Genomic DNA, 572,199 nt, shown 5'->3' with positions numbered 1-572,199 from the left:
GATCTTATTTTTAAAAGTTGGTTGTTCCTATAAAAGGGTTTCATCTTCAAGGAATTCATGGAAAAGACTCTGACGAGTACAGGTTTCTGGTAACTGACTATACTGCTGAACCGAATGAATAAGCATTTTCAGAACTCTAATGGAAAACTGATGAATTCATAAAAGTGCTAACAAAAGATCAAGATAAAAAAAATTAATTACATGGGACTGAGTGAACTGATGAGGGTGATTATAATTTTTGTGACTTTCTGTTTGAATAAAAAAAAAAACCCACAAGGACTCAGAGGCCAAAAATACACAAATCAATTTTCACTGCAAAGTAAAGGCGCTGTTATAGTGGAGGATTACTGGACTGAATGTCAATATTATGACATAGTATGAGTGTGTTTCGTGTTTGGTAATTGCAATCATTGTTGCTTTCATTGTGGTCATCCATTTACAATGCTTGGTGTCAGTCTATTTATCTCTTGTAAAAATAAAATACAGTGTGTGTGTGAAAAAAAAAAGAAAAAATTGATAGGTGATAAACATTTCTGAGTCTAAATGTAATTTAATGTTAGTATGTCAGTCCACAGTGGAAAGTAAATATAGGATGTGGGTAATACTGGTGGGAATACAAATAGAATTTTTCTTTAAAAATGGATGAATCAGGGCTTCCCTGGTGGCGCAGTGGTTGAGTCCGCCTGCCGATGCAGGGGACGCGGGTTCGTGCCCTGGTCCGGGAAGATCCCACATGCCGCGGAGCTGCTGGGCCCGTGAGCCATGGCCGCTGAGCCTGCGCGTCCGGAGCCTGTGCTCCGCAACGGGAGAGGCCACAGCAGTGAGAGGCCCGCGTACCGCAAAAAAAAAAAAAAAAAAAAAAAAAAAGGATGAATCAGATAGTTAACTACAATTAATATTAGGTTAGAGTGGACATATTCTGGATTTTCTGCATGGTAGCCATTCTTATTCTAATTACTGGCTTATTTTATGTCTAATCATTAAGTTCATTTTGGAGTTGTATTGTTTTATGTCTCTCAACTCCCATGACCACACTTGATTGGAAGAGGGACGTTAGCAGTTATAATATGGATTAGTGAGTTTTTGTCTAAGGTTTTAGATATTGGGTCTAAAGGAACCTGCAGTTAATCTCATTTATATGGTTAATAAAGTTTTTTAAAAGTTGAAAAAAAATTAAAAAATAAAAAGAATATTTAACTCTAATTTCCATTTTTTTTCCCTAAAATATTTAATGCAAACTAATACTATGTGAGTTGTCTGTTAGGGAAGAAATTAAATAAAAGTCCTGACTTTCACTAACGTATAAGCAGGACAACACAAGTGAAATACAATATGATTCCTAAATTTAATTAATTTAGCAAAGCAGGAGCTCAGAGCCAGCAGAAACCATGAAAATGCTAGAGTCAGGGAATGTGAAGCACAATCTTTGAGAGGACATTGTTCTGTAGGGATGCAAAGAGACATCTTAAATATTAAGGGACAAAGAGACCGTAGCTGGCATCTGGTTATAAGTGCAAGACTTCTGTTTTAAAAGCATTTTCCAAGGTGTTTTAAGGAACTGAGAATCCTGAGATAAAGTTAAATATTGGATATTAGGTCGACTGTCATTTTGCTTCCAAAGGGATGCTAAAATTTAGTTATTTTTTGCTGAAAGTATTCATCTTCTTTTTAATCCAAAATACTTTAATTTGTTTAGAATCAGATGTACTTTTAGAAATAGTGGGAAAAACAGTAATGCTGAATATTTTAGAAAAATGTGAGTCATTGACTAAAAGTGAAAAGATATTAAAAATTTATTTCAGTGGTAAGATTGTAATCTTATTGGAGGAGAATGGTAAGATTGCAGTTAATGCTGGGAATGAGGCTCAAAAGTCCAAGCCATCGAGTTTGGAAATACCAGCCTGGGACGGTGCAGTCTTGGAATATTTGAAAGTCAATTGTTCCAAACATTCAAATATTTGAAAGTCATCAGGAATTTTAGTGATCTGTTCTTCCTGAAAGGAAAAATCCTACTATTGGTAGAATAAAGAAACCAGTTGAAGAATAGCCCATTGCTTAGTTACGCAAGTATTATCAGTTTGTTGACTATATTTCTTAAATCTGAACTTGTTTAGCATTTAATAATTATGGTTGGTATAATATTAAATGTTCTCTCAGCTAAAAAAAAAAAAAAAAGTTGGGCTGAATTTTTAGAAAAACTACCAATTCCCCTAGTCTAGAGGAAAAGAGGGGGTGTTAAAACAAAACTTCTAGAAATATATATAAATCATTGGCATTTCCACCATTAAAAGTATTTTAAACTCAAAAAAAACCAAAAAATACTGTGAGCTCATCAGCTCATCAGGGCTCTTAAAGACTACTATGGACAATTTGAAAACTTACCTGTGGTCTGTCAGAAGTGCATCTTTTCTTAGAACCAGAAATCATATATATGCATATAAGGAGGACTCAAGGATTATACATACTTTATGTGCTCTCATCCTAATACTTATCAGGATGCCTTATCAAACTTAGGTCAGAGCTGAAATAAGTTAAGACCAGAAAGGAAGGTAGAAAAAGAAACATATAATGAGGAGAGAGCAAGACAGAACAGATAGTAGATTTACAATGAAGTAGAACGGCTGAGAAGAGAAGACAAAGCTGCAGTGGAGGTTTTTAGAGTTTGTGCTTGGGAAATAGACCTTTGGCTTTTATCCGTCCACTCACTTTCAATTGTACATTCACTTCTTCAATAAATATTGAAGACCCGTTGTGTACCAAGCATGGTGCTAAGCATAAATAAAATTGATACGGTCCCTGTTCTCAGTATCAATTCAGCTGATCTGTTCATCATTCCATCAAGGTTGTCATTCTAGTAGCCATGAATGTTCTATTGCAAAAAGAGCAAATGAAGAAAGTCTTGGATGTCCCAAAGGGTATTCTAACTTAAGAGATCCCTAGCACCAAAAAGAATAAATTAATGAAAGCAAACAGAAATACCTCATAGGTATTCCTCCTGTGGAGGTACCGTCCTGTGGAGACAAATGACCACGTTTCACAGAGTTGACCTAGGGAAGTTGGCTATGTTTTCATTGTAATGGACACAAGGTGACAGTGCCTGTGGCTGGGAGTCAGGGTGTGTCTGAGCTATATGGGAGGACAAGAGGAGGTCATGAAGGTGAGAAAAAAACCACAGTAACATCTTACAAACAAGTACATGAATTGCTCATTCCATGAACCTTAACAACCCAAACATTTTTCAACTGATTGCAACGATTTTCCTTCTGTTTCTCTCAAGAATTAGCCAGCTCTCTTGTCATTTTTGTGACCTCTTCCCTGTGTTGCTGATTGCTTGGCACAGTGGGTCTCATTATCTCCAGGCTTCCAGCCTGTTTTAATGGAGAGGGATGTTTATCTGTGTGAGCAGAGAGACTTGCTTACACCCCTTGGTCCTAAAGTCTTTTGTCAGGAAACAGGAATAAATTGAAAGCAATTAGCTGATGAGCAGGAATATAAACTTTTCATTTACGGCTTTTTTATGGCAGGAAGTAAATATTCCTTTTCCCTCCTTACAATTCTGTATTACATGAGCATTTATCATTTGGAGATCCCAAATAGCCCTAATGTCTCTGTGGGAATTGTCTCTGTCCCCTTGTACTTGGTTTTAGAGGGACAGTAAATTCATGTACTCAGCACCCACCATAGAACCCAAGGAGGGACAAACCCTGACCAGACAAAGGACTGCATAGCATCTGAACTTGGCTATTCACCAACTGGATCCTGGGACTTTGAATCTCAAACAAGTGATATAAGAATAAAAGAAGCAGTTGAAGTTCTAGTTATCCATTTGCTCATTAATTTTTCCACAAATATTTATTGAGGTTCTGCTACATGACAGGTATTTTTCTAGGTGCTGGTGATATAGTGGTAATAAGAAAGACAAAGTTGCTGCCCTTAGCAACTTCATACTTGAGTTGGTGGAGGCAATAAAAAAATTCAGAAGGTAATTTCAGACAGAAACGAGTGCTGTAAAGAGAATAAAACAAAGATGTACAACTAGGAGCAGGTGATAGCATAGAACTGAAACATGAAGGATGGGAAGAAACCAGTCTAGGGACCCTTGCAGGGAAGAGTGCTCTAGCCAGTGGTTCAGTCCCATTGTCATAGAAACATTCTGAGTAGCAGCATGAAAACCTCTCTGACCTCATGTCTTCGTGTGCTCCCCTTCACAGAAAAATGCATCCAAAAACTTGCTTATTTTTCCACCTCTCTTCAGTCTTCTCCAGCCATTCATAGTATCCTCTGGAATGGCTTTCATTCAGGCCACCACCAACTTCCACCTTGTCACCTCCCTTCAATAGCTGCATCCTGACCTGAATTTTCCCTATTATGAGTCCTGCTCCTTAGTCTCTGGAATGGCCTTGGTTTCTGCCCATTCCTAACCAACCCTAACTGCAACCTCTGCTGATTTCATGAGCCCTAATATACTGCCAATTAATTCCATTTTTCTTTTCTTTGCCAGCATTGGTTTCTGTTGCTTTGAACCAAAGTCTAATTCATTCACTTATATTTTTCATATTACTGTTGATTTTTATCCAGGAAACCCAACTGTTCAACCTACAGTACAGTCCTCATTCATTCTTCCGCTTACATTCAGTGCTCTTGTTGAGGACATACTCGCGTTCCTTCTATGATTGACCTACTGTTCATTTATAGTTATTCACTTCTTGAGAGTAAATCATTCATTCATTTAAAAACATTTATTATTATGTATGTTCCTATCACAGTGTAAGATATTGGAGATAGACATAGTTAAAAACAGTAATGGTTCCAAGACATATTTGTTAGATTGGTACACTCACCAAAAAATTTCTCTTTTAGTTTAAAGTATTTTTAAATATTCTTCATGTTTCTCTTAATGCTTTGCTACACTAGGCTCTGTAGACTATGTCCTTTATAACTCTAATTGTGTCTCTGTTAAAATTTCTTATAGATTTGTTAGCTGTAAGATTAAATATAATTTATTTAAATATTATATTTTTAGCTCTTTAGTGATTTTTTATACTTCCAATAAAGAATCTAGACTCAAACAAGTAAAACCAAACAAGGTGACAGTAGAGAATCCTAAGAAGCCATTTCTCAGAAAAATCATCTTCCCCACTAGGATTTTTTCATGGCTCACAGCCAAATGAATGAACATGTTTTGATGAACATTTAATTGTGAAGGACACTTTCAGTTACAAGTAATAGGAAAGGCAACGCACAGTAGTTACCTCATAAGGGAATTTGCTGGCTCATGTGAGTAGGAGGTCCAGAGATTAAAGGTTCTTCAAGGTTAACAAGTGATGGTATCAGCACATAGTATATTTCTATCTCACCATTCTTCTATCAACAGTGTTGGCTTCTTCTGAAGGCTTGCTTTCCTCGTGGGCATAGAATGGCTGCCAGTAGTAAATGTGACTACAGGTGATTTTGTTCATGGCTAGAGATAGAGAAAGAGAGTTGCCTTCCAAAACTTTAAAACAAAAGTCATAAGTTTTGTTTTAATTGGGTGATCCTAAATAATTGAATCACTTTGGCTGGGGAAATGTTGATTGACTCAAATCTTAAATATATACCCACCCTCAAACCAACTACTATGGCAACAGAAAAGGATCCATGAGAACCCACCCTTAGGACTGGGGATGGGATCAATGTCATTCAGATCACATGGCCACTACATAGTGAGGAAGGATGAAATATATTTGGGAGGCTTTAACACTAGCCAATGCAGGCATACGTTTGCATGTAATTTGTATATAATTCACATATGCATTTCTTATTTGATTATTTTATTAGAAATAAGAATGATTATATCTTACAAATACAGGATGTTGCCATATAAGTGCTTTACATATTTTTTCATGTTATCTAGACTAGAAAAATATTCAGTAAGATTAATTTACTATTACAATCCTTAAGGTCATTATATCTCTATTTTTGTGTTTTTATTCTTTCTCATTGAGGTATATACCAGCAGGAGAAACAAAAAGTTAAAGGGTAAGAACACTTAATATTTTTATCTGAAATATAATCTGAGAAGCACTATTTTAGATAATACTATGTAGTAAATAAACAGTAACCATGTAGTAGTTTATATATCATTTATTTTCAGAATATAATATTTCTACTTAAAATACATTGTACTCACTAACCCTATTACATTCGTGAAATTACCAATCATCTTGTAGCTATAAACTAGAAATTATTTTAAAATTTTTATGTCTAATGATGTGTTTATTTACTTTGGAAAAGACATCCATTTTAATCTCTCTATCCTGAGAATGATGAAACTTTATCTTTACTGTCATAGAACCAGCAACAAAACAAAACATCTTGATCAGCTCAAAAATTCACTGAAATCTTCCTTCAGTATAGTTCATTATTATTTTAATGTAGTTCATTATTATTCCTTTATTTAATGTAGTTCATTATTATTTAATGTAGTTCATTATTATTCCTTTATTTAATGTAGTTCATTATTATTCCTTTAATGCAGTTCATTATTATTTAACGTAGTTCATTATTATTCCTTTATTTAATGTAGTTCATTATTATTCCTTTATTCTTTCTACCATTTATTGATTGAACACTTAGTCTGTGCCAGGCACTACTGAGCACTGAAAGTGTGTGTGTGTGTGTGTGTGTGTGTGTGTGTTACTTGTACAATGCACAAGGATTTTGAGAGGTTTCTATACCCTTCCCAAAGTACATAGAACACTGAAAGAGAGGTCAGAAGATTCAGAATTGGGATAAGGACAGGAGAGAATGGAGATATGAGAAAAGTACACGCATTTTCCTTACAAAAGGGCTTATATCAGGCCACTGAGTAGCAGGAAAGAGTTCTCAACTCCAATTACCAGAGTCTAAATATGACTGTAAGTCACATCTTCATTATCCTTCACCAAGAAGACAACACTTTGGAACTTGACATGAATGTGAGTTGAAAGTAAATGACAAGTAGGAAAGACAATCAGCACCACCTGTACTTATTCAATGCAGGGAATGTTTCGCCATTCTAGAAGTATTCGTCATCATGAAGTATCAGCACAGTGGAGAAACGATTCCTCTTAGAATCTGCCCATTTCAGCGCAGGACAGTATTTGTGTGTTTCCTAGACAACAGAAGAAAATTATTCAAAAATCAGTTAAGCTTGAACAACTAAAAAGTATTGAGAATGTTTTATTTATTATTTTAATTTTAAGGAATAAATTTGACCTTGGTCAGGTTAATGTATGGCCGGTAAAAAATAAGGGAAAAAGTTTAAATAGAGCAACTCAAAAAGGCAAGCAATTTTGTCAGTGTTCTTAGTGTTAATTAGGAACACCCAGCCTATACCACACAGGGAGAAAAATGCTCACAATCTACCAGACCCACTTCAACAAGTGAATTATTGCTTGTCCTTGTAAGACTTTGATTATTATTTTATTATTCTATGAGAAAGTTTGTGAGATTCTTGCTGAATCTAAAAGCAATTCAGCAAGAGTGTGAAGTCCCAGAAACTGGTAAGATGGAGCTACCTTACCACTTTCAATATATCACACTTGTTACTCACCATTTGCAAAGGATTATTTTGGCCATTCTGATTTTCATTAGTGAAAGAAGTTACATGAACTGTAAATCCCAAAATTGGGTAGAAATTATAGGTAAAGGAAAGAAAATAATTCAAGAGAATAAAAAACATAACAAAGTGCCTTAATAATTGTCATTCTTAATTTTAACTACAATTAATATACAATTATTTGCTTTCATCTAGAGGCTCTTATAAAAACACAATAGCTTCTAAATTGGTTTCTAAATTTTAGTTACTAAATGAATTTTGGTGAACTATACTGCAAGTCTAACACTTAAAAATAAAAAAGGTAAAGAAATAGCAGTTACATTCCCATGTCTGCTTCTTCAGCAGTATATTGTTTATAAGATTAAAATGCCATATGCATTATTATAAGGATTTACTAGTGGTAATTTATGAGATGACTGTGCCGAGCCTTCCAGGAGCCATCTTTCAACCTGTGCTCCTGAAAACAGACAAAAAACAAATATTTAACAATGAAATATTTATTGACAATAAGACGAATTTGTCAAGAGAAAACCATTCCCTATGTAGTAGACATCAGCTGTCCTTTTAATCAAGACACAGTCTGATAAAAGGGAGGCGTTCTGAGGCTGCTCTGAGAACAAATGTATCCTCATGATAGAATGGTTCCCAAAATAAGCTGACACATTTGGCTTCTTCCTGTGGGTATATTGAATTTCCTGAATGATCTTCCTATCATTTCACACATGGCAGATGCAACAGATCAGCAACCAAACAAAACTCCTGCCAGTGGAGGTGGTTGCTCGGTTATCACTATGGGAACTACTTTCATTTGTCTATTAATTTACCTAATGACAATGTTTTTAAAACCCATAAATCTCACACTGAGGTTTCATGAATTTGCTTATGAAGAAAAAAATGAAGCAAACCATCAGACTCCCTTAGTTGAAGCTGGAAATATAAAGGAGATCAAACCCACAAATGAGATGATACTGTAGCTTATCCTAGGTTGAAAACCTCTCCTTAAAGTAAAATATTTCTGTGGTTATTTTGCAACTTCAGAAATGAGAATGTAAAAGTTAACTAGTAACTAAACTCTATTTCCTCAAGATTTTTTGTATCTTTCAAAACTTACCTTTAAACGTATATTCAGAAGTTGTTGTGATTTGTTTTTATTAGCAGAAATGACAGATTTTGCTGGCAAGGGAGTCTTTAAAGTCTGTTGATGTTTGTTATTTTCAAACATTGAAACACTGCATTATTACATTAACTTTAATGTCGTATTGGCTATAGGAGCAAAGTCAAGTTATTTAGTGGAAAACTTGTCACCTTACTGATTCATTTTAAGATTCAAATGTTCAATTACTCCCATTAGATATATTTTTAATATTTATTAGATAAGATATACTAGAAAAATAAGTACAGAAATTTCTAAGAGAGACTTATCGAAAATATAAAGTTTAAAAAAACTGTTCTGGAAAAAAAAAAAAGGCCATTGTGTTTGCTGCTGGCTCTTTGGTACAGAAAAAGCATAAAAGAAAAGTATTAATCAGATTGTATAATTTCGTATTACCCCCAACACTAATATTAATGGTACACCAGTGACTGTTCACTGGATACAAAACTGCTAGGTACAACATAGTTAATAAGCCTGGGATAAAAATGGGTTTTTTTGGGCAAACGTTATGGCACATGACTATGTTTCAGACCACATTAAACATCAATAGTCTATGTGAGGTACTTCATTAAATGTCACTATGTGAAAATTTGAATTTCTACAACAGATAGATTAAGGATTGGTTTATTTGAAATACTAATTATTTATTCACCTCATTAAAAACCTCAGTTTTTTTTTAGAGGAGGTCCTTTTGCCCCCTTAACTGTACACAAAGTTTTATGTATGTAAGGATTTGTGCGTTTGGCCAAAAAAAGGACACAGAGCTGTCCTCAGATTTCTGAAAGACTATATGTTTCAACAAAGTTTAAAAATTATGTTTCTTTAGTGTAATGCCCATCCCTCATTATCAAATGTAATTTGATTTACAAAATATTGATTTAGTTTGTTTTGCCAAAGAAAATATACCCACATAAGAGAAAACTGCTGCTATAAAATGACAAATTTATATGTGTATTGATTATGAGGATGAATGGACTCAGAACCTTAGGAATATCATTAAAATATATCACAACATCTTCATTTTTATACATAACTTAAGAATGCATAAATGATAACAATATAAACAGAGCTATCATTTATTGAGACCTTAGACTGTGCCAGACTTAGTTCTATTTACATTATTTCATTTTAATAGTGTGGTGACAGCCATTATGATTATTGCTGTTTCCCATATGAAGAAACCAAGACTTGGAGGAGTTAAATAATTTACCAAAGATCTCACAGCTAGTAACTAGAGGGCCTGAAATTCAAATATATGTCTTTTTGTTACTAAAATCTATACTCTTTGCCACTGTGCTATAATATATTTCCTATAGCCCACCACCACTCAAAATGTTATCATGGATATTTTTAGGTTGTGAAGTAGAGTACTCTAATTCACCCACTGAATATTTAGAGTCCTGGCAATCACATTTACTTCTGGAAAACTGGAGAAGTAGGTACGATTCCCCTTCTCTACATATCAGTGCCTCAGATCTTTTCAAGAACAAATACTAGCTAGTATAACCTCAAGCTTCACTTTTTTTTTTTTTTTTGCATTCACTTTCTTTTTTTTTTTCACATCTTTATTGGAGTATAATTTCTTTACAGTGGTGTGTTAGTTTCTGCTTTATAACAAAGTGAATCAGCTATACATATATATATGTTCCCATATCTCTTCCCTCTTGCGTCTCCCTCCCACCCTCCCTATCCCACCCCTCTAGGTGGTCACAAAGCACCGAGCTGATCTCCCTGTGCTATGAAGCTGCTTCCCACTAGCTATCTGTTTTACATTTGGTAGTGTATATAAGTCCATGCCACTCTCTAACTTCGTCCCAGCTTACCCTTCCTCCTCCCCATGTCCTCAAGTCCATTCTCTACATCTGCATCTTTATTCCTGTCCTGCCGCTAGGTTCTTCATGACCTTTTTTTTTTTTTTTTTAGATTCCATATATATGTGCTAGCATACGGTATTTTTTTTTTCTCTTTCTGACTTATTTCTCTCTGTATGACAGACTCTAGGTCCATCCACCTCACTACAAATAACTCAATTTCGTTTCTTTTTGTGACAGAGTAATATTCCATTGTATATATGTGCCACATCTTCTTTATCCATTCATCTGGACACCTAGCTTGCTTCCTTGTCCTGGCTATTGTAAATAGAGCTGCAATGAACATTGTGATACATGACTCTTTTTGAATTATGGTTTTCTTAGGGTATATGCCCAGTAGTGGGATTGCTGTGTCATATGGTAGTTCTATTTTTAGTTTTTTTAGGAACCTCCATACTGTTCTCCATAGTGGCTGTATCAATTTACATTCCCACCAACAGTGCAAGAGGGTTCCCTTTTCTCCACACCCTCTCCAGCATTTATTGTTTCTAGATTTTTTGATGATGGCCATTCAGACCAGTGTGAGATGATATCTCATTGTAGTTTTGATTTGCATTTCTCTAATGATTAATGATGTTGAGCATTCTTTCATGTGTTTGTTGACAATGTGTATATCTTCTTTGGAGAAATGTCTATTTAGGTCTTCTGCCCGTTTTTGGATTGGGTTTTTTGTTTTTTTGATACTGAGCTGCTTGTATATTTTAGAGATTAATCCTTTGTCAGTTGCTTCATTTGCAAACATTTTCTCCCATTCTGAGGGTTGTCTTTTTGTCTTATTTATGGTTTCCTTTGCTGTGCAAAAGCTTTTAAGTTTCATAAGGTCCTGTTTGTTTATTTTTGGTTTTATTTCCATTTCCTAGGAGGTGGGTCAAAAAGGATCTTGCTGTGATTTATGTCATAGAGTGTTCTGCCTATGTTTTCCTCTAAGAGTTTCATAGTGTCTGGCCTTACATTTAGGTCTTTAATCCATTTTGAGTTTATTTTTGTGTATGGTGTTAGGGAATGTTCTAATTTCATTCTTTTACATGTAGCTGTCCAGTTTTCCCAGCACCACTTATTGAAGAGGCTGTCTTTTCTCCATAATATATTCTTGCCTCCATTATCAAAAATAAGATGACCATACATGTGTGGGTTTATCTCTGGGCTTTCTATCCTGTTCCATTGATCTATATTTCTGTTTTTGTGCCAGTACCATACTGTCTTGATTACTGTAGTTTTGTAGTATAATCTGAAGTCAAGGAGACTGATTCCTCCAGCTCCGTTTTTCTTTCTCAAGATTCCTTTGGCTATTTGGGGTCTTTTGTGTTTCCATACAAATTTTGAATTTTTTTGTTCTAGTTCTGTGAAAAATGCCATTGGTAGTTTGATAGGGATTGCATTGAATCTGTAAATTGCTTTGGGTAGTATAGTAATTTTCACAGTATTGATTCTTCCAATCCAAGAACGTGGTATATCTCTCCATCTGTTGGTATCATCTTTAATTTCTTTCATCAATGTCTTTTAGTTTTCTGCATATGGATCTTTTGTCTCCTTAGGTAGGTTTATTCCTAGGTATTTTATTCTTTTTGTTGCAATGATGAATGGGAGTGTTTCCTTAATTTCTCTTTCAGATTTTTCATCATTAGTGTATAGGAATGCAAGAGATTTCTGTGCATTAATTTTGTATCCTGCTACTTTACCCAATTCATTGATTAGCTCTAGTAGATTTCTGGTAGCATATTTAGGATTCTCTATGTATAGTATCATGTCATCTGCAAACAGTGACAGCTTTACTTCTTTTCTGATTTGGATTCCTTTTATTTCTTTTTCTCCTCTGATTGCTGTGGTTAAAACTTCCAAAACTATGTTGAATAATAGTGGTGAATGTGGACAACCTTGTCTTCTTCCTGATCTTAGTGGAAATGGTTTTGGTTTTTCACCATTGAGGACGATGTTGGCTGTGGGTTTGTCATATATGGCCTTTATTATGTTGAGGTAAATTCCCTCTATGCCTACTTTCTAGAGGGCTTTTATCATAAATCGGTGTTCAATTTTGTTGAAAGCTTTTTCTACATCTATTGGGATGATCATATGGTTTTTCTCCTTCAGTTTGTTAATATGGTTTATCACATTGATTGATTTGTGTATATGGAAGAATCCTTGCATTCCTGGGATAAACCCTACTTGATCATGGTGTATGATCCTTTTAATGTGCTGTTGGATTCTGTTTGCTAGTATTTTGTTGAGGATTTTTGCATCTATGTTCATCAGTGATATTGGCCTGTAGTTTTCTTTCTTTGTGACATCTTTTTCTGGTTTTGGTATCAGGGTGATGGTGGCCTCGTAGCATGAGTTTGGGAGTGTTCCTCCCTCCAGCACTGTAGATTTTGGTTAGTCAAATAAGGAAATAAATCTTTGGTTGCCATAGCTAATTCTTCACTCATAGTTTATTCTTCATACCCTCAACATTTTTGATCATCTACTATGTGCCAGTCCTTAAGCTAAGTGCTGGGAATGCAACAGTAAATCAGAAACATATTGCACCTGCTCTTACAGCCTAATAAAGACAAATCAAAGAATTTCACTGCTGAAGATGTCTCAAAGGTCATAGTCCAGAATTTCCCAATGCCCATTTCATGAATCTGAGAAGCAGATTTTCACCTTCCCTTCTTTACATATATTGTTTGATAGAAGACTCGAATACATTTCTCTCTTCCATCTTGTGATGGGCAAAATTCTAAAACGACCCCCACAATCTTTGCCCCCTGTTGTTACTCCTATGATTGTGTTGTTTTACAACGAAAGGGATTTTGCAGATATAGTTAAGGTTACTAATCAATTGACCTTAAGGTAGAGAAATTATCTGAATGGCTTAACCTAATCACATGAACTCTTTCAGAACAGAGAATTCACCTGCATACTTACTACACAACCATCAAAATCTTCATATCACATTCATCTCTTGCATCCCATTCAGTTTTTACATAGTATCCAAATAATATCCTTTAGAGTCAGAGATCCAATTTGGAGTTAAATATTGTTTAGCTGTCACCTCTCTTTAGACTCATTCAACTTGGGACATTTTCTCATGCTTTCCTTGGCTTTTATCACCTTGAAACTTGAAGATCACAGGCCAGTTATGTCGGAGAATATCCCTTCGTTTGGATTGGTCCAGTTTTTCTTCATGACGATTGTGCATATTGGAGAAAAGAAACTGTTTTCTTCTCATTGATTACTTTAAAATAGCATACAATTTCTACTTTTATGATTACTAGTGTTGTTAATTTTGATAACAAGGTGGTGTCTGCCAAGATCCTCCATTGTAAAGTATTCTTCTTCCCTTTGTAATTAAGAAATATTTTGTAGGAAGGTAATTTGAGACTATGTAAATATCTCATTCATTACCAAACTTTAAATTTATTTGTGTATAATAATTGTATCAGTATGGACTCATGATTTTCTATTTTATTCATTGTTTTATAATATGCTACTATTATTCCTTACTTTAATACTCAAATTGCCAGAAATTGGTCAAATGGAACTTCCTTTTTTTAATTTTATATTTTTATACAGCAGGTTCTTATTAGTTATCTGTTTTATACATATTAGTGTATATATGTCAATCCCAGTCTCTCAATTCATCCCACCATCATGCACCCCCCCCCAGCTTTCCCCCCTTGGTGTCCATATATTTGTTCTTTACATCTGTGTCTCTATTTCTGCCTTGCAAACTAGTTCATGTATACCATTTTTCTAGATTCCACATATATGCATTAATATAGGATATTTGTTTTCTTTTTCTGACTTACTTCACTCTGTATGACAGTCTCTAGGTCCACCCATGTCTCTACAAATGACCGAATTTCATGCCTTTTTATGGCTGAGTAATATTCCGTTGTATATATGTACTACATCTTCTTTATCCATTCATCTGTTGGTGGGCATTTAGGTTGCTTCATGACCTGGCTTCTTTTTTCTTTTTTTAACATCTTTATTGGAGTATAATTGCTTTACAGTGGTATGTTAGTTTTTGCTTTATAACAAAGTGAATCAGCTATACATATATCCCCATATCTCCTCCCTCTTGCATCCTGGCTTCTTAAAGCTGGCTTTGCTGCAGTGTTATTTTGACAAGACCCCCTCTATACTCTGAGCACTTCCTTACTTTCTGACAGCAAGATTTCTTTGCCTCATCTTGTACTTTCCCATCCCTAGCCCTGGAATTGGCCATTTTTCCAGGGAGTCCTGGTTTTGGTTGCTGATACATGATATTTAGAAACCAAGAATCAAACTCTGAGGGTTGTTGCTCTTTCAATTCACATTAGGCTTTCTTTACCTTTTCCAAAACATCATGCTCTCTCCTGCCTAAGGCTTTTGTATATGTTATTCCCTCTACCTGGAATGCTCTTCTCTCCTCTTCACATAGTGAACTCTTCTTACTTATCCTTCAGATAAGTAAGAACTTAAACCTTGCTTCCTCAAGGAGACTTTCCATTGGTGCCCAGACTAGTTGAGGTGTCCTGTCATAACATCATGTCCCTTTAAAGAATTTTAGAGTATAGTCAGCATTTTGTGTCATGTTTCCTTCTTGCTCTGAAGGACAAAGGCTGGTTTTTATCAATATGGTATCACTAGTGCCTAGCATATAGTAATTCCCAACAAGTATTTGTAGAAAGAATGAGTAATGTGAGTGAGTAAATGAATGAATGAATAAAGAAATTAATGAATGAAGCTAGAACTAGACCCCAGTGCTTTCCCAGTTAGTCCACAGTGGACACTTAAAACTTTTAAAGGTAAAGAACTCACTGAAATAGTACTCCCTAGATTCTCAGACATAAAGGCACAATTTGATTCTTTCTAACAAAACCCAGAATTTTTCACACTGGATCAAATGATTTTCCACATTATTGCTGATGTTAGTTCTTCTTGGAATGGATTCAGACAAAAATGGACAACCAAGTACCCTCTGAAAAGGTCATAGAGTTTGCCACTACTGATTAATCACTTGGTTTTATTCTCCATTGGATTTATTATATTCCGAGTAACTTTGCTAAGCTGTTAAGAAAACAAAAACCTTCAGAAGAATATTTAATTTGATTGCATAATGCTAAATCTTTGCCACCTCCTGGCTCCCTAATTAAATCTTGTGTTTATACAGCACCTTGTTCTTGAATGTGGGCTGCTCTACGAGTCTCAGGAAGGGAATTTATGGTAGATAAAATCCAGAAATTTGCTTTGAGACATTGTGGAAGTCTAATAGACCTACAGTTGTCTCTACAGGAAGGGCAAACATACAAGTGTCTTCTTGGCCTGATGCATTTATGGCTTTCCTCTGGTCTTGAATCAGACCTAGACTCAACAAAGATGCACCTATAGTTTCTGCCTTTCCCCAGCAGTAACTCCAATAACTGTCCCTGTGAATTATGTCAGACCCTTTGGCATCCTTCGGAGAATTTGATTATTGAATTCTGTTGACTGGCTAGAAGGAAAGTGGGATCAGAAGTGCAGACCTAAAATAGTTATAGTTCTTTCCATCCTGAGAGATACATTAGGAGAATTTTCAAGGGTTTTTTCTCATTTTACATTTTCTGAGGTGGGCTTCTGAGACCCTTGGCAATTTCTCTTCTATTCACTTTATGTTATGTGGTGTCTATTATAAAAACAGAGAATCTCATAACAACTTACACAATGGAAAATGATTATTCAAATATTTTTCCTTTTCCCTGACTTACAGTGTGCTTTTCTTCCAATCTAAGGTTTTTGGCAAAAGTGAAGACCTGGGTGAAAAAATCTACCTGTGTTTCCATTCAAATCAGATGAGAAATGCAGAATAACCCCCACCCCATGTGAATTAGGAATCTCTCCTTTGTTTTTCTGGGGCTGCAGTGAAGGAAATATTCTTGGCCATGTTGAGGCCCCTGTAACTTGATATTTTAATACTTCCCACCAGAGAACCTAACCAGTACTTATAAATTCAAGAGAAATCCCTCTACTTTTTAGCCCCCTTCCAGTGGTAAATTTTCCTCACTCAGTCATGTTTCAAGTGGTTTAGCCTTCACTCATGACCCATTTAATTTAGTTATTAAAAGGAACAGTTATTAGTATATCACGTCTCAGAAGTAATTGAGATGGATGCAATTGATTGATGTGATTTAATTAACTAGAAGTTTTTGCCTACACTGAGAAAATCATAATGTGAGCTTTACTAAACAAACTAAAATAACCTGAGCAGGAACCAACTGAGTATTCAAAGAATCAAAGGCAAAGAATCAAAGCAAGCTTACAAAAATCTCCTCTAATGAGAATGCTGTTTGAAAATACATTGTTCAGCTTTGAAGTAGAAAAAAAGCTGAGCAACTGGACTCTAAATTATTTTCTAAACAGAGGTACATTTTAATTGTTGGATTACTTTTGAATTTTAGAAGGGTGATTGGCAATTTATGTGCCATTTCTAGCAAAGGAAAAAAGAGAGGTAATGGGATTCTGTTCACCATGCCTTCAGTAGTGGCCTGGAAGATGGAACTGCAAAGGCCCATTTTTCCCTCCAGGACTGTATTTCATTTGTCAAAATGAATATGGGGTATCGATGCATTCCTAATATTTACTAATATTCTCCCAGGTCAACAAAGCATCACAGACATTCGCAGAGTACAGCATACCAACAAAAGCAGAGATGCTGGTAATATTCTAGCCTTGTCAAATGACAGTCTCTGGCCATGAAGAATGTTGGGTAGGGCTCTGTTAAATTATCCAAAGAGCTATTAGATATCTGGTGTATTTGTCTGTATAGAGACTTTCTTTCACATCCTACCGAAAAGTATTTAAAGTAAAATAATATCCTACAAATGCCATATTCTAGACTCTAGAATGTCTCTAGAATGTCTATTTATCTACCAAGGCACTTGAGTAGGAGTAATGTTATGATGGTAAATGTGTACATTTCTGGCATAAATGTTTACTTGCCTCTGCTTCTCAACAGTTGAGTAGTTTCTCTGTCTTCCCACTTGAAGTCATATGATATCCAGTGAACATCACCTCTTTGGAGGCTGCTAGTGTTTATCTTCTAAGTGCTAATATTAAAATAAAGTTCTTGATTCAGGTGACTGTGAGCCTGAGTTTCTGAGCATCATTTCTTCTCTTCTAGAGTCTTCCATAGGGGCAATTATCTTTGAAAAGTATAAGTCACTGTGCTGCCTCTTTCAACACAAATCACAAGTGTCTGCTTGGCCAGAAGTTAAAAAGCAAATACATATTTTAAGCCAAAATTTAGAATAGTCATATATTTAGGAAATTCTATTGCTCTTTTAACTTTTAAGCATATTCATGAAATATTTTTAAAGTTTCTAAAAATGTTTACAAATATAGAGCTATTTAGGGAGTTTACAAGATACCTGAAAAAATTCTTATTTTGATTATAGTCCTTTCTTTTTTGTTGTTGTTTTCTCAAAGCTTTTTAGAGTCTTATTGCCATTTCTTTTAACAGATAACATCTGGGGGAAAAAAGAACAAAAGGAGTAGTCAAAGTTTACAACACTTGCTTGAGCTAAAAAGGACAAACAATAATTTGGAAGAGTCCTATCAGTGCCATACAATATTGTTTATTAAAATTAACCAAGATATAAACACACCTACATACAATATTGATATGTCAAGCACCAAGAGAAAAAGGAACAAAGCATGAAAAAACGTATTTTCTTTTTTTTGTTTGTTTTTTTATACTGCAGATACTTATTAGTTATCAGTTTTATACACATCAGTGTATACATGTCAATCCCAATTGCCCAATTCATCACACCACCATCCCCACCCCACTGTGGTTTTCCCCCCTTGGTGTCCATACATTTGTTCTCTACCTCTGTGTCTCAACTTCTGCCCTGCAAACCAGTTCATCTGTACCATTTTTCTAGGTTCCACATACATGCGTTAATATACGATATTTGTTTTTCTCTTTCTGACTTACTTCACTCTGTATGACAGTCTCTAAATCCATCCAATTATAGTCCTTTCTGACATAGAAAATTGGTCAACAGAATTAGAAACTACAGTTTTTAAGTTCTGTGATGGCAGAGACCATTGTAACCTCAATACCTAGGAAGTAGTAAGTATTTAATAATCATTTGTTGAATGAATGAATGAATGAATAGACGGATGTAATACTGACAAAATCACGTCTTATTAGTAAGACAAAAATAATAGAATAATAATACAATTATATAGTTCTTTTTATAATTGAACATAATTTTCATCTATTCATTGGAATGTTTAGTTATTTTTATCTACAAGAAAGACATTCTGAGAAATTATTATTATGGTTGGTATTAATAACATATATAATTGTTCCTCCAATCTCTATACTCATGCTATACTGGCCTTTCTTTGCTTTATTAAACATATTTTTGTACCCATGCCTTGTAAAGAGAACTTTAAAATGGCAAGTATAACTGACTTAGAAAACAGCATAACATGATGAAAATCAGTAATGGCAAATACACAGAAGCAAACTAGACTGTTTCCTTGGAAATTTTAAATGCTTGTCATATCTATGATCATTATTTCATTGTAAATCATTAGGTAAAAATTTAGGAAATTGGCTTTATTCAATTTTGGTTTCTCAGAGCCTTTTATGTCTCCAGGAAACAGAAATCAAACTGTTATTGAAACTTAGAAAACAATTGACAACACTGCTTAGACTTCCATATTTCTTTTTAAACCAGTGTAGAACGATGAATCAGTGTTTAGCATCTACTATGTACCAGCATCATAATAAACAATTCACAGCATATAAATAGAGTATGTGGCATGATCACTACATTCAAGTGACATATTCTTGTAGGGGAAAATATGTAACAATCATGAAACAAATCCTAAACAACTGAAAACAGAAGGAATTAACTTTTAGCTAGTTAAAGAAGAGAGATGCTTAGGAAAAATGTCATGAGACAGCTGAAATTGACCTTATGTCTTGTGGATAAGAACCAGGAAAATGAAGGGAAGATTGGACGTCTCCAGTCTGTGAAACAACAGGAACCAGATGACGGAGAGGGGAATGCATGTGGAATGAATGAAATCAGAATACTCCTCCAAGGAGAGCTGGTGGTGCTCTATCAGAGGAGTGTATGAGATGCTAGAATGCTTTTCAGGGTACCCTGCAAGCTATTGTTAGCAGAGTTATGAATGGAAGGAATTCTATTAGAAGACACATTAGACCTGAACAATATTCACTTGTCAGGGGAATCATTTGATACCAGTTCATCTTTTCCTCCTGTGCCCATTCCATGATGGGTCTTGAGATATAGGGCTGTCATTCACATAGGATCTATTCTCTGATAGGGCCGGAGAGCAAAGACTCCAAATTCTTGGCTCCTAGGTTCAAAAGCATTGATACAGGTGTAATGTATGACCAAAAAGTCTTGAAAGGAAAAGCAATCTGGTAAAGCTCATGCATGCTTCTACCCTTGCCCTCAGAGCAGAAAACCATCTGAGCTGTGCAGGAAAAGAGAGAAAATCTGGAAGAGAAGCAAGAACCTACAGACTTTTGTCTGTTTCTGTGCCCTGCCCCTCCCCTTCCCCATCTCTCACCCCACACCTGAAGATGGAGAAAAATACAGTGAAATTGTCATTTAAATTTTGATTTCTGATAACAAAAGGGACACATCTCTTGCATCCTGGGTGAGGCTTACTGCATAGAGAAGTTCCTGACACCATCATGATAGAAGCGAATACCTCACAGGTCCAGTCTGAACTCTAGGAGTAGCCACCAAGCCAGTGTCCTAATGAGAGCAGAGTTTGTAGATAATAGAGCAGAGATGGGTCAGAGGCAGTGTTAGGGATGCAGTGAGAGTCTCTGAGTATCCCTGAACCCTGAATCTCAAGATGGGGGGAGAAAAACTAGGACATGGAAAGGAAGACCAAAAGAAGCCTAGAGGTTGGGCTAAGGAAAATGTAGTGTGACAACCAGAGACCATGGCAACGCCACAAACTTCTAAATAAATAAACCCTGGGCAGAGTCTAATGATCAAACTCTGACTGTAAAATTGTGCATTTTGGCAGGTGGTAAAACATGAGATATGCCTGAAAATTGAAGCAGATTAGTAACAGCTCAAAGGACATCTGCATAGGATAAAAACACATCAGAACTAAGAAGCAAATGGCTTCCTTCCCAACAATATACTGCATGGCTTTGGAGCAAATTTCTTTATTAACCCACCCCATTCCTCCAACTTAGGCTCAAATCCAGGGAGAAGAGAAGGGAGAAAAGCCAAAAAGGAAGTTCTATCCAGAGTGTGCCTGCATTATAAACTAGGATTGTCTGAGAAATTACCATATTTTCACTGAGTTTACCTAAAATAAATTATGATTCTGTTTGTGTGCATGAAGACTCAAAGTCAGAAGATATATTTTAATTGTAGAAAATAGTATTATATTTTTGAACTTCATTCCATGCCTTTGAAACACAAGCCTAATAAATTCATATTTGGGGTCCCTTAGTTGCCAGTTACTTCATTCTTCCCACCTACCCATTCTTCAGGGAACCAGGGTTCGGAATTCTCTGACCCAAAATAACTGTAGTGGTGCTGTTGAGAAAGACAGTTGTAGCTGAATTATCTTCATTTACTGAGCAATAAAATGAACATATTAGTTCCACTTCTACCTATGGGTGGAGAGACCAGAAATAGTCTTTCTGGATTCAGCCACGGATCTGTAGTGTCTGAGTGGAACCCTGAAACTTCCAAGGCTTATTTAGCTATAACTTTTGCCCTTACTCATGGAATATTAACAAATTGTCATGAAAGTTCTTTCAACTTTTAGCTGCTTTGTTATCCAGTGTCTTTGCGGGACACCTCTGCACAAAACACCAGTCTGCTTAGATGCGGCTTAACATCATCATCATCATCATCATCATCATCATCATCATCATCATTATCATGACATAAATAAAGGCTGCCATTTATCAAATGCTTTCTCTGTGCCATGTTCTTGACATATACATTTCCTCATTTAATGTGCATAGTAACTCTATGGGGTAGGGTGTAGTATGCTGAAACCAAGGATCAGAATTAATTATCATTCCAAACCTCACATCACTGGGCAGCACCAGAAACTATATGATGATAAAAACTGTGCTAATGACTATTCTATACTCCACTATCCCTGTGTACCCTTTTTTTTTTATTGACTATTATTCTCTGGGAGTTAACATATTCATATACCATGCTTTCCCACTTGGCTAAACTGGATAGTCTGTATTGCTCTAACCCATATGATATGGCTTCAATTTTGAATCAGGACTGTCTAGAGCTGCCTTTGGTTTTGCAGACTCACCAGATTGGAGATGAATGTCAGCACAAACTTAAACTATGCCTCAGTGTACACATTCCTTTGACAATTTAATTTGGAGAGCTTCATTTTCTTCCTCTGCCTCCACCCACATGCTACACAAGTTTCCATCTTCAGTGCCCCTGGAATAACCAGTCCTAAGGCTAGATTTGTGGCCCTGGTTCCAGATGTGGCGATTCTTGGTTTCACTTTGTCTCGTTTCATATAAGACTGTCATATTAACATTCCACTAACATAACAGCATTCCAGCATTCAAACCTACAGAGATAAGACATTTTTCTGCTATGCCGTCACTGCTTATTTGGATATGTAGTATTATATATTTATTGGCTTGTTATTTAATAGCTATGAAGATAAATGGTCTACAAATGAGTAATCTGTCCCAAATTTTATACATATTGAATTGACATCTAAATGATGGGATGGGAGATTTCTATCTTTGTATCTTTACATTTCTATCTATAAAACATAAATAAAATGAACAAAATCAACAGAGATATTCAATGCTCAACATAGACCAAATTTTCGTGACCACAATTAGTTCAATTTGGAGGTCTCAAAATTTGGAATAGTTGGGAATGGCTAAGTAATATGTTTTACCTGTTAGCTTGTTCTTCTGACAGTTCCTCTACTACTAACTACTTCCTAGTCTACACTCTTAAAATTTACATCTTCTTTGTATAACTACTCCTTGGTAAATTATTTAAAGTTTTTTTAAAAAAAACCTGTTATCTTGAATATCACACTTATAAAAAAGTTTCTAAAATAGTATTGTACTATGCCTGTATAACTTTCATCCAGCTTCCTTAAATGACTATACTATTAAGTAATCTACATATTTTGTTCAGATTTTGCCAGGTTTCCCCTAATGTCCATTTTTTGGAGTAGAATCCAGTAAAGGACCCCATGCTGTATTTAGTTGTCACATCATTTTTGTCTCCTTTAATCTGGGATGGCTCTTCAGGCTCTCTTCATCTTTCATTATCTTCACTCTTTTGAAGAATATCGGGTGGTTATTTTGTAGAATGTCTCTCAGTTTGGGTTTGTCTAATGTTTCCTCATGATTAAATTCAGTTGTGCATTTTTGACAAAAATACCAAAGACATAATATTATGCCCTTGGTCTAGAGATGAAGCTGAGGATATGACAGCAAAATCTTTTATTAGGACCTTAGTAAGATAAAAGGTAGGGCCTCAGAGAATTATTCAGTCACACAAAAGTCCCTTTGAGATTAAAGATGTACCATGCCACCTTGGGTTGAAAAGGACACAGACAATCTAAAAGTACAAAGAGGCAAACAGGTCCCCCAAGATATCAGAAAGTAGGCTGGGAAAACTACTCATCAGCAAATGTGACATCTTTCATGAAAAAGGAACGATGACTCAGCAGGCTGAATTGAGAGCCCTGTTCTGAACTGCATTATATCTCCCAAAATTCATATGTTGAAGCCATAACCCTCAGTATGACTATATTTGGATATATGGCCTTTAAGGAGGCCATGAGGGTTAAATGAGGTCATGAAAGTAGAGTCCTAGTTGGGCAGGAACAGCATCTTTCTGAGAAGAAGAGACCCCAGATCTCTCTCTCTCACTGCACATGCAGAGAGGAAAGACCATGTGAGGACATGGCAAGAAGGTAACTGTCTGCAGACCAGGAAGAGAGGCCTCACCAGACATCAACACTACTGGCCCCTTGATGTTGGACTTCTGGACTCCAGAATTGTGAGAAAATAAATTTCTGTTGTTTAAGCAACCAAGCCTGTGGTATTGTTATGGTAGACCAAGCCAGCCAATACAAGTCCAGAGGGCATCGTCAAAAGCCACAGACGATGCTGGGCCTAATCAAGGAATTTCCAACATTTTCCCAGTGAGATTTCAGAATTACACTGCATCAAATTCTCCTTTGTGGCCTCCCATTTTTCACTTTTTCTGACTAGGAATGTTTATAATGGTTATCCTATAGGTCTGTTTCACCATTGTATGTTGAGTGTGTGAGGAGCAGGTAACCTAGATCTTTAGTTTCCCAGGTCCGTATGTTGAGAAAAATTTCACACAAAAAACTATATTTAAGAAACTACACCTGAGGGCTTCCCTGGTGGTGCAGTGGTTGAGAATCTGCCTGCCGATGCAGGGGACACGGGTTTGTGCCCCAGTCCGGGAAGATCCCACATGCCGCGGAGCGGCTGGGCCCGTGAGCCATGGCCGCTGACCCTGTGCGTCCGGAGCCTGTGCTCCGCAACGGGAGAGGCCACAACAGTGAGAGGCCCGTGTACCGCAAAAAAAAAAAAAAAAAAAAGAAAAGAAACTACACCTGAGAAGCCTCATCCATACCTGGACCTGATTTAGATGATGAGATTCTGGACTTTGAGCTGATGATGTTAAGGAATGGGACTCTGGGGACCTTGGAGGGAGTGTATGCATGTTGAATGTGAGAAGAATGTGAATTATTGGGGCCTAAAGTGCAGAATGTAGTAGACAGCCTCCTTTACGGCCCGCAATGATCTCCACCTCCTTGTATTCTAACTTTATGTAATCCTCTCCCTTCTGGGCTGGATTATTGACATGCTTCTAACAAACACAATATAACAGAAGCAATGGCATGTCATCTGAAATTACGTGACAAAAAGACTGTGGCTTCTACCTTAAATTTGCTCTCTTAATCACTCTCTAAAGAAAACCACTGCCATGTTGTGGAGCTACCCAGTGGAGAGACACACATGGGCAAGGAACTAATGTCTCTGGCCAACAATCAGTCAGGATCTGAGACCTGCCAAGAGCTACATAAATGAGTTTGGAAGCACATACTTACCTAGTCAAACCTTGAAATGACTTAAGTGCTAATCAACAACTTGTTTGCAGCCCTGTGAGAGACCGTGATCCATCCATGGTCAGATTCCTGACCCACAGGACTTTGGGATAATAAGTATTTGTTGTTTTTAGCCACTAAATTTTGTTATAATTTCTTGTGCACTGGAAGATAATACATTTTTTATCACTGCATCTCTTCTTAAAATATTTCTAGTGTGCCTTTTCCAAAATTTTTTTTTTATATTGGAGTACAGTTGATTTACAAGGTTGTGTTAGTTTCAGGTGTACAGCAAAGTGTTTCAGTCATACATATACATATATCTATTCTTTTTCAGATTCTTTTCCCATATAGGTTATCACAGAGTATTGAGTAGAGTTCCCTGTGTTATACAGTAAGTCCTTGTTGATTTTCTATTTTATATATAGAAGTGTGTGTATGTTAATCCCAAACTCCTAATTTATCCCTCCCCCCACCTTTCCCTTAGGTAACCATACATTTGTTTTCTACGTCTGTGTGTCTCTTTCTGCTTTGTAAATAATTTCATTTGTATCATTTTTTCAGATTCCACATATAAGTGTTATCATATGATATTTGTCTTTCTCTGTCTGACTTACTTTACTTAATATGATAATCTCTAGGTCCATCCATGTTGCTGCAAATAGCATTATTTCATCTTTATGGCTTAGTAATATTTTATAGTACATATGTATCACATCTTCTGTATCCAGTCCTCTGTCGATGGACATTTATGTTGATTCCATGTCTTGACTATTGTAAATAATGCTGCTATGAACATTGGGGTGCATGTATCTTTTCAAATTATGGCTTTCTCCAGGTATATGCCCAGGAGTGGGATTGCTGGATCATATGGTAGTTCCATTTTTCATTTTATAAGAACCCTCCATACTGTTCTCCATAGTGGTGTACCAATTTACATTCCCACCAACAGTGTAGGAGGGTTCCCTTTTCTCCACACCTTCTCCAGCATTTATTGTTTGTAGACTTTTTGATGATGGTCATTCTGACCAGTGTGAGGCAATGCCTCATTGTAGTTTTGATTTGCATTTCTCTAATAATTAGCAACGTTGAGCATCTTTTCATTTGCTTTTTGCCCATCTATATGTCTTCTTTGGAGAAAGGTCTATTTAGATCTTCTGCCCATTTTCTGATTGGGTTTATGGGTTTTTTGTTTTTTTGGTATTCAACAGTATGAGCTGCTTGTATATTTTGGAGATTAATCCCTTGTAGGTCACATCATTTGCAAATATTTTCTTCCATTCTGTGGCTTGTCTTTTCATTTTGCTTCTGATTTCCTTTGCTGTGGAAAAGCTTCTAAGTTTAATTAGGTCCCATTTCTTTGTTTTTATTTTCCTTACTCTAGGAGGCAGAGGCAGAAAGATATGCTGCACTATATGTCAAAGAGTGTTCTGCCTATGTTTTCATAGTATCTGGTCTTACATTTAGGTCTTTAATCCATTCTGAGTTTATTTTTGTGTATGGTGTTAGAGAATGTTCTAATTTCATTCTTTTACGTGTAATTGTCCAATTTTCCCAGCACCACTTATTGAAGAGACTGTCTCTTCTCCATTGTATATTCTTGCCTCCTTTGTCATAGATTAATTGACCATTGGTGTGTGGGTTTATTTCTGGGCTTTCTATCCCATTCCATTGATCAGTATTTCTGTTTTTGTGCCAGTGCCATACAGTTTTGATTACTGTAGCTTTATAGTATATTCTGAAGTCAGGGAGCCTGATTATTCCAGCTCTGTTGTTCTTTCTCAAGGTTGCTTTGGCTATTCCAGGTCTTTTGTGTTTCCATATAAATTTTAAGGTTTTTTTTTGTTCTCATTCTGTGAAACATGCCATTGGTAATTTGATAGGGACTGCATTGAATCTGTAGATTGCCTTGGGTAGTATAGTCATTTTGACAATATTGACTCTTCCAATCCAAGAATATGGTATATCTCTCCATCTGTTTGTGCCATCTTTGATTTCTTTCATCAGTATCTTATAGTTTTTTTGAGTACAGGTCTTTTGCCTCCTTAGGAAGGTTTATTCCTAGGTATTTTACTCTTTTTGATATGACGGTAAATGGGATTGTTTCCTTAATTTCTCTTTCTGATCTTTTGTTGTTAGTGTGCAGAAATACAACAGATTTCTATGTATTAATTTTATATCCTGCAACTTTACTGAATTCATTGACGAGCTCTAGTAGTTTTCTAGTAGCACCTTTATGATTTTCTTTGTATAATATCATGTCATCTGCAAACAGTGACAATTTTACTTCTTCTTTTCCAATTTGGATTCCTTTTATTTCTTTTTCTTCTGATTGCTGTCACTAAGACTTCCAAAGCTATATTGAATAAAAGTGGCGAGAGTGAACATCCTTGTCTCATTCCTGATCTTAGAGGAAATACTTTCAGCTTTTCACCATTGAGAATGATGTTAGCTGTTGGTTTGCCATATATGGCTTTTATTATGTTGAGGTATTTTTCTCTCTATGCCCACTTTCTGGAGAGTTTTTATCATAAATTGGTGTTGAACTCTGTTGAAAGCTTTTCCTGCATCTATTGAGATGATCATTTGGTTTTTATTCTTTAATTTGTTAATGTGGTGTATCACCCTGATTAATTTGTGAATATTAAAGAATCCTTGCATCCCTGGGATAAATCCCATTTGATCATGGTGTATGATCCTTTTAATGTGTTGTTGGATTCTGTTTGCTAGTATTTTATTGAGGAGTTTTACATCTATGTTCATCAGTGATATTGGCCTATAATTTTCTTTTTTGTGGTATCTTTGTCTAATTTTGGTATCAGAGTGATGGTGGCCTCATAGAATGAATTTGGGAATGTTCCTTCCTCTGTAATTTTTTGAAATAGTTTCAGAATGATAGGTGTTAGCTCTTCTCTAAATGTTTAATAGAATTTTCCTGGGAAGCCATCTAGTCCTGGCCTTTTGTTCATTGGAAGTTTCAATTTCAGTCCTTGTGATTGGTCTGTTCATATTTTCTATTTCTTCCTGGTTCAGCCTCAGGAGATTGTACCTTTCTAAGAATTTGTCCATTTCCTCCAGGTTTTCCATTTTATTGGCATAGAGTTGCTTGTAGTAGTCTCTATGATCCTTTGTATTTCTGTGGTGTCAGTTGTAATGTCTTTTTCATTTCTAATTTTATTGATTTGAGCCCTCTCCCTTTTTTCTTGATGAGTCTGGCTAAAGGTTTATCAATTTTCTTCATCTTTTCAAAGAGTCAGCTCTTAGTTTCATTGATCTTTTCTATTGTTTTCTTCATCTCTATTTCATTTATTTCTGTTCTGATCTTTTTGATTTCTTTCCTTCTACTAACTTTGGGTTTTGTTTGTTCTTCTTTCTCTAGTTGCTTTAGGTGTAAGGTTAGGTTGTTTATTTGAGATTTTTCTTGTTCCCTAAGGTAAGGTTGTATTGCTGTAAACTTCCCTATTAGAACTGCTTTTGCTGTCTCCCATAGATTTTGGATCATTGTGTTTTCATTTTCGTTTCTCTCTAAGTATTTTTTGATTTCCTCTTTGATTTCTTCAGTGATCCATTGGTTGTTTAGTAGCACAAACTAATATGTTTGTTATCATTGCAACTCTTCTTAAAACACTTGTAGTGTGCCTTTAAGTTTGTCTTTCAACCAGTATTTGCTTACATCCTCCAATTTTTGTCTATTAATCTCTTAGACTGGTTTATACTAATTATATGTATTATAATTATATATAGTAGAATTATTAATTATATAGTATATATTATATTTTATATATTATAGTATATCTTAACTGATGATATATAAATTATATATTATATATATTTATATATATCAGGTAGAAAAAATTTAGCTTGTTATTATAGAGTATTTTAAACATATACAAAAGTAGAGTGAAAAATATAATGGACCCCTTGTATCCATCACCCAACTTCAACAGTCATGATCAATATTGACACAACACAACAATACTGACACAATAACCTATAGTCACTGTTGTTTCATGTCTACCTCTACCTACTCTCTCTCAGATTATTTTGAAACAAGCTCCAGACATATCATTTCTTCTGTAATATTTTCAGCATATATTACTCTTTATAAAAACATTTTAAACGTATGAGTTAACCACATAAATAGTATCAAGGAGTGTTTTGATGATGAAGATTAGGTCTTCAGAGCAGAGCCTAGTGTAACCATCCTTGGTAATATTCTTCTACTTGAAGATATACATAAACTATTCTAGAGAAGAAGTGAACAGGAATTTGGGTGTTAAGGATTAGCAAGATGAAGAGAGACAAAGAGTTGAATGAAGAGAGGGGAACCCAGCAACATGACAGTAGACTGCAGACAAAGCAAGTATTTAACCAGTAAAAATTAACTCAGTAGGAATGATCAAGTTTAAGAACAAACCTGTCTAACATTGAAGGTTAAAGTTGGTCAAATATGCTGCATATTTTATATAACTCTCCTTTAACACCTGAAGTCCTTCCAGAAAATCTGCTAGGCACATAGCCTAGACTCAAAGGTATTTTGCTAGTAGAGAGATTCAGATGGTGTAAAGCAGAGTGAAATAGTGAAGAAAGGGGCCCGACAGCAAGTGAAAGGCTGAGAAGAGATTTCACATATTGTTCACATTTGCAGCAATATGTGAAAAGAGGAGTCAATGAATTTTTTACTTAAACATTAAAGGAAAGGTGACTCGAATTCTAGAATATGTGTACTTACTCCAAGAAGCTACTGTCTTGGTTACACACCTGGACACGAAGTCTCACATACAGATAGACTTCCTATGGATGGAACCAGAAATAATGCTACTGCTGATGCCTTTTATCACATCTATAAATTCATGATGGGTTTTGTAAAAGAAAGGAGGAGAGAATCAATTTTGTCCCCTGGTTATACCATGTCAGTGAACTCACAGATTTCATTGGCCCAGTTGAGTACAACTGCAGAATACAGCTATGGCTACTCGTCCACAAACTGCTTATGGAGGTTGTTAAAGATACAATAAAACAACAAGAATATCATACTCAACTGATGTTGGAAAAGATAGTTTTTAAGTCCAAATCTGTGAACTACAGCAGTTTTGAGGTAAAGATGAAGTAATATATTTTTACCAGTTGTAAAAATCCTGTGGCAAATCCAATCCAATTTACTATGTCTCAAAATTAAAAACAAACAAAACAGAAATGTCGGTCCCTTTGTTTTACACAATCAAGGTAGCAGAAGACATTGTGAATTTTATATAAGAATTCCTTACCCTGGTCTTAGAAACCTAGCTTTTTGGTAATAGCACCCATGATTCACAACTTTACTTCAACCTATAAAACTGAATTTTCATCTCAGTCACCTAACTCATTGTACTGGAAGAATATTTTATTTTTCTTAGATTTTATTGTCAAACACAGAGGGATAATATTACAGAGCAATTTTCTCTCTATTGCCCATAGCAATGATAAACCAAAAATGCGTATAAGTAAGACTAAAGTATGGTGTCAATCTAAAAACAATCAATTTTGCCATATAAATAGTCCTTTTTTAATATAAACATCTTCCTGTTGTAGGTGTTGACCTGTCCCTGATTTCTGAAAGGAGGATGGTTTTGTTGGATTTAGTCAGGGGCAGCCAATACCTCATTTCTTCCTCATGCTCTCTCATTTTATGGGTTAGCCATAAAATGCAGATTTAAAAATTATAGATTGTCATCATCCAGCAGCATATCACGTTTCTGAGTTTATCAGAAACATTTTAATACTGGTGGGAGACAAGTATTATTTGGAAGTAAACCTATGTATATTTACCTACATACACACTCATAGGGCCATAAGCATGTATCTATGTATGAATGTGTGTGTGTACAGAGAGAGGGAGAAAGAGGGAGAAGATGAAGAAGATGAGAGAGGAATGAAGAATAAAAACTGTCACACCATGCTCATTCCCCTCCCTGAGCTCCCATTTATCTTTTTTTTTTTTTTTTTTGGTATGTTTCATAGATTTTATTTTTTAGAGCTGTTTTAGGTATGCAGAAAAGCTGAGCAGATGTCAAAACTTGGAAACAACTAAGATGTCCTTTGGTTGGTAAACAGATAAATAAACTGTGGTACATCCCGACAATGGAATATTATTCAGTGCTAAAGAGCTTCCGTTTATCTTCATCTTGATCTTCTTGACAAGTATATACTTCTATCCTGTCTCCTCATACAGCTTCTTCCTATCATTTAAAATCCTTTGAGAGTCTTTCCCAGCCCACTGGCCCTCTGCCTTCTCCCTCTTCTTGCCTGTCTAGTATACGATTTTACGCACCACTTGACTTAGCATTTAACTACATGCTTTTATTGCTCTCTGAATGATCTGTGCATCAGTTTTGTCTTCACAACTAGATTATAGACAACTCAAGGGCAAGAACTCTGTGTTATCATTATGCATGACCACGTCTTCCATTGCTATGCTGTATCATGGATGCTAAGTAAATGAGCATTGATATAATGAAAGGACAGAATTTCCAATTAGCTTGTGATTTTGATTAAGAAATTATAACTGGTTCTTAAATTGCAGCCTAAACTTTTTAGAATGTTTCTGTGCATTTCAGACATCCATTTCCTCTATTTGAAATGTAATATAACTTATGGGTTAAAGCCACACTCTTTTTGAATCCCACTCTCCAATTTACTTATTGTGTGATTTTGAGCAGATAGCATAAATGTCCTCTGCCTAGACTTACTCTATAAAATAAGGATAATAATAGCATCTAATTCACAGAATCTTGGGATAATTACAGTAATTAATTCACGATCATCTTATAGAATACCTGGTACATAGTACACATGCTGACTACTTTGCTATGGTTGAATGAAAATCATAGCTCATATTTCCAAATTGGCAACTTGCACAAAAAGTTGGCTATTATTGGTTTGAAAAAACCAATGTTATTTTAGGCTCAGTTTTTTGAAGATCAATAATCTATTTAAGAAGATATGGGGAGGTGGGATCTTGAATTAAATCACAGGGGGTTTATGCCAAACACAAGGTAAGAATTATCAAGTTTAACGGAGTTTAACTAAAGTCTAAAATGTAATGTCTTTCCCCTGTCTTGGACATTTTTTAGATCTCTGACCAAAGAGAGTTTAGACCAAATTAGTACAGCAAAGTTGTTTTCAGAATCAACCCTCATATAATAACTTGGTGTTTTGGCATCAATGTGCCCAGTATCCTAAGAAAGTATGTTGTTAAGCTGATATAAGCAGTGTTTTTTGGGGGGGATAAAAAAATACATGTAAGTACATGAAATAAATTTATCAATCTGCTATTTTCCATGCCCCATACACATCTGTCTACCTCTTGAGAGCTTCATTAAGAAGAAAGATGTCTAGAATAATTTGTAAATGGATCCCTTGGCCATATCATCGTCTAATAATACTCTATCACAGCATAATCCCTAAAATTTATTTCAAAGGGCTTTTGTGAAAACTAAATAAGATAATGTTTGTAAAGCTTTTAGCACAGTATTTGGTGCAGGAGAGGAAGCAAATAATATGTCTTACCTTCTATTATTTTATTATTACAATTAGAAAGTGGAAATTCAGACAGTCGTTTCTCTAAAGTCAGTGAATAGCAGAATGAAACTCAAACTTAAGACATGCCTTTCTTACTAAAACTTTCTTATTGTGCTTCCATTTCCCTCCAGTCCAGTGTGCCTTCTGAATCCTGGGTAGGCTCCAGTGCACTGGCCCCTCACTCTGGCTCTGCCAGACCTGGATCTCCTTCCAGGCTTCTGCTATGACCCTTTTTCATTTACCAAATTGCATTCCTTCTTGTACCCTGCAATTGCAGCATTTCTCAAGGCTCTTTCCTCTCCCTGTGCTAGGTAACACATTGAATATCACCATTCCATTTGTCACTCCCTTAGAACCAGTTCCCAAGTCTGTATCTCCATTCTGAGTTCTGTCTTCCAATGCTGAATTTTAACCCTGACTTTCCAACTGCCTGCTCCATATTTCCCTATAGTTGTTTACTGGAACCCTCAAGTCAAAATGATGGACTCATTACTTGTTCGTCCTCTAGATCCACTCTTTTTCCCCAACCACAAACATCTTCTAACATTTCCAGTTTTAATAAAGGAGCCTCTCTCCTTCTTCCTTTAGACTCATGTCCTCAGATTCTCTCTCCTCTCTTCTTCCATGTTCCAGTTCATGTATGATTTGTTGTCATTCTAGAGCTGCACTGAACAATATGGTAGCCATTAACCACAGGGAGCTATTGAACACTTGAAATGTGACTAGGTTGAATTGAGATGAGATGTAAGTGCAAAGTGTACACTACATTTTGAACACTTAGTACAGTATACAAGAGCATAAAATATTTCTTTAATACTTTTTTACATTGATTTCATGTTGAAATGACAATATTTTGGATATATTGTGCAAAGTAAAATATATTATTAAAATTAATGTCTCCTATTTCTTTTTGTTTTATTTTAATGTGGCTACATGAAAATTTAAATTACATCTGTGGATTACTTTATATTTCTATTGAACTGTGTTGTTCTAGATTATTCTAGTCTTCCTCCTCAATATTTCTTGAATATCTTCTATTTCAGTCTTATTATTATCCTCTAGTTCAAGCTTCTTACAGTGTATCCTAGCAGGTTTCCCTGTCTACAATCTCCCTCCTCCAATGTCCCTCATCCATGTTGCATTCTTTCTCCAAATCATTGTTCCTAGAAAATGGTTCAAATCAAACTATTCCCTACTCAAAAATTTTAAAAAATTACTTCTCTCTGTTCATCAGATAAAGTCTAAACTGTTATAGCCCCCAGCATTTTTTTTTCTTAAACATCTTTATTGGAGTATAATTGTTTTACAGTGGTGTGTTAGTTTCTGCTTTATAATAAAGTGAATCAGTTATACATAAACATACCTCCCCATATCTCTTCCCTCTTACGTCTCCCTCCCTCCCACCCTCCCTATCCCACCCCTCTAGGTGGTCATAAAGCACTGAGCTCCCGGTGCTATGCAGCTGCTTCCCACTAGCTATCTATTTTATGTTTGGTAGTGTATATATGTCCATGCCATTCTCTCACTTTGTCCCAGCTTACCCTTCCCCCTCCCCGTATCCTGAAGTCCATTCTCTAGTAGGTCTGTGTCTTTATTCCCATCTTGCCCCTAGGTTCTTATGACCTTTTTTTTTTTTTTTTAGATTCCATATATATGTGTTAGCATACGGTATTTGTTTTTCTCTTTCTGACTTACTTCACTCTGTATGACAGACTCTAGGTCCATCCACCTCAACACAATAACTCAATTTTGTTTCTTTTTATGGCTGAGTAATATTCCATTGTATATATGTGCCACATCTTCTATATCTGTTTATTGGTTGATGGACACTTAGGTTGCTTCCATGTCCTGGCTATGGTAAATAGAGCTTCAATGAACATTGTGGTATGTGAATCTTTCTGAATTATGGTTTTCTCAGGGTATATGCCCAGTAGTGGGATTGCTGGGTCGTATGGCAGTTCTATTTAGTTTTTTAAGGAACCTCCATACCGTTCTCCATAGTGGCTGTATCAATTTACATTCCCACTAACAGTGCAAGAGGGTTCCCTTTTCTCCACACCCTTTCCAACATATATTGTTTGTAGATTTTTTGATGATGGCCATTCTGACTGGTGTGAGATGATATCACATTGTAGTTTTAGTTTGCATTTCTGTAATGATTAATGATGTTGAACATTCTTTCATGTGTTTGTTGGAAATCTGTATATCTTCTTTGGAGAAATGTCTATTTAGGTCTTCTACCCATTTTTGGATAGAGTTTTTGTTTTTTTGATATTGAGCTGCATGAGCCGCTTATAAATTTTGGAGATTAATCCTTTGTCAGTTGCTTCATTTGCAAATACTTTCTCCCATTCTGAGGGTTGTCTTCTTGTCTTGTTAATGGTTTCCTTTGCTATGCAAAAGCTTTTAAGTTTCATAAGGTCCCATTTCTTTATTTTTGTTTTTATTTCCATTTCTCTAGGAGGTGGGTCAAAAAGGATCTTGCTGTGATTTATGTCATAGAGTGTTCTGCCTATGTTTTCCTCTAAGAATTTCATAGTGTCTGGCCTTACATTTAGATCTTTAATCCATTTTGAGTTTATTTTTGTGTATGGTGTTAGGCAGTGTCCTAATTTCATTCTTTTACATGTAGCTGTCCAGTTTTCCCAGTACCACTTATTGAAGAGGCTCCCTTTTCTCCACTGTATATTCTTGCCTCCTTTATTGAAGATAAGGTGACCATATGTGCATAGGTTTATCACTGGGCTTTCTATCCTGTTCCATTGATCTATATTTCTGTTTTTGTGCCAGTACCGTACTGTCTTCTTTACTGTAGCTTTGTAGTATAGTCTGAAGTCAGGGAGCCTGATTCCTCCAACTCTGTTTTTCTTTCTCAAGATTACTTTGGCTATTCGGGGTCTTTTGTGTTTCCATACAAATTGTGAAATTTTTTCTTCTAGTTCTGTGAAAAATGCCAGTGGTAGTTTGATAGGGATTGCATTGAATCTGTAGATTGCTTTGGGTAGTAGAGTCATTTTCACAATGTTGATTCTTCCAATCCAAGAACATGGTATATATCTCCATCTGTTTGTATCATCTTTAATTTCTTTCATCAGTGTCTTATAGTTTTCGGCATACAGGTCTTTTGTCTCCCTAGGTAGGTTTATTCCTAGATATTTTATTCTTTTTGTTGCAATGGTAAATGGGAGTGTTTTCTTAATTTCACTCTCAGATTTTTCATCATTAATGTATAGGAATGCAAGAGACTTCTATACATTAATTTTGTATCCTGCTACTTTACCAGATTCATTGATTAGCTAGAGTAGTTTTCTGGTAGCATCTTTAGGATTCTCTAAGTACAGTATCATGTCATCTGCAAATGGTGACAGCTTTACTTCTTCTTTTCCGATTTGGCTTCTTTTTCTTCTCTGATTGCTGTGGCTAAAACTTCCAAAACTATGTTGAATAATATTGGTGAGAGTGGGCAAACTTGTCTTCTACCTGATGTTAGTGGAAATGGTTTCAGTTTTTCACCATTGAGGATGATGTTGGCTGTGGGTTTGTCATATATGGCCTTTATTATGTTGAGGAAAGTTCCCTCTATGCCTACTTTCTGCAGGGTTTTTATCATAAATGGGTGTTGAATTTTGTTGAAAGCTTTCTCTGCATCTATTGAGATGATCGTATGGTTTTTCTCCTTCAATTTGTTAATATGGTGTATCACATTGATTGACTTGCACATATTGAAGAATCCTTATCCTGGGATAAACCCCACTTGATCATGGTGTATGATCCTTTATTTGTCTTGTTGGATTCTGTCTGTTAGTATTTGTTGAGGATTTTTGCATCTATACTTATCAGTGATATTGGTCTGTAGTTTTCTTTTTTTGTAGTATCTTTGTTTGGTGTTGGTATCAGTGTGATGGTGGCCTCATAGAATGAGTTTGGGAGTGTTCCTTCCTCTGCAATTTTTTGGAAGAGTTTGAGAAGGATGGGTCTTAGCTCTTCTCTGAATGTTTGATAGAATTCACCGGTGAAGCCATCTGGTCCTGGACTTTTGTTTGTTGAAAGATTTTTAATCACAGTTTCAATTTCATTGCTTGTGATTAGTCTGTTCATATTTTGCATTTTCCCTGGTTCAGTCTTGGTAGTTTATACCTTTCAAAGTATTTGTCCATTTCTTCCAGGTTGTCCATTTTATTGGCATAGAGTTGTTTGTAGTAGTCTCTTATGATGCTTTGTATTTCTGCAGTGTCTGTTGCAACATCTCCTTTTTCATTTCTAATTTTATTGATTTGAGTCCTCTCCCTCCTTTTCTTGATGAGTCTGGCTAATGGTTTATCAATTTTGTTTATCTTCTCACAGAACCAGCTTTTAGTTTTATTGATCTTTGCTATCGTTTCCTTCATTTCTTTTTCATTTATTTCTGATCTGACCTTTATGATTTCTTTCCTTCTGCTAACTTTGGGTGTTTTTTTTTCTTCTTTCTTTAATTGCTTTAGGCGTAAGTTTAGGTTGTTTATTTGAGATGTTTCTTGTTTCTTAAGGTAGGATTGTATTGCTATAAACTTCCCTCTTAGAACTGGTTTTGCTGCATCCCATAGGTTTTGGGTCATCATGTTTTCATTATCATTTTGTCTAGGTATTTTTTGATTTCCTCTTTGACTTCTTTAGTGATCTCTTGGTTATTTAGTAGCATATTGTTTAACCTCCATGTGTTTGTATTTTCTACAAGTTTTTTTCCTGTAATTGTTATCTAGTCTCATAGCGTTGTGGTCAGAATAGATACTTGATACAATTTCAATTTTCTTAAATTTACTAAGGCTTGATTTTTAACCCAAGATATGATCTATCCTGGAGAATGTTCCATGAGCACTTGAGAAGAATGTGTATTCTGTTGTTTTTGGATGGAATTTCCTACAAATATAAATTAAGTCCATCTTGTTTAAGGTATCATTTAAAGCTGTGTTTCCTTATTTATTCTCATTTTGGTTGATCTGTCCATTGGTGAAAGTGGGGTGTTAAAGTTCCCTACTATGATTGTGTTACTGTCGATTTCTCCTTTTATGGCTGTTAGTATTTGCCCTATGTATTGAGGTGCACCTATGTTCAGTGCATAAATATTTACAACTGTTATATCTTCTTCTTGGATTGATCCCTTGATCATTATGTAGTGTCCTCTTTGTCTCTTGTAATAGTCTTTATTTTAAAGTCTATTTTGTCTGATGTGAGAATTGCTACTCCAGCTTTCTTTTGATTTCCATTTGTGTGGAATATCTTTTTCCATCCCCTCACTTTCAGTCTGTATGTGTCCTAGGTCTGAGGTGGGTCTCCTGTAGACAGCATATATATGGGTCTTGTTTTTATATCCATTCAGCCAGTCTATGTCTTTTGGTTGGAGCATTTAATCCATTTACATTTAAAGTAATTATCGATATTTATGTTCCTATTACCATTTTCTTAATTCTTTTGGGTTTGTTATTGTAGGTCTTTTCCTTCTCTTGTGTTTCCTGCCTAGAGAAGTTCCTTTAGCATTTGTTGTAAAGCTGGTTTGGTGGTGCTGAATTCTCTTAGCTTTTGCTTGTTTGTAAAGGTTTTCATTTCTCTGTCAAATCTGAATGAGATCCTTGCTGGGTAGAGTAATCTTGGTTGTAGGTTTTTCTCCTTCATCACTTTAAATATGTCCTGACACTCCCTTCTGACTTGCAGAGTTTCTGCTGAAAGATCAGCTGTTAACCTTATGCCCCCCAGCTTTTTCCTCCTTCACATATTAGCTGTGATGCCTTGGGATAACAGGGTATTGCATAGCAAGATGAAGCTCTGCTTAGCTGGAAAAATCTTATTCGTTTTTTGAGGAGGAGCTGGGGGAGGGGTCATGTGGCATCTCCATAGGGGCTGTTCAATTACTTTAACTTGAATAAGCCTGACTCAGAAAAATTTATCCTTTGCAAATATTTTATAAGCTGAAATAATACATCCTTTATGAATCCCCAAAGCCACCAATCTGTTGACAAAACCCAGTAATTTGTGTAAATACAGGATAGAAGGAGGGGTTCCTGATGCCACTGAAGAGGGTTTGCTCCTCCTTTGAGATGCCAACATTGTGTCTTAAAGATCCCAAATACCTAAATTTTACCCACCAGTGCGACCGGTTCCTCTCTGAAAAGAGCAAAAAGCAACCAAACCTTTCTGAAGCAATTATACATAACTGGAAGAACAAACGGATGAGTAACAAAACCTAATGTAAATATCAGGTCATTCAGGATGTTTTCCTGAATGACAACCGATGGGTGGAGAAGACTCAGAAGTTTTTGTTTTTCCACACGAAAATCTAATACTGTTTAATAGTAGACCTTGTCATTATTGTTAATATTGTTGAAGGTAGTCTCCTCAGTTTGATATTCAAGACCAAATCCTACTACCGTTTCTTCCAACATGAACCCCTACACACCAGCTCATCTTGATTACTGCTCATTCCAGACCATCCATACAGATTCTATGTCTTTCCATGGCCATAGGATGATAGGACTGTAAGGGAAGGCAGAGATCACCTAACCCAATTCTTCACTTTATGAATGAAGACCCTGATGTCCTACAGCCCATGAAGTGAATTTCTGGCAGTTTCCAGAACTCAGATCTGTCACTTTCCAGTCTTGTTCCTTTTATACCACATCATTCACCCTTCCTCTTTCTTCTGATTTTGCTTATTGAAATTCCATCTATTCTTCAAGACCTAAGATAAATGTCACCTCTTTCATTATGACCAACCAGCAGAAGTCCATCCTTCTTTGCCCACACTCAGTCTGTAACCTGCTGTATGTTTGTGATCCTTAGCTCCCTTATTGGATTTTAAACATTTTGAAGCCAATGATGCTATCTGACTCAATGTACATCCAGTAAAATGCCATCCACGCAGGAAACTCTCCAAGCATTTCTGTCAAAAAAATGATTGAACAAAGGAATATGACATAGCAAATTGAAACCTTGGCTTTTGAATCTATAATATGAGAAAAATGGATGCATGAATGGGCAAAAAATATAAGCCATAATCCAATGCATTTTGGTCTCCTTGAATAAAAGACTCCACATTCCTTTCAAGGTTTGTTAGTGATTTTTTTTAACAAAAACAATAATTTCATCCCTCCTTCCTAAGCCTTTCTTTTCATTAGAACAAGCAGAAGGGAATTAGTGAATTTTAGCAGAGACCAAGCTATTAGGGATTTAAAGATTAAGTTTGGAAATCCGTGTGTCTCTTTAAAATATGAGGAGTGCCAGTTCAGCTGAGTGCAGAAGGGCAGCCAGCCAAAAAGATCCAGTCAAGTTAAACTGAAAAAGAGTTGGTTAGTTTTTGCCAGTGGATGTTTAAATGTTTGATAATCCATCATCCAATTCTTCTGTCCTGGTATAGTTTATTAAGTAAATGTTTATTATACTAAACTCCATTTCAAACTAGGGTTGTAGGGTAACTTTTCAAAAGCAGAAATTTCGTATAAGATGAGTTAAGCTTAAAAGAGACAAAATCACCAATATATTTCTATTTTTAAATATGTTCTTTACATGGGGCTCAAAGGATGGTTAGAAAGTAAAACTTATTCCCCAAATGAGAGTTAGCCCTGAGGAAAATTGCTGCATACACACACACAAAATTCCCTCATAGAGGACTTACTAATAATTTTTTAAATGGGAGGGGTTGGATAGAAAGAAAGCAAAAAAAGAAAAAGACATTAACAGGTCTTTCATGTTTTTGACCTTAAGAGTCAAAAGTCTGGAAGTTTATCACAGGCAGTATTTAGTGGCCACAGGGATAAGTAGATATTCGGGCACTTACCTCAATTAAATTCACTTCTGTGCAACAAATAATTACTAAGTATTTGTTATATCTAAATCAGTGTGCTGACTAGGAAATATGTGGTCAATAAAGATGATTACAAATAATTCCTATCATCAGATTAAGCAGAGATTTCAGGTACTGTGGATACTATTTATCTATCAGCTGATCTGAGTGTCAACCCTCTCTCCATTTATAGACTTTAGCACTGTTTCCTTAGGGGGAGAAGAGGTCTGAATTACCTGGATAACTTTTTCTATTCATCATTTAACTGATTTAATTTGGCTTCCTAGAACTTATGGTTCATCATTTGGCCTAAATCCAAGTGTTTTCTCTAAATCTATCTTAAAGACACTTCCAGAAATACAACATTGGGTAGTTCTGAGATCTGAAGACATCATTTAAGACATTTATATATTTCAATAACATTTACTCATATGTTACATTTTACTGAATTTTATGAAATGTTTTTAAATTATACTCATTTAAAAACTAATGGAGAGTAATATTGTTTCTAGAAAGTAAATTGAAACAAATCAAACTTAAGGAGCATCTTGGGCAAAATTTTATCAGAATGTTAGCTTCTTCAAAAAGTAATAAATAGAAGTTGAACCATTTTCTGCTTCCCAACTAGAATGTCTCCTCCTCAAGAGTAGGTACTTTTATATATCTCTGTAAACTCAATGAGGCCCTAGTACAATGCCCGATAGCCATTAGGCACTCAGTAATGTATGTTGACGAATGAATTAATTGATTAATGCAAAATGTGATCTTGCAGCATTTGGACACTTTCACTTCTTAAATTTAAATTACCCAGAAAGGTAAGCAAAGGTAGAGAATGACTCAGTAATATAGAACAATCCAAGAACACAGGCAGCTGTTTCCCAGGGCATAAGGGAGAAGTTACATTCTGAGAAAAGTTTCTAGGGGAGGATAGTAGCTGGCCACAGGGGCTAGTCTATGCAGTCTCACAATGACATCCTATAGGATGCACCAGTCATAGATTTCTCCCCAGAGATGTTTACCCCATAGAAACCTCACCACCAAAAGCTGTGGCCAATAACCTGATATCCTGGAAAACTGTCCAACGTACTAAGCAGACCTATCCAATTCTGAAGAGTCAACGAGATTTATTGCCAAGAATTCCTTTGCAAAACTTAGAGGACATATCCTTCTCATATTTTGCCCTCCTTGGTGAGATATTTAAATAAACACATAGTTTCATTCCTGGACTCACTAGCTGGGTATTCTTTGAAACTTCACTTACAGACCACTCAGAGGAACAGAGTCACCTCCATGAAAACTCAGTCTTGGAATTCTGTGAGGAGGGTAATCACAAGATTAGTGTTTTCCCTATTTAAAACTAATTTAAAACTAAAAATAGCTGCAAAAGGCTCTACTTATCTTAGAAGGGGGTGGCAGGCTGGCAAGGGGCAGGGATTATACTGCTAGAGAACATCCACAAAAAATTCTCCAATATTTCAGGATTAAATACATTACTCGGGGACTATGAAGTAGCATTTCACGTGCCATGTGTGTTGTTTTATCAATAAAATGTGTGCTTAATCTATTTCTTTTGGGGCCATAAAAGAAATTATTTTCAAATATACACATTTTGATATTTAATGTTTTGGCAAGATTTTGCACACTTAAAAGATCATTGATTTATTTGCCAAATAGTCCCATTTATTACTTCCATTTTATGGGGAACATGAAGGAACTCAATTGACTTTACCAAGATCACCAGCTAAGCAATGATAAGAAACCTGAGAGTGAATCCTTTCTGCTTCCAAATATTTTCAAAGTTGGCTCATGTAAAGCAAAACATTTGTATGATCAAAGAGCACTTCTGGGAATGAAAAAGAGAAACCTTTGTCTCTCAATGCCTAGAGGTCTAAACTAGTTCCAAAGATAAAGCTTTTATTTTAGGTACTGAGCTCAAATTAATCATTACTTTAACTGGATATTTCTTCATTTTATCCAGAACTTGGAATCACAAAAGCACAGTTTTATAAAATTTGCCCTTAATAGCCTAATTTTTAATGGCAGAGTTTTGTGTTTGGTGTGCCTATTTACACAACTTAGTGTCTCAGTGAGGTACACATGTAAAATATCCCTCCTGCATTGAAATCGTTATTAAGTCAATATTTGTCAAAAGCTCGTTAGTTAGGTACTAGTCTCATCTTCTCATTTAGTTCTTGTAAAAACCCCTGTGGGGAAGATGTTATTAATAGCACGCCCATTTTACAGATGAGAAATGAGGTATACAAAAGTTAAGTCACTTTCCTGGGCTTCCCTGGTGGCGCAATGGTTGAGAGTCTGCCTGCCGATTCTGGGGACATGAGTTCGTGCCCCAGTCCTGGAAGATCCCACATGCCGCAGAGCGGCTGGGCCCGTGAGCCATGGCCAGTGAGCCTGCATGTCCGGAACCTTCGCAATGGGAGAGGCCACAACAGTGAGAGGCCCTCATACCACACACAAAAAAAGTTAAGTCACTTTCCCAAGGCCACAAAATGAATGAGGGTTGGAGGCCAAATGTAAACAGGCTGAGTATCCAAAACAAAGCAAAACTTAGTATGTTAAGTCAACCTCACAGTCCTGTGAAAGGCTCCATAAAATCTTTTTTCCAGGTGGTTTCTTAAAAATAATAATAACAACAACAGAAGTGTCAGGAGAATGTTGATTCAATTTAGTATTTCTAGAAAACCCTATTTCTATTTCTAGAGTTTATCTTACTTATAGTTTTTGCTATTGGTTTGATTCCTGGGGCTATTCTGTAGATAGGCAAGCGTTCCATGGCAAACTGAATTCACATTCTCACTTTGCCTCACACTGGCCATGGGACCTGAGATATATTATCTAAGTTCTTCAAATCTCTTTCATATTTGTGTTCAGTAAATGGTTCCCAAATTTCTAGCTATAAATGCTTTTTTTTAGCACTAAAAGGGTATTTGGAGATTAACTAGTCTAAACTTCTCAATTTACAAGTAAAGAAAGTGAGGCCTAGAGGAATGAATGGACTTTAAAAAGCCTCTCAGCCAGCTCCTTGCAGGACAGTAAAGAACCCAAGCTGCCAGATGTGTGCTCTTTCACTATTCTGTGCTATCTCAAGTGGATTAATATATGATTGATGATCTCTGCCACCAGGAGGAATTTTCTCCGGTGGATATTGCATGATTATTTTTATGTGTAACCAGAGTTACAGTGCTGGGCAGAGAGGTGGGTGTAGCTAAAAGTCTTTTCACTGCCTATGAGTTTTAAGCTCTAGTAAATGTAGAGTCTCTTGTTGCCATTTGTGTGACTCCCATTTGCCAATTTGGATCCACAGCACGTCAGCTGCACTCTGAAAGTTATGCAACTATCATTTTGATGGCTTCACTGTCTTCTGAAGCTTTGCTGCAGACTTGAATGAGTCATCATGCTTCACAGATTTCCCCTCAGTTAAACATCTCCGTGGAGATTACCATAGGGGGCAATTGCTTATGATTACTCCTGCCAACTGAACTCCTAAAATGCATTGAGATCTCTGTGGCATGGCCCAGGGCTCTCTACTTGGCTCTGATATATTCAAAGTTTTAGCATTAATGTGGATAAAAATATAGAAGGCTTGCTGAACCAACATATGGATGACACAAAGATGGTGAGCACAATGAATATGATAATGACGGAATCAGATTATAAAAAGCCTAGAATGATGGACCAAATGGAATACAATGAAATCAAGAAAGAGAAATGCTAAATTCTTAGACTAGGGTGCAAAATTTTAAAACTGTACAAGAGCAGAATGGGAATTTACGTTTGACATAACATTTGACATAACATGGCATAGGTAAATTTCTACCTTGGTATAGATAAAAATGCCTGAGAGTTTCAGCTGACTGTGAATTTGGTATGAGTCAACAGTTATGTGGTGGCAAAAAGGATCGTTTCATCTTGGGCTGCCTTATAACATGTGCTTCTCAGAATGAAATAAATCATAATTTGGTTTTACTCATTTTAGTCAGCCACATATGGGCTATTATTTTCCTTTCTATGCAGCAGGGACATAGTTAAACTGAAGAGCATCCAGAATGTTTGATAAGAACAAGAGATGATTCAAAACATATGACAAGATGAAGGGTGGTTAAAGGAAGTGGAGTTTTTTATCCTTGGGGAATAATGGTAACTGTCAAAAACGCTGAAGGAGATGAAATTTGACCATACTTTCAAGCTGACATGTTAGCCTGACATAGTTTCATGGATGCTGGTAGAAGTTCATTACTCACAGCAATCATAGTACCCAGTGTATCAACACTTCCCGGTGTCAGTTTCTTAGCCCAGTTCCCACAGGGCAATGCAAATCAGACCAGTTAATGCTTGCACACACAGTGGGCTGCCTTATAGGAGAGGAACCCCGAGTTAGGAAATCCCAATATTTTATAATAGGCTACAAGCAAATCTGCCTAACCATCTTATTAGGGAAAAGGAGATATGATCTCTAAACAAACATCTTGGAAAAGAACAAAATGCTGTCAGTGACTTGGCTGGAAAGACATGCAAAAAGAAGAGGGATCCATGGAGAATTTTCATTCAACAATAGCTATATCTCGAGGGTTGTCCTGTTAAAGAATATTAGAAATCTGTCACTTCAGAAGAAAAAAACAGTGTCCAATTAGTGAAAATTGCCAAAATACAAGTTTATAGTAGGTTAAAAAATATTTTATATAAAACAGAACAAGCTCAAAATGGACTCCTTAAGAAGTTAGGCATGTTGAGGCAGAAGTCAGGCAGCCGTTTGTTGTGACTATTGAAGAAATATTCACATACCAGAGAAGTACTGAATTTAATGTTGTATTAAGCTCCTTCCAGAACTCCACTTATCAGAAAACAGAGGGAAGGAAAGAAGTGAGGAAACTAGGAAAAAATGCATGACAGAAAAGGATATTTCAAACTTGAAATACTTCATTGTATAACTTCTGAAGTTCTATCTATGTCCTAAGAGGACCCAGACATCTCTTTGATAAACCAGAGACAGGGCTAAATCCAAAGCATTTATGAACTTTATGTTGTAATCTCCCTTGGTGGGTCTCTTCAGCTAAGAAAAACAGCTCAAAGATCTATTTGGAAATAAAGAAACTTTGAAGGCTTATCCTAGATTGATTATCCTTTGTCTAGAGAAAGAGAATCTTTGCTAAGGAATCCTTTATAATCTACCTGGAAATACTTCTGGTTGTCCAGATGCCTAAACTGGAGCTTGGGAATATCCCAAAGGAAAATATGTTGTCCATAGGGTTGTTTTTAAGAAACACACAAGTGTCTTCCCCCCTCCAAGAAAAAAGAGATTATTTAAGAATAACCCTCATGTCAATTAGCAAAAGGACATTTTTCACTTCATAGATTTATTAACTGCTCATCCTGTTTGAATTCATGTGCACACACACCACATATGTAAGATGACACAACTATGGGTGGAGATGTGACTGTGGGTATGCCTTTTGACCTCTTTGCCTCTCTATTTCTTTACATGAAAAGTAACAGGGGGTGAAATAGATGACAGCAGCATTTCTTTCCAGCTTTGAAAACTCCAAAGAATCCAGGAAGAACTGCTTTCTTAAAAGCTGGCTAAAATTCAGAGCTCTAAGAATGTAATAGGGCGTAGAAGAAAATAATGGGAATCTTAGAAGAAAAGAAGTGGAAATTCCCTTTGAAAGATGGTTTAAGGGAATCTCTCTGAGGCTAAAGCATAGACACATCAATCAGGATACTGGAAAAGTCTATGGGATGGAATTATATAAGAATATCTTGTGGTGTTTGTTGTGACAAGACATAAGTGTAGTTTATGGCAGGAAACTGGAAGCAAAAGTTCCATTCTATTATAAATTCATCAGGGAATCCTATTCTAAAAAGTGACTTTGGTAAGGGCCCCAGACTGGCTGAAGGGTTGGATGCTGACTCATCAGGCCAAAGCAAGCTGTAAGGATGGGGAGGACTTGCTCCTGAAGAGGTAGACACCTATCTGGAAAGAATTAATTTATTCTTTTAAGTAACAGGAGACACAAAGTTTAGATGGTCCTTCTTTTGCATCTCAAAACAAGCAAATAACTAACCTCTTCTGGCGTGGGCCAGTTTGATCCACATTACATATGCACATATAGGGATTTGAGTATATTTTCTGGAGATCACAGCTCTGCACTTTGTGATGAATCAATAATTGAGACATCCCCCTTTGCATAATTTGTCTCAGAAGACATACATCTCTGATCTCAAAAATCAGGTAGAATTTATTCAATGCTTTGGAGCTTAAAATATTTTTTGAAAAGAATTGTGTTTCAATATGTTTACATGTCAATTCTGAAAGCTGACCTCTTCAAACTACAAGTTTTTTTTAGGTGATTTATGGTGGACAAGTAAAATTTCTCATCAAACCAAATTTATCAATATAATATAAAAGTTTCACTGTTTCAGTAAAACACTGTGAGATGAGACAAGCCTCTTAGATAGCGTTATCCACCAGAGGGCAGAAAGCAGAAGCAAGAAAAACTATAATTGTACAGCCTGTGGAACGAAAACCACATTCACAGAATGATAGACAAGATGAAAAGGCATAGGGCTATGTACCAGATGAAGGAACAAGATAAAACCCCAGAAAAGCAACCAAATGAAGTGGAGATAGGCAAGCTTCCAGAAAAAGAATTCAGAATAATGACAGTGAAGATGATTCAGGACCTCAGAAAAAAAATGGAGGCAAAGATTGAGAAGATGAAAGAAATGTTTAACAGGGCTTCCCTGGTGGCACAGTGGTTGAGAGTCCACCTGCAAATGCAGGAGACACGGGTTCGTGCCCTGGTCCGGGAAGATCCCACATGCCACAGAGTGGCTGGGTCTGTGAGCCGTGGCCGCTTAGCCTGCACATCCGGAGCCTGTGCTCCACAGCGGGAGAGGCCACAACAGTGAGAGGCCCATGTACCGCAAAAAAAAAAAAAAAAAAAAAAAGTTTAACAAAGACCTAGAAGAATTAAAGAACAAAGACCTAGAAGAATTAAAGAACAAATAAACAGAGATGAACAATACAATAACTGAAATAAAAAATACACTAGAAGGAATCAATAGCAGAATAACTGAGGCAGAAGAACAGATAAGTGACCTGGAAGACAGAATGGTGGAATTCACTGCCACGGAACAGAATAAAGAAAAAAGAATGAAAAGAAATGAAGACAGCCTAAGAAACCTCTGGGACAAGATTAAATGCAACAACATTCACATTATAGGAGTCCCAGAAGGAGAAGAGAGAGAGAAACGACCCGAGAAAATATTTGAAGAGATTATAGTCGAAAACTTCGCTAACATGGGAAAGGAAATAACCACCCAAGTCCAGGAAGCACAGAGAGTCCCATACAGGATGAATCCAAGAAGAAACACACTGAGACACATAGTAATCAAACTGACAAAAATTAAAGACAAAGAAAAATTATTGAAAGCAACAAGGGAAAAATGACAAATAACATACAAGGGAACTCCCATAAGATTAACAGCTGATTTCTCAGCAGAAACTCTACAAGTCAGAAGGGAGTACCATGGTATATTTAAAGTCATGAAAGGGAAGAACCTACCACCAAGATTACTCTATCCAGCAAGGATCTCATTCAGATTCAACAGAGAAATCAAAAGCTTCACTGACAAGCAAAAGCTAAGAGAATTCAGCACCACCAAACCAGCTCTACAACAAATGCTAAAGTAACTTCTCTAAGTGGGAAACACAAGAGAAGAAAAGGACCTACAAAAACAAACCCAAAACAATTAAGAAAATGGTCATAGGAGCATACATATCGATAATTACCTTAAACATGAATGGCTTAAATGCTCCAACTAAAAGAAACAGGCTTGCTGAATGGATACAAAAACAAGACCCATCTATATGCTGTCTACAAGAGACCTACTTCAGACCTAGGGACATATACAGACTGAAGGTGAGGGGATGGAAAAAGATATTACATGCAAATGGAAATCAAAAGAAACCTGGAGTAGCAATACTCATATCAGATAAAATAGACTTTAAAATAAAGAATGTTACAAGAGACAAGGAAGGACCCTACATAGTGATCAAGCGATCAATCCAATAAGAAGATATAACAATTATAAATATATATGCACCCAACTTAGGAGCACCTCAATACATAAGGCAAGTGCTAACAGCTATAAAAGAGGAAATCAACAGTAACACAATCATAGTGGGGTCTTTAACACCTCACTTACACCAATGGAGAAATCATCCAAACAGAAAATTAATTAGGAAACACAAGCTTTAAATGACACAACAGACCAGATAGATATAATTGATATTTATAGCACATTCTATCCAAAAACAGCAGATTACACTTTCTTCTCAAGTGCACACAGAACATTCTCCAGAATAGATCACATCTTGGGTCACAAATCAAGCCTCAGTAAACTTAAGAAAATTGAGATCATATCATGCATCTTTTCTGACCACAATGCTATGAGAAAAAACGTTAAAACACAAACACATGGAGGCTAAACAATACATTACTAAATATCCCAGATATCACTGAAGAAATCAAAGAGGAAATCAAAAAGTACCTAGAGACGACTTACAATGATCCAAAACCTATGGGATGCAGCAAAAGCAGTTCTAAGAGGGAAGTTTATAGCAGTACAAGCCTACCTCAAGAAACAAGAAAAATCACAAATAAACAATCTAACCTGACACCTAAAGGAACTACAGAAAGAAGAACAAACAAAACCCAAAGTTAGTAGAAGGAAAAAAATCATAAATGTCAGAGCAGAAATAAATGAAATAGAAACAAAGAAAACAATAGCAAAGATCAATAAAACTAAAAGCTGGTTCTTTGAGAAGATAAACAAAATTGATAAACCATTAGCCAGACTCATCAAGAAAAAAAGGGAGAAGACTCAAATCAACAGAATTAGAATTGAGAAAGGAGAAGTAACAACTGACACTGCAGAAATACAAAGCATCCTAAGAGACTACTACAAGCAACTCTATGCCAATAAAATGGACAACCTGGAAGAAATGGACAAATTCTTAGAAAGATATAATCTTCCAAGACTGAACCAGGAAGAAATAGAAAATATTAACAGACCAATCACAACTAATGAAATTGAAACTGTGATTAAAAATCTTTCAACAAACAAAAGTCCAGGGCCAGATGGCTTCACAGGTGAATTCTATCAAACATTTAGAGAAGAGCTAACACCCATCCTTCTCAAACCCTTCAAAAAATTGCAGAGGAAGAAACACTCCCAAGCTCATCCTATGAGGCCACCATCACCCTGATCCCCAAACCAGACAAAGATACTACAAAAAAAGAAAATTACAGATCAATATCATTGATGAATATAGATGGAAAAATCCTCAACAAAATACTAGCAAACAGAATCCAACAACACATTGAAAGGATCACACACAATGAGCAAGTGGGATTTTTCCCAGGGATGCAAAAATTCTTCAGTATACGCAAATCAATGTGATACACCATATTAAAAAATTGAAGAAGAAAAACCATATGATCATCTCAATAGATGCAGAAAAGGCTTTTGACAGAATTCAACACCCATTTATGATAAAAACCCTCCAGAAAGTGGGCATAAAGGGAACCTACCTCAACATAATAAGGGCCATATACAGCAAACCCCCAGCAAACATCATTCTCAATGGTGAAAAACTGAAAGCATTTCCTCTAAGATCAGGAACAAGACAAGGATATCCACTCTCACCATTATTATTCAACATAGCTTTGGAAGTCCTAGCCACAGCAATCAGAGAAGAAAAAGAAATAAAAGTAATGCAAATTGGAAAAGAAGAAGTAAAACTGTCACTGTTTGCAGATGACATGATATTGTACATAAAGAATCCTAAAGATGCCACCAGAAAGCTACTGGTGCTAACAATGCATTTGGTAAAGTTGCAATATACAAAATTAATGCACAGAAATCTCTTACATTCCTATACACTAATGATGAAAAATCTGAAAGAGAAATTAAGGAAGCACTCCCATTTACCACTGCAGCAAAAAGAATAAAATACCTAGGAATAAACCTACCTAGGGAGACAAAAGACCTGTATGCAGAAAACTATAAGACAGTGATGAAAGAAATTAAAGATGATACCAACAGATGGAGAGATATACCATGTTCTTGGATTGGAAGAATCAACATTGTGAAAATGACTCTACTACCCAAAGCAATCTACAGATTCAATGCAATCCCTATCAAATTACCAATGGCATTTTTTACAGAACCAGAACAAAAATTATTAAAAGTTGTATAGAGACACAAAAGACCCTGAATAGCCAAAGCAGTCTTGAGGGAAAAGAACAGAGCTGGAGGAATCAGACTCCCTTACTTCAGACTATACTACAAAGCTACAGTAATCAAGACAATATGGTACTGGCACAAAAACAGAAATATAGATCAATGGAACAGGATAGAAAGCTCAGAGATAAACCCACATACCTATGGTCAACTAATCTATGACAAAGGAGACAAGGATAAACAATGGAGAAAATACAGTCTCTTCAATAAGTGGTGCTGGGAAAACTGGACAGCTACATGTAAAAGAATGAAATTAACACCATACATAAAAATAAACTCAAAATGGATTAGAGACCTAAATGTAAGACCGGACACTATAAAACTCTGAGAGGAAAACATAGGAAGAATACTCTGACATAAATCACAGCAAGATCTTTTTTGATCCACCTCCTAGTGTAATGGAAATAAAAACAAAAATAAACAAATGGGACCTAATGAAACTTAAAAGCTTTTGCAAAGCAAAGGAAACAACAAACTAGACAAAAAGACAACCCTCAGAACAGGAGAAAATATTTGCAAATGAATCAACGGGCAAAAGATTAATCTCCAAAATATTGGAGATTATGCAGATTATGGAGATTATGCAAAACAGCTCATGCAGCTCAATATTAAAAATCAAACAGCCCAATCAAAAAATGGGCAGAAGATCTAAATAGACATTTCTCCTAAGAAGACATACAGATGGCCAAGAAGCACGTGAAAAGCTGCTCAACATCACTAATTATTAGAGAAATGCAAATCAAAACTACAATGAGGTGTCACCCACACCACTTAGAATAATCATCATCAGAAAATCTACAAACAACAATGCTGGAGAGGGTGTGGAGAAAAGGGAACCCTCTTGTACTGTTGGTGGGAATGTAAATCAATACAGTCACTATGGAGAACAGTATGGAGGTTCCTTTAAAAACTAAAAATAGAACTACCATATGACCCAGCAATCCCACTACCGGGCATATACCCTGAGAAAACCATAATTCAAAAAGACACATGCACCCTACTGTTCATTGCATCACTATTTAAATAGCCAGGTCACGGAAGCAACCCAAATACCCATTGACAGATGAATGGATAAAGAAGATGTGGTACATATATACAATGGAATATTACTCAGACATAAAAATGAATGAAATTGGGTCATTTGTAGAGACATGGATGGATCTAGAGACTGTCATACAGAGTGAAGTAAGTCAGAAAGAGAAAAACAAATATTGTATATTAACACATATATGTGGAACCTAGAAAAATGGTACAGACAAACTGGTTTGCAGGGTAGAAATAGAGACACAGATATAGAGAACAAACGTATGGACACCAAGGGGGGAAAGTGATGGAGGGTGGTGGTGGTGTGATAAATTGGGAGATTGGGATTGACATATATACATTAATATGTATAAAATTGATAACTATTAAGAATTTGCCATATAAAAAATAAGTAAAATTAAACAATTTTTAAAAAACACTATGAAATGAATTCAATAAAAAACAAACTTGAATACATATTTTTTTCCTGCATACATAAGTATCTGCTCTAATTTCTGCCTCTAAAAGCTGTTGCTTATTTTGTTTCAGCTTTAACCCTTAAATATAGTAAAAGAATGATCTCACTTGGAATGTTCATTAATTTAACAGCAGGAGTCAAGTTAATCTCCTTCAAACCCCATATTCGACTTACTTTCCAGTATTTAAGATGCTTTAATAAAGATGTCTCTTGGAGGGAGAAATGTTGATCTAGAACTTGGGGTCTCTTGGGAGAACAAACCAGTCAGAGCCCAGACTGAGAATGAGTTTGCCACATTTTTCTGAATCAGAAGTCAGCTTTATTCTACAGTGACCTTGGGAAAGTAATTTTTGTCATCCTGGGATGCAGATATACATGATAGAGGGCAGCTGCACTCATTATAAATATCCTGTAAGGTAGGCAAAATGCTGCACTGTAATTCCTGTAGCCAGGAAAGAGAGGGCTTCTGTGACCTTTTGAGAATATGCTGTTCACCCCAGGGAGCCCTGAGTAATTAAAACAGGGAGTTAGCACTTCTCACAGGAGGGATCAATTTACCCTGAACAGCCCAAAGCATTTTATCACCTGTTCTGGTCTCTTGCTCTGGACGATGGAGGGTGGAGAACGGGGGACCCAGTGAGGGGGTGGCTGAAGAAGGAGCAGTAATCTGAGAAGGGAAAACAAAAATAGAGAGGAGGATAAAGGGAGGAAAGAAAGAAGAGCAGGCTTTGGGAGGCCCTGTGGCACTTACTGGCAGTCATATTCTCAAAAGCCTCGTGGAGGGCTATTTCAGTCTGTTCCCGTTATAGAAGCAGATCCTAGCGTGGCCCCGAGGGAGGGTACTGAAACCGGCCTTGACCACCACTCCTCGTGTCATTTTCTTTCTCAAGAATCTACAGGGATTCTTGAGAAAGAAATCACTTTCATTTTGACTCAGGACCTTTGGATGTTCAGCTCCACCCTCATCCTGCCTATGTGAGTTCCAGCTACCCCTCTGCTGTCTTCTCAGCCAGGCTGCCCTCCTGTCGAAAAGCCCCACAGCCACACCTCCTTCTCCTCTTCTGTGGCTTTCCCTCCTCTCTTCCGTTGCACGTATCTAAAACACGTCCATCCTCTTAGGTCAAGATAGAATTTATTTCAGAATAATAACTTACATTGCATAAAGCTTTATACCAAGCACTTAAACATGTACCATCCTCACCTGAGCCATTATTTCCTGGGATATTTCCTTGACTATCTTGGCCCACATCCGTCTCTCCCATATTCTATCTCCTGAAGTACTTGTTCACTGATCCACCTCTACAGAATCAATCTCTAGATTGATTACAGGAAGAGTTTACAGGAAGAGAAACTGAGGCGATCTATTCTAATGAACTAAGGAGGCAGAATGTTGACTCTTGCTATTTCCTTTATATTTTTCCATATTGTTTCTACATTTTTACTGTGATCATATACACCTTTTATACTAAAATTAGTGTGTGTGGAGGCATATATCTTTGTTAAGCTCCCAGATGATGCTGATGGTGTAGGAGCCATAGGTTGCCACAGTCATTTGAACAATGATTCAGACACATGTCTTCTTGCATTTCTCAGCTCTTCAATGAGGTAGAAAGTTACTCAAGAGCAAGAACTAGCCCTGCACTTTTCCTATCTCTCCAGTGCTAGAAATGCCAGGCTCAAAGCAGGTGCTCAATAAATACCTGAATGGGTTTGAATAGACTCCCCATAAAAATAGGAAAAAAATTATTACACGACATGGTACATTTGAAGAAAAAAGAAAACTTTATAATTAGTGGGTTAAAGAAAGATGTAATAGTAAGACAGAAAAAATACTCAGGTGACTTAATAGAGCACAGGATGATCAGAGATCAGCATCAGTGTTTTGTTTTAGATCTAGAAGCAAAGGATCTTTGAAGGCATCAATTAACTTGTAGCATGAAGAAACTATGAGGTGGTTCTCTTTTTAACCTGGCTCATTCTTGAAGTGATGTGTTCAGTTATAAATTCTATAGCTAAAGAAGAAATCTGAGTAGTTGGGAAGAGTCAAGAAAAGAAGCCAAACGTATATACATTGCCAGTGGGAATGTAAAATAATGCAGCTGCTTTGGGAAACAATCTCACAGTTCTCCAAAAAGTTAAACATAGAATTAACATATGGCCTAGCAAATCCACTCATAGGAATTTACTCAAGAGAATTGGAAGCACATATCCACACAAAATTGTGTACAGATATGTTCATAGCAGCATTCTTCAGACTGGCCAACGGATTACCATGATCGATGATGAATAAACAAAATGTAGTATAACCAAACAACGGGACATTATTTGGCCATACAGAGAAATGAAGTACTGATCATTTTACAACATGGATGAACCTGCTTTAAAAACATGCTAAGTGAAAGAAGCCAGACACAAAAGGCCATGTACTCTTTGATTCCAATAGTATGAAACGTCCAGAATTGGCAAATCCATAGATTAGAAATTACTGGATTAGAAATTATTGTGTCTGAGAGAAAGAGGGATGGGAAGTGACTGCTGGTGAGTATAGAATTCTGGAATTATATTGTGTTGATGGTCACACAAAATTCTGTAAATATACTAAAAGCCAGTGAATTGTATACTTTAAAAGGCTAAATCTTATGGTATGTGAATTATATTTTAATAAAGCTGTTATTTTTTTTAATGAAAAAAATCAAGAGGGAACATGGGGAGGGGGGAAATCTGGGCAGAAAGACCATCAAAATATTAAAAAAAAAAAAGAGAGAGAGAGAGAGAGAGATACAAGGGAGCTGGTTTACTAAGGGCTGTCTTTTTAGGCACAGTTGGTTTTTTTTAACTTTTTTTAATGTAAAAAATGATGGCTAGCTGAGGAGAAAATTAGAAGACATAGACTATAAATACAACCTAAGGAGTTTAGATGCAAGCTTTTCCTATCAGTACAGAAGTTGGAATAAGAGGTTTTCATATCTCTCTTTTGGGGGGACTTAAACAGTGCTTAGAATAGGTCTTACATGTCAGAAAAATTTGTGGGAGCCCTTCCTGAAATGGGAGAGGGATGAATTACATGACATTTTGTGGTCTTTGCTCTCTTTCTCAGAACAGTTAGCCCTCAGTATTCGATGCCACTCTCTGCCTCCCGAGCGCTGAAATAAGAGAGGAGACGCTTCTGTTTCTTGAAAAGTTTTATTTGGTTTCTATTCAGTCATAAACACACATTCCTCTTAAGACTGTAAAAGTCTTCTCCTCTAAACAATTAACTTTTTATTTAAAAAAAACGTTGAAGCAGTACTTGCAACCTATTATTTCAACCAGTTGTGCAAAGAAAGTAAATTCAGGTTATGTATAGTTACCTCTACGCATGTTATTAATATGAATACCCAGAATGTACTTGGCCTGGTAAATAGTTTTTAAACCTCCATAAGCCTTTGAATTCAGTTTTATTTGAAAAGTAAAATGATATCATCCTCACCCATATTTTCCAGGAATCAACCACCTCTTCTAAGCATTCCTATTGCCTTTCAGTGCTCTTTGCTTTAGGAGAAAACAAGTACCTGCTTTGGGTCCACTCAGCAACTTCTTCTTCATTCTTTGCCCAGGACCCAGCTTCCCATGAAAATAAAACAAACTGGGCGACATGATTAGAACAAGGAAGTCTCTTTTGGCCCTGCCATCAGATTCAGATCAGATCATTTCTAGTCTTTTTCTCTGGTCAGGTCCGGTAGGGCTTCATTTTAGGCAAAGTCACTATAGATGTTCTCAGTTGCACCATCACACACATTCAACATCATTCATTGAGTAAATATTGAAATTTAAACCTTCCTATTTTGGGTTAGGAATATAAACTTCCATTTCCAATATCCTCAAAAGTTCACCAAATAAATGAATTGTGGTTCTAGAACCAGATACGGATAAAATTTGAGTTGCTGAGAACGTTGACTAAAGAGAATCCTGCGCCAAGACATGAAGCATTTCTCCTCCTCAGGATGGGTTCCTGCTCCTGTCCTGTTAAGCAAGGGCATGGTCAAACTGCCCTTTCTCCAGGCCTTCAAGTCCGTCAGCCCAGGTCGAGGTTGGCATGCTCCGATACGGGTCCAGAAGAATCCGGAAGCACCTGACTATGAGGATGCCCAAGAAAATAAACAACAAAATCACAAAAACAAATGTGGTTTTCTGCTCCAGAGACATGCTAGAATCTGATGACACGTTCCCAAGGGGCACTAGGGGTGAAGGGACAGGCTGTCCTCCATCCATCGTCCAGGGAAGCTGGAGCACAGGGTCTCCCAGGTTCCTTCTCTTCCATCATCAGCCTGCTGAGATCATGGTGGCTGCACCTTGAAGAAGCTGCAGAATAAAGAAAGGGAAGGAGAAAGAGTCAACGCCAACGGGCAACTTTATTTCTGGGCTCACCATCATATTTTTCAGAGAAAAGAAGGAATCTCTACACTTTCTCCAAGGGCTGGGCCAAAAGAAAGCCATGTAGTGATAGAAGAATAGATGCCTAGGCAGCGCCTACCATGTTCCCTCTTGTCTTTTCATATCCTATTCAGGACCCCTCCCTTTGGCCCCTGCCATCCCCACTGGCTTACTAAAATCCCATTCTATGTCCATTTTCCCTCCAGCCCAAATGAAGCCAGAGCCCTTGTCTTTGTCTGTTCTCAACACAGTTGGGGCAGGTATGCATTTTCAGGAAGTTCTTTATGAAAACACTACCTAATCCAAATGGGAAATAGAAGAAAAATGAGGACCATTAACTGTGTACATTTACAACATAAAGATTACTAGGTCTGTGAAGTTCAATGGAAACAGTGGAGAACTGGGTACAGAACCTTGTGAGCCTGTGTTAATGACTCCCTAGCCGTAAGCTGGCTGACTAGTATAGCAATACCCGTTCAGTCCCTCCCTTCCCACCACTGGTCTCCACTCAGTGAGCGCCGCCGTGACTCCCTGGACCAGTCTTCTCCAGCCTCGGCCTTTGTACGAGGCAAAGTATCAAGTCTTCTTCTCCTAGCTCAACATCTTATAATTTCTAGGCTTATCCCATAACTCAGGTTTTAGAAGGGGTACACAATTCATTTGGGGGCTGCACTGATGGGCAACCATTCCAAGAAGATCCAGTAAATAACCTAGTCATCTTAATTCAAATTATGAGCCACATCTCCCTATAAATAAGTCTGGGGTCTCACTTCTTCACAGGGAAGCCACGACTAGAATGATTTAAAACTCAGTTTTAATTTGCAATTTTACCACCCTATGCTGATTAAAAGGCAGGTGCAAGGATATGGTTAACCCTCTTTGCAGCCTAATCACGTGTTTTGAGAGGCCTGCTAAAATATAAATATATACTCTTATTCTCTGACCCTTTCACCACCAACCCCTTTTAGATATACCAAATTGAGGAGACATTAGAGATGAAAGCATTTTGAGAACTCTACAAATCTTTATAAACTGTAAGCCTCTCCCTTCCCAGCATATTGTGTGGTGCCCAAGTTCCTATTAAAATAATTTCATTTGGTCAAATCACCAAAGGTCTCTATTAAATTGCAGTATTTTATCAAGGAAAGTGACACATTAACACATTAGTAGGGATTTGTCTTTGAATACTGTTCCTATTTGAAGGAGGGAGAAATGTGGTAGATAGAAAGGAAATTGAAGGAATATCTTGCCGGGAACGAGGGGCTGCTAGAAAGGACTTGTGGGAAGCAGACATGGGTACTGTGAGCAGATCGTCCAGCAGGAGAGTCCTGGGGAAGGATGAAGGAGACTGGGTAGAGATGAGAAGAGCAGGAGATGGTTATAAAGGGAGATGGAGATCCAGAGGTCCAGAAAGAAATGGCAACTGTTTCACAATTTTGCCTGGGACTGATGGAAATCCCTAGAAAAGCCTGCTTGATTTTAAACCTGCAATCAGCTAATCAATAATTTACAGATTTGGAAAGCTCAACAGCATGTTTAAGTTAAAGGAAGCATCAGTATAATAAGATGCAGAAATAGAAATAAATGTAATCACTTGGCCACCACAGTACAAAAATATTCAAAGACCTCTAAATTTTGTAAATGTCTGTCTTAGAGTAAAATGTCCCTTTTGGGTAGAAATGATTCTTAGGAAATGTTCACGATTGCTTTTACCTAAAAAATGCAATGTTTCTTTTAGATGAACAGTGGAATTTGGGCGAGTAAATTATTTCGAAAGATTTTGACACAACCGTCATCAGTGTTAATAAAAATAAAAGGCAGTTATTTTAAGTACAAGAAGGACCAGAGTTACTCGTGGCAGTATTTTAATCCTGACTGGCTTCCCCCATCATGCAGCATACCTGTCTTCCCTTTGCTGGGTCCATTTGTGTGTGCTTAGGAAATAAAGTCTAATTTTAATATGGACTAAGGAAACCTTAGTTAAAAGATGCCATTTTCAAAAGTCATATAATACGTCCCTTTTCTCAAACCAAGCTCCCTGGACTCTGATGTTCACAGTGTATACACCCTGAATTAGTCACGAAGCCCTGTGTGAGCAGTCCATCCCAGCCATGGTCCTTCTCACTATAGGCCGCTCACTTTGGTTAATTTGCAAAGAAGCCCTCTCTTTCTTTCCCCATACTTCCTCTATACTGCGTCATGATTCATCATTCTAAGCTCAAGTCTTACCACTCCTCCCCTCAGAAAACCCACATGCTCCCATGTCCAAGATCCTAACCCACCCATTAACCCCCTTATGGACCCAATACCCTTGTTTTCTGGACCACAAATTAGATCATATACTCTGACAGTGGAATTTTTCTAAGGTATTACTATATTTTCAAAATAAGTTCAAAAAACAACAAAGATCAAATCACATTTGGTTTTGAGTAAAATGACCAGTGGACAAAAACAAACTTACACGTAATTGATCTGCAGACACCCAAGGAGAGCATCCTGACTCTGTCTGCTCTGCAGCTCTACCTGACACCTGCTATTCTTTGAACACCTCCAGGTTTCCCACCTCTGAGCTTTGAGTCGTGATGCTCTCTGCCTGATCCTCTCCTCCTCGCCCTATTCCCACCTTCGGCTTTCTCTCCCTCCCTCGGGGTCCCCACCAAATCCCACCTCCTTGGTGGAGCCTCAGTCTCTCCCTTCACCCAAGGCACCAGGGCTTCCTGCTCTGTCCCCAGCAGCATTTCACCTGCATCCTGTGGCAGCATCTATTACAGGACATGTCTCCACGGTGTTCGTCAACTTCCCCTTACTAAACAACAAGGTCCTTGAGGAATTCCTTGCTGCTCTGGGGTCACTGTTTCTCTAAATAGAGGTTGAAGCAAATCTCTGGCCCCTTAGAGTCCAGGGAACTGAATTCAAACTTGGAGGTGCCGGCTGATACAGAGAAGGGGGAAAAAAAGCACATGTCATCCAGCCTAACTGGGATGTCAGACCATTGTGTTTGAAATAGATCCTGTTTCAAAGAATCACAAATAGTCTGGGTCACAATGACACTTTAATAGTCATAAAGCTCATGATTTAAGAAGCAGTTGTTTGGTTTTTTAAATTTTCTTTGGCCTCAGTGCTGATGGGTCCAAAATAGAGAAATCAGCTAGAATTAAGCACTCTCCCTATGTTTAAGGGGTCAATCCTTTCTTACCTATCTTGCTTTTTTGGTGGGGAAGGGTAGTCATTTAAAATATCCTAAATCCCATTGTCTTACATGGAAACTATCAATGCCAACACGTACCCATCTCAAGCTTGGGTCCTTCAGACTTTTCATCTCATTAGCATCTTATTTTACAATTTCACGGTAAGAAAAAATATTTTACCTGGAGAAAATCTATCTTAAAACAATGACGTGTTTCTTTTCTTAGTTTTCAAGTGGCAGCAACAGAATCAGTTCAGTGCATTTGCCCCCTTGTCCTGGGAAACCACACACAGGCATTTGATTTCACCATCTCACTTCTGTGGTCCTCAACTCAGGCACCCTCCCTCCCGCAGTGAATTGCAATAACAGCTGCAGTATATGCAGTACGTGTGTAGTCCTGCTGGGCACACAGTGTGTGTTCAAGAAATAGGTGATGATGAGCGACTGTTTTCTCTTTAACTGATTTTTGTGCAAAATGAGATTTATTTCTAATTTTCCAGGCAGGAATGGAGATTGTAAGTAAACCACCCCAAATCATAAAATTCAAAAGAGTAGCATCCCCCAAAAGAATGTCGGAATCAGTAGGAAGTCGTCATCCCTCAGCTGTTAATGGCATGCAGGGTACAGTGAAACAATGCAGTCTGTATTTTAAGTACTCCGAAACCACATAATTGCTGTACCTAATTTTTGAAACTTCTAGGCCACAAACCTAGTTATATGACTTGACATAATTTCAAAAGGAGATGTAAAAAGTAGTTCATCCATTGAACAAGAACACTCACAGGCTTGTCCACTATACACTCACACATGACGGACAGGATACTTTGTCCCGCAAAGACATCCTGTGTACCTTGTTTATATTTATCTGGCAGCGTGGTGAGACCAGTCAGTAGACTGTAACAGGAAGGGAATTGGCTACGTAAGCGGGACTGAATTTGCAACGACTGGCAGGGACGAACTTCCTCAAAGTGCTGCACTATCCTGCAACCGTTCTGAAACTGGCTGTTGAAATGTTAACCTGGCTTTTAATGATTGAAGTAATACATATCCTGAGACTGACGCAGAAGAGAATCACTGTCGACTTTCTGAGCTAAAGGAAGCCTCAGCTGCATGGCTGTTTGTATAGCTGGAGTGTCTGGAGGCACTCCCCACCCTCCATCCCACCCAGTCACCCCAGACGTCTAAGCATCCCATCAACCCTATTATACATCTCCTCCCACAATTGGGAGCCCTCCCTCAAAGCCACCTCATCTCTTTTGGAAATTCTGTGGCTGAATCCAGTGAACAGCAACTTGCATTCCAGGATATATATGCAAAGATGCAAAATATTTCCTATAAATTCAAAGAATTCATGGCCCTCTTGGTGGCCAGCCAAGACCTTCAGGTAAAGACTTCCTGGCTCTTTCTAAGTACTTCCTGCGTTTTAACCATGACTCCCCCCACACCATTTTCTCAGCTCACATAAATACATGGCTACTTCCATATTCCTCTTTTCCAAATACAGAACTCCTGTTCCAATACAACAGCCCTGATGCTTCTGAATTCACAGGATGGTTAAGAGTAAAATTATTTTGAACACTCAAAAAATAGACCAAGGCTAGTAGAAAGTCCATAAATAATGATTTTAAAGACAAGCAAATGTGGTCAGCTACAAATGTCAACAGGCAGTTTCAGAACTGCTGCCAGCCCCCACTACTGCACCAGAAAGTCTGTTTCCTCTGCCCATCCCTGCAAAGTCAGCCTGCAGACACGTTTGCTTGGGTTTGCGAGTAAACCCTGTTGTACCTGGTTCACCATGCTGGTCAGCAGGAGACCTTTGTCTTCAGCCTGAGCCCTAACCTCAGTTTTACTTCTTCCCTATCTTCATCTTCCTCCTAACATCTGCTTAAAGAGTTTTAAAGGCACTGCAGGGCAAGGTTGCAGCCTTGCTGAGAACAACAGAAAAATACCGTGCAAGAGCCCAGTCAGTAAATGGGGATATCAAAAGGCACCACTAGCAAACCTGAACTTTTAACTTCAAACGATAAACCTTACTGTTCTACTCAGTTTTCTTTCCCTTGTGTGTTTCCTAGTGAAAGAGAGTGCTTGCTGATACCTCAAAAGGCTAGGGCTGCACACTGCTCATCACCCAGGGACAGCAGGGGCGGTCAGCACCATCATTATGAGTTGTTGGGTTGTGATCCTTTGTAAACAAATTAGAACATCCCTGTTACATTTTGGAAGGCTGGATGTTTTAGGTGAACAGAAAAAAATATATTGTAATGGGCAAAGAGCTTTCAAGAATAATTTACTGCAGCTTAGCAAAGAAAAAAGCGTTTTACTACTCTTTATCCAGTATCTGTAGCATTATAAACGTAAGCATGCTTTAAAAATAAAGGCATCATTACATTTCACCCGCTCGCATTAACTTTACCTAGCAACTATTTAATTAGACTTTATCTGACAGCTAGATCTAAATTCAGAACTTGGATCCAGAAGGCATCCATGCGATCATGGCTCATGCATATATTTAAAGTTAGAGAAAAGCGTTTAATTAGCCCATCAGAGATACAGATTTTGGTCAAATACCTGGATCTGGCTGAACAAACACTTGATCCATTTCCTGGTGGAACAGTTACAGGTAGCTACAAGCATCTTTAGTTTCCATTCTTCCCAACCAAGCTGTGTTAAAGCAGTAGACAGTGGTAAGCTGCAAGCAGCTGATGACATACCCCAGAGCTAAAGCTGTTGTTTCAGGCTTAGAAACTTCCCATTAACACCCCGAGTTAAAGGAGCATCCTCTTTCTGTGTGAGGCATCATTAGCGGCCAATACAGCTGCTTCACTGAGGCGAGCCATGATTTCGGTTCTGCCTCAGCAACTCTTCAGAGGATTCTGCTTCAGCGAGTAGAGGCAGTATCCTAGCAGTGTGTCTGAAATCATCTTCAAGAAAGCATTAACATTCAAAAGGAGTATGGGGGAAAACATCACAGGGCATTCCCATACCTTTTCAAAATCAAAGCCATAAATCTACCAGTGCTCTGTTCTTCTCTATTGATTGTTGACATTGTTCCTCTTTGGGGGTGTTAATTAGCACCTTGCAGTGACCAGCCTCCAAACTGATCATGGTTTATGACCTTCAGGCCAACTTAATTAATGGGAAGACTTCTGGGGAAGGGCATCAACTTAGCATTTGGGAGGTAAAGGGAAGACTCCTTTTCCTAAAGAAGACAAAATTGCCCTTTCAGAAAAGCAGCAGTTATGAGGGGCATTGAGGAAAGAACAATTAAAGGAGAACAAAATCCTATTTTTACCACCTGTTTGTAAATTGACTAGGTGGTAGGTCGCCAGATCCAGTGTCTCCTTTGGGCAGCCTGCATAACTGTGACCTTGGCAGTCACCTCACCCCACACAGGCCATCAGAGACCACTTGATGAATAAAGGTAGACCTTTGTTAAGAGAAAGTTGTACTAATTCTAAAGATTATAGTTACACGGCACAATACTTATTTTCCTTGGATAGAATGCCTGAATAAATTTGGAAAATATTTTAGGATAAAATTCATCTTAAAAAAAAAAAAAAGGTGCTTCTCTGGAAAGAATTCAGCCTAATCCTTAAGATGCAACATCCTTGTTTTTTTGGCAACTCACCACTTTCTTTGTTTAAGGGGAAACACAGCAACAATACCCACCCACCAAATGATGGGGTGCATGGTGTTTAAAGCTAACTCTGCCTGTGCCTGTCAGCTCTGCTGTCTCTTCAGCTCTTGTGAGAAGCTGGCCGTGACCCAGTAGCTCTAGGGGACTGGAAGGGAGCTCATTTTCTAAGAGGAAAACCCCCATCTGCTAGCAAGAGACAACAATCCCGGATAAGTCTCAGACCCAAGGAAATTCAAATGCTAAATGTTACGATCTAATGTCAGAATCAAATGCTTGACATTAGAACCTAACCTCACGAGAAACATGAAGGTTCTTTCCCCAGATGTTTTCCAGATTTTTAACAGAAATTCCTTTCCAATTAGTGTAACTTACTGTATCTTCACACACACACACACACACACACACACACACACACACACACAACAGTGGAACAAATGAAATCCAACAGAGCACTGCCATTCAATACAAACTGGTGTCCATGCTTTTCAGCCGACGGTGCTGGCGGACAGAACTCCCTGTCTCAGTAATGCTAACAGAGTGTGGTTCAGGGAACATTCCGACCTCACCCTCACTTATATACTTGTCGTTCCATGTGGCCATGTGGTAGGAAAGGACTCTAGTTAGAAACGAGCCTGGATTACTGCAGGCTTCCCTGCCCGGAGGCCCCCTCAGATATTGTCGCCTTGCTATGGGTAGAGGTGGCAGGGAACACAAGAGGGCTGTAGCTGTCCTCTAGCTACTCTGCAGGCGGAGGCCATCCCAGGGAGATGAGTGCCTGGCCTATTTTTAAAACTCTCCAGAGAAGTAGATTCCAAATCCCCCTCTGACAACCTCTGTTTAAACTAACTCCTCCGTTGCTTACTTAGTCTAAATGAGTCGGCCCATTTCTTTTTATTCTATCCCCGCTGCAGTCATTAACCACCACAAGATTCTGTTGGAATGCGCTTCCCCAAGGAAGCTGAACTAGGTAAACCAAAGAACATTTGATGAAGATCTGCTGCTACAAAGATCTTCCAGCCAAGTTTGGATATTTCTTTTCTAGAATAATCATCATTGGAATGATTGGTACCAGCCCCTCTCCCATGCAGTTACATTACTTCAATCATCATGAATTCTGAAACAATGAATAAGGATTTACAAAAAGTTTATTTCTTTGAAAATTTCACAGTAGGTCCTAGTCGTTTAGTCATTAGTAATCTTTATAGCTCTTCTCTGAATTCCTCCCCAAATTTCTGCTTTCTTGTCCAGCTTTAAACGGGGAGCATAGGAGGGTACACAGAGCTGTTTCATGTTTTAGACTAACATGAAATTGTGATGACGTAGGACGATTTCATAGGTTATATATGCTATGCTTCTCTGATCCATTCTGACCCCAGGGTTATTCCTGGGTGTCAATTCAATCTTTCTTTTTAACTACACAACACCATGAGTTAATATTGTTGGAAATCTGTTTTAAGAACTTTCCCTACCTTCTCTTTTCCTACCTTTTGTTTCACTTTTAATGTTCTTTAGGTTACAGTTCTTTCCTAAATTTCCTATGCTGCACTTTTCCATAAAGAAATAAACAGCGAATATGAAAAAAAAAGTTCATGAGCAGTCAAGCTTTATGCCAACACAAGGCTGTGCTGTTATTACTATCATTATGTTTCCTTCTGACTCTGCCTAATTCTCAAAATAAAATTGAATTGATTCTTGGTATAATCTTCAAAACAGAAACATGATTTTCTTTTCATTTTCATCACTAGATGCTTGGTAAAGAATCTTTTCTTCCTTCTTTTGGGTACATTTTTCTTTGATGTCATTCAAGGAACATTCATTAAGTTCATTCATTAAGGGTCAGTTATGTTCTGTGTTCAGTGTTGCAAAGAATAAAAGCTATGGGTACTAGGTCCCTGCTTGACTTGGTTCAGATTGTGCACTGCACAACTCTAGGAGGCTCCCTGGTAAGGGGCCCCAGGAGCTCACTTTCTAGCAATGGTTGCTAAGCTTCCTGACAGATGAGCCCACCTCCACCACTATTTCCCACTTCCTCACCTCCCCTTCACTATTCACCCAGCAGGCATCTGAATTATGTCCTTACCTCTCTACAGGACTTGATTTCACAAGGTTATCTGTGGCTTCTAATTGCCTCAAGCAAAAAAAAAAAACCAAAACCAAAAAAACCCTTAGCATTAATCTTCCTTGTTCTTTGTGGCAACATTGGACATGGCTGACCACACTCTTCAAGGAAGGTCCAGATGAAAGAATACACAGAGCAAGATGGATGGAGTGGCAGGAACTGACATCTCAGCCCTTAGAGCCCCTCTTCTTTGGTGCCTTCTGCCTTCAGAGGCTCTCTTTTGCCTTCTGAGGCTCAAGCCAAGTATAACTCATGTGACTACCAGAAAATGTGAAATTGAGGATGTAAAAACAGGCAGACTAGGATATACATTAATGACTCCATCACTGTCAATTCATTAAGAAAGAATTGAAAGTCAGTTTAAGTGTGTCATTTTTATTTTCAGGTCTTCTTAGTTTAAAAAAAAATCAATACATATGTAACATGAAGTTAAAAGAAAAAATTGAGATTAGCTCAATTTCTAATAGCCCTCTGATTTGCTGGGTCTAAGTATAAGTTTATCCACTTGGCTATCTTCACAGGTCAGTGAACATTCAAAGTGCAAGGGAATAGTCAGGAAGGTTTAATACTATTCACACCAAGCCTATAAATTAGGATCTATATTCAAGCATTATTAAAAGCAAGCAGGTTAAAGTCCAACTGCAAATTGGCAACCTCCTGGTTTAATCTTTTCTTGAATGCGTTTCTGTACACATCGCATCTGTGGTATGGTGAATACTCAATTAGCCGATGAAGCTGGAACAGAGAAGTATTCTAAATGAAAATGGGAGACAAACAATGAGCAACTCTGTGGGATTACCTTTGAAAGAAGGAAAACACTGAGAAATTTATACTTGTCAGGATTACAGCTTGCCCTAAAAATTATCATTTGTTTATTTATTCCTTTCTAACTCAAAAATAATAAAGCATATGGGAAGGAAATACATCATGCTCATGAAAATGCTGATGTCCAACCCTAAAAAGGAACAACTTCACAAGATACATTGTATTAATTTTATTTAGAGACAATATTTATAAAATTTAAGTTATTAATTCTAATTACAGTATGAAAGTGTAAGAACATCACTATGGATTATTCACTGTTCAAAGGAAATTCATACTGAGGAGTTAATAGCCTGGTGGGTAAATTTATTCTTTTAAAATGACTTGTGCAATAATAACAATTTTCTTAATGACTTTGAAATACTTAATGCCTTTAAAATGTCATATAAAGTGCCAATTAGAGTTTTATGCAAACCATCCCTCTGAATCTTTATGCTGTCATTTTGGCATTGCTCTTTCCTTCTGTTCAACAGCTGCATTTTAGAAGGGAAGCTGCATGGACAGTTTGAGGATTAAGCAGCTTAGAACATCAAGATGATTTAGAAAATGAAATAGAATGTACCTGAGAATTACTGACCTTTTAGCCTGACTTTTATACCTGACAAAATTCTGGAACTAAAAATCTTGCCACTGTAAAGTTAATTTGAAAACAGAGGAGAAAAAAATCATATGAAGTAGTTTAAAAATTCTTGTTGAAAAATTATGAAAAACCAAGCTCAATTTCTGATATTTATAAACTTGTAGAAATTATGAAAGGAGGCTGAGAACGTGGTAATTAGCAGAAGTTATGGTGTGTGATTACTGAATGCAAATTTCAGCTGCCTCAACATTTGATAGATTATGTATGTAATCAGTTGCTGCTTGAAAAAATATTTAAGTTTACAAATATTTCAATGAGATCAATCAAAAGTTCCAGTCATATAGCATATTATGTTAAAAGGCACATAATGAAGGTACACGTTTCTCTTTCAGTTCTACATTCCAAACCTTGATAAGAGACCTACCATCTATAATTTTGCCTTAAAATAATACATATTAAATGTTTATGTATAGCAAGTATATAAATGTTATAAATCATGTGTTTCTGTTATTAATATTTAATTACATCAACTCATTTATAAATAAAATAAATTAATATTAAATTACATCACAAGCTTGTTAAGCATGCAGATTTGAGGGGCCCGTGTCCAGATTATTCAATTCAGTAAGGCCAAGAATCTGTATGTTGAATAAGAAACCAATATGATTAATGATGTAGTGAGTATGAAGTCTACGCTTTGAAAGTAACATAGTTAAATGTTTTTTTTCCTCTCCTTGAATATTTGGTCATGTTAGGCATTTTAACTCTGTGAGGAAAGAACCTTAAGCTTAAAATTTGGGGTATCACAGACCTCTTTGAAAAAAATGGATTGAATGCATGGACCCATCGTTAGAAAAATGCATATATCCTGCTATGAGAACCCCTGGCTGAAATGCCCATTCAAAATACATGCATCTCCTCTTTCTTCCTTCCCTCCTTCCTCCCCTTCTTACCTCCTGTTAAAGTGGTAGTAAACACGACCATAATAAAAGCCCATAGTGGTAAAGACAACAGGGTAGAACAAGAGGCAGAGAAAAGCCTGGTCTATTTCTGGGAGAGGAGAGTGGATGGAGGAGTGCTGGCTGGTGACGCCAAGCTTAGAAAACATGCACAGGAGGCTGCAGCTGCGTAGGAGATGACCGTGCAGCAGGGAAGACTAAGGTCAGGAAGAGAAGTGGGGCTAAAAATAAGAAGAAGTGGAAGGCCTGGGGAAAAATGAGTGACCGCTCTGCCCTCCCGGGTTGTAACTAACTAGTGGGCCAGGAATCCTGATGTAGCTATCAAGATGGGTGGTGGTGGGGACTGAGCGAAATCATCACTTATGACGGCAGGAACAGAATAGAGGTTGTCAACATTGACCAAATAGGCAAGAGTGAGGTCGATTATTTAATTAAAAAAATCAAGAGAACTAAAAAGGGCAACTGTTAAAATTTCGTTCTCCCTGGGGTTAGATCTAAGAGATGAGCAGTGCACAGAGTAGCTACTTTTCAGCATAAGTCTTTCTAAGCAATTTGACTGTCTAACCATGTGCATGTTAACTATGTGCAATTTCTCTTTGCAAAGATGGTCAGTGTAGTATGAGCAAAACATTAAAAAAATAAATAAAAATCTTGCCTGAAACCCAATGAGTCTCTTTACAGTGTTATCCTAAGTACCAGCAGCAAATGGATGGATAATTCTTTGAGAACAAAGGCTTCCTCACACACCCAGAATCTCCCCTCAAGGGCTGTGGTCCATTCTGCATATAAGTAAAGCTGATCCTTCTCCACCCTCCTCAAGCATCTTGTGTGCACTCAAAATCTGAGTTTTTTGTTTTATTTTTTTTTTTGCGGTACGCGGGCCTCTCACCGCTGTGGCCTCTCCCGTCGCGGAGCGCAGACTCAGCGGCCACGGCTCACGGGCGCAGCCGCTCAGCGGCATGTGGGATCCTCCCGGACCGGGGCACGAATCCGTGTCCCCTGCAGTGGCAGGCGGACTCCCAACCACTGCGCCACCAGGGAAGCCCAAAATCTGAGTTCTTGTAATCACACGCAGTGCCATAGGATCTAAGCTATCGCCCTGGTTTTCCCATAACATGCAGTGTCTATTTTATGCGTTATCTGTTTATTCATTTATATGGCTAACTTCTATTTAATTATTTATTTGTTCATTTATTTATGTATATGTATTTATATCCCATTAAATTTCAGAACTGTTTGAAGAAAGCTATGAAGTAGATTATATGTCATTAGTGGTAGCAGACTTCTTTTAAAATTTTTTTTATGTATTCAATGAATTTTCTCATTGCTAGGAAAGGCTTGTTTTCAAGTTTTGAAGGATAAAGTCATTTTAGAAGGGTTGTGTGGCTGAAGCACTAGATAGCATGTTTAATCTAAAAGAAAAAAACTAGGTTTTTATAAACTTTATTTTGTAGCAATTGTACATAAACAAATGCATAGCGTATATTGATACTTCAATACGTTCAGTGTAGATGACTACCGCAGAGGTGAAAATGCTACATGGCGAATTACTAGGGACTGAATAGAGTTCAGTAACAATTTTCAAAGAGCTGTGAAAAAGTCAACTCTTCATTTGAAATGCTCAAGGATAGCACCTTAAAATAAGCTGAGACAGAGCACATTACCGGCCAAGTCTCACTTCCATCTGCTTTTGTCCTCATGAGAATGCCCTTCATTGTTAGTTTCAGAAAGGGCCCTTGTTTTTGTTCTCAACATTTTTCTTACTTCAAAAGTAGATGTGGCGTCAATTGAGAAAAATGAACATTTAGTGTTCCCAGTAACCCCATAATTGGTGTTGCATATCACGAATATGGTTAGGGGCTTGGGTCAAATACCAATGCAGTATTCAGTGGACTATGGATTACTAATGTGTAAGCCAAGAAAAGCTGTGTTGGCAAATGCGAAAAGGATGAAGAAAAATCTCTCCACCATTCCCTGCACATGCCCACGTTCATAGGCCTAGTCAGGATGGCAGGATGGGACATTCATCATTAACAGAGACCCCTTCCCTAGTCGTACCTTAAGGATTAGCTTCTATGATCTGAGACGAGCTCTCCCTGGCTCCTGGGGCTCTGTCTTGATTTCCCTCTAGGTTGGAGTCCATGCCTTGTCTGGCTCCCTGATTACAGTTCCTTGCATCTTTTTTTTAAACCTCTCTCATTCTGTAGTTCCCATCACTACAAAACCACTTCCCTATTCCTAGGCCCTCTATTTATCTAAAATAATAAATTACATTTCTTCCTTCAAGTATTGTCCATTCAAAGGCTACCTGGCTCAGAGAACTAAATATGGCAAAGAAGAATAATGGAACTTATTTTTTCAACTCCTGTCAACAACTACTCTTTTTATATCTTCTTAATATCTAACATCACAACAGTAACAGTAAAATAATGATGATGATGATGATAATTAGAATAACAGTACAATCACAATAATATAACTCGGCAAACTTGTACCTTTGGTCTTCTTTGACTTTGGACTCTTACAGTGGCAGGACTTGAACCCTTTTACATGTTTTTATCCAGTGAAAGTAGTGTGTGTGTGTGTGTGTGTGTGTGTGTGTGTGTGTGAAATTGTTCAGGCTTTCTGATTAGGCTGAATACTTAGATACTTGAGAATAAAGAAGGCTGGATCTCCTATTAATGTATTTTTCACTTGACTGGCTATACTATTAGCAGAAGTAATAATTTATCCACAGACTTCACTATTTGTTACAAATCGTCCTAAGTAAACATTGTAATCGTATTTGTTCCTAGTTGTTTTCTCTTGCAACATCATTGTCCTACTTTGCCTGTCATATTAAAATAAGTCTAACCAGGCATGACCATTAATTACTGGCTTCCAACCGGTAATCTTCATTTGTATCAGTCAAGAGCAGTTAGATAATGCTGTGATTTAAAAAAAATTTTTTTTCAGTGGCAACAAATAACAAAAATTTTATTTCTTGCTACATGTTCATTAAGGGTCATCTGGGGACACTGTTCTGCCAAGTGGCTTAAATTGCATTGGACAAAGCAAATCTCATGGCCACATCTGAATTTAATAGGCTGAATAGTATAATCCTTCCCTAGGTAGGAGCACAGAACACTGTCAAACAGTGGCATAGTCCACCATTACTAGACTATGTAGACTGTTAACTCGTTAACTAGAATTCTGCCCTTTACAAAGTTACCCCTCATAGATTATGCCCCCACAATAACCTTTCTTTGGCATCTCAGCATCCTTGAGCTTCAACCTGCACCGAATTGTCTCCCATCCAGCTCCAGCTCCACCTCATCTAGGTCAAATCTCCTGCTTAAACCTCCTTGCCTCCCCTTTGCTTCTAGTCTCCGTTTGGATTTTGATGCCTGGGTTCATTTGGCTTCTTTAGCCTCTGATCTGTTGGGTCCTCTTCTGGATGCAGAAGACAGCATCATTAACTCAAGGATGTAGCTGAAGGATACCCTGTACACTCTACTGGCCTCCAAAGGCGTTCAAGGGATCATCAAATATGTTGGACACCTTCTATTCAAATCTTGATTCAGGCACCTTCTGTGAAGATTGACTTTTTGGTTTGGTTGTTAGCCTGGATACCAGAGGAGAAGATATCATCCATATCATCATCAAATACAGACTTAACTTCCACTTTCTTTTTGGACTTTTCTTTCGGTTTTACAGTTAGGTCAGCAAAGATATCAATGTTATCATCAAATAAGTTGGAGTCAAATGTATCATTTCCTTTCTAGCTCGGCACAATAAGGCAGTCTATTGAGCATGTTGCCTTTCTGATGCAATCCCAGAACCTTCGGCTCTTTCATAATGGGCTGTCACAGTCTGACATTTCCAGACCCACTCCCACACTGTGGCTCCAGCCTAATGGGTGAGGTATCATACCTGGTACCTCACAGGGACCATACCAACCCAGGATACAAAATATCATTATTACTCCAATTTTATATCTACATAGACAGAGTTTGGGGAGGTGAAGTGATTTGCTCAGGAACACGAAGATCACATTTAAAATATTTTTGCCCACCTCTCATTTTTATGCAGGGCCTAAGATAAATAGACATGGCAGTGTCTTAAAATAACTCAGAGTTTGATAGAGGCTTTTGGAGAAACAGTGACATTCATTTCTTAGTGGGCAGGAAAGGTGGATGTGGACACTGCAAGAGACTGCATCCAACCTGAATTTTGAGCATTGCCCCCCTGGTCTGCAGGAACGTCTAGTTCCTGCAAATGGAAAGACAGAGCGTGGCCTTGGTGAGTCTGAGGGGTGGATGGTTGGGAGGGAGACAGCGAGCTGGATCTCTGCAATAAGGCAGCCAACGATTTCTTGGGTTTGAGATCCTAAGGAGAAAGTTATTTAGGTGCCTCTTTTTCATCATTCTGACCTACTTGCAATGTTTCAAAAATAATTTTTTGTTAATCAGAGATTATTCGTATTTGTCTTCCTTGTTCTCCTGTACCATCTTTTATTGTTCTACTGCTTTTTTTCCAGTTGGACAGAACCTCTGAAATCCTTCTTGTAACCACCATGACCTTGGCCAACCCCTCTCCTAGATCCATATAGAATCAGAATTTTAAATCAGCACCATTTCTAATAAGGTAGAAGTGATCCTTTAGACTAGACTCCTCAAGGCATAAACATCGTGTAATGGATTTTGCTACTTTGCTGTCCTCTGAAGAGAACATAAGCCTGAGGCCTTCCTGAGTGCAGAGGCAAAAAATCTCTTCAGAACAACAAAAAAAAGAAAAGAAAAGAAAGAAGGGGAAGAGAGGGAACGAGGGAGGGAGGAAGGAAGGGAAAAGAAAACCCACTCTCATACCTGAAGTCCATGTTCTTAATGGGGACTGACCCATTCACCTTCTTGCATGGATTTTGAGTTTTTAGGTTAATACGGGTCTTGAAGTGACCACCATGTATGTAGCAGATGACTAACCCAACTAGTGGGCAGCTGAGTTCTCTTGGTCCTTTGCTACCTACCTCCACCTCTTACATTTAGACAGTTAAATTTGCTCTTGAGTTAAAATATTACATTATAGGTGGCTCCAAACTGAGCATAGAACTGGGTCTGGGGTTGGTTGGGGGAATAGATTGTCTAACTTACAATTCCATGTAAATTATTATAACTTGATTTAAAGAAGACATTTTCATCAATATTTTTTATGTTAATGTTTTATATTATAAAATCATTTCTCAAAACTGTACTCTAATTAGCTTGGAACCAAACGAGAGCTCCATGCTCCATGTCTATGATGTTTTACTGTAGGAAGTATCAATAAATAAGGCAATCAGTGTTTTGCTACTCGAAGAATATTGAGTTCCTTTATTTCAAGGAGAATGGTTTTGAGTCTCAGGCTATATATTCTAACCAGAATGCAAACTAGCTGTAGTTTGGAGGGACTCTTATACAGTTTTGGATATGATAACTCACGAACAGTATAATCTACTACTCATTACACTCAGAACAGTATAATCTACTACTGAGAAAAGAGGAATTAAGAGTTACCTAAGACTCCTGGGCCCTTTGAGTTGTGACCTGGAGGAGGCAAAGTAGCACAAGGAGATCTGCATTCTTACACTGGCTGTGAAACCAAGTCATCCTAAGCTCTGGTGTCCCATGCTCCCCAGCTGTTAAATCAAGAAGGGTATAACTAGACCTAAAATTCTATGATTCTCCATCTATCATGTGCTCACAAGAAAAAATCACCACTGTCTTCCCACACTTGCAAGAGCTTACCAGAACACTTACCACCTCCATCAGGATAACTGGAGGGAGTACAAGCCCTTCGGGAACTCCACCTCTGCAAGGTAGAATGGTTCCACCAACACTTCAGGAGGAAAATTAGAAGGAAATTTCCATCTGGAGGATGAGAGAGATTTCTTGAGTTTTCTCGCATGTTTTTCAGAAAAATATTTTGCAGTGTTGCCTTATAGACTGCTTCACTCAAAGACAGACGGAATAGGGTAACTCTACGTTACTATTTGCCTTGAGTCTTCACCTGCGGAGTCAAAAGTCAGACGTTGGAAGTTGAGGAGTGAAGGCTCTGAAGTGTGATGAGAGGCAGGAAGTATCTCTTTCTTTTGCAGGAACTTCCATCCAGTTCTAACATGTACGCTGGCCATTCTCTGGGGGCAGAAGAGAGAAGTAGGTCTGTTATAGTTGAAGCACAGTAGCAACTTCAATATACAAGCCTACCTTTAAAATTGAAAATATCAGCTATCTAAAAGTATTTTCCACAATCCATTTGAGTATCAAAATAGTTCAACATCGCTTGTAAACCAATCATAGGGAATTATGCTCTTATTCTGAAATACTTGCACTTTCCTCTTACTGATAAATGATGGAAAAGAAAAATTCAGTTCCACAAGCACATTTTCATAAACACAAAGAAAACTAATTCAAATCCATCATGATTTGAGTAATTGGTTCAATTCAAACTGAGTGGGTGGTAATAGCACTGACTATGTTCCTTTCAAAGGTCACTGTTTATAATAAGAAAGTAAATTCATGGATTTCAAGCAGAAACATATTCTAAGAAGACCTAAATAAAGAGTCGTTTCAGAGAATAGCTAGAAATCATGACCCTTTTATTGGTACTTCTGATGGAAAGCTTCTTGGGATGCTTTGCTAGATGAGCTTTTGCCATTATGAGCTACTCATAAAATGATTGACTAAGTACCTATGAAACATGTTTAACATTTTGGAATCTGGTTATATTAAACCAGAAAGTAATTTCAAAATTACTCTATTGTTAGCAGTTGTCATTTGTGTTGGCTTCTCTAGTTCTCTGACCCATCTGTTAATCATCCCCAGAAACCACCCAGCCACTGCAATCCATTCCTCAGTCAGCTTGGCCCTGTCCTCAAATGACCCTCCACGGAATAAACAATCAACAAAATCCTAATATAAATAATTCATAGATGAAATTCACTTTAAAAATTAAATTAATTTTAAACATGTAAACAAATGAGATCTAATGAAAGACCAAGAGTTCATAGTTACCATCAACATAAGACAAAAAACAATTCAAATAATGGCATTGTTCTTCTCTCTCAGTTTCTCTGTGCCTATATTCCCGTGTATGTAAAATGGGGATAATAATAGTACTTACCTATCTCCTAGCATGGTTGTAAGGATTAAGTGAATTAAATTTATATAAAAGAGCTTAGAATAGTTTCTGGGACATAGAAATATATGCTATTATATAAGTACAAGCTATTATATAATCATAAATTTTACTTTCATCTTTTCTCTCTGATTGTACCAATGATAATGGCACATCTTCCCATGATAAAGTGCATTATAATTTTTCATTTCAGCATATATCCAGCAAATTCAAATGCAAGTATAATTTTAAAAGCTACTGCTTATGCTCCAATTGGAATTGGAACCCTAAAGAAATATTGAACTGTATACTGGATCATTAATGTATATGTTATAGTTATTTTTATTGAATTTTCACTATGTGTCAAACAACTTAAATGTGCTTTACATGTGATAGTTTATTTAATCCTCACAGATTAGGTATTGTTGTCCTAGTTTTGCAGCTGAGACACAAACCGTTTGTATGTCTTGCCCAATATCACAGAGGTAGAAAGTGGTAAATGAGAAATCCAAATGGAAGCAGCTGGCCTCAAGAGACCACTTTTTAACCTGTACACTGTTTCTTTATGTGGATGGAAAATTCCTCATTGTACTTCCTGAGCTAATAGCTACTATTGTGCAATAACAGGCAAGTCAGTATATAGCTATTACCATCTATAACTCAGAAGAGCTGCCCAAGTTCAGATTCTTTACAAGGGGCACAATTTTATTTAATGAGAACACTGTCACATAATATATGTCCTATCTCCCTTATACTTTAACCTCTCTGAGGAGCTTTATATCCTCCAGAAATTCCAGTATAGATTAAGACAGCCCTGCATAAATAGGACTTCTGTGATACCTTCCCACCTGATGGTAAGCATTACAGAATTCCACATGAATGAGGGGATTTTTTCCACTTCTGACTTAGGACTGGTTTACCCTGCCAGTACTCCTTCCCTGTGCCACACATCTGGTCGAGTCTGCACTGAGTTATCTGGGGGGCCCCACCTGGCAAGACTTTGTCTTCATTCTTCTGTGAGCCATCTGCATCTATCTTGCTTTTAAAAGAAAGTTATCATTCAGGCCTTGATATAAATATGGAGGTCTCGAGACAATGTTAGCTTAAGAGCTGATATTGTCAGGTATAGGGCTTCAAGACCTTCCAAGGGGCCCTGTGTTGGGTGATACAGATCATATGATGGGTTTCAGGGTGATTTTCTTGCAGAGATACAATATGCTAAGTTAACATATTTAAACTATGTCCAACAGAGACAGCTACGTCTAGACATGTAGCTTTCATTATATTCTATAACAGGGAGGTAGCTGTGATAAAGTAGAAGGAGCTCAAGATTTCTACCCAATGGTATACATTCCAATTCTGCCACTTCCCAAACTCTATAAACCTGGGTAATTCGTTAACCTTTTCAAGCCTCAGTTTTCTCAGATGTCAAATTAAGATAGGTGTGCTAACCCTCCCCATTTGCTATTCATGAGTAAGTTTTTGCTCTTTAATTCCAGGGAGCACTTTCACAGCTAAGTGTGCCTTTTAAAAGGCATACTGTGTAAGGAGATAATAAAGAATCAGGATCATCATTCTTTTTTGTTTGGTTTGTTTGGTTTTTGGTTTTTATTGAAGTATGGTTGATTTACAGTATTATATTAGTTTCAGGTGTATAGCATAGTGATTCAGTATTTTTATAGATTATGCTTCATTAAAAGTTATTACAAAATAATGGCTATAATTTCTTGTGCCATTCAAGATATCCTTGCTGCTTATCTATTTTAAACATAGTAGTTTGTATCTCTTCATCCCATAACCCCTTTTCTGCCCCTCCCTACTTCCCTCTCCCTACTGGTAACCACTAGCTTATTTTCTATATCTGTGAGTCTATAAACTTTTTCTTTTACTGTATACATTCATTTTCTTTTTCAGATTCCACATATAAGTGATATCAAACAGTATTTGTTTTTCTCTGTCTGATTTATTTAACTAAGCATAATATTCTCTAGGCCTAACATCCATGTTGCTGCAAATGGCAGAATTTCATTCTTTTCATGGAATTTCATTCTTTTTATTCCATTATATATATATATATATATATATATATATATATATATATATATCTCACTCTTTCTTTATCCATTCATCTGTTGAAGGACATTTGGGTTGCTTTCTTATCTTGGCTGTTGTAAATAGTGCTGCCTTGAACATTGGGGTTCATGTATCTTTTAGAATTAGTATTTTCATTTTTTCCGAATATTTACCCAGGAGAGGAATTGCTGGATCATGTGATAGTTCTATTTTTTGTTTTTTTAAGAACTTCCATACTGTTACCCATAGTGGCTGTACCAATTTGCATTCCCACCAACAGTGCACAAGAGTTACCTTTTCTCCACACCCTCTCCAACACTTGTTATTTGTGGACTTTTTGATGATGGCCATTCTGACAGGTATGAGTTGATATCTCACTGTGGTTTTGATTTGCATTTCTCTAATAATTAATGATGTTCATGTGTCTATTGGCCATCTGTATGTCTTCTTTGGAAAAATGTCTATTTAGGTTTTCTGCTCAATTTTTTCATTGGGTTGTTTGGGGTTTTTATGATATTAAGTTGTATGAGCTATTTATATAATTTGAATAACAACCCCTTATAAGTTCATATCATTTGCAAATATTTTCTCCTATTCTGTAGGTTTCTTTTTGTTTTGTTGATGGTTTCCTTTGCTGAGCAAAAGCTTTTATGTTTAATTATGTCCCATTTTGTTTATTTTTGCTTTTATTTCTTTTGCCTTAGGGGACAGATCCAAAAAACATATTGCTACAATTTATGTCCAAGAGTGCTCTGCCTGTGTTCTCTTCTAGGAGTTTTGTGGTTTCAGGTCTTACATTTAGGCCTTTAATCCATTTTTGAGTTGTGTTTGTGTGTGTGTGTGTGTGTATGATGTTAGAGAATGTTCTAATTTCTTTCTTATACAGGTAGCTGTCCAGTTTTCCCAGCACCACTTATTGAAGAGACTGTCTTATCTCCATTGTATGTTCTTGCCTCCTTTGTTGCAAATTAATTGGCCACAGGTGGGTGAGTTTATTTCTGCACTCTCTATACTATTTCATTGATCTATGTGTTTTTTTGTGCCAATACCATCCTGTTTTGATTACTGTAGCTTTGTAAGGATCATATTCTTGGAAGCTAGTTCTTTCTTCCCTCTTTCTCCCACTGTTCCTCTCTTTAAGACATTAATCAGTAGACAGGATGCTCAGAAACTTTACAGAGGAGTGGAGTACTAAAAATGCTCATCAAAAAGCATGTACCCAGCTAAATAATGATCAGGACCTGACAAATGAAAGCAGCATGCAATGGGATTAAGCATTGTAAGTCTCCTTAATCTCAAAGATAAGGGCTGATTGACCCCAAAATGGTTAAATAGGCAGAGGAGAAGAGACTGAGAATTTAGAAATCAGCTATGTGGAAGAATCTTGGGAAAGCATTGCCTCTCTGCTCATCATTCTTTCATACGTGAAACCCTAGGCCTAGACTCTTCTTCAGCCATAGAATAGCCAAGGCAATATTAGGGAGAGTAGAAAATTCTTCTCCAATTCCCTTAGCAATGCACATTTATTCATTAATATTTAGGAGAATGTTACATATAAAGCAATTTTTTCCTTTCCTATGGATTCAGTTTTCTCATTAAGCCTCATTCACGGTGGGAAGAGCCATTTCCTTCTGACTCACTGTAATTGTGGAGTCACCTTAGCTTGTATTAGCTGTGATGATTAAATACTATTGATGGAAAAAAAACCTCTGCAAGTATGAGATATCTTCAATATTAAACAGGAAAAATTGATTGTGGAAAATGTAACTGTCCCAGGCAGTTACTCATTTCCCCCTCAGGGCAGCACTTTCTTCATGTCTGCATTTTAGAATTTCTTACTTTATATTCTAATTCTGGGGTCAGCAAACTTTCTGTAAAAGGCTGGATTGAAAATATTTTCAGTTTTGCAGGCCAGGCAGTCTTGGTATTTGCTACTCAACTCTGTTGTAGCATGAAAGTAGCCATAAATAATGCATAAACAAATGAGCACGTCTGTGTTCCAATAAAACTTTATTTATGGACACCGCAATTTGAATTTCATATAATTTTCATGTGTCCCCAAATACTTTTTTGTTTGATTTTTCCCCAACTATTTAAAAATATAAAACCATTCACAGCTCTTAGGCCATGCAAAAACAGGTGTTGGGCCAAGTATGACTCACAGGCCATAGGTCCCCTACCCCTGTTTTAATTCATCTATATAAAGCCTTTGAGAGCAACAACCATATTTTTCTCATCTGAGTGAATGATAGTAAGATCATCAGCAATGAATATAAATGCTAAGGATCACAGGAACGTTCAAATCAGTATGAGAAAAGAGAACAGAAAGAAGAACATGGAAATAAATAACTGAAATGTCATATCTTAAGAGTGCCTGCAATTGGACTGTGCTATCTGTGAAAACATTTCTTGATAAGCTATTAGGAAACATTGGCTTTATTTTTCACTTTTAGAATTCAGGTCACAGTTGAACCTGGATTACTCAGCAGTGCTTCAAGGGGCTGCTGCGGCTTTGCCGTGATTAGCATCAGAACTGAAAAGATGAGATATGAGCCATGATGGTTAATGGAAGCAATGGCTTTATCCCATTATCATTCTGCAGGGCAGATGGAGAGAAAACAAATATAAATAGAAAAAAAGAAATTTCAAGCTTGTTTATGTGTTCTGATGCTAGCCTTAGGATTGAAGAGAATTTTCAGAGTAATTCAAATAAGGTTATTTCCTTCTGAGCCTAGGAAAAAACCTTGAGATGAAGAGATTGCTTCAGAGTTTCATGGGGTTTCTGGGTTTCAATTGGATATTTTTAACCACATAGAACTCTGCTGATAACTTGTGGTGTGAGTTTATCTGGTGCCCAGGGGAGAAATGGGCTCAGTGCCCATTCAGAAAGTTTCTACTTGTTACTGTCCTGATCACCACAAACACATTCTTTCCAAATGAATAATAAGATCTCTAGGAGAGCTAATGCAAAGCATAAGACCAAATCATTTTACTTTCAGAACTATAAACTTTTTTTAAAAATCACACTACTGCAACTAGAAATTATTAATACAAATGAGTGCCTATCTACAAGTCTCAGAGCCTCTAAAACTTGGGCCACGTGAAAGCACTCTAGACTACTTTCTTTTTTTTAAATTTATTTTATTTTTGGCTGTGTTGTGTGTTCATTGCTGTGCACGGGCTTTTCTCTAGTTGCGGCGAGCAGGGGCTACTTTTCATTGTGGTGCATGGACTTCTCATTGCGGTGGCTTCTCTTATTGCAGAGCATGGGCTCTGGGTGCATGGGCTTCAGTAGTTGTGGCTCTCGGGCTCAGTAGTTGTGGCTCTCAGGCTCTAGAGTGCTGGCTCAGTAGTTGTGATGCACGGGCTTAGTTGCTCCGTGGCATGTGGGATCTTCCCGGACCAGGGCTCAAAGCCATGTCTCCTGCATTGGCAGGCAGATTCTTAACCACTGTGCCACCAGGGAAGTTCTAGACTACTTTCATTCCAGTAGGAAAAATCTTAGAATTACCAAGTTGGAATAAATTTTGGATATCATGTAGCTCTCCTCAACATTTATCAGAACAAGGCTTAGGTCATTTCAGGTGAAAGAAAACCCCAAGCACCCTCCATGTACATTAGATCTTCTGTCCCAGTATTTATGGTCCTCCCACGCCGTATATTATCCTTGTGCCTAATTTACATCCTAAGAGGCAGTTCATCTGCTAGACCCATTTTGCCAGAAACTCATGGATGATTATGCCAGTCCACAATACCAAAAACTGAGGAAAGAACTTTGAAACTTTTGTTAAGTTTGTAAAAATTGCATAAGGTTTTTTCCTCCCTATGCATTGGTGATTAACTAAAGCATGCGGAAGTGTGCTATAGGAAAGGCAAGATATGACTCATAAAAAGCCAATCAAAAAGCTTGGTCCTGGAACACTCCTCTAGCCTAGAAATTGAATTGAAGTGAAAAATAAATTTGGTATGTTTGATGTCATTCAGGAGTAATCAGTTTTGTATCTGCAGCTTTTTGTCTGGCACTATATAAGCTCATTTCGACCATCACGTAACGAGAGTTCTTTCACCTTCCCTAAGCCAAGCACTTCTGCCTCCTCTCTTCCAACAAACAGCTCCTCCAACAGCAAACATACACTGAAGCCTTGCCTGCGTCCTCTGAAAAAATGTGAGGCTCTCTTCCTAAATCAGCCTGCTCTAAATATGTATTCCCATGATTCTAATTTTTCCACTAGAGTAAGTAAATGTCTGCTAGAGTAAGTAGATTATGTCACCCCTTTAATGATAGAATATGAATAGTTATTCAATCAATGGAGCTGTTAAATGCTTATTATGTCTATCTTTATACAAATATTATGTCTTGGATTAAATTTAGGGTAGTGCAGGCACTGAGTTTAGTTTCTTTTGTGTCCCAGAGTTGTCCCTAGACACTGTCTTCAGGGCTGACCCTTTGTATTGTCAGTCAGTTCACACGCTGACTTCCAGAAGACCCTTATATATTTCTCCACCTCAAAACTGACCAACTTGTAGCCTCTTTGTCAGGACTCTGCTCTCAACCAGCTGTCATTTTGGAAGGAGCTGTGATAAGTAAAATGATGTTAATAGATATTAATGTCTTCACATAGCACTTTTTCTGGAATACTGTACTGTAATCAAGATTATGTTGAAGAGAATTAGAATGGCAGGAATGAATCTATATCAGAGCTGGAATTGCAGGCCAAAGAGTGAGAGACTTTTTAGCCTGAGAGCTTTCTCAGGGCTCTCATATATAAGGAGATAGGCACCTCACTTGTCACCAAAGCTAATCTAAATAGCCCAGCCCAGGGAAATACCTTAATACACAATCTTGATAGGAATGACTATATACACAATGTAAATAAAATTATTCATGGCAAATAGTACACGTGGCAAAAATTTTATGATTGTAAAGAGCCTCTTATAATAATTATAAATAATAGGAAATCTTGCATGCAGGGGTCCCCAATCCCCGGGCCGCGGACCAGCAGCGGTCCGCGGACTGTTAGGAACGCGGGCCTCCCAGCAGGAGGTGAGCCGCAAGCGAGCAAAGCTTCCTCTGCCCCTCCCCATCGCTCGCCTTTCGGTCTGAACCATATCTGCCCAGCACCCCGCCCCGGCCCCAGCCCACCACCGGTCCACAGAAAAATTGTCTTCCATGAAACCAGTCCCTAGCGCCAAAAAGTGTGGGGACCTATGCTTTAATATATATGGAATTTACTTAAATAATACTGTAACTATCCAAACTTCATCATATTGGCCATATGCTTGAGCTATACATGAGCTTATGAGCATAATTAGTCAATTCATGAATTTCAATTTCACTTATACTTTTTTTTTAATTGAAGTATATTTGATTTACCACTTATACTTCTAATACCAAAACTTAAAGTAAACAATTTTTTTCTTGCGTAAGTGGTTCCACCTTAATTAGGTCATTAATTGCAATGAGAAAGGAAAATATATTTTCCTTTCAAGTAGCTCATGTTTCAGCCAGGCTTGGATAATATGTTTCTGCATGTGGTCTCTAATAAAGGCATAAGCAAATATTGCTTAAATATGTGCTGCAGCTAAAGACAAAACAGTGGACAATTACCATGTAGAAGAAAGGAGTTAGAAAATTCGTGAGTCAGGGTTCAATGTATATTTCTGTGAATAAAAGGGCAAACAATTTTCAGGTTAAACAAAACCATTTGCCTTTACTACAGATATAAATATTTGAGAATATTAATTGAACTTGAGTCACTGCTATTAAACTACTATGAGCACCCAAAATTTTAACGAAGACAGAATATTTTTGCGTTAGATAAACCTATGGTTAGTAATGAGGAAAGACCTGTAACTGAATTCTAAGTTATAAATGTATGTAGTTTTTCCCCAGATGCAAGTAATAAGAATTCCTGTTTGTTTTCTTTGTTTTTTTTTGTTCATGACATAAACATCTAAGTTTTCAGGAAGAATTTAGAAATGTCTATAGAAAAAGAAACATCATTGCTATAACTGCTTTTCCTAAGTATGTATCCAAATATTTAAAGGGGTTGGCTGCTCACATTTTTAATTATATCCACTGACTTTTGTGATTAGAGAAACTGTTTCTGTTGGAATTCACCATTTATTGCTTACAATGTCTCACTTATTCTCACAGATTCATTTAAAAGGCAATTATTTTAATAATCACTTTATAGTTGAAGGAACTAAAATTGGGAGAGCATATAAGTCTCTCTCTCTCTCCACGTAAGGAGGCAAAATGACTTGCAGAGCAAAGAAGACAATTTGACCCTTCTGAATGGAAATGTAATGGTGAAATCTGCTAGGAAACACTGTTTTCTGCCTAATTCTTAAGATACTTGGATCCATTCAGGCTTGTTTACTGTCCGTGGGTGCATGGGACATCAACAAACAGGCTCATGGAAACCTAAAAGAAAAAAGAGCACATACCCTAACAGTGTGGCTGTCGTTTCTAGATCTCTTACCAGAATGTGGGAGGGCTGTAGGCCTGGTGATAGGGCCAGAGACCAGAGCTGACAATTGGCTGTGGCTCCCAGACCCCTTCAAGGTCCCTGGGATGTGGGTAACAGCAGGACAGGAGCATCCTTCATTCAGGCTTAGCTCACATCTTCCTGGAGTCAAGGGACACAGACTCCTTCACAGATATTATATCAAGTAATTCTTACACAAGCCCTGCCAGCTAGTTGGTGCTACCACTCTAAGTGTACTAACCAGGTTGACATGACTCACTATACCATTAAACTCTAATCCACACGCATTCAGTAATTACCAAATAAACCTTTAGACTTCCGATTATAGGGAATAGAACAGGTCCCTTTTATATAGCATGCTAATGATTCATATTTTCAGGCCAGGAAGGCAAAATTGACATTTTGAAAAAGATTATGTTATATCTGAAGGACTTATATTCCACCAGGATGGCAAAGGGAAATTCTCTGTCACCCCAAGGCCATGAAGTCCCAGCTCTCTCCGTGATTTTCATCTTTAAAAGGTCCATCAAGGCAGGGTAGTGTTAATAATGTTCCGTTTCTCCTCCCTTGGGGAAAATCTGCTGAGGAACCCTCAAGGCCTGAGGTGCTGCGGTGTTGGACAGAGCACGTCACTTCTTGACACTGGCATTCTGAGTTTACTTTAGAAGATGAGGCTACACCTCCTCAGAGAACCTTCTACTGCAGCTGATTGGCTGCACACTTGCCATGTGGTTGTGTCATTCAGGGTCTCATTCTCTTTTCTACATGTCCACTGGCACACACATGAAAGTACAGAAACCCACAAGATGCACTCGTGTTTGAGCCAGGTCGTAGATCCTCAGAGGACTCAGAGGGCCTAAGGAGAGGTGGTGCTGAAGGGGGCAGCGGAGGCCGGGGAGGGAGTGTCACATCCATCACAGCTCCCATCTGAAACACTTCTGGGTGAGTGTGTGCATTTGTTCAGGTGTGATGAGAAGTGGGAATCATATAACACTTCATTTATGGATTTCACAGCACTGCAATGGGAAAGTGAAAAGTTTATTCACAGGAGTCTCACAGAAGTTTTCTTTAGACTAGTTGTATTCCAAGAATGTATTTCACCTAAATATCTTGAATAGTGGTGCAAATGTTAGAATGGAGAGCATTACTTGCTTCACGTGAGTGTATGATAAACACACACAAAGTCTTAAGAATTTCAAACATATACAGGGACGTTGTAAATCAACTATACTCCAATAAGTATTTTTTAAAAATTAAAAAAAAGAGGCCAAGCCAAAAAAAAACCCACAACCATATACAGGGGTATGAATAAAAATACCATCAGTTCAAATAGAAGTATAGTGTGAATACAATATGTAATCATATATATGTATATTTATGTATAGATATGCATCAATATATATCTTGATTAGTCAAATCATCTTATTTTAAAATTGGCGGGGCCATCCAGCCTCCCTTTTCCTCCACAACGAACCTAGAACTTCCGGATTAAAGGGCAACCAGGAACTTGAAATCTCCTCAACCACCTTCCATACTCTGGGATTTTTAAATTAGATTCACAATTTGTATTCCAAAATATCACATTTCATGAAATCATCCTTTACAACCCAATCCAAAGTGGTACTGCTAACAACAAAGTCATACACTAAGCAGGGATACCTTGCTCCTTGAGGGCACACACAAGGACACACAGACACAGACACAGGGACACACACTCATATTAGTGAGACGCTCAAGTGCCTTTCCCATTGGGAGTGAAAATACTTGCCCCTCTCAACCCCACCACTGAGCACTGCTCGACCCTGGGGGAAGAGGGAGAAGAAAGAGGGGTTAGAAACCCTGGACCTGACTGAATATTTACCCAAGAGACTGAGAAAGAATCTGCAAGTAACCCAGATTACTTAGCAGTAACTAGATAGGGACTTCCCTGGCCGTCCGGTGGTTAAGACTTCACCTTCCAATGCAGCGGGTGCGGGTTCCATCCCTGGTCAGGGAGCTAAGATCCCACATGCCTCGCGGCCAAAAAGGTGAAACATAAAACAGAAGCAGTATTGTAACAAATTCAATAAAGACTTTAAAAATGGTCCACATCAAAAAAATCTTTTAAAAAATTAAAAAAAAAGAAGTAACTAGATAAAATTTTTCTATTAGGCAGAATAAGAAACAGAAACCATTCTATTCTGAGTTCAGAATTAAAAAATAAAGTTGCATTTATTTCACATACTTCAGGGTTATGATTATAAGTTATACAGCCAATTGTGTGACTTTCAATTTGATTTACAACATAAGATTCAAAGGTAATATTCAGAAGCTCTGGAAATACAAAATGGCACTCAAAATACTGAGTTGTACATAAGGTAGGAGTTTTGCTGGGTGAATGCAAAGCAGACTGTATTAAAAACTCTTATGTCTTTAAAACCAAAGTTCAATACCTATTTTAATCTATATGCTTGTAAAAGTTACTGTCTGATAGCATCATAGTGGTCTTGTCCTCATTGTCTATCTTCAAGCAAATAAAAAGGATTAGAGGATATGTTTTCAAGACAAATGAAAGAGACTATGCAGAATCACTCATGACAAATAATGTTTTCTTGAGGATAAACCGCAAAAGATATCAGCTAAGAAATCCATCTTTTAAATCCGATGTTGGGATTTGGGATATAAAACATAAACACAAGAATTACTTTGTCATAGGGGGAAATGCAAGTTCTCTGAATAAGCAATTAATTCAGGTAAAATGCAACTGAAATATTTCTGATCTTTCCCAATCTGTGAAAATAAACTTAAGATGATTTTTCCTCTAATAAAACAAAAATGGACTTTGAACTTCATTAGCAACTTCTATAAATGAAAGTAAAGAAACATTTTCATTTCAATAATTCCCATTAGTTATCATTATTTCATCTGTCAACTCCCAATACAAATTTAAGGAGGGAAGACTTTAATAAATTGAATAGATTAACTTTGACAGCAGTGTTCAAATTGTCTGAAAGACAGCATGGATCAAAGTCAACTGAGAAGAGAATATACTCACCAATATAGGTATGGAGGCAGGTTCTACATACTGGGAGTCGTTGCTTCTAATGGGACTATGGCATGTCTTCCTGATGTGCTGAGGCGGAAAGAAAAAGCAATATCTCATCTACGAAATTTTGAAAGACATTTTCCAATTCTATTATCGTTCTAAATGCTTACATATTGTAAACAACTGACTATAGTTAAATTGAGTAGCATTAATTTATGCAAAATATACCAAAACAATTCAGTAACTGCATTTTTTTTTTAACAAAATCACTGAAATTCTAGATCTTAAGATTAATAAATATAGGGACATATTTTTGGAGTAAACCATGTGAGGAATGATTCAATCAGACAATCTCCAGGATTGAACTGAGAAGCACAGATTTATGTAGAAAGCCTCAGCTGCCGCAGTGTAAAAACAAAGGTTCTATGCACTTCAATTTAGTTCTCCATATAAAGAACAGGGGATTCCTTAAAGGAAAACTGAGTTACAGACCTTGTCCTATAAGAACCCTGTTCTCACCCACTGCTCCATGGGGGTAGAGTTTCCCAGGCTTCCAGATTTCCTGCAGAGGGTGCCTCTGATACAGTCCTGCTTCCATGATGCAAAACTAATGTGACCTCTTAAAGAGTGACAACCAACGTATTACCAGAAGGATACTCAACCCTTATTGATAGAAAAATAGAATAGAGTCTAAATGATGAGTTATAAAGGAGATTCAGTCGTATTCAGGGAGAATTGTGTTTCCTTCTTCATTCTTGTCTGTGGGAACCACGGGCTCTTACCCAGATTTCAACTGAAAGACAGAGAGCAACTTTTAGTGTAAGCCATAATTTTTAATTATCTCATCATTCATTCTCAGTCATCATGGATCTGGTTTCCTGGGGGGGAAAAATGGCTCTTATGTTTGACAGTATCTGCATTCTTTCCTCTTATTTGATTGATATTTTCGCTGTGTATTAAATTTTACATAGGAAATAATACTCTTCGTGAATTTTGAAGAATTTTTCTAGCTTACAGAGTTGATATGAGCTTTAACACTTTGTATATGACTTGGTTTTCCATCTGGAAGCTTTTAGAATCTACTGTGTGCCCAGTTCTGAAATTTCACAATGATGTACCTTACGTGGGCCTGTTTTCATTTATTGTTTAAGCCTCCTATGAACCCATTTAATCTGAAAATTCATGACCTTCAGTCCCGGGGAAATGTCTTCAATTATTTTCTTGATGATTTCCTATCTTCAATTTCCTCTGTCCTTGCTCTTTATGAATATCTATTATTGTATGTTAGATTTTCTGGACTGTTTTCTAAACTTCTTATCTCCCTTCACCTATTTTCTGTATTTTTAAAAATAAATTTATTTTATTTATTTCATTTTTGGCTGTGTTGGGTCTTCATTGCTGTGCACAGACCTTCTCTAGTTGCGGCGAGCGGGGGCTACTCTTGGTTGCCGTGCGTGGGCTTCTCATTGCGGTGGCTTCTCTTGTTGCAGAGCATGGGCTCTAGGCATGCAGGCTGCAGTAGGTTTGGTTCAAGGGCTCTAGAGCACAGGCTCAGTAGTTGTGGCGAAGCTTAGTTGCTCCGTAGCATGTGGGATCTTCCCAGACCAGGGCTTGAACCCGTGGCCCCTGCACTGGCAGGCAGATTCTTAACCACTGTGCCACCAGGTAAGCCCCCCCTATTTGCTGTCTTTTTGTTCTACTTTCTGATCTATGTCTCTAGCTTTATTTCCAACTCTTCCACTGAGATTTTAATTTTTGCCATCATCTTTTTTAATTTCCAAAAAAATCTTTTTAGTTTACTGAATGTTTTTTCCTAGCATCTTGTTTTCAATTCATGGATGCACTAACTTCTTTTAATTCTCTGGACTATGCAAAACAGGCTTTGGAAGATTTCTTCTTCCTCACTGGTTTCTTTCCCTTCCTTATTGTGTTTTCCCTATCTGTTCTGGTTTTTATCTTCCATCTTGGAGGTCTTCTCTAGTTGGAAGCTCTGAACAAATGTGTAAGATTTGTTGACTTTGAGCTTCGTTATCATGTGATCTGGGTGGACCATTTATCAGAAAACTATGATGTCAGTGACTTTAGGTCTTTTCTCTTAGGTTTCTCAGACTCTCCATAGGAGAACTTCCTAAGTCCCGTCTGAGTGATGGAAGCCCAGTGGGGCACCTAAGTAAGCACTAAGCATCCAAAATGTGTAAATTCACCTAAGCTGTTGTTTTCAGGATGGTTTTCAGGGTGAGGACTGGTGGTCTAAATTCCCATTGCTGCCCCCTCCTTGGCCTTCCCATTTTTGTTGTGGAGTGCATTTGAAATTTGCCATCTTAAAATAATAAATATGAGGAGTGTATTTTCATCTCATTAACCAGATCTAGTCATTGACCCACTTATTGCTCAGATATGATGGAAGGACACATATGATTTCCGTATACAGATGGGAAAACTGTGTCTCAGTGACAGCACAGGGTCTTCTAAGCAATAATCTCCCCTATTGACCTGGGAACCCAGTTAATCAACTTATTTCTCAATATATAACCTTTTTTCCACTTCCAGTGCTGAGGATATAGAGCCAGCAAACTTAAGCCAGTGTTTATAAGCAGTAAGTGTATAAGGTTCATGGTAAATGTTTAAGGTATCTACAAGCTCAACTTTTACTTCCTTTTAGCACTGTTAATCAACAATAGACTTCTCCTTCTTAAAGAAATTAGCTAAGGGAAACAAGATGAAATATAAAGGCTGGTGACAGGCATACAAAATTCTTATATAGTGCTTGCCCTTGAGTCATTTCTGCACTAATTTTTCACACCAAGCAAATTTTCACTTTAGTTATGGCTTCCCCTGTTCCGCATATTTTCATTAATTATGATTTTTCTCTTCTATTTGGTGTTTTCTATTAGAGTTTTTTATTTCCTTTTTTTCCTGCTACTTCTCCAACTCCTTTTTAGAGAAACACCTGTTTCTCTCCTTCATTTACAGAGTAATCTCATGATCAATGACACCTTCTACCCAACGGATCTTCACAATTACCAATAAATCAACCAGTAAATGATTTCTGAGTAGATTAAGTGTGTGTGTGTGTGTGTGTGTGTGTGTGTGTGTGTGAGTGTGTGTGTGTGTGTGTGAGAGAGAGAGAGAGACGGAAGAATGGATAAACCCTGGAAATAAAGCATGAGAGGTATAAGAACACACCTCACGAATGTTCTATGATTGTAGGATTTTTCCATGTAAACCAGCTAAGTGTACGTAAAATGTAACAGAAAATGTGGAAGATATCCCTGATTAAATTTCCTCCACCTGATGCTTCCCCCGAGTTGACATTGTTAGGAATGATTAGCATTCCACAACATCCAAGTTCACAGTGTCGGTGAGTTTTCTCTGAGCTAGGTTAGATGAATAGAAAGTCATTCAGATCCGGTTAATACCGGTAACAAAAATAACATGCTGGCAAGATTTGGGTTCGAACTTCTATCCTTCATCTGCCAAATTTCCATTTTAAATGTAATCAGAATAGACATACTTTTAATATGGAGAGCAGCTTGGTAATAGCTGACATTTCTTGAGCATTCAGTACAAGCCAGGCAGGGTACAGAGAACATGCATTATTATATTTCATCCCTTCAGATCTCTGTTGAGATACTTGTGATTACACTGCATATTTTACAGGTGGAAAAACTGGGTCTTAGATTAATGATGTGCCAAAGGCCATGTAGCCGGAAAAAAGTGGAATCTAGTTTTCATGGCTCCAGTGGCCATGCTCTTAACTATGATGCTTTACTGTCTTTAGTACTGGATAGAATATACTTTCAACAATTAATTCATTAGAAACTCAGGGTAATAGTTTTCTGTGTTTCTCCATGCTGTTTTTTATTAAGAAAACATGATAGAAGATAAGAAATAGAGACATCATCCAATACTGTGAATCCTGCAGCATTCTTCATACCTCAGAACTGAGTCAAGCATTAGAACCACTGCCTCCACTAAGAATATGCATTGATTATATATTGTTGCTGAATAGGAAACACTCCTATATTTATTCTACTCTATTACAACACCTCTGACGCCAGACGGCTGGGTTATCCACACGAAGCAATTCTGACACTAACTGCCTGGATTAATGCAAGTCCCCATAGGTTAAGGGCTCAATCTCACAGGACTGCCACCCCTTCATACATCAGTCACAAGTAGTGGGTCCCCAGGCTACTCACAATTTCTGTCTGCCTCAGCTACAAATCAGAGGTTCCCATGACCCCCTCCTTGGGCTCAGTAACTTAATAGATGGGCTCACAGAACCTAGGAAAACAGTTTATTTAGTATTGCCAATTTATTACAAAGGATATTTTAAAGGATACAAATGAACAGTCAGATGAAGGGGTACATAGGACAATGTCTGGAAAAGTCCTGAGCACAGGAGTTTCTCTCCCCTTCTGTGGAGCTGGGGTGCACCATGCTCCTGGCACATGGATGCGATCACCAACCCAGAAGCTCTCCAGTCCCCATACTTTGGGGATTTTTATGGAGACTTCATCATATAGGCATGATAGATTATTAACTCAGATTTTAGCCTCTGTCTCCTCTCCAGAGAATGGGGAGTGGGGCTGAAAGTTCTGAGCTTCTAATCATGGCTTGGTCTTTCTGGTGACCAGCCCCCATCCAGGAGCCCACCAAGAGTCATCTCTTTAGAACAAAAGATGCTCCTATCAATAGGAAATTACAAACATTTAGGAGCTCTGTGTCAGGAACCAGGTCAAAGACCAAATATTAGCAAGAACTAGGGCAGAGACCAATACGTATTTCTTATTACTTTACAGTTGCATAACAAATTGCTACAAAACTTAGTGTCTTAAAACAATAATAATTATTCTCTCTGACACTTCTTGAGAATCAGGAATTCAGCAGTAGTTTGGGTGGTTCTGCATTTGGGTCTCTGATGAGTTGCAGTCAAATGTCAGTCAAGACTTCCATCATCTGCTTCGAGATGGTTCACTCGCATGGTTGGCAGTGTGGGTGCTGGTGTTGGCAGAACCTCGGTTCCTTTCTACATGGGCCACTTCACAGAGCTGCTTGGGTGTCCTGGAGGCATGGCTTCCCCCAAAGTGAGTAACCCAAGAGACCAAGGTGGAATCTGCAATGACTTTTAGACCTATCTTCAGATGTCACACATTGTCACTTCTACCATATTCTCGTGGTCATACAGGCCATGATTATTTAACCATGATTCATTGTAGGTGGAGGGTACACAAGAACAGTAGATTCCAGGAAGCAAGAATCATTGGGGGCCATCCAGAGGCTCATTACCACAAAGGAAAAAACTTGTTTTGTTTAATGAACACTTGGAAAGCCACTGGGTGTTGGATGTGAGATCCCAAGGGGTTTGGGAGATAATGATAGTCAGTAGTAGAGCAGTTGCCAAGGGGAATGGATCCCTCTGTCCATAGGGCTGTTGTTTTGCTGAGTGGGATATACCAGCTGAGGGTGGGAGTGGTATTACTCCAGAAAGTAGAGAGGTTTGAGGGGGGAAGGGGAAAGAAAGTAGAAATTTGAGGCAGCAGGAGAGAAATTATGGTGAAGTTCTGAAATATTTAATGTGAAATTTTATTGTTTAGATTATTTTTGTTTGGAGTTTGTTTCTCTTTGTGGGCAATGTCAGTTTACTTCCCTGTATTCCTACTAAATCCTGTTAACATCTAAAATACTTGTCATGTTCTGTGGAATTGGATTTGTTCTTTGGGATGTAAAGAAAATGCTGAATTATGTTTCAAAGTGAGTGCAGACACTTGGAGCGCCAGGATCCCATCATGTCTGGAAGTACATCTCTACCACCTTCCCTTATCTGAAGCTGGAGGCAAGTACCTCTCTCTGGAGAAACTATCTTATAATTTATTTTAAAAGAATGATTTATTCTTTGTTTTCACAATGTAATGAAAGAGATTTTAATGAAGGACTAAGAAAAAATATCAGGTAAATGAGATACTTGAATGGCTGATTTTGAAGAGCATATAATCTCTCTCAGTGGAACTTTTTAGCAATTAGTTTTAAAACTTTTATAAATAAGTATTTGTGCCTCCGTCTCCCACTCCCATCGCCACCTCTCTCCATTAAGCAATGACTGGAACTGCCTTTTCCCTGGCACTCTGGGAGGAGCTGGAGCAGGTCACCTTGCAGTCTCCATCAGCTTTACATTCCTACACATCCCTCTGGGATAACTAATAGAGAAATATCTAAAACAGTGTGCAGGAACATGTCATGAATGCAATGAAAACTTGTCTTCCAGGGGTGACATATGCATAAAAAAATTGCCCTGTGTAGACATTGACCAAAACCGGAGTTTTTTCTTCTATTACTGTCTTGTTTCATGTTCTCCATGCTCTGTTTTCCATCACATTCAGAAACTATTTTCAAGTTTTTGATGAAGTTTTTATCCTTTGAAAATAAGAAGGTCGTCTTTCTGCGATTGTGCACTCACCCACGTTCAGTTGTTTTCCTTGTGTTGGAAAACCATGGGTGAATTCTGATACCCTCATCACAGCAGTCTTGACAGTGAATTTATCTGAGATTCCCAGGTGTATTTACCTCCAACTGACCACAGATTCTTGGGAAGTTTTCCAGATTGATTTTGCATCATTTAATTAACCAACCATCCATCAGAGATTGTGATCACCGACATGACTGCAGTAGTGTAGAAATTAGGAAAATTGTCTCCTGAAGTGTATTTGAAAAAAAAAAAGCTTTAAGTTGAAGTTTAATATATGTATAGCTTCAAGTTTAGCTTCAAGTTTCATGGTATAGGTAGTATAGGTGTCCCTCCTACCTCCCTGTATTCTCAACTAAGACTTTATGAAGGAAATAGAACAATTATCTCAACTTTATGAAGGAAATAGAACAATTATCGCCGGATAAAATCATTTAAAACGTTGTGGCACCAGTCAGAGACTTTCAGAATCAGGGATGAAATTTACAGTTACTACTCCATGCACAGAGAGCTGATGACAATTATCCAAACAAAATTTCTCCTTTTGATAAGCACCTATTGGCTATTCTCCCATCTGTTTTTCTCTTACACGGGGCTTATAGGAAAGAAAATAAATCTAAATATCTAACAAGAAAAATCTGCTACTTTGAGAAGAATGATGGAATTGTAAATTGGGGCTAAGGAATAGGGCTGCCAGATAAAAAGCAGGATATTCAGTTAAACACAAATTTCAAGTAAATAATTTAATAAAGTTTTTAGCACAAGGATATCCCTAATGTTTTACTGAATATCCTGTATTTTTATCTGCAGAGACTGGCAATACTGCTAGGGGATTTTGAGGATCCTTTATTTTCCTCCCCTGGTTCTAATGGCCATGAAATGATCTAAAGAAGAATACTCCAGCATGTTGCTTGGGAGGATGACATGTAGTTTGCAGAAAAGGTAAAATGTCTGCTTTCTAACCATTTATATGGAAAAAAACTGGCTGAATAAATAATGCATAGGATGCTTTTGTTAGCATGTGTGCAGTCCCACCAAAGGCATGAGAACGATTTTGAAAGATTAGGAACTCTGACTTGGTATAAAACACTGGCCCTGCTGCCTCTTCCCTCAGTAACCTCAGACACGAAACTTAATCCGAGTTGCAGTTTTGTTGTCTGTAAAAATGGAGATTTTCATCGAAGTACCTGGCAGATGGCTGGCACCCAATAAATCTAGGCTTGGCTTTTTCTTACACGTGGGTGGCACAGGTTGAGACTCCAAGACTGAGGGAAAGGATGTTATTTGCTCCCAAACTCCTTAAATTACCTGGTCTGCTCTTAATTATAGGGATGGAAATAAGCACCTTATCTAAAAAAAAAGTTATGTCTTTGGTAATCAAGGTGTATCTAAATTAAAAAAAAAGTTTCTGAACTTTCGGAAAGTTTATAGACAATGCTGTGTAAATTAACAGTTCATTGTACACTGTATTCTACTATTCTCTAATGGTCTTAATGGGAGGGTGTTTTCTTCCCAAGATGTTTGTTAATACTTGAGGGAATATTCTTCAGGTTCTTTGTGTTCTCTACTGTTTATAGTGGTTTACAGTTACCATATATTTTGCATAAAAAACCAGACATATTGTCTGACAAATAAATGGGTTTTTAGAATTTGTTAATTTACATATGAAGCCAGCTAACATTGTAGAAATTTAATTTCATTATTTATACTTTTAATCGATTGCCTCTATTGAAAAGAAAAAAAATCAGTGACAACTAGACTGTCCCATAACATCACAGTGTGTGGTTATGGCACTCCCAGCCCCTATGTAGTCCTGGGCATTTCATACTTCTTGCTTTTACCTAGAAATCACAGTGTTTTAGAATTAAGAGGGGGTTTCCAGGCTTGATAGGTACAAAATAGACTTCTAGGCCAGTGGAAATCAGAGACCATTTCATGGAATGTTTGCCATCTCAACTCAAAGAGCAATCTAATAGCAATTAGACAGCCACTTTTTTTCTTTTCCCAACATTTTCATCTAAAGATAGTACAAAGAGCACATAGTAAAAGGTCCTTAGGACTGGAGAGCCTGACCTATAAAATCAATGCATAATAGTAAGAGCATAAAAGGAAGAATATTGCCAAGACAAAAAGCCTAGCAAACTTGACGGTTTCCTAATGATGGATCCTAAGTATCTAAAAAGAAGTAAATAAATGGGCGATGGACCATGTGGAAACAAACACTGGGAGAGGAAGGGCTCTAGAGTGTTGTGGCTGTATTGATTGAGTGCAGTCTTAGGAAGAGGGCTGTTGCTTCTCAGAAACAGAAGGACTTTGTCACTGAGATGTTTTCTTTTGAGATTAGCAGTCCCAGTTCTGTCCAGGTTAAAAAAAAAAAAAAATTCAAGTCTAGTCACTCTCCTTTTTAATTTCCAACTACGTCCCAATTATGAATTTGCCTTCCAATACTAGGAAAGAGGCATTCAAGATAGATGTGACATCACCAAGATATTACAGTAGTAGTGAACATTTACACAATTAATCACATTGCTTTAATATGAACCAAAATCTGTTAGATATTCAAAGGGAAAATTGACAAACCTAAAATCATACAGAGAGAATTTAACATAACTTTCTTAGATACTGTTTAAGACAGTAAGGACGTAGAGGATTTGAGGTTTATAAGATTGGCCGTATATGTTTTACCCAAGAAATAGAGAATATATATTATTTTTAAAAATCAATAAGAACTTTACAAAAACTGACATAGCTTAGACCAAAATAATCCTTAACAGTCAAAAAACAAAAATCATACAGGGCACATTCTTGTACTATGATGCAATAACTGTTTTAAATAGTCAAAGGGAAAAAAAGCCCATGAAAATTGAAATTTAGAAAATACCTTTTTCAATGACTCAAGTTAAAGAAAAAAAACTTAAAACTGAAATGAAGAGGATAATTCCCTCAAAATAAACTGTGATGTCCTAGTAATTAAAGCAGGCAAACAGATCCAAAGAGCGAAGTCCAGAAACAAATGCAGATAGATAACAGAATTTAGTATTTGTTAAAGATGGGTTTTTGAGTCAATGCAGGAAGGATGTATGTTTCCAGATGGCTAGCTATTTGGAAAACGAAATAAAGCTGTAGTTCATTTTTTTTCTCTTCTGACATCTTTTTTTAAAATTGTTAATGAAGTATAGTTGATTTACAATATTGTGTTAGTTTCAAGTGTACAGCAAAGTGATTCAGTTTTATATATATGTGTGTACATATATATATTCTTTTTAGATTCTTTTCCATTATAAGATTATTATAAGATACTGATTATAGTTCCCTGTGCTATACAGTAGGTCCTTGTTGTTTATCTATTTTATATGTAGTAGTGTGTATCTGTTAATCCCAAATTCCTAATTATCCCCCCCCCTTTCTCCTTTGGTAACCATAAGTTTGTTTTCTATGTCTGTGAGTCTATTTCTGTTTTATAAATAAGTTCATTTGTATCATCTTTTTTAGATTCCACATATAAGCTATATCATATGATATTTTTATTTCTCTGTGTGAGTTACTTCACTTAGTATGATAAGCTCTAGGTCCATCCATGTTGCTGCAAATGGCTTTATTTCATTATTTTTGTGGCTGAGTGATAGTCCCTTATATATATACATACCACATCTTCTTTATCTATTCCTCTGTCGATGGGCACTTAGGTTGCTTCCATGTCTTGGCTATTGTAAATAGTGCTGTAATGAACATTGGGGCACATGTATCTTTTTGGTTTATAGTTTTCTCTGGATTGTAGTTCCTTTTTACATTCAATGTAAAATTAAAGTTTATCTAGATTTCAAAATTATTTTTAAACTATAAAAACATTAAAAGGAAATTTAGGAGGCATATGTTGTGATATTATAAAGGAGATTACCTTCTTAGTAAACCTACGAATTCCCAAAGTTATAAAGAAAAAGGTTTGATTATATAGAAAGATGAAACTCCAACATGAGGGACTTCCCTGGTGGTGCAGTGGTTAAGAATCTACCTGCCAATTAAGGGGACATGGGTTCGATCCCTGGTCCAGGAAGATCCCACATGCCTCAGAGCAACTAAGCCCATGCACCGTAACTACTGAGCCCGCGCTCTAGAGCCCACAAGGCACAACTACTGAAGACCCACACCCTAGAGTCCGTGTGCCCTAGAGCCCACATGCCGCAACTACTGAGCCCATGTGCTGCAACTGCTGAAGCCCAAGCGCCTAGAGCCTGTGCTCTGCAACAAGAGAAGCCACGGCAATGAGAAGCCTGTGCACCACAATGAAGAATAGTCCCCGCTCGACACAACTAGAGCAAGTCCGTGCGCAGAAACGAAGACCTAACACAGCCAAAAAACCCAACAAAAACAACAAAAAAATAAAACCTCCAGCATGAAAATCAATGGTCTGGGGGAAACTATTGTCTGCAGTGTACAATAGACAATAGGATCTGTTTCAGGATATAGAAGGAGTCCCTATGAATAAATAATTACCTATGGTGAGAGGCTCAGTATACAGATTGAACAGTGAAACCATAAGCAAAAATAGAGCTCTAACCCACAACCTGCAGCAACCAGCCCCTAAAGTCCGTTGGTCCAAAACAACTAAGACCATAAGCAAAAATAGAACTCTAACCCACAACCTGCAGCAACCATCCCCTGTAGCCGTTGGTCCAAAACAACCAAGACTTGATTATTAACTGACAGTTTCCCTAATTTGCCCCCTGTTCCCATCTTCAAACCAACTGGAGAAAGCCAAATATGCACCCCTAGCCAATCATATAGGATGTCCTGCTTCTGGTTAGTCTGCCTGTAGATTCCTCATGCCAACAACCTCCAATCAGGGCATACCTGCAACTTTCCCTTTTTCCGCTGTAAAGCCTTCCCTCTCCTTTCCTTGGCTTTGTGTATCTGCCAAACGCAACTGATGGTGGCTAACTCCCTTGCTATAGCAAGCCCTGAATCAATAGACTTTGATCTCATTTGGGTGGTCTTCATTTATTTCTACCATGGGAACTCTATTCATTAATTGTCTATGTATGTGAATTTATAGAGAAAGCATTATAAAGGCATATTTCTGATTGCACATTTATTGGGGATGGGGAAGGTGGTCTCAGAGATCAAGGGGTTTTCACTTTTTTCCTAAGCATGTCCATATGGTTTTGAACAAGGCCCAGGCCCTTCTGTTGTGTTCCACTCTTCCAGTTCCCCCAGTGATGCCAGTGCTATGGTTCTGGTGCCACTCCAGTGGATCCTATCAGGAATGTAACAAAAATAAAGCTAACCCAAACTGTGGGTTAGGCCATATGGAAAGATCTCAGCGTTTATCTCTCTCGGTGATCCAGTGGTATAATAAGTCCACTGGATAGCATTTAAATGGCTCAGCACACTCACTTCTGCTGTCATGTTACACTCTCTAAAGCAGACAATGTGCTGAGATAGCACCTGTCTTAAAAGCAAGTGACTCAGGAAGGGCTGATCATAACAGAGATGGACTTTTTATTTGGTTGGGTTGGGATGAGTTTGGTATGTTTTCAAAATAGGTCAGATTATAAACCTCACTGGAAGGCAGCAGCCATAACCAAGGGAACAAAAAACATCTGGAGACCCAAGTCCTGCATGACTGTCCCTCAGAATAAAGTTGCAGAGGACTGGAAGCAGTGTAAGGCCCACAGGAGAGAGGGACTCAGGTCTGGGAAGGCTTATGCCCCAAACCACTTCATTTAAGGAATGCAGTGCCTAACAGTACGAATCCACAACCAGTGAGGCTGTTTCACTGGCCGTGTTTTTAAGTAATCGTATGTGTTAGGATTCTCAACGATCTAGAGAGGCCCAGGCTACTTTGGTTTACTGAAAAAAGAAGAAACGCCAAAATAGGGTTTCAGTGTTGTGTCAACATTTTAAGTGTTCCGTCTTGACTGTGTACCTCTGTGACCTCCTGAATAACCCACTTTGGAGGTAATGTTTGCGTAGGAGACCTGGGCCCAAGGCAGAGCACAGAGCTCTTGAAGAGGAGGGTCCATCCAATTAAGATGGGGTGGTACATGTGACTACACTTAGGAGTTATCTCTTTTCCACATTTTGTTCTCACTAGGGTAGATTTTCTCATTTTTAAGGGTGAGTTAACCTTAATTAACTGGTATACTGGTGAAATCAACATTTACATTTTTGTGTGAATTTTGTTTGTTTCATCTCGCAGTGTCTGTGCTTTCTCCCATCCGTTATCCACACATGACATCAGCTTTTAAGCTGCCCATATCCAAACACCCTGGTGTCACCTTCCTAAGGAACCTAGGCAACTGGAATGTTCTCTCTGACTCACCCTTCAATCTTATACTTTAAAAAATTCTGTTAGACTATCATAGCTAAAATTTAAGTTGTTCAACCTTAAGTCTGACATCTTCAAGCAAATTCTATTCAGTTAATATAATTTATTTTGAGAAGTAGAAATGTTAGATAACATATTCTAATTCCAAAGAAATTAACACAGATGTCAGTGACAAAGTAACTAGGAAATGACTATAAATTCTTAGAAGGCAAACTCAAAGTCTTTTGTCTCCCATAGAATCTCAATGAATTTCAGTTAATAATTTATAAAGATGTTTTCCTGTACCAGGACATTGCAGTCTAGTGAATAATAACCAAAACAGATTACAAAATAGTGCAGGAAAGAATTTTTAGGACCTTTCCAAGTAAAGGTGACTTGGAGAAGTTATGGAATCCTTTCCCGAAGCCCAGAGAGTTTTAGTATTCTCTTTATAATGTATTTACAAAATATACAAATATTTAGTGATTTAACTAAAAAATTCGTAAGTCTTGACTCTTGATTTCCCCCTGTAACTCAAGACTATACATAAAAGGAGAAATTTCCTTGAGTTTACTTCTAACTGAAAGTAGAGAGTTTGGGATTATTTTTTTACCTGAGAGATGTTTCTGGTTTACATTAATCCACATTTGTTAGTGGTCAAAGAATGATTTCTCTAAGATAAACATGAACCTCAGTTCTAAAATATGTTCACCCAACTTCCCTCCTGCCCAGACAAGACCCAAATTTACTGCTGGAACTTCTGTGTCAGGGGCTTTTCCAGATCCCGTGTTTTCCAGGGAGAACAAGGCCTTTTCCCTGGGAACAGATCTGAGGACAGTGGGCTCATATTAAATATCATTCATGTTTATATCCTCCACATAACTATCCCCCAAAGAGAGGAGAAATATTAACTTCCAGGCATTAGAGTCATCATCATTTTCATTCCTTTACGAAACAATATGTTTTCAGACTCTACATTCCTGTTTCTTCTCAAATATACAGCAAGTTGGTGTCATGGAAAGAGGAGCATTGTGGGCTGAATTGTATGCCCACAAAATTCATATGTTGACAGCCTCTTCTCTAGTACCTTAGAATGTGACTGTATTTGGAAATAAAGTCTTTAAAGAGGTAATTAATTTAAAATGAGGTCATTAGGGTGGGCTCTAATCCAATATGACTAGAGTCCTTTTAAAGGTTAGGACACACACATGTTACAGAGGAAAGACAATGTGAAGACACAGGGAGAAGACAGCTGTCTGCAAGCCAAGGAGAGGGGCCTCAGAAGATAGCAACCCTGCCAACACCTTGATCTTGAACTTCCAGCCTCTAGAATTAGGAGACAATAAATTTCTGATGTTTAAGCCACCCAGTCTGTGGTGTTTGTTATGGCAGCCCTAGCAAACAAATCCAGAGGATAAGACCTAGATTCATCGCCCAGCTCTGGAAAAGTGACTTAAACCCTGAAAATATCCTCAAAATGGACATAACGTTTTCATTAAAACCTCCGAGCAGTTTTATGGTTTTACATACTGTCTCTACGTGGCTGCCTCTAAATGTCTATCTCCTGCCTTTTCCCCAGATTCATGCTCATAGCCATCTGTACCCCCACATCTCTACCAGGAGGTCTAATGGGCATCTCAGATTTGATATGGCCAAAGCAGAACGCCTGGTATTCCCCACAAAACCTGAATTCTCCTCAGTAAGTGGAAACTCTAACATTCTAGTAGCTCAGGTCAAAATCTTGGAGTTATGCCTGACTCCTCTTTTTCTGATGTCCCACATCAAATCCATCACCAAACCCTGTCAGCTCTACCTTCAAAACATATCCAGGCCCATGAATTGAGAGACAGATTAATGGAATTGAATATAAAGTACAGAAATTGATCAGCTTTCAAACATTATGAACAAAATCAAATGACAAACTCTGAGACAATATTCGCAACATATATCTTAGATAAAGAGCTAATATCCCTAAGAGACAATGAATTATTTTTGAGAGAATAAAAGCGTATAGAAAAAATAGGTGAGAGATCTGAACAGATGATTCACAAAAAGAATCTAAAAATGTCTCTTGAACATATAAAAAGATGTTCCATTTCATAATAAGTAGAGTGCATATTAAAAGTACACTGAGATACCATTTCTTACTCATCAGATGGACAAAAATTCAAAAGCATGACAACACAATCTCTCGGGGAGGCTGTGGAGAAACAGACTGTCTCATATACTGCTGTTCAAAATGTAAAATGATATCATCCCTATGGAGGCAATTTGGCATTAGCTAACAAAATTACACATGGATTTACTGTTGATCCTGCAGTCCCACGTGTAGCAATTTATCCTGAAGATACACGTGGATTGATACAAAAATACATAGGCATAAAGGTTGTTCATTTGCAGTATTACTTGTAAGTGTAAGACATTGGAAACTTCCTAAATGTTCAAGCATAGGACATTAGTTGGATAAACTATTGTATCACACAGTGGAATACTATACAGCTATTTAAAAAGAATAACAAAGATCTCTATGAACTGATGCAGAGTGATTTTCTGGAGATATTATTAAGTGGAAAAAAGCAAAGTACAAAAGAACATATTTAGAATGTCAAAATTTGAATAATAAAGAAGTGAAAATTAGAAAATATGTATCTGTTTTCTTATCATTACAAAACAAACAAAACAAAACATATAAAAATGATAAACCCCGAGAGTGATGAAGTTGGTGGCCAACAGGTAGTGGTAGTGGAGGAGATAGAGGAAGGAGTGATGCTTCTCTGAGGACATAATTTTGTACAGTTTTGATTTTTGAAAGTGTGTTAATATTCTACATATTTGAAAATAAAATTAAATCAATAAGGACGGAAAAGTAAAATTAAAACTGAATGCAAACTGAAACAAATGAATCAAACTGTACGGCAAATGGATACTACAACCACATGGAAGGAAAGGAAGGGAGGGAAGAAAGGAGGGAAGAAGGAAAAGGGTTGCCAGATAGAGCAAGGAAAAAATACAGGACAGCGAGTTAAGTTTGAATTTCAGATAAGCAGAAAATAGTTTTTTAGTATAAGTATGTTCTGTGCACTACATCCCCAGCCACCACCCCTTCCCCTACTTATCTCCATGACTCCCTCTTGCTTTACTCACTTCCTCAGCAGCAGACATGTGGACCTCCCCTTAGACGTGCCAAGCAGCTCCCACGTCAGGGCTTTGCACATGCGTACAGGGCTCTTTTCCCTCATTTATTTAGGATTCTGGTCGGAGGTAATTATAATTGAGAGATCTTGCCTGCCTACCACACTCCTTTTATCTCTTACTTTGATATATTGTTGTTTCCTCTAGCACTTACTGGAAGATACATATATGCCTATAGAAAGTATATGGGGTGTGTGTGTGTGTGTGTGTGTAAGAACATGGCACATAGGAAGTGCTCCATGACTATTTGATGATCAAATAAATGGTATTATTGGGCCAGTTAAATGAGTACAGATGCGAAGTCCCTGACACTGAGCAAATGTTATCTCCCATTTCTTAGTCATTCCTTCTTTGCATATAGGGGTTTCCTTTTAAAACCTAGAACCTAAAAACTAGTCAAGAAATTCAGCAATAACAGTGCAAAGAGAGGGAAGATATTTTGCCTCTAGCTCTTTGTGACTAATCAACTCTGCTTCAAGGACCTTGAGGAGATATTTCTCTTCCAACTATGGCTCTTCCATTTAAAATGGTAATCCCAGGCCTCATTTTGTATTTTCTCCTATGAAAGGATGTGAAGATCACCCACTTAACAAACTCTTCGGTTGATGCAAAATGCATGTAGAAACAGCAACTAAGGCAATATAAAAGTGAAGATGAATTGAAGTTATTTATATTCAGTAAAAATGTGTTGGAGGAGTAAAGTAAGAAAAATGTGTCTATCCAGCAAAAGTGCTTTATACATGGTTAAGAAATACCCATGGAGAACTTCCCTGGTGGCTCAGTGGCTAAGAATCTGCCTGCCAGTGCAGGGGACACAGGTTTGAACCCTGGTCTGGGACAATCCCACGTGCCACGGAGCGGCTAAGCCCATGCACCACAACTACTGAGCCTGCGCTCTAGAGCCCATGAGCCACAATGACTGAGCCTGCGTGCCACAACTACTGAAGCCAGCGTGCCTAGAGCCCATGCTCTGCAACAAGAGAAGCCACCGCAATGAGAAGCCTGCGCACCGCAACGAAGAGTAGCCCCCACTTGCCACAACTAGAGAAAGCCCACGCAAAGCAACAAAGACCCAACACAGCCATAAATAGATAAATAAATAAATAAATAAATTTTTAAAAAATTAAAAAAAAAAAGAAGTACCCATGGACCACCAGCCACCAACTATGGTTACAACTTCTCTCTTCCCAGAAGTGGCCAGGCCAGGCAACAGGCAGGATGATGAGGATGTGCCTAGGGTACTTCCACAACAGAAGCACCACAGGGTCTGAGGAAAAACTGGAAACAGTTATATATGTTCAAGACATAAAAGTGATGACCAAATGGAAAAATAAGAATTTGATTGGTTTATTATTCCTGCTTTACAGTTTAGTCTTGTTTCAAGTTTGAATTATGGTGTAGAGAAACATCTTAATCTTTTCTGGACTTTGACTTCTCAAGGTGGTCATTTGGCCCTTTTCTAGAGGACCATTCAGCTCATCTGAAAAAGGGAAGTCCATCCTCCACCGGGCAAGACCTTACCTTTCCTAGTAATACCTTCTCCTCTGACCCAGTAGAGCACCTTTAGAGCATCTGGAAGCTTCTGCCAGCTGGAGATAATCTTGATATTATTCCAAAATAAAAACACTCAACCCTTGTAACTCCATTTTTGTGGGGAAGGGGGTTACAGATGATCAAGAAAAAGGGCTAGCATTTGATCCCTTTAGATACAGGTATTTATCTTGTGTTGACACCCTTGATGAGATTCTCTATGTGCTGAAATGTGACCACAGGTGTGTAAGAGGTACACAGACTGTCGATTGTATCGACAAGGTAGGGCTGAACCATGTCTACAGCTTTTTATAAAATCTTATTTATCTTGATAGTCTGGGATACTCAATATCTTTGTTCCAAAAGTCACTATATACCTTAACAAAAACAAGTTCCACAAAAATGTGGACCATAATCTTCATGATTCAAGAATTTAACTTTTTTAATCTTTTTATGATGGAAAATGTCAGGCAATTAATTTGGATTGCCTGTGATCATGTTTTCTCTTTTTAACTCAAAATAAAATAGGTTTTTATATCATTTAATAACAGTTTTTTTCATATTGCTGGGTATGAAACCAATTTAGAGGGTCATAACAAGTAGTTTCTTAATGAAACAGAATAAAATAGAAAATAGAGTGCCACTACAAGAAGGGAAATTATTTTTCGTAAAACTTTTGTTTCAAGAATATGTTAAGCGTGTGTATCTATAGTATGTATATGTTTTAGGCTACACTATAAAATGCACTTCTTACTGTGGAGCACAGTAAAAAAAAATGTGAAAGCCATGGATTTAATATTTTCACTTTCATAAGCAATTAACAGACACCCACAGTAACAAATAAAATCTAATTCATAGATTAACTGAAAAAGAAACACCACTACCTATGTGAACTAACTTATAGATAAACATTCAAAAATATTCATGCTTCTCTAGAAAAATAGGTACTTTAGTAAAAAGAAAATAGGTTTATGACTTCCTGAAAGTCAAATCCCTAACTTGCCTTACGTGCTGAAGGGTAAAAAAAAAAAAATCTTATTCACCTTAAATAACCTTTAAAGTAGGATTTATGATGACTGGGTTTTGTTGGCATTTTGATGACTAATTTGAACATTTTTTATTAAAATGAAGTGCAGACAGATTTATTGGGATTTAAAAATCTTAAAAGAGGCTTTTATAGGACTTATTTCATTATGAGAAAAACTGTGGTAAACCCTCAGTGGGAGGAATGACATCTTTGGCATCTTAATGGGTGATGTCAAACATGGGCACTTGACAGATGCTGCTCTGGTCTCTACCCTTGCTCTGGAACTTTTCAGCAGCTGCCTGTGTTGTGATGCATAGATAGTCAGGCTGTGAAGGTCCACACCAGTAGAATAAGATTCCAGTTTGGCGTCTGCTCCAGGAATGAATGAAAAACCTAGAAAGTTGCACATAAAGATTTGCCCGTGAGATATTTTGGGGCAGAGATTGCTGACGGTATTTCTTGAGACCCACTGAGATGACCCTCAGACTTCTGAAACCACCTTGTGTATTGGGAGTCGATCTGGGATGTAGTGCATGGACTGCGACAATTCATCTCATTTTGCCCTCTGCCAACTAGTCTGTCATTAATTGCTATTTGCCAGCATTTTTGGAGCTCATTTGTCCCTATCTCACTCCAAGGTACCCTTTTATTGAAAGCTCCCCTGTTTGGGAATAGAAAATCAGCACAGAACGTGGTACCTGGGTAATAACAGAACAGTTGACAGAAGTATCTGCATCTTTTATTTTCTTATTTTATTTTATTTTTTATTTTTTTTACATCTTTATTGGAGTATAATTGCTTTACAATGGTGTGTTAGTTTCTGCTTTATAACAAAGTGAATCAGTTATACATATACATATGTTCCCATATCTCTTCCCTCTTGCGTCTCCCTCCCTCCCACCCTCCCTATCCCACCCCTCTAGGTGGTCACAAAGCACCGAGCTGATCTCCCTGTGCTATGCGGCTGCTTCCCACTAGCTATCTATTTTACATTTGGTAGTATATATATGTCCATGCCACTCTCTCACTTTGTCACAGCTTACCCTTCCCCCTCCCCATATCCTCAAGTCCATTCTCTAGTAGGTCTGTGTCTTTATTTCTGTCTTACCCCTAGGTTCTTCATGACATTTTTTTTTTCTTAAATTCCATATATATGTGTTAGCATATGGTATTTGTCTTTCTCTTTCTGACTTACTTCACTCTGTATGACAGACTCTAGGTCCATCCACCTCATTACAAATAGCTCAATTTCGTTTCTTTTTATGGCTGAGTAATATTCCATTGTATATATGTGCCACATCTTCTTTATCCATTCACCCGATGATGGACACTTAGGTTGTTTCCGTCTCCTGACTATTGTAAATAGAGCTGCAATAAACATTTTGGTACATGACTCTTTTCGAATTATGGTTTTCTCAGGGTATATGCCCAGTAGTGGGATTGCTGGGTCATATGGTAGTTCTATTTGTAGTTTTTTAAGGAACCTCCATACTGTTCTCCATAGTGGCTGAACCAATTCACATTCCCACCAGCAGTGCAAGAGTGTTCCCTTTTCTCCACACCCTCTCCAGCATTTATTGTTTCTAGATTTTTTGATGATGGCCATTCTGACTGGTGTGAGATGATATCTCATTGTAGTTTTGATTTGCATTTCTCTAATGATTAATGATGTTGAGCATTCTTTCATGTGTTTGTTGGCACTCTGTATATCTTCTTTGGAGAAATGTCTATTTAGGTCTTCTGCCCATTTTTGGATTGGGTTGTTTGTTTTTTTGTTATTGAGCTGCATGAGTTGCTTATAAATTTTGGAGATTAATCCTTTGTCAGTTGCTTCATTTGCAAATATTTTCTCCCATTCTGAGGGTTGTCTTTTGGTCTTGTTTATGGTTTCCTTTGCTATGCAAAAGCTTTGAAGTTTCATTAGGTCCCATTTGTTTATTTTTGTTTTTATTTCCATTTCTCTAGGAGGTGGGTCAAAAAGGAAGAAGTATCTGCATCTTGATTTAATGCTTTTGGACAAAGTCTTAGTGTAAAAATTAATCTAGTCCATCGATAAGAATATTTGAAACTCATTGACCAGCCTCTAGAAAACTTGACAAGTCATTTTCAAAATGGCCCAGACTATAAATGGATAATGGAAAACGTTGTTTTTGCTGAAAAGAACTCCAAAAAAGTAAAGCACTCCTAAAATTTATTTCGCAGCATCTACATATTCCTGCTCTCATTCTTTCTTGCAAACAGTGCTATAAGTTTAAAAGCTAAGTTCCTAAGCCTAAAGTTCATAATTAAATGTTTACCAGAGAGGCCCCTGTGAGACAAGGTGGTATAAATATTAGAATTATAACAGTGCTTGCAGTTTAAACTTTTACACTACCCTTTCATAAGTTTCTCCTCAGATATGAGAATAGGACCTGCTAACTCTAAGGCATCCTGGTGTTCTAATGTTTAAAAGACAGCTCGGCTAGAACAATGTTGAGGACTGTAGAGCATTTGTTTACTAGGGTGTACAGACTAATGGCCCCCCAAAGATGTTCTTCGCATCCTAATCTCCAGAACCTGTGAATATGTAACCTTACATAGCAAAATGGACTTTTCACGTGTGATTAAGTTAAGGACCTTGAGACGGGAAGATTATCCTGACTAGCTGGGTAAGCCAGATAACCACAAGGGTCCTCACAAAAGGGATGCAGAGGGTGTCAAAGTCAGAGGTAGAAGGTGTAAGGACCAAAGCAGGAGTCAGAGGAGAGAAATGTTACCCAGCTGGCTCTGAAGACAGAGGAAGAGGCCATGAGCCACAGAATGCTGGCAGCCTTTAAAAGCTGAAAAAGGTGAGGAAATGGATTCTCCCTTTAAATCCTCCACAGGGGAACAGCCTGGCCAACACCTTGAGCTTAGCCCAGTGGGACTGACTTCTGACTTCTGACCTACTAAGAGTAAGAGAATAAATCTGTGTTGTTTTCGTCACCAGGTTTGTGGTACTTCTTACAGCAGCAACAGGAAACTAATACATTTACCAAGCTCAAAAAAAAATAATACAAGAAAATAGAGAGGGGGAGCCCCTTGTACCACATTTACTTTGGAGTAAGTGTGTTTATTCTTACAACAGATACAGGGTCCTCCCACACATCCCACCCAAAACAGGCCTTAGCCTGAGCACCTTTTCATCAGTCGCTGCTCATTTAACAGCAGGAAATGGAGGATGAAAAATTTGCTTACTCACCCAAAAAATCTGAAAAATTCCACGATGGAAAATTTTTCTGATGTAACCTCTCAGAAATAGTGCAATTTTAGAGAGGTAAGAATACATAACAAACTGGATAAGTAGAGATATTACACTTACTAGAACATATTTAAACTACTGCAGTTTTATAAATAAATCTGTCTTCCATGAATGCTATATTAATTTCTAGGATTTCTCTGATTCATCTTTGCTTACCTTGGTTTATACAGAAGTTTCTAAAACAAGAAAAAGAGGGATGGATTCATTTCCCTTCTCTTTCTTGTATCTCTATAATATTACCAGGTTATTTTCCATATTGGATGTATATTTTACTATTTACTTTGGATGGAATCAGGTGATTTGTTTGAAGTCCAAATAGACTACATTTCAACAAATAAGGTAATTTAGCTATTTTAAATCAACACTTGGTAAAATATTTTTCTGCATTATTAAAACTTCAGGAATAATTCCATGCTGTCAAAGACATTTTTCTCCAAATTATTTCTTCCTTCTTATTTTAGAATGTATCACTAAATAAAGGATTCCTTTTTAGTATCTTATCCATTTATATTATATAAGTGGTTCTTCAAACCAGGAAGGGTAAAATATAACTGCCACTGGTTTTGATCATCTATTAATATTGAACTTGCACATCACACACACACGGAAAAAAAAACATATTAAGGAGAAAAGGGAATGTCAAATTCTCTAGGGTTTGATGTTTCTGTAATAATCTCAGTGGAGCCATGTTTCTTCTCAGTAAAGGTGCCTACAAAGCATAAAGAGAAATCCTCCAAAGTCAAATTTGCATAAGATTTGAAATATGAAAGTCTGAATGGTAGAATTCAAGAGCTTGCAGGAAAACCTAGGAGGTTATTAGTTTATCTTATCCTAGCTATCAGTTTCTCTTTAGCAAGTAAGAGTTGACCCCAGTGTAAAATACAGCCTGAAGTACAGAAAGTTCACACAAGAAAGAATTCACCCGAAAAACTTGCAAATAATAAAGGGCCATGCAGCAAGCTGGCAGCGAAATGAGAAACAACCTCTCAGAGAAAGGTCAAGAGATCATGAGGAGTGAAAAAATTTCCGGGGAACTGTCACTTTCTGAAAAGGAAAATGACAAAAGTGACAAATTTCAGAGAGTCTGAGGAGAGCAAAGGACAGAGGTTGAAAAATATAGAGTAGAACTGCCTGCCTTCTTTCTTTGAGAGACCATTCAAGGACATTTCCCCAGAATCCCTTAGGGGTTCTTCTTTAAAAAAATGGTGAAACCCTTGACCCTCATCACTGCTGACCAGAAGAGGTACCTGAGAAGACAGAGATCTGCATTCCCTGAGCTGACAGCCATGGCCCCTGCTTTATTATCCAAGCTCCTTGAGGAATTTTTCCCTTCAATATTAAAAATAAAAATGCATAGAAGTATCATACCAACCTGCCTTATAATGACCTCCTGAGTAATAACAACCAAGCTCAAATTCACACACTCAGCACACACACACACACACACACACACACAGAGTGTTGAGTTCTTAAGCCATTTCCCAGTTGGCAGGGAACACTTTTCCTCCTCTTTCTTTCCCATCCTTTTGTTTTGTCCCTTTCCATTTTTTCTCTCCCTTCAGCTAGTTTTAAAGGTAGTAGTGGGAGCATTCAAAGCATTTTTTTTAAGACATCTTTATTAGAGGATGATTGCTTCACAGTGCTGTGCTAGTTTCTGTTGTACAACAAAGTGAATCAACCATATGCATACATACATCCCCATATCTCCTCCCTCTTGCGTCTCCCTCCCACCCTCCCTATCCCACCGCTCTAGGTGGTCACAGAGCACAGAGCTGATCTCCCTGTGCTATGCGGCTGCTTCCCACTAGCTATCTACTTTACATTTGGTAGTGTGTATGTGTCGATGCTACTCTTTGCACCTGTGATAATATTCAGCAGTTTAAAATGTTCTCAAGCCTTACCCTTTATTGTGTTTTCGCATTTTGAGACACAATACACCAACTCCAGTCAGAGCTCCTGACTTGAGGCCAAACGGAGACTGAACTGAGAATAGTTCTGAAGGTTTTCCCAGCCAGTTCCTCTAGCTTCAGAGAGATAAAGAGTTGAAAATCTTCTTCCTAGAGAGTAATGTATGTAATATTTGTCCAACAATGAAAATTCTTTGCTTTTAATATCTCCAAATTTAGGACATAGTTTAAAACATACAGTTATCCATCCTTTAACTACTTTAAGATAACATTGTATCTTTGAGGTTTTAATCATTTCTTTTGCAAGTTATTTTTAGACATGTTCATTTTTTGGTGGAAGCACCAAAATACAATGGCATTCTGCAACAGCAGTATTCCATCAAGTGCTTTTATCTATAAGGCGTGAAAACAACATTGATTACACTGCCACGCACTGCGAAAATGCTCTGCATCATGAAAGGATTGGAACCTCATTTATTATCATCCAAATTGTACACTTGATAGCAACACGTTGTAAACTGAACAGCCTTTCCTATCCAGACCAAAAGATATTATAATAAAACAATTGAGACATTGTGAAAAGCATGATTTGGTGGATTCCAAGCCTAAAAGAAATCTTATTGTTCCCCCATGACAAACGCTGATTGTGTGGCTGCTTCAATAGGTTTGTCCAGCAGGGTTCGGTAATAATCCTGGTCACTTAGAACGGCACTGAGAGGTCAGATGAAATGACAGAGATGCAAAAAGTGTCTGAATCCCATCACCAAAGAGCAAAACTCTGAGGCCTGATGACAGGGTTTTGGTTTTCACATTACATCACACAGAGGTGTTTGTGTTTTCCTCTTGGGAAACATCAAATAAACATCAAAGCAACAAACCTATTAGCATTGATCAAACGGATCCAAAAGTCTATCCTAATTAGAACTAACATAATTTTCCTGATAACAAAGTTTATGTGAGTTTTGGAACTGAATGTGAGGTCCAGATTCCCATGGTGGGGACCACATGTCTTTGGCCAAGTAAAAATATGGGAGCCGATAGTGTCTCTAAATATTGGTCTAAAACTGAGGTTCCAAGTGTTGAAAACATGAGTGCTGATCTCATGATGTCCTAACACCGCCACAAAAACGGGGATTGACTATTGAGCTCTATGCATTACAAAAGGTAAACATTTATGTTGATAATGAATGAAAACTAATGTAGAATGCATTTATTCATTTAGCTGGCTTTTGTGACCCAGGAATAACTTTGTTTAGCTAGTGTCTCTGTACGCTCATATATAGTATTTAACAGAAGACAGTTACACGGGATTTGATGTCTGTCTACGTCTGGTTCCTTACAACTGATGGACTATTCTGGGCTGAACTTACACACTTCAAGTGTTTTATTGCTAATGCAGATCCATAATACTTGAATAATTGAATTTATATGCATATATATAGAATTTTAGAAATCAAAGGATTTGAATTATACCATTATTTTTAAACTTTTTTGGTTGGATTTATTACCATCAGAAAATATTAGCTTTACTGCCTTTTGTATTTTCAAAAACTGTCCCATCCTGTGTTCTCACAGATCTTGTCATTCCCTGTCGAGAGGTGGGATCCCTGTCTCTTCCCCTTGAGACTAGGTGGGCCCCTGACAAATCCAGTGGGGAAGACCCGGTGCCACATGATTTCTAAGGCTAAGTCAGAAGACGCCATGCGGCGTCTTCCAGACTCTCTTGCGACGCTCACTTGCGGAGCCCTAAGCCTCCAAGTCAGTGAGAAGTGCCAGGTGGCCATGCTGTGAGGAAGGCCAAACGAGGCCAAAGACAAAGAGACCACAAGGGGAGGCCCCAGGATAGCAGGAAGAGAGAGAGGTGCCCGGCCAGCCCCACTGCTTCAGCCACCACCTGACTGCATTCACACAAAACACCTCAAGCAGAGCACCCACTCCCAGCCCAGCCACTTGGGCATTTCTGACCCACAGAAACCAGGAGCAATACTAAATGACGTCTGTTGTTTTAAGCCAGCAAGTTTGGGAGTAATGTGTTATAGACACGGTATTAGATCACAGGAAAAAAAACTTCTCTAATTAAGGGACCTCTTCAATAAAGGACCTTGCAGTGGATCTGTATGTATCGTCCAGACTCTCCCTCCATCTCTCTCCATCCCAGAACCAAGGAACTCATTCCCCCAGATGAGAGGAATGTTGGCCCTGAGGGCTCACAGCTGCGCCCCTTTCCAGGCATTACCCTCAGCCAAAGGAAGCTGACTCACCCACGGTATGCCCCTCCCCGAGGACAGCCCACATCTAATAGCGATTAATGTGGGATACTGAGACCTTGCCTCCTTTGCCTCAATTCAGGCAACACAGAAGGATCCTCACAGCTCCAGAGGTCCTGTGGGACAGGCTAAGGCCTTGGTTGCAACAGTAGCAGCTCAACTTCTTCCTCTGGTCAGTCGCTTCCCTCACTCCCTTATAGGTATTATTCCCGAGTGTCTACATCAATAAATTACTACACACAAATCTCCATTTGAAGGACAGTTTCAGGATAGCCTGAACAGGCCTCAAAGGTTAATTACCATTGGAAAGGAAGGTGAAGTCAGGCTCTGAAGTATACAGTTCCCTCGTTTTCGAGTAGACAGCAATAATAATTAGAGATACGTTGACCCTCATGATGACATGAACGAAGTTTCTAATCAATTGATTATTACCTGTAGACTGAGATGGTCTCCCTGATAGTCTTTAAGGCATCCTTTGCTCATTCTGACACTTGCTGGACATAATCTAATTTGCCTGACCAAAATCAAGCTGGCCTCTGGCAGTTTTAACTATACAATGTTTCAGAAGAGAGTGTGTTAAAAATAAAGCCTTTATATTATGAATCATTCCATTAGCAGTGAAACACTTGAAACAAGACCACAACTCATTCTTAAATCTTGGTCCTGGACATGTGGCAGAACTTAATTAAATATATGCTTTAAGAAAGAAAACCTTTTACAGCAAAGCCTATGAGATTTGAAGGTGCCTAGTTCCATTTTTCCTGGAAGAAAATGTTTTATTTTCTTTTTTGTTGCTTCATCTCTTATTTTATCTACGTGTCATCTTCGAGAAGTGATTCATTATTTCACAAAGACTGTGAAAAGAAAGACTGAGTTCAGAGATCATTGCCAGAGGCTGATGGCATGCGGACAGCTCAGTGATTTAAACCGCAGGACATTTTTCTTTTTCAAACCAGAGCCGATCTTCTACTTCAGGCATTTTATAATTAATTCATGAAGACAAGCTTCAAACTTGTTTTCTCACTTGTCTATCTTGTGTTTGCAGGTTCTTCCCTATCTTTACATGAGGACAGCTCCCAGCAGGAACTACTGATTTCTCAAATTTTTCAAAGTTCTCTTGAGGCCATTACATCAGCTCTGAAGACAGTCAGAATGGACACATACATTTATTGTCTTCTCAAGAATCTGTGCAGTGACATGTGGAATTTTTCTGTACTGCTTCACCAGCAGCAAAACAAAATAAGGTACCATTCTTTTCTCTTTTTTTTTGAAGTATAGTTGATCTACAATGTTGTGCTAATTTCTGCTGTACAGCAAAGTGACTCAGTTTTACACATATATACATTCTTTTTTAATATTCTTTTCCATTATGGTTTATCCCAGGAGATTGGATATGGTTCCCTGTGCTATACAGTAGGACCTTTTTGTTTATCCATCCTAAAATGTAATAGTTGGCATCTACTAACCTCAACCTCCCACTCCAACCCTCACCCAACTCCCTCCCCCATGGCAACCACAAGTCTGATCTCTTATGGTTGTGAGTCAGTTTCTGTTTTGTAGATAGGTTCATTTGTGCCATATTTTAGATTCCACATATAAGTGATATCATATAGCATTTGTCTTTCTCTTTCTGACTTTCTTCACTTAATCTCTAGGTCTATCCATATTGATGCAAATGGCATTATTTTGTTCTCTTTTATGGCTGCATAGTATTCCATTGTATGTATGTACCACATCTTCTTTATCCATTCATCTGTTGATGGACATTTAGGTTGCTTCCACGACCTGGCTATTGTAAATAGTGCTGCAATGAACACTGGGGTGCATGCATCTTTTTGAATTATAGTTTTGTCTAAGTATATGCCCAGGAGTGGGATTGCTGGATCATATGATAGCTCTATTTTTAGTTTTTTGAGGAACTTCCATACTGTTTTCCATAGTGGCTACACCAATTTACATTCCCACCAATAGTGTAGGAGGGTTTCCTTTTCTCCACACCCTCTCCAGCATTTGTTATTTGTAGACATTTTAATGATGGCCATTCTGACTGGTGTGAGGTAGTAAGGTACCATTCTTTTTAATATTCTAACTAAGTTACTCTCATCCCTCAATCCACCCATGGAGGAAAATATCTCTTCCATCTCTGGGGCCCTCCTTCCTAAAAGAAGTTCCAAAGCTCAGAGGTGTTTATTCAGTCCAATGGGTCCACTTTACTCTTTCAGATGAGTAAATGGAATACCCACCTTGGTCAGAGTCTTAGTCTTTTCAGGTTACTGTAACAAAAATACCATAGACTATTAGGCTTAAACAACAAACATTTACTTCTCGTGGTTCAGGAGGCTGGGAAGTCCAATATCAAGGTTCTGGCATATGTGGTGTCTGGTGAAAGCCTGCTTCCTGGTTCATAGAGGGCCTTCTTCTCGCTGTGTTCTTATATGATGGAAGGGTTGAAGGAGCTCTCTGGAGTTTTTTTTAATACTTTTTTAAAAAAATTATTTTTTTGGCTGCGTTGAGTCTTTGTTGCTATGCACAGGCTTTCTCTAGTTGCGGCGAGCAGGGGCTACTCTTCGTTGCAGTGCGCGGGCTTCTCATTGCAGTGTCTTCTCTTGTTGCGGAGCATAGGCTCTAGGCATGCAGGCTTCAGTAGTTGCAGCATGCAGCTCAGTAGTTGCAGCATGCAGGGCCTAGAACACTCAGGCTCAATAGTTGTGGTGCGTGGGCTCTAGGGCGCGTGGGCTTCAGTAGTTGTGGTTTGCGGGCTCACAGCACAGGCTTATTAGTTGTGGTGCACAGGCTTAGTTGCTCTGCAGCATGTGGGATCTTCCCGGACCAGGGCTCGAACCCGTGTCCCCTGCATTGGCAGGTGGATTCTTAACCACTGCGCCACCAGGGAAGTCCCTGGAATCTTTTTTATAAGGGCACTAATCCCATCCATGAGGGTTCCATCCTCATCACCTAATCACTTCCCAAAGACCCCCACCTCCAAATACTATCACGTTGGGTATTAGAATTTCAACATATGAATTTGGGGGAGATACAAGTATTCAGTCTACAACAGTCCAGCAAGTAGTTGGTGATCTTCAGCTGCAGAGGTTGTTATTGCCAATGTGCCAGTGCAGCCCTTGCCTACTGAAGAGACCACAGCACATCTGCCAGTGCTAACCTCATAGGAGTTTCTCCCCATTCAGGGGAGAGAAGCATTGGTGTCTTGTTCAGCTAAGGTTGCTCTCAGCCCTATAGCTCTCTAGAGACACAGGTCCCTGCCCTACACAAAAACCTAGTCACCATCCCAAGACCACTATTCCATGATGCTAAAGTAGCTGGACCAGAGGTATACAGTCATCTAACACATGTTCTGCCCAGAATTGTATCCCCCTATGCAAACACCACTTACTACCATGTCTCAGTTAGTCCACTCTCCTTGGAAAATGAGTCCCCTGTGCTGCTTTACTAGAAACATAGGTATAGGTCGGGATCCACAGACCAGTGGTGCTGCTAATATAGTCCAGCCACCTCAAAGAGAAGGAAAGGTCAGTAATTTCCTCACCTAGCATGCTTCTCAGTCAGCACTCTGACTGTCTCATCCCCATGGCCCACCATCAACGATCAAAATATAGACCCACTATCCTAATACACGTATGCTTGATTTCCCATAACACAACAACCTGGGGTAGCAAGAGTCTTAAAACAGTACAATTACATAGTATTTCTCTGATCCAGCTCCACTAGGTCTGAGGAAACTCTCAGAATACAGCTGGATACTTCTGGGAATTCTCAGAGGCAGCCTGCACAAGCCGCCTGAAGTATTTCTTTCAGTGTTCACAGATTTCACTTCTCACAGTCTTCACAGCTATCATTGCTGCTCACCGGGGAGCTGTCTCTTGTCATGGCTGACTTCCAACTGCAATCTGTTGTCTGTCATTGTGGACCATGCTCACGAGAAGCACGGCACTGTGGGCAGGCACCAGAGTGCTGCCACTGAGGCTCCTACGTGGCCAGGGCACTAAGGTACGGCAAGACCACTGGCAGTTGCCAGCAAAGCCACATCAGGGCAGGCGCTGTGCCCGCTAAGGCAGCTGTCTTCCATCAACGCCGACTCTGAAGGCCTGGATGGCTGGCACCTCGTCTCGAGGTCTTTAGCTTTTGCCCCATCTCACTTTAGCCCCCTCCCTTGGACACAGGGCAACACAGTTGCTCTGGGGACAATTACAGTTCCACCCTGTGCTTCCCCAGAACTCACTTTGTGCAATGCCTGCAGCATGACTCACTGCTTTCAGGGCACCATCTTGCCTAGCGGGTACCCTGGTCAGACACGGAAGCAGAGCCTGGCAGCCCATCCGCTGTTGTGCAGACATGTTCGCGCACGCCTGGACCTCAAGGTGAGTGCAGGTCAGCCTCCCCCTGTAGCTCCTGCCTGCAGCGTGAGGTCACAGGTACTTTCTGGATTAGAGATGACTGAGGACTGTGGGCTCAGAACCTCTGGGGAGAGGGGCCACAGCTCGGTTATAATATTTTTATTTCTCCTCGGTTTCATCACCGAATATCCCTTTGACTATCCTTTAAAACCTACGTTGTCTAGCAAGGCAGAATAACCTTGTGTTTGGCGGTGAAGAGAGCCACCCTCTGAGAGAAGACATCTGTTTTGTGGTAGCTTCCTCCACAGACCCAGGGATTTAGAGCCCTGCGAGTTTCTCTGAGGAAAATAATTCAACTGTCTAAAATCCATAAAAGGGAAACTGTCAGCTCTATTCCTAAGGAGTCAATTAATTAAAGTTAGGTTCCCACAAACACTTGCCAGCCCCAGATTAAAGGATGTGGACAGGAATTAGGCTGTGGCCTCCTGACGCTGGTTGAGTACCTGGCAGATTTGTGGAAAGTAGCTTGTGTGCTGATCTGACAGAAATGAGTATTAACTCACGAGGAAGGAAAGATAAAGAGTTCAAGGACAACCTCGAGCATTTAAATTTGGGAACTTTTCATCTTTTTGCGCCCTCTGCTCCTCTTTGCAAAGTTTTCATCGTTTTTTCACCCACACTTGTATTTATCACCGTCTTCTCATGGGGGTATGTCTGAGATGAATCACTACTTTGAAGTCTGTCTGGCTTGGGGTTTGAGAAGTCACCTCTCTTGAGTAACATACCTTCCTCTCAGATTAACAAAGACCAGTGTGTTTCTGTTGCAAAGTTTCGAGCTTAGAGCTGGGCACAGAGGCATACAGAGCAGGCACCAGTCAGTGGCTGTAAGAGTCGGATGCCCACGTGACAAAAAAGGTCACGGGGGAGCCCCAGCCTGCTGGGGGGTGCCTCATGTGGTCCCTCCAACCCTCAACCTTTCCCATCAGGTTGGCACAAGTGTGAAAGTTCAGGGTCTGAGATCTCTTCTCTGCTTTCTGCCTTCCAAATTTCTCTTTTAAAAGGTAATCTCCAGTCTAAGCAATGATCTTTTATTTCTACCTTAGTAGAGATTCATTTATGAGGTTACTTTCCCACATAAGTGGAGGAAACGGGGCACAGAGCAGGAAAGTTTAAGGAAGCTGGCCTTCCATAGAGGGGTTTTAGGAATTAAAAAAGAGGAACATGGCCAGGTGAACTGGAAAGAAGGAGGCAAACAAATGGAATATCCATTATGCACACAACAGCCCAGTTAAGTAGGTATTAATCCCCCCCATAGTAGGTACATGTTATTTTTGGATTTTTAAAGCTGAAAAAGTTGAAGTACAGAGAAGTTAATAATTTGTCCCTTTACTGACTCTGGAGCCCAGATGCCGAGTTAGGATGACCTGATACCTCTGCCATGGTACTTCCCCAGAATCCAATGCATCACTTAAATCATTTTCCCAGGGAAGCTGCAGCGGTAGAGGGCCCGCCACCGCTTGGTCTGCAGAGAGATGGGTTTAGAGCTCCCTCTACTGAGGCCTGGAACTGCCCCTGCTTCTTAACCTGCTGGTTGAGATGTACTCAGAGTTTAGTTGGATATGTCTTAAATCAGATCCCTGTAATAATAATTAAAGATAACTAGAATAATAATGCTACTGTTTATGGAGGGCTTGTGCTGTTCTAAGCACTTTACAGACACTGTCTCAGAGAGGACGCCAGTAGAGCAAATACCGTCTCTGGTCATCAGCATTTGACCTTTTCCTTGGAACCCAAAAGCCACATAATCTCAATGTGTGTTCAAGTCAGGAAAGCAGCTAATTAATTGATTTAAAAACCAGTTTCATTTTATTTTTCTCTGCCTGGTAAATGCCCTCATCTGTTCTCTCCTGACCCTGAAATGAAATCTTAGGGATGTCTCTGGTTTCTGATGACGCTCAGATGAGAAAAGTTCTCTGGTCACCTTTAAGCATTATCCCGTCCACTCTGGTGACAATTACAGTGTTCAGTCTGTTCTGGTAGAGTAACAAAACTCCAAACTCATTTAAAGCTAAAACTTGTCCTTTCCCCATCACTCCATCCAGGTCCTCTCCCCGCTGGAGTTCTGCCATGCGGAAGGGGAGAAGCAAACCACTGGCCTCTAACCTCCTGTCATCTCTCCTCCCCCACCAGTTTCTATTTCTGACCCTCCCTGTGACTAGGCCCAGGGGTAGGGTTTAGGGAGAGAAGGCGCAGATTAAATTGATGCCAGTGCCCTTTGGGCATGGGGGATATCTGAGATTGGCTTTTATTTGTGTGAAGCACTTGCACAGGTTCCTCAGAGAACCCAGCTGCGGCCTCGGACCACAGTGCCCTTGAACAGGCAATGCCTCTGTTCTGGCTAGCCGCTTACATCCCCTCAGCCTCTGAGCTTCAGGAGTGTCTGCCTCTGAGGGGTCCTTTCCCCGCTCCACACTATCCTCGTGGACAAGCTGGCTCTCCCATGTGAGACCCACATCAGATCCGTGGAAAACCATCGCTTTCGCCCTGCCATCTTGTTCGCCCCCAAGGAGGTACACCTGCCTTTGCTCTGCTAACTCCAGGCTGACCCTGCCGTGAACTCAAGCCCGGGGATGGAGTGTGGCAGACACAAGGTTAGCTGTCTGAGTGGCCCCTTGAAGCTCTTCTCCCTTGGCCCAAGGGTGACATTCTCCCTCTCTCCATAGCCAGACTTGGGGTGAGAGAGAAAGAGAGTAGAGAATCCCACAGCACTGCAAACTGCATCCAAAGAAAACATCTGTGAACCCTTGATCAGTTTCACAGAGCTTCTGCCATCTCCTTAACACGCCTGCACATGGGAAATAACATCTTTGGCACCTCATGTTTTATTCCCGGATGGGAAGCTCAATGGAAACCACAGAGAAGCCGTTGAGGTCCTATTATACTCCAGGAAGGGTGCACATTCACTTTCCCACCCTTCCATCACTCACACTTTCTGAGAAATTCTATGCTTTGTGACAATCAAATTGCCTTGTATTGTCAAGTTCTTGCGTAGCAAACAGTGCACCCGACACTGGCTCTCGCATTGTGACTGGACATAAGCCCGCACTTCCTGGGGGAAGAATAGGCCACGTAGATTTTTCACATTTTTGAGGCTATGAAACTCTTCTAGATTCCTTAGAGTCATCCCATCCCCTTCAACAATTTACGAAATGTTATTGCGATGAGACTGAAAACAATTTTATAACCATTGTAAAGATCCTTTGGAAATGTCTTAAAGAATCCCAACATCTCTGTTAAACTTAATTTAAAAAAAAAAAAATTCCCTGTCTTAGACTAGCCCTCTTCTCCAAACTTTAAATACCACTATCTAAGGCTTCTATTTTTATCTCTTCAATCATAATGTGAAGCCCATAGAGTCTGGGAGAAATTTTCTCTGAAAATAGGCATGGAGATAATATTTTCAACAAAATGTATTTTCTATTATCGGCGTTATATATATATTAATCCATCACATAGCGGCTCCTTAGGTGATCACAGGCTAAAAAATACTGATCAAGTTGAAGCTTGAATTCTTCACATTCAACCCCAATATATTTAGCTAAATTTTATTTTGGAAAAGAAAACAGGGACTTCCCTGGTGGCGCAGTGGTTAAGAATCCGCCTGCCAATGCAGGGGACATGGGTTTGAGCCCTGGTCCGGGAAGATCCCACGTGCTGTGGAGCAACTAAGCCCATGTGCCACAACTACTGAGCCTGCGTGCCACAACTACTGAAGCCCGTGTGCCTAGAGCCCATGCTCCACAACAAGAGAAGCCACCGCAATGAGAAGCCAAAGCACCGCAACGAAGAGTAGCCCCCGCTCGCCACAACTAGAGAAAGCCTGCGTGCAGCAACGAAGACCCAAGGCAGCCAAAAATAAATAAATAATAAATAAATAAATTTATTTTTTAAAAAAGAAAACAATGCTTTGCAACATTGGCAGTTGCTCATTGAAATTTCACTGGCTCTTCTCTTTTATTTCCAATGATTAGTATCAGTCTTAGGGTCAATATTATGAATATATATGTTGACTTTTTTAATACTGTATAATAATATAATTAAACACCAATATGTGTGGTAGATAAAATATAAAACCAAAGCACTGGGTACAATGACTAAGAGCTCTTTTTAGAAGAGGACAGGATCTTGACCAGACCCTGTTTAAGTCGAATTAGCTGTCTCCCTTCCTTCAACCTGGATAGATTTCAGAGCAATTGTCAAGGCCCAGGAGGTTGCTTTTGTAATGAGAAGCTGTTCAGCAGGCTATAAACTCCTCGAAGGCAGGGACTGGATGCTGTGTAGATTAAATTTTTCAGGGCTCTAGGACTGTTGCTGTATATGGTAGGTTTTGTTACATGATGCTTATTTATAGAATATCCTTAATACGGCTTTTACTTACCTTTCTGGGAGCATTGTCAGGAGATGACAGACTCTCCATGGAACTGCTGAAGGTGTTTTCTTTGGAAGCATTTGCAGTGCTGTGGCGTCCCACACGTTTAGATTTACAGCACTTTACTGAACTGGTACTTCTCGCCACTGAGGCCTCAGCACCAGTGTCCTGTCTTTAGAGCCTCTTTCCATCCCTCTATCGTATCCCTCCTTGGATGATGTCCAAGGAGTCATCGCAGTTTAAAATGTTCTTGCTATTTGTTATGATCTGCCTCCCCCTCTGATGTTTAAACCCCAAGAAGGCAGCGACCTTGACCTTGTCTCTGGCTTATCTGGGACCTAGAGTAACATCTGGCACATGTTAGATCCCCAAATAAAGAAGTTCTAGCCACTGGCCAGAAGAACCTTGAACAAGTTATTCCATTGCTGTAGGCCTTGGGTCTTTATCCTCGAAGTCAGAGAGCTGCTCAAGGTAATTTTTAAAGCTCCTTCTGACTGTAAAACACACCACTCTTCAAAATACTGATATCCTTATAAAATTTGCCTTTTTCATGAATTCAAATTATTGGCTAAAGTAGGAAGGAGTCATAGCCTTACTGGTCATCATGACTGACTTTCAGTTAAAATATATGTCCTCAATCTAATCTCTCTGGCATCTGGGAATAATTTTAGTATACAGTTAATCCCTTCCCATTAGTTGTTGCTTGTTCCTTAAATATGTTAGCATAAACTGCCAAAATCCTTTTTGTAGACTTCCAATGCCAGCCTTACAGCCCATCTCTTATGGCTAAAGGGAAGGAAGAGTAATACTCTGTGCTCAAGGAATTCCGGAAGAAACCACAAAGACAAGTTGGGGCAAAGCTCTATAATAGAGAAGATACCCATACGTATAGCCAGGAGTATGTATAACTGTGAGACAGTTAGAAGGACAAGGAAAGTGTAAAGGAAAACAGATCCACAGACGCAAGGAAGAACAGGAAAGAAAGATTTCCCTACAGATGCCTGGAAACTCCAAGGAAAGCCCATAGACGTTCTCAGAAGTGAGACCACACCCAGCCATCTCTAACTGTCATAACACTAACACAGGACCTGACCCGGATGCCTGATATAGTAATACTCTGGGTTTGCTGATGATAACCTCTAGAGAACATGAGGCTGGCAAGTCATCATTTCAGGCTTCAAATAACACCCAGAAATTTCTGAAATGGTTTGTATAAAACTACAACCACGGGAAGCAAGGTGGCCTCGCTCAACATTCAGGGCCCCCGGCCTGGTGCGCGAGTCTTTTAATCTTATAGATCGGGGTGTCCAAACACTTGCTTCTAAGTGGCAGGAAACTTCAGCAAAGGAGCCAACTCATTTGAAGCCAGTGTTTTCTTTAGGCACCTACTAGGGTTTAGAGCCCATTTATTTGCTAGCAGTAATCAGCTTTCTACTTTCCAGAGATCATCTTTGCCTGAGTTAATCGGCAGATAATCTGGATTAAAAAGTTCCAGCCTCTTAGTAATATGGGTCACCCCCCATCTGTGTGTGAGGCAGGTACAATATTATGCAAACATAGCTTTCACCATCTTCTACTCTCCTCCGCTTTCTAAGAAAGATTCTTTAGCTGAATTTCTCAACTTCCCAGCCTTTGTCTCCTGAGTGGTGTCGTGGGTAAAATTGAAGAAAAATACTTAGAGATGCTACATTTTTTAATGTAAATTTAGAAAAAAGAAAGAAAGAAAAAGCTTGAGCTCTCTGAAAAGGAAAACTTTCAGAAGCAACAGAGAAAGGAGGAGACAAGCCTAATAATCAAAAGCAATGAAAAGAAAGCCAGAGGGTCGTGAAGACTCATAGAGGTGGTGGGAAGAGATTCGGAGGAAGCCACTGCTGGGCAACGTGGGGCTTCACGGAGCTGAACAGCCAGAGAGGTTTCAAGGCAGTTCATTTATACACTATAAGATGCAATCCCCCCTCAAAAGACTTCAGTAAGGACTCACATTATGTTTCAAGCCTGTGGAAAGCAGAAGTTTCTTTAAAATATGTTACTGACTTGGACCGGACCTTAAAGCAGGACTCGATGCCCATGATTTGGGCGGCATGCGACAGGGTCACAAAATGAGATGATGGCATTTGAGGCTCTGCCCTTGAGAATGAAAAGTCACTGAAATGGCCCAAGCCTGGCAAGAGCAATTAACCCTAACATACACGTGCTTACGAGCCAGATAGATGAGGCTCCGCTCCTGCCCCTCTCCGGCTCTTCCCCTCAGTGGGACACCAGGGCTCCCATCAGGCATCCTTGGAGTGATCGCTGAGCACGGCCACCACCTCACACAGGCCCCACCGCATTGCATCCAGGAGGAAATGCTCCCAAAACATACAGTCGTTTCTGACGTTGTGATAAACAAATAATATATACGGTTATAGTCCCTTGACATACACGTTATTTTCAAAGACAGCAAGCAAATCATCTTCCGAATTAAGACAGTGATTAAACAATGGGTCGGGTCAATTACAGTTGCTTACAGAATCAGTGCCTATGGACAAATATATGAAAAATAAAATCAATGACTTTAACTTTGGTAATTTAGAAATTCGCCCCCTTGGAAGCATGAAACTAAACAGTCCTTAACAGTCTCTTTCTCCTCCGTCATAAGGGAATGCTACTTCCTCTTTCAGCTTCCTAGCTCCCAATCCATTTTTATGCTGCAGCCCCCAAGATCTATGTCAAACAACGCACACTTTGCTCATGTTTGGAAACCTACAATGTTATCAGCTGAATTAAAGCCACACTCCTGTGCCAGGTTTTCAGGGTTGTCCACGCAATGGGCTGCTTTACCTCTTAGATCTCACTAACCACAGCCAACACCCTCCAGCCACTCCAAGCCTCCAGCCCTGTGTCCATCCAGGCTACCTCTGTTTCTGCTGGTCTGAGCCCCACCCGAACTTCTCCCCCTGCCCTGCCCCGCCCATGTCCACTAGACCCTTTAAGCTCCAGCTCAGCCGTTCAGTCCTGCCATGCACACTCCCCTGTTAGCAATAGTCCCTGCCATGGCAGTAGCTTCAGTCTTTAAATTCCTTTGAATTTGTCGCTTGTACTATTTGCAGGTTTTTTTCTGTATTCTGATTTCCTACTTAGTTATCCTGCACAATTTCGCCCTTTCATATATCAGTATATTATAACAATACTATTTATGATAGCTCCATTATAATGGGTGAACCTAATATTGCAGGCCTTCCCATGAGCTGGTCTTACACAGCACCTTTTGGCAAGGAAGCTCACCTGGTTGGCTGGGTCAGTCCATCTGGCCCCCAGAAATCCATCTGCTTCAGATTCCTATTTTAATTACCTTGGAAGGGCCCTTTTACTAAGATTATAAAAAGACAACCAAAAAAGATAAATTGAGAAGCAATGCTTTCACCTTATGGACTATGGAATAACTCATATTATTAAGCATTTAAATGATGCATTTAAATTATACAACAAAATGGATCAAAAGTTTGTTCTTTGGTACTGTGCCTCTACTAATCCCATACTCCCAATTTATCCCTCGCCCCCTCTTCCCCTTTGGTAGCCATAAGTTTGTTTTCTATGTCTGTGAGTCTGTTTAGTCTATATTCAATATCTTGTAACGAGCTATAAATGGAAAGGAATTGAAAAAAGAATATAGATATATACAAATTTATGTATAACTGAATCACGTTGCTGCACACTCGAATCTAACACAATATTGTAAATCAACTATACTTTAATTAAAAAAAAGTTTATTCTTTGGGATATTTGTAGACCTCATATGTACCCAAAAGAGTGTTCAGTGGTCAGATAAACTCAATAAGTCCTGGGTTAAGCAAATGGCAAACAGGTTTCCTTACTCTAGCTTTTCGGAAAGTCTCCTAATGTCTGCACTGGGAATCTCCTTAAGTGGGTTAGTGGATGCTGTATTCCCACAAGTGAGTTGACCCCAGCACCATTTTTCCACAGAGCAACTTCTGGGGAGCATATTCCAGGAAACTCATTCTGTCTGACATTGATGTGGTTGAGGCATTCCCTCCCGAAGCCCTCCTCATCAGGATCTTGCTTGAATGTTTAGCGAGCAGTGGCTAAAGGAAAGGTCTATTTTCTGTCCCTGACTTCCTCTGTTTTGTTTCCTGGTCTGGTCATGTGAAGGGCCCTGCTCTCTCTCTTTTTTTTTTTTTTTTTTTTTTTTTTTTGCGGTACGCGGGCCCCTCACTCTTGTGGCCTCTCCCGTTGCGGAGCACAGGCTCTGGACACGCAGGCTCAGCGGCCATGGCTCACAGGCCCAGCCGCTCCGCGGCATGTGGGATCTTCCCAGACCGGGGCACAAACCCGGGTCCCCTGCATCGGCAGGCGGACTCTCAACCACTGCGCCACCAGGGAAGACCCCTGCTCTCTTTTAACATCTCACAATTTTCATGTTGTGTGTTAACAGGTAATTCTTAGTCTCTGTCTGCATTTGCTCAGTGTGAATTCCAGTTCAGAGAGGCAGCCTCCAAGACCAGACAGCACTGTGGACCCCAGAGTCCCACAGGCTGGCTTTCAGTTATAGCCACAGCCACTTACCAGCTGTGTAAACCAGGGACATTTCTTAATCTCTCGGTGCCTCATCTGCAGGCATGACTATAGGACACACGTCACAAGATTTTGTGAGAGGTTAATATAGGGAGGGTGTTGTACAGAATCTGGCCTCTAGTAGTGCCATTAGTATTAATTTACAGTATGGTCCTCAATGATTCCATTTCTCCTAACTATAGCTATTGCTGGAACCATTAGCTATTATGAGGATCCATGTAAATCCTAAAACTTCAGGAAGTCTGACTCATGACTTGAAAACTGCTTACTGTATTTGCCTGAGAAAAATGTTCCATTTGTTCTTCGTGGGAACAAGAAAAGAGAAATAGAATGAATTAACTGCTATTGGTGAGAAGAGAACAGCTTCTGGGCTGAGTGTTTTCTCAGAGTTATCCCCTATGACTGTGCTTCAGAGGTCAGCAAACTTCTTCTGTCAAGGGCCAGATAGTAAATATTTCAGGCTTTGCGTGATAGAAGGTCTCCGTGCTAACTACGCAGCTCTGCCCTTGTAGTGTGAGAGCAGCCGTGAGCGATGTATAAGTGAATGGGCGTGGCTGTGATCCAGTAAAACTTTATTTATAAAATCAGGAAGCTGGCTGGATTTTGCCTGCAGGCCTTGTTTGGGGACCTCTGCTCTGCTGTCATCAACTCAATTTCCCAGGGATGGGATTTTTTTTCAGGGTGGCTTTGCCACCATATGTGAGTAGGGATGCTGACCCCTCTGGGACCCAGTAGTGGTGAGAGAAGCCAGTCCAAGAAAAAGCCAACAAACTTGGAGAGTAGCATTGAAAAAACTGCAGGGAACAAAAGCACAGTCCTGGTGACATTGTAAACTTCTGGATCAACTTTGCTGAAGCCTGCCTTACCTCGAGACGTTATGGTTATATAAGCCAGTAAATTCCTATTACCGTTTTAGCCAAGCTGAGTTGGGTTTTCTTGTCACATGCTAACCAAAGTCTTCTACTGCTACACCATGATTATAGCTACATTAAGTACATCAATGAGCACTTTATGGTGGATGCGCCTGGTACTCAATTTGTGTTTTATATCTAGTTAGAACTTTTGCTGACTAACTCAGAAAAGGAAATTTAACAACCAAAGCCCATTCCAAAATGAATTTACAGCCATTCATCTAAAAATTTCTAGGGTACTTTCATCATTTCTAAAGTGCTTGGGGACATTATCTTTCAAGTATTTATTATTCATATTTTATTTATAAAGCTCTCTTGTATTTTGGTTATATTGCTTCTGGCTCTTCTGTTATTCTACATAATAAAAACAAGCAAATTCACCCATCAATCTATAACCCCTCCAAGTTCTGACTCTAGTTGAGAAGGACTCTAAGTAAAAATAAGAGAGGCGCTTGCACTGCGTTCATAAATCAACTTCTTGTAAGATTTCTTTAATGCCTCCGAGTCAGCCTTAAACCTAAAACTGCAGGATGCTCTGATGACTGTTTTCTCTCTATAGCAGACAGGGTGGTGCCAGGCACTCAGGCAAGGTGCCTGGAAATGTTGTCCAAGTCCACCTAGAAACCAGGGATCTTGAACACAAGAAATGGTAAAGGCCTTACTCACAACATTTACCCCAAAGATATGGATCATTCCTGTGACATCTCTGAGTGAATGGCAGGAACTCAACACAATAGTACTGTCCCTCCTCACTCGCCCCCGCTCAGCACACCCTCAGACACACCCTGTGCTCCCAGAACTTGACTGACTTGCTGATCACCTCTGGAGCTTGTGTGATAAAAGTCCTCACCTGGTACAGCAGTTCTCACACTGGCCAAATGTCAGCACTCGTCAGGCCCAGGATGCCGTATGGCCACTAACAATGGGTCACTGATTTCGTTCATGCTATGAGTCAGTCTCCTATGCCGCTGTAACAAATTACCAGAGACTTAGTAGCCTAAAACAACACATATTTTTAATCTTATTGTTCATATTTATTTTTAAAATTTTTTATTGATGTATAGTTGATTTACAATATCGTTAAGTTTCAGCTGTACAGCACAGCGAATATATATATATATATATATATATATATATATATATTCTGTCTCAGATTCTCTTCCACAGGTTATTACAAAATAATAAGTATAGTTCTCTGTGCTGTACAGTAGGTCCTTGCTGGTTATCTATTTTATACATAATTGTGTGTATATGTTAATTCCAGCTTCCTAATTTATCCCTCTCCACACCTTTGTCTATGAGTCTCTTTTTATTTTGGAAATAAGTCCATTTGTGTCTTTCTTTTTTTTTTTTTTAGATTCCACATATAAGTGATATCTTATGATACTTGTCTTTCTCTTTCTGGCTTGCTTCACTTAGTATGATAATCTCTAGGTCCATCCATGTTACTGCAAATGGCATTATTTCACTCTTTTTTATGGCTGAGTAATATTCCATTGTATACATGTATCACATCTTCTGTATCCATTCCTCTGCTGATGGACATTTAAGTTGCTTCCATGTCTTGGCAATTGTAAACAGTGCTGCAATGAACATCAGGGTGCATGTGTATCTTTTTGAATTATGGTTTTCTCTGGATATATGCCCAAGAGTGGGATTGCAGGATCATATGGTAGCTCTATTTTTAGTTTTTTAAGGAACCTCCATACTGTTCTCCATAGTAGCTGTACCAGTTTATATTCCCACCAACAGTGTAGGCGAGTTCCCTTTTCTCCACACCCTCTCCAGCATTTATTGTTTGTAGATTTTTTGATGATGGCCATTCTGACTGGTGTGAGGTGATACCTCATTGTAGTTATGATTTGCATTTCCCTAATAATTAGCGATGTTGAGCATATGTTCATGTGCATTTTGGCCATCTGTATGTCTTCTGTGGAGAAATTTCTGTTTAGGTCTTCTACCCGTTTTGATATTGAGCTGCATGAGCTGTTCGTATATTTTGGAACTGAAAGCCTTGTCGATCACATCATTTGCAAATATTTTCTCCCATTCTATAGGTTGTCTTTGCATTTTGTTTATGGTTTCCTTTGCTGTGCAAAAGCTTTCAAGTTTAATTAGGTCCCATTTGTTTATTTTTGGTTTTATTTTCTTTACTCTAGGAGACAGATCCAAAAAGATATTGCTGTGCTTTATACCAAAGAGTGTCTTACCTATGTTTTCCTCTAAGAGTTTTTTAATACTCCTCTTATAGTTCTTTAAAGCAGAAATCCGACGTGGGTCGCAATGGGCCAAAGACAAAGTGTCAGCAGGGCTACAATTTCCTAAAGACCCTAAGAAAGGGTTTTCTCATCTTTTTCAGCATCTAGAGGCTGCCCACAGTCCTTGGCTCACAGCTCCCTTCATTGTCCATAACAAGCAATGGAGGATTGAGTCATTCTTATAGCAAATCCCTCCCATTTACATTCTGCCTCCCTCTTGTAAAGACCCTTGTGATTATACTGGGCCATCCAGATAATCTAGGATAACCTCCCCATCTCAAGGCCAGATGATTAACAACCTTAGTTCCATCTACAACCTTAATTTCCCCTTTGCTGTGTGACAACATAGTCATAGGTTGCAGGGATTAGAACCTGGACACCTTTGGGGGCCATTATTCTGCCTACCACAGAAATAAACAAAATAAATAAAATAAACAAAATATATTAGTGGCAGATGATGCTAAGAGCAGTGGAGAAAAGCAAAGCAGGGGAGGGTATGGGGTATGCCGGACATGTGTGGCCTTTTACACAGCCGCATCAGAGAACGTCTCATGATTAGGAGACATCCGAGTAAAGATCTCCAAGAGATTAGGGAACTAGCCATGAAGATATCTGGGGGGAAGCTTTCCCGCCAAAGGGAACAATAAGTGCCAAGGCCCGGAGGTGGGAGCAGGCTGGGAGTGTCTGAGGAACAAGGGGAAAAGCCGTGCAGCTGAAGGTGGGGAGGGAACGAGGGGAGAGAAGGACAGAGAGGGGATGGTGAGCATCGTGTCACCATGATGACATGAGTTTTAGGCTATTGAAAAGGACTTTAGATTTGACTCAGTGTAAAACGGAGAGGTTTTTTTTCTTCAGTGTGTTTAGATACCTTTTATTTTAAAATAATTTTCGATGTATAGAATAATTGCCATAATCCAGAAAGTTCCCAAGTACTTTTCACTCAGTCTCCGTTCATGTGAACATCTTATATAACCACGGCACATTTACCAAAACTAAGTAATCGACGTTGGTTTGAAACTATACCTAAACTTCAGACTTTAATTCATATTTCATGGTTTTCCCACTAATGTCCTTTTCCTGTCTCGGGACTCCATGCTGGGCTTAGTCATCATCTCTCCTTACTCTCCTCCAATCGGTGACGGCTTCTCATTCTTGTTTTTTGTGACCTTGGTGCTTTTGAAGAGTCCCAGGCAGGTATTTGTAAAATGTCTCTTAATTTGGATTTGTCTGATGTTTTCTCACAATGCGGCTTATGGGTTTTGGGGAGAAAGACGACAAAAATGAAGTGACCTTCTCATCATATATCATGGCGAGCACGATGTCACCATGGTTTACTACTGGGGTTGTTAACTTTGATCACTTGATCCGACATCTGCCAGGTTTCTCTGCTGCAAATTTACTATTTTCCCCTTTTCAGCTTCTATTCATTAGAAAATGAATCAAAAGTCCAGTCCACTCCCAGGAGGAGGAGAAATAACTTCCACATCCTGGAGTGAGGAGTATCAGAGAATCTGTGGATGTATGTTAAAACCGCCTCAGTTATTACAGGCATACCTTGCTTTATTGTGCTTCACAGATATTGTGTTTTTTACAAATCAAAGATTTGTGCAACCCTGCATTTGGCAAGTCTACCTGCACCATTTTTCCAACAACATTTGCTCACTTCGTATCTCTGTCACATTTTGGTAATTTTGACAACATGTCAAATATGTTTATTATTATTATATTTATTATGGTGATCTATGATTAGCGACCTTTGATGTTACTATTGTAATGGTTTGGGGGCCCCAGGAACTGCACCCATATAGGATGGCAAAATTAATTGGTAAAAGTTGTGTGACTTCTGACTGCTCCATTGACCAGCCATTCCCCATATCTCCTCCTCTCCTTGGTCCTTCGTATTCCTTGAGACACAACAATATTGAAATTAGGCCAATTAATAACCATACCACGGCCTCTAAGTGTTCAAGTGGAAGCAAGAGTCCATCGATACAGCAAACCTTATTGTTGTCTTATTTTAAGAAATTGCTACAGGCACCCCAGGCTTCAGCAACCAGCACCCTGATCAGTCAGTAGCCATCAATACTGAGGCAAGAGCCTCCACCAGCATAAAAGATTATGACCAGCTGAAGGCTCAGATGATGGTTAGCATGTTTTAGCAATAAAGTATTTTTTAAATTAATGAACGTACAGTTTTTAGACATAATACTATTGCACACTTAATATACTACAACATAGTGTACACTAAATTTCCTATGCACTGGGAAACCAAAACATTCGTGTGCCTTGCTTTATTGCAATATTTGCTGTATTTTGCAGTGGTCTGGAACCAAACCCAGATAACTTCCTGGTATTCCTGCAATGAGTATTTTGGAGGAGGTACTTTGAAGCAATGAAAACATCCTGCTTCTCTCAGAGTTTTGCCCACTAATATTGGCATCTATCAGTGGATCTTGACTGTAACGAGTGGTGCTTTAATGGTGATTTTCTATTTCCTTAATTCCTTCTATGTTTAATATTTGGAATTCTTCTGTAAGGAATTCTTCTGTGCCTTTTCCCTTATTCAGTTATTCATTTATTTATATGAGTATAAACTCACGGACAATCATTTTGTTCTTTGGATTGTAATCTGATACTATTGTTATTTATTTTGTTTCTCCGATAGTTCTGGCTTTGGACGTTGGGAAGTCTTTCACATTGGCTCCTGTGTCCATTTGACATGCCCTGTTTTTTATTTTGTTTTGCTTTTAGCATATCTTCTTCTCCTGATACTTACTCTAAGATGCTCCAGGCTTATCTTATATTTTTCCTGTCCCAACCCCAGTGCTCTCTGCTGATGATACCGTTGTGAAAAAGAGTTTTCCTTCTCCTTGGGGCATTTGTAGTCTGGTATAACAGGTGCAGCCCTGTGGTAATCGGGGGAGTAAAGATTTGTAAAAGGTAAGGTGTTAGCACAAAAGAGGGACTAGCTTTTTATTAGGGGAGAGTCACAGAAATCATAACACAAGGTGAAGAGTGTAGTTCTGGAGTCAGATTTACAGGGTTGGAATTGGGGTTCCCCATGTATTAGCTGATGATTCTGAATCTTTGAGCCTCAATTTCCCTATGTGGAGGGGATGATAGCACCCACCTGTCGAAGCGACCATGATGCATCCACCATGCAGTTTTGTCTTCATCCTGCATTTCTTGGTTCCCCTGCAGCTAAGAGGGACCATATGTCAGACTGGTGGCCCAGAGAAGATGGGGGAAGTAGGGGGGTACCACTCAGAGGTCTCCCTAAAACATCCTTGCGATCCTTCTCACCCTCTCTGCCTTCTACACCAAAACTCCAGGATGGGCATGGAACCCAGTGCTCACAGCTTAAAAGTGAGCCCCACAGGAGGTGCTGCCAGCCAGGAATTTGTGCTCCAGACTCTGCACAAGAGCAGGAAACAAACAGTCTCGCTGAATTCTGCGACTGTTTAATTGCAAGCTTCAGCCTGTCCTGATTAGCACGGCACCTCAAAGGTGGCTGGAACACCTAAGCAAGATAAAAAGCACATGATAAGCCCTCAATAGCTGATAGCCATTACTGCATTACATGGTACAGAGAGGGGGCCACGCTATAGAGTTGGGACTTGAGGGGATCTGCTAGGTGGATGGGAGGTGATTGGAGTCAAGTGTTTTGAGCAGAGGGTAAACACTGACAAGTAAAGAAAGAAAAGGGGGATGGTGAGAGTGTTAGAGAGGGGGAGAGAGGAAACTGACATGGGACAAAGGGAAGCAAGAGCCATCCAAACTGCAAACAGGGCAGCTGCTGGGAGGCGCCCTGGCCCCCAGGGTCCCGCCTCTGTCATACGCACACAGGGGCGGAGCCCAGCGCCTGTGCCTGCTCTACGGATGGCCGCTCAGAGCCTCAGTGATGTTTCCCCCTCAGCTACTCCAGACCCAGAGGGAGAAAGAGGCCTGGTTTTTCATTTTTCTCAACCTAATGACAAGAGCCTTCCTGGACACTTGTTTTTACTCTTTGAAATGTGTTTCTTTTATCACCTTCCGGTCACAGGAAGAGTCTTAATGGAGTTAGAATAAGAGAGGGAGCAGAAAGCCCCACAGAGGGGAGGCCAACCAAACAAAGGACAGAGGTGCCTTTGTCTCTCTGGCTTGTCAGGCAACAAAGGACAAATGTGCAGTACGGGGCTGGAAAAGCTGCAATGGACGCTTTTCTTTAAAGTCCCCACTAAGCAATACAGACAGGTCCCCAGGCTTAGGGGTTCAGCCTGTGGTCAAGTGAAAATTGGCATCTATGCAAAGCTAGCCAGCCTGGAAACTGAGGCAGCCTCACTCGACCTTCCCAGCACTGTGGTCAAACCGGCCGAGTGGCCACCTAGCAGAGACGAGTCCTGATGCTCAAAAAGGCACTACTTATTTTCCTCTTTGCTTAAACTTACCAAAGTTCACTTATCCAAAAAGTCATTGTTCTGGGGCCTCTGTAAATGTTGTTAAGCTTTGGGGGTGGTTAAGTTGCAGCTTTCGCTTGTGACACCAAGGAACCTTGTACACAACTGGAAAATTGACACCAAGCTGACTGGACCAAATCAACCTAATTTTTATAGAAATCTTATCCAGCAGAAAACTATATATCAGGGCTTCCCTGGTGGCGCAGTTGTTGAGAGTCCGCCTGCTGATGCAGGGGACACGGGTTCATGCCCCGGTCCGGGAGGATCCCACATGCTGCGGAGCGGCTGGGCCCGTGAGCCATGGCCACTGAGCCTGCGCGTCCAGAGCCTGTGCTCCGCAACGGGAGAGGCCACAACATTGAGAGGCGCGCGTACCGCAAAAAAAAAAGAAAGAAAGAAAGAAAACTATACATCAGAAAAAAATATAGCAGTCCGTGTTTCCAGATAAAAGGATCACCTGTGCCTGAAAAACAGGAAATAACCAAAACAAAGAAAACCAGATCCAGAGAAATAAAATTTGGACGCATGTGAAATCTAGGAAACCTTTACAGTGAGCTGTTTGGGCTCCTGCCCACCAAATTCTTCCTCCGTCCGTCTTCCCCTCCCACCTCCTTGCCTCCGTGGCTTTCCAGACTGACAGTCTACCAGTGAGAATTTGGGGACGATGCTTCTTGCTGAAGGACCCACTTTGACCAAGCCCCAACTGCAGGACAGGCTTCTAAAAGAGCGCCGTCTGTATAAATTAAAGCGTATTAGCCATTGTGCCCTTTTCCTGGAAAGGAAATCACATCTACTTATGTGTATCTGGAAATCAAAACCTACTTGTCTGTGGCATTCTCGTGGACACGCCAAAACAAAACCCAGGCCAGCCTGCTTGGATGAGGGCTGAGCACACAAAGAGATCTATTCATGCCTTTGGACTTCAAGAGAATCATATGGTCCGACAAAGGTCAACAAAATGGTCACAGCCTGATTTCAAAGGTTAGTTTTTAAAGGTACAGTTCACTACGGCTGCTAAGAAAAAAACCCTTTTTTAATTTTAGACACTCAGAGATAAGAAACAAGCATAGGAGGAACTGTGCAATCTGCCCTGTGGTCATGTCTCTTTAAGATATGCAGTTGGTGTTACACAGTGAATTGGCTGTAAAGTCTAATTTTTAAAAAGCCTCCCATACTATGGGATTTACTCACGTACTGTGGAAAACTGCCTAAAATATCTACAAATATCATCATTATTTAAACGCACAAATTTCTTCCACGTCTTGGCAGGTAGAGTCTTTAGGGAAATTTTTTCTTTCTTCAGCTTCCTTCCTTCTTTCTTTCCTCTTTCCCTATTTCTTCTCCCTCCTACCTGCCTTTGTTTTTATCATCCCTTTTTTTTTTTTTTTTTTTTTTGCGGTACGCGGTCCTCTCACTGTTGTGGCCTCTCCCGTTGCGGAGCAACAGGCTCCGGACGCGCAGGCTCAGCGGCCATGGCTCACGGGCCCCGCCGCTCCGCAGCATGTGGGATCTTCCCGGACCGGGGCACGAACCCGTGTCCCCTGCATCGGCAGGCGGACTCTCAACCACTGCACCACCAGGGGAGCCCCTATCATCCCTTTTTGATGAAAGAACAGGAAAGGAGAGAGAGAGTAACATTTATTGAGCAGCTACTTTGATACAAGTGTTTCCGTGTGTATTCAGCAACCATAAGCACGCATCCCCTGGCTTAATCTGAAAAAGCCAGTTGCGCTTCCAGTGAATTCGCTTTAGTAGAGATTTATTTTTTTAAGTAACAAAGACAACTTATTAAGTACACTGTTTTAAGATGTCAGAGTCCTTTGAATGACTTAATATGTCTAGTCATAACTAAACTAATGCCCTCCCATGTGATTGGCAGAGGATACATTTTCTGTTTTTGATATAGAAACACACACAAGCACAAACATGTTCTTTCTTCTTCTGTATTGGTAACTTGCATGCTAAGTTTTCTTGGCTGTTGGTTCTCTCTGCCCCTGTGGGACTTAATTAGCCTCTGGGAAGACGGTGTAACATAAGCAGTCTTGAGGAAAGAAGTCTCTCTGTCCTTCCGAATAACTTTCTGACTTTCCCCAAACTTTGCTTCCTCTACCCGCACCTTGCCTCACCCACTGTCAGCGTCCTCTGGCTCTCGGAGTCTACAAGGCCACGTGCTCCATCTTACACAGGATGGGAGCCAAGCAAGGGAGGAAGGACCTCGAATTGCTCAGTATTTTTCCAGAGAAATATCTATTATTCCTTCAGATTAGACATCAGTGGAATGAGACAGTTACTCGGATGGAAACAGGTTGAGTTTATTTAAAGTGTTATGAGGAATCTTGAGAAATTAATAGACAGTGTCCCTTATGGGCATGCATTTCCACCTTGCCACCCCTGCCCTCACTTGGCTGGGCCCCTGCACACCTTCCCCGGCTTCCTCCCAGCAGATGGAGTCCGAGGTCCCTTCTCAGACTCACTCCGGCAAAGGGGAGAGAGTGGTTTGCAGCCTTTTTCAGGGATTTTGTTCACTCTTAAATGTTTTTCCATCCAGTCAGTTCCTTCCTTTACTGCTGGTTCATCAGATTTTCTCCCAAGAAGGAATGAGAAGATTAACCTTCAAATATGCTTTGGACCAAATAAATGTTAAGCCATTGTTCCCACAGTGGCTTCTAAGATGCATTTGGGGAAGTTAAGTTTCTCCTGGGTTGCATCAGAGCTTCATGTTTGACAGGTGTGGTCCCTTGACTGTCTAATGATAACAACCCACACCTGTTGAGCTTTTTGCTTTCTTAATCTCCACAAAGAGTAGCCTGAAGAGAGTATTTATTCCTCATCCTATGATGAGGAAACAGACACAGAAAGGTTAAGTAGAGTGTGGCCTGTGACTGTCTGATTGAAAATCCCAAGCTTTTCCCCAACTACCCTTTTGTTTGTGTCAAGGGGGTTCTGGAAGACCCGCCCACACCCTTGGATGAGGCCGCAGGTGTGCCCCCGGCGTGCTCCAGGAGGCTTGTCTTCAGGTGGAGATGATAGTAGCAATAATCTCCCTGCTTATAAAGAACCTGCTCTAAGTGCTCATTTCACAGGGAGGAGGCTGAGGTTCGAGGTCACGTAGCAGAGGCGCTTCGTGCAAATGAAACGAGCTGTCCTTTATCAGGAAAGTTTCTTCTGTTTTCCCAGACGTCATGTGGTAAGTTTAGGAGTCTCTGAGAGGAAGATAAAAAGCATCGTCAATGTCCTAAATGTGTTTGGCCCCGGGACCCCTGGTGTGGCCAGAAGCACAGGGCCATTGTTATGTAAGACGCCTGGGAGGTGCTCGTCTTGGTGACCGGATTTTAACAATTTTTCCCAGGTATGCATATAAATTCATTGATCAGGCTTTTTTGTTTTCTAATTCTAGAATGAAGCAGTTGATCTGCAGACATGGTGTGGCTGAGGATACATGAAGGGTGGCAACAGGGCCGAGAGAGTCGGGAGGAGGTGTAGGGGGTGCATACAGGTAAGTGATTTAACTGCTCGCGGCCTCAGGTTTCTCAGGTACAAAGTGGGTGTGATGATACCTTCATTGAAGGGTTGTGAGGATCAGAGCAGAGAATGGCTGTTGGTACAGGGTATGTGTATGGTCAATGCGGGCTGTTATTTACTCTTCTGATACCTCTTACAATGAGCAGTGTCATTGTGGGCAAGTTTTGTTGTTGTTGTTTTGTGGTACGCGGGCCTCTCATTGCTGTGGCCTCTCCCGTTGCGGAGCACAGGCTCCGGACGCGCAGGCTCAGCGGCCATGGCTCACGGGCCTAGCTGCTCCGAGGCATGTGGGATCTTCCCGGACTAGAGCACGAACCCGTGTCCCCTGCATCAGCAGGCAGACTCTCAACCACTGTGCCACCAGGGAAGCCCTGGGCAAGTTTTTAAAATAAGTGTAAGCCCCATTTCTTCCTCCATAAAACAGGGATAAATGTTCCTAAGACAGTTGAACTGATATAAAACCTAGCCGTGCGCCTAGAGCCCGTGCTCCACAAGAGAAGCCACCACAGTGCGAAGCCCGTGCTCCGCAGCAAAGAGTAGCCCCCACTCACCGCAAGTAGAGAAAGCCCCCACGCAGCAACGAAGACCCAATGCAGCCCCAAAAAATAAATAAATAGAAAAAAAAATTGATACTACTTAAACAACCAAAAACCTAGCCTGGAGCCAGGTAGTCAGTGGCTTCTCAATATGTGATGTGAACTTGTCCTCCGGCTGGCCATGCCCTCACATGGGGAGCTCCCCCTTCACCCCGCTTGCCTCAGTCCTGGAGAAGATGGAGATTCCAAGGGCATGAAAACCTCTCACTGCTTAACCCTTTTTCGGCCTTCTACTTAGGCTAATTCCTTTATCCTGGGTTCATTAAGCTCATCTATCAAGCCTCACAACGTGGTGAGGACCTGAGGGTTTAATTTCCATTTTTAGAGCGCACAGCACAAAGCACTGTGATTGAAGATCCTGCCTGGCCGCACTCAGAAATGCACGGCAGCTGCTGTCACAGAGCCCCTAATGCACTTGCTTCTACAGCCTGTGTTCCGTGTCCCCCCACCAGATGCCAATTATAGCTCACCTGATACTGGGTCTGCCTGGGGTAGGCAGAGTCCCTGTCATTCCACTCAGTACAGAGTACCTGTCAGCACTCCACAGAATCAAATAGTTCCGTGGTGAATACTCACTTTCCTTTTTTTGTTTTTCTTTCAAAGCACAAGATTATGGATTAGGGAAAACATAGCAGATGCGAGAGAATCAGCCCAGTTTTGCTTGTATGAACTTCAGCAAGGTCGTAGCACAGGGGGTTGGGACCCTGAGGCAAAGCAGTGGAAACTGGATGGTTGGCAGTTTTCTTAAGGCTTTGTTTCTGTGCAGTCCCATGCAGGGTTGCATAAACCAGCATCTGAGCAGTTTTTCTTAACTTTCAATGGAACATCACGACTAGGTCTTATATGGAAACAACTATACACTACAGGGTAGAGACTTAGAGAATTTTATCTTGCAGTTTTGCTATCCGGGGCAGACATTCTGCCCATACCAACCATTTTCATTTGTTGCAGAATCAAAAACTAAACCGTGTGCAAAGTTCATATAAGGTTTTACACATGAACCAACACATGGTAAGAGCCAGAAAAGCGGCAGCAAAGACTATGTAGCCATGTAGTTTTGTTAAAAACATGTTCTTGGGCTTCCCTGGTGGCGCAGTGGTTGAGAGTCCGCCTGCCGATGCAGGGGACACGGGTTCGTGCCCCGGTCCGGGAAGATCCCACATGCCGCGGAGCGGCTGGGCCCGTGAGCCATGGCCGCTGAGCCTGCGCGTCTGGAGCCTATGCTCCGCAATGGGAGAGGCCACAGCAGTGAGAGGCCTGTGTACCCCCCCCCCCCACACACACACAAACATGTTCTCCATGTCTCCAACTTACTAGATCTATGAATTAAAAGAGAATTCTGAAAACATTAAAAAGTCAAAGTTAGCATGTTTGTTTTACTTAATAGCAGAAATGGAGTTAATAAGGACAGGGTAGTGTGGACGCTACGTTATTGCAAACCACTTCTGTGAGATTTTGCTGTGTTTGAAGTTCATGGGCGGTCATGTCTAGACATTTTATGTTCAACTGGCGCCCTCTAGCGACAGGGGAGCAGGCTCTGGCCATGTGTTGTCTCATTTGAAAGCCAAAGAATTCCACTCTGTGTAAAGTATCCTTAGCCAAATTTACAAGAAAGGGAGAGAAGATGAGAAGCTGGGACGCAAGAAGGTGCTTTGGAGTACGTTTGTAACTCAGAAGGCAAATCCCAGCAGCTATCTGCAGTTTACACAATAGGGGTCTTACGTGCCTGGAGAGAGCTTGAGGACATTCCAGAGATGAGGACATCCTTCAGAGAGGGATCTCTGAGAGCCTGCCTAGTATGGGACCTGAATTTTTCCAGCCTGCCTCAGATAATTCAGATACATTCCAAAAATTACACAATTCCTCTTGGCTTGAGACACTGGAATAATGAGGCAGAACGCAAATGTTCCACAGTCCGTAGCCAGAACAGAACATGGACTTCTCATGAGCTGAAATCCTTAGAGCCAGCAGAGGACCAAAGATGTATCCTATGTATGTATCCACTGTCCAAAGCCTTTCTTGCTATGGAAACAGATCCTTGGCCCGGAAGACCATCTTCACAGATGGTACCGACATTGGGGGCAGAGACAGCACTTGCTCTGAGCTGGCATTATCACCTGGCTATGGGACATCTTGCTTTCATCTGTCCTAGACACTGCTGCCGTAATCCAGGCCTTGTTCATTTCCAACTGAGACTGTTTTTATATCTTCCAAGTTGGCTTCTCGCTCCCTTGCTAATTAATGCATCTTTTACACTGCCACTAGCTGTTTCTATTAAAAAAAAAAAAGTATCTGGTGATCTTATGGGAAACTACAGTAACATGAAATGACCCCAACTCACTTCTTCAGCCCCTTCTCCCCTTTTCCCAGACACAGAACATGCTGTCCTTCACTGAACATACCACATGTTCATCTTCCTGCTTTTCCCTCTACGCAGAACTTCTGCCCCCTCCCCACTGGCCACCCTTCCTGACCTGCAAGTGTCATCTCCTCTAGGAAGCATCCTCCACATCCTAATGTCTCCCACCCCTGATCCCACAGCTGCTTTGACAGCAGTGTTGCTCCTGGAGTCTTGGTATCGCTTGCTTTTGCCTTTGTCTCCACTTTGACCTCCTCCAGAACAAAACTCAAGCCTTGTTCTTTTATTTCATTTTTAAAAATATTTTATGTTCTTTTATACTATAAAATACTATACACAAATACTGCACACAAATATTTGCTAAAACTAAAGGGATAACTGAACATGCTTGTTTATATTTGTTAAGATATAATTGACATATAACGCTAATTTCCAATGTATAACATAATGATTTGGTATTTGTATATATTGCAAAATAATCAAAATAAATCTAGCTAAACTTCTGTAAGCAACTTTCACATATACAATTATGTATATTGTTATTTAATATATGTATATTACATATACATGAGTATACAATGAAGAACTATAGCAACCTGCTGTACATTATATTCTCATGACTTATTTATTTTATAACTGGAAGTTCGTACCTTTTGATAACCTTGACCCGTTTCATCTACTTCCCCACCCGCCACCTCTGGCAGCCACCAATCTGTTCTCTGTATCTATGAATTCTTTTTTTTTTTTCTTAAGGTTCCACATACAGGTGAATTTATATGGTATTTGTCTTTCTCTGACTTATTTCACTTAGCTTAATCAGGCTTATTTATTTCACATGGCCCGGAGTTGCCTGGCATCTAGCAGCACACACACGAGACAGATACAATTTTATACAATTTTGAAGGTCGGCTTCATTTTATCTCTATCTCACCAGTCAAAATGGAAGGATCGTGAAATTCAGCCCTGACAGGACAGGGTTTGAGTCCTTCTGCCACCTCTTACTAGCTGTGTGACCTTAGGCAAGTGATGAACCTCCCTTATAGAATAGAGATAATAGTACCTTCCGTGCAAAGTGAAGGCTAAATTAGGTAATGCATGTGAAGTGCCTAGGAACACCTGGAACTAGGCACTCATTGAACGAAATTTAATCAGTCCATCTGTTATGTAATATACATGGTATATGATTAAGTGGATTTTTTCTTGCTGTTGCAACAGCTGAAACTCAGAATATCTACTTGTTTCTCTGATCTCATGCTGAATATTTCTATTCTTTCCACCATGATTCCATGTACATTTTCACTCGAACTTGAATTTGGCATAGACTGATTTTTTTTTTAAACTAATGGAAGCTTATTTAAGGGGCAATTATTACTTCATGGAAATATTTATCTACCATTCCTTAGTTTCACACTAAGAAGCAAGGGGAAGGTATGTTTTTACTACTAGATAATTTAACCTTTTTTTTTGGTCTCTCTCTCACCTCCTATATATCTACTAGGGCCAAGTCAGCTGAAAAAACAAAATCATATAAGCAGACCTCTACTTCATCGTCTTGTCTCAGAAACTCCTGCTGACAACACACATTTCATATACCCAAAGTGGGGTGTTCTGAAAGAAACAGACTCCAGCTCCCTAATTTACTGCCCTCCTTTTATTAGCATCAGATTCCTAAAGCATCACATGGGTGGCTGGCCATCTCACTGTCAGGAGGCTGAAGCAAGTCACAGGGGGTCCAGGAAGGAGACATTAATGCCAAGTTCCTGCTGACAAGGATACTTGCCTACACCCTTTTAAAGCATTAAACATAGGCAAAGAAACAGGCGAAAAAGACCCGGCTTGCCAAAAAGCCATTACGCAAACCTAAAACTTTGGTACTAAGTTTTTCTTTATAAGTGTTATTTCCGTGACAAGCCCTGCTAACTGGTGCTTCAGCTGCAAAAGTATTTCAGTTTTTATATTACAGAAGAGACCTCAGAATCTAATTAGGTATGTTTGTTAGATACACTTGATTTTTTTTCTACCTGTTCTTCCCATGTTAAATAAAGTAGTGAAAAGCAAAATGTAGGAAGAGTTTTAGGCTAATGCATTAGGTCGTAATTTTTCACAAAGTGTTGGGATTTATCCTGGATACAGCAACTCTGCAAAGGCAGAAAAGAAGGAAACTCACCTTGACACTATTTGGAGGAAAGCACGGATCAAACAGCCCAGTGATAGGGAAGTAAAAGAGAACAGGTAATCTAAGTGACAGGCAATTGAATTTCACTCCGATCTCAATATCTATAATACACATTATGTAGCATCCCGTGCAGCTCCAGCAATAACCAGACCTTGAGCTCAGGTGATATAAACCCACACTTTGGGATCCCACCACACACAACAGTCACAGAACTCTCCCCATTTTAAAACTCTCAGGGGAATTGACACATAAGATTTCTACAGTCTGTTAGGTTCCAACAGGTCACAACTGGGAGCCCAGAGACTGGACCCAACCTCTTTGTCATAATTTCTTTGGTCAGAGTTTTAAGAATTGGGCAAATTTATATAAAAATCCAGACATCTGGATACTCTGGGGGGAAGAAAGTCAGATCTTAGCACACGACAGCCCACAATCCCCCAGGGCAACAATTAGATGAAGCTAAGAACACCTTTCCCTCGTGGGTGGGCTATGTGTTTGCCAAGGCAGCCCATCCACCTTTCCCACTTCTATTGCTTCCCTGAGCCTACAGCATTTGACTATACCTAGAAAAATATCATTTTTTCTTTTTCTTTCTTTTCTTTTTCTTATGTTTTGGACTGTGCCACACAGCATGCAAGATCTTAGTTCCCATACCAGGGATCAAACCTGCACCCCCTGCAGTGGAAGCCCAGAGTCCTAACCACTGGACCAGCAGGGAAATCCTAACATGGTTTTTCAAGTGCTTATTAATATAGTAACTAGTTTCTCACAGTTCTTTGGGCTAGAAGTTCAAGGTGGCGGCAGGGTTTCCTTCTTCTGAAGCCTCTCTCCTTGGCTTGGAGATGGCTTTCTTTTCCCTGTGTCTTCACATGGTCTTTCCTCTACTAGTCTGTGTCCTAATCTGTTTTTATAAGGTCACCAGTCATACTGGCTTAGGATCCACGCTAATGACCTAGTTTTAACTTAATTACCTTTAAAGATCTTATTTCCAAGTACCTCAACATACTTTTTTTTTTCTCATCTGTATTGGAGTATAATTACTTTACAATGCTGTGTTACTTTCTGCTGTACAACAAAGTAAATCAGCTATATGTATACATATATCCCCATAACTTCTCCTCCTGAGCCTCCCTCCCACCGTCCCTATCCCACCCCTCTAGGTCATTACAAAGCAACTAGCTGATCTCCATGTGCTATGCAGCAGCTTCCCACTAGTTATCTATTTTACGTTCGGTAGTGTATATATGTCAATGCCACTCTCTCACTTTGTCCCAGCTTATCCTTCCCCCACTGTGTCCTCAAGTCCATTCTCTACATCTGCATCTTTATTCCTACGCTGCCACTAGGGTCATCAGTACCTTTTTTTAGATTCCATATGTATGCATTAGCATACAATATTTGTTTTACTCTTTCTGACCTACTTCACTTTGTATGACAGACTCTAGGTCCATCCACCTCATTACAAATAACTCAGTTTCGTTCCTTTTCATGGCTGAGTAATATTCCATTGTATATATGTGCCACATCTTCTTTATCCATTCATCCAACGATGGACATTTAGGTTGCTTCCATGTCCTGGCTATTGTAAATAGTGCTGCAATGAGCATTGTGGTATATGTATCTTTTGAATTATGGTTTTCTCAGGGTGTATGCCCACTAGTGGGATTGCTGTGTCATATGGTAGTTCTATTTTTAGTTTTTTAAGGGACCTCCATACTGTTCTCCATAGTGGCTATACCAATTTACATTCCCACCAACAGTGCAGTAGGGTTCCCTTTTCTCCACACCTTCTCCAGCATTTATTTCTAATTTTTTGATGATGGCCTTTCTGGCTGGTGTGAGGTGATAGCTCATTGTGGTTTTGATTTGCATTTCTCTAAAGATTAATGATGATAAGCATCTTTTCATGTGTTTGTTGGCAATCTGTATGTCTTCTTTGTATTGGATTGTTTGTTTTTTTGATATTAAGCTGCATGAGCTGCTTGCATACTTTGGAGATTAATCCTTTGTCAGTTGCTTCATCGACAAATATTTTGTCCCATTCTGAGGGTTGTCTTTTCATCTTGTTTATGGTTTCCTTTGCTGTGCAAAAGCTTTTAAGTTTCATAAGGTCCCATTTGTGTATTTTTGTTATTTCCATTACTCTAGGAGGTGGGTCAAAAGGATCTTGCTGTAATTTATGTCATAGAGTGTTCTGCCTATGTTTTCCTCTAAGAGTTTTATCGTGTCTGGCCTCACATTTAGGTCTTTAATCCATTTTGGGTTTATTTTTGTGTATGGTGTTAGGAAGTGTTCTAAATTCATTCTTTTACATGTAGCTGTCCAGTTTTCCCAGCACCACTTATTGAAGAGGCTGTCTTTTCGCCATTGTATATTCTTGCCTCCTTTATCAAAAATAAGGTGACCATATGTGCATGGGTTTATCTCTGGGCTTTCTATACCATTTCACTAATCTATATTTGTGTTTTTGTGCCAGTACCATACTGTCTTGTTTACTGTAGCTTTGTAGTATAGTCAGAAGTCAGAGAGCCTGATTCCTCCAGTCCGGTTTTCTTTCTCAAGATTGCTTTGGCTCTTTGGGGTCTTTTGTGTTTCCACACAAATTGTAAATTTTTTTGTTCTAATTCTGTGAAAAATGCCATTGGTAGTTTGACAGGGATTGCACTGAATGTGTAGGTTGCTTTGGGTCATAGAGTCATTTTCACAATGTTGATTCTTCCAATCCAAGAACATGGTATGTCTCTCCATCTGTTTGTATTGTTTTTGATTTCTTTCATCAGTGTCTTATAGTTTTCTGAGTACAGCTCTTTTGTCTCCACAGGTAGGTTTAGTCTTAGGTATTATTCATTTTGTTGCAATGTCAAATGGGAGTGTTTCCTTAATTTCTCTTTCTGATTTTTTGCTGTTAGTGTATAGGAATGCAAGAGATTTCTGTGCATTAATTTTGTATCCTGCTTACTTTACCAAATTCATTGATTAGCTCTAGTAGTTTTCTGGTGGCATCTTTAGGATTTTCTATGTGTAGAATCATGTCATCTGAAAACAGTGACAGTTATACTTCTTTTCTGATTTCAGTTCTTTTTATTTCTTTTTCTTCTCCTATTGCTGTGGCTAAAACTTCCAAAACTACGTTGAATAATAGTGATGAGAGCAGTCACTCTTGTCTTGTTCCTGATCTTAGAGGAAATGCTTTTGGTTTTTCACCATTGAGAATGATGTTGGCTGTGGGTTTGTCATATATAGCTTTTATTATGTTGAGGTAGGTTCCCTCTATGCCCACTTTCTGGGAAGTTTTTATCATAAGTAGGTGTTGAATTTTGTCAAAAGCGTTTTCTGCATCTATTGAGATTATTATATGGTCTTTATCCTTCAATATGTTAATATGGTGTATCACATTGATTGATTTGCATATATTGAAGAATCCTTGCATTCCTGGGATGAACCCCACTTGATCATGGTGTATGATCCTTTTAATGAGCTGCTGGATTCTGTTTGCTACTATTTTGTTGAGGATTTTTGCATCTATGTTCATCAGTGATATTGGCCTGTAGTTTTCTTTTTGTTGTGACATCTTTATCTGGTTTTGGTATCAGGGTGATGGTGACCTCGTAGAATGAGTTTGGGATTGTTCCGCCTTCTGCTATGTTTTGGAAGAGTTTGAGAAGAACAGGTGTTAGCTCTTCTCTAAATGTTTGATAGAATTCACCTGTGAAGCCATCTGGCCCTGGTCTTTTATTTGTTGCAAGATTTTTAATCACAGTTTCAATTTCAGTGCTTGTGATTGGTCTGTTCATATTTTCTATTTCTTCCTGGTTCAGTCTTGGAAGATTGTACTTTTCTATGATTTGTCCATTTCTTCCAAGGTATCCATTTTATTGGCATATACTTGCTTGTAGTAGTCTCTCATGATCCTTTGTATTTCTGCTGTGTCAGTTGTTACTTCTTTATCATTTCTAATTCTGTTGATTTGAGTCTTCTCCCTTCTTTTCCTGATGAGTCTGGCTAATGGTCTATCAATTTTGTTTATCTTCTCAAAGAACCAGCTTTTAGTTTTATTGATCTTTGCTATTGTTTCCTTTATTTGTTTTTCATTTATTCCTGATCTGATCTTTATGATTTCTTTCCTTCTGCTAACTTTGGGTTTTTTATTCTTCTTTCTCTAATTGCTTTAGGTGTAAGGTTAGGTTGTTTATTTGAGATGTTTCTTGTTTCTTGAAGTAGGATTTTATTGCTACAGACTTCCCTCTTAGAATTGCTTTTGCTGCATCCCATAGGTTTTGGGTCATGGTGTTTTCATTGTCATTTGTTTCTGTTTTTTGATTTTCTCTTTGATGTCTTTAATGATCTCTTAGTTATTTAGTAGCATATTGTTTAGCCTCCGTGTGTTTGTATTTTTTACAGTTTTTTTCCTGTAATTGATGTCCAGTTTCATAGCGTTGTAGTTGGAAAGGATGCATGATACAATTTCAGTTTTCTTAAATTTACTGAGGCTTGATTTGTGACCCAAGATGTGATCTATCCTGAAGAATGTTCCAGGTGCATGAGAGGAACATGTATTCTATTGTATCTGGGTGGAATGTCCTATAAATATCAATTAAGTCCATCTGGTCTAATGTGCTATTTAAAGCTTGTGTTTCCATATTTATTTTCTGTTTGGATGATCTGTCCATTGGTGTAGGTGGGGTGTAGAAGTCCCCTACTATTATTGTGTTACTATCAATTTCCCCTTTTATGGCTGTTAGCATTTGCCTTATGTATTGAGGTGCTCCTAAGTTGGATACATAAATATTTACAATTGTTATATCTTCTTCTTGGATTGATCCCTTGATCATTATGTAGTGTCCTTCCTTGTCTCTTATAATAGTCTTTATTTTAAAGTCTATTTTGTCTGATATGAGTATTGCTACTCCAACTTTCTTTTGATTTCCATTTGCATGGAATATCTTTTTCCATCCCCTCACTTTCAGTCTGTATGTGTCCCTAGGTCTGAGGTGGGTCTCTTGTAGACAGCATATATATGGGTCTTGTTTTTGTATCCATTCAGCCAGTCTGTGTCTTTTGGTTGGAGCCTTTAATCCATTTACATTTAAGGTAATTATCGGTATGTATGTTCCTATTACCATTTTCTTAATTGTTTGGGGTTTGTTTTTGTGGGTCTTTTCCTTCTTTTGTATTTCCTGCCTAGAGAAGTTCCTTAGCATTTGTTGTAAAGCTGGTTTGGTGCTGCTGAATTCTCTTAACTTTTGCTTATCTGTAAAGCTTGTGATTTCTCTGTCAAGTCTGAATGAGATCCTTGCTGGGTAGAGTAATCTTGGTTGTAGGTTTTTCCCTTTCATCACTTTAAATATGTCCTGCCAGTCCCTTCTGGCCTGCAGAGTTTCTGCTGAAAGGTCAGCTGTTAACTTTATGGGGATTCCATTGTATGTTATTTGTTGTTTTTCCCTTGCTGCTTTTAATATTTTTTCTTTGTGTTTACTTTTTGTTAGTTTGATTATTATGTCTCGGCAAGTTTCTCCTTGGGTTTATCCTGTATGGAACTCTCTGCACTTCCTGGACTTGATTGACTATTTCCTTTCCCATATTGAGGAAGTTTTCGACTATAATCTTTTCAAATATTTTCTCAGACCCTTTCATTTTTTCTTCTTCTGGGACCCCTCCCCTATAATTCAAATGTTGGTGTGTTTAATGTTGTCCCAGAGGTCTCTGAGACTGTCCTCAATTCTTTTCATTCTTTTTTCTTTATTCTGCTCTGTGGCAGTTATTTCCACCATTCCATTTTCCAGCTCACTTATCCGTTCTTCTACCTCAGTTATTCTGCTATTGATTCCTTCTAGTGTATTTTTAATTTCAGTTTTTGTGTTGTTCATTACTTTGATTGCTCTTTAGTTCTTCTAGGTCCTTGTTAAACATTTATTTTCTCCATTTCTGAGATTTTGGATCATCTTTACTATCATTATTCTGAATTCTTTTTCAGGTAGTTTGCCTATACCCTCTTCATTTATTTGTTCCTGTGGGCTTTTATCTTGCTCCTTTTTCTGTAAGATATTTTTCTCTCTTCTCATTTTGTCTAATTTACAGTATTTGAGGTCTCCTTTCCCTAGGCTGCAGGGTCGTAATTCCTCTTGCTTCTGTTCTCTGCCCCTGGTGGTGAGGTTCATCCAGTGGCTTGTGTAGGCTTCCTGATGGGAGGGACTGGCTCCTGCATTTTGGTGGATGGAGCTGAGTCTTTTCCCTCTGATGAGCAGGGCCATGTCAGGTAGTTTGTTTTGGGGTGTCTGTGAGCTTAGTATGACTTTAGGTAGTCTGTGTGTTGATGGGTGGTTTTGTGTTGCTGTCTTGTTTATTGTTTGGTGTGAGGCATCTAGCACTGGGAGCTGCAGGCAGTTGGGTGGAGCTGGGTCTTGGATTCAGATAGACGCCTCTGTGAGACCTCTCAGTGATTAATCTTCCCTGGGGCTGGGAATTCTCTAGTGGTCCAGTGTCCTGGCCTCAGTGCTGCCACCCCAGATCCTCAGGCCTACTTCCAGTCAGTGAACCGAGACCCCGCAAGTCGCTTGTCCCAGCAATGAAGGGGATTAAAAAAAAAAAAATGACCAGCAAAACCCCAAATGGTAAAAAGGAAAATCAAACAAAGACAGAAATAAGGAAACACACACAAAGGAAACAAAAACAGAACCAAGTAAAACAAAAAGCAAGAGAACAACCAGACAAACAGAAGTACCCCAAAACAAAATCAAACAATTAGAATCAAAACTAACAAAAACACAAAACCTAAAAACAAAACCAAAGCATTGTGCCAACTGAAAAATAAAGCAAAGAGACAAAACAAACAAATAATGACTTTTTAGAAAAAGGGGAAAAAACACAGAACTGAAAAGCAAAGTATGAATGGAAATATACAAAAATAAAAAATATATTAAAGAAGAAGAAACAAATAAGGGAAAAGAACACAGAACAACAGAAAAGCATAGTAAAAATAGAAATATATAAAATAATAAAAATTTAAAATGTTATAAAACACAAAGATTCCAAAAGACCAAATTAAAAAAAATACAACAAACAACAGACAAAAACAAAAAGCCAGAACCAACAACAGAATGAATCAAAACATAATAAAAATATTAGTAATATTTATGTTTCCCTGGGATCTCAGCTGTAAGTGTCCTTGCATACACTGTGAGCCACAGCCCACCTCTGCCTCCCCAAGAGGCCCTCCTCTGCCTCTGGGCTGGTCTCTGGATGTGCTGTGAGTCCTGTGGGGACAACTCAGACTCTGATCTTGCCCAGTTCCTGCGTGTGTTGCCCCAAAGTCCACAGCTACCTGAGCTAGACCATTTTCATTTGTGGGAACACTCATTGTCTACTCAGATATTCCATAGATGCAGGGTCTACCTAGCTGATTGCGGGGATTAATCTGCAGCTTGTGGGGCTGATAGAAAGATTTTTGATCCTCTTCCTTAGTCGCCCCTTCCCTGGGGTTCAGCTTTGGTTTTATCCCCACCTTTGCATGTGGTCCACCCACAGGAGTCTGGTCCTGAGGCTGCCTTGGAGCTCTTGGGTCTGCCCCATTGAGGACAGGGCACAGAGGTGGTACGATTTCTTGGATCACAGGAGCCCTGGCAATGTCAAATGCGCAGGGAAGCCAGCGGTCACGGGCACAAGAGATTTGGCCCTAGTGAGGTCCTTTTCTGGTGCCCACCAGAAGATGCATGAGGGCCAGCCCTGAGGGGGCTTTTTCTATTGCTCTGCAGCCAGCGCACGAGAGCCAGACCTGAGAGGGCTTCTTTTATTGTCCGTCAGCAGGCACCGGCGTGTGGGGAGAGAGAGGCTACAATAATGGTTCCTCCCCCTGTGTGTGACTAAGCAGCAGTGCCCTGCTTCCCTGCTGCAGATTTCCTCCCTCCCATCCCCTCAGTCCATCTCCCCACAGCCAATAGCAGTTCTCGCCCTGGGTCTGTTCTCTAATTCCCATGCTCCAGTTTCCAGCCCCCTTGCACACCTGTGAACACACTTCCCAGTCCGGGGCATATAGGGCTGTGGTATGGACTGTCTGTGTAGTTCTCACTCTGTCTCGTCTGCCACAGATCGGCCACTTCACCCACTTCCAACAGCATCAAATGCTTCCCTTCTGTCCCAGTCGATTTCCCCATCAGAGAGGGGTTTTCCCCGAATTCGGGAATCTCTCCTTTGCTTCAACTCCCCTGCCCTGGGGTGCACGTCCTGTCCCGCTTCCTCTCCTCCTCCTTCTCCCTTCTTTTTTCAGTCCTACTCAGTTACCCAGGGATCTTTATAATCCTTTCCAATGTCCAAGGTCATCTTCTAGTGTTCAGTTGGTGTTCTGTGAGAACTGTTGCAGCTGTAGATGTATTCCTGATGCATCCGTGGAGAGAGATGAACTCCACGCCCTCCTACTCCTCCGCCATCTTAACTCTGCCTCCAGGTTCTAAGAACATAAGATTTTGGAGGGGCACAATTCAGCCCCTAAAATTTCTGAAGATAACAAAACAAATATTAAGTTCAGTCTATTCTGCTACCATCCGCATTTCTTTAACAATTAGCGTAAACAAAATTGGTAAATGGGTCCATGTGGTCTGTGTAAACTAGAAGTCTTATTGGTTCATGGAAATAAGCAATAGCACCTAAATGTAAAATCACAAACAGAGATTGAAAAACGGAATCTCTGGAGTGTACTACACTGGTTTCCACTTAAGCAAATGTTTTTCTCTTTGGCTTAGATGAGACCCTTGCTCTGATTTGGAAAAGTTCATTGCATTGTTCTCCCTGACCATTCTGTATTTTGTCCTTTTTCCAGAACTCAGCCTCCCCAACCCTTTATTAGTCCCCTCTCTTTCCATCAAGCTCTCTCCACCATTTTTTAAATTAAGATATAATTGACATATATATTATAGATAATTGACACTTAATAAACATATGATTTCAGGTGTACAACATAATGATTAAAAACTTGTGTATATTGTGAAATGATTACCACAATAAGTCTAGCTAATATCCATTACCACAGAGCTAAATTTTCTTCTTGTGGTGAGAACAAAAATCTATTTTCTTAGTAATTGTGCACTGGTACAGCATTATGAACTATAGTCATCATGCTGTATATTAGGTCCCAAGTACTTACATATTATAACTGGAAGTTTTAACCTTTTACTTCACGCATTTCACCTGCTTCCCACCTCCCAACACTGGAAACCACCAATAAGTTCTCCTCATCTATGAGTTTGACTTCTTGGGGTAGTTTTTTTTTCAGATTCCATATGTAAATGAGAATATAAGGTATTTGTATTTCCCTGTACTTGACTTTCACTTAGCATAATACCCTCGAGGTCCATCTGTATTGTTGCAAATGAAAATATTTCATTTTTATGACTGGATAATTCTCCACTGTATATATATATACCACTTCCTCTTCATCAGTGGGCACTTAGGTTGCTTCCATGTCTTGGCAATTGTAAATAATGATGCGAAGAATGTGAGGGTGCAGACAGCATTTCGCGTTAGTGTATTTGTTTCCTTTGGATAAATGCTCAGAAGTGGAACAGATGGATCCATGAAATAGTTCTATTTTTAAATTCGGGGGGAAACCTCCATACTGTTTGGCACAATGCCTACAGCAATTTGCATTCCATCTAAAGGGCACAAGGATTCCCTTCTCTCCACATCCTTGCCAACACTTGTTAATTTTTTTCCAGTTTTATTGAGGTATAACTGACACACACCACTATATACATTTAAGGTGTACACTACTACAGTGGTTTGACTTACCTATATTGTGAAATGAACACCACAGTAAATTTAGTTAGCATCCCTCATCTCATTAAGAAACAATAAAAAGAGGAAGCAAAAAAGAATAAAAAACTGTTTCTTTTTCCTTATTACAACTCTTTAGGATATAATTTCTGAACAAGATATATATATATATATATATATATATATATATGGTATATATATACAGTGTTAACTATAATCACACTCCTGGACATCATATCCCTAGTACATATTTACCTTATAATGGAAGTTTGTCACTTTTGACCACTTAGATCCAGTTCCCCCTTCACTCAACCCCCTGTCTTTGGTAACCACAAATCACATCTCTTTATCTATGAGGAGTTTGGTGGTTACTATTGCTGTTGTGATGGTGGTGATGGTAGTTTTGTGGTTCCATATATAAGTGAGATCATACAGTATTTCTATTTCTCTGACTTGTATTATTTAGCCTAATATCCTCAAGGTCCATGCATGTTGCTGCAAATGGGAAGAGTTTCCTTCTATTTCAATAGAATACTTTTCCATTTGCGTATATACACCACATCTTCTTTATCCATTCATTCATCCATGGATGTTTCAGTTCCATGTCTTGGCTATTATAAATAATACTTCTATGAACATGGGGGTGCTATTGTAAACAGAATAATATTTTTCATTTCTTTTTCAGATAATCATTGTTAGTGCATGGACACATTATTGAATTTTGTATGTTAATTTTGGGTCCTGCCACTTAATTCAGGTGGATGATTAGATCTAAGAATTTTTTGAATTTTCTATATGTAAAATACTGTCACCTGCAAATAAAGACTTGTTCTTCCTTTCCAATTCCGAGGACTTTTATTTCTTTCTGTACCCTTTTTTCTCTGGCTAGGACTCCCAATACTATGTTAAATACAAGTGGTGAGGGAGCATTCTTTTCTTGTGCCTGGTTTTAGAGGAAAAGCTTTCAGACTTTCACCACTGAGTATAATATTACATATGGACTTGCCATATATGGCCTTTATGTTGACGTGTGTTCCTTCTATATTGAATTTTCCAGTTTTTTTAATCATGAAGAGACGTTGACTTCTGTCAGTTTTTTTAGATGATCATGTGCTTTTTTTCCCTTCCAATTTATTAATGTATTGTAGCACATTGATTGCTTTTTGTGTATGGTGAACCATCCTAGCATCCCAGGGATAAATCCCAATGGATCATGGAGAATGATCCTTTTAATGTGCTGATGAAGTCAGTTTGCTAGTATTTAAGAAAGCATTTTTGTACCTATATTCATTGGGGATATTGGCTTGTACATTTCTGGTAGCATCCCTGTCTGGCTTTGGTATCGGGGTAATGCTGGCCTAAAAACATGAGATTGGTAGTGTTCCTTCTAAGATCTTTTGGAAGAGTTTGAGGAGAATTGGCATTGCGTCTTCTTTCAATGTTAGGTAACATTCGCCAGTAAAGACTTCTGGTCCTGGGCTTTTCTTCATTCAGAGGTTCTTCATTGCTGATTCAGTCTGCTTCCTGGTCTGTTTAGATGTTCTGTTTCTTCATGATTCTGTCTTGGTAGGTTGTATGTTTCTACGAATTTCTTCTTTTCTTCCAGATGGCCAGTTTGTTGGTATACAGTGGCTCATAGTAGCCTGTTAGGTTCCTTTGTATTTTTGTGGTATCAGTTGTAATGTCTCATTTTTCATTTCTAATTGTGTTGATTTGGATCCTCTCTCTTTTTTCCTTTGTTAGTCTAGCTAATGGTTTGTCAATTTTGCTTATCTTTTCAAAGAGCGAACTCTTTGTTTATTCTTTCTATTGTTTTCTCATTCTCTATTTCACTTATTTCTGCTGTAATCTTTATTATGTCCTTCCTCGTGCTAATTTTGGGCTCAGTTTATACTACTTTTTCTACTTCCTTAAGGCAGAAGTTAGGGTGTTTTTTTGAGATCTTTTGTTCTTAAAGTAGGCACATATTGCTCTAAAATTCTCTGTTCAATCTGCTTTTGCTTTATCTCATAAATTTTGGTATGTTCTGTTCCTATTTCCATTTGTCTCTAGACATTTATTTCTCCTTTAATTTCTTCTTTGATCCATTGGTTGCTCAGAAGAGTGTTCATATCTATGCATTTGTGAATTTTCCCATTTTCTTCCAGCTATTGATCTCTAGCTTCATACCATGGTAGTCAGAGAAGATAGCTGGTGTGATTTATTTCTTCTTAAATTTGCTAATGTGGTCTCACACATGATCTATCCCCCAAAATGTGTCATGATCGCTTGAGAAGGATGTGTATTCTGATGCTGTTGGATAGAATGTTCTATACATGTCTCCTAGGTAACTTTGGTCTCTAGTGTTGTTCAGATGCTCTCTTTGCTTATTGACTCACTGTCTGGATGACCTAAGCATTGTTGAGAATGGGGTATTAAACTCCCATTTATGATCAGGAGGTAGTTCTATTTTTAAACTTGGGGGGAACCTCGACAGTGTTTGCCACAGGGCCTTACAGCAATTTGCATTACCATCAACAGTGCACAGGTGTTCCTTCTCTCCACCTCCTGGCCAACACTTGTTAATTTTTTTTCCAGTTTTATTGAGGTAAAATTGACATACACCACTATGCACATTTAAGGTATACACCATTACAATGGTTGGACTTACCTATATTGTGAAATGAACACAACAGTAAATTTAGTTAGCATCCCTCATCTCATTAAGACACAATTAAGAAGAGGAAGCAAAAAAGAAAAACATATACTATTTTTTTCTTATGATAACTCTTTAGGATATACTTTTCTTAACAAGTTTTATATATATCACCCAAATGTGTTAACTATAGTCTCCTTCCTGTACAGTGTATCCCTAGTACCTATTTATCTTATAACCAGAAGTTTGTCCCTTTTGACCACTTTGATCAAGCTCCCCCTTCCCCTAACCCCCGTCTGTGGTTACCACAAATCTCATCTCCTTTTCTATGAGGAGTTTGGCAGTTGCCATTGTTGTTCTGTGGTTCCATGTATAAGTGAGATCACACAGTATTTCTCTTTCTCTGACTTGTATAATTTAGCATAATGCCCACAAGGTCCATCCATGTTGTTGGAAATGGCAAGATTTTTCTTCCTTTTAAATGGAGTAAAGTTCCATTGGTATATACGCCACATCTTTACGCATTCACCCGTCCGTGGATGCTTCCGTTGTTCCGTCTTGGCTATTATGAATCATGCTGCTGTGAACATAGGGGTGCTGTTGTGAACGGAATCATTTTCTCCATTTCTTCTTCGGATCATCATTGTTAGTGCATGGACACATTACTGAATTTTGTTTGTTAATTTTGTGTCCTGCCATTTAACTCAGGTGGATGATTAGATCGAAGAATTTTTCAGACTTTCTCTATATAAAATACTGTCATCTACAAATAGAGACAGTTGTCCTTCTTTCCAATTCCAAGGCCTTTTACTTCTGTCTATAGCCTTATTTCTCTGACTAGGACTTCCAATACTGTGTTAAATACAAGTGGTGAGGAAACATCCTTTTCTTGTGCTTGATTTTAGAAGAAAAGCTTTCATCCTTTCACCGCTGTGTATGATATTACATATGGACTTGTCACATATGGCCTTTATGTTGAAGTGTGTTCCTTCTATACTGAATTTTCCAGAGGTTTTTTTTTTTTAGTTTTCCAGTTTTTTTTAAATCATGAACAGTTGTTGGATTTTGTCAGTTTTTTTAGATCATGTGCTTTTTTTCCCCTTCCATTCTATTAATGTAATATAGCATATTGACTTATTTTTGTGTATGCTGAACGGTCCTTGCATCCCAGGGATAAATCCCAATGGATCATGGTGAACGACCCTTTTAACGTGCTGCTGAATTCAGTTTGCTCATATTTAATTAAGCAATTTTCAGCTATATCCATCGGGGATGTTGGCCTGTACATTTCTGGTAGCATCCGTCTGGCTTTGGTATCAGTGTAATGCTGGTCTCACAATATTAGTTTGGTAGCGTTCATTGTAAGATTTTTTGGAAGAGTTCAGTTAGAACTGGCATTGAGTCTTCTTTAAATGTTAGGTAACATTCACCAGTAGAGCTGCTGATGTATAGCTATTCCTGCTGTTGTATTCTTTTGGGGGGTTTTTTTTGGCTACCATTTGCTTGAAATATCTTTTTCCATCTCTTCCCTCACAGTCTCCGTGTGTCTTTAAAGCAAATATAAATCTCTTATTGGCAGCATATCATTTTTCCAAGTTTTTTATCCATTCAGCTATTTAATGTCTTTTGATTGGAGAATTTAATCCACGTATGTTTAAAGTCATTATTGATTGGAAAGGACTTATTATTGCCATTTCCTTCATTTCTTCTTGCTGTGGTGTAGACTCATTCCTGGTTTCTTATCCTGTTGACTGTTTTTTTCTGATGTCTTTTGGAATCCGTATGCTTGACCTCTTTATCATGTTCTTTTGTGCAGTTACTATAGGTTTCTCCCTTTTGGTTACAATGAGTCTTACATAAAATATCTTAAAATTATAACAGCTTATTTTAAACTGGTAACAACTTAACTTTAATAGCACTCCTAAACTTTACACTTTCTCCTCCCCTCCACACTTTAGGTTGTTGATGTTACAGTTTACATATTTTTTCTCTTCTGTTAATACTAACAAATTATTGTAGTAATTGTTATTTGAGTTATGATTATTGAGTTATTTTAACTTCTAACTTTTAAACTAGAGTTTAAGTGCATTAAGCACCTCCTTTTCATTGTTACAGAATCTAACTCTTTGACTATATACTTACCATTTCAGTTAGTTTTACACTACCTTCTTATTGTTTTATGACGTTAATTGGCCGCATTTTACTTCCGTTCAGGGAACTCCCTTTAGCATTTCTTGTAAGCAGGTCTAGTGGTGACAAACTCCCTCCACTTATGTTTGTTTGGGAAAGTCTTTATCTTCTTCATTTCTGAAGGACAGTTTTATCAGGTATAGAATTCTAGGTTGATCAGGTTTTTGATTTCAGTATTTTAAACATACCATCCCATTCTCTCTAGGCCTGAAATTTTTCTGTTGAGAAATCTGCCTGTTACCTTATGGGGATTCCCTTGTATGTAACTTCTCTCTTTCTCTTGCCATTCTCAAAATTTTCTTTAATTTCTGCCAATTTAATGATAATGTGTTGTAGTGTAGCCTTATTCAGGTTCAACCTCTTTGAGGTCCTTTGTGACTCACAGATCTGGATGTCCATTTCTCTCCCCAGGTTTGGGAAGTTTTTGACCATTACTGCTTTAAATATAATTCCTGTCCCTTTCTCTTTTCCTTCTGAAATTTCCTTCTGCCATCATGCAGATATTGTTTCTTTTGATGGTGTCCCATAATTCCTGAAGGTCTTTTTCATTCCTTCCCCCCTCCCAACTCAATAATTTCAATGTCTTGCCTTCTAGATCACTGATTATTCTGCGTGGTCAAGTCTGCTTATGAACCTCTCAATTTAATTGCTCAGTTCAGTTATAGTATTTTCCTGCTCTAAGATTTCTGGATTTTAAAAAAAATTTATCTATTTATGTTTGGCTGCCTTGGGTCTTCGTTGCTGCACGTGGGCTTTCTTTAGTTGCATTGAGTGGGGGCTACTCTTTGTTGAGGTGTGCAGGCTTCTCATTACAGTGGCTTCTCTTGTTGTGGAGCATGGCCTCTAGGTGCACAGGCTTCAGCAATTGTGGCTCGTGGACTCTAGAGCACAGGCTCAGTAGTTGTGGTGTGTGGGCTTAATTGCTCCGCGGCATGTGGGATCTTCCCAGACCAGGGGTCAAACCCATGTCCTCTGCATTGGCAGGCGGATTCTTAGCCACTGCACCACCAGGGAAGCCCTGGATTGTTTTTAGTGGTTTTCATGTCTTTGTTGAACTTATTTGTTCATGCATTGTTTTCCTAACTTGGTTTAGCTGTCTGTGTGTTTTTGTAGTTCACTGAACTGCTTTGAGGGTTAATTTGAATTATTTGTCTGATTGTTCCTAGATCTTCATTTCTTTAGGGTTAACTTTTGGATCTGTATTAGTTTCCTTTGGTGGTGTCATGTTTACCTCCTTTTATGTGATCCTTGATTCCTTACATTAGAATCTGTGCATTTGAGTAAGCGGTCCTCTGTTCCAGACTTTACAGGTTCCCACTGTCAGAGAAAAGTTAATCACCGGTCAGCTCAGTCTGGGCTGCTGGGCATGTCTGCTGGTGATATTCTTGGGCAGGTGGTGCTTGCTATCTTGGTATATTTTTGGGTGTGACCGCTGCCAAGTTCTGAGGTTCAAGGGGTGGGTGCCACTGGCTGAAAACAGTTGCATAAAACTGCTGGCTTGATTCTCTGCTCAAGTGAGGCTAGAGGATGGGCTCTGCAGTTACCTGAGTTCTCTGGTCAGGCTTACTAGGCAGTCAGGATTGTGTACTATACACAGCAAAGGTGGACCTATGAATTAGCTTCCCTGCTCCGGCAGGATAGCAGGACTGATCTCAGGGCCTGCACAGCTTGTTTTCCGGAGACCCGAATCAGGTGACTATGTACTGAATTCCCTGGTCAGGTGGGGCCAATGGTTTTATTCTGCAAAAACCATGGGATGTGCTGTGTCAAGCTCTACAGCAAGCATGGCTGTTGGATGGGCTCTACAGCTTCCGTGTGCTCTAGTTAGGTTCCCTATGGGTAGGCTGAAGGCTGTATTCAGGAATTGGTGGGGCTGCAAATGTTCCCCTGTTGGGGCACAGTGGGAGACCCAACCGCAAGGCCAGTAAGGCTCTTTGCGGTCTTGACTCAAGTCATCCTGTGCCCCAAGTTCTCTGGCTGAACAGGGCCACTGGATTGCTCTACAGACTATCAACTCTGCCTACTGATCCTCTACTTGTGCTGCTGGGCTGTGCAGCTTCCAGGCATTCATGCCAGCCTTTCTGGTTAGGCAGGGCCAAGAGCTACACCCAACCTGCCAGCTGGCCTGTGGCTAAGCCCCCCTGCCTGGATTGGGGCAGAACAGGTTCCACAACTACTGAGGCTCTTCATTTGAGGGCCTGAATCAGATAGACATGTACCTGCCAAGTTCCTGGTCACATTGCTCCACTGACTTGGTTCTGCAGATAAGCAAAGCTGCTCTTGGCACTTGGGCACTGCAGGTATGAACTCAATCTCTCAAGATCTGAATGCTGGTGATTTTAAGCCTCTCCGCCTTCTCCATCACAGTCAGATTCCCAGTGGTCAACCCCTGAAGATTCTCCTGCACCCTCCATTGGAGACCAGAATAGCAGCTCCCACAAAGCAACCCACAGTGCTGGGTGTCACCTGGCCTCTTTTTTTTCCACGACAGGCTCACAGCAAGGTGCTGCTCCAGCCTGCTGGGGGGAGGGGGGCGGGGGGGGGGACAGTGCAGTCAGTGTGTATCCACTCCTCTTAACCATCTAATGTGGTCTGTCTTGGTCTCTGTGGCACTGGGAGATGCTTAAGCCTCATCTCCATGGCCTGGAATTCCCTCAGTGGCAGCTTGTCCATGAATAGTTGTTAGCTGGCCTTCTTGTGAGAGGGAGCAAAGTCAGGAACAACCTATGTTGCTACCTTGGTGACATCACTCTCTCTAAAATACCTTAGTATATGCAGAATGAGTCAGGATTTGTATTACAGCAGTGGTTTTCAAAGTGTGGTCCCTGAAGCAGCCATAAGTATTTTTACAGTATTTAAAAACGTATGTGGTCAGTACCTTGCTTGAAAACTAGCTTAACAATAATGACATCTCTGGCTTTTATCCTAAAAATACTAGAAGGTAAACCTAGTTTATGGTTTCTCAATTTTGGGAGTTAGAATAACCAGTTATCACAAATATATTTTCATACCAGCAGCAAAGCCAAAGCAGCCCTCTCACACTAAAATGAAAAGCAAGGCATAAAATAGTTTCCCTTGAACATAATATTGTAAAATTAAAAGTATACTAGGGCAAAGTCCTCATGCCACTATTTGAATTCAGTTAAATTCAAAAAATAATTATAAGTGATTTACCCATAACTTCCTGAAGCAAATATTCAGGACGTTTCGGAAGAGAATATGGTTTACCAAGTTACACATTCCATTTGACTTCTATCTCTGTAACTTGTTTGCTGGGATGATCCTGGATAAGCAGCTTAATCTGATTTGGTTATGTCATCTATAAAAATAAGTGCCTACTCCATTGCCTAACTAACAATAGGTACTTATCACATAAATGTTAGCTTCTCTTCCCTTTCTTACTGCTTTAAATCCTTAAAATGAGTTCACTTTATGGATAGTTCCAAAGATTTCCTTCATCCTTAAATTTTTTAATTTCCTTGATAATGACCTTTTCCAATTTTGTTTCTGTTGCCATTTTTTCCCCTCTTCCAGTTAATTCTGAAACAAAGTATAAATTTAACAGGGCTTTTCCTGAGCCCTAAACTGCGTTTTTCTTGTCTATTGAAAACTATTAATAGTTTGTCTTTTGGCAAATAAATCCCCAAATCAATATCCTACTGTCTTTTGGCATGTATCCCTTCCCCCACCAAAACAAAAGAGAAATCCCTCGTCTGGAGATCATAGGCTCAGGATAGCAAAGAGTAATGAGTAAATATATATATATATATATATATATATATATATATATATATATTTTTTTTTTTTTTTTACAAGAAAAGATACTCCTGCAGGTCAAGGGTAAATTAAACTCCCCACTGGAGAGGTTTCCTTATGAACACAGGCCTTAACTTCCTGCCTATTACTGCCAATGTATCCTCTCCCCCAAATATTCTGAGTTCTTTAACCTTGAAGTTAAACTCTGGTACACAGTCGACCCTTGAACAACACAGGTTTGCACTGTGCAGGTCCACTTATACACAGATTGTTTTTCAATAAATAAACAGAACAGTATTACATAATCAGTGGTTCGATGATCTCTGATGTGGAATTATGGATATGGAGGGCTAACTGTAAAGTTGTACGTGGACTTGAGACTGTACAGAGGGTCAGCTCCCCTAAACCCTCATTGTTCAAGGGTCAACTGTATTTGAATGGTACAGTTCCACTTGAAAGATGATGTTTGAAGCTGCTATTACATAATTCTTGGCATCCAGTAGCCAGTTGCGACAAAAAGGAATATGGGTCCTTCTAATATAATATGAATATGATTAGCATTAAAAAAAATCACTTGGGATATAAGTCGAGGTATTTTTTATTTATGACATATGTACATACGTACAAAATTGGCTTTATCCAATACATCATCCTGCATAGTATCTTAAAAAACAATACCATATTCTGGGAGTAAAAATCTAAGTTTCTTAATTTATGTATAACCTAACATCTTTTAGAACACAGAATATTACCAATTTGGCTTCACAGAACACAAATTCCTGTTTACAATTTTTTCTAGCCAAGGAACAAAATAAATTCAACAACATCTTAAATTAATTTAGCTGACCCTGAGTATATTACTAATTTGCATAACTTGAATTAATGTATATAATACACTTTCATCTGTACTGTTATCTACTTATATTTATCATACTTCCATTTTGTCTATATCCATTCATCTCAATTTTCTACCTCATTAATCCTTGAGAGAAAGAACAAAGAATGGGGAAGTAATAATAAGAAATTCAGAGGAGAAAACTACAGGTATTAGCTCAAACTTTTCCACCCAGAAGTCTGGGGCCCAGCTCTAAGTCCAGGGTTACCTGATAAACTTAATAACAAGACGATATTGATCTGAGTACCTTCTGTCAATTGAGGCTGATGTAAAATTACTCTTCCTGCATTTCTTCCTGTTCTCTTTCACAACACTTAATTAAAAAGTATACAAACTGAGCTTCCCTGGTGGTGCAGTGGCTGAGAGTCTGCCTGCTGACGCAGGGGACACGGGTTCGTGCCCCGGTCTGGGAGGATCCCACGTGCCACGGAGCAGCTGGGCCCGTGGGCCATGGCCGCTGAGGCTTGCGCATCCGGAGCCTGTGCTCCGCAACGGGAGAGGCCACAGAGGTGAGGGGCCCGCGTACCGCCAAAAAAAAAAAAAAGTATACAACTTATCAAATTCAGTAAGTAGTTCTGGGAGCACTTCAAAAGAAAAGAAAACACAAACATGACCAAAATAGTAGTGGCAAAAAACTGTGTTAAAGATAGGTTGTCCCAAGATGCTTGAGGGTAAAACTCCCCAGCTCAACTCTCCCAAAAAATGCTAGTGCAAGAATTATAAGGAAACAAGCAAGAAAAGGACAGGGCAGCTGGATGATTGGTGAAGGCAGCCGTGGCCTTAGGTTGATGACCAGCATATCTCATACAAAATACCAACAGTAAAAGACCTCCTGGCTCACGCTGCCCTGGTGTGTGAGAGGTAATGAGTTACTTTTCTTGCCCCTTGTACAAGAGGGAAATCCAAGAATGAAAAAGTAAACAAGAGGCTGGGAAAGTTGACTGTGGAGTCAGTCATGCACTGATGCCTACATCTCTCTTCTTTCTCTCATTACTTTTAATGACACAGAAGACTGAATGACAACTATACAGTGCATAGAAATTAACACATAACACAGATGGAAAATTAGTACTTAATCTTCTCATCCTCAGGTAAAAAAAATAGAAATCAAACAAGTACTTGAAATATTAATACAAAGCAAACATTACATGAAATGACAGCACAGGATAACAGCTTCAATACCTTAAAAGATTTTATAAGATTGTGCTGATTCTTTTACATCTAAAGAATTATATAGAAGAGTAAATAAAAATTAAATTATGTTTATATAAGAAACTATCTTCAAAAAGTTATTTGAACTTTCATATATAGAGTTCAAAAGTATATGATGAACTATTTTTGATTTGTATAAATCCCAAAATGGTAAAATATATTATCTGGGGGAAAAAGAAGCTTTCATTAAATACAAACATAATGGACTAAATAAACCAGGTTCACTATAAAATAGTTTCTTGGAAAACTTCCATAAAAAGTAAAGGCAGAATGGCACGAAGTTAGAAAAGCTGTGTTTAAGGCAAACTAAATAAGTAACCTTAAAGTAAGTCATATGATCCCATAAACAAGAAAGTAATTTCCTCTCAAAAATTTCTCTATTACAGTTAGAGAAATGAATTAAAGCAGAAATAATGGCTGTTGTCAGAGTTACTTGGAAGCACTGAATACCATTATGCAAAAAAACCCAAATGCTTCTAATTTAAATATGCTTGACTCACTTGCCCCTTAGTTGTCATAGAGCAATGAAAAAAATAAAATGCATTATCCCAGTGTTCATCGTACAGTATGAATGTGAAATGCTGAAACATTAAAAAAAAAAAAGAATTTTTCAGGCTATGTGTATAACATGATAACCAAAAAGAAAATGATCGATTCTGTTATTCTGGCCTATGTTAAAAATATGCATAGACAAGTGCACCATCTCCCTACAAGTAGGTGTGTTAGAGTCTCTTGTTGAGCACACGGCTTAGCATCAGACCTGTGATCACATGGACACACGAAAAGCTTCCAAGATGGACAGGGAAGAGATTAATCATGAATTAAAAGAAACAATGCTTTTAAACAGTGTTCAGTAAACATGTTCTTTAGTCAACTATTTCTTAAAAAACAAAATAATCAAGTACATATCATTAAGTTAAATATCTTAGCACATGAATTTGCACCTTATAAATCTGGTGTATCAAACTGTCCTATAAAAATATTTATATATTTTTTGAGAACTATGGTACGTGCAATTATATAATCAGAAAAAGGATCTGTTTCTTTTCATCTACTGGAATGACACCATGCCTTTCTAAGAAAAAAACTGCAGCCCACAGGAAAATGATCAAAACAGCTGGACTGACTGAAGTTGTCCAGTTTAAGAAGGGACTGTCTCTTCTCCACCAGCAGCTCAAAGTTAGCAAGTGTCAGTATCCCAGGCCAGCCTTCTCACATGGTCCCGGGGGACAGGCGCTGTTTATACATGCCTGCTACTGCTTTGGCTGCACTGTAGATCATCTGCCGACGAGACATGCCAGTGAAAGTCATATGCCAATCAGTCCGGCTGACATTGAGTAAGCTCTTCTCCAGGACTTCGCCCACTGTCACCAAAAGGCCCGACCACCTCAGACTGTAGTCCTGGGGAGTTAGACTTTGAGCCTAAGGAAAAAAGAAATCGATATTTTAATACATTAAAAAACATCACTGGAAGTAGTTATGTCATAAGTGACATTTCAAAGTCTCTCAGGTTACTTCTCATAGAGATTATGACAGACCCTGAGAAACACGGCTATGCTGCCAAATGTATGAAGTTACAAGGCTACAAAAAAAACACAAAACAATATTGCACGCATGGACTTGATTTACAATGTCCACACTAAGCTCATTTTGTTGTTTAAATACAATCTAAGTCTTAAAGCTAATGACTCTATCTAACAGAGCTCAGTGTCAGAGGGCCTAAGTGTCAGTTCTATATTCAGTGTCACTTTAGGTTAATAAGATTAGTGCTAAAATAGAAATGTTATTTTATCTTTTTACAGTAATAAAATTCCTTACAATTACAAGAAAGAGAGAGAATACTGCATATATTAAGGCTTCAACCCTATCAGAAAAGAATTGTTAAATTAATCTGCAGAAGAGTATTCCTGGAAACTTCATTTATGTGTGAATAAGTTAGTACCAATATATATCAAATAACATCCAGTCCAGGAGAGAGCATCAACCACTGTTACATCACTTGTACTTGACCCAGCCTACATCTGCTCCATGGCAATCATTTATTCACCTACACAGGAATGAAAAAATAAACCCACTGCCTGATATCCAAGAATGATAGTTTTTTGGCTTTAGGGTGGTAAGTATAGTCCAGAGGAGTATACCCATATGTAGAAAGGATCCATGCAGTGATTCCCAAATGTGCTATATATTACAATCGCCTGAGATGCATTTTTTTTTTTTTTTTTAACAAAACCACTTTTCATGCTCCACCTAAGGCCAATGAATTGGAAACTCACAGATGGTTCCAAGAGAAAGAGCACAATACTTATAAAATAGTTTCTGAGAAATTTTGCTGGGGAGCCTGCTCTGTCTTCACTTCCACAGGGTACACTGCACTATCAGTATTCTACTATGTTTTAAAGAGAGATAGTAGATAAACCACTATGGTCCTCAGAACTGTGTTTCTCAAGTGCGATGTGCACATGAAGCATCTGGGGAGCTTCTAAAGTTGCAGATCCTAATCCCATAGCCTTAGGTTAGGGCCCAAGAGTACTTTTTTTTTAAGACTAAATGGGCAATGCACAAATCCTTTTTTTCCACTTTTGAGATAAAACTGACATATATCACTATTTAAGTTTAAGATGTACACCACAATGGCTTCACTTACATTTATTGTGAAATGATTACCATGATAATCACCCCATATTTAGATACAATAAAAAGAAGCAAAAAAAAAAAACCTTTTTCTTTATGACAAGACCTCTTAAGATCTACTCTCTTAACAACTTTCATATAGCATACAATAGCGTTAACTACAGTCACCATCCTATACATCATATCCTCAGTACTTATTTCTCCCGTAACTGGAAGTCTGTACCTTATGACCACCTTTCTCCTACCACCCTTCCTCAAGCGTGCATTTTTAACAAGTTCCCAGGTGATGATTATGATGCTAGGCCTAGGATCATACTTTTGAGGATCAAAATACTTGACATTATCAGCTAACATCTAGAAACTGGGTTTTTAATTGGGGGAGGAGGGATCATTTACATTTGTTTAACCAGCATAAACTGTATAAAAATTTTTCCTGATTTTCACTAATATATTGATATATGCTGATTATAATCCCCTTAAGGGCTGATTTCTAGTCTCTTAAATTCTCTTTAAAAATTTCAACTACAAGGGAACATAGAATTGAACATCTTGCAGTGGATAAAACAAGAAACAGCGTAGAACTGAAGAGCAAGGACAAGAGGAAGGAATCTCAATACCTATACTTTTGTATCTCAACTTTGTACCTTGTGAAAGAAATGAAATGACAGCAGAAATGGCAAAACAAAAAGCAAACGACACTCTTTGAATACCACTGTTCACAGTTAACCACATTAAGAGCCTGTGTGTACTTTTCCAGGCCTTTTTGTCCTATTCATTTATATACATTTTAAAGTATATATGGGTATATGTGTGTGTGTATATATATGGATACTACATGCAGTTTATTTTCACTTAGCAATGTCACAGACAAATTTGAATATTAGTATATATAGTTTTATTAGTATATATACTTTTGATGCTTTGTTCCTTGAGCATAATGTCTGTTTCTTTCCAATATATATTTTTAAAACAGAATAAAAATTGTCCTTGCAGTGATCAGACATCTAGCAAAAGAGTCACCAACATTTTCTGAAAAGGGTCACGTAGTAAATATCTTAGGCTTTGTGGGCCAGACAGTCTCTATAGCAACTACTCAATTCTCCTGCTGTAGCAAAAAAGCAGCTGTAAACAGTATGTAAACAAACGGGCCCAGGTATGTTCTTTACAAAAAAACACTTCTTTACAAAAACAGGGGTCAGGCCAGATTTGGCTGTAAGACTTTTTTCTTTTTTTTTTTTTTGTGCTAGTCCCTGATTTCAAGCAATGTAAGAATGACAGTGACAGAAGCAGCCTTACAATTACAAGGTTCCTAATGTTTTACCATTAGATCTGATTTTTGCTTTGACTTTCCAGTATACACATACCCTTCTAATCCTAATTAGCTAAGAGTTATTAGCACGGTTGTAATTTCTTTTTTTTTTCTTTTTAATTTTTATTGGAGTGTAATTGATTTACAATGTTGTGTTAGTTTCAGGTGTACAGTGAAGTCAATCAGTTATACATGTATCCACTCTTTTTTAGATTCCTTTCCATTATAGGCCATTAGAGAGTACTGAATAGAGTTCCCTGTGGTATACAGTAGGTTCTTATTAGTTATCTATTTCATATATAGTAGTGTTTATATGTCAATCCCAATCTCCCAATTTATCCCTTCCCCCCTAGCCCCCCCTTGGTAACCATAAGTTTGTTTTCTACATCTGTGACTCTGTTTCTGTTGTAAGTATGTTCATTTGTACCCTTTTTGTATATTCCACATATAAGCTATATCATATGATATTTTTCTTTCTCTGTCTTACTTAGTATGACAATCTCTAGGTCCATCCATGTTGCTGCAAATGGCATTATTTTGATCTTTTTTATGGCTGCATAATATTCCATCGTACATGTACCACATCTTCTTTATCCATTCATCTATCAATGGACATTTAGGTTGCTTCCATGTCCTGGCTATTATAAATAGTGCTGTAATGAACATTGAGGTGCATGTATCTTTTCAAATTATGGTTTGCTTCCGGATATATGCCCAAGAGTGGATTGCTGGATCATATATTAACTCTATTTTTAGTTTTTTAAGGAACCTCAACACTATTCTCCATGTGGCTGTACTAATTTACATTCCCACCAACAGTGTAGGAGGGTTCCCTTTTCTCCACACCCTCTCCAGCATTTATTATTTGCAGACTTTTTGATGATGGCCATTCTGACTGGTGTGAGGTGGATCCTCACTGTAGTTTTGATTTGCATCTCTCTAATGATTAATGATGTTGGGCATCTATTCATGTGCTTTTTACCCATCTGTATGTCTTCTTTGGAGAAATGTCTATTTGGGTCTTCTGCCCATTTTTTTTTTTGGGGGGTTGTTTGTTTGTTTTTTATATTGAGCTGCATGAGCTGTCTGTATATTTTGGAGATTAATCTCTTGTTTGTCGCTTCCTTTGCAAATATTTTCTCCCATTCTATGGGCTGTCTATTCATTTTGTTTATGGTTTCCTTTGCTGTGCAAAAGCTTTTAAGTTTACTTAGGTCCCATTTGTTTAGTTTTGTTTTTATTTTCATTACTCTAGGAGGTGGATCCAAAAAGATATTGCTGCAACTTATGTCAAAGAGTGTTCTGCCTATGTTTTCTTTTAAGAGTTCTATAGTACCCAGTCTTACATTTAGCTCTTTAATCATTTTGAGTTTATTTTTGTTAGAGAATGTTCTAATTTCATTCTTTTATATGTAGCTGTCTAGTTTTTCCAGCACCACTTATTGAAGAGACTATCTTTTCTCCATTGTATAGTCTTGACTCTTTTTTTTTTTACATCTTTATTGGAGTATAATTGCTTTACAATGGTGTGTTAGTTTCTGCTTTATAACAGTGAATCAGCTATACATAAACATATATCACCATATCTCTTCCCTCTTACAACTCCCTCCCTCCCACCCTCCCTATCCCACCCCTCTAGGTGGTCACAAAGCACTGAGCTGATCTCCCTGTGCCATGCAGCTGCTTCCCACTAGCTGTCGGTTTTACATTTGGTAGTGTACATATGTCCATGCCACTCTCTCACTTTGTCAGCTGCTTCATTTACAAATACCTTCTCGCATTCTGAGGGCTGTCTATTCATTTTGTTTATGGTTTCCTTTGCTGTGCAAAAGCTTTTAAGTTTAATTAGGTCCCATTTGTTTATTTTTTATTTTATTTCCATTACTCTAGGAGGTGGATTGAAAAAGATCTTGCTGTGATTTATGTCAAAGAGTGTTCTGCCTGTTTTCCTCTAAGAGTTTTATAGTATACGGTCTTACATTTAGGTCTTTAATCCATTTTGAGTTTATTTTTGTGTATGGTGTTAGAGAATGTTCTAATTTCATTCTTTTACATGTAGCTGTCCAGTTTTCCCAGCACCACTTACTGAAGAGACTGTCTTCTCCATTGTATATCCTTGCCTCCTTTGTCATAGATTAGTTGACCATAGGTGCATGGGTTTATCTCTGGGCTTTCTATCCTGTTCCATTGATCTATATTCCTGTTTTTGTGCCAGTACCATACTGTCTTGATTACTGTAGCTTTCTAGTATAGTCTGAAGTCAGACAGCCTGATTCCCAGCTCCGTTTTTCTTTCTCGAGGTTGCTTTGGCTATTTGGGGTCTTTTGTGTTTCCACACAAATTGTAAATTTTTTTGTTCTAATTCTGTGAAAAATGCCATTGGTAATTTGATAGGGATTGCACTGAATCTGTAGATTGCTTTGTATAGTATAGTCATTTTCACAATATTGATTCTTCCAATCCAAGAACATGGTATATCTCTCCACCTGGTCGTGTAATCTTTGATTTCTTTCTTCAGTATCTTACAGTTTTCTGAGTACAGGTCTTTTACCTCATTAGGTAGGTTTATTCCTAGGTATTTTATTCTTTTTGATGCGATGGTAAATGGGGTTGTTTCCTTAATTTCTCTTTCTGACCTTTCATTGTTAGTGTATAGGGATACAAGAGATTTCTGTGTATTAATTTTGTATCCTGCATCTTTACCAAATTCATTGATTAGCTCTAGTAGTTTTCTGGTAGCATCTTTAGGATTTTCTATGTATAGTATCATGTCATCTGCAAACAGTGACAGTTTTACTTCTTCTCTTCCAATTTGGATTCCTTTGGATTCCTCTTATTTCTTTTACTTCTCTGATTGCTGTGGCTAGGACTTCCAAAACTATGTTGAATAACAGTCGTGAGAATGGACATCCTTGTCTTGTTCCTGATCTTAGAGGAAATGCTTTCAGTTTTTCACCGTTGAGAACAGTGTTTGCTGTGGGTTTGTTGTATATGGCCTTTATTATGTTGAGGTAGGTTCCCTCTATGCCCACTTTCTGGAGTTTTTATCATAAGCAGGTGTTAAATTTTGTCAAAAGCTTTTTCTGCATCTATTGAGATGATCATATGTTTTTTATTCTTCAGCTTGTTAATGTGGTGTATCACACTGATTTGTGGAAATTGAAAAAACCTTGCATCCCTGGATAAATCCCACTTGATCATGGTGTATGATCCTTTTAATGTGTTGTTTGATTCTGTTTCCTAGTATTTTGTTTAGGATATTTGTGTCTATGTTCATCACTGATATCGGCCTGTAATTTTCTTTTTTTTGTGATAACTTTGTCTGGTTTTGGTAGCAGGGTGATGGTGACCTTGTAGAATGAGCTTAGGAGTGTTCTTTCCTCTGCAATTTTTTGGAAGAGTTTCAGAAGGGTAGGTGTCAACTCTTCTCTGAATGTTTGATAGAATTCACCTGTGAAGCCATCTGGTCCTGGCCTTTTGTTTGCTGTTAGATTTTCAATCACAGTTTCAACTTCAGTACTTGTGAGTCATATTTTCTATTTCTTCCTGGTTCAGTCTTGGAAGGCTATACCTTTCTTATCTGTCCATTTTTTCTAGGTTGTCCATTTTATTGGCATATAGTTGCTTGTAGTAGTCTCTTATGATCCTCTGTATTTCTGTAGCATCTGTTGTAACTTCTTTTTCATTTCTAATTTTATTGATTTGCACCCTCCCCTTTTTTTCTTGATGAGTCTGGCTAAAGATTTATCAATTTTGTTTATCTTTTCAAAGAACCAGCTTTTAGTTTCATTGATCTTTTCTATTTTTTCTTCATCTCTATTTTATTGGGTTGGCCAAAAAGTTCTTTCAGTTTTAAGTAAAAATAAGACACAGTTTTTCATTTTCACCAAGAATTTTATTGAACAATGTATTTACTAACCGAATGAACTTTTTGGCCAACCCAATACTTATTTTTGCTCTGATCTTTATGATTTATTTCCTTTTGCTAATTTAGGGTTTTTTTTTTTTTGGTTGTTCTTCTTTCTCTAGTTGCCCAACAAGGTGGAAATTTTAAAAAGTTATGAAGACATAGGTGAATAAAGTAATTTTGATTGGGATGAAACAGAGGAAACAGGAGATTCACAGAACTTATCCCAGCAGGGTGGAAATCTTCAGATGGCCATTAAGAAACAGGATGAATAAAACAGACATAGGTGGGATTAAAACAGGTTTTAACACAGCACTACCAAAGGTTGAGTGGGACTCCCTGCTGGTTCCCCAACACTGAAGGGCCCCAAATAAGTCTGCTCTATTTATCCTAGTTAGGAGAAATTTTAAAAGTCTGAAGGTAGAAATGACAATCAATTGGGGCAGTGACTAGGCAGATTAATCAAGATAAAGACTGACAAATGGGCCAAAACCCCTTGGCTCAATCCCTAGCTGGGGACCCAAAGACTTTTGTACAAGAGTGAGTAAAATGGTCAGGAGTGGAGAAGAGAAGTTTCCCTTGAGCTGTGTTACCAAAGTCCACTAGTGAAGGCCTGATGTGTGCTACAATTAGACTGAAAGAAAGTAAAAATGTAATGGTTGATAGGATTATGAAAGTTGACACTTCCCCTACCTAGTATTACAAAACCAAAACCCACTGATGAAGTCTCAATGGGGGCTACAGTGAGGAACATAAGTGATGATGGAATTACAGTATAAGTTTGTAGGAGACTTGGTGTGTTTGAACTGGTTTCATGTGAAGTGATGGTGTTTTTTTTCACCTGATTATATTTTGGGGATGGACACTGTATCTCACTGGGGAACGTTTCCCTTATCTAGTATTGTAAAACAGAAGGGATGGAAAGCCACCCTTCAAGCATTATTAACTGGACATGCTCTATGGAACCAGTAAGATTGTCTGAGCCTGCAGTGTGGAATAGAAGTTGGAGTGCTGGTAGGGACAAAACTCTCTGCGCCACAGCCCTATGTGGAACGTAGACTGAGGCTTATGGCAAAAATCTGTGAGTGCCTCCCAGCAATGACTACTTGAACTTCGAACTACAGAATTTCCATTTGAGGCATGTTTACTACCTAGCCACTGGACATTATTAATTGAAGCTACTCATATGACTAAAGGGCATAAAATGATACTGAAATGTGAAATACCCAAAATGTCTGGGATGATGGAGAAACACCCTAATAGGGATGGCAGTGCCCGGAAGAGTTCCACCATAATGGAAACGGTTTATACAGGAACATGCTGTCTGGGGAATACAGGGAGGAGACTAACAAGCTCGGTGTCTCTTTTCCTCTAGGACAGATTTTGGAGTCACCCGAGAAGCTGCCGGAACCGACTGCCATGTAGACAGTGCCCTATGAACAGCTCTTAACTGACCAACCAAGAGCTGCTTGGTTTATGGGTAGCAGTTCCAAGGTGGATGGATAACATACTATTTGGAAGTCCACTGCTCTGACTGAGGAAGGTAAAAACAAATCAGACAGGCAAGGCTGAACTGCATGCTGTTTTCCCAGCAGTGATGAAAGAATTGAACAGTGATATAATCTCCTATCTTCTGGTTTTTCCTGAGTCATGGGCAGTGGTCAATGGCCTGGCCATATGGTCAGGCAGGAGGGCAATGGAAACCTGGCCTATTAGAAGGATGCCCATATGGGACACACAACCCTGTGGAAATCACTGTGGGAACTAGAGGGATGCATTAAACTAGAACATGTTGATGCCCATCAGAAGAACTCCTTTCCAGGCTTGGAAGGTGAATGGAATCAACAATCAGATATCCCCCTGCTCTCTCTCAAGACGGCCACCTGGGTTCATGAAGTGAGTGAATATGGGGTTAGTGCAGCAATGCAGAGATGGGCTGAATCTAGACCCATTCTTCTTGTACACTCTGAGTCACAAAATGCCAATAAAAACTGTTCTGTCGACCAGCAAAAAAGACAGAGACTGCAGATGGCTATGTGGCAGATTTCCTGTTAGGAAGGCCCTGAACATAGCAAGTTAGTTGGTAGCCCTGGGGGACTACAAACGGTTCTTTACAGGTAGAGACAGTGACTCTAGGTGGGGCTTTTCTTACCCAGTGGTAGAGGCAAATGCTCAGTTACAGTTTCTGGTTCAGCACTCTTGTTGTTGTTGTTGTTAACACCTTTATTGTAACTATGTTTTTAATCTTTGTTACAACTCCTAAGGGCCTTTAGGGCAAGATGTGCCTTCACTCCATCTGAAAAAATGGGGCTAACAGTGATTGCTGCTATATGGGCTGGTGGTAAAGACAGCCCACCTGTTCTGCACCTATGTAACCTTAACTTATCTGAATAGAAGTGGATGAGGGGGAGGCATCTGCTAGCCTAGTATTGCTGTCTGTAATCAGCAATTGCTGATTAGCAAGATCAGCACAGTTGCAGCACTAGACCAGCACAGTTGCTGAACCTAATGTCCCTTCCAAAGGTGGAGAAGTTTGGATATGAATGGAGAAAAGGGAAAAAAAAAAAAAGGCACAGAGCAAGAGATGATACCATCTCTTAGCTCTATTATACTACATGCCTGAAAGGGTGAAGCCATATACTGTATCTCTGACACCCCTCCTGCTGTTTTTTTAAATTGAAGTATAGTTGGTTTACAATGTTGGGTTAGTTTCAGGTATACAGCAAAATGATTCATTTATACATATGTATGTACAGATCTATTCTTTTTCGGATTCTTTTTCATTATAGACTACTACGAGATATTGAATACTGTATAGCACAGGAAACTGTAAGTCCTTGTTATCTACTTTTTATATAGTAGTGTGTATTCGTTAACCCCAAACTCCTGATTTATCTCCTTGCCCCACGCCACCACTATCCCCTTTGGTAACCAAAAGTTTGCTTTCTAAGTCTCTGAGTCTATTTCTGTTTTCTAAATAAGTTCATTTGTACCATTTTTTTTTTACATATAAGTGATATGTATTTTTCCTTCTCTGTCTGACTTACTTAGTATGATAATCTCTAGATCCATCCATGTTGCTGCAAAATGACATTATTTCATTCTTTTTAATGGCTGAGCAATATTCCATTGTATATATGTACACATCTTCTTTATCCAGTCATCTGTTGATGAACACTTAGGTTGATTCCATGTCTTGGCAATTGTAAATAGTGCTGCTGTGAACATAGGGGTGTACGTATCTTTTCAAATTAGAGTTTTTGCCTCTTCTAGGTATATGCCCAGGAGTTGGATTGCAGGATCATATGATAGCTCTATTTTTAGTTTTTTTAATGGACCCTCTATACTGTTCTCCATACATTCCCACCAACAGTGCAGGAGGATTCCCTTTTCTCCACACCCTCTCCAGCATTTATTATTTGTACACTTCTTGATGATGGCCATTCTGACTGGTGGGAGGTGATAACCTCATTGTGGTTTTGATTTGCATTTCTCTAATAATTATTGATGTTGAACATCTTTTCATGTGCCTGTTGGTCATCTGTATGTCTTCTTTGAAGAAAAGTCTCTGGGTCTTCTGCCCATTTTTTGATTGGGTTGTTTTTTTGTGGTAGAGTTTTATGAGCTGTTTGTATATTTTGGAGATTAATCCCTGTTGGTTGCTTCCTTTGCAAATATTTTCTCCCATTCTGCAGGTTGTCTTTTCATTTTGTTCATGGTTTCCTTTGCTGTGCAAAAGCTTTTAAGGTTTAATTAGGTCCCATTTGTTTATTTTTGCTTTTATTTCCATTACTGTGGGAGACGTATCCAAAAAATATTGCTGTGATTTATGTCAGAGTCTTCTGCCTATGTGTTCCTCTAAGAGTTTTATAGTATCCAGTGTTACATTTAGGTCTTTAATCCACGTTTGAGTTTATTTTTGTACATGATGTTAGAGAATGTTCTAATTTCATTCTTTTACATGTAGCTGTCTACTTTTTCCAGCACCACTTATTGAAGAGACTATCTTTTCTCCACTGTATATCCTTATCTCCCTTGCTGTAGATAAACCGACACACCTGAGGTCAATTAATTTCCAGACTTTCTATCCTGTTACATTAAATCTGTGTATTTTGTGCCAGTACCATACTGTTTTTGATGACTGTAGCTTTGTGGCATAGTCTGAAGTCAGGGAGTGTGATTCCTCCAGCTTCATTCTTCTTAAGATTGTTTTGGCTATTAGGGGTCTTGTGTCTGTAGATTGCCTTAGGTAGTATGGTCATTTTAACAATATTGATTCTTCTATCCAAAACCATGGTATCTTTCCATTTGTTTGTGTCATCTTCAATTTCTTCATTCAGTCTTAAACAGTTTTTGGAGTACAGGTCTTTTGCCTCCTTACATAGGTTGATCCCTAGGTATGTTATTCATTTTGATGTGAATGGTAAATGGGATTGCTTCATTAATTTCTTCCTTAATTTCTCTTTCTGAGAACTTAAGAAAACAATTTTCCACTCCTGCTTTTGAAACCTGCAAACCCATGTGCCCTCATGCTGGGAGACTTTCTCATGATATGACAATGTACTAAATAGTTATTAATGACAAACTGGGATGCCAGGTATCATTTAACATTTATGGCTGTTTTACTATAAGGGATACATGTTCAAAGACCAGGGAGTGGATTGTGATATTCTGATTTATAAAATATAAAGGACAGGGTTTAGACAGTTCCTTGGTTGGTGAAGGTGTGGAGATTTGGAGAGAGTGGAGCACTAGGAGAGGGTATGGAAGCTCCACCTCCTTTCTCCATAGCTTGCCCTATGCATCTCTTCCATCTGGCTGCTGCTGACTTATATCCTTTTATAATAAACCTGTGATCTAGGGTGAAGTGGGTTTCCTGAATTCTGTGAGCTACTCTAGCAAATGAGAATCTCTGATTTCCTCTGACATACAGCCAGTCAGTCAGAAGTTCAGGTAACAACCTGGACTTGTGATTGATAGGTGTCTGGAAAGGAGGGGTGCAGGCAGTCTTGTCAGACTGAGCCCTTAACCTGTGGGATAGGTGTCAGAATTGAGTTGAATTATAGGATATCCATAGGATATCCAGCTGTTCCTAAGAACTGCTAGGTGGCATGGGGAAAACTACCCCCCCCACACTTTAATGTTCTAATAAATACATTTCAAACTTTTATTAGTTTTACTGTTTACTTAAGTGATACTGACTGTATTATAATTTATTTTTTCGTTAGGTTACAAGCTAGTCTCACAGAATAAAATGGAAAACTTTCTACCTCTATGCACGAGAATCACGTATTCTTTGAATACCTTGTAGACCTCACAACACCATTAAAACTCAGTGATTTTTTTGGAGCTAGATGAAACTCTTGCATCAAAAGGCTTCACTAAGATAATTAGGTTAAATCATATGAAACTGCCAAAATGTGACTGGTTTTGATCAACCTAATGGTTATAAACTGCCATTGTTGATTCAAGAATATTTTCCTAGAAAATCAACCATTTTCTGTAATTTTTCTAAATTATTGTATAATAGTGTACAATCTTTTAATCACCTTCACATTGGAGTGAGTTTAATAGTACCATGTATAAAAATGTCTTCAACTTCTGAAGAGAAAACTTCTGAAGAGAAATTTTGGTAAAATTATGGTGTAAGTAAAGGTTCAATAAACTTAAAAATTCCAAGCATAAATTCTTATTCCCCATCTAACCTGTACACCCCTAAGAAGGCCACAGGTTGCTTTCAGGGGCTCTGTAAACATGTGAGCCAAATTTATATGTGAGTGCATACATCATACATGCATGCTTTTGGGGGAGAACCCAGTAGCTTTAGCAAATTCTCCAATACCTAAAGTCCCAAATAACTTTAGAGAGTTTTGAAATGACATTTAACAAGGTACATACATAAAAATGTGATGGAAATTAAATGGAAGACAGGAAAAATACCATTTCAGAGTACAAAGATTCCAATGTAAACAAACTTATATTCTATTTCATTTAAGGATTAAAAGTACATAAAAATATAGAAGGAATGAAAACCCTTTTATATTAATGCTAACATTCTTCTGGAAACTACGTTTTCAACAAACTGAAAAGACATGTGACTTTCATCCAAGGTTTGTAAACTTCTAAATGTGTTTCTACATGTTTTTAGAGCTGAACAAACTAAAGAGGAAAATGAGGACAATAGAGTAACAGCAGAAAATAAAATGTGAGATAAAGGAGAGTTAATGAAAGGTGAACACAAATTTTTTTTCCAATCACAAGGTAGTGAACACAATCATAAAAAGAGGGAAAACAATGAGAAAAAGAGCATTAACCATGTAATGGCTTACCTTGACAAAGACCGCTGGAAAACGAAAGTAGGGAGGTACTAAAACAACATGGAAGGAATAGAAAATTGAAAAGCAAAGAGAAAAGGCTAAAAGGAACAAGTGAAGCAAAACAATGAAAAATCTTATTTTGAAAACAGTATTTCAGGTTTCTCTGAAGCATAATGAAAAAGAAAAGGATAAAACTAACCTGTTGTACAAATTCCAAGGGTACTGGTGTGGCTTGTGTAAATGCTTCTAGATGAATACCATGCACAGGGTCTTCAACTATCAGACAGCCAATGTCAAACCATCTGCAACAGAATGTATGAGTTTCACATTGTGTATGTGCTAAATGAGTTATGGTGAATAGATAAAGTACTAACATTCCGATAAAACATTACCAGATTGACTAGAAAAACATTTCCTTGAAATTTTCAATAGGACAATCTATAAAACAACATATAAAATTACCCTGTTGGCTTAATTCAGAGAAGGAAAAACAACAAAGAAAAAATAATTGAAATTACTCATGGAAAGTTCCTTTTCTTGCTAAGATTTGGAGAAAAGAATGGCAATTAGGGGTGCTCAAATATGCAACAGATAAATCTACTCATTTGAAAATGCAAATAACATCGTAATTAAAAATGTCACTTGCTAAAATATGGGAAAATTTATATTACCAACTCTATAATATATAGGCAAGTTGCAAAGTTACTATAAAAATAAACTCATTCAGGAAATAACAAATCCTCTCCTCATTCCTGATAATTCCTTCTAATCACACTTTCTGAATTGTTCACAACGAATCAGTGTGAAAACAGCCTCATGAAATCAAGAAAACTTTCTTCAATTTAAAGATACACGTAAAAAGTGATAGTTATAAACTGACTTAGGTGAGGTCATCTGTAATATCACTAGCATTTTAACTAGCCAGAATCAGGAAATCATGAGTTTAAATAAGATACAGAGCAAGAAAATTTTAAAATATACAGATTAAAGTGCGATGAAATACAATATGATTAGGAAACTTATTTACATATTCAAAGAAACAACAAAACAATATGTAGAATAACTTTGAGTGTTTATAATGTCTGTAGTATTCACATCCTAAAATTTTCCTTTAAATTAAGAACCTTAGTTATTTTATTTATTATATGAATCATTATTTTAAATAATTTATTTGGTATATGATGAATCAGTGTTTTATTTTATATGATTTGTGTATTATGCAGATGGCAGAGAATAACTGTAGTGACTAAGCTTCCAGGCACAGCACGGACGTCCTGAAAAGCAGCAACCCTGAAGGTACGAGCAGTCTCCCCTACAATGCCGGTGATCACACGAGAAAAACTCCCCTTCCTCTCCAAACTACTGTCACACTCCCGAGTGTGTCAACCTGGATATCCCATCCTTCTCAACTCAAATCTAAACTGCCGTCACTGTCAAGCCCACCGAGACCTCTTCCATTTCCCTGACTAGTGCTATTGGCTGAGGAAACGCTGTCTTCTCTCTCCTTCCTCCTGTCCTTCCACCCCACTCCCACTCCCCACCCAGCAGGAGGAAAAGTGGTGCTCTCCACTGTTCACACTCAAGGACAATTGCTAAAGAATGCTCTCCTTCTCCACACCCTCTCCATGCGGTTGGGGAAATAAGACAGACTCGATTAGACTTAAAAAAGGCTTAAGAATGGTGGTTCCAAGACATTTAGATTTCATGTAGCAGGAAAAAAATCAAAATAGCACCTGAGGAGCTGACACAGGTATGCCAATTTGTATTTTATCAAAGAAAGACCATCCACTACCACCAGTCACTTCACAGAAGGACATTTTAACCCATTTCACACATAACCCTTGGTTTTAGAACTTGATAGGTTAATCTCAGAATAAGGACAATTCATGTTCACACAGGTTATTTTTCCATTTTGGTATAAAACATGCTAATTTCCCTCATGTAGCATGAACTGATGCAAAGTTTATCACAAATAGCTAGGTCTATACTGGCTTTACTATTAGGAGGCAAACACCAATGGTCTTTTCTTGACTCAGTTATAAGCATGTATTTTCCTGACTATCTTCTGTCCATTTATTTTTCATGGGAACACCACAGAGAGAAGTAGCCAAAGCAAACGATCAAGTGTTTGTTTTGCGTCATGGGTTTGCTGTTTGTTCTCATGTCCTTCCTCTAGTCCCCTTCTGTATCTTAATATTACAGCCTTTTCACCCTCTCCTCCTTAAACCATACTGGAAACCATCCACAGACTTCCTAATACCAATTACTATTCCTAATCTTCCTTATTTGCTAGTCTTCTGCTCAAAAAAAGGTAGGAAAAATAGCACATCTAGGTATGATGGAGCAGTTGATGGCAGACCAGTGCTCCCAATGAAAAGCTGGATGAGTATACAAGTCATACCTAATGGCATCCAAGAGCTGTAGAAGCAAGGAAGACAAAATGGAGTAACATTCTGGACAGGGACAACCTTTCAAAGGTATGCTGAAGACTTTCAGCTGACCCTGAGCACAACCCAGCCTGGACTCAGGTCAGTCTATCTAAAGTGCACCAAACTACCCCGTCCACACACCTCACTACTCTGTTTATTAGAGGGAAGAGTGAACCTTCTCAAAATTACCTCAAGACTCTCGAGTTTCTTATAAACAATGCCTGGCTTTCAAAGATTATGAGGCATCCACAAAGACAGCACCTTATTGTCACACCAAAAGGAGGCTAAAAGAGGCCCACGCACTGGATTCAGTAGACAAAGATCTTAAAATGAATATGACTCATATTCAAGGAAAGAGAGAGGTAAAGATAGTCGAAATAGAAAATACAGGTATTCAATAGTAAATTAAATCTATTTTTTTAAAAAAAATCAATGTATGGGCTACACAGCAGAAGAATCAGAGTGAGGAAGTAGGGGAAAGAGGGGACTGACCAAATGAGAACTCTGAGGCACAGTCAGAAGGTGAACAAGCATGTAATTATAGTCCTAGAAAGAGAAGAGAGAAAATGGGCCAGAAGCCAATTCTGAAGATCCAATGGCCAAGAACTTTCCAAAACTGATGAAAGACATAAAATCCAATGAAAGAAAGAATCAAGCTCAGGGAATCCACAAAAATTCAATACCTAAGCAAACACACACCCCTGTACCTACCATACAAAACTGCAAAAATAAAATGACAGAAAAAATCCTAAATGCAGCTAAACAATACATTCTCTTCACAGAAACAAGCTGGATAGCTGCTGTAACAGAAATGATGGAAGCCAGAAAACAGTACAACAGCATCTTTAAAGTACTGAAAGAAAAGATCTGCCAATCCATACTTCTACATCCAGAAAAAAACACCCTGTGAAAATAAAGGTGCTTTAAAGGCACTTTCAGACAAAAGCTGAGAGAACTCCTGGCTAAAGTCTTCCATCACAATGTATATGTACCAAAGGATGCTCTTGAGGCAGAATGACAATGATCCCAGACAGAAAAACCAAAAATGCAGGAAAGAATTCAGAGAATAAATATAAGTGAATAGAGTGTACAGAACTATACTAATATCTTAGGAGTTTAAAATATGTACACAATTAAGATACTTAATACTGCAAAAGATGAAGGGGGTAAATGGTATTGAAAGTAGTTCAGTATTATCAAAGTCATAATTTTTATTAAAACATAATACATGGAAAAAGGCACAATGGAATCTCTAAGGTAGCCCTTAAATGAATATTTCAGTTTCCCCCTCTGTTAACCTTTTAATAGTCATCATCACTGGATGGTTGCTTGGTGCTTACATAGAAAGTTCAAACTTCCCAACCTAGCAATCAAAGCTCTTCAAGCTACTTTCTGATTTCCTATCCAACAGTGTTCAGCCAAGCTGATAAAATCACTGACCCCTGAATACATCTTAATCATCTGCACACTTCTCCTCCATGCAGAACGTCCTAGCTATTCTTTTCTACTTAACCAAATTTTACCTACTCTTCAAAATTCAGCTCAAGTCCCAATCATTCACGGATCTTATCTGACACCATCTCCACATCAAGTTAATCCCATTGAAAATGTACATAGCATTTTATGTACAGCCCACGTGCAGCAACGAAGACCCAATGCAGCCAAGAATTTAAAAAATAAAAAAATATGTTCCTCTACTGACAGGTGTTTGGTGATACCTATCAGTGTGAAAAGATATTTAAAAAAAAAAAAGATGAATTATGTTGCTGGAGGGTTTTTCCAAACTAAATAGATGAGAGGTAGTGTTCAACAGAACTCAAACCTAGTGACTGCCTCCAGGCCCTCTTGCCATACCTTCCATTACTCTGAATGACTGTGTAAATGATTGTTACTGGAGGTCAACATCCAAGCCAATAACTAAATCACTGTATCATATGTAATTGATTATTAACACAATCTTAGCATGCAGGGAACACAATGTCCATTTTATAATTAAAAAGGAGAAACGAGCAGAAAGGTGAGCTGAGCTACACAGGTCACATAGCTAGTTAGATGACAGAGCTAGACCGGAACGTAATTTTCTCTCTGGTTCTAAAATAGGATACATTTTTTTACTAGATGTTCAGTGTAAGCAATCATATTTTGCTCCTAAGAGAAACATAATAAGCCTCTTACTGAACCATTATACGCCAACAAACTGGACAACCTAGAAATGCATGAATTCCTAAAAACACACAACCTGAATCAAAAGAAACAGAAAATCTTAACAAACGGATCACTTGTAAGGAGACCAAATCAGTAATCAAAAACCTCCCAACACACAAAAGTCCAGAACCAGATGGTATCACTGGTGAATTCTACCAAAGATTTAGAGAAGAATTAATACCAATCTTTCTCAAACTCTTCCAAAAAATAGAAGATGAGACACACTTCCAAACTCATTTTACAAGGCCAGCATTGCCCTGATACCAAACCCAGATACCAAACCCAGACAAGGACACTACACAGAAGAAAATTAAAGGCCCAATATCCCTGAAAAACAGAGATGTAAAAATCCTCAGTGAAATACTAGCAAACCAGATTCTACAATGCATTAAAAGGATCTATACCATAATCAAGTGGGCCAGGGATGCAAGGATGGTTCAGAATGTGCCAATAAATCAATGTGCTACACCACATTAACAAAATGAAAGATAAAATCATACGATCATGTCAACAGAGCTATAAAAAGTATTGGACAAAATTCGACATCCATTAATGACAAAAACTCTCAACAGAGTGGATACAGAAGGAACATACCTCAACATAATCAAAGTCATCTATGGCAAGCCCATAGCTAATATACTCAACAGTGAAAAGCTAAAAAGCTTTTACCTCTAAGATCAAGACAAGAATGCCCACTCTTCCCACTTTTATTCAGCATGGTATTGGAAGTCCTAGTCAGAGTAATTAGGCAACAAAAAAAATGCATCCAAATCAGAAAGGAAGAAGTAAAACTGTCACTATTTGCACATGACATATTATATATAGAAAAACCTAAAGCTACCACCAAAAAACTGTTAAAACTAGTAAATTCAGTAAAGTTGCAGGATACAAATTCAATACCCCAAAATTTGTTGTATTTCTATACACTAATAGCAAACTATCAGAAGAAAAAAATTTTAAATACCATTTACAATTAGATCAAAAAGAATAAAATAGTTAGGAATATATTTAACCAAGCAGGTGAAAGTTGTCTACTCTGAAAACTGTAAGACATTGATGAAAGAAACTAAAGAAGACACAAATAAATGGAAATATATTCCATGCCCATGGACTAGCAGAATGAACATTGTTAAAATGCTCCTATTACCCAAAGGAAGCTACAGACTCAATGCAATCCCTATCAAAATTCCAGTATTTTCCACAGAAATAGAACAAACAATCCTAAAATTTGTATGCAACCACAAGACCCTGAATAGCCAAAGCAAATCTTGAGAAAGCAGAGCAAAGCTGGAGGCAATATGCTCCCTGATGTCAAATTATAATACGTAGCAACAGTAATCAAAACAGTATGGTACTTGCATAAAAAACAAAAATATAGATCAATGCAATAGAGCCCAGAAATAAACCCATGCATTTATGGCCAATTAGTTTATGACAAAACAGCCAGGAATATACCATAGGGAAAGGACAGTCTCTTCAATAAATGGTGTTGAGAAAACTGGACCACAATTTCACACCAGAGATAAAAATTAATCAAAATGGATTAAATACTTGAGCATAGCATCTGAAACCATAAAAAACTAGAAGAAAACATAGGCAGTAAGCTCCTTGATATCTGTTGTGGCAATGATGTTTTCTGGGTTTGACACCGAAAGCAAATGCAACAAAATCAAAAACAAGTGGGACTACATAAAACTAAAAAGTTTCTGCACAGCAAAGGAAACTATCAACAAAATGAAAAGGAAACCTACCAAATGACAGACAATACCTGCAAATCATATATCTGATATGGGGCTAATATCCAAAATATATAAAGAACTCATACTAATCAACAGCAAAAACCAAACAATCCAATAAAAAAATGAGGAGAAGATCTGATTAGCCTCCTTTTCCAAAGAAGACATACAGATGGCCATACGTGAAAAGGTGCTCAACATCACTAATCCTCCAGGGAAATGCTAATCAAAACCACAATAAGATAACACCTCACACTGTTAGAATGGCTATTATCAAAAAACAAGAAATAAGTGTTCACAAAGAGGTGGAGAAAAGGGAACCCTTGTGCACTGTTGGTGGGACTGTAAATTGGTACAACCACTATGGAAAACAGTATGGAGGTTCCTCACAAACTGAACTACCAAATAATCCATAAAGTTCACTTCTGGGTATTTATCCAAAGGAAACGAAAATACTAACTCAACAAGACATATGCATCCCCCTGTTCACTACAGCATTATTTCTAACAACCGAGGCATGGAAGCAACTTAAATGTCTGCTGATGATAAAGAAAATGTGATTTATACACACACTCACACATAAATATGTACGTATATATACAATGAAATATTATTCCATTGAAAAGGAAGGAAAACCTTGCCATTTGCAGCAACGTGTATGGACACTGAAGTCATTAAGCTAACCGAAGTAAGTCAAATAGAGAAAGACAAATACTGTATGATCTCACATGTGGGGGGAAAAGCAAACTCACAGATACAAAGGAGAGATTGGTGGATGCAGAGGCAGGGGTGGGAGGGGGAGTAAAATGGATAAAGGGGATTAAAAGGTACAAACTTCCAGTTGACATGAGAATATAATGTACAGCATGGTGACTATAGTTAATAATACTTTTTGTACATTTGAAAGCTGCTAAGAGAATAGATTTTGTCTTGTAAGTTTTCTAAAAAAATTATAACTATGTTAAAAAAAAATCCTCTTACTTGTCAGGAAGCAATTCTGCAATGAAGTTTTCTACTGACACAGCAGTCTGTTTTTCATGGATCACTCCAGTTCGACGCAAGCTATCTATCCGTTCCTGGGCACCCTGAAACAGTGTACATTAGAAACTATTTTAAATTATTCGGTTTTAAACATACTAATTTATGACTGTATAAGTAATATGCATATACATTTATACACAAACACATATATACTCACTGTAAACATGAAAACAATACAGAAACACACATATATACTCATTGTAAACATGAAAACAATACAGAAGCACAGAGAGTAAAAAGTGAAAAAGCCCCACTGTATTCCCCTCAGTACTAAGAGTCTGCAGTGCATCTTCCAAATTATTCCTATATGCATTATTATTTTGGTTGCTATCATGAAATGGATAATTTTTATATTACATGTTCTAATTGGTTATTACTAATAAAAGGAAACTGGGCTTTTTAATGTTGATATGGCAAGAGGCCATCTTACTAAATAAAAATCATTTATCAATTCTAGTAGTTTTTTAGTTGATTCTCTCTTGAATTTTTCTAGGCAGGCAATCATATCAATAGCAAATATGTTTTTTCTCTTTCTTCTGATTCCTTTTATATATAGCCTTTAAAGTTTGCACCAAAATAACAGTTATTTTAACTTCAAATGTATGCATTACATCAAAGCTTATTCAAGAAAATTAGTACCATTTATGAAACAAAATTGAGGGGCTGAGAACACTATATAGATAACCCAAAATCATGAATTAAATATATACTTATGGCAGAAAACTAAAAGCTGGATTAATGAGGACAAGGTTGTTGTTTACTACTTTTATTTGAATCACTTCATAAAAGTGATCATGAATGATATGATGAGAATGTGTTCAAAAAGCAAGATAAAGCTATTTCTGAATAAAACTAGTCATGGATAATACCCCTATTTTTATCATGAACAGCAGAGCTAAGCAGTGAATGAGATGAATGAGATTAAGGGGTCAATTCTTCAAATGAAAATGAAGAAAGCTAAGATACTTCTAGAGACAACTGAATTTATTTCAGATAAATAAAGAAGTGACAACTGCATCAGAACATGTAGGCCAATCTGTCATTAGCTTATAAACATGAAAGATGAAAGAAGATATGAGTTAAACTACAATAAAGTCAAGCTGTATTTTTGCTTACTCTTGTATCTCTGGTACCTAGCATAGTGTCTAACCTAATAGGCAGCCAGTGAGAACTTACTACATGAAAAAGTGAACAAGGGATAAAAACTAAGGGCTTCTGAAGGCCTATATGGCTAATATTAGGAATCTAAAGAGTGTAAATATGGCATCACCAAATCTAATAGTGCACGAGGAGGTCACTGTTGAACCTGAAAGAAAATACAATAGCTAAGATGAACCTAATTCTTTGTACTGGATAATGTAAATCTGTTCCGAAAAGTAAAATAATTCCCTCCTCCCAAAAGGTAGTTATGTCTAATTTTTACTATAAAGAAGTTTAAATAAATGTTAATTCAGTAAAAAACTATTAGGGGATTAGTGGGATGTTTAGAGATTCATTCGCAACTCTTCAAAGGTGCTATTTCAGCTACACACTACGACAAAATATTCCTAGATTCTATGCTCCCAGGAAACAGAAACTAAGTTGGTTCATTTTTTACTATCCTACTATCCTACAGGGCTTTATACTTCATAGGGTTCACAAAATACTGAACTGAAATTAATTAGCACCTATAAAGATAGGATAATGAGTTAGGTAGACAAGTGTAATGCTTGTTTTTATGGAATCCAGAAGAGAAAATGAAGAGGGGGTAAATCAGCCTCTTTCCTCCTCTGACCACAACATTACTTACATGGCATCTTTTGGCGTCACAGAGACACTTTGATATTAGTCACTACCAATGTTTTGAGAAGGGAATTTTAACTTTATTTTTCAGCAGTGCAGGGTACCAAAAATTAGGTAGTTTAGAGGCCACACTGAAGTAACTGTCTCAGAACTGAAGTAAGATGCAGAAATGCCTCTAGAGCTTATACTGTACTCTGAGAGCTTATACTAAGCAACTTGGTTCAGATAATCAAAATTCCATGCTTCTTCAAAAATTCTTACAGATATTAACTACATTTTTCTTGACTATAAGCTATAAAACAATGGTCAGAAATATAATTGGCTTTTCAGTAAAATTAATACTTGGCATTGGAGAAGTTTCAGAAGCTTCCTAACTTTAATTACAGCTGATTTATTTCCTTAAACAATTTCATATGTTTAAAGGAAAACTTAAGTTTAGTCAAAAAAGACATTCACTTCAAATAAAATCTGATGGGGAGAAAAAAATCTGGGTTGAAATTTTAATATTCTACATTATTTTCTTTTTGTTAGTTCCCTCTACTGCTTCTGAAAAAAAACAAACAGCTGGGAAAATTACAAATCACTTTCCTATATATATCAGTTTCAATCAACTTTAATTTTAAGTTTGTATTAAAGATTGTGGAAAAGGAACACGTTTCTAAATTTGAAGGGCAAAAACCAATACTAAAACAAATCTGTCAAATACTAATAAAATCACAATATAAACTGAACTATTAATATTCAGAAAATAAGATTTTTCTAACAGAAAAAAATCTCCATCAGCCTTTCAAGTTCAGTTTATACCGATCTGAAGTGTCTTTTATGCAATGATATTTAACATAAAATATTTAAGACTCATGTTTTAAAAACCATAAATTTTGAGTTATGTTCCAAAAATCATGTGGTGATCTATCATCAGAAATTATGAATGACAACCCTATCAGTTTTTTTGAGAACAATTAGAAACCACAGGACTTGCAAGAAGATCTTACCGAGTCATTATGTCATTTGCATTCTTAACATCTAAAACATTATTTTGAATTGTCCCTTCGTATGACACTCAGGAGGATTTTAGGTTCCGAGGCAATCAGTGGGTGAGCGGTATATCTTTATTTTCTAATGGGAGAGGTCAGAGCTTATGAAGAGGAGATGAGAAAGGAGATGGCACGTTGCCTCCATTACAAGTATGTATTCAGGCAGAAAATTTTAGGAAAGCATACATACGGAAGTTGAGGAAGGAGAAGCTGAGTTCCTGAAAACTATCTGGGTCTACCTGGACCTTGTAAAATCTTTGCATGTCACCAGAGGTACTTATACACAAGTCTGAAGACCACTGTTTGATGGTAAAGGTACTATCAAAGTATAGCAACAGGTGGGCAGCTAGAGCTCTGTTAAGGGGAAAAATCTCTATTCTCATATGGCTGACATGTTGTTAAACCAAAATTCAAAACAGATCCCAGAGTGAAAACATCTTCTGCATTAGACTGCTTACTTGAGGAAATAAATTATTAATTTAAAAAGTTTACCCTAGCACTTTAAATTCTATTGTTTGGGGTTTTATACCAATATATCTCAATAGGACTGCTAGATATTCATTTTAAAGAACATGAAGCACTATTCTAAAAGTTTATATCTGTAAACGAAACAAAGATCTCTGCTCTTGTAGAACTTAATTCTAGTGGGGAAAAAAGTATTAAAAAATAAAAATAACATCAACGTAAATTATATGCTAAATCAGAAGATGCTGGCTGCTATAGGAGAAAGATCAGAGGAGGGCTAGAGAGATCAGGAGTGCAGGGCAGGTAGGTGCAGACTGCAGTACTGAACAGGGCGGTCAGGACAGGCCCCACTGTGGAGGGAAGATTTTAGTGACGACTTGAAGGAGGTCAGGGACTCAACCAAGTAGATAACTGAGGAAAGAGTGGCTCAGAGAGAGCTGTGAAAAGGCTGTGAGAAGAGAGCAGCCTGTCAGACAAGCGCAAAGACCTGCAAGGAGGCCAATGTGGCTGGCATGGAGTGAGCAAGGGGGAACACCAGAGAAAGGCAGAAGGCCACTGGTGCAGCCACTGTGGAGAACAGCATGGAGGTTTCCTAAAAATCAAAAATAGAGCTGCCATACGATCCAGCAGTCCCACTCCTGGGCACATACCTGGAAAAGATGAAAACTCTAGTTCGAAAAGATACACGCACCCCACTGTTCACAGCAGCACTATTTATAATAGTCAGCTCATGGAAGCAAACTAAGTGTCCATCGACAGATGAATGGATAAAGAAGATGTGGTGTGTATATACAATGGAATATTACTCAGCCATAAAAAAGAGTGAAATCATGCCATTTGCAGCGACATGGACGGACCTAAAGATTATCACACTAAGTGAAGTAAATCAGAGAAAGACAAATATTTTATGATATTACTTATACGTGGAATCTAAAAAGATAGTACAAATGAACTTATTTACAAATCAGAAATAGACTCACAGACATAGAAAACAAACTTATAGTTACCAAAGGAAAAAGCGTGGGGGTATAAATTAGGAATTTGAGATTAACAGATACACACTACTACATATAAAAGATAAACAACAAGGACCAACTGTTGTACAAGGAACTACTGTTGTACAACACGGAACTATACTCAGTATCCTGTAATAACCTATAAAGCAAAAGAATCTGAGAAAGGATATATATATACACATATATGTACATATATACATATATATATATATATATGGTATAACTGAATCACTCTGCTGTACACCTGAAACACTGAAAATCAACTATACTTCAATTTAAAAAAAAAAAAAAATAGAAGGCCAGTTCAGCCAGGCCACATGGGGCTGTGGAAGCCTTGGTAAGGAATTTGGATTTTACACTCAGTGAAATATAAAGTTCTGAAAAGAACAGTGAAATGGTTTGATCTTGTGTGTTGAAAGAATTACCGTGGCTACTCTGTTGAGGATAACATATAGGGCCACAAGGGTAGAAACGGGATGACCTGTTAGGAGGTGAACCCAAGATTCCAACAAGGCTTTGTGGTGGCTTCACCCAGGGTGGGAGCAATGGAGACAGTGACAAGCAGACAGAGGCTGGATGTATTCTGAAGGTACAGTGAACAAGATTTCTTGATGAACTGGACATGGATAACGAGAGAAGTCAAGGATGACTCCAAGGTTTCTCAACTGAGAAAACGGAAGGACAGAGCCGTCATCAACTGAGATGGAGAAAGCTGCGGCGGGGGACAGGTTGGAAGGAAAGAAAAGCAGTTGAGTACTAGACATGATAAGTTTGAGACATTCAAGTAAAGGTATTAAAAAGGCAACTTTTGTATTAACCTAGTTTACATGAGAGGTCTCTGCTGGAGATACAAACTCAAAACTGTCAGCACACAGCTGGTATTCAAAGCCGTGGGACTGGTTGAGATCACTGAGTGAACGTAGATGAAGGGAAGGAGACCATCAGGAAGTTGTGGAGAAAAGGAGCCAGCAAAGGAAGCACAGAGGAATTTGTGAGGCAGGGAAGAAACCAAGTGTGGCATCCCCAAAGGCAAGCGTAAAAGACATTACAGAGGAGTCTCAAAGCCAGCCGTAGGTCAAACAAGATGCACAACATTGGCGACCTTGAAAGCATTCTCAGTGGAGGGGTGAAGGTGAGAGCCTGGCTGGGGTGGGTGTAAGAGACCGAAGAGAAGAACTAGAGATCAAACTGTTGGCAACTCTCTGCAAGTTTTGCTGCAAAACGAAGTGAAAACCTAGGGTTGGAGGTGATGGGGAAAGTAAGGTAAAAAAATTTGTTAAGGTTTTCTTTAGTTTATTTTTGTTTTTTAAGGTGGGAGCAGTGTTTACATGCTGATGAACTGTTCATTTGTTTTTGTGTGTTTGTATACTGATGGTAAAAAGTGTATGAGAGGGAGGGCAGAACTCTTGGAATTTTAGCACTTAGCACGCAAGAGGGGGCCAGGTCTACTATGGTAATGGGATTGGCTTGTGTATGTGACAAATTTTTTAATGGTAACAGTCCAGAAGACAAAGTGTACAATATTCAAGTGGTGGTGTGAGTATGCAAGTGTGTGAAATTTGTTTTCAAAATAAGCCATTCTATTATCTGCCACTATTACATAGGGATTATATAGGTATCTATAGACTTAATCACAAGGTCTTCTTCCCTCACTACCAAAAACTATGGCAGTGTCTTCCTTTGGTAAGTGCATTACTACTGGTAATGTAATTTAATAGGTCTCTATATGCTGATGAGACCTTGGCACACTCTGGTTATATACAGGCTTTGTGCCTATAACATGCCAGCTAGTCAGGTCTCTAAGGCAAGGTAGTTAAAAGGACAGGGAAAGGGAAGACTCAAAGAAAGTAAGTTAAGAAAACTTTCTGGATGAGCGCCGAGTCCCCTCGTCAAGTACTGGCTTGGCCAAAAACTTCGTTCGGGTTTTTCCGTAACGGAAAATACAAGGGAAAAGGGGGACTTTGTCAGGTGTATTTACAACCTGCTTACTAGAACCCCATTACTACTCTGGAAACTTCCAAATATATGAGAATCCCATAAACCATGAAGAAATACATAAAGTGTAAAGTATTATTAATAGTGATAGTAATAAAAAGCTTACGGGATTCAAGGGATATTATAATTTCAGTAATGGATTTAAACGTTAATACTGGGTTAAGAAGATCTCTTTCAGGACTAAAACTGCTCTCTTTCTGTGCTCTTGGCATGTGGTTCCTCCCCTCCCCCGATAATCAAAACCTACTTTATGTTTCTTTAAATTAAAACTCCACTGTATCTTCCTAACACTACAGAATTGTCTAATTAAAAACCAAATCAATATTTCAGTATGTAAAAACCCAAAAGCTCCATACAGACCATAGGATTATCATCAGAAATTTTAAAAAATGAACTGCCAGCTACTATATCCCGAAAAAGATGCTCCATTGCTCACTTTTAATCCAGCTGCATAGCCCACTGGTTGTGGGGCAATGCTGGACTGCCCAGCTTCCCCTATCACCACAGCTAAGCCGAAGACCTCCTGGAAGGCATCTCGGACAGCGGCAACTTTTACTTCTTTATTTGAGGTCACTACAATGTCCAGTTCACCTCCAGATTCTACAAAGACCAGAAGAAAATTTCAATTCCAAATTAAAATAATGAAATTCTCATAATTACTACCATGCACTAACATTTTATTACATAATTACTCTTAACCTGGCAAAACAATGCAAGCTATAGATTACCTTTTTATTGGCTGAGGAAACTGAGGCTGATAAGGTCTCACCCAAGGTAACACAGCTACTTAGCAATGATGTCAGGACTCAGATCTAGGTCTGTATCTTTTCACTACACTGCCTGATGCAAGCAGACACATTTCACCCTGTCATCTAATAGCATCTTACTCTGAGATTTCTCAAGAAAGCTGTTTGTACTGTGAAATATTTTGCCCTAGAAACAATGCTTTTCCTCAGTTAAGTATCTTTTGGAACAGCTGAAAATATTTTCCAAATATCTGGGCTTTTTATTATGGATTTCTTTTTTCCTGATTGAAACAATGTTCCACAGATCCCATCTTTACTGGAATTTCTTAAATTATTAAAACCTAAAAGCAAGGGTTACCATAGGAAAGAAGAGGAAGACTATATGTTTTTCTTTTTTTTTTCCTCCACGTGGGACATATCTCTTAACCGTATCTAGCTAAGTACTGTTCCATTAGGCTTCAGCTCAAAAAGCTTTTCGGTTTTTTGTCATGACTCATGCCACTTTTAATGATTATAAAGGGAGAGCTAATCAAAAAAATGTTGAAACTGTGTTAAAGTCCATTTCTAATAGTTCTTGTGCTTTCTTGATACATTTGAAATTGTTATGGTGATTTCTAAAATATTTATATAAAAACATGGTAAGTTTTACTAGAGTTTTGTTAGATCCAAATGGTCTCGTTTTTGCTGCCTGTCAATAGCTTTTTCACACTCAGTATTACTGCTTTTTATAGGTGATGAAGATTATATGCTATTATATCTTCTAATAATAGAAATTTTATTTTGTATCTTTCTCTCCCCGTTTTATTTTCCTTTTTCTGGAGGTCATGCAGAGTACTGGCCTGAGAAAAGTCTTTGGTTTGAGTCCTGATTTTATCACTTACTAGCTTCGGTACCTTGGGGAAGTCACTGAGCTTGTTTCCTCACAGAAAAGTTCCTGCCACCTCACAGGGCTCGCTCTAAGGATTAAATAAGGTAATTGATTTCACCATCTAACACAGTACCCATTAAAACAACAAGAGCTCCAAAAATATTAATTCCTTTCTTTTTCTCACTAAAAATAAGAGCTTGTGAAGAGAAGAAAATATATACTGCATTAATTATGTCAAACTTGATTATTATGAATATATGAAATCAGTATATATGGTAGGGTCCAATTTCTAAACACTTGCAATTACAAACACAGAGAACAATTCAGCTGAGTTAATTCTTTGATTCAATTTTCCACTTAAAGGGAAGCAAAGAAGCTAAGTGTTAGCTCCACCACGTCGTGTAACCTAGGATAATAATAAAGCTCTCTGAACACAAGTTCCTCATCTAAAACTTGAGAAAAATAACACCTAGCGTGCAGAGCTCTTATGGGAATTAGTATCTGGCAGATCAAGCATTTAATAAATGGTACTTATCATTATTAGGTCTTGCCCTTTGACATTTACTAGACAATTACCAACAGACTCAAGACTTATGAAAGCTACTGACTTTTTATTGCTACTGAGAATCTCTGTTCAAGTACCTGGTGCATAGCTTTGGCCACTAAATTGTTATCTTCAACAGAATTACTAATAATTGGTCACAAATCCTGCTAAAAGATTATGTTATTTCACTTACTGGATATGTACATAAAAAATTTATCCTCCAGTTAACCGTCTGGAGGATTCTTGGTAATGAGGGTTCAAAGGTGATTAAAGTAGCTTTCCCAACAAATCTAGTAATGACATATTATTAGTAAATAGATTAACAGCCTATAAAAATGTTATTCCTGAGTTACACATAAACACATTTAATTAAAATAGATAACTGGAGAAATGTCAAAACCAAATATGAACAAAGCAACACTTCAAATGTCAACAATGAATGGTAAAATTCATATAAAGCAACACTAACCATATTCATAATTAAAATCAGTAAGTATACTAATAATTCAAATTATTTTTACTCCTCCAAAGTTCATTCTGGGAAGTTTTCAAAATTTATTTAATGGTGACTAAGAAAAAGATGAATTAAAAGTATCAAAACCAAGACTGACAATCAATGTAAGAATATAGGAGGATTTTCACTAATTACAAGACCTGTGGGATTACACTCAGTGGCTGACATGAGCACATACTTTATACGGCAGATGCTGCTCTATTTTATGTACATACTGATATATGGAGCCATGCCAGGGTCCAGCGTTGTAATCATACTTTCTACTGAATGTTTTGTTTTATCAAGCACAGATTTCACCATAGGGTTCCCAGCCACACCCTGCACAGAACAAATTCACATGTAAATACTCATTCTAAGCAAAGAACACCATGATTACCGGATGGTGAGGAAAAAAAAAATTTTTTTTAAGTTTCCAATGCATTGCAGACCTATACTTTTGTAAAATGTAAGAAAACTAAGGTTATGGCAATGTCAAATTGCTATGAAATTTCAAAATGCTTCCTCTCAATTTCTCTTCTCATCTCATCATAGATTGACAGCAATCTACTGACCCCACTTCGAGCAACACTGGCCTCGGAAGTATGTTTACTGCATATATATGTATGTGTGTATGTATATATGTTTATTTCATTTCTATGTATACCTATATTTTTATTTCATTTCATTACTATTTATTTATCTATATAAAAGACTAGGCAAAACTTGTCCATCAAGGTCCCAAATAAAGATTGCAATTGGATGTCTCTGAAGACTCATATTTTGTTCCCTAATATAAAAATAAAAACAGTAAAAACATTTCTTATCTTTATTTCCCAGAGTTACTGATTACCTTAATATATAATACTCTGTTCTATGAAAGTTTCTTTTTTCCTACTTCCTATTTGTTTTGTTCCCAAATTCTCCCTTTTAATAAAGCCAGACCTAGTCCTCTGAATTCCTAAAACCACACTATTAGACAGAAGGAACCAGATCTGAGTATTTCCTTCCATCTATGCTTCTTCCACAGTCAAAGAGACTTAGAGATGGCATCTGGCTAACAGGCCATGATTCCACCTGTCCCAACCTACTACTAAACTAAGGAGATTCAGAAAAACAGATGAGTTCATAACACTGATATTTAAGACTGTCCACCCATCTTATGCTGAATATTAGAAGAGTTATTTACAAGATCTGTAGGGTTGAACTGAGTATTACAACTGGTAACTGACATGCTGACACATGCTCTTAACGAGGAAAAGAAGTGACAGTCTCTACATAAAGAAGACCTTTAAAAAGCACAAAGTGATATAAAGAAGCAAGCTTAGAAAAATGCCATCTTTCTGATACATAAAACTCAAACACTGTAAATCAGTTTAACCAGCTACCAATTTAAAAATATGTTTAACATGTAATTAAATTGCAGCCAAACCCTCAGAATATTGAGGGGAACTTGACAAAGCGATTCTAAAATTCATTAAGAAAAATAAATAGAAAAGACCAGCAAAGAAAAATTTTGAAAACAGCAAACTTACACAACCAAATGCTGATCTGCCTTTATGAATGCAGAGACTCAGAACTGACTTTTCTATCTGACTCATCTAAGAATACTCATCCCCACCTCAGCACAGAGTAGGCTTTCAATAAATATTAGTGTAATAAATAAACAGTTACAATAATTAAAATATTGTGGTACTGTTGCAAGGACAGGCAAAGCAGTGAAATAAAATACAGAGTGCAGAAACTGAGGTTAACACACAATTTAGTAACTAAGGTAAAGGTAACATATCAAATCACTGGGATATGATTTTGGAACAGTCGATTAAGTGGTTGGAAAAAAATTAAGTTTGATTTCTACCTCATATAATATAGTAAAGTAAGTATCAGCTATATCAACTTGGTAAGTAAAAAGAATGAAACCACAAGAAAATTAGAAGAAATCATAAAAAAAATTATCATATAATATAGTAGGTAAATGTGATTTTTAACATTTAAAAAAATTGAAAAAAAGTTGATAGAAATGACTCCCCAAAATTTAGAAGGCTTTGTGTCAATAAAGCATAATAAAGTTGAAATGTAAGATAAAAATGGAGGCTACTGCAACATATGATAGCATATAATAAAATATTCTTCTTACATTAAGAGTTCTTATCAATTCATTAAAAAAGAAAATCATCCCAATTCAAAACTGAGCAAAGAACATGAATATAGACTTCACGAAATAAAAATACAAATGGCCAAAAATCACATTAAATAAAGTTCAAATTGAGTAACAAAGAAATGCAAATTTAAACAAGGTATTATTTTTTTGCCTATCAAATTAGAAAATACTACATTTCAATTAATAAAATCACTGCTGGCAAATGAATGATGTTATGACAGTGTATCTTGGTATAACCTTCCTGGAGAGCAATATGTATCAGTAATTTTTAAAATGTCCACACTGACATTTACCAAGAATTAACTCTGATAAAACAGAGATGCACATAAAGATTGGCATACAAGAGTGCTCATCATAATTTAATTAATAAGAATTACAATTAGAAAATGCCAATAACAGGTAAGTGAAATAAAACATGGGAAATAAATGCAATGACATGTTGGGCAAGGTAGCCTGAAGAATTATAGCTGGGAAGATGTTCATGATACACGCTAGGTAGACAAACAAAAGACACAAAATTGTGTCCATGTGTCACTATTCCAGTTTGCTTTTCACTAAAAAAGAGATAGATTTACATAGATAGGCGCATCCAAAAGACAGAGGAACTATAGAAAAAGTGTAATAAGAATAAAAGGTATTTTAATTTTTCCTCTTTGTATTTTACACCTCTTTGTATTTTCAAAATTTTCTCTAATGAATATCTGTTAGTTTTATAATTAAAAAATTAAACGTGATTTTTAAAGTAAACACCCCTTACCTTAATAAAACCCCAGAGTCCACCAGCAGATGCTCCATCCTGCCCTCTACCAATTCTAGGATCTTCTTGCTGCTCTGGAAAAGTTATGGCTGATGTGGTTCCAGTTCCCTGTGCCAGAGACGTCAAACCAGCTTGCTGAGTAATGGGAGTTGGCAAAATACCTAGTTAATGGCAAAAATGTCAATATATGTAATTTATTCCATAAACTATTTCCTATAAAAAGAAGATACAACATATGAGATGAGTAGTTCAAAACAGCTTTAATAATGTAACTATATACTCAGGCATTTCAACACTGAGATATGAGCTCAAAGAATCACCTAAACCTTTATAAAATACACAAAATTCCAAAGAAGAAATTCCTTTCCCTCTTCATAAGCTTACACCAAGTGCCCTGAAAATGGACAGAAAATATACATCCAAAAGTACTTCATGTTTGCCCTATGAGCACTTGGATGCAGACAGCTACAGTTTGAATCTCTTTAAAGCATAAAAATAGCTGATATGAGCACTCAAGCCCATCATAAAAAAAGCATGTAAAAATTAGTAAACATATCCACATACCCTATTTTAACTCAAAAAAAAATTCACATACACATGGGTGTCATACTTGTACTCTCGAAAAATTTTTATTTGTTAAGGTAGACAAGCCAAGTTGGATTATAAAATCACAACAGAATTGTTTCTTTTCCTAAAATGAGAAACAATAGGCAGAATATGACAGGATGAAGTTTTGATATTGATTTCCAATAACCATTCCTGGGAAGTCGAAAAAGTAGGTGTAACTGACCTAGAAAATAAAATAGTCCAATTCCACCAACTCATGGCACATACACTTATTTGTTTTTGAACTTTTACCTGGCTAAATAAAACTACTCCCTGGACCATTCAGTCCTAATAATTTTTTAAGTAAAGCTTTTAAAAAAACTCTCAGACTTCACCTTGATGTTTCTCTATAACTGCACAAAATGTTAGGACAAAAGTTTCGAATTCTGTTTGACATTCCACATACTAATCATGTACTAAGTTTTATATCATATAAAAATCATATATTAAGTAACATCAGCTTTATTTTAATAATTTAAATGAAAACAGGAAGCTCTGGAGATCAAGGAAAAGGGAATGAAACATTCATGCACAGTAACAGGACCCCTCATACACTGCTGGTGAGAAAGTAAAATGGTGCAGCTGCTTTGGAAAATAGTCTGGTAGTTGTTCAAAAGTCAGCAATTCTGACATGCACCCCAGTGTTCACAGCACAGCACTATTTACAACAGCCAAGACATGGAAGCAACCTGAATGTCCATCGACAAATGAATGGATATATATATATATATATATACACACACATATACAATGGAACGTTACTCAGCCATAAAAAAGAATGAAATACTGCCATTTGCAGCAACATGGATGTACCTAGAGATTATCATACTAAGTGAAGTAAGTCAGACAAAGACAAGTATCATATGGTATCACTTATATGTGGAATCTAAAAAATGGTGCAAATGAACTTATTTACAGAACAGAAATAGACTCACAGACATACAAAAAAACCTTATGGTTATCAAAGGAGAAGAAGGTGGGTAAATTAGGAGTTTGGGATTAACAGATACACACTACTATATATAAAACAGATAAACAACAAGGACCTACTGTATAGCACAAGGAACTCTACTCAATATCTTGTAATAACCTATAATGGAAAAGAATCTGAAAAAGAATATAGATATATGTATAACTGAATAACTATGCTGTACACCTGAAACTAACACAATGTTATAAAGCAACTATACTTCAGTTAAAAAAAAAAACCCTCCAGGAAAAAAAAAAGTCAGCAATTCTGCACCTAGGTATAAACCCAAGAGAAAGGAAAACATGTTCACATAAAACCTTGCACACAAAGGTTCATAGAATCAGTATTCACAATAGGCAAAAAGTGCAAACAACCCAACAGTTTATCAACTGATGAAATGCATAAACACAACGTGGTATATCCATACAATGGAATATTATTCAGTCTTAAAAGGGAAGTTCGCTACAACATGGATGAATCTTGAAAATGTTACACTAAGTCACAAAAGACACATATTATGAGTCCATTTATATGAACTGTTCAAAATAAGCAAATTCATAGAAACAGAAAGTAGATTAGTGGTTCTGAGGGCCATGAGGATTGGGAGGAAGTAGGGCGTGACAGCTAATAGGTATGGGGTTTCTTTGGGGCTGATTAAAAGGTTCTAAAATTGATTTTGGTGATGGCTGCACAATTCGATAAATACAGTAACAACTATTAAACTGTACACATGAAAGGGCTGAATTGTATGTGAATTATACCTTAATAAAGCTGTTTTAAAAAAAAAATAAAACATTCACCATAACCACTTGTTTCAAAGTATCAGTGAGAGAGAGAATTACCTGTCACCGGAGGTGCAGAAAAAGACGGCATCAGGGGTGTCTGGGGAGCTCTTCCTGCATGTCCTCGTGTAATGTCATAGGCTGAGCCGACAGAGAACCCTGATGTAGGAGGACCCGAAGCAGGGGCAGATAAGAGAGTGTTTGGGGCAGAAGTGGAAGGTGGGAAGTGGGATAAAGGAGGGTTACTGAAGGCAGCAGCAGTTGGTGGAGAAACATGAGGTGGTAAAGAGGTAATGAGTGGAGGACCAGAAGGAACCGGTGAAGGAGGCACAAAGGGCAAGGGTGGCGAAGGCCTCACAGGAGGCAGGGACTGCTGAGGGGTGGAGAAAGTGTGTGGCGGCGGGGGCTGCACAGAGGACACGCTTGGAGAAGAGAAAGCGCTGGCCGCAGCTAGAAAAAGGAAGGCAGGAAAAAGTGCGTCAGTGAAATGTTTTTCACTTAGTTTTCAAAGTGTCTCATTACTGTCTTCTTGGAAAATTTTAAAATTTAACAGACCCTATCCCAAGAGTTATTTTTAAATGTGTGATGTGAACTATATGACTATGACTGAGTGCAAATGACTTTCAACTCCCATCAGTAAAAGCAGCAGATATGTAAAATTAAGTTATGGTATTGCAGACCTTTGTGTTTTTGTTTGTTTTGATGTGCTTTTAATAAAATAAAGCCGTTTTTCATCCCTGCTGATATGAGCATAAAACCTCACAATTTAAGGCTCAAACTTTGGTCAGAAGGTTAATCACCACAAAGTCACAGAACATTAGACAAAGCTAACACATACTTTTTAGGATGTCTCTGTCATAACAAAGAAGATTTCTAGTCAGTATGAACATAAAAAACGGAAGTCAGAATAAAGCAAAACATATATGTTTTCTGTCTTTGGGCTTAAATTAAAAAAGGCTATCTCCCTTCATCCTGGCAAAGATTACAGAATTTTTAATATACAGGCACACCTCATTTTATTTTGCTCCGCTTTACAAATTGAAGGGTTGTGGCAACCCTTGTGTGAAGCAAGTCTATCAGCACCATTTTTCCCAACAGCATTTGTTCTTCGTGTCTCTGTGTGACATTTTGGTAACTCTCACATTTCAAACTTTTTCATTATTATTATATTTGTTATGGTGATCTGTGATCTTTGATGTTACTAATGCAAAAAGATGACAACTCGCTAAAAGCTCAGATGATGATCAGCATTTTTAAGCAATACTTTAGCAAAGTTTTTACTTAAGGTACGTACATTCTTTTTTTTGACATAATATATTGCACACTTAACAGACTACAGTATAGTGTAACCATAGTTTTTATATGCACTGGGAAACAAAAAAATTCATGTGACTCACTTTATTGCAGTATTCACTTTATTGTACTGGTCTGGAACTGAACTCACAGTATCTCTGAGGTATGCCTCTATGCTTTTTTTAATTGACTCTGAGAAAAGATAACAGTATCTTGACTAACCTCAAAACATACTGATGCTAGACAACTGCACGTACCTAAAGGGGCTGGGGGGGAAGATGGCTGTGCCGCTGTGGCAGCGACAGCCAGTCCTGCTGAACTTGGTGGAGGAGTCCCAGGTGGTGTTGTCTCTATTCCACTCTCTTCCATCATTTTTCTTCAATTACGGTAAAACTGTAAAAATATAATAAATATTACACAGTAATAAAAACTATATTTTTAAACCTTGTATAGTTAGAGAATAGTTTTTTAAAATAATCAACAGACAGATGTCTGTCTTTACTGTTTATAATGCCACTTATCTCCAGGTGAAGGGTTTGTCAAAATTCCTAATAGTCTGTGAGAATATTTAGCGTGCAAACAATCTGAGACATTTTCACACACCTAATCCATTACTGAGAAATAATTTTACGTTAACTAAGTAATTAATTACCCAATATATTTCAAATAGTAAATTAACTAATTTAATTTCTGCCACATGGATGCATGGTAGATTTATATCTAGATTCCAGTCACTATTACTTTTAAAATAAAAATAAGTTATTTAAAGTATTCTTGAAACACTTCCTCTCTCATTAAGCAGTGTATGAGGGCTACTCCTGTTAACAGTAAAAAAAAAAAATTTTTTACTGTGCTCGATTCCCAGGTTTTCTTAGTTTACACTCTAAATGTGCCCCATAATGGCTAAATGATATGTCTTGGATTTTAGAAAATTTAACTGTAGTAAAAATGCCACTAGATAGCATTTTGACCTAACAGTCAAAAATGGGTTACAAAATGTGGGAAAACTTCCTTAAAAATTACAAATTTTCAAGCCTGCCTCAAGTATAAAATCAAAACTTCTAAACCTACCAAATAAGTTTTTGAAGTTTTTACTCATTTAACAAATATTCAGTAACGGTCAACCACTTGCCAAGCACTGTACTGATGCCTCTGGAAATACAGTGTAAGCAAAACAAACGGGATACTTATAGTCCGGTCCGGGAGACAGTCAAACAATGACAGCAACATAACAATGAACTATAGCCTGAATGATGTGCTCTGAGAGCAAGAACAATTCTGCTCGCTGGGAATACGGTTTTGACTTGCGGACAGAAAAGGGTTCCTCAAGGAAGTCACATATAAGCTGAGATCTGAGGGACGATCAGAATTTAATTAGGCAAGGGAAAGGAGCTAAAGAGGGCACATGCCAGAAAAAGTGAATATAGAGAAGGTATAAAGGCCCTGGAAGGTTGAGGGACATTGACACATTCAAGAAAACGCATGCAGCAGAAAGGAATAATGAGGACCGGAGACATGGAGAGGAACTCAGACTGCGCTGACACGTATACGCCAAATTAAAGAGTTGGGTCTTTTAAGAACAGAAAGTCACTGTGGGGCATTCAAACTGGGAATGACACATTGGGTCTTTTCACTTTTTTGAAGAAATTTCAGATTCACAAGAAGATGCCAAAATAGAGCAGACTTCATGAGTACCTTAAACCCAGTTTCTGCCAATGATGGCATCCTACGTAACTAGACTACGGTGATAAAACCCAGGAAATTAACACTGGCACAATGCGAGTAACTGAACTACAGACCTTATTTGGATTTCACCTGTTTTTACATTCACGTGTGTGTGTGTGTGTGTGTGTGTGTGTGTGTGTGTGTGTGTGTGTAGTTCTATGAAGTTTCATCATATGCACTGACTCATGTAGCTACCACCACAGTCAGGACACAGAACTGTTCCATCACCCCAACGAAACTCCCACATGCTGCTCCTTGGTCACACCCTCTCATCAACGATAAACTCTGGCAACCGACTGTTCTCTACCATTTTCTCATTTCATGAATGTTATGTAAATAGAATCATACAGCACACAACTTTTTGAGATTGGCTTTTTTCACTCCACAGAATGCTCTTAAGATCCATCCAAATTGCTGGATATATCAATGGTTGGTTCTTTATTGCTGAAGAGTATTCCATTTTATAGTTGTACCACTGTTTGCTTATCCATTTATTTGTTGAAGGACATTTAGGCTGATTCCAGCTTTTGGCCATTCATATTTGGGTTTTGGAAAAATTCCTCTGACCACAGTATGCAGTTTGTGCCTTAGGGCAGTCAGAGTAGATGCAGAGAGACCATTAAGAAGGATATAGAAGTAGTTCAAATAACATCCTAGGTTAGTGATTCTCAAATGGGGAGTGGAGGAGGGTGATTCTGCCCCTCTCCCCCGCAAGGGTCATTTGGCAATGTCTGGAGACAAATTTGGTTGTCAGAACTAGGGGGTATTACTGGTATCTAGTAGGTAAAGGCTGGGGATACTGCGAAAAATCCTACAATGCACAGGATGCCTCCACAAAAAAGAGTTATCTGGCCCCAGACTAAGGTGATGATAGTGGAGATGGAGAGAGTGGATAGACTCAAGAAATGTTTAGGTGGTTAACACTCAGTGACTGACTGGATATGGGGTCCAGGAGGGGGAGAGGCATGACTTGCACAACTGGAGAGATGGTGGTGCCATTCAGTGAGACAGGGATCACTGGAGGAGGTCAAGGTGTATGTCTGACATCCTGGGAGAGGAGGGATTATGCAGTATTTAATACTGGACCTGCTAAGTTCAAGCTCCTTGAAACGTCCAAGTACCGGTGACTTGGTCTGCAGCTCAGCAACCACATAAATGCGGGCTTCAACTGTTTACTGATAGTCTCTAAAGCCATGTGCTGAAAAGAGATTCTATGAGAAGACCAGGAGAAAAAAGAAGATGGCCCAACGAACCCTTGAAGAAGAGCCCAGGAGAAAAAAAAAAGCCTGCAGAGAAGAATGAAAGACCAGAAAGATAGGAAGAAAACCAGGAGGCTGTGGTGTCCAAAAGCCAGAGAAGCGTGTTTCAAGGTAGGAATGGGCAACAGTATCAAATGCTACAGAAAAGACAAATAGGATGATATATGAAAAAGTCAATAGATTTGCCAAACTGGAGATAAAACCTAGTGAGAGCCGTTTCCATAGAAGGAGTGGGGATAGAAGCCAATTTCAGCTGGACTGAGGTGTGAGGTGAAGCAAATGTGTACAACACTTTCAAAAAGTTCTGTTGTGAATGTAGAGGAAAGATCTATGGCAGTAAGTAGAAAACACGTATCCAGGGAAGCAAAATCCTTTCATTCAATACCTACAGACAAAGATAATCAGGGACAGAATGGCCTTCTGGGGACTTTATCACCCCCTGATAAAGCTACCTCTTTTCTTCATCTCATTTTTCTACTGGTTATTCATCTTCCTCCTACAGATGCTACCAATTCTCACAGTAATTAGTAGAAATCATATTTAAAGATAAATATTAATTAATGCATTTGCAAAAGAACCTGTACAATGAATACAACCCATAAAATGGAATAATTGGTCAATTTCTTTCTGTCTTTAAAAGCCACACTATTTGAGAATTGGCTTAATGACAATATTGGGTAAATTTTGGATGCATAAACATACCTTTTACTAAAGAAAAGCTCTTGTGATAAAAGTAACAGCAAAATGTCAGAGTTGGTAAAGGTTCTAGTGCTCATTCTCGACACAAAAAGGATATTAATGTATCAGCATTAAACAAAAAGTGATGGAAAAAAAGTGATGGAAATGGCTTGGAAAATTGAGTCCTCAGTCTCTGGACCGACCCTGATCTTCCAATTTGCTTGTGTCTTGGTTCTTCAGTTAAAGAAAGTAGGTGGTTACTTATAAAGATACAAGAAAAGGTTTGATAAATGTAAAAGCTTGTTAAAAGCGATTATTATTGTTGATTACCGGTTCAAAAGATAATCTCTACTACCCTTTAGTGAGCACTGCTACAGGAAGGTCTGAGTTTTGTCTCTGCATTCCCACTTCTTATCCCAAAATAACTTCCATAAACGTTCACTGACAAAATAGCAGCTGTACAGGGAAAAGACTGGAATGCCAAAATGCGTCACGTTCGCAGAAATCTACATGTTGTCTTTTAAAATAACTACTTGGAATGACAAAAACTCTCTTGGATTGGACAAATTCTGCCAATCTACAGAACAGGCTATCCGGCAAACTTTCCCGAAGCAGTTCCCAGGAACGAACAAAGAGACAGCACAGTCCAAAAGCCCTCTGGAGCGGCGCTAGGCACCGATGGGGGAACCCACGGGAAAGGAGTCTCCATTGCCCGTCCCCGTTTGTTGACCTAGGAGTCTCCCAGGCGGTAGCGGCCTCCCCCCAAGCTCTGCCACGTCTCCAGGCCGGGCCGGGCCGAGCTAAGGTCAATGGGCTCCTGCCTCCTTATCTCGCCTCCGGCCAGCGCGGTGGAAGGTGGAGCCAAACAACCCGGGGCGCCGGCGCCGGTCCCGGAACTGGAGCAAAGTGCCGGATAAGACCCCCGGGCCGCACCCACCGTGTAAGCCGCGGCGAGAACAGCTTGCCTCTTGAAGCGCACCCTGAACCCTGCATGCACCCACGGCCCGCGCCCGGACTGCACGACGGCGTAACTCCCAAACTACCCTCGCTCTCGGGGCGCCTGCCGGCCCGCCCACCTCGCACCACGGCGGCCCTGGGCACCGGTTTGGGAGCCCGCGTCCCGTCCGGCCGCCCGCACGCACCCGCGTTACTGCCAGGCTGACGCTCACCTGCAGGCCTGAGAGAGTGTCTGCGTGGCAGTGAAAAGCGGGAACTACGGAAGCTGAGCTGTAGGACTACGACTACGAGGAGAAGCAAGATGCAGGAAACCGCTCGGCGCTCACGCCCCCGCCTCCAAGATGGCCACCGTAGGTGCACTTCCCTGCGCTGCCACGTCGGCCGCGCGCCGCCCCGCCCCGCGCCCCGCCCCGTCTCGCTCGCCCGGAGCCCCGACCAGTGGCCGCAAATTTAACCTGCTGGAGTACTTGGGGCCAAAGATCCTCCTGCCCGCAGGGCTGGGTGCTGCCCAGCTCTAGGAGCATTCTCCAGCAGGGCTGCCCAACTTTCCACGCCGCAACCTCCGTACGCGAGAATGGAACCCTTGTTACCGGGTGTAGCTCACTTACTCTGTGCCGTGGCCGCCCGCGGGGATGACGATGAACCAGCCCGGGTCGTCCAGTCCAGTCCCCGCCTCCATGAAGGACCTTGCTCCGGAAACAGGAGACTTATCCTATGTATTTTCAAAGATTTCCAAATAATAGCGGTTGCATCAAGAAAGAGAGAGAGCACGGTGGCAGCTACCATACTGATTTCCCCCCCAAAGTTCATGTATTACACATTCTTTTTTTTTTAATGGAAAACCAAAGATTATCCACTTTCTTAACCTTACGTGCTGCACTTAAAACAGTTCCTGAAAGTCGGTGCTCAATAATGTACACTAAATAAATCAATGAATAGAGTGCAATGGAGGAATATAAAGAATTTGCAATCAGAAGTCCTGTTTAGGTCCAGGAGTGCCCTAATGCTACTTGAGCAGTCATGGGACCTTGTATAGGTCACTTATTCTTCCTAAGTCTCAATATTCCATCTGTAAGATAGGAATAATATTGTTTGCCATCTCTAATCAAGCAGATAACAGTTAAAATAAGACATACGAAAGCACTTTTTAAACTGAGAGGTAAACACATGAAAAACTTGTTTTTATTGTTCCCAAATTCCTTCAGGAACTCATTTGTAGATTTAGCATTAATATAATATCCCAGACTTGACAGCTGAAAGCATTTAAAAATTCCAATACCTCACTGAAACGTTAATACTATTTAACTATGCCCTAATTTCAGACAAAATGACTTGCAGCTGCAGTGGGTTGTTCCCTTTGGCAGTGACTCTTATCCCACCCACTGAGAATGTGTGTAGATGGCTGTCTAGGTTACTCGCCAGAAAGTGCTGTTTGGGTTGGTGTTGAAAATAGTTAGCATCTCTATCCTCTTTGGTCTACACCCTTAATAGCTGTAAGAACTGTTCCTTTCTTCATTCATTCAACAAATATTTATTAGTGGCTGCAATGTGCTGAGCATCAGTACTGGAAATGTAGCAATGAACAAGACAGACAAGATCCTTACACTGAGAGGCAGATCTTCTCACAGGAGAGGCAGGCTATGAGCAGGAAAATAAAAGAACTAAGTACTGTTTGTGATGGGCACTTTGAGGAAGTCAATAGGGTGATTATTATTGACACTAATTGGGGTAGGCCACTTTGGATAAGACAGATGTGCAAGCCTTCTCTGAGGAGGTGCGATTTGAGTACAGATCATAAGGAAGCAGCCCTGTGGTTCTCTGAACAGAAGGAAGAGCATGCAAAGGCTCTGAGGGAGGGTGACTGGCAAACTTGCAGAACAAGAAGGAAATCGGGACTGAGAGGGTGGTAAGAAATGAGGTCAGAGAGATAGCTGGGCCAAATCATAGCCAGCCTTGTAGGCCATCTTAAGGCCTTCGGGTTATATTGAGAGAAATGAGAAGCAGGTGGAAGGTATTGACCAGAGGAGAGACAAGACTTGACTTCAGTTTTCAATCATATTCTGATTGCTGTGTGGACTGTAGGCAGGTGCAAAGACTAAAGCAGAGTGATCATAATGAGATGATGGTGCCTTAGAGGAACTAATGGGATGAGGGCAGAGCGGGTACATGGTGTGGACATATTTTGAAGGTTAAGCTGTCATGATTTACTGATCGATTGGATGTAGCTGTATTAGTTTCCTAAGACTGCCAAAAAAAATTACCACAACTGGTTGGCTAAAAGCAACAGAAATTGGGCTTCCCTGGTGGCACATTGGTTGAGAGTCCACTTGCCGATGCAGGGGACACGGGTTCGTGCCCCGGTCCAGGAAGATCCCACATGCTGCGGAGCGGCTGTGCCCGTGAGCCATGGCCGCTGGGCCTGCGCGTCCGGAGCCTGTGCTCCGCAACAGGAGAGGCCATAACAGTGAGAGGCCCGCGTACCGCAAAAAAAAAAAAAAAAAAAAAAAGCAAAAGAAATTTATTCTCACACAGTTCTAGAGACCAGAAGTCCAAACTCAAGGGCCAGCAGGGCCTCTCTGAAGGCTCTAGGACAGCATTCTTCCTTGCCTCTTCTAGCTTCAGGGGAGCCAGATGTTCTTTGGCTTGTGCCAGCCTGACTCCAATTTCTGCCTTTATGTCCACATGGCCTCCTCTCCTGTGTCTCTGTGTCTCAAATCTCCCTCTGCCTTTCTTTTATAAACATGCCTTTCACTGCATTTAGGGCCCACCCTAAATCCACAATAATCTCATCTCAAGATCCTTGAGGATCTAGACCCTATTTCTAAATAAGGGTCTAGATTTCTTCCTATTCACAAGTTCCAGGTGGACGCATCTTTTTTTGTGAAGAACACTGTTCTACCCACTTACATGGGTCATGAGAAACAGGAGTCAACCAAATAAGCAGGATTATAAAATAGGTTTTGAAGTTAACCTTGAACTGCATTTATAAATTGTTTTACTCATCATGTCTCATTTAAACTTCAAAACAACTTTGTGTGGCAGGTATTATTATTATTCCAATATAAGAAATAAGAAAATTAAGGGTCTGAGAATTGTGTGTAGGCCTGGAATTAGAACCCAGAATTCTTCAGCTATACCCCAGATTCTTGCCTGCTTTTGGGGTGGTGGGGTAAGAAGATACGTTCTTAGACGGAGGGCATTGAGGGGAGTCAATGGAAGATTATAGCTTAATGACAGACCTACTTAGGTTTTTTGGTTTTAGCTAGCAGAACTCATCAAATTTTTTTGTACAGGAAGTCTCTAACACATAATAGAGTTCATTTCTGAGCTACAGTGCTATAGTGGAATTTTGCTTTTATTGCTCAAAACCAGAGGCAAATGAAATTACTTCCCACTTGAGGCTTTTTTCAGCTCAATTTGTAGTTAATAGATCTATTCTTAAATAGTCTTAAAACAGTCCATAAAGTTTGTACTATTCATATGAATATTGATGTGTTTATCTCCAGGTGGAGAGGAGACCAGGCTGAGGCTCTGAGCATCTGCAGCATAACTGGGACTAGAGGCAGGGCTGAATCTGTTTGAGAGACCATGGGCTCTGCTGAGAGAACAGTCAGTGAGTTATACAATCAGGAAGGACACATCAGCAGATGTGTCAAGGGTACCGGCTCATGCATAGAGATCAGGGGCTCATACCCACATCCAACTCCTGCAAAGAGGAGATGTAAGTTCCTTTGGCACCTAGGAAGGAGGAGGATGGTTGTCCCAAACACTGCATGGGACATACCTGTACTAAGAAATTATTCATTGTTTATCTGGAATTCAACTTTAGGAGGAAAGCAAGCCATGACCGAGAGTCTGAGAGGCAATGGAGTGTAGATTGGGACATAGATATTGGTACCACATGCCCTGGATTTGAATCCTGACTCTACACCTGCTAGGTCAACAGCTAGCCTTGGGCATGTCACTTAAACTCACTGTGTCTTGATTTTTTCACCTATAGAATGAGAATTATACTAATACTTACCTCATAGTTTTGTTGTTTCTTGGTTTTTGTTTTTTTTTTAATTTATTTTTTTTTGGCTGTGTAGGTCTTCGTTGCTGCGTGCCGGCTTTCTCTAGTTGTGGCGTGCAGGGGCTACTCTTCGTTGTGGTGTGTGGGCTTCTTATTGCGGTGGCTTCTCTTGTTGCAGAACAGGGGCTCTAGGTGCCTGGGCTTCAGTAGCTGTGGCTCGCGGGCTCAGTAGCTGTGGCATGTGGGCTCAGTAGTTGTGGCTCGCGCGCTCTAGAGCGCAGGCTCAGTAGTTGTGGCACACGGACTTAGTTACTCTGCGGCATGTGGGATCTTCCCAGACCAGGGATCGAACCCGTGTCTCCTGTATTGGCAGGCAGATTCTTAACCACTGCACCACCAGGGAAGCCCCTTACCTCATAGTTTTTTTATTTGTGGATTGAATAACTGAATATGTGTGAAGTGCTTAGAACAGTGCCTAAATCACAGTATTCTCTAGATAAGTGTTAGAGGTAATAGTCTCTATATATTCTTTGACTTTTAAATTGCCTAAATATTCACCTGACAATGACTGTTTTAAACCAAAAAGATTTTTATTTAGGTGAGTCTGAGTTGTAATTTCCAAATAAAGTTTTTATATGCTTCTTTGTTTGTTTTCAACGACAGAAAATTTAGTTTAGTTTTAAACAGTGACTCAACCTCTTGATTTGCCCAGGACACTCCCAATTTACTGCCATATTCTCAGCATAATTATTAAAAGCACCCACATTTTACTCTCAAAAGTGTTCCAGGGCTTCCCTGGTGGCGCAGTGGTTGAGGGTCCGCCTGCCAATGCAGGGGACACGGGTTTGTGCCCCGGTTCGGGAAGATCCCACATGCCGCGGAGCGGCTAGGCCCGTGAGCCATGGCCGCTGAGGCTGCACGTCCGGAGCCTGTGCTCCGCAATGGGGGAGGCCACAACAGTGAGAGGCCCGCGTACCAAAAAAAAAAAAAAAAAGGTGTTCCAATTTGGACAATAAATCTTGTGCTTATCCTAGTTACAGAGATATGAAGATACCCTTGGGCTTCCTTGGTGGCGCAGTGGTTGAGAATCTGCCTGCCGATGCAGGGGACACGGGTTCGAGCCCTAGTCTGGGAAGATCCCACATGCCGCAGAGCAACTGGGCCCATGAGCCACAACTACTGAGCCTGCGCATCTGGAGCCTGTGCTCTGCAGCAAGAGAGGCCGCGATAGTGAGAGGCACGCGCACCACGATGAAGAGTAGCCCCCGCTTGCCACAACTAGAGAAAGCCCTCGCACAGAAACAAAGACCCAACACAGCAAAAATAAATAAATAAATAAATAAACTCCTACCCCTAACATCTTCTTAAAAAAAAAAAAAATTTACTCTCTTTGCACATGTGAGTTACAGTGTGGAAATGTCAGTACCTGCTCCTTACCTGAACACACGTAATCGTCATTACCAGAGTCCACTACAGTTTGCTTCAAAAAACTAACTTATCTTTCTGAAATATGGATTTATAAAAACACTCTGACTCCTCATTGCCTGCATGGTAAAATCTTAAAAACTCAACTTATCCTTATTTTCTAGACTCTTCTCCTCTTCCTGCATCTTCCTCCATATTCTCCAGGCACCAGCCTCAAGGATATGCCCCCTCCTGAAACCATGTGCCTTTGCTCTGATCAGTCCCTCTGCCTGAAATGCCTTTTCCCTTTCCACCAAATGAGGAATCCTCATTTTTCAAGGACCAGCTCAAAGTTTTCTTCCATTATAAACCTTCATGCGTTGCATTTTTGTTGATTTTGTCTATATTCACTGTTCATTTATAAGCTCCTTGATGGCAATAACTTTGTCTTTAAAATCCCAATATATTCACATGTTTACATAGAGTGACATGTTATCTGCAGACAGTGACATTTTTACTTCTTCTTTTCCAACTGCATTCCTTTTATTTCTTTTTCTTCTCTGATTGCTGTGGCTAGGACTTCCAAAACTATGTTGAATAAAAGTGGAGAGAGTGGACATCCTTATCTTGTTCCTGACCTTAGAGGAAATGCTTTCAGTTTTTCACCATTGAAAATAATGTTTGCTGTGGGTTTGTCATATATGGCCTTTATTATGTTGAGGTATGTTCCCTCTATGTCCACTTTCTGGAGAGTTTTTATCATAAATCGGTGTTGAATTTTGTCAAAAACTTTTTCTGCATCTATTGAGATGATCATATGGTTTTTATCCTTCTGCTTGTTAATGTGGTGTATCACATTGATTGATTTACATATGTTGAAGTATCCTGTATCCCTGGGATAACTCATGGTGTATGATCCTTTTAATGTGTTGTTGGATTTAGTTTGCTAGTATTTTGTTGAGGATTTTTGCATCTACGTTCATCAGTGATATTGGCCTGTAATTTTCTTTTTTTGTGTGATATCTTTGTCTGGCTTTGGTTTTGGGGTGATGGTGGCCTCGTAGAGTGAGCTTGGAAGTGTTCCTTCCTCTGCAATATTTTGGAAGAGTTTCAGAATGGTAGGTGTTAAACCCCCAACAGCCAAAGCAATCTTGAGAAAGGAAAACAGAGCTGGAGGTATCAGGTTCCCTGACTTCAGACTATACTATTTTGATGACTGTAGCTTTGTAGTATGTATGGCACTGGCACAAAAACAGAAATATAGATCAATGGAAGAGGATAGAAAGTCCAGAGATAAACGCATGCACCTATGGTCACCTAATCTATGACAAAACAGGCAAGAATATACAATGGAGAAAAGACAGTCTCTTCAATAAGTGGTGCTGGGAAAACTGGACAGCTACATGTAACAGAATGAAATCAGAACATTCTATAACACCATACACAAAAATAAACTCAAAATAGGTTAAAGACCTAAATGTAAGGCTGGACACTATAACACTTTTAGAGGAAAACATAGGCAGAACACTCTTTAACATAAATTGCAGAAAGATCTTTTTCAATCCACCTCCTAGAGTAATGAAAATAAAAACAAAAATAAACAAATGGGACCTAATTAAACCTAAAAGCTTTTGCACAGCAGAGGAAACCATAAACAAAACAAAAAGACAACCCTCAGAATGGGAGAAAATATTTGCAAACAAATCAATTGACAAGGGATTAATCTCCAAAATATACAAACAGCTCATGCAGCTCAATATCAAAAAAACAAACAACCCTATCAAAAAATGGGCAGAAGATCTAAATAGACATTTCTCCAAAGAATACATACAGGTGGCTAAAAAGCACATGAAAAGATGCTCAACATCACTAATTATTAGAGAAATGCAAATCAAAACTACAATGAGGTATCACCTCATGCCAGTCAGAATGGCCATCATCAAAAAATCTACAAGCAAGAAAGAAAAACATTACATGATATCACTTATATGTGGACTCTAAAAAAAAATGGTACAAATGAACTTATCTACAAAACAAAAATAGAGTTACAGATGTAGAAAACACACTTATGGTTACCAGGCAGTAAGGGGGGGGGGATAAATTAGGAGATCGGGATGGATGTATACACACTACTATATATAAAATAGATAACTGATAAAGACGTACTGTATAGCACAGAGAACTCTATTCAATACTCTGTAATGGCCTATATGGGAAAAGACTCTAAAAAAGAGTGGATATATATATATATATATATATATATATATATATATATATATATATATGGATACATATAACTGATTCACTTTGCTGTACAGCAGAAAGTAACACAACACTGTAAATCAACTATACTCCAATAAAAAAAATTTTTAAAAAATCCCTACAAACAGTAAATGCTGGAGAGGGTGTGGAGAAAAGAGAACCCTCCTACACTGTTGGTGGGAATGTAAATTGGTACAGCCACTGTGGAGAACAGTATGGAGGTTCTTTAAAAAAATAAAAATATAGAGCTACCGTATTATCCAGCAATCCCACTCCTGGGCATATATCCAGAGAAAACCATAATTTGAAAAGGTACATGTATCCCAATGTTCATTGCAGCACTATTTACAATAGCCAGGACATGGAAGCAACCTAAATGTCCATCGACAGATATATGGATAAAGAAGATGTGGCACATATATACAATGGAATATTACTCAGCCATAAATAAAGAATGAAATAATGCCATTTGCAGCAACATGGATGGACCTCGAGATTATCATACTAAGTGAAGTAAGTCAGACAAAGAAAGACAAACATCATATGATATCGCTTATATGTGGACTCTAAAAAAATGGTACAAACGAACCTATTTACAAAACAGAAATAGAGTTACAGATGTAGAAAACAAACTTATGGTAAGAGGGGGAGGGATAAATTGGGAGATTGGAATTGACATATACACACTACTATATATATAATAGATAACTAATAAGGACCTACTGTATAGCACAGGGAACTCTACTCAGTACTCTTTAATGACCTATATGGGAATAGAATCCAAAAACGAGTGGATATATGTATAACTGATTCACTTTGCTGTACAGCAGCAACTAACACAACATTGTAAATCAACTATAATCCAATAAAAATTAATTTAAAAAACAAATGTTTATATGAGTATTCTATGAACTTTTTTGAATTGATTTGAACTTTCTATGAAGATCCATGTGTAGAACACACATTGCAAAAAGTACTTAAAATCATCTTTTTTTTTTCTCCCCTAAATATTATTTTGCTAAAAATAATCATGTAGGTGGCTGAGCAAATAAGCTTCCTTTGGAAAATTTGAAATTTTACTTTGAACAAGAAACCATGCAACTGAAATGAGTTATCTGGCAAAAACAAGAACAAAAACAAAAAACACACTGATAATATGCAGCAACATATTACAAAGGATTCTAATTTTTTTCTAGACTTTTTTTCTTACAAAGTTTAGTTTGCATAATTTTAACTAAGTGTTCCCGAAGCATAATAACTCCTAAATATTTATACCTGTAGTATTGATTCTCAAGTCTTTGGATTTACAGAACACTCCACTTTTCCCCTCTAGGTTTTATATCATAGTTTAGAAAAGAAAAGGAAATATAAAACAGTTGTTCTTACAAGCACATTCATTTTCAAACAATGTTTAAAACTCAGAACTTGTATTCATTCTTTTGGCAATTCAGCATTTTCTCTAAGGCTTAGGATTGAAATTTTGGGAAGACAGCCTAGGAGATTAATGACTCCAGTTCACATACCACATACCAACCCAACTGCATGTACACAGCCATTTGGTGTCTTCCCACTTGCACTTCTCTCAGAACTGCTGCTGAGCAGGTCATCAGGGTAACGTGGAAAATGCACTAGCTTAGAAATCTAATACTGCCATTAATCAGCAGTGCAACTCTGGAGTTACCTTCCCTGCGCTTCAATTTCTTCCCCTGACAAGTGAAGGATAGATAAGTGATTTCCGTACTGGATGTTAATTATGGTTGGCTTCCTAACAACACAAGAAAAGAAACTGATAAGACATTGTACTTACCAACATAGATGAAAAGTCCTAGATGAAATGTTAGAAGATGGAATTGAGGAGGATACAATGATGACGATGATGATGATGATATTGATATACATTGTGATTAACTAGGTTTTTTTCCCCCAGGAATGCAAGAGTGGTTCCATTTCAGAAGAAAGTACTGATGATTTAATAAATTTTAAAAGAAAATGAATCTGATAACACCCATAGATACGGAAAAAAGCATTTGATGAAGTTCAACTCTCATTCATGATAACTCTTGGTTAACTAGAATTAGAAGGCATCTTTAACCTGATAAAGGGCATCTGCAAAACAGCACAGAAAATATCATAGTTAATGGTGAGCTATTAGAAGATTTTACTTAAAATAAGTAATAATGGAGAAAGAGATTAAAATTTTTAACAGGGAAAGTAAAAACCAATACTGTTCTCATTTGCAGTAAAACTTCCTATTGAAATGATCCAGTACTTATTCCTTGCACCCCTTTTTCAATTTTAGTGACTAGTCCATGGCTTTAAAAACCATCTATATTCCAGAGATTCTCCCATTTATGTGTCCAACCATAAATTCTCTCCTAAACTCTAAACTACTTAATAGCTTTAACTAGGAGTCTCATCAGGAGGCAAATTAAAACTCTTGATGTTTCCAAAATAACCCCACTCCACTTACACTCTTCGTGCCCAGTGAATGGCAATTCTGCTTTTGCATTTGCTCTGGTAAAAAACACCTTGGATCAGAGTCAACATCAACAGTGGTAAGTCATGTTGATAGAATCTGCCCTCGATATGATGTGATGAAAATGGCACTTTCCTCTGTAGTCTTCCTCCCCAAGACCCATAATCCTGAGGGATGGTGAGAATAAAGATATATTCTATGGGGTAAGACGGGAATAAAGACACAGACCTACTAGAGAATGGACTTGAGGATACGGGGAGTGGGGAGGGTAAGCTGTGACAAAGCGAGAGAGTGGCATGGACATATATACACTACCAAACGTAAAATAGAGAGCTAGTGGGAAGCAGCCGCATAGCACAGGGAGATCAGCTCGGTGCTTTGTGACCACCTAGAGGGGTGGGATAGGGAGGGTGAGAGGGAGGGAGACGCAAGAGGGAAGAGATATGGGAATATATGTATATGTATAACTGATTCACTTTGTTATAAAGCAGAAACTAACACACCGTTGTAAAGCAGTTATACTCCAATAAAGATGTAAAAAAAAAAAACCCGATATATTCTACAACATCCCTGACCACTATTCCTCAGAACTGTCAGGTTCATCAAAAGTAAGGAAAGTCTGAGAAACTATTACAGCCAAGAGGAGTCTAAGGAGACAACGCCAACTAAATGTAATGTGGTGCGGAAACAAAGGCCACCCAAAGGAGAACAAGAAAAGGCTCTTTACTCAGAGCTTGCAAGGGAGTCAGCCATCACCACTGCAGGCAGTGCAGTAGAAGAGCTTTTAGGGGAAAGAAGGGAAGGCTTCAGGTATGCCCTGATTAGAGGCTGTGGCATGAGGAAGCTGTAGGTGAGATATCTAGAAGCCCAACATTCTATGTGATTGGTTAGGAGGACATATTTGGCTTTCTCTGGTTGGTCCTAAATTGGAAGCTGTCAGTTATTAATCAACTCTGGGTCATTTGGGGCTGATTGCTGCAGGGGTTACTATTTGGCTTCCTGGGCAGGTTGCTATAGGTTGCAGGTCAGAGTTCTATTTTTATATGTGGTCTGGCCGTTGTCCATTTTTATATTCAGTCTCTCAGAAGTATCCTGGATGAGATCTTGGAACTGAAAAAGGACATTAGGTAAAAACTCAGGAAACCCAAATAAAAGCATGACTTTAGTTATTGGTTCATTAATTGTGACAAAGGCGCTGATGTAAGATGTTTTAGTGGCAGAGGAAACTGGGTGTGGGGTATAACAGAACTCTGTAATATCTTCTTAATTTTTCTGTGAATCTAAAACTGTTCTGAAAACTAAAGTTTATTTAAAAGCAACAACACCTTAGAGATATCCTTGACTCCTCCCTTCCCTCACCCTCCACATCCAATCCTTTCGCAAATTCTTAGTATCGACCCCACCCCTCTGCTGTACTGGTGTCACCTTAGCCAACGTCATCACCTCTGCCTTGGAAATCTTCACTAGTTTCCTAAGGGCCCACCTGCTTCCACTCCAGGCTATGTGATACTTTTCCACAGAGCTTTACTGTGGTCTACAAAGCAACGGAAAGCTTCAACAGGTTTGGGAGCCCGGTGAATATAGTTGGTGGAGGAAGGAGAGCCGTCAAATCGTATTTTTAATGACTGGATCAAATACAGTCCCTATAAAAGTCAGCAGTTGGCTCTTTTCAGGGACTGGATCCTACAAGCATAGCTCTGTCTCACTTAGCAAGTATAAATTCAGATTTTTATTTCAGATGCTAAACATTTTTTAAAAGTTTGAGTCGATATGTTTTTTTCATTAGTAATGTATACACACAGTACAAAATTCAAAGTTATAGAAAAGTGTGTAATGCCAAGTTTCTCTCATAAGTCTATACTCTAAACCTCATTGCTCTTCTCCTTAGAGACAACCACTGCTCTGAATCTCACAAGCACATGTAATGCATACTCTTTTTCTTGTGTTTTTTACCCAACTGGAAATACACCACGTATACTGTATTATACCTCAGTGCTTGGTGTGTGTGTGTAAATACTGCATGCACATGAGTGTACACACACATGTGTACGAGACAGGCCTGGGACCCTTTGCTGCAGTGCTGCAATGCTTACACCTGGATAAACATCGAGCAACAAAATACAAAGAAACTATAAGGGACTAAAAAAAACTGTGTGCAGCCGGGGAAAATTATGGACAACCAAATACAGGAAAGACCAAAAAGGCCAACTGCCACTTCTGAAGAGCCGGGAGCAAAAGCAGGGTACTGTGCATGCCCCCTGCACACACCACCACAAAGGGGTGGGCAAACCATCTAATCTACCCCTCTGGCCGACCCCTGGACACACTCCTACCCTCACCCCTTATAAGGAACAAACTCACCCCCACTCAGCGAGTGAGCAAGAAAGGGAACCTGTTATTTGTTCTTGCTCCCCCCAATAAATTTGAATTTATTGTCTGGCCTCTGATCAATTTCTACTGATTAAGGAGGCCAAGAACACTGGTCAGTTAACATACTTGGTGGCAACCATGAAGGGACAATTGTCCCCTTCCCAGGAGAGACTCTGGGCACCTCCGGGACCACTGAACGCAGATTCCCTGTGGGTAGCAAGCAGCCTCCTGAACCTCTTGTTTCAACATCACCACGTTTGGTATGTCTGCCTACCTGGCCCCTGAGGACCTTAGTACCCTCATTCAGGCAATGCTTTCCCCCTCTCCTTTGTTCTTTTTTCCCTCACCATCCCTTTCCCTCTCCTGAAAACTCTACTTCTCCTCTCTGTCCTCTCCTACTTCTATCCTATTCTTCCGAGAGAGTGGATGTCGGACAGCTACAGCATCACTCCTCTCAGCTTGTGAGACCCGCTCTCTCTGGCCAGCAGTGGCTCACCTTGACAGGTGACAAGCAGAGGGGGCAGAGGCTTCCCTGACACCATGCAGATCCTGGTCCAGCAGGCTCTCCCTGACCTGAGATTTAAGAGAGTGATAGAGGTTCAAACCTCATATCATGTAGTGGCTGGAAGTCTGATCACCCCAATATTCTCAGCTTTATTTTCCTGATGCTAAGAGAAGTCCTGGTGGGAATGGGCTGAAGCAGCAGATTTCTATATACTGGTGTATGCCTGGGTGAGAGTCCCACCTGCGGGTGAGAGTCCCACAGATGACGTACGACTGACTGGTTTCTGGGCTTGATCACACCAGTGGGCAGTGGACAGGGTGCTCCCTCCTTCGCTGGCCCTTTCTGGAAGCACACAGGTTGGTGCCTGAATAGACACCCACAGGGGGCGGATTGAAACAGCAATCTCTCTCTTTCTGCCTCTTTCTCTTTTTCAGTCTTTTCCGTTCCTTCTCCCTTTACCTCTCCCTTGGTCCTCACCCCTACACTCCCATCCCCTTCATCCTGAAGACTCCTTGTTCGTGTCTTTAAGTTTTGGCATTGGCATCTTTGTTTGTGATGTAGTTCTGTCTGTCCAGCTGCTCCGGCAAGTCTCTGCTGACATCGTGGGGCACAGTGCAGTTCTTAAGACTTGAGATACAAACACAGCTCACATTGCCTGTGACTCCAGCCTTGGTTTACTTAGTGGGACTTTAAAGAAAAAAAAGGAAAGGAGAGGAGCTTGCATCTCTCTCCTCTGCCTTTGCAATGTAACTATTCTGCCTGGGCTCTCAGGAACTACCTGATTCAACTGTAATGCCCCAGACTGAGGGGAAAAAGGGCCATTTTTAATTCAAGTGGGAAAACTATGAGATCTCTAGTTCTGTAGAAATTGGCTTTTTTGGCTTAATTTTGTGGGTTTACTTAATACAGACCTGTCTTTAGAGTCATCAACATTAAGTACAATACATTCATTGTACCTAAGATTATTGCAAGTCAATAAGTACATATTGTTTCTGTTATCAAATCTGTCAACAAGAAAAATTGTCTAATATGATTAAACTTTTAAGTAAACGTAACTGGGATAAGAGCTTTTTGGTTAACTCTATAGGAATAATTATGTTTTGGAAATGTCCATCTAAAATAGTCTCTCCAAATTTTGGTAACTTGAAACTAAAGTAAGTTAAATGATAGGAATCCATTGCATATCCAGGCCATTTCAAGTAAAACGAAATATTGGAACATTAACTGCTAAGCGGGTCTAAATTGACTACTACCACTTTTGTTTTCTTGTAAGAGGGAAGCTAAAGATGTTTGGGTTTATTTGACACGTCTTGAGCCACGTTAAGGAAAGAACTTGTGCTTTGGGAAGATACATGTTTCTAGAGGTTATGGGATATTCCAATCAGGGAATGCTAATATAAAAGACAGTTCATGGTTGCTTAAGGAAAGTAGGATGCGTGTTTTCAAAAAAGAAGGTATGAGGAATGGAAATATATTTTGTTAAAAGGAAAAAGGTGACTTTTTGTCCTGGAACTGGTTATTTCTGAATGGAAAGAATAAGGGACAGGATAATATGGCTACAGAAAGTTGCGGAAGGTTTGCAGAAAAGGAATATTGGGAAAAGAATTTTTTATGTGGTCAGGACTTTCTGAGGTTGGATTAATTTAATTAGCAAAATGGTTTTTATTAAGCGTATGCTGATGCAAGACTGTATTTGGTTTCTCTCTCTCATAAGAGAACAAAGTTTTCCTGGAATGCAGCTTTTTATAACAGATCTTGTGAGTTCCTGTGCCTTTAAGTGATCTGTATTTACTTTTGAAATCTTTTTTCACCTTAGCTCAAGGCATAAGTACTGTTTCACAGCTACCTATGATCCTATCTGACCGGGTGTTTTAAAACTTTCTGAACTTTTTGACAGGCTTCCCAAATATCAAATTCTAATTAAAGTTCTTTTGACTTCCAGTTAACTTTGGGATGCTTCAAGGGTCCCCTGGAGCATCACAAAGAGAGATCCTAAACTAATTGGGTTCATTTGGTATGTTAAATTACATGGGACACATTGTGAAAACTTGCTATTGCCTGTGTCAGATGGAGTCATCAGGCTCTCCCCAATTTTATGATAGCCGCGAAACAGATAGGGGATAGCCGCTAATATCACACCTTACTCTTTGTCCAAAAAAAAAATCTCCTGTGGGAATACTCCCACCTCTAGGCCCTCAGGTCCTGACCCCCATGGCATTTTCCAATCCCCGACTCCAATTCCTCCAGGAGTTCCTTTCTGCACCTCTAGGACCCTCTTCACTTCAGACCTTGGCAGCCCAGACACTGTTACAGGTTACATATTGGGCTGGCCACTTCCAAGCAGCCAACATCCTAGGTTTTATAGATGCTCAATCTCAAGAAATACCCCCAGCATGGGGAAACATTATAGGACAAAAGCGTCCTGGTCAATGTTTGCAGGATGCTGGACATCATTTCTAGGAGCACTCTTTCTCGGCTGCAGGTTATTCAACATGGGAGGATCCTCTTCTAAGCCAGAAGAAGCACCTCTGAAGCGTATCCTTAAAAATTGGAAAATTTTCAAAACAGGTGTGCTGAAAAGAGAAAAACTTAAACTCTACTGTAACATTGCCTGGCCCTTATATAAGTTGGGGAATGGAAAAAAATGGCCTGAAAATAGGTCTCTAAATTATAATACCATCTTGCAATTGGATCTGTACTGTCACAAGATGGGAAAATGGACTGAGGTTCCCTACATTCAAGCGTTCATGGTCCTTTACCAAAACCCCGTTCTATGCGGCTCCTGTAATCAAAAGCCTGAGGAATCAGAAAACACTCCCGATGTTTTAGGTGATCCCCTTCTAACCTTCCCCAGCTCTCAGGAGGGAAACCAAGCCCCACCTACTTCCCTGGAGCCACCTACTTCTCCCGGTCCCTCTGACCAATCCCAAACTCTGCCTCCCTATGTCCCTTTATATCCTCTCTTGCCCCAGGAGGGAGAGATTAGTCCCTCCAGGGTAACTTGTAGTGGAACTTCCTGTCACCTAGGATCAGGTTCAAAGTTAGCCCCCATCTCTGCCCCACAAGGTCTTTATGCCCTTCGGGAAGTAGCTGATGGGAATGGAGGGATTACTAGAGTGCATGTCCCCTTCTCAATGGGAGACTTAGGAATCTGTAAGAAGTCTGGCAGATTCACAGAGAACCCTGACAAGTTTATGGACAAATTTATCAGGCTGGGTTTGACATTTTCTCTAACCTGGCAGGACATCATGGTTATTCTAGCCCAGTGTTGCACCCTGGATGAAAAGGAGCATATACTGAGAAAGGCCAGGGAACACACAGATGGCCTACTGGTCACCCATCCACACCGTCGACAATTTATCCGGCAGGTGGGGATGGAATCCCAGAACATGACCCGCCCTGGGAATACGAAGATCTCCAGGCTAGGATGAGACATTACATTCCTAGTCTATCAGAAGGAATGAAAAGGTGCATGGTGAAGCCTGTAAATTATGATAAGGTCCAAGAGGTTACACAGGAAAAAGATGAAAACCCGGCAGTCTTCCTGAGCCGAGTGACAGAAGCATTCAGGAAGTACACCAATACAGACCCTAGGTCCGCGGAGGGGAGGACACTGTTGGCTATGTATTTTATCAGCCAGCCTACTCCTGATAGCAGGAGAAAATTACAAAAGCTTGAGGCTGGGCTCCAAACCCCGTTGTCAACCTTGGTAGAGGAGGCCTTCAAGATCTATAACAACTGAGACTTAATGGAGGAGGTCAATAAGTATAAGAGGCTAATAAAGAAAAGGCAGCTTTTGTCTGCTCTAATCCACCCACCACCTCGAGACGACCCTGGAGGGCCGAGAAGCCTGGACAGACCACCAAAGGCTGGACAGACCACCAAAGGGCCTGAACCAATCTCCCTTTTGTCAGTGCCGCTTGAGGGGGCACTGGAGGGGAGAATGTCCTGAGCGCCCTCCTGTGGGATACCTGAGGGGCAAACCCGGCTGGCCCCAGGTCCTTGCAAATCTCTCGGATGAGAGATGACCGCACGCTGACTGATGGGGCCCAAGTGCCTGCCCGGCTCCAAATCCCACTCGATCCATCCTCATCACTCCAGTGGCGCCTCGGGTCACCCTCAATGTGGCAGGTAGGAAAACCAAATTTCTTGTAGCCACTGGGGCCACCTGCTCTGTGCTGACTTGGCCAGCTGGTCCCCTCTCCAACCATGACTGTATTGTGAAGGGATTTGATGGACAGCCAAAGGTAGGGCGATTTACGTCTCCCCTTGCCTGTGGAATCAGGTCCATTATTATTACTCACTCTCTTTTGTGTATGCCAGAATGCCCTGTCTCCCTCCTCGGAAGAGATGTGCTAAATAAATTAGGAGCCAGTGTATTCTTAGGACAGGGTGAAACCCAAGGAGATAGAGAATTCAAACAGAATGCACCTATTGATAGCCCCAGGTGACCCACCTGCTGGTCATCACAATATTCCCCAAGACATCCCCCAAGAAATTAGAAAACGCGTAGATCCTACATTTCGGGATACCTTGGTGCCAAGAAGGGCAAAACGTCTTCCCTCAATAAAAGTAAGGTTAAGGCCTGGGGAAAAATACCCCTGGAAAAGACAATATCCTTTAAAAGTCTGAGGCCCTGAGGGGAACCCACTGCTGCTCAGCAAATTCCTAAAACACGGACTCATTAGGCCCCGCCAATCCCTTCGGAACACCCCGATCCTCCCCGTTCAGAAGCATAATGGTTAGTATTGGTTTGTGCAAGACTTACAAGCAGTGCATGAGGCAGGCATCCCTATTCACATATCGATGCCAAATCCATGCACCCTTGTCACCCAAGTGCCAGGGAGCATTCAGTATTTCTCTGTTTTGTACCTCAAAGATGCATTTTTCTGTATTCCCCTACATCCGGACTCTCAATACCCTTTTGCCTTTGAATGGAGGGACCCTGACACCCTGTGGGCTACCCAATATAGCTGGACAGTGCTTCCTCAGGGCCTTTGGGACAGCACCCATCTTTTTGGAAACGTGTTAGCAAGGGAACTGAGGGAACTGGGCCTTGAGAAAAGAACTCTGTTACAATATGTTGACAATTTGGGGCTTCCCTGGTGGAGTAGTGTTTAAGAATCTGCTGCCAATGCAGGGGACACGGGTTCGAGACCTGGTCTGGGAAGATCCCACAGGCCGCGGAACAACTAAGCCCGTGCACCACAATTACTGAGCCTGCGCTCTAGAGCCCACGAGCCACAACGACTGAGACAACGTGCCACAACTACTGAAGCCCGCGCGCCTGGAGCCCATGCACCACAAGAAAAGAGAAGCCACCACAATGAGAAGCCCGTGCACTGCAGTGAAGAGTAGCCCTTGCTCACCGCAACTAAAGAAAGCTGGTGCACAGCAACAAAGACCCAACACAGCCAAAAATAAATAAATTAATTTATTTACTTTTAAAAATTAAAAAAAATGAAATCATGTTGACAATTTATTGATAAGCAGTGAGACCAAAAAGATTCAGATCAAAATACTGTTAGGGTCCTAAGTTTTCTGGCAAAAAGGGGATATGAAGTCTCTCCAACCAAGGCTCAGATCTCACAGCAACAGGTTCAATATTTAGGATTTGTTTTGACCCCAGGGGCATGAGCCCTGGCCATAGATCGAAAAACAGCAATTAGTGCATTACCATCTCCAACCACAAAGAGGCAACTCTGAGGCTTTCTTGGGATAGCTGGGTTCTATCGTATCTGGATTCCAAATTATGGCCTTATAGCAAAACCCCTATATGAGGCTCTAAAGGGAGAAGAAAGCGAACCCCTTCAATGGAATAGGACCACCAGGGGCCTTTGAGACTCTCAAGACTGAGTTGAGTAAAGCACCAGCACTGGGGCTTCCAAATTTGGACAGCCCTTCACCGTATACATTCACGAGAGGTCAGGGAGAGCACTAGGGGTCCCAACAGCTGGGAACAGATCAGAGACCAGTGGCTAACTTTCCAAAACAACTAGACTCAGTGTCCCTGGGATGGCCAAGCTGCCTGAGGGCAGTAGCAGCCACAGCCCTGTTGGTTAATGAGGCTTCCAAGCTTATCCTGGGAAAACACTTAGATGTGTTAACCCCTCATCAGGTACAAAAGACATCATTGGTTAACTGGAAGATGGTTAACAAAATAGCAGGCCCTCCTAATGGACACCCCTGCCATTCACTTAAAGGTGTGCCAAACCCTGAACCCAGCAACTCTGCTTCCAGTGGCCAAGAGTGGAAGCTTAGTGCATCAGTGTATAGAGACCATAGAACAAACTTACTCCAGCAGGTCTGATCTTCGAGATGAGCCTCTTGACAGCCCTGAGGTCGAAGGTTTACTGATGGGAGCAGTTTTGTAGAAATGGGAACCCGAAAGGCGGGGTATGCCATAGTTAGTCTAGATGAAGTCATAGAAGCCAAGGCTCTGTCATCCCAGACATCAGCCCAGAAGGCTCAACTAATTGCATTAATGAGAGCTTTGCAATCAGGGAAGGATAAGAAATTAAATATTTTTACTGACTCTAAGTATGGGTTCCACGTGCTATAAGCTCATGCCACCATTTGGAAAGAAAGAAGAATGTTAATCGCTAGAAATTCCCCCATAAAACACAGATTTGATTCTGGCTCTTTTAGAAGCAGTGCAGCTCCCGACCCAGATGGCAGTAGTAACCCACTGTAGGGGCCATCAGAGGGATGGATATTTAGTGAGCCAAGGGAACAGCAAAGCTGATCAAATTGCAACACAGGCAGCTGGACTGCAGGAGCCTGAGCAAGTTATAGCCCTAGTGGCTGGCCCCTGTGAACTCCCTAGCCTTCCCCAGTATTCCCCACAGGAACAAGAAAATGCTGAGAAATGGGGTTATGAGAAAGGAAGCACAGGCTGGTATAAAAAGGAGGTTAAGGTTCTAATCCCTGAGGCCCAACAGTGGAAACTCACTAAGAGCTTACATGATGCCACCCACTATGGGAGGGATGCATTATGGGACTTGATGCAAAAGGTTTTTCAGGGATGGGGCTTAAAAGGACGGTAAAACAAGTAATGCTTGCCTGTGATTTATGTGCCCATAATAACCCATAGGCCCATCCAATCCCCCCTTCATTACTCAGGTCAATTCAGGGCCGAGGGGACAAGCCCGGGGGAAGACTGGCAGTTAGATTTCACCCCAAATGCCCCCATGATCAGGATATAAATACCTTCTGGTGTTTGTTGATACTCCCACGAGATGGGTTGTAGTCTTCCCCACCCAATCTGAAAAGGCCATGGAAGTCCATAAGTCTTCTTTAAAAAAGGAAAGAATTCCTCAGTTTGGACTTCCAATGTCCCTCCAGAGCGATAATGGCCCTCTTTTATAGACAAAATCATACAGGGGCTCACAATGGCCCTAGGGATAGGCTACATGCCACACACCTCTTGGCACCCCCAGTCTTCAGGGAAGGTAGAGAAAATGAACCATACTTTAAAGAAAACCTTAGCAAAGCCCTGCCAAGAAACTCATGCACCCTGGACCAACTTGCTTCCTATTGCACTCCTTAGGGTCTGTGTAGCCCCCAGGAGTGGTCTGAGGCTTAGCCCATTTGAAATGACCTATGGGGGCCCTTTTCTTACGACTGACGTTTTACTGCATGAGGACGTGAACCAGGCCCTGAGATATATTCTTAATCCAGGACAAGTTCAGAAGGCAATCCAGGACTATGCCCGCAAGGCACTGCTGGCTCCCACTAAAAATACAGAGGAAGGAGTAGTTCCTTCACAAATAAACCCCGGGGACCAAGTTCTTCTTAAAACCTGAAAAGAGGGGTTCCCTGAAGACCAACTATTGCCAAGATGGAAGGGCCCCTGTAAAGTAATTTTAGCTACCCTCGCTGCTGTCAGACTGTAAGGGATATCTAGTTGGGTACATTTGTCTAGACTAAAGCTTTTACCTTCACAGGTCACAACAGAAGAACAATACACCTGTGAGCCAGTGGAAAACCTGAGATGCCTATTCAAAGACAGGCCCCATCGACAGTTTGTGTGATAACTAATACTTCCTGCTGCATCCGGGTCAACGAGACAGGACAGGTAGAAGTTAATATGAAGGAGGTATACGCCCGGGGCAGAGCAGCTTCACAATTTTGGCAGGGGCGATATCGCATCCACTGCCTGGTCAACGGTTAAGGAAGCCCAAAGTTAACCTGGTTCCTTCCCTTTCTGAGCCCTTTAATGGCTATTGTTGTTCTTCCCCTTTTCAGCCCTTGTTTGTTTAACCTTCTAGTTAAGTTTGTGTCTTCTTGGCTCCAACAGTTTGAAGTAAGGCTCATGATGGCTCAAGGAATTCAACCCATTCCAGCAGAGAGTGGCCCGGGTCCCTACAGTTTCTTGGAACAGTCAGTGAGGGACTTCTACACCTCTGGGGTAGGCTAGGGTCTGTGGCCCCTGTCCAGCAGGAAGAAGTTTCAGAAGAGACCTTCGGCCCCTTACCGCTTAAAAATAAGGGTGTAGAGTCTCTTGGGGGAATAAGATAAGTCTGGGACCTGGGACCCTTTGCTGCAGTGCTGCAGTGCTTGCACCCGGACAAATCTCTCTTGGAGCAACAAAATACAAAGAAACTGTAAGGGACTAAAAATAACTGCATGCATGTGCAGCTGGGGAAAATGATGGACAGCAAGACACAAAAAAGCCCCAAAAGCCCAACTGCCACTTCTGAAGAGCTGAGAGCAAAAGCAGGGGGTCAGGAGCAATACAGGGTACTGTACATGCCCCCTCCACACAGCACCACAAAAGTGTGGCAACCCACCTAAGCCACCCTTCCAGCCAGACCCCCTGGACACACCCCTACCCTCAGCCCATATAAGGAACCAGCTTGCCCCCCCCACCAAGAGAGCAGGTGAGCAAGGGAAACTGTTATTTGTTCTCGCTCCTCCCTGCTGCAGCAGGGCCCCAGTAAAGCCTTGCCTGAATTTCTTGTCTGATCTCTGATCAATTTCTATTGCTTAAGGAGGCCAAGAACCCTGGTCGGTGGCACGTGCGTGCACACACACACACACACACACACACACACACACACACCGTGGAGCTATTTCCACATCACTCATTTCTGCTACTTCATTTATAAAGAGCTAGATATGCTTCCATTGAACGGATTAGATTGCCAATAATTTCTTTAACTTGTACCAATTCCTGAACATGTAGTTCATTTCAATCTTCTGCTAATACCAGCAATGCTATGTTGATTCTATTTGGATACATGTCATGTTACACATGTACAAGCATAACTGTAGAATAAATTCCCAAAAGTAGAGTTACTTGATCAAGTGACATAGCTTTGGAATTTTGAGAGATATTGCCAAATTGCTCTTCATTGGGGATGTATTGATTTATACCCTCACCAGTAAGGTATGAGGCCTGCTTCTCTTCTCCTTCTCCAGCTAAGGTTTTTTTCAAATATTTGAATCTTTGCTGATTTACAGGTAGAAAATATATCACTTTGCATTTATCTTATGAAGAGTAAGATTAAGCACGTTGTTTTTTGTAAAAGTCACTTGGATTTCTTTTGATGTGATCTCTGGGCTTACATTATATTACTGATTTTTAAAAATTAGTTTATAGGAGTTCTTTATACAATAAAGAAATTAGACCTTTATATATAATACATATTGCAAATATTTTGCCTTCTTTGTCATTTAGTGTGTATGTGAGTTTTGCCATGCAGAATTTTTTTTATCTTTCTAGAATCAAATTTATTAGATCTTTATGATCAGTTCTTCTATATTACAGTAAAACTCAGATGACATTTTCATTGAGATCCTATCAAATAGATGCATTAAAGAAAATTGGCATCTTTATAATGCTTTGTCTTCTTACCCAAACTTTTTTTATGTGCCCTGACAACATTTTATTTTTAAAAAATATATAATAGAACTTAAATACTTCATAATTTTTTCTTAATTATTTTATCTGTTTATTGCCATTTTCAATAGAGTCTTTTCTTCTATTGCATTTTCTAATTGATTACTGCTTTCATATAAGAAGCCTATTTATTTCATCATATTAATTTTGTCACCAGTCACCTTACTGAATTGGCTTGTTTCCAACAGCCAATGAATTCATTTGTTTTATTTACCAGTTCTGTATGATATTTATACTTCTTATTTATCTCTATCATCTAACTTTCTTAAATTGACTAAGGTTTTATTTGTGTCCTAAAAAATGTCCAGTTAACTCCAGTGTTTTATGGGTATATAAAAAGAATGTGAAGTCATGGAACTTAGTTCCATGCAAAACACTTGTAACTACCTATTATTTATATTATTTATGTATTCTATTGACAAACTTATTTCTTATTCACTTGCTATGTCATGGACTGAGATATTGAAATTAAAATCTCCTGTAACTAAAGTGTCTCTATTGTCTCTTTGTTTCCTGTAATTTTTGCTTTAATTATTTTGGTACAATGTTGTTTGATTAATAGGTATTCCTAATGATGAGATCATCGAGGTGGATTGTATCCTTTAACATTTTCTTCACATTTGCCTGATAGGCCTTTGCTCGTCCTTTAATTTTCAATTTTTATGAGTTATTTTATCTTAGGTATATCTCCTGAATTTGAAAATATAATTAGGATTTGTTTTATGATTCAGTTTGAGATTCTTTTCTTTCAATGAGGAGTTAATCAACTTACTTTTATTTATGTGTCATAAATGTTTAGTTTTCATCCAATATATTATCATATTATGTTTTCTGTTATATTGATTTTCTTTTCTATAATTTTTCATTATATTGCCTATAATGTTTTGTATGTGTGTGTAATGCCTGATAATTTAGAGTTTGTTTTTGTTCTAATAATTACCTTTATAATTATTATTTATGTGACATATTTGACTCTCTGTGTAACACCTATTGACTGCCTACTGTGAATAAAGATGAAACCAGTATAAGCCCTTGGCCTTTTCTTACTGCTACCGTCCACTTTTAGTTGATTATATATTTTTGATAGTAACTACCTTTGTATTTTTAAATCACACACATACTTGATTTATTGGATTAATACAATTCCCAAGACCCTTCCTAATCTTCCAGTCTGTATCTCCAACCTCAAACCCTTACACTCAATCTGAGAGGCAAAATCAGAGTCTAGGACAAGCCAGAAACCCAGCCCATGCAGCAGAACATTGGAGCAGGGAAAATATTGTACAACAACCAGTGGCTGTGGGCAATTCTGAGATCTTATAGTTACAGAAATTTGGGGAAAGAGGAGCAAGCAGGCATTATGGGAAGCAATGCTTTTCAGTTAAGTTTGGAGAAGCAAAATTAAATGGGCTTTGCTTTTGAGAAAATTCATGAAAATGAAGTACTCTATGGAATTTGTGAAATTGGAGCCTGTAAAAGGGGCCAGTGAAACAAAGATCATGTTCTGAACATGGGGTTTCAGCTTCTATTATCTAAAGAAAAGAGGCTGCTTCTGGTTGTAAAGTTCAATATATTGTACTTGAAGATTAGAAGGAAATATGAGCTTTGCTTCTTTACAATGCCAAAGGTTGATCTCCTTGTTAGATGATTTTCTGCTTCAGCTGTACTTTTGATTCTGCACTGCTCCTGGAATTTCTTGCCCCATTCTGTCCTGCAACGTTTAGTAACTATTAAGTACAAATATCCACAAAAGAAAGAAAAGGGCAAAGAGTTAATAAATGCTGAATGCCAACTGTGTGCCAGGCTCTCTCTGGAGCTTTTCATGTGCTAGCTCACTCAATCCCAAAACAATACTAGGAGGTCAATATTATTATCTTTATTTTCTGATGAGAAAAATGAATCTCTAGAATGTAAGAGCTGAAGCCCACACAAATTATAAGTGGCAGGATTTAAATCCTTGTCATATTCTAACTCTCTTATTTTTTTTTAATTAATAGACTATTTTTTAGAAAAGTTTTACATTTACAGAAAATTTGAATGGAAAGTACAGACAGTTCCCATATATTGCCCCCTAACCAGAGTTCTTCATGTTATTAACATCTTGCATTAGTATAGTACGTTTGTTACAATTGATGAATCAGTATTGATGGTATAATTTCACTGCCCCCAAATTCCCCAGTGCTCCACCTATTCAGCCCTTCCTCCTTCACCCAACCCCTGGCAACTACTGATCTTTTTCTGTCTCCGTAGTTTTGCCTTTTTCAGAATGTTACAAAGTTGGAGTCATACAGTACACAGTCTTTTCAGACTTGGTTTCTTTTACTCTGCAATATGTATTTTGGGTTCCTCCATGTTTTTTTCATGGCCTGATGGCTCATTTTTTTAAATCACTGTATAATAGCCCATTGTATGGATATACCACAGTTTGTTTAGCCATTCGTCTAACAAAGGATGTCTTGGCTGCTTCCAAGTTTTGACAATTATGAATAATGCTACTGTAAACATTCACTTTTGTAGGGACATAAGTTTTCAACTTATTTGGGTAAATACCAAGGAGCATGATTGCTAGATTGTATGGTAAAAGCATGTTTAGTTTTGCAAGAAACTGCCAGACTGTCTTCCAAAATGGCTGTGCAATTTTGCATTCCCACCAGCAGTGAATGAGAATTCCTTTTGCTCCATGTCCTTGTCAGTATTTGGTGTTGTCAGTGTTATGGATTTTAGCCATTCTAATAGGGTGATAGTGGTATCTAATTATTGTTTTAATTAGCAATTCCCTAATAACATATGATGTTGAGCATCCTTTCATTTGCTTATTTTCTATCTGTATATCTTCTTTGGTGATGTGTCTGTCTAGATCTCTTGGCAATTTTCCTATTCAGGTTGTTTGTTTCTTATTCTTGATTTTAGAAGTTAGATTTTTAAGCAGTAGATTGTCTTTCAAGAAATTATTCCATTTCATCAATGTTGTGGACATAGAGCTGTTAATAATATTTTTTATTATCCTTTTTAATATCCATGAAATTGTGGTGATGGCCCCTATTCCATTTCTGGTATTAGTAATTTGTATCTTCTTTCTTTTATTCGTAGTTGGCCCTGCTAGAAGTTTATCATTTTATTAATCTTTTCAAAGAACCAGATTTTGGTTTCATTGATTTTTCTCTATTAATTTCTTGTTTTCAATTTCACTGATTTCTGTTATAATTTTTATTATTTTCATTTAGTTCAAAATATTTAAAAATATCTCTTAAAATTTCTTTGACCCTGGTGTTACTTAGAAGTGTATTGTTTCATCTCAAGCATTTGAGAATTTTCCAGCTTTCTGTCTGTTGTTGATTTCTAGCCTAATTTTACTGTGGTTTGAGAGCACTCTTTTTATGATTTCTGTTCTTTAAATTTGTTAAGGTGTGTTTTATGGCCTAGAATATGGTCTGTCTTGATAAATGTTCTATGTGAGCTTGAGAAGACTGTGTATTCTGTTGTTGTTGAAGCAGTCCATAGATGTCAATTATATTCAGCTGATTGAAGGCACTGTTCAGTTCAACTAAGTCCTTACTGATTTTCTGCCTGCTGGATCTGCCAATTACTAAAGTCACTAATTATAATAGTGGATTCATTTATTTCTCCTCTATTTTCTATCAGTTTTTGCCTTATATATTTTGACACTCTATTGATAGATGCATACACAGTAAGGATTGTTATATCTTCTTGGAGAAGTGACCCTTTTATCATATATGATTTCTTGCTTTACCCTTGATAATTTTCCCTGCTCTGAAGTCCTCTGTCTCAGAAATTAATAGAGTTAATCCTACTTTCTTTTCATTAATATTAGCATGGTATGTCTTTCCCCATCCATTTAGTTTTAATCTATATGTGTCTTTATATTTAAAGTGGGTTGTTTTTATAGACAACATATAGTTCGGTCCTGTTTTTATCCACTCTGATAGCCTCTTTTAAATGTTACATTTGGATCAGTAATGTTTAAAGTGATTATTGGAGGAGGAGCTTCAAGATGGCAGAAGAGTAAGAAGTGAAGATCACCTTCCTCCCCACAAACGCATCAGAAATACATCTACATGTGGAACAACCCTTACAGAAAACCTACTGAATGCTGGCAGAAGACCTCAGACCTCGCAAAAGGCAAGAAACTCCCCACGTACCTGGGTAAGGCAAAAGGAAAAAAGAAAAAACAGAGACAAAAGAATGGGGACGGGACCTGCACCAGTGGGAGGGAGCTGTGAAGGAGGAACGGTTCCCACACACTGGGAAGCCCCTTCGTGGGTGGAGACTGTGGGTGGCAGAGGGGGGAAAGCTTCAGAGCCGCGGAGGAGAGCACAGCAACAGAGGTGCGCAGGGCAAAGCGGAGAGATTCCCGCACAGAGGATCGGTGCCAACCGGCACTCACCAGCCCGAGAGGCTTGTCTGCTCACCCGCCGGGGCGAGCGGGGCTGGGAGCTGAGGCTTAGGCTTCGGTCGGAGCTCAGGGAGAGGACTTGGGTTGGCGGCGTGAACACAGCCTGAAGGGGCTAGTGCGCCACAGCTAGCCGGGAGGGAGTCCGGGAAAAAGTCTGGACCTGCCGAAGAGACAAGAGACTTTTTCTTGCCTCTTTGTTTCGCGGTGCAGAGGAGAGGGGATCAACAGCGCCGACTAAATGAGCTCCAGAGATGGGCGTGAGCTGCGGCTATCAGTGCAGATCCCAGAGATGGGCATGAGACGCTAAGGCTGCTGCTGCCGCCACCAAGAAGCCTGTGTGCAAGCACAGGTCACTGTCCACACCTCCCCTCACGGGAGCCTGTGCAGCCCGCCACCTCCAGGGTCCCGTGACCCAGGAACAACTTCCCTGGGAGAACGCAACACAGTGCGCCTCAGGCTGGTGCAATGTCATGTCGGCCTCTGCTGCTGCAGACTCACCCCGCACTCCGTGCCCCTCCCTCCCCCCGGCCTGAGTGAGCCAGAGCCCCCGAATCAGCGGCTCCTTTAACCCCGTCCTGTCTGAGCAAAGAACAGATGCCCTCAGGCGACCTACATGTATCGGCGGGGCCAAATCCAAAGCTGAACCCCGGGAGCTATGCGAACAAAGAAGAGAAAGGGAAATCTCTCCCAGCAGCCTCAGAAGCAGCGGATTAAAGCTCCACAATCAACTTGATGTACCCTGCATCTGTGGAATACCTGAATAGACAAGGAATCATCCCAAATTGAGGCGGTGGACTTTGGGAGCAACTATATATATATATTTTTTTCCCTTTTTCTCTTTTTGTGAGTGTGTATGTGTATGCTTCTGTGTGCGATTTTGTCTGTATAGCTTTGCTTTTACCATTTGTCCTGGGTTCTGTATGTCCGTTTTTTTTTAAATATAGTTTTTAGCGCTTCTTAACATTGGTGGATTTGTTTTTTGGTTTGGTTGCTCTCTTCTTTCTTTCTTTTTTTTATTACTTAAAAAATTTTTTTATTTTATTAAATTTATTTTAATTTACTTTATTTTTCTCTTTCTTTCTTTTTTTTCTCCCTTTTATTCTGAGCTGTGTGGATGACAGGGTCTTGGTGCTCCGGCCGGGCATCAGGCCTGTGCCTCTGAGGTGGGAGAGCCAAGCTCAGGACATTGGTCCACCTGAGGCCTCCCAGGTCCACGTAATATCAAATGGCAAACATGTCCCAGAGATCTCTATCTCAACGCCAAGACCCAGCTCCACTCAACGACCAGCAAGCTACAGTGCTGGACACCCTATGCCAAACAACTAGCAAGACAGGAACACAACACCACGCACTAGCAGAAAGGCTGCCTACAATCATAATAAGGTCACAGGACCGCAACCACCGGATGCGGAGCTGCCCACCAGAAAGACAAGATCTAGCCTCCTTGACCAGAACACAGGCACTAGTCCCCTCCACCAGGAAGCCTATACAACCCACTGAACCAACCTTAGCCACTGGGGGCAGACACCAAAAACAACGGGAAGTATGAACCTGCAGCCTGTGAAAAGGAGACCCCAAACACAGTAAGGTAAGCAAAATGAGAAGACAGAGAACCACACATCAGATGAAGGAGCAAGGTAAAAACCCACCAGACCAAACAAATGAAGAGGATATGGCAGTCTACCTGAAAAAGAATTCAGAATAATGATAGTAAAGATGATCCAAAATCTTGGAAATAGAATGGAGAAAAGACAAGAAACGTTTAACAAGGACCTAGAAGAACTAAAGAACAAACAAACACTGATGAACAACACAATAAATGAAATTAAACATTCTCTAGAAGGAATCAATAGCAGAATAACTGAGGCAGAAAAACGGATAAGTGACCTGGAAGACAAAATAGTGGAAATAACGACTGAGGAGCACAATAAAGAAAAAAGAATGAAAAGAATTGAGGACAGGTTCAGAGACATCTGGGACAACATTAAATGCAGCAACATTCGAATTATAGGGGTCCCAGAAGAAGAAGAGAAAAAGAAAGGGACTGAGAAAATATTTGAAGAGATTATAGTTGAAAACTTCCCTAATATGGGAAAGCAAAGAGCTAATCAGGCCCAGGAAGTGCAGAGCATCCCATACAGGATAAATCCAAGGAGAAACACACAAAAACACATATTAATCAAACTATCAAAAATTAAATACAAAGAAAAAATATTAAAAGCAGTAAGGGAAAAACAACAAATAACATACAAGGGAATCCCCATAACGTTAACAGCTGATCTCTCCGCAGAAAGTTTGAAAGCCAGAAGGGAGTGGCGGGACATATTTAAAGTGATGAAAGGGAAAAACCTACACCAAGATTACTCTACCCAGCAAGGATCTTATTCAGATTCGACAGAGAAATTAAAACCTTTACAGACAAGCAAAAGTTAAGAGAATTCAGCACTACCAAACCTGCTTTACAACAAATGCTAAAGGAACTTCTCTAGGCAGGAAACACAAGAGAAGGAAAAGACCCACAATAACAAACCCAAAACAATTAAGAAAATGGTAACAGGAACATACATGTCGATAATTACCTTAAATGTAAATGGATTAAATGCTCCAACCAAAGACACAGACTGGCTGAATGGATACAAAAACAAGACCTGTATATATGCTGTCTACAAGAGACCCACCTCAGACCTAGGGACACATACAGACTGCAAGTGAGGGGATGGAAAAAGATATTCCGTGCAAATGGAAATCAAAAGAAAGCTGGAGTAGCAATTCTCATATCAGACACAATAGACTTTAAAACAAAGACTATTACAAGAGACAAAGAAGAACACTACATAACAATCAAGGGATCAATCCAAGAAGAAGATATAACAGTTGTAAATGTTTATGCACCTAGCATAAGAGCACCTCAACACATAAGTCAAATGCTAACAGCCATAAAAGGGGAAATCGACAGTAACACAATCATAGTAGGGGACTTTAACAACCCACTTTCACCCATGGACAGATCATCCAAAATGAAAATAAATAAGGAAACACTTATTTAAATGATACATTAAACAAGATGCTTTAAATGATACATTAAACAAGATGGACTTAATTGATATTTACAGGACATTCCATCCAAAACAACAGAATACACTTTCTTCTCAAGTGCTCATGGAACATTCTCCAGGATAGATCATATCTTGGTTCCAAATCAAGCCTTGGTAAATTTAAGAAATTTGAAATCCTATCAAGTATTTTTTCTGACCACAATGCTATAAGACTAGATAAAAATTACAGGAAAAAATCTGTAAAAAATACAAACACATGGAGGCTAAACAATACACTACCTAATAACCAAGAGATCCCTGAAGAAATCAAAGAGGAAATCAAAAAATACCTAGAAACAGGGCTTCCCTGGTGGCACAGTGGTTGAGAGTCCGCCTGCCGATGCAGGGGACACAGGTTCGTGCCCCGGTCCGGGAAGATCCCACATGCTACAGAGCGGCTGGGCCCATGAGCCATGGCCGCTGAGCCTGAGTTTCTGGAGCGTGTGCTCCGCAACAGAAGAGGCCACAACAGTGAGAGGCCCGCATACAGCAAAAAAAAACAAAAAAAAACCTAGAAACAAATGACAATGAAAACACGACGACCCAAAACCTATGGGATGCAGCAAAAGCAGTTCTAAGAGAGAAGTTTATAGGAATACAATCCTACCTTAACAAACAAGAAATATCTCAAATAAACAACTTAACCTTACACCTAAAGCAATTAGAGAAAGAAGAACAAAAAAACCCAAAGTTAGCCAAAGGAAAGAAATCATAAAGATCAGATCAGAAATAAATGAAAAAGAAATGAAGCAAACAATAGCAAAGATCAATAAAACTAAAAGCTGGTTCTTTGAGAAGATAAACAAAAATTGATAAACCATTAGCCAGACTCAACAAGAAAAAAAGGGAGAAATCCCAAATCAATAGAATTAGAAATGAAAAAGGAGAAGTAACAACTGACACTGCAGAAATACAAAGGATCATGAGAGATTACTACGAACAACTATATGCCAATAAAATGGACAACCTGAAAGAAATGGACAAATTTGTAGAAAAGCACAACCTTCCGAGACTGAACCAGGAAGAAATAGAAAATATAAACAGACCAGTCACAAGCACTGAAATGGAAACTGTGATTAAAACCTTTCAACAAACAAAAGCCCAGGACCAGATGGATTCATAGGTGAATTCTATCAAACATTTAGAGAAGAGCTAACACCTATCCTTCTCAAACACTTCCAAAATATAGGAGAGGGGGGAACACTCTGAAACTCATTCTACGAGGCCACAGTTAACCCTGATACCAAAACCAGACAAAGATGTGACAAAGAGAGAAAACTACAGGCCAATATCACTGATGAACATAGATGCAAAAATCCTAAACAAATTACTAGCAAAGAGAAGCCAACAGCACATTAAAAGGATCATACACCATAATCAAGTGGGGTTTATCCCAGGAATTCAAGGATTCTTCAATATATGCAAATCAATCAATGTGATACACCATATTAACAAATTGAAGAATAAAAACCATATGATAATCTCAATAGAAGCTTTCGACAAAATACAACACCCATTTGTGATAAAAACTCTCCAGAATGTAGGCATAGAGGGAACTTACCTCAACATAATAAAGGCCATATATGACAAACCCACAGCCAACATCTTCCTCAGTGGTGAAAAACTGAAACCATTTCCACTAAGATCAGGAACAAGACAAGGTTGCCCACTCTCACCACTATTATTCAACATAGTTTTGGAAGTTTTAGCCACAGCAATCAGAGAAGAAAAAGAAAAGGAATCCAAATCGGAAAAGAAGTAAAGCTGTCACTGTTTGCAGATGACATGATACTATACATAGAGGATCCTAAAGATGCTACCAGAAAAGTACTAGAGCTAATCAATGAATCTGGTAAAGTAGCAGGATACAAAATTAATGCACAGAAATTTCTTGCATTCCTACACACTAATGATGAAAAATCTGAAAGTGAAATTAAGAAAACACTCCCATTTACCATTGTAACAAAAAGAATAAAATACCTAGGAATAAACCTACCTAAGGGGACAAAAGACCTGTATGCAGAAAACTATAAGACACTGATGAAAGAAATTAAAGATGATACAAATAGATGGCGAGATATACCATGTTCTTGGATTGGAAGAATCAACATTGTGAAAATGATTCTATTACCCAAAGCAATCTACAGATTCAATGCAATCCCTATCAAACTACCACTGGCCTTTTTCACAGAACTAGGACAAAAAATTTCACAATTTTTATAGAAACACAAAAGACCCTGAGTAGCAAAAGCAATCCTGAGAAAGAAAAACAGAGCTGGAGGAATCAGGCTCCCTGACTTCAGACTATACTACAAAGCTACAGTAATCAAGACAGTATGATACTGGCACAAAAACAGAAATATAGATCAATGGAACAGGATAGAAAGCCCAGAGATAAACCCTCGCACATATGGTCACCTTAGTTTCGATAAAGGAGGCAAGAACATACAATGGAGAAAAGACAGCCTCTTCAATAAGTGGTTCTGGGAAAACTGGATAGCTACATGTAAAAGAATGAAATTAGAACACTCCCTAACACCATACACAAAAATAAATTCAGAAGGGGTTAAAGACCTAAATTTAAGGCCAGACACGATAAAACTCTTACAGGAAAACATAGGCAGAACACCCTATGACATAAATCACAGCAAGATCCTTTTTGACCCACCTCCTACAGAAATGGAAAAAAAAAGAAACAAAAATAAACAAATGGGACCTATGAAACTGAAAGCCTTTTTCACAGCAAAGGAAACCCTAAACAAGATGAAAAGACAACCCTCAGAATGGGAGAAAATATTTTCAAATGAAGCAACAAAGGATTAATCTCCAAAATTTATAAGCAGCTCTTGCAGCTCAATGTCAAAAAACAAAAACCCAATCCAAAAATGGGCGGAAGGTCTAAATAGACATTTCTCCAAAGAAGATATACAGATTGCCAACAAACACATGAAAGAATGCTCAACATCATTAATCATTAGAGAAATGCAAATCAAAACTACAATGAGATATCACCTCACACCAGTCAGAATGGCCATTATCAAAAAAGCTAGAAACAGTAAATGTTGGAAAGGGTGTGGTGAAAGGGAACCCTCCTTCAATGTTGGTAGGAATATAAATTGATACAACCGCTATGGAAAACAGCATGGAGGTTCCTTAAAAAACTAAAAATAGAACTACCATACGACCCAGGAATCCCACTACTGAGCATATACCCTGAGAAAACCATAATTCTGAAAGAGTCATGTACCACAGTGTTCATTGCAGCTCTATTTACAATAGCCAGGACATGGAAGCAACCTAAGTGTCCATCAACAGATGAATGGATAAAGAAGATGTGGCACATATATACAATGGAATATTACTCAGCCATAAAAAAACCCAAAATTGAATTTTTTGTAGTGAGGTGGATGGACCTAGAGTCTGTCATACAGAGTGAAGTAAGTCAGAAAGAGAAAAACAAATACTGTATGCTAACACATATATATGGCATCTAAAAAAATAAAAAGGTCATGAAGAAACTAGGGGCAGGATGGGAATAAAGATGCAGACCTACTAGAGAATGGACTTGAGGACACAGGGAGTGGGAACGGTAAGCTGGGACAAAGTGAGAGAGTGGCATGGACATATATACATTACCAAATGTAAAACCGATAGCTAGTGGGAAGCAGCTGCATGGCACAGGGAGATCAGCTCAGTGCTTTGTGACCACCTAGAGGGGTGGGATAGGAAGGGTTGGAGGGAGGGAGTTGTAAGAGGGAAGAGATATGGTGATATATGTTTATGTATAGCTGATTCACTGTTATAAAGCAGAAACTAACACACCATTGTAAAGCAATTATACTCCAATAAAGATGTAAAAAAAAAAAAGAGTCAAGATTATACAATGGAGAAAAGATAGTCTCTTCAATAAGTGGTGCTGGAAAAGCTAGACAGCTACATATAAAAGAATGAAATTAGAACATTCTCTAACAAAAATAAACCCAAAATGGATTAAAGAGCTAAATGTAAGACTGGGTACTATAGAACTCTTAAAAGAAAACATAGGCAGAACACTCTTTGACATAAGTTGCAGCAATATCTTTTTGGATCCACCTCCTAGAGTAATGAAAATAAAAACAAAACTAAACAAATGGGACCTAAGTAAACTTAAAAGCTTTTGCACAGCAAAGGAAACCATAAACAAAATGAAAAGACAACCCATAGAATTGGAGAAAATATTTGCAAAGGAAGCGACACACAGGAGATTAATCTCCAAAATATACAGACAGCTCATGCAGCTCAATATCAAAAAAAGAAACAACCGTATCAAAAAATGCGCAGAAGATCTAAATAGACATTTCTCCAAAGAAGACATACAGATGGGTAAAAAGCACATGAAGAGATTCTCAACATCACTGTGTATCAGAGAAATACAAATCAAAATTACAATGAAGTATCACCTCACACCAGTCAGAATGGCCATCGTCAAAAAGTCTACAAACAGTAAATGATGGAGAGGGTGTGGAGAAAAGGGAACCCTCCTACACTGTTGGTGGGAATGTAAATTGGTACAACCACTATGGAGAGCAGTATGGAAGTTCCTTAAAAACTGAAAATAGAACTACCATATGATCCTGCAATCTCACTCCTGGGCATATATCCAGAGAAAACCATAATTCGGAGAGGTACGTGTATCCCAATGTTCACTGCAGCACTATTTCCAATAGCCAAGACATGGAAGCAACATAAATGTCCATCAACAGAGGAATAGATAAAGAAGATGTGGTATATATATATATATACAATAGAATATTACTCAGCCATAAAAAAGTATGAAGTAATGACATTAGCAGCAACATGGATGGACCTAGAGATTATCATATTAAGTGAAGTAAGTCAGAGAAAGACAAATATCATATAATATCACTTATATATGGAATCTAAAAAAAAAAAGATACAAATGAACTTATTTGCAAAACAGAAACAGACTCACAGACTTCGAAAACAAACTTATGGTTACCAAAGGGGAAATGCTGGGGAGAGGGATAAATCAGGAGTTTGGGATTAATATACGTATACTGCTATACATTAGATAACCAACAAGGACCTACTCTACAGCACAAGGAACTCTGCTCAGTATTCTGTGATAAGTTATCTGAAAAAAGAATCTGAAAAAGAATGAATATATGTATATGTATAACTGAATCACTTTGCTCTACACCTGAAACTAACACAACATTGTAAATTAACTATACTCCAATAAAATTTAAAAAAAAACTGCCAGGAAAAACAAACAAAATATACAAATTGAGAAGACTTTCTCTTCTTGTCATAAGTAAGTTTGTTACATTTCCTCAAGCACAAAATGACCTATTGGACTAAATAATATTGAGAGCCTCAACCAGGGTTATCTAAGTTGTATGATTTAATAATTTAGTCTCTTGGTTAGAAAATATCTTTGTGTCATTTTTGAAAACATCCACTAGGGGGCGAGATAATGTGTCTCTCTCGTCAGTAATGTAGATGAAATGGATAGACTCTCCCCGCGGCAACATTTGGGTACACATCAATTTTTCACCACCATGGATGCTCCACTTAAAGTGAAGCAGCAATGTGAATAGTTCCGAGAATTTTTAAACAACTTTACATGGGATTTACTACCTAATTGAAGTTTCTTATTTTTCCTGGGAATTTTTCCTTTGGGCCTGTAGAGGGAGCTCAAAGCCTTAATTTTTTTTTTTCTTTCTATGCTTTCAGCACTTAATTGCCATTGCCATTGAAGACTCTTCATCTTTAAGACCCTGATTTTTCCTAGATTTTTTTTTTAAAAGAAATTACTTGAGATATCCTCAAAAATAAAATGAGAAAATAAGAATTGCTTTTTAAAAAGTTACAAATAGTGTAAGTTATCTAATACAATAAAATTTATAAGCAACATCCTACTGACATCTAGTAAAAGTTAAAATCCTTAGTTTCTACAGGTAAATTTTTCCCCTACTGTATACAGTTAAACTTCCTTTTAAGTTAGATTTTAGGTGCACAAGTTTTGGTACATAGGGACTTTCTTTGTAATTCCGTTCTAATTATTTTCTCACTTCATTATTGTTCTTTGACCCATGACTCATTTAGAATTGTGTTTTAAATTTTCTAGTCTATGAAGGTGTTATCTTTTCATTGATTGATATCTAATTTTATTGCACTGAGATACAAGAACTCAGACTGTATCATGTCAGTTTTTTGATATGTGTTGAGACTTGCGCTGTGGTTTTTTAAAGGATTTAAATTATGAGTGCAAGGTGGTGTGTGTGTGAAACAAGATGTTAACTGACTTTTTATTGTTGTCTTGGTGTTTTCCAGAAGTTGCATAGCTGTCAATGTACATCTTTGCTATACATTCTAAGAGAGTGTGAGATGGGCTTTACAACCCTTAGATCACTCACTTCAAAGGTGCATTAGACTAGTCTAGGGGATTGATTACGTGTTGATGAAGAGGTCGGGGAAGAAATGTTGGAGAGCCATGGTGTTTCTCCTCTCCTTCCAGATTTGTGCTAATGCTAATATCATTTTAATCAAGGAGCACATTTCAAAAGAACCAATCAGAGAGCTGGACAGGGGCTTTCTAGAATTGGGGGACACTGTAATTGGTACCTGATTTATAAGTAAAGATGAGAGCCTGGCTGGAGGTCTGCCTGGATTTGGACTGCACTTTCAGAATCTGTTAGCAAAAAAGCATGCATAGTTCTCTCAAGATTTTATGGCTGCTTGGGATGGAGATACTCATGATTTAGGAGGGATATGGTGACTAAAACAGAAGAATGGACTGTCAGAAGTTAGCCAATCCAGGGATTTATAAACTGCCAACAATAAAAGGTCTCTAAAAAATTTTCACGAAAGTGTCTCTTAAAAGAAAGAGCCAGGGGCTTCCCTGGTGGCGCAGTGGTTGAGAGTCCGCCTGCCAATGCAGGGGACACGGGTTTGTGCCCCGGTCCGGGAGGATCCCACATGCCGCGGAGCGGCTGGGCTCGTGAGCCATGGCCGCTGAGCCTGCGCGACCGGAGCCTGTGTGAGAGGCCCGCGTACCGCAAAAAAAAAAAAAAAAAAAAAAAGAAAGAGCCAGAATTTGGGTGTGGCCACAAAGCAAAGCTTCATACCAGATTGTAACATTGTGAGCCTTGAAAAATTGTTCCCTTTTCCTTAATCCCCTTTTATGCCCCACCTCCTGTCCCCATTGGCCAAAAACACATCTAGGAAGTGAAGAAGGGAGTTTTCCAAGCAAGAGGAAAGAAGCCAGCTATATCCTGCTTCCCCATGGTGGGATTTTACACTTATGACAGTTGAGCTGGGGAAGGAGACCATCTAAAATTGTGTGAGTGTAGAGTTGTTTATATTGGACTGGACTAGACTTTCATTTCCCGAAAATGACTGGAAGAGCTGAACTTGCCAGGATTACATTTAGGAACAAAGTCCTTAGAAGCTGAAAGATTTCCTGGTTTCTCCTTGCACTTTATAAGAACCAGTTTGATAGTTCAATAAATCATATGTAAAGACACAAACATACCTATATCTTTATCCATGTCTATACCTATATCTATATTATGTATACAGTACCTTACACACACATACACTCATATAAATTTAGCGCAAGATTGTTACATTTTTTAAAACATGCTATTCTTTTCCCAACTTTTGCCATTTCCCACTTTTCCTTAAAATTCTTTCAGTGTTTCTTTGTATAGATTGAGGCCACATTGTTAGGCCCACATGGATTCAGAATCATGGCTTCCAGGTAAATTCTTTTATCCACATGCAGGAATTAGTTGTCCCTAATAAATCTTTTACCTTACAGTCTATTTTGTTTGACATAATATAATAATGACAACTTTCTTTGGATGAGTGTTTGTTTGGTATATCTTTTCCCATTTTTGAAATTTCTATCTTCCTACATTATCATGCTTTAAGTATGTCATTTAAACAAAACAGAGATGGATCTGTTATCTTATATGAGACTTTTGACTTTCATCTGACAGGTGTAATCCATTTTATTATTTTTTATTCATATTTTAGATTTGTTTTTATGATCTTAGTTTGTGCTTTTATTTTTATGATTTTGCTATGCTTCCTTTTTTTCCTCCTTTCTCATGATAAAATAGATTAATCAAAATTTCCACGTTTCCTTGTCCATCAACAGATGAATGAATGATGAAGATGTGGTACATAATATACAATGGAATATTACTAAGCCATAAAAAGAATGAAATAATGCCATTTGCAGCAACATGGATGGACCTAGAGATTATCATACTAAGTGAAGTGAGTCAGATAGAGAAAGACAAATATCATATGATGTCATTTATATGTGGAATCTTAAAAAATGATACAAATGAACTTATTTACAAAACAGGAACAGACTCACAGACATAGAAAACAAACTTATGGTTACCAAAGAGGAAAGGGGGGGAAGGATGAACTGGAAGACTGGGATTGACATATACACACTACTATATATAAAATAGATGATGAACAAGGAACTATTGTATAGCACAGGGAACTATACTCAATATTCTGTAATAACCTATGTGGGAAAACAATTTGAAAAAGAATGGATATATGTATATGCAAAAAACAATTTTCACATTTCCTTTTCTCCACTTCACTGACTGCTCCCCATACTGACTTTCTTTCTGTACTTTGTAGGTTCACTTAATCCAAAAGATTAATTTTCTTAAAGTAATACAAAAAGGTTAGAAAGTCAAAGCTTAAGTGTTTAGGCTTAGGATGAAAAGGAACAGGCCAGCCTTCCTATTCTTATATCCCACTTCCCAGAAGCAACCTCTTTGAACACTTACAGCTCTTTCTTTGAATATTTATCTTTGTATTTTTAAATAGCATTTTATGCTATGTTTCAAAATGTTTATTCTAGGGACTTCCCTGGTGGCGCAGTAGTAAAGAATCCACCTGCCAATGCAGGGGACACGGGTTCGATCCCTGGTCTGGGAAGATCCCACATGCCGCGGAGCAACTAAGCCCGTGAGCCACAGCTACCGAGCCTGCTCTCTAGAGCCTGCAATCTACAACTACTGAGCCCACACGCCACAACTACTGAAGCCCGCGTGCTCTAGGGCCCATGTGCCGCAACTACTGAAGCCCGTGCACCTACAGCCCGTTCTCTGAAGAGAAGCCGCCGCAATGAGAAGCCCGCAATGAAGAGTAGCCCCCGCTCACCGCAACTAGAGAAAGCCTGCGCACAGCAAAGAAGACCCAATACAGCCCAAAATAAATAAAATAAAATAAAATAAAATAAAATGTTAATTCTACACACTATCTGTTGACTAACTACTGACTATTTTCCTGGGATTTCCTCTTCACAATCATCCTGCTATTGCTATATTGGCTCTCCTGCACCCACACTCCATGACTTCTTGTTTCTTAGTTCACCAGCCTGTTTTGAGAGAACACTTCCTTCTGAAGATTACTAAAAAGGGGGTGCCTGGGAGGCAGATTTTTCTCCGAACTTGCATGTCTAAAAACATATTTATCCTACTCTCACACTTGATTATTTGACTGGATATGGGGGTATGAAATCTAAACTGACAATCATTACCCCTTAGAATCTCAAAAGCATCTTCCCATTGCCTTAAAATATTTCTGCTGACAAGTACAATGTCATTCTCTAGGAGATTCTGTGATTTCTCCTGGAAATCACGTTTGTCTCTTAATCTCTCATGTACTGGTATTTCACAGTGATGTGCTTCCTTAACAGACTTTTGTGTTTTTTTTCCATTCGTTCTGCTCTGCAGTCAGTGGGGCAACTTCAGTCTGGAATCTCATGTCTTTGGGTCCTCACATTTTTCTGTATTATGTCTTTGATACTTTCCTTTCCTAGGTTTTCTGTTCCCTTCTTCTAAAGCTCCTATTATTTGGATGATAGAGCTCTTGAAATGGTCCTCTAATTTTTTCATTTCTCTCCTATTGCCGATCTGTTAGATTTTTGTTCTACTTTCTGGAAACATTTTTGAACTTTGTATTCTAATTCTTCTGTTAAAAATTTTGTCTCTACAGTCAAAATTTTCCTTTTCAATGCTTTTTTATTCTCTAGTTTTTCAATGGAAATTTTTATTATTACTTCAAAGGTGTAAGAACTTCTATTTTTCATAGAATATTAATCAGTTATATCCAAATTATTTGCTCCATCTTCCAAGTTCCTTTTTTTTCTGTTTATTCAATTACTTTTATTGCTTTCTTTCACTTTGGAAGTTTTCCTTTAATGTCTAGTGATCATGGACTCTCTATTCATATTTAAGAACAAGGCCCTTATAAGCTAACTGAAATTTCTAACTCTCTTACTGATATCCCCAAATGATAGAGGATCCAGAGCTGTTTTTGTTTTTTGTTTTCTGCTTTTTGTTTTGTTTTGTGCTCTTGGGCTGGTCAGTTTCATCAATGAGGAGTCTTTGTAACGTCTACCTGAGACTCTCAGCCTGGGTTTCAGTGCTCTGAGAGCCCAGGGAAAGGAGAGGGCTGAGGAGGGAGCTTGCAGGGCTTGACTTGACTCCCTCATTGTAGTTTGGCACCTCACCCCTGCTCTTGGTCATACCAGCATCCATAACACTAGAGCTTCTCGAGGTCACTGTCTTCAGAAAATAAACTTTCTGTTTTTTGCTGTGGTGGAGGAAGGACAGCCACTTTGTTTGCAGCATGGAGGTGGTTTGAGGTTCAAACTTTTTTACGCTTTCAATCAATCGTCCAATTCTACCTGCCCGCCCCCGCAACCTGCACTTTAGCAAAGCCTGTTACCTCCAATTCTTTGGCCTTTCCTCACTCTGTGACGTGAATCAGATTGTTTCTTATAGGCTTTACCCATTAAAGTCTCTTGTATTATATTTCCTTTTTCCCTTCTATAATGTGTTTTTCTAGTTCATACACTTTATGTCTTCAATTCTTTTAAAAACACAGGCTGGCTGTTGTCCTCCCATCTTCTGTTTTCCTTTTCTTTGTGGGCTTACTTCTTTCTTATTTATTTATGGCCATTTTAATGGGATTTGGGCAATAAGTGGTGCTAAACACATATGTTCAAACTAGCATGTTTATAAGAGACACTGCCTTTGTTTTTTTGTGCCTACTTGACTTAAAAAGGATAAATTTATTCAAATATATTTATCTTCTTCTTGAACAATAAAAGTTCCATACAATGATTTAACTCTATTCTCCCATATTCCATGTTATTATGACCTAGTATTTTGGGTTGTTTAAAAAAATCTCGATAATTATATCATTTGTTGTTGTTGTTGCTTTCATATTTAATTCTCATTTTCAAATATCCGTATATTTACCACTATTGATTCTAGGACCCATTCCTTCATTTTGGGTCCAATGTTCTTTTTCCTGAACTCTATTAGCAAGCAGGATCTGTAAGTAAAACGTCTTGTTTGTTGTCTTTTTTTAACTAGAATGTTTAATTTTGCCCTCACTTTTACATGGTAGTTTATATCCCAGTCCTGCATTCTTGATCATTTTTCTCAGATCTATATTTCAGATCTTATTCTTCATTTGTTTGGTCCCCTGAGAAGCAGACATCAAGATGGATTTAGACAACAAGAGATTTATGGAGGGAAATGATGGTAAAGAAGAAAGGGAGGGAGCTGGAGGAGGTAGGGAGCTGTCAGACTGGGATGCAGGTCTGACTCCTGCAAAGGAGAGAGGAAGGAAGGAATGATGGATAAGCAGCGTCTTAAACTGTCTAAGAAAGTTTCAGCCAGGCCAATGGGAAGCCTTGGGGCACAGTCACTCATTAGAGGAATGCTGAGTCTCGAAGGACTCGGTCTGCCTATCCCTAGCGCACTCAGTCATTTGTTGGCATCAGGCATTTGGAAGCGTTGCCTCCACCTTACTGTGGGGATAGATTCAGAGCAAAGCAAACCTGGGGCCACCCATCAGTTACACTCCCCACCGCAGAGCTGACCAGCAGTTTCATGGCTGCCACAGATTCCTGTTCAACTGTGTGTAATCTGCTGTTTAACCCTGACAGTTTAAATGACTGTATGTTTCATTTCCAGAAATTTCATTTTATTCTTTCTCAAAGCCGATTGTTCTTTGGTCTTGATGTCTTGGTTCTCCTTATGGATTCCATTCCTTTGTTTATCCCTCTGTTTAATATACACATAATTGTTTTGTTTTCCTTTTCAGATGGATTTATTATCTCAAATTCGTGGAGGTGTTACTCTTCTTTTTACTGTATTTGTCAGTTTTCACCTATGATGCCATGTCCTTATTTGTTTGGTAATGTTTGTTGTAAGCTCATCTTTAGCAGGGATTATTGTATCTTTGATACCTAATAGTTCATTGTTTTATCTTTAATCCTATGCAGCTTGGGTTGTAGAAGTGACACTTAGGAATGGGATTGATTTTTACAATATCTGGTACCCTAGGGATATCACTAGCCACTGAATAATTTTCATGTCAAATTTTCATCTTAGATGATTGTTTTACCCAATGAACTATACATATTTTTTTTCTAGAGATTTTTTTCCTACACATTGCTCTAGATATTCTTCCCCATCCTTGGTCCTATAGATATCATTTTTCTAGCTTCCTGTCATGGAGGAGCAGCCTTTCCTATCTTCATGGGGGACAAGAGCTCATATCTTCTTGGAGGACAAGACTCCTGTTTCTAGGCAGACATTAAATTTTCAGCTTCTAGGCCTATAAGACCTAACTGTGGGTCTGATATCCCACCTCCTGACCACAGCAGTAATAGTCTCTACTTCTACTGCTCTGTGTTTCCAGTAACTCTTTTTGTCTGATACCACAAGGATTTTCCCCTTCCACTTTTTTTTTCTCTTGCAACATCAGCCATGTATTTACATTATTTTTCCTATTATTTTTTTCCAGAATCTTCAGGTGTTTGTAGCAGGAGAGTGTCCATGTTAGTTGAGTCTACCATGGTTTAGGAACTGGTGTTGTCCTCCTTTGATTATTCCTTCTACCTGGAATGGTCTTGTGCATTTTTTTTATAAGTCCATATTCTATTCATCCTTCGATCACCCATCCTGGGAGATGTTCTTCTGGGTCTTTCTTCCCACACCCTATTCCTTTAGCCAGAAGTAATCATTCCCACCTCTGAACAACAATACTACATTATTTAATATCTGCTTTATGGCATAGCATGGTCTCCTTTCAAAATAGTTACTGGATTACCTAGGATTTTGAGGAAAAGGACATGTATTCATAGCCAAACACTCAACACAGTATTATCTATAAATATAGAGTGTAGTGGAAAAAAAAATACTACATTAAATGTTACACACCTGCTAAGTGCCTGAACTTCTTTTCACTTTGCCTACTCATAAAATGAATTACACATTCACTCTTGATTAACTTACATTCTAATGAAAATGAATCTTTCATTTAAAGAGAAATCAACTTAAAGATGAAAATAGTGAACCTAAGTTGCATGTGACATTCTAGGAGAACTCATAAACTGAGAGCACTTCACACACATACAAAAGAAATGTTGCCTTGGTATTTAATTTAAAGTAGAATAAAATAAATCAGAAGGTGAGGAAAACATAATTTAGCTCCCACCTCTGCTGAGTCATCAGATCTTATTGGACAAGGAAGTTTCCTCATCTCCCTTTCAGCATTTTGGTCAGGGTATCTGTGAAAGTACTTAGCAAAATCAGTCAGTTCGGTGAAATCAATATTGCTTGGATAGGCATAGCTTAGTGGTTAAGGATGCAGGATCTGGAACCAGACTGAGTTAAAAGGCTTGCTCCTCCATTTTCTAGTGATATGACCTTGGGCAAGTTACTTAACCTTTCTGTTTTGTTATCTGTAAAATGGTGATAATAATACTTCTTATAAATACTCCTTATTGTGAAGATTAAATGAGTTAATACATGTGGAGTTTGGAAAAACATTTGGCATGTATTCCAGTAGCTACAAGATAAACTACTACTGGTCAGGCACTGGGTTAAGAATTGGGAATATGAAGCTGAAGAGGGTTCTTATAACAAGAAGACAGGAAACTGATCTTGAGCTCAGCATTTGTCAGAGAACATCGATTAATAGGTTAATGGTTGGGTAGGAACAGAAACCAAACACACTTGGCAACAATCTTGATGTAAACTATCAAATTACCTTTGATACATTGAAGGAAAGCACGTTTAGCTCTCATTACCTCTAGTGATAAGGGAAGGAGCAGTGGTGCCCATGATCTGAAATTCATTTCCATTTGGCTTTGAAGAGCATGATGTTATCATTAGGGGCCAATTTGTCTTCCGTGTGTCTTATTGAAGTCAATAGTAAATGATTTTTCATTTTATGACGATAACAGTCCATCACAGAAGGAATCAGCTCATGGCTTGGCGAGGGAAAGACAATCTAGATCATTAATTGGTTGCAGACAATTCACAAAGTACATAATACAGACAGAGGACAGTCAGCGCCAGTAAACTCTCTCAAATGAAACAGGTGTTCCATACCAGTATAAAATCATTTTTATGGAGAGAAGGGTTAAAATCTAAGAAACTGTTCTACTATTGTATTAAGCAAAATTCTTGATGTGAATGAAGCTAAAATTCATCTTTATTAACACAGGTTAGGTGACATTCTTTGTATTGTTATATAGTATGTGCTTTTAGGTAGTTGAAATGTTGATAAAATTATGTTACAATAACTTGGCACCCTTTAAACACTATCTGCTGTGGAATGCAGAAACAGCTATAGTTTCATACTGAAATGGAAGTTTTCTACTACTAGAAATGGTAGTATAAAAGGTCAGTGAATAATTCTAAATTGTGTTTAATTGTAATTTTTAGAACCTTTAAGTGAATAATCTTTCTGTAAGTGTAGAATATAATATTGATCTAATTCTCACCCTTATTCAGAAGCTTTGTAAATCCCTATTTACTTTATTAGCCTTTTTCCTTTGGCTTTTGTTGCAAACTGGCTGTTAAATAAACATTGTGAAACATTGTCTGAATGGCTTGTTGTAGGTATTCTCCACCTTTATCAACTAGAAAGCTTAAAGGGGTCACAGGAGGACTCATCTAACAGACAGAAGATTTTTTTTCCTATTCATTTTGACTATATTAATTAATGGAATTATTTTTCTTAGTAACAATTGAGATAAACTCTACATATAGAAAATAAATTTATTTTCAAGTATTTCTTAGACTATAAGAAAAGAAAAGAGCAATGAGACATGCAGAAAAATAAAAACCAATCAGCATCCTTTTGTGACAGTGCAGAGATGCAGCAACTTTGGGGTTGAAGTACATTTTAGAATTAGAGGCATTAAAGTTCAACATGAGATTTCTGAAACTTTCAAGGAAAATCTGCCAAACAGGGGCCTACAAACACAATACCTTCCCCCTTATAATAAACTATTATGTTTCATACATTTAAAACATTCCATTTTTTTCTGCCAGAAGCATGGAATTCTGAACTCTAGCAGACAATGAACAGAAACCCAAAGCAATGTGTTTCTAAAGGATTATATTGCTGCCAATGCTTCCCAGACTGTTGGTTTATTGTGAGAAACTTAACTCCTTCAAGCTTTTCAGTAATTCACCCCTTTTTTCCATGTCAAGATGAAGTGGCCCCTTGTTTCTAACACTGGATCACATCATCAAAATCCCTGCAAGTGCACAAAGCAAGGAGGTATGTCGCACTGTGCAAATGGCCTTCAGCTTGACTTCCATGGCACTGTCACCATTGTGTCACATGCTGGCAAACCCAGTGCCACAGATATAGAGCCATCGGGTCAGGCCATCATCTAGGATGGAAGAATTCACTTAAAATACAAAAACAGTCCGTGACCAAACCCATGGACATATCTTACTTTACTATTGATAGCAGCAAACCATGAACATGATTCTTGGACCTGCCTGAATCATGACTAGAAATAAAAGGAAAGAAAGGGGAAAAATAATCAGAGAAGACTGTATTAAAGAATGATTCTTCCCCACAGCGAGAATGTTGTATTCTATTTTGAAACCATTCCTCTTGGGTTTTTGCTTGCATTTGCTTCCTTTTTTCATGAGAATCTGACTGTTTTAGGCACAACAGAATTCCATGTTTCCAACTGGTAAATGAGGATTATTTTACAAAAAAGTTGGATGCTAACTGTGTAAGAAGAAAACGGGGCTCCATCATGCAATACTTTCTCCTACTTTTACAAGAAAGTAACTACTGCCTCACAGATACAAAGAACAAACTAGTGGTAACCAGAGGGGGGAGAGGTTGGGGGAGGGGCAAAATAGGAGACGGGGATTAAGAGGAACAAACCACTAGGTACAAAATAAATAAGTTACAAGTATGTAATGTACAATACAGGGAATATAGTCAATATTTTGTAATAACTTTGGAGTATAATTTAAAAATATCAAATACCTGTGCTGTACACTTGAAACTAATACAATATTGTAAATCAACTATACTTCAAAACAATAGCTACTACAGTTAGGCACTTCCTCTTTGTCCCATCTGCATGAATCTGTTTTATCATTTCTCACACTGCACTATAATTTTGAAGTAAATGTTTGTCTCCTCCTCATGCACACACATGATGTCCTTCTCAGTCATTGTTTTCTACTCTTTTTTTAAAATTTGAAAACCTAATATTTGGACATGGTTAACAAAAATCACTACAGAGTATATATAATGAAAAGCAACTTCCCTCCCTGCTTTTCACCAGAAGCAACCAAAACTGGTTTTTGTGTGCGTGTCCTTCCAGAACCTTTCTGTGCACATACGAATGTTTGTAACCTGATGGCATGTTACAAAACCTATTTCTGGATTGAAATAATTCACAATGAGCCAGTACAAATTAGTAAATAAAAATAATTATAGTCATAGAAAAAAATAAGATGAAAGAGTTTGTGCTTAAAACATATTGTAAGCCCAGGCAAATAATTTTCTTTGATATTTTTTACCAGTTTATCACCCTCAACAAACCTTTACCCATCTTACAATTGATTTGAGGGTTTATGCTCTAAGTTACAACTCCTGTGAGACATCTTCAGTCGTAAATGCCATGAGAACACAGAATCAGTGTCGTATCAACACTTAGGAGTTGTAACCTCTCTTTAAATGACTTAACGTCCCCTTTTCATTCCTGACCCTGTGATTACCTTCTTGAGAGCTGAATAAATTCTTTGTCAAGTCCATGAAATGAGTATCTCTGAGCCCCTTTTAGAGAATCTCCATTCAGGCCTATTGGGTTATTTCTCTCAGGATGAAAAGAGATTAGTAGGTTTAGAGATAAATATTAACTTTTATATTCCCGTGGGAATATAAAATGGAGATAGTTGCTACAAAATCTAAACTTGAACCTTTGCTTCTAAAAAGTGAGTGTTAAAATACTAGCAAACAGAATCCAACAGTACATTAAAAGGATCATACACTGTGATAAAGTGGGATTTATCACAGGGATGCAAGGATTCTTCAATATAAGCAAATCAATCAATGTGATACATCATATTAACAAATTGAAGAATAAAAACCATATGATCGATCAGAAGAACCTAGGGGCAAGATGGGAATAAAGATGCAGACCTACTAGAGAATGGACTTGAGGATATGGGGTGGGGGAAGGGTAAGCTGGGACAAAGTGAGACAGTGGCACGGACATATATACACTACCAAACGTAAAATAGATAGCTAGTGGGAAGCAGTTGCATAGCACAGGGAGATCAGCTTGGTGCTTTGTGACCACCTATAGGGGTGGGATAGGGAGGGAGGGAGGGAGGGAGATGCAAGAGGAAAGAGATATGGGGACATATGTATATGTATAACTGATTCACTTTGTTATAAAGCAGAAACTAACACACCATTGTAAAGCAATTATACTCCAGTAAAGATGTTTAAAAAAACCCAAAAACCATATGATCATCTCAATAGATGCAGAAAAGCTTTTGACAAAATTTAACACCCATTTATGACAAAAACTCTCCAGAAAGTGGGCATAGAGGGAAACTACCTCAACATAATAAAGGCCATGTATGACAAAAAACACAGCAAACATCATTCTCAATGGTGAAAAGCTGAAAGCATTTCCTCTAAGGTCAGGAACAAGACAAGGATGTCTACTCTCGCCACTTTTATTCAATATAATTTTTGAAGTCCTAGCCAGGGCAGTTAGAGAAGAGAAAGAAATAAAAAGAATCCAAACTGGAAAAGAAGAAGTAAAACTGTTTGCAGATGACATGATACTATACATAGGAAATCCTAAGGATGCTACCAGAAAACTACTAGAGCTAATCAATGAATTTGGTAAAGTAGCAAGATACAAAATTAACGTACAGAAATCTCTTGAATTCCTATGCACTAACAATGAAAGATCAGAAAGAGAAATTAAGGAAACAATCTCATTTACCATCCCATCAAAAAGAATAAAGTACCTAGGAATAAACCTACCTAAGGAGGCAAAAGACCTGTACTCTGAAAACTATAAGACACTGATGAAAGAAATCAAGATGACAGAAACAGATGGAAAGATATACCATGTTCTTGGGGTAGAAGAATCAACATTGTGAAAATGACTATACTACACAAAGCAATCTACAGATTCAGTGCAATCCCTATGAAATTACCAATGGCACTTTTCACAGAACTAGAACAAAAAATTTTACAATTTGTGTGGAAACACAAAAGACCCCTAAGAGCCAAAGCAATTCTGTGGGGGAAAAAAAGTGGAGCTGGAGGAATCAGGTTTCTTGACTTCAGACTATGCTACAAAGCTACAGTCATCAAAACTGTGTGGTATGGGCACAAAAACAGACACATAGATCAATGGAACAGGATAGAAAGCCCAGAAATAAACCCCCACACCCATGGTCACCTAATCTATGACAAAGGAGGCAAGAATATAGAATGGAGAAAAGACAGTCTCTTCAATAAGTGGTTCTGGAAGACTGGACATCTACATGTAAAAGAATAAAATTAGAACATTCTATGACACCATTCACAGAAATAAACTCAAAATGGATTAAAGACTTAAATGTAAGGCCTGATACTATAAAACTCTTAGAGGAAAACATAGGCAGAACACAGTCTGACATAAATCACAGCAATATCCTTTTGGATCCACCTCCTAGAATAATGAAAATAAAAACAAAAATAAACAAATGGGACCTAAGTAAACTTAAAAGCTTTTGCACAGCAAAGGAAACCGTAAACAAAATGAAAAGACAACCCAGAGAATGGGAGAAAATATTTGCAAACGAAGCGACTGACAAGGGATTAACCTCCAAAATACACAAACAGCTCATGCAGCTCTATATCAAAAAAACCAAACTACCCAATCAATAAATGGGGAGAAGACCCAAACAGACATTTCTCCAGAGAAGACATATAGATGGCCAGAAAGCACATGAAAAGATGCTCAATATCATTAATCATTAGAGACATGCAAATCGAAACTACAGTGAGGTATCACCTCACACCAGTCAGAATGTCCATCATCAAAAAGTCTACAAACAATAAATGCTGGAGAGGGTGTGGAGAAAAGGGAACCCTCCTACACTATTGGTGGGAATGTAAGTTGGTACAGCCACTATGGAGATCAGTATGTAAGTTCCTTAAAAAACTCAAAATAGAGCTATCATACAATCCAGTAATCCCACTCCTGGGCATATATCCAGAGGAAAACATACTTCGAAAAGATACATGCACCCCAGTTTTCATTGCAGCAATATCTACAATAGCTAAGACACGGAAGCAACCTAAATGTCCATCAACAGATGAATGGATAAAGAAGATGTGGTACATATATACAATGCAATATTACTCAGCCATAAAAAAAAAAAGAATGAAATAATGCCACTTGCAGCAACATGGATGGACCCGAGATTATCATACTAAGTGAAGTAAGTCAGACAGAGAAAGACAAATATCATGTGATATCACTTGTATGTGGAATCTAAAAATATGATACAAATGAACTTATTTACAGCACAGAAACAGACCCACAGACTTTGAAAACAAACTTATGGTTACCAAAGGGGAAATGTGGGGCAGAGGGATAAATGAGGAGTTTGGGATTAATATATACACCCTACTGTATATAAAATGGATAATCAGCAAAGATCTGTATAGCACAGGGAACTCTACTAAGTATTCTGGGTTAACCTTTATGAGAGAAGAATCTGAAAAAGAATGGATGTATGTATAACTGAATCATTTAGCTGTACACCTGAAACTAACTCAGTTTTGCAAATCAACTATATTGCAACATAAAATAAAAATTTAAAAAGTGAAAGATGAGACAGAAAAAATAAAAAAAGTGAGTGTTAGAACCTGACAAATTATTGCCTTTTACTAAAAATTTGCAACTATCTCAAGGCCAGATATCTAAGAAACTCTTCAGATCCAAGCATATCTTCATAACCCATCCCAGTTCAGACATACATGCTCATCACTAAGCCAGAAGTGACCTGAGCTAAGCTCAAAGCAAACTGCCGTTTACCTCTTTGAGTCTCCTCTGACTTGGAAAGCCACACATAGGCATGTTTGCTAGATTAGAGAGCACACACCAGATGTTCATGGGATACCTGTGCACATTGGGTTATTAAACCATGCTGAGTGTCTCTTCTGATTAGACACAAACTTATGATAGGAACTTAGGTTCTTCATTCCACATTTGGAAAGATTTCTACTCCTCCCTGAGTTTGTATTAAGGCAGAATTCCACTTCTTGCTTTGCAACCAAACCAACTCATTTGATTTCTGACTGACCGGGAGAATTCAAAGCCCTTCAATGGAAACTACCAAGTTATCATGAGTTTGGACTTCCTGCATTTCATGTCAGCTACCTCACAGAAACTTTATGATGCTAAGAAAAAACAAATATCAAAGCTCTGGGACATTATATCTGTGTGGACATGGTAATGCATTATACTCCAGTGAAAGCTGTGAGCTGTGGCCTAGCTGTGAAAAAGCCTAGCTCCACCTCATTGATGTGCTGAAGGATTGTGAAAAAATCTTTAGCTTTCAAAAGTGATAAATGACCCTACTCCGTTTTCATTTAAGCCATGGAAATACTTAAAAAAAAAACTTAGGATAGATCACATATGTTGCTGAATCTGGGCAAAACACTGCTGATAGCAGAAGCAGAGATGATAGCAAGTATCAAAAAGTAATGTGACCACTGCACAAGGTAACTGAAAATAACTGCAGAAAAATAAAAGGTTAATAGTGGTATCCAAGCCTGATTTCTCTTGGGTTTGTCTTACCAATTTAAGCAAATATTTGGATGCATTGATCAGAGGTAAATGAAATCACTTACTGATAAAAACAGAAAGTGATTTATTGCCCAGCAGGGTCTTGACAGGAAAGGATTCATTCATTATTTCATACACGTTTGGATGAGAAAAACAGAAGGAAACAAAGTGAAGAACTGGACAATTTGAATGAATTTTCGACTCATTCAAATGAAAAGTAATAATTTATTACCTAAATATCAACTTAAATAATAACTGACTCAAGCAGTGAAATAAATGTCTGATCACAGTGATTTTAGTGACTGTTTTAATAAATATTGTAAACCTTATTCTTAGGATGCATAGTGGCATTTTAATATCTTAGAACTTTTTATGCATTCACAGAGTACCAGGTACTGAGGAAACACATTAATACTTTTTCTCCTGGCTTTGCCATCATACACCAGAAAGAATGGTTGCTACGTAAAAGGAAGAAAATTCAATTTAGACTAGAAGTTCCCAAAGGGTAAAAAAAGGTTTTTTTTAACATACATTTCAAAACTCTTCACTATACACATGAAAACCATTACATGAAATGCTAAAAATGAAACTTTCAAAATGCACATTTCTCCTGTTATTAAAAGAAAACAGCAGAAATGTTAATCATTGAAAATTTCCAGTAACACAAAGTAGGCCCTTCTTAGTGTGCTATTAAACCAAGAAATAAGGGTCTTTGGCATATTCAAGAGGAAAGAAAAATTTGGCATTTGTTCTGCAACACAATTTCACAGTCATAATTTTAGGAAGTCATCATTTACTTGATGTAAAAATGGTATTTCAGACTTCCAGTTTCCAGTCCTGCATGTAAAGAGCTTAGAAGTCGCCACTCCATCCTAACAACCAGTAAAAAGCTGAACAGACTAAAAAAATCAGCAACGCTTCCTAAATCCATCAGGGAAGTGAGGTCACAGGGCAAACCACTGCTTTCAAAACTGAAGAGACAGACAGATTGATAAAGACAGTCACAACTTACCAGAGCAGAAACCCCTGCTGGAACCAGTGCCAAGGCAGGAAAACCTGACCCTCAGTTAACGAACTGCTGGAGGCTCAGTGTGGACAAATCTGAGAATTAAAAACTCCAGGGGGTCCAAAAAACTGCAGAGGAAGGAACACTCCCAAACTCATTCTATGAGGCCACCATCACCCTGATACCAAAACCAGACAAAGATACTACAAAAAAAGAAAATTACAGACCAATATCACTGGTGAATATTGACACAAAAATCCTCTACAAAATACTAGCAAACAGAATCCAATAACACATTAAAAGGATCATACACCATGATCAAGTGGGGTTTATCCCAGGGATGCAAGGATTCTTCAATATACGAAAATCAATCAATGTGATACACCATATTAACAAATTGAAGAATAAAAACCATATGGTCATCTCAATAGATGCAGAAAAAGCTTTTGACAAAATTCAACACCTGCTTATGATAAAAACTCCAGAAAGTGGGCATAGAGGGAACCTACCTCAACATAATAAAGGCCATATACGACAAACCCACAGCAAACATCATTCTCAATGGTGAAAAACTGAAAGCATTCCCTCTAAGATCAGGAACAAGACAAGGATGTCCACTCTCACCACTATTATTCAACATAGTTTTGGAAGGCCTAGCCACAGCAATCAGAGAAGTAAAAGAAATAAAAGGAATACAAATTGGAAAAGAAGAAGTTCAACTGTTTGTAGATGACATGATACTATACATAGAGAATCCTAAAGGTGTCACCAGAAAACTACTAGAGCTAATCAATGAATTTGGTAAAGCTGCAGGTTACAAAATTAATGCACAGAAATCTCTTGCATTCCTATACACTAACAACGAAAGATCAGAAAGAGAAATTAAGGAAACAATACCATTCACCATTGCAACAAAAAGAATAAAATACCTAGGAATAAACCTACCTAAGGAGGTAAAAGACCTGTACTCAGAAAACTACAAGACATTGATGAAAGAAATCAAAGATGACACAAACAGATGGAGGGATATACCATGTTCTTGGACTGGAAGAATAAATATTGTGAAAATGACTATACTACCCAAAGCAATCTACAGATTCAATGCAATCCCTATCAAATTACCAGTGACATTTTTTACAGAACTAGAACAAAAAAACCTTAAAATTTGTAGGAGACACAAAAAACCCTGAAAAGCCAAAGCAGTTTTGAGGGGAAAAAACGGAGCTGGAGGAATCAGACTCCCTGACTTCAGACTATACTACAAAGGTACAGTAATCAAGACAATATGGTACTGGCACAAAAACAGAAATATATCAATGGAACAGGATAAAAAGCCCAGAGATAAAACCACGTACATATGGTCAACTAATCTATGACAAAGGAGGCAAGGATATACAATGGAGACAAGACAGTCTCTTCAATAAGTGGTGCTGGGAAAACTGGACAGCTACAAGTAAAACAATGCAATTAGAACACTCCCTAACACCATATGCAAAAATAAACTCAAAATGGATTAGAGACCTAAATGTAAGACCAAACACTATAAAACTCTTAGAGGAAAACACAGGAAGAACACTCTTTAACATAAATCACAGCAAGATCTTTTTTGATCCACCTCCTGGAGTAATGGAAATAAAAACAAAAAAAAAACAAATGGGACCTAATGAAACTTAAAAGCTTTTGCAAAGCAAAGGAAACTACAAACAAGACAAAAAGACAACCCTCAGAATGGGAGAAAATATTTGTAAATGAATCAATGGACAAAGGATTAATCTCCAAAATATATAAACAGCTCATGCATCTCAATAATAAAAAACAAACAACCCAATCAAAAAATGGGCTGAAGACCTAAATAGACATATCTCCAAAGAAGACATACAGATGGCCGAGAAGCACATGAAAAGTTGCTCAACATCACTAATTATTAGAGAAATGCAAATCAAAACTACAATGAGGTATCACCACACACCATTTAGAATGAGCATCAACAGAAAATCTACAAACAATAAATGCTGGAGAGGGTGTGGAGAAAAGGGAACCCTCTTGCACTGTTGGTGGGAATGTAAATTGATACAGCCACTATGGAGAACAGTATGGAGGTTCCTTAAAAAACTAAAAATAGAATTACCATATGACCCAACAATCCCACTACTGGGCATATACCCTGAGAAAGCCATAATTCAAAAAGAGTCATGTACTACAATGTTCACTGCAGCTCTATTTACAATAGCCAGGACATGGAAGCAACCTATGTGTCCATTGACAGATGAATGGATAAAGAAGGTGTGGCACATATATACAATGGAATATTGCTCAGCCATAAAAAGGAATGAAATTGGCTCATATGTAGAGATGTGGATGGATCTAGAGACTGTCATATAGAGTGAAGTAAGTCAGAAAGAGAAAAACAGATATCGTATATTAACGCATATGTGGAACCTAGAAAAATGGTACAGATGAACCGGTTTGCAGGGCAGAAATAGAGACACAGATGTAGAAAACAAATGTATGGATACAAAGGGGGGAAAGTGGTGGGGGCGGGGGTGTTGGTGGTGGTGGGAAGAATTGGGAGATTGGGATTGACACATATATACTAATATGTATAAAATAGATAACTCATAAGAACATGCTGTATAAAAAAATAAATAAAATAAAATTTAAAAAAACTCCAGGGGGACCCAGTAATGCAGGATCTCCGTGCTTTAGTGAGTTTTATCTCCAGGAGCTCAGACCAGGTTCTCGCAGTGAATATCATAGAAAAATCCCCTCATGCTTCTAGCATGGCAAGGGGTAAATGAACCATTTTGAAATATGACAGAACACTGTCTTCCTAAGAAGCTTGATCTCAGGAAAAACTAGTTAACCAGAGCCTAACTGACCTGGGGGGAGGGAAATACCCAACTCCAGCCCTCTCTAATCACCTTGTCCCACCTAAAACCCGAGAAGCAATTGGGAAATTCATAGCCCAGGAACAAGGCTCAGGAAAAGCTGAGGCCAATCACAGAATTAAAGAACTCTTCCTCTCCCCCCACACCTCACCACTACATGAATGAAGGCCTATTTACCCTAGTTCCCTTTACCCAATACATCATATGCATCTTTTCACAGAAAATTATGCAGCATAGTAAAAGACAAAAACAAAGTTTGAAGAGACTGAACAAGCATCGGAACCAGAGTCAGATACGGCACCAGGTTGGAATGACCCGATCAAGAATTTTAAAAAGCTATGATAAAGGGATTTAAAGGCAAAGTATACAACATGGAAGAACAGGTGGATAATATAAGCAGAAAAATGGAAATCCTAAGAAAGAATAAAAAAGAAATGCTAGAGATCAAGAACACTGTAACAGAAATGAAGAATGCATTTGATGGGTTCACAGTAGACTGAACATGGCTGAGGAAAGAATCTCTGAGTTTGAGGACATGACAACAGAAACTTCTAAAACTTAAAAGCAAAGAGAAAGAAGACAGAAAAAACAGAACAGAATATTTAAGAACTGTGAGACAGCTATAAAAGTTGTATCATACACACAGTGGGAATAGCAGCAGGAAAAGAGAGAAAGGAACAAACACAATGTTTAAGCAATAATGACTGAGAATTTCCCCCAAATTAACGTCAGACACTAACCTACAGATGAAATGGAGAAAGTTGGTGAAAGAATAGACAGATCAACTGGAACAGAATAGAGAGCCTAGAAGTGACCCACATAAATATAGTCAATTGATCTTTGATAAAGGAACAAAGACAGTACAATGGAGCAAAGACAGTTTTTTCAACAAATGGTGCTGGAACAACTGGACATCCACAAGCAAAAAAAATGAATCTAGATAAAGACCACACTCTTCACAAAAATTAATTCAGAATGGATCGTAGACCTAAACATAAAATGCAAAACTATAAACTTCCTAGAATATAACATAGGAGAAACCCTAGATGACCTTGGATATGATGATGTGTTTTTAGATACATCATCAAGGTATGAGCTATGAAAGAAATAATTGATAAGCTGGACTTTATTAAAATTAAAAACTTCTGCTCTGCAAAAGACAATATCAAAAGAATGAGAAGAAAAGCCACAAACTGCGATAAAATATTTGCGAAAGACACATCTCATAAAGGACTGTTATCCAAAATATACCAAAGAATCCTTAAAACTCAACAATCAGAAAGTGAACAGTGATTTTAAAAATGGACCAAAGATCCTGACACCTCCCCAAAGAAGATATACAGATGGCAAGTAAGCATATGAAAAGATGTTTAACATCATATGTGATGAGGGAATTGCAAATTAAAACAATTAGATACCACTTCACACCTATTAGAATAGCCAAATTCTGGAACACTGACCATAGCAAATGCTGGTGCAGATTCAGAATTACAGGAATTCTCATTCATTGCAGGTGACAATGCAAAATGGCCAGCCATTTCGGAAGACGTTTGGCAGTTTCTTACAATATTAAACATATACTTGCCATGCAATCCAGCGATTGCACTCCTTGGCATTTATCCAAATGAATTGGAAACTTATGTCCACACAAAAACCTGTGCAGAGATGGTTATAGCAGCTTTATTCATAACTGTCAAAACTTGGAAGCAACCAAGATGTCCTTCAGCTGGTGAATGGATAAAGTGTGGTACATCCACATAGTGGAATATGACTCAGCACTAAAAAGAAATGAGTTATCAAGCCATGAAAAGACATAGAAGAAGCTTTTAAATGCATACTACCAACTGAAAGAAGCAATCTGAAAAAGTTACATACTATACTGTATGACTCCTGCTATATGACATTCTAGAAAGTACAAAACAATGGAGGCAGTAAAAGGATCAGTGGTTGCCAGGCGTTAGTGGGGAGGGATGAGTAGGTGGAGCACAGGGGATTTGGAGGGCAGTGAGACTGCTCTGTACAATACTACAATGTTAGATACATGTCATTATACATGAGTCAAAACTCATAAAATGTACAGCACTAAGAGTGACTTCTAATGTAAACTATGGACTTTGGGTCATAATGATGTGCCAATGTAGGTTCACCGATTATAACAAATGTATCACTTTGGTGCAGGATATTGGTATTGGGGAGGTTGTACATGTAGGGGCAGGGGTATTTGGGAACACCCTGGACTTTCTGATCAATTTTGATGTAAACCTAAAACTGCTCTAAAAAAATGAAGTTCATTAATCTATTTAAAAATATTTTACTAACATGAGATTATCCCTGTATTAAAAATAATATTTGCTGTTTTCACAGCAGCATTATTCCATAAAGGTTAGGACTTTTCCACAACTTATCTCATGGACGTTTTTTTCCCATCCTTATTTTCTCTGATGTGGTCAGCTGTTGGAAACACCAGATGTCACTCATATGGTGGAAGGTAAAGTGATTTAAATAGAGCTACACAGAAGGTTCATCTTAGAGATGAACAGGTTAAATCAGGATTTGGGACTACTGATTTATCCTTTCCATAGTTATACCAATGACACCATCCTGTAAGAATCTACTGATTCTAGAAAATCACATTTATATCCCTTCCTTCTTGATCCTTCTACAATGATAATTTCGGTAAATTCGAGCTTCAACAAATATTTCAGTGTCCCTTAAAGTTATTTTATATTAGTTTCCAGTAAGTGGCACATTCATTAGGAGATTTCAAATATATACTTTACACATTATGCCAATTCTGTGAGGAACAGTGTCAGTATTTTTTCAGGCGAATAAACTAGAGCCAAGTGAAATGAATTTCCCTGATCAAGATCACAGAAGGTGTCAAAACTGAAAATCACCAATCCTGCCACTCCATATTTCTTCATTTTTCTATCATTCTCAAATGATATTGCTTTAGAGTATGTTCCTCTCAGTCCTAGAAAGAATTTGAAGTAGTCACAATAAAAGCCACTTCTAAAGCACTGCAAACATGGACAATGAAGATAGTAAGGTATAGAGAGAGAAAAGGTAAAATAAATATGGAGACTTAAATAATTCAACTGTGACTAACCATAAAATTGAGGTCAGAATCCCTTAAGTACACTAGCAAAATCTTTTTTGCAACATAAAACAATGTCACTTGGAAGAGATGATGTGGTCTGTATGCAGTGGGATGAAAGTGGGGAGGGAGTTCAAAGAAGGGTAAGATGATCCTCTGTAGACTAGCAGAGAGAAATCAAAGCAACATCTTCCAGTTCTATTAAGGAATGCTGTAGGCCTTCTATTCTAATCAACAATGTAATGGCTACATACAAGCAACAGTCTCCACTTTTGCATGCTTTAGGTAACAAGATGCTGAGAACAGCTGTGAGTAAAAATGTCAAGAAGAAATTCACTGCGACCAGAGGATTTTGGTACTGGCTGATCACACACATAAGGGCTGAGGTCACCAGCCAGCCCTGTCATTGGGTAAGGGCCACTGCACTCCCTGCCTCTCAGAGCAGTTGCTGGTTTTCCAAAATTCCTCTGAGGTTTTCCTGGGAGAACTTTTTTTCCCTTAGCCTCTGAACCAATTTCTAACAGTATAGGAGCTCTGACTATAAAGTGGTGAGTCCAGATTTTTTTTTTAAAATGAATAATTCAGGATGTAAACACCAAGCAAATGTTTTCCTTAAAGTAGTCACCTTGGGCAGTGACACAGTTTTTCTTAGAGATGCTGTCTTGGCTTAAATCAGTCTGCCTTTAGAACCAGTAACAGCCAAAGGGGGAATTTGTATTATGTAATATACAGAGTTACATGACGCTGTTTTAATATGCCATGCTTAGTCTTTAAACGTTTGTTTAATGGCACTGTGGCTTTTTACTATTCATGATTTTAATACTGACTTTTGCTTTAAAAGTGCCTAAAGCATTAATGAAACACATAATGTTCTTATACTTGTTTGTTCAATCAATATTATTTAATGGAAGCCTATTTTATTTATACCAGGTGCTGAGCTCCTAGAAGAATCAATTACCCTAGTAAGGGAAATAGTACTCTTTTTATAACCAAAAGGCATTTTCTAGTGATTAATATGGCCCCATGGTTCCCCATTCTAGGTTTAAGGGTATCCATTGGCAATCATCTTATACTTTCCTCTGTGAGGGAAAATAACAATATTTTCAGCCTCTGCATCTGTTTTCCTAGCTTTTCCCCCTCCTTTTCTCCTTTTAAAATAATACATTCTGGAGATCAACATTTCAGCTTAGCCCCTCAAGGTTCTCTTTCAACATCTCAGGCAAGTAAGACAAATCCTGCCTTTAATTCTAGTGTTTTAAAATTATCTTTCTCAAGTGACTCCGCTCCAGTTTGTTTTCTGCCAGAAAAGAAAATTTACCCACAATATAAATAAAATATTCAGAACATTTTTTTAACTTAATAAATATGTAGCCACAATTCAAACATAAAGGACAGCAATTGATATTTATCAATGTCCAGCTATTTAGTGAGCAGAAATACTAAAGTGAATCTTTATAAGTTTAGAATTCTTTTAATTTTAAACATATGTGTTTACATTAGGAAAGTTACCTATAAATTCCTGAATATCCACTAATGAAAAGAAATTTTAAAAAAACCTCTTGATCATTCAACAAAAAAGTGAATCTTTTAAAAATTAGTGCAGTATGAATAAAACAGTTAATCCAGTTCTTATAGTCACGTAGTTTTAAAGGTCTCTATTAGTTGGGCATCCATCCTGGAAAAAGTCTCAAGTGGGTTCTATTACTCACTTACAGGGTTAGGGAACTCTGTGTATAGTTACAAACAATGGTGTAATCAAGGGCATTTTTTCCTGCATAAGTGCATTTTTTTTCTGAATGGCAATTCATAAATAAATCCTTGTGCTAAGAGTTTATATATTACACAGAGCCTAGGACCCTTGAGTAAAGTCAGCCAATTCAGCGCTTCACAGGAAAGCCACTAACGAGGGGGACTCCTTCATGGCCAAATAATTAGACTGGTGATCTCCTAAGAATGAGGGAATCCGGTTCCTATCATCTTTTTCTGGTAAAATGAGCACAAGAGAAATAAATGTATTTAAGAAGACCCAGCCCATGGTATTTTCAGTAAATAAGTGCTTGCTTGAATGTATAAATCTTCTGGACTTTCATTTTTCTGGATGTAAAGTGAAAATGTAGAAGATGTGCTCTGAGCTCCCTTCCAGCCCCTACACTGTATGAATCATTGGCCGTGTTTTGGGTAAAGATTGTGGCCCCTTGCTTGGATGATCAGAAATCAGGGTCGTGGTAACCTAGAGATGTGCTGAAGCAGCTCATATGGGCTTGTGAGAGACGATTGTTAAATTTTCAGTAATTTTGTGAGCCAGTTGTTAAACATAGCCATTATTAAAATTAAAACATATAGACTTACAATTCAATACATTATATTTTTGAAAGTAATAAATACTCAAAATTCAGCCATTTTAATTCTTTTACTACCTTTTACTATTAGTTACGCCCTTGAAGTCACTTGCATCTATTGGGGAAATACTATATAATGGCCTGCTACTGAGTATCTCTTCCCAACTCCACATTCAGCGATGTCATGTTGGTATTTTCAGATTAGCCATGGTGGGAGAGTATTTACACCATAGAAATGGGAAAATGCTACAAATCACTTCCTTTTCATTCTTTCAGAGAGCGGATTGTTAAACATTTACCAGCACACCACTGGGGTCACCAGGCTGAGACCAAGGAAAGGAAGGAGCTGTGAATTTAAGTAACAGAACAGAGTGCTACATAAAGCAGACCATACAGATGTTTGCACAGGGCAGATTTCACAAGGCATATTTTTACCTCGGTACACCTCGGTCATATGTTCTCCTTAGGCTGTTGCAAGTCTGGTCCTGTGAAGTAGAGAGAGAAGGAAGATCCTGGAGTACAAGCACAGTTTTAAGAAACTTTAGGTCAGGCCAATGGGGAGTCTTTGAGCCAAAGTCAACCGTCAAAGGAATCCCTCATTTCACAGAAAAGGGCTTTCCTTGGTTTCCCTCCTGCACTCAATCATTGCCTGAGAGCAGCCTATGGAAAGCATGGCCTTGGGGCAAATGTTGTGCAGGTAGCCACAGGGACAAAGGGAGAGATGAGGGGAAGTGCAGGGAAAGGGAAGAAGATAGTCGGGCGGGCAGGGTGGGGGTGGGGGCTGGGCAGAGAATGGAGACCAGCATGTGGCACAACTCAGCTATAATAGAGGGCTAACGGAAGCAAGGAGTGGGCAAGGCTGAGTGTAACACTTCCCAATAAAATATACTCCCTAGCAATACCTGCTGAAAAAATCAGTGGAAATGCTCTTGACATCTAAAACCTCTGGAGCTGGGGCTCTCAGTATTGTGGGTAAAATATCAAAGACCTGACTTGAGCTTTGAAATAAAATTTTAAAAAAATTTTGCTAAACAGGCTATTGCTGTCCTGTATACATTTTTTAAATAGATCTTTATTGGAGTATAATTGCTTCACAGTACTGTGTTAGCTTCTGTTGAAAGTGAATCAGCCATATGCATACATACCTCCCATATCCCCTCCCTCTTGAGCCTCCCTCCCATCCTCCCTATCCCACCCCTCTAGGTCATTGAAAAGCACGGGGCCAATCTCCCTGTGCTATGCTGCTGCTTCCCACTAGCTAACTATTTTACATTCGGTAGTGTATATATGTCGATACTACTCTCACCTAGCCCCAGCTTCCCCCTCCCACCACGCGTCCTCAAGTCCATTCTCTATGTCTACGTCTTTATTCCTGCCCTGCAACTAGGTTCATCAGTACCATTTTATTTTTAAGATTCCATATATATGCATTAGCATATGGTATTTGTTTTTCTCTTTCTGACTTACTTCACTCCATATGACAGACTAAATATACAAACAGCTCATGGAGCTCAATATCAAAAAAACCAAACAATTCAATTAAAAAATGGACAGAAGACCTAAATAGACATTTCACCAAGGAAGACATACAGATGGCCAAGAGGCACATGAAAAGATGCTCAACATCACTAATTATTAGAGAAATGAGAATCAAAACTACAATGAGGTATCACCTCACACTCGTCAGAATGGCCATTATCAAAAAATCTAGAAACAATAAATGCTGGAAAGGGTGTGGTGAAAAGGGAACCCTCCTGCACTGTTGGTGGGAATGTAAATTGATACAACCACTATGGAGGTTCCTTCAAAAACTAAAAATAGAACTACCATATGTCCTATATACTTTTGTGTTACCAGCTTCCTGAACTTGCAGCTCTCATCATGGATTATTGCAATTGTAGGATGGGATGGCAGAAGCAACATTTCCAAGTCACCTAAGAAAAATGCTGAGGAATAACAAAGCCAAACCTGGCATTGCCAAAGTTAAGCACAAGCCATTATTCATTCATTCAATCTATATATATATATATATATATATATTTTAATTATTTTAAAAATTTATTTTATTTATTTAGTTTTGGCTGTGTTGGGTCTTCGTTTCTGTGCATGGGCTTTCTCTAGTTGCGGTGAGCAGGGGTTACTCTTCATTGAGGTGCGCAGGTTTCTCATTGCGGTGACTTCTCTTGTTGTGGAGCACGGGCTCTACGCGTGTGGGCTTCAGTAGTTGTGGCTCACGGGCTCTAGATCACAGGCTCAGTAGTTGTGGCGCACTGGCTTAGTTGCTCCACAGCATGTGGGATCTTCCCGGACCAGAGGTCAAACCCTTGTCTCATGCATTGGCAGGCAGATTCTTAACAGCTGTGCCACCAGGGAAGCCCCAATCAATATTTATTGAAACCCTGGCATGGACCAGACACTGTTGAGTGTTCTGGTGATATGGCAGTGGACCATACAGAAAAGATCATGCCCTCATGGAGCTTACATTCTAGTTGGAAAGACAAACAAGAAATGAATAAACAAAGAGATTGAATAATTTAACTTCAGAGACTAAGCCTCAGGAAGACAATCAAGCAGGTGAAAGCATATAGGATGGTGGGTCTATCCCACGCAGGTGGTCAGGAAAGGTCTTTCTCAAGAAGTGATGGTTGAGCAGCAGCCAAGATTAGAGTTTTCCCCTTTCCTGTTGAAGACTATCATTTAATTCCCATTATTCTAGCTCCCTCTGCCTAAGAAAAGTTGCATGTGAACTAACAACCCTCCTCTTTATATTGACCTCATCCTCTATTTACCACCTGCTCAAGAGCTAATAGATGTTATAAACATGTTGAAGCAGAATAGTCTATACTAGTTTCTTAGTTCCAAAAGCATTTGTTAAAACAAAGTCTCCCCAATATTTGGGGGGATGATAGCAAATTTTAAAAAAGAAGAACTAGAATCCCATGAATGTGTCAGCAAGACCATAGGGATATTTAAATTATTTTTACTTTTTTTTTTTGCGGTACGTGGGCCTCTCACTGTTGTGGCCTCTCCCGTTGCGGTGCACAGGCTCCGGACGCACAGGCTCAGCGGCCATGGTTCACGGGCCCAGCCACTCCGTGGCATGTGGGATCCTCCCAGACCGGGGTACGAACCCGTGTCCCCTGCATCGGCAGGCGGACTCTCAATCACTGCGCCACCAGGGAAGCCCTTTACTTTTTTTAAAAAAACAACAGTTGTTCCTTTTGTATTTTCTCCTCAAGAAATAAGTATGTAAAATTAAAAATTCTTGCATATTTAGATATATACAACTTAAGCATTGTCTTGAATTATTAAGTTCCATTCAATTTTGAATAATTTGTTAACATACAAAACATCTGGGCCACAGAGAGAACAAAAAGCCTCTTTTTTCTGGTTATACACAAGGTGTAGATATTTAATCTGAAGCAAAATACTTAGTCTTTGTGGCTTTCCTCTACAGTTGCATGTGGATATACTGACTATATTATCATGTAATATAAAATACTATATTATTGTCAAGCCAGGTTTTCCAGCCATCTGTGTGAAATAGGTTATAAGAAAGACAGTCTCTTTCTCATTAACTATAAAATCAGTCTTAAGACATGACTCCAAATATTGGAACACGATGACACGTACTAGCTCTGCTTTCTTCGTTATCCTTTATGGTGTGGCATACTTGGTAGAACTCAAGCATGGATGCTAGCATGAGCCTCCAAACCTGCATGAGATATAAAATGACTTCTATGTAAATGAACTTTGGATATTGTCCACAATCACTGAATTCTTTACCTTAATTTCAGTGCGGCGTCTAAAACTCTATTCTAAACACTTGGGAAGCAATGTCTCAAGTCCCTAATCATGGCTGGACCTTCAGAGAGGACAGTGTTCCTATCTGTTCTCCTAATTGTCCTAATGTACAAGATGCAGCTAAAGGAAAACTAGCCTGTACGGTTAGATAGAAGCCTAGAAAATGGAAAGGCTCAAGCATTATTTCAGCAGTATTTTCGCTGTTTTGTGGAATATTTAGTGGAGGTTATAAGAAATTAATGGATTTCAAGTTCTGCCCTTAGGTATTGCAAGATCACTTGTCTCATAAACTTCTCAATCATATGCCAATCATCAATATACCATGGCAGATTGGCCACTCGTTGGCATATATGGATTTTTCTATTGCTTTATCATCAGTAAAGAAGTTCAGGACATCAATATAGGAGAAAGAACAACCCACCATAAGCCAATGGCCATGTACACTTTTGCTGATTCCATAATAGGAATTCAGTAAAGGATGATTAGCTGGTGCTTTGGTATTTCCAGCTTATCCTGTGCCAGTCTGTCACATAGGCTCCCTTTCCTCTTCCTGTTGTCACTGTCTCTTCCTGGTCTATGCTAACTGGGTCAGAGATTTCAAACAGAATGGAATGGGGGCTATTTAACAATCTGCTGTCAAGTAGCCATGTTGTCCTAGGAAGAGGGTAGCTGCTGTTGCAGCAGGAGAACTTGTCAGGCAGTCTTTTGTCCTTTCCCACCTTGGCCTCCTTCCCATGTCTGCTCCCACCCTACACTCTCACTATTCAATAGAATTATCTTTCCTTTGTAAACACTCTGTTAATTCTACTTGTACCATTCTAATTATTTTTCTAGCCTTAGAGTTCAGAAATTTCACTAGGATTTGTGTCTCCATATTTTTTTCATTAATTCTCTTTCATTAGCCCAGTAGATCCTTTCATATTTGAAAGAAAGATCTAAGAGTCTGAAAGATTCACAGTATGCAAGGGCATAGATTATGGAATTTTTCTTCTATTATTTCTTTGATTACTACTTCTCCAAGTTTTTTTTTTTTCCTTCTGGATCAGCAGCTGGTTCAAATTGGGTCTCTTGGACGAGTCTTTCCTGGTTCCCTCACCCATATTTACCATTTTTGAAATTTTCTCTTGATCGCATTTTGTCTTCCAAAACATGAATTCAGCCTCTATTAAATTTTAAAATTTTAAATTTTAAATTTTGAAATTGGTAAATCATTCATTTCAGTTCCAGGAAACTCACTCTGGTCCTATAATTATATCCTTTTAAGAGTTTAAACCATTTTAAATCTAGGTTTTCTTCCATTTTCCACAGTAGCTCCATCTCCATAATAGAGGCTTATCATAGTTTTCCAGGTCAGCCTCTTTTCCTTCTGACTGGGCTGCATGTTCCCACGAAGTGGCGTGCGATCTTTCTCTGCCGATTCATGTTGATAGTGTGCTGGTTTTCAACACTTCTGTGGATCTATCTGGTTCTTTCTTGTGTATTGACAGTCAGAGTAGGGATTTTTCCTTCATTGGCAGCTAGTAATCCCTGTTAATATAACTGACAGAAGACCCAGTTCACAAGTCCAAGATGGGATAGGCTGACCTTAGCCCAACATGGAAACTATCCCTCCTGAGATGCCATCATTTGGAAACAGTCAGTCTCTCTCACTGCTGCATAATGCAAACTGCAGAGACATTCTTCCCTTACTTTCTGTGTATCCCCCAGGTTAGCTGGCTCTCCCCACACTCCCTTCCCCATAGTGCAGCCCCATCAACTCCCAGCCACTCCCATTTACATTTTGCCTTCAACGTGCACCTTCTTTCAAGGACTTGATGTCTCACTGTGTGTGGAACCTCTTCAGGTTGCCAAGGTCAGCCCTTGACTTTTTTGGATGGCTGTATTCTCCAGGATGGGAATATGAGGGCAGGTCACCATTTTCCCACAAACCCACATCCAAAGTTTAAAAATCATTCTCTTGATTACTGTAGCTTTGTAGTATAGTCTGAAGTCTGGGAGCCTGATTCCTCCAGCTCCGTTTTTCTTTCTCAAGATTGCTTTGGCTATTCAGGGTCTTTTGTGTTTCCATACAAATTGTGAAATTGTTTGTTCTAGTTCTGTGAAAAATGCCATTGGTAGTTTGATAGGGATTGCACTGAATCTGTAGATTGCTTTGGGTAGTATAGTCATTTTCACAATGTTGATTAAAATAGACAGCTAGTGGGAAGCAGCTGCATGGCACAGGGATATCAGCTCGGTGCTTTGAGACCACCTAGAGGGGTGGGATAAGGAGTGTGGGAGGGAGACTCAAGAGGGAAGGGATATGGGGATGTATGTATGCGTATGGCTGATTCACTTTGTTATACAGCAGAGGCTGACACAACACTGTAGAGCAATTATACTCCAATAAAGATGTTAAAAAAATCAGTCTCAAATTCTAGGAAGATAGCATATTACTGGAAGATGAAATTATGTTATTATTGTTTTCCTAAGTTACACCTCTAGAAATAAAATATGTACGGAATTTTTTTGCAGTACAAAAATAGATCAGGATATGGTCCCACAAACATGTAGCTTTTATAATATTCATTAAATGCTCACTTCTGATTTACCAGCTTCATCACTTATCTGGTTATTGCAAACTGGCTCACATTAGCTAATTTTTCATAATAATTATGATAATTAACATTTACCAGCTATCCACTATGTATCGGGCACTGATACATAGTAGTGTTTTGTATGTATAAATTTATTGAAATCTCACAAAACCCCTTGAAATAAGTACTATTATTTCCAACATATTACAATATAGAAACCAAGGTCCTGAGAAGTCAAGTAACTTACCAAGGTCACGCAGCTAATAAGATGCTTCATTTCCTTAACGAAATAATAGCTACTTGAGATCATGTCTTCTATTTCTCTGCATCCCCAACTGTGCTTGGCACCCAGGTCCTCAGTAAAATAAACAGTTATTGAGAGAAGCAGCAATGTTTTATTCATATCTGATCCCTAGAACACAGTGTTATAAAGTGAGAGTTTCAAAAAAAATTTTAATTATAAAATGAAGCACTAACAGGCTACTGAGATTTAAAAAGCAAATCCACATAAGATAACCTGAAGTTTTTTACAGAGACCCAACTCTCAGGCACTAACCTGGGTTCCAGGGATCCGGATATGAATTAAATGTTGCCTCTGTCCTTAAAGAACAAGTGATCAGGAGAAAAAACATGTACACAAGCAATTACATATAATAAAATATAATAATTTTTTAAATGTATATATAAAGTGCTATGGGGCCACACATGAAAAAATATTAATTTTGCCAGTAGGAAAAGGTTTTTCTTCTCTTTTATTAACAATAGAATCAAACATAGAAATAAACACCACTTTAAAGTTTTTTATTAGAAAGTTTATTGCATTAATCTATAAACTCAGCTGGTCATATAAATGACAATGTAGGCTAATACTGTTGAAAGTTTAATCATCTTTGGAAAAGAGATATTTTAATACTGAAAGCATTTTTTGTTTGCTACAATCATGAAAATCCTAATGTGTTTTAATTTTTTTCCTTTTAAAAATATATATTGCGATTTGTCCATAACAAAAGGAAGCCTGGACTAAATACTGAACTAGAATAAACAGACCCAGTGTAAGGACACCAGTATTAAGAGGACCCTAAAAGGGCAGCTGGCCATACATCTTTAGTTACTAGACAAGCACCCATCCACACCATGTGATTCACATTTACACATCTAGGTATACGTCCATGACATAAAGTTTTTAAGACCAGCATACCTCTTAAATAGTTAATGTGAATAATTGAGACATGTTATTCAAAGATAGAAAATCCATTATTTTAAAAACATAACCTTAAAACTCACTTTTTTTATGATTTCATTTCATTTTAAGTGGTAAGTGGACTTCTAACATTGACATGAATTCTAACTGGTATTGCAATATTCTTGTGTAACTCTTGCAATATTTATAGTTTAAAAATCCCAATAATTGATAACTACTATTGTGGCTCTTTGGGGTCAACATGATCACATTTTCATAAAGTTGCTTGCATTTCTCGCAGCACATAGTTATTGTGCTAATGGATTTGGATGGGACAGGTTACAACTGTCCTATTATAAAATTCTATGTTGGTTTTCCTGAAATCGATGAATAATTTTCCATAGAGATAATGATAAACACATTAAGCTCCCTGTTAACATTACTGCTATAGCATGGGAGAGGAATCTATATCAAACATTGTAAATAGTTATGAAATATTCCTTATCATATAATTAACTACAAATAACATTCTATCTATTAAAGCAAGCACACAAACTATCATTTGGGCCAGTTTTGATGTATCTATATAGAAACACAAATAGTTTATAAATTTTCTGATATATCAACCTCTAGGGAAAGTATAATAGTTTGGCTGACATTCCTACATGAATGGCTTTTGCTGCATGTCGCCAAGCTCATTCACTGCTTTGACCTCTACAGGGTATAGGGAAGAGATTATTTTTAGGATTCCAAATTAATATGGGTTCAAAGATCATGAGAATAGCTTCACTATGTAAGACGAATAACATCACCATTAAATTAAATTTGATATTTAATCTGGAAAAGTCCAAAAGGTTGTAATTTCAGGGGGAAAAAACTGTCAGGTCTTTTTGTCTTTAATTCTCATTCTGACAAAAGTATTTCTCTCTTTACCGAAGTCTATATGAAAGTATCTAGAAAATTTTGATCTCTCAACTAGACCTCTCCAAATATAACATGTAGTTTTACGACATCCAACATGCTATGTGTGTTCTGTTGTTTGAAAAATCCTGAGTGAACCCTAATAAGTAAGAATTGCCTTAGGTACAAATGTTGTCTCAGGACAGCAGCCATCCTGAGCAAGAGATCTGTCAGAAAGATTGCACAGGGAGGGATGGCAGTGCCCCTTTTGGATCGGCATCTGCTGCCCAGGTTTTCTACTTACATTGCTGTTGCCTTTGGACATGAAGCTTTCTTTCTTTCTTTTTTTTTTTTTTAATAGTGGAATGAGAAAAGAAACTGTTTTTTCTTTCTTTTTCTTTTTTTTTTTTTTAACTTATCTCCAGGGAGTAATGGGGAAACTCAACTTACCATGGAGCTCTGAAGAGATGAATCTTAAAAAAGAAGGGGAAAGATGTCTTCTTTTTTTCTAACCAAAAAGGACTCTTTGTGGCTACTGACCCACAAGTGTCTCAATTAGATGTCTATCGCCTAGAACAAAGGGCCAACCAGCAGGTAACTGTTGGAATAAATCAATTGTTTCTAAGGTGTGTTCCAGGCAAGTCCCCATTTCCTTGAATTAACTTTGGAGTTCCCTGAAAGAAACAGTCATCAAAGGAGTGAATGTTCTAAGTGTGTTTGTTCTCTCATCCACCTGACCAAACGAACATCACAGGTGCAGGTGTGCGACAGGAAAGCACTGGATATCCCAACTCAGTAGCTGGCGGGTGCAATGCCTTGTGTATGCTAATGGCAGAACAGGGGTGCAGTACATATTTGTGACTTGACTCACTGAGGTAGGACACCAAGTAGCATTTCATGTCTTTAAAAGATTGATGACCACTGTTTTCTCTTATGAAGTTGCTTCCTCATTCAGCCTTTCAGCCCTTCAGCTTGCTCAGGGAGGTCAAAGAGAAACTGGCTTTCTTGCATCATGTATCAGCATCCTCTTGAGATAACTATCTTGGAGTGAAAAATGTTATTGCATAAGTATGCCCAGGATGAACATCTCTTCTGGTTTGCCTGTAACAGCCCACATTTAAGCCCACTGCAGGATACTTGTTCATAATGCCCTCACTTACTCTCAGAAGTGTTCCAGTTTGGATGATCAATCATATCACCCTAATGAAGGTCTTTAGTAAGACCAGTCTGTGGTACTTTCTCAGTAACAGTGTCTCCCTGCTCCCTTCCCCTTTGGTTTAACTAAGACTCAGGATCTAAAGGAACCCCATTTCAGAATATTAAAAAGCTTCTCTATTTCCATTATAAGCCATGCACTTGTGGTTACTGTACTATTTTAGTAATGACCAATTTTAATGGATTTGATTTATATATTTTCATCTCCTCTCTCCAAAAGAAACAAGAACAGTGCATTTTTCTCAAGCAAAAACAAAAGTAGCCATAACACAAGAAACAATAAACATATAATATTTTTTCATTAACAATCCAAACACTACAAAACATAGAATATACAACTTAAAAATGGAAATACAAACTGATGAAAAATGGGGTACATGTCATATTAGCAATGCAAAAGACCAGCTTAAGCATAGTTTCTCTAAATCAACAATTAATAAAAGGAAAGTGCCCTTTTCTCAAATATGCACAAAAATATTTCGGTCACTTCTAGGGAAAAATTAACCAAAACTTTCTGCTAATTCTATATTACAGCCTGTATTACTAATGGTTTACAAAACTTAAGCATCATCTTACACCTAAAATTTACAACTTTTTCCAATCATTATACACTCATTCAATCCAATCTGTCAAAAATAAAATTATTTCATTTCTATATTTATGAAATAATTATTGATATGTTACGGATCTCAAGTGGTGAATGTGTATGATGGGGACAGTAATCAGAATAATGTCATGTATCTAAAGTGGGCCAAAGATCAAATAGAGAGGAGAAGCACTTCTGCCTGGCACATTTGCGTATTGATTCCTGCAATTATTCTAGCATTTCTAAGGTAATTCTAATGGTACATTTCCTCATTCTAAAAGAAGTCTAAAGTTCTCATATTTAAATTTGCTATCCACCTCTAGAGTTTATTCAGAGTCTATCCAGTAATGCCACTTGGCAGAATGGTTCCTGCTGGGCTCATATTATCCTTACAATTCCGAGTCCAGCTGAAAGAAGTTAAACAGTAAGAACTCAATAAGATGGCCCTTTTTCTTCTACACGCTGAGTGATTCACACTTTTATGAAGTATATTTTGTGGTAAACCGCACAATCCTAGGTACAGCTCTATAATGCAAATGAGAAAGAAAACATTTAAATTTTAATTTTTCAAGCAACAATACCAACGTCCACTGCAACCCATGTCACTGAAAGAGTCCTGCACGGTCATGCTTTTAGCCAAGATTTTACAATAAGTCATGCTTCATGAGTGCAGTTCTAAAACTAACAAGAATGGGAAATCACATTGCTATCTCCTTCTGAGCCACCTGTACAAAAAGGACCTACAGTCAGTCACCCTCAGTTTTGAGCTTTCTGGTTCATGTCCAACAATTGCCTACTGAGCAGATTAACGTTCACACAGGGTGGCAAACTCGAGGATGGAGAAGAACCGAACTGTAGTTCTGGAAAGGGTTCCAGCGGCTACCCAGTGGTCCTTTGGTGTCATTCACTGTTGCTGTTGCTGCTGCTGCCGCCGCCATCCTCTTGCTTGGGGGAGGATGAACTGTCTCGGACTGGCAGCAGGTCATAATGGCAAGGGATGTGACTGTTCTTTGGGAGGTCATATGGATCCTGGGTGAGATGCCCATTATTGCTGAATATTCCTTGGACAACACTCACTGTAGGTTCTGTGACAACCAGGGACACATTAACTGATCAGCAATGGAAATTAAAAAAAAAAAAAAGAATATGGCATTCCTTGCAAATATCAAACACACCAGAGGAGCTTTTATAAAAATATAAGAAGGGACTTCCCTGGTGGCGCAGTGGTTAAGAATCCGCCTGCCAATGCAGGGGACACAGGTTCAAGCCCTGGTCCAGGAAGATCCCACATGCTGCAGAGCAACTAAGCCCATGTACCAGAACTACTGAGCCTGTGCTCTAGAGCCCACGAGCCACAACTACTGAGCCTGCATGCCACAATTACTGAAGCCCGCGCGCCTAGAGCCCATGCTCCGCAACAAAAGAAGCCACTGCAATGAGAAGCCCGCGCACCACAACGAAGAGTAGCCCCTGCTCGCCGCAACTAGAGAAAGCCTGTGTGCAGCAACGAAAACCCAACGCAACCAATAAATAAATAAATAAATTAATTAATTTTAAAAAATATATAAGAAAATATTATTTTTTAAAACAAATGATCCTTTTATAATCACATAGAGGTGGCTACTCTGTGGTTGGTAGACCCACTGACGCTCACAAACGATGCTCAGAACAAAGGGTGACTATATGGTTGGGATGAAGACATCAAGGGAATATACAGAAACCCTGGACATGAATCACTGTCTGCAAAAACCTGGAGATAATCTAGTCCAAACCCCTTCCTCTACAGGTAAAACAACGAGGTCCTCTGGGGGTCACTTGATTCATGGAAACACATAACAAGTGCACAGTTTTAGAACTCAGGACTCAGGCTCTCAGTTGAGTTCCCATCTCACAGTGGTGGGCTTAGGGGACAGTTCAAAAGGGAACTGTTACTGACTTCTTAGAAATAAATGTAGTTCATTATGGCTTCCATTTCAAAAAGTTGTCTTAATACTTTAAAAAGAATTACGTATCTTTCCATGACATGTCTATGGCCTAAAATGAATGACAAATGACTAGAATTAAATAAGTCACTTCATTTACAAGTACAGTTGATCCTTGAACAATGCAAGGTTGGGGTGCTCCACACCCTCCCCCCAACACGCTGCAGCTGAAAATCCACACGTAACTTCACAATTGGCCCTCCTATCCATGGCCTCACAACCTTGGATTGAACCAACTGCAGATCACATAGAACTGTAGCATTTACTATTGAAAAAATCCCTGTATAAGTGGACCCGTGCAGTTCCAACCCATGTTGCTCAAGGGTCAACTGTAGTAGAGAATTTTTTTCAGGCTTAAATCATAAACATTGAGAAAGATATGGAGAAAGAAAAATGAAAATATAAAGCTCTACTATCTAGCCCAGGATAGCTCTGGTATGTTTTAACTTTCCTCAAATGGCATTTGCAAGGGGCAATCAAAATAACTCTAACACTAACTGAATTCTTATCAATTTGTATCAGATTCACATCAGAGAGTACTACTAATCTAATAGACAAATTTAAAAGTAAAATGTTCCAATCCTGCTAAAAGCATTAAATTAATATAATGAATGCAATCAGGAAATGGAAACATCTGTTTAATCCACTTGAACCATTTGTTTTGGCTAACTTGACATATTAGCTAATATGATACATATGTTATTCCACATGCGTGCTAAAATATTCACTATGGTTACAAAACAAAAGATGGATGACCGGGTGGGAGGTAAAAAAAAAAAAAAAAAAAAAAACTTACTTTGAATTTTCTAAATGGTATTTTCCCTGAAAAGTTCATTTGACACCAACTAATATGAACACCATAAACACAGGTTAACGTTTAAAATACAGACCATTATTTTCAATACAGTGTATATGGACTGCAACAATTGTATTCTCAAGGACTTTAAAATTGTTTGAAAAGAATATTCCCACTCACTAGGTTCTTTCTTTGGTTAGGAAAACTTACCAATTTCATAGACATTCTTGTTGGCTGAAGTTGAGTTATTGATCTCTGCATATGGGGAATCTCTCCGTGCCGGTGACTTCATCTCCACATAACCACACTCTGAGTGTTTGGGAATAAGGACGGGTGGGTCTTTAATAGTGGCATATGGGTTTTCAGAACTGCTTAGGGAGCAGTTACTTGAATTATATTCAGAATGCTTTCCCAGGTCTGTGAAGAGAGATGGGGTGGGGGGAAGCAAATGCTATTTCATGGGCAACATCATTTATTTTCTTGGCGATTACTGACTTGGGCACATCACTTATTTTTCTTCATAGTTACCTATAATTTTTAACAATGAAAATAATGGCATCCATTTTTTACGTATTTTGGAGAGAATCTTCTATAAAATTACCCATCCACAAAGTAATTTTGGCTCCTCTCTAAGGTGAGGACCAATGTAAACATCATGGATTTGATATCATTTTTATTATCACACTCAAATAAAATTAATTCCACTCTATTTTACTAATAGTCTCTGACTCATCACAGCCTTCAGTCAAGACCCCATCTGTTGCTGACCCCAGGAGCATAAGAAGATACTATTATCATGGTAAGGAAGGCAACTATGCTGTGAGGCTTCTTTGTAAAACCTCAGGTCTGGGCACCTGAAGTTACTACTCAAATTCCTTCCAAAAAGCAGGCTTCAGTGAACATGTAACCAAGCTGATCTCTTCCTCTTTTCCCTGCTATTTCCATTTTCATATTTCTCTCTCCCCACAAACTATATTTCTTTGAAAGGAATTATGAGTGTTTTCCCAGCAAATCAAAGGCTTGGTTCTCCAAGACTGCTGCTCTAACAGGATCCACCTATGTTCACTCTCTTGCTGGCAGTCAAACGTGCTCATGTCTTTGCTGGAGTAATTAAACCCCCTAACAAGGCTACATTTTCCCTACAGTGCCGCTTTCGCTGGTTTAACAAATTATTTCTGTCTCTGAGTTAAAAAAATTTTTTAATTGTGTTCTGATAAATGTATTTCTTCCTCAAATTTATACTATACCTTTCAAGGATTTTCCCATATAACTTCTGTCAAGTCCAAAAGCACCTGTAACAAAGGAAGAAAAAAATATCCAGTGTGGACTGAAAGAAAGAGAAAACTCATCTAATATTCTCAGGTCCTTGGAGAAGATGGTTTGGGTACCCACTGTCTCCCCACTGCAGGAAATAGCCAAGGATGCTGCTTTCCAAACCTTGACACCAGATCACTTGTGCCAGATGTTTCAGTACTTAAGAGTTTAAAAAACTGTTATACAGCATTCGGAGCATTCTCCTGCTCGTTTCAGTGACTTTGGGAAAGGCTGGTCAATATGGGGCAGAAACTGAGGCACAGATGAATCAGTAGACTTGATTCAAGGGCTAGAACTGAGACAAAGGACTGGGATCTCATCACTTGTTAGCTACGTGACTTTACACAAGATGTTCAACTCGCTGAGCCTCAATTTTCTTATCTCTAAAATGGGGAAAACACAACCCACCTTCTAAGTCTTACAGGGTTGTTGTGAACATGAAGTGAAATAGACCATAGGGAAAGGCATTGCAAATTCTGAAGCACCATATAAATGAATGGTGCTTCAGTTACTGTAACACTTTTTTTAAAAGTTTATTTTATTGAAGTACAGTTGATTTAAAATGTGTCAGTTCCTGAGCTACAACAAAGTGATTCAGTTATATATATATATATATATATATATATATATATATATATATATATATATATATACATATATATATATATTCTTTTTCATATTCAATTATGGTTTATTACAAGATATTGAATATAGTTCCCTGTGCTATACAGCAGGACCTTGTTGTTTTTCTATTCTATATATGTAATAGTTTGTCACACATTGTTGCTAGGAAAAGTTAGCAGTTTCTATGATTCCACTGGGAAAGAACAACTGGAAGTTTCACACTTGAACTTTCCTGGACTCTGCCTCGTGTCTGTTCCCTCGCTGATTTTAATCTGTACCTTTTTGCTGTGATAAACTGTAACCTTGAGTATAACAGCTCTTAGTGAGTTCTGTCTTCCTAGCAAATTATTGATCCTGTGGGTGGTCTTGAGGACACTTGAACTTGTAGTTGGTATCAGAAGTAAGGGTGGTCTTAGAGATTCTGGACTTTTTAAAGGGACCCGGTGAAGATAGGCAGCCTATGGCCTGACAGCAGCCTAATCAAAGAACTCTATGTTATTCTTTGCCTAATTCCCTTGGCCATCTCCAAACTGTGGCAAAGTCTTGTTAAATGTCTGTCTTGATCTTAGCTGTACAATGGCTAGCCTTCCCCAAGGGGTTAAAGAGAGGAGCAACATGGGGTGGATAGTAAATCAGGGAACAAGAGTGGGGCTATGAAACCAGCCACTCAGGGCAGATTCCGTCTTCTCTGCCCTGGAAGATCAGGGTGCAGTTTTAACAAGGAAGCAGGTGGGCTTCCTCATAAACTCCTGTCTGTCCCAATCCCTGAACAGGCACTTTCAAATGCTCCAGTTAATCTACTTCATACAATGAGCCAGAACATGATCCTTATCTCTATTTTACAAACACACAAATCAATCTTGAGAGGATGACTGGCACAGTGTCATATCACAGAACCAGGAATTGATCTCACAGCTTTTGTGTCAAGTTCAGGGCTCTTTCAGACAGCATCACAACTTTCCCATCATTTAAAACTACTACACACTTCATTATCCATAATGTGCCTTATTCTGTTCTTTGTAAGAAAAGACTTTCTATGCAACAACTTTACAGGGATATTAAATGCAGAATTACTTTTGGATGGGAACAAGCCAAGGAGATCCAGAATTTCCAATGAAGATTTTATGTTACTAATAATCAGTCCCTTGGGTCTCACTGAGACAGAAAGCGGGGAAATTTATATGTGACAATTACAGTGACTGTGTGTTGTGTTCTGGAATCAGGACAAACTCCATTAAGTGGAGATAGAATGAGAGAACTTTTCCCTCATTAGTGCTGGGTGGTATTTTACTATTATCAATTCACGTACTTCTTTGAGCTAGATTATTAACCTCCCTAAAGTTAAGTGATTTCACCAGTAAGTATAATGTGAATCTGGTATATAAGTAATTTTACTCTAAGTATGTAGAAATACACATCCTAGTGATAATGTTGGTTATCAATTGAAGAATGCAGATAAAAGTTAAGAATTTGTACTCATTTGCTACTTAAACATTTCCATTTCCATAGTAAGACGGGATTCCAGAGCCCACAGGGGTTGGTTCCTCCATGTGGCTCAGGTGAATTGACATCTACAGTATTCACAGAAGGATCGAAGTGAGGGGAGGCAGAAGACCAACTGTGAGACCCAATTTTACCCCCTTCCTTCTATGAAATCTTGGACAAGAGAGTTAACCTCTTTGCTTATTCCTCTATAAAACAAGATTTGTGGAAGGGCCCACACAGTAGGGGGTGCCAGATTTAGTAAATAAAAACACAGGAGGTCCAGTTAAATTTGAATTTTAGAGAAACAACAAATAATTTTTCATATAAGTTTGCCTTGTGCAATATTTGGGATATATTTATACAAAAATTATTTGTTTCTTATCTGAAATTCCAATTTAATGGGACTTCCTGGCAACCTTACCACCAAATAAATACATATGAAAGGGTTTGCTGCCCCTAAGACACTGCACACATGCTACTTACTATATCATTCCTCTCCTCCCTGAAAATAAGGGGCTGCACCACATGCTCGATGGGGTATCAGAGCAGTGCCTTAAGTGTGGTCCAGGAATCCCCAGCCCCTTTGCAGGAGGGCCCCGAGATTAAATGCTGTGTTCTCATCATAATATAACACTATTTGTCCTTTCCACTCTCATTCTCTCTCAGGTGTATGTTGGAGTTTTCCAGGAGCCACACCAAGTGTAAGATCACTACTGATCAAACACAGAAGCAGATATGAAAACCTAGCTGTCCTCTATTAAGCCAGATGGTAAAGAGATGTATGAAAGTGTTAAACAGTGCCACTCTTCTCACTAATTTTTTTTGTTTCATTTTGGAAAATGTAGTTATTTTTCATAAAAATGCATTTTATGTTATCATGAAATGAGATGTTATTATAAATTAATAACTAGCTCTTTAAGATGTTCTCAGATTTTATTTGTAATATGGTAAATATCAGCAGATATAACCCATGTCAGTAGGGGTTCTTTGGGCTCCTCGATTACTTTTAAGGGTGTATGAAAGGGTCCCGATTCCCAGACGTTTGAGAACCACTGACTTACTATTTTCAGAACCACTGACTTACTATTAGATATCTAATTGATATCTCTATTTCCTCACCTAAAAGAGGAAGGGCCTCTAGTGAGGGTGCCTCAGATTAACAGAGAGCAAAGAGAAGCACACACCCTGGAACCACGCTGAATAGGTTCAAATCCCAGCTCCACCATTTAATAGGCTTTGAGAACTTAGACAAGTTACTTGACCTCTTTATGACTGAGTTTCGCAAGTGTAACAGGGAGATGATGATGATAATAATGGTACCTATAACAGTACTTGTGAGAATTAGGTGAGTTAATACGTGGAGAGGTGGGATGTAAGCTACGAGCAGGCAGAGATCCTTGTCTCTTTTTATCAATTCCTGGCTCATAGTAAGAACTCAATAAATGTTGAATAAATAAAGCCCTTAGGACAGTAAAAGCCCCATACAGGGATTAGGTATAATCCTATGACTTTGTTTTTCCATGCATGTTTCCAATAGATCGCTTTGGCACTGCCATGAATCTGTGACTGTTTGCGGTGACTAAAAGACAAAGATGCTTGTGAAGGTGGGGAAGTGGGGGGACTTGCCAAGCTCGTTGAGGTAGCCGCCGTGTTTCCAGTCCGCAGGCAGCGTGCCTGTGTAGTCCACCACAGGGCCCCTCTTCCCAGGATTCACATTTTTCAGGTTCACAAACAGCTGATTGTTTTTTGACTGTTAAAAATATAAACAACAAAAGATTTAAAGAGAAAATACAATATGGCACAGTGAAGTGTTACCCATCTGGGGAAAGTAAGTCCATGGCATGTATCAAGGACCGGTCCTTACATGAGGATGCACCAGGAGGCCAAGGTGACCGCTTCCGACCTGGCAGGACTTAGAGGCAGCAGGAGGATGTGTCCCTCGGCCCCAACCATTCCCTCCACTGCCGCAACTCCTCCATTTCCTGCTGTCGCTCTGTGCCAGTTAGACCTTACTTGGGTTTACATACATGGAACTTTGAACTGAAAAAACCAAATTCTTGGTCTGAGCTTTCCCATCAAACACTGTATGATCTTATACGAGTCACTCTTAGCAGTTTTCTTAGCCATAAGCATGAGGATAAGATGATCTACTTTGCTCCCTCCCTGAATGGGAATAAGAACAAATGGTATGATAAATATCAAAATCTCTGGAGAATATGAAGTGCTATTTAACTATGAGGCACTAGAATTAAAATCCAGCTGCATTAATTTAATTGCAACTGAGTTAATTTAATTAGCTTGGTTTTCCTCTAACAGAGAGCTGGAATTAGACAACGGAGACTGGAAATATAATTCAGGTGCAGTTTGGAAGAGAGAAATGTTTGGGATTTCAGAGCACTGTGGAAGAGACCTGGGGGTGAACTGGGTGGTACCAGAGGAGCCACTCTGGGGCCTCCAACCTCTATTGGCATCTGTAAAATGGGATAATGACTCTTGATTCATAGGATTGGTGTGAAGATTAAATCATTCTAATCGTTTTACAAATAGAAATTTGTAAAATGATTAGAATTGCTTGTCACATAGTATTAGGTTGTTTCTATTTGATAATTTTTGACCCACAAAAATTCAATTTCATGTGGTTCAAGTCAAATAAATGCATATTATTGTTGTTGTCATTACTCAAGTAAGGGTGGCCAGGAAAGGGCACTAGAAGACAGGTGGTCACAAAAGTCAAACTTGGCAATTTTACCCAGGCCTGAGTCCGCTATAGGTTTGGTCTGAGACATTACTTTAGAACCTCATGCAATGTTAGAAACATTTTTCCAAAGAAGTGCAACGAAAACAGTGCAAGTTGTAGAGACAGCGAGATGACTCACCTCGTGGCAGCCTCACTCACAAGCGATGTTTGGAAGTGACTTAAATTCCCCATTACTTAGGGGTTTTTGTCAGTAAACCTGAGATCCTAATACACACCCATGGGATTGTTTAGAGGAATAAATGAGATAATAGACGTATGTACGTAGAACGGCAGCTGGCAAACAGTAGCCCTCACACACGCTTGTTCGTTCCTCTCTCCCCTGTCCACCCTCACTGGCTTAGACCATTTCCTCTCACCTTTGCGATGGTCATCCTGTCCCTGTTGTTGACATGAGGGGATGTGGCACACTGGGTGAGTGTGTGGTAACTGGGATTGGTGAAGTAATGGCTGTTAGCATTTCCACCATTGCTGTGAGGAAGGGTTTCTGCCAGAAGAGAAGGAAATGGTTAAGATGGCAGGCTCCCTACATGCCCGTGGGAAAGAGGGAAGCAAAATAACAAGAACAAATGTTTGGACTGCTTCCATATCACAGGCGGGACAGAATCCCCTCCTGCCCTGCATACGCAGCAAAGCCTCTAGAGGCAGCAGGCATCTGCCTTCCTACCTGCCTCCTGGAAAAGTGTGAAAGTATCCACCAACAACTGCTCTTTGCTTCGGAGCTTGTAGAAGCTGGAAAGGCATCACTTTGAAGCTACTTCTGCTGTAACTTTCCTCTTTTTAAACACTCGAATTCTTGACACAATATTCCGCACTAGAAGTGCACTACTAAGTAAATCAGCTACTTTATGAATTCCCCCAGAATCACTTTATTTATAAACATGTAACCCACCTGAAATCCTTCAGTGATTGCCCCCAAATTAATAAGTACCTTAAGTTTCCAAATTCTTCACTTATGTGGTTACTTCTTCTCAGGATTGAGCGTGTCACTTAAAAATTTACTTTTTATGGGGTCTCGTGACAGAAAGGAAGATTCAAAAGAGTTTTCTTAAAGAACAGCCTTGGTTCTTGCTTATCCCTCCAAACTGTTTCTTATATAACTTGGTTGCTGTGCAGCTAATGATTCCCATGTGCCCCAGGACAGGCTGGAAGGCACCTTGGAAAAATGCAAGGCCAGAGACAGAGGCCCGGGTCCTCATCCCTGATCTGCTCCATGACCTCGATAAAATTATGGCCACCTCCTCCTCTCCCCACCCTGTCGCCCACATATGACAACAGCTTGGGACTGGGTGCCCACCAAAGCTCCTTCCAGGTTGAAATTCCCAACACTTAAAGCAACCATATAATGAATCCAATTTTAAATCCCTCACAGAAGACAACAGTGATGATTTTACCACTGTTGTCACATAAAACGCATTTCTAACAATGCATCTTCTCCAAACGTAAAATTTTCTCAAGGCTGATTGACAATAACAACAGGCAGCAGAGCCAAAAATGCTCAGTTTCAAAAGAACCAGGATGAAGCCTCATTTTTCAAGGAATAAAATGCCTCTAGTGAGTCCAGTCTCACCTGAAATGGCATAGTCTGCATTCATGACCCTCATAGCGGGGGTGTAGGTGACTGCTGGCATGCTCGATTCCTTCCCCTTCTGCTTGTGTCTATAAATAATGAACAACGCCAGGAGGAACAGAACAACTAGGACAAGAATGATGATGCCCGCAATGGCCCCGATCTGGTAGGAATCAGTGGGAAGAGCTGTACTGGTTCTGCTTAAGCTGTTCAGATTTCCAACTATTATAACACCAGCTAGAAAAGGAGAAAAAGAGATGTGAGTAAGGATGACAATGTGCCAGGTACATATTTGGTCTCTATTTACAAAAATCTCCCACTGTGCTAATGCCTGGATATTTTCAGTTCATGAAATGTCAATTTAGAAACTTTTGGAAACAGAGAAGGAAGGAAAAACAAACATTCCTCATGTTCAGATGTTGTTGGCTTGTCTGTGCCCAGAAGAGGGCATATCTAAGCCTCAAAAAAGAGACAGGATTTCCTGAACCCAAAGACTTAACAGTAGGGTTTGAGAGCTTCTCACAGATTTCCAACTAAATGCTTAGATCAGCCCAGAAGAGGGTTTCTCTAAGCCTCAGAAAAGAGACAGGATTTCCTGAACCCAAAGACTTAACAGTAGGGTTTGAGAGCTTCTCACAGATTTCCAACCAAACGCTTAGATCAGCAGTTACTTGGGGGTAATAATTTATCTAATTTTTATTGTTCTTTATTTATTATCCAGCATTAAGCTTATGAATGGCTAACTCAAGTGCCTAACTTTATGCCTATCCTTAGCATTTCTAAGAGGAAAGTAATTTTCCTTCCAGTCAAGAATAAGTCCATTAGAAATCTAGCCCAGGGCTTCCCAGGTGGTGCAGTGGTTGAGAGTCTGCCTGCCGATGCAGGGGACACGGGTTCGTGCCCCAGTCTGGGAAGATCCCACATGCCGCGGAGTGGCTGGGCCCATGAGCCATGGCTGCTGAGCCTGCGTGTCCAGAGCCTGTGCTCCTCAACGGGAGAGGCCACAACAGTGAGAGGCCTGCGTACCGAAAAAAAAAAAAAAAAAAAAAAAAAAAAAGAAATCTAGCCCAAGATCAGGATCTGTCTTGTCCTAATTTCAATGAGCCTTTTACCACAGAAGATATGTTCTATGAGGTATTTTCTATGACAGAAAGGTCTGTCCCAATAATACCTGGTAACATCACCCTAAAACCTTATTCATTAAAATTCAAAATTTCATTTTACATAGTTCTTCCTTGAGTTACATCAAGTGAAGGCACAAGTGGGGCTGACAATCAAGAAACCTGGCATCTAAAAAAATTGATCCATACATTCTGAACTTTCCCTTAAGCTCTTAGGCTGCAGTTTCATCATCTGTAAAAGAGGAAATAATGAATACATCCTTCATGGCCTCCATGAAGGTACTTCCAGCTCAAATGTCCCTATGACTTTATGATTCTAGACGCTAGACCTTATAAGACAGCCTGCCCCAAAAGGCAGGCACCAAGGCCAGTGTAGTGTGATTACAATGTATTTGTAACAACGTTATTGTGGAATATGACATTGTATTGTTATGATGGTCAAATACAAATCATGAGCATGTCAAAGTTATTTTACGAAAGAAAGTTAAATAGGAATACCCACATAGTTTACTGTTTAAGATGACTTCACTTACATCACTACATGAATTTTCTGAAGCCTTTACAGCCAATGTGTTTATGACATAGAGAAAGCACCACATGTGCTAGGAGCTCTCTGAAGGCCATGCTTCAGAACCATCTTTCTCCAGGGAGCCATCCATCCCAGAATCAGAACTGCCCAAGTAGGACAGACTATGCCTATTGCAGGTAGTCCCGGGTGACTGTGATATACACCCTAGTTAAAAACCACAGGCACAAGTTTCTTGAAAGGCTAAACATGCACATACCATAGGACCCAATCCTTCTATTCCTATGAACTTACCCAAGAGAAATGAAAGTCTATGTCCCCAAAGACTTGACACACTACTGTTCACAACAGCTTTACCTGCAGTAGCCAAAAACTGGAAACAATCCAAATGTCCATCACAGGTGAATGAATGGGTCAACAAATTACAGTATATCCACGCAATAGAATACTACTCAGCGATAAAAAGAATTGAAGTATTGATACACACAGCAACATGTTTCAAAACTAATTATGCCAAATAAACAAAATCAGACAAAAAAGAGTACAGTATGGTTCCACGTATATGAAATTCTAGGAAATGCAAACTAATCTATAGTGACAGAAAGTAGATCAGTGATTGCCTGGGACCTAGTGGTGGCAGGGAGGGAACTTTGGGGGGTTGATGGATGTATTCATTATTTTTATTGTGGTGATAGTTTCATGGGTGTATACATACATCAGATTTTATCAAGTTGTATACTTTGTGTTGTACATATGTGTTTTATATATATATGTGTGTGTATACATATATACAGTATAATTATATATATATATATGTGTTGCTTTTTACAGGTTAATTATATTTCAATAAAGCTGAAAAAAATTGTAGGCACAGTGGAAAACTCATGAGCTTTGGAATCAGACAAACCTGGTATCAAAACACTAACATATTCTAGATATATGTAAACTTGGGCAAATCACTCAACTTCTTTCAGCTTTAGGGTCCTCATCTGAGTAAGTATCCTTTACTAGCATCCTTACCTTGATCACATCGTGCCCCCTTCCATCCTGGGCTGCAGTAACAGGTCCCGGTGATGTGGTCACAGGTGGAGTTGTTCAGACAGTCACATATCTGGCGACAGCCATAGCCATATGTTCCTGCAGGGCACTCTGAGAAGAAGATGAGAGTCCAATGTAGCTCTCCAGCCTTGGGAACCTGGGGCAAGGGTCTTACTGTATGATCTGGTGTGCCTGGAGGCCAGCCCTTCCAGGGGATCCCTGTCCAAGGAGACTTGTACCACCTAGGGTGTCCTAGAGCTGGCTGGTGTGCCGAGTCATGCTGGGACTCACAGGCCAGGCAGCACAGGGCCGGAGACTGAGGTCCTCGTCACGGCTCTCGGCACTTTCAGGTTCTATTGTATGTACCCACCTCCCTGATGGAAGTTTGTAGAGTGTCTGTGGAACCCCAATGGAGCTGATGAAGATCATCACTAAGGGCAATCTGAGATGACTCCACCAGGCAAAACTATGGGATAGAAGGGGACTACACTGAAAAGTGTAAACTAGAGATGCTTCTTTGAGAACATGTACATTTTAACTGTAGGTTTAGGAGCCTCCTGACAGCACATTCTGACTTGGATTAGCTGGGAGCAGGGGAAGAGGGAGAGGGCAAGCTTTGTTAATTTTCTAGGTAAGAACTTCATTTACCACAGAAAGGCTCAAAATTTGGATTTGCAGGTTGAAGACTGAGAGACTAAAATAGTGAGATTTTTATGATGTAGAAACTTGTAAAGGAGTTGGGCATGAATTTCAAAGAATATACTAGGCATGTTAAATGTAAAAATTATCATGACAAAATACTGATGTTTTTTGTAAAGCGAGCAGCAGGGGGCAATGTGCTATTACTATCAGAGCTCTCTGTCAGACACAGGGTTTCTATTTACACATGAGCATTAGGAAAAGTCTCCAAAAATAAGGACATTTTAATTTGATGTTCAGAGTCATCACGGAAGCACTTAAAATGTTTTTATTTAATAAGCCCATAACCATTCTGGCATTCAAGTGAAAGTCAGTTTAGAGCCTATTCTGGTTTCTAGGCATATATGTATGTGTATATATGTTTAGACATTTATACACATACACATAATATTTATATACACAAAGCAGTGTGCAGGCAACTGTGGGACTCAGTATCTGTTTCATGATTAAATGAACTAGCAGTGCAAAACTAAAATGGGGCCATCTCTGTCCAGGCTGATTCCTGGATGTCACTCTTGTTATTTACTAGATGGGAGGATAGGCAGATATAGTCTAGAGTTTGGCACATAGACAGCCAGGCAAACCTGGCTGTCCAGGGGTGCTGTGAGGTTCTGGGGAGGGGTCGTGGAGGGAGAGTAGTGCTTTGTTGCCAAAGTCCTACTCTGCTGATCAACCTTTCCAGGCCACATTGCTCCTACAGCCATGTAATCTTTGTTGCATCCTCAAGAGCACACACTCTGTAAGCAGGATGTAAACATCCTGCACCTTTCCTGTCATTTATGGTGAAAGAGTGAGCCTCATACGGCCCTAAGACCTGATTTATTCATCTTGAACATTGAATGAAAGTCACAGAGGAAGGGAACGATAAACTACTTTGAAATACTCAGTCTAAGGCTAATGTTCTTACAGCCCTGTGAGCAGATGCACAGCTGCTGGGGTAGAAATGGAACCATAAGGATGGGGAATTCCAATAGAGTATATGCTCCCTGAGTGGGATTTTTACAACAAAAAAATTGAAGGCAATATATTGTCTGGAAGGTTGTTAATACTCAGATGAGGAGTAGTTAGTGGAAACGGTATAAAAGTACTATCAAGAGAAGGTTGTCAAAAGCATGGCCGTGTTTGCACGGACTCACCCCTCCCCCACGGCGGGGCTGGCACTGGGCTCCCAGCCCCTCTGCCCCGGTGCACTCAACCTGGCCCCACCGAACGCACACCCCTCCACTGCGAGACCCTGGCACTGCCTCTGCCGTGAGGAACGCCTGACTGCCTCTTTTAAAGCTCTGAGCAGCCACATTCCAAAAATAAGAAGGGGAGGGAGAAAGAGCCAGGATGAACAGATGGAAAACTTGAATTCTGTCTTCATCCTTGTAGCCACACCCCCTCCACCCAGAGCGCTGATCAGGTCCTCAGAAGAATTTTGAGGACAAGGACAGCCAGCAAGAATCCCAAGGTAGCGGGGTCTCTGGGAGGGGAAGGAAGTCAACCGCGCTGTTAAGGGACCAGCCATCAGGCGGAACAACCTCAAAGCTGTGGGTCCTGCCTTCGCATCGTCAGGAGTTCTAGGGGAAATAACAGCGCCTAGAGATGCCTCGCTCTCACACTCACTCTGCTCACAGTGCTTCCCCATGAAGCCCGTGCGGCAAGTACACTGTCCGGAGATGTGGTCGCAGTCAGCTCCGTTTTGACACTGGCATATCAATGCACAGTCCTTTCCATAGAAGCCCAGGGGACATCCTGTGCGAGAAGGAAGGACAGCAGAGTCAAGAGCCCGCTGAGGAGAAACCCAGCTCCGCCTCCAACATGTTTGTTTGAACCTGAAGGACGCTGAGCCCGTAGAGAGAGAATAAAGAGAATAAAGCACATCGCAGCTTCTCACAACGGCTTCTTTGAAGTCCCAAGATGGAGCTCTTGGGAGGAACTTGTACTTCAAGAGCAGGGAGAAGAGCAGTTCCATGCCTGGGGCGGTTTAACCATCGCTGGTATCCCTGGAGGCAAGCTGGTGTCTTCTAACAAATCATTCCATCAACCCCATGGAAGTCCGGGGACATTTCCTTTCATGTTTTTCAGTCAACTACTAGAATCCTGGACTCAAATTCCATGGACTGAAATGAGTACTTTGTTAAAATTACCTACATGCTTTTACTTATAGTACATAATGTCTCCAAATCTGCTACTAGCCCTGTCCTCCTCTGTTACTCTCTTATGTAATAGTATCTTCTTCAGCAAAGATGTGTGGTAGAATTCTGATCTTAATAAAACCTGCAATTCATATGTGCATTGCTAAAAAAAGCAATAAGCCTTCTTACTGCTGCACAATTTTCAAGACCTAGCCTACTGGGGCCTTTGGGCTGAGAACATGCACAAGCCCTATAGGCTTTCCTGGGCCAGCAGCTGCCCTGCAAGAGTGTTTCAGGGCTCTCTGCCATCAAGAAAACTTCAATGCGGGCTGCTCAACGACTGTTTCCAAGCATCACATGTGCTTTTTAATCTTCCCTTTTTCTTACAGAAGTTTTAACGAAAGCTCAACTTTCAAGAAACAGAGGCAGAGCATGGATGCCAGCATGCAATGACATCATTTCCACATAATTATCCAGCACCTACTCTGTGCCAGATTCTTTTCCTGCATCCTCTCATTGAATCTTTTCAATAACCCAGAAACACAGGGATAGATATTCTCACCCTATGGATGGAAACTGAGCCCAAGTCACACAGCCAGCAAATGGCAGGATGGCAGGGCTACAATACAAACACGGGGAGGTCTGGCTCCAGACCCCATGTTCTTCCCACTGTGCTGTGCTACTTTTACTTCAAAAGGTCTCCTGATTGAAGCAGGTCCTAATTTTAGAATTATGCACAATAACTTTTCCTTTTTCTTTTCTCTGAAGAGCTGAAAAACTTTCTATATATACAATCTTGGCAGAATATGCTTGAGACAACCACCCTCCTCGTCAATTTTTCCTTTCAAATCACGGCTCAAGGTCTACACCCCCTTCTAGAAACTTCCAAAAGACTTGTTCAGTCTGTTCTCTAATTATGTTCTCTAATTAGTATTAAATAAGAGTTGACTGATTTCTGACCCATCTTTCTTCCTCAGCTCATTTCCGTGATTTAAAATTATATATTATTATTACTGATCACCATAATACATGCTTTCCTGTCTTGCCTCCTTTATTCCACTGAAGACAAGAGGGCAGAGATCAGTCTTCTTATCCCAACAGTACTGAGCTGTGGAGTACTTTGTACATTATACCCTATGACGCTAAAAACCTCATAGAAGAAGAGACAGTGAAGACATTGTGTGACATAAAATGGAAAAAAAGAACTAGTGGTTCTTAAAGCATGATGCCAGACTGACATCACCCCTTGGAAGGCTGTTAGCAATGTGAATCCTCAGGTCCCACCCCAGACCTAATGAATCAGACACTCTGGGAGCGGGGCCAGCAGTTGTGTTTATCCAGCCAGCCGGGTGATTCCGGAGCTCGCTAAAATTCAAGACCCACAGAATTGGTCTTCTCCAGGAGCACACATTAGGTCAGGCAGTGAGGCTTGTTGTCTTCACTTCCTTTCTAATCACTGCCACTTATCCTAACCTTTGTGCTGCCAGAATAAATGAGGGAATCTCAGCCATGTAAATAGGGCCTGATGAAAGGAGAGAAGTGAAAGAAGCTGCACACCGTCACTTACAGCATCGCTCCACCTCAGTGTCCTGATACGACACAGGGACAGCAAACCTGGAACGTGGTATCTCTTAACTGCCTAGAGGAATTTAGATGTTTCAGGGTCACTGGGTGCCGAAACCCTCCAAAGCCAGGAACCCTGGGGAGCTCAGCTCATGCATGCGCAGGGCAGGGCCGTGTCCCCTGGGGTGGGCCCCCCCTTGGAGAGCCTCCGAAGGCATGCCACTTACTCTGAGTGCAGTAGAGCCCCGTCCAGCCCGGAGTACATTTGCATTCCCCATCGTAGGCGCTGCAGAAGGCCCCGTTGTGGCAGTTGCACGTGTGGATGCAGTCGGGACCCCAATGCACAGGTGGGCAAGCTGAAAGCACAGCATGCATGGAGAGCTCTGTGAGAGTCCTGAGGCCAGTACCCCGAAGAGAGGATCCCACCCGCCTTACACAGCTCCTCGCGTGTGACAGGTCAGCAGTGAGCATAGGGACTGAGAATGACCATGCTCCACATCAGTCTCAATTCCGATGGTAATGCTGATGGCGACAGCAGCCATCATGACGGCCATGGTATTCATACACAGACTGCAGGGCGAGGTGGGCAGAGTAAACATCATTCCAAATTTACAGATTTAGTTATTTAACAAATGCACATTGAGACCTATATATGCCCAGCACTGTTCTAGGCTCAGGGGAGATAGCAGAGAACAAGACAAGGTCCAGACCACCCTCTGAAAGCTTGTAGTTTAGTAGGGGAGGCAGGCAAACCAACCAATCACCCAGCCAGCCAAAAAAATAAGGGCAGTAAGGACTATAAGAAAAAATAAAATAGGGAAAGGGGGACAAGAATGATGGGGGCTACTCCTTTATGGAAGGCCTCTCTGAGGAGAGGACATTTGAGCAGAGACCATATGCACAAGATGGTGTGACTCGAGAGAAGTTAAGGAACCCAAGGTCATATAATCCACCTCTGTGATGTCTAAACCTGCACGTGTCACTCTGCTCTAGAGCTGTCCCTAGAGGCTTGTTTTAAATGTGAAGGTTCCCATTTGTTTGTAAGACTTGGTTTACTGTAAAAACTCTTAACTGGACAAAGCAGAAAATAGTCAGATTAAATCATTAGGGGTCATCGCCTACTGAAGAGCAATCAGAACCTCAGATAAAGTATCTGTGAAATAACATTTAAAATTATGGGGTAAAATGATTTGATATACCAAAGAAGTACTTTTTATTCATACTAACACTTCAAGAACTACTTAAAAGAAGAAACACAGTTTCTATATGGTTACCCAGTAGGGAATATGGCCCCAAGAAGATAATAAATAAATATGAAGTAATTAAAAAATGAAAAAATTTTCTCCCATAATTGTGTGTACCATTTTTGCCCAAGAGCAAGGGAAAAATCATAGCTGACACTTGAAGTCTGGAATGAACTTCTGAATGGATTTTCTGAGTACAAGACCCTCATTTTACAAATGAAGAATCATTTTAGTGAATAAGCAAAGTGCTACCTATTTAGGTTCTTTCCAAGACATGAGTTGGATTTAAATTCGGGACCACTGCATAGAACTCTTACTGAGGGGAAAAAAGCCACTTAAAAATTAAAATAACATATCTTATAATTATTCATATAGTCTTTCTTGATTATTTAAGTACTCATACTTCAATCCTAAAGAATTTGAAAACAAATGTAAATAAATGGTTTATCAGTTGTTCCCAAACAAGACTTACGTTGAGAGCAGTCACTGCCGATCCAACCTGGGTAACACTGACAAGATCTGTCAATGGGGTTACAGGTTCCATTGTTGGTACAGGTGCAAATTCCTGCACAGTTTTTCCCAAATCTGCCACTGGGACACACTGTGAATAAATCATAGGTCAGAAACTCACAATTACATCTCATCTCACAGAACCCTAGACTCAGGATAGGAAATGACTTTAAAGGTCATCAACCCAGCCATCCATTTGGTAGCTGCCTCTACTCAAGAGCATCCCTCATCCTGAATGAGCTCATTTTTACAAACATCTGAAGCCAAAGACCCTCATTAAGGCAACATAAATCAGGAGACATCACCACATTTCTAGAAATCTTCCTGGCTCCTTACTCAGGGAGTCAAAATCCTTCCTCATATTGATTTTTCATGGAAGGCTGTTTCCAATTAAAACTGAAAAGTAGCACAGCTCAGAGAATAAAGAGATTGTGCTGGATTGGCAAGCCAGCTTTTCCAAAGCTCAAAGTCATATTTACAGAAGCTGCAGCCACAGCATACCAGAAGGCACCGCTAGCTGCTAGCTGAAGACGCACGTGTCCTTTGGGAAGCCTGAGGACAGGCTGCATGGGGCGTGCTCACCACCACGTATTTCTCCCAAAGCCTGCGCACCCTACCTTCATTGCAGAGGGCGCCTGTGAAGCCAGGCAAGCAGTCACACAGGCCTGTGATGTGGTGGCAGGGCCCACTGCTGTGCACACACTGTGGACACGTCTGGCTGCAGCGATGCCCATAAAAACCAGGGGAGCAGACTGAAAACAGAAAGGAAATAGTTATCTTCCCGGAGATGTGTTTCTCTCTTATTCCACATAAGGATCTAGTTCAAGTTTGAGGTAAAAAAAAAAAAAATTCTTTTTAGTGATACTGAGAATTTTCCAAGTATAAAACAACAACAAAAGGAATGAGGGCACTCTTTAATAATGAAAAGAAGCCAGTAAACTCTGAATTGCTTCAGGGCAGGCAAAATGTCTTAGTTCTCTTTATTTTCCCATTTATGGCCCCAATTAGCTCGAAGCTTGGCATAGAGCAGGGGCTTGAGGAATTTTTGTTGAGCAAATAAATTAAATAAATAAAATTCTAAACACTAACAAGGCCCAAATAAATACTTTCAAGCCACGCGTTAATCCTTTATTCTTTAAGAGTCATTTCTGGCAATAAATAGATCTACAGTCAGAATTAAAAGATTGTTCCTCCTCAAAATGGTCCAGGTTAACGACTGTGACTGAAAAGTGAAAAAGCAAAATGCTTTATAATTAGGCGCTTCCCAAGACATTATTTGGATTTAAGTATAGAATGATAGCATAGAACCCTTAATGCAAAAAAAATCATAATCAAAAAAATAGAATAATGTATCTTACAATTAGTCATATATTCCTTTCTTGATTACATTTACTAAAAGATTGAGGGAAATCTTATGGATCACTCCCTAACTCAAAAATTCTGTTGACCAATGTCATCAGCTCCCATTTTAAGCTCTGCAATCCTATTTTCCCCCCGAGCACTGGCTTTCAGACTACTAGAAGGACGTATGACTTGCCGCAAAGTTTGGCTGATGTTGACTTCTGGTAATTGAGGTAAGGCCAATGCCAAAATGGTTGAATAAAATAGTTACAGGTCAATGGATTTCTGGAACACCATTTGCAAGATTTAAGGCGGGATCAAGAAACTGATGATGATGCCAACGAGGCAATGAAATCATTCCTGAGAAGAAATGGCTAAAGCCCCATCTGTTAGGTTAGTCCTGAAGGTTGGAAAGAATGAAGCCTTTGGGGAAGGGCTATCGAGTGAGGCCAGCTCTGCAAAGGACAGGGTGACCTACGCCACTCTCCCCTGCCCTCGACTGCAACAGAACACTTCTATGAATTGAGGGGTGGGACAGAGATCAGGATTCTGTACACAGAGATCTGAGAAGGGAAGATGGAAACCGCCGTCTAACAAGACACTTACTTCTCTGACAAGTGGTGCCTCGGAACCCTGGTGCACACTCACAGATGCCGTCATCGGGGGAGCACGAAGCCCCGTTTTTACAGTAGCAGGGCAAGGAGCAGTTGGGGCCCCAGCGTCCCTCAGTGCACACGCTGTCACAGTGGACACCTGAAACAAGGCACACGGGCAAGGCTGAGTGAGAAGCCGTTGGGGCGGGCGCCTGGGATGATAAGTCAGAGACCAGGACCAAGGTCACCGTATCGACTCTGAGGTATCACGGGCAGCAGTGAGTGGGGATGATGCAAGGCTTAAAATCCACTTATACACATCAATACATCATCATATATTGGATCATATATCATGCCGTCATAACATTAAAATAATCCCAGAACTGTTTTCTGTAGCGTCATAAAGGAGAAGAAATAGAACATCTTTGTTATACTGATTTTTCTTCTTTAGGAGGAGAGAGCAGAGGAGAAGCCCAAGGGCTCTGTCTATTGAAGGCAAAATTTATAAAAAATACTATATCCTTTAGCCGCCGGCAACTTCCTCCCTTCCCCATTCTTTGTTTTTATGGAGAAATGGACAAAGTGTAAAAAGATAAGGTGAAGCAAAAGGTGGTTAAATTGTGTTACGTAAAGAAAATCTTCCCCTGGAGCAAACAAATAAACACAGTCTTAAAATATTTTGAAAATACAGTGTGCAAGACAGAAAGATATACTAATCTGTGCCACGAAATTCCTCTTTAAACATTTAATCTGCCACTGGGGAGACACAGGCAGAATATCACAAATGAAGTTACTCATAGCTGTTGTCTAAGCTATTGATTATTATGAACCCATATGCAGGTGTTTAACTCTCAATCTGGAAATAGAGAAACTTTAGAGTCAGTTATGAGTGAACAAATGCCTAAAGGAAACAAAGAAAATCCAAAGTTGCAAAAAATAAAAATAAAACCAGGTTTTATTTGAAATAAATGGAAGTTTCTTTTGTAAATCTGTATTCGAAATGCCACAGGGGGCTCTTTCTTGTAAGTCAGAATACTTCACAACTCAAAGAAATGCTCCTTGCATTGAGAGGCAAGAAGAATGAGTTATAATTAGGAGTGAACTGGAGACTGCTGGCCTCAGACCAAGTGAAAACACAGTAGGAACAAGCCCACTCCCACTCTGACGATTCCAGAACACGAACTCCGCCCGCACCAAGGAGGCTGACAAGGCCCTGTTTTGTATTAAAGTTTTTGCTCCTAAATTGATTAGGAGAAAAGTTACCATGGCCCAAACCTTAACACAGAAGCAGCCCCAAACCATAAAGTGAACGTTGCTAACTGGTGGCCAGTCATTTCTGCTGAAATAACTCCACTTTTGACTGTTTCTGTTTTTCTCTATCTGAAAGTCTTCTGCATGGTACAGGCTGTTAAGTAGGCATGAAAAAGCACAGACCTCATTGTGTTTCGCTTGAACTTACAACAGACTGTTATTTTAGCTTGGCTGCTGGCTGAAGAAAGGCAAGCAGGCCTGTTAGAAGCCAATTGGGGTTTAAGTGTTCCTCATGAAATAAAACGTGGAATTTTGGCCTACTATGATATTTTCTTTCTTGAGTTCACAAATATTTGATCTTTCTTTCAAATCTCGTTCGAAAAACTGAGATGGAATTGCAAATGCTATGTTCCCCAAGTGTGCTAAAGCTGCCCCAGAGCCTTAGCTGGTGTTTTGACTCATAGCTCTACTAGGCAGAAGCATCAAATGGATTGAGGAGCAAACCACTTTGAAAGAGGCTGCAAATCTAAAGTTTGTTTTCCAAATTTGAAAGAAGTACCCATAAAGGTAACCCGCTACAGGCTTCACTCTCTATTCAAGTTCAAGTCCTGAGCTCTGATGGTGAGCCAGGACTCCTATTTAGCAGCAGCTAATATGGGACACCCGCTTCATAGAGATCCAGACGACCCTGGCCATTTTGGTCTAGAGCTACCCAGGCAAATCTGAGTTAGGATCTTAAAGAAGTGGAAGCTGAATGATTACCTGGTTAATCTGAAAATCATCCTGAAAATTAGTCCTGATTTTTGACACTTTTTTTGTGGGACAGGCATTTGCAGGAGGTGGAGATTTAGCCATTTACGGTGGCTAAAGGTCTTGAATGAAATCTCTACATGACAATAAATGCAGTTAAGATGGAATACACTTTCGATCAAAAAGCATATGCTGCTTTTTCACATTAGAGATTATCATGATTTATGTATTAATTAGCACATTCTCAATCAAAGCATGTCAAGAAAAACGACGCCAGGGCAGATTGGCAAATCAGAATAAAGTGATCCTTTATCTCATATCTGTTTCCTCTTCTCTAGTAGGTTTGTCCAGCTGGTTAACATAACCGTCCGTTACAATCAACTTTATCTAGGTAATTTTCATAGAAGTAACAAGGCCCCTGATATAGCAAGGAGATCCATTGCAAAGATAAGCTTTTTTTCACATGATTTACCTGTCATTTCATTTCCAGAGAATCACAGGGAATTCTAGAGATCATCTATCAAGCCTTCTGTCTCCAATCATATAAGCATATTTCAACAGAACCAAGCTTACGTTTAAATAACTTTTATTTTAGGGCTGCAAAGAAGTCTTTCCTTGGCAAGTAAATTATAACAATTCTATTACCAACTTGCTTTAAAAATTCAATTCCTTTTTTTTTCTCTATCACTAGTAAAAGTGAGTCATCATTTTGCAGATATTAATGCCAAATCTATTTGGAGACAAATATAAAGCATGTTTCAGTCAAGGGGCAACTCCAGGAAAAAAGCATGAAGCTGTCTTTTTTCCTCTTGCTGCACCATTTTCTCCTATTGCTATTCCTCCCCTCTGGACCTCTATGCCCTCTTGTTATCTTTCATTTCATCCTACAGTCAGAAAAAGATAAGATAAATGTATCATTGCTGAGGTGTTATCTTCTCTAGAAAATATTAGTATTTTAAGACAGCACACATGTTAGAAGCCTAAGAAATAAATCTCTAGCTGTGGAATTTCAGGCAGTAGGGCTGACTGAAATTTAGGAGGTAGTACTGAGGTAAGTGCTTCTCTAGGTCACACTTGGTATATGGCCACTGATATAACCTCCATATAGGGCTAACCCTGCAATGAAACTTTCTCCAGGATAGGGAATTGTAAGTTTGCTTTAACCATTTTGGGGGGGGGGAGGGGCTGTGTGTTTTGTGTGTGTATTTGTGTATGTGTTTTATTCCTTAATTATTTCCATTGTTCTTATCCTACTCTTTGCCAACCTTGCTGGAGTGCTATAAGACGTCTTTTTCTTTCCTTGTTTGTCAAAGACAGAAAAGAGAATTCAGCTCGATAAACATTCAAGGGGTCTAGAAACTGCTGGCTTGCTCGTGAAAGGTTCTCTAAGAAAGACCTCCAATTCTAGAGTGATAAAGGCCCCAGAACAGGCATATCCAACCCTGTCTGGGGATCATGATTAGGGAAGGAGTTACCTTGTGAAGGTGGAGGAGGGTCCCAGGCTAACAGAATGGTGGGTGCAAGGTTCATGCCCTAAGAAGTATGTGTCTATCCTTCAGAAATCACAAGTGTTGGGGACAGCTGAAATTGGTGCTGGGAAAAGCAGGAAAGGCAACGGGGCAGCAGGCAGTGGTCACATAGGGAAGAGCCAAGGATGCCATGCTGTGGAGTATGAGCTTCCTCCTGGTGTTAACAGAGACCAGATGGACAATTAAGTAGGAGAGAGGCATGGTTAGATTTGTGCTTTGTAGGAGGGAAGATGATGGTTTGAAGACGATGAGCCTGGAAGAAAGAAGACATGTCAGGTGGCTATTTTGGGTTACCCAAGTAAAAAGTGATAAAAATGACAAGGTCTTGAATGAAATCAATGGCACCTGGGGGCAAGATGAATTCCACAGAGGTGCAGGAGAGAATGCAGATGAAAGACCATCCCCCCGCCCATATTCCATCCAGGGTAGTTTAGGAATTCTGGCAGCTCTGTGAGGGAGAGACGGATGATGCCTGCTTTTGTTCACTGCAGTGCCCAGCACATGGAGGGTGTTAAATAAATGTTTGTTGAATGAGTCAATAAGCACAGTTCCTCTTTCCAACATAATATTCAGAACCATTTTCCAACTGTATGGAGCAACCATATCATTCTTTGCTTCTCCGAAGAAGTTACGAGAAGAGCACTCAAACCAGGAAACCCAACACATGAATGTTTTGTGTACCTAAAATGGGGACTCTTCCCAGCTAAGGGGGCGGAAATGTCTGCTCTGCTTATTTTGGGCAAGACAGACTTTGATGAGCTTAGGTCTGTGATTTTAAATGTTAGTGCAGATTATAAAGCAATAGAAGAATTATGGGACATCTTAAGGAAATTCTTTTGGAATGTTTATCAAAGTACAGATAGAGGCTTTAATACGAGTTAATTCAGGAAACAACTTCCTACACTATTTGGAAGAAGGGACAAAATCGGAAGGGGATATCTTTAAATTTGCAGGACTCTCTAGTTCAATGGAAGCATTTTTTCCTGATAATGTTCTAACACTGATAAGGAGGTCTGTGCGGGACTGTTTTTGCCAGGACTGAGGACAAAGAGCTCTTTGACAGCCTTCACGAGTTGCTAGGCAATGGCTGAGTGATCGTGATAAACTTCAGCTAAGCAGCTCTAAAGAAATGTTCGTGCATTTAATGCCTGATGCATTATGCCCACGGTCTCCACGTGAAATCAGCATTCACTAGGCATTTGTGATTGCATGAATGCAGTAAATAAATCATCTGGGGTGTCATTATTTCCCCTCTCAGAGATCTAACCCAAACTCCTTGTCTTGCTTAATTGTTTATATTCCTCATACAAGTATTGCAATATTTGGGGCGTTAATGAATGAAGGAAATGATTTTGATTTGATGTCTTGTTCCCGAGCAATGAGCTACTAAATATCTATTAGAGCAAAGAGTGAGATTTGTTAACAATCACTGGGCCTGGTGATTATAGGAGAGAGGAACTAAATTATTTAGTCATAACATTATCTCTGCTTTTCTAATCCTCTGGACACCTGAAGCAGAGGCGTATGGCAGTATAGACAAGTGACTCCCTGGCCTATCCACCTCTGCCCACACAATGCCTTCCCTGAGAGTCATGAATGTCTTCCTGCCGGCCAGGGGCCGGTGCCACCTCATCTTCCTGTTCCTAGCACCGAAGCACTGCGGTTGCATACAACGTGGAGATACTCAATAAATGGTTGTTAAATCAAATTTTTCTCTTTTGATACCATAAACGTTAAAGATACTCAATAAATGGTTGTTAAATCAAATTTTTCTCTTTCGATACCATAAATGTTAAAGGAAGAAGGAACTGCTATATTGGTAGACAAGTTGAAAAAAAATCTTGATAAATAAATAATGTAAATCAGAGATGTTTGTATTTGCAGTGGCAACACAAAACACCAGAGAGCATGGCCCGCCTTAGTCCGGGCCCAGATAAAAGCAAACAGAACGGAATGCCAGGCAGATTAGGGATCTGGAAGCTTGGCTTTTACAACAGCCTTTCTTTGGGAGGGCGAGCCCCTCCCTCCACCCTCACTTTAGGGACCCCATGTTCTGCTTTTAAATTACTCCCTCCCCCAAGACCATGTGACAGACAGACATATGCATGTGCTAAACATTTCCCACCCTCCTGCCCCAATATCTTAAAGGGTCAAATAATGAATCATTTGCACTTGTGGCTGATTGGGTGCAAAGCACGTTGATTAAAACTCATGTGCACTTCAATTTGCACTTCTATGTCACTTGACAAAGAAAGTTGGGTCTCCCCTTACTATGACAATTCAGGCATCACCGATCAGTGTCCGAAGCAGCAGCTCTCTTACTCAGCTGGTCAAACTCGGTGAGTGTGGGGAAACTTAGAAAGGGGGACTGTCCTTCTGGAGAGGTGCTGGGACCACTGCAGGCCTGGTTCTGCTTGCTGAAAAGAGTAGAAAAGCTGGCCTCTTCTCATGAAGTTGCCTGCAGTGTTTCCTCTGTCCAGTGCCCCCCTTCCTGGCTGAGCTCAGACGAGCACCCCACCTCTCTTCCTACTCTCCTTTCCCCTCCTCATCATTATCCACGCCTTGCTAGTCCCACTCTCTATCCTAAGGCTCCTAGACTTTGCTTTGGCATCTTAATCTCCTTTCTCTCAGTTTAGCATTTAACTTTTTTGTTCCGGAATGAATGTATCTCTAAGCCTCCTCTAGTCTTTTGCCACTGGCTATGAGGTTTTCTGTGGCAGAAATGCTCCCATGGACTCCAACCTCTTCAATCACTAGAGTAGCAAGGTAGAGCAGAAGCCAACCCACAGATGGGTAATTGCCCCTGCAATTACCGGGGTAACTTTTTAAATAACAGACAGGGCCAACAGGTAAGGTTGTGCAGGTTGTACACTGCACAAGAGCCCCTGGCTAAAGGGCTAAGTTAGAGCAGAAATCCAGCTCGTTGCTTTCTACCACCAAGAAGCACACCCTGAGGGAATTCCAAATCTTTTCCAAATTTGTCTGAACGGTACTTTATGGGCTGGCAATGGCTCCATCCTCCTCCTCATGCACCCTCCAGACTGTCATTTAGTAGGTGTGAAGTGGGGATCAGGAATATATGAGTTAAAGGAGTTCCCAGGTGACAGTGATCTTAGCCAGGGTCGGGAACCAGCCTGGAGACTGCATATCCTCCCAGACAGCTGGAATGAAATCTTGATTAGCTGTAACACTCAGCAAAGAGGTGATCTAGCTGACTGAAGTCAGAGCAGAAAGGAAGGGGAAAAAAAAACATCAGCGTGTTTCTGTTTTGGGGAAAAACTTTATAAAGCATATCACTCCACTACTCTGGAAACACACATACACACACACACATACACCTAACTATATTTCACTGACACCTGGAATTTCAGAATAATGATTTTGAAGAGGCAGTCTCATTTTATTAGAGTGTGTGTGTGTGTGTGTGTGTGTGTGTGTGTGTGTAGCAGAGGTGTGGGAGAAGGAGCCCAGGACACAGCCTATATCTTGTTGATGTTTCATTTTTTCCCATTTTTTTAATGCAATCTGCCTCTGTTTGATAAAGTAACTTATTGGCTAAACACATCAATAAATTAAGGTTTTAATTAAAAACATAATAAAAGTGCATGTCTCTTCTTTTGAAAAATGCTACATTTCTTTTGGAAATAGTATCTGGGATGTCAGATGCAACTTTTGGTTAATATTTATGGTAGTACATTTTGAAAACTTATTTTATGACTAGGTAAAAATGGGACTATCAATTATAGTAGAAATAAATAAGAGTCTTGTTTCTTTTAAGAAAAAAGACTGTCAAACATTAGAAAAGAGAGTGAAGTTACAAGGATGGTGATGAGCCCCTTGGTGAGAAAGCAAGCTGACCTCCTCAGTATATCATGTCAGTGCCTGACTTTCTCAATGTGGGTATGTCAGTTTCTTTGCAAAGAGGGATAAAGGTCTCTTGACCCTTCTTTCTGGATCCATACTCCTTGGCCAGATCAGCCTCTCCCCATCCTCAGCGGCTGAGCACATTTGGTGCCTCTACAGTATCTTGACGATTTGGTCGAGGGAAGAGCCCAGGTCCCTGTGTTAGATTTCATTGATTCCTTCACAAAAGCCTCACTGTCATCCCACATACTTGCTACCCTCTCCAGCGATTCTCAACATTTCACCTAGAGCAATCTCCAAAATAAGGAGGAAGGAAAAAGAATCACTTGCTTCCCTGGACTGAGGTTACTTATTTTGCCCCGAACCTGATATCTAAAGGAAAAGCAAAGCTTTCTTCCTATTTTGAAATGTCTTTATGAGGCACTTACTCAAAACAAGTATGTAATGAAAAATGATGAGTCTACCCAGTTTTGACAATGAAACGGTGTTCTGTGTACATAATACAGAGTCTACTCTTCTTTCCTTTTAGAAAAATAAGCCAATTCTTGATCCAACTGTAGGGTGTTTTCCAGAACTTCAGGAACTTTCTTTTCCTCTACATATGTTTGCTTATACAAGTGTGTTCTGTTGAGTGCAGGAGATGACTGCTCTAAAAAATGTCTCCCAGCAGTCTTAGATACTTACAGACCAACAGCCCATGCAGAAGACCCACAGGAATTAGACACTGGAGCCATGAAGCAAAGAGATGGTGGGCAACAAGTGATAGAACAAATGAAGCAGCAAAACTTCTTCCCCTTTGGAGAAGCAGACCAGTCACAGATGGACAGAGGATTACAAGATTATGTTGTGTGGGGCTTCCCTGGTGGCGCAGTGGTTGAGAGTCTGCCTGCTGATGCAGGGGACACGGGTTCGTGCCCCGGTCTGGGAAGACCCCACATGCCACTGAGCGGCTGGGCCCGTGAGCCATGGCCACTGAGCCTGCGCGTCCAGAGCCTGTGCTCCGCAACGGGAGAGGCCACAACAGTGAGAGGCCCGCATACCGAAAAAAAAAAAAACAAAAAGATTATGTTGTGTGACAAAGCCACCGTATCCCCACAGGAGCTCCACAGGTCTAAGGCCAGATGGGATCATTTGTCTTACCCCATGACCCAGACTATGGAATGTAACTAACACATTTTCTAGCTGGCTTCAGGCTAAATCATATCTCTTGCTTTTCTCATGTATACTAGCGCATGCTTTTCACAGGCTTGTTCTAAATCATCAAAGCAGGTGTATACTTGATCAATGACTGTTGTGTTCAGGAACATCTCACATTTCCTCTCTATTCATAAGACAAAAGTAGATTTGGTGGAGTATGGCCCAAAACAAATGATGTGACTTCTCTGTTAGTTAAGTTCTGAATTTGCCAGGGGGGTAAAATGCTATTTGCTTCACTGTGGTCTTTGAGAACTTAGTACTGGTCACTAATTTGAGAACTTCAAGAACGCTGTGAAGTCACAAAATCTGGTTTAATCCCTGGAGGGATGTAGTTTTAACATTTAGTAATTAAGAGCCAAATAGAAACATGGGAAGGTGGAATTTCACATTGGGAAGTCAGTTATCTCAGTCTTTGCAAGTCAGGGAGGAATTAGAGGGCCAGGGAGTCCTTGTTTCTGTGGGTAGCTCCTATTGACAGAAAATGAAGTCTATTACACAAGCCTTAACCTGTTTCCCAAGGTAGCTCTCAAACACTAGAAATCAAGCACACTACAGTTTTTCTCAGTTTACTCCTGCCAGAAGCCAAAGAAGCTCTCAACAAATTCCAAAGGGCTGAGAGACACCACTGCAGAGGTTACTGTTGGCCTCCTGCATTCAAGGATCTGAAGACTTAATATTGATAAGTTGGCAATATTACTCTCACGGATCTATTTATTCAATCCTCTTTAATTTTACACCTTGTTCCTTTGCAGGAGTTAACATGCCGATCCTAAAATACATATGGAAATTCAAAGGACCCAGGATAGCCAAACAATCTGGATAAAGAAGACCAAAGTTGGAAGACTCACATGTCCCAATTTTAAAACTTTCTACAAAGCTACAGCAATCAAAAGAGTATGTTACTGACATAAGGATAGGCATATATATCAATGGAATAGAAATGAGAGTCCAGAAATAATTGCTGTCACATTTATGGTAAATTGCTTTCTGACAAGGATATCAAGACAATACAGTGGGGGAAAGAATGTTTTTCTCAACAAATGGTGTTGGGACAACAGGATATTGACATACAACTGAATAAATTTGGACCCCTACCTCACACCATATATAGAAACAAACTCAAAATGTATCAAAGACAGAATGTAAAAACTAAAATTATAAAATGCTTAGAAGAATACTCAGGCATAAATCACTGTTATCTAGGATTAGGCAATGGTTTCTTAGATTTGACACCAAAAGTACAAGCAACAAAAGAAAAAAGTAGATAAACTGAACTTTATAAATATAAAAACTTTTCTGTGGCAAAAGACACCATCAAGAAAGTGAAAAAATAATCACAGAGGGAAAATGTTTGCAAATTATATATCTGAAAAGGGACATACAGCTAGAATATATAAAGAGATATTACAACTCAATAATAAAAAGACAAATAACCCAAGTTTAAAAATGAGCAAAGTATCTGAAGAGGTATTTCTACAAAGAAGATACACAGATGGCCAATAAATACATGAAAAGATGCTCAACGTCATTACTTATTGAGGGAATGCAAATCAAAAACACAATGAGATAAGGTTTCACACCCACCAGGATGGCTATAATCAAAAAGATAATAACAAGTATGGTGAGGATATGGAAACTTCATACACTGCTGGTAGGAATGCAAAATGGTACAGATGCTTTGGAAAACAAGTGCAGTAGTTCTTAAAAAGGTTAAACTTAGAGTTACCATACAACCCAGCAATTCCACGCCTAAGTGTATACCTAAAATATATACATCCACACAAAAACTGTACAAGAATGTTCATAACAGTATTTTTCATAATAGCCAAAAAGGTGGGAACAACCCCAATGTCTATCAACTGATGAATGGGTAAATAAAATGTTGCCTATCCACACAATGGAATATTATTTGCTAGTCAAAAGGAATGAAGTATTGATATATGCTCCAATATGGATGAACCTTAAAAACATATGCTAAGAGAAGGAATCCAGTTACAAAACACCACATATTATATGAATCTATACAATATCCAGAATAGGCAAGTTTACAGAAACAGAAAGTAGATTAGTGGTTGCCTAGAGTAGAGAGAAGGGTGTAGGAGGGTGAGTTGGGAGTAAATGCAGAATGGCTGCTAATAGGTACTAATAGGGTTTTTGTTGTGGGGTGGTAATGAAGATCTTCTAAAATTGATAGTGGTAATGGCAGTACAATTGTTTGAATACACTAAAAACCACTGAATTCTACACTTTAAATAGGTGAATTCTATGATATGTGAGTCTATCTATCTACCTACCTACCTACCTACCTACCTATCTATCTATAAAAAGGTTGCTAGTTATCAGCACTGAGCACCATGGTCCTCTCATATAATTCTCAGAAGTCTTCATCCACGCTGAAAATAAATCTCAGCGTAACTTCCCTCTCCCCCCAGCACTTCTTGGACTAAGTCCATGCATGGCAGTAGGGTGTAAAAGTTAAGAGAGCTGGCTACATGTTGGGACAGCATTGGTGCAAATCCCATTTCTCATGTTTACTGACTCTGGGACTCTGGGTCAGGCCACTTAACTTCTCTTTGCCTCAGTTTCCTCATCTGTAAAAAGGAGAAAATAATATTTTCTACCTCATAGAGCTGTAAGCCTGCAGTAAGCGCTCAATAAGCATTACTTATTATTATTTCTCTAGAGTCTTCTTTGTGTGCATTTTTGCTAAAAGGTAAGGCCACTCCATAATTTCCTCAACATGACAACTCTGGTATGGAGGCTAAGAGTCTTCTCTGAAAGACCCATCTTCTGAAAATATGAACCATCACTGAAGAGAATACAGGGCTTGTTACCATCAATTTCTCTTTTAGAGGACAAGTTAAAAAACTATTCTCGAGGATACTGAAGAATCACCAATATGGAAGCAGCTCTGTCTTACAAATCCCTCTCTCTTCTCTAAATATATATACAAATATATTTAGACACAAATATATACAAAGGCACACACAAATGACTTCCAATGAGAATATAATTTTAAACGAAAGTTTTGGTGCATTTATCTACCTCTAATCCTGTCTCCAGTTTAACAGGATTTCACTCTAAGTTGGCAATCAGCATTTAATATTTCAATTTACTTACAGAAGAAATGTTCATCAATATATTCAGTTCATTCTTTCCAATATCCGATAACTTTCCTATTGCATTCCCATTAGTAATTTTTCTTAATGAGTGTTTAAAATTCTATTTTTTGGCTTCTTTTGTCTTCTTAGAACACCCGTGAATTGACATATCAAAAAGAAGAGCAAGATCCCAATTTGCCTGGGCATTTAGTGCCATCTCCCAAGTCTATATATCCTAAGTAAAAACATGGTTCTTCTTCCAAGACCACTGTTAGTTTGATAAACTTCCTGGCTGAAACCAAGAAGCCATATAAATAAGGAGAAACTTCTACCTTGTGGTTAGAAAATTTGTCCTCAATCATATTATGAATTTTTTTTTTTTTTTTTTTTTTTGCGGTACGTGGGCCTCTCACTGTTGTGGCCTCTCCCGTTGCAGAGCACAGGCTCCGGACGCGCAGGCTCAGCAGCCATGGCTCACGGGCCCAGCTGCTCCGCAGCACGTGGGATCTTCCTGGACCGGGGCACGAACCCGTGTCCCCTGCATCGGCAGGCAGACTCTCAACCCCTGCACCACCAGGGAAGCCCCATATTATGAATTTTTAAGACAAATATTATTGTAAGAAATATTTCTAGTAATAAATATTTTAATATTTGCATATTAACCATAAAACTATTTAATAGTTTTGCCTCACTGAGGTGAACTTATTTTCTTATGGTTTATTTCAATCATTCTTTCCTCAATGCTCAAAAATACCACAGAGGTCTTGCTAAACTCTTCACAGCAATTCACAATTTTCCCTTCTTGATGACGTGAATTCTGATAGTTTATTGGGTTGGCCAAAAAGTTCGTTCAGGTTTTTCCGTAACATCCATACCAGAAGGCTCAAGAGAATTGCTCTTGCCTGATTCAACAAAAAGTCATCCCTGGATTACAGATTAATTAGGCCTAGCAGTAATACTTCTTGGGTAAAAATTTGTCCGCTTCCTGGAGACTTTACCATATTTTCAATTTTTTCTGAAAAGTTGACCTGTGCATGTTTCTCTGAGGTAGCAAGGAACAGCGCTAGGCACAAGTTGGCGTGTTTCCCATTTCAAGTAGTTTCCCATTTCAAGTAGTGGCCCTTGGTTCTCACCTGACCATCCGGGGAGGCAGCGGCAATGGCCCGTGGTGGGGTGGCAGCCATCCGCATGGCTGCAGTCACAGCGCTCGGCACAGTTCAGCCCATACGTGCCATCCTGCATGGAAGATAGCAATGAGGGATGGGAATCCCATGGTGGGAGATGAGAGGGACCTCAGTCAGCCGTTTCAGAAACAGCACCCTCCCCTCCCAAACACCTCTCAGCAGCATGCATTACAATCACCTCTTCCCATGTCTTCTTGGCCCCCCAAATATAGGCTAGGCTGCAAGAGGTAAGCATTTTTAAATCGCCCAAACCTTAGTTTATGTCTACCATACGAATGGTGAACCAACTATGCCAAACCAAATATAGGTAAACATGCCAATTAATTAAAATAATATTTATCTTACCATGAGCCACAACTCATAAAAATATTGTCTTTTTGTTCCTAAAGATTTTTATAAAATATTTCAGTACTCCTTACAGGGCATTTATTTTCCCCCATGGAGGTATAACTGACATACATTTTATTAGTTTCAGGTCTAAAATATAATGATTCGATATTTGTTTATATTGTGAAATGATCACCACAATAAGTTAACATCTGCCACCATACACGGCTCCAGAATTTTATTCTCCCACAAGGCATTCTATTCATTAGTGAAAAGGGAAGTCCCTGACCCACATAAAGAAAGCCTAAAACTTTAAAAATAACAGTTCTAATGATGAAGCTCATTTCCATAAATTGCCAATGAGATACATAGACCTAGGAGAAATTAACATCTTTTGTCACTTTTCCTAATTAGCATCCTCCTCTCCATGATGCCATCTAAACCACATGAAACATTCTGATTCAACCTCCTGAGCCAGGATGCAGTGTGTGTCGGCACCACCCCCACCCCCACCCCCGCCCTCATCCCCTCCCAGACCTTAATGTTTTCACATGCACGTCCACGTTGGTGGTCCAGCAGAGATGAGACTCTTCACGGACGTGATCATTTAGTTTGCGGGAGAGGAATGAAAGTTCTGCATTTATAAGCCCTGCTCTTTTGCCAGGTCCTGACTGAGGGAGAGTACTACAAACCTCCCACAGCACCAAGCTGCAAAATTACCAACAGGGAGGCACCGAGAACCAGCATTAAACAGGTAGTGGGTGTTAGATGGCATAATCATTTGTCTAGTGCTTACTAAAATAAAATATTAAAAAAACACTTTTAGGTTCTACTAATGTTTGTTCTGGCTTATAGGATTTAGCTTTGCTACAGTGTGAGCCACTAAACCATCTTCAGCCTTTGCTGATTTATTAATGCATCTAATAATATACGAAAAAAAGGACTGGGGGCTTTGCTTTGTCCACACTCAGACTGGGAGTGAAGGGTGATCTTCAAGCCCACCTCAGAGCACTGATAATCTGTTCACTGGTGGATGACAGGAGGCAAAGCTAAGCTAACTTTGTCCCAGGGGTTTGGAGGGCATGGAATAGCCTCCGGTGAGATGCTCTCTAGCTGCCAAATGGGCTGCACTTAATGAGGAGGAAGCCCAGGGAGAAAAGCGCTCTGTGGAAGGACCCCCTCGAGGGGGCCAGTTCAGGGGGTCATGGTGTCACCTCACCATCAGATGATCCCCGGGAGGCAGAGAACACACACCACTGAGAGAATGCTTAATGGCTCGGGAGCGTAGGGAGAGAGAGCAATGGAAAAGAGGGAAGGAAACTGGCCCCGTGCGTGAGAGGAAGCAAGTGAAATGGGCTGTTACTACAGAATGCACTACCCGTTGCCCACCCTGTTGGCCTGCGGCACACTCGGCACAGGGGTTCTGATGATGGGTGCCTCCAAAGTAGGTCAAGGGAACAGAGTCAGCCTTGAACCATGGAAATCTGTGGAGATTTGTGTTACTTCAGAGATATCTGTGTTAAAAGGCAGCTGTTTCCAAACCTTTCCCCACCTCACTGAGGCTTTCTGTGACACCATCACCACCCCCTTTCAATGTCCTGCCACTTTCCACCCCAAAGCCTGGAGGATTTCCATTATAATGGAAACACAATATTTGGAGAGTTGACAGGCATACACTGGGTGTTTGACAAATGCTGGTTACTGGCTGCCACGAAGATATGGGTATATTAGAATAGAGAAAACAGAGGGGAATGGTGGCGGGAACCAGGAGAGAGAGGAAGGGAGGGATTCTCACAAAGCTGCCTAACTAATTTCCACATCTATTCCTTTTCCTATCCTGTATCCAATCTGAGTTGAAACACCTCAATTCTTCTAGTAGTCACTATGGTTTGGTTCACTACCAGGCACTTTAAATCATGAAGTCTGCAAAAATAAGCTAACCCTCTGGCATCAGCTCCTCCCGGCCCTCCCAGTTGGGTCATACCTGGCAGGGAAATTCACATTTCTCCCCACGCCATCCAGGTGCACAGGTGCAGGTCCCATCCAGGGTGTTGCAGGCTCCGCCGTTGAGGCACTGGCATGTTAAGTTACAGCCAAAGCCCCATGTGCCACTGGGACAGCTGATGGAGCAGTCCACCCCGTGCCAGCCTGCCACGACAAGAGTGCCAGGGCACGTGAGCAAACAAAGGCAGCAGGGAGCTCTGCCCAGCCTTTCCAAGCCACTCTTCACCTGAGAAACATCTCAGAGGTGCACAGAAGTGCCCCTGCCACAGCTCAGGGAGCATTGGCTCTGCCACGTAAAGCCTCTATCAGAAATGAGCTAAAGCGCCCGCACAGCTGTCAAGGATGCCAACGCTGAGAAGCACTACCGGGCTACTGGGGGAAGAGAGATGAAGTGAAGTTGCACAACGCACATCACTCACTGTCTAATGCGCAGTGATGCACATTGTGGGGTGCTGAGTTTTGTTCAGGTCAGCAAATGAAATATTTATATGGGAGGGAGAAGGAAAGTTTGCGTTTGAAAGAACAACCCCATCTTTAAAGCAGGAGCCCATGAACCATGAACAGTGAGTATCCAGGATGCCGGCTGCTGCAGCAACTGTGAATAAACACGATCCGGCCCCCACGTACAATCAGGTGCTTGGCTGCATTCTTGTCAGGACTCCAGGCCAATCAATTTAGGGGAATGGACACATGTCTGCTTGCTTACGCTTCACCAAAGCACAGAGACTCACAGACTTTTGGAGCTGGCAGCGACTTCAGAGATAATCTCATGTGAGCCTCTCCCTTTGACTCACGAAAGCAGGAGAGCTCTCCCTGGCTAAGGGTCTTGCTGAGTCCAGGCACCGTATTTCTGCACAGCTGGAGCTAGAATCCTAGTTAAAGTTTCTTTCCTGTGCTTTTAGGAGTTAACAGGACTAGGATCAGGTAACAGACTCATTCACCCACTCACCTGCTTTGCAAGTACAAGACCCATCCACAGGAGAGCAGACAGCATCGTTTCTACAGCCGCAGAGAGAGGAACAATTTATCCCATAGGTTCCCAGAGGGCATGGGGTAGAGCAGTCAATTCCCTAGATGGGCGCAAATAGGAAAATGCATGCAATTTTACCACATGAAATAAGGCCAACACAAATGAACAAAAATATATCTTGTCCATTCTAATTACAGTCCCTCTCTAATTTTAACACATTGTATTTTTAAGAGTTATTATAACATCACCACTATACTAATTGTACAGATTCAAGGGCAATGCTAGCTGGCCTATATTTAGGATACAGTATTGAATAGGACCCCCAAAAAGCCTGCTGCCTTCATTAGTTTTCCTTGGTAATAAATAAATTCAAAACCCTCTGTCCTTGCTCAGACAAGTAGATATAGAACAACAAACTGTAGCTGTACAATTACTGTCAATAAACATAAATATGAACTATACATTAAATTGCAATGCTTCCTAGACTGCCTTGTATAACATGTAATACGATTAGCGGGTGAGGCAAAGGAATAGAACACACTCAGCCAGCAGCATGATTCAATTTATTATCTGACAGGGAGCTTTTAAACATAGAAGTTGGTTACCAAAGGTGACTGGAGGTCACCCTCCTTTAAAAACAGAAGACTCTTAAGGATAATTCAAGGGCTCAACCAAAGAATTGTGACACAGGTTAGAAAATCCTGTAAAGATCTCAGCTCTGAGACTTTATGACTCACTCATTCTATATTATGTGCTCTGGAGTAATCATCAACATTCTTCACAGTTTAATGTTCTCTCAAAAAGGGGAGAAAATAACTCAAGAACAACCCATTTTCCTTCAAAACAAAAATTTCTAATCTGTTGCTAAGAAATCCTGGAAACTAGGCAAAATTCTTTTCTGTTAGCTTATAGGCATATTGGAAAGGTCTAGATTCTCAAAGGGACTGAAAAACTTATATACTACTAATCCTTGGATATTAATATATAATAAATGCTAACGATGTAGTATGCACCTTCAAATTGCATGGAATTAAAACAAAAACGGTTGACAATAATACATATCCTACTTGGAAAATTTCTTTGCTACCTATAAAACATGATAAAATAATTACATAAGGAATAATTAAAATACATCTTACTTCATGACATATATTAATTAAATAATTAAATATTAATGCCACTTTATAGTCTCACCGGCTTGCCCAGTTATCATTCTCAGGTAAGTATATCTCTTATTATTACTTTTCTCTTCATTTTCTTTCTTGTTAATGATGTGATTGATTTTTAGCACATTCACTGGACTTCAGAAAAGGTCATATAAATCATGGTATCAATATGCTCCAAGCTGCACCCCTTATCTCCTTCCTCCACAGCCCAAGCCACTCACTTTGAATCCTGGGGCACAGGTGCACTTTCCTGTCACACTGTCACAGTCAGCCCCGTTTTGGCAGCTGCAGATCTGTTGGCAAGCTTCCCCGTAGAATCCAGGAGAACAGGTCTCATTACAGTAGAGTCCTGACCAGCCTGGCTTGCAGGCACACTCTCCAGACATGGGGTGACAGCTGAGAGACGTGGATGAAAGGAGCAAGTCACTCTCGGGTAAACATGACACCCAAGGCCCGTGCAAATGTTGCTTTAGCCATGATCATTAAATGTGTGGGTAATTCCATGCACGATCATTTAAACTTCATTCCCAGTCTTGGTATGATTTAATTAATCGGCTGAAACCTGATTGGTACCACAAATGTTGCATGAAATCAGCATCATGTTCTAGCAGGATGACTCTAAACAACTGTGTCCTTTTGTCTGAAACTCATTTTAATTTTTGTAAAGTGAAAGCACTAATTTGATAAGATGTCAACTAGAGGAGACTATCTAAAGAACTCCATCCAATGAACACTACCAAGTCAGTTCACCAGAGTGATGTCCAAGGAACTCCAGGAGCAGCGACCTTTTTAGTCTATTTCTTCTCTCGGCTCCCCATACCTGGTGGCAGAGCAGCTGTCTCTACCTGAAACAGCAGTCGCATTGATGGGCCGGGCAGCCAGCTGTCACCCCATAGCAAATGGACACATCAGCTGCGCTAAGAGGCACGGGTTAGCGAGGCTCACACAACAGGGTGCTCTGTAACACTCAAAACACATGTGCTTCTCGCCAAAGGAAAATCTGAACAATCAAACTAGCTCTGCTCACAACTGAAAGACTGTTGAAGATGCTGTTTCTCCCCTGATGGAGATAAAACCCTCCCCTTAACTCAGGCCAACAACAAAACCCACTGTTTCATCCAGACATTTGCTAAATGACCTCTCACCGGAGGACTGTTCATAGATTTTCTGCAAAAAAACCATGACCTGGAAGGGATGAAGACTGAGACTGTACATTCCAGCTCTCCCACTACCTGGTCAACATCAGTGAAAACACATAACCTCCCTGTGCCTGACATCCTAATCTGTCAAGTGAGGGTCTCAGCCACACCCCATAATCTCATTTCCTATCTCTTTTTCTTAAAGAAAAGGCCTGTGGGTTAGAGAGTTTGTTACTCATTTTTAGAAATTTATTTAAATATACTTTTAGGTCCCTATTGCGACTAAGTGCCCAGAAGCAAAGGCCTAGGCATCCATCACAAGCATTACTCAGGAAACATGACAGGAAGAAATATTCAAGCACAACTCTACATTTAAGATGGTTTCTTGGGTATATAAGGTTTGGACTCATAAGATAAGAGTTTGAATCTCAAATCAACTTAGAACTACTCAGATCTACTTATCTGCTATTTATCCTTGGGCAAAATACCTGGCATCTCCATGACTTTTCAAATTTAACCATCAAACACGGAGCTCTGGTTCTTCCCTTTCTTCATTCCTCACTCAGTGTTTCCTTTCAACTGCTTTCCACTGAAGTAATGGCACCACCAGCCACTCAGTGGTTTAAGCTAAAAACCTCACAGTTATCCTTGATAACTCCTTCTCCCTCATCTCCCATATTAACTTCATCACTAGGACCTAACCATTCTAACTCCAAACTATGTCTTGAATCTATCCACATCGCTCCATCTTCAGTGTCACCATCCCACTCCAAGGCAAGGTCATCTTTCTCCTACACTCCTGAATAGCCTTCCGACTTTCTTCCCTGCATTCACTCATGCCTCATCACCTAAAAAGTAGATCATATGGTATCACGTTCCTTAAAATTCTTCAAAGACTCTCTTTGAAGCCTACACTCAGAATAAAATCCATACTGTTTAATACAGCTAGAGTGAAGATTATTTATTGTCTAAACCAGGACATTTTTAAGAGTGAAGAGGGAGTTACTAATAATTACATTAGGGCAATAGGCCTAAACCAAACAGTTCCTGTGACACCAGATATATGATGACCCTAAATATAGCCCATAGGCCTTCATCATTTGGCTACTGCCTTCTTTCCGACCTCTTCTTTCATCGTTATTCTCTCTTTATTACTATGTTCAACCGCAATAGATTTCTTTTAGTTTGTAAGAGCATTGAGGTTTTTCAACTTAAGGGCTTCACATGGGCTATTCCATTTGCCAGGAATGCTGTCTCCCCACTCCTGGCCTAGCTCTCTCCATCTTCTCCTTCCAGGCTCAGCTTAAATCTCTCTTACTTAGAGAGGCCTTCCCTGACCACTCATGTTTCGGTTAGGTCTCTCCTATTATTCTCTTTCACTGCACCCTGCTCATCTCACCTATCACAATCTGTAATCTTATGTTTATTTTTATAATCCTTCCCCTGTCTTCTTTCCCATTTAGACTTCCAGCTCCATGAGGACAAGAATTCAGGGTGTTTTGTCACCTGGCCGTGGGCACAGTAGCCCACAGTAAGCACTGATCGAGCGAACAAGTGAAACTGTCAACAGTTGATGTGTGGTGGGGTCTGACTCCAGGGATCGTGCTTTCCCACACAAATCTGCTTCCCCTGATCTCTCGAAGTCATCCAGCAATGTTAAATTATAATCTGTATGTCTGCATACAAAGGCCAGATTTCCCCTAAAATTAGTTTTTTAAATGTCAAATTTATGACTTAAAAGGAATCACCATTAATTGCAGGAGACAGTCACTTAAGTGACATTTATGATGATATTGTAAGCAGGTGCACAGACTAGCACTGAATGTATGCTAACACCATGCTAAGCAATCCATGTGCATGATTTCATTTAATGCTCACAGTGTTAGGTATGATTCCATTTTATAAATGAGGGAAGAGAGACCTGGAAAGGAATTTATTCAAAGTCTTGCACAGGTAGTGGCAGAATCAAACTTGAACCCAGATTTCTTTCTTTGTTTTCACACCAAAGGAAAAGGAAGTTTGATAGCAGCCTGCTAGGAGGTCTATATATGAAAAAGAATTGCTAAAATTTAAATTTTAAAACTGCAAGGATAAAAGGGGTAGCAGGACCAATAAAAGCTTGTATTGTGCAAGAAGCATGGACAAATTTAAGTTTATTTTAGAAAGGCCCTACATATAACAAAAAGAAAAGAAATATTCCAAGTGATGGATTGGTTAAAGTAGTTCACCTTAAGATACTATTTAAAAAAAGGACATATTTTGATAGAAAATATTATTCTACATTAAAAGGTAGAAAATAATATTCATGGTATAGATATAAATGTTAAGCAGAATAGACAATTCGGGGACAGAGAATTGAACTAAGCTGGAGGCAGGCAGAGAAATTGATATTCAATGCCCCCCACTGAGTATTAGTGCAGCACACTGGTTCTCAAATTGATTGACACCAAAATTAGTATTCTGCAATTTGTAATTATATGTAGGAAGCCAGAGCACTTTGGAGGCATTTGATGGGTTCTCATGCAGGCAGCTTAATTGGTAATGAGATTTACGTGTTGTTGTTAGAGCAGCAGAGTGGAGGTTGAAGGGTAATATCCTCCTACCTGATTTCTTTCTAAAGAACAGACTGCTCTGTGTAATATGAAGATCGGATTAAACATAGATAGGAATATCTACCATTTTTTACACATATATAACTAGATAAAAATATTCTAGTAAAGTTTTTCAGTTTAAGAGTTAAATTATTACAGGTATCCTATATAATATTGGCTAAAATAGAATGAATCATTGAACTTCCTTTTATTCATTTCCTTAGATATTATTCATGCTCAAATATATGACAATTAGGTGGCATTTGCAAATAGGCACACCCTGATTGCCCACAGCTATTAAATGTCCTTATTAACAAGAGCTAATATACATATCCCATGTGGAATCTCAGTGAATCTTGAATTTTGTTTTCCTGTTCAAAATCATTTCCACTATAAAAGTTAGTTTTAAGAAGTCCAGTTCACAGAGAGTGTCCTTAGGCTCTATAACAGTGCTGTAATTTAAAATACTAATATCACTTATAAATATATTTAAATTAATTTCAACCTTACGATAGCTTGCAAAATAAAAATGGCTACAAACGCTTTGTAACTCCTCCCACTAAGAGGTGGAGTGTAACAAATCTAGACTTGGTTGTGTTACCTGCTTTGTCTAAAAGGACATTAGCAAACATGACAATAACCAAAGGTTTGAAAAGTGTTTCCATGTTGGGGCTTGCCCTCTCTCTTGCTGCTGTTGGAAGCCAGTCACCACTTACAGAAGCCCAGGCTAACCTGTTAGATGCTGGGGACATATGGCTCAGTCACTCCCATCACCTAGCTAAATGCTAGACTTGTGAGTGAGGAATTCCAGCCTCTAGTTGATCTTCCAGCTGAACATAGGCAGACCAGCAGAACAACCACCAAGTTGAGCCCAGCCCAAAGAATCAAGCAAAAAATCATCAGTTAACAAATAATTGTTGTTTTAGACCACTAAGTTTAGGGTAGGGTTTTTTTTTATGCAGCAAAACTAACTGATACAAACCCTTACTCAAATATATGGCTTCAATATATGTCAATACAGACATATCCACAGAACTAAAAATTTACCTAAAGACACTGTAAACTGATAGTGTGCATTAGTTATTTCATTAATTATGACAAAGACTTTTAGGATAAATATACATCATGTATTATGCAATAGTAAGCTACACTCTTGCCTGATTAAATGGTAAGTTAGACTTTCAATTAATACAAAGATTCTATGCCTTTTGGTTCAAAGGGAACCTTGTGTTTCTAGGAATTTTACATAGAAGTTCAAGATATAAGAATAGATGGGTGGCTTCAACTGTGAATTCAAAAAGGCAGAGTCATATAATCAACATTCAACTGGTCTTAACAGAAATTTGTACAAGCTAATTTTAAAAAATAGCTGTCATTATCTAGAGAAGCCACTTCATAGGCTAATTGTTTTTTAATCTTCTGATTATTTGTTATACATTATTAGACAGATTTTAGTGTTCTTTTGATCTATGTGACTATCACATAAGTTCATGTACTTGTTTGTTAAAGCGTACATGCTTAGGTACACATGACCTATGTCAAAATTATATGGTACTGACGTCAACCTAAAAACTGTCCACTTGCACCCTGCAGCTACTAATATGGTAACTAATTCCAACAAAATCAACATTTCCTCTGCTTCTCCAATCCTTCTCATAGCAGAGATCCTTTGTATAGGTTTATTAATCTATTTGATTTCAGGCTGCATCTGTATACAACGAAACAGCACTGGCATTAAACTGGCATTAAAAAGTCCTTAGCCATTACTAATGACTTGAGCCAAACTAATGAGCCAAACTTATGACTTGTCCCTAATCCTGCCAGCTCCTTCAACACTAAAGAGTTGAAAAACAAAATCCTGCAGAGATTATTCATTTTTACTCCCCAAACTGTCATGTAAAGAGTGGCAATATTTTCCAATGAAGAAAACCAGAAGTTGACTAAAGTAGCTTACTAAGTTGCTTGAGACACATTAAGAATGCACTTCTTGGGCTTCCCTGGTGGTGCAGTGGTTGGGAGTCCGCCTGCCGATGCAGGGGACATGGGTTCTTGCCCCGGTCCGGGAGGATCCCACATGCCGCAGAGCAGCTGGGCCCGTGAGCCATGGCCGCTGGGCCTGCACGTGCGGAGCCTGTGCTCCGCAACGGGAGAGGCCACAGTAGTGAGAGGCTCGTGTATCACAAAAAAAAAAAAAAAAGAAAAAGAATGCCCTTCTTTGATATGTCCCACTAAAATGTATTTCAGCACACACACACACACACACACACAGTGCAAAGTCCTTTTCTTTTTTTTTTTCTTTTTGGCTCCCAACAAAGGTTTAAAGAAGAGATCCACTACAGGCTTCTATTTACTTTTAACTTTTGTGCATTTGAGATTTGACGTGGTCACAAGTTACCTTTCAGAAACATAAATGAAGTAACAGTTGTGCTGAACGCAAATGAAGGTAATTCTGGTGTCATCTGAACTGCTATACAATGCACTGCATTTTTCTCAAACTCAACTTTTCCAGCAGTATGCAAACGAGGCCCAGAACTTTAAGTGATATGTATCTGGTCCTTGGGGGAGGGAGAGGAAGAAACGGTTGGATAGATATTTTCAGGGGCAAACAAGGTACAGAAAAGTGGGTGGGATCTTGGTTTCCTGTTCATAAATTCTTCGAGAAATTTTTGAGCCAAAAGACCTCTATGAATTCTATGTCCAAGTAATCAATTCTGAACACATATCTCACAACCACACGTGACACACTGTCACAAAACTTCCACCAGTACACTTCCTGGCTAGGCAGACGTCAAGTAAAAGAGGCTGCAGTGAGAATCATTTTGTGATAGTTTTACATACTAAACTGGGCTTAACCTATGTCTCTCATTGTATCTTTGCTTCTAAGGGAATGTCCCTCTCTTAGGGATATATTCTACTAACCTCAGCAAGTTTAATATTTTCTAGTGGCCATTAATAGAGAATAGGGTTTCATATCCATCCACGGCCATCTAACAATTTTAGCACTTCTGACTTGTTCCATTAAGTGGAAAAGACTTCCGTTTACTTAGTGGTTCCTGCCCTGGATGACCCAGAGGCAAGAAGGGTCTCAGGGTGGAAATCTCTCTGCCAATCCCTCCTTCTAAATAGTGGACACTGCGGTGAAAACTTTAATAGGACACATCATTCCAGGGGCAGCTGACCCTCACCTATGAGTGTTGTCCAGGTGGCAGGGACACCACTTGTCACATTTGATGCCATAGAGCCCTTCTGGACACAGGCGCGCCTCACAGCGGTCGCCAGCAAAGCCTGCTTCACAGAGGCAGGAGCCGCTCACGTGGTAACACTTCCCTCCATTGACACATTGGCAGGTCTCTGCACAGCGAACTCCGTAGGTGCCAACGGGACACTCATCCTGGCACCTGTCATGCAGGAGGCGGGAGCGTAAAATAGATTAGTCAGTGCCTTGTGGAAATACACAGTTGATTCAGATAGGCTTTGTTACGTTTACAATGATATCCTTTTTGAATTTGACATTTATTTGGTAATTGTACCATTACAGACATGAAAAGCATTAAGATAAATTATAGTAGTAACAGTAGTATGACCTGTTTAAAGAAATAGCAAAAACAAAAACAAAATAAAATTATGAGCTTGGGATGAAAAGCATGTTTTACACCTAGTCCTTGCTAAAGGCACACATAGCACTTTAGAAGATACCAGGAAAGGGAGAAGATGAACTGCCCTAGTGTGAGTTCCCAGCCCATCATTAGGGAATTAAAATATATGCTTTCTCTAAAAAAGAATGAAATAATACCATCTGCAGCAACATGGATGGACATAGAGGTTATCACATTAAGTAAGTCAGACAGAGAAAGACAAACATCATACACCACTTATATGTGGAATCTAAACAAATGACACAAATGAACTCATTTACAAAACAGAAACAGACTTACAGACATAGAAAACAAACTTACGGTTACCAAAGGGGGTAGTGGGCAGGGGGAGATAAATTAGTAGTTTGGGATTAACAGGTACACACCACTATATACAAAATAGGCAAACAACAAGGACCTCCTGTATAGCACAGGGAACTATACTCAATATCTTTTAATAACCTAAAATGGAAAAGAATCTGGAAAAGAATATGTATAATCACATTGCTGTACACCTGAAACTAATACAACATTGTAAATTACCTATCTTCAATTAAAATAAGATATATGCTTTCCCCATTTCAAAGAGAAAACTTTGTAGCAAACTTGAAATGAAATATTAATTCTCTTGGCTTTCACATTGACATTAATTTTTAATTTCAGCCATGTATCTGCTCTTTTCAAAGCTGAATGGCAATCACTGCTCCTCATTTAGAAAGTTATGTAGCTAAATAAACAAAGTCCTCCTTAGATGTGGGAAAGTCTGAGCTACTGAAATGAGGTGTCCTCAACTTCAACCTGGGGAACTCCTGCCAGGAGATGGTAGAGATGCTGGGAGTTCTCGAACACAAAATTTTTATTAAATGGGGTTTTGTCCTCTGTTGGGAAGAAGGGCTACTAAATAGTAAGAAAAAAGATTCACTTTATTGTCTTTTAAAAAATGGCCTAACAGTGTGGTCCCGGCATAAGGATATGCTCTAGGTAAGTTGGATCTGGTGGGAAGCTGAGTTGCTGGAGGGAATTGAGAAGAGAAAATCATCATGGCTCCATGGAACGCAAGACTAGCTATCAGGCCAGCCAAGTTTCTTTCTGACCAGGCAAGGTGACTTGAAGGGACTTTCTGTAGCAGAAGGAGCCCTTTCTGCCAAGGGAGGGGAAGCCGGGGTCTCGCCTACCCAGAGTGCTGCCACAAGCAGGGTACCCTCTGTGAGTCTCAGCAGCCACTTCCCATGTGGCTCTCAAGTCATGCCAGACCCAGAGTCCAAAATGTAGGTCAGCACTGCATTTTTTCAAATGGGTACAGGGCAAGGGCAAGTGCATGATAATGAATCCAAGCAGACTTCAAAGCAACAGCAAAGAGGCTGAAAAGCAAACATTTTCCACAAGGCTTTGCATAGTTTTTAATGATAGGGTGTGAGGACTAACAATACCAAGGCTGGATGGGATTCTATTTAAGGGCAGAGGATAAATCTTGAGAACCCTTTGATATTTTTCTCCTTAACTCTGGTTCTGGCATGTATTTAGGGAAAAGGACCTCTTGCAAATTTAGTTTCACAGACTCTAGACATCTTTAGGCTTGTCAATGGCAAAGTCTTCAAATCAACCACTCAACAAAGCATTAGAAAAGTTCTGGAGTAATTGAACCAAGTTTATTTAGCAAAAATCAGATGTGTGCTGCAAAGGTACACATGAGTAAACCTATTTTTAGACCAGAGTATTTTTTAAAGGTACTCTATTTTTAACTTGTAAGAAGCTTTACTAAGCCAAGTCACTTAGTTTACTCCTTAAAGATGTAAACTTTGGAGAAAGAAATGCTATAGGACAATCATTGGGCCTCCTCATGGCTCCACTAAAGGCTGGCAAGACAGCTTGGCAACCTGTCTGTCCAGACATCCTTGCAAGGCAGTAGCAGAAAAAAAGAAAAAGTTATGCTCAAGGTAAATAAAATCACTAAAAGAAACCCAAATGTTATGCTTTGGACTCCAGGATTTTAACTCAGGAAAAAGCACAGCTCTAAAAGTGGGGAACAGGATAAAAACGTGAAGCATGGAAAACTGTCTGCCACCAAATGACAGGGGAGCAGTGTGTCTATTCTGTCCTATCTTGGCAGGGACTTCCTTCTCTCTGAGAAAACAAAATCCATAATAGCTGGGCCTGACCCATATTTACCTTTCTAACATATACTTAAACATACTGAGTTTCTGTTTTAAATGGCAAAAAGCCATTTGAATTTTACTTACTGAAGTAGCCAGTAAAGTTTGGTTTACCTTCCCACTTGTTTTTTGTCAATGTTGTACTTGTAAGAGAATCCTATTAATAATAGTTATGTCTGCTTCCACCTACCACACCAAAATGGTAGGATATCTTTCTAGAAGTAGGTATTTTCCACCTTAAAAATAAATGCAATCATGAAGTAGCTTACATCCTTCTCATTGGCTGAATTAGAAGTCTTTGTCAAGCAGTCTTATCTCCCTTTTGGGCTTTTTCTAAAAGAAGCATCATTTCCCAACGAATTTTATGCCCTTAATGTTGCTTTTGTGGTCCCATGTGGAATAAGAAAAGTAATTTCAGAAGTCATTAAAAGAGGAAATATTTTCTTAGGAGAGGTGGCAGAGAGGCAGATAAAAATACAGCAATAAATATTGGCCATAGTAGAAATATGAAAATGTGAAGTTCCTATTTTATTTTTTTAGATTTTGAATAATACCCTGGAATTGGGAAAAATGGACAAGCATTAAGTAGAGATAACCTCATAAAACATGACACCAATACCCAAACCAGTGAGGGTCGCAGGCTTGTTCGAATATCATTTTGATTATCATATTGCATCTCACTGTTAACTTATGGAAAAGGAAGTGAGTTAGCACATAAGGGGCGCCAGCTTCCTTTTTCTCCTTTGTCCTTTTGAGCATGGCCCTCCAAGAGTGACCTGAATAAATGGGCCAAACCATGATTTAGTGTGAAAGAATCACATTCCTCATTAAACTGGGATCAATAGATAGGCTGCCTACCTTTCAAACATCTAGAACTGCTGCTCTGGGGAAATATAAAGAACACTGGGAAAGAGCCACCTTTTCCACAATCCCAGAAGCAGGAAAGAGTTCCTCCACTGAAGGCCAGTTCTGCATCCCCCAATTCCTGTCTCCAATTTTGGACTTCACCTCCTTTGGCCCACATTCTTCTTCACTTTCAGGGTGGTACAGAAGACAGCATGGCAGGCTGGCTTCACCTTAACAGAGTCCATAACTGATCCACGGATCTCTCCACTCAGCTAATGCGTAAGGAGCACCAATTATGTACATGGACTCATGCTAGGCCATCAAAGGCCCCAGTGCGATGATGCCATGACAACCCATCAGCATTAAGAACACTCTTTTAACCCCTTCAGAAGAATTTTTGTGAGGATCTGAAAGCCATGCTCTCACCACTCATACTTGGCTGTGCCGCATGAGATCTCCTCACCACGCTGTCCTCTCAACCGCCCCACAAACCCTACAGCCTATTATGGGGGCATCCCATGATCTGCTCTGCCTGCTTACAAGGTGCCCGTTTTGTTTGTTCTGTTTTCTCTCTGGCTGGGAGGGCCGTCACCACATCCTGGGTACGCTCTGGGCCAGCTGCCTACGGTGGTACCTGTTTCCCTCTGATCTGACCTCAGTGATCAAGTTTCGCTGACTTCTCAAAACAGGGGACATGGCAAGTCCCCAGGCCTTTGGGCTGCTTTCCCCACACCTCCTGCCACAGATGGTTCTATAACCACTTATTATTTCCCTTTCACGATGACAAATGTGCTTGTTGTCATTGTGTTGTGTGTGTGTGTGTGTGTCTGCATGTGTTAACTCTTGAACCCAGATAGTGAGAGCAGAATTGAAAACAGGAGTCATGTCATCAGTTCATCGGAAAAACAACAGTTATAAAAACAAGTCAAGAAGCAAGTTCCCTCTTCACTTTCCTTCTCTTTCTCTAGCTCTTTGCCAGCTTTGCCTCAAATCTAAAACTCACCTGAATATTAGCTGTTATCCCCTTTCCCTGTATGTTATGTTCCCTGTATGTTATCCCCTTTCCCTGTATCATGTAAAGATGAGTATAAGCCGGCCTGTATGTTTGTTGATTTTGTGTTTCCTTGAATTTGAGACTTAAATCCCTACAGGGCAAGAAAACCATTATATTTAAATTTTTAGGGTCCAAAAATATTACACAGAACTATTATTTAGGGTTCTGCTTGGTCCCATGCCTCTCCTTTCCTGACTTATCTTTCTATATTAAGATATTAATGCCACATGGATCCAGAACTCATCTAACAACATCATTTTCCAAAATACAATCATAAACCAGGATGTAGGGCACAAAAACTTTCTGAGTAGCCCAATTACATGTTGTAAAAACCATGTGCTAAAGGTGTCAATACTTCATAACATCAAAAAACTAAGGAAAATATGTAGTTATATTAACAAAAGATGAAAAAGTCTTTAATGAAATTAAACAGATACTACTAACAAAAGTTCCTAATAAAAATAGGAATTAAAAAAAAAAAACAGGGCTTCCCTGGTGGCGCAGTGGTTGAGAGTCTGTCTGCCAAAGCAGGGGACACGGGTTCAAGCCCTGGTCTGGGAAGATCCCACTTGCCGCAGAGCAACTAGGCCCATGAGCCACAACTACTGAGCCTGCGCGTCTGGAACGTGTGCTCTGCAACAAGAGAGGCCGCGACAGTGAGAGGCCCGCGCACCGCGATGAATAGTGGCCCCCACTTGCCGCAACTAAAGCCCTCGCACAGAAACGAAGACCCAACACAGCCAAAAATAAAAATAATTAATTTAAAAAAAAAACACTACTCAAGGGGACTTCCCTGGTGGTCCAGTGGTTAAGATTTCACCTTCCAATGCAGGGGGTGCTGGTTCGATCCCTGGTCGGGGAGCTAAGATCCCACATGCCTCGCGGCCAAAAAACCAAAACATAAAACAGAAGCAACATTGTAACAAGTGTAATAAAGATTTTTAAAATGGTCCACATCAAAAAGAATCTTAAAAAAAAAACCTACTGAAGCATGAAAAAGACAGTAACAAACATGAAACTATACTGGAGCCATTTCCAATAAAATTAGGAAGAAGACAGGAATTCCCACTATTACCTCTATTTGTCAACATTCATTCAGAGGTTTAAATTAATGCAACAACTCAAGAAAATAAAATAATCATTACAAATCTTGAAAAGAAGAGCCTAACTGGTCTTTATTTGTAGATGATAAAATAACCATAGTATTTGCTAAAAATAACATGAGAATTAACTAAGAAGTTTGGTAGGGTGGCTAAATAAAAAAATATTCAAAGGCAAGTTCTTCTTTATCCAGAAATATCTAATTAAAAACTTAAATGGGGGCTTCCCTGGTGGCACAGTGGTTGAGAGTCCGCCTGCCGATGCAGGGAACGTGGGTTCGTGCCCTGGTCCAGGAAGATCCCACATGCTGCAGAGCGGCTAGGCCCGCGAGCCATGGCCGCTGGGTCTGCGCGTCCGGAGCCTGTGCTCCGCAATGGGAGAGGCCACGACAGTGAGAGGCCCACGTACCGCAAAAAAGAAAAAAAAAAAACAAAACTTAAATGGGATTTTTCAAAAATTACAAAATACTTATAAAAAAATTTAATAAGGAAGTGCAGAGTCTAAGTGTGTGTGTGTGGGGAAACACCCTACAGTATCTTATTAAAAGTCATAAAATTAGACCAGAATTTTAGAAAGAAAAAAATTAGAGAGGAAGGTTAAAGGAATTCTTAATTCACAGATATCACCAAAAAAATAATGATACCTAGTATCTATATAGCTTCTAGACATCACTCAAATAATCGCTAGTATTTATACAGCTCATAGAAATCATTCCACTACAATAATAGCTAATATCTGCAAGTTTCAGCACTGTTTTAAATGCTTTAATGTACTCATTTAATCCTTATAACAACCCTAGAGGAAAGTACAGTTATTTATTTGAACATTATAGATTAGGATGTTTCCAAGGACACAGGTTCCAAAATCTTTGTTTTTGGCTATTATACTCTTCTGCCTCTCAAGCCTCTTTCTCTAATTTTACGCACACATCTAGCAAGCTTGGTTATCAAGTCTTCCAGAATGCAACAGATTAAAGAGCTAATTAGAAGCCGTAAAAGCACTCTGGGTAACAGTTTACCACCTAACACAAAAAAGGACAAGCAGTGGGTGTAAAAACCACGCACCACACGAGCATCACGTGCGACCAGAGAGCCCTGTGAGTCCCACGGGGTCTTACTCTATCAGCACTGCACAATGAAACAACTGCTATTCTTCTTTTTTTTTATCCTTTTTTAAAAACATCTTTATTGGAGTATAATTGCTTTACAATGGTGTGTTAGTTTCTGCTGTACAACAAAGTGAATCAGCTATATGTATACATATATCCCCATAACCCCTCCGTCTTGCATCTCCCTCCCACCCTCTCTATCCCACCCCTCTAGGTGGTCACAAAGCACCGAGCTGATCTCCCTGTGCTATGCGGCTGCTTCCCACTAGCTATCTATTTTACGTTTGGTAGTGTATATATGTCAATGCCACTCTCTCACTTAGTCCCACCTCCTAGAGAAATGGAAATAAAAACAAAAATAAACAAATGGGACCTAATGAAACTTAAAAGCTTTTGCACAGCAAAGGAAACCATAAGCAAGACGAAAAGACAACTCTCAGAATGGAAGAAAATATTTGCAAACGAAGCAACTGACAAAGGATTAATCTCCAAAATACACTGCAGCTCATGCAATTCAATATCAAAAAAAAACACGACTGCTATTCTTAAGAGTACACAGCATCATAAGAAGGTAACTTTATGCCTGACATACTTTTTTTTAAATTTAACTTTATGTTTTTATACAGCAGGTTCTTATTAGTCATCAATTTTATACACATCAGTGTACGCATGTCAATCCCAATCGCCCAATTCAGCACACCACCATCCCCAGCCCCCCCGTGGCTTTCCCCCCTTGGTGTCCATACATTTGTTCTCTACATCTGTGTCTCAGCTTCTTCCCTGCAAACCGGTTCATCTGTACCATTTTTCCAGGTTACACATACATGCGTTAATATAGGGTATTTGTTTTTCTCTTTCTGACTTACTTCACTCTGTATGACAGTCTCTAGATCCATCCACATCTCAACAAATAACTCAATTTTGTTTCTTTTTCTGGATGAGTAATATTCCATTGTACATAGGTACCACAACTTCTTTATCCATTCGTCTGTTGATGGGCACTTAGGTTGCTTCCATGACCTGGCTATTGTAAATAGTACTGCAGTGAACATTGGGGTGCATGTGTCTTTTTGAATTATGGTTTTCTCTGGGTATATGCCCAGTATTGGGATTGCTGGATTATATGGTAATTCTATTTTTAGTTTTTTAAGGAACCTTCATACCGTTCTCCATAGTGGCTGTATCAATTTACATTCCCACCAACAGTGCAAGAGGGTTCCCTTTTCTCCACACCCTCTCCAGCATTTGTTGTTTGTAGATTTTCTGATGATGCCCATTCTAACTGGTGTGAGGTGATACCTCACTGTAGTTTTGATTTGCATTTCTCTAATAGTTAGTGATGTTGAGCAGCTTTTCATGTGCTTCTTGTATGCCTGACATACTTTTTAAAGATACCTAAGTACACATCCCATTTTAAAATAAATCTATCCAAAAATCTTTAAAATGTAAAAAGTATTGGTGCTTGAAGTGGTTGTCCTAAACACTTAACTGTATAGAACTCATCCATCATGGGTTCTGATATTTTATTATTTTTTTAAAATAAAATATAATATCTTCAATTCACCATTGCTGTATCTTCAATTCACCATTGCTGTCTGTGATCCAGTTTTTATGCACTGAGTTGGGAAGGAATCTGTCAAACACACTGATACCTTACAGATGCTTCTTGGATGATTACAGAATAGTCACAGACAAATGGTAGTAAACGTGTTCCCTGGACCCTCCAAGCTCTCCTTTCACACCGTTACAAACAGTCAGAGAAGCACAAGGATGTCCCTTACCGTTCCCCTGTGTATCCGGGACTGCAGTGACATTGGCCCGTGGTGGCATCACATGTCCCTCCATTATGGCACTGACATTCTTGTGAACAGTTCTTTCCAAAGCGACCCTCGGGGCAAGGCTGACCACACACTGTGCCCTGCATTCAAAGAGACTTGGGAAATTAGATGGGCCTCCAGCCAGGGAAGGGCCAAAGGAGAAGGGAGAAAAGAGGGGAAACAAAAAGGGAGGAGGGATATAGGAACAGGGCTGCAAGAAGATTAGATAAAGGAGATTTTAGAACACGTACACTCTGTTCATCATCTCGAAAGTGTTAGAAATTCTAAATTGACTTATTTGCTTAGTAAGCCTAAATCTCAAGATATACTCATAGGTGGCAGAATAGTAATCTTAAGAAATACCTATATTAAAAAAATAAAGTTACATCAAATTATTATGGAAACCTAAGGAATTTACAAATCCTCCTAAGTATTCTTCCTTGTGCCTTACATGTACAGTAAGTCAACAATACTTATTGAGCATCCATTACATAAATGACAACATCTGGCCCAAATGGAATATCCAAATGCTTCACCATATGTTCTAGAGAAAATAAACTTCATCACTGGTTTTATTTCTTATAAGGAAGCATAAGAAAAGACTGACATTTTTTGTACCTGAATTAATGATAACGTTGCCTAAGAAATACTTCAGCAGAAATGAACCTAGACATTTTATTTCGGAAGAAAATACACTTTTATTTTCAGCAGGTTCAACAAACATTGTTGGGCCAAGATCAATAGGAAAGCCTATTTCCTGGGGAGAAAAATCGAGAGAGTAACTTGGACACATCTCCTCACCCTAGAGGCTGTCTGTCTTGTCAGATACTGTCATATTTATTCCAGTACTATGTGGAGAAGCATAAGATACTTTGCCAATAAGTCAATGAAATATTCTACTACTTTCTACTTCACTCGTCTACATAACTTGGGCTTGTAGCTTATCATCTATTTACTGGAGTTACTGTTTCAGCAAACAACATATCCCAAGTAACAGGAATTTTTACAATGTTTTTAAATGTTGGAAGCTGTTGCTTTGTCCTCCTTCTCTATAAAAAAAGACAGACTGTGAGCACCCTGATATTGGAGGCTAGCGAACACCAGATGGTTTTGTAAATGTTTATTCTGGGTAGTGTAAGAAAATACATTTCCTCTAACTCCTGGCTATCTACAAAGGCAGTTGGTGTGCTAATTAAGTCTCCTCTGGTGGTTTCTAGTTATCTACCAATGAGGAAAGTTCTTCCAGAATCTTGGAACTGAAAAAGCCTTCGAGAGGTGATTCAAATCAATACTTAACTGAGAATCATCTATGTGCCAGGCATCGTGCTAAGCTCTGAGAATCAAAGATAAAGTCGCAACCTTTAATTAGCTCACAACACGGTGAGGGGGAAAGATGTAAAAATAGCTCTGACCCCTCCATTCTAGCATAACATATTAACATGACTAAAGTAATAACACGCCTAGGGTTAATTCATGATAAGCAGGGGTTCTGGTGAAAATTCTCACTCTCTCAGGGACTAACTACTCACATTTTGTAATGGTCCCACATAAGCTTCAGAGATGCTGTTGAAATATTATTTATAAATAAGGATTAATGTCCTACTTAAAGCTATTTGCTCACATTATTCCTATTAGTTGAAATACATACATGTGTATGTGTGATAGGAATATATATTCATCATGAAAAGTACCTAGGATGATTGCACAAAGAAAATGTTGTAAAGAGAAGTGTAAGTTGGAAGCTCAGCTATGCACATAAAAAAATGACCTGAAACATTCAGTAAGAAACATCTATCAAGGTAGGGGCCCCAGAGTATTGGGGAGGCTCCACTGGGCTGATGGAGAGGGCCATCTGCCCACCTACTGGGACTCACGGTCCAAGCTTGTGGTTACCACTATCCCACATCATGACCACCCCAACCCAGAAGAAGAACAAAGCTTCAATCTCAAGATGAGGCAACTCTACAGACAATGTCTACACAAAAATCCTAGGAGTAACATGCCTATAGCTCCTCATTCAAAGAACACAGAGCTCCCTGGACACTCTGCTATCCCAGCAAAATCCATCCCTTGCCAAGGACCAAGCAATGACCAGTGTTGGCAAAAGGTTGAATACAAGAAATAAAAGAAGAGAAGGAGTCAAAGATAATTCAGCATTTCTACCTTGGGCAACTAAAAAAGAAGTGTTGGTTTTAATGAGGATAAAAAAGGTAAAAAAGGAATTGCGGTACAACAAAGGATTAGGGGTACAACAAATTTGGTTCTATGACCACTGACTTTGACGGGCCTGCTTCCAGCTCAGCAGTACTTCAATAGCTCCCCTGTTCACCTCACCATGAGGCATCAATAAAAGGCCCCCTTGCACTGACTCCATTGCTTCATAGAGTTTCCCCAGGCTCTGCTTCCTTGTCTTGCCCACTTACCATTTCCAGCTCTTGCCTTGGTTCTGATATTTCTTTTCCACTTGTCCCAGTGGTCTTAACATCTTGAACTCAACCTTACTTCCTGTGATTCTCACCAGGAAGTGGACTCCAGGTCTCCTTTGCTCCATGCCTACAACAAGGGCAATCCCAAACCAGTCCCATCCCATGTCTGGCTCCTAAGGCAGACACATCAAATACACATCTGTGGTCAAGTGAGGGAAAGTCAAGGTTTGGGAAAATCAGCAGATGGTTGTTAAAGCCATGGATCCTAATGAGCTTTCCAGAAAAGATTTATAGTGACAAAAGAGAAAGGTAAGACTGGAACCAAGGAAATACTGTAAGAAAGCAGTATGTAAAAGAAGGGGGATTAGGAAAAGAGATTTTTAGTAAGAGAGGTAGGACAGAGGATTATCAAAAACCGGAGGGAAAAGAGATTAGGAAAGGGAGGTGGATGAGCAACAGAGTCAAAAGCTTTGGAGAAGTGAAGTGGAATGAGAAGAGAGGTGTTGCTACTGGATTTGGCAATTAAGTCACTTGAACCCCTGCAAGAACAACTTCACTACAGTTCATGGAGATGGAAGGTAATCATCAAGTAAATTGTTCTTTTATTTTCTGTATGTTAACGAAGGAAACAGACATTGGTCATTCACTCTTCTGCCTTCAAGCAGACTTATACACAAACCGACTTAGAGAAATACGAACCAATGTTATTTCCTGATTTCAGAGTAATCTACTTAGTAAACCAGCTTTGACATTTTTTATTCCACATAACATTAAGCCTGTGAGACACTACATAAAGAGTAATGAGAAGGCCACGCACCACAATGAAGAGTAGCCCCCGCTCACCGCAACTAGCGAAAGCCTGCACACAGCAACAAAGACCCAACGCAGCCAAAAAGAGTAAATGAATAAATAATAAAAATAAATTAATTATTAAAAAAAGACAGAGTATCACAGTCAAAGTCTGGGAAGTGTGGTGAGATATAGCTTCCTCCTAAAGTATCATACTATAACCTCTGAGAAGTTCTGCAATACTTGGAAAACCCAGCTTTCCTCAATGTGTCTCGAGATTCATAAGACTGAATAACTTTTTCACATAACACTTAACCTGTTGAGAATAATGTTCCCAAGAATAATAATGATCCATAGAGCATAATTATGAAAATGCTTATTTAAATAGTTGCAGGGTTTGACAGCTCTTGCTGTCATGTGTAAGGCAAGATATTTCCCTTTTATATCCTGAGGGGAAATGCAGAACACATGGCCTACTATCTTTTCCATGAGGACCCTTAATACACTTCAAGTTCAGGATTTAATCACCTTCTGCCTTCTCTGGACTGAAAAATTCCAGCTTTGAAATGATCAGGTATTTCCAATTTTGGAATCTTTAACCATCAATGTAACTTTCTTTTGTATCAAAGTCCTCCACATGCGTTTTCACTTGAGTATCCTGGAACAGGGTGCTTTGGAAGGGTGGAAGTGAGCTTACCAGCCAGCCAGAAGGACACGAGCATTCTCCAGTGACGTGATGACATACACCTCCATTTTGGCAGGGGCATCTCTGCTCACACTGTGGCCCGTGCTTGCCAGGGGGACAAAGATCCTCACAGCTGAGGGATTAACATGTGACAAAGGACACCATGATTTACCCAACCACACAACCCTTAGGTTCACAGACACAGCAGCACCCACAGCCCTAAAATAGACCAGATTTCTCTGTCCAGTATTGTTCGTTTCATTAACATCAAGGGCATCAATCATATTGGCTGGAAGGGTCTTTGAGGGGTCACCTAGTCCTTCCCTTTGTTTGGGGATATCTTCTGAGTGATTAGCTTTTTTGATTGGGGGGGTGGGGGATGATGCTAGGCTTGTGGGATCTTAGTTCCCTGACCAGGGATTGAACACGGGCCCTCGGCAGTAAGAGCATGGAGTCCTAACCACTGGACCACCAAGGAATTCCCATGTTTTGGGATATTTTCTAATGAAACCATTTCAATTTGAGGAGAATCTGTCCTATCAGATAGCACCAAGGATGACTCTCGTGGGCCACATGCTCCCTGGTGACAGGTACTTTCCATGTAACTTTTATAAAGCTAATGGGTTACACTGGAAGTCTATTTGGTGTGTTTGTGCTAACCTCAAAGGAGACTGAAACGTCTACACATCACCCCATTAGTGTACAAAATCTTCATAACCAATTTTCAGCGTTCTCTTCTTCAGAATGACAAGCCCCCATCCCATATTGTATGAATACACCTTCTTCCCTAAGCCTTTAATTGTCTTTTTTACTCTCCTGTAAAATTGCTGCAAGTTTCCCAAAGCCCTATGCAACTGTGGCCTTGATAAAAACCCATAAAAGCAATATTAACAATTAAATAGTCTGAGATGATCATCCATGCTTCTGAAAATCAGGGCTTTCTTGGCTAATGCAATTCTTTCCTTAGCTCTACTTGTATAGCCCTAACACTGTCAGCAGGAAGTATTTACCGAGTCAGCCACATTTTTTTCAAGTTCTAATTCTGTGACTTACAAGTGTAATTTTCTCATTAAGGGAAGAAAATTGTTTTATCTCCTACTTTTTTTCTGGCAAATTCTGCCTCTTAGTCTGTTTGCTAATACAAGCAAACCGCAGAATGCCTTTCCCACAAAATAAAGCAGTAGAGATTAAGTAACTGCTTTAGTGTTCCCCAGAAAGAATTAAACTATCTGTGTGCACATATCCTGCACAGATGTGATATATGTACTTTCGAATTCACAAAGCAACATACATATCTATGGGCATTAAATAACCCAGCTAACCTTTCATCATGGACTATTTCTGACATCTTTCACCTTCCTTCTTCTCTAAGGCACTGAACCCACCCCGCTTTATCCAGCTAATTAACAGAGCAGAACAACGTGGATCATTAACAGCCGGCCGTGTAATGAATGCAATTGAGGGAGTATCAAAGTGGAACCCAAATCTGCCCCAACAACCCCCAATACTGCCATTCAGCACAGCATCCTGGCCCTCTCTGCCTCTGCTCTGCCAAAAGAAGGCATGGAAGCTGGCTCTGAGGCTCTGGCTGGGCTCTGATGCTCTACAGCAAACAGCATCTGGGCCTGGGGTCCTATTCCCTCAGTAACTCTTCAGGCAGCAATAGAAACAGAAGCGCAGGAATATACCAGCAGCATGAACAGAGAGGGTGGGTGGGCTCTGCTATGCTGCTCAGCAGCAAGTCACTTACAAGGCTCCAGTGTAGCCAGGTGGGCAGCGGCACTCCCCCGTGACGTGATCGCAGGTAGCTCCGTTCTGGCACTGGCATCTCTGGTGACAGTCGTTACCATACGTGCCCTGCTCACAGCGCTCCTCGCAGCGCCAGCCCCGGAAGCCCGCAGCGCAGTGGCAAGCCCCCGTGATGGGGTTGCACAGAGCCCTGTTTTTGCACTGGCACCGGCTGCTGCAGTGAGGCCCCCAGTGATCACCATCGCAGGCTGAGGTTGGGGAAAGAAACAGTGGAGGGCATCAGAGTACAGGTGTGGGTAATGGCAAGCTCTTTAGAAGCAGCTTTCCTCTCCCTTTGGAGAGAGTGGATTGATGATCCCTTCATCACCATTCCTCAACAGAGCAGCAGGGCTCGGGCACACATCCATGGCAATATTTCACTGGTGCTCCGCAGTGGACCACTTCCTATCACTCCGCTGCTAAAGCATTGCTATACTGTTCAACTCCATGCCTGTGCTCAGCCTATTCCCTGCACCTGGAATGTTGCGTTTGATGTGGCCAGAGTCGTTGGCTAGGGGAGGGTGTGAGCAGTTGTAGGGAGAGAGGAGGCTGGCTAGGCAGATGGGAATGGTCAGCTTATGCAGGGGTTTTTATGCACACCAAGAAGTTTGGATTGCATCTGGTGGACAAGGGATTGGTAGTAAAGGATTTTAAGCACTGAGGGACAATGGAGATTTGCCTTCTAGTAAGATCAGCTGGCTACAGCATGAGGAGGGCAGGAAGCAGCTGACAAGGAGAGGCGGGAGTTGGGGCAAGAAGCATAGTACTCAGGGGATCAGTGAGGGGGCCTTGCCTCAGGCAATGATGAGAGGGACAAAGAGGCGACCCACAGGCAGTCCACTGAGGAGTGGGCTGGCCTTGCTACAGGTACGCGCCGAGCTCTCGAAAAGGAAACTGCTGCTGTGCTTTCAAAGTAATCAATCAAAATACATGTGATTGGGAGGTAACCAGAAAAGGTAGGGAAAAAATTGACTAAATGTTTAACGTCACTGACTTTAAAATACAACAAACCTGAAACTGATATGGACAGCAAATAAAAAGATAAGAGGTACATGAAACCAGGTAATACAAAGGCAGAAAAAAGCATTTAAAAGACATATTTTGTTTTTAACAGCTTTATTGGAGTATAATTGCTTTACAATGGTGTGTTAGTTTCTGCTTTATAACAAAGTGAATCAGCTATGCATATACATATATCCCCATATCTCCTCCCTCTTGCATCTCCCTCCCACCCTCCCTATCCCACCCCTCTAGGTGGTCACAAAGCACAGAGCTGATCTCCCTGTGTTATGCAGCTGCTTCCCACTAGCTATCTATTTTACAGTTGGTAGTGTATATATGTCCATGCCACTCTCTCACTTCGTCCCAGCTTACCCTTCCTCCTCCCCGTGTCCTCAAGTCCATTCTCTATGTCTGTGTCTTTATTCCTGTCCTGCCCCAGGTTCTTCAGAACCATATTTTTTTTTAGATTCCATATATATGTGTTAGCATATGGTATTTGTTTTTCTCTTTCTGACTTACTTCACTCTGTATGACGGACTCTAGGTCCATCCACCTCACTACAAATAACTCAATTTTGTTTCTTTTATGGCTGAGTAATATTCCATTGTATATATGTGCCACATCTTCTTTATCCATTCATCTGTTGATGGACACTTAGGTTGCTTCCATGCCCTGGCTATTGTAAATAGAGCTGCAATGAACATTGTGGTACATGACTCTGAATTATGGTTTCCTGAGGGTATATGCCCAGTAGTGGGATTGCTGGGTCATATGGTAGTTCTTTTTTTAGTTATTTAAGGAACCTCCATACTGTTCTCCATAGTGGCTGTATCAATTTACATTCCCACCAACAGTGCAAGAGGGTTCCCTTTTCTCCACACCCTCTCCAGCATTTAATGTTTGTAGAGTTTTTTGATGATGGCCATTCTGACTGGTGTGAGGTGATATCTCATTGTAGTTTTGATCTGCGCTTCTCTAATAATTAGTGATGTTGAGCATCCTTTCATGTGTTTGTTGGCAGTCTGTATATCTTCTTTGGAGAAATGTGTATTTAGGTCTTCTGCCCGTGTTTGGATTGGGTTGTTTGTTTTTTTTGTTATTGAGCTGCATGAGCTGCTTGTAAATTTTGGAGATTAATCCTTTGTCAGCTGCTTCATTTGCAAATATTTTCTCCCATTCTGAGGTTTGTCTTTTTGTCTTGTTTATGGTTTCCTTTGCTGTGCAAAGCTCTTAAGTTTCATTAGGTCCCATTTGTTTGTTTTTATTTCCATTTCTCTAGGAGGTGGGTCTAAAAGGATCTTGCTGTGATTTATGTCATAGAATGTTCTGCCTATGTCTCCCTCTCAGAGTTTTAGAGTGTCTGGCCTTACATTTAGGTCTTTAATCCATTTTGAGTTTATTTTTGTGTATGGTGTTAGGGAGTGTTCTAATTTCATCCTTTTACATGTGGCCACCCAGTTTTCCCAACACCACTTATTGAAGAGGCTGTCTTTTCTCCATTGTATATTCTTGCCTCCTTTATCAAAAATAAGGTGTCCATAGGTGCATTGGTTTATCTCTGGGCTTTCAATCCTATTCCATTGATCTATATTTCTGTTTTTGTGCCAGTACCATACTGTTTTGATAGTTCTGTAGTATAGTGTGAAGTCCAGGAGCCTGATTCCTCCGGCTCCATTTTTCTTTCTCAAGATTGCTTTGGCTATTCAGGATCTTTTGTGTTTCCATACAAATTGTGAAATTTTTTGTTCTAGTTCTATGAAAAATGCCAGTGGTAGTTTCATAGGGATTGCATTGAATTTGTAGATTGCTTTGGGTAGTATAGTCATTTTCACAATGTTGATTCTTCCAATCCAAGAACATGGTATATCTCTCCACCTGTTTGTATCGTCTTTAATTTCTTACATCAGTGTCTTATAGTTTTCTGCATTCAGGTATTTTGTCTCCTTAGGTAGGTTTATTCCTAGGTATTTTATTCTTTTTGTTGCAATGGTAAATGGGAGTGTTCCCTTAATTTCTCTTTCACATTTTTCATCATTAGTGTATAGGAATGCAGGAGATTTCTGTGCATTAATTTTGTATCCTGCTACTTTACCAGATTCATTGATTAGCTCTAGTAGTTTTCTGGTAGCATCTTTAGGATTCTGTATGTATAGTATCATATCATCTGCAAAGAGTGACAGCTTTACTTCTTCTTTTCCGATTTGGATTCCTTTTATTTCTTCTTCTTCTCTAATTGCTGTGGCTAAAACTTCCAAAACTATGTTGAATAATAGTGGTGAGAGTGGACAACCTTGTCTTGCTCCTGATCTTAGAGGAAATGGTTTCAGTTTTTCACCATTGAGAACGATGTTGGCTGTGGGTTTGTCATATATGGCCTTTATTATGTTGAGGTAAGTTCCCTCTATGCCTACTTTTGGGAGGGTTTTTATCATAAATTGGTGTTGAATTTTGTCTAAAGCTTTTTCTGCATCTATTGAGATGACCATATGGTTTTTGTTCTTCGATTTGTTAATATGGTGTGTCACATTGATTGATTTGCATATATTGAAGAATCCTTGCGTTCCTGGGATAAACCCCACTTGATCATGGTGTATGATCCTTTTAATGTGTTGTTGGATTCTGTTTGCTACTGTTTTGTTGAGGATTTTTGCATCTATGTTCATCAGTGATATTGGACTGTAGTTTTCTTTCTTTTTGACATCTTTGTCTGGTTTTGGTATCAGGGTGATGGTGGCCTCGTAGAATGAGTTTGGGAGTGTTCCTCCCTCTGTTATATTTTGGAAGAATTTGAGAAGGATAGGTATTAGCTCTTCTCTAAATGTTTGATAGAATTCACCTGTGAAGCCATCTGGTCCTGGGCTAAAAGTCAGATTTTAAAATGCAGTTCCAAAGGAAAGGAAGAATGGCCATGATTCAAGTCAATGAGCAGGAAAAAGAGAGCAGAGAAGGAAAAAACCTCAATTGCAAACATTCTAAAATTTATGAAGGGTGACAATAAGCAAAGCCTACTCTCAATATGCATTTCCTAGGCAGCGGTGCATTTATTAATTAGACGCTATAAAAGTCACTAGGGAGGAAGCACCCTGCCTAGAGCTCCTAGGATAAATTGCTTTTATGATAAAAAGAAAGTTTCATTTCATAAAACTTTTGTAACGTCAACAGATCTGGAATAAACTATTGAAAAAAACAAAACTAGGCACACAGCAAACAACTTATTAGACTATTAGACATGCAGGATTTATCTTACATTATTAGAACCTACCTTTCATTTCATAATTTCAAAAGGTTTAAATGAATAATTCTGTTTTTAATCAGTATGGCTTTGGTCTCATTAGTACTTTAATAAACATACTTTCACACAATTAAAAGCAGTGGAAGAGAATTATCGAACCTAAAGCAGATCAAGAAAGCAATTACTGAAGAACTCACAATATTCTTTCACAAAATAAGATTAAGTGGTAGTTCCAAGATGATATTTCAGCCTAATTGTTATTCATATGAGTAGCATCTTTTATTGCCTATGGATATGGCCAAAGTTGTGTTTTTTTTTCAATTTTAATTCTTTCAATCTAAGATTTATTCTTAAAAAAAAAAAAATTACATGGTATGTTCCTTTAAGACCTCTCAGCTATCCCAGTTGGAGAAGAATCTGTCCTGTTTTGAAGGTCCCCCAAGGTAAATTACATAGTCCTTTGTAACTTGTTCCCTGGTTCATCAATCCTAAGAGTACGGAAAATCTTCATTCCATGTAATCCAAATCCATTATCCTATAACTTGATCCCCCCCTCCTCTTAACAGCATAGTCAATCCTGTACATCACTGTTCCCTATATTGTAAATGATTTTATTCCTTAAACATGAATACATCCTTGACACTGCTCTTTGTTATACTAAATACTACAACCTCAATACTTTTATGTAGTTTTTAAAAGTTTACTCAATTTCACTCATCTTCTTTGCTGAATCCTCTCCAGAATGTCCACATCCCTCTCAACTTCCGGGAGCCTCAGGTGCTAAATTAAAGATCCATTATTCCTTATGTATAATGGGGGATTAATTGATTGACGCAGAACAACAATGTAGGTAATAAAATTACCTTGATAAGGATATCAAGATCATGTCAAAAGCATTAAAAAAAAAAATCACGATGACTTAGAGTTCTTTTCCCTCACTGTGATATTGGGGTAAGAGGGGGCTGGAGCACATATGTTTTATAGAATATATTTTACAACAAGAGGAGAGTCGTAGGAAGAATTTAAGCATTGAGGGGATAGAACTGGTCTTTCCTCTCCTTCATAACCCATTTATTTGTACATCCCATTCAACAGCTTCTCTCCCAGCAGAGCAGTCAGGCACAGACCAGTTCTATTTTCTCGGGATTAGATAAAAACAAAACCAAAAAAAACCCTTAAGGTATTTCCTCATGGTAGAAACAAGTTTATAGCAGACATTGATAACTATCAGCATTAAAGAAAGGGTTTCAGGCTTTTAAAGAAATATTATCGTGCCGACATGGTTAATTTCCTGCCTATATCTAAGCACTGTGGCATGCTTTGAAGTGACAGCTTCTCCCCTTGGGGTTTTATTTCTCTAAAAAGCCACTGATACATGGGCCTCACAATGTGAATACTAAGCACCAACATGGACTCTACTGGGAAGAAAATCCACATACAGAAGTCTACAGACAAATAGACAGGAAGTAGGACAAGTAAGATACAGACGCCTGGCTTGAATGTAGCCATCAATGTGACTTCCTTTCCTTTCTTCATTTGTCATATTTAACTGCTTCAACATACCCACTTTTAAATGTATACTAGTGAGTTACACAGTTTATCGCACAAAAGCCAGCTTTCTTCCCTGATTACTACAAATACAAGAGTATGTTGACTGTCTAGTACAAGAGGGAGAATTTGTTCCTTATGTTTAGTGCCAAGCTTGGCCAATTATCCTGAATTCAAGTACTGTATTTAGAAAGACAGTTCGGAGAGAGTCTGAACTCAAATCATCTGACATCTTTTAGTTAACACCTCACTCAAATTTCAAGGGGCAAGTATTTCACTCCTCAAGAAAAAGGGACTGGGTTGTCTCCCACAGACAACTTTTTTAAAAAATGTAATATGTATAACTGAATCACTGTGCTGTACAGCAGAAATTAACACAACATTGTAAATCAACTATACTTCAATAAAATAAAATTTTTTTAATGTAGTTAACATGGAAACAACTTGAATAACCTAATACGAAAAGGTAAATGAACAAAATTTTGTTTCAGATTAAATTGAAAAGAACCCAGATGCTAATAAGGAAGTGATGCCTCCTTTTCAGCTTCTGGTTTCAGTTCTTATTGTGCGAACAGCTAGAAATGGGCTATCAGATGCCATGTGCCCAGAATCATGCAGATATTTCAGGAGACAGCTTAACGAGGGTCTCAGCACAGACAGCTTGCTCTAAGAAGCTCTCATAATAAGTTGGAAATAAAAGGGATTTTAAACTACTGTGTAATGTCAGGAGTATACAGACCATGCTACAGCTCTTCGGGACAGCTTAGCAGAGCACTGGCTCCTCTCAAGACAATGGACTCCCTGGAGCTCTAATGGTTGTAACTTCCAATGACATCTGTAACCACAGGTTATGTTCAGGGGCTGGGAGCTGAAATTCACTCAAGTGATATCTCTTAAGTACCTGCCTTGTGCCAGCCATGGTACCAGGCCTTGACTTCAAACAAGAACAGTAAAGCTCATGCTTCTACAAGCTTATAGTTTAATGGCAAGGTGTCAAGTTACTAGGCAAGAGAATAACCTGTGACAGGTAGTGAGGTAAGGATACGGACTGGGTACAACGGAAAGCACAGGGGTGACACTTAACCAATGTTGGTGAGTCGGGAAAGCCTTCCCTGGTAAAATGATGTCTAAGCGAAGACCTAAAGGCAGAGGGTGCCATATTTAAGTAAAGGGCAGAGGATTTGTACATGGGAAAAAGGGGCCACTGCAAGGAGAGGGAGGTTGCAGGGGGTGTTACCTTCAGAAAAATGATACATGCAGTGGCCAAAAGCCTTTTACATGACAAACATCCATGAATGCCCTCTTGGGCTTCTACACTATTGTATCATGGCCACTGTCATCTTTCTTAGCTGTGTGCACAACAAAAAGAAGTATAGAAATAAGCAGAGAAGAAGAGATATTAGACATGTCCTCTCCCTCCATCCGTCCTCCCCAGCCTGCCAAGCTCAGCTCAAAAACCTCTGTGCTTCAGGCACATTTTACAACCCAATCTGAGATGCTCTCTGAAAAAGGCAATATATATTTTCCATGACACTCACTTTGCACTTAGATCACAGTTTTTATATATGTTTGCCTTGTCTCATATCTCTCAAATAAAATTGAATTTCATAGGTGTTAAGACACACGGACACCCTTCTAGATCTTAGCAGTTATCAACAGAAAGTTTCATACAGTCATGTCCTGGCTGACAATGATGGTGAGAGGCATTCTTATTCAGAGATATTAAGCTGTGAAAAACTGTGCAACTGAGTCATGAAGTAGTGTAATAATAATGAGGAGACTGATACTTACAGTGAGGATGATTATCTCTCCCTTTTTTGGGAAAATCAGCATGCTTATGCACTATTATGGGATAGCAGATACCACATCTAGTTTAGAGATTAGTCTGGGAAAGTGTATCAAAAGCCCTTTACTCATAAATTCATCTTTGGGGATTTTTCTAAGAGAAACAAACATAAGTGTGTAAAGACAATTAGTAATACTTACATTGTGCCCACAGACGTTGTTCTAAGCACCTGAAATAGATGAATGACCACAGTGTCCCTATGAAGCAGGGACTACAGTTACCCCTATTTTATAGAAGAAGAAACTGAGATCCAGGTGACGTGCTTAAAGTTACACAGGCAAAGAGGGGTGAAGAACAGACCTCCCATCTTCAGTTTGGATTCTAAACCACTCTATTCTACCCCCGCCCAAGCTTTAAGGATGCTTATAACAGCACTGTTTATAAAAACAAAAAAATTAGAAACAACCTAATTTTCTAGCACTGGTGAAAGGACTGGTGAAAAAAATTTTGGTATAATCATACAATGGAATACCATGCATCAATTAAAAGTGATATTATAGAAGAATATTTAATGAACTTGAAAGATGTTTACAATATTGTAACTGTAAAAAGTAGATTAAAAATATGTAGCACATGATCCAATTTTAGCAACAGATTAGAATAAACTAGATGAAATTGTCATTAACTTAGGTCAAAAATGGCCTAATATCAGCAACTGTATATGGTTGAACCTAATATGTGGGGAAGGGAGGAGAAGAGGGAGAATGAGAAAGACACAGAGACAGAGAGACAGATATTGAAACACTCTGTTGTGGGCCAATGGGACCACTGGGTAACTCTGGGTCTTAAGACTGTGCATGATTTTTTTTTAATTCATTTAGATTAACTAGATTTTCTAAATTTTCTGCAATTGAATGTATCCTTTTGGCAGGAGGAGAAAAGCAAGCAAAAATTTACATTTTTAAATAGTTCAATCTGCTGAGCATTTATACTGTGCTATGTTCTGTGCTCCACGCTTTACACACCTCTCTCCAGTCCTCACAGCACTGACAAGGTGGGTGTCATTATCACCTTCAGCACATGGAGGATATTTAGGATGAAAACATGTAGGTAAAATGTCCAAAAACACCAGACTGTGGTGTCAGTACTTAAACCCAAGGTTGTCTGCAAACAAAAGTCCAAGCACTTTTCACAAGTCCATTCTGCTCCTGAAGTAGTGAAATCACGTATTTTGGTTAAACATAATATCCCACAATTATGTTTTTCATCTAATATGATCCATTAAGGCGGAGCAGCCAACGATAAGACCTTTCACTGAGCGAGCCTATGGGGTCAGCCAGTGACTCAATATTCAGGGGCACTGAAAATAGGAAATTACCTCAGTAGTGAGAACATAGGGCGTTTCTCAAAGAGAAAATAAAATTAAGGAGATGGTTAAATCTGAAAAGCTTCTGTAAATTGAAAATGATTCTATGCAAACAGAAAGGGCAGTGAACTCACTGTGAAAACAGTACTGATGCTATTAGCTGGCCTGCTAAGGAGTACTCTAACCTGAAAACTAGGCCTGTATAGTACCTGACACATGGCTGGCTCTCAAGATACATGTGGTGAGTGAATGAAAGTGATTGTGCATGCAGAGCAGGATAACTAACTTGGACAAGCAGAGAAACCTTAAAACCATCATCACAAATCTAGGTACACCCTCCTCTCCTAATTCACTTCAAGCAGTCCAGTTTTCCACGCAAAGGACAGGGAGAGAGAGAATAGGTTCCAAGATACACTGAGTTTTGAACATGTGTCAGCATTATGCAGCTACTTTATTTTAACCTCACAATAACGCGATAAGATGGGTACAATTACTCCAACATTTCATGTGAAAAATGGACTCAGATGATAATTTGCTCAGTCACTTAGCATTCAGGTGGCAAAAGCAAGGGTTCAACCAAAACCCATCAATGCTTCCATATCTGTGCTCTTCCACACACCCTGTGGACCATCCCAAGTGAGCAATGCTCATCAATTACCGGATGTGATATCAGTGCTCATTACTGGCCTGCTTTTCAAAGGGGAACCTTCTAGGACAAAAGTGTCACAGATATTTGAGAAGTAATACTTGTTTGCCTAAAATGAGAGTTCCCAGGCTTCAAAGTGTTAGTAGCAGGTTCATCAGAATGGTTTGATAAGAAATGTTCCAGCATGTCCATAGCCATGCATGTATTGACAAAAACAAGGCATTAGGAAAAATCTTTGAACAAATGAGAGATGGTTTAGTAAATCTCTTGTTTTTGTGTAGACCAAGAATAAAGAAAGGAGAACAATTAGAGATACAGAGAAATGCCAAATGGACAGATACTCCAGAGGAAAGAACAAGGGCACATGAATACATTGTCTCATCCAAAGGACTCCCTCAGCAGAAAAAAAAAAAAAAAAGGATGAAATCATTTTTCCCTTAGAGAAAGAAGTGATGGTTACCATCAAATTCACCTTGTTACAAAATTCATCAATCACTAGCTGGCTCAAGAAATGGGTACAATCACTTAGCATTAGACAGGCCTGGACCTTAGCAGGAACACTGCAACTTCATAGGAATGGAAACTTGAGCAAGTCCCTGACCTTTATTATACTTAATTTTCTTTTGGTAAAATGGGGATGGTGAAATGTACTAATTACATCAAAAGTACTTGTTGCTATGTGTGACACAGCACAGAGCTGGTAGCAGCAGAAATTTTATTCCGTGGTTGGCACAGTGGAGCGTCCCACCCCTAGAAAAACATCCTCCAGCTGTATATGAGGCTGGAATAACAGGCCTGTCCGTGGTTTTCATTATTTGTTTGTCTTGCATGAATCATTCATGCCAAAAAGGACAACTTGGTTCTCACAATGTGAATTCCAAAAACAAATTGCCCAGTAACTCCATAAAGTAAAAACAAGCCCTGGTGTATCACCCTTTTCATCCATTTTTATAAAGCCAATTGGAAAAAGCTCAGACCTGGGATGAAAACCAGCGTTAATTTACATCCTATTCTTAATTGTCAATTAAAAACTGGATTTAGAAATTGCTCACTTGCTGACGATTAACGTGTTCAGAGGTGTAGGCTCATACATGGAGCCCAGAAATATAAAAGGAGAGACTTAGAAACAAACATGTGAACTTCTTAATAATCCTCCCCTTAGCATAAAGAAGTAGATGGTCATAAATAAAATCTAAAGAATCCTGCCATATTAGAAGGCATCAATTCCAGGACTTGATTTTTCCCCAGCTTATCTACACCCACCAAGACCACAGAAACAGCCTTGAAACACAGTTTGAAGTATAAGATGCTTTTTTTAAAGCAACTGGTTCTGAATTACAGCGAAAAACAATAGGGCCCAATTCTGTGTGCTTGTGTTTGGTATAAAGAAACCTTTAGATGAACTGAATAGTCCGTTTTTTTGTTTTTGTTTTACCTTGGTTTAACACCTCTGGGATCGAAGAGGTAAAACTGTAGAACTATATGGGTTTCAAGAACTTTGTGGATACATCTCTACCAGATACTTACAACGGGATAGTGTGTTGAATCTTGGAACTCATGTTTAGTATAGGGAAAGTGCCATCAGTTTATAATACATAACTACCCTCACCAGAGTTGCTGTTTAAAGGAACTAAGACTGTAAGTGCCCTTAACATCTAAATGTCAAGCATCTATTAGGTTACATCAGTCAGCTATACGGACTTAAAAATATATTTTTACATGGAGTTTCACCGTGATGTTCTCCATTGACTTTAAATATAGGAAAATCTGTGATTATGAGAGAATTTAATAGGAAAGAAAATTCAGCCCTTCATATTCTCACATATAGACAAAGCACAAATAAGTCACTTTCAAGAAAATATCTCTACAGAGTGCTGTGGGTTTCAAAAGAGACCAAAATAATTTTCTGCTGTCTCAAAGGATAGAAAAACATGATTCTTCCTGAAATATACACATTTTCTTCCCAAGCCTTGGTTCCCTCAGGGTCTTTTATCTCCCTGTGATTTCATTCCTTGTGCCTCAGGCTAACAAGGCTATGGTGTGTCATTCCCTTTGTTAATGTAGAAGAAAAGATCCTCATTCAAAACATCAAGTGCTTTAAAAATAAAACAAGTTTGTAAAGCTTCTCCCTCCATGAAGAAGAACAATAAAAATGTATTTTCCAGATCCTCTGAAAGCACTAAAACCTCATGTCCTTCACATGTCAAAAAGCCGGCTGGAGAGCTGACAGAGTGCCAGCAGTCACTATGGACAACCACCCAGTGCCGTTTATATTAATATTATTCAGTGGCCGAGAGAGAGAACCTTTATTCTTCTTCTTTAAAAAATGTTTATTAAATGAATTTTCGAAGCATGAACTGTCATTTTATAACATCAGTGCATGCTTATCCCAAATTATGAACCAGAAAAAAGGGTGTGAAATATTTATTCTTTAATGTTTCTAAATATGAATGTTGATGTCTCTCAACGAGGCATATTGATGACTCTATTCACAGTGGAGGGAAATCTCAAGGATATAAATTGTAGGCTGGGATTAAGTAAGGGATTTGGGGGGATTACATTTATTCACTGAAGTCAAAAGAAAAACAACGACCTTGGGAGCCATTATGGGATATCCTGCTTTATAAAGTCTTGCCATATTTTTGCTCTTTTGCCCATTTATTCTTCCATTAAAAATGTACAAAGCAGCTTCTATGGTTACTAAGTTCTGTTTGTTGAGTACTTACTATTGCTCCTCCCTAAGACCTGTCCTATAGCTAAGATTTCTTTGTCTACTGGAAGAGACTGGCCAACAGTGAGACTCATCAGAAAAGAATGTGCTAAGTCTTGCAGTGCACAGAACACTCAAACACGGAGGACTTACACCCACTGCGCCTCTGGGCAGAGGAGAGCAGGGAGGGGAGAAGGCTTCCAGAAGAGGTGGGCTGGAGGTGAGCACTGAAGGATACATACTCAGGACCACCACTGTGCAAGTACTTATTATCTTCATCCTGGATGTGAGAGGCCAAAAGGCGGAAGCCTTAAATGATTTGCTTAAAACCCAACAGTAAGGAAAATCAGGTCTCAAACCCTCAGTGCTAACAGGATGGTCTGAAAAATTTAAGTTTTCTTGAGTAAAAAAAAAAAAAAAATTAACCACAGAAGACAAGTAAAACTATAGCAAAGCCCCACGTTCTCACAACCTAGAATTAACTGTTGTGACCATTACATCACATTTGCTTCATCATTTAATGCAAGAAATAACACATTACAGTTAAAGTCCCTTTTATCTCCTTTGTACCTTGTTTTCAGTTCTTTCCCTACTCCTTCCTCAATGGGAACCACTGTCATGATTTTTTTAAAAAATAAATAAATTTATTTATTTATTTTGGGCTGTGCTGGGTCTTTGCTGCTGCGCGTGGGCTTTCTGTAGTTGCGGTGAGCGGGGGCTACACTTTGTTGTAGTGTGTGGGCTTCTCATTGCAGTGGCTTCTCTTTGTTGCAGAGCACTGGCTCTAGGCACGTGAGCTTTAGTAGTTGTGGCTCGCGGGCTCTAGAGCTCAGGCTCAGTAGTTGTGGCACACGGGCTTAGCTGTCCCGCGGCATGTGTGATCTTCCCGGACTAGGGCTCAAACCCGTGTCCCCTGCATTGGCAGGCGGATTCTTAACCACTGTGGCACCAGGGAAGTCCCCGCTGTCATGATTTTAATGTGTATCATTCTAGTCTGCTTGTGTGTCCAAAAATTATATATTGCATGAATTAATATATTATTAATATATTGCATAACTTTTATGAATTTATTAGTTTTCTATTAAAATGTTTATATCACTGTGTATCTTGTTTTCACCCAATATTACGATATTGAGATCCACTAATGTTGACACATCTTTTAATGCAGTGTATTACTACCTAGAAATTTATAGGAATGAATGGCTACACAGCATTACACTGTATTAACAACCTCCAATAAATCTATCTTTTCTCATATTCAAGGCCATTTTTACTTGTCTCCAAATTTTCACTGTTACAAAGATGCAAAGACTATATCCCCTATACATGTATGCAAAGGTTTCTCCAAGGTATACAGACAGATGATAAAGAAGTAAAAATAAAATTACCTAATCCTATGGTGTACACAAATCAACATATTATTCTAGAGGCAGCCAAACTGCTCTCCAAAGTTACTCTGCCAACTTACCCTCCTGAGAGCAGTGTGTGCAAGCTTCCTTTCACATCTTCATTAACACTTGATATTGTCAGACTTCTAGACGTTTGCCAATCAGATGGTGAAAAATGACATCATGTTCCTTCATTATGCACTTCCTCAGTTATTACAAAGATAAATATTCTCATATGCTTATTAGCCAATCAGGTTTCCTTGCCTTGAATTACTTTATTGTATCCTTTGCCTAATCTAAAGTTGAGGGGGTTTTTTTCCTTATTGATTTGTGGGAGTTCTTAACATATCCTATATACTAATCATTTGTTTTTGTTTGTTTGTTTTTTTGTTATTTTGGCGGTACGCGGGCCTCTCACTGCTGTGGCCTCTCCCGTTGCGGTGCACAGGCTCCGGACGCGCAGGCTCAGCGGCCATGGCTCACGGGCCCAGCCGCTCCGCGGCATGTGGGATCTTTCCGGACCGGGGCACAAACCCGTGTCCCGTGCATCGGCAGGCGGACTCTCAACCACTGCGCCACCAGGGAAGCCCTAATCATTTGTTTTATACGTTGCAGAAATCTTTCTCCATTCTCTTCTTTCTCTTTTAACTTTGCTTATGGTGTCTTAAAGAACTGTTTAACTCTGATGCAGTCTAATATTCTAAGAACTAATTTACAGCATGGATAAATCTGGTTTGTGTAATACTAATTTTACAACATGAGGCTATTTTTATTTGTAAGGATAAAGGGGCTTTTCTTTAATACATGAACAAAAATTCACGGCTATATACTAATATCAAGTTCAAATCAATTCCATTAAAATTTAAACTTTCTTTGGAAGTTACTTCCACTCACTTTGTGCAAGAGTAGTGAGTAGTAAAACCATTAGGTTTTCACAGAATTTTAAGACACCATTTATGGCCCAGAGGCAGGGCACTTATAACCTCTACTACTTACCCTATTGAAACAGTCTTTATAAGTAGTATAAATGTTACTGTTTTATTACTTTCTACACTTTATTAATTTACACATGTCAAACATGATTACTTTGCTCTAACATATATGTACAAATATTCAAACTTTTTAAAGTCAACTTGGTTGTCAATGAATTAGAAGATATTTTGACCAAAGAATGAAAAAACAGGTTTTTTTCTTATCTGCCCTGAGGAAGTTTTCAAGTATTTAAAAAACATTCTTTGACACAATCACAAACAATAAGAAATTTGATATAGTCATGAAAGATACCGGACTATATATTAAACCAGAGCACTTAATTTTAGCCAATTAACAGTATAACCTTATGAGAGGAAATGTACATGGCTTTACTAAAATCAGGTATTAGTCTCCCTGATTTTACAGGTAAGGTAAAACCTTTCCTCTTTTGAGGGTGAGGAGCTGTCTTACTACACAACTTCTTCAAAGTTTATGGAACTGACACCTAGTTCATCTTGCCTGGCTTCTACAATCTCACTGCAGCTGTTAGTTTATGGGAATTCACCAAGGATGAATGAGCCTGCATTGCACACAGCCAAAGTGGAGCCTGAGCTCCCTTAAGGCCACTGAAGGAAGGACTTCAGGTCATGCCCTTTCTCTAGAAGACCTTTGACCACGTCCTCCTTGACTTCTCCAGATGCTTTGCCTATATATTTGTAGATGGACTTCCAATCCCTCTATTAAACTGCAAGCATTTGAAAGAAGAGGCAGGGTCTTTCATCTCTCATATCTCATGTTTATATCCATTACTGCTCCCGGAACATTTATGCCTTCATTCCTTCCTTCCACAAGTATTTATTGAGAATCACTGGGTGCCCAGCACTGTGCTAGACATTAGGTGAATAAATTAGCTAGGCAGCAGTGAATAAAACAGACAAAATTCACATTTCTATGGGCCTTCTATCCTGGAGGGGAATACAGACAAAAAAAACCAAACCAACCAAACAAACAAAAAAACAAATGAAGTATTTTCAAATAGTGCCATAAAAACGTGTTAAAAAGATGACGTAATAGATAGTTATGGGAGAATATTCTTTATGTAGTCAGGGAAAGCCTCTCCTGGTGGTGACACACAGATTGAAAGTTCGTTGACCTAAATTAGAAGCCAGCCACATAAAGTTCCAGGGAGGAGAGTATTCTAGGCGGAGGAAATATCAAGTGCAGAGGCAGAAATGAAGCTACTGTGTTCCAAGAAAGGTAGGCAGAGGCTGAGCAGTGTGGTACCCTGAGCGAGCCGTGGGATGAGAAGGGGCCGGGAAGGTAGGGAGGGACAGATCAAACAGGGCTTGGTGGGTCACGTCAGGGCTCTGGCGTTTATTCTAACCATAATGGGAAATACTGGGGAGTTTGGGGAAGGGGAGCAGCATGCTCTGAAGTGCAGTTTTACAAGATCACTCTGGTCTCAATACAGAGAACTGACTGGAGTGGGGCTAAAGTGGATGCAACAGTAGGGAGACTATTGTGATCACCAGTTAAGAGAGGATGGTGGCTTGGATTTGAGTGGCAGGAGTAGAGAGTAGGAAAAGGTTAGATTATCTTATATTTTCAGGTTGAACCAAGATTTTCTGATAAACAGATGTAGAGGGAGATTACACAAAGTTAAAAAAAAAACAAGGAAAACATATCAATAAACGATGTGTGTGGAGTGGAGTTAAATACAATGACAGCCCAGCCTTGTCTTTACAGCATGTGAACCAACTAGCGCAAGTAACATAAACATCTATAGTGTTCTCACCGTGCCCCGAGCAATACGAACCAGACGTGAATTCATCTGGTAAGGACATTAATGGTCAGAGGTTGGAGATAATGCAAAAAACTGCACCAGGGCTCTGTCTGGGGAGCCTCCTGGCAAGCAACTCTGGACAACGAGAGGCTCCTGCTCAAGAAGGGTGTGGCCTGCTGGGCGAAACGAGATGTCCTCCAAGAGCCCCTCCATCCATTCTCCAGTCCACAGACCAGTCTGATGTGAAGTCTGGTGGAAGGCACAGTTGTCACACAAGGAATTGTAAGTAAGTACCATTTACTGAGCCATTATCATGCCATTGTGTCATTTAATTCTCACAAGCATATGACATAGATACTTTGAAGCTTATTTTAAGCCAAGGAAAGTGAGGCAAAGAGACAGCACAGAATGGAGAGGCACTAAGTCTACTGTCATTCAGTTCCAACAGGGAGTTGGGTGGGTGGAGGTGGAAGAGATTGTCTGCCCCTCCAGAGAGTAACCAACAAAAGCCCAGGTTTCAGACTCCTTCACAAAGGCAAAATCAGCAGTTTCTGTGTGCGACCTCTATCAAGATACTCGGGCAGTCCATCAGTGAAATTGCTTTTGGGCAGTTCTGATGAACCATTCATCCCAAGCTCAGTCCTTCCCACCTGTCATCAATGTCCAGCCCTCATGCCAGTGAACCCAAATGATCCACTCTTATTCTGCTGCTCCATCAACCTGATTTCGAAAGTAATTCTGACAGGGTGATGGGTATGTTAACGACTTGCCTTGAGGACTGGGCTCTGGTGACTTCTCTCCCCAGACAACATCGATCCTCTATTGTATCCAGTCAATAGACCTTTACAGCAGACTTGCTGGTGAACAAGTCAGCTTTTTGTGCCCTACAATTTCTGGCTTGTAATACCCTTCAAATGGATTCCCCCATTCGAATATCCTGCAGGCAAATTCTTATTACTTATTCCGAGCAGCACAGCGTGCTTGCTTTATCTAAAAGGTTATCAGTACTCTTAATGTTGTACCTGAAAATGTTTGAGCTAGTCCGGCCTCCTAGGCATGTTTTCACTACTTCCAAGTACATTTAACCAGAAATGCTATTGGTGACTAAATAAACCCCAGTTTGGATTTTCTAGACCAAAATTAATTTCCATTTTTTGTTTCTAATTGGCACTAATGTCAAAAGCCTAGGGAACAAGCATTTGAAAACTATTTGCTGACTGCTGGCTGATTTAGGACTCTCCATGTGTTTTTGGATGTGCCCTATAGCCAGAGGAGAAATAAATTTCTCTATAGACCTTTAGAAAATCATAAATAGAATTATACGGGTTGAGAGAACAAATGTATTATTGCTACTCATACAAAAGGTTTAAAGGGTTTCCAAAACAAAGAAAGATCTCGGGGATTGCAGACACATATTTATGAGAGTAAATCACACATAGAATCATAGGTTTGAAAGGGATCGTAAATACAATCTTGCCCAACATTCTTAATGTTACAAATGAGGAAATTACAAACACATTCAACCAAATTGGTGTCATTTTAAATGACATGTTAGTGTGCCCTCGGACACCTCTCAGGAACTTTTGTCTTGCTCTTTTGTCTGGTGGTATCAGTCCTGCCTCCTGCTCTCATTCACTGACCCTTATCACTTTCACCAAATCTCCTTTCCAGCTCCAGGAGGCACCAGATCCTTATTTATATTACTGGCTGTGAAAGAGATGCGAGTCTGGTTCCACTATTTACCAGAAGTATAAACTTAGGCAAGACACTTAATTTTTCTGTGCCTCTATTTTCTCATCTGTAAAATAGGAACAAGAATTGTAACCATCTCATCTGTTGAGCATTAAATGAGTTAGTTCCTGTAAAGCTGTAAAGCCCTTACAAAGATGCTTGGCACATACTAAGCTCTCAATAGAGAAGAACTATTGCTGTCATCATCATTATCAACGTACCCAACTTCTGCTTCCCTTGATATCAGCAGATTATCTCTTCCCCAGTTTACCAAGAGAAGAAAGGTCATCAAATATGAACTCACTCAGATGCTCCTCCCCACTGCCCGTGAGCTCCTGAGCCCAGAAACCTATCGACATCCTGCCTGCCACTCTTTCCTCCCTCGTTTTGTTGGGAATGGGAAGTACTTCACACTAATCCTTCCATCAGTGTCAGGATCCCATCCGTCTTCTCAGGAGCTGTGTTCCCTCGATTAAATGAACTCTCAATTCACTCTCCAGACTCTGTCTTTTCTTTCACCATCCTCTCAGCCTCTTTCACCTTAAAACACAATCAAAAGCAAACAAACAGGGCTTCCCAGGTGGCGCAGTGGTTGAGTGTCCGCCTGCGGATGCAGGGGACATGGGTTCGTGCCCCGGTCCGGGAAGATCCAACATGCCACGGAGCGGCTGGGCCCGTGAGCCATGGCCGCTGAGCCTGCGCGTCCGGAGCCTGTGCTCCGCAGCGGGAGAGGCCACAACAGTGAGAGGCCCGCGTACCGCAAAAGAAAAAAAAAGCAAACAAACACCCAACTTTCTCTTGAGCCTACATTTGTCTTTTACTAACTCCCTAGCTCTTTACCCTTCCTTGTTGACTTCCCAGTTAAGTTTCTGGAAGAGGAGTCTATGCTTTAGCATCTTTGCATCACCCCTCACCCCACAGCAGTCTGCTTTCTGTCCCAGCACAACATTAGGCCCTTCTTTCTAGTCCAGCCAGAAAACCTCTCACTACTTTACCCACCACCATTTCTAGCTTCCTCAATCCACCTCTTCTCCTGAGGCTGTTCTCTTTCTCAGGACGAGACATTTACAAGTCTGTCTACTTTTCTCCAGGCTGCGAGCTCTGTGGGAACCAACAACTATTCCTCATTGGTTTCTTTATCTGCAGCATCCAGCACAGTTCCTTGCACACAGTATTCAATGGAAGTTCAAACTATGAACGCAAGAATGACCTTCTCAGAATCATACATTCAATCTCATTAAATTAAACAAGCATTTACTGCTCTCCAATCACATGCCAGGCACAGTGGAGGCCTGGCATTAAGAATGCACAGGCCTCCAGGCATTAACAAAGACATTAACAATGCACAGCCTCTGCCCTCCAGGAGTTATCATCCAGTAAGGGAGGAAGAGAAATACAGGACTGATGAACAGATAAGAGATACTGATGGAGGAGGAACAGAGAGAGAACAGGAAGGAGGAGGAAAGAGAGAACTAGAGCTAAGATAATGTCACATAGGCTAGGGTATTCTTTAGGATGCCAATAGAAGTAAAATACATGCATGCTTTTTAAAAAAAAAATCATTTAATGAAACCTAAAAAGAGGTAATATGCCCAAGTCGTCAAATAAATCATGATTTCACTTCAAGCAAACAAACCATGTTCAGTTCTCTGACACACCTGGTTTTTCATACAGAAAATACATTGAGACCCAGGAACACTGACTGTATACCATATATAGGAATCCGTCCATCCACTGACAAGGTAAACAGTCATTCTAAACCTCCAAGGGAAGGCTTTTAAAATTTGTGCTTGTGAAGGTGCTGTCAGACTCTTAATTTCCCATGTATATTGGGAAGGAAAAAATATACAGAGAGATAGCTATGAAAACGAGTTACTCTTCTGCCTGGAATGATTGGTCCTGATGAGCCCAGGGAAACTGGGCTGCTGCTGCATAACGAGAGAAAGCTGAACTACGTCTGGAACCCAAGGGATTCTTTGGGGCACCTCTTGGTACTTCCACGTCTGGTAGTAAAGGCTAATGGAAAGTGTCAACAACCAATAAAAGGCAGGACAACTGAGAATTCAGATCCTTCAGGAATGGAGGTTTGAGTCACTCCTCCAGATGAAGAACCCTAAGTAGCTGAGGTTTGGGCTGAGAGGGAGAAATATGAAATGGGGAAGAAGGAGGCCATACGTACAAGTACAGCATGTGATTAATTACAGAAAAGAGGCCTGTAGTAGTTTTTAACATTTCTCTTTGCTTTCTACATCTATGTGTTTATTTGTAGAAGCTATTTTCTTTTTTTCTGCTCTTTGCATTTTTATTTAATTTTATATAAAATAAAAGTTGTTGGAAGATAACTTTAGTATCTAGGTAGCAAAATATTCTGTGGTACTTCATCTGAATTTCAGGAAAAATTAATATAAACAGCTATGGATACCAGGACTTTGGGGACTTGCGTCTCCTAATTTTGGGAAAAGAGTGAGAACATCTTAACTTGTAAGATGTCAGGCTGTATTTTATTAGATGGAAAGGCAGAGTCGTTTTGTTGATGTACAAGAATTCAAATGTGTGTAGAAAGGTGCACAGAAGAGCTGAGTAAACAAAGGAGTGGACTGGACCAGTTATCACTTTATTGTCTCTCAGGGCTAAATTTATCCTTCATTTTTATCTACAAAAATGGATGTGGGCCCTTTAAGTACTCTTCCTTTGCCAGCTGGCTGACTGTTAAGCATTTTCTGTAGGGTGCCGGAGAGACACTGTAGGAGGAAGGTGTTGCCCATCATGGTTCTAGTGTGCCAGCTCAACTGACTCCAGAAGTGCCCATGGCTCTTCCAGCACCCAGCCCCTGCCCTGTCAGCACAGTGGGAGTGGCTTCTCCAGCACAGGCAGCTTCTTCAGCATCCAGCTCCTACAGTGCACTGTGGCTAGCAGCACCCATCAGCCAGCAACTTGCCCTGGCATTCCCCCTTGGGCTTTTTTGTAGCAGAGTCCTTCTGGTAAGACAATTCTCCAGAACAGCTTTCTCAAGCATCCTATAGAACAGATTTCTAGCAGGTTCCAGAAAGCAGATTTCCAGCAAGTTTCACTAGGGGTGTACCATGGCAGTCTCTCTGCCATTCAGTGAGCTGTGGCTGTGCTCTAACAAGGTCTGCATCACACCGTTAGTGGGGCTTCCTCTTTGGGTATTCTATCTCAGCCCTAGGAGTAGTGGATGCTCCTTATTTCTGCCATTCCTGTATTCTTTTGAGTGTTATCTACTTTCTACTAGCCAATCTCTACACCAAATTCGTGTTATAGCTAATGATTCTTTTTAATAAACTTTCCCTGCTCAAGTTACTATGCGTTCCAGGAGCAGCGAGCACACCAGCACCCAGATCTTGGTTTCTAAATACCATTCTCCAATGGCTCATTCTAGGACTGAAGCACTGAAAGGACTGAAAAACACAAAGTGAGCTTGGAGTATCCTACAGTAGCAGAAAGTAAGGAACTGCTCAAAAGACCAAACAAAACAAAACGACCAAACAAAAGGACAATGGCGTATGAAAAGGACACAGAAGCCACCTAAAAGAACTCCCAGTTGCCAAAGCTGGAACAATTTAAGCAACAAAATAAACAATATAATATTGACTTCTCATGTAAATATATGTAAGTCCACACTGATATGAATAAATGATTGATTAAATGGGAGAGAATAAATAAATCTTCCTTATAGAATATGTCCAGATAACATATGTAGATATTCTCCCCCTCAAAACCATGGAGCTTAATCTCTACCCTTCATCCTTGAGGGTAGGCTAGACTTAGTGACGTATTCTCAGAGAAAAAGAAAAAGGAAAAATAGTAACTTTATGTGGAGAAACCTGGCAAACACTACACATCACCAAATGATGAAGGTTAACCAAGTGATGACACCATCAGTGCTGTCATGTGAATATCATCATACCTCTGATACGATATAATGAGACAGGCACTTCAACTCTGTGGTATTTTCATAACCTGGACGCCTAGTCTAGTCATGAGGAAAACACAGACTGGGGGACATTCTGCGGGATATCTGGCCAGTCCTCGTCAAGGTTGTCAAGGTTATGAAAAACGAAGACTGAGCAATTGTCACAGACCAGAGGGGACTGCGGAGATGAAAATGCAGTGCAGTGCTCAGGACTAGATCCTGGAACAGAAAGAGGACATTAATGGAAAAAATAATAAAATCCAAATAAAGTCTAGAGTTTGTTTAATAGTAATACACTAGTAAGGAACTAACTGGTAGTGTATTCATGTCAATTTCTTTTGGCAATTAGTTTTGCCAAGCTAATGGTAACTTAATATGTTAAGGGAAAAACTGGATGCAAGTGTATGGAAACTGTCAACTCTCTTTGTAACTCTTCTAAAATTGTTCCAAAATGAAAGGTTTACTCAAAAAAATTATTGCAGTTTCTGTCTCTTGATTGGACCCTGACTAATACAAGGAACTGGTGTCATTAAAAAAGCAATCATTTTCTGGATCTAACATATATTATCAAATATATGCCTAACAATAACCAGAGAGGAGGGGGCAGAGAGATAAAAATCCTTGGGCATTAGGCCATTTTAACTCTGCTACTTAGTAGATTACTAGAGTGTGCATTTGCTTCAAGAATTATCTGGCCAAGAGTAACTAAATTACACACTTCCTAATGAGTGATATTAGGGTAACAGCTATAGATAAAACCCAGGTAACAAAATTCAGTGCTCTGGCTCAGAATAGCATTTTCTTAGGTGCTTAAAAAAGGTGTCAGAAATGTATTCTAAGAACATCTTTAAAGCCTTCAGATATCTGTCCACATTTATTTATGCTTCTGTTCATGATAAAGCCAAAACATAAGCTGTGGAGAATAAACTAAAAGTCACCTCAATATCATCATCCAGGATTGAAAGAACATGTGTTGTCAGAATTCTAGAGGCTTCATTCAAAAGTCAGTCAACTCCGAAATAAAGCAACAGCTTGTTTTCTAGAAGGCCTAAATCAGTTCTAGAGAGTCTGAAACCCATGTAGACCTTTTGTTTTGTTTACACACTCTTTAGTCTGATCTCTTAGTTCGAGGTAAGCTTCAGTTCTTAGGGGACAAAGTATGACTGCAACTAAAGTTATTCCACAGTATTCTCACCCTGAAATTAGTAACAAATCTCATTTCTCAAATGAAGAATATAGCCACTCTTCTCTTTCCCAATGGCTTATATAATAATGTTATTTTTCTTCCAAATGTGTAGGCACAACTGATCTTTAAGTTGGAAAAGTCAATGAAAGCAACAATGCATTTGAGGTCAGTTGGCCAGAAAAATGGACATGAGCCAGATCCCACATCCCAAACATTTTGCCTCAACAGCATGTGAACAAAGTGCCCTCTCCCCTCCTGATCTCTAACAGAAGGCTAACAAAACGCAGCAGGACAGTTACCCATTGGAATGGGAAGCCTGTCGGGGCAGAAAGACGCACGCACGCGCGCGCACACACACACACACACACACACACACACACACACCCCTGTTTAGGGCACGACAAAAAGGCTCTTTCACATGGAATGTTCTATGCACAGACAGCATAAGGACCTCCCCTGAAGATGCTGTTTTAGAGGCAGTCAAGAGATCACAAGTCTAAAACAAGTAGTTCTAACAAGATAAAGAGTAATCTCTCCAATTCCAAATGAAAGCAAGTAAAAATTCTTAAAACCAGCTTATCTACATAGCTTAAAGTTCTTTTGGACTAGTTTCAGAAAATTCTTTGGTAGCAAGGAGGACAAAGTTGTGTTGTCATGAGAGTCTGCTAATTTTTAAAACTATTTTTCCCTTTCTCTAAATGTAAACGTTTCATGCATTACAATTTAGTTGCACTTCAATTCCTTCTCACATTTTTCAAGGCAAAACGAAGTATAAAGGAACAGGAAGAGTGCACAATTACACGCACAGCAAGGAGTTAGCCAGAAAACCTAAGTTTTAACTGTGAAATTTAGAAAAGCAACTGTATTACATGACATTCCATCATTTAATCCTCATAATAATGAATATAGGATTTTAAGTGCAATCTGCTTATAGTCCAAAACACCATCATTTTACAATTATAATTCTAACATAATGGACAAAAATTATATACTATATTATGAATTGATTTAATACCTAAATGTTCATGAATTTTCGTTTATTACCAATAATTCTCCCCAGTAATCTGAGCAAGTACTTATTATTTGCACCTCAGAATTCAAAGATAAATATGTTAAGCATTGAAAATATCAATTTTACTTCTGCCTTAGAACCAACAAGTGGTAAGTTTTCATCACCAAGAAAATATATTAGATAAACGAACAAGTAAAAACAGACGCAGGAATACAGTAGCTGTGTTACCACAACTGCCTTACTGAGTTAAGGAATCTAACTTCTGGACCGTACCCTGAAAAATGCATTGATATTCACAGAAGTACCAGAATCAGATGATTGAAATCTTCTTTCCAAGTACCTTTCTTTATACTCTATTCATAACAGTTCTGTGTATAATACATGTAGAGATTTAAAAGAAACAGTATTCGTGAGTTGGACTGGGAATCTACACCACATTTTGCATTGGGATGAAGAGGGAAACCTGTGGCTCATGTAATCTGCAGACAAGAGGCCCATACAGCAAAAACATCCGGAGACAGACAACAGCAGGTGGAAACTTACCACTGGAGCAGTTGGTCCCACCCCAGCCAGGCTCACACTGACAGGTGTTTGGAGCAATGCAGCGACCATGGACACATTTATCAGCACAATGGGCTGTCAGAGAGAAAAATCAATCAAATAAGGAAAGTTGGCACAAGAAAAAAACCCCAACAACACAGCTGTTTCACATCTCAGTCTCAAGTATCACTTAAAAACAACACGCATGCTTGATAATTTTCTTCAATCCGTTCCTCAGCCCTCTTACAGTCCTCTGTGTAACCAAACAATTCCCCTTCTTATTTTGATACCTCCAAATAAATTCCTTCATTTCTACTATATAATTCTACTTCATGCTAAATTAGCAAAGAAGTTTCAAGGAAAATTGCCTAATCCACTTTTTAAAAAAATTATCAGTGACTACCAAATATATCCTCTTTGTTTCAGGAGGCCGTATATGCATGCACAAACAAACCACAAAGCAAGATCTCAGGACTCCAGGGCGACAAGAGTAGTCTGAAAGGTATTCCCTTTACATAATACCTTCACTGGAAACAATAGTCAAGTTTCTTTGTGCACATGTTATTCACAACCATGACACAGCCGACTTAGATGCCCTTTTTCTGTTGAGGAGAATATTCGAAAAAATGTCACCCAGGTCTTCAGGAAATAGTAAATCTCAATTCCTCTTTTGTTAGTGAATATCACTGGTGTGACCCAACCCATGAAAATAAGGGGTATCATTGCAAACATGAGTGGATAATTAGTCTGATGATTTCCAAAGGAAAGCTCAGTGGGCAGATAGAAACGGATCAGAAATATGCTGTGTTGCACATCAGCGTTATCCTCAACATTAGTGCCACTCAGGTTGGTTAAATCTTCTTTAAAATACCTGGATATATGAGTAATTGTGAGAACAACTTGGAAGAGTTTGGATTTCAGATGTTCCAGAATTTCATTTAAGGATGGGATAAGGTATCCTATGCTTTAGAGGTAAGTTTTATTAATTTTACTTTTTACAAAAGTAAAACAGGTCTACTGACCAAACATAAAATACCAATAAGCAAAATAAACCTCTCTCTTAAGGAAAAAAAAAAAGAGAATCATAATATTTTTCAATTTGCCTTCCCACTTAATGAGAAAAAAATCTTTCTATGCCATTAAATATTCTTTTGTGTGATTTATATACTGTGTGTAAGTCTATATTGTGTATATATATTTATATATGTTGTGTATATATATTTATATATGTTGTGTATATATATATATGTATATATAGTATAGGATATACGTATGTAATATATATATTGCTGGACCAAAAGTGATAATCACTTCTAAGGTTTTTATCAAAAAGATTTCGACATGAAGAGATATAAATGAAAGGCATTTTAGATGAAGAGAAAGCAAAAGCAAGCAGCAGAAAGAAAAACAAATGGAAATGAGAAGATCTGTTTGGGTGCAGTGTTTGGAGCAATAGCTTTGGAAAGAGAGAGACACTTTGAAAACCAAACTAAGGTGTCAGGACTTTATTCTGAGAATTAGCTGGGAATATTCTAATGAAAGACATAAATTTGTTATAAGAAAGAAACTATCAGGTAGGTCACCTGATGAGGACACTACAACAAAATGAAGTGACCAAAATTTCAGGAAATACACGTTTATGTCCTATTACTAGAATAATTCTTTAGCATCCAGGTAATTTGGTGAGGGGTATCAGGCCAGATGAGCTAGAGATTTTGACACTAGAGCTCCAAGGAGATGCTTAGCAACCTCATAATACTTGATACAATTACGTATTTAATTATAATGAGTAGCAAAATCTGCCTGTAACATATGAACACACTGCCCTACAACATGTTGACTTCTGCTGCCAGGTTAAGTCAACATGTGCTAATCTCAGGGTTCAGTGCCTCCAGCCATTTCTATGCATGTTTGATATTGCAGATGGGTCATTCATTCAAAAGGCCATAGCTCTGTACTGTTATTTCTTAAAATTTAGCTATACATGTATAAGGCAGCAAAATAACATAACTAGAGTATGCAAGGTTCAACTAAATGCCGCAGAAGGCCCAGTTCTAATTGTGTAGGGCATGTTCTGGACGCTGTATCACACTGTTTTATGGTAGCCAGGACACCCCCATCTTACAGAGAGTGCTGGCACCCATTGTAAATATGTAAATTTGACCGTGCTTGGTCTAACTTGTCTTATGTACTGATGGCATCTATGCTTGCAACATACTGTTAGTGATCAGCCTTCAGACATCAAATTCCCAATTTATCCTGCATCAAGATACTAAAACTATTTAAAATTCTGTTTGTATATTTTGAGAAGTTTTAAAAATCAGATACTAGATCTCTTTAATATGAAACCAGAGTTTTCTGATAGTGTGCATCTAAAAGAAAACACAGAGGGCTTCCCTGGTGGCGCAGTGGTTGAGAGTCTGCCTGCCGATGCAGGGGACGCGGGTTCATGCCCCGGTCCGGGAGGATCCCACATGCCGTGGAGCGGCTGGGCCCATGAGCCATGGCCGCTGGGCCTGCACGTCCGGAGCCTGTGCTCCTCAACGGGAGAGGCCACAGCAGTAAGAGGCCTGCGTACCACAAAAAAAAAAAAAAAAAAAAAAAAAAAAAGAAAAGAAAACACAGAAATTGGATATGATGGTTGATGAAAAGAAGTATCATTCATATCCTCAAATTTCAAATTTTTGTGTTTATTTAAAATACTCTTGTTGGTCTCACCCATGAATTTTACACTAAGAAAATGTTATAAATGTTAACTTATAAGGTATATCTATATTAATAAAACACTACTTTGTCTTTATATCTTAGGCATCTACACATAATTTCATTTGACAGAAAAATCAGTTCCACTATTTGAAACTTGGAAAATCTCTGGGTTTCCAGGACACTGGATTGGATGACAGCTACCTGGGGTTTCCTATCTACAAACAGCGGGTGGCCAGGAGAGGAAGGTTTTGGGGGGTGTTCCATGGGAAGGTCTCAGTTTGCTCTTCCCTTTTTTTCTGTCTGCTTTCATTTTCTCACTCCTTATCTTCCTTTTCACCTTCTTTTACTACACATCTTTCTCTCCCCTAAAATGCTTCCTTCATATGCACAGTCACTACACAGAATGCAGATTAAACTGTGGTTTTAGTTGTAGTTGTGTTGGCTCTTAGCCCCTGAGTAACCCCAAAAGATTTCCACTGTACCCACCTGAATCAACCAGAAAGAAAGGTAAGACAGAGTAAACAGGTCTAGAACCTTTCCTCCAATATCAAGATGGCCTTTACTAAAATGGGTAAAGAAATGCATGATAAGCTAAACCTGGGTCCCAGAAGATTAGGAATCAGAATTGCTTATGCTTGGATACCAATTGATTGTTTTTTGTTACTCTTGTTTTGTTGATTACAAAAAAGGATATTAAGTGAATTTCTATATGTAAAAATCAAAGGAGATCTGCTTCAAAATGCTTTGAGATTCCTGAATAATCATACGAATACTCTCATGCTTGATTCCTGATGATATGAACTTTGTGTTTTATGAAATAAACACCAAGAAGTCCAGTCAACTGTAATAGATGGAAAAAAATCCTATCATGGTAATTTTAAAATCTAGATTATTTCTACGAAAACCTTGAAATAATAACATTTGGCTAAAGTCTGAAGCAAAACGTAAATAGATAGCAGAAAACAAATTAGTCTGTAAGTTAATTACGAATTGGAAGGGACAATCTGCTTTCCTAATGATTTTTTTTCTTAATTAAAGCTAGAGTCAAAGGAATCAACTTGAAGCATTGAAGCCTAAAGTCAAATAATGATCTAAGTAATGGAAAATATTATTGGTACGGATTCTCAAAGGAAAGAACACAAAATTCTCCTGCCGTGCTGCAGAATCTCCACATGACATTAGACTGTCACACAAGTGCCATCTCTGTTCCATGCGCTATCCCGCAGCTTGGGACTCTCCACATTCAGCAGCAGCTCTCACCAAGCACCCACAAGACCAGTGGGAGCAAAGAGAGACAACAGAGGAGAAGAGAGCAAGCTAGAAAACTCTGCGTTCTCTGATGTCCCAACTCTCCAAATTGCAGTAACACTAACCATGGCATATGTGGTGACAAATACAGAGCCTGCCTCTAGGAAACTGACTGAGCTAGATTCCTACCCTAGCTTCATCTTTCCTCTTTTAGCCTCAAATGCCACCTACTCTGGGTGCTGAGTTTTATGACTAACAAACTCCACGTGAGAACCCAAGGTGGGTTAAAGATATGAATTTGTCATATAGAAAATTCCAAAGTCAGCTGGAAACGAGAAAGGGAACAGAGGTCTCCTGTAGCAAATGTTCAATAGCTTAGATTTCAAGGACAAGCACAAAAGAACTATCCTAAGTATGGCTTTCTCATCCACGGAAACTGTCATTTTATTCCCTATACTATTCTTATTTTTAAAAGGGCAATTAAAATCAGGAAAATGCTAGCAAAGACAATCTATCCAATATGATTCTTTTTCACATCTCTCTTTAAGAAAATCATTAATATCACATTCTGAGTTTTCAGTAATCTTTTACAGAGACCAGATGTAAGCTGAATATGTGGACCATACTCGGTACACCGCTGCAGACACATCAAGTTGCAAAGAGCAGTCAAGGCATCTTCTCCCTCAAGAACTGGGGGGCAAGAGACACTGATGAGAAGAACATGCCACAACTATGAATTGAAAGCTGTGGACAGCCTGTCTGCCTGATGGACAGGTGAGGACTGACCCGATGACCCTCGAATCTTCTCTAATTAGGCTCCTATTTCAGCCTTAACTCCTAAATCCATTTAAATCCCATTACCAGTGACATGGATCTCATTCCTCTTTCACTTGTAAATATTTGCCTTTAATACTGAGAGCTACTAACTGTACTCAATAGTTTTCTCTTCTGCCATATACATTTCCCTTTGGATTTACACCTAGAGTATGGCAGAAAGGTGAAAGTAAGAGTGGGCAGACTAAAGACTCCTTTAAACCAATTGTATCTCTAAACACAGTACCTACCTGTGTCCTAGAGGATATATTATAATCAATGCATTTAAGTTAATTTGAAAAATGTTTCCATGATCAAAGTATCTCTTGAAAATAACTGTCCAATAGAAACACACACCTTCCACCTAATCCATCTTTCCCCAGAAGTGTCTTTTATTTTGATGTCATGAATAAAGAGCATAAGCGACAAATCTTATTTTGGCTCATTTTTTTATTCGGAGTTGCTACAGAGGAACATAGATTTTTAGAGTTAAAGGTGCCTTTACTGAACGTCATTTCCACATTTTTCAGGCAAGAAAATGAGGACTGGGAAAATGGAATGATTTTCCCAATATTTGAAGCTGGCATTAGAGGCAGAAGTAGGAGTGAACCCAGGTGCCTGAATCCCAGTGGACCAAAACTTCTGATGAGTTTTGAAGGCAGTGGGGAGGCAGGAGGGAAGAGGATGGTAGTAGCTGTGCTGGGTCAGATATTAGGGCAGGTGTACGAGACAACCGCGAGTCGGGAGTTAGAAGATTCAAATGAGGAAGAGAAAGAAAGCAGAGAGTTGACTCCTAAGATAAACTTTAACCACTACATACTTTTGTTTGAGGCCAATTACATGCAAAGTCTTTACAAAAATCTAATTGCTACTGCAGTATTCACTACAGACAGGAATCATTTTGTTTTCATATTTGCAGACATTACATTGTAGCCTACCTTATTGTGTTTGTTTATAAAAAGGAAGAGAATTCCCTTTTCCTTCAATTTAATATTTACTGAGGTAGCAGGCACATTACTAGGCACTACTATGGATACAAAGATGGCAGACTGGGAACTCTTAGTCTGCAGAGGAGGTCAAATATAGGCTCCACAAAACCTAACTGCAGAGCAGAATGCAGATGTAATACAGAATTATTAACAAATACTCTGAACCATATTCAACAATTCCATTTATATGAAAAGTCTAAATAGGCAAAACTATAGAGACAGAAAGTGTATTAGTGGTTGTCTAGGGCTGGGAGGGACTGAGGGTGAATGTGGGGTGATGGCTAATGGATACAGGGCTTTATTGAGGAAATAAAAATACTATAAAGTTGACTGTGTGCTGATTGTACAACTCTGTAAATATGCTTTAAAAACCCCACTGAATTATACACATTAAATAGTTGAATTTTATGGTATGTGAATTACATCTCAAAAAGTAATCATAAGAATACCGTGGCAGCTGAGGAAAGGGAGCAATTGATTCCAACTAGAGTGAGATCAAGAAGGGTCTCAGGAAAGAAAGAACATCTGAGCTGAGGAAGTAGACACCTTTGTAATAAAGCTGCAGGAAAGAGGTGCCAAAAGCAGCTGCCTCATACTCCATCCTCTTTTCATCCCATCCCCAAGGTTACAAAACCCACTGCATAGGGTCAGGGGCTCTCACCCCACAGCCACCAGTGGTCCATATATGTGATGTGCATAGACTGCTGATCAGTCATGGAGAGTGAGAAAACACTGGAAGTCTAGATAGTTGCACTTGGCAAATGTATTTTTAAAAATCCACATCTAAAATTCCTTTCCTTCCATTCTTGATGGAGCTTTCATGCATGTGAAGGACAAGTACAAAGAGTGATTACCAGCAGCGTCTCTGGCAGACATCTCTAATTGTATACCTAATGTCTAGTCTTCCTTCCACCTTTATTAACAGAATGCCACTTTCACCAGGGACAACGGTGTGACCAGCAAGAAACCACATTTCCATCCCTCTTTCTGGATTGATGTGTCCATGTGGAAACAGTATAGGGGGAGAGATCAATGGTAAGAGCAATCCCTCATCTCCTTCTTCTTCCTGATGACAGGTGTGTAGACAAAAAGGCTGAATCTGAAGATCTGAGGGAAGGGCCCAGGGAATCATGGAACACTTTGATCTGAATTTCTTGCATGGATGAATAAATGCCATAAACCACTCACTTCCAGACTTTTCATTACATAAAAATTAAAAATTCCTCTATATATGTTTCAGATATCTACTTATCACAGCCAAACATGATTCCTAACATACACTGCCCCTTTGGAAGATCTTTCTGGTGAGTCAGTTCCTAAATTGAAAAATATATATATATAATAGCAGAAAATAATTATCTCAAAAAATGTCCAAAAGGCACTTGGCAAAATCCAACATCCATTCCTGAAAAAAATTCTCTTGACCCCCTAGATTAGGAACAAGACAAGGATGTCTACTCTTATAATTTCTACTCAGCATTGTACTGAAGGTTCTAGCAAGGTAATAATGCAAGAAAAAAGAAGTAAAAGACATCCAGATTGGGTAGGAAGAAGTAAAATTGCCTTTAGTTATAGATTATTGAAATATATGTATAGACAGTCTGATGGAAATCTACAAAAAAAGCTACTAAAATAATGAGAGTTTAACAAGTTTGCAGATAAAAACCAATACAAATAACTTAATTATACCTCTATATACTGGCAAGAAACAATCAGCAATTGAAATTTTTTTTTTTTTTTTTTTTTGCGGTACCCAGGCCTCTCACTGTTGTGGCCTCTCCCGTTGCAGAGCACAGGCTCCAGACGTGCAGGCTCAGCAGCCATGGCTCACAGGCCCAGCCACTCCACGGCATGTGGGATCTTCCCGGACCGGGGCATGAACCCGTGTCCCCTGCATCGGCAGGTGGACTCTCAACCACTGCGCCACCAGGGAAGCCCAACAATTGAAATTTTAAGTCATTCATAATAACACCAAAAATGTGAAAAACTTAGGGATAAATCTGACTACAGATGTGAAAGACCTATACGCTAAGAACTAGCAACATTGCTGAGAGAAATTAAAGAATTAAACAAAACTATCAATGAAAGTGACCCATTTGACATTTACAGAACACTCCACCCAACAACAGCAGAATATATGGGATATTCTAGAGAGAGAGACATTATTTATGAATCAGATGACTCACTATTGTTAAGAGCAGTTTTCTCCCAAATAGATCAACAGATTCAATGCAATACCAGTCCAAATCTCAGCAGCTTCTTTGGTTGAAATTGACAAGCAGATTTTAAAATTCATATGTAAATACAAAGTACCTACAATAGCCAAAATAACTTTGAAAAAGATAAAGGCTAATACTACTTGATTTAAAGGCTTAAAAACTACAGTAATCAGGACAGTGTGATATTGATGTAAATATAGACAAATAGATCAATGGAATGGAATAGAGAGTCCAGAAATAAATCCAAACATGTATGGACAATTATACTTTGATAGAGGCACAAAGGCAATTCAGTGAAGAAAGAACAGTCTTTTCAACAATGCTGGAAAATTTGGATATCCATAGGCAAATAAATAAATATAGATATATAATTTTGCACCATATACAAATATTAACTCAAAACGAATCATAAACCTAAACATAAAACCTAAAAGTATACAACCTCTAGAAAAAAACATAGGAGAAAACCTTTGTGACCTTGAGCTGGGCAAAGATTTCTTAGATATGCCACCAAAAAACACAACTTGCAAAAGAACAAATTAATAAATTTATCCATCAAAATTAAAAACTTCTGCTATTCAAAAAATACCCTTAAGAGAATGAAAAGATAAGTCACAGAATGGAAGAAATATTTATAAAAAAAATTAGCTGATAAAGAACTTGTATTCAGAATATACAAAAATACTAAATAAGAAGATAAACAGCTCAATTACAAATAAATAAATAGGCAAAAGATTTGCACACTTCACCAAAGAAGATGTACTAATGGTACATAAGCTCATGAAAAGATGCTCAATATCATTAGTCACTAGAACAGTATGTGACTGTTTTTAGTGACTAACAGTATTAGTCACTGTGAATTGAATTAAAACTAAGAAAATATTACATATCTATTCAAATGACTGAAATTAAAGACTGACTGTACCAAGTATTGGCGAGGATTAGAGGAACTGGAACTCTCGTACATTGCTAGTGGACGACTACTGTGGAAAATTTTGTCAGTTTCTTAAATTGTTTATGGACATTTGGATTACTTCCAGTGTTGGGCTATTACAAATAAAGCATCTCTAAACACTATGTACAAGTACCAAATGATTCAGCTATCCCACTCCTAGGTATTACCCAAAAGAAATAAAAGCATAAGTCCATACAAAGACTTGTACACAAGTTCTCAGAGCAGCTTTATTTGTAGCTGCCAAAATCTGGAAATAATACAAGTGTCCATAAACAGATGAAAGAATAAATAAGTTATGGTATATCTACACAACAGAATACTACTCAGCCATAAAAAGGAACGAATCAATGATACGCGTGACAATATGGATGAATCCAAAAGTGATTATGCTGAGTGAAAGAGACCAGACATAAAAGAGAACACACTGTGATTCCATTTGTATAAAGCTCTAGCAAATGCAAACTAACCTGAAGTTACTGAAAGCAGATCAGTGGTTACCAGGGGGTGAGGGATGCAGGTAGGAATGGCTGGGAGGAATTACAAAGGGATGTGAGCAAATATCTGTATGTGATGAACAAGTTCACTATCATGATTGACATGATGATTTCATTGTTGTAGACATATGTCAGTACCTATCAAATTGTACACTTAAATCTGTGCAGTATATTTTATGTCAATTTTACCTCTGTAAAGTTATTTTAAAAAAAGAAAGGTAGAATGTGAGAACTTCCACCAAGGGTCAGAGACCTCTCTCTATACAAATAAGACATATTAAAAAAAATCTGAGCTAACACTAAAACACTGAACACACTTTGCAATTTCAGTAAGAGTCTGGTCATTGGTGGGTGGGCTCTCCAAATGTTTATGAAGATATTGGCTTTAGAGCCTCCCAAGACATTTACTTGGGGAAATGCTAATACTACAAACGCACAATGCAAAGTTCTACACTGAGCTTTTCCTCTACAAAATAAATGACATACACAGGAAAAAAAACGTTTGTGTTGAAATTGACTATTGTAATGGATTCCACACAAGGGATTGTAATACCAACTGTGGAGCACATAATCCTATTCATTCATTTAAAAATGGAAAGAGTTTTCAGCTTAATTCCACACATACACAGGCATTATCTATTCTGGCCACAACTCCGACATTGTGTCTCTTTAAGTTAAATCAGATTTAAGTAACATTAGTAACATGATCCTAATAGACCACAGTTTCAAAAAGTTAAGGAGTGCTGGAATAAACTCTAATTTTCCTAAGCACAAATTCCTAACAACTCAGCCTACAACTGGTCTGTTGATACGACTGCAAACTGATTCAATTTGAGAAGGATCTCAAAATCATCAGCAGACAGTTTAGAGAAGAAACCAGAAGGAAGGTACCTTCATTTGCGACAAATTATTTCCCTCCCTGTCCTGTCATGTTTATGTCACTAGGAAAGCATGGCAGTTCTACAGGAAGTGCCATACCAGGCTCTTCTGTTTTTTGACTGGCATTCCTCTTGGCCCGACCACTCTCTATGGAGCCATGGAATTCTTTGACAAATATTCTTTCCCACAGCATGTTTTGTACCCCATGGCATTTCCTCATCTGCCCTATTTCATCTTGCTGATACTTGTTTCTAGACACTTTGCTTCCAGCTATCCAGTACGTCTGAATCGCATGTTAATAATAAAGGCCAGTCCTAGGGAAAGTGAAGAGGGCAGTGACAATCATAGTTACCACTTTTCCCATTCAGTATACCCGCCCCTCCTCCCTCCTAGGTGGTGGTCCCTGGACATTTCCTTTTGGATTCTGGTGCCCTAATGTTCTTTCTGCTCTCCTTCCCTGTCTACACTAGCTTGAGAGTAAACAGAGTCCTCATACCGAAGAATCAACAGCTAGTTATAACAGCTAAGGGGGTTATTTCCTTCGTCAGGGACATTGGCATTTCAGTGTGAAAGCCTTAAACCAAATGTATAAATTAAGTGGCAGAATTTCTTCAAAAAGGGGAGGATCAAACATCTGAGAGAAGGCTGGCAGCAGAAACTTTGCTACTAGAATGCCTCATAAAAACCAGGGAACACAAACTCAAATGCCTGCAGGAGCAAGTGGGGATCAATGAGAAGAGTAAGTTGGTCAGGTAAGGTCTGGGAAACTCAGAGAGCATGTGCTCATCTAAAAAGGGCAGCTCCAGGGTGTCAAAGGTACAAACTTCCAGTTATAAAATAAATAAGTCATGGGAATGTAATGTACAGGATGGTGACTATAGTTAATAATCCTGTATTGCATATTTGAAAGTTGCTAAGAGAATAGATCATAAAAGTCCTCATCACAAGAAAAAAACATTTTGTAACTATGTATGGTGACAAGCGTTAACTAGACTTACTGTGGTGACCATTTCACAGTATGTACAAATCATTATGCATTACTGAATCATTATGCAGTACCCCTGAAACTCATGTAATATTATATGTCAATTACACCTTAATTAAAAATAAATAAATAAAAGGGTAGGCTCCCCTTCAGTATCTCCTGTCTATTGCCACATAAGAATGTCAAGCCAGTGTTACCAATATGCTGATTTTTCTGTGGAAGATGAAAGTCCTAGGTTTTATGTTAAAAGTTCTTTACATGTAAATACTACGTAGACCAAACAAAACATGATTATGTAGCAAATCATCCAGCCTGCTAGTTTGCCACCTCCAGCAAAGACTATTGGCCTGCTTTATAAAAAATCAGTGAAGGTCCTGAAATGTTCAGAATAAAAAGCTTTTAAGTTCTTTGACAGATCACATTTTACACATAACTGTCCTTTTCTCTTAATTTTGGTATTTAGCCCCGTAACCGCTGCCAATCACTTATACAGCTATTTTGAATTTAATATCAAGATCTGCTTCATATGCATTGACTCATTGACATCACTTCTGGTAAACATCTGTTTTCCAAGAAATAGCTGTTACTAATAGCTCAATACTTGGAGGAGAGGCCCAGCCAATGCTGTACCAATTGATGTAGATAGTAAACAGGTACATCATCTATGCAATGGTGAAGGGAAGGAAGTGCCCTGAACTAAAGGAAGTGCCATGACTGAACTAAATATTTCCCTTTTTTCAGTTGTTAAAACAGACATCACTGTCCTTAGAAGAAATTACAGAGTGACACAGCCAACATGCCTGACATATCTATCACGGTATCCCTCCTCGAGAACAATAATTCAGCACTCACCCATAGATAAAAGTGCCTTTGTGGGAGCTATGGAATCCGGCACTATACACTAAGGGACCCAGAAGCAGCCTCACCCACCTGTGCATCAGGTAATAGGCATACAGATCTCAGTCCCAGCTGTGGACACTGAGTGGCCCGTGAACTGTCTCCAGTCTATCATGGCCATGGCCCAGAAGCCCCTGGAGAACAATGTCTTAGACAATCACCCATGGATGAGAGAGCCTTTGTAGAAGTACAGGTTTCCAGCAGAGAAGCTCCAGCATGTCACCGGAGCAAAAAAATACAAGTTTGTACACACTGGAGAAGGTAAGAGGAACAGTTAGACTTTATACACATTACCCCTCCTACCAAGGCAGCATAGCTCGTGCCGAGAAAGTCCTTCTCGGCCTGTGATTTCTCATGTGGGGGAAAGCTAGTGCATGTGAGTGAGTGAACAGCTTCCCCAGCTGTGTAGGACTTTGCCAAAGAGGCCTGTTTCTCCCTCTCCACATCCACGGTATGGAGTCGTGAGCTGCGTGACTCGGGGGGAGGGAAGAGTCTGGGAGAGAAACATATAGAAATCTCAGAGGGCATTAAAGGAATGTGGATCCTACTACCTGTGTCACACCCATGAGCCCACCCATGAGCCAGAGGGGATGTCTAGCCTGTGGATACCCCCAACTGGCCGTGGGCATTCCCAGTGCTCAGTGTACCTCACTCAACACCACCCCCTACTTTTTGTCCAGCTTTCTGTGCATGCTCCCAACAGTGGTGAGAATGAGCTTTGGCAAATTGCTACTGAACACATGAAGAAAGCTGGTCCCAATCTGCAGACCAGGGAGAGACCACCAACTTGAGTTTTAGCTCTGCCCTTGGGAAGGTAAAAGGCAGGCTGTTAGTACCTGGCCTGGTGCACTGCAGGATGTAGAGAAGGCATACAAGTTTGAGAATTCTCATACGAGAGGGAGCAAGAAGCATGGAGCAGGCATATCAATAGAAGGTCTGAAAAAGCCTCAGAATCCCTAGCAGAGCTGACAGAAGATATTTTATCTGCCAAAGTCAGTCAGTAAAGACTGAGGAGGTGACTGCTACTGAAAATGTGGAAACAGAAATGAAAGAATTCAAGGAACATTAAATATCAAGGAAACATGACACCACCAAAGGAGCACAATAATCCTCCAGTAACCAACATCAAAGACATGGAGATCTGCGATTTACCCAATAAAGCATTCAAAATAGCTTTTTTTAAAAGGAATTTCAATAAGCTACAAGAAAATGCAGAAGGACAATTCAATAAGATCAGGAATATAATACACAGACAATAAAAGAATTTTAACAAAGAGATAGAAATCATAAAAAAGAACCAAACAAATTCTGGATCTGAAGAATATAATGAATGAAATGAAAAATGCAATAAAGAGCATCAACAGAAGAATTTATCAAACAGAAAAAAGAATCTGTGAAGAGGAAGACAGATATTTTAATATTATCCTGTCAGAGGAGAACAAAGAAAAAGAGAATAAAAAAGAGTGAAGAAAGCATATATAAACTATGGGGTACCATAAAGGAAGTCAACAGCAAGTCGTGAAAGAAAAGAGAGGGAAAAGGAGGCAGAAAGCTTATTTAAATAAATAATGGCTGAGAACTTCCCAAATGTGAGAGAGATTTGGATATTTAAGTACATGACCCTCATAAGTCACCAAACAAATTTAACTTAAAGAGATCTTCTCTAAGACACACTATAATAAGGTTGTCAAAAATTGAAGACAAAGAGAGAATCTTAAAAGCAGCAGGAGAAAAGAAGCTTGTGACTTACAAGGGAGCCCTCATAAAACTATGGGCAGATTTCTCAGCAGAAACCTTAGAGGCCTGGAGATAATGGAATGATGTATTTAAAGTTTCGAAAGGCAACAACTGCCAAGCAAGAACACTCTATCCAGTGAAGTTGCCCTTCAAAATGCAGGAGAAATAAAAACTCTTCCAGACAAACAAAAGCTGAGGGACTTCATCACCACCATAACTGCCTTTAAGAAATGCTAAAAGAAGTTCTTCAAGCTGAAATAAAAGGATGCTAATTAACATAAAAATATGAAAATACACAACATGCTGGTAAAGGTAAGTATATAGTCAAATTTAGAATATTCTGATACGAACAGAATGTCAACAAGATATACACACTCCCTTGTTTATTGCAGCATTATTCACATTAGCTAAGATATGAAAACAAGCCAAATGTCCACCAATAGATGAATGGATACAAAAGATGTGTGCAATGAAAAGATGCTCAACATTGCAAATTATTAGAGAAATGCAAACCAAAACTACAATGAGGTATTATCTCACACTGGTCAGAATTGCCATCATCAAAAAGTCTACAAATAATAAATGTTGGAGAGGGTGTGGAGAAAAGGGAACCTTCCTACACTGTTAGTGGGAAACAGTGCAGCCACTATGGAAAACAGTATGGAGGTTCCTTAAAAAACTAAAAATAGAGTTACCATATGATCTACTAATCTCACTCCTGGACATATATCTAGCAAAGATGAAAACTCTAAATCAAAAAGATACATGCAACCCAATGTTCACAGCAGCACTATTTACAATAGCCAAGACATGGAAGCAACTTAAATGTCCATTGACAGATGAATGGATAAAGAAGATGTGGAATACATATATAATAGAATATTACTCAGCCATAAAAAAGAATAAAATAATGCCATTTGCGGCAACATAGATGGAACTAGAGATGATCATACTAAGTGAAGTAAGTCAGACAGAGACAAATATTATATAATATCACTTATATGTACAAATCAACTTGGGAGGACTAGGGGACTTTAACACCCCACTCACATCAATGGAAAGAACATCCAGACAGAAAATCAATAAGAAGATAGTGGCCTTAATGACATACTAGGCTAGTTGGACTTAATAGATAGCTACAGGACATTCCACCCAAAAAGAGCAGAATACACATTCTCTCAAGGGCACATGGAACATTCTCCAGGATAGATCACATGCTAGGTCACAAAAGAAGTCTCAACAAATTTAGAACAGAAATTATATCAAGCACCTTTTCCAACCACAACATAAATGAAACTAGAAATCAATTACAAGAAGAAAAATGGGAAAAAACACAAATACATGGACATCATACAACATGCTACTAAAAAAAACCAATGGATCAATGAAGAAATCAAAGACGAAATCAGAAAATACCTTGAGACTAATGAAAATAAAAACACAACTTTCCAAAATCTATGGGACACAGCAACAGCAGTTCTAAGAGGGAAGTTTATAGCAATGCAGGTCTACCTCAAGAAATAAGAACAATCTCAAATAAATAACCTAACTAAGAAATTAGAAAAAGAAGAACAAACAAAGCCCAAAGTTAGCAGAAGAAAGGAAATAATAAAGATCAGAGCAGAAATAAATAAAATAGTCCCCAAAATAATAGAAAAAAGTCAGTGAAGCCAAGAGCTGGTTTTTTGAAAAGATTAAAAAATTTGATAAGCCTTTAGTCAGCCTCATTAAAAGAAAGAGAGAGAGAGGACCCAAATAAATAAAATAAAAAATGAGAAAGGAGAAATTACAACTGATACCACAGAAATGCAAACAATCATAAGAGAATACTACAAACAGTTATATGTCAACTAATTGGACAACCTAGAAGAAATGGAAACATTCCTAGAAATATACAGTCTTCCAAGACTGAATCAAGAAGTAGATAATCTGAGCAGACCAATTAGTAGCAGTGAATTTGAATCAGTAACCAAAAAACTTCCAACAAACAAAAGTCCAGGACTGGACAGTTTCACATGAAAACATTACCAAAAATATAAAGAAGAGTTAATACTCATCCTTCTCAAACTATGCTAAAACTCCCAAACTCATTCTATGAGGCCATAATTACCCTGATGCCAAAACCAGACAAAGACACTACCAAAAAAAAAAAAAATTACAGGCCAATATCTCTGATGAATAGAGATACAAAAATCCTCAACAAAATACTAGCAAACTGAATTCAACAATATATAAAAGGATCACACACCAACAGGTACATGAAAAGGTGCTTGTCATCACCAATCATCAGAAAAATGCAAATCAAAACCACAATGAGATATCACCTCACCTCACACCTGTTAGAATGGCAATCATCAAAAACAAGAGATAACAATTGTTGGTGAGGATATAGAGAAAAGGGAACCCTTGTGCACTGTTAGTGGGAATGAAAATTGATATAGCCACTATGGAAGACAGTATGGAGGCCACTCAAAAGATCAAAAATTGGACTACCATATGATTCCACAATCCTATTTCTGGGTACATATCCAAAGGAAATAAAATCAGTGTCTCAAAGGGATATCTGCACTTCCCTGTTTATTGCAGCAGCATTCATAATAGCCAAGATATGAAAATAATCCAAATGTCCTTTGGCTGATGAGTAGATAAAGAAAATGTGCGATTATATATATATATATATATATATATACACACACACATACATACACATACACACACACATATTCAATGAACTATTATTCATCCATAAAAAAGAAGGAAATCCTGCCACTTGTGACAACATGGATGGCCGTGAAGGCATTATTCTAAGTGAAATAAGTCAGACAGAGAAAGACAAATACTGTATGATATCACTTATATGTGGAATCTGGAACAGCTGAACTAATAGAAACAGAGAGTAGACCGGTGGTTGCCAGGGCTGGGCGTCAAGGGGCAGGGGTGAGGGAAATGGGGAGATGTTTATCCAAGGGCACAAACTTCCAGTTGTACGATGAATAAGTTCTTGGGATCTAATGTACAGCAGGGTGACTACAGATACCAATATTGTATTATATATCAATACTTGAAAGCTGTTAAGAGAGTAAATTTTAAATATTCTCACCACAGAAGAAGAAGTGGTAATTATGTAAGATGGAGGAGGTGTTAACTAACCCTATCATGGTAATCATTTTACAACATGTAAGTATATCAAATCATCACATTGTATACCTTAAACTTATGCAATGTTATATGTCAATAATATCTCCATAAAGCTGGAAAAGAAACAAGAAAATAAAGATCCAAAGAGTCTCTGATAAAGTTAAATATTTATAATTATCAGCCTAAGGTTATATAAAAGCAAACCAAATGCCTTACAGCATTGTTTCCCAAATAAGTAGACTCTGGAGACTATTTGTTCCATCATGTTCTTAGAAGAAATAGAAAAGAGGGGTGGAGAGGTAGGGAATTTTATGGCCAAATAAGTTTGAGACATGCATTTACTCCAATTATTCCCAAAGTCTTCAATAAAAATTTACATGTCAAATATGAATTTTTGATAAAGGGGATCCAGCACAAGGCATTTCCCAATTTTACTGGATAATGCAACAGTGAATTCTTCAAGAAGAGTACTCAGTAGTTCACACTTGGGGCACGCAGCTACAGATAATACCCAGGGTCCAAGTTTCTGGAAACCTATTCTCCTCCCTGGATCAACAGATGGATTTCATTTGAGGTAGCACATTTCTTTTTCTGTCCCTCAATTACATGCTGAGTTCAATAAATTAACTCAGTTGTTTTTAAAGCTTAAACCTCAGTTTGGGTGACATATCTTTAGACTTGTCATACAGCTTTTGCCCCTCCAGTGAGCCCAGCTGGCCAGGGAGGTCCACCTTCAGATCATGCTGCCTTCTGTGACCTAGCTAAGAAGACTGCTTTTCTATATGATAGTTCTCTTGGAGCTCTAGATGATTTCCTTTAAATCTTTTTAAGAATTATTCATCAAGAAAAAAACGACATCTGGAACTTGGGATATTACTGTAGCTTAAGAAAAGAACAGTGCCCATGGAGCATTGCCTGTATCCGTGCATCAGTCTCCCTTTCCTCTTAGCATCTGTGTGTGTGGTTGGAGGGATGTACTAGGTTTACCACTGGATTACCTGTAAAAGTGCTATCCCAGACTAAAAAATGCAAGTTCTGTCATCACCTGGTCTTGTTAATGTTTTGTGGTTGGTCACTTAGATCAAAGTGTAATTTTTCAGTTACTTTTAGTTTTCTCTAACAATATTTGAACCACAGTGCAATAAACAATTGCTTCTCAGTTCTGAGCTTCTACATTAGCTATTATCTATCCCTGTAAGGAGACTGCATACATTATTAGGACTGTAAAAATTCTACCTGTCCTACACAGACTGAAATTGCAGAAACTCATTTTCTAGAGATAAGGTAAAGCTTTCCATTGTTTCCCTTTGGCCCTGTCTCCATGGGACTCTAAAGTCAGGCTTCCTTAAGGAAAAAGCAGGCAGCAGACAAGATTTCCATCTGTTTAGATGGAGGCTATCTTGAATTCATAGTGGTTTTCATTATCATTATTAAATTCATGATTTCTATCTATAAAACCCTAAGTAGTGAGCAAGCATTTATAATCAATAAAGCAAAAAAGGTTCCCTGCATTGATTATCAGATATCCAGTCTTCACTACTAGCAGACACCAACGACCAAAACCAGAAAACATTAGATTCCAATAGATGTGTGGGAAAATTGGAATTTCTGCTGGTGCAGTATGTTGACAAAGAATCTTTCCCAGTATTTACTGGTACATTCCTCTGAACCAAGTCAGGGTCCATGGCAACAGAATACAGGGTCCCTATGGAAACATGAAAAAATCCACTGCCAGTGGCAGAAAGGGCATCATGGGTAGGTGTACTTAGGAATACCATCTGATTTTGCTGTCAGTTCATGGTTTCTCTGGATAGCTTAACAGGATTGTCTCACTTTTATCTATACTCAAAAGGGTCTGCTTAAAATAATCTACACACTAAGGTTGTTTGGAAATATTTGACAAGATCACAACTTTATTACTAAACAAACTTGTGAGTGTGAGACTCAAACAAATCCAGAGCAGAAGGCTCTGATTGCCCCTCCTCCCCTAAATTCTCACCATGCTCCCAGGAATCCCCCAGAGAAGCCCAGCTCACCGCAAAACAGCCCTCTACCAAAGACTGAATCTTCATAGCCCCCCAAAACAAGGCTGCACTCTAGCTCTTCTCATCCTGAAAAATCTGAGCCCAAGACTTTTCAGCAGCAAAAGACCAAAATAACATGAAGCCTGGATAAAGAATTAAAGGTGTCCCTCCATCCTCTCCAGGTGGGAGAAACAAGTACCTGCAGGGCAGCTCTTCCCAAAAGCCTTGACCATTTGGCCAGTTCCTCAAGCCTGCGATTCCCCCGCCATCGGACCCTCCGATGGCTGACACTGAGGCAAAATGTGGCCATTGAAAACCTTTTTCCACTCCCTAAATAAAATTGCCTACAATATTATCCCGAGTTAACTTGCTAAATATTCCAGCCCACAAAGAGGAAATGCATTCTGCCTGGAGACAAGAACAGGAATAGTACATATAACTTCCCAGTTAAATGGAGAAGTTAGGTATAACAGAAGCCTATGACCAGGTGCATGATTCAGGAATCTCAACTGATATCTCCATGACTCAAGAGGTCCAAAATGTCATAGGATGCCAGACAGAGTCTAATACAGGGATTGCAAATGTGGGGCACTCAGGCCACCCAATGACCATGACAGAAATCATTAATGAGTCACTCTGTTTTCTCTCTTAGCATAGACATGGCCTCAAAATCCTTCCAAACACAATGTTCGAGGTAGCTGCTTCTAAGAAATGTTACCCTCTCTCCCAAAAGGGAAGCTCTTTGTTAATTCCAGTCTAATACAACATAATATTCCAATATAAAAGGAAGAAATAGGTGGAAACGTATGAGTTATGTGGCAAATAGCCTAACTGTGTCCCTAACGTGCCCCCTGTGTGGCATTTCAGTCTTCTGGAAGGAAAATAGTCCTGGGCAAGTGAGCTGCAGATGTCTTTAAGCCCTTAACCCAAAACTTGGGTTTAAAACCCATTGCTTATTGAAACATGGCATTCAAACAAGAGTAAAGTTCATCAGCAGGAAATATTTTTTATATAAACACTGACCAGAGTTCTAGCCAGTTCAGTTTTTTCACAAAAGTGGCCAAGTTAAAAATCAGCTGTGAATGTTCATTCAGTGCTATGGTAATCAATTGTCACACTCCTCTCTACTAAACACAGGAAATCATATACAGTTCAGTGTGCGGGAGTGAAGCCTTCTTATTTACAGTTCCAAAGTTCTCTTAATGATTGCCAAAGACAGCCAGGGCACATCCATGGGAACTGATCCTCTACCATCAGGGCTGGCCTACAAGGCAACAGGGTGGCGACCCAGGCCCCAAACCTCTTCCTGCGTCTTCCCTGTAAGCCACACTGCCCAGGATGCCCCCATTATAGCTTTAATTTGAAGTTAGCATTTGACCTCCACAATCTAACAAAAACAGGGTAACAGAGTCAAGTCCACCACAAAGGAAACATTCATCACAACAGTCCTTTCCTCTGCAGCAGCATCCAGCAGCAGAAGACTGGGCATCTGGGCAAAAGGATGGGAGCTGCACCAGAGAAGGGACCCCAGGCCATGCCCTTTGTCCATTCACGATTCTGCGGCAAGCATCCTTGCTTCCAGTGATCTGCTTTCTCTGCCATCAGTAAAGGAAATGGGAGGGAAAATGTATTGCTAGCCTCATCTCAGGATTAGCCAATCCTTCCCACAGAGGGATAGCTGCCAACTTCCCACTCTGCTGTTGTCCTGTGAGCTTTTCCTAGTCCCATGAAACCAAATTTACAGGCAACTCCCACTTGCTAAGAGGTCAGGTTCCAAAGATGTGTTTGGAAATCAGTTGTGTGTATGGCCAAACACATCTTCCTAAAGTTCTAGTGTTGTAAATAATGGTTTGGATGCCTAGGGCAGCCTCAAATCCTTATATACTCCTCAAGTACAGGACTGTGGAGATCACGAGTCTGGGTCTCAGCTCCTTTCCGCAGACCTGGGAGTTTGCATATCACTGTCTAGGGCTCCCTAGAGCTCCCCTCGCTGCCATGGTAGCAGGGATCATGCTTCTCTCCTCAGGGCTCATGGTGGGGGCTGTGGGAGAAGACAAGGGGCTGCCCTGGCTCCAAGCCATTCCCAGAGCTACAAACAGTTGAGGCCTTGGGAGAGAGGGACCTGTGGACTTTGGGGTTAGGAGAGAATGGATCCCAGAGATGGTGGTAAGGGTAAGGGGCCCTGAAGGGCCTGGGTCTTTTGCTGGCTTGGCCCATGGCATTTGTTATTCAAGTCTCAGTCTCAAACTATCTCTTTTACCAGCCTGGAAATCAGCACATTTCTCTCTCCACTGACACCTGTTGTTTCTACCCAGCATTTCTATGGCTCTTGAGACACAAAGCACTCTCACTTTATCCCCCTTGAAGCCAAAATACAAGTGACTAACAAACATATATTTCTTAAGAGAACAGCATAATAATTAAGGAAATGCAAAGTAAAGCAAGGTACCATTTTTGTCACCCAACAGGTTGAAAGAAATAATAATGCCTAATGTTGGTGAGGATATGGGGAAGTGGGCACCCTCATATACTCCTTGTGGGCATGCAAGTTATTAGAACCTGTCTAGACAGCAATTTGGAAGTTTGTATCAAAAAGTCTTAAAATGTGACTCAGATTTCTCCTTTCTCCCAATATCCATTATTCCCTTCCTACAGAAATATATTTTTACTGGGCCCCTGACCACCCAGAATAAAGATGCCCTTATAGCTTGGTGAGGTCATATGACTAAGGTCTAGTCAAAGCAGAAATGGAATGTGATCACTTCTAGAAACTCTCCTCAGGAAACAGCTGGCATTGTCATTTGCCTCTTTCTCCTGCCTCTTCCATCCATTGCTTGGGACCTAGATTGATGTGGGGTGATCAATAATGGCACATGAAGATGAAGGCTCCACCCTAGACGTGGTGGAGCAGAAAGGTGGAAATTGCCTGGGTTCCTTATTGGTTTACCAACATCTGGACTCATGTGAGAAAGAAACAGAGTTTTACTCATAGCCAAACCTAATCTTACTGTTACAACATGCATACTCTTTGTCCCAGAAACCCCACTAAATTTGTCTTATTAATCTTTTGCATGTGCAAAGAGATACAAGATAGTTTAGTGGCTGCAGTGAGCATCTTTAAGTGTCAAACATTAGAATAAGCAGGTAGGTAGGAGGGAATGCAGAAAGGAAAGAAAGAAGAAAGGAAGAAAACATAAGTGAGGCAGGCAAAACAGTGAGGAGGAAATAGATGTTAACAGATAATCCTGGAAAGCACTATGTTTAAGCCAATTTGTGTTATGCATCTTTTCATTTTGGGAACAAGGTCAAAATTCTAAATTAGAGAACTATATGAAATCTTGGGGTATGGGGGCTGAGAAGATGGAAGATGAGAAGTGCCTGGAGATTGGTGATCTTGTGGAGGAAATTAATACTCTGGAGGAAAAGCAAGACAACTGACACCCTTGTGACTTCAGACAATACATGGGATCAGCACCAAGGCAAGGTGGAAGAGGATGAACAAGATGACTTTAGAGGTTGCGATTTCACATTCAAACACAGCTATGAGATTTGCAAAATGTAACCAGATACCAATATTTACAAGAGATGTGTGGTCATAAAAGATAAGAATTATATGAAAAGAAAAGATAATTGTAGCAATTATCATGGTAGTTAAAGTTAGGCCAAAAAATACATTTATATATCTTAATGACTAAAGATACACAAAATTCAATCAATTGGTATAGCCAACTGGGTAGAGGGTTGTAATCTAACTTGAAAACTAGGACTATTAAATCATATGTCTTAAATCTAAGGAATACAGGATACAACATCTAGAGTAGATAAAGGGCTCAGTATGTTTGGTCAAGGCAGTTAATCAAAGAACATGTTTTCTGGTATTTAAGAAACTTCAGAAAACAATACAAAAGAATATTATGTAGCCTTAAAACAAAAAGGAAATCCTATCACAGGCTACAACATGGATAAATCTTGAGGACATTACACTAAGTGAAATAAATCCATGATTCCACTCATATAAAGTATCTAAAGTAGTCAAAATCCTAGAAATATAAAGTAGAAGTAAAAATGTGGTCTCTAAGAGCTGAAGGTAGGGGAGAGGGGAAATTAGGTGTTAATGGGTATAGAGTTTCAGTTTTGAAAAATGAAAAAGTTCTAGAGGTCTGTTGTAAAACAATGTGAATACACTTAACACCACTGAACTGTACACTTAAAAATGATTAAGACGGCAAATTTAATGTTATGTAGTTTTTACTACAATTAGCTAACTAACTAAATAATATTAGCAAACTGAAAAGAGACCACCAGAATACTATTTTAAAATAACCCCCCCCCAAAAAAAATGAGATGATATAATTATTTGCTTAGGGGGTATCCGTCAGCTGTGTGAATATTTTGAATTTAATATAGAAACGTGTGTGAGAATCAAAATCTATAGTGTTTATAACTTTTGTTTTGAGAAGATAATTATAATACATAAAAGAATGTGGTCTATTGCAACAAGGGGCTGGTCTTCTAATTTCATTTTTTAAAAGTGTAGTGAAATAACTGATTAGAAATGTTAAAGTTGAAATTTTACAAATACAATATTAGAACATTTAAGAGAATTTAAGATTCCACCTTATTAATAAGTTGAACTTATTAGATTTACAAAAATTATTTAAGCACATGGGATCGTTTGTCACCCTAAAAGCCAGATTATTTAAAATAGGATTCAAATTTATTAAATATACAAATTCCATTTTAAAAACTTGATGGTGTTTAAATATGTAAAACATTAGTCAAAGGCCCTTTTATGTTTATGTGTTTGTTAAATTTTGTTAGACTGATGAATGAAACACCTGTAAGGTGATTTTAGCTTAAGAAACAACTAGGTTTTGTTGTTGTTGCTGTTGTTTATTTTTTTTTTATTGACCTATAGTTGATTTACAATATTGTGTTAGTTTCAGGTGTACAGCAAAGTGATTCAGCTACATATATATATTTTTTCAGATTATCTTCCATTATAGGTTGTTATAAGATACTGAATATAGTTCCCTGTGTTATACAGTAAATCTTTGTTGCTTATCTATTTTATGTATAGTAGTTTGTAACTGTTAATCCCATACTCCTAATTTATCCTCCCACCCTCCGTTTCCCCTTTGGGAACCGTAAGTTTGGTTTCTATGTCAAGAAACAGCTAGGTTTTAGATTTATAACTTTAGTAAATCAAAATTAATTATTAACACTAACTTTAAAAGAAAGTAAGAAAAAATTCCATTTATAATGTCATCAAAAAGAATAAAAAAATCTAGAAACAATTTAACCAAAGAGGTGAAAGACCTGCACACTAAAAACTATAAGACATTGATGAAAGAAACTGAAGAAGACACAAATACATAAAACCTGACTCAAATATATTTGATACATTCCATGCTCATGTTTGGAAGAATTAATATTGTTAAAATGTCCATACTACTCAAAGCCATCTACAGATTCAATTCAATCCCTATCAAAATTCCAATGGCATTTTTCACCGAAATAGAAAAATCAATCCTAAAATTTGTGTGGAACCACAAAAGACCCCAAAGAGCTAAAGCAACCTTGAGAAAAAAGAACAAAGCTAGAGGTATCACACGCTGTGATTTCAAACTTTATTACAAAGCTATAGTAATCAAGACAGCATGGTACTGGCATAAAAACAGGCACATAGATCAATGGAACAGATAGAGAGTCCAGAAACAAACCCATGCATATATGTGTGGTCAATTAATTTACAACAAAAGAGCCAAGAACATACAAGAGGGAAAGAACAGTCTCTTCAATAAATGATGTTGGAAAAACTGGACAGCCCCATGCAAAAAATGAAACTGGACCATATCTTACACCATACACAAAAATCAACTCAAAATGGATTAAAGACTTGAGCGCAAGACCTGAAATGATAAAACTCTTAGAAGAAAACATAGGTGGTAAGCTCCTTGACATGGGGTTGTGGTGATGATTTTTTGGATTTGGCACCAAAAGCAAAGATAACAAAAGCAAAAATGAACAACTGAGACTCCACCAAACTAAAAAGCCATTGCAAAGCAAATACAAACAAAACTATCAACAAGCAAAAATAAACCAAAAAATCTGATTAAAAAATGGGCAGAGGATTTGAATATATATTTTTCTAAAGAAGATATACAGATGGCCAACAGGTATGTGAAAAGGTGCTCATCATCACTAATCATCAGGGAAATGCATATCAAAACCACAATTAGACATCACCTCACATCTGTTAGAATAGCTATCATCAAAAAAACAAGATATAACAAGTGTTGGCAAGGATGTGGAGAAAAGCAATGCTGGTGGGAACATAAATTAGTACAGCCACTATGGAAATATGGAAGTTCCTCAGAAAATTCAAAATAGAACTACAATGTGGTCTAGCAATTCCACTTCTGCATATTTATCTGAAGGAAACAAAACATTAACACAAAAAGATATCTGCCGCCCCATGCTCACTGCAGCATTATTTACAAAGGCCAACATGTGGAAACAACCTAGTGTCCATCAATGGATAAATGGATAAAGATGTGATATACATATATAGTGGAATACTATTCAGATAAAAGAGAATGAAATCTTGCCATTTGCAACAAAATGAATAGAGGGTGTTATACTAAGTAAAATAAGTCAGACAGAAAAGACAAATACTGTATAATGTCAATTATATGTGGAATCTAAAAACAAAATAAAATGAAAACAGAATCATAGATACAAAGAACAAATGAGTGGTTTCTGGGAGGAGGGGGTGGGGGTGAAATAGGTGAAGGCGATTAAGAAGTAAAACTCTCCAGTTATAAAATAAATAAACCACAGGTATGTAAGTAATATACAGCATAAGGAATATGGTCAATGATGTTGTAATAACTTTGTATGGGGACACATAGTTACTAGGCTTATCCTGGAGATCATTTCTTCATATATAGAAATGTCAAATCACTATGTAGTAACCTGAAACTAACATGATAGTGTATGACAACTCTATTATTTCAAATATTTTAAAAAGTCAAGAAAGTAAATAAATGATATTCCAGTTTTTAAAAAAGCAATGAAACACACAATTAGGCAATAATAGTAACTCTGAAAAATGAATACACTTACAAGCTTAATTAATTTTATGAACAGGTTAAAACCTCAGGAAGGAATCATAGACATCTTCATGTCTAGTATTTTCTCCTTGGAAGATTTTCCAATTCATTCTTTTTCTCCGACCAGATTCTTAGGAAAGGCTTCTAACCACGTTATTCCCTGAACACTCCATTTTGGCTCTTCCTGCCTGATGGTACATGTCTGTCTTCTGAACACAGACCCTTGTTACCCAAAGTGTGCTCTGTGGACCAGCAGCTTCTGCACAGCCTGAGAGTTTAGCAGAGATGCATAATCTTGGGCAGGATGCAGCAGGGGTGGAGAGGGATGGGAGGATGGAACTTTCTCTCCAGGGGAGATACCCCAGACACCTAAAAGAAACTATTTTCCTAATACAGGTGGTTATGTGAAACCATCCTTTTTTTGCCTTCTAGGTAAACTGATTACCAAAATTAAACTAAAATTATTATCAATTCCTGTGTTTCAATTCCTTTTGATAACTTGCTGGAAACAGTTAAAATGGTGACAGTGCTAGGTGCCTGGCAGCAAAACCTAGTTGAAAAAAAGATTATGAAAGCAGAACAAAGAATCATGTGTTCTCTCTTCCTTCTCTGTCCACAAGGGTGCCTCACTAGTGTCAGCTGTTGAGAGAACAGAAGATTTACCAGTGGCATCCCCAAGAACAAGGAAATCAGGGAAGCATGATTGTCCTCTGAGGTTAAGCTGTGAAATCAAGACATCAGAGTGGAGACATGCAAAATACCCTTAAAGAGATCAAATAGCTTCTAGGCCTTTGAGACTAGACAGTAAGCTGATTAAATATATTAACATATCTGAAGAAAAAATATTTCAGTCTCCAGGAACAGTTGGTCATCCAAGAAGGCTTAGAAAAGGAGAATTTTAGAGGCAAATTCTAGAGGTGTCCATCCAAGCGGTCAGGAGGACACCTTGCAACCTGTCTTGTGTGAGATCAAGGAAGAGTTATCTTTACCATCATATGACGGCAATAATTTTTACCAGGTATGATGGTGCTGTGGGATAGCCTTGCTTTCTGAGGCAGGCTGCACTACTGAATAAAATGATGGCGGTGTTGGGCTCTGGGAGGCTGGAACCACGAAGCACTAAAAATTTTCTCTCTAACTGACCTTGCTCAGATCCACACTCCCCACATCAGCTGCCAATAAAATCTAGTTTTTCACATGCCAGACCTTCAAGGAGAAAAGGTATGACTAGGAGACTGTAAGCACCTCTCCAGGTTCTGTGTAACAATGAATTAGCATCCCAGCTTTATAGATGGTTCCTATGACCTGGGTTAAGAGAAGAGAATCCTGGGAGACAGAACTATTTTCTCAGTGTGCTGACAATTGTATTTGTAAGTTTGAACCCTGGTAAGTGCACCAAGATAATATCATCCCGAAGCTTCTGTAAAGTGGCCAGCCCAACCAGCGAAGCCTCCCCACTCTTCACTCTGTGTGTATTCAGGGCTTTCCTTTGAAAATTTCCCATCAGCCTGGGCCACAGAGATCACTTCATGATTATTCTCTAAGATGTTTGATTATAAACATGTAAGTTTTCTTATTCAGCATCATTATTAATCAAACACATGCAAATAAAGAAAAAAAATAGCAAACGGAAAATTGCCACAGGGTATAAGCAAAAAGACATTCTATACTGCTGGTGGTGGTATAAATTGGAAAAACACCAAACATCTTAGAAATATGTGTATGCCTCTGACCCAGCAATTCTACTATTAGGAAGTTATCCTTACCTATTAATTATGGATATGAACAAAGATTTAACCACAATGATGTCTTCTAAAGCAGTCCATAATAGTTAAAACTCGGAAATCATGTAAATATTCAAGAGTTGAGATCAGTCAAATAAACATCTATAATGCAATAACATACTGACTTATGTTAAATGTTACAGAAGTTCATTTACTGACCAGGAAAGACATTCACAACATATTTGTATTTTCTTCTTTTCACTTAGTTACATTTTATAATTTCTCTTCAACGAACATTTATTATGTATAGCCTTGGTTTTGAATAAAAATTTGAGAAATCACCCCATCTATATAAATAAAGAATAGACTCCAGGGATTGGAAGGAAGATGACACATACACTGGTCCAAACCCCCTTGCTGCTTGAGAGCAAATTAGCCTCAAAGAGTTATAAATGGTTTATCCAGGGCCACCCAGAAGATTGATGGCCAAGCCAGTGCTATCACTCAGCTCTGCAGAGTTTTAAGCCCAGTGATGTGTCCAACCACTCCTAGTACCTCCAAATTAGAGCAGAACTTTGTCTCTCTCTATACTACTCAACAGCAGCATCTCAGCTCAGAAAGCAAAGGTGTCCCTCTAACTTTGTGTTGAGCCAAGATATTTGAATAAAATTGTATTTGTTGCTCTCTTCTACGTGTCCTAAACACAATGGTAAGAAACCCCAATTGCAAACTGCATGTCACATGATATTCTAGGATTTCCTAAAGTGCATCATAAAACATCAAACTTCTCTTAAGACATCTCAAAGATGTAGAGAATGGACTTGAAGACGGAGGGGGAAGGGTAAGCTGGGACGAAGTGAGAGAGTGGCATGGACATATATACACTACCAAATGTAAAATAGCTAGCTAATGGGAAGCAGCCGCATAGCACAGGGAGATCAGCTCAGTGCTTTGTGACCACCTAGAGGGGTGGAATAGGGATGGTGGGAGGGAGGCGCAAGAGGGAAGGGATATGGGGATATATGTATATGTATAGCTGAGTCACTTTGTTATACAGCAGAAACTAACACAACACTGTAAGGCAATTATACTCCAAAAAAGATGTTAAAAAACAAAACAAAACATCGCAAAATGAATTGGTGAGATGGGGAGGGGAGGGAGGAGAGAAATGACAATGAAAAAAGGTCTACTTTGTAACCCAGACTTACAGTCATTTCCTATTGCGAAAGCTCCTCTACCTTTAATAAGCGTATCATTCTATGTATCAGAAAAGAACATGCTGGCCTTTCAGAAGTTGACTCGGGACTCTGTTGAGCTGCTGCAGGAAGGTTACATCTCTGTTCTCTTCTGTGACCTAAGTTCAATGACTTCCTGACCAATTTCCAAACAGACATTTATTGAAGGACTGTAATGAACATCGCAGCATCCTGCCTTGAATCATCTTTCTACAACATCTGCTTTCTCCTCAAGTGACATTCATTTGGAGATTTTTCATAGGACAGAGGGACACAGTTAATGCTTCCCTCCTTACACAGGCCAAGAAAGCAGCAGTGAATGAAAGGGAATGATCCAAGATGCCCCATCTCCCCAGGCCTCTGTTCCAGCCTCCCCTAAATGCAAACCAACACTGCAAAAAATAAATGAACCTCCAAGGGATGCAAGTCTTACTTACGGACACACATTTCCCTGCTCTCATAAAATCCAGGACAACACTGGGATTTGCGCCTATACATAGTTTTTTCTCCATGTCGATAGGCTGTCCGATAACTGATTCTATAGAAAGGGGAAAAATCACATTGTTACTTTATTGGACCTGTAATTTGATTAGAAATCAAGACTTTATATTTTAATACAAAAAGCTATTAAATATAATAAAGGTATAAAAAGCAAAGTACTCCAAAATAATTAAGAAGAAACATGGGATATATGTTTTGACCAATATTATGCTAACTCACTAATTTGCTAAGAATATACTGATTGTCCATTTAAGCCAACCTACACTTTATTTCAAGGAATCAAGTTTCATGACTTCCCTACTTCACTTATCTCGAGATATCTCATATCAGACTCCTTCCCAGCTTGCCAAACACAGAAATACATCTGAGCTTCCATTACCTGTGTCGCGTGCATTTAAACCAGTTCAGAATGTCAGTGCAGCTAGTGTAGTAAATTTGATCAAAGGGATGTGGGTATGACTCTTGCACAGTCACGGAGTAGCTGAAAAGAAGAGGAAAGAGAAGGAATCAGTATTTCTCTTTCTTACATTACTGATAGGCTGTGTACCAAAAAAACAGTGACTGGCTAAATTATCTCCACTTGCAACTCCACACTGACCTTTAACAGAGAATCTTCAGGTTTTTTCAGGTTTCTATTTGTACTAGAACCCTAAAAGATCCAATATTAATAATATATTTTAAAGACAAGGGTTCATCCTATACAGTTCAAAAAAATCTCATTTACTATTCACCCAAAACTCTGATATTCCTAAATTTAAAAACGTATCACCACATATTTTTCTGTATTTAATTCCATCCCCTCCCCCGGGGTCCAGGGATATCAAGACCTTTCACAAATTGTTTTCAATCTAGGCCTCATGCAAATAATAAGGGTAATCAGCAAAAAGACAATCCAAGTACATTTTGCTACTGATTTTGGAAAATCAGAAAGACTATATTTCTCTGGTTGGAACTTGTAATAATTTTCTTTCTTGTGCCTGCCCTACTTCTTAGGCAATGGAAGACTATATACAACCTCTACATAGAAGCTACAAAGAAGTCTTTAAACCCAATTCTAAACATATGGCTGAGACAGTTAGCCTGAAATAATCATATGAACAACCTGTTGCTACTTAAACAGCCTGTTTTCCAACATATTTTCACTAACAGCTTCTTGTTAGAGTAAAAGCATGCACTCCTAAGGGCCTAAGAATGTGGCTGAAAAGCACCCATGAAATATAAAGAATATTCAATGTTCAATCCTATATTTCTTCATTTCAAAGCAGTCTATTACATGCTCAAGAGCTCAGATTTCTTGCCTACAGGAAAATCTGGAGAATCTTCTTTTCAAAACAATTTATTCTATTTTCTTTAACAGTCTCTTAAAGATTTCCACTAAAATCTTTAATTCATGCTAACAACAATGACAACAACAAAATGGGCCTCAATCATGGACTCACTTGGTGTAGATCAATAGCCCAAGTTCATTAATAGGAACTATCAACTACAGAAGGTACGGAAGGAATGAGGTTAAAATTTCAGCCTGAAGAGTTCAGGTTAGATAGAGAGCAGAAACTTCTAATTTGAAAAGCTAAGCAGTATTGGCCTCACAAACAGAGCAATTTCTTTCTCCAAGTGGTCTCTCTCAGCCATTATGAGACATCCATGAATTAATCATACAATTCATACTGTTTGTACTTGATTCTTTGGGACATTGCAACTTGATTTCTAGGTAAATTTAGGGATCCTCCACAAGCCTGAGGCAGATGCAATAAGTCCCAGTGAAAAAATCACTGGATTAGAATAAGGCAGGGTTATCATCCTGATCTGACACTGAGCACCTGGCTGACCTTCAGCAGGTAACCTCACTTCCCGGGGTTTTGACAATCACATCATAAAACCAGGGGTTCAGAGATGTTCTTGGAGATCCCTTCTTACTTGGCATTCTGCATTTCTAACATACATTTCAGATGACTACTTCCTTCTATTCCAGCAGACAACACCTGCAGGAACAGGTTCAGACGAGCGTCGAGTATGCCACTGCCTACATCTCTGATATAACTCCTTTGGGGTAAAGCGAGAGGCCTTCGTTAAAATATAAACGTTCTTGGAATGAAATATCACATGAAGCTATTCAGATTTTCTTCAGACCCCTAGCAGTGTCCTGAGGTTCAGGTTGTTGCAATTTCTAAGACTTCCTCGCCAATTCTTTTCCCTCCCTATCCAGCAGCTTGTAAAGGCCTGCAGCATTATTTCTCCATTCCATTTCTAGTGGAGAGCAAAGCGAATGAATGTCCTGTGTGTGTGGAACTGCCATCTAGGCAGTCCTACATTCCCATGAGCAAAACAGAACAACTTTCCACATGTGCTATGGGAATGAAAAAGAAACCACCCTAAATTAATGCTGCTTGGGTGAAAAAATGTAATCTACCAGGCTCCATAGTACTAATTTAGCTGAACTAAATTGGTTTGTTAGAACTAGGCCTGATGCAGTATTCCCACAAAATTTCACAGGCCATGTTAAGTGTTAAGATCTGAATGCCTTGGAGAGCAAAAGTGATAATCAACTAAGGGACCCTGGCCAAACACACGCCATTGGATGTGATGGGGGAGCTGACTCCACAAGCAAACGTGAAAAGTGTTTTCACTAATTTCTAGCAGCCTGGAAGGTTTCTTCAATAAGAGAAAATGTTAAAGTACATGAGCTTCCTTCCTCTCCTGGACATTTGCTGCTCACCAATAGCTTAATTTGCAGGCTGCTTCTCTGCTTTTAGGATATAAAAAAGCTCTTCTCTATAAAAGGATAATCAAACCATTAAGGATTCCAATTCAACAAATGTTTATTGAATAAATTCTATTCAATTCCTGCCCTCAAAGGGCTCTCAAGAGAGGCCAGCACGTAAATGCTAAAAATAACCTGCTCTTACTTTAATAGAGAAATATAGAGAGTTTGGGGGAAATCGAAGTGTAAAATTCATTATGGTTGAGCATTTCTCTTCAGTCTTGACACTTCTAATTAGAATTATTCAGTCTCAAACTCAATGAAGAACAGACCGAATATAAATTACTTTTCACATTGATCAGCTACTGAGGCTTCCACTTAAGTTTACGGGAGAAGGGCTCTAAGCCTTTTCAACCCAAATTTCTTTTCTGTTCTTTTGCATACATTCTTTTTCTTTTCTAAACAATCTCTTTTTTACTTTTCTTTTTTTTTTTAATTTTTTTTTTTTTTTTTTTTTTGCCGAACGCGGGGCCTCTCACTGTTTTGGCCTCTCCCGTTGTGGAGCACAGGCTCCGGACGCGCAGGCTCAAGGGTCATGGCTCACGGGCCCAGTCGCTCCGAGGCATGTGGGATCTTCCGGGACCGGGGCACGAACCCGTGTCCCCTGCATTGGCAGGCGGACTCTCAACCACTGCGCCACCAGGGAAGCCCCAACTTTTCATTTTTAATGATATTATAATCACACTAGAAAATCTGGAAAACAAATCTTTAAGAGAGGGAGAGAACTGTATAACTCTTACCTAACCACACATAGCATTTTGCTGTACTTCTTTTACCATCCCTAGGGTTTTTAGTTTTTACTTATAGTTTTGTCTTTTGTTTTTATATTTTCATACTCATGCTATACACATAATTTTAAACTTACTTTTTAAATTTAAGGCTATCATAAGCATTTCTCCATGTTAGTAAATAGTCTTCAAATTATGACTACCAAATACTCACAACTACACCTAATTTGCTCAATACCCACCTATCATTAGACAATTAAGTTGTTGTCACTTTTCAAGGGGCCACTTTCTGGAAGCTGTGTGCCCACATCAGGAAGGGAAATGTCTCTGAGAACTGGATGACTTCCTCTGGTCCTCAGTGCTGCTGTTTGAACTTAATTAGTACCTCTTGATAGTCCACACCTCCCTGTTCATCTGCAGCTGCTCTTAAAGTCACAGAATGGGAAGCAACCTTCTCAATTGTCTAGTCCAATCCCATTTTCATCACAAATAAGCCACACCGAGCTCCCAGTGCTAGTGGTCAGTCTAGAGCCGGTACTAACACCAAGACCCCCAGACAGCATCCTGTACCTCTGTCCCCTCTCAGATGTTGTAGAATATTGAAAGCTTCTAAAGCAGACAGTGAGTGGCAAACTGTGGTATAAAAGGAATCTGGTCCCAATTCTACACTATTTTCAGCATCAAGATGCAAAACCCTTTATCTCCTGCTTGTTTGTTTAATCTTCTCAAACACACTGAAAACATATCATCACGGTGATTTTAAACTATTAAGTATTGTCCAGGGAGGAACCCCAACAAGATTTAATTTAAGGTCAAAGAACAGGGGGGAAAAGCCATCATCACTTGGACACATTCCAAAGTGGTTAATTACATTTCATCTGCCTAGATTATCTTGTTACTTTAATTAAATACGGTAATAATTATCATTTCTTATCTCTGCTCGCTTCAGGAATGCAGCTTCAATTATTACCACTCCTGTGTCCCACCCCCAAGGGGTTGGGCAGAGAAAGGCTTCTCTTCATTTGTGCCTTCTTTAGAAGAAACCCCATTATATGGAAATACTTAAACTCACACAACAGGGAAAGGAGATGGGGAGAAGGAACAGATGATTCATGGAGTTATTCATTTTCCAAAAGGATGCTGTGCAGAATTCCTTTAATAACAAGCATCCCTTGTGTATTTTAAATGATTTCATTTTCCTTCATTTCCTTTCATGTATAACTTCTAAGAATCACAATTGCTGCATTAAAATGAGGCATACTTTTATTTGAAAATAAATGATTCAGTAGGTCTGGGGAGGGACCTGAGAGTCTGCATTTCCAACAAGCTCCCAGCTGAGGTTCCTGCCGCTGCAGCTCCACAGACCACACTCTGAGAAGCAAGGCTGCAGGTGATTCCATGGCTCGGAACCATTGGTGACAGGTGGGCTTTAGTGTAAGGAAAACCTACAATGAGCACTACTTGGCCCTACTACCAGGACTTTTGTCCTTGAAGCTAATCTTCCTCTCCCTGTTTCAATTCAAGCTCATTTCAGTTTTTGAAAATACAGGAGAAGCTGTCAGCTGCACCTTTATTTGATCATTTTAATTTATACTCCTTTTCTCCATTCTTGCCAAAACAATTCCACTTTTTTTTAACCTTTCTTCAAAGAATCATTATCTAGCCTTATAACAGAAAATCTATCAATAAGAAAATTGTAGCTGTCAATTTTTCTTTTTAGCAGTTTATAGGAAAAATATAGACAGGAAAAAAATCTCCATCATTTTCCTATTTTTCCACACTGAATTTCTTCCCCATTAGTGAGTATTTTAGCGGTTACTCTAATCACCTGTACAACAGTGGAATTATATTAGGTTTAGAGATTAATGTGCCCCTTCTCTATCACTCCCCCCTCCCCATCCCCACTACTGATGTCCATATTTAGTCATTTCCTTTCCTACCAGAAGGTGAGTTTACTCCTCAACAATTATTCACTGAGCACATGCCATATGCAAGGCAGTGTTTTAGACATTGGGAATTTAAAATGGTGAACAGAACAATGCAATTATGTGTTGGTAAGTATGGTTAAATATTCAGCAAGAAATCAGGACAAAATGTGTACATCTGAGTGGGTGCTGGATTACCTGAAGTCTTGGATTCTTTTCTCTTTGTAGCCTTTCCCTCGGAGAGCTCATCTGTTCTCTCATCATGCTGGAGACTCCCAAATCTATATTCCCAAACACTTTCAGGCGCATATTTCTCTTTTCTTTTTTTTTTACATTCATCCAGCACTTTTTATTTTACAAAACATCTTTCATACATTATTTGATGAAAGTTTCACAATAAATCTTTGAATTGGATGATGTTAAGAGACTCATCCAAGATCACTGGACTGCTTAAGTGAAAAAAACAGGGCTAAGCCAATACTCTTTCTTATATTTCATAAGGCCTTTTTGTCCACGACGATTATAAGATAGGACAATGTCAAAACAAACTAGGGAGGGTGGGGGGGCTTCCCTGGTGGCGCAGTGGTTAAGAATCCGCCTGCCAATGCAGGGGATACGGGTTCGAGCCCTGGTCTGGGAAGATCCCACATGCCGCGGAGCAACTAGGCGCGTGCGCCACAACTACTGAGCCTGCGTTCTAGAGCCCTCGAGCCACAACTACTGAAATCTGCGTGCCTAGAGCCTGTGCTCAGCAACAAGAGAAGCCACAGCAATGAGAAGCCCTTGCACCGCAACAAAGAGTAGCCCCTGCGTGCAGCAACGAAGACCCAACACATCCAGTAAAAAAAAAAAGAAAACCTGGGGGAAATATCTTTTTAATGTTTTGTTTAAATGAAAAGTTAAACATTCATCCAGGCCCATATTTCAAACTGATCATATCCATACAACATGATAAAACCACAATAATCTCTTCCCTGTCAAATCAGCTCTCTTCTTTTTATTTTTCCATATGTGCAGTGACACCTCCACTCTTTCACAGCAGGTTCTAAATCTCAGCCTTTTCTGCCTCTTTCACCTCCACAGTTAATGTATTACCAAGATCTCTTGATTCTTATCTCACAGTACCTAACAAATTTGATTTTTCCTCCCATTCCAAAGCTATCATCCTCCAAGAACTTCAACCACCAATGGACGATCCCTCTTCTAAATTTGATATGTTCTTATTCACGTATTCATCAATTCATTTTTATTACTTTAATCATATTTATTATGTACTTTGTTGATGAAATGTTTTATGAGTGGTTCTGTGAAAATTATAAAGATAATTAATAGGAGGTCCCTTCCCTTAAATTCTATATAACATAGTTAATAGCACAAATACATAGAACTTTATTACACATTCATATTTCCTCTACAGCTTAAAGTTTCATAAGGCTACATAACTCTATTGATTGATCAGGAAAATATGTTTTTGTTACCCTGAATGTAATACTGCCAATGGAGTTGGGGACGAGCCCTCACCGATAAATAACGCTATGAGTGAGGAACCAGTGTGCCCCTAGAATAATACAGCTGCTGTGCCTGAAAGACTCTGAGCTTTGTGCATCCCACCCGTGGGTGACACAGCGATTAGAATGTTTACTCTGTGGTGTACTCATCAGGATGCTGAGGGTGACAGGAAAAAGAGACCAAGAGTTTGATGTCATTGAACTTACAGCTATTACAAATATGTATTAATCTCTAGTACTTGACACCTTCTATTTGCTTGAACAACTTGCAAGTGCAATGTTAATTTCGAATAAAGATACACACTTTCCTAGGAATGCAAGTAGCACGTGAGAGCACGGTAAACTGCATTTGACGGCACTGCAGTATCACTAAATGGTTTGTGCTGTTTCTGTGTTCTAAAAGGGACTATAAGATGACCTATTATTTTGTACTTCTTCTGTATTTCCTACTGCAAATCACCTAGATCTGGATACTATATCATCTGCTTTCAAATAATCTATTCAACCTTGCCCTCCTCAATCCTGTACTGACTCTAGTTTTACTGGGCACAGTCCTTAGTGGTCTGCATGGCACTGGTTTCAAACTACCTTCCATCCTAGAACCCCACCCAATCACTGCCATCTACTCGTCTTATTCAGGTCTTCAAAGACATCTCAGGGGACAATACTTCCATGCAGCCTTGCCAGTTCCTCCAGAAATCATGTCTCCCTTTCAGGCCACCTACTGCACAATTTTTTATGCCATTCATTTCAACACTCTAGGATATTATTCCACACTGTCTTCCACTGCTCCCTCATTGGTTCCCATGCATAGGTCCAGTTCCACCAAATTATTGCAAACAGATACAGAGCAGGGAGAAGACCTTAGGGAGGTCGTTTTAATCAATCTATTAATGTTTTCCTTGGTCTTACAACTGCACCTGTGTTAGAATCAGTATATCAAGTTTTCTTCACATAATATATATTCTCTAAGACCAAGGTGAATTATACTATCTAATTATTACATATAACTAATGATTTTTACATATAAGTAATTTTATAATCTCTTCTCAAATTCTAATTTTATATATGGTACTGATAATGAGAGTATACAAAGGAATCTATCAGAAATTATTTCTCAGACTACTTTCAAAACCATTACCTTTCCCAGTGGCTACACACATTAGGGTCTTCAAGGTTCAGAGATGATGCTGTCCTGATCCAGTGGCATAACAGTATACAGATAAAGCCCAGGCATGAGTTCAAAGAAATAACCATTGTTTCTGAAGAACAACCTACAAGAAAAAAAATCCAAATTAAAGATGCGTTAAAATGACCCAAACAGAATTCTTCTGAGCACATCAACTATTCAGTACCAGTTGTTACTAGGGCTGAAACATGCATAACGAGTCTTGGATTTATGATGGGTCACCAGCTTTCACGGTCCAGGAGAGAGAGATATTTCTTATGTTGTCAGGATGGTCACCATTTTGTAAATTACTAAAAAGTGCAAATCATCATTAATTGCCACCATAACAAGAGACCTTCTCTTCCATGCCAGCTAACATTAAAGGAATCTACCTCAACAGCTCAGAGCAACACAGTCTTCCAGATTCTCTCACCAGGCATATTTCCCTTCTGGAAGAAGAGGGCACACAGAGGAATCTGGCCTCATTTGTCCTAGAGGATAAACAATGAAACAGAAGCTCCATTGACTCAAGACAGAGGCACCTCAGGCTTAAACTGAGAGTCATTCAATAATTCATTCAACGTACACTGAATGCCCACTCTATCCTAGGCACCGTGCAAACACTGGACATAAAACACACATCTAGTTCCTGTCCCTGCCCATCAAGATCTTTATAATTTAATAATTGTGATTTACATTTCTTATATTTAGTGCTTCTGTCTCCCCATCTGCTGAACAGAGACAAAACCAGCTGTTTTATAGAGGTTTCTACATAGGTGTATAGAAAAAAAGTGTAAAGGTGTTTGGCGGTCAGTGTTAGAAAAAATGAACCTGGTATTACTATCGAGAGGAAGAAAGACCAAAAAGGAAAAACAATTAGTAACATATCTTCAGAAGAGTTAGGCCTGCAAAGGAGACAGAAGAAGAGGGAGGAGAATGTTCCAGGCAGAGGGAACGGAGGTGAGGGAAGGTCAGGCACACTTAGGGAGCTCAAACTAGCTCAGCTGGAGAAAGATATGGGGCGTATCACCATGGGTTTTATAAGACATTGCAAAGTATGTGAACTTCATCCGAGGATTACCGAGAGCTAGGAAAGGCTACAGGGTGACATTCGAAAGATCACTGGCTTCAGGGGGTGAGGGACCTGCAGGAGGAGACTATTAGAGGGAGGTCAGGTGAGACACCACTGCGAGTGAAATAAGGAAGTAACACTGGGGTTGCAGGGAACTGAGTGACTCTGGGAGTTTTTCAGGAGGCGAAATAGACAGGACTTGGTGATTGATGTGGGAGTAAGAGTGAGGAGGGATGCCTGATACGGCCCCTTGGGTGGAGGGTGAGCCCTTCATGGAGATGGAAGCACAGAAGCCCTCCTCCTGGGAGGCAGGGGAGGGCAGGGGTGTGGGGAACCTGGCCCTTAGTGAGGAGGAAAAGTTTGTCACACTATATAAAATGATTTTATGTAATCATTATAAAAATGGACATAGAAATAGCTGATCCAGGATTTCCCTGGCGGTCCAGTGGTTAAGACTCATCGCTTCCAATGCAAGGGGCGCAGGTTCAATCCCCGGTCAGGAAACTAAGATCCCACATGCCGGGAGGCCAAAAAAAAAAAAAAAGAAAACAAGCATTAGCCTGCTTGTTGGTAAACTGGTGAAACTAGTAACAACTGGTCAGATTATGGTACTAAGCAGTTATTTTCTGGGTGAGAGCTGGCATTTTGAGAAGTTGTACTAATTTTCCACACCATGAGGTTACCAGTTTTTAGTGTCTGGGAACCAAATTCATTGAATAATAATCTTGTGGTTTTAAAAGGTAAGTTTATCTTAAAACAAACAAATAATAACAACAATATGGGCAAACACCTAACCTTAGGAAATAGTTTATTCTTCAGATTCCAGACAATAGATTAAATGAGGAAGTATTAAGTTCTTTAAAATCAAGATTGTTATAAGCACAAGTATATTAAGTATATTATGACAAATTACCTATCTCTAAATCCACAAAGGCTAAAACAAAAGAAAATGTTTGATTTGGAATAAGGAATAAAGGTCATGGATTTGTAGGATAATTAAAAGATAGTGTAAGCCACTATGAGAGGTAGTGAAATCTTTGAGAGATTTCAATCATTATGAAATAATTCCAACATATAAAGCATAAATGAGTAGCCAAAATATTGCTTATAAATTAATTCAAATTACTAATGTTTCTCACAGGCTAACCATCATGAAGTTGTAAAATCTGAAGCTTAACATTATATAATTAAAGAAGCTATGCTACTTAACAGAAATAAATACAAAGTAATGATGATGATGATAAACAATAACAGCTAACATTTCCTGACCTATTACTCTGTGCCAGGCACAGTGCTGAACCTTTTACGTGAATTACCTATTTAATCTGCACAGTAACTTACGTAGGTATTTTTATCATCCCCATTTCACAGTTAAGGACATGTAATATACTGTGCTATTTTCCTCATCCATCAAAAAAAGTAAACCTTTTATATTTTGGTTGTAACAAATAAGCATGGCAAATATCTCTCTGTCTCATTGCCTTATCTATGTCAGGTAAGTATTCTGTTTCAACGAAGTGTGAAATATGTATCTTAACCTTCATTCTTTCCTAAAGACAACAAGAGCTGGTCAGCAGTAATCTGCCAACTACTCACAAACAATTACCCCAAATTGGAAAGTTTATATCCTGAGTCACCAACTCAGACTCAAACCATCCATTTCCCAATTAGAAATGTTTAGTCTGTAAAGTTGGAAATTGCTGGAAGCAATGAATCAAACTGCCAAGAAAAAGGAAGAGGCTGTGTTCTCTCTCTCTCTTTTTTTTTAATGAATTTATTTATTTATTTATTTTATTTTTGGCTCCGTTGGGTCTTCGCTGCTACCCGTGGACTTTCTCTGGTTGCGGCCAGTGGGGGCTACTCTTCGTTGCAGTGCACGGGCTTCTCACTGCGGCGGCTTTGCTTATTGCGGAGCACAGGCTCTAGGCTCGTGGGCTTCAGTAGTTGCAGCACGCAGGCTCAGTAGTTGTGGCTCACGAGATTAGTTGCTCCGCGGCATGTGGGATCTTCCCGGACCAGGGCTCGAACCCGTGTCCCCTGAATTGGCAGGCGGATTCTTAACCACTAAGCCACCAGGGAAGTCCCTGTGTTCTCTTTTAATGTGAAAATTTTAGCGTTAATTTGGTATCTCTTTTTGTTTTGTACTTGATGCATGGCCCCGTGAAGGGTTTAACCTCACTAAGAGGATGGCAGAAAAAAAAAGAAAAAGCAGAATTTGGTCACCTCCTTGTTGCTTCTGAAATTCAGCATACAGAAAAATCAAACTGCACTGCAAAGTTGCCGGCGGCATTCATGGAAGGAAAAATATCAGTATATTTAAAATTGTATATATGTCACTCTGTCTCTTACTCCCAAAGCATTTTCCAAATCAAAATTAGAAAATTAACTGAGTTCTAAAATAATCTACATTAAAGTATAAAATGTTCAAAGCAAAAAGAATTGCTAAATCAAGAAGAAAGGATCGTGCAAACTCACATGAACTGATTAAAATCATTTGAGGAAAGAATTCATATGTTATATTGATACATGGTAGGGGGAGAAGACATTTCCCAAATGTGCCAATGAGCTGTAAAGGAGTATAGAAATGAAATATTTCCCTATATTCAGAAACATGGGTGGTCCTTCCTTTTGTTTGTCTTGTCACTGATAGGCAATCAAAACAAGTGGGTAAGGCATTTCATATACCTTTTCCCTTTTTGATTTGTTTTCTTCTATAGGTTTTGATGAGTAAACGTGTGTACCTTTTTTCCTTTGTGTCTACCCTGAAGGAAAAAACTTCAATAAATATTTTTCTTCCTCATTTCTCTTTTAAGCTGTGCCATCTTGTCTGACACTATAATCTTAGAGCGCAAATGAAAACAAAACACAATCTTTAAAAAAGAGCATTATTTCAACTGAAAAAAAAAAGGCAACACAGTGGTGATATGCTTCCTTGAAACAGACGTTCTGAAAATATTCAAAACTCTAAATTGGATATTGAGCTACCCCTACCCACCCAGTCTTTGCCTTCAAATAATTTGCCTCTTAAGTTTAACAAAATTTTAAATGTAAAAAAATAAAGAGACATTTGCATGAACCCCCTAGTGCCAAACTTGATTGCATTCCATATCATTCACTTAATTATTATGGAAAAATCAAAACAGAAAATCAGTACAACTGATGAGCATTGCTAAAGTGCTCCTATTAGAAAGAGGAAACACAGCAGGCAGAGTTAACTCTTACTGCCTACTGGGAAGGCAGGCTTTGCTTATTCTACTACAAAAAACTCAGTAAACAATCAGGTTGAATAAAATCCTTACAATGGATGAGTCCGAGTTGTGATGACAGGGAGTAGTTTCTTTATGAGTGTGTTAGGGAGAAATAAATAATGGGGCGTTGACTTGCTAATTTATTTTTGCAACAACAGAAGGATAAATGATTCCAGACAATTCTTTCTGGCTCTAAAATCTATTTCCTTATTAGAATCATTAAGTGCACACATAGAAATAACTTGGATGCCCTTACCCACTGTTTTTTCAAGCTCACTACTCTAAAATCCTCTCACAGTTCTCTCGATGAAAGTGATTTACTGATTAAGAACAGCCACATTCTCACAATTTCCCCCCTGGATACCAAGAGTCACCTAGTCTACTGATCACTCTATCACGTTATCTGTAAAGGATGTACTAGCTTTACCATGAATCACTCAGAAAGGCTGCCCAGATGTGCTGTACGCTTCCTGGAGCTCTGAACCTGTGAATAGAGTATCAAAGGTCCAGCTTCAGGGTAGTCAAGATGTCAAAAGAGTAATGCTTGCTGGTTGCCCCAAGAACAACCTCAGACGACGACTTCCATGGAAATACTACTTCACCGATAAAAGGAATCCCTGAGGCACTGTCCTGATTTCTATTTTCACCACCCAAAGCTAGTTATTCTAATAGCGTATTAATTTACTCAAGCATAACTACACACTGGAAGCAGTAAAATGCTATCTATTTTCATCTGGGGATCCTCACATCATTTTGCTCACATCAAATACCACAACCAAGATATGCTTCTAAGTCAAACTAAATCATGTTGTAATGGCAGCCCCCCCAGCATTCCTTGGAAGCTTCTAATAATAAAAGTTAAATGAGTGTGGCTATTAACATTTAAAAAAAGAAAGGTATTCTCAAATCCTATTTTATAAACTTATAAGGATTTTATAAACAACCAAAAAAAAAAAAACCAACACATTAGCATGAAGTGGGTGTTTAATATCAGTTCTGGCATTCACTGAGCACTTCACATCAAGCAAAAACTGGGCAAACCCCTGAGGCTGCCTGGCACTGAGATACCCTGAGGGGCTCACACCACACGGAGAACAGCCACAACCGTTGGCCATCTCAACGCAGCAGGATGCAGCCACAATTAAGGATTAAGACTGAAAGAGCTGCTGGGGTAACACAGAGGTACAGCCTCACCTACTTAACCAGCCGCCCCACAGGTGTAATCTAGGTGACATTAAGGGAGAGTTTGGGGGAAGCCATGGTCACCCGCTCATCATCAACTCTGCAAAGTACTCTATGACATCCCTGTAAATCCATCGCCTACAACATATGGAAAAAAGTCCACAAACAGTCCTCACTAAGGATCTAAGTGCAAGCAACTGCGGGGAGTATTATGACTTATGAAGCATGGTCTCTAGCTTCAATAGTTCAAAATCTACTATGGAGGAAGATTATAAATAAAATATAATTATTTGACAAATGAGTCAATGTAGAAAGAATTGCCAGAGTTTTAAGAAGATAGAAAAATCGATGTGAGCAGTGAAGGCTCATGAAAGAGGTCAAACTTGAAAAGAAAGTTTCCAAAAGGAGAAAAACTAGAAATCACTGAGTGCCTACCTTGTACCTCGTACCTCACATGCATAATCTCACTGGCTGAGATTAAATGTTTCACCTGAAATCAATTAAAACAGAGCGGTGATTCGAACATGGCTGGCTTATGACTGCAACATCTGCGATCTGCCCTCAGCATCACATCAGGATTAAAGGAAGCCTTTGGGCAAATGAATACAATGGGGAGGGGCCACGAGGCAGAAGGAAAAGTGTGAGTCAAGCCTTGAGAGTGGAGAGCAGGAGGTCTTGTAAGGAATCTTGAGAAGCAGTGCTAGAAAGGAAGGAAGAGCTTCTTGATGAAGGGTCTGGAGCCCCAGGCTAAGGAGTTCAGATGGTTTTATTCTGTCTGCAGTGGAATACACTTAAGTCTATGAGCAGGGTGCATTATTTGATGAAAGAGGTGTTCTGAAGATTAACACAGAGTAGGTGTTCAAAATCCAACCAAGGGATTGCCTCCTGGTGGTGAACAAAGTGAGTGGAGATTAGTGTCTTCGGGTGTGACGTGGGATGCCTGTCCCAGGGTGGTAGCCTCAGGAATGGGAAGTATGTGAGAGAGCAATGAAAGAAAGAATTGGCAGGATTGGGACACATACTAGAAAATAGGGTTGATAACTGGGAGAGCTGTTCTGGGTTTAAGCCATTCTCAGTCCCAGTTATATTTTCTTGATTCAGTCTATTTTTATCTCCTACTGGGAAAACAATACACCTCTTCTTTATTAGAAAAAGACTTCAAACTTCAAAACTTCAAACACTACTTCTCATTCCAGAATTCAGTAAATAAAATTATATTGATTTTCCTAAACTCTCACAATTTAATATTCCTCAGTAATATTCCTACCTATTCTTCCCAACATGAAGATCTCTAATTTTTTTGGCCCATCCAACAACAAGCCCTTTATCCCTTTTATAAGATACACTCCTTCTTTCCCTTTTTCAACAGCTATGATTTGCAGCACTCATTATACCCTATTGTTGTAGCCAGCCTCCCGGATGACCTCCAATGAATTCTGTCTTGTGTAAACCCTTCTCACAATGAATAGACTTATGTAACCAATAGGATATTGCAAAACTGACAGAGTATAACTTCCAAACCTAGGTCATCAAAGGCGTTGCAGTTTCCATCTTGCTTTTTGGATCACCATTCTGCAGGAAGCCAGCTGCCATGTCATTAAGACACTCAAGCAGCCCTATAGAGAGATGGGCATAGTGAGGAACTGAGGCCTCCTGCCAACAGCCATGTGAATGGATCCTCCAGCCCCTGTCAAACCTTCAGAAGACTGTAGTCCCTGCTGAAATACCAGCTACAACCTCATGAGACCCTGAGCCAGACCCACCAACTAAGCTTCTCCCAAATTCCTGATCCACATAAACTGTGAGATAATAAATGTTTGTTGTTTTAAGCCACTAAGTTAATTTGTTACACAGCAATAGATATCCAATATGCCTATATTTCAATATGTCTATACCAAAAATATTTTGACTTCCAAAATAGTTCTCAAAAATGCCTGCCATTTAGTTGGCATCTTCAGTATCAGTCGTACACAAAAGAAACCACCTGCAATGCTTCTGAAATCTTTTCTCTACATTAGAACTCCTAGCAAGAGCCCATCAACTTCTAATTGCACTTCGACTTATTGCGTCCCTAGAGGCATGACCTCACAATACCTGTGTTTTAAGGTGCATCTGCTGCTTTTCCACACAAAGCACTGTCCCAAATTATCCTGCCATTTATCCTTAACCATTTAGCATCTGACTATCCAGAAGAGTTGATCTGCTTCACAACTTGGAGAGTTCATCACGTGCTCTGTGCAATGTCATTTGTAAAATATTAAATGAATGGATTCTAGACTTTTCCATAAGTTAATTTTTCATCTACAAATACATGTTCCTTTATTCCTAGTCTTCTGTGATTATCTTTGATTAGATGGCATATAAAATTTAATTTTCATTTTGTTAACTTTTTATTTTAAAATAATTTCAAATATATTTGAAAGCTACAAAAATAGAACAAAGAGTGCCCTTCACCCAGACTCACTAGTTGCTAACACTCTGCCACATTTACTTTACCACTCTCTATCTACATACACATATATAGGCAATATATATACACATTCTTTAACCATTTGAGAGTACTTTGTACATATGAAAATACTTCTAAATACTTCAACTTACATTTTCTAAAAAGAAGAACGTTCACCTATGTGTAACCCAACTGTCTGAGGAAATTTAACACTGATGCTAAACTACGATGTAACCTTAACCTAATTCAAATTTCATCAACTGTCCTAATAATGTAATTATTTTAACAATGTTTCACATAGACATTGTTCAAAGCCTTTGCTGAAGAACAAACATTTGTTTTCTCAATCAGCAGACATTGATCAGGGACATTTCTGCCCTCCCAGAGTTTCTAATCTAATGTGAGAGCCCTATCATGTGGATAGTAATAACAAGGCAATAAAAATTATGATTAGGGTCAAAAGAGGTTACAAAATAAGTATGGAAGTTAAGAAAGTATTTCCAGCTGGAAAGTGGGGATAAGAGCATATTGAGGGCTGTGCTGGGTAGATGGAGCAAGGGAGGTTGCACCCAAAGGAACGAGTAGGAGCAAAAGCAAGAGAAAGCAGCTTCCCAGAGGGAAAAGCGAATGGGCAAGGCTGTCTGGAGCACAGAGTAGAAAATCAAGTGAGTAGAAAAGGAATTTTAGAGCCAGGTCAGGAATGGCATTGAATATCATGGTTTAAGATTTACTCAAGTTAAAATATCCAAACACTTCATGAGACCTCAGGCAGTCCAGGAATAAATGTGTATAAGAAAAATGAACTAGAAAATAGAACTTGATCAGCCCAGAAAGAAAGGGAGACTATTGTTTTTTGTTTTCTTTCAACCAACAATACTAATTAAAGAAGCTGGACATTTCAGGTTTGACCAATACCCTGACACAGTACAAGCAGGAAAAAATCCAATGGAAACAGAATGAATGACAAAATAAGGCAATTTCCTTTAGAAAGGAAAAGTCAAATTAAAGGGTAAGAGGAGAAAATATCAGTAGAATTCTCTGATGTACAGCAGGATACTTTGAGTGTCTCAGCACCTTAGGTCTTTCCTTGCACGCAGGGCTGGTGGGAGGACAGAACAATAACAGGAAGCCCAAGTATTTGCACGGTCCCTCTCCTCTCGGGCAGGTCCGTTTCAATGGTGCATGCTGCTATAGTAGGAAAGATGACGACGTTCATCTGCCCCCATCACTGGCATGACAAGGGGGACCTGCTCGTCCAACTCTAGGTCATTGTACTAACCCTCAATTCCTGAGACACTCACCATTAGGCACAGCTGAGCAATCCAAGTCAAGTCTTACTTTCCTCAAAGATCATTTCTTAGAGAAGAAAACAGAGGAACACAAACCCCATGAGGAAAAGAATTTCTATGGAACCAAGATTTTAGAAAATTCTCCTGTCAGTTGCATCTATCTAGATTCTATTAAGGCAAACACACACACACACACACACACACACACACACACACACACACACATATACCATTCCTCTATTTTTAATACTTCATAACAGGCCATATAATTGAAGTGGTTTTTTTTAAATTTTTTTTTAATTGAAGTTTTTAACATTCATTTGGCTCCCCAAAATTTTCCAGAGCACTACACATATCCTGGGTTCCACAGAGCATTTGTGCTAAAAAATAGAACAGAAAGTTACAGTTTATGGTTTTATGGAATCCAGTTAAAATCCTTTCGTTTTATGAATGGAATAACTGAAGGCCCAAGTTAGGATGACCTGACCATGATCACGGAGCTAGTCTGTGGGTGGTCTGACATTAGATCACAGAACTCAGGTTTCTTAACTCCAGTCAAATTATTAGTACCTCTCCATCAGGTATAACAGTCATAGTCTTCCTAAAATAATACTCCATCTGTGCATTGGAGCCTCTTGAAATGCAAATTCATTCAAAGTTAGATTCTTCAAGTGACCAAGCAACTTCCTGGTCAAAACTGAAAATGTGAATTAGAAAGTACATAAGGTATTTCCATGTTTAGACTGTACAGATGTTGCAAATAATCAGTGACAGCGGAACTCCACTGCCATTCTTCCCAGGGTTACTCAGTTCTGAACCACTAATCCAGACCAGGATGCAGAGTGACCACAGACATCTCTAGCTGCAGGCATCGCCACAAAGGAGTCTGGACACTTTTATCCACATGGTTTTAAGCCCACATGGGCAAAAGCTTTGAAGATTTGGGATAAAATGTGAGGAAATTGCTGAGGAAGTGTAAGTAGGCAGAAGGTAATTACTCAAAGCTGCACTTGGCAGGACATTCTGGAGAAAATGCTGGAGCTGCCATCTCTCCCACTTCCGCTTCCTCACCAACAGCATCTATGTGCAAATATAAGAAGCCACAACCCAAACCCCAACTTTATGACTCTTAAAAATAGGGCTTTGTTTTAGTAGATGAAGTGCCACATGCTGAAGCAGCAGCACCACTTCCTGTGGTATCGAGACAGATCTTTTATTCAAGAATTGACCCTGTCTGACCCTGAATAATAGTTTGAGAACAACCCTGAATAATAGTTTGAGAACAATCGCATATTGACAGGAAAGTTAAGAGCCATTCTCCATACTACTTCCTTCATTCACATTATCCATAACACTCTCTTCTGATTTCCCTGTATCTTATTTGTCCTTCTCTGTCATTTTTAGGGAAATCCAGGATCTGGATGGCACGGGGACAGGAAGGTATAGCGACTGACGTTCTAGTCTGGCTGAGTGTCAAACTTTGATCACTGATGGGTCACTGATTCGCTCTCGCTTTACTTCCTGTTCAGACATATCAGTCAGGAAAGCAGGTTTAATGGCAAGGAGACTTAAAATGAGAGTTGTATTTTCCATTTTCCTTTCTTATAAACCTCCAGAATGCCTATGATTCATCGATTTTTGTGGGAAGATGGCCGTCAGCAGGAAGCTGGTCCAGTACCCTAATTTCACAGATGATGATGCTGTGATCCAGAGAAATTACATGTATGCCCAAGGTCACAAACCTATTTCATAAATAGCTTCTCCTTAGCCTAATAGTGGACCAAAATGCAAGATCCTATCAGTTTATCTTGCACAATATTCTGAATTGCTACACACAAAGATAATAAAGACAAATTTTTTTTTTTTTTTTGCGGCTGATGCCAGTCTTAACAGAATACAAATATACAAGTTATAGGCCCTGGGGTTCTTATAAAAGTTTAACTCTAAAATATTGACAAATGGCCAAGACTTTAATCAGGTAACTCGTGAATGCCCTTTCTCATTCCAAGGAGGAGGAGCTCACCATGAGTTATGTCCACCCAATCTCTGCATAGAAGGAGCAGAGTGGACACAGCCTCATAAAAGTTTTGCTAATGGCTGAGGCAAAGGAGTTAATGAAAGGTAAATGGACATTCCCCCAATTCCTCAGCGCAATGATTCCTTTTTGGTTCTTTGTGATGTCCTTGGTACTTAGAACGGCACCTCACAGAGAGGAGGGCAAAAGAATGAATGAAGAACAAATGAATGAATAAATAACTTTAAAGAATAATAAAGTATAGAGAAGAGTCAAGTATGTAGACTTGAATAAAGAATTTAAGTAAAGAAAACTAGTTTAAAGAAGAAAAAGGTTTGTGTCTGGTAGGACTTCTCCAGCAAGATTTGGAATTGGTAAATTGAACTAATAAAAATCTGTTGAAAATACATATATTTCAAATTATGGGTTTTTCCAGAACTAATAATTTTTATGTACTATGAGTCCATTGTACATCTCTTATATAACTTAAAGTACCTTTTATTTTTAAAGAATTCTGGGGGAGGACTTTGTTACTTTGAAATGGGGCATAATTTTACAACTCTTATGGGCATTTTAATTTTTCTCTCTCATTCTCAGCCAAATATGCTTGATCTTCTTATGGGAAATGTTTCTCATTAATTTATTTTTCATTATTTTTTAGGGCTTAAGGCAATTTTCCAATGGCAAAATCACTGCAAGAGTCGTTATCTCTTACTGCAAGTATTTATAATCTTTGTATATTCTAGGATGATTTTATAATTATTTTTTAACATAGCATTTGGCGATTTTTACCTGCTTTCCAATGTACTTTTAAATTCATTTTCAGTCCAACTGTATCTACTTAGTATGGTCCCAGCATTTTAAGTTGGTTATCACTTTTATATCTTACCAAAAACTTCTATCAGGAATGAGGAAATGGCCAGTATTTTTTTTTGGGGGGGGGGCTCTTCCTGAGTCATTAAGTTTTTAATTTTATTTTAACACTGGAATACAAAATAAAGAGTTGAGAAATATATGCCTCTATCATTTATTATTAACTTAGTTTCATTCCTCATTCTAACTACAGCAATAAACAGTTCTGTGGTATTGGTCCTTTAGTTTGACCTTTTGTTGTAAAGATAAAGTAGGTTTTAAAACCAAGGCCTAGAACCACTAACTTTTGACTAGTTTTTCAGTTTGATCAATTTATCCTTTTTCCAATTAATCTCCAATTCATCCTCCATGCTGCCACCAACCCTCTCAAAACACATATGAGAACATCACACTTTCATACTTAAAACCTTTTGAGAGCTTGCCTTTGTGGTAAAGCCCAAACTGAGCCTTATCACCCAGCAAATTCCCACAGGTATATATCACTTCTAAATATCACTTGAGCAATCCTTGCTACTTGAATTTCCCAAAATATTACACGTTCTCACTCCTCTATGTCTTTCCCCATGCTGTTCTTTCTTCTTGGAATGCCCTTAACTATCTGGTCAACTTAATTCTCACTAGTTCCTCAAGAATCAAAGGTTACTTCCTCTTAGAAGAGCTCCCAGGCCAACCTAGACATCCTTCTTCTTTACCCTCATAACCTCTGGGGCATCCAGGGAGTAGATGATGTGGACTTTGTCAGAGTAATAACACACACTATTTTATTCACCATTTTCTTATTCATCTCTCCACTAGCTGGTAAACTCCCTGATATCAAAAGAGTACACTGTTCATCTTTACATATTCTTACCACATATGGAGGGCTCAATAATATTTCAAGATTTTATCCCATTTAATTGCTAAACTATACTACTACAAAGGGAAATCCTGGAGTTGAAATAAAATGATTACAATACTAGTGAATATAAACATAGGAAAACAATTAAACCTTTGCTAGAAAAGTAGTTGTTCAAAATTAGAGAAAAAATTATGTTGTTTATATAGAGAACCTATGGACACTTTCAAGGGCTTAATTAATAGTTATTCTGTAAATTCATTTAAAAGCTAAAGGTTTTCTTTTCATTGGCATTCCTTTATTCTCAGTAAGCACCCCTGCTCACACATAGCTACATCTGGTCATGATTTTTGTAGACCTATATTCATCTCAGCTGTGGGCAAAGTGAGGTGACCATGAGTATACATTTGGGAGCAGTAAAGAGAGGGACCAGGATGCGCTGGGATTCACGCAATATAAGTAACAAAGAAAGGTACAGCAGTCAGGGGCAAAGGAGCAATGGAACCAAGCTCTCAATGGCAGTCTTTTGCTGTGCTAAGAACTCTTGGGAAGAGTTGAGTCCCCATGGCTGAAGAGCACAATTCCTAGGGCCTTTCTGTGTGGGCTGGTAGAGGGACCCATCCCAGCAAACTTCATCATAAAAACAATGTCTGGGAACACACCAGAACAAACCCTCAACAATTAGCAGATTATTACAGTCTACAGTAACTGAAGGACCACCCTGCTTCGACGCGTTCATGAAGTGCAATATAAATATAGTTTAGAAAAGGGAAAGTTTATATTATAAAGTCATTTTAAATATATCCTTGAAATATAGAAAGGAAAAGAACTTTAGGCTCCATTTTTTTGTTGTTTTTTTTTTGCGGTACGCGGGTCTCTCACTGTTGTGGCCTCTCCCATTGCGGAGCGCAGGCTCCGGACGTGCAGGCCCAGTGGCTATGGCTCATGGAACTAGCCGCTCCGCGGCACATGGGATCTTCCCGGACCGAGGCACGAAACCGTGTGTCCCCTGCAACGACAGGCGGACTCTCAACCACTGCGCCACCAGGGAAGCCCTAGGCTCAATTTTGAGAACTACCTAAGGCCCTTGATGGTCTTTAATGAAGGTCACATTGTGATACAAGCAAAAGAAGATTTTAATGGACCCCGAATGTACATGTGTCATACATTACCCAAATAAGGAAAGAAAATGAAAAGCACAGGTGGGCATAAATGCACACCAAGTATAACGCTAAGAATAAATAAATAAACTGTAACATTAACATCAATATAGTTACAGGTTTCATGGTGATTAATACCTTTACTTTCAAGCAGATTCTAATAACTCTTTAAGGGCAATTTGAACCAAAAAAGCTAAAGGTATTTGAACTGAAGCCATGAGTTCTGAACTCTGCAGGGCCACAGGCTTTGCAATTTATGACATTTCTTAAAATCTCTTCCCTTCCTCCGTTCTTGATCTTTTAAATGTCATTTCTCTTTTGTCTTTATTATAAATACCCATCCTTGACTCTTTTTTTTAATTTCAAAATCTCTAATAGTAGTATCTTCATTTTATCATAAATATTGGAAACTACAGGCAGCACAAAGCATTCAAGATTAAGTTGACCCCATCATACTGAATACCTTAATTTCCTTCTTATGAATAAGTCCCTATAAACTATATTACTGTCATTTGTTCAAGGTTTTAAACTTTCTAATCATTTAATTTTAAAAGGAAAAATAAAATATAATGGATTTAAACTATACATGAAGCCTATCTCAATTGAAGAATCTATGGAGGATGGAAAAAGTTTCCTGCATGGATTATATTTTTCTTGCTCTGCTAATTTGAAAGGGTCTATGATTAATTTCTATGATTCCCTTGGGTCAACATGTACGCCTCCCTAACTGTTTGAAATTCAAACCATTACATAAGCTTCCTGTCAACTTATTTCTCTCTTTGCAATAATTTATTCTCTCATTCCATATCTAATTAATGATGTTTTCAGGACATAAGTAAAAATATTCTTTGGTCTTTTCACTAAAAGCTTCATAGAAATCTCTGATGGAACCAACTCTCCACATCCTTCATCTGTATGTTACCTTGTGCTGCTGGTCATCTTTTCACATAACCAACCCCCCTCCTCATCTAGACTACAAGCTCCTTGAAGGCAGAGTCCATGTCTTTATCTTGTCTTTATTCCACTCCTCTTTGATCTCTACTTCTCTCCCCATCGGTAAGAATATAACAGATGTTCAATAAACGGCTGTTAATTGAGATAGGTCAAAACTTGGGGCCGTGGGGCGTGCAACATCCACATTGTTTTCAGCAGTGATCTGAGAGGCTGAAGAGTAGTCAGGGGATTGTATCCTGTGAGTCACAGACAGTTGATATGAGTCTAGAGGCTTGAGGTGAGAGATTAACAACTGAGAACGGCATCCACACCCGGGGAAAACGTCCAGGTAACTTTGAGAAACCATCCCTGAAGTGATCTGTTCCACCAGGAGGTGGCGCTTTAGCTCAGGACCACTCTGCTGGCCAAGTTTCCACTTCATCCGAAAGGTATCTCTCTGAATTAATAGAAACATTTCCCCAGCAACGGAACGGGAACTAAAACATGAGCTGTATCATCCCAGAAGATCTTGCTATTGTTAAGGAAAATATAAGAAAACTAATAGGAATCTTATTTAAAGAAAAGCTTTGCTTTTCCAGCAACTGAATAATCCTTGCAACAGTCTTCTCTTGAACCACAGGTCTTTCCTACTGTACCTAGGAGGTCTCACTTTTTGATGCAAGGTGTACATAGAGATAGTTTCTTAAAACAAATTTTAATGTGGTAAGGTCTGTGGGCACGTGCCTACTTTCATATTTGGCAAGAAATATGTTTGATATCAATGGCAGAAAATGTCTAAATGGATAAAGGTAGTAAAAAAGTGATTAGGTGTCATTTGAATAAACAAATATGGAGTGCCATTAACATTAGTATCCCTTTCCATGTATGTGTGTGTACAAATGTTAAATACATACAAACTGCTTGTTCAAGGCTAATTAGATGAGCAGGTCAAGTTTATGCTTTTTTAATACCTGGGTTGAAATTAAATTAAACCTTGATTATGCTCGATGAATCATCTGCTTCATTGGATTAGATTAAGAGGGCTAAATTTAAGAATATAATCAACTAGAAATTCTCTTGGTAATATCCTGAAAAACTCAAAATTATGCATTAGGAGACAAGGGTATGAGTCAATAATTTTATAAAATGGGATCCAGGGCCTTTTCAAAATACTTAAGCATCTCTATGCTTATGGCCACACTGGATTAGAAACAAGTAAAAAATCATCTCCATGATATAAATGCTGTTTCCAAATCTACACTATCCAATAGAGTCATGTAGAGACATATCAAAAATGGGCAGAGCACTTGGCTGTCTTTCCCAAGAGCACCAACAATCACATAGACCCAGCTCTAAACAATCCAGGAAGCTCTCCAGAGAGTTTCAAGCCATGTTCTCTTACTATTGAGGACATACACTTTTTCTACCTGGCCCAAGTTATTAAATTCTTAGATTCATTTTCTCCATGATGAGCCAGACTCATGTTCATCATTAAAAAAGAAAGAAGGGAAAACAACCTTAATGAAGACATTTGCCTTAGAAACTGCCACAATCAAAGACAGACCTTTTCAGATATAATTAAATCTTTTTCCAAGATAATTTATCTTATTAAAATATGGTAATTTACCATGGTTTCAGGTTATTTGAAACCTTTCTAGGATTGAAAGCTGAAGTTAATTTCTTGCTATAAGCAGTAGAATTTGGACCAAAGAGATTCAGGGAGCATTTTATATTCACACAAGCACATAAAAGTTAATAAAACTGTTTATTTTTATCCAAAGTACTTAAAGGAATCTGATGGTACCCCAGGAATCTGCATATGCTTCAGTATTGGAGTGCAAAGGGCAGACCGGAAAGAACAGAACTGTCCCCACCAAAACTGAACCAACCTGTCCCTGTCAGCACCCTAGGCTGATAAAGACTTAGGAAGAAAGCTCTTGCAGAGATGTCATTTTTGATGACATCAGGATGCCCAATTCAAAAATCAGCATGATTGGAGGTTTAATGAGGCACTTTGTTATTCCCTGCAATAAAAAATAGAGACAGAGTTCTTCAGGCTTAATTACCACATCTGTTATTAGGCACTTTACCGTGATTGACTGGAGTGTATGTCGGACACGGTGCCAAAAAAGCCTCCCCATGAAAGCAGCTTCCCTCTCGCTGTCTGAATGGCAGCGGCCTCTGTTACAACCAGGATTTCCATGGCAAACAAGCAAAGCCTGGAGTGCACAAGCCCCCGAGCCAGCTGAAGGCATTTTTCCTGGTGCCAGTTAAGCTGGGAGCAGGGCCTGGGCCTCTCGCTCTGAATTCTGCTTCTCTCTCCTTCAGGCTCCACCACACTTGCCTGCAGCCCATGATAAACAGGCACAATGGGGAGAGGAAGGAGCAGGGCAAGACCAGGAGGGGCCCAGTTCTGGCTTTGCTGTGGTGCCTACTTGCAGACATTCAAATTAGGAGTTATGATGGGATGCTGCAAATGAGATGCATTTGCTAGCTCCCAGACTAATTATGACTTTAAAATATGCAGCTAATATCCAATACCAGAAAGGTGCTTTCTCAGGATACCAGTTCCTTGGATGCCTTGGGCTCTATGAACCAACCACCAAATTGGATTTTAGGAACTTAACATCTCATCTTATAACATATGTATTAGAGAAACTTATTGCCATTGCTCCTGTCCCCAGTAAAGCTGTTCACTGATTCCTTCAAGTCTGTGTATGGAGGCCAGTGGGGATCTACTAATTAAACTGCAGTTCATTTGAAAAGAGTTGCCTTTAAAAAGTACGCCATCATTCAACTTTTTAAAACTGCAAAATCCAGACACCCACAGCTCTCTGTATCCCTGTGCAGGCAGTAGCATGGGGACAATTACTAGCACAGAAAACCATTCTTTAGACCAGATGTATAAGCAGGAAATCTCTTATCTGAACACATGCCAGGTAGGGAAACAAACCAATACTCAGCTAACCAGAGTTGTCTCAAGTAAACAGAGGCCCAATGCTACAGAAGTCGTGACATATGGTTGTAACATAAGAAATGAGAAAAGACTACAACATATATACCTTGTAAATATTCTTGTGGAACAATCAAGTGTAAAGAAGAATGTCCTTGAGGGCTTCTCTCTCTATGTGTTTAATTTGCTCTTCGAGGATGAGATTGTATAAATTTATGATGCACTCCTCAGTCGCATTTTTATACCAAGCAATATCCATGGTGTTTTGATGTGTGGTTACTATCAATGGTGCTTTGTGCATAGAATATAACCCAGAAATAACAGTGAGTAAAGTATGAGAAGTTGGCAAGCAGGAAAAGAATTTTCTACGCTATAAGAAGAATCAGAGCAGCATTTATTAAAAATGAAAGGAATGTATGGTGTGTTCTAAAAAGGAATGAAAAATTTAAAAAGTCATTGTCTATACACTTGGAGGCATTTCAGATATGGAACAACTTTTTCTGTCCTTGGGGTAGAGACTGAGTGTCAATTCCCTAGAGGTTTGCAGCTAAGATCTGCCCACTTTTCAACAATCTTTCCAGCCTGAGGGGAAAAAATGAGCTTTAGGAAATAAATCTCAGACTTCTCAGACAAATGGCAGTCCAGTTTGGTGTCATACACTTCCTGCAAGTCGTGATTGCTAAAGGGCCCTCTCATATTCCCCAGACTTCTGAAATATGGCCTTTCTCTCCTCAGCCCCTATAATACAAATGATTGAGGTCCTGTTCTAACTAAGCCTTTCCCTTACTCTCTCTTTTCTCTTTATCCACAATGAGCCTTTGTGATCCCTTATGAAGAGAAGAGAGATGACAGAGCAGGGTGAAAGTGAAATCAACCAATTCTGAAATTATGTCAAGTCCATCTGCCAACAACAACAACAAAAGAGTTATTTCAAAGCAAAATTCCTTCAAAAGATAAAATTACACAAGTAATGGTTTTTGTGGTATTACAGAGAAAGGAGCTATACGTTAAAATATCTAAAAGCAATTTGGCAGTGACTTCTTGGATATGACACCAAAAGCACAAATAACAAAAGAAAAACCAGATAAACTGGATTTCATAAAAATTTAAAACTTTTGTGCATCAAAGGACACTATCAACAGAGTGAAAAGGCAACCCACACAATGGGAAAAAGTACTTGCAAATCATACATCTGATAAGGGATCAATATCCAGAATATGGAAAAACAAAAACTCCTACAACTCAGCAACAATAAGATAATCAACCTAATTAAAAATGGGCAAAGAACTTAAATAGACATTTCGTAAAGAAAATACACTATTGGCCAATATGCATAGGAAAATGTGTTCAACGTCACTAATCACTAGGAAAATGCAAATCAAAACAACGAGATACCCCCTCCACACCCATGAGGATTGCTATTATCAAAAAAAAAAAACCCAGAAAATCACAAGTGTTGCTGAGGATGAGGAGAATTTGGAACCTTGTGCATTGTTGATGGGAATGTAAAACACTGTGCTGCTGTAGGAAAGAGTATGGAGTTTCCGTTAACTAAAATAATTAAACATGGAATTACCATATGATGCAAAAATTCCACTTCTGGGTATATACTCTAAAAGAATTGAAAGCAGGGACTCAGACAGAGTTGTATACCAATGTCATAGCAGCATTATTCACAATACCCAAAAAGTGGTAGTAACACAAATGTATATTAATGGATACATGGATAAACAAAATGTGGTATATCTATACAATAGAATATTATTCAGCCTTAAAAAAGAAGGATATTCTGAAACATGCTACAACATAAATGAAACTTGAAGGCATTATCCTAAGTAAAATAAAGCAGACACAAAAGTGTAAATATTGTACAATGTCCCTTATATGAGGTACCTAGAGTAGTCACATCCACAGTCAGAAAGTATCAATAGAAGGGTGGTTGCCAGGGGCTGGGGACACAGGAAAACAGGGAGTTGCTGTTTAATGGGTGCATAGTTTCAGTTTGGGAAGATGAAAATGTTCTGCAGATGGATGGTGGTGATGGTTGCACAATAATATGAGTATATTTAATGCCAGAGAATAGTACACTTAAAAATGGTTAAAATGGCAAACGTTATGCCTATGTTATCTCAGTTTTAAAAAAGAAATAACTAGAAATAAGCCAAATTCTAAGGAGTAAGTAACAAATATCTTCCCAAGAGGTAGGGGCTTCTTGTTTGCTTCTTATTTTACCTGTCTGCATGATTACAACACACAACATGCATTCTTCCACGGATCACGCATGGACCTGTAATCTAGTCTCTAGAACTCAAGGGTGGAAGGAGGGAAACATCAGCAAACATAATAACATCTGTGTGATCCTGCGTCAGCCAAGTGTCGCCACTGCCTTCTCTGCCAGGGGGCGGGGCGTGGAGGGAGGTGGCAGAATGTAACCTCTCTGCCCTCCTAGAGAGCTCTAAAACAGATCATAATTCCTCCAGAACCAACAAACAGAAGCCAAAATGGACAATTGAACTCCCTCTCAACTTTAAGCAAATGGAAACCAAAGAGCATCCAACATTTGGAAGCCACCCTGCTTGTCAGAATCCCAGCTTTTCACTGTCTGCCTGAATTCAAAACTCCAATTCACTTGTTTAACTTGGAATGAACTTAGGGATGTTGACTTGTGTGCAATTTTTACTTTCTCAGAGAAGTTCTAAGGAATTTGAGGTTTTGGAGTACCTTGCCTTCCTCGATTTCAATTCTAAATTCCTCAACTTGGACTTTCTGGGTCAAATCGAAGTAGCTCTGCTTTGGGGTTTTATTCTCCCCCCCTCCCACTCCTCTAATGGCTAATGAAGTTAAGATGATACAAAACAATGCTTTTTTGAGTACAGAATGCAGATCTCAATCCCTTCTGGCAGGTACTCCTACAGACCAGTTGTTATTTATAATACCTATAAGGGAGAAAAGAGATTAAAAGATCAAGTCCCGCTGCAGTTCCCCACACAGCCGGCCACAGCTGTACCAGGGCTTCCGAGCAACTGGTCGGCAAGGAGACAGCAAGCCTTCTGTTGTCCTGTCGGGTCTGCTCAGGTCACCGCATGTGGTGTGGATTAGAGAATCCTGGCTCTCTGTTACCCAGAGGGGCAGGACTGGGCTTTCCACACCACACTCCCAAACTGGGTCTCTGTGCCATCACTGGACACTCTTTCCAGGGTCTCTTGGGGAACATCAGCAGATATCAGATTTTAAAGGTTAACAATTCCTTTTTTTTTTTTTTAATTTGTGTGTAAATTTTTAAAAGAGAGACACACAGAGAGAACAATTCATTTTTACCCGTTTTCCTGAAGATCTGTTATAATGGAGTAGAAGAAAATGTATCCATTATGGATAGAAAAAGGTAGTTTAGATTCGGTCTGAAGTTAGCTATAACCGGGGACTTTGCTAAAGTTGTGCTTTAAGCTCCACATGTTGGAGCCAGGCTGCACCAAAACCAGGAGCCAGTGCAGAGGAAGAGCCTCACAAAGGCAGCTGTCCCCAAACTCATACTCGGCTTCTCCAGGGCAGAGAAGGGGCAGAAGGAGCAAGTTCTGTAGGTCACATGGTTGTGCTCCCTCCATTTGGTGTCGAGCCCCGTGGCCACTGCGAAGCTGCAGCTCTGCTCAGGGTGCTGCCAGCAGTGAGCCTCACCCACCCTAGTCTCACCCACCTGTTCAGCTGCACCCTGCCCTCCAGACACGCCCCAGAGGCTTCCCGGTTGAGGCCATGGGGTTGCAAAGAACCTTTTTGACCTCTTCATCTCATAAATAAGGAATCAGGCATGAAAGCGTTTTTTACGTGTCTACGATCAAACGGTGGCAGACGTGGATCTCAGATCAAGAGCTTTTGGCTCCAGATGCATGGCTCAACCCACCATTCTGGGCCACCTAGTAGAGCTCTAAGGGGAGGTACACTCCCTCACTCTAGAAGCATTTATTTGTTTCACCCAAGGCCATGCGAGTATATATATATATATGAATTAGTGACACTGACCTTGAGATTGACATCACTGTTTATGCTTTTCATTGGCACCAAGATGAGAAAACACAAAAAACTACCTCGAAATGATACAATTCTAAAAGTGGGCAGCTACGCTCATGAGTAATGCTGGAATTTCAAACTTGGGTGATTCCACCATCTCCCACAAGTCAGCATAAGGTACATTTAAGGTAAAACTTGAACCACGTCAATGAAGTGAAACGTCCCCAAAGTCAGTCTCTCCTTAAGCAATTTTGCTTCATCTGGACTTCTTTCCTCTAAACATGGGGTCCCCACTGGGCCTTCAACAATGATCTTGAAGCCTGACACTGACAACTGCAGGCATCTTCACTCTCCCTAGCTGCTCCGCTGCCAACAACCGCTGGGACACAGAGAATGGGTGGTACAGTCACTGCACACGGCTTTTTCTTTGTGGGCACAGTGGCCAAAGCCTGGCAGAGGTCGTCTCCTCACGTCTCGGGGAGCACACCATGGACGAAAGTGCACTCTGGTTGCCAGTAGACACTGAAGAGGTTTGCTCTGCCTAGGGTCTCACTTGTGATGGATCCAACTCCTAGACAGAGACTGGGAAGCTGCTTTTGTTTTAACGAACTCGTTCTTGGAACTCAGTGAAAAACTCACCTGGCTTCTGAAGCCCTGTATTTACTGACTGACACTTTGTCCTGAAGATCTGCCTGTCAGGCTGTGGTTGCCATCCTCCTCAGCAGTGGAGCCTGACACATTCCCCATCAAAGGAAACAGACTGGGCACGTCAGCCACTAACCCATGAAAACACTGTGGTCTCCCTTATGTGCCAGGGAATGAATCTACCTGTCACTGGGGCCTTAATGACATAGCCTCGTTTTCACAAAGAATACAACCTAGCCAAGAAATGAAAAATGTTCTTCCAAGTTCCCCAACTAGACAAGAGTTTCCTTAGATCAAGCTATAAGAAATCCTCTGTGGATAGAGAGAGAGGTAATGCCTCTGTCTGTCACACCTTAACTCTGCAAATTCAGAAGGAGCAGAGTTTTGTCCTTTAGGGAGAAGGCAACCCATAAGCACTCACTTAAAATTCTAAAGGCAAATTTGGGGGATCTCTTTCAGAAGCTCTCTGGATGTCATAACAACACAATACCCTCAATCAAAGACAATTACACTGGAAGGTGACAGCTGAATCTAGAGGGTTAGCTTATAGGATGATGATCACGATCATAAAAATTAAACCCTACAGCAGTGATGGGCTGCGGGGAGGCCCTCCAAACAGTCCCCAGTGGCTGCACAAATGAAACTACAAAGCATCATTTACATCCTGCCTTGAAAAAAAAGCCAGGATTTCTTTTTCCTTCCCTAGCTTGGCAGAGCTCCACGTCATAAGCTTTTTGGTTTTGTTTTTGAATGGTGGAAGAACAGTGCCTTTGCCCCAGGCTGGTCTTCACCAGAATAAAAGTAGACCACCTGGCTAGCTCTCCTGAGGAACTCTCTGCAGCTGAGTCCTTGGCTGGGCTCGGGCACAGTCCTCACCCTTCTTGAAGGAGGATGTCTTCTCAGTGGGAAGAACCACCTGACCTCTCCTGGCCCAGGTGAGGTGCTTCCTGGCTGGCATGGCCTCCATTACTGACCCTTCCCTCACACTCTCACCACTTCAATTCCTCTGCCTCCAATGAAAGAATAGCTAAGAGGTCAATTGTTCAAAACCTGAAAGTCCAAAGCATACATTGTCCACCCATTCCCTTACCTCGCATGCTCTGGACAATGGTCCTCACTCGTTATTGACTGTTCACCAATTGTTAGCATCTCCACTAGAGGAAAGATGGGGTCCTGAGGAAGTTTCCATTAAGCAATGATGATACCTGGTGGCCTCACTGGTGTACAGTGGGAGACAAGGTCAAAATTATCCATTCAAATGAGGATTAGGATTGTGGGTCAGGTTCTCCACTTCATGTTATTCTTCTGTCCCTATAGTTCTGAATAATCTCGAAATTAGGTCCACAAATGCTTAAGTTCCTATTCTATGAAAAGAAAGAAAGAGAGAGTGAGAGAGAAAGAAGGAAAGAAGGAAGGAAGGAAGGAAGGAAGGAAGTGAGGGAGGAAAGAAGGAAGGAAGGAAGGAAGGAAGGAAAAAGGAAGAATGAAAGAAAAAAGAAAAAGTTTATATGTCTTGGTCTGCTAGGGCTGCTGTAACAAAATACCGCAGACTAGGTGACTTAACAACAGAAATTTATTTCTCACAGGTCTGGAGGCTGAGAAGTCCAAGATCAAGGTGCTGGCCAATTCAGTTTCAGGTGAGAGCTCTCTTCCTGGCTTGCAGATGGCCCCCTTCTCACTGTGTCCTTATATGATGGAAAGAGAAAGTTCTGGGGTCTCTTCCTCTTCTTATAAGGGCACCAGCTCTACTCAATTAGGGTCCCACATTATGACCTCATTTAATCTTTATCGCATCCTCACAGGTCCCATATCCAGGCACACTGTGGGGATAAGACTTCAAAATATGAATTTGGGGGACGCAATTCAGTCCATAGCACTATCTGGGGGCTGCGAGATAAACAATATATATCCCACGTGCTCAGGAAGTTTATATTCTAGAATCAATTTATGCTAAAAGTAGAAGGGCCCTCACACTTTATGCAGTCTGTTCCCACAAGTTCCAAGGATTACTTCTAGATACATTCCAAGAACGTACTTCTTTTTTTTTTTTTTTTTGCGGTACGCGGGCCTCTCACTGTTGTGGCCTCTCCCGTTGCGGAGCACAGGCTCTGGACGTGCAGGCTCAGCGGCCATGGCTCACAGGCCCAGCCGCTCTGCGGCATGTGGGATCTTCCCGGACCGGGGCACAAACCCGTGTCCCCTGCAACGGCAGGCGAACTCTCAACCACTGCGCCACCAGGGAAGCCCCAAGAACATACTTCTTGATGAGGGGGTTGGCTATTTTACCCTAATTTCCCGAAAGGGCCATTCCCAAAAAGGTCATGGAGAGCTGAGGTGGCCAGGGGCACTTGTGATGAGGTAAAACAAAGAAATTAAACTCAAATTGTGCCTGTGTCTCCAGAGAGAGACTGGATATAGTAAGGTCTGGGCATCAACCACGTTCCTTAGCACTAGACTCCTAGTACTGAAAGGGAAGTATCTCTCAGGCCAAGATGTTTAAAAAAACTTCTTGATTCAGAATGTTGAAGGAACATTATTGGGAAGCTTTTTTGCCCAAGCCAAGATCATAATTGTAGTTTGTTAGAGAGAGGAACTTTGCTGCTTTCCTGAATTAAGAAGGCAGAGTTTCTACACTAATTGATTCAACAAGTTCAATATCCAAAATAGTATGGCACATGAAAGAGAGCTTAGACCTGAGAGGCAACCCACCAGGAATCTGCAATAGCCTCACTGAATTAAAAACAAGACGTGACCGGGCTTCCCTGGTGGCACAGTGGTTGAGAGTCCGCCTGCCGATGCAGGGGACACAGGTTCATGTCCCGGTCTGGGAGGATCCCGCATGCCGCGGAGCGGCTGGGCCCATGAGCCATGACCCTGAGCCTGTGCGTCTGGAGCCTGTGCTCTGCAACAGGAGAGGCCACAGCAGTGAGAGGCCCGCGTACCACAAAAAAAAAAAAAAAAAAACCAGAAGTGACCTAGACAAAGCCTTGAGTAGAAATTAATCAATCCAATACAATTAATCCTCATAACAGCTCTCTGAGAGACTTAATATTATCCCCACTTAATTGATAAAGAAACTGAAGTCTAGAGTAACTGGCTCAAGGTTATATATCTAGTAAACAATGGAGCAGACCAGGATTCTAACCCCAGGAAGTCTTGTTCTAGAACCCACACTTTAAACCACTACATTATAGCACACCTGTGCCTTAGCTTTTCAACTACACCTGTCCACTGCACAGAGCAGTCAATGCTTGAAATGTATACTATCATAGAACGTGAAGCCAAGGGGGCAGGGACCTTGTTTACCTTAGGTATTGCCCTATCCCTAGCATAGAAAATCATGTGGGACATAATAGGTGCTCAATAAATATTTATTAAATAAATAGCAGATTGTGTTAGATTTAGTGAAATTACTGCAATAGCCTCTTTATCATCTTCCTCATTTTTATTTCATTTTCTACTCCATCATCAATGATAATCCTTTGCTATTCACTGCCTAGTGAATTTAAGCAGCTTTCAAAAATTTTCCAACTTACTCCAACCTATTCCAACTTTACTTCTTGATATTCCATTATACAGACACTCCACTCTGGCTATCTCTGCCTGCCCCTGCTTCTGCCCTCACCCTCCCTCACCCAGCCCTGCATTTCTACCAGCTGGGTTACTCTCTCCCTCTTCTCCATTACATGAAGCTCACTTACCTTTCAAATTCCCATCTCTTCTAAGAAGCCTTCTCTGATCAACAAACCCACAGTGATCTCTCCCCATTCTAAGACGGGTTCACCCAGACATACCACCTGCTTCCTCATCCTTTTCTGTCCCCACAGACTGGCAACGTGCTGAGGAGAGGGGCCAGGGCTTGTCATTTTGAGTATTTTCTCCAACGTGCAGCAAAGGCTTGGCTGTTCAGACACATGGTGAACAGAGATCAACTGACCAATACAGATATATCTCATCTAAAGGCAAAACATCTGCTGATTTCTTTTTAATAAAGGCAAAAAAATTTTTAATGAGATAAAATTCACATGACATAAAACTCATCATTTAATCACATTGTGCCACCATCATCCCTATCTACTTCCAGAACAGTTCATCACCCTCAAAGGAAAGTCCATACCCATGACACAATCACTCCCCATTCCCCATCCCCCAGCTTCTGGCAACACTAATCCACTTTTTGTCTCTATGAATCTGCCTATGCTTGACAGTTCATATAAATGGAATCATACAACATGTAGCCTTTGTGTCTTGTTTCTTTCACTAGCATTACATTTTCAAGATTCATCCATGTGCTAGCATATATCATACTTTATTCCTTTTTATGGATGAATAATATTCCATTGTATGGAGTTATGACATTTTGTTTATCCAGTCTCCAGTCATCAGTTGGTAGGCATTTGGGTTGTTTTCACCTTTGAGTTATTGTGAATAATGCTGATGTGAACATTTGTGCTCAAGTTTTTGTTTGAACCCTCTTCTCCATTCTGCTGATATCTTACGAGAGGAGAACAAATTCATTAACTAAAAGCCTCATCCTGGGCTTCCCTGGTGGTGCAGTGGTTAAGAATCCACCTGCCAATGCAGGGAACACAGGTTCAAGCCCTGGTCCGAGAAGATTCCACATGCCGCAGAGCAACTAAGCCCATGCACCACAATTACCGAGCCTGCACTCTAGAGCCCGTGAGCCACAACTACTGAGCCCACGTGCCACAACTACTGAAGCCCACGTGTCCAGAGCCCATGCTCTGCAACAAGAGAAGTCACCTTAATGAGAAGCCTGCGCACCGCAATGAAGAGTAGCCCCCGCTCGCTGCAACTAGGGAAAGCCCATGCGCAGCAGCAAAGACCCAATTCAGCCAAAGATAAATTAATTAATTACAAAAAAAAAGCCTCATCCTAATTCTGTACTAGAGATAAATAACTTTTCTTTTAATAAGATACTATCATCATTAAAAAATATTCAGGCCCATGAGTAAATTTAACTGTTGTTGTATTCCAGAATATTTTAAATTCCTTATTGATTATATCAGAGTATATCAGAGATCAGATTTCCTAACTTCTGTATTTAATTAATAGAATCTTACTTAAGCACATGTATAATTTGGTCATAAAAATCATAAGCAAAACTTATTCCTAACCGTGTTAATTTTTCTTCCCCATTTTAACATTATTTGGTGTTAAATAATGATAACATGTGTATTGAGAGCTTACTATGTACCTACCACTATGCTAAATGTAACACTCTTTGAAATATATACTGTTATCATTTCACAGGGGATGAAAAGATGCTTAGGGAGTGTAAGTAGTCTGCCCAACATCACGAGGGTTAGGGGTGACCAGATCCTTACCCAGGGTGTCACATTTCACACAGTAAATGACACAACCAGCCAGGAGTAGACCCAGACCATCAAAATCTTGTCTCCTAGCTCATGACTTTAATCACATGTGTGTGTGTAAATCAACAGTTAACATTTAAGCCCAATGCCCAAAGGAAGTGTACAGAAGGTTACTCAGACCTCTCACAGCTGTGCTTGAACCATTTCAAAGTGAAGAACTCCAAATTTTCCTTTAGGAAACCAAAAAACGCTCCTATTGTCTCCATTTGAGTCTACCAGCTCCATATGGTAACAGCAAGCTAGGATGTTCTATAGGTACAATGACCCACATTGATGATGAATAACGTCCTCTAGATAGAAAAAGGATCACAGGTCGCCCATGTGTCAGAAGCATCGTTTTTGCTTATAGGGCCATTCCACCTTCACAGGTATTGCTCCCGGAGCTCATTGTGGAGCTCAGGAAGTGATGGCTGAAATAAGTGAGAGAGATGAGACAAAGACCCCATACCTCATCTCACTTTCTCCCAGTTAGAAAAATGAAAGAAAAAAGAAAATAATAGCAGTCCAATATTAGACTTCAGGAGAGTTGTCATCTAAAGATTCAGAAAAACACCCATGACCCAGAGTTGTTCTCTGATTTTTCCTGACAGATGACAGTGAACAGGAGGAGGGTGGAGAGTGGAAAGGAGAAAATTTACTAGCTGACCAACTTGGAGGGGCACTTTTGTTTTAGATTCTGAAGAGTGGGGCTCTGCTGACACTGCTGACCTTTTAGGCACTGGATTTGCTGCCTGGAAAAGTAGAACAATCAAATATGATGGTGCTGGTCCATTGCTTTCTGACACGCAGCTCTTCTGGCTATGGAAGTAAGAGCAAATTCAAAGATATTTAAAGCTCCAGGCCCTCTTAGCCCCAGCAAGACCCAAATTTTGTGACAGTTGGGGTGCTCAGAGTTGATTGTTTTCCATCACTGTTACAGTTTTAATTCTATATTAAACATCATGCTTTAAATTTTTTTTCAAACTTTTAATTGAAGTACAAAATATATACCAAAAATGTTTACACATCAAAATTAAACAGCTCAATACATTTTCACCAAATGAACACACCCATTTAATCAGCCCCCAGATTAAACAGAACAATATAAGCATCCCAGAAACCCTCCTTGGCCAGGGCTTTAATCCTGACACAAAAATAAGTCCCAGCAAGCATCCTACGCCTAAAAGTGCATTTAGCATTCAATGTGGGACATGAACGACCACAGTGAAAGACATCATATCCCTGCCCTATTTTTTCAACACAAGCTGCATCTACACAGAACTTCAAGTAGAACACAGTACTCATCCCTCACAGCACCGAGGGGTGAGCCTCTCTAAATCACAGGAATGGAGCCAAATGAACAGGCCTAATGACAACGAATTGAAAATTAATGAACTAATCAGGAGCGTGTTGAACACAATTCTTCTGCCACCTGCAAAGAACAGTCTCCTCTTCCCTTTCTCCACTTCAAAGGCATCTCTATCACTGGTAAAACCAAATATCCACTTAGTAAAGTATAAACAAACTGCAAGGAGGAAGGGGGAGTGGAAACACAGGAATAAATAAGCCACTTGCCCCTCTGCAATCCACTTGCTTCTCCTCCCTTAATGGACTTACAATGATAGTCTGTAATCAAGGTGCAGTGACGGACTCAATTACAAGAAGCTCTAAGTGACCTCAAGCGAATCATATATCGCCTTCTCCTGGGTACAAACCTCCTTTAGCCTGATACGCCCAGTCAGAAAACCTCTTACCTCAGAGACAAAAGGATTCCTACGGCCAATGAGCACTAGCTGCCTGACACTGTGTAAATGGGCTCTCCATAACCCATTACATCCAGGGAAGGCTTTTTCCATTTGGCTTAACCCAAGGCTGCACTCTGTGCCTAATTTGCAGGAAAAAAAAAAAAAAAATAGACACCTACAAATATCCACAGGAACAAGGGACTAAGTTTCCCTTTAAAAGGAACCCAGAGGCAAAGGCAGAATGAATGACAAACTTTCTCATAAAGGGAGTAATCAGGCTAAAAGAACAATCCTGTGTGAAAAGTCCGTGACCTTTACTGAGGCTATGACCTTGAATTTGAATCTTCTTCTGATGCAAAGAATGTAGCCAATTGTTGGGCTTTAGATTAGATCTTTACAGAAAGTTTACAACCCCTTCCCTCCAGGGCTAGAATCCAGTTTGGAAGTTGGGGGTGAGGATTGGTATCTACATGACACCTGGGGAGTCCCCCAACCTTATGACCGTCCAAATATATCAAGAACTTTCTAATGCATTTAACTGTATGACAACCTCAAAAAATTCTCAGCTTCTAAACTGATACCTGAGTCTAGATTTGTAAGGAAATTTTTAATATATCGTATACCTGGCAACCACAAAGAATCATTCTCTGAGATCACAGGCCTTGATTTAGGCCAGCTTTCAGATCAGATACTTGTCTTTGATGAACGTGGGGAAAAGAGGCTGAGAAAGGTACCTTTGCCTATCATGGACTGAGGGAGATTTTTTTTATTGTTAAAATCAATAATAAAGCCTTTCCATAAGATAAGTCACTGGGCATAGTAGGAAACAACTCTTCTTTGGCCAAAGATCAACTGGGAGTTCTAACAGACTTGTGTCCCTTTAATGCCGTGTCTCATGCCCCCCAAAACCAGCAGATTAATGATGCTTCCACAAAATTACTTTTTTCCTTCCCAAATCCTACCTCTGACACATTGCTGCAAGTAGTTTAACTGTGAAAGGCCTTGACCTCCTTTCTTTGTCTCTCTGATTCAAGTGTGTCTGTTTCCTTGGGGCTACCAAGCTCAGTTGGATGACGGACCGCAGTGGAATGGAGCATCGGCCAAGCCCCGAACAATGGGCCCCCTTTCTCCGGCTGTCACATGAACAGCGTTGTGTTACAGCCATTGTCCCTCCAAGCAGAGACAGAGAGGCACGGTTTCTCACAGACCAGCTATTCTCTCTGACCCCCTCTGACAGAGTTACTAAAAATTAGAAACGAAAGGAAAGGAAAAGAGAAAAGAAAAGGAGACAAAATTCATGCCTTCTGAATGGAGCGATATAGCCCTAACAAGAATTATTAGTGCAACCATGGACCATCTGTGTCAGAATAATACCTTGTCAAAAATACCCATCCCCAGTGCTCACTTCAGCAGCACATATACTAAAAAATATACATCCCCGGTCCCCACTGCATACCTACTGAATCAAAATCATTAGAGGTGAGCCAGTATTTGCCAGTGATTCTTATGCCCCTGAAGTTTGAAAGCAGAGGCCTCGAGCATTTCTAACCTTGCTGATGGCCCGATTTTGCACACCTATCTGTTCAAGGGATGTACAGGAGGTGGGGGGATATTGAAAGGGCAAATACGTTATACCATGGTTATCCAATCTTCGTGTGAGGGAAAACATATGGGAGAAGAGAGGTGAGAAAGATGAGGGCACCAAGGGATGTGGGGAATGAGACAGGAAATTTTTAAAATAATAATGGCTGTTGAGAAGATAATAGGAATTTGGGGGTGGGGTCAGCAGTGAGCAAAAAGAGGGAGGTACAGGGAGAATAAAAGGAGGTGCTGTAGCAACCTGGCAGAGGCTTCAGAAAACGATGGACGGTGAGAAAGTTCCAGTGGTGGGATGGACTGTCAAAAAACAAGCATGTTGAATATTTAGCGCTAAGTTTCAAGATGTGAACTTCATTGGCCTAAGCCTTAAAAGTCAGCCACTCAGAGTTGAATGTTTGATGATAGTGTATGAAGTGAAGGAGAAATGAAGCGAAATCCATGGTTGGACGGATAACCTTACGCTAAAAAAGACGGTAGAGTAGCGTGGCAAGATCATCTCTAAACTTCTTAAAGGAAAATATGAATGCAGATTTGGATGATGCTAGAAGAAACAGGAGTCCTGTCTCCATCCACACCCCTAAGAAGCACCATAGTGGTTGAAAGAAATAACAGTTTTCTCATTTCACACCTTCGCATGGAACGGGGGCTCAATTTTTTACTTGACTCTCAGTTGGGTTCCCCAAACCACATTGGGTGTATATAATAGAATAATAGCACTGTAATATGAGGGGCTCCTTTAAAACACATTAGTGCTGTGGGCACAGGCAGAATCTAGTCCTATAGCCCCGGGTGTGGCTGTCATAAAACAATTCTCAAATGTTAACTCATTACTCCTATGGAATGGTTTAGTAACTGTTGCTTAAAGATGTCTTGCAAATTCCTGCAGCCATGTGTTGGCATTCCCCTGTCTTAAATGCCTCATGTACTCAAATCTCTCTCCTTCAAGGCCCTACACTGCCAGGAAACCTCTGGTGAACACAGAGACCTCTCTCTAGGATGAGCCCTCAGAGCGGCTCTCAGAACTGTCCACCTGGCCCTGGCTACACTCAGCCTTATACAGTCACTTGTATTTTTTTTTTAAATCTGTTTTTTAAAGGCAAGTATCTTGATAATTCCACACAGTATTTATCCCTATGCCCTATACACCAAATACATATCTGATGGAGCCAAAATAAAACTCACACCAATTACTTTCTTAAAGAACAAAAGTCACATCTTGTCATGATTCCTTGACCGAAAAAATAATAAAGTACCCTTCTCAAAATATCAGTGGGGGTAGATATTTGAAATTTTTCATTTTGATTGTAGAATTAATCCCCTGGACCCAAAACAAAGGTTTCATACTTTTACTTTGTTCTCTGTGAAACAAACTGAATTTGTGGGGTTTGATTTTCAATTTGTCACCAAAAATTATTTAAAAAAAAAAAAAGACAGATGAACATGATTCTTTACCAAAGGTATTTAAAAGTTCCATCATGGGAATGATCACCTGTGGTGAGGTTTTAGCACAAACCCAATCTGTGCAGCTCAGCTGGCTTGGCCAGGATGTTAAGGACAGGCACTCAGTCACCCTCTAGATGGGGCCTCCTTGCTCCCAAAGATAAGATGTTTTTAACAGATGCTGATGTCCTTCACATGTATGTATCAAGATGAGGCTTTCTATACTAAAATACTGTTTTCTTTGTGTTGGATGAGGGAAAGGGTACAATCTATTGCCCTCTAAGCAGGAAATTGAGGGGGTTAAAGTGCTTTACATAGTTTCTTTATCTAAGAGTATAAATCACTGGAACTGAAACAAGAAAAATCACTAGTAATGAACATCTATAATAACAGGATATATTATCACATTCACACTTTCCAGACTGGCTAATTGCACAAAGTATGCATCATCAAATAGCATCCAGATAAAGTTGTATCAAGGAAATAACACTTTTACAAATAAAGTTGTATCAAGGAAAATAACATTGGTTTGCATCTTCTTTTCTCGTCATAATATGAGTAATCCTTTTATTAATTGCTATAAATTAATCTTCTGCAATAACTATTTTTTAAAAGAGTTAGAATGATTACAGTGAAAAATAATCTTAAATTGGGAAAAAAAGAGAGACAAGAGACAAATATAAAATCTTGGGAAATTCAGAGAGAGAGAATAAAGGAATGAATGAGTAAATCAAGAGATTAGGAGAGTAGTTAAGAGACAACAAAAGTACAGCCAGATGCAAGCTTAAATTAAGCTAGAAAAAGTTCATACTGGAAACAACTGAAAAAGAAGACAAATCAACAGAATCCAATGAATCTTGTGTTAATTCTTAAAGCTAAGCTAATTTTTAAAATGAAATACTGGGTACACATCCTTGAGAAAATGAGAGCAGAGTTCGTTCTTAATATTGCTTTGTTTAAAGTCCAAACAAACTGGATGTTTGTACTTCATTCATTGACACTGCTCCCTTCCTGCTCTATGTTACTGGAACTCTGTTACTTCAGCCTATGAAAGAACATTGTTTTGTTGTTTATTTTATGGTGGAGCTGCCCATGAGCTAAAAGTTCAATTTTTGAAGCATCACTATCTTTGTCATTACCCTGCAATTTGTTCACTTGTTCAAATAATATTGCATATTTCCATGATTATAAAAAAAATAAGTGGAAAATGAAAAAATTAAAAACCTAATCATAATTATAAGAAGACTTTGTCTCATAAACTTAACATGTGAAACAAAGATCGAATTTATTAGACATGCCAAAACGGCAAATCTTTAGCCTGAACCAGACACTTATTTAACTTGAACAGGTCAACTGGGGTTCAAACAGGAAGAAATATCAAAATTATAGAATATTTAAAGAAAGAAAAAGTAAAGAAAGAAGTAAATACTGAATACTATGTCTAAATGGCAAGATATAATTATAAATTTATAACATACTTGTCTCTCTAGGACCAGCATTCCCTGTAACATGTAGGCTTTTGGACAATCTTTGGACCTATTTTTAGGACTGCATCCTGTACTCAAGTAGGAAAAACAATATTGAACCAGTCACCATGTCTCTGATCAAATACAAAGAAAGATGCAAAGATGTTTTATAAACTAAAAAGCACAGGGTAAACCATTACAGTGCCCTGACGCTGTCATTCACAGCCAAAACTATCCCAAAGGTATGATACACTCAGCTCTTGTATTGTAATGCTGCCACAATGTTGAACATGTAACATCAATTCAGTGGCATCTGGTGTTTCATAAGTCTTCTTAGGATATTCTATTTTGTCCTTTTTCACTCTGTGTTATTAACTTTGTAGACTCTGTCCAGCCAAACTGTAAATTCTTGAATGGCTTCTCCACAACCCTTAGTATGTACATAGTGACTGTCCCAAACACTTGGTGTGCTAAGAAAAAGTCAACTGCATTCATTCATTCATTCATTCTTCCTCCACATTCTTTAGGCATTTATTATATAACTACCATGTGCCAGCCATTGGAATAAAGGCTCAGAATAAGGAATGATAAACTCACCAATCAGTTGGAGAAAAATTCAGGTAACATAACATAGTTGATAACAGTATGATAGATGCTATATTAAAGCTATCCACAAAGCAGAATAGGAATCACATGAGATACCACCGTTTATGTGAGCGAACTAAGAAAAGCTTCAGAGGGGAGGTCTTAACTGAACTGCATCTTGAAGGATGACTAGGTAGTAAGAAGTTGGTTAGACCAAAAAAGGGAGCAAAGACATTTCCTGCAGAGGGAACAGCATACACAGCCAGGGCCGGGAGGAGTGAAAGAGGCAGTGTATTCTTTAAGGAACAGTAACAAAATCAACATCAGTGGGGCTGAAAGGCTGGAGAACAGGGAAGCAGAGAAACAACCCAGAGATTATATGTGAAGCTGGTCTTGTGTATCATGTTAGGAGGTTTAGCTTTATGCTGTAAGCCAGTGTTTCTCCAAATGTGATTTGAGGTCACCTCAGATTCGTTTGGGGATCTGCTCAAGTGCAGATTTCTGGCCCTTACATCTGGGATGAAGCTCCAGAATCTGCATTTTCAATAAGCACCCAGGTGACACTGATGCTTACCATCTGGGGAGCCGCCAAAGATTATTAAATAAGGGAATGACACAATCAGATTTGTATTTTAGATATATGCTATTAAACAATCACGAGGAAGGTAAATCCGCTGCTGCTAAATGAGCTTGTGACTTGGGTTTGCATTAGAACCATCTGGGGAACTTATAAAAATGCAGACTTTTCACATCTCGTCCAAGACTTATTGCACGTGAATCAAGCAGAGGTGGCTAGGATTTATATTAGGTAGAACTATTATACATGAAATCGCCATTTTACCTAGATCAAAAATGGTCAAATTTTGGCAGTTTCTCACAGCTTCATCTAATACTTTTAATAAGCCCCACTCCATGTTTCTGATATACATCAAAGTCTCAGAATAGCTGATGAAACACAAGCAGAGCTAAATGCCTTTCCTTTTTTATTAATTATCAGTGTCATTACTCACTTTGACTGACATGCAATGATGTGACATAATTTATGTACCTAAAACAAATGTTAAAAGAAAAAAATGATGTTCAAAAACAACCACCAATGAACTAAGGCTAATTTAAGGATGTTAGAGCTGGAAGGAACACCAGAGACTATCCAGCTCTTTCCCTACCTCCCCACACATGATGAAGCCGATGGGAGAAGTACCCTGCTAGAAGTTATACTGAATATTTTGTTCAATTCCTCAGTGATACATGCTCTTCATTTTAACAGGTATTGAAATCATTAGAGCTAAAAAGTGTTGGGGATTTAATTTATAGAGTGATAGTGCCATGTGAAGCCCTAAACTTGATGTGTGTGTGGGGGAGGAGGGATGGGCATAAAGCAAATACTTGTGCATATCCATTTCTAAAATGAAGCCAACGAATTTAAATAATATAGAACCTAGAACAGTGCTTGAACTGTAATAGATGCTTAATAAACATTTATTGAACAAATGATTAACCTCTTAAAAAAATAGGTTAAAGGAGGTATAGTAATGCAAGGAGTTTCTAAGGCAATGTAGTTTACAGGCTGTAAACTGAGTGTCGATTTCCCACCTGCTAGCCTATCCCAAGCACCATTTGGCACCAAACCATGACCCCTCCTCTACAAATCCCAGCCCTGCCACATGCACTGTTCTTTCCTCTGAAGGGTCCCCAGCAGAAAGCAATACAAAGACCACGTCTGAGCAAAGTTTGACAATGCATCACATTCTAGGTGGGAGTGAAGGCCACATGAGCACAGCTTTCAAAGTCTATTCAAATAGGAAGAATAGCTAACACTTAATGACAGCTAACAAAAACTATATCATCACGATACAACATGTTAATAATGTTAGAATAATAATGATGATGATGCTAATAATAATAATAATAGCTAATACGTGCTTACTATCTGCCAGGCTTGTTAGCACTCCACACACATCCACTCATTTAATCCTTTGGACGACCTTCTGGCGTAAGCATTGTTATTATTCTGATTTTGTAGATGAGGAGAGAGCGGTTAAGTAACATCCAAAATCACACAACTGGAAAGTGGCAGAGTTGACAGTTGCCCCAGGCCCCCTGGTCCCAGAGCAACCCCTCTGTTGAACTCTTTGACCTCAGAGCAGCACAGCAAAAAGTACCCTGCAAGCTGACCTCCTGGAGCGTTCACATCAGGAAAATGATCCAGTCCCAGTCTTTTCATCCATAAGGAATGAAGCATCTTTAGTTGGGAAGACCATACACAAAGTGAGACTCAGAATATAAAGGAGAAAGGCCAGGAGGGCCAAGAAGAAACGGCATTTTCCTCTGCCTTGGGATAGCATGGATATCACTGCCTGAGAACTTCAGGGCTAACAAAATCTCAAACTTTAACTTTCCCCTGAAGAATCTGAGTCCTCATGTGGGGATATTTTCTAAAGAAGTATCAAAGATATCACTACATTTCATCTACTCTGTGGTACCATTCTTAGTTCCAGAAAGAAAAATAAAGACAAAGTATTTCCCTAAACCAGGGGTAAAAGCTCTAGATGAAAGGACTTTAAAAGACCAATAGGAGATAGATCTTTCCATGGTAACTATGGCTGGAAGAACCGCCCTTCCCAACATTCCCTGAGGTGCCAGGTATTCAAAGAAATAAGAGACTCCTTCAGTTTAAGTCACCCAGCCTGTGATCCTGACGCCCCTAAAGGACGCTGAGAGCGCAGTAAGAGGGAGCATCCCCACGTCTGATCGCACAATCTGAATATCAAGTCCCGGAGAAAGAGAAGTTTAGAAAACAAGATCCCAGAGAAGTAAAGCCGATCTGAAAGGAAGAGCCCCGCCGAAACTGCTTTTCGTTCTCAGTCTCATTGTCCCCAAACCTCCCTACACCCAGCTATAACACCGGTCAACACAGAAGCAACACAAACAAGGAAATACAAGGGCAGAAATTATGCAAAATAAAATGCGTAACGGGGGCATTTCCTCATGAAAAATACTCCAAGAAGTTCCTACCCAGCCCCAAGACCAAATCCAAACACTAACAATAAACCCTTGAGACAAGTAAACAAGTCAGACTGAGCCCGTCTCATCCCACCTCACGGGGCACCCGGGGTATCCTGGTTAAGGAAAATGTGCCCGCACCCATAAGAAACCATCCAGCGTCCGGCCAAGGTCCAGCGGCTGCCAGAACGGAGTTTGCCCAACTCTTACCCGAGATCCTGAGATTCGCAGTGCAACCCTTTTCCCCTGGTTTTCACGCAACGCCAGCGGAGAAGCAAAATCTGTTCCAAACAGCGCAGTTAGCCTCCAAGCAGCGTCCCAGAAGAGAGAGATACTTGGAAGTCTTGGTTAAGGCTCAAAGAAGGAGACGCACGGGAAAGGAGGCGGGTCTCTGCGCATTTCCAGAACCCCAGTTTTGCGCACGGGGAAAGTACTCGTTGCAAACTTGAGTAAGGTTTTCTCCGTCTGGCCAGAGATGCTGAAGGAGGAGGGGAGTAACCCGAGCCGGGCCCGGGATGCGAGCAGTTGCCGCTGCTGCAGCTGCTGCCGCCGGGGCAGTGACCGCTGGAGGGGGTCGTCCTCGGCGCCGCGCGCAGTCCCTAGTGTGACCGGCAGGATCCTCCTGGCCCGACTCCTGCGCCCGATCGCGAGTCGCCCCTGTCCTGAGAGGCTTCCACCGCGCCGAGGCGACTCCGCCAATTGGCAAACCTTGGGGTCACCGCGTGGGGGTGAACCTAAAGGTGGTGGAGGGAGTGCCCGTCTGCGTCCCGACTCACTCTCAATGCCCCAGTGTCAAAGTCCTCGGAGGTGTTCTAGACCCTCTACGAGGAGTGGAGGGTTGGGGGAGGCACCCGAGCGACCAGATGGAGTGGACGGCACGCCCCAGCGGTGCCAGGGAAGGAGCGAAACAGTGGGACAGAGAAGGGAAGAGTGACCTAGCAGTAGAAGAGTGTGCACCGCGGCAACAAAGTGGTTGGAGAGGTGGGGCGAGGAGTTGGGGGGCGGGGGACGGAGGGGGCCCACTTTACCGAGGCTGGGCGGAGAGAGAACTCCAAGGACCCGCAAGAAAATCCCTCCAGGCCCGCGGAGGCCCCGCGCGGAGATTTGTTGGGGAATGGCTCCCTCTGCCGACTCGCCGGGGAGGCCCCGGGAAACCCAAAGACGCAAAGTTAAAACGATGAAAAAGGCTTTTTCCCCATCTGTGTATTGAGCGAGACGTGAATTCTAGAATCTACTTCTTTGGCTGATCACATTCCTCTTACGAATTACCCTGCATGCGAACCACCCAAGAAGATACAAATTTCTTATTCGTGGAAAGTTGTTGGTGGTGTTTTTTTTTAATGTTAAGCTGAATTCTATCCTCCCCCAACCTCCCCAAAAGGCTAGTGCTCCATATTCACGCCAGATGAGCCACTCCTACCAGGCTTCTGTTCCTTACATTAATACGAGCTCTTTCTTTTTAGAGAGACCTCAAATGCATATGCGACTCCAGCCAATAACAGCACCTGGCAAACAGTCCATGCTCAAAGTTATGCTTGAATGGAATGAATGAACATATATGTTTGAAGCCCCTCACCATCCTCTTCATGACCTTGGGGTAAGTGTTCACCCCTGGACACAAACAAGGGGAGACTGTTTCTGTTTGTTTGCTTGTTTGTTTACCAGGTATCATCACCCCTTCTTCTGAACAGTACCTTCATTTTACTTGGGGGACCATCCTGCTACACTCAGGGCGGTCTGTATGGGAAAGTCAGTCAGGATGGTCCAGCTTTTCCGGATCCAAGAGTGGGCACCTGAGCTAAGCTAGTCCCCTCAGACCTTCTCTGCCATGAATCCTAAGTTTGATCAGAGCAACACAAGGAGGAACAAATCTAGAGTTGATTGATCCATTTGACAGTGTTCTAGAGATTGGCCATTAGGTCACAGCATTTATTCCCCAAAGCTACCCCCTGCTTTATGAAACCTGGTGACTCCACTTCCTTTGATTTTTTTAATTAACATTATTAGACATGATTTGCACTCAACATATTGCACTCATATGAAGGATACAGTTTGGTGAGTTTTGAAAAATGTATACACCTATGTAACCACTACCACAATCAAGATAATGAACAATTCCATTCCCAGGAAGTTCCCTTGTACCCCTTTGAAGTCAGTTCCCCACCTCACTATCCCTGGCCCACTGAGCTGCCTTCTGTAGCTATAGATTAGATTTGTCTTTCCTAGAGTTCCTACTATGGAATCATATAGTATGTATTCCTTCGTGTCTGACTTCCTTCACTAAGCATAATGTTTCTGAGTTTCATCAAAGTTGTTTGTGTAAGCTGTTTGCTTTCTCTTTATTGGTGAGTATTATTCCATTGTATGGATATACCACAATTTGCCCATTCACCAAATGTTTATGTTGTTTCCAATTTAGGCTTATAATGAATAAAGCAGCTAGGAACTTTCTTGTAAAAGCCCTTTTTTGGACATATGATGTTACATCTCTTATTTCACAGGAGTGGAATTACTGGATTATACAGTAAGTGTGTGTTCAGACATATAATAGAGATTAACTGTTTTCCAAAGTTAATGCATCACTTTACATTCCCACCAGCAATGTATGAGAGTTGCTCCACATTATTATCAATACTTGGTATTTTCTGTCTTTTTATTTTAGCCATTCCATTGGGTATACAGTGGTATCTCATTATGGTTTTAATTTGCATTTCCCTAATTAATAATGATGGTGACCATCAAAGATGTTAACCACCTTTTCATGTACTTGCATTCCATTTGTTTTTTGCTGAAGCATCCAAAGTTTTTTGCCCAATTTTTAATCAGATCCTTTGTGTTCTTGTTGTGTTGCTATTGGGTTGTAGGAATTCTTTACATATTTTGAATACCAGGGCTTTGTCAGATATGTGTATAGCAAATATATTCTTTCAGTTTGTCTCTTGCCTTTTAATTTCTCAATGTTGTCTCTGAAAAAAAAGGTTTTTTATTTTGAGAGTCTAATTTATCAATTTTTTCTTTTACAGCTTTGCTTTTCATGTTTTATCTAAGAGATCTTTGCTTACCCCAAGGTCATGAAGATTTTCTCCCATGATTTCTTCCAGAAGTTTCTAGTTTTAGCTGTTATGTTTAGGTCTGTGATCTACTTAGAGTTCATTTTTGTGTATGGTTTGAGACAAGGGCTGAAGTTCATTATTTTTCATATAGATATCCATTTGTTTCAGCACCATTTGCTGATAAGATTATCTTTTCCAATGAATAATTATGGAAATAATTACTGAAACATTATCAGGGTTATCCATTGAATAACTTTGACACTTTCATTAAAAATCAATTGGCCATATGAGAATGGGTCTTTTTCTGAACTCACTATTCCTTTCATTTGATCCATATTTCTATTCTTTTGCCAATACCATGCTATCTTGATTACTGTAGCTTTATAATAAGACTTCAATTTCTAACTTTGTTCCTTTTTTTTTCAAAATTTGTTCAGCTTTTCAAGATTTGAGGGGTTTTTTTTAATCTTCCATATGAATTGCAGAATTAGCTTGTCAATGTTTAAAAAGCTCACTTTGATTGAGAATGCCTTGAATATATGGATAACTTCAAGAAGAACTGACATGTTAATTGAATCCTCCCATTTATAAACATGTTGTATCTCTCCATTAATTTAGATCATTTTTAATGTCTCTCAGCAATATTTTATAGTTTTCAGCATGCCAGTTTTTCACATATTTTTAAAAATTTATTCCTAAGTACTTTTTAACTTTTGATGCTACTGTCAACAGAATTATTTTTAAATTTTAGCTTTTAACTTTTTGTTGCTAATATAGAAAAATACAATGGAATTTTGTACAATAGTTTCATATTTTGCAGCCTGACTAAATTTACTTATTGGTCCTAGCAGTTTTTCTAAAGTTCCTTTAGGATTTCTTACATGCAAATAAATACAGTTTTGCTACTTTTATTTCTCTGTTTTGCTTTATTGCTCTGGATAGGATGCCTAGGACAATGTTGAATAAAATGTTAATGTTGGTAAAAGTTAAAATCTTTGTCTTGTTCTCCATCTTAGATCAAAAATAAACAGTCTTTCACCAGGAAGTAGGATGTTAGCTGTAGACTTTTCATAGACACCCTTTATTGTTTGAAAAAGTCCCTTCATTAAAAGTTTTTACCATAAATGACTGTTGAATTTTGTCAAATGTTTTTCTGTATCAATTGAAATGACTGCATGTTTTTTTTCCCTTTATTTTGTTAATTGATTGGATTGATTGTTAAAACTGCCTTGCATTACTGGTTTAAAGCCTACTTGGCCAATGTGTATTACAAATTTTATGTACTGTTGGATTTGATTTGCTAAAATTTTGCGCAGCTATGTCTATATTCAGGAGGAATATTGGTCTGTATTTTCGTTTTCTTGTGACTCTTTGTCTGGCCAGAGGTTCATTAATTTTTTATCTATTCAACAGACCTCATAGCCCCATTCTGGCACAGTGATAAATGTCCTGCAGCCCTCCCCATAAAGATAGTGCCCTGAAGGTCTTCTGCTTACATCATCACTCGAAAGCCTCCTGCCCACATTGGTACCCCAATTCCCTCTTTAGTCCCACAATCATGGCTTACCTGCACTGAGAGGTTTGCCATTGAGTCCCTGCACCCTCTACAACTCCCTGCACTGCTTGTTTCTGAACTGGAGAGTATCTACCGAGCTCGTCTGTCGTCCAGAGGGTTCCCATAGAGCTACTACTCTCCCTGCATGCCCATACTACCTTACTAATTACCAGTGTTTTGCCTGCACTGCAGAGGGTTGCTTTCTGATGGCTTAGAGATGGCAGAACAGCTCCAGCCTAGGCAAACCAGCAAACTTCTGTGCTCTCCAGCGGACTGAACTATAGCTCCTATAATAAGGTCTGAACCCCTTCCAGTTTTGTCCTTTCTTTAGCACTTTCTCCACCCTAGAATACCATACAGAATTGTCATATCTTACAGGCGTTTTTTACCAGAGTTAATAATTCTTTATATGAAACACACCCCTGTTTAACCTATGTGGTTTCTATCTCCTGATTAGACCCAGACTGACACATTATAGTAAGGCGTGACCTTTCTGAGATCTCTACTGAATGTCCCTAGATGTTCACTGAAGACTACTTACTCTTCACTCGGTTTATCAGTCCCTCAAGATCTCTGGGAATTGTTCAGCTTACAGCTTCTTGACGGGTGTGTACCTGTGTTGTACAGTTTCACCCTATTCATTGTGGCTTACTATTCTGCAACAGAAGGTCCCTATGCAAACTTACAGAGGTTTTTCCTTGTGTAATTCTCTCCTCTTTGGTACACGGCTCTACAAATTCCAGCCACCTCAGCCTCTTTGAATTCCAGTGTCTGTCTCCTGTGCTCACCTGCACTGTAGTCCAGGAAGTATCTCTGGTCAGAAAGCCTGAGTGATTCTAGGGTTCACTTCATTTGCTTACTTTTTCTTTGGGACCACAATCTTCTTGTGCAATATCTGAAAAGAGTTGTTTCAATATTGGTTGCTTAGGGCAGGATCCTAAGTCCAGTCAATCCAGAAAAAGAAGTTTTTTCCCTTTGATTTTTAGGAGCTACTGTTTGAACAAATTCCTTCACATTTTTTGGTATGTTTGTATTTGTTTTCCTTGAGTTGAATAGACTTGGTTTTTATTGCTTTTATCCAAAGAACTCTGGACGATACACATGTGGAACCCCGAATGAACACATAAAGCATTTCAGATAAAGCCTGAACAATCTGGATTAAAGTGAGACTTTTACTACCTTTATTCTGAATACTATAAGCATTATTCATATAGTATAAGATTAAATGGGTTTTTTTTGTGGATAACTATACTATTCTGTTAACATAGAATTTATAATCTACTAAAACTCCAATTATTTTTCATATTTGTTATTAAATCTGGCTTTTAAAGATATTATTTATATAATTAGGTGTGACTTTCATAGTAATTTTACAGAACTATTAATTTAGCCCTATGAAATTCTATTTTTCTATATGCAGTCCATTTTAGAACTTGTTGAGATCTTGGTGGAGCTAATTCTTGTCCTAGTATACTGGCTAAGGAGCTCAAAATCAAGATATCTGAAGTTTGATCAGCAAGCCACAATGCTCTTGAGCAAATACTTATTAAACATGTGGAGGCAGGTGAAAGTCAAAGGCATATTCTGACAGGGACTTTATTCTCCATTTAAATTTATTCACATCCTGTAGTATGGTCATTCAACCACTTATAAATACTACAACTCTATTACATCAGCCCACATTCTTCATCTGATCCAAAAGGATTTCATGGGATATTTTTTTCAATTACCTTATAAATCCAGATGTATTCTCATTCCTTCAATTTACCTGTCTGAGAAGATTTCCAATAAAGGAAATGAAATCAGCCTAGCAGGTCTAACTCTTAGCAAACAAGTTTGGCTTCTAGAGACTCCTCCTTTGGCGTATGATGCTGGATCCCACATTTCCCACAGTCACCTTTGTCTATGAACTGATGCCAGATTTTTGTTGGGAGGTAGGAATATAATGAGGGGCATCTTACTGGGCCATCTTGCTTCTGTCACTCTCTCCAGTTGTTTTTTTACTGTGACCCACAGTAAGAAGTACATTTTTCATCATGACCAAATTCACATCTTCATAGGTATGTGATTGGAACAAGTTTCATCAAACAACACTTACTGTTATGTCATGTCCTCTAATATTTTTCTATTCTAGTGCTCCTCAAACGTCAATGTACATGTTAAACAGCTGGGGATTTTGCTAATATGTGATTCTAATTCAGTATCTGGGATGGAGCCTACATTTTAACAAACTCCTAAGGTGATATGCGTGTCTCTCAGACTGCATCTTGAGTAGCTAAGTTCTATTTTATTTCGTTTTATTTAAGTGCTAAATTACTCTTCTGACTTTCAAATGTATCTGGACTGTCAGTTTGTAAAAGTACTACTGGTATATTTCCTGGTGTAACACTATGCTTGGAGAAGCTCTTGAATCAACAACATGCCTATGTAGGATGTTCGTGTAAAAGTCTACATGTGATGTGGTAACATGCTTAGAAGAGTTTCAACAGGGAACAAGCTTCCTCTTCCATATACCAAGGTCAGAAAATGATAGAAGTAAAGAGACTGATATTTTCCTGACCTTCCTTCTTAAAATTGTAACATTTGACACAAATAAATCTATTCCATTTTGGAATAAACAAGTCTAAGCATTCTACCTAATACGGATTTTCATAACTGTATGTGAAAAGAAAGTTAGAGATGACCAAAAGTGACCATGGCAATGAGATCAGTATCAGAAAAAAAAAAATTCCTGTGGTGTGATCTACTTTTTTCTGCAGTATCAGTACTTACTACATCAGTCAAGGTTCTTGTTTCAAGTAACAAATGTCAACTCTGACTAACGTAATAAAAACAAAACTGGGGAGGCTATTGAGGGACTCCAAAAGAGGTGGGAGGCTGTGGTACTAAAGTTGAATATAAGAAGGAGCTCCTCTAGAGGGTACCAAAGATTCAGAGTGGAAACAGCCTGGTCATGCTGTCTCCATTGAGATTAATGAACTTGAACAATTTCTTTCCTTAGACCTCACAACATGTTCTCAAGATCAAAGTCACAGAAGAGTACATCCATTGGTTGAACTTGGGTTTTGCATTCCCTCTTGCCAGACCTGTGGCAACATGAAGTATTTGTCCCTTCAAACTTCTATAGGGGAGCAGGTGCCTGATATACCATCCCTCTAAGAGCACAGAAAAGTGGGGAGAGGAAATGTCCCAAAAGTGAATTGGAGTGCCACTGGGAAGAGGAAATAGATACTAAACCACCAATAAACTACACATGACAGAGCACTGTGAATCAGTAAGGGCCCTTATTATACTTGTTATTGCAAGTATAACAGGATGGTGAATGGGGTTTTCCAATTGTTTGGGAATTGTGGCTATAGTCTCACAGCCAAAGAGCATAGATGCTAATTGGCCCACATTTTAAAGAATGCATGCAGACACAACCCTTGCAGAACTTAATAAGAAGTAAACAAAACAAGCTCTGATAGCACCATCAAGTACTTCTACACACATTCCCACCACACACACAGAATCTCTATCCCTTTACCCCCATAGGAAAAAACTAAAGAATTCCAGAAGAGTTGGCAGAATTCCTGCTGTATGGAAGCTGTCACCCAACTGGTGACTTTTCTCCTTCCCATATTAGAGGGAAGGGGAATATGTCTTCCCTTCTATGGCAAGTTAACTTAAGATGTAGGGGAAGACAAGGAAAACAATCACAAAATGAGGAGAGCTGGCCAGAGGTGGAATCTGGCATTGCCACCCCTACACAGACTTCTGCTTATGTAGAACAGGCATATCTCCTCACATATTAGAACAGGAGGAAAGGAACTGTCAAGAGACAACAGTGTGTAGCTTCTATTCCCACTGCTTGGTGATGCAAGAATGCCTGGGAAAAAAATTTTTTTTAATTAAAAAGAAAAAAAGAACACCTGGGTTTTCTTAAGGCCAAATAGACACCACTGGAGGGTATCTGGGCTTAAGCAGTTTTGTCACAATCTAGCCTAAGAAGGTTGCCTGCTAGTGGGGGTATGTGGCCAAGGAGCAGGAGCTGAAAGGGCAAGGGGCAGAAGAACTCAGGTTGTGAAGGATCATCCATGTCAGAGGCCTGTGCAGCCGAGGACCCTGCAGGGCCTCCTGAATAGCCCACACATGCACTGCACTTCAGCAGGATCTAGATGTCTCCTCTGCAGGGGGCACTGACCACCCTATGTGGACCACAGCAGCTCAGCAGGAGACATCAATCCCTTCCTCAGTTCTGCCTCCAGAACCCAACACTCTGAAAGAGATGGAAAAGATGGACCCAAAAGATGAAGAAAGAGAAGGAAGTAGAGGAGGGAAGAGAGAAGCAAAGCACACCAAATATCCCAGGGTGGGACCATTCGCACCACTGGTCAAACCTGGGCTTGAGGGGAGGGGAAGAGTGTAAAATTGGATGTGAGATTCAAGCTGTACAGTGGATTATACTGTCCTTGATGTTTCAAAAGCTGAGAGTCTCTGGAATGCTACAGGAGCTACCCGAGATGTTGTGAAGGGACAGAAAACAAGTCTCATTCAAAGCACACCTGAAAACACTATTGGAGAAATAAAGGGGCTTCATGTTAGGATCCCACTGAGTTCAGACTCTCCAATAAACTGGTTACATAGCAAAAGAAACTGACTTTGAGTAGTTTAAGCAGAAAAAGAATTTGTTGAGAAGCTACTGGGTACTTGGTGAGATGCCAGGAAGTCCAGAGGACTGGCTTGGGGAAGCACGCAGGGATGGTGAGGTTCTGTACTAAAAGCTAAAATCACTCCTTGGAATTGTTCTGGGGAAGCCCTTCCCCACCAGTGGATATGGGATAGTGGATGTCTCACCAACAAAACCACCTACGCTGGATCCTGACTGAGGCAATCGCTCCCTCTAGGAATGGGATGTTGCTGCCTCCCCTGAGCTGCCAGAAGAATTCTCCTTTGTCTCAGTTCTCAAATCAAAGCCCAGGGCAAATACATCCAATTGGCTGAGCCAAGACCCAGTGGAAAATGAGTCGAAAGAAGCAAATATTTGGAGGATTGGTTCAAGATGGCAGAGCAGAAGGATGTGCGCTCACTGCCTTTTGTGAGAGTACCAGAATCTAACTGCTGAACAATCATTAATAGGAAGACACTGGAACTCACCAAAAAAGATACCCCACATCTAAAGACAAAGGAGAAGTCACAATGAGATGGTAGAAGGGGTGCAATCACAATAAAATCAAATCCCGTAACTGCTGGGTGGCTGACTCACAAACTGGAGAACACTTATACCACAGAAATCCACCCACTGGAGTGAAGGCTCTGAACCCCACATCAGGCTTCCCAACCTGGGGGTCTGGCAATGGGAGGAGGAATTCCTAGAGAATAAGACTTTGAAGCCTAGCAGGATTTGATTGCAGGACTTTGACAGGACTGGGAAAAGAGAGACTATACTCTTGGAGGGCACACACAAAGTAGTGTGTGCATTGGGACCCAGGGGAAGGAGTAGTGACCCCATAGGAGACTGAACCAGACCTACCTGCTGGTGTTGGAGGGTCTCCTGCAGAGGTGGGGTGTGGCTGTGGCTCACCGTGGGGAGAAGGACACTGGTAGCAGAAGTACTGGGATGTACTCCTTGGCAAGAACTCTCCTAGAGTCTGCCATTAGCCCCATCAAAGAGCCAGGTAGGCTTCAGTGTTGGGTCGCCTCAGGCCAAACAACCAACAGGGAGAAAAACCAGCCCCTTCCATCAGCAGACGAGCGGAATAAAGTTTTACTGAGCTCTGAGAAGCAAGAACTACAATCCTGCAGCCTGTGGAACAAAAACCACATTCACAGAAAGATACAAGATGAAAAGGCAGAGGGCTATGTACCAGATGAAGGAACAAGATAAAACCCTGGAAAAACAACTAAATGAAACAGAGATAAGCAACCTTCCAGAAAAAGAATTCAGAATAATGATAGTGGAGATTATCCAGGACCTTGGAAAAAGAATGGAGGCAAAGATCGAGAAGACGCAAGAAATGTTTAACAAAGACCTAGAAGAAGTAAAGAACAAACAAACAGAGATGAACAATACAATAACTGAAATGAAAAATACACTAGAAATAATCAATAGCAGAATAACTGAGGCAGAAGAAAGAATAAGTGACCAGGAAGACAGAATGGTGGAATTCATTCCACTGCCATGGAACAGAATAAAGAAAAAAGAATGAGTCAGAGGAGCTTCAAGATGGCGGAACAGTAAGACGCAGAGATCATCTTCCTCCCCACAAATACGTCAGAAATACATCTACACATGGAACAACTCCTACAGAACACCTACTGAACACTGGCAGAAGACCTCAGACCTCCCAAAAGGCAAGAAACTCCCCACGAACCTGGGTAGGGCAAAAGAAAAAAGAAAAAACAGAGACAAAAGAATAGGGATGGGACCTGCACCAATGGGAGGGATCTGTAAAGGAGGAAAGGTTTCCACACACTAGGAAGCCCCTTGGCTGGCGCAGACTGTGGGTGGCGGTGGGGGGGAAGCTTCGGAGCCACGTAGGAGAGTGCAGCAACAGGGGAGCGAGGGCAAAGCGGAGAGATTCCCGCACAGAGGATCGGTGCCGACCAGCACTCACCAGCCCGAGAGGCTTGTCTGCTTACGTGCCAGGGCGGGTGGGGGCGGGAGCTGAGGCTCCGGCTTCGGTCGGATCCCAGGGAGAGGACTGGGGTTGGCTGTGTGAACAGAGCCTGAAGGGGCTAGTGCGCCACAGCTAGCAGGGACGGAGTCCGGGAAAGTCTGGAGCTGCCGAAGAGGAAAGAGACTTTTTCTTCCCTCTTTCTTTCCTGGTGCGCGAGGAGACGAGATTAAGAGCACTGCTTAAAGGAGCTCCAGAGATGGGCACGAGCCACAGCTATCAGCACGGAGCCCAGAGACGGGCATGAGATGCTAAGGCTGCTGCTGGTGCAGCCACCAAGAAGTCTGTGTGCAAGCACAGGTCACTCTACACACCTCCCCTCCCGGGAGCCTGTGCAGCCTGCCACTGCCAGGGTCCTGTGATCCAGGGACAACTTCCCCGGAAGAACACACGGCGCACCTCAGGCTGTTGCATTGTCATGCTGGCCTCTGCCATCACAGGCTCGCCCCGCATCCGTACCCCTCCCTCCCTCTGACCTGAGTGAGCCAGAGCCCCCTAATCAGCTGCTACTTTAACCCCATCTTATCTGAGCGAAGAACAGATGCCCGCAGGCCACCTACATGCAGAGGCGGGGCCAAATCCAAAGTTGAACCCCAGGAGGTAGGCGAACAAAGAAGAGAAAGGGAAATTTCTCCCAGCAGTCTCAGAAGGAGCGGATTAAATCTCCACAATCAACTTGATGGACCCTGCATCGGTGGAGTACCTGAATAGACAAGGAATCATCCCAAATTAAGGAGGTGGACTTTGGGAGCAATGATATACAAATATTTTTCCCTTGTTCTCTTTTTGTGAGTGTGTATGTGGATGCTTTTGTGTGTGATTTTGTCTGTATAGCTTTGCATTTACCATTTGTCCTAGGGTTCTGTCTGTCCATTGTTTTTTTCTTTTTAATTACTTCTTAAAATTTTTTTCTTAATAATTATTTTTTATATTAATACATTTTTAAATTTTATATTACTTTATTTATTTTATCTTTCTTTCCCTTTCTTTCTTTCTTTCTTTCTTTCTTTCTTTCTTTCTTTCTTCCTTTCTTTCTTTCTTTCTTTTCTCCCTTTTATTCTGAGCTGTGTGGATGACAGGCTCTTGGTGCTCCAGCCAGGAGTCAGGGCTGTGCCTCTGAGGTGGGAGAACCAAGTTCAGGACACTGGTCCAAAAGAGACCTCCCAGCTCCATGTAATATCAAACTGCAAAAATCTCCCAGAGATCTACAACTCAACGGCAAGACCCAGCTCTACTCAATGACCAGCAAGCTAAAGTACTGGACAACCTATGCCAAACAACTAGCAAGACAGGAACACAACATCATCCATTTGCAGAGAGGCTGCCTAAAATCATAATAAGGCCACAGACACCCCAAAATACACCACCAGACGTGGATCTGCACACCAGAAAGACAAGATCCAGCCTTGTACACCAGAACAAAGGCACTACTCCCCTCCACCAGGAAGCCTACACAACCCACTGAACCAACCTTAGCCACGGGGGACAGACACCAAAAACAACAGGTACTATGGACCTGCAGCCTGCAAAAAGGAGACCCCAAACACAGTAAGTTAGGCAAAATGAGAAGACAGAGAAACACACAGCAGATGAAGGAGAAGGGCAAAAACCCACCAGACCTAACAAATGAAGAGGAAATAGGCAGTCTACCTGAAAAAGAATTCAGAATAATGATAGTAAAGATGATCCAAAATCTTGGAAATAGAATGGAGAAAATACAAGAAACGTTTAACAAGGACCTAGAAGAACTAAAGAGCAAACAAACAGTGATGAACAACACAATAAATGAAATTAAAAATACTCTAGGGCTTCTCTGGTGGCACAGTGGTTGACAGTATGCCTGCCGATGCAGGGGACACAGGTTCGTGCCTTGGTCTGGGAAGATCCCACATGCCACAGAGTGGCTGGGCCGGTGAGCCATAGCAACTGAGCCTGCATGTGCGAAGCCTGTGCTCCGCAACAGGGGTGGCCCAACAGTGAGAGGCCCATGTATCTCAAAAAAAAAAAAAACAAAAAAAAAACAAAAAAACTCTAGAAGGGATCAATAGCAGAATAACTGAGGCAGAACGGATAAGTGACCTGGAAGATAACATAGTGGAAATAACTACTGCAGAGCAGAATAAAGATAAAAGAATGAAAAGAATTGACGACAGTCTCAGAGATCTCTGGGACAACATTAAATGCACCAACATTCGAATTATAGGGGTACCAGAAGAAGAAGAGAAAAGGAAAGGGACTGAGAAAATACTTGAAAAGATTATAGTTGAAAAATTCCCTAATATGGGAAAGGAAATACTTAATCAAGTCCATGAAGCACAAAGAGTCCCAAACAGGATAAATCCAAGCAGAAACATGCCAAGACACATATTAATCAAACTATCAAAAATTAAATACAAAGAAAATATATTAAAAGCAGCAAGAGAAAAACAACAAATGACACATAAGGAATCCCCTTAAGGTTAACAGCTGATCTTTCAGCAGAAACTCTGCAAGACAGAAGGGAGTGGCAGGACATATTTAAAGTGATAAAGGAGAAAAACCTACAACCAAGATCACTCTACCCAGCAAGGATCTCATTCAGATTTTACAGAGAAATTAAAACCTTTAAAGACAAGCAAAAGCTAGAAGAATTCAGCACCACAAAACCAGCTTTACAACAAATGCTAAAGGAACTTCCTTAGGAGGAAACACAAGAGAAGGAAAAGACCTACAATAACAAACCCAAAACAATTAAGAAAATGGGAATAGGAATATACATATTGATAACTACCTTCAACGTGAATGGATTAAATGCCCCAACCAAAAGACACAAGCTCGCTGAATGGATACAAAAACACGACCCATATATATGCTGTCTATTAGAGACCCACTTCAGGCCTAGAGACACATACAGACTGAAAGTGAGGGGATGGAAAAAGATATCCCATACAAATGGAAATCAAAAGAAAGCTGGAGTAGCAATTCTCATATCAGACAAAATAGACTTTAAAATAAAGACTATTACAAGAGACAAAGAAGGACACTACATAATGATCAAGGGATCTATCCAAGAAGAAGATATAACAATTGTAAATATTTATGCACCCAACATAGGAGCACCTCAATACATAAGGCAAATACTAACAGCCGTAAAAGGGGAAATCAACAGTAACACAATCATCGTAGGGGACTTCAACACCCCACTTTCACCAGTAGACAGATCATCCAAAACAAAATAAATAAGGAAACACAAGCTTTAAATGACACATCAGACAAGATGGGCTTAACTGATATTTATAGGACATTCCAACCAAAAAAAACAGAATATACATTCATCTCAAGTGCTCATGGAACATTCTCCAGGATAGATCATATCTTGGGTCATAAATAAAGACTTGGTAAATTTAAGAAGATTGAAATCGTATCAAGTATCTGTTCCGACCACAATGCTATAACACTAGATATCAATTACAGGAAAAAATCTGTAAAAACTACAAACACGTGGAGGATAAACAACACACTGCTAATAACCAAGAGATCACTAAAGAAATCAAAGAGGAAATCAAAAAAAAACCTAGAAACAAATGACAATGAAAACACGATGACCCAAAACCTATGGGATGCAGAAAAAGCAGTTCTAAGAGGGAAGTTTATAGCAATACAAGTTTACCTTAAGAAACAAGAAACATCTCGAATAAATAACCTAACCTTACACCTAAAGCAATTAGAGAAAGAAGAACAAAAATACCCCAAAGTTAGCAGAAGGAAAGAAGACATAAATATCAGATCAGAAATAAATGAAAAAGAAATGAAGGAAACTAGAGCAGAGATCAATAAAACTATAAGCTGTTTCTTTGAGAAGATAAACAAAATTGATAAACCATTAGCCAGACTCATCAAGAAAAAAAGGGAGAAGACTCAAATCAATAGAATTAGAAAAGAAAAAGGAGAAGTAAGAACAGACACTGCAGAAATACAAAGGATTATGAGAGATTACTACAAGCAACTCTATGCCAATAAAATGGACAACATGGAAGAAATGGACAAATTCTTAGAAATGCACAACCTTCCAAGACTGAACTAGGAAGAAACAGAAAATATAAACAGACCAATCACAAGCACTAAAATTGAAACTGTGATTAAAAATCTTCCAACAAACAAAAGTCCAGAACCACGTGGCTTCACAGCCGAATTCTATCAAACATTTAGAGAAGAGCTAACACCTATCCTTCTCAAAATCTTCCAAAATATAGCAGAGGGAGGAACACTCCCAAACTCATTCTACGAGGCCACCATCACCCTGATACCAAAACCAGACAAAGGTGTCACAAAGAAAGAAAACTACAGGCCAATATCACTGATGAACATAGATGCAAAAATCCTCAACAAAATACTAGAAAACAGAATCCAACAGCACATTAAACGGATCATACACCATGATCAAGTGGGGTTTATCCCAGGAATGTAAGGATTCTTCAATATATACAAATCAATCAATGTGATACACCATATTAACAAATTGAAGGAGAAAAACCATATGATCATCTCAATAGATGCAGAGAAAGCTTTCGACAAAATTCAACACACATTTATGATAAAAAACCCTCCAGAAAGTAGGCATAGAGGGAACTTTCCTCAACAAAATAAAGGCCATATAAGACAAATCCAGAGCCAACATCATCCTCAATGATGAAAAACTGAAACCATTTCCACTAAGATCAGGAACAAGACAAGATCGCCCACTCTCACCACAATTATTCAACATAGTTTTGGAAGTTTTAGCAACAGCAATCACAGAAAATAAATAAATAAAAGGAATCCAAATTGGAAAGGAAGAAGTAAAGCTGTCACTGTTTGCAAATGACATACTATACATAGAGAATCCTAAAGATGCTACCATAAAACTACTAGAGCTAATGAATGAATTTGGTAAAGTAGCAGGATACAAAATTAATGCACAGAAATCTCTTTCATTCCTATACACTAATGATGAAAAATCTGAAAGTGAAATTAAGAAAACACTCTCATTTACCATTGCAACAAAAAGAATACAATACCTAGGAATAAAGCTACCTAAGGAGACAAAAGACCAGTATGCAGAAAATTATAAGACACTGATGAAAGAAATTAAAGATGATGCGAATAGATCGAGAGATATACCATGTTCTTGGATTGGAAGAAACAACATTGTGAAAATGACTTCACTACACAAAGCAATCTACAGATTCAATGCAATCCCCATAAAACTACCACTGGCATTTTCACAGAGATAGAACAAAAAATTTCACAATGTGTATGGAAACACAAAAGACCCCGAATAGCCAAAGCAATCTTCAGAAACAAAAACGGGCCGAGAGGGATCAGGGTCCCAGACTATACTACAAAGCTACAGTAATCAAGACAATATGGTACTGGCACAAAAACAGAAATATAGATCAATGGAACAGGATAAAAAGCTCAGAGATAAACGCACATATGGTCAACTTATCTTTGATAAAGGAGGCAAGAATATACAGTGGGGAAAAGACAGCCTCTTCAATAAGTGGTGCTGGGAAAACTGGACAGCTACATGTAAAAGAATGAAATTAGAACACTCCCTAACACCATACACAAAAATAAACTCAAAATGGGTTAAAGACCTAAGTGTAAGGCCAGACACTATAAAACTGTTAGAGGAAAACATAGGCAGAACACTCTATGACATAAATCACAGCAAGATCCTTTTTGATCCACCTCCTAGAGAAATGGAAATAAAAACAAAAATAAACAAATGGGACCTAAGGAAATTTAAAAGCTTTTGCACAGCAAAGGAGACCATAAACAAGACAAAAAGACAACCCTCAGAATGGGAGAAAATATTTGCAAATGAAACAACAGACAAAGGATTAATATCCAAGATTTACAAGCAGCTCATGCAGCTCAATATCAAAAAAACAAACAACCCAATCCAAAAATGGGCAGAAGAACTAAATAGACATTTCTCCGAAGAAGATATACAGATTGCCAACAAACACATGAAAGAATGCTCAACATCATTAATCATTAGAGAAATGCAAATCAAACCTACAATGAGATATCATCTCACACTGGTCAGAATGGCCATCAACAAAAAATCTAGAAACAATAAATGCTGGAGAGGGTGTGGAGAAAAGGGAACCCTCTTGCACTGTTGGTGGGAATGTAAATTGATACGGCCACTATGGAGAACAGTATGGAGGTTCCTTAAAAAACTAAAAATAGAACTACCATACGACCCAACAATCCCCCTACTGGGCATATACCCTGAGAAAACCATAATTCAAAAAGTGTCATGTACCAAAATATTCATTGCAGCTCTATTTACAATAGCCAGGACATAGAAACAACCTAAGTGTCCATCAACAGATGAATGGATAAAGAAGATGTGGCACATATATACAATGGAATACTACTCAGCCATAAAAGGAAACGATATTGAGTTATTTGTGGTGAGTTGGATGGACCTAGAGTCTGTCATAGTGAAGTAAGTTAGAAAGAGAAAAACAAATACCATATGCTATCACATACATATGGAATCTAAAAAGAAAAAAAAAAGTCATGAAGAACCTAGGGGAAAGATGAGAATAAAGATGCAGACCTACTAGAGAATGGACTTGAGTATATGGGGAGGGAGAATAATAACCTGTGACAAAGTGAAAGAGTGGCATGTAGATATATACACTACCAAACGTAAAATAGATAGCTGGTGGGAAGCAGCCCCATAGCACAGGGAGATCAGCTCAGTGCTTTGTGACCACCTAGAGGGGTGGGATAGGGAGCGTGGGAGGGAGGGAGATGCAAGATGGAAGAGATATGGGGACATATGTATGTGTATAACTGATTCACTTTGTTATAAAGCAGGAAACGAACACACCTTTGTGAAGCAATTATACTCCAATAAAGATGTTAAAAAAAAAAAAAAAGGATGAAAAGAAATGAAGACAGCCTAAGAGACCTCTCGGACAACTTTAAAGACAACAATATTCACATTATAGGTGTCCCAGAAGGAGAAGAGCCACCCAAGTCCATGAATCGCAGAGAGTCCTAGGCAGGATAAACTCAAGGAGAAACATGCCAAGAAACATAGTAATCAAACTGACAGACATTAAAGACAAAGAAAACTTATTGAAAGCAACAAGGGGAAAATGAGAAATAACATACAAGGGAATGCCCATAACGTTAACAGCTGATTTCTCAGCAGAAACTCTACAAGCCAGAAGGGAGTGTCACAATATATTTAAAGTGATGATAGGGAAGAACCTACAACAAAGATTACTCTACCCAGCAAGGATCTCATTCAGATTCAACGGAGAAATCAAAAGTTTTACAGAGAAGCAAAAGCTAAGAGAATTCAGCACCACCAAACCAGCTCTACAACAAATGCTAAAGGAACTTCTCTAAGTGGGAAACACAAGAGAAGAAAAGGACCTACAAAAACAAACCCATAACAACTAAGAAAATGGTAATAGGAACATACATATTGATAATTACCTTAAACGTGATTGGACTAAATGCCCCAACCAAAAGACACAAGCTCGCTGAATGGACAGAAAAACAAGACCCATAGATGGGCTGTCTACAAGAGACCCACTTCAGACCTAGGGACACATACAAGACTGAAAGTGAGGGGATGGAAGAAGATATTCCATGGAAATGGAAATCAAAAGAAAGCTGGAGTAGCAATTCTCATATCACATAAAATAGACTTTAAAATAAAGAATGTTACAAGAGACAAGTAAGGACACTACCTAATGATCAAGGGATCAAACCAAGAAGAACATATAACAAATATAAATATATATGCATCCAACATAGGAGCACCTCAATACATAAGGCAAATGTTAACAGCTATAAAAGAGAAAATAGACAGTAACACAATAAGTGGGAGAGTTTAACACCTCACTTACACCAATGGACAGATCATCCACACAGAAGACTAATAAGGAAACACAAGCTTTAAATGACACAATAGACCAGATAGATTTAACTGATATTTATAGGACGTTCCATCCAAAAACAGCAGATTACACTTTCTTCTCAAGTGCACACGGAACATTCTCCAGGATTGATCACATCTTGGGTCAGAAATCAAGCCTCAGTAAATTTAATAAGATTGAAATTATATCAAGCATCTTTGCCAACCACAATGCTATGAGATTAGAAATCAATTACAGGGAAAAAAAAAGTAAAAAACAAAAACACATGGAGGCTAAAGAACACGTTACTAAATAACCAAGAAATCACTGAAGAAATCAAAGAGGAAATCAAAAAATACCTAGAGACAAATTACAGTGAAAACATGATGATCCAAAACCTATGGGATACAGCAAAAGCATTTCTAAGAGGGAAGTTTACAGCAATACAAGCCTACCTCAGAAACAAGAAAAATCTCAAATAAACAATCTAACTTTACACCTAAAGGAACTAGAGAAAGAAGAGCAAACAAAACCCAAAGTTAGTAGAAGGAAAGAAATCATAAAGATCAGAGCAGAAATAAATGAAATAGAAAGAAAACATAGCAAAGATAAATAAAACTAAAAGCTGATTCTTTGAGAAGATAAACAAAATTGATAAACCTTTAGCCAGACTCATCAAGAAAAACAGGGAGAGGACTCATATCAATATAATTAGAAATGAAAAAGGAGAAGTTACAACAGACACCACAGAAATACAAAGCACCGTAAGAGACTACTACAGACAACTCTATGCCAATAAAATGGACAACCTGGAAGAAATGGATGAATTCTTAGAAAGGTATAACCTTCCAAGACTGAACCAGGAAGAATAGAAAATATGAACAGACCAATCACAAGCACTGAAACTGAAACTGTGATTACAAATCTTTCAACAAACAAAAGTCCAGGACCAGATGGCTTCACAGGTGAATTCTATCAAACAAGTAGAGAAGAGCTAACATCCATCCTTCTCAAACTCTTCTAAAAATTGCACTCCCAAACTCATTCTATGAAGCCACCCTCACCCTGATAGTAAAACCAGACAAAGATACTACAAAAAAAGAAAATTACAGACCAATATCACTGATGATCATAGATGCAAAAGTTCTCAACAAAATACTAGCAAACAGAATCCAACAACACATTAAAAGGATCATACAACATGATCAAGTGGGATTTACCCCAGGGATGCAAGGATTCTTCAATATACACAAATCAATCAATGTGACATACCATATTAACAAATTGAAGAATAAAAACCATATGATCATCTCAATAGATGCATAAAAAGCTTTTGGCAAAATTTAGTACCCATTTATGATAAAAACTCTCCAGAAAGTGGGCACAGAGTGAAACTACCGCAACATAATAAAGGTCATATATGACAAACCCACAGCAAACATCATTCTCAATGGTGAAAAACTGAAAGCATTCACTCTAAGATCAGGAACAAAACAAGGATGTCCAGTCTTGCCACTATTATTCAACATAGTTTTGGAAGTCCTAGCCACAGCAATCAGAGAAGAAAAAGATATAAAAGGAATACAAATTGGAAAAGAAGAAGTAAAACTTTCACTGTTTACAGATGACATGATACTATACATAAAGAATCCTAAAGATGCTACCAGAAAACTACTAGAGCTAATCAATGAATTTGGTAAAGTTGCAGGATACAAAATTAATGCACAGAAACCTCTAGCATTCCTATACACTAACAATGAAATATCAGAAAGAGAAATTAAGGAAACAATCCCATTCACCATTGCAACAAAAAGAATAAAATACCTAGGAATAAACCTACCTAAGGAGACAAAATACCTGAATGCAGAAAACTATAAGACACTGATGTAAGAAATTAAAGATGATACAAACAGGTGGAGAGGTATACCATGTTCTTGGATTGGAAGAATCAATATTGTGAAAATGACTATACTACCCAAAGCAATCTACAGATTCAATGCAATCCACTGATTCAATGCAATCCCTATCAAATTACCAGTGACATTTTTTATAGAACTAGAACAAAAAATTTTAACATTTGTATGGAGACACAAAAGACCCAAAATAGCCAAAGCAGTCTTGAGGGAAAAAAACATAGCTGGAGGAATCAGACTCCCTGACTTCAGACTATACTACAAAGCTACAGTAATCAAGACAATATGGTACTGGCACAAAAACAGAAATATAGATCAATGGAACAGGATAAAAAGCTCAGAGATAAACCAGGCACCTATGGTCAACTAATCTATGACAAAGGAAGCAAGGGTATACAATGGAGAAAGACAGTCTCTTCAATAAGTGGTGCTGGGAAAACTGGACAACCACATGTTAAAGAATGAAATTAGAACACTCCCTAACACCATACACAAAAATAAACTCAAAATGGATTAGAGACCTAAATGTAAGACTGGACACTATAAAACTCTTAGAGGAAAACATAGGCAGAACATTCTTGACATAAATCACAGCAAGATCTTTTTTGATCCACCTCCTAGAGAAATGGAAATAAAAACAAAAATAAACAAGTGGGACCTAATGAAACTTCAAAGCTTTTGCACAGCAAAGGAAACTACAAACAAGATAAAAAGACAACCCTCTGAATGGGAGAAAATATTTGCAAACGAATCAATGGACAAAGGATTAATCTCCAAAATATATAAACAGTTCATGCAGCTCTAAATTAAAAAAACAAACAACCCAATCCAAAAATGGGCAGAAGACTTAAATAGACATTTCTCCAAAGAAGACATACAGATGGCCGAGAAGCACATGAAAAGCTGCTCAACATCACTAATTATTAGAGAAATGCAAATCAAAACTACAATGAGGTATCACCACACACCAGTTAGAATGGGCATCATCAGAAAATCTACAAACAACAAATGCTGGAGAGGGTGTGGAGAAAAGGGAACCCTCTTGCACTGTGGGTGGGAATGTAATTTGATACGGCTGCTATGGAGAACAGTATGGAGGTTCCTTAAAAATCTAAAAATAGAATTACCATATGACCCAGCAATCCCACTACTGGGCATATACCCAGAGAAAACCATAATTCAAAAAGACACATGCACCCCAATGTTCATTGCAGCACTATTTCAGTACCCAGGTCATGGAAGCAACCTAAATGCCCATCAACAGACGAATGGATAAAGAAGATGTGGTACATATATACAATGGAATATTACTCAGCCATAAAAAGGAACGCAATTGGGTCATTTGGAGAGACGTGGATGGATCTAGAGAGTGTCATACAGAGTGAAATAAGTCAGAAAGAGAAAAACAAATATTATATATTAACACATATATGTGGAACCTGGAAAAATGGTAGATGGACCGGTTTGCAGGGCAGAAATAGAGACACAGATGTAGAGAACAAACGTATGGACACCAAGCGGGGAAAGTGGTGGGGGGTGGGGTGGTGGTAGTGGGATGAATTGGGAGATTGGGATTGACATATATACACTAATATGTATAAAATAGATAACTAATAAGAACCTGCTGTATAAAAAAATAAATAAAATAAAATTCAAACAAACAAACAAAATATATTTTTGTAAAAAAAGAAGCAAATATATGTCCTCTGTGCTTCTGTCCCAAAAGAAAGGCTCTTCCTCTGATCAAGTCTCATAAGCAAGATTATTATTAGCCTCTACAGTGCTTTGTGCAAATGAGGAAAATGCATGCCTCTAATTGATGAAGTTAGAAAGAGTTTTTCCTCTCTCCAGTGCTTACAGGCCACTGTCAGGGCTTAGGGGACAGAGCACGCCTGGATTTTAGCCTCTCTTGCCCTCTCTGCTGGGAGCCTTTGTGTAGAGCACAGACTACACAACTCTACGCAGTAGCCCTGCTCATAAGGGAAACAGTTCTCAAAAACAGAAGGGGATGTGGCTGAGATGAAAGATATATAGAAGAAGATGTCTATGTTAGGGAGAAATACACTTAACAGATAATGAGCACATAGCTTGATGAAGACCAGTAAAGAAATGTTATCATGGGCTTCCCTGGTGGCGCAGTGGTTGAGAGTCCGCCTGCCAATGCAGGGGACACGGGTTCGAGCCCCCGTCCGGGAAGATCCCACATGCCGCAGAGTGGCTGGGCCCGTGAGCCATGGCCACTGAGCCTGCACGTCCTGAGCCTGTGCTCCGCAACGGGAGAGGCCACAACAGTGAGAGGCCCGTGTACCGCAAAAAAAAAAAAAAAGAAATGTTATCATGGAACCCAGACAAGTAAATAAAAGCTAGGCAAAAATTGGACCTTCTTGAATAATCACTTAGTGTAAAACAATGACCCTCAGTAGGAAAGTCTCTCTTCTTGCATCACATGTGGAATTTGGCCTCCAATGAATGGAGGTATTGACCCAGGGTAGGCATATCCAAATCATCATGCAGAATTAGTTGGAACCATTAAAAGTTTAAATAAGTACACTATGCTAAGATTTACATCAACTCCCTTCCTAGTTCATGAAGTAAATTTCTCATGCTTAACAAAAAAGGAGATTTATGAAAATGTTTATATAGTTTCATATTAAAATGAACAATCATTTGTTCACAGTGGCTACAATAATTCAGTCAAGTATTTGTGAAAGAAAAGGTGCATATTATTTTAATATGGTTTAATAATTACATAAAATCTCTCTTGCCCAAACATGCATTATAAAATTAAAAGTAAACACTAGTAAGTTATTCCCATTTTTATTCTGAAAATAGTAGAAATAGCAAAGACAAGCAAACTGACCAGATCATTCCATTTTGACTAATTGAGGGGGAAAACGTAATTCGATTTAATGAAATAAATAACGTAACACCCTCCTGTATCAGATCAATTCTATTGTGCATGTACTACACAGTCAGTGCTTCTGGGTTGGTTGATTTTACAGATGCTATGTCTGGAGTTTCTTTCTACAGTGGAGTAATGGATTGAAAGTCTATTTGGAGGCAGCTGAAGAGAGAATGGAAAAAGAGGTATTTAACACAGAGTATTGACAACTCTTTCAAATTTTGCTCGAAACTGCAGCAGAAAAATGAGGCAGTAATTATTTAGGAATGTAGGATCAAAGGAGGGTTTTCTGAGGGAAGGAATTACTATGTTTTTGTATCCCCTTGGAAATGACCCAGTAGAGAGCTGGTGTGGTTGGGAAAATTGCTCTCTGTCACTCTAACACTATTTCTGAGAGTTTCTTGCTATTTTAGCCACCAGCCATGGCCAGAATTCCTTCATCTTGCAAAACTAAAACTCTATACCTATTGAACAACAACTCCCCATTCCTCTTTGCCCCTAGCCCTTGGGAATTCTTTCTGTCTCTATGAATGTGACTACTCTAGGTACCTCACATAGGTGGAATCATGTGGTATTTGTCTTTTTGTGACTGGTTTATTTCACTTAGCATAATTGTCTTCAAGGTTTATCGTCTTGTAGGATGTGCCTGAATGTCCTTCCTTTTTAAGTCGGAATAATATTGCACTGTATGTATCTACCATATTTTGTTAACCATTCTTCTGTGGATGGACACTTAGGTTGCTTCCACCTTTTGGCTTTTGTAAATAATGCTACTATGACCATGGATTTACAAATATCACTTAGAGACCCTGCTTTCAACCTGGGGGGATAAATACCCAAAAGTGGAATTGCTGGATCATATGGCAATCCTATTTTTAACTTTTCTAAGACCTGCCATACTGTTCTCCATGTGGCTGCACCACTTTACATCTCCGCCAACAGTGCACAAGGGTTCCAATTTCTCCACATCCTGCGACACTTATTTCCCCCCCCTTTTTTTTAATAGTAGCCATTCTAATAGGTGTGAGATGATATCTCACTGGGGTTTTGATTTGCATTTCCCGAATGATTGGTTATATTGAGTATCTTTGCAGGTTGTTGGTCATTCGTATACCTTCTTTGGAGAAATGTCTATTCTAGTCTTTTGCCCATTTTTAATTGGGTTGTTTTTAACTTGTAAGAGTTCTTTATATATTCTGCTGTCTTCTTGCCCACTCCACTCTGGACACATTGGTATCCTTTCTTTTCCTCAAACCCCAGCCATGTCTCCCCGTTAGAGCCCTTGCTGTTCCTTCTGCCTGGAATGTGTGGCTTGCTCCCTCATCTCCACATGTCTAACCCAAATTGTGCCTTCTCAGTGAGCCTCCCTATCGAGTATGATAACTCATCCCTGCTCCCCCAGAACACCCAATCCCCTTTAAAATGCTCTACTTTTTCTTTTTTTACATATTGCTTTTCACCTTCTAATATCCTATATAATTTACTTATATTTTACATACTCAAATATAAACTTCTCAAGGGCAGGCATCTTTGTCTGTTTTGTTTACTGATATATCTCAAGCACCAGGTGGAGTCCTTGTGCACAGTAATTTCTCAAAAATAGTGAATATATTTTAAGCAAAAATTTTATAACTCAGTAGGGGATTTTTACTTTCCACTTGGAAATTTTCTCTTCTAAGTAGAACATTATTTTAAGATCAGAGGCTTCTGAACATGAATTTCCTTAATTCATTTAATACATTTACCCAAACCACAGAGTTGCACAAATATTGCTCTCAGTAGATTTATTCTTATCTCTCAGATTATAATAATTATCTCACTCTTGCTATAAAAGTAAAGAAAGGGAGGAGGAGATGCAGGTAAAGAATTAGCTAATCAAGCCTTTAACTTTTCTGAAAACCCAGGGAATTTTTATCAGCCTGCTTTGTTATTTACCTAACATTACTCTCTGGAATATTAATATTACATCCTGAGATTTACAGCCTTATATTGCCATGATGTATTCACACAAGTGAAGAGCAAGTGCCCTGAAAGAGTCTTTCCTTATACTTCTTGTACATTAATTCACTTTGAGCCTTCATATTCAGGAATATCATTCACATTAAAACAACGGAGGATTGCTTTACTAAAATACAGTGCCTTGCAGCCTTTCTCATAATACACTAAAGTGACAGTTATGTTTATACAGCATACTGGGATACACAAGGGAACTCGATCCCTTGGGCAAGGCTTCTGTGGCCACCCAGCCCTGCCTGGCCATCCCTGTGGCTGGTTGACCCACCTGTTGAGAAGCTCTTGCTAGATTAGATGATGTCATAGGAAGTTAATTCTTACCAATTTGTGGGCGAAACCAATTCTCTAGGACAAACATAATTTATAACTTCAAATTGTTTTCTTCATCAAATATTCTAACAAATATATTTTCTTACATAGCCTACTTTCAAATTTTCAAGTCAACAATCCTTTGAATTTTTAAAATAAGAATTTGAATATTATAGGAAAGCTCCTCACTCCTTCTGTTGGATTTGTCTATTTGACATCCAGCCCACTTGAAAAACTTTTCTATCTCTTCCTTATATTGCAGAGTCTGGAGGCCTGAGAAGTATATCTCTCTGATACCCTAGCCAGCAAATTTTGGGATGCATTTTTAGGCTCCATCTTACAGATAAACTTGCATGATACTTGAAAGGCAGCAGGAGGGCGGCGTCATTTTTCTTTGCCTTCTGGCAACAGTAGAAGGCATAGCAGGAGCCTTCTAAATGCAGGTTTCTGGAATGGCTTCTATCTCCCCTGCTATTCCACCCATCCCGAAGCTACAAAGTACCAGGAGATGGGTACAAGTTTCTTGCATGTTCCTAACTCTACCAACAGAGGTTCTGTAACTTTCTGCGGTGGTACACCTAAAAGCTAGCGGTAGTCCTTTGCCATTCCTCCTTCACCTCCTGTAATGGTTCTGTAAGCACCTGATTTCTTGTATTAAAGCCTCTTCCTGAAACACCTACAGTGCTTTTTATGTTCTTGTCTAAGCCGTGACTGAGACATTCTTCTTAGGAAAGAGACATGGAAACTCCACTTTTTAATATGACATATAATAAACATATAGCTTTAACTTTCATTTGATAGTAACAGATATGTGAATACTCTCTAAACTGTTTTCCTATCTATGAGTAGGATGTAATGGCTAGCATGGGGTTTATCTGCTCACATCTCAACTGACTCCCATTCTTTAAATTTCCCATTAAACTACCAAAAAGGACTATGGTTTCTGCTCCAGTTATTTTTCAGTCAAGAGTAATTTTTAAAATATCAGGCTTATAATGTTTTGTTTCTGTATTACCCAAAACACATGACCAGAAAACGAAAGGAATGTACATCCCTAAATGAAAATAAAGGGCTCTTTCTAGAAAAAAATGGTGAATGAATTTAGAGAAGCAAACAGAAAATATTCACTACCATCTACCTACCTAAAAATAATAGAAATAATCTTTTTCTTGTACACTACACCAAAATAAATTTCAAACAGATAAAAATAATTGTATTAAAAGAAATGACCCATTAAATACTGGAAGATAATCCCAGTAACTAATTTTTCTAACTCCTAAGAAAACATTTTCTATGTGTGACACCAAAGGCAAAAAACAAAAAAATTAGAGAGTTGAGGAAGATGGCGGAAGAGTAAGACGTGGAGATCACCTTCCTCCCCACAGATACATCACAAATACATCTACACGTGGAACTGCTCCTATAGAACAACCACTGAACGCTGACAGAAGACCTCAGACCTCCCAAAAGGCAAGGAACTCCCCATATACATGGGTAGGGCAAAAGAAAAAAGAAAAAACAGAGACAAAAGAATAGGGACAGGACCTGGACCAGTGGGAGGGAGCTGTTTAGGAGGAAAGGTTTCCACACACTAGAAGCCCCTTCGTGGGCGGAGACTGTGGGTGGTGGAGGGGGAAGCTTGGGAGCCACGGAGGAGGCCACAGCAACAGGGGTGTGGAGGGCAAAGCGGAGAGATTCCCGTACAGAGGATCAGTGCCGACCATCACTCACCAGCCCGAGAGGCCGGGGCGGGCGGGGACTGGAAGCTGAGGCTCGGGCTTCGGTCGGATCGCAGGGAGAGGACTGGGGTTGGCGGGATGAACACAGCCTGAAGGGGTTAGTGCGGCACAGCAAGTCAGGAGGGAGTCCGGGAAAAGTCTGGCCCTGCCGAAGAGGCAAGAGACTTTTTCTTCCCTCTTTGTTTCCTGGTGCGCGAGGAGAGGGGATTAAGAGTGCCGCTTAAAGGAGCTCCAGAAACGGGCGCGAGCCGCGGCCATCAGCGCGGATCCCAGAGACGGGCATGAGACGCTAAGGCTGCTGCTGCCGCCACCAAGAAGCCTGTGTGCAAGCACCGGTCACTATCCACATCTCCCCTCCCGGGAGCCTGGGCAGCCTGCCACTGCCAGGGTCTCGTGATCCAGGGACAACTTCCCCGGGAGAACGCATGGCACGCCTCAGGCTGGTGCAACGTCACGCCGACCTCTGCCGCCACAGGCTCACCCCACATCCGTACCCGTCCCTCCCCCCGGCATGAGTGAGACAGAGCCCCCGAATCAGCTTCTCCTTTAACCCTGTCCTGTCTGAGTGAAGAACAGACGCCCTCGGGCGATCTACACGCAGAGGCAGGTCCAAATCCAAAGCTGAACCCCAGGAGCTGTGAGAACAAAGAAGAGAAAGAGAAATTTCTCACAGCAGCCTCAGGAGCAGCGGATTAAATCTCCACAATCAACCTGATGCATCTGTGGAATTCCTGAAGAGACAACGAATCATCCCAAATTGAGGGGGTGGACTTTGGGAGCAAGATATATTATTTTTTCCCCTTTTCCTTTTTTTGTGAGTGTGTATGTGTATGCTTCTGTGTGAGATTTTGTCTGTATAGCTTTGCTTTCACCATTTGTCCTAGGGTTCTGTCTGTCCAGTTTTGTTTTTGTTTGTTTTGACTTAAAAAATTTTTTTTTCTTAATAATTATTTCTTAATAACTTTATTTTATTTTTATTTTATCCTCTTTCTTTCTTTCTTTCTTTCTATTTTTTCTCCCTTTTATTCTGAGCCGTGTGGATGAAAGGCTCTTGGTGCTCCAGCAGGAGTCAGTGCTGTGCCTCTGAGGTGGGAGAGCCAACTTCAGGACACTGGTCCACAAGAGACCTCCCATCTCCATGTAATATCAAACAACAAAAATCTCCCAGAGATCTACAACTCAACACCAAGACCTAGCTTCACTCAACGACCAGCAAGCTACAGTGCTGGACACCCTATGTCAAACAACTGGCAAGACAGGAACACAACCCCACCCATTAGCAGAGAGCCTGCCTAAAATCATAATAAGGTCACAGACACCCCAAAACACACCACCAGACCTGGACCTGCTGACCAGAAAGACAAGATACAGTCTCATCCACCAGAACAAAGGCACTACTCCCCTCCACCAGGAAGCCTACACAGCCCACTGAACCAACCTTAGCCACTGGGGACAGACACCAAAAACAACGGGAACTGTGAACCTGCAGCCTGCGAAAAGGAGACACTAAACACAGTAAGATAAGCAAAATGAAAAGACAGAAAAACACACAGCAGATGAAGGAGCAAGGTAAAAACCCACCAGACCTAACAAATGAAGAGGAAATAGGCAGTCTACCTGAAAAAGAATTCAGAATAAAGACAGTAAAGATGATCCAAAATCTTGGAAATAGAATAGAGAAAATGCAAGAAACATTTAACAAGGACCTAGAAGAACTAAAGAGGAAACAAGCAACGATGAACAACACAATAAATGAAATTAAAAATACTCTAGAAGGGATCAATAGCAGAATAAATGAGGCAGAAGAACGGATAAGTGACCTGGAAAATAAAATAGTGGAAATAACTACAGCAGAGCAGAATAAAGATAAAAGAATGAAAAGAACTGAGGACAGTCTCAGAGACCTCTGGGACTATATTAAACACACCAACATTCACATTATAGGGGTCCCAGAAGAAGAAGAGAAAAAGAAAGGGACTGAGAAAATATTTGAAGAGATTATAGTTGAAATCTTCTCTAATATGGGACAGAAAATAGTTAATCAAGTCCAAGAAGCACAGAGAGTCCCATACAGGATAAATCCAAGCAGAAACATGCCAAGACACATATTAATCAAACTATCAAAAATTAAATACAAAGAAAACATATTAAAAGCAGCAAGGGAAAAACAACAAATAACACACAAGGGAATCCCCATAAGGTTAACAGCTGATCTTTCAGCAGAAACTCTGCAAGCCAGAAGGGAGTGGCAGGACATACTTAAAGTGATGAAGGAGAAAAACCTACAACCACGATTACTCTACCCAGCAAGGATCTCATTCAGATTTGATGGAGAAATTAAAACCTTTACAAACAAGCAAAAGCTGAGAGAGTTCAGCACCACCAAACCAGCTTTACAACAAATGGTAAAGGAATTTCTCTAGGCAAGAAACACAAGAGAAGGAAAAGATCTATAATAACAAACCCAAAACAATTAAGAAAATGGGAATAGGAACATACATATAGATAATTACCTTAAATGTAAATGGATTAAATGCTCCCACCAAAAGACACAGACTGGCTGAATGGATACAAAAACAGACCCATATATATGCTGTCTACAGGAGACCCACCTCAGACCTAGGACACATACAGACTGAAAGTGAGGGGATGGAAAAAGATATTCCATGCAAATGGAAATCAAAAGAAAGCTGGAGTGGCAATTCTTATATCAGACAAAATAGACTTTAAAATAAAGACTATTACAAGAGACAAAGAAGGACACTACATAATGATCAAGGGATCGATCCAAGAAGAAGATATAACAATTGTAAATATTTATGCACCTAACATAGGAACACCTCAATACGTAAGGCAAATACTAACAGCCATAAAAGGGGAAATCAACAGTAACACAATCATAGTAGGGGACTTCAACACCTCACTTTCACCAGTGGACAGATCATCCAAAATGAAAATAAATAAGGAAACACAAGCTTTAAATGACACATTAGACAAGATGGACTTAATTGATATTTATAGGACATTCCATCCAAAAACAACAGAATACACATTTTCCTCAAGTGCTCATGGAACATTCTCCAGGATAGATCATATCTCGGGTCACAAATCAAGACTTGGTAATTTCAAGAAAATTGAAATCATATCAAGTATCTTTTCCGACCACAATGCTATGAGAGTAGATATCAATTACGGAAAGATCTGTAAAAAATACAAACACATGGAGGCTAAACAATACACTACTATTAACAAAGTGATCACTGAAGAAATCAATGAGGAAATCAAAAAATACCTAGAAACAAATGACAATGGAGACACGATGACCCAAAACCTATGGGATACAGCAAAAGCAGTTCTAAGAGGGAAGTTTATAGCAATACAATCGTATCTTAAGAAACAGGAAACATCTCAAATAAACAACCTAAACTTGCACCTAAAGCAATTAGAGAAAGAAGAATAAAAAAACCCCAAAGTTAGCAGAAGGAAAGAAATCATAAAGATCAGATCAGAAATAAATAAAAAAGAAATGAAAGAAACGATAGCAAAGATCAATAAAACTAAAAGCTGGTTCTTTGAGAAGATAAACAAAATTAATAAACCATTAGACAGACTCATCAAGAAAAAAAGGGAGAAGACTCAAATCAATAGAATTAGAAATGAAAAAGGAGAAGTAACAACTGACACTGCAGAAATACAAAGGATCATGAGAGATTACTACAAGCAACTATTGGCCAATAAAATGGACAACCTGGAAAAAATGGACAAATCTTAGAAATGCACAAACTGCCGAGACTGAACCAGGGAGAAATAGAAAATATGAACAGACCAATCACAAGCACTGAAATGGAAACTGTGATTAAAACCTTTCAACAAACAAAAGCCCAGGACCAGATGGCTTCACAGGCAAATTCTATCAAACATTTAGAGAAGAGCTAACACCTATCCTTCTCAAACTCTCAAAATATAGTAGAGGGAGGAACACTCCCAAACTCATTCTACGAGGTCACCATCACCCTGATACGAAAACCAGACAAAGATGTCACAAAGAAAGAAAACTACAGGCCAGTATCACTGATGAACATAGATACAAAAATCCTCAACAAAATACTAGCAAACAGAATCCAACAACACATTAAAAGGATCATACACCATGATCAAGTGGGGTTTATTCCTGGAATGCAAGGATTCTTCAATATATGCAAATCAATCAACAGATACACCACATTAACAAATTGAAGGAAAAAAACCATATGATCATCTCAATAGATGCAGAGAAAGCTTTCGACAAAATTCAACACCCATTTAAGATAAAAACCCTGCATAAAGTAGGCATAGAGGGAACTTTCCTCAACATAATAAAGGCCATATATGGCAAACCCACAGCCAACATCGTCCTCAATGGTGAAAAACTGAAACCATTTCCACTAAGATCAGGAACAAGACAAGTTTGCCCACTCTCACCACTATTATTCAACATAGTTTTGGAAGTTTTAGCCACAGCAATCAGAGAAGAAAAAGAAATAAAAGGAATCCAAATCGTAAAAGAAGTAAAGCTGTCACTGTTTGCAAATGACATGATACTCTACATAGAGAATCCTAAAGATGCTACCAGAAAACTACTAGAGCTAATCAATGAATTTGGTAAAGTAGCAGGATACAAAATTAATGCACAGAAATCTCTGGCATGCCTATACACTAATGATGAAAAATCTGAAACTGAAATTAAGAAAACACTCTCATTTACCATTGCAACAAAAAGAATAACATATATAGGAATAAACCTACCTAAGGAGACAAAAGACCTGTATGCAGAAAATTATAAGACACTGATGAAAGAAATTAAAGATGATACAAATAGATGGAGAGATATACCATGTTCTTGGATTGGAAGAATCAACATTGTGAAAATGACTTTACTACCCAAAGCAATCTACAGATTCAATGCAAGCCCTATCAAACTACCACTGGCATTTTTCACAGAACTAGAACAAAAAATTTCACAATTTGTATGGAAATACAAAAGACCCCGAAGAGCCAAAGCAATATTGAGAAAGAAAAATGGAGCTGGAGGAATCAGGCTCCCTGACTTCAGACTATACTACAAGGTTACAGTAATCAAGACAGTATGGTACTGGCACAAAAACAGAAATATAGATCAATGGAACAGGATAGAAAGCCCAGAGATAAACCCATGCACATATGGTCACCTTATCTTTGATAAAGGAGGCAAGAATATACAGTGGGGAAAAGACAGCCTCTTCAATAAGTGGTGCTGGGAAAACTGGACAGCTACATGTAAAAGAATGAAATTAGAACACTCCCTAACACCATACACAAAAATAAACTCAAAATGGATTAAAGACCTAAGTGTAAGGCCAGACACTATAAAACTGTTAGAGGAAAACATAGGCAGAACACTCTATGACATAAATCACAGCAAGATCCTTTTTGACCCACCTCCTAGAGAAATGGAAATAAAAACAAAAATAAACAAATGGGACCTAATGAAACTTAAAAGGTTTTGCACAGCAAAGGAGACCATAAACAAGACAAAAAGACAACCCTCAGAATGGGAGAAAATATTTGCAAATGAAGCAGCTGACAAAGGATTAATCTCCAAGATTTACAAGCAGCTCATGCAGCTCAATAACAAAAGAAACAAACAACCCAATCCAAAAATGGGCAGAAGACCTAAATAGACATTTCTCCAAAGAAGATATACAGATTGCCAACAAACACATGAAAGAATGTTCAACATCATTACTCATTAGAGAAATGCAAATCAAAACTACAATGAGATATCATCTCATACCAGTCAGAATAGCCATCATCAAAAAATCTAGAAACAATAAATGCTGGAGAGGGTGTGGAGAAAAGGGAACCCTCTTGCACTGTTGGTGGGAATGTAAATTGGTACAGCCACTATGGAGAACAGTATGGAGGTTCCTTAAAAAACTAAAAATAGAATTACCATGCAACCCAGCAATCCCACTACAGGGCATATACCCTGAGAAAACCATAATTCAATAAGAGTGTACCAAAATGTTCATTGCAGCTCTATTTACAATAGCCAGGACATGGAAGAACCTAAGTGTCCAACATCGGATGAATGGATAAAGAAGATGTGGCACATATATACAATGGAATATTACTCAGCCATAAAAAGAAACGAAATTGAGATATTTGTAGTGAGGTGGATGGACCTAGATTCTGTCATACAGAGTGAAGTAATTCAGAAAGAGAAAAACAAATACCGTATGCTAACACATATATATGGAATCTAAGGAAAAAAAAAAAAGGTCATGAAGAACCTAGAGGTAAGATGGGAATGAAGACACAGAACTACTAGAGAATGGACTTGAGGATATGGGGAGGGGGTAGGGTAAGCTGTGACAATGTGATGGAGTGGCATGGACATATGTACACTACCAAACATAAAATAGATAGCTGGTGGGAAGCAGCTGCATAGCACAGGGAGATCAGCTCGGTGGTTTGTGACTACCTAGAGGGGTGGGATGGGGAGGGTGGGAGGGAGGGAGATGTAAGAGGGAGGAGATATGGGAACATATGTATATGTATAACTGATTCACTTTATTATAAAGCAGAAACTAACACACCATTGTAAAGCAATTATACTCCAATAAAGATGTTAAAAATTTTTTTAGATAGGTTTTTCAATAATATTTTCATTTCAGCTGTTTAAAAATATATCAAAATTAGAAACATAGTACTTGCCACCTAGTTTTAACAATCGTTAACATTGGGCCATAGTCACTTCATGCCTATATTTTTGTTATATCATTCCAAAATAAATGAAAAGTACCGAGATATTTCACTTCTAAATGCTTGAGCATAGATGTCCAAAAAGATGGAACATACTCCAAAATACCACAATACCTTTATGACACCTAACAAAATTGACAATTATTCCATACTGTCATTTAATATCTAGTCCATTATCAAATTTCCTTAGTGAAACAAATAAGAAATTAACTGTTTCTGTTCAGACCAGTATCAAACATTACATTTGGTTGTTATCTCTCTGAAGCCTTTTGAAATCTAGAACAGTACCCTCTACCCCAACTTTATTTGCCCATGGCGCTGACTCTTCTAAGAGCTCAGATCAGTTTTCTTAGAGAAAATGCCACATTCTGGACTGATTATTTCTTCATGGTGTTATTTAACATGATTTAAGATTGATAGATTTCATTCTGAAAAAGGAAAGAGTTGAGACAGACATCCAGAGTTGTCCAATAGAACTTTCTACAATGATGGAAATGTTCTACGTCTATGCCATTCATCATGGCAGCCACTAGTCACATTGCTATTCAGCACTCAAAGTGTAGCTAGTACGACCAAAGAACTAAATTGTAATTTAATTTTAATTAATTTAAGTTTTGAGTTTGAATAGCTACGTGTGGCCAGTGCCTACTGAATCATTTGTGTAACGCAAAAGTGAATATAAAGTGCCTACATTCTGCCCGTATGTAGCAGGTATTTGATAAATGTTGGCCCGTCTCTCTTTTAAATGTATTTTTTAAAGCATGTCATGCAATGTATTATCATATACTGAATATTGAATGAAGCTGTATGTATGACCTTATAGTGTGATTAAGACCTTTCCAACAGCAGAGAAGTAAAGGCCATGATTTACAATGTTTCAGGTGTACAGCAAAGTGATTCATTTATACACATACATATATATATCTATTCTTTTTCATATTCTTTTCCATTATAGGTTATTACAAGATATTAAATATAGTTCCCCTGCCATAGTGTAGATCTTTGTTGTTTATCTATTTTATATTTAGTAGTGTGTATCTGTTAATTCCAAATTCCTAATTTATCCCTCCCCGACCCTTTCCCCTTTGGTAACCATAAGTTTGTTTTCTATACCTTTGGGTCTATTTCTGTTTTGTAAATAAATTCATTTGCATAATTTTTTTAGATTTCATATATAAGTGAAATCATATATTTGTCTTTATCTGTCTGACTTACTTCACTTAGTATGATAATCTCTAGGTCTATCCATGTTGCTGCAAATGGCATTATTTCATTTTTTTTTATGGCTGGGTGATATTCCACTGTATATATATATATACCACATGTTCTTTACCCATTCATCTGTTGATGGACATTTAGCTTGCTTCCATATCTTGGCTATCATAAATAGCACTCCTATGAACATTAGGGTGCAGGTATCTTTTTGAATTAAAGTTTTCATCTTTTCTGGATATATGCCCAGGAGTGGAATTGCTGGATCATATGGTAACTCTACTTTTAGTTTTTTAAGGAACTTCCATACTGTTTTCCATAGTGGCTGCACCAATTTACATTCCCACCAACAGTGTAGGAGGGTTCCCTTTTCCCTGGGAGCTATATTGATATCACACCCTTGAGTTCTCACACAATGTTTTCCTTTTCTATTGCTCATTTAAAAGTTTCCCATTTATACCCACATGTAATGTGAAGTCATCTGAACATAAATTAAAAATGGAGAAGGACATTTCATATAGTTGGCAATGTAATGTTCGCCACCTAGTTTCATAAGAGAATCAGTTTAGAGAGCAAGAACATTTGTCTTCTGTTATACAGACCCAAAGTGATGGTTGTGAATTTGTATTGCTCTTCACACAGTCTATACCTTTTTGGTTTATGACACCAATGTAATAGGGATTTAATCTTATTCAGGCACTGGTCACATGGTGCAGTTTCTTTTGCCTTCTTAAATGTAACCATGTGTAGAATCTCCTCTATTGGCATTAAAGATTTACTCATCTTTTATGATCACACTGGATTTAAGTTAAGTAGTTTGATAATCAGATGGAATATAATTAATCATTTTCAGGATTACCTAGGCTAAAAATCAACACAGTAAAATACAGTGAGTATGGTTATGCCCATCTACATCCCTGTATAAATAAAGGTGATGAGGTTATACAATTCAAATGATTTTCAAAATATTCTTGGCACAGATGATTAGAAATATGTTTAAGCTAAATTTAGAATTCAGGAAAAGCAATCCTACAGCTTAGTTTCCATTATTGTTTTCCTTTCAACTAAGCTCTTAAGCTAAATAAATTAAAGTCTCCAAGGTGTTTAAACAGTTCAGTCCATAGTAGTATGCTATGGTTTATTATAAAACACAGTTGTAAAATCATTGCTAAGTTACCCCTAATACCTGCATGGTCATAACTGGAATTCTCTAGCAAAAGCATCAGTGTCTTGCTTACCCATTAGTTTTAGCTCCTTATCTGTAATTGTTCATCTCCTCCTTGAGAATCTCTCTCCCTTCCCCAAAGTCTCACCCCTGTCTCTGGATCATTGCATCACAGTCACGAAACCATATCCCAATTTGTCAGGCAAAATGCCACTTTCTATTATCTAATAATCTATGTAAAATAATCTCATACATCTTTAAGATTTTTTTCATTCTTTTAAAAAAGCTCATCATAGTATGTTTCAAACTGTTTCAAAATTTAGAAAAGAAATGCAATATGTCTTTAAAGGTAGGCAATACCTAGTACCATATATATTTCTTAAAGCAGTAGAAAATTTTTATTGTTGCTCTTTTGTCTTAGCATGGCCCTTACTTTGTTATTTTTAGCAACTATTATGAGAATTTGCCCCGCCTCACCTCTATTTTCACCCCATCAGTAGTATGACCATATGTGGCAGGATAAAACTTCATACTGATCCAAAATTGTCCCCATCTCTATCAAGACCCTACTTTTTAGTACAGGCAGTTTGGCTTGAAGGCTCAACCTAGGAGAGGAAAGAGATAAAACTAGAGAACAGGGCTTCCCTGGTGGCGCAGTGGTTGAGAGTCTGCCTGCCAATGCAGGGGATACAGGTTCGTGCCCCGGTCCAGGAAGATCTCACATGCTGCGGAGCGGCTGGGCCCATGATCCATGGCCACTGAGCCTGTGCGTCCAGAGCTTGTGCTCCGCAACGGGACAGGCCACAACAGTGAGAGGCCTGTGTACCGCCAAAAAACAAAAAACAAACAAACAAAAAAACTAGAGAACAAAAGCATGTAAAACGAAATATCTGGAAAGATATATGACAGAGTTTTTCTTATACTCAATTTTAGAATTCTCTTAACTGGGGAGAGGGAAGAACAGAAAGGAGAGAAATAGAATAAAGTGAGTTGGGGCCCTATATCCTGTACCCCTCCAAAGACCTGAGGGTGATGAACTGATCCTAGACAGGTTTAGGATCTTTGAATAAAAGGAGACTTGTGGCCCGCTTTCTGTCTAGACCAGGGGTCCCCAACCCCCAGGCCATGGACCGGGACCAGTCAGCAGCCTTTTAGGAACCAGGCCGCACAGGAGGAGGTGAGTGGCCCGCTCCCCATCGCTGGCATTACCGCCTGAAGCATCCCCTGCCCCGCCCCGCCCATCCGTGGAAAAATTATCTTCCACAAAACCAGTCCCTGGTGCCAAAAATGTTGGGGACTGCTGGTTTTCGACAACAAAGAGAGAGCAAATCCCCACAGAAGGCTGATGTGTTAGTTGTTTGCCGGATACTGCAGGCTGGTTCCCACCCATCTAATCTCTCCCTTGTATCACAGGGGCTAGAAGCCTAGAAACTACATTTCCCAATCCCCCTTGCTGGGCAGGTTTCAGTTCAGGACCTGCTAGTGGAAAGGACCTGCACAAGATTAAAGTGAAATGCTGAGACAACTGGATACTCACATGCAAAAGACTGAATTTGGACCTCTACCTCAAATCATATACAAAATTTAGCTCAAAATGGATCTAAGACCTAAATCCATGAAGTAAAACTGTAAAACTCTTAGTAGAATACATAGGAGTAAATCTTCATGATCTCTGATTTTGCAATGGATTCTTAAATACGATACCAAAAGTATAGGCAGCAAAAGAAACAGATAAATTAGACTTTATCAAAATCAAAAACTTTCATATACCAATGGACATTATCAAAAAGTGAAAAGACAGCCCACAATATGGGAGAAAATATTTGTAAATCACATATATGATAAGGAACTTGAATCTAGAATATATTAAGAAACATTACAACTCAATAATAAAGACAAATTATCCAATTAAAAAAATAGGCAAAGTATCCGAACAGACATTTCTCAAAAAAAGTATATACAAGTGATGAATAATCACAAGAAAAGATGCTCAACGTCATTAGCCATCAGGGAAATGTAAATCAAAAGCACAATGGGGTACTATTCCATACCCACTAGGAAGGCTATAATAAAAAAATAAGATAACAACAAGTGTTGGTGAGGATGTAGAGAAATTGGAACCCTTATACACTGCTGGTGGGATGTAAAATGGTGCAGCATCTTTGGAAATCGGTTTAGCATTTCTTCAAAAGGTTAAACGTAAAGTTACCATATGACTCAGCAGTTCAGCTCCTAAGTATATACCAAACATATATACATCCACACAAAAGCTTATACATGAATGTTCATATCAGCATTATCAGTAATAGCCAAAAAGCTGAAATAACCCAAATACCCATTAACTGATGAATGGATAAATAAAATGTGGTATATTCATACGATGGAATATTATTCATCAATAAAAGCAAATACTGACACATGCTACAACATGCATGAACCTTGGAAATATGCTAAGCAAAAGAATCCAATCACAAAGGACGATATATTTTAAGATTCTATTTATACGAAAAGTCCAGAAGAGGCAAAGGTACAGAGACAAAAAATCAATTAGTGTTTTCCTAGGGTTGGGGAGGGGGATGGGGGGTTGAGGGGTGGCATCTAAGGAGAAGGGGTTTCTTTCAGGGCTAATGAAAATGTTCCAGAATTGATTGTGGTGAGGGATGCACAACTCTGAATATACTAAAGCCAGCGAATTACTTTAAATGGTTGAACAGCATGGTATATAAATTATAGCTCAATAAATCTGTTTTTAAACAAAGATTAAAGGGAAGAAGAAAGGCAGAGCCACATCTTCTGGCCTTGACTGTGGCAGCAGTGTACCCCTCTAGCAACTGCACTGTCTCTGCAGGGGCATAAGAGCACTGTCTCAGAGCAATTCAGGGTTAGACAGGTGTGGTCTCCTACAGGGGCTACAGAAGCTTCCTGGAGTTCCTGAACATTGACTAACATCAATGTCCTCCCCTTCTTTTTTTCTCGTTCATTCCTTTCAACAAATTTGTAGCTTAATTCCCTGGGTTAAATCTCACTCTGTTTGAAATTCCTAGGGTGATTTGTTTTCCTAACTAAATCTTGGCTGTTATTATTGCCTAGAGAACATCTGTCCTCCTTGTTCTTTTCCTAACAAATTCCATATTTCATTCAGGTCCTCACTCCTCCCACACACAGACAAATGCCTGAGGAGATGGTGAGCCCCCACCTTAGCTTCAGGGTTCAGCCTGATTTTGGTCTAAGGGTAATCCCATTCCTCTTACTAAAAATTGGTTTAGAAATAGGCCTATGGCCCGGTTATGCTGACAAAAGATAAAGAGGGGCTTGCCGGAGACTTCTAGAAACATTCCTCTTCATTCTTAAGAAAGAAGCATGAAAAACCAATTATATAAAAGAGAAAGCCCTAATTTCTGCAGGCAGCTATCATACAACCAAGACAGCAGCCCACCTTAGAATGAAGATGACAGGCAGAAGGCAGGGCAGAGAGAACCCAACCCTTTAACTGTTGAATCTACACACTCTGAAGCTCACCTCACCTCTTGACTTCTTCTATGAGCTAAAAACTTGCCTTAAGGCAGTTTGAGATAAGTTTCCTATTACAGCTGGAAACATCTTAATTTATGCCCTGAGCCACTTTGAAATGGCAGCCCCTCCAGGCAGACAGGGCATGAGATAACTCCTCAGTTTCCCACAGTCCCAGAGCGGCATGAAATATCATGCAAAATGTACCTCTAAAAACTGAGAATTTTAGCCAAGAGGGGGCTGATAGACCTGGAGGGGACTTGCAGCCATGATGAGGGACACAGCGGCAAGAACCATGCAAAACCAGAGATGAGGAATGCAGGACATCAGGACAGAGGAATGCAGACATCAGGACAGAAGGGTAATGACAACCAGGAACCAGATGGCCTCCTACATCACAGTAAAATGCCACACAGGACAGATGATGACCTGGGCCACACCCTCTCCACATGACACCTCAAGGCAACTTAACACCCTCCCCTCCCCACACCCGCATCCCTCAAGCCTTAGGAGGATGATGAATTGACTGGATTAATTTCCCATCACCAAATAGAATGGAAGTTCAAAATAAAGATTGTTGGATCATGGGAAAATGAAAAACATTATAGACTGAGAAAATCATAACCCTAGGAGTGTACATCCCAATTACGCAGAACTCATTCTTTGGCCACTGGGTGGCAGGGGAGGTATGATCATCTTGATTCCCAGCCCCACCCCACATTTATCAATCTTGTCATCATGGAGAATCACAGTCAGCCTTGGCAAATTTTCCTCTGCAACCTATTCTCATCTGGAATTGTTCAAAGTTCAGGCTCAAACTATCCCATGAATGGAATTTATATTACAAGAGGCCCTTGGGTGCAATCCCGATTAGAGGGCTCAGTGTAGAACTGCTGCCCTTCAACCACTGCAATGACTCTTGCCACCACTGTCTTCTTGATCAAAAAATGGATATATAATTAGGTAAGAGAAACTCAGAAAAATGCTTATAAATTCTGTTCTGCAACCCTATGCCTCTTTCCTTCCATGTCTTCCAAATTCATATTGTTCCAAATCTGAAGCAGAGAATAGATTTTAAACCATTACTGATGGATAATATGCAACCCAAAGTTGATCTAACTTGGAATGTGAAAGTACTTACAACTCTTCTCTCTGATTAAGTTTGTAGAATTTAAGTGGCACCGTGCTTGAAAGCAACTGTTATCATCATATAATTTACTTCTTAATTTTCTTCTTCTTCATTTGTGTCCCAATCCCTTAAAACCAATCTCATTTCCTCAGTGTTGTCTCTAGAGACAACTGATGCTAGCACATATGTCACTTGGTCTCTACTCTGAAATTAAGAAAATGTTTCCATTTTTATTCCATAGGAAAGAGAATTCACTGCACAAACCAAGAATACTGAACATAACTGGAAAAGTAAAGTTAAATATCAGATTGATGGGTCTCTATCTGATTCCTGTTATCATCCTTCTATTAAAAAAAAAGCTAAACCTTTGCATGTGCAGAAAATAAGTTAATTTCTATATTTCACCACTATGTTAAACATATTATTTAGCATTTGATAGAAAATACTACTGAAGTAGTAGAAGCAGATCTTAATTTTTCATGAATGTGAAAAATAAAACTTTTTATTCCTTGTGCTAGCTCTTACAGCTTTATAAATAAGTAATATTTAGCAATTATGTACATACCTATTACAAAGAAATTTAAATGAAAACTGGACATTCTATATCTTGTCACTGAAAAGCTGAGCTTCTGCATAAGTCTGTTTGCTACGGACAAAGCTTTCTTATAATATTTGAAGGTTTATTTTTAATATTTTTACCAAATGTTGACTAACGACCTGGCAATTAATTAGACCATGTGTTATGGATTACTTTGTTGAAATGTTTGATGTATATGTTTACTTAAAATTATAAACTATATTTTTCCTAAGAGGTTGGTGTTACCCACCAAGTTGATGAGAATAAACCCATTTGGGCACCACCACCATTTGAATTTGATCTATCTCAAATTATTCCAACCTGAGGAGGAATGAAGGAGATTTTCTCTTCTTTTTTATTAATTAATTAATGTATTTATTTTTGGCCGTGTTGGGTTTTCATTGCTGCGCACAGGCTTTCTCTAGTTGTGGCGAGCAGGGACTACTCTTCCTTGTGATGAGCGGGCTTCTCACTGCAGTGGCTTCTCTTGTTGCAGAGCACAGGTTCTAGGCCCGCAGGCTTCAGTAGTTGCAGCACACGGGCTCAGTAGTTGTGGCTCGTGAGCTCTAGAGCACAGGCTCAGTAGTAGTGGCGCATGGGCTTCGTTGCTCCGCAGCATGTGGGATCTTCCCAGCCCAGGGCTCAAACCCGTGTCCCCTGCATTGGCAGGCAGATTCTTAACCACTGTGCCACCAGGGAAGTCCCAGGAGATTTTCTTAACATTAACCTTCCTTAACATTTATAAACATGACCTATAAAGATGTATTTAAAGGTTCTAACAGATTTTTTTAACATCTTTATTGGAGTATAATTGCTTTACAATTGTGTGTTAGTTTCTGCTTTATAACAAAGTGAATCAGTTATACATATTCATATGTTCCCATATCTCTTCCCTCTTGTGTCTCCCTCCCTCCCACCCTCCATATCCCACTGCTCTAGATGGTCACAAAGCACTGAGCTGATCTCCCTGTGCTATGCGGCTGCAGATTAATTTTAAAACACTGTTCCAGGTAGAGTTTTGAACTGGCAGGCACAGACGTCATGGGCATCATGGGGGGCAGTGATGGCAGTGCAGATTTCCCAGAGTCTTCCCAGTGGTTGGTTTGAGATGGAGTGGCAGAGGTGACAGCAGTTCTCTCTAGTGTCCGGTGGGGCAGTGGCAATAGCATTTCCTCCTAGGCCAGTTGCATGCCACAGTTTCCTGGAATCTACTGGATGAAGTGCTCCCCACAAACCAGTGTATAAACCATGAAAGAGACAAGGGACCCAGCAAATGGAAGCTCCAACATGAGGAAAAGGAAAAGGAATGTGCCCAGGATGACAATGAAGGGAAGGTCCTGAAAAAGTGGGGCAGCAAGTCTGGAGAGTAACCAAGTCCAGTGTGAAGTAGAAAGATGGTCCAAATGCATATTTTCAAGAACTGAATTCTTAGATTTTATTTTTTCCTGAGTGCTTGACTGAAATTAGAGGTTCATTCTTTTGGTTTTCTTTTTCTCTCCTTCCTCCCTCCCTTCCTTCCTTCCTCCCTCCCTCCTTCTCTCCTCTCTCTATCCCTCCTTCCTTCCCCCTCTCTGTCAATTGTATCAAAAACAGAGCAAATTTAAAAGTGAGCAATTATTAACTCCCCCCAAAAGCAAGTTGTATATGACAGGAAATTGTAGACACTGTGTATATAGTATTTACATAGACATACTAATTTTAACCTTAGATACTGATAGAGTCAAAAATATTGTCAGGGTAAAGAGAAGAAGGTGAAACGTGCTCGTCTGTGTGGTGTGTATTTGTGTGGGGGAAGTCTTGCTGGGGTTTGAGGAGTAGGTCAGAAAACTAAACCTTACTTTTCACAATAGGAAGTGGATTGATAATCTTCAAAACTGAAAGAAATAAGCAAAACTTAAGTATCAGGAAAACCTTCTTCTAGTAAAAACTGCTCAAAGCGTTGGAAACTGTTGACTTTGGGAGTGGCAATCAGAAGCTGGAAAGAGTAAAGCCGAGAACTGTTACTATAAGATAGCAGAATTCATCATATTTAAAGTGAGTATGTGTAACTTAGACAAAAATAAAGATTAGAATTTTAAAGAAAAATAATTTCTAAACTCTCCCCAAATTCCATCACTATTTTCATTAGAATTTCATTGAGTTTATAGATAAATAATGTAGGGAGAACTGGCATCTTTATAATTCTGATTATTTCTCTCTAAAAATATGGTTAAGACTTCTTTTCTATCCTCAGAGCTTTATCATCTTTTTATATGTCCTGTTCATTTTCCATTGTTTGTGCCAAAGCATGCTATATTATTCTTTGCTATTATGGTGACATCTTTTTCCATTATAACTGATTATTACTAATATATAACAATTTTTCTATATTTATTTTATTTATTTATATGAATTATTTACATTATTTATTTATTTCTATATTTTTCTTGTAACCTGCCACCTTACTGAACACTTCTCATTTTTTTAACTGATTGTCTTCAGTTTTCTAGGTAGATAATCATATAAATGTACAATTATAATTGTGTATTATAATTTTTCTTTCAAATATGTATGACATTTCTTTCAGCTATCCCATTGCATTGGTTAGAACTTGTTGAATACAGCTCTAAGAGTGGGAGTGAGTGGCTGTACTACTTTCAACTTGAATGGAAATAATCCTAGTTTTCTCCAACATGAATATGATTCTTATTGATTTCAGGTAAAAATTTGACCATCGCTTTCTCCTATTTCTAGTACTTCTCCTATCTAAATACTTCTTCATACTTTATTATTTATCATTTATCATTTGTCTAGTTATCTATTATTCTCTTTACAACGTATGTTCCTAGTGGTATGGATCAGTGTTTGGTCTTATGCCAGAACTGAAAAGAATGCCTGGCTCAACAGAAATTTGTAAAATGAATGAATGAATGGATCAGTGATGGGCAGGTCACCTCTAGACAGTCAGGTGTCCTGTCTCTTTTAACCTGTGAAAAACATTAAGAACTGTCATAGTCTTAAAACGTTTTTGCATTTATGGAATAAACATTACTTCAATATCGTGTGTTACCTGTATTTCCTAGTGTTTTACTTTAAATGTTTGCATCCGTGCTTATGAGCTTGAACTGTAGCTTTGTTATGTGTTATCTTTGTCAGGTTTGGTTTCAGGATTATGTTAGCCATATTAAGTGAGCTCAAATATTTCATATGTTTGCTCTGTAACAGTTTTAAGGTTACATGGATTAGCTGCTAAGTTAAGAGCGTTCACTGAGAAAATAATCTGCATCCTGGTGCTTCCTCAACTTCTCAAGTCATTATTCTTCTATTATGCCTCATTGTTCTTTATTACACGAGATGTGTATGAGCATGCTTTCATTTAAAAAAGTTAAAATTGTACCTAAGAATAAAGACTAAAAATGTGAAGCTGTATCTCCCTCACCCCATCCCAGAGTTAACCATGATTAACAGTTTAGTATAATACTTTCATTTCAGTATTTTTCCTATGCTTTCCCACACACGTGTGTGTGCATGTGTGTGTAAAAAATAAGAGGAATTATCCTGAAACTTACTTTTTTTTCACTTTCCATTTATATATAATAAAAATATGAAGTTTGGGCTTCCCTGGTGGTGCAGTGGTTAAGAATCCACCTGCCAATGCAGGGGACACGAGTTCAAGCCCTAGTCCGGGAAAATCCCGCATGCCGCGGAGCAACTAAGCCCGTGCGCCACAACTACTGAGCCTGCGCTCTAGGGCCTGTGAACCACAACAACTGAGCCGGCATCCTGCAACTACTGAAGCCCGCACACCTAGAGCCCATGCTCTGAAACAAGAGAAGACACCACAATGAGAAGCCCGCACTGCAACGAAGGGTAGGCCCCACTCGCTACAACTAGAGAAAGTTCGCGTGCAGCAACAAAGACCCAACGCAGCCAAAAACAACATAAATAAAAATAAATAAATAAATCTTTTAAAAATATATGAAATTCATGTACTACATCCTTTTTAATAATTGTATGTTATTCAACATTATGACTTTACCATAATTTATTTAACTGATCTTCTGATGATGAATATTTGGCTTTTTCCCATTTTTCACTATAATAAACACTCCTGCTGTGATCATTCCTATACATAAAACTTTAGGTCCATGTGCATGTGAGGTAGTCTTTAGAATAAACTCCTAAACATGGGATTGCTAAGTCAACAAAAATGGGTAGTTTTTATCTTAGTAGATACTGAAAAATTTCCCTCCAAAATATGTTTGTCCCCTTACCCTCCTGCCAACAAAGTATCAAAGTGCCCCTTTGCCACATCCTTATCAACCCTGGGTATTACCAAGCTTTTATATGTTCGCTAATCACGTGAAAATTGATGAAAATGCATCACATTAATTTACCAATGAGTTTGCACATTTTGTAGAGTTTATTGAACATTTGTATTTCTTTTTCTGTAAATTGCTTTTCATATGTATTGTTAATTTTTCTACTGGAGTGTTTGTCTTTTTCCTATTGATTTGTATTTATATTAATCCTTTATTAATATAATACAAATATATTCCCAGGCTGTGGGTTGTCTATTAATGTTGTTTTTTTGTGTACATTGTTTTGTTTTTAGTTTTTATATATTTAAATATGTGACGATTTTCATTTATGACTTTAATATTTTATATCTTTGATACAATTTCTTCACCCCATGCTTATGAATGTTTTTTCTACATTTTCATCTGATAATTTTATGTTTAGTTCTTTGAGTATGGTGTAAGGTATGTGTCTAACTATATATCTCAAAATGGACAACCAGCTACCCCCAATTGTATTTCTTTCAAAATAGGTAACTGAACTTCACCTTGATTTGAGAAGTACCTCAATGTCTTCCAACTGATTTGTTTACCATTGTTATCATTGATAGCAGCTGGCACTTACATAGTTCTGACCATATTCCAAGCACTCTTCTAAGGGCTTTATGTGTATTAATCTATTTAATCTTCACAACAATCCTAAGATATAGATGATATAATGGTCCCTATTTTACAAGTAAGGAAACTAAGGCACAGAAAGTTTATTTAACTTGCCCAAGAATGCACAGCTACTATGTGGCCTGGCTTGTGATTCAGAGCTTTTAACTATTATGTGAAATAGCAGTGTATACTTCTAAGTTCTATTCAATCTTAGTAATTATTGTAATAATTTGCCTTTACCTGCACCAACCTTATACTTTTACAGTTATATTTTCAAATATGTTTTAATTTCTGAAAGAGAAGTTTCCCCCATTTTTTTTTCTTCTCAGAATTTTCCAGGCAATTACTTATTATTTTCTCTACCATTTGACCTATAGAATGAACTTGTTAAGTCTTATAATAATGATTAGGATTGTATTACATTTCTAAATTAACTTGGGAAGGATTAATATCTCAAAATATTGTCTATTTAGGAAGGGGCTATGTATCTGCATCTATTGGATCTTATAACTTTTTTCCTATAGTTTTATAGGTTTCAACATATGAATCTTATATTTTTGTTAGGCACTTTATGGTTTTTATCGTTACTGAGAATGGATTCCATTTCTGTTTTATTCTTTAATATATTGTCAATAATATATAGGAAAGCATTTATTTTTTTCTACGCTAATTTTGTATCTAGCCACACTGAACTCTTTATTGATTCTAATAATTTTTTCCTTGGATTTTCAAGGCAATCTTGTGCAAATAATTATATTTGTGTCTTTCTTTCATAGTATTTATATATATGTACACATATATATGTTATTCTTTTTGTCTTATTGCATTAGTTAGAGTCAGATTCCATTTAAGGTTAAAGAGCAGCAATGCTAGGAGCAAATTTATCTTGTTTCTAATGTTAATAGGAATGTTTCTTATGTTTTATATTAAATATGATATTTGCTCTTGGTATATGCTAACCTTTATCAGCTTAAGGAAGTTTCCTTCTATTGCTAGCTTGCCAAGACTTATTGTTTACTTGTTTTTAATCGAGTGATTATTGAATTTTAGCAAATGCATTTTTTGCTCATATTGAAATGTCATGAGGTTTTCCTCCTTTGATCTATTTACGTAGTGAATTACATTAATGGATTTCCTTGTGTTGAGTCATCCTTGAATTAATAATATTTAGGTGTTCCAGGAGCTATGTATACACATTTAAGATTGTTGTATCCTCTTGACAAACTGACCTTTTTATTGTGAAACTTATTAATATTAATAGGAACATCTAGTGCATTTACATTGAATATAATTATTAATATGGTTTAATGGGTTTAATTCTACCATCTTGCAATTTGTTTTTTATTTGTCCCATCTCATGTTTGTTACTTTGTTGGTTCTTTCTGCTTTCTTTGGCCAATAAAATACTTTTGAATACTCGATTTTATTGCCTCTTTTTCTTTCTCTTTCTCCCTTTCTTTCTGTGTGTGGGTGTGTGTATTAGTGACTGCTCTTAGGATTACAGTGCACATCCTTAACTTATCACAGTCTACCTCTAATTAATATTATACCATGTCATGTAAAATATAAGAATCTTCCAACAGTTGAACTCCATTTATCCCACCCAATTCTTAACGCTATTGTCATAGTTTACCATCACATATGTTAGAAATGCCACAACACAGTTATTATTTTTGCTCAAATCAGTCAATTATCTTTTCAAAAAATTTAAAGATAAGAAAATAAAATTTATTTATATTTACAATTTTCAACAATCTTTATTTCTTCTTATAATTCTAAGTTTTATATTCAAGCCAGTGAACTTTCTTTAGCACTTCTCTTAGTGCCGTGACTATTATAAACAAATTCCTCAGTTTACATTCATCTTAAAATATTTTTAGCTTCCATTCTAGAAGAATATTTTGAAACATATGACACCTTGGGTTTTATGAGTTTCTTAGATCTGCATAATGATTTTTTTCACCAAGTTTTTAATACTTTTGGTTATTATTTCTTTAAATAGTTCTGACTCATTCTCCTTTTCCTTTTCTTCTGAGATGTCAATTACATGTGGGACAAGTGATACTATTCCATAAGATACTGAGCCTCTGCTCATTTGTTAAAATCTATTTTCTGTTTTCTAGTTTTGATATTTTCTATTGATCTGTTTTCAAACTTTTTATTCTGCAGTGTCTAATCTCAAGGCATTGAGGGAAATTGTCATTTCTAGTATTTTTAATTGATATAAACTTTAATATAAACTTTTTTATAGTTTATATTTCTCTTTTGAGATTTCCCACCTCTTTGCTCATTATGTCCATGTTTTCCTTTAAATTCTTGAACATGTTTATAATTACCATTTTAAAAATTATGTCCTAACTCTAAAATCTGAATTATCTCAGGATCTCTTTCTATTGCTTGCTTTTTTGTCTTGATTATGGGTCCCTTTTTCCTACTTCTGTGCATATGTAGTAGTGCTTTTATTGAATGTTGTATGTTATGGATAACATATGGTAGAGCATTTGGATTTTGCTGTCTCTCCTTTAACGGTGTAGCATTTGTTCTGGCCAACAGCTACATAACTGGGTAATTCTCTTGATTCTTTGGGCTTCATTTTATGCTTTGTTTGGGCAAGTGTATATTAATTTTGACCTTAACCATGGGATATGGTCTTACTCCTGGCTCCTAAAAAGTGACCTTTCTGAGGTCTCAATTTAATGACTGATATGCTCAGTGAAGTCTTTCCACTATGACTGGACCAAAACTTCAATATCTTTTAGCACTGCATAACCTCTGGCATTTCCATTTATTTCTTAGCTCCACTGCAGCTGCTGTCTTGCTGGATCTCAGGTTCTTATAGAATCTTAACCTATAAATGTAAATCCCAGACCAGCTCTCAGCCAAAGAGCTAAGGAGAATCTGCACACTGACTTCTGAGACCTTCATCTGTACAGCTTACTCCTCTCTGGAATCCTATTCTGCTAATTCCAGCTCCTCCTTTACAACCCCTCTGTTTTAATTTCTGCCTCCTCAGCTCAGTGAGACTGATGTTCTTCTCTCGGGCTTCACCTCCTTGTGCCACATCCTGGGAAGTGCCCCCAGACATAAAATAAGGTTGAATGTGGTGCTTATCTCATATTTACAGACTTTCCAGGACTCTAGTCCTGTACTGCCTATTATCCAATGCCTAAAAATTGTCACCATGTATTTTGTTCAGTTTTTAAATGGTAGAGTAAATTCAGTAGCAGTTACTCCATGACAGCCTGGAAGTAAACATCTAATAGAGGAAACTATTATCTTTTTAATCCTTGCATCTTACTTCATTGGTTCATTTCACTGTATTTTCTTGCTGCTCCCCCACTAACCACACACACACACACACACACACACACACACATACACACACTGGCACCTTTTTGAATAATGGGGCTATGTGCTTTTTTCTCTCATGGTCTCACTTAAAATTGGTTTTGTTTTAAAAAAATTTTTAAACATGTTTTAATTTATTCTTTATCAATGTCAATGCCAAATTCATAGTTACAAATATGGATCCTCCTTGTTTGACATTAAACCTTTATCATATTTTACTTTCTCTTTTCCACCTCTCTCCTCACCTGACATCTCTAGGGAATGTTTATAGCATACCTTTTTCTTTCTAAAATTCTTTGTTATAAATTGAACTTAGTTTCACAGGCACATTAAAAACAATTCTTTAGTGTTAAATCTAAATTTACTTCTCACTGCTCGTTTTTCTAAAAACATAGTTTTACCTTTATTAAATTCTGTATTTTGATTAGTTTTTGCTTGAAGGTCTACTTTAAGTTATATTTTTTAAAAAGCATACATGAGTCATATAATTTCTGAATTCTTACAAATCTGAACCAGGTTTTCATTTGTCCTTGCATTTAGGTAATAGCTTGGCTCAGTCTATAATTCTTGGAACATAATGCTTTTTCTTCAGAAGTCTTTACATTTTCTCTGAGGTTTTCTGGCATTAGTGTTGCAAATAAAAAGTCTAATGACGTTTTTTAGTGACCTTTTTTTTTCACAGTTGGCTGCTTCCAGCATTTGTTCATTATTCAGGCCATGGAAAACCATCTGGGTATGATTCCTTTTCATTATACTGCCTAGTCTTTGGTAAGTTTTCTCCATATAAACAATGAATCCTTCCACTCTGAAATGTTTTTTCTTTAACTATTGCTTGACATTCATTCATACTATTTTCTCCTTCTGGAACTTCTGTAACAACAATATTGCTTCTCCTACTTCAATCTTTTCTGCCTCTCAACTTTTCTCTTGAATTCCCAACTCTCAGAGTTCTAGAAGAATGTCCCATAGTTACTCTTCTTTTTATCTCTAAGATCTATTTTTTAGTTCTCGATTTTTACTTTACTTTTCAAACAAAAGTAATATATGACGCTTTTGAACCTAAGAAAATTAGCTTCCCCACCCCCAAGTTCTTCCCTTTATTCTATAGCAACTGTTTTACTAGAGGTTATTTAACCTGAATACTCAACATTTTATCCCCCTCATTTGAACCACTGAATTTCTCAATTTACCTGGCAATTTTTCTCTTATTCTTACAGAGTAAGAATGAATTTTTCCAGGATGAACACCCAAAATGTGAATAGTGGCTCATCAGTGTCCCCTTCATTTACTCCTACCTGTGCCATTTCCATCTCTAACTCTTTAGCTTCAGGGATGCAGATGAGAAGTTTCCGATTATGATGCATAAATGATCTTTCTATATTCCTTTTACATTCCTTGGGTTGTTTCTTTCTGAAACTGGAAAGAAGAAGGCATCAAACATGTGATTAGGATACCATATTTGTCACAGCAGTTTCCACTTATTTTTCCTAGACTGTGACAAGAAAATTTTACTTTTGTTTCCCACTTAAAATTCTTTAAAAGAAAAATTGGATATACTTCAAGTTCCTTCCTTATAGAGAAGTAGGAAGGTTGTTCTGGTTCTAACAATCTTATGAAAAGAGTCCCTTGTGAGGAGGAAGGGGAAACACATTTTTAAGTTACTTTCCTCCCACTGAAAACATTTTGAAATACTTTCCTTGAAACCACCTTTGCAATCCTGAATTTATTGTGGACTTCTGTGTCCAACTGCCTAAACAAGAAATAGGGAAATATGCCCATGAAAGTTAACCTCTGCTGAATACAACCATGAAGTAGAAAAAACACAGGGAACATCTGTATTTTATACTGTCAATATGTTCTCTCTTATTCTGGAAGCACAGGTTGTCTTTCCTCTGTCAGCTGCAAAAATATTATCTCTCTGCAGGAATGAAACAAGTGTGGAATATATATTATGCTACCACATTACATGCATACCTAAGCAGAAAACAAAGAAAATAACCATTTAATATATAACTCAATTTTGCCTCCAGGGACAGATAAAAATTTTTATTATAATACCCAAATGGTACAGTACATAAATATATATGGGAAATGTGATAGGACCAAGCCAGGCTCTTTTGGCTACATGCTGGTGGTTAAAAATTTATCATCTAACCTCATCCTAATCTTCCCTTCTCATAGACATGAAGTAGGCTATATTTTTTATAAGAGCCAGGAATTTGGAGCAAAGGAGATCAAAACTGATCACCATTTTTCAGCAGATCATTAATTTCTAAATGTCTGTGGAAAATAACTATTGACTGATATCTTTCAGTTTCATTTCAAGCATAACACCTTATACTGTTTACTTACGAAACAACGAAGATAGTAAAAAAAAAAAAAACTAAACGAACTAAATTGGTAATTTAATAACTTCAGATGATTGGTAATTTAATAACTTCAGATGGTTTAGAGGTATTTATCCCTTTTGAAATCAATAACCTTTCGTTTGGAATCTTAAATCCACTTTAATGAGCATTCTGCTGGCAGCTGTTTTATTTAGGATCCGAGCTTATACAAACAAAAGTAACAGAGGCTTTTACCTAGATTACAATTTACAGTTAACTTTTGCAGACCACATGACTGATTTGAATGTATAAGTCCCTACAATTCCATTATACATGTTTCTTAAAAATTTGAATGCTTTTAACCAGAGAAGAGCTTATACAGGACGAGTGTTGTCGATGTGAGGAATCTCGATGTTGCTCAGTTATTTGCAGCATGTCTGAAATGGCTCTTCTAACACTGGTTCTGTCTTTGAAAGCCCATACAGAGCAATAACATGACCTTCTTAGAAGCAATAAGTGAAAAACACCCCTGGATAATGCCACTGACTTGCTACATAAGTTGCATTTTTATTGAATTATCAAATTGAAATATTTGTCAACACATAATACCCTATTTCTTTGTATCTTCACATTCACTCACTCTGTTTTAATTCTGACAATGTCTTCTGCACTATTTCTTCTCTATAAGAAACTTTTTGAGGTCAAGTAATCTATCCGTATAAAACTTATTAGAAACATCCTCCACAAAACACGGGGCTGAATTTATTGTCACTGTAATCTGCATTGCTCTGCCTCTGTGCACCAGGCACCTAAGTAGCTCTGGAAGCCTCCAGAGTGTGTTCAGAAATGAAACTTTCGACTTATCACTGTTTCTCTGTGAGATGCTGTCCTATCTTGCACTAATGTTGCCTCCTGGGAGCACTTCAAAGCTATCACGCCCTTAATACACCAAAAAACCATGCTGCATTCCCTTCATAGTTTACAAAATTCTTCATAAAAACAATGACTTCATCATCTGTTATAATTCTACTTTCCACAGGGATCAAAAACTAGTCCTTGAGCCATGTGAGAGATAGCACCAAGTAATGCCTCCCCACCTGTCCCTTTCCCAGGGGCCTTTAATACAACCTCTCTTTAAACCAAAAAAAGAAAAAGAAAAGAAAAAGTGCAAATCACACAGACAGACTCCAAATCCCAGCTTCTGCTCAGCTGGAGCCCCTTGCCCCATTTAAAAATATTCAAAGATCACCTCTTATCCATGAATAACCTACTGTTGCTCCATGAATATCTCATTGCCATGCTTACCTGAGAATGAAGCTAGCAGAGAGGAAAGCAAGCGGGGAGATGAGGAGAGTCCCCATCCTCATCTTAGCCCAAAACCAGCAATCACCTTTGGTCTCCCTAGTTGCATGTGCCAGTAAATTCCCCTTTTTGCCAAAGTCAGTTCGAATTTGGTTTTATATCACTTGCGACTGAAATAATCTTGACTAATATACTAATAATTACCAAATTTTATTGGGTTATGTAAATATCATTGCCTCGGGAACTTGAAACAACAAATCCCTGGGATTTCCAACCGTGAAAACTACAGTCTGATGAGTGATTTAATTAAACTTGTACATATAGATCACTCCCCAAGCTACATACATAGAAATGAGGAGAGACGAATCTGAAGGAGACAGAAAAAAAACTTTCGCATTTTGAAACAATGTATTAAGAAGACATGTGCCCAATGTCTAGGATTGGAAAGATAAATGATTCCATTTTATGTTGTTATTAAATTGTATGACCCTTCATTAAAGTTAAATGCATTTAGAGGAATTAAGCTTATCAAAAACTTGGCAGTGTAATATAAGTAATGGTTCTTTGTTTATTTGATGACATCCTCCTGTGAGTTGATTCACAATTTTAATTTTGGAAAGCAGTATTTCTTTGATGGGGACTGATGGAATGATGCGAACTGCTACATCGTTTTGCATGAAGTCATATTGATTGTGAAAGGAAACAGAGGCCAAGTGACAACCAATTTTTCAAGGAGCATTATGACAGTAATGTTTCTATATTGTCAAAGGGATCACAACAAATTAAGAACTGAAATTAAACTTTAGGAGACAATCTCCTATCCTTTTGAAGATAAGCACACCAGAATTCTATAACGACAAAAATTCTAAATATTTTTAGTGGAAAAACCTTATTTAAAAAAATATGTATAAAAGTTATGTACCAATACCAAGCACCTATTTTGGACACAATGGTAAGCAGAAGAAATGGTCAGCAAAACAAAATACAAGAGAGAGCTTGCAACCCAGTGAGAGAGGAAGCATTAATCCAATCACAGAGAACTATAATTCCAATTGGGATAAATGTCACCAGAGAAATATGCCTACCACCATAGAAGACAATACTGGGGGCTTTACCCTAAACAGATAGATGAAGGAAGGATTTTGTGAAGAAGTGATATTTGAAGAACAAATAAGCACTAAGGAGGTAAAGAGGGAAAAGCACATTCTGGTGAGAGGGACGAGCCTCTCCATGGGAGTAGAGAAGGATGGGGTAAAAATCAGAAACCTGAAAGGACTGTGCGCCCAGAACCTAGGGAAAGGAGGTGGAGAGTAAGGAGAGGCAGGCTGTGCAGGGATGGTAAGTTTTCTCCTAAAGCAATGGGCAGACCTTGAAGGGTTTTAAGTGGAGCCTGGGAAGATCAACTTTGCATTAAAAAAAAAAACAACCCTTTGGCTTCAGTCTGGATAATAAATGGGAAGAGAAGTCAGGATGCTGGCAAGGGCAAACAGTAGTTGGGCTAGGGAGAAATGGGGGTGAGGCCAAGACACAGAAAGGGAGAGACAGAATCTGTCATGGCAGTTTACGTTCATCATGTATTGAGAATCAGCACCATGAAATCTGACTGAAACATTAGGGAAGATTTCAAATATATTAAAAAAGTAGACAGAATAATATAATGGACTTCCCGTACTCAACACTTAGCTTTAACCATGTCCGACTCAGCTAATCTTGTTTTATCTAAATCCCCACTCATTTCCCTGCTCCCATACACATATATATATTTAATTATGAATATTTCAAACCTTCAGAAACGTTGTGAGAATAGTACACCACCACCAATTTGTCATTAATCTAGATTCACTAGTTGTTAACATTTTGATAACTTGTTCTACATATGTGTATGTGTGTGTAAATATATGTATTTCATCATCTATCTCCTAAAAGCAAAGTCTTTCTCCTAAACAACCACGACACAATTATCACACTCAGGAAAAGTAATATTATCTAATATACAGTCCATATTCGAAAACTTCCCATTTGTCCCAATAATGTCCTCTATAGGTAGTTTTCCCCCTGACCCAGAATCCAAACAAGGATTATGCATTGCATTTTTTGGTTCTGTCTCTTTATCCTCCAATCTTAAAGAGTTCCTCAGCCTTTTTGTCTGACATGACATGGATGCCTTTGAAGAGTCCAAGCCAGCTACTTTGCAGGATGTCCTTTAATGTGGGTTTGTCTGTTTCCTCATGATTAGATTCAGGTGAAACATTTGGCAGTACCATCACATAGAGGGTATTGTGTCCCTCTCTGTGTATCACATCGGGAGCCATATGATGTCAGTCGTACCGCTATTAATGATGATTCTTTCACTTTTTCAACTGCTTGGATTCATATCCTATAGGCATAATCCATTAATGAGGAAACCAGACAAAGACTGCACAATATAATTTCTATTTCCCCATGAGTATCTTAATGCCAAAAGACATTAACATAGGTCATTTACACAGACAAAGCTTTGTCGGTTTTATTCACAGAAGGTAGATATAGATCATAAATAGACATGGACTGGGAATAAATATCCTGCAGCAATTAGAAATTGGCACACTTGGGAATTAGAATCCTAAGAAATAAAGTATGAAGGTGAAGCTTGTGGCCTCAGGAACCAGACTGTCGGGGATGTCATCCTGGCCCTGCGGCTCACAACCTGTGTGACCTTAGACAAGTTACCTGCCCTTTCTGGATCTGCTTCCACATCTGTGACATGGGTAATCATTAGCACTCATATGTCTGGCTTGAGTACTGAGTTGCTACACAGGCAATGCAGACAACAAGCTCTCAGTGGTGCAATGATGATGTTTGCAGTGAAGGACCATTAAACTCCATGTGTTGACTAAAAGAAGAACCTAGGTCTTCTTTATAAAAATATTGTCTGAAATTTTGACCCTGTTAGAAATATAATGTGGTAAAATGTCAACATGTTTGCATAAAATCACTAACATCATCATCTAGTGAGAACTACTTAGGGCAAAAGAGTTTGATTTTCACATCAGATAACAAGCACTTATATTTCCCAAATAATAAATGGTAATCTTAACAACGAAATGTGTCCAGTGACATTTCCCATTGAGGATTTTATTACCTCCTGATCATTAGTGATATGTATGTGATCTGTCTGGTGAGTAAGTGTACATATAGTATTTACACGCCCATGGAAAGATCTAAACCACAACTAGAAAAAGGTGTGCTCAGAGGTCTAGTCAAAGATCTAGCCTAGTCTCAGAATCACTTCTTAAACCTTACAATTACAACATGGTTTTAAATTTTCTAAGATATTTTTCTGCTTAGGGAACTCAGCTACAGTATGCTTACCCACTGTCTTGTATTTGTATTTGTCTGTGTGGTGTTGATGGCAGCCCTAGTTGTTTTCCCTGATTGTATCCCATTACCCTTTTTTGAAACAATAACTTTCTTTTCCCTATGGAAATTTCACTGTTAGTCATTCATGGCTTAATAAAATTATCCAATTTTTAATATATGGACTATTGTTTCCCTTAAATGAAATAATTATAATATCAAGTAGAACAAAAGAGTAATCCTTAACTTTGCTTTTTTATGATTTGAGTTTTTCCTAAAATGTGTAGCCATAGTGGAAATCTTTTTGTTTTTCCTTGCAAGTGATATAGACAAAAATGAAAATTTCTCAAAGTTAGAAGTGACTTGAATTGTTACTATTTCGTTTAGGAACAAAGGAGTCAACTGACCTATCCTAAAATTTTAGAATAGGGAAAAGAAAAGAAAATGTAAGTAACAAAGCCTTGACTTTAGTACCATACCCTGGATGGCTCAGGAAAAGACAGGCAGGGTGAAAACATCTAGAGAAAACAGAAATAGAGGAAGGGAGCAGGGAGAAGCAAAGAGACAGAGGGAGGGAAAGTCCAATATGGCTGGTCCCTGAGTCCTAAAATTTCACCCTTCCCAGGGCTCAGGGTAACTGCCCCAGCCCTACCCTTTAAGACCACTCTTGGGCTTGCTTCCCTCAACACCCGCTCTGGGTGTCCTCCTGCCCCCAAACCTCAACTATTACACCTCCAACCCACTCCACCTACCAATACCCCAAACATACACGGTATGTCTTCTTTTTCTTCATTGTCGTCTTTTATTTTTCATCTGATTCCTTCCATTTGTCAAAGTTAAATAACTTCCATCACAGGCATAAATTTAACAGTCACAAAACCTAGATGTACATAAATCTTCATTTCCTCAAAACTGACTTAGCTCACAAGCCCCCATTTCCACAGATGGAAGAATACCTAACTTTGCCCATTTAAGGAAAACTCAGACATTTCTGGTTCTTCTCACTTTCTTTGGACTAATACAAAGTCAATAAGAAATTCACACTCTTATTTCCTTCTCTTCCTTCCATTGATCCTCTAAATGTGGAGGTAGGAACCCATAATTATAAGGGTGGAGCAGCACATACTACAGAGAAGAGGGAGTTCAGTCTAAAAGAGAAGACAGTGAAATAGTCCAGTAAGTGCCCAATCACAAGACCAATGAGAGTGTCAGGGGAGCAGAGTGAATATAAAAAAGAACAGAGGGAGAAGACAGAACAAAAGCTCAGCCACAAGGGGCCAGAGACAGCTTCAGAGAGGAAGTGATTTTTAAGTCAAGGGTGAGTAGGAGTTAGTCAGGTTAAGAAGCTGGGTAAGGAAGTCACAGGGACCATTTGCTAAGGCATGGAATCAGGGAAACTGTGACATGCTTGGGAAATGCAAGCAGCTCCCTGTGGCTGGAGCACAGGGAAGGTTTGGAGGAGTGGGTAGAAGATGAGTCTAGAGAGGTGAACAGAGGTGTACATCAAGCCAAGGAACTGGGTGGGATCGTATTCTCTAAGCCAGGAGTCGGCAAACTGTACGTGAAGTCCAGATCGGCCTGCTGCCTGGTTTTGTACACAAAGTTTTAATGGACTCAACCATGCTCATTTGTTTACATAATATTCATGATGCTTTCATGCTATACCATCAGTCAAGGATTTCTGACAATGTATGGCCATCAAGGCCTAAAATATTTATTCTCCATATCTTTACATAAAACTTTTGCTGACCCTTCTGCAACCCACTTGAGAAATATACGCATCCTCTTTTTCTGCACACATTTTTTTATTCTCTTATTGAAGTATAGTTGTACAATATTACATAAGTTACAGTTGTACAATACAGTGATTCACAATTTTTAAAGGTTGTACTCCATTTATAGTTATTATAAAATATTGTTATATTCCCATATTGTACAATATATCCTTGTAGCTTACTTTATAACTAATAGCTTGTACCTCTTACTCCCTTACACCTTTATTGCCCCTCCCCCCGCCCCTCTCCCCATTGGTAACCACTAGTTTGTTCTCTCTATCTGTGAGTCTGCTTCTTTTTTGTTATATTCACTAGTATGTTGTATTTTTTAAATTCCACATATAAGTGGTATCATGCAGTATTTGTCTTTCTCTGACTGACTTATTTCACTTAGCATAATGCCCTCCAAGGCCATCCATGTTGATGCAAATGGCAAAGTTTCATTCTTTTTATGGCTGAGTAATATTCCATTGTATATAGCTATACCACATCTTCTTTATCCATTCATCTGTTGATGGACACTTAGGTTGCTTCCACATCTTGGAAATTATAAATAATGCTGCTATGAACATTGGGGTGCATGTAGCTTTTTGAATTAGTGCTTTTGCTTTTTTTTTGGATATATATCCAGGAGCGGAATTGCTGGGTCATGCAGTAGTTCTATTTTAGTTTTTTGAGAAACCCCCATACTGTTGTCCACAGTGGCTGCACCAATTTACATTCCCACCAACAGTGCATGAGGGTTCCCTTTTCTCCACATCCTCGCCAACATATGTTATCTGTATTCTTTGATGATAGCCATTCTGACAGGTGTGAGGTGATATCTCATTGGTTTTGATTTGCATTTTCCTGATGATTAGCAACGTTGAGCGTCTTTTCATGTGCCTGTTAGCCATCTGCATTTCCTCTTTGGAAAAATGTCTATTCAGTTCTTCTGCCATTTCTTAATCAGGTTGTTTGTTTTTTGATGTTGAGTTGTATGAGCTGCTTATATGTGTTAGCTATTAATCCCTTATCTGTCATACCATATGCAAATATTTTCTCCCATTCAGTACATTCTCTTTTTATTTTGTTGATGGTTTCCTTTCCTGTATGTACCCTCTTGAAAAGAAAAAGTTCTCAAAGACCTGAAGCACCACTTAGATATCTTTAGTGTATTGATATTTATATTCGTGCAAACCTAAAACTAGCTGTAAGCATCTTATGCTTATGGCTCTTACATAATTATACAAATTTGCATATTAAATTTAAACAAAAATGACATTCAAATGAATGGTATTAATTCAATGTGACAGATGACATCATTTGTATGGAAACAAATTTCCACTCTTAACATGGGACTGGCTACTGAATACAGGTTCTTTTGAATTTAGCAACTTAAACCACTTGGGCCACATGATGGTTTTCCTTACTTGAACTAGGGTAAAACCTATGTTAATATAACAAAAGATAGTGACTTCATTGAACTTCATGTGTCCTGATTGCCTCGTTTTGGGCTACAAAGTCTCTCTGCCTTCTTTTCTGTGTCAGCTGTTGATAATTATAGTAATGCCCATTTGTACAATAAAAACACAAACACACATGCAGGCACTGAAATCAATTGTCAGTTCTCAGTTTTAAGGCAGCCATTCAGGTAATCCACAATTGCTTGTATTTTTTCAATGTCATCTAGATAAAATAAAGAAATTTGAAAAATAACACAGAGAGCTACAGATTCTGGATACATGCAAAGCTGAGGAAGAAATCTAACAGATATTTATTGTGGCAAAAATATAGCTAAAAGGAGCTAGTCCAAGCTAGGCGAACTCAAGAGGTGGCAATGGGTTAGAGAGAAGAGGGCAAATATGAGAGTTTTCGGTACACTATCTGGACAAGACTCTAACATCAAATGGTTGTGAGGAGGAAGAAACGCGAGGGAGAATTCTGAAATGACTCCCAGGTTCCTGGCCTGGGCATGGACATTCATCAACGTGGGAAAACACAGAAGAGGTGGAAGTTTGTGAAGGAAAGACAATAAGTTCACTTGGGTGTGTTGAAATTAAGGCAACTGGGAGACTAAGTCTTTATCCTGAATGCAGTTAGGTATATTGGACTGCACAGTCATTAGCAAGGACTGGCTCAGACAAAAAGATTTGGGAGCTAGAAATAAGAGGTTGTTGAAGTATTTATACAGTTGAGCGGGTCCACATATAGAAAAATAAAAAGTGAGAGCACAGAAAAGCACTAATAATGCTCAATAAAGAAATAGCCATTAGAGACAGTTGTATAAATAACCACATGTATGCATCCACAAATATTATCAAGTCAGGATGATCTGTGCTGATGGAGGGAAACTGTAATATGCATAATATGAAATACCAATACGAAAATCACTCTGCCTTTGGGTGGGTGTTTGCAGAAGATTTACTTTTGTTTGCTAAAATTTGGTTTGCTCTTCCAGAAGGCACATTAACTTGAATAAGAAGGCAAAATGGTATGTAATGTGGCCTTCACTTCTGGTTACCCACCCAGTATCCATTTCTCCTTCTTTCCTAACAGATCCTTAATTTTTCTCAGGCTGTCAGTGTGCCTGATGAGAACTGCATTTCCCAGCCTCCTTTCACCTATGAATGGCCATGTGACACAGTTCAGGTGGGTGAAATATAAGTAAAAGTCACCAGATGGAACTTCTGGGAAGGCTTTTAAAAGGCAAATAGACTCGGCTGCCTGGATGCTTCGTCCTTACCCTTCATCCTGCAGGGGAACATCATCTGAGGCGGAACAACCATGTTGTGACCTTGAGGCCCCAAGAACATGGTAAGGATTACTGGATGGAAATATAGGATGGTCCCGTGGACTTCACGGAGCCCCAGTATCCGCTCTAGACTTCCTACTTCCAAATGCAAGCAAGAATAATAAAACCTCTCATTTTTTTGTCACTGTTTTCTGTTTCCTGAGGTATAGTGCAATTTCTACCCACCCAGAAGCCCTGTTTGAAAATGGTCTTAGGTAAAAATCTCTCCTTAAATAGCCTGTAAAGTTAATGTAATGTCCAGGAAAAAATGAAGAGTTGATTCTCACCTAGATATAACAGGAAGCCTGTCAACCCTATTACTTGATTAGACAAAGTAGGGGGAAAAATGGGGGTGGGCAGCCAGGAGATGAGCTGGCCATGTTAAACAGATTCCCTCTAAGGCCGTGTCTACCAAATCTCCAAATTCTAACATCCTCCACCATGTTTTTATTTTGGGTTTGCATTTTCCCCCCATCCTTAGCATAGTGGAAGAAAAAAAAATGAACATAAATAGGAAGACTCTTACTTACTAACGTTCAGTGGCTTCTCATTTTCCACTCAATTAAGAATACGTAGGATACTTTATTGAACTATTAATCTGTGATTTGTTTGACCAGTGTTTTCCTCTCCTATTCTAAGCAAGTAGAAAGGTTAACTGCCGTCTTACTTCGGGGGAGCTTTGTGGTAGAAGCTTGAAGGCAAACTCCCTAATACTCATGCTGGCTGACAGGTCTTGAGGAGCCTGAGTTCCATGGGAGACAGAGGCAAAAGCAGGTGCAGCGAAGAAGAGAACAGACATAGCCCCATACCAGAAAGGCACGGTGGTGTCTGCAAACAGCAGGGACGCCCATCGTACTCCCGGCAATACCTGGGGGAGAGGAGAGAGCCTCTGAGGGGCTTGGCTGTGTGGTGGAATGAAGGAGGCTGTACCCTGGACAATGGGGTTCCCATGTAAAGAAAGATTCCTGCAGCCCCAAAAGAGCACAGAAAGAGAACAACTGCCATTTAAGGGTCTTTGACAGCTTTGACAAGGAGACTCCCATGATCAGGCAAAAGTTAGGGGCGGTTCCTCTGTGTTTCAAGGAACCACAGCAGTTTCTGAGATGCTGAGGGAGGGAAAGAGAATCCGCAGTAGACAGACTGAATGTACTTCAGCGAGGTGGGATAAAGCCTCAGAGGAGTATCTTGCACACTCCATTTGTGATTCAGGAGTCATCCCCACTGCCAGTACCAATTCCTTCTACTGGAGCCTCAGCCTCAGCAGCACAGTCTCCTCGGCCTGGTGCCCCAGACACCGGCTTTTCTTCTCCTGCGTGAATCCTATGCTCACGAGGCTTTTCTGCCTCAGTTTTGCTCAGCATTTCTGCAAAATGCATTCACTCACAGTAAATGAGTGTCCATTTTTTCAACCCTCAAACACTTTCCTTTCACAAAACTCTCCTTGATCCTGAAATTGTAAGTCATAATTTCCTCCTTTTCATCTCCAAATTACTGATGACTTCTCTCCTTGGGGTATTTACCCACACTACCTTGTGCTACGCTCTCCTATCTGCTCCCTCACTACACACACCTTTAAAAAAATGTATTGAACATCTACTGTGCACTCTGAGGACAGTGACTGTTTCCCAGGTACCCAGCATAGGACCATATATGTATTCACTTACCAGCAAATACTTTGCGAGGGCCTACTATGTCCCGGCCCTGAAACACTACAAAAAACAGAACATGGAGTCTGTCCCTGAGATTCTCCAAGTCTGAGTATCATGCATGGTCAAGGCTCACAGGAGTGAACATAATAAATTCCCAATGAGTAACTGTTGATATTAATTCTTAGGATTTTAAAGCTGTATTCAGCTACTTAGAGGAAATTTTAGTAAAATGGGTAAGATGATTCCTGATACTTCAGAATATGCCTCCAATACGTGGGCAGTGGGGGGGGGAGGCGGGGGAGGGGGGGAGTAACCACTGCACTTATTAGAAATATAAAACAGCAAGAAAAACTTAAAAGTGTGCCTTAATCATTTCCATTTTGAAACTAGATAATTTTTATTTTTCAAGATGACTGTGCAAATAAAAATATTACTCCTTATTTGAAATCCATGAAAAATGCTGAGATGAAGGAAGTCTTGTCCAAAAGCTACTTTCTCTTCTCAGGACTTGTTTCCATAGCCTTTCATTCTTTTCTGCTGTCACTGCTGCTTTGGAATTTGCTATTATGTGTAATAAGACTCCATCACAAATGTTTGTGGGTAGGTCAAGAAATGTTCCCTAGGGATCTTGGCACAGTGCATTGGAGACTCAATCCCTGATCTCCCTTCCCACGGTCCTCATCCTGTGCTCAAGCTCTCTGTCTCCTTCCCAGTTCTCCATTCTCCTGACTCTACTAGCTGTTGGGGGCAAACTTGCTGTTTTCAATCTCCCAAGTATGTCACAAATCTTCTATCTTCGTCAGCTAGTGAAGGAAAGAACACTGGCCTGGAATCAAGAAGCCCAAGGTGATTTGGTCATTTTTTTCAATCAATAAATATTTTAAAGCGTTTTCTATAAGTCAGGTATTGGACTAAGCCTTAGCAAACAATGATGAACAAGACAGTAAAGTCCCTGCCTTCAAGAAGCTGACATTCCAACAGAGAAAAACAGTAAACAAGAAGATTGTAGATAATGATAAATGCCAAAAAAGAAAGAAATGGAGTAATGTGATAGATAGTACCTGTAGGGGGTAATAGGAATATGGCTGTCAGAGAAGGCTTTTCTAATATTTAAGCAGAGAATTGATGTATGAGAAGATAATACAGATTCTAAGGAAGAGTGTTTCAGGCATCTCATCCTAAGATGAGAAAGAGTTCAACATGTCTAAGGCACAGAAGACCAGTGTGGCAAGAGACAGCCAGCAGGATGGAGAGGGACCCTATGTGAGTTCAGTAGAAAAGGATTAGCTCATGGAGGGCCTAGTAGCCACATGAGGAGTTTAGATTTTAATCTAAGAGTATAGGAAGTATTCGATGTGCTTTCAGCAGAGAAGTGACAGATACCATGTTTTAAAGATCATTATGTCTAATGGGTGGAGGGTGGAGTTATGAATACCAATTAGGAGACTGCTGCCTAAATTCAGGCAAGAGAAGGGGAAGGATTCAATGCTTTCGAGTTGGAACTTGCAGGACTTAAAGATGGATCCCATGTGTAAGGCGAGGGAGAGTCACTAAGATGGAGTCTGGATTTTTGGCTTGAAGACTTTAGTAGATGATGATGTCATTTACTGAGATGGGAAAACACTCCAAGTCTATCTTGCCTGACCCTGGGCGATTTGGTCTCTTCAACTATGATGTGAATATGTTGAAAGAGGTAGAGTAGATGGCCTCAGACACTTCTTCAGCACTAAAGTGGCACAGCACTATTGGATAATTAGGACATGATATGTTTTTCTTGCTTTCCATTAAGAGAATAACACAAGCCTTGGAACAAGAGAGGCTAGGAGCTCCATAAAGTTCCCACAAAGCTCCATAAAGCCATGTGACTTTGGCAAAGAGACACTCTGTGCCTCTTCTCCTCATCTGCAAAATGGCATCATAAAACTGCCTTGCTCACTGGACTGCTAGGAGGGATAACTAATTTGACTACGTAAGACCCCTAGAATATAATAGTGCTCAGTTAATTATACATTCTCCTTTCCTGACAAACTCAACACTTGTTCCTTCTCTCCTTTCATCCACTTCACTTTGTAAATGTCTTGACTCACTGATTTCTCTTTTTTCTGATTATAAACTAATTCCAAGATTGGCGGTGCCCAGAACAGAACTTCCCCTGTGTCTCTCCCTGTGACAGTCACTCAGTCTTGACGTCTCTGCCTTCTCATCTGGAAGTTGAGCATTGAAGAGGGAGGGCATTGCAGCCAGCTCCAAGCCTGTGGACTCCAAGTTATCAATACTAGGATTTCAACATTCCAGCTTAACTTTGGCTTATTCATCTCTCCCTGCCTTCTAGCTCCAACCTGCTCCTGAGGAACAGGACTCCAAGAACTGGGTGGGTCTGAGAAGAAAATGTGATGGAAGGCTTCAGGCTGCTTCCATACCCTGAAACCCCAGCAATATGTCTTTTTGCTGCTGCTGACCATATTACTTAACGCTTGGGGAATGAGATGGGCACGCTGCAGGAAGGTATATGATGGTCTTATCCGCTGCCCACACCATGTTTTCAGTTACCAAAAACTAAAATTTTAACCACCATAAAAATTCACTGATAAATGATCACCTTCATTTTTAAATTTATGCCTCTAATTTTCATTATCGCATTCACCCACTTTTCCTTTCGGGAAGAAACCTATAAAATCGAATTCCCCAAGTGTCAGGCAAAAAGACGTTTTTCAAAGGTTTCTTACCGACCAGACAGTAACCCAAGTTATGTCTGTAGTTTCTGCTATGGCAGCTAGAGGGCAGTGCAACTCTCTCTCTCCCCTCCCGCAGCCTAGCACATATTCTCCATCCCCCTTCCAGCTAAGGGCAGGGGAAAGAGACACAATGGAGGGAAACATGCTCACATACCGCAGGAACAGAGGGGGAAGTGACTTGAAAAGAAACAAGCAACACGAAGTTCACAGATCGCGTATCTGGGTCTTGCTTCCTCCTCGCTCACACAGCATTAGCTGCTTTCAAATGCATCTAACACACCCTTCACCTTTCCTCAGCCTCTTTCTACATCCTCTCCTACACCCAATTCTTCAGATTCTTCAAATGTGAGCTCATCTCAGCCCTCACCCTTGTACGCTGTCACGCAGACTTACTAAGCACCTCCCTGAATATGCTGAGAGGGCTGCAACTCTTTCTTCCTTTCCAGCTCAGTGCTGGCCCCGAGGGCCTGTGACCCTGACTGGGAGAGGTGACTACTCTTATGAGGTCTTGGTGTGTGACAGTGGGCAGACCATGTGGCAGAACCTAATTCCAGAGAGACTGGCTGCTGCAGGGCCGCCCAGCCCCACAGGCAGGGAGGGCGTAACAGGTGTGTAACCAAGTGACTGCTGGCAGACAGTGAGGCAGCTGAATGCATGAACGCATGAGTGCCCCAGGTGCCACCACAGGTCACAGAAGAAACAGGAGCAGCTGGGCTTTGTGGGCAAGGCCAGGCACAGAACTATAGCAAGGGTAAAGGAGGCCACAACAGCATCATCTTACATTCACAGAGAGCTTCCTGCTTTCCAAAACTCAGGCACAAAGACCCTGGTGTATCTGTTACTTCATGTAAGCAGGGCATGTATTACAATCCTCTCTTTATAGGCGAGGAAACACCTCATATGAAGGTTAAGCTGCTTGTTCCAGACAGACATTCATAACAGAGCTCAGCTAGAATCCACTGCTAGGGTGACCACTTTACCCAAAACATCATTGACCTGCATAAAATCACATATCAGGAGCAAACTTATAATGTGGGAGAGAACACCTGACAGGGGTTAGCAAGGTGAAGGTCAGGCTTCTCACCATTTCAAATACATTAGACCCCTACACCTGGGTCCTTCAGCATGCCCAAGTACTCCACAGGAGGAGCAAGAGAAGGGACCACAGCCAAGGCCCAGAAGAAAGAAAATGTGATTAAATGAGACGGCTTCCCCACACAGGACCTGCTGGGCACCAACCTCTCAGGAGACGTCTGAAAGCTTGGGACGGCTTCATTCCCTTCCCCTCCCTCCTCCTAGAAGAGAGAGTTCTTATTGCCAGAATAGTATAACTACAAGAGCTCATAGTGAGGATACTGCAGCCCATCCACTAGAGATTTTTGCCTGCAGGAAGCTTTTTTATTGGCAACTCAAAGACAGAATATTTCCATAGGGCTTCCCCACCTCCCCTGCCCTATAACTTTAAGGAAGAGAACAAAAAGATCAAAAATGAAAGCCATCTTAGTGGTAATCTATAGGTTGGAATGAGACATCCGTGTTTTACTTTTGCTTTTAAATTGATTCTCCTTTTGTAAAGCATTTTTTTTCAAAAAATTAGTGGTAAGGAAGGTAAGGCACTGCATATTCTATATTTTTATATCCACTCTAGTAGATTTTGATACAGTGTTTTGACTCCTGTTTGAATTTCTCTGTGACCTAGATCAAGCAACCTTGTTTCAGGTTCCACATTAGTAAACATTAAATTGTAGCTTCCATCTACATCCCACGCGTTATTTGGTTGATGAAGCAACTACAATAAGACCATATTTACAAAATAGCTAAAACTAAATTATGGTTGTGTAAGATGTCAATACTTAGGTATCTTTGGGACACTTCCTGAAGCTACCTATGACAGTTTGTTCATTTTTCTTTTAATTAGGGATTTATTGTATTTTATTTTAAAATAAATAAATAACCTGACTGCAGAGAGCCAAAGTATATGCTAAAGGTGATGTGAGTCACAAAGCTTGTTCCCAGGTAGAGATCACATTTCTTCTTTTCCCTGAAGAAATGTTTCATCTGAGAATACGTTCAAGTAATTGACTACTTGCTGACCTCTTGGATATACCATATTCTTATGAATGTCCCTTGAAGACTTATGCTTCAAGATGGCACACCCAGCACATATACTTACTTCTACTCCTTCACAAAATCACAGGACATTTATGGTAAAGAAATACAGCAGGAATAGTCATGATACGATCATGACCAGGAGGAAGAATATCAGTGAGAAATTTATTTTGATAAATTTCTTGGTAATAAGAAAGAGGATGGGATCATATTACTGGATAAACCAGAGTGAAGGAAGTTAAAACACAGAACACATCTGGAAGAAGACTGCAGCAGAGGTAAAAGCCATCCTTTATGGCAGAGTCCTAGGAGAACATAAATATACGGATGACGAGAAACAAGAGTAGAAATAGCATGCAAGGCAGTCATCAGTGTAATTAATTAAAGTACTCTTATGAAATATCTGGTCCAGGTAGCCTCTCCCACCTCACTCCCATCCCCTTGCACCAAAGCAATTAGAGACTGTGGATTCTGAGCAGCAGAACTGCACTCCACACCCATATACCCTAAAGGAAAATCATCCTGTCAGCATGTCCCACCCACAGAGTTCATAGATAGGCCCTGATGGGCAGTAGAGATCGTTTTAGGAGAATGAGACCCACGCCACAGCAGGGAAACTTGTAACAGTAATCTGTAGGACTGACCACTAATACTCAAAGAAATCCACAGCCAAGATGAAAGATTTGAGAAGGGCCCCAAGGGAGCTTTTTGCTTTGATGAAACTATTCTCTATCCTGATTATGGTGGTAGTAACATAAGTGTATGCACTTATCAAAACTCAGCAAACTGAACATCTCTAAAGGGTGAATTTTACTGTATATAAATTATGCCCCAATAAATCTGAACTTAACAAAGAAGCACAAACCACAAAAGGAAAGAAGCCTAAAGTTGTTGACATCTGACCTGGTCTGTAGCGATCCTGGAGAGTTCGTCCCCTTATGTGACAGCACAGAGGAATGGCCATGGAAAAGCTGGCTCCATCTTAGCAAAGGCAGGAAGAGGGCCTGACTGATGTAGAAGCAAAAGAGAGATAAAGTCCTACGTACACTGAGTACACACTGAGCACCAGACATACTGAGATCCCTTATTTTATTCAATTCACAACCCAGTGGATACAACTACCTAGGGAAATGTCCCTTATCCCCCTGGATAGGACTGTTTGGGGGTGTCTTACATCAGCTGGGGACACCTAGATAGGTGCTCAATAAATGTGAACTCAAGGTCATGGAAACAAAAATAAAAGAGGCTTCTTATAAAAAAGGAACCACCAGAAAACAAGAAAGGGTTACTGGAAATTTAAAATATCGTTGCTAAAACTTTTCACATGTAATAGAAGGGCTGAAAAATAAAATCAAGGAAGTCTACCAAAATGTTGATCAAAAAAGAAAGAGATCAAAGATATGAAAATTTGAAATCATAGGGGATTGATATAAGAACTACACCCTGCGAACCAAACTGCCAGAAAGAGAGAACTGAAAAAATGCACAGGAGAAAATAATTAAAAAAACAGTGGTTGATGAATAAACAAAATGTGATTTATACATACAATGAAATATTATCCAGCCATAAAAAGGACTGAAGTATTGATATATGCTAATACATGGATAAATCTTAAAAGCATTATGCTAAGTGAAAGAAACGAGACACAAAAAGCCATGTGATTCCTTTTATATGAAATGCCCAGAATAGATGAAACCATAGAGACAGAAAGTAGATTAGTGGTTGCTAGGGGCTAGGGGAAGAGAGGAATGGGGAGTGACTGATAATGATTATGGGGTTTCTTTTGGGGATGATGTTCTGAAACTAGACAGTGGTTATGGTTGCACAACTTTGTGAATATACAAAAAACCATTTAATGGTATGCTTCAAAAGGGTGAATTTTATAGCATGTAAATTATATGTTAATTCTCAAAAAAGAAATAGTAGAAAAAAATTCTCAGAACTAAAAAAAAAAAAAAAACCAACAAAAAACATAAGACAAGATTGAGTATTAAGCAGAGTAAATATGTAGATGCTTATTTCCAAATCCATCCCTATGGAATTGAACACCAAAGAAAAAGAAAAAAGGAGCTAAACAAAAATCAAGAAAAAGTTATTTACAGGAAAATTGAAATAAAACTGCATCAAACTTCTCGTCTGCAACACCTCTAGAAGACAATTAAAACATGCCTTTTCATAGTTCTGCAGGAGTATATTATTGACCAAATTAGAATAGGAAGTCAGACATTGATGAGACTAATATCTGCTAAGAAAGTACTTTCTATTTAACAAATAGTATGATGAAGTTGATATCTTAGTAATATAATGAAAACATTTGTGTTTTCACTCTCCACAAAAAAAGTAAGGCAATTAGCAACTTAGGATGAAAAAAAAATAGTTGTTCAAAAAAACCAGTGTTTGAATATGAACAACAAAAGTGTAGCATGATTTTGAAGAATCTGAGTGTGAAGAAAGAGAACCAATGTCTAGAACATGCTCCCTTGAATAGTTCAGTGACATAGGATTGCATTCCTTTTTCTAGGTGTTAAACCACTTCACTTGATGCTGCACTTAATATTTATATAGTAAAAATATGAAAAGTGATGTTTATTGATATATTATAAATATAACTGATAAAGGAAATGTAATAAATATGGGGAGGGAGTAAAAGTTGACGATAAATTCCTCATCTTTCAGAGTGGGGAGGCAATAGATACTATTTAAATAATATGTTTGGAATAGAAGAATAGGCAAATTAAATTATAGTCATAACCATCAAGGACTAAAACAGAAGCAATTAAAAGTGATTTCCTCTGTGGAGGATACTGGGAGCTGGGATAATAGACATTCATTTGTTATTTAATGGCTTTACATATTGTTTGACATTTTGTTTTACTACATGCAAGTGTGACTCTTATGAATCAAAAAAATAGCACAAGAACAATTCCCAGGCCTGCAAACTTAACTGACTATAATTGTATGGAATACTTTCAGCAGCGGTATACAGAAAACTTGACTAACAGTGGCTAAAATCATACCATTTATTTGTATTAAAAGAGATTCAGGGCTTCCCTGGTGGCTCAGTGGTTAAGAATCCGCCTGCCAATGCAGGGGACATGGGTTCAAGCCCTGGTCCGGGAAGATCCCACGTGCTGTGGAGCAACTAAGCCCATGTGCCACAGTTACTAAGGCTGCACTCTAGAGCCCACGTGCCACAACTACTGAGCCCAAGCATCACAACTACTGAAGCCTGCGTGCCTAGAGCCCGTGCTCTGCCACCACTTGCTGCAACTAGAGAAAGCCCGCGTGCAGCAACAAAGACCCAACACAGCCAATAATAAATAAATAAAACAAATAAATTTATTTAGGAAAAAAAAGAGAGATTCAGGGGTAGGCAGAGTGGTTTGGCCAGGGAAAAACTGGGCTCTTTCCATCTTTTTGTTCAGCCACTCAGAGCACTGGCTGTGGTCTCCCCTCATGATCCCAACATGGCCGCTGAGCTCCGCGCACCAGTTTTCTCACTACCATATCCCAAATCAGGAAGGAAATTAGCAGAGACACAAAGGACTACCTATCACATGCTGATCTCCTTTTATTTCTTTTCCAGAAACCACTGTTCTTTCTCCCTCCAACCCATTCAACCCCTACTTCTCTTACATTTCATTGGCCAGAATTACATCACCTTTTTGTCCCTAAACCACTCATAGGCAAAGGTGTAATTCACCATAACTGGCTTAGGCAAATCATATCTTATCATTGGGGGCTGAGCACATTGCTCCTTGAACAAAACCAGTGTTCTTTAACAAGGAAGAAGACACAACTGACTGTTGGATAGGCAATAACAGGGTCAACCAGGCTGACTGACCAACTAACTAACCAGTCACTGTCCCTCATGAGGAGAGGACTGCTGACCTATCTGGCAGAATCACAAAGCATGGATTCTCTGATGACAAAAGTCTGTACGGTCCTGAGTCCTTAATCCTCTGTTGATTTAATGTGTATTAATCTTTTGAGATAAAAACCCATTAGTCATGTGTTGGCATCAGCAAATTAACACTGGCTTCTGGAGAGAAACTCTTGAGAGAAAAAAAAAATCATATCACTGCATTTTTCAAAGGTTCAACATCAAAAATTTATCACGTGTAAAAACCCAATCTGTTTGATACTCTTAAAATGATTAACTTTACAAATAGCTACTAGAAACAAGGCACATCTGACAACCTGAAGAATTAGAAGAGGAGGCAAACATTTTCCTTTCCGAATTAAAAAAAATTAGTCCCATCATTTCCAATGTTCCTCCCTTGTAACATTTTAGTGTTGCTCACACATTTCTTAAGTCAAAGACTTTCCTGAGGATTCCATGTATCCGACGGTTATTGACTTGCTTTTCAGCAGCTCTATCACAGCTGATTTACTAATATATCCTAGAGACTTTCGGTGAAATGTATACAGTAAAAGCCCACAGTGCCTCGTAATTCCCACCTATTTTAAGTTAAAGACTTAATGCGTAGACGGGATCTGACATACGATTGTTGCTCACCAGTGCACTGTCAGAGCAGGTCTGAATAATTAGCACCAGCAGCTCTTCTTTCCAGATATTAATACCTTATATCATAAATGTCAAGAATAGCACAAAGATGCAACTGGAAAGCCTCTGTAGAGGAGGGAGCCCATCAATCACGGAGGTTTCACTCTATTTTCCTTCCATTTTACTATCAGAAAATAAACCCAGCATAGTGAGATTTAAAGTCTTGACCTCCTCTTATCTATTACTTATCGCTATGCCTTCCCTGAAGCTGTACCCTGGAGGGAGGACTGAGAGAGAGAAGACTGCTCAGCTGGGGAGGGATAATGATGCGTTCAGCGGGTAAGAGGGGATGTTGGAAAAACCAAACCTCACAGCAGCACTCCAGGTGGTTCTATGCCCTCTATCTGTGTGCTTTGGGGACATGGAGACTGGGTGGTTGTAGAAGGCAGGCCCATGTGAGGGAGGTGTTTCTATCTGGACTATCTCAGTCCCTGCCCTACTCAGTGGAGAAAAGAAAACAATCTCTTTTATGGTTAGAGAATGAATATTGTAATAAATTTTAATGAGCTTGCTGAGGATCCCAAGCCCTAGACAAGCACCCTATTCAAACTAGGCACTCACTCTACAGTTAGCAAAACCACCTCCGACCCACCTCCGATAACAGGTATGACTCTTCCAACTGTAACCATGGGATCTCTAATTTAGAGATGAGCAAGTCCCTCCTTCCAAAAAAACTAACTATTCTATCTTTAGAGAACTTTGGCTATATTGAGCTGAGGTCAGTCTCCTTGAAATTCCTGTCAGTTCATCCTATTTCCATCCTCTCGGGTCCCACTGTGCAATTGTATCTCCTTTTTCTTCTGGAAGCCATTTGTGTATTTGAAAAGTGCTATCTCAAAACTCCTGTAAATCAAGCTGACCGGCCTCAGGCTGTTTAACCATTCCTCCTGTGACAAACTTTCACATTTCAGTGTCTCATCTGAACAAGGCACAGTCTGCCTTTCCCTCTTTGAGTGAGTTCTCCCAAACAATGAGCAAAACACAAGAGCAGCAACAACGATAATGAGAATACTTAATATTTCTTGAGCATTAACCACAAGCCAGGCACTATAATGCATTTTATATTCATTATTTTATTCCATTCTTACAAAATTACTGTGCAGTAGCTGGATTTTTTTTTCTTATTTTTATTTTATTTTCTTAAATTTGTATTGAAATATAGTTGATGTACAATGTTGTGTTAATTTCAGATACACAGCAAAGTGATTCAGTTATATATATAATATATATATATATTTTTTTAAGATTCTTTTCCATTATAGGTTATTATAAGATATTGCATATAGTGCCCTGTGTTTTGCAGTAGTCCTTGTTGTTTATTTTATATATAGTAGTTTGTATATTTTAATCCCAAACTCCTAATTTATTCCTCCCCCCTCTTTCCCCTTTGGTAACCATAAGTTTATTTTCTATGTCTGTGAGTCTATTTCTGTGCTGTAAATAAGTTCACTTGTACTGTATCATTTTTTTAGATTCCACATGTAAGTGATTTCATATGGTATTTGTCCTTCTCTGTAGTAATTGGTATTATAAACTCCAATTTGTAGTGAAGAAACTGAAACTCAAAGACCTAAGTCACTTCCCTCAGGCCCACACGGCCTGTGCAGAGCAGAGCCAGAGCTCTCAGCCCCTGTGCCATCTTGTGCTCCAGAGGCAGAATTATCATTCCCTTATTCTAAGCCCCACTTTGATGAATAGGGACAAAGACTGAATTTACTATTTTTGTTGATTCATTGAGATTATTGCCAAATCTGTATCTTTAGTCCCAATCTCTCTCTTGGGCTCTAGATTTTTATCCAACTGCCTACTGGACATCACCACTGGGACAACACCGGATCGCTTCAAACTCAACCTGTCCCAGACTGAACACATGACCTTTTCTCCCCAATATGTTCCTTTCCTGCTGTTCCCCAAAATCAGAACATGGTTTCACTATCAACTCACTTGTCCCAAGACAGAAGCCTGAGAGCCACTCTCGAATTCCCTATTGTCCCCCACATCCAAACCATCACCAAATCCTTGATTCCACTTCTGTATATTTTTCAGCTCTACCCACTTCTTTCCATCTGCACTGTCACTAGTGCTGGCCACCATCTCTCACCTCAGTGACTGCAACAGCTTCCTAACAGGTCACCAGGCACCTAGTTGTGCTCCCTTCCGCCTCTTCCCTCCTCAACACTGAAGCTGGTGGGGACCTTCCAATATGAAACTCTGATTAAGTCACTTCCTTGCTTAAGAATATTTTATGAATTGTCATCCAACAAAAATAATATCCAAGCTCTTTAAAGTGACTTGCAAAACCCTTCCAGACCTACCCCAGTTCTCCCTCTCCAGTTTCATCTCTCATTATTTCTCCCACCCTTCATGTCACAGTCTAAACGAAACTCCTCCCATTCCCGTCAGTGTTTTATGTCATTTTGCCTCCAGGCCTTTGTACATGCTGTTTCCTCTTGCTGCAGCATTCTCTCCTCTCCCCACGGCTTGGTAAGCCAACTCCTGCTCATCCGGCACATTTCAGCTTTAACGTCACTTTCTCATGGTAAACTTCCCTGAATGTTATGTATTCTCTAGGATACTGTTTTTACTTCATTTCTTATTCAATTGTTTCCATTAGGAAATGAATTATGTCTATCTTGTTTATCACGAAATCCCCAGCACCAAAGAAGGGGTGCAAAGAAGGACTTTGAAAAACATTTGAATGGAGGAATGAATGACAGTTAAAATCCTGCTCTACAGGGATATATTGTACAGCACGGGGCATATAGCCAATATTTTATAATAACTGTAAATGGAGTATAATCCTTGAAAATTGTGAATCAGTATGCTATACACCTGAAATTTACATTATATTGTAAATCAACTATACCTCAAGGGAAAAAAAAATCCCACTTAAATATGGTGGACCTAAGCATGTCTCCCTGAACATGTATGTGTGAGGTTGGTCATTTGAACTCCAGAGAGGATATCACATTTATTCCTCACTAACCTTCATGGTTGTTAGGTTCAGTTCATCATCTCAGGTTGCTCAGATGTTTGGGGTCCTGATTCTCTCTAACCTATTCTCTAGCATATTAGCTAACACTCCAACTTAATGTTCCTTGAAAACTGAACTAGCATACTTTCTCTATCTTCATTAGGCAAGGACAGAGCCCAGTGACACCCATTAGACACCCACCTCCATTAATCAGCACCCATTGACTATACTAATTTAATCAGATTCAAACCTACTTCATTTTCTTTTCCCTTATCCTCATGGGTAAGCTGGTCAAGATTTCTTGATGAAGTCCAAATAAAGAATACTATAATTCTCTAATTCCATTATTCTCCATCTTTTTGGACTACCACACTAATAGATAATATTCAGATAGCATCCTCTGGGCATACTCAAGTTTTTGTGAAATTCCCAGGAGCACAACTAAAACTCCACCTCTTTCTCTGCCATTAAAGAAATCACAGTGGCGAGCAAGTGGATGACTGAGGTGTCTAACGACAGATCCAGCAGGAGTCCTGGCTCTTCTGGAGCTGAAGCTCTATCTGTGCCGGGCAGCTAGCCAGCAGAGTGGTCACTGCCACTTCCAAGGCATCTGTGCAACCCGTGCTTGTGCAGTCAGTCCTCTCCTCTCCTCTGAAGAGAATGTAACATTCCAGATCCCTTCCCTCTGGCCCTGACTCTGCACTCTTCTCACGTGGTATTTTAGTTCTTCCTGACCTGGTCCCCAGCTGGTCTCCAAACATACCAGGATGAAAAGAGCTATGTGGTTAAACTGATTTCTATTAAAATCAGTAAAGACTAATTAATACAAGGTTGTAAGTCAACTATACTTCAATTAAAAAAAATTTTTAATTAAAAAAACCCAAAATTTAAAAAATCAGTTGACTAAAACGTGTAGGAAATTTTACCTGGAAAACCATGTATCACACAAAAACAATTGTCAATGTATCAATTGGCAATGTATCACCCCACTGCCCTAGCAGGCAGCCTCTGAAGTCCTAAAATTACGTGAGATGATGAACACCAGCAGGGACTATGTCCATGAATGAAGCAGAAATCAATGAGACAGATATCATCCATAGCACGGCCCACTGGCTGCAGGGGCATCAAAGTAAGTAAGACAGAAAAAATATGTGTTTTTTCTGCTACAATACACATGAATTGCTGGCACAAGGTAAGGTCCCTGGGGCAGGGTCCTCAAAGAAAACCAGAAGCTGAATGTCCTAAGAAAATGGGTACACAGAGTTGGGATATCATAACATTCCATTTTTAACGTACCAGGCTTTATGGACTAAGAGTCTACCTACACACTAGGAGTCAGACCAGCAGAAAACAATAGTTGAGAAGAACACAGAGAACAACATCCCAAGCACAGGGATTCCAGGCACCGAGGGGAGGTAAATGTGAGACTACAATGAGGAAGGGCCAATGCCTGGACATCTGATGATGGGATCTTTTGATCCAATAAACTCAGAAACAAAACATTAATGAGAACTTTAATCAACAAGCTCATGAGGGTTACCCAGGTGTGGCAGACACTGCTAGGTGCCTTCCCAAATCTACTCTCCACTACTTCCTTATTAAAGAATTCTGAATTTGTTTTTTAAACAGGATACACGGCTATCCAGCTAAAAGATTATTTTTTAGCTTTCCTTTCAGTCAGCTTAGGACATAACTAGTTTCTGCCAATATGCTGAATGAAGAGTGCTGTGTGCTAGGTTCAGGAAATCTTCCTGTATGGGAGGGGCTTTATTTCTTCTCTCACCTTCCTCCATCCAACAACTTGGACTTGGGATAAAATGGCAAGAGGCAAGCAGCCATCCTGGACTGTGAGGTGGCCTTGAGGATGGAAGCAACAAACACAATACAGCAAAACAAGTGCAATTTCCTGACGCTGTTATTGCCACAGTAGTCCTGGATTGCCTTATCTCCAGGTTTCTTTCTTGTGAGAGAGAGAGAGAAACTATCTCATTGAAGATATTATTTTTCGGGACATTGTTACCTGCAGTCAAACCTCTAAATCATCACTGCTCCTTCTTCCAAGTGTTCACCAACTACCTGAGCTCAGCCCCACTGCCTAGCTGCCCTGGCTTATCACAGGGGGATCCAGACCAATTAGCTTAACTCTCTCTCTTACAAGGGGCCCCAAATATAAGCTTAACCTTTTCTCCAAAACCTTAATTCCCCTAGCACATTTAGCTCTGTCATTGTGAATTATCTACAGCTTTCTGGTAAACTTTTATAGTTCCAATTTCTTTCCTCTTGGGATAACAAGATTCATGATTTTATTATCCATAATGTAAAGGTAGTTCCACTGATTTGTTTAAGACTGAATAATGCAACTCTTTTAGTCATGTCAACTACCAAGTCATCATACCTACCAGTGACAGGGTTATTACTGAACTTCAACTAGAATCTTGCCCAGCTAGCACTCACAAAATACACTAAGCCTGGCTTTAGGGACTAAATGGCACTGATTCCTTTCTCTGTTTTCCAGAACTCTAGAGAGTCATTGTCTGTGCTCCTGGACTCAGATTACCACCACTTGAGAGATGAGACTGGGGATCAGTCTCTAAAGAAACTGTTGGAAAATCATCTGGTACCATCTTCAACAAAGTAAGACCAATTGCTTATGATCTTTTTCAATGTTACCCCAACACTCCTCTAGGCATGTGCCCTTTTTCTGCATCAAAAGTTAAATTCTGCGTCTTCAAATCAAGTTAAATTCTGCGTCTTCAAATCAAATAGAGTAAAGCAAGATTATGGGCCACATCTGAGCTGCTCCAACTGTCAGGTGCAGAACTGAAGTCTCCCCTGGTGTGAACATCTAACCTTTCTGACTCATCTCAGGCTGTTGCTTTTCTATGAACTTGAGCAATGTCATCATTTCCTCAGGGGATGTCTGAACCCAAACAGATAATGAATGGAAGTATCTTTAAGGGGTTTCTAGATTCTGAGAGTATCTCAGTTCTCTGTATTTGAGCTTTGTCCCTTTCTTTTATGTATTTTAATTGGGCAGTTATGAGAAGTGTGTTCAAGTGAGGAAACATTGTGTTTGGGATTTAGATGCGTAATTAAAATATTTTCCCAGACTCCCTAGTTCTTACCTAATTGCTTTTCCTTCAGCTCTTAGCAATTCTCATCTGATATATGTTATGATCAGAAGCTCGGGATTCTATGGGATTGTGTGACTGTTTGGGAAGTAGTCAATATTGGTCAGCTGGAAAACCTGATTCTAAAATAACAAGCAGGCATTGGTTGGCCACACATTCAATTCATTCAATCTGACAAGCAATAACACTATTTCCAGTCATTGAGTGTTGTCATTTACTTTCAAGTCATTGGGTCCTTGCCATGTGCTGGAAGACTCATCCTATAATCCATAAAGGCTTTTGATGAATTGATTTATCCTAGTTAGTGAGTTTTCTGTTAGCGCTTTTCACATAAAAAGCCACCTATGTCATCCAACAATTCCATTTGCCATTTACTAAATGAAATATATTGGACATGGGTTCATGAGTTTGAAGAAGGTACATAACCCAAGTCTCAAATAAATTTGAAGCACAAGTGACCGCTGGAGCTGATTATCTTCTGGAACTGCTAAACAATACTTGGTCCAAAGTGCTGCGCCAGGTGCCAAGGGAGTGTCGCCTTCTACTATGGACATTAAAACCCAGATAGGGAACACCTTAGGACCCATTCTTAATATCATTGTTTGATGAGTCAATAGAGCATAATATGGGCTCCTTAGCATGCTGCCCTCAATAGGGCACTTTTCATAATATATATTCACAATATACTGCCAATTTGTGATTAGGATCCCCTTGTAAGGGACACTTTGGAAATATACATCTGACTTCACTGTAAACCTGTAATTTTTACTCTGTATAACACCTGGAGAATATCTGGTGTCACATGTACTGCAATATCTAATGAAGTCTTTTCAAGTAAATTGTGGTTAATTCACAGAAATACTCATGTTGCATTTTCATTTTCATTTTGAATATTAGAAAAGTCCTCTTGCTTGGTTCCTTTTCAAAAAAAAAAAAAGTTAAGAAAAACTCAACAATAAAAAAACAAGCAACCTGATTTAAAAATGGGCCAAAGACCTTAACAGATACCTCACCAAAGAAGATATACTGATGGCAAATAAGCATATGAAAAGATGCTCCACATTTTATGTCATTTCAATTAAATGAAAATTAAACAACAAATTTAAACAAATTACAACAATAATGAGATACCACTACAGAACTATTAGAATGACCAAAATCCAGAACACTGACAACACCAAACGCTGGTGAGGCTATAGAACAACAGGAATTCTTATTTATTGCTGGAGAGATACAAAATGGAAGACAGTTTGGTGGTTTCTTACAAAATTAATATACTCTATCATATCATCCAGCAATCATGCTCCTCGTTATTTACACAAAGGAGTTGAAAATTCATGTCCACACAAAAACCTGCACAAGGATATTGATAGCAGCTTTATTCATAGTTGCCAAAACTTGGAAGCAACCATGATGTCCTTCAGTAGCTGAAGAATAAATAAAATGTGGTACAAACAGACAATAGAATATCAGTCAGCATTTTAAAAAAAAAGTAAGCTATCAGATCATGAAAAGACATGGAAGAAACTTACATACATATTACTAAGTAAAAGAAGGTCAATTTGAAAAGGCTTCCCAGATTCCAACGGTGTGACATTCTGGAAAAGGCAAAACTATTAAGACAGTAAAAGACTGGTGGTTGCCAGGGATTGGGGGAAGGAGGGATGAACAGGCAGAGCACAGAGGATTTTTAGGGAAGTGAAACAACTCTGTATGATACTATAATAGTGGATATACTGTACATTTTCTAAATCCATAGAATGTACAACACCAAGAATAAGTCCTCATGTGAACTATGGACTTTGGGTGTTCATGATGCATCAATGTGGATTCAACAATTCTAACACATGTACGACTCAGCCAGGGATGTTGATAATGGGGGAGGTTATGTGTGTGCAGGGGCAGGGAAATCTCTGTAACTTCCTCTCTCAGTTTTGCTGTTAGCCTAAATTTCTCTTAAAAAAATTATGTCTTAAAAAAAAAAACTCACCAAAAAACAGAAAACAAACAAACAAAGAGCTGAAAGATGGTTGGAATAGACGGGTCTGAAAGAGAGGGAAACGGGGCACGTACAGACTGTCTGAAAACCTAGTTCCTCCCGTGCGCCTCTGCCTCTACTGGCGAGCATCCATGTGGTAAAACCCTGCTGGTTTTCAGTTTTTGCTTTGTCTTTTCACAAGCATAGGCCGCACACTCCGGCCCACAGATGAGTGATTAGGGAGATGTCAAGTGGAGAGATGCCGCCAAGCCTAGCAAATGAGTTTGTAGTTAATGCAGGTTCAGGTTACTTTCCAGATGCTTTCAAATAGATGGACACTCCTTGAATGATGAGCTTTTAACCTTGCAGCTGGTCATTTATTTTTCTGATTAGGACGTACCACTCTCTCAACTTCCAGGTGGTAGTTCACTGTAGGCAATAATGGCCCCTTGTTTACTCATCCCCAAACTCTACTGTGTGTTGCCGGCTCATTATTGTGTGTGATCTTGCCTTTGAGTGCTAAACATTAGTGGATAATCACTTTTTAAAAAAAATAAATTTATTTATTTTATTTTGGCTGCATTGGGTCTTCAGTTGCTGCACGCGGGCTTTCTCTAGTTGTGGCCAGTGGGGGCTTCTCTTGTTGCGGAGCACGGGCTCTAGGCACGCGGGCTTCAGTAGTTGCAGTGCACGAGCTCAGTAGTTATGGCTCGCAGGCTCTAGAGCACAGACTCAGTAATTGTGGCGCACAGGCTTAGTTGCTCCGCGGCATGTGGGATCTTCCTGAACCAGGGCTCGAAGCCGTGTCCCCTGCATTGGCAGGAAGATTCTTAACCACTGCGCCACCGGGGAAGTCCAGGAAGGCGGATTCTTAACCACTGCACCACCAGGGAAGTCCCATTGGATAATCACTTTTGATCCTCTCTCTTTGTTGCATTAGAGAAAACCATAGAATGTTCAAAATTCTAGCATTTACTGAGGGAAACAATTGTGCGTGTGTTTTAAGAGAGCAAACTTGGAAACAGGGTGTTCCAAAACACAGAGCAAACCCATCCAACAAAATGCACTTTCCAAAGTAAAGTAAGGAATGATGAAACGCTGGGTAAAAACTACTCCTTAGAAATGTTTTATGTCAGCCAATTGAGCCCTAAGGGCCACACACTCCTACCTTACAGTTTAGCATTTCATTTGTTGCATTTATAATTTGCTTAATCTCTATCCCTCCATACCTCCCCTAATCGTAAACTTTAATAACATCAGCAGTTTTAGCAAAATTCCCAGTGGTGTGCCTTCAGAATCAGGCAAAAATTTTTTATATGAGATTCTGAATAACTGTTTCATTCTCTCAATGAGAGAAAGCCATAATTGCTAAGCCTACAGTGGTGCAGAATATGGTAAGTCAGTTTAATAATGTGTGAATAAAACTATATTAAGAAAAAAGGGGTTTGTTTTCATGGATTCAAAGGGAAAGAAAAATAAAAAACAATTCTGGATGCTTCAGGGAGACTGAAAAATCCATACCACAGAGTTCTAGGATTTTTTTTTTCTTCAAAGCCTTTAAGCAACATGAGAAAACCTAAGTATCTTGGACAAAAGGCAAGCTCATGAGTTACCCACTGCGAGTGAGATCTCAGCTTGGTTTTATATTTACACATTATATCCAGAAGTTAAAATTTTAAAAGCCACCGAAGAACCAACCTTGGTTTGAAGGGGTGGGCTTTGGGGGTTGTAGGGAGAGCACTCTTTTTGCCATAAACAACATGAAATCCCAGTGTTCACTGCTGCTGTCATAACACTGTTTTTAAATAAAATATGCATTATTCATCAAATATTGGCGACCATATCATGAAGCCACCTAAAAGATTATTATCTATTCTTATATCCATAAAACTGGCATGTGTGGCTAAGGAAGAGAGAAGGTAGAATTCTGTCATGGCAGAGAATTCTCGGGTAATGGGGAAAGATTTACAAGAATGCCCACCATCCCAATTTGCTCGTGTAATTCCCCATTCTCCCAAGTCATCTCCCACCTGGGCCAGAAAATAGATGGGGGCTAGAACGGAGATGCTGTAGCCACCAAGAAAATGGTTCAAGATGCTACACACTAATCTAATGGGAAACCACAGTGGCTGTGATTAAGGGACTTGATTTCAGGGAAACCCGTATCTTGGGACCACTAAGTTCCAAAAATCCTCCCTCATATAGGCTATTTCATAAGACCTTGAGCTTCTAAAAATTATAGTTCTTGCACCTGAAAAATATTCCAACAATACAAAAGAGTGTACAGTGAATCTTAAGCCCCTTTCCCACCCCAGATCCCCTCCAAAGCTAACCCTGATGTTAGGTTTTATGCCTATGCAAACGTATATTTTTCCCTTATTTTCATTCAGATATTTAGAATAAGATATACACTATTCTGCACTTGGCTCTATTCAATTAACACATCTTGGAGAATAGTCCTTATCAGTATGTCAAAAGAGCTGCTTTATTCTTTTTCACGACTGCACAGCTTCATTCCTATTAGTTGCTACTGAGGTGGTTTCAAGTGTTTTTTCCCTGTAAATAGTGCTGCAACAAATATCTTTATCCTTTTGTCTTTATTGCCCTAGCCTTCTAATGGGCCCCCTTGCCCTCCATATTAATCTTTTCCGATTTTCTAATCCCTCACATTCTTGCCTGAATAATCTATCTCTGTGGCAAGATTGATCTTGTCACACCTCTGCTTTAAACCATCAACAGTTTTCCCAACACCTGTAGAAAACATCCAAATTCTTCAACATATAAAAATCCTCCACTATGTCCCAGCTGTTTTTTCAGTCTCAGCTATTACCATTCCCTACCAAACATGACACTCATGCTGAAACAAGAGTTCTTAAAATGTACCCGGTTGCCCATGCTTCCATGCCCTTGGCATCATTTACCTTTATTTCTTCTAGGGGTTGTTAGATGTGCCAGGAGTAATGCTGGACTCGACCTTTAGTTCTGAGCGTGGCAGGGAAGCCATATTTAACTGCTTGCTGTCATGGGTTTCCACCTGCTGGTTTCAGATGAGATTCACCCCAGGCTTTAGCAATTAGCACACCTGCAGCTCTTTGTATGAGGTGGGAATTGACCTGCTGCTAACTAACATTTGTCTCCTGACACCTTGCCTGAACCTCATCCTGTTTTGCTATGGCCTCTGCAACCCATGAGATACCAGAAGCAAACTGCCTGGCATGTAAAGGAATATTCAGATGAAAGTTCTTCCCCAAGGGCACTCTGGTTCCTATTCCACTGCCCTGCTAGGACCAAAAACCCAAACTCATTCCCTGGTTCTTAGAAGTAAGCCTTCTGGCCCACTTTCGATCTGACCATATCTGGCATTTCCAGTCATACAAGTCAGCAACTTTCTTTCCTCCAAATCCCCTCCCTGGCATTATTTTACCTGACTTAAACATCATATTTCTACAATTCTAAAGTAGGATCATGCTCTCTGACTGGTGAAATGAAATTTTTCATACTACAAAGATATGGGAAAAATACATGTTTGTTCAATCAAGGAATGTTCTGACAAATACAAGTAACAGAAATACACTCATAGTGGGATATCTTCTGGTTCCATTTCCAAAATCTAACATGATTGTGTGCCACAAACAATTGAATAGAGGATTGCACATTTTAAAATGTGATTGTGGCTAACTAGTATACCAGGCATGTATTGTGTACAAGGGTACAGCTAACATTGATATAATATGCCAAGCATAAACAGCAAGATCTTTAATCAATGCCATTTAAAATAAATATTGAATCGATTCCTCCCTTTCCTCTGCAAACAGTCATCAGGAAAGAAGGAGTAACTTTCTCTTTAGAACTGGTTCACTCTTATGGGCAAATGGATGGACAGACCATGTGTCATGATGAAAAATAATGAGTGAACTCTGTTTTAAAACACCCCCCATGGGACAAACTGTTAGATTTATTTCCTTGCACTAAGACATTGTCTACAGAAAAGCAATATTAAAATACATCTCTCTTGGCAGGGGCAGCAATATATTAATGCAAAGAGAAAAATCGCTATACATTTGTATTTAGCAATTGCTACTCTGTTCAAGAATATCTTAAAGTAGATGTTTAGGAAAAAAATAACACATAACCCCTTTAAGAAATAGATTGTTGTAGAAAAGAATATTAGTCAGATACTGTTATATGAAAAAAGGATTATAAATGAGTGTTGTAACATCATCTCATTTTTATATATGAGAAAATATGCAAATACCAGGCCCTCCTTCCTCCCCACCCCCCCAAAATGAAAGCATAGTTTCCACAATTATCATAGTGCAAATATCTGAGTGAGTGGTGTAAGATGGGAGATTTTTTTAATCTTTTTTTTACTCCTTTTTTAAACATTTTTATGAACGTGCATTTCTATAACAAAATATCCATAAGAGATAATTATATGTATATATTCATGCACTTTTCTATATGCATCTTTTTGGGAATCAGGTTTCTCCATTTCTAAGTGTTTCTAGGTTTAATTAAAGCACACTCTCAGTGGAGATGAGCATTTAATGCAAAGGAGAATGAATAAGTGGGATTTAAAAGGGAGAAGGATACATTATACAGATACTTTCCTGATAGCTGAACCATGTGGCCTAAGGGAATTTTTTTTTTTTTTTTTTTTTTTCCTCAGAGCCAAATGAGATTCAGGGCAGGTAGAGTGAGCAGAAAAGGCCCTGGGAATGCTTAGGGTACATGGGCACACCCTGCCTTCTTCCTGAGGAGTTCCAGGAAGGTAATAAAACTGGAGAGAATTTGCCTGGGCTTTGACATCTGAGCAGAAATTTCCTAAGCCATGGAAGTGGCTACACAGCTTTTTGAACAACAGAAATATATTGATAGAAAAAAAGAACTTCTCCCCGAGAAACAAAAGGGGAAAAAATAGAATTAGATTAAGTAATAATCATTTAAAGTTGATGCTTATGTGATGAACTTAGACTACATTACACCTACAGTAAATTGCATATAAACTTTATTTGTATCAAGAAAATCAATATTTACTTTTTAAAATAAAGTGTAACTTTTAAGAGGGAAAAGCACATTTATTTATTTATTATTTTGACCACAGACCTTTCTTGACATGCAAGGCTATCCAGCCCCTCTTCCCTCTCAGGACCCCCTCCATGATTCTCTCCTCCATAAAATCAACAGAAAAAAGAAAAGAAAAGAATATTCCAGGGACTTCCCTGGTGGCGCAGTGGGTAAGAATCCGCCTGCCATTGCAGGGGATACGGGTTCGATCCCTGGTCCTGGAAGATCCCACATGCCGCGGAGCAGCTAAGCCCGGCTCCACAACTACTGAGCCTAAGCTCTAGAGCCCACCCTCCTAGAGCCGGTGCTCTGCAACAAGAGAAGCCACCACAATGAGAAGCCCGTGGACCCAGCGAAGAGTAGCCCCTGCTCGCCGCAACTAGAGAAAGCCCATGCGCAGCAACGAAGACCCAACGCGGCCATAAATTAATTAATTTAAAAAAAAAAGAATATTCCACAGCTGTGCTTCCCTAGTAAGGTTATGCTGGTTTTATTTGCATTGGTTTCTACTGAATGCTCTACTAATCAAATCAAAGTACAAGGTTTTAAAGCCTTTCATTTCTCAGCTCTGAGTGAAGCAGTACATCAATTAATAAAAGGAGAAATTTTTTAAAAAAATAGAACAGTGCTTTTTAGTTTATCAAATGCTTTTATATTTTCTCATTTCATCTTCAAACCCACTCAATTTAAATAGCAATTTTAAATGTCCATTTCTAGTTTTTCCTTGCTCAGAATCCATTCCTCCCACTGCTTATGATAGTAAACCTCCATTTCCCTTTGATGAGGCACACCCCTCCTACTCGCATGTGATTCAGATGAGACTGACCTCATCCCATCCCCTAATCCAAGTATGGACATGTGACTGGGGGTTAGACAAACAGTGTATTCCGCCTCCCTGGCCACAGTGGTTGGTTTAGAGACAGACACATGACTTAAATCAGTCACAAAGACTAAATTCTAGGATTTTTCTGAAGTTGATAAACCAAGAGGCTCTAAGCTGAAAGCTTGTGGGAATCACTGTGATGAGAAAGGCTGCCCAGAATGGTACCAACACAAAGGAAGCAGAACTAAGAGATGGAGCTGCACAATGTCCTGATGAAGCTATTTAACACTTGAATCAGCCACACCTGAAGACAGAGATACCCTTACACCTTACAGGTACACAATCCAGTAAGCCAGGAAGCACCTTCTTCTTTGTCTAGCTCAAGTCACGTTTGTGTCACTTAAAAATCAAGAGTCCTAGCAGATATACATCTCTTCCCCTTACCAGCTCTGGGAAAAGTGGAGCCAGTCCGCCCATGCAGCCCTATTCCAAGACACCACTGATCCCCTGAAGGCAGCTACCTGAACTGCCTCTTTGTGTTTAAAACAAAATGAGTATTCTAGAAAGAGGTGGCTAGTAAGTCATAATTCATGAAGTATGAGTTATTACAAACATATTAGCATCTCTTAACAGAGATCCACACATTGAAGCCATAAGTATTAGCAGGCAAGTCTCTAAGGGGATCAAGTTCTGACTTGGAAACACCCATAGGCTTTAGAATAAAGATAGCTTCCACTGACCAGTTCTGAGATCTTTGCCTAATTTCTTAATCTTCTCAACCTAAGTTGCCTTATAAGCAGTAAGAGTAATAGTATTCTCCTCATAGAGTTTTTATGAAGACCTATGATATTTTATAAATAAAAAACACTTAGCACACTGCTGGGCACAAAATAGATTCTCAGTAGAGAGTGGTTTTTATTAATAACTTGGGATGCTTTTAATAATATGAAAGAAGTGGATACCCACAGTGGCATAGGTAGGATGCCCTGACCAACTAGAGAAAGCACAAAGCCACCAAGGAAGTCAAGAGTGGAACAGCCTACATGTCACAGAAAGAAAGTGAAAAAGCTCTACTGACCAATGTGTTGAAAACCACCATTTTTCTTGGGTGAGTACTGCCAAAGAATATTCTTTTGGGTTTGGGGACCAGCGCCCAAAGTGCCAGAAGGGACTTTTAGAGAGAATGAAGCTAACAATCGGTTCCCTTATTCTGTTTAATCTTTAAGTGATTAGCAAAAATAAAAAAATTTTTTAATCACTTTTAACAGCATCATATTTCAATTATCAAGTGCTGAATTAAAATGGAATGCAAACACTAAACTTTAACACACTGCTAAAAATGAACACGTCTAAAATATTAATAGCAACTCTAAATGATTTATAATGCCCTCTTGGGCATATTTTATGATTTATTGATGTCATTTTATCTGCTCCATGGGTGACAGAGTCACCTCACTGTGTGTGCTCTGGTGGGTTTCTAGGCTAGTTATTCAGAAAACTATACACTCAAACCTTTGCTGCATGCATATCAGACTGTAGGTAAAGTAAAAAAGGTAAAAATGTTCACTTTTTCCATAAATCAGGGAATTGTGGGGGACAAACAGACTTTAAAATTGGTTATTTCTTGTTTTCTCAACTTCATGCAGGGCCATATTGGAGCTATCTTCAATGGATGTGAATTTCACAACCTCCCAGGTTAATTTATAATGTCAGTCTTTGTTGACAAGAAATTCAGCTTTAGATGTAACCTATGACCCTTTCTGTACCAAGAAAAGCCCATTTTCTAGAGAATACCTCATAATTTCTTTGGTAGTTCACTTCCCTTCTTCGACCTAACAATGCATTTTTCAAACCTTTCTGTCCAGCCCACATATATTATTGCCCAGCTCTCTGCTTTATGATTTCTTTCTATTTTATGATTTGCTTCTAGTCTACAGGTTTCCTAAGACTCTCTTAAGCTATGGTAGCCAAAATCTGCTTTAATCAAAATTGGACTTGTCTTTTACTTCGTTTCCAACATGGTTTCCATCTCGCAGTCATTTCTCCTTCTCCAGAGATGGAAAGATCTCATTCCGTCCTCTGGACATCCAGAACTTCTTTTCATCACCTCTCCACTGACAGCCAAACACATCTAAACAGTAGTGACATAGGCCTGCACTTCCGGGGAACAGCTCATACTCAAAAATTACCATTCACTCCTCTACCTGCCCCTTTATTCAAAACTCCAAACTCTTCGATATAGGAATACATGGATATGGGGGGGATTAGGGAGGGGGCTCTGAGAGCCCAACCAATTAATTCATGTTGACAACACCCCATCTGAAATTAGAACCAAGACCCAGGATTCTGTGTAGTATTAATAAATAGCCAAAAAACAAAACAACAAAAACCCACCCAAACCCAAAAAACAAACAAAAACCAAACTAAAAAGCCCCTCAATCTTTTTCTCTGTTTATTTTTCTGTACCCAATATGTGATTTACTTTTTGAACTGCAGTTCAACGTTGCTGACTCATGGTCCCTGTATTTTTTCCACCATAGACATAGCTAGTCACTTCTTATCTTATTTTGGTGACATCTGTTTTTCCTCACTATATCACAACCCTATAATTACGTAGGCAGCACCCAATGATCCTAAGACGTAGTATATAATCGCTAAATTTTAACCTCTAGCAAACAATTACCATAGGAACCAAAGGCTAAATAGAGGCATGGTATCTAAATTTGCCACATTTCTCCTTTATCTGAGACATTTAGAAGAGGTGATTACGCTTATGAAGGTATGAGTACCCAACGGTTACTCAATATGCACCTGTCTATTGAGTGATTATATATAATCAAGCACCTGCCTGGGCATAGATGTCTACCACGTACCAGGCCAGGTCTACCCAGGCAGCAGCTGGGGTTGATAACTTGGGTTAGGCTGAGCAAGAGCTCTCACTTAGCTGAGTGGTGGGAGGTGTTGGTTGGAACCTCTGGAGAACAGACACTGAGATGGAGTTAGAAGTGCAAAAGGTTTACTATGCTGGGGAGTGGTATTTGTGAAAAGAAATAAAGAAAGTAGGATTGGGTGTGGGAGCTGTCAGATGATGATGCCAACCTCACAAAGTCACTGCCAGCCTGGAGAGGAGCTCTGAGCAAAGGGTGCCCATAAAGGGGTCATCATTAGTAGAAATGGCCAGGCCTGGGAGAAGAGCTGGCCTGGGCTTCTGAGCTGAAGCAGACTTGAAGAGGTCAACAGCTGGAAGCACTCCTGATGCTAGGCAACAAGCTCTTTCTTCAAAGGGGGCCTAAGCAGTGCATCTCTGAGTCTGCTGCACAGGCTAAGTCCAAAACAGTACAGGAGGGTGAAGGATCCAATCTAAGTATATAGAGCCAAGAATTCTAACCTCGGTGAAAAGGGTTCAGATCAAATAAGGTCAGGATTTAAAAGGGTGGAAGTGAGTGTTATAGCTCAGGAGGGACCTGAGCATGAGGTTTACCATCAGCTGGAATATAGGACTTTCTTTTTTGTTCAAGAGAAGCCACAGACATAAATGGGTCACTCTAGCTGAAAGGGCCAGGGGTGTAATGAACAATTAAAAATATATAAAACACACCATCAGTGTCTCTGCTTTAAGTAGACACATGAATTTAAAACTTTGGGAAACATATGGCATTTGCTCTACATCTGCCAAGTGGCATAGATCCCCTGTCACATACGCATGAATGAAGTCAGGCGGGATGGGGAAGGAGGCAGGCTCTGCAACGGGACAATCAGTCCAAGCCCCATTACTACAGCTCCAAGCCCTGCGACCTCGAGGAAGTTATTTATCCTCACAACCTAAGTTTATTGTACATATAATAAGGACAAAAACTAGAACCCATCAGACAGGGCTGTTGTGCAGGTTAAACCCATGTTATTCAAAGGGTGAGTCTTGGACCAGCAGAGCCACCATCAGTTGTTAGAAATGAAGAAATCTTGTGACCCATCCTGGACCTACGGAATCAGAATCTACATTTTAACAAGATCCCCAGGTGACTGTGTGTGCATGTTAAAGGTTGAAAAGCACTGGGTTAATGTACTGGGTTAATGTACTGGGTTAAGTACATCAAACACTTAATACAGTGTTTGGCATGTTGTAAACACAATAGATACTACTTGTTATTGTTTTTGTTATTATAATTGTTATTTTCATCCTGAATCATCTTGGGCAAGCACATCACTTAAGAACCTGAGCTTTCCAGCCACATAACACAGGGAAATCAGCTCAGTGCTTTGTGACCACCTAGAGGGGTGGGATAGGGAGGGTGGGAGGGAGGGAGATGCAAGAGGGAAGAGATATGGGGATATATGTATATGTATAGCTGATTCACTTTGTTATAAAGCAGAAACTAACACACCATTGTAAAGCAATTATACTCCAATAAAGACGTTTTAAAAAAAAAGAACCTGAGCTTTCTAATCTGTAAAATGGGAATCATAATAATATCCAACTGCCTGAGGATTAGATCATCTTTTAAAGTCTTTTCAAACTCCAGGAGACCCTTATGATTCAAGCATGACCATATAATGGCAATGGCTGATATTTTGACAGCCTTTACTGTGTGTCAGGTGCTGTTCTTAGCGCTTTACTTTTCTCATCTTATTTAATCATCCAACAGTGCTATGAGAAAAGTACTATTTTTAATGCCACTTTACAGATGAATAAACTGAGACATGAAGAGATTAAATAATTTGCTCAATAAAACACCCAGGGGTAGAATAAGAATTTGAACTTTGGCAGTCTTATGTAACCATTTATACTCTTAACCTTGTCGCTATCCTGTCCCTCAAGCCAGGCCATCAAAGAGAGAGGTAAACTAAACTAACTCTAACACAACCAGTGCAATCCGCTGTAGTACTTGATACATCATTGTTATAGCAGGCAACATTCAGGCTGCGGATTCTCAAATCTGGCTGCATATATTTTAAAGACTGGAGATTTTTCAAAATACAGACTTCTGAGTCTCATCCCCAGAGATTCTGTTTCAGTAGTTTAAAAGTAGGGCTGAAACTTCTAATCTTTTTCTTTTTTTTTTAAGCCATTAGATATTATTCTGATGCAGAGTCAAGACTGAAAATGTGTGGGAATATGGGTTAATAAGCCACCACCTCCATGTCCAGTATGTGATAAGTCAAACTTCTTTCCAAAGCAATTGAAAGGAATAAGAAGGGAAGAAAGGAAGGAAGGGAAAGAGGGAGGGAGGGAGAGAGTTTTGTTGGTGATGGAGGTGTGAGCCATTCTCCCTAATTCCACAACACACATCCTCATGTCTAAGTGGTTTCCTTGCAAGTTCTGTAGACAGTAATCGTACATCTCCTGAACCGCTGTAGTTTGGGGGATGTTTAACGGCACTGAGCAGGAAATATCTTGGTACCACTGAGTGGAGGAATTTATTTCACCTTATCTCCATGAGGGAGACACTCTTTCAGCCAAAAGAAGGTGACTAGAATCCTGCACATCATCCAAGACAACAGCGAGAGGACTACACCACAGCTGGAGAAGGGAGGGTGGAAGCAGGACAGTGCTTGCTGAGAAGGAAAGAATGGAGGGACTGGCACAGAATCCATAGGTGCTCCCAGATACTCAAGTACAGTAGGACATCAGTATTTTCTAGAGCATCCCACACTCAAGCAGGTCTACCATAACAATGGGTACAGCCTAGACTTGAAGCAAACTTTAGACTTGACATACATAGAGCCAGAGAAACTGCAATATGGGCCCATCCCAGCACAGGGGGCCAGGGACATTGAAAAGCATGGACTGTTGATGAGGAAGAGGGGAGCTCAGCAGAAGAGATATGTTAACAGAAAAAACTCCCTGAGCCATTCATACAGAGGAGGGAGGACTGGAAAATGAGATCAAATTCCACTTGTGATAGTTTACAGTTTGTTGTTTATATTAATGCCAAATATAAATTAAAACTAATTATTAGTTTTAATTAGTTAGTTTTAATTCCAGGGCTTTGGTTTCAATTATTCTCAAAAAATCATTTTATTATCTTTATAAAGTCCTCAGTTAAAAAGATCCTCAGAATTATCATACAGACAACTGGACCAGATAAACCCAAGCTGATGTTAGGGTTCTGATACCCAGCTTGATTAAACAGAAACACCTAGAAGACACTGCCTCAACTTGATTTTGTTCTCAGCGTAACACATTATACAGCCATCCCTCCAAGGCTGTGGAAAGGTAACAGGTTAGCAAGCAATGTGGAAAAATCACTGTTTCCGTGACTAGGATATTTTGAATTGAAAAAGATGGCATAATATACCAGACTACAGCATACATAGTAAGAATCCTAGATTTGAATGGAGTGAAACCAATAGTTGAAATTGAGGAAGCATTTAGGTTAAAAACAAATGGATGATCATTTATAAATAAAGCTTTAGTTAACAAATAACATATAACAAATTTTACTTTCATTGTTACTTAACATCACAGAATTCTTTGGGGATGCACCAACTATGAGGAACTAACGACAGCAGTGAATAATTTATGTGGAATATGGAGCCATAGATAAAAGAGAAGAACAGTTGACTGGTTTTTTTCCAAGAAACTGCTAATGTTACGTTACATTTTATTGAACCAGCCTCAAAAAATAACAGAAGCTGAACATTATTATTGCCATTATTACCTTTTCTTTCCAAGTGCCATATCTTGTTCTCTCTTGAGCTGATACATTCTGATTACTTTTGCTTACTTTAGAGATTTGCTTTTTCTAGTAAAAAATGCTTGACTAGAACCTCTCATATTCGAATATCTTCAAGCTATAACCACTTGCTATCAAATTTAAGTAATCTCCCTTATCTTATTGGAATCCATTTGTTCATTTCCAACCTACACCTTCCATTTAATATATGGATCTGTTCTTTGGTGCCCTTTCTCTCTAACTACAAAGGAAGAATGTGTCTTTCATTATTCACAGTCATAGCTACAGCCTCACATCATCCAAGGAATCAGGACAGCTGACACAACGTCTGTGCAAATATGACTATGGCAGGACTGTGTGTGACTGAAAGACTCTGTGGGTCCAATTCACCTTGGATTAAGCAAAGGAACTGACTTCCAGGACCTTGAAAACAGCTGTGATGGAGCAAACAAGCCATTTAGCAAGGGTCACAGATGTGTGGCCTGGTTTGGGCTATTTGCCTCTTTTCATTTTCAGAAAATCTTCCGCGGCCAACGCTGCTCTGAGTTTCTGATCAGGCTCATCATTGTTTGTGGAAACTGTATTATTCACCCTGGTACAGGAATCTAACGATTCACCAAGTGCTTCTGTTTGTTCTGGGTGTTTTGTTTTATGGCTTGGGGATTTTTTTTTTTTTTAGTATTTTTGTTTTGGGCTATTGTTCAGGGAAACTAAGGTCAGAGCTCCTTATGTCCACCTTTAAAGCTGTTAACCTTTTCTTCCCTATCTTTGATAAAACGTCCTATTCTGCATAGAAGAAATATGCAAAGTGGATTCAAATTTAGCTTTGTGAGGTGTGGAAACTCTCTTGGTTCAACAGGGGCAACTTGGGATGGAACTCTGGACAAAGAAAAATAAAGGCAGGTCTAGTCCTTCCCACTTTGTGCTCCCCAACCTCTCATCTTCAACCACTAAAAATTAAAAAAAAAAAAAATTAAATCACAGGGGTCTTGTTTTGCTATAACAAAAATACCATGAACTGGGTGGCTCACACAAGAAATATTTATTTCTCACATTTCTGGAACCTGGGAAGTCCAAAATCAAGGTGCCTACAGATTTGGCATCTGGCGAGAACCTGCTTTCCTGGTTCATAGACAGTAGTCTTTGCATCATGTCCTCACATGGAGGAAGGGACAAGAGCTCTCTGGGGCCTCTTTTATAAGGTCGCTAATCCCATTCATGAGGGCTCCACCTTCATGACCTAATCACCTCCCCAAAGCCCACCTCCTAATACCATCACATTGGGATTAGGATTTTAACATATGAATTTGGGGGGTGGGGGGAGACACAAATATTCAGTCCATACAGCAGGTAACCAGAGTTGTTAGTGTCAAGAGAAACCGAAAGATAGTGTCGGTAAAATATAATTTGTGTAACCAGTACATATTACTTCACAGGTTGTTTGTTGAATAACAGCCAATCTTGCCTCAGGAGGGTCCCTGATGATGCACTGGAGCCCCCAATGTCCATATTAGCAGGAAATTAGTTTATCTCTTGGATCCCCTCATCCCTTCCATACATGTAGAAATTCCAGGATTCCAAGATGCTAAAAAGTCTAAGGAGGGAATCCTGTTTGTTTCTATCCTACTACTTCGCTACTTTGGAGCCAAACGCACTCCATTATGGCTGGAGAATTTCACCACTGCTACCAAAGCTGGTTGGCTTGGAGTGAGCAGGCACAGGGAAGGCAGATGAAGTTGCAGCTGAAGCCTGGACAGCCTGGAGTGGCTTCCTCTGCCCGATGCTGCTGTTTCTGAAGGTGCTTAAATAGAATAGAAGGTGATCAGCTGAGGCTGGCCTCTGCAGTGCACCGCCTGCCCAGCCTCTAGTGGTTCTTCTAGGTTCCCTGGAGGGGGAGCCCAATCCCACAGTGCTAGGCTCGGCCAAGAAGCTCCACAACAACCTTCCTGGGCTTTCAAGTGCAGCTCTTAAGATTTCACTACCCCACCTTTTCCAAGGTCAGGAGTCGCATCCTGGATGCTGATTTCAGGAACCTCAAAGACCTCTCATTCATGGAGCCAACCCCTAGAAATAGAAGCTCCTTCTATTTCAGGCCCCAGCCCAGATTCAGATTCTACCACCAAATGAGTAAAAAGACAGGAAAATCTCACCAACAATTGTTATTATGTGATCTCTAACATCTATATCCTAAAGTCTGTTTATATACAAGGCAAGTCATCTTCTTTTATCTGTAATGTTTTCTTGAAAAAGTGAATAACAGTCAAATGTGAGAATTTTGAAAAACTTCCTGGGATCCATTTCACATGGGCTAAAAATGCATTTAACTATATATTCATATATACTACTAGTAAAAGTGGCTGCTTCCTATCATAAGGAAATGGGGGCACCAAGTCAGAAAATAGTTGTTTTTCATAAAACAACATCTAGAACTATTTGACTTTAAAATATGACCATTTGTAGATTTGATAACAAAAAAGAATAATTTTAGGGCTTCCCTGGTGGCGCAGTGGTTGAGAGTCCGTCTGCCGATGCAGGGGACACGGGTTCGTGCCCCGGTCCGGGAAGATCCCACATGCCACGGAGCGGCTGGGCCCGTGAGCCATGGCCGCTGAGCCTGCGCGTCTGGAGCCTGTGCTCTGCAACAGGAGAGGCCACAACAGTGAGAGGCCCGCGTACAGCAAAAAAAATAATAATAAAAAGAAAAAGAAAAACTTTAAATTAAATACTACTTTAAGATAAACAAAAAAGCTTTGGAGAGAAGTGAATCACATGTAGATTCAGGAAAAAGAGCAACTTCAGACTTCTAAGCAATAACAATAGAAGCCAGAGGTAATGGAGAAATGCTTTCTAGCTTTTGAGGGAAATTATTTCCAAATTAGAATTCTAGTCTCAATCAAACGCTTATATCTTACAGTAGAATAAAGATACCTTTAGGCATGCAAGGCATATTAGCCAGGCTAGTTTAATATAGCAGAAGTTATTCTAGCCAGTTGCTATGGTCTGAATATTAGTGTCTCCCCCAAATTTGTATGTTGAAATCCTAATGCCCAGTGTGATGGTATCAGGAGGGTGGTGAATGGCCCTCATGAATGAGATTAATACCTTTTATAAAAGAGACCCAAGAAAGCTCCCTTGCCCCTTCTGCTATGTGAGGACACAGCAAGAAGTTGGCAGTCTGCAATCTGGAAGGGGGTCCTCACCAGAACCCAAGCATGCTGCCTCCAGAACTGTGAGAAATAAATTTCTGTTGATTTTAAGCCACCCAGTCTGTGGTATTCTGTTATAGCAGTCCTAACAGACTGAGATATCAGTTTAAGCCAAAAGGACTAGCTATGAGACAGAATTCACAGACTGAGGTGGAGGAAATGGACTGTGTTTCCACGAGTGACACCCGAGTACCATGGCACAGAGCTGCCCAGTGAGGGAGTCACTGCCTCTCACAGAAACCACCAAGCCAGGAGGCTGCTGGCACTGGTTCCAGGTCCTACCTCTGTCTCTGCCATCACTTCAGAGCCCTGCTGTGCTGCTGCACCTGCCAAGTGGAAGCCTTAGGCCCTACCTCTTTCCCAAGTAATCCAGTTCTGGATCCAGATTCTGACTCTGGCAAAGATGCAGCTGACAAGTATAATCAAAGCCACATGTCTGCAATCCAACAACTAGAAAATGACCTGAAAAATGTCTTTCTTTAAGAATGCAGAATTTGTAATGTGGGAAACTATTAAAACAATGGGAAAGGGGTGTTCAAAAATGTGGGGCAGCCTGAATAATAAATGACCACTGCACGCAGACTTGAACTTTTACCTCTTATGGACTCTTTTTTAGGAAGCGACCAGAAAATATTAGTTTCATCACCAAACAAGGGAATGAATCAAGAAATAAGGAGATACAAAATTAGGAAATAGGAGATCTCATACAGGGAGGCGGGCAAAGGAAGTTTCAAGATGATGGTAAAGGGAAGGTTTAACTAGCACTCTAGTGTGAGCAGGAAGATGGCGCTTGTACAAAAGGGATGGGAATGGGGAGGGGAAGAATCAGGTAGATCACCTGATGTTTTCATCTGAAACTATCCAACAACTCCATCAGAGAATTAGGACAGTTTATAGAGAGCACTGAACTATGGTGGTGGGAATGGGGAGAGACAAGTATTAACCCTAAGAAAATAAAAAGTTATTTAAGGAAGGAAATATAATCTTAGGATGCTGCAGGTCTTAACTGTAAATAGTGTTTATGTGGGCATGATAGTGTAAACACTCAATATTAAATGAAAGCAGTGATGTAATTATATTAGGAGTTGGAGTAAGAAGGGGAAGAGAACTCATTGGAAGGGAAAATACATCGGGTACAAGTTCCCATCTTGTACATTAGGAAACCAAAGATAATAGCTAACATTTAAAAATCAAGAAACAGTAATATAAGCATGTTACTTAGAATGTGGAAGTAAACACCAGAATAAACAGTTTTTTTTTAATATCGAAATATGTTGCCTTGAGGGAGCAGAAGTTTGGAGCAGGAAGGGGTGAAGACTGCTGTTTTCATTATAAGCCTGACAGCATTATTTCACTTTTAAAGTCACATATATATGCAAACATACATAAATACATTTACATAGTTACACATAGATAGATAAATTTTAAAAATTAAACACAGAAAAAAGCATCTCTTGGTGTGCACTTTTAGCCTTTCTGTCCTTAAAACTCATACATCTGCTGTCTCTAATTCTCCCCTTTTTATGGTACACCTGTTCATTCTAGAAACCATTCTCTAATCCTGTCAAAATGACAAACTACACTGGCCATTGGCTGCTTCCCAAAAATCAACCCTAGAGAAACTATAGAAGCTGGAGGGAACTCGGATTTGAGGATCTAATGACTAAAAATGAATAAAATACAACCCTATGAGAAGTCCCTGGGGAGTCTGAAGACTCAGAAGTGTTATGTGAGGGCTGCGGAGGGGTGGGGGTATGAGTGAAAGGAGAGAAGGCTTCAGCCGGCCAGGGAAGGCAGCTAAGGTGGCTGTGAGAAGAGCCACAGGAGAAAGGAGAGGGTCTCGTCTGTTCTCGCTTCTCGCCACCGGGGACGGTGACAGACCGCCAATCACCGAAGAAACTGGCAGCAACAGTCACGGCTGCAGGGGTCAGGAGGGTACAATAAGAGATGTGCAAAAGCCCTGCAGGAGAAAGGAGGGATGGAAAGGGTGGTGTGTACTGACCAGTTACCTTTGGGTATTCTCCAAACCCCTAGGGCAGGGAGAGTGAATCTATGGAGATTACTTCTAGAGAGTTTAAATGGGAAAGACATACTAGAGAAGTTATTTGTAGATGATGGAAAATTAGAATGATCACCATCAGTTCTATGAGGCTCTCTTCCCTGGCTTTGTTTCACCTACAGGTACATCAACTGAAGGCTGGGTTGTAGCCATTTCCCAGCACAGAACCTTGTGTAGTAACTGATATCAAAGGGGAAGAGGAGTTCTTTCAAAGAAATAACCAGAAAGCCATAGAAGGAATACAACTACTATACAAGAAAGACAACAAACTCAACAGTATAAACCATCTAAATTATATAGGATTGTAAGAGGAAATGGACCAAGAAATTAAAATAATTATGCTGAATATATTAAGAGGCTAAGGCTGATACCAGCAATGTTAAGCAAGAACAAGAAAACATAAGAAAGGACTAAACTGAGAAGTAGGTATGAAATATGTAATAGCTAGAGTGAAAAAGGCAATAGATAAGATACATAGCAAGATGGACAAAGGTGAATAAATCACTGAGTTGGAAGATCAGATTGAGAAACTCTCCCAGAGGTCATCAGGAAAGGATAAAGAGACAAAAAATACAAAGAAGCTAGGAGATGTAGATGGTGGAAGGAAAAGGGCCAACACCTGTGAGCCATGGCTTTGTGCTGTGTCAGCTTAGCTAGGCTGAACTCCCTTTCCCAAAATCCCCTTTCTTGTGTGTTTCCAGTTAGGGTGGGCCATAAGCAAGATCTCTGTGAAAGGTTCTAAAGTTGTTGTCACTTACCTGCCACCTCACTTCACTGGTGTGAAGAAGCAGTGGAGCCTCCAAATGCTTCACCTTCCATAGATCCCCTTAAGGTTCTCTGATTCCTGAAGCAGGTGTGTGTTTGACCATGGTGATAAAAGCCCCCGATTTCTGCAAGAAACACATATATTCAAGGTTAGAGGTAACAAGAACTAACATAAGTTTCAGTCTGTTCACAGGTTCCAGCTTGTGCCTCTATAAGGATTCCAACTTGTCCTGCTCACCCCCACCTGACTTACATCTTCCCTTCCCAACTACCTGTTCTGTAGTTTTAAGGCTTCAGCATTGGAAGTGAAATGAATATACATGTGTGTATGTATGTATGTATGTATACACACATACACATATATGTATAAATATGTGTATATGTATATTTTTTAAAGTCATTACATTTGAAAGAATTGGGCTGGGTATAAAATTCTAGGTTCAAATTTATTTTCTTTTAATATTTAAAAAGTATCTTTCCCATTTGTCATCTTGCACCCACTGTTCAATTTGATTCTTATTCTAGTTGATGATCTCTTCATTATTTCTGGAAGTTTTAAAAATTTCCTTGGATATACAGACATTGATAAATTTAAGAAAGTAATAGGATAAGTAAACATGAGTAAGGGTCTTAAGCAGCTACACTTGAACAAAAATAGAATAATTTTTTGAGCCAGCAGAAAATGCAATAAATTGAAATACAAGATATGGTGGGAGAAATACTTTCTAATATAAAAGAAATTACAGTAAATGTAAGTGGATTTAACTCACAAATAAAAAGAAAAATACTTTCTGAGGGTATTAAGAAATAAAAACAAAATCCAAACATATGCTGTGTATGAGAAAAATTCTGAAAACCAAAAGACACAAAAAGGTTGAAAATGAAAGAGTTCAAGACAGGAAGAAAAAAAACCCCAAAACCATGAAAGAAGGCTGGAATAGCAATCATAATAGTGGATTAAAAAAAAAAATTAAGGTAAAAGGTAAACAAAAAATAGAGTGAGAAGAGATAACCATCACAAACATGTATGCACCTAACAATAGGTCACAATAACTGACAGCATATGGAGAGAAACATATAAATAGTTGGAGCTTTTAAAACCAAACTATCAAAAATGTATTAAGCAAACAAAAATTAAGCAGACCCTTATCTAAACAGTATAATTAGTGGGCTTATCCTATTAATTATATTGTTCAGATCTTTGATATGAATGTTCAGTGGTATGCTATGTATAATATATATGCTTTGATACATATGCTATAGTAGTTCATGCAACAAATAGCAAATACACATTTTTAGAAGCATACACATGTTTAAACTAACAGATTAGGCCTATAGGAAGTCTCAATAAACTTGCCAGGAACAATATCATGCAGATGAATTAATATTAGAAATTAGTAACAGGAAAGGTTTTTTAAATGTTCTATATTTTGAAAATACCATGTTACTAAATAACTCATAGGTTAAAAATTAAATTATAATCAAAATGAGAGACTATCTAGAATTGAATGAACATGAAGACACAAAATGTGTGGGACATACCTAAAGCAGTGTTTGAAGGAGCATTTACACCTTTAAATATGCTTATCAGGAAACAATAAAAGTTGAAAAGAGGGATTTCCCCATTGGTCCAGTGGGGGGACTCTGCACTCCCAAAGCAGGGGGCTGGGTTCGATCCTTGCAGGGAACTAGATCTCACATGCATGCCGCAACTAAGAAGTCCGCAACCCTGCATACCTCAACTAAGACCCGGCACAGCCAATATTTATTTATTTAAATAAATAAATATTTAAAAAGAAAAATATGCTAAACATCCAACTCAGGAAGTTATAAGAAAGAACATCAAAGCAAACCCAAAGAAGAAAAAGGATATAATAAAGGAAAAGAAACAATATAATGACTTTTCTTAGTAGAGGAAATTAATAAAACTAAAGTTCTACTTTGAAAACATTACCAAGATAAACCTCTGATAAGACTGATCAAGAGGATAAAGAGACAACGAAAGTAAATAAAACACAGATCAAAATGAAGACGGGGAAATAACTGCAGATTTAAAAAACAAACAGATAAAATGGATAAATTCCTAGAAAACATAAGACGTCAACTGGTACAAGAATAAAAAAGGAATTTAAAATAGACCTACAAGGATCAAAGAAATTTAATTGGTAGTTAAAACTCCATCCCAAATTGCTCTAGGCCTGGATGCTTTTAAAATTGACTCTATCAAACTGTTAAAAACACAATTCCTGTTACATAAGTTGTTCCAGAAAATGCAAAAAGAAAGAATAATCCTCAATTCATTTTCTGAAGCTAATCTAACTCATTTCCCTTAATACCTCTGGCTTTCAAGCCATAGTCTGGAAAGTTTTCCCTACTCCAATTTTATAGAGGAATTCATCCATGTCTTGCCTTGTACTTGCATGGTTTCATCTTATTTTTATGTTTGTGTTTCTGATCCATTTGGAATTTATTCTGGTATATACTGTAAATAATGAATCCAATTTTCTCTATTCCCACATGGCTACACACAGTGGTGTGCTGTAGCTGGCTCATGACAGCTCACAAGAGCTGATTGTTAAATTTTCAGGAATTTTGTGAGCTGATTGTTAAACACAGCCATTATTACAAAATAAATTATATAAACGTACAATGAAATAAATCATGTTCAAAGCAAAGTTAATAAATATTCAAAACTCATCACTTCCTGATTATTTTAATACATTTTACTATTATCAAGGTTCTTGGGGTTATTTTTGTCTGTGGTGGTAAGACTCTAGAATGGCATGCTGCTGTACATCTCTCCTCAACTCAGTATTAAAAATCATATTGCTAGCATGAAATTGACTATGGTGGTAGTATTCACATCATGAAAGTTGGCAGTGCCAAAATCGGGGCTTAAGTTATTGTTTTGTTGACTGTATACTATAGAGATCACTATGGCCAGTAGGCCAAATCCAACCTGCCACTTGTTTTTGTAAATAAAACTTACTGGACCACAACCACACCCATTTTTTGACCTATTATCTGTGGATGTTTTTGTGCTATAATGGCAGAGGTGAATAGTTGCAACAGATACTAAATGGCCCCAAAAGTCTAAAGTATTTCCCATGTGACCCTTAGAAAAAGTTTGCTGACCTCTGGCCTAGACTTAAGACAATGATGGAGAAAATGTCAACAATGTAGATTCATCTTAAAAGTGCATTTGTCTGTAGCTGTTACACTGTGAATAGCACAAAAAATTGAGAAATAATCTTCCAGTAGTTGGAACCTATTATCCAATTCAGCAAAGAAGTCACTCATGTCCTTCACAAATAAGTCAAGATTCAACATTGTCATTTCACTTTCAGCTTACTCATTAATGTAAATGAAAATATCAACCTACATTCACATGAAAGCTACACTCATCAATTACAACCATAGGTTGGTTATGGACAAGAATTTGGCAAAAATCAAAGAAAGCATTCTGTGAGAATCAATTATATGGTGTTGACAATACAGAATACTGTATATTTTATTACTATTAATAAATTACTAAATATACTTTATATCAGTAAAATTAATAGTATACATATATACATGCATATATATGTGTATAGATATAGATATTGATACATACACACAAACACGTGTATATGTGTATGTATTAAACATTTATCAGCACAACACTGGCTACACAGCATCTCAATTTCAGTTATTAAACAGTTTATATCTCTAGTTTAAAGTGAACACAATGAAACCATTATCTGTGATTTCAGTCCAGAGCTATAAAGCAAGAAACAATGCTTTAATAGTTTGGTCAGCTGAGTTCCATTGACAAATACTATGCTGAATTTTCTTAAGTGTGCTAATCTTTCTGTAAGTAAACCACAATCTTCTATTATTAAAAATATTTATTTTTAAAAATGTATCTTATCCTTACTGATTTGAGATGCTCCCTTTATTATATACTAAATTTCCATATGCATATTATTCTATTTCTCATCACTCTCTTGTCCCGCTTGTCTGTCTGTCTATTAATGTGTCAATACCAAACTGTCTTAATTATAAAGCGTTTGTGGTTTGCTGTAATGTAACTGCAAACCCTCCCATTCTCTCACCCAATTGCTGTTCTCTTTCAGGATGATGTTTTAACCACTCTTCCTTGTTTGTTCTTTCAGACAAGTTTTATAATCATATCGTGTTGCTACGGGGGAAAAAATCTGATGATAACATTATTGGGCATTTCATAAATTTATAAAAAAAATAGAGAAAACATATTTTTAAATGATGTTGAGTTTTTCTATCCAAGAACGAGGCACATTTTTCCATTTGTTGAAATCAACTTTTATAACTTTCAGGTTTATTTTCCTCATGTAGGTTCTGGATACCTCTAATTAAGTTTTACCTTGGCAATTTTTTTTTTTAAATCATAAGAGGATCTTCTCCTCCATTACATTTTGTAATTGGTTTTTGTTTCTATTATGAATGTTATTGATTTTGAATGTTAATTTTATAAGCTGCTACATTACTGAATTATTTTATTTGAAGTCACTTTTAATTAATTCTTTTGGATTTTCCACATGTCTAATCATGTCATCTGAAAATAGAGTTCTAACTCTTCATGTCCAACTATTATATCCTGCAATTATTTTCTCTTGTCTAATTAAAATAGGTAAGAGCTTCAAAATAATGTTACATAGGAGTTGTATGATTCCTCTCTAGTACCTGACTTTAGTGGGAATGCCTTAGTGTCTCTTCATTAAGTAATATGCAATATTAGGAGCTGAATTATATATATTTTACCAAGTTGAGAAAGCATAGTAGGCTGAATAATGGCCCCTAAAGATACAAGATGCTATTCCTTAGAACCTGTACACTTTACCTTATCTGAAAAAAATTTGCATATATGAATAAATTAAGGATTTTGAGATGAAGAGATTATGTCGGATTATACGTGTGGGCCCTAAATGCAAACACATGTATCCTTATAAGAGGGAGACGGAGGGAGATTTGATATATACAAGAGAGAAAGCAATGTAACCATGGTGGCAGAGATTGGAGTGATGTGGCCACAAGCCAAGGAATGCTGGCAGCTATCAGAAGGTGGAAGAGGCAATGAACAGATTTTCCCCTAGAGTTTCCAGAAGGAGTGTGGCCCTGCCCACACCTTGATGTTGGTACAGTGTTACTGATTTTAGATGTCTGGCATCCACAACTACTAAACAATACATTCTGTTTCTTCAAGCTCCCAAATAACATAACTATTCAGATAGCTCAGCATGGTTGCTAGATACAATATCAACTTAAATACTTTAAACTTACAAAATCATAAAAGGCATATTATAAAATAAAGATAAAGTGACATTCACAGTTCAAAACTATATAGTATCTAGGAATTAATTTAGAAAAGACTGCCATGGAGAAAAATTAAAGATTCAATGAAGAATATACAGATGATCTCAGGCTTCCCTGGTGGCGCAGTGGTTGAGAGTCCGCCTGCCGATGCAGGGGACACAGGATCGTGCCCCGGTCCGGGAAGATCCCACATGCCGCAGAGCATTTGGGCCCGTGAGCCATGGCCACTGAGCCTGTGCGTCCGGAGCCTATGCTCCACAACGGGAGAGGCCACAACAGTGAGAGGCCCGCGTACCGCAAAAAAAAAAAAGAATATACAGATGATCTGAATGAAAGGAGAGACAATTCAAATTCTTGAATGAGATGACTTAATATTATAAAGATGATAAATATCCTCAACTTGATCTACATATTCAGTGCAATACCAATCAAAATGCCGGTTGCATTTTTTGAAGAATTTATAAATTGAGTCTAAAAATTCTATAAGGGGAGAACTTCAAGACGGCAGAGGAGTAAGACATGGAGATCACCTTCCTCCCCACAAATACATCAAAAATACATCTACATGTGGAACAACTCCTGCAGAACAACTACTGAATGCTGGCAGAAAACCTCAGACCTCCCAAAAGGCAAGAAAATCCCCACATACCTGGGTAGGGCAAAAGAAAAACGAATAAACAGAGACAAAAGAATAGGAACCGGACCTGCACCTCTGGGAGGGAGCTGTGAAGGAGGAAAAGTTTCCACACACTAGGGAACCCCTTCACTGGCGGGGACGGGTGGTGGACAGGGAGGAAGCTTTGGAGCCACAGAGGAGAGCACAGCAACAGGGGTGCAGAGGTCAAAGTGGAGAGGTTCCCGCACAGAGGATCGGTGCCGATCAGCACTCACCAGCCTGAGCGGCTTGTCTGCTCACCTGCCGGGGCGGGTGGCGGCTGGGAGCTGAGGCTCGGGCTTCAAAGGTCAGAGCCCAGAGAGAGGACTGGGGTTGGTGGCATGAACACAGCCTGAAGGGGGCTAGTGCACCACAGCTGGTCAGGAGGGAGTCAGGGAAAAAGTCTGGAGCTGCCTAAGAGGCAAGAGACCATTGTTTCAGGATGTGCAAGGAGAGGGGATACAGAGCACTGCCTAAATGAGCTCCAGAGACGGGTGCGAGCCATGGCTATCATCTCAGACCACAGAGACAGGCATGAAATGCTAACGCTGTTGCCACTACCACCAAGAAGCCTGTGTGCAAGCACAGGTCACTATCCACACCTCCCCTCCTGGGAGCCTGTGCAGCCCGCCACTGCCAGGGTCCCGTGATCCAGGGACAACTTCCCCAGGAGAACACACGGCACGCCTCAGGCTGTTGCAATGTCACGCTGGCCTCTGCCACCACAGGCTTGCCCCGCATTCCAATTATGACTACTGTACCCCTCCCTCTCTCTGGCATGAGTGAGCAAGAGAGCCCTAATCAGCCGTGGCTTTATCCCCCTCTGGTCAGGGTGGGGAACAGATGCCTGAGGGTGCCCTACAAGCAGAGGCAGGGCCAAAACCAAAGCTGAAACCCAGGAGCTGTGCGAACAAAGAAGAGAAAGCAAAATTTCTCCGTGCAGCCTCAGGAGCAGCGGATTAAATGCCGACAATTAACTTGATGAACCCTGCGTCTGTGGGATACCTGAATAGACAACAAATGTTCCCAAAACTGAGGCGGTAGACGTTGGGAGCAATTGTAGACTTGGGGTTTGCTTTCTGCATCTGTTTTGTTTCTGGTTTTTATATTTATCTTAGTTTAGTTTTGAGTGCTTGTTATCATTGGTGGATTTGTTTATTGGTCTTGTTGCTCTCTCCTTTACTTTTTTATATATTTTTTCTCTTTTTGTGAGTGTGTATGTATATGTGTCTCTGTGTGATTTTGTCTGTTTAGGTTTGTTTATACCATTTGTCCTAGGGTTCTGACTGTTCGTTTTTTTGGTTGGTTTGTTTGTTTGCTTGCTTTTTATGAGTGTGTGTATGTTTCTTTGTGCTATTTTTGTCTGTTTAGTTTTGCGTTTACTATTTGTTTTGGGGTTCTATCAGTTTGTTGGGGTTTTTTTATCCTTTTTTTCTTCTGAGCCCTGTGGCTGGCAGGGTCTTAATGCTCCGGCCAGGTGTCAGGCCTGAGCCTCCAAGATGGGAAAGCCAAGTCCAGGACATTGGACCACAGCAGACCTCTGGCCCCATGTAATATCAATCAGCGAAAGCTCTTGAGATCTCCATCTCAACATTAAGACCCAGCTCCACCCAACAGCCAGCAAGCTCCAGTGCTGGAAGACCACGCCAAACAACTAGCAAGACAGGAACACAACCCCACCCATTAGCAGAGAGGCTGCCTAAAGTCATACTAAGCTCAAAGACAACCCAAAACACCACCAGACGCGGCCCTGCCCACCAGAAGGACAAAATCCAGCCCCACCCACCAGAACACAGGCACCAGTCCCCTCCACAAGAAAGCCTACAAAACCTCACCCACTGGGGGCAGACACCAAAAACCATGGGAACTACAAACATGCAGCCTGTGAAAAGGAAACCTCATTAAGTTAAACAGAATGAGAAGATAGAGAAATATGCAACAGATGAAGGAGCAAGGTAAAAACCCACCAGACCAAACAAATGAAAAGGAAATAGGCAGTGTACCTGAAAAAGAATTCAGAGCAATGATAGTAAAGATGACACAAAATCTTAGAAATAGAATGGAGGGAATACAAGAAACGTTTAACAAGGACCTATAGGAACTACAGAGCAAGCAAACAATGATGAACAACACAATAAATGAAATTAAAAATTCTCTAGAAGGAATCAATAGCAGAATAACTGGGGCAGAAAAACAGATAAGGGACCAGGAAGACAAAATAGTGGAAATAACTGCCACAGAGCAGAAAAAAGGAAAAAGAATGAAAAGAATTGAGGACAGTCTCAGAGACATCAGGGACAACATTAATTGCACCAACATTTGAAGTATACGGGTCCCAGAAAAAGAAGAGAAAAAGAAAGGGACTGAGAAAATATTTGAAGAGATTAGAGTTGAAAACTGCCCTAAAATGGGAAAGGAAATAGTCAATCAAGTCCAAAAAGTGCAGAGTCCCATACAGGATAAATCCAAGGAGAAACATGCCAAGACACATATTAATCAAACTATCAAAAATTAAATACATAGAAAAATTAGTAAAAGCAGGAAGGGAAAAACAACAAATAACATACAAGGGAATTCCCATAAGGTTAACAGCTGATCTTTCAGCAGAAGCTCTGCTAGCCAGAAGGGAGTGGCAGGACATATTTAAAGTGACGAAAGGGAAAAACCTACAACCACGATTACTCTACCCAGCAAGGATCTCATTCAGATTCGACAGAGAAATTAAAACCTTCACAGACAAGCAAAAGCTAAGAGAATTCAGCACTACAAAACCAGCTTTACAACAAATGCTAAAGGAACTCTCTAGGCAGGAAACACAAGAGAAGGAAAACACCTACAATAACAAACCCAAAACAATTAAGAAAATGGTAATAGGAACATACATGTCAATAACTACCTTAAATGTAAATGTATTCAATGCTCCAACCAAAAGACACAGACTGGCTGAATGGATACAAAAACAAGACATGTATATATGCTGTCTACAAAACACCCACTTCAGACCTAGGGACACATACAGACCAAAGTGAGGGGATGGAAAAAGATATTCCATGCAAATGGAAATCAAAAGAAAGCTGGAGTAGCAATTCTCATATCAGACAAAATAGACTTTAAAATAAAGACTATATTACAAGAGACAAAGAAGGACACTACATAATGATCAAGGGATCAATCCAAGAAGAAGATATAACAATTGTAAATATTTATGCACCCAACATATGAGCACCTCAATACACAGGCAAATGCTAACAGCCATAAAAGGGGAAATCGACAGTAACACAAAAATAGTAGGGGACTTTAACACCCCACTTTCACCAATGGAAAAATCATCCAAAATGAAAATAAATAAGGAAACACAAACTTTAAATGACACATTAAACATGATTAAACTGATATTTATAGGGCATGCCATCCAAAAACAACAGAATACACTTTCTACTCAAGTGCTCATGGAACATTTTCCAGGATAGATCATACCTTGGGTCACATATCAAGCCTTGGTAAATTTAAGAAATTTGAAATTGTACCAAGTATCTTTTCTGTCCACAACACTATGAGACTAGATATCAATTACAGGGAAAAATCTGTAAAAAATACAAACACATGGAGGCTAAACAACATGCTATGAAATAACCAAGAGATCACTGAAGAAATCAAAGAGGAAATCAAAAAATACTTAGAAACAAATGACAATGAAAACAAGATGACCCAAAACCTATGGGATGCAGCAAAAGCAGTTCTAAGAGGGAAGTTTATAGCAATACAGTCTTACCTCAAGAAACAAGAAAAATCTCAAATAACAACCTAACCTTACACCTAAACCAATTAGAGAAAGAAGAACAAAAAAACCCCAAAGTTGGCAGAAGGAAAGAAATCATAATACCAGAACCGAAATAAATGAAAAAGAAATAAAGGAAACAATAGCAAAGATCAATAAAACTAAAAGCTGGTTCTTTGAGAACATAAACAAAGTTGATAAACCATTAGCCAGACTCATCAAGGAAAAAAGGGAGAAGACTCAAATCAACAGAATTAGAAATGAAAAAGGAGAACTAATAACTGACACTGCAGAAATACAAAGGATCATGAGAGATTACTACAAGCAACTATATGCCAATAAATGGACAACCTGGAAGAAATGGACAAATTCTTAGAAAAGTACAACCTTCCAAGACTGAACCCGAAGAAATAGAAAATATGAACAGAACAATCACAAGCACTGAAATTGAGACTGTGATTTAAAATTTTCCAACAAATAAAAACCCAGGACCAGGTGGCTTCACAGGTGAATTCTATCAAACATTTAGAGAAGAGCTAACACCTATCCTTCTCAAAATCTTCCAAAATATAGCAGAGGGAGGAACACTCCCAAAGCCATTTTACGAGGCCACCATCACCCTGACACCAAACCCAGACAAAGATGTCCCAAAAAAAGAAAACTATAGACCAATATCACTGATAAACATAGATGCAAAAATCCTCAACAAAATACTAGCAAACAGAATCCAACAGCACATTAAAGGGATTACACACCATGATCAAGTGGGGTTTATCCCAAGAATGTGAGGATGCTTCCATATACGTAAATCAATCAATGTGATACACCATATTAACAAACTGAAGGATAAAAACCATATGATCATCTCAATACATGCAGAAAAAGCTTTTGACGAAATTCAACATGCATTTATGATAAAAACTCTACAGAAAGTAGACACAGAGGGAAACTTCCTCAACATAATAAAGGTCATATATGACAAACCCACAGCAAACATCATTCTCAGTGGTGAAAAACTGAAAGCATTTCCTCTAAGATCAGGAAGAAGACAAGGATGTCCACTCTCACCACTATTATTCAACATAGTTATGGAAGTCCTAGCCACAGCAATCAGAGAAGAAAAAGAAATAAAAGGAATACAGATTTGAAAAGAAGAGGTAAAGCTGTCACTGTTTGCAGATGACATGATACTATACATAGAAAATCCTAAAGATGCTACCAGAAGACTACAGAGCTAATCAATGAATTTGGTAAAGTTGCAGGATACAAAATTAATGCACAGGAATCTCTTGCATTCCTATACACTAACGACCAAATATCTGAAAGAGAAATTAAGGAAACATTCCCGTTTACCAATGCAACAAAAAGAAAAAAATACCTAGGAATAAACCTACCTAAGGAGACAAAAGACCTGTATGCAGAAAATTATAAGACACTGATGAAAGAAATTAAAGATGATATAAACAGATGGAGAGATATACCATGTTCTTGGATTGGAAGAATCAACGTCGAGAAAATGACTATACTACCCAAAGCAATCTACAGATTCAATGCAATCCCTATCAAACTACCAATGGCATTTTTCACAGAACTAGAACAAAGAATTTTACAATTTGTATGGAAACACAAAAGACCCCGAACAGCCAAAGCAATCTTGAGAAAGAAAAACAGAGCTGGAGGAATCAGGCTTCTGGACTTCAGACTATACTACAAAGCTACAGTAATCAAGATAGTATGGTACTGGCACAGAAACAGAAATATAGATCAATGGAACAGGTTAGAAAGCCCAGAGATAAGCCCATGCACATATGGTCACCTTATCTTTGATAAAGGAGGCAAGAATATACAATCGAGAAAAGACAGCCTCTTCAATAAATGTTGCTGGGAAAACTGTACAGCTACATGTTAAAGAATGAAATTAGAACACTTCCTAACACCATATACAAAAATAAACTCAAAATGGATTAAAGACCTAAATGTAAGGCCAGACACTATAAAATTCTTAGAGGAAAACATAGGCAGAACACTCTATGACATAAATCAGAGCAAGATCCTTTTTGACTCACCTCCTAGGGAAACGGAAATAAAAACAAAAATAAACAAATGGGACCTAATGAAACTTAAAAGTTTTGTGTACAAAGGAAACCATAAAAAAGATGAAAAGACAACCCCCAGAATGGGAGAAAATATTTGCAAACGAAGAAACTGACTAAGGATTAATCTCCAAAATATACAAGCAGCTCAATAATAAAAAAACAAACAACCCAATCAAAAAAATGGGTGGAAGACCTAAATAGATATTTCTCCAAAGAAGACATACAGATTGCCAACAAACACATGAAAAGATGCTCAACATCACTAATCATTAGAGAAATGTAGATCAAAACCGCAATGAGGTATCACCTCACACCCGTCAGAATGTCCATCATCAAACAAATCTACAAACAATAAATGCTGGGAGGGTGTGGAGAAAAGGGAACCCTCTTGCACTGTTGGTGGTAACGTAAATTGATACAGCCACTATGCAGAACAGTATGGAGTTCCTTAAAAAACTAAAAATAGAACTACCATATGACCCAGAAATCCCACTACTGGGCATATACCCTGAGAAAACCATAATTCAAAAAGAGCAATGCACCACAATGTTCACTGCAGCACTATTTACAATAGCCAGAACATGGAAACATGTCCATCGACAGATGAATGGATAAAGAAGATATGGCACATATATACAATGGAATATTACTCAGCCATAAAAGGAACGAAACTAAGTTATTTGTAGTGAGGTGGATGGACCTAGAGTCTGTCATACAGAGTGAAGTAAGTCAGAAACAGAAAAACTAATACCGTATGCTACCATGCATATATGGAATCTATAAAAAAAATGGTTATGATGAACCTAGGGACAGGACAGGAATAAAGACACAGACGTAGAGAATGGACTTGAGGACATGGGGAGGGGGAAAGGTAAGCTGGGGCGAAGTGAGAGAGTGGCATGGACATATATACACTACCAAATGTAAAATAGATAGCTAGTGGGAAGCAGCCGCATAGCACAGGGAGATCAGCTCCGTGCTTTGTGTCCACCTAGAGGGGTAGGATTGGGAGGGTGGGAGGGAGACGCAAGAGGGAAGAGATATGGGGATACATGTGTATGTATAGCTGATTCACTTTGTATACAGCAGAAACTAACACACCATTGTAAAGCAATTATACTGCAATAAAGATGTTAAAGATAAATTGTAGAGATGAACAAACATCCACAAACAGCTAAACAATGAAAAAGAAGACTTGACAGAAATCTGCCAAACCAGGCTATCAGCTGTACAATGAAGCCATTATTAAAAAAGAAAAGTGTGGTTTGCACTGAAATAACAAATAGGCCAAAGCAACAACACAGAATGCTCAGAATCAGACCCAGTACTATTCAGAGTAAGATCCAGAGTTTGACGTGATTTCCAATTCAGGTAGCACCACAAATTAACTGGGAAATAATTAATTATTTGGAGTCAAAATTTGGAAAATTGATTCACTACATGTAGAAAAATAAAGTAATTCTTGGACCAAAAGTGATCACAAGTACATTAAAGAACCAAAGGTGAAAGACAAAACTATGAAATTAACAGGAGGAAATACAGGAGAATATCTACATAACCTAGCAGTGAAGAAAGACTTTTTAAACAAAATCCCAAAGACACAAACCATAATGAGAAAAATTTATGAATCTGATTAAAGCAAAATTAAGAATCTCTAGTCAATGAACAAAATGATAGAGTTAATGGACAGAAGATCGGGAGAAGATATTTACAAAGTATAAAACTAACCAGGGACCAATATCCAGAGCATACACAGAAATCTTACAAAGCAACTAGAAAAAGATAGGAATTTCAAAAACTTTATATATAGAGACAAAAGATATGACCAAGTAATTTACAGGAAAGCAAACCAAAATGCTAAGGAGTATATAAAGAGGTAGCCTAACTAATTGGTATCAGAGAAATGCAAATTAAACCAAACCAATGTCAATTCTTCACAACTTAATCCATCAATTCAATGAAATTTCAATAAAAATCCCAGGAAGTTATTTTGTGGATGCTGACAAACTAATCCAACATTTAAATGAAGAGATAAATAATCCAGAATAGCCAACACTATATTGAACAAGAACCAAGTCAGAATACCACCTAACATCAAAATTTACTATAAATCTACAATAATCAAGACAGTGCAGTACTGGCAAAGGAACAGACATATAGATCAATGAAACAAAATAGACTCCAGGAATAGACGTACATAAATGTAGTCAACTGATCTTTGACAAAGAAGAAAAGGTAGTCTTTTTTTAATTGAATAAATTTGACATGTAACATTAGTAAGGTATACAGTGCATTGCTTTGACACATTTGTATATCATAATATGATTTCAGATGTAGTAATATTTATCACATTATACAATTATTGTATAATATTCAACAAATGCTGCTAGAACAACTAGATACCCATATACAAATAAATGAACCTAGACACAGAACTTATACCCTTTACAAAAATTAACTCAAAATGGTTCATAGACCAATATATAAAATACAAAATCATAAAACTCTTAGAACATAACAAAGAAGAAAATCTAAATGTCCTTGGGTTTCATGATGACTTTTTACATATAACACCAAAGGCATGATCCATGAAAGAAATAATTGATAAGCTGGATTTCATTAAAATTAAAAACTTCCGCTTTGCAGAAGTCAAGAGAATAAGAAGACAAGCCACAGACTGACAGAATGTTTTTATGTGCAAAAGATACATCTAATAAAGGACTGTTATCCAAAATACACAGAAAACTCCTAAAACTCAACAATATAAAAAGTAAAAACCCGATTAAAAATTGGACAAATGACCTAAAGAGACACCTCACCAAAGAAGATACACAGATGGCAAATAAGCATATGAAAAGATGCCCAACATCATATGTCATTAGGGAAATCCAAATTAAGACACTACACACTTATTAGGATGGTAGAAATCCAGAACACTGACAATACCAAATGCTGGTGAGGATGTGGAGCAGCAGGAATTCTTATTACTGGTGGGAATGCAGAATGCTACAGCTATTTTGGAAGACAGTATTGTGGTTTCTTACAAAACTCAACATACTCTTACCTACAATCCAACAATGGCACTTATTATTATTTACACAAATGAGTTGGAAATTTACACAAAAACCTGCACACAGATATTTGTAGTAGCTTTATTCATAATTGCCATCAAGTAAAAGCTGAAAGGGCTTCCCTGGTGGCGCAGTGGTTGAGAGTCCGCCTGCCGATGCAGGGGACACGAGTTCGTGCCCCAGTCTGGGAAGATCCCACATGCCACGGAGTGGCTGGGCCCGTGAGCCATGGCCACTGAGCCTGCACGTCCAGAGCCTGTGCTCCGCAACGAGAGAGGCCACAGCAGTGAGAGGCCTGCGTACCACAAAAAAAGAAAAAACAAAAAAAACCTGAAAGAGTTCAGCACCACCAAACCAGCTCTACGAGAAATGTTAAAGGGATTTCTCTAAGTAAAAAAGAAAAGGCCACAACTAAAAACATGAAAATTACAAAAGGAAAAAGCTCATTGGTAAAGGCAAGTATACAGTGAAGGTAGTAAATCAACCACATACAAAACGAGTGGGAAGGTTAAAAGACACAAGTAGTAAAATTATGTATATCCACAATAAGCAGTTAAGGGATTCACAAAACAATTAGACACAATTGTCATAACTTGGAGGTAATTAAGACATCCTTCAGTAGGTTAATGGATAAGTAAAATGTGGTACATCCAGACAATGAAGTATTACTCAGCACTAAAAAGAAGTAATTAAGTTATGGAATGATATGGAGAAATCTTAAATGATATTACTAAGTTAAAGAAGCCAATCAGAAAAGGCTATATCCTATGTGATTCCAACTATATAACATTCTGGAGAAGGCAAAACTACAGAGACAGGGAACATCAGTGATTACCAGAGGTTAGGAAGGAGAGAGGGATGAATCAGGGGAGCACAGAGGATTTTTAGGGCAGTGAACCTATTCTGTATGATACTATAAAGGTGGACACATGTCCTTATACTTTTGTCAAAATCTATAGACTGTGCAACACCAAGAGTGAATCCTAGTGTAAACTTTGGACTTGGGGCGATTATATGTCAGTGTAGGCTCATCAATTAAAACATATACAGGGGGCTTCCCTGGTGGCGCAGTGGTTAAGAATCTGCCTGCCAGTGCAGGGGACACGGGTTCGAGCCCTGGTCTGGGAAGATCCCACATGCCGCGGAGCAACTAAGCCCGTGCGCCACAACTACTGAGCCAGCGCTCTAGAGCCCACGAGCCACAACTACTGAGCCTGAGTGCCACACCTACTGAAGCCTGCACGCCTAGAGCCTCTGCAACACGAGAAAAATGAGAATGAGAAGCCTGCGCACCGCAACGAAAAGTAGCCCCCGCTCACCGCAACTAGAGAAAGCCCGCACACAGCAACAAAGACCCAACGCAGCCAAAAACAAATAAATTAATTAATTAAAAGCAAAACAAAAAACAAAAAAAACTTATGTACCACTCTCGTGCAGGATGTTGATAGTGGAGGAAGCTGGGTGGGGGCAAGTATACACCCTATTTTCCATTTAACTTTGCTGTGAACTTAAAACTGCTCTAAAAAATAAAGTTCATTTAAAAGACAAAAAACAAAATGAGGCATCACTTTGCTCCAGTAATGTGGGCAGATGCTGGAGAACTGGGTAACATCAAGTGTTGGGGAGGGAGGGATATCACGCCCTACTGGTGGGTATGTGGATGGGTGCACACTCCACGGCACAACCTGGCAAAGCTCAAGTGCCATTTGTCAGCTAATGTGTGCACATTTCTAGAACCTGTTCCTGAGTACCTACCACAAAGACAGTCTCACACACATCCGTAAGGGGACTTACAAGAGAATATACATTTCAATACTGTTGGAGGCTATCTGCGTGCTCATTACCTGGAATGAGGGAAGGGAAGACAAATAGGTCAAATATGGTGACTGTAGCAGTTAGAATGCCACAGACTTGAAAAACACATGGCAACATGTATAATATTAAAAACAGTGAAAAAAGATATAGAATGAGCTATAGAACATAGTACCACTAAAAGTGAATTTTAAATATATGGACCCCAGTGAATGCATACAAATAAAAGGATCCATATTAAAGACATCAGAATAGTTTCCTATGTGGGAAGAAGGAAACAGGAGTAAGGAATCTGCGTAAAAGTTTTAAAAAGTTAAAACAAAAAACCAAACTACATTAAACAGAAGCTTTGTGTGGACCAATGGTAATGATATGGCATAAACTAAGAAGTGTGGTTAATTTAAACCTTTGCACCTGAGCTCCAACTAAAGCTAGCGATGGATAGATTAGAGAGAGAATGATAGACAATAGAGAGATAGATGATAGATAGATAGATAAAAGAATGCATTCTCTCTCCCATTATGGCCATTGAAATATCATCACTACCGCTGCCACCCCAGAGAGTTCCATTCTCAACCCATTTGACCTTAGTCTTACATGTAACTTTGAAGCTCTTTATACAAAAACAGTTAATAAGGTCTTTTATTTCAGGATGTAAATACTGTCCATCTAAACTTCTACCCTCATCTCAGTAAGTCCTCTCGTATTTTCTACACCTTGTGCTGCAATTTCTGATGTCTCCCCTGCTTGCTACAACCTGATATGAACCATACACTTGGGAGAATAGAGAAAGGGTCTCCTTACCTAGAGGGAGAGAGAGCATCGTGGAGGGAAAGAACAGCATGTGCAAATGTGTCGTGGCATATAGGGCACGTTTGGAGAAGCGCATTTAGATCACTGAGAACCCTGGTCTGACTGCAATTTAGAGTGAGCTCTAGGAGATGACTCTGCAGAGGGAAACAGGGTCAGATCAGTTTACAGATGATTTTAAGTGAGGCTAAGGAGTTTGAATTTGCACCTGAGGCAAATGCAGAGTCATTGAAGAATGTTAAGCAAGAACCGAGTGACTTGATTGGATTTGTATTTAGAATGATCACTCTGACTGCAGTGTGGAGAAAAGGTGGGGGTGGGGGGTGGGCAGGAATGAGGGAGCCAGTTAGAAGGATGTGGCCATCCTCCAGGCTACAGCATTCATTAATTTAACAAAAGACCTTGGTAGTGAGGCAAGAGATAGATGGGCTCCAGGCTAGACATTTACAACTGGCTTCCTGTTCACACCTCCTGGGGAGAGAAGAAGATGAGCTCCAGGCCGGACATTCATTACCAGCCCCTGTTTACATTTCCTGAAGCAAGAGACAAATGGACTCCAGGACTACATATTTATGACCGGACTCCTGTCTATATTTCAAGATCTGCACCTCGATATAAAAATCAGCAGCGGGAATAGGGTAAATAACCGGACATTGGGCATTTTATGGCAGGGACACGGTGGGACTAAACCCTATTAAAGGATCAAGAGGTCACACACTTCCCATCCTTGGGGCAAGGGAGACACTACGCATGCGCAAAAGCCTTCACAGGGTCAAAATGGCAGGAGATGCCAGACCATAGTAAGTCCTGCTATCTCCTCCCAGAGGCCTTTGCGGTGGGATCCATCTTAACTTAGGAGTGCGTACGCACCCAGGGGAGGGTCCAGAAGCAAATTAGCCATAGGGTCAAAACAATATGATTGGCCAAAAAGAAGAAAAAGACCCAGGAGACTGCCCCCTTATAAAGGACTTAAACTTCCCACAGGCGCAGCTCTCTCTCTCCGTTCGCCGGTGCGTCTTTCCGCGTGTACTTTGTTTTTCCAATAAACTTTTTACTTTTCTCTTTACCTTCTACCTCCTTGCCTGAATTCTTTCTTGACAAGGAAGGTAAGAACTAGGGACCCAGGCCTTAGCTGCTGGCCCCTGTGGTCCAGTGTTTAGGACTCCCATTCCTGGAACTAAGATCTTGCTTCCTACTATTGCTTGCTGCAAGCTGCCACTTTCTGCTGCCTGCGTCCGAAATCAGTAGCCTGACTCTCTTAGTGGATTAGCCATCCAATTGTAAAGTCAGAAGACTAGATAAAATGGTTTCCACATGTCCCTCCCAGCTCTATGATTTTCAAATCCTGCTTATTTTATATTCAATCAAAGGAGGGAGTGAGGAAGAATAAGCAGAGAAATTGGCAAATTTGTGATCAATATGCAGAACTCACATTCAGCAGACAGGAGGCATTAAAGGCTATATATGATGCTGATTGCCTAGATAACTCTCTGTGATCAAGCACACTTTACAATTAATGATACATTTTTTTGATTCAGGTGAGAATCAAACTTTTTAAAAGTTTTAGTGTTTGAAATTGTATGGGGAAACTCTTGAATTTAATGCTGAATATTCTAAATAGGGACAGAAATATTTTAACTTTACTAGAGTCACTTCTGTGTCCCCCATCCAAAATAAGATTGGATTTGATAGGAAAATCTAGGGCATTGCCATGACAATTACCAGGCTTAATCTTAGTTCCACTTAGGCTTTATATAACTCCAACCAGATAAAAAGCAGAGGGCAGTAAGTGGCAGAGATGGGTGCTCACCTCTGCCTCTCTTTATCAGAGTTCCGACTCCAACAGTAAAGAGACATGACATTAAACCACTTTTACTCAACCCTGGCTGCATGTTAGAATTACCTGAGGGTCTTTTACAAATTCCTTATGCCTAGGCCCCATTCCTAGAGTGTCTCACTTAATTGATCTGGAGCGAGAAGGCTTTTAAAGCTTCCCAGGCGATTTTCATGTGCAACCAGAGTTTAAAACCACTGCACCAGGTAATTATCACAGCAATTCTCAAGATGCCCCCCAGGGATGGGTGGAAGTTGGGAATGTCTTCCAAGTGGCCAGCAAACTGAATTCTTGCGTGTTTGGGTTATTTTATGGTTTGCCAAAAAAATAACAAATATCACATTAAAAATAAATCAGTTCTATCACTGGTGTCCCATCTAAAGGGTAGCAGTGTTTTCATAAATCTAGTTTGGTAGTTTTATAGAGTCTTTTGGTTTTTGTTTTTTGTTTTTTAATGGAGCAAGAGGAAGTAGGAGGAAAGGGAAGGGAGGGAGGAAATGCAGAGATCACTAAGAGGGTTCTCACACAAGAGTTTGAGAACCTCTGGGTTTAAGGAGCTGGGTCCAGCGTAAGGAAACAGCAGTTGTGCAGGACACCACCTGTTTCCCATCATGCCCTTGGGGGAATTTTGAGCTCTGTCATAATTATAGTCTTCTACATTATAACATGAAATCGCTAGATTTTTTTTTTTTAAGGATCGTGGATCGTAGATCATAATACTACCAAGTGACCTAGCGAGCGCTCTCTTCCCTCTCTCTCTCTCTCTCTCTCTCTCTCTGAAAAAAGCCCCAAATCAATAGAGGGCTCTTATCGCATCTTTAAAGTTTCACAAATAGGTCTTAGGAATCATCCAGCATCCTGTGGTTTCCATAGCTGGACAACTCTTAGATCTTATCAGCCTGCCAAACTGTTCCTTTTTCAGAAACATGTACCATCCAAAATGTTTCTGTTATCCTTGCTTTTAACTGTTGTGAGTGAATCAAAGCAGCTACATTTGATATGAAGTCATCATTTCCTTCAAGATTTAACTCATCTTTCTGGGCCTGAAATACTGAACAAGCAATGCCTTGGCCTCATCCAAATCCTATGAATGTATTTTTCACCCAACAAATTCTATTTCAGTAAGAGACCCATTTTACTGAATAACAACATTGATGAGTAAGTGAGAATATACATACCTCATCTTGTGATGGAAGCCCAGTATCTTGCTCTTGATCATGTTCTGTGTATGAACTACGGATAGTTTGAAATGTAGCCAGTTCCTTTCTATTTCCACACTGCTATAGACTGAATATTTGTGTTCCTCTCAAATTCATATGTTGAAACCTAATTCTCAGTGTGGTAGTATTTGGAGGTGGGGCCTTTGAGAGGTGGAGTCCTCATGAAGGGAATTAGTGACTTTATATCTATGAACCAGAAGTAGGTCCTCACCAGAAACTGAATCTGCCAGGACCTTGATCTTGGACTTTCCAGCCTCCAGAACTGTGGGAAATAAATTTCTGTTGTTTATAAGCCACTCAATTTATGGGATTCTGTTAGAGCAGCCTGAACTGACTAAGACACCATTTATCAACCCAGAGCCTCTCTTTTTCTTTCCAAGGAGATTGGGTCTACATTGATGTAATTAAAGTTCCTCCCCAGGGTTCCTCTGGGACCCTTCACAATAACTGTGCATCCCTTCAGAGTGATGTTGACATTTTCTGGGATATCAACAGTCCAATTGCTTAGAATGGTCTTCATTCTCACAGTAGATGTGGCAAAGAGCTCAAGATTTTTTGAAATTGATAGAGGTAGGGGTTTTATTTACAGTATTCTTTCTTTTCTATCATTGTAAAATAGTACTATTATTATATAAAAATAATTATGTATTAGTTTTCTAGCACTGTCATAGCGTCGTACCACAAACTAGGTGGCTTAGAACAACCGAAATTTATTGTACACGGTTCTGGAGGTCAGAAGTCGAAATTAAGGTGTCAGGCAGGGCCCTGTTCCCCCTGAAAACTGTAGGGGAATCCCTCCTCGCCTCTCCCTAGCTTCTGGTGGTTTGCTACCAATCTTTGGTGTTCCTTGGCTTGCAGCCACATAACTCCAATGTCTTCATTGTCACACGGTGTTCTCACTACTTGCCACTGCTTTCACAAGACCATCTTTTCTTAATTTATTTTTTGGCTGCGTTGGGTCTTCGTTGCGATGCGCGGGCTTGTCATTGCAGTGGCGGAGCACGGGCTCTAGGCATGGAGGTTTCAGTAATTGTGGCCCATGGGCTCAGTAGTTGTGGCTCGCGGGCTCTAGAGCGCAGGCTCAGTAGTTGTGGTGCACGGACTTAGTTGCTCTGTGGCATGTGGGATCTTCCTGGACCAGGGATCGAACCTGTGTCCCCTGCATTGGCAGGCGGATTCTTAACCACTGCACCACCAGGGAAGTCCCAAGACCATCTTCTTATAAGGACACCAGTCATGACTTTATCTTAACTAATTACATCTGCAACGACCCTATTTCCAAATACCCTCACGTTCTGAGATATTAGGGGTTAGGACTTAACATATCTTTCTGGGGGACACAATTCAACCTATTACAATATTCAACCAGATTATTTAGAGTTTTTTTAATGTAAAAATCTGAATCTTTAAATAAATCAATTCATTAACCTCTGCATGCCAAGATAATTTCTGAAGAAGCTGTTTCATTTCTGGTGCTCTCACAAAAGGCCTAAAGGTGAAGTGAATCTCTGCAATGAAAAGAGAGATCCTTGACGAAATGAATATGCCCTTGGGACTATTCCTCTATAATTTATCTTCTGTTTTTTCCATTAAAGCAAAAGAGAAAAATGGAAGGAAACTTCTCTCCTGGTTATTTTTTACCAAATTTTAGTTGGGAGCTTACCTTAAAACCTTGAGTTGTGTTGGAGAGGAGAATGTTTTTAGGGAATATGCAGTTTCCATCTTTATTACTGTGAAACATGAGAATCTAAAAAGACTGAGGAAAAAAGCCACTCTAATTTTTGAAAGCTATTTTTTTTTTCTGTTTACAGTGCTTATGACAGCTTGAATCAGAAAGATCTGATGATATAAAATGACATTCCTCAAGATTTTTTATTGGTAAAATGACCCACATTTTTTTCTATGCTATTGAATGAAATTTTATCCTTCAACGTATTGAACGAAAAAGAGTATCCCTATCAAGGATCTAATGTCGTGAAACCAAAGAGGAAAAGTTCATATTTCTTCTTTCATATGAGCTTATAGTAAAAATACTTATGAGTAAAGAGAGAGATATAAATAGGTAGGTGGGTAAATAGCAAAACACTAAATAGTACTTTACTTTTCCAGTACTGCTGTGACAGAGTAAAGCACTATCCACACAAGCCAAGAAGATAGAGTACTGGAGTCCTCACTTCAAAGAACACATGGGGATGGGGATAGAAGGGGCATGGGGATAGAATGTCTCGATGCACACTGCCCCAGCCCTAGGTGAGTGTGGTCAGGCCCATGCCTTGCGGTGACAGGTCCAACTCAAACTGCTATAAGAAAAGACAAAAAGTCTTGTAACTAATTAAACATGACTGGACAAAGTGGCTCAGCAACGTTCCCAGGATTCAGCTCTCTCACACCTTCTTTTCCCTCTGCTTTCTTTTGTGTTGGCTTGCCTCTTTACATGGAAACACCTGGCAGGCTGACTCAGCTTCAAGTCCAACAGAAAGGAAACACATTTATGTAGTTCCACGTGGGATCCCCAAAACTGGAATACTTGACCATCGTGAACTGTGGCCAATAGGATGAAAGTCCTTAGTAGACAGCCTGAGGTCAGTGGCCACTCCAAAGTGAGGAGATTGGATCAGCATTACGTGAACTCCAAAGGCTATGTGGGGGAAAGACTGTGCCCTACACACAATCAAGAGCTGCTCCTTGGGGCTCAGAGACTGGGTGAGCAAACAACCAATGTCCATTTCACATGAGGATAAAGAATCCAGAAGAGGAAGAGGTCTATTTGGGGAAATAAACTGGACCTTAAGCCTCCTTTTCCAAAGTGGTGATAGACACACAATTAAATTTTACTTTTTCTGTGGTCCATCAGAAGTAGCATATCAAATGGTAACTACTCTAATGCTACAATATGGATGAACCTCAAAAACATTACACAGTTGACCCTCACAGAGTCAAAACTCCATGTATAACTTTAAAGTCAGTCCTCTGTATCCACGTTTCCACATATGGGGATTCAACCAACTTCAGGTTGTATAGTACTGTAGTACATACTTACGGAAAAAAATACGTGCATAAGTGGACCGGGCCAGTTCAACCCATGCTGCTCAAGAGTCAAATGTACTAAATAAAACAAGCCAGACACAAAAGGTCACATATTATATGATTTCATTTATATGAATATCCTGAAAAATACATCCACAGATTCAGAAATCAGATTGGTGGTTGTTAGGCATTAGCTTGAGAGGGGAATGGAGACTGAGCACTTAATGGGCACTGGGTTTTCTTTTGGGGTGATGAAAATATTTTGGAATTTGATATAGGTAATTGTCCCATGACACTGTGAATGTACTAAATGCCACTGAATTGTGTACTTTAAAATTGTTAATTTTATGTTATGTGAATTTCTCTTCAATTAAAAAAGAAGATCCCGGGCTTCCCTGGTGGTGCAGTGGGTGAGAGTCCGCCTGCCGATGCAGGGGACACGGGTTCCCGCCCCGGTCCGGGAAGATCCCACATGCTGCGGTGCGGCTGGGCCCGTGAGCCATGGCCACTGAGCCTGCGAGTCTGGAGCCTGTGCTCCGCAACGGGAGAGGCCACAACAGTAAGAGGCCTGTGTACCGCAAAAAAAAAAAAAAAAATCCCTTGTCACTGTGCAAAACTTAATCTGGGTAGAATCCCTGATCTTTTCTTTCTTTCCACCCCTCTATCACTTAAGTGCTATTGCCATCTAAAACATTTGATCTACACTCGAGAAGTAGCCTCATTGTCCTCACTTCTCATCTAAAGCCAGCCATCCAGAAGCCTCCTGGCCATAAAATTTTAGGTGGTTTTATAGGAATTGGCCTCTGATCACTCACTCACTCCCCATTCACCATCCCTGCCCCCAACAAATAGGCAGCTGGTGTGCTTTGGCTTAGGGCATATTCTATTCCTTCATTTTCTGCCTTCTGCTGAGGTGGTACTGTTTTCAGTGCATAAGAATTTAGCTAACACTGCATTGATAAGTTCCAGTTTCACATTTTTTTTAATTCCAGGAGAGTCTCAACATATATAGGCCCATAGCAACCTTTCCAGAAATGCTCCCAGCAGAGAGTCCAGTCATTTGAAGGATGGCTCTGCTGGGTTTTGCTAAAGGCTTTATTTCTGCCCAATGTCATGTCAATTTTTTTTTTTTTTTTTTTTTTTTTGCGGTACACGGGCCTCTCACTGCTGTGGCCTCTCCCGTTGCGGAGCACAGGCTCCGGACGCGCAGGCTCAGCGGCCATGGCTCACGGGCCCAGCCGCTCCGCGGCATGTGGGATCTTCCCGGACCGGGGCACGAACCCGTGTCCCCTGCATCGGCAGGCGGACTCTCAACCACTGCGCCACCAGCGAAGCCCTCATGTCAAATTTTTAGACTGAAGTTTCTAAGCTCTGCACAGTTACCAGAAAATTGGTTAGAAACCACAAGGAGTCAAGGAGTTTTAGGAATATTGTGCAAATTTTTATCTGAATCCTGCCTGTGAAACTTCAACAGTTCAAACAAAGACAAGAGTAATTGTTTAAGACATATTTTACAGAGAAAAACAAATTGGTATAGTGGGTATGAATCTCAGTGAATAAGTTCAGGGGTGCCAGAAATAAACTTTTCTTCTATAGTAAAACTTAATTTCTATTTAGAAGGCCTGATTCCCCCTGCTCGTCCTAGACAGCAGGAAGTTCTCTTGTTAGTTGGAGACCCTGACCCTCACCCTGGGGTTGTGTCTGAATTCCAAGAGGTCAATGTCAAGCCAAGTTTTGGCAATGGAAGCATCTGGTCCTTGGTTGCAGTCCATGCATGCGTAGCTGGGACATCCCCGACTCTGTCTCTTACTTCCATGCCACAAATGTGGACATTGTTACTATTCTGTGATTCTCTGCTGGGTTTGGCCATGGAAACCTACAGAAACCTACAGAGCTGTCCATACCCTGTAGACCTGGACTCTGTGCAGACACTACCTCTCTGTGGCCTTTCAAACTCCTCAGGACTCTTACAGTTACAGGGCCCTTTTTGCCTCAGATTCCTCCTTTTTTACCGTCTCCTTGGGACTCTGCTCAGGAAGAAGATGCAGAGACCCTCCTGGAATTCACCAAACTCTTCTCACATAACTTCCCTCTATCTCTCCCCACATATATCCCCAGCCTAGAAGAATCTTCTAGTAGGGAGCCCAGAACTGCCTAGAGGCTTGAAAGGGGGCAAGGGCAAGGAGGGGGAAAATCAATGTATGTTTCAAAAAAAAAAAATGTTGTTTGCTTTGTTGCTTTGAGGATTGCAGACAAAAATACCATAATTTTGCATGCCACTCCCCTCCCCAAATAGTGGATAAAATCCTAGACAAAAGAATGTACCTAATTTCAAGACATTTACCTGATTCTTTCCTCTGACCCAAGCTGGAGCACTGGCCTCCTCCTAGCCATCTCCTGTGTTAGCTTCCCTGTTTGTAGGGCCTACCCTATCAAGGAGATGCATTACCACATAGGACACCTGCATACTTATGCACCCAAGCCTCAACAAGGTTGTGAAAGGAAGCATGTCCTACCTTGGAAAACACTCAAAATAATGGCTTATGATTCTTAAATAACTGTAAGACAATCTTGACACTCATCTTAATTTAAGGAGAAGAATTTGGTCCAGCAAACATTTATGCTCACACAGATGCCGTGGTGCTCAATTCTCTGTATCACAATTTTGATAAGTGCCATGTACTAATACTAAATGCATTTGTATATTGGAGGAAGGTGGGCACAGTGTTTGCTCCTCAACTGGATATTAAGCTCCCAGAGGGCTTGGACCATGTTTTACATTCCATTTTTTATCCCATAACTGTTTTATTCTGTGTGCACAAGATGGTGCTCTGTTTATAGAAGATGCATCAAGAAATTCCTGCTAAAGAGGATGGATGAGTGAATACCATACACTATTAAAGCTACAATGATCTTGAAAATTCACCTAGCCTTTTCTGAAGCCTTCAGGCAGGTCACAGTCAAGCCAACTCAAATAAATGAGAACTTTTTTCTTTTCAACCTCCAGCAAAAACTTTTAAATCCAGTTTCATAAAATAGTATTAACATGGCATTCAACAACTCTATCTAAAACTTCCTCACCATATCTAACGTGAATGTGACAGAGGGAAAACACAGGACTGGAGACAAAGCGGCCTGGAGTGGGGCTGGCTCTGCGGCTCACAGAGCCTCGTCCTTGGCTGCATCACTTACCCTCTAGGGATTGTACATGCTTCATCTGTAAAATCATAGGGGTTGGGCTTCCCTGGTGGCACAGTGGTTGAGAATCTGCCTGCTAATGCAGGGGACACGGGTTCGAGCCCTGGTCTGGGAAGATCCCACATGCCGCGGAGCAACTGGGCCCATGAGCCACAACTACTGAGCCTGCGCGTCTGGAGCCTGTGCTCCGCAACAAGAAAGGCCGCGATAGTGAGAGGCCCACGTGCCGCGATGAAGAGTGGCCCCTGCTTGCCACAACTAGAGAAAGCCCTCGCACAGAAACGAAGACCCAACACAGCCATAAATAATAAATAAATAAATAAAAATTAATTAAAAAATCATAGGGGTTGATGAGAGGATCTGTAGGCTCACTTACAACTTTGAAATTCTATAAATCTTTATCACGTATGTGCCAGGATATGAATACTGAGGTTCTTTTAATAAGGCAACTTAACCATGTGGTATTTCTTCCCTTGCTTTGCTGCTTTAAAGAGATAGAATACATACATTTTCTCTTATCCTCCTGGGAGGACTTGAAGAATAATAGCCCCACCTGCCACCCCAGGATAGGAGAATTCGATTTGGGGCTGCTAGTGATTCCAGGGTCTATTTTCGAGGGGACCAAAAGTCCATTTTTAAAGAACAAGGGAAAAGATGTTCATAATGAGGGAGTACCTCTGATAGAAACTCAAGGAAAGAGGGGGGATTTCCTCCAGACTAAAAAGAAATCAGGGATATTGGGTAGGGGCCGTGTAGGAAGGGGCTCTTGAATGAGTCTGTGAACCTCTCCTGAGGAAGTTGCCCAAGAATTTAAAGATAACTATGAGTTCACAGAAGCTAGTGGGAGCCAAGTCATTACCACAACTGCCCAGCCTTCAGTTAGACATGAACCTCCCTTACCTGCCCTCCTCTGTTGGTCCTCCTGGTGGTTGGCTAAAGAGAAGTACACTTTGTGGGCACCCAGCACCTCATGACCAAGCACCCATGGGTGCCAAATGCTCTGTTCAGCCTGGCCCCAAATGCCCCGCTCAGACCTTCCCTACACAAGGCACCAGGTCACAAGAATGCCAGGACATCTAGTGGGAGGGAGGTAAGGAAACTGAGACCTCCTGAGCCCGGCACTGGGGTCTGTGGGACCTCCACAGCAGCAGATCCAGGTTTTGTGGAGCCCAAAGCATATACAACTGGGGCACCCTTTTTGAGAAAAGGAATACAACATTACACATACAAAATTAGGTAAGAATGTCAATATTTATCTAGACTGAGATGAGCATAACAAATTACAATTTTTTTAAAGCTCACAAAACCCGAAAACACCACAAAGTCCAGGAAAATAACAAAATATGTTTTACTCCTTAATTACCTGACACACCTCTATTGTAACTGTTTTCTACATTAATTGGTTGAATAGTATTTGATCGTCTCTTCATAAGGATGATGTTATAACACTTTTTATAGGGAAAATAGAAAGATAAATCAGTCTTTTTCGTATGGTTGGTGAAAATATTTTTTTGACAGCTGGGATGCAGGAAACATGAGTTCACCAATAGACATTGTGGCCATTTTGTAGTCGTACTGTTGGTTTGTGCCAACAAGTACAGAAATCCTGTAAGTTGTGCAATCCCCATCAAAAAAGAAAAAGACTGTGTGGTGTGTTTATAATTGCATATAATGCATTATAAAAAAATTTCTGTAGGCAAGAATGTCCATTTTAACTAGGTATCAATGAGAAGCTCATCCTCCACTTAAAATTTTACACATCACTTATACCCCAAAAAAGTGAAAGCAGGGTCTCTAAGAGATATTTGTACACCCATGTTCATAGCAGCATTATTCACAATAGCCAAAAGGTAGAGGGACCTCAAGTGTCTATCAAAAGATGAACGGACAAAGAAAATGTGGTATATACATAAAACGGACTACTATTCAGCCTTAAATGGAAGGACATTCTGACACCTGCCACAACATGATCGATCTTGAAGACATTATGTTAAGTGAAATAAGCCAGTCCCAAGAGGACAAGTATTATATGATTCTACTTATATGAGGTACCTAGAGTAATCAAGTTCAGAGACAGAAAGAGTGGTGGTTTCCTGGGAATGGTGGAAGGGGGGAGGTGGAGTTATTGTTTAATGGGTACAAAGTTTTAGTTTCGCGTGATGAAAAGAGTTTTGTGGATGGGTGGTGGTAATAGCAGCACAATGTGAATGTACTTAATGCCAGTGAACTGGACACTTAAAAATGGTTAACATGGTAAATTCTGTTTTGTCTAATTAACCACAATTTTAAAAAATTAAAAATTTTTATACATCAGATGATTAAAATAATTTTCCAGAGTAGTTTCTGGCTCTGTGCATTTCAAACATGGTTCTGCTCTACTGTTCTCATACTTCCAGCATTGGAAGCTGTAGTAGTACAAGTTCATATCACTGTGTGACCTCTGGCTCTGCACCTTCATGTCATGATGCCACTGTGGGCAGCAGGAGTATTTCTGGAAGCCATTCCTACTCCCGATGGCTAGGAATAACTTACTACACACAGAAGTGATTGTGACCCTCATAACTATGTTCCACTGAATGCAAACTAAAGGCATCCTTATCTCAACTTCCTCTTATTTGGATCCCAGAGATGCCTCATTTGTTCCTCCACCATCCAACACAAGGGGAAATGTAACACAAGGGAAGTCGAACTGGAAAGAAACAGTGATCTGAACTGCATGCAAATGAGGGGCCATGAAGGGTGAGCTTCACTGGCTTCTCAGTAAATCCACCCCTGAATTCCCATTTCACTTAAAATCCTTTCTAGATTGGTATCATTCCCACTTGCTTTGTTCTTACATGATATGTGAACTGCCAGGTCAAAATTCTTTGCACAGTAATCCTTTTGAATAGACATTTTATATCACTTTTTATAATCTCTTCAAATCTACCTAGTCTTTTTAACTTGTCTTTGCAGGTATTGCTGTTCAAATAGTTTATCATGCCTGCATCTGGGTGATCTATCAGAGATTGTGAACTACTTGAAAACAAGAAATAGCTCTATCATGAAACTCAGTAGAATACTACAGGTAACCACATGCTTGATAAATGTATTTAGACAAGGTAATGCATTTGTGTGTGTGTGTGTGTGTGTGTGTGTGTGTGTGTGTGTGTGTGTGTAGGAGGGTCTTCTCTGAAAGGTTACCAAATTGTCTTTATCTACCTTTGGTTGTGGAATCCAAAGGTAAACACAGAACTCTGCCCAGGGTTTTTAAATTTTACTTTATTTGTGTGTGTGTGTGTGTGTGTGTGTGTGTGTTTACTACAAAATGTATGTTCATCTGCATCAGATAGGAATTAAGTTCAACTGTGAGTAGCAGAGACCTGAAAAAAAGAGGTTTAACTAATATTTATTTCTTTCTCATGTAATGGAAATCCAAAGGTGAGCAGTCCAGGGCTGGTGTGGGAACTCCCTTTTGTCACCAGGAACCCAGGCTCCCTTCAACTCTCTGTTCTGATGGTGCTATCCCTTATCCTCATGCTTACAAGATGACTGCTAGAGCACTAGCCCTTTATAGGCCATCCTATCTGCATTCCTAGGAGAAAGAAAACTAAAGGAGGAGGGAAGGCAAAAAAAAAAAAATGTTCTTAGGGTCCTATCACTTTTCTAAGAAATGTTCTTGGAAGTTCTGCTACGTAACTTCTGCCTATATCTTATTGGCCACCCCTAGCTGTAAGGAGTGAGATGGGGAGAAATTTAGAAACATGTTCTTTTGCTGAATATGTGTCTACTCAAAATGAAAACTGGGATTCTAATGCCACAGAGATGGATGGATATTGGATGGATATCCAATGGATGGCTGGATGCATGAATATGGGTAAATTACCACTAGCTCTGCCATAAATCCTCAGGCTGCCCTAATCCGAAGCAAACTGTGAAGAGAAGCATGGGCTGCTCCTTGCCTTTCCTCTCCACCTCTCACCCCCACTTAGGAAGCAACACCCTCCTACTTAAGAGAAAAAAACAGAAACTCATTCACATTTAGGGGATAATGATGAGAACTTTTAAATGCTGCTTGCCCCAAGAATTTGTTTTAGCAAGAAGCAAAGCCTTGAATTAGAGAAATAGAATCATCATCATACATATTCAGGTTTCAATAAGTAAGATATGGATGACTGAGTTTGGGAAAGAGTAACTGCGTTTGGATTCCCTTTTCTCTAAAAATCAGATCACACAAGACGATGCTCCTATTTTAACTTCAGGGTATCTCTGAGTACTAATGATAAATGTGTCACCTACCATGAGTCTTAATTTTTTTTTTTTTTTTTATTTTTTATTTGCCCATAGCTCATCATTCCCTTGATCATAGCTATGTAGTATATACATATTTTCTCCCTGAAATGGGTGAAAGTTTTTTAACTCTAATACTAATTGGGCTCTAGTGCTGTGGTTTTTACTGGATATTTATCATTTAAACAGCAGTCAAGGCAGGGGGTCGGGGGGAGCGCCGTGGCAAAGCGTTTTTCATTTTGTGTTTGGTTATCGCTAGCAGGCCCACTTCAGCACACACTTAGGCAATACGTGAGAGAGGGTGGGAGACCAGCTCTACAATTCCACCAAGTCTGTCAAGTGGGCATTAAGCAGAAAATGAGGTTTAGTTTCTCATGCTGCAGTAAAACATATGCTTTAAAAAGGAATACAATTGCCTTTGAGTTACTGTTGCTTTATTTTGAGTACTATGGGGTCTTCAAGCAAATATTTCTGCAAACAGCTTTCAGAAAGGATTGTGATAGCTGGCATTTGTAGAGCATGTTCTGGTTTATAAAGCATTTTCACATCTATTGTCAGTGCCCAACTTTGCTCTGCTCTCAGCTGCTAGCAAATGGGATCTCAGTTTCACGGCTTTGAGATGGCCTCTGGGATGAAGCTTTTGATTTCCTTTGCCTCTAGAATGGATACCAGTGGTTTTAACAATGGCCTAAATCAGAGGTTCCAGAAGCAAGAGCAAACTGACCATTTCTTGATTTTTTTTTCTACCCCTAGATAATGCTATTCCCTTTGAAGCAAATTGTTCCCTACCAGGCAGTTGTTCCCCAGTCAGTGAGGGGACGATGATTACAAAGGAGAGGGATGTTGGAGGGTCAGGATAATTCCTTTTCACCCCGTTTTATGCTTTCTGCTGTTCTCATTCCAAGGTGGCCTGACTTAAGACCACTGTAGGCTGACAAATACACCAATGTTTCTTTGGACCATCAATAAGTCAATCACTGAACCTCCGAGTTGACAGAAAACATAAAAGATCTGAAGACCAACCAGCCAGATCTGTATTAGCCACCTTGGAAAGGGACAATTTTCATCTCTTAGAAGGAGCAATAGAATCAGGAGTGGGAGTTCCCAAGGGAAACAAGCAAACAGGGTCACAGATAACAAGGCTTTATTCCATCCCACATTCTATCCCAGCTTCTGAATATTTAAACTCTCTGGCTATAAAAATGCTTAAGCATCTCTCCCATCTTAAATATATATTCAAGTATCTCCCATCTCAAAAAAAAAAGTCCATTAGATTCTAGTGACTGGAGCTAATGCTAATAAATGGAGCTAATTGGATGATTTTCTCATGCAAAAATATCCACCCAGGGTTCCACACTCAGCACTACTTCCTCACCTCTCATCCAGTGCTCAACCTATTGAAACCTGGCTTGTTCTCATCACTACTCTCATCCTCATCTCCAATTACTTCCTGTCAACAAATCCAATGCCCATTTTTCAGTCTTCTCATTGCAAGACGGCAGCATTTGGTGTGTTGACATGTTTTACTCTTTTGGTTGTTATGACACTGGACTCTCCCAACCTCCTCAGACCTCCCTATGGCTTGTTCCGACACCTTCCCAAGCGCCCTTCATGGGATCCCACCCTCCATTTCTTTCTCTCCACACTTACCTGAGTTAGCTCATTCATTCCCTTGCTTTCAATTACTACCTATATGCTGATACTTCTTTAATCTGCACCTACTACCCACATGACTCCTCCAGCCTCAGACTCAGATATGATTTTTCTAAAAGAACGCCTCCAATGAGTTGCCCTAAGACTAAACGTATCAAATCCCTTTAAACCATTGTCCTCTCTACCCCCTTTTCATATGATGGTCCTGCCATCCTCACATTCACCCGAGCTTCCTCTTTACTCTTCACTGGCCCTACATCTAATTTTCCACATGTATCTTGACCCATCTCTTCTTTCTATTCCTGCTATTATAGCTTTAGTTCATAACTCTGTCACCTGTTGCTTGAACAACTGCCACATCTCCTAACTGATATGCACACTTGCATATTCTCCTGCCAGAGTGGTTTGTTTGAGATGAAAATCTAAGCAACAGAAAAAATCCAAGAGGCTTACTGAGGCACAGATTCTCAGAGTTTTAGTACCAACTGCCTTCTCCAACTTCACCTGATCCTCCAGCAAAATAGAGCTGCTGGGAGCACCCAGGACTCACTACCGTCTACGTTTATATGCTGGACCCTCTGCCTGCAAGGCCTTGTCTGCCTCTTTCTCCTTCCCTCTCTTCTTCATCTACTTAGATAGTACTCAGCTATAAAACTCATTGGCAGTAACCTCCCCAGGAAGCCACCCCTGACATCCAGGTGTAGGTTACTCACCCTTCCTTGGTCCCCTGCATAGTTCTACCCCAGAACTTAACTCCTTTTTTAAAATTATCTATCCACACAGGTAAATTTACTACGTGATAAAGTTTCAGGGATCTTGCTCACATAGACCCTTTCCAAGGCCTCTTCCTAAGTGTGTATTCATAACTTTGCATTCTTTTTCATAACAAGGGCCCCCAAATTTACATAAGCTTCACAAAATCAGGATCTGCCTCTTTGGGGGCCGACTTATCCTCTAGTTGGTGAATTCTGTACGAGCAGAGCCCGTCTTATTTATCTTTGTATCAACAGCACACATTGGGCATTTAGTAGTTAGTTGTTGAATGAATGAATGACCCAGAAATCCAAGGCAAGACTGAGAAGGGAGGGAGAGGCAAGCTGAAGCGAGACATGGAAGGTAAACTTCAGAACAAGGAGCACCCTGGTCCCCTGAGAACAGCCAGGAGAGGACATTAGCCAGGACACCAGGGTCAGAGCAAGGCCATGAATCAGACCTCACACAGGGAGCAAGGGTCAGAAGCCAGGCAGACAAATACAGGCCTGGAATGCATAAACGCCAGTGAGCAGAGCAGAGCAGAAGGTCCAAGTCCAGAACAATGGGCAGGAAACAGAGGAGCAAGACAAACTAGCAGGAAGACGGAAGCCAAACAGCAATGACAAGCAAGTACTTCTTACACAGGTCTTCTATGGTTCCACAGCTACAGAAGCCCTCCCAAAAGGGCAGCCCAGGGCAGGGGGCAGGAGCTCAGAGCATGCAGCCAAGTGATGGGGCATGAAGAGGACAGAGGGACCCAGCAGCTCTGGCACACAGATTCTGACGCCAATATTTTTCTCACTTGGATTGGTGTTCGGGGGATATCTATTTCCAACCCTGAGCATCTACTGAAGACAAAATGATGAAAATGCTGCTGAGTTCACAAAGCTCTCTTAAAATAACAAAAAAAAAAAAAAAAAAAAAGGAATCAAAAATCTGTATCCATCCCATTTTTTTGAGTTATTTCTTTAAAGGTTTGCTCTCAATGATGTGACAATGAATGGTTATGTTGTAGTATGAAATCAGGACAGCAGTTATGTAAAGGAGGTAAAAATGGCTTCATTAAAATGCATGGAAGGAGAAGCAATGGATTATAGTATGCATCACGCTAGAGATGAGCAGATTACTGAGCACCAGGCCCACAAGGGAGACAGATTAATGAAAAATAAAGGGGCTTCAGAAAAACAGCATGAAGCCGAACACTGATCTCCTGCTTATCAGAATATAAGCCCAAATGTGTGCGGAAAATCACTTCTTTTCATTTGGAATGTTCATTTGAAAGTTAATGTTATTTGCTTCTTTCTCTATTTCTCCATTTTATTTGTTTATCTTTTGGATAATTAAAGATAATTTTTAAAACTAGGAAACATCAACAGAGAGGAATATCTAATGCAGGTTGCTCACTCTCGAAAAATGGCAAGGGGATAGTACAATTTTCTTAATAGTATGGATAATCACTGAAAATTATAAATTAAAAAATTGATCCTTCTTGTCATGACTTTACTGTGTGTTTTGCCTGAAAAACGTCGTGGATGTTACCTTGAAGGGGAAATATCTTAAGGTATTGGGAGAAGAAGGGAGTTGGGAGTCAGATGACCCAGGGTTCAAAAGGCAACAGTAACATTTATATTGTGTGATTAGGACAAACCACCAAGTCTCTTTCAGCCTCAATTTTTGGCAGGAAAAAAAAATGATACCTGCCTTATTTCACTCAGTGTTCTCAGTGTATCTCAAGGGATACATTATAAGAGAAAAATTGTGAAAAGCTGTATAATCATAAATTGTCAATTACATAAGCAAACTCCATTGGGTTTCAGCTTGATTTGGGTTGGCACATAATCACTCTAATGGATGAATAAGAAAGCATGCAGCAATCACCTGAAAATCACACCACTCTTTATAATGTGGATACTGACAGTGAAAGACAGGTAGCAACTATTTTTAAGAATGGTATTAGTTTCTGATATTTACTTAATCATTTTAAAATTAGGCTTATAATTTCTACAATGTATAAGGTTAAACAAGTCACCTCTTTTGAATGTAGTAAACTGCAGTATTTATGATAATTATATATACTTCTGAACATTTATATGCTTAATTAGAAACTTGAAAGTTTTAAGGCAAGTAAAAATAGCTGAACTTATCTATGTTAGAACACAGAGAAAACGGTGATTATGTCTATTGGGATCCAAGTGGAGATGTGGGGCAGTCAGTTGCTTATATAAGTCAAGAGAGTTCAGGAAGAAGATGGGGCTGGGGATATACATATTTCAGAGTCATCAGTCAATAGATGGTTTTGAGTCATAGAAATGAGAGTGACTATAGCTAGACAAGGGATTTAAGGCCTGAGCTGTGGGAACCACTAATGTTTCAAGGCTGTGGAGAAGAGAATGATCCAATAAAGGAGACTGAGGGAGATCAGCCCCTGAGGTAGGAGGAAAAGTGTTCTGAAAGAAAAATGAGGAAAATAGTTCATGAAAGAGGTAATGTCAATTGTGTCAAATACTGCTGAGAAGTCAAGTAAGACATGGAGGAAAAATTGGCCAATGGATCTAGCCACCTGGAGTGGCCTTGACAAGAACAACTTCAGTAGACTGGAAAGCAATTGAAAGTGGGAATGGGGAGAAGATGTTGACCTTATATTATCTTCCCCTTGGTCCTTTGATTATCTTTTTAATCTGAGCCCACACATTTAATAAGTGGGGAGAACACAAGAGAGAGGGGGAGATCCTGAAATTAAATTTGGCCCTATTAGGACCAACAAACCCAATCTTAGTTTACAAAGTGTCTCTGTTAAATTATTATAATTAAAAAATCCATTACAGTGGAATCAATTCCCCAAAGAGAATGGACCCCAATAGGCTACATAATTACAGTCTCTACATTTTCTGTACCAAAAGTTCCACAAAGTTTGTTGTTGTTTTTTAAATTTATTTATTTATTTATTTATTTTTGGCTGCGTTGGGTCTTTGTTGCAGTGTGCGGGTTTCTCATTGCGGTGGCTTCTCTTGTTGCGGAGCATGGGCTCTAGGCGCGTGGGCTTCAGTGGTTGTGGCATGCAGGCTCAGTAGTTGTGGCTTGCGGGCTCTAGAGCGCAGGCTCAGTAGTTGTGGTGCAAGGGCTTTGTTGCTCTGTGGCATGTGGGATCTTCCCGGACCAGGGCTTGAACCTGTG

General features: G+C 39.2%; 3 protein-coding genes, 1 long non-coding RNA gene and 1 pseudogene across 7 annotated transcripts; 1 reads left to right on the top strand and 4 right to left on the bottom strand.

Annotated features, from left to right (window-relative positions):
• Nucleotides 1–55,929: 55,929 nt before the first annotated feature.
• Nucleotides 55,930–56,175, bottom strand: CTXN3 (cortexin 3; the record flags this gene model as incomplete). The annotated part of the gene is made up of 1 exon (XM_082650977.1): nucleotides 55,930–56,175. One exon carries the CDS (start codon nucleotides 56,173–56,175, stop codon nucleotides 55,930–55,932), a length of 246 nt encoding a protein of 81 aa, XP_082507103.1.
• Nucleotides 56,176–136,760: 80,585 nt separating this feature from the next.
• LOC309820174 lies at nucleotides 136,761–173,090 on the top strand. Its single transcript, XR_014296491.1, has 3 exons — nucleotides 136,761–136,794; nucleotides 171,630–171,797; nucleotides 173,044–173,090. It is a non-coding gene; the product is annotated as an uncharacterized lncRNA (long non-coding RNA).
• PRRC1 (proline rich coiled-coil 1) lies at nucleotides 160,878–204,449 on the bottom strand. 2 transcript variants are annotated; one of them, XM_082650766.1, is made up of 9 exons: nucleotides 204,323–204,449; nucleotides 199,749–199,884; nucleotides 198,259–198,648; nucleotides 195,841–196,001; nucleotides 193,162–193,264; nucleotides 190,711–190,874; nucleotides 183,923–184,026; nucleotides 176,771–176,873; nucleotides 160,878–163,826 (listed from the first exon to the last, which is right to left on the bottom strand). In XM_082650766.1, exons 2-9 carry the CDS (start codon nucleotides 199,861–199,863, stop codon nucleotides 163,617–163,619), a joined length of 1,350 nt encoding a protein of 449 aa, XP_082506892.1. In that variant the 5' UTR covers nucleotides 199,864–199,884; nucleotides 204,323–204,449; the 3' UTR covers nucleotides 160,878–163,616. The 2 variants fall into 2 exon arrangements, with proteins under 2 accessions (XP_082506892.1, XP_082506893.1); XM_082650767.1 differs by lacking the exons at nucleotides 190,711–190,874; nucleotides 193,162–193,264.
• Nucleotides 204,450–275,035: 70,586 nt separating this feature from the next.
• MEGF10 (multiple EGF like domains 10) lies at nucleotides 275,036–535,612 on the bottom strand. 2 transcript variants are annotated; one of them, XM_082651796.1, is made up of 26 exons: nucleotides 535,509–535,612; nucleotides 487,561–487,681; nucleotides 397,657–397,789; nucleotides 389,973–390,074; nucleotides 389,530–389,630; nucleotides 359,938–360,030; nucleotides 335,061–335,307; nucleotides 333,323–333,443; nucleotides 329,375–329,511; nucleotides 320,882–321,094; nucleotides 314,188–314,362; nucleotides 312,780–312,900; nucleotides 311,811–311,974; nucleotides 309,449–309,551; nucleotides 296,637–296,783; nucleotides 295,307–295,441; nucleotides 294,652–294,780; nucleotides 293,163–293,291; nucleotides 290,861–290,989; nucleotides 288,536–288,664; nucleotides 285,869–286,105; nucleotides 284,658–284,785; nucleotides 283,170–283,293; nucleotides 279,368–279,412; nucleotides 278,331–278,537; nucleotides 275,036–276,427 (listed from the first exon to the last, which is right to left on the bottom strand). In XM_082651796.1, the coding sequence occupies exons 3-26, from the start codon at nucleotides 397,770–397,772 to the stop codon at nucleotides 276,243–276,245; spliced, it is 3,417 nt and encodes a 1,138-aa protein (XP_082507922.1). In that variant the 5' UTR covers nucleotides 397,773–397,789; nucleotides 487,561–487,681; nucleotides 535,509–535,612; the 3' UTR covers nucleotides 275,036–276,242. The 2 variants fall into 2 exon arrangements, with proteins under 2 accessions (XP_082507922.1, XP_082507923.1); XM_082651797.1 differs by lacking the exons at nucleotides 487,561–487,681; nucleotides 535,509–535,612 and having other exon boundaries at nucleotides 283,134–283,293.
• Nucleotides 535,613–555,789: 20,177 nt separating this feature from the next.
• On the bottom strand, nucleotides 555,790–556,645 carry LOC309819858 (large ribosomal subunit protein uL6-like; annotated as a pseudogene). The gene is made up of 2 exons: nucleotides 556,467–556,645; nucleotides 555,790–556,182 (listed from the first exon to the last, which is right to left on the bottom strand). The product of its transcript is annotated as a large ribosomal subunit protein uL6-like (transcript).
• Nucleotides 556,646–572,199: the final 15,554 nt, after the last annotated feature.

This window comes from Grampus griseus (genome assembly GCF_964374135.1).
Source record: "Grampus griseus genome assembly, chromosome: 3".
NCBI lineage: Eukaryota > Metazoa > Chordata > Mammalia > Artiodactyla > Delphinidae > Grampus > Grampus griseus.
The sequence above is the reverse complement of the archived record's forward strand: the minus strand, read 5'-3'. Positions and strand labels throughout refer to the sequence as shown.

Bases quoted from the DNA above. Each gene is read 5' to 3' on its own strand.
- MEGF10 (XM_082651797.1), bottom strand. From the start codon at position 397,772: ATGGTTATTTCTTTGAACTCATGCCTGGGCTTTATCTGTATACTGTTA. The intron at 360,031-389,529 runs GTAAGTAAGACT...TCTCTCTGACAG, and splicing joins GAGCAGGGAAATGTGTGTCC to CCCATTGTGCTGATAAATGT. The intron at 294,781-295,306 runs GTAGGGTGCGCA...ATTTATTCACAG, and splicing joins AGGCGCCCTCTGCAATGAAG to TGTGTCCCAGTGGCAGATTT.
- PRRC1 (XM_082650766.1), bottom strand. From the start codon at position 199,863: ATGATGGAAGAGAGTGGAATAGAGACAACACCACCTGGGACTCCTCCA. The intron at 193,265-195,840 runs GTAAGGGGTGTT...TGTTCTGTGCAG, and splicing joins GACTCTGGGGTTTTATTAAG to GGTGTGGCTGGGAACCCTAT. The intron at 184,027-190,710 runs GTGAGCAATGGA...ACACTGTTTCAG, and splicing joins GCTATGCAGCTGGATTAAAA to GGTGCCCAGGAACGGATAGA.